A 461,672-nucleotide genomic window follows, 5' to 3' on the forward strand; every position below is an offset into this window, starting at 1 on the left:
ATATATATATATATATATATAGATATATATAGATAGATAGATAGATAGATAGATAGATAGATATAGACATAGACATGTATGTATGCCCCTGTATTTACATACATCTATATATATACACTCACCTAAAGAATAATTAGGAACACCTGTTCTATTTCTCATTAATGCGATTATCTAGTCAACCAATCACATGGCAGTTGCTTCAATGCATGTAGGGTTGTGGTCCTGGTCAAGACAATCTCCTGAACTCCAAACTAAATGTCAGAATGGGAAAGAAAGGTGATTTAAGCAATTTTGAGCGTGGCATGGTTGTTGGTGCCAGACGGGCCGGTCTGAGTATTTCACAATCTGCTCAGTTACTGGGATTTTCACGCACAACCATTTCTAGGGTTTACAAAGAATGGTGTGAAAAGGGAAAAACATCCAGTATGCGGCAGTCCTGTGGGCGAAAATGCCTTGTTGATGCTAGAGGTCAGAGGAGAATGGGCCGACTGATTCAAGCTGATAGAAGAGCAACGTTGACTGAAATAACCACTCCTTACAACCGAGGTATGCAGCAAAGCATTTGTGAAGCCACAACACACACAACCTTGAGGCGGATGGGCTACAACAGCAGAAGACCCCACCGGGTACCACTCATCTCCACTACAAATAGGAAAAAGAGGCTACAATTTGCACAAGCTCACCAAAAGTGGACTGTTGAAGACTGGAAAAATGTTGCCTGGTCTGATGAGTCTCGATTTCTGTTGAGACATTCAAATGGTAGAGTCCGAATTTGGCTTAAACAGAATGAGAACATGTATCCATCATGCCTTGTTACCACTGTGCAGGCTGGTGGTGCTGGTGTAATGGTGTGGGGGATGTTTTCTGGGCACACTTTAGGCCCCTTAATGCCAATTGGCCATCGTTTAAATGCCACAGGCTACCTGAGCATTGTTTCTGACCATGTCCATCCCTTCATGACCACCATGTACCCATCCTCTGATGGCTACTTCCAGCAGGATAATGCACCATGTCACAAAGCTCGAATCATTTCAAATTGGTTTCTTGAACATGACAATGAGTTCACTGTACTAAAATGGCCCCCACAGTCACCAGATCTCAACCCAATAGAGCATCTTTGGGATATGGTGGAACGAGAGCTTCGTGCCTTGGATGTGCATCCCTCAAATCTCCATCAACTGCAAGATGCTATCCTATCAATATGGGCCAGCATTTCTAAAGAATGCTATCAGCACCTTGTTGAATCAATGCCACGTAGAATTAAGGCAGTTCTGAAGGCAAAAAGGGGTCCAACACCGTATTAATATGGTGTTCCTAATAATTCTTTAGGTGAGTATATATATATATATATATATATACACTTTTATTTTATGCTATATATGACCCCCAATCGCAGGTGCCCCCCCAACTACTGAATCCTCCTGCTGGCGCCTGCAGGGGGGAGATGCCACCCGGATAACTGGACATTTGTCTAGTTGCGAGCATATCAAAAGACAGAGGATCAAAGAGATCCTCTGCCTTTTGCTAAACACCTCCGTCAGGGCCGGAGATGTTTTGCATAACAAGGACAGGGGAACAAAGGGCTCCCCTGCCCTTGCATGCCACACGCTTTCGGCGCTGTAATTACAGTGCCAGAGGTATGTGGTCATTTCAAAGGCAGGAGGATCAAAGCGATCCTTCCCCATGGATGCACTGGTATGCGCGGGCTGGTGCGGTGATGTCATATCACCGCGTCAGCCCATGTGCACCTCCCTGCAGGCGGAGCGCTTGTCAGTTGGGCCCTGCAGCCCAAGCAAGAATCATCCCCTGGAAAACAAGCATCCACAAGTGACAATTAACCCCTGGAAAACGAGCCTAAGCGAGGATCATCCCCTATGAACAAGCATTAACCCCTTAAAGGTTGGCTGAGTATCATTAACCCCTGTACCCCTGTATAGTAACTCTTTTCTACTGCCACCAATATATCCATACTCCCTGCAATATTAACCCCTACATTATTATTAACCCTTTCCCACTGCCACCAATATATATATATGTAGTGTCCCACTAGGTAGGGGTGGGCACTACACAAGGGTCAAATGGTGTGCGCGTTACTCCTACTCACAAGGAACGGAAATGTCATGTTTAATTGTGCATTTAATGTATGTTTTAATGTGTTGTTATATGCAATGTACCCCTGTATGATGCAACAGCAGGCCTAGTTGGGTGTAGTTAGACATCCCAGACACTAGAGGGAGATAGGGAGCCCCTAGTATAAATGTCCAGGCCTAGACAGGGAGAGTTAGTGCAGAGTCAGGAGTCTGAGAAGACAGAGGTTAAGAAGCCTGCTCCTGACATGCAGCTGGATAGCCCTGGCTGCTAGTGATGTCCAGGAGGCTAGTGAGAAGCTCCAGCCTGCCTGAGAACAAGAGAGCCTTAGTTAGCTCTGAAGACACCCCAGTTGCAGGACCCAACCTCCTGGGAGAAACCCACAGTCATCCACCTTACAAGAGAGGGCGATCCAGGGTAAGCTAAGTAACCCTGATGGGCAGATGAAACTAGAAAGTGCAGCAAGAATCTAATACCTGAGGAAGATAGTAACCTAGGATTTAAGCCACCCTTTAGGCATCCGGGCCTTGGGAGATAAAGCCAGAGCAGGAGTTCTAGAAAGGACAGTGTACATTGATTCTGAGGAAAGGTACAACCTGCTGCTGAGTGCTTGTGAAGTTACCCTCTGCGTATCTTGCATAAATATTACCTGCCATTGTGTGAATAAGCCTACTTGTGGAACTGTGATTGAAAGACTGTACTACTACCTGCTGTACAAAGATTGTTCGGTAAAGTTACGTTTGGTTCACTATTCTACTTGTGTACCTCCATCATTCCAACTACCAACCGGCGTGCCACCGTCCAAAGGCACTGGCGTCGCGAATCCAACAGGGACCTTGCCCCGGGCACTCAAAATACCTGTAACATCCAGGGCACCTCATCCACCATCAGGCCTGGTCCCTATAAACAGAGTGTGCCCCAGAGGAACCGTGTCTACCTCTCCTTCACTGCCACGCGCCTGCCCAGGGTTCTCCAATACAGTGAGTACCCTCGATTGCCCATAACCGTGACCTCACTTCGTCTATACCCTGCAGGTCTGGCGTGTTGCATAAATTTGCGTCACGAATAGGATACGAATATTCCTGCGCCATTGCGGATTTAAAAACTGTGTGCTGTAAATTGTCTTAAAGTGACAAGCCCCAATTGTTTTATTGAAAATTGCTGGGCCAAAGTGAACTGTAATAATTGCGGTGTGAAAATAGCATTGTGTGGACTGTTTTCTACTTATTTAAGCCACCGCTTGCTGTCAATGAATAGACAGCTATTTTGCTCAAAGATGGCCGCTTAGCTGGATTGAAATTGTTTGCTGCGTCATCTTCATCCTGAATTGGCGGTAAAAATTGGCGCCTTCTGCTAAAAGTGCGGGAAGGCTGTATGCTGGCGCCACCGCCCTGTCTGGACATTTGCATGTCTGCTGTAATGGACTCCGCCTCCCCCATACTGGAGTACCTGGGGGGCGGCCTCCCAGTGCAATGGGAGGATCTGTCTGAACTTGTTGGCGCCACCCTGTCGCTCTCCAGAGAAGGATCGAGCATGTTGAGGAGTGAGGACTGTTCTGCTGAGATGTCCGCGCCTGATTTGTTAACCATGAATGTGACTGGTGTAGAGCAAGAGGATGCTCCACCGGCCTACTCTCCGGGACCGGAGAGACCCGCCTGCCCGCCACCGAGGACGCAACCGGAGACCTACTATGGCTCCTGGAGAGACTTCTTCCAGCCCTCGTTCAAGTGGTCAGCGTTGATGGCAGAGATTCGGGAGGCCGCAATAAAGAAGACGACTAAAACCAAAATATACTATGAGGAACTGGCAAAGACCGTTCACAAGTGCCACACTGATACACAACCTCGCCTGGAAAGGAGAATGGGGTTGGTTGTGGCCTTTGACAAGGACCGAGGCTTCGGTTTCATAAAAGACTACCTGACTGGAAGAGACTCGTACGTCAATCGGAGGTCCGTCAAGCGGAGCTACCTCCCAGAACATTTACATAACCTCCGCGAGGGAGAGGAGGTTAAATTCACCCCTGCTGAGGGCCTGCGAGGCCCCTACGCCACTGCCGTGTCCTGTCCTAAAAAGAAATCGGAGGACTGGGACCTTGATGAGGACCACCCTGGCTGCGAGCAAGAACCTGTGTGCTCTCCAGAACCGGCCCATCATGCCTTTCAAGAAAGGGGCTCCTTCATTGGCCCGAATGTATTTTGGCAGCCGACAGTGGTGGAGAAGAGGGTTAGCCCATGGCCCTCGCCTGAGTTGCCTCGCAGGGAGAAAACTGTCCGTGAGCTTCAGGATGCCGAAAGATTCCGAGCTACCCTGGAAAATATCCGCAGAGGGAGGAAAGCGGACGCCTCACCTGAGCTTGCAGCGGCTGCGCAGGACGAACCACCCACCTTCCAAGTGCCGACGGCGACAGCGGAGACCAGCGATCCCGACTCTGAAAGCCTGGACGACCAGATCGTGCGGCTGGAGATGAAACTGCGGGAGCTACGCCAGATTGCCTCCGCCAGGATCCGGACTCCACCTGACCTACAAGAAAGAGGACGCAAGGACTCGGACGTCTCCGGGTCTAAGGTGAGAGTACCTGTCCCTGCCAGTCGTCCCTCCTTAGTACCGGCACCTGCGGTGGGATCCTCTTACGCTGTGCACCGGCGCACAGAGCCAGTCGTCCCAGAACCCACCGGACCGCTTGCAGCAGCGGTACCCAGGCCAGTGCAGCAGCCCACGATTGTTATGCCTGCTCCGGTGAGGTCAGCGACTTTGATAACCCCTAGGCCTATGGGGCCTATACCTATTAGGGGTCCGTTTATGTTGCAGTTGCCCCCCAATATGGTGTTGTGGGCACATCCATCTATTGAACCTCAGTACAGGCCCAATATACAAATGGAGCCAGGGAGCACCACTGAAATGCAAAGTGGATATGACATGCCCCTGTGAATTGGCCTGCTAGGCCCTTGATGTTTGATTTGTTTTACCAAGGGATCCTAAAGAAGACTTAACCCTTTCAGGACAGGAGTCCTTTGTTGTTTTGGCCCTCTGTTGCTGCTGCCAGTTACCCACGGCTCAGTGGAGGCGGCAAGCCACTGAAATACCACGTGCAGCAAGGCCATCTTGTTTACAGGACCTCCTGCCTGCTTTCTCAGAGTGAAAACCCAGTTGTGCCTGTTTTCATAAGTTGCACCTTTAACCTCCTTTTCAGGTTGATTACGGGTATTACAGAACTTTTTTTATATATACCATTTAAATAATGTGGACTATTTTATGTGCTGCTATTTTATTATGCAACTTGAATTTCAAGAATTGGGCCCAGGGATAGACTCAAACGCACATGAGCCTCTGAGATTTTGCTACTATTTTAAAGTAATGTGCCCAGAGATGGACTCCACCTCGTGCGAGCCTCTGTGATTCTATCTTCCTCTCTATTTGCATCTGCGATATCCTTACTTGGCTGTGGATTGAACAAAAAGAAAAGAACCTGGGTACGGACTCATTATATATGCTTTGAGCCTCCAAGAATTGTTATTTAATGTTTTTACATTTTCCATGGACTACAACTGTTCTATCATGGACAATTTGCACTTGAAAGTATTATTATGGACTATCCTGGTATTTATTGTTACGCTGTGCCAGGTCAGCGCCCCTGTTCCATTGTGTTATCCTGAGAGAAGAGAACGACGCCCCTTTTCACCATTACTTGCTCCTAATCCAGTGGAACTGCCTGATATATATATGCATATAATGTATCATTGCAAATGTAGATGTGTTTTCCTGCTTTGCTTTATCTTCCCTATTACAGGTGCAGTATCCAGCTGTGCAGGGACCCTCCATGTTGCGCCGAGGACGGGCAACGTTATAGCGTGGGGGTATGTAGTGTCCCACTAGGTAGGGGTGGGCACTACACAAGGGTCAAATGGTGTGCGCATTACTCCTACTCACAAGGAACGGAAATGTCATGTTTAATTGTGCATTTAATGTATGTTTTAATGTGTTGTTATATGCAATGTACCCCTGTATGATGCAACAGCAGGCCTAGTTGGGTGTAGTTAGACATCCCAGACACTAGAGGGAGATAGGGAGCCCCTAGTATAAATGTCCAGGCCTAGACAGGGAGAGTTAGTGCAGAGTCAGGAGTCTGAGAAGACAGAGGTTAAGAAGCCTGCTCCTGACATGCAGCTGGATAGCCCTGGCTGCTAGTGATGTCCAGGAGGCTAGTGAGAAGCTCCAGCCTGCCTGAGAACAAGAGAGCCTTAGTTAGCTCTGAAGACACCCCAGTTGCAGGACCCAACCTCCTGGGAGAAACCCACAGTCATCCACCTTACAAGAGAGGGCGATCCAGGGTAAGCTAAGTAACCCTGATGGGCAGATGAAACTAGAAAGTGCAGCAAGAATCTAATACCTGAGGAAGACAGTAACCTAGGATTTAAGCCACCCTTTAGGCATCCGGGCCTTGGGAGATAAAGCCAGAGCAGGAGTTCTAGAAAGGACAGTGTACATTGATTCTGAGGAAAGGTACAACCTGCTGCTGTGTGCTTGTGAAGTTACCCTCTGCGTATCTTGCATAAATATTACCTGCCATTGTGTGAATAAGCCTATTTGTGGAACTGTGATTGAAAGACTGTACTACTACCTGCTGTACAAAGATTGTTCGGTAAAGTTACGTTTGGTTCACTATTCTACTTGTGTACCTCCATCATTCCAACTACCAACCGGCGTGCCACCGTCCAAAGGCACTGGCGTCGCGAATCCAACAGGGACCTTGCCCCGGGCACTCAAAATACCTGTAACATCCAGGGCACCTCATCCACCATCAGGCCTGGTCCCTATAAACAGAGTGTGCCCCAGAGGAACCGTGTCTACCTCTCCTTCACTGCCACGCGCCTGCCCAGGGTTCTCCAATACAGTGAGTACCCTCGATTGCCCATAACTGTGACCTCACTTCGTCTATACCCTGCAGGTCTGGCGTGTTGCATATATATATCCATAGAAAAAGTCAGGCAGCACTCCTTTTGATGTACAGCCGTAGCTGTGAGGTGCCTGCGGTGGTCCCTCGATTCAGGACTTAAGCAGCAAAGAAAATCTGCAGCACTCCTTGAAGTATAAAAAATGTGTAGTTTTATTCACACATGTCAAAATAAGATAACGTTTCGGTTCTCTCACAGAACCTTTCTCAAGTCAGGTCACCTGACTTGAGAAAGGTTCTGTGAGAGAACCGAAACGTTGTCTTATTTTGACATGTGTGAATAAAACTACACATTTTTTATACTTCAAGGAGTGCTGCGGATTTTCTTTGCTATATATATATATATATATATATATATATATATATATTAACCCCTGCATCACCCTGCCTTGTACCCCTACAATATATATCCCTATCCCTTCTCCCTGCAATATTACTCCTGCATTAACCCCTACAATATATATCTCTACTCCCTGCAATATTACCCCATCATTATCATTTACCCATACCCGGACATATTCCACCAACGCCCATTAACCCCCTTTCAATACCCGATCCGATTATCACTGCATTTAACCACTGCTTTACCTGGTGCCTGCATTTACCCCTGCAGTGCCATTATCACTGCATTTAACCCCTGCATTACCCTGTCCCTGCATTTACCCCTGCAGTACCCTTATCACTGCATTGGACCCTGTAACCCTTGTATTGTGTAACCCCTTGTAGAGACAGTCTAGCGTCAGTTGGGAGGGTGCTGCTCTGGTTACTTGTATGTGTGATTGTATGTCTAGCTAGATTTTGGGGTGGAATTATAGTTGGGATTGTATAGTGTTAGTGTAATTAGGATTATTATTGTGCTGTTAGTGTATTACCGTGTGCATCTATATGTATATATATTTATATAACCATTGATATAAATATATATAGATATAGCAGAAATAATGACTGTAGACTTGTAATTGTTTAATAAATACTTTATTATTCAAATACAGCATATAGTCTTTTGTAGCCGCCGTAATTCAGCGCAACCAGTTAAGGAAACAGTTAGAGCAACAGGTAGAATAAAGAATAAATAGGCGGATTCTGCAATAGCTGTAGCCGACAATTTATTAATGTTAATTATTAATATTAATCCAAAATATTAATAATTCATATTTCCTTTTACAGTAATCTAGGGCAGTGGTCCCCAACCTTTCATGCCCAGAGAGCCACATTCAGACCTGAGAGATGGCTGTGAGGCGACCATTGTACACATGTCCTGTTGTAGTTATTATGATGATACTTTTTGGGCTTTGAACAATTACTTCAAATGTCCCACCAACATGCGGTAAAGTCGCTTTGCTTCCAATTTCAGACTATTTAGAAAAGAAAGGCGCTAAAGCCCTATTAAAGGGGCATTTTTTCACTGTGAGGTGAGGAACCATTCTTCTACTTGTTCTCATTAGGGGTTGGCTTATTTACAGAAGATCTTGTCAAATGTGTTGAAACCCGAATATAGTCAACTTGCTAATAGATCATAGGTTCTACACCATTATGACACTTTTTAAACCCTCCTTGTTAGCCAAATCTTCTGTCCCAACTGCCCACCACTGCTGTCATTCACCTAGGTTATATTTGAACAGCTCCTGGACACGTAGGAAACTAGTGCAGGAACAATGCATTTCAATATGAGATGCCAGGGAGCATGGCTTCAGGAACTGTCCAAATGAGGAAAACTTGTAATACCACATTTGACATGATTATAGTAAAGCATAAGAATGGCTTCTTACCTCCTTCCCCAACCTGCCCTCCTCCATTTGCTTGTTTCTGCCCTCTTCTTACTGCACACCCTCACAGAGGATATTGCGGAGGAGGTCAGGTTTGGGGGAGATGTGAGGAGCCATGCATGCCTTATTTTGGAGTCACAATGCATATACTAGGCAGAAGGAAGCGTGGGGAGAGGATCAGGACAGCTGTAGTGTGGATGACACCTCATGCTAAAGGACAGCATGGCTGCAGCATTGTTACATACTTTTATGGGCCCTCCTCCTGTCATGTAAACAGCCTTTTACAGCACTATAGAAAACTGTATGGGCTGTGTGCTAGACCTGCTACAAATGTTCTGGCCTAGCAGCCAGTGGCAAGCCACACAGCAGAGGCTCACAAGCCACCAGTTAGGGACTCTTGAGCTGGGGCATTGACTTGTTATTAAACTCTCCAAGTTCCAGCAATGTCCTTCTGTAAGAGGACGCTAAGGGCGTTTTTGATTTCCGGTATTGAGTTCCGTCACGGGAGCTCAATACTCGAAAAAAACTGATCAGTTTTAACCTAATGCATCAGTTCAGTCCCTTTTATGTTTTTTTTGGAAGGAGAAAATACCACAGCATGCTGCAGTTTTCTCTCCGGCCAAAAATACTGATCACTTGCCGGAATGCCGGATCTGGCATTAATTTAAATTGAAGTGTATTAGTGCTGGATCTAGCCTTAAGTGTTCTGCCAAAACGGATCCGGCTTTCCGGTCTGCACATGCGCAGACCTTTAAAAATGCAAAAAAATTAATACAGGACCCATTTTTCCGGTATTTCAATGCATTTGTCAGACGGATCCGCATCCGGATCCATCTGACAAATGCCATCAGTTTACGTCCGGATTGCCGGAATTCTTTGCCGCAAGTGTGAAAGTACCCTAAATTACATCAATATGCAGACCTGTGCAGAGCAGAGACAGAGAGGACTATGTGGTTGTGATCTCACAGCTTCACAGTTCTCTCTATAGTCGGGAACAGTGACTACTGTAGACTTTTGGCTGACGTCAGAGAATATTTCTCCACTCTTAGATTGTCCCGCACTTTTTACTCCACTTTGGCACAATCACAACCTAAAAGAGTTTAGGCTAATTGAAGATTATAAGTATTGGAATTCACGTGGTATCAATCTTTTAACCCAAATTATATCACACGGTAGTATTATCCCCTTTGATGAATTAACAAAAGGTACAAATGTCACTTTTTTAAATAGATATAGATATGCACAAATTAGTCATGCATACACGAACACTCAGGATAAAGATTCTTTGATTGTTAGCGCAAACTCCTTTTTGGATTATTGTTTTACATTTAGGGATACACAACTCACTCTCTCACAAATATATCGTAGATTTCGGGACTGCTTAGGAGAAACAACAACTTTTAAAAGCAAGGGAGGCTGGGAAGCTGAATTAGGTGTAGGAAGTGTTGTTGACTGGGATACAGTATATCGAAATATTAAAAAAGCATTGATATCCCAAAAATATAGATTAATCCAGTTCAGGATTGTACATCGCCTGTATTACTCCCCAGCCTTCCTCGCCAAAATATACAGGAAAAGAAGTGATACGTGTTGGAAGTGCTCGGCGGAAAATGCTGGTCTAAGTCATATGCTATGGAATTGCCCAGAAATAAGTGGATTTTAGACCAGCATCTATGAAGAACTACATAGCAGATATAAGATTAAACTGAACCGCTGTTTTATGCAGGCAATATTAGGTCTTTTCTACCCTACGGATCTAACGCCCTGTCAGATTAGAATCTCTTTGGAGAGTTTCATGGCCGCAAAGGCCTTGATTCTTAAACACTGGGGAACAAAAAATAGCCCTACTTACCTTGAGTGGAGGGCTCGGATAGACACTATTGATGCTTATAGAAGACTGGTAAGAAAAGCAGAGTGACTCTAGAAAGGGTGGGTCCTTAATATCTTCTTTTCGCTCTATAAAGCCTGGCTGTTTGTTGCATCGGGGAATGACCACGAGCAACAGCAGGAGACAGCTGGATCCCGTAGCAGTGAACCAAGGGGGGGGGGGGGGGGGGGGTGGTATATGAATTGCTGTATGACTATCTTTTTTTTTTACTATATGTAATGGAATTTATATTCTTGGCTTAAGAAAACAATAAAGATTTAAATAAAAAAAATTAAAAAATAGATTGTACTAAGTGTCCACTTCTAAGGGGTCACATAGGACAAGGAGCAACCCTGGGCACGTAGTGAAGTATGTAAACAAACACTGACCACCTTACAGGTAATGTCCTCAACATCACGTACTTGGGATCGAGAGATGTGAAAGGGAAGGCAAGAACTCACACTCCACAGTACAAACCTGTTTTGCCATGCAGTCTTGCTAAATTTGCATAAGACAACTATAATGTTAGTTTATTGCAATACCTGATCATTTAGTGGTATCCCTTGAGACATCTTCTTTTTATTTTCCATGGGATGATAATCATCTGCATCATAGAATTTGCATCCTAACTGCAATAAAACGAGAGAAACGGGTGACGAGAATCCAAACAAAGTGATCCCTGTAGATACAGATATACTATTAACCATAGGACCAGAGGTGATGTATTTGCTGCAGGTTTGCGATGCAGATTCTGTAACTTACAGTACGGTTCTCCAAACCGCATCCGCACATAGTGGAAAAAATCTGCACAAAAAGCAGAGCATGCCGCATATATTCAAATCTATATCATGCTCATCTTGTGTGAAAAACCTGCAGATTTTCATCATGGATTTCATCCTTGCAATTAGGGCTGAAACGATTATTCGAATAACTCGATTAAATCAAGTCAAAAAATTCATCGATGCAGTTTCCCTGCATCGAGGAATCGTTTACACCACGTGATCACGGAGCGGGAGTGAAATTAAGTGTCTCACTCACCGCTTCCGTGTCCTCCGGAGGCCAGAGAGGCAGGACTGAGCCGGCCGGCACAGAGGAGGGAGGAGGAGGGAGTCCCTCCCTCCCCACTGTGCGCGGCTGCCGCTGAACACCAATGAGGACAGAGTAGGAGGAGGAGGGGAGGGACTGTGGCCACTGCACTACCAATGAATCTGCCGGCCATATCCCACAGGGTCCCCCCCCCATCATTGGTGGCAGTTTGCAGTTCCGATCGGAGCCCCAGCAGTGTAATGCTGGGGCTCTGTTCGGTTACCATGGCAGCCAGGACGCTACTGAAGCCCTGGCTGCCATGGTATGTTAGTGAGCAGAGAGCAGCGCATTATACTCACGTGCGCTGTGGCCGCCGGTCGCTCCTTCTTCTGTCTGTGCGGCGAATTGCTAATGCTTACAGCATACCATGTCAGCCAGGGCTTCAGTAGCGTGACTCCTGGCTGCCATGGTAACCGATCGGAGCCCCCGCATTACACTGCTGGGGCTCCGATCGGAACTGCAAACTGCCACCAAAGATGGGGGGGGGGGAGACAGATCAGAGGCTGGGGGAGGGGGGGAGGGGGAGGCAGATCAGAGGCTGGGGGGAGGGGGGGAGGCAGATCAGAGGCTGGGGGGAGGGGGGGAGGCAGATCAGAGGCTGGGGGGAGGCAGATCAGAGGCTGGAGGGGGGGAGGCAGATCAGAGGCTGGGGGCAGGGAGGCAGATCAGAGGCTGGGGGGAGGCAGATCAGAGGCTGGGGGCAGGGAGGCAGATCAGAGGCTGGGGGCAGGGAGATGGAGAGAGAGTGGTTAATGGAGGCTGCAGGCACCACCTTGGTATGTATAAAGTTATTGGTTTAGAGAGGGGTTAATGAAGGCACCTCCAAGGTGCTTTCATTAACCTCTTCAAACCAATAACTTTATACATGCCTAATGCCAAGGTGCTTCCATTAACCCCTCCAAACCCAATGGGCATGTATAAAGTTATTGGTTTGGAGGGGTTAATGGAAGCAATACTCGATTACAAAAATATTTGTTTACTGCAGCCCTACTTGCAATGCTTTGCAAAATCTGCTTTGATATTATTGCGGATTTGCTGCAGTATTGTGGCGAAATCTGCAGTGGATTTCTAATGCTGTCTCTAGACCAGCCCTAAATAATCCATCAGATTTCAGGTTAATTCTTTACACTTTTTCCCTCACTTGTCTTACCGCTTTTCTGCTGGAGCTCTAGGCTTAATGCACACGATCAAGATTGCGTGCGGAAGATCCGCACCGTAGGTCATGTATGTTGTAATCTGTGAGAACTTGAAATTCTCATGTACAGGATGCAGAATTTTTCCATGCGGATTTTGACCTGCGGTGCGGATTTAAAAATCTCCAGCATGTCAATTTATTTAATTTTTCCTGACCGGATTTTGTCCATCCACGTAAATTCCGCATGTGGAAAATCCTCACCAAATACGCATGCAAATCCGCACCAATTCATGTGGATTGTCCGCACAGATTTCCCTGCGTACACCTGCAGATTTCAGTGTGGATTCTCAACACATAAATCCTGAAATCCCCTAGACATATCCTAGTCTCATACTGGTAGTTCTATATTGTACGAGTACACTTGTACTGAAACTGAGATGTGTATTTGTCAGTCTGCCAAGCAGATTGTTTTATGATAGCGTGTATTGTGATCTTTAATGTCAGATTATGCCAGTGAACTATAGCATATAATTACATATGTCTATTTTACTTCTAAGCCTATAGTACTGCTATTACCTAAGGTAAAAACAAATTTCACAAGTCTGCTTCATCAGCCGAATACATGCACCTTTGAGGTGAGCAAATCGATTGTAAACAAATTGAATTCAACTCACATTTTCAAAAAATTTGGGTCAGATTTGAATTCAAATTGTTGACAATTCGATTTGGGTGATTTTCATCAAAATGGCATCAGACAGGAAAGATGAAGAAGGAAGATCACATGACCCCAGACAGTGTGTGTGTATGTATGCATACTGACAAGTATTTGCCACCAAAAGCTAAACATTTTGTTAAAAAAATCCTACAGTGCAGTTTGTTGTTTGATACTAGAGATGAGCGAATTTTAAAAAAATTTGATTCGCCGGTTCACCAAATTTTTGGGGAAAAATTCAGTTCTATCCAAATCTATTTGCGGCAAATTACGTAAAAAAACTGCTATTTCCTGGCTGCAGAGAGCCTTTATAGTGGTGTAGAACATTGTGCCTTGCACTAACACACATAGGTACACCGGGAGCAGGCAGTTCCGAGAACAGCCCGATAAAGGGCCCCCGGCGGCTGTTCTCGGAACTGCCTGCTCCCGGTGACTGCATTTGATTTTAAACCGGCTCCCGGCACAAGTAAGGGCTTACCTGTGCATCACTGGACGGGTGAGTCTAGCTTACTAAAGATGGCAGCCCGCATCACTGCATATGGAGTCTGCTTTGGTAGTGAAATAATACTGTGAGTCCGTATGACGTGCAGATGACAGGTGTCACTCTTAGAATCACTGCACACTTCACTTATTTGGGCAGTCACGGTGCCAAAACTGACCAAATAACTCACGTATGAACTTAGCCTTACAGGTCGATGTTAGCGCCAAGAAGAAACGCACTCCTTTTACACCATCGTCAGCTGATTCCACATAGATTTCTACAGAACCTGTTCTATTAAACGCTTAGAAAAGTAGAGCCCCCCCGGACAGAGTGGAGAAGACATCAGCAGTAAGTTTGTGTTGGCGTCACTGATTATTTTGCCCTTCCTCTGATCCGTCAAAACAATAACCCACAAAAACGGATCCTGTCTGTGGAGCATCCGCCTTCACTCAGTCAGCATTTGGTCAGTAATCCATCAGTATTGCTAATGCCCAAAAAAACTGGAGTGAATCCAAAACAGAGATGACACGTGAACGGAATATTCGCAAGTCTTCTGTGTTTTGTACCCACTCCTGCTTTTGGCTGCCAAATTACAAGCCAATTCTCATGGAACCATACAGGCCTTACAGCTGCTACAGGATCCGTTGTGCGTCTCATTTTACCTTCCTTCTGACAGATCAGAGGAAGGGTCAAATAAATGATGGTCAGCCAAGCCAAAAAAGCTAAATAGTGGCCCAGTCATGAAGTGGGGAGGGTGGGAACAGCATGAGAAGTCCACAGAGTGGCCCTATGACATAGTGGTGAGGTGAAAGCAGCATGAGGAGACCACAGAGTGGCCCAATGACAGAGTGTGGAGGTGGCGGCAGCAGCAGGAGGCCGCCACAGAGTGGCAAGGTGACATAGTCTGTAGGTGGTGGCAGCATCAGGAGGCCACAGAGTGGCACAATGACATAGTGTGGAAGTGGTGGCAGCAACAGGAGGTCACAGAGTGGTAAAGTGACATAGTGTGGAGGTGGCTGCAGCATCAGGAGGCCACTGAGTGTCAAGGTGACATAGTGTGGAGGTGGCAGCAGCATGAGGAGACCACAGAGTCACAAGGTGACATAGTGTGGAGGTGAAAGCAGCATGAGGAGACCACAGAGTTGCCCAATGAGAGAATGTGTAGGTGGCGGCAGCATCAGGAGGCCACTGTCACGATCAGTGTGGGGGAAAAACTCCACACTAAACACAGGAGGGAAGGGGAACAGTAACTGGGTCTGGAAACTAGGGAAGGAACAGGTCATCTCCTAAACAACCCTAATCCAGGCCCTAACTACCTATCAATATGAATAGACCTTGAAGGTAGGAATATTCATATGCTGTATACCTAGGCCCTTATATCCCTATAAGGCCCCGGAATGAGGTTGGGACCAGAGACAACCCATTCCTCCCCAGACGGACGAATGGAAGTCTCTGTATCAGGCCCAGATACAAACAACAGGGAATATAACAAACACATACGCCACCCCGGCCACCATAATCTACGAGATATAAGGTTGGCAGTGGACCTACTACCAGGATGTCCTGTAAAAACCGTACAATGATGTTCCTCCAACACCTTGTGACGCAATTCCGGTGGCACAAATAGTTTCCCAGAGGGACACGAGTCCGGTACGTCTCCCTAAGCCTCTAACATCTTCACCTAAAGGTCAGGGTAGAGGGCGGATATCACCACCCCTTTAGACAGTATGGGACTCGGGTTTTCAAAATTACCACCTCCAGGGAAACTTTCTTAGTCATTTCTTAGTCATGTCCGTTAAGGGTTTTACTATTCTCGATGGTGAATCCTAAAAAACGCCTAAGAGCCTTCAGATTTTCGGGTCGATCCAGTCCAATACAGCACAGACTTTCTCAGGATCCATTCGAAAACCCGAAGATGACAGCAGGTAGCCCAAGAACTGCACCTTGTGTACCTCAAAAACACATTTCTCTAATTTTGCAAACAATTTATTATGCCTTAAAATCTGTAACACCTGTCTCACATGATTCTGATGTGTCTCAAGTGCCCCTCAGGAGTATTAAAAGTCGTCTTCCATTCATCCCCTTCCTTGATCCTAACCAGATTATATGCCCCCCTGAAGTCGAGAACACCTTGGCACCAATAATCTGGTTAAACAAATCGGGAATCAAAGGAAGAGGGTAAGGATCACGGATAGCATTCTGATTGAGTTCACAAAAATCCAGACATGGCCGAAGACATCCATTTTTTATTTAAAAAAAAAAAAAAAAAAAACTGCAGCCACTGGAGACTTGGAAGGTCTTCTGTGCCCTTTCTTCAAACTCTCGGCAATATATTCTCTCATGGCCTGCCTTTCAGGTTCAGAAAGATTATACAACCTAGATTTAGGCAATTTGGCCCCGGGAATAAGATTGACAGGGCATTCATATTCCCGATGGGAAGGTAAATCCTGACATCCACTCTCAGAAAACACATCAGCAAACTCGGCCCTGCTGTCAATAAATACTTTAATTCCCACAGTTTTTTACTCTAGCGCCACTTCGGCAGTCAGGAGAAATCGGGTACTACCAGCAAAAGACAAATGCACATTCTCTGACCCCCACTCACACCTCCGATAGTCAGATGGGATTTAGACGCTCCTTTTTGTTTCTCTTTTTGCCGCCGAATGTTTGGACATATACCGTATTGACAAAATGTCCCCTTTGACCGCAGAAAAAACATACTCCCTGCTTCCGACTCCTACTTTTGCAAGCAGATCCTGGAGTCGGTCCCCCTAATTGCATGGCTTCATCCCCAGGTATACGCTCAGGAATCTCTTCACCCAAAGAGTCAAAGGAATACGATACGTTATGTAATAGAACGTCCTAAGAGAGTGGACCCTTAGATCTTTCTCTCTCAGGCATCTATCAATACATACAGCTAAAGACATAGCGGCTTCCAAAGACTCAGGATTCTCATGAAAGGCCAAAGCATCCTTCAGCCTCTCAGAGAATCCCTGACAAAACTGGCTATGGAGAGCTGGATCGTTCCACTCAGTATCCGTAGCCCACCTCCTAAAATCGGAACAATAGATCTCCGCCGAATGCCGCTGCCCCCTTGACTTCAAGCCTGACTGGAAAATAGCATGGACGGAGGATAAAAGATCGTTTTTCATACTCCTGCCTCATCAGAATGCAGTAAGAAAATCATCATTGGAAACTCACTGCCGGCTACTTGAAGGTACTGCTGGCGGTTTGGGATGGGTTTTGCCGCTGACAGGTTCCCTTTAAAATACAGGATCCTTTTTTTAATTTTTCTGTTCTTCTGGAGGATCAGAAGAATGGAAAATAGACAAAAATCAGATCCGCAAAATATATGGATGAAATCCGTGTGCATTCCGTATTTTGCGGAACGGAACAGCTGGCCCTTCATAGAACAGTACTATCCTTGTCCATAATGCGGACAATAATAGGACATGTTCTATTTTTTTGTGGCAGGGAAATACGGACATACGGAAACAGAATGCACATGGAGTAACTTCTGTTTTTTTTGCGGAGACATTAAAGTGAATGGTTCTGCATACGGTCTGCAAAAAAAAACGGAACGGACACGGAAAGAAAATACATTCGTGTGCATGAGCCCTTAGGCTAATTTCACACAAGTGTATGAAGTCCTGAAAATACACTTTGTGTGTCAGAGGTATTTTCCATGCTGAACACTTCTCCTGTGATACTCATCAAAAACTAGGTGCATCTACAGTGCAACTAACTAAACTATGTGCAATGTATGTCAATCTGTGCATCTGGTGCAAAAAGTAGATTTTTTGGTAAAATTTACGCCTGTTTCTAGGAGTAGATTAGTAAATTTGCCAGAGCCCCCGCTCCACACAACTGTCTAGTAAAATAGTCTGTGACTAAATATTATTGCATGGCCGGTCATAAAAGGGATTTTTTTTAAAGACTAAAATAGTTGCAAGTCCCTTGATAAATGAGACCGCCGCTAAATGAATACCTGACAAATATGGAGACTCCTTTTTCACTATCCTACCAGTATTTATGCCAGTGTGGGGTATATAGCCAAATTATTTTGCCATACAGTAATAAACGTACCTGATCTGCCAGATGAGATCCTACTGCTGTTCTGTGTAAAGACACAAACAAGAGAATGATCACAATATACATGCTGCTGAAAGTGAACGGCTGGGTGCACATTGGCTATTTTTGGCGTTTTTATGTTCTTTTCAATCCTTATTTTTTTTTGCAAATTAGGGGCATACATCAGGAAAGACATCTGACATATACCTTGAATGTATCCATAGGATATATTGGGCCAGATGTTTGCCAAAAAATAACCTTTTGACATATGTTTGGGGGATATGAGTTGCTATACCTTTAATGGCATTGTCCAATAACAACAACCTATCCCCTATCCATAATGGATGTGTCTGATCAGCAGGGTTTCGACTGTTGGGGTCCCTGCCAATCACTAGAACGGAGCAACATACATTCATGGGACTGTCAGAGATAGCCTAGCGGTCAGACCCCGCCAATCAGACACCTACCCACATGGGACAACAACCTCTTTTAAAGGGGTTCTCCAGGAATTAAAAAAAATCTTGAATATTACTTTATTATAAATATATATTCCCAAACACCTTTCATTAGTTATAATGATTTGTTTTGTCTAGGGAGCAATCATTAAGAGAAATAAAATAATAAACGAGACATGAAGTATAGAGAAGACAAACAGGACAGCCTGCGGTAATGGAGACAAGCGGGGTGCACCACCAATGAGGCCAGGTGAGGCGATCTCCTCAGGCAGCACCAGGTAGGGGCAAGAGGGGGGAAGCGGAAGGACCATGGGTAATGAGCGCTTTCATTGTGGCAAATGGGGTTAGGTTAAGCAATTGACATTGAGGGGGAACGCTGTTTCAGTTTTCGGCAGCAGAAAGGCTAGGTGCACCCCTAGAGACAAATGCTGCTGCTCATTAGCCGTCCCTACTCTCCTCTCTGTACTTCATTCATACAGAGATTTAGCTGTATTCAGGATCATAATTCCTGACAAGTAGAGCAGAGAGGAGGATAAGGCATCTCTTTACCTGAATGTTCTGAAGTAACTTGTCCTGCTGTGTGATTAGGACAGGTTTTGTGTGCACTAATAGGACGGCGGACATTTTATTTCTCCTAATAATTGCTCCCTAGACAAAACCAGCCATTATAACTAATGAAAGGTATTTGGGAATATATTTATAATAAAGTAATATTTAAGTATTTTCAGTAATTCTATTTTCTTAATTCCTGGAGAACCCCTTTAAGCTCTTCTCATAGATTGAATTGTTGATTAGTTTGTCACCATTGTAATTTATGATTTTGTTTCTGTGTATTTGCTCTGATTTGTAAAGCACTATGGAATATGTTGACACTGTATAAAAAGCTTATCCATTATTATTCTTTTTTTTTCTTTTTGACTGTGTTGAAAAGCATAATTGCCTACGATTCCAGCGAAACTCTGTAGTATTTGCCATACTGTTGCCCATGTTGAAGTCATGCTTTCGACATATTGTATACTTGCACATTTTAAGACTTTATTCAGATGGCCATAAAGTGGGTTCTAGGATGATCTAATCTGAACAGCAGGGAGTGTGGGCTTTGCAACCCTAACATGTAAGACTGAATGATTCAGATTTTGTCATGTGAGTCAATGGAAATATATACATTTTGCAGTGAATTAACATATTTTTGGATGCAGGTTCACAGTTCTAGAGCAACCATTCTAGGACGGTTTCCTAGCACTGGTTCTTTAATAAATGCTGTGTGTACTTGGGAATTCGTGAAACAACTGTTACAGTAAAACACATGATCCTGTGTGAACCCGGCCTAGCTGCAGGCCAGCTATGAACCTCCACTGCTGACATGAGAGCTGTCTCCTCCCAGAGTATACATGGGAGTAGCCTTTGTCCTCATTCTCCAGAACAAAGCAGGATTTGCAGTGTCAGATGTCTGTAACCTCTTCATTGCCTGTGTAATGCTATGTGCAGAGAGAACATACTCACTTCCCAGAGCCGCTCACTCCCATCACCACGATTATCATAACTTCTCCTAGGACCTAGCTGCCACCAGGAAGACACAGTGGAATCCTTCCCCAGCTCCTGTATACTTTGTAGGCCACACAGAGCAATGCCAGACGACGAGGAAGTGAAAAACACGTACTCCAATGACCAGTGCTTAGTCATTCCCCTCCTGCTGTTGTAATCACTATGTCAATTATTAAAGCATGAAAAGGAATCTAATTCGCAGGGGGAGATTTATCAAGAGTGGTGCAAAGGAACACTGGCTTACTTCCACCTAACAACCAATCAGACTCCACCTTTCATTTTCAAAAGGAGCTCTGAAAAATGAAAGGTGTAAGCTGATTGGTTGCTATAGGCAACTAAGCCAGTTTTCCTTTGCACAAGTTCTGATAAATCTTCCATAAAATCCAAGTTATTAAGTGAGAAAAATGAACACGTTACAGGAATAAATTAATTTATATAGAAGAAACAGGATTCACAAATAAATTAAGCATCTAAACTTCCTGATTGTTACTACAAACAAAGGGGAACTGATAGTTATTTGTTTTTCACCAAATGTTAGGGTATGGCGCAACGGTGCAGCTGGCAACATGCAGCCAAGTTACGTCCACCTGTGACAGCCAATGGCAACATGATTATACCACAAAATTGCGTGGCTATTGGCTGCCACAAGTGGACGTGATTTGGTCACATGCATCTAGCACCATCAGGCGGTACCCTTATAGGGCGCACTTTTGTCCAGATTTGCTTATTATATAGATGGCATAAGCTTAGACAGGCTGTCTAGACCTGCACCAGGTTTATTACAGGGGCTCAGGCTGTGGATAATAAATGTGTGAATGTGGGACCAGGACAGACACTTTTCTCTAAGGCCCCTTTCACACGGGCGTTCCAGATTTGCTCCGGATGTGTCTCATGTGCATTGCGGGAAACCCACGCGAGTAGGCACGCAATTGCAGTCAGTTTTGACTGTGATTGCGTTCCAATGTTCAGTTGTTTCTGCGCGAGTGCAATGCATTTTGCAAGCGCGTGAGAGAAAACTGAATGTGGTACCCAGACCGGAACCTGGACTTCTTCACTGAAGTTTGGGTTTGGGATCGGTGTTCTATTCATTTTATTATTTTCCCTTATAACATGGTTATAATAGAAAATAATAGCATTCTTAATACAGAATGCTTACTAAAACGTGGCTGCTGGAAAGTACTACAGCCGGACCGGGGCCTACATCAGAAGCCAGGTAGGATTCACACACATTGGCAATCGCATTTGCGGGGGGCCGATGGGAGACAGAGGGAGTCCGCTCACTCTGTCACCGCTTTACATGCGGCGGGCGCCATTGCACTCGGCATGTAAAGTGTTAAACAGCCTGGATTGGCACTCCTGTCGGTCCGGGCTGTTAGAGCAGGGCCGCAGCTCTCATGTGAGGGGACCCATGCAGCACTTAGACTGGGCCGCCGTAAAAAAGCGTCGGGCCAGCCTAAGGCCCCTTAGTGACCGCCGTAAAAACATATATGGGTGGTCACTAAGGGGTTAAAGCAGAGTAACAGACAGTCTGGTTGAACTAAAAAGTTTGGGATATCAAATTCTTCTAATGCCACAGGGCAAAAGGCTCTTCATTGTGCTGCGCCTGTCGCACTGTGCAGCCAAGGGCTGAAGGTGACAGTCCAGCCATTAGCAGAGCTTCTCAAATAACAACCCTGAACAAGATACAGTGGTGCGGTATGACAGTACAGGGTCATTTTAATGAGTTTTAGGAAGACCCTACATTACTGGAATGCAAGGGTTGGCAACATATAGAGATTTCCTTTCCCTAGTGCTTCACTAAGATCCTTTGTTGGGTCTCTATTAAGTTGGTGATAGGTTTCCTTGTCCTGTAAAATGTTGGTAATAGCTTGTTCATAATCTTCACTGCTTAATACCACCACCACTCCTCCTGTATCAGAGTTGCGGATAGTGTTTTTTTTTATTTATTAGATTGTAGTTCTTTTATATACATATTCTTAAACAGTGATAGGGGAATGCCTATGTAACTACCTGGGTGGGAGGAGCTATAAACTAAGGTGGTGCTGTGGCAGAGGAAGGAGAAGTGCATCATGGGTTTGGTTGGATACAGCAACATGGAATGCTACATACAGGATGTAAACCGACCAGAGTGATTGGTCTACATGGGAAAAATGAGTCAGGAGGGTCAAAATAAAAAAATAAAAAAATAAAACAAAACACAGGGAAGATGTACATGAGATAATCAACTACATGAGCATATCTGCCAAAAACCATCGCAAACACCTTTAATATCTAATCATTAGGGGTCCTCTGCTAATAAGCTGATGAAAGGGGCCCCCTGTGCTTGGGCGAGCATTACAGACTCTTTTTTGGGCTGTAATATTATGTTCATTGGTCACATGGCCTTTTTGCTGCAATGACAAGCACAGCCGCTATAAAATGTACAGCGCTGTGTTTGATATAATATGAATGCTGATCGCGGCACCTGTGAGTGAAGGCGAAAGATGCGGTTCCCTCTGCCTTCCGATCGGAGCCCCCGCAGTGAAATTGTGGTGCTCCAATCAGTTGCCATAGCACCCTGGACGATGCTGAAGCCTTCCAGGCCTGCCATGGTTTTCTCCATACTGAGCTATGCACGAGGCATCGCTCGGAATGGAGACTTTAGAAATCCTATTCACCCTAATAGAGATCTATTAGGGTGAATAGGAGAGGGGATCAAAAGATCCCATGTACTGGGCCCCTATGGGGGCTAATAGTGAAAAAAGTTAAATTTAAAAAAAAAAACACCAATATATTGAAATTTAAAATCGCCCCCTTTCCAATCTTACATATAAAAATATATAAACAATAAAAAAACATTAGATATAGCTGCGTCCGAAAATGTCTGAACTATTAAAGTGTAAAAAAATAATTCCTGTACAGCGAACGCCATAAACAAAAATGAAAAACACCCGATTTGCCATTTTTTTGTCAAAAATGGAATAACGGTGATCAAAAAGTTGTAAATACCACAAAAATGGTACCAATAAAAATACAGTTGATTACGCAAAAAACAAGCCCTCATACAGCTCTTTAGACCGAAATATTAAAATGATTTTTTTCAAAGGTTATTTTTTTTAGTAAGACATAAAAATCTACAAGTTTGTTATTGCCGCATTCTTATTGAGCCGCAGAATAAGGATGTCAGGTAATTTTTTAGCACATAACCTTGGTGGAATTCTTTTTTAAATTTTTAAATTTTTTTCAATTTTGCCACACAAAGATTTTTTTTTTCCGTTTTCCAATACAAGACATGGTAAATTAAATGGTGCCCTTAAAAATACAAAAATAAGCCCTCATATAGCTACAGTATGTGAAAGGAAAAATAAAAACGTTATGGTTACTGGAATGTGGTGAGGAAAAATCCAAAATAGGAAAATAGGCCTGGTCTTTAAGGGGTTAAACCTTTCCTGGCACCGGAGAACTGCTCTGCTTTGTCTTTAAACTATACTGTACTATTGACTAACTACAGGATATAATACGGTGCGTCATTTTAACCATTTTACTCATCCAACCGTAATTAATGAAATGTTTGTACCATTTATTTTTCTACAGCAGTGTTTCTCAACGCTCTTATGACAACTACCCTGTACTCAAACAAACACATTGAAGGCTATGATCATACACTGTGTCGCTCATAAAAAGCATATAAAAAGCACAGGGCAAACACTCGCTAAAATCAACGCTTGGAATCCCAGGGTACACGTCCTACAGGTTCAGAACCTAGGATTTACAAGATAAGTACTGTGTGTAACATGCTAACTTACAGATACTACAGATAACTTTTGGCATAAAACACTTGGAGTAACATGCTGGTACTTTTCCTCCTGAAGTCATCTTGTACACGGACACAAATATTTGTGTCACACCACTTTCTTTCAACATGTTTCTACACTATCATGGTAGGGTGCTGAAAAGAAATAACACGTGGAACGGCTTATGCTCCATAAAATTCTGCTAATGTTTTGCTAAGTAAATCTCCCCTGGGTGAATGTTGATTCAGCCAACACCTATTCCTCCTGACCCCCACCATACACATGCATGCTTGGTGCGGCCAAACGGCAAATGCCAAACAGCATGCCTGATCCTTCATCTGCTGTGTATGACCCTCTTTACAAACTGGTTGCAGTCACCCTTTATGCACTACTTTACAGTTCAGAAGGAGGAATGATTCTCACAAATACACCTGGATGCATATGCAGCACATCACTGACCAAGGGCCTCATCTTATGGACCGAGCATAATTTTACAAATCTGACATGCGCCATGTGGTAATAGCTTTGGAATGCTTTTACTTATTCAAGTGATACTGAGACCGTTTTCTCGTGACACATTGTACTTCATGTTAGTGGTAAATTTGGGTCGATGTGTTTTACCTTTATCTATATAAAAAAAATCCAAAATATATGGAAAATTTGGAAAAATTTTCAATTTCATAAAGAGGGATACCTCACAAAATAGTTATTAATTAACATTACCCATATGTCTACTTTATGTTGGCATCATCTTGTAAATGTCACAATTTTTTTTTATAGCTTTAGAAGGCTTTGAAGGGCTTACATCAGGGATGCTCAATCTGCGGCCCTCCAGCTGTTGCAAAACTACAATTCCCAGCATGCCCTAATAGCTGTAGGCTGTCCAGGCATGTTGGGAGTTGTAGTTTTGACACAGCTGGAGGTCCGCAGGTTGGGCATGCCTGGCTTACATAATAGGAACCCCCCTTAACCCCTGGACATGACTGGACCATATCACTAAAACACTGTATTCCTCAATGGACATTACAGCCACCATCACAAGAGTACTATTGACCGCCATAGATTCTACAGGAGGAGACTTGAGACAGATAGAGAGGGAAGGGGGCCATAACTCCCATCCTTCCCTAAATCCATTCATTGTTATCTGGGAACAATTGTACTGTGTTCAGTTGGAACTGTGTTTTATTATCATTGGATGAACTACAACTCCCATTTTGCAGTTAAGTAAAAAGAGACGTTTATTCTGTTAAATCTGACCTGGTTACTGACTCCTGTACCATACATCTGACTAAGGCTACATGCACACAACCGTATGTGTTTTGCGGTCTGCAAATTGCGGATCCGCCCAAAAAACGGATGACGTTCCGTATGGTATCAGTTTTTTTTGCGGATCCATTGTAATAATGCCTATCCTTGTCCGCAAACTAGAAAAAAATAGGACATGCACTATTTTTTTTGCGGAGGAACGGAACGGACATACGGATGCGGACAGCACACGGTGTGCTGTCCGTGTTTTTTGCAGACCCATTAAAATGAATAGGTTCGCATTCTATCCGCAAAAAAAACGGATCGGACACGGAAACAAAATACGGTAGTGTGCATGAGGCCTAAAGCTAATGTGATTGACTGCAACAGCCAGAGCCACTACCACTACCGTCCTCCACTCCAGCTCCTCAGGGACTTGCTGCCGAAAACACCCCAAAAGTGACCTCATTTTGGAAACTACACCCCTCAAGGAATTTTTGGACCCAACAGGCATTTCATACAATTTAGAGACACTTGGATGTTAAAATTTAATTTCTTCCAGGAAAATGTTGCTTTAGCCCCATATTTTTTATTTTCACAATGAGTGCTCCTCACAAGGAACCTCAAAATCTGTTAAGCATTTATTCCTGAATACAGCAACAACCCATATGATTTTGTCCAACTGCTACCTGGGCAGTCAGAAGGGTTCAGAAGGGAAGAAGTGCCATTTGGCTTTTGGAGAGCAAATTTTGCTGGTGGTTTCGAGCACTAAATCACATTTGAAGAAACCTTGAGGTACCCGTACAGTGAAAACCCCCAATAAGTGACATCATTTTAGAAGCTCTACCCCGTTATTTATAAAGGGGTTGAGTGAGCATTTTGCAGAAATTAATGTATTTGTATTTTGCAGAAATTAATGAGCAGAGTACTGTGTACAATAAAAATTTAAAGTTTTTTACAGATATGACATTCCAGTCCCCAATATGCTGTGTCCAGATCATCCCATCTGAGACACACCACAACCCTTAAATTATTAGGCTGGTTCTTCTGGGTACAGAAATGCCATAAATATGGACATAAACTGCTGTTTGGGTACACTGCAGGGTTTAGAAGCGAAAGAGCAACTTTTGACTTTTGCAGCGCAGATTTTGATGGATTGGTTTACGAGTACCATGTTGCTTTCGCACAGCTTCTGGGGTACCAAGTACACACATTTTCTGAGAACCATATGTGAAGTGGGCTTTAGTAGTGGCTGGTACTTCTGTACCAAAGCCCACTTTGGATTCCTATTTTAAAATGTTTTTAAATTTCGCAGATAGGAATACCTTACTAATTCACTGCAGTCTTGCGCAACTTCGGGTGATACGAAATTTGCCTACTTGGAAACAATACATTTTGCGTATGAATACATACCTTGTTGTGATCCTACCTACGATATGGCATCATGGCTGAGCAGCCTGACAAAAAGGTTCATCAATGTGTTGTATATGCAAGTGTCTAACCGTAGTGTGTAGTTAAGACCCGCCCCCTAGGAAGCTCAGCTATTTTAAATCATTCCCAGAGAACCCCTTTAATGATCAAAAAGTCATTGTTACGCCAAAATGGTACCCACAAAAAAAAAAACAAGCTCTCACACCGCTCTTTAGACAGAAATGTTATTATGGGTGTCAAATTGTGTTGGTGCAAAGAAAATTTTCAATTAAAATTCTAATATATTTTTTTTAAGTAGTAAAACATAAGAGAAACCACATATTTGGTATCACTGTAATTGTACTCACCCGCAGAATAAGGTTCAAGAATAAGCGAACAGTGAATGCTGTAATAACAAAACCCAAAATACCTTGGCAAAATTGTGCCAAGTACCCAGTCTAAGCACTGCACAGGTCTCCCTAATGGCCCCGCTTGGCAGAATCACCAATATGGGCAGTTTAACTCTTTGCGTGCCACGGGCAATAGTGCCCGCGGCATGTAAGCAGTTAGGGGGGGGGGGGTCTCCCATCAGGACCCCACAAATGAGACTGCAGAGTGCCGATGTCAAATACATCTATTATAAATTGGGCTATATGACTAGTGCAATGTATTTTAGAAGCAATCAAAACCGATTAACCATTGTAGTCCCCATGTGGAAATTTGCATTTTATTAGATTTAAAACATTCCAGATAAAAAGTACTTTTTTTTCATTGAAAAAATGCTTTTCTATGGAAAAAATTGCAAAGATAAATCTCCTAAACATATTAGGTATCGCCACATCCGTAATAACCCACATTACACATCTATCATGTAATTCATCTGGTACAGTGAACGTTGTGAAAAAAAAAAAAAACAGAATTGCTGCATTTTGCTTATCCGCCACAAACAAAAAATAAAAGGCGATCAAAAAGTGTTATATACCCCAGGATGATAGAAATGAAAACTACAAGGAATCTCGCAAAAATTAAGTCCCCAAACAGCTCCATAGAAATAAAAATATAAAAGTTATGGGTCTTGGGATGAGCTGATGCAAAAATATTTTCTTCTTTTTAAAAAAGGTTTTTTTATTGTGCAAAAGTAGTAAAACGTGACTACAGTCAGGTCCATAAATATTGGGACATCGACACAATTCTAACATTTTTGGCTCTATACACCACCACAATGGATTTGAAATGAAATGAACAAGATGTGCTTTAACTGCAGGTGAACGGTGTAGGAATTACAACAGTTTGCATCTGTGCATCCCACTTGTTAAGGGACCAAAAGTAATGGGAGATAATAATAATCATAAATCAAACTTTCACTTTTTAATACTAGGTTGCAAATCCTTTGCAGTCAATTACAGCCTGAAGTCTGGAACGCATAGACATCACTAGACGCTGGGTTTCATCTCTGGTGATGCACTGCCAGGCCTCTACTGCAACTGTCTTCAGTTCCTGCTTGTTCTTGGGGCATTTTCCCTTCAGTTTTGTCTTCAGCAAGTGAAATGCATGCTCAACGGATTCAGGTCAGGTGATTGACTTGGCCATTGCATAACATTCCACTTCTTCCCCTTAAAAAACTATTTGGCTGCTTTTGCAGTATGCTTTGGGTCATTGTCCATCTGCACTGTGAAGCGCCGTCCAATGAGTTCTGAAGCATTTGGCTGAATATGAGATAATATTGCCCGAAACACTTCAGAATTCATCCTTCTGCTTTTGTCAGCAGTCACATCATCAATAAATACAAGAGAACCAGTTCCATTGGCAACCATACATGCCCACGCCATGACACTACCACCACCATGCTTCACTGATGAGGTGGTATGCTTAGGATCATGAGCAGTTCCTTTCCTTCTCCATACTCTTCTCTTCCAATCACTCTGGTAAAAGTTGATCTTGGTCTCATCTGTCCATAGGATGTTGTTTCAGAACTATGAAGGCTTTTTTAGATGTCCTTTGGCAAACTCTAATCTGGCCTTCCTGTTTTTGAGGCTCACTAATGGTTTACATCTTGTGGTGAACCCTCTGTATTCACTCTGGTGAGTCTTCTCTTGATTGTTGACTTTGAGACACATACACCTACCTCCTGAAGAGTGTTCTTGATCTGGCCAACTGTTGTGAAGGGTGTTTTCTTTACCAGGGAAAGAATTATTCGGTCATCCACCACAGTTGTTTTCTGTGGTCTTCTGGGTCTTTTGGTGTTGCTGAGCTCACCGATGCATTCCATCTTTTTAAGAATGTTCCAAACAGTTGTTTTGGCCACGCCTAATGTTTTTGCTATCTCTCTGATGGGTTTGTTTTGTTTTTTTCAGCCTAATGATAGCTTGCTTCACTGATAGTGACAGCTCTTTGGATCTCATCTTGAGAGTTGACAGCAACAGATTCACTGTTTAAGGGCTCATGCACACCAACGTACTTTCTTTCCGTGGCCGTTCGTTTTTTTTTGTGTGGATCGTATGCGAACCCATTCATTTCAATGGGTCTGCAAAAAAAAACGGAAGTTACTCCGTGTGCATTTTATTTCCATATGTCCGTTCTGCAAAAAAATTGTATGTCCTATTATTGTCCGCATTACAGACAAGGATAGTACTGTTCTATTAGGGGCCAGCTGTTCCGTTCTGCAAAATACAGAATGCACACAGACGTCATCCATATTTTTTGCGAATCAGTTTTTTGCGGACTGCAAAATACATACGTTCGTGTACATGAGCCCTAAGGCTGATAAAGACTTTACAGCAGTGAGAGGCTCATTGCTAATACGCCTTTCCACACTTTGATACTGTCCTGGTCAGCCATATCTTAACCCTGTACCCATCAGCTAGTGGCGTACATAGAGAAGTAAAAGCCCCATAGCAAGGATCAAACCAGGCCCCCCACAGGACGGAAGGGTTTCCACCTAAATATCTGACCCTCGGGCCATTTTTTTCCACTGCCTCATTTGCTAAAAGTTGTTCCTTTAGAGGGTAGAGTCCTGACCAAGTTTTCTCCCCCTGTAGAAGAGGAAATTATCCCAACTAAGACTGGGCCCCCTCTTGCACTGGGCCCAATAGCAGTCGCATGGTCTGCCACTATCAGGGGCGTAGCTAATGGCTCATGGGCCCTGGTGCAAGAGTTCAGCTTGGGGTCCCCCTTGCCTCAGTGCTTTGTGGCCAGGTTCAGGAAACACAAGGCCTTCGAGCTGCCCGAGGCAAAAATTGAAACGCACCCTCTTGAGCCAGAGGTGTAACTTGACCAGTATGCACTTTCACACCGCAAGGGTCTTTGGGCCCCCTCAGGCTCCTGGTACCGGTAGCGACTGCTACCTCTGCACCCCCTATAGCTACGCCCCTGGTCACTATTGTAGTTACCCCCTTCGCTCAGCTGGAAATTATAGACAAGTTTGCAAAAACCACATTGCCAGCCTTAGATTCTGCAGCGAGAGACTTTGGAGAGATACAGGAAAGGAGTACTAGAACTCCCATCTTTCCTGTATCCATACATTGCTAATTACTATAATGGAAGATTTGCACTGTGAATTGTTTTAAACTGTGTTTTGATATTGTTGGATGTACTACAACTCCCATTTTGCACTTTAGTAAAGAGAGAAGTTCATCTTCTACAACTGGTCTGGTTACTGACTCCAACACCATATGCCAGCCACAGTACCTACATCTCCTTGTACCCATGCAACACTCATAACACCAAGGGCACCGCAACTACCATCAGGTTGTTCTGTCTTCTCTGAGGAGCTGACCTACTTCTGCTAGACAGGTGGATGGCTCTCACCTAGTGGCTATGATGGGTGCTACTAACTCACAAATTGGGTGCCCGGACCCAAGGTGGTTGTAAAAATTGAAAACAAGAGGGAGAGTGAGCACTCACAACACCTAGGTCATAGGATGTACAGAATATTTATTAGAATAGGACCTGCTCGGTCCAAAGGGTAAAACAATTACACACCATTCATAATATAAAATACATTAGAAATAAAATAAAATAAAATATTGCAATTGGTACCAATATCTCAAGTATACTGATGTCGGGGTGGAAACCCTATTGCCACAATCTTTGAATTGTGGATGTTAATATTTAAAGAAAACTCTTTTCAGCAATTAATATGTTGCAGTGTCTGGTCACTGCCACTGCCTCCTACACCACAAACCGCAAATCAATAGGAACGTCCTGAAAGTTCCTCAGACGGATCACTTATGATAGTGGCTTGTCTCCGGTGCATATGGTCACTATAGCCCAATAGTCCCTCCAAGGGTGCTTAATTCTTCCAGCTGTTTGTTATAGCCGCCCAGGCAAGTAAGTTATGGTGTGATCCGTGTCCAAAACAACAGTTCAACAGTTCAGGTTCCTACCTGGTTCCTGGTAACATGTCCCGCTGTGTGGCGTCTTGTGGTCCTTCCACGAGATGAGCGATGTCGGCTGTTCAGGCGTCTTGCGTTGCACGTCTCAGGCCGATGACGTCACAGTATCGCGGAATTCAACAGGCAGGGATAGTGCCTGATCGGCGGTGTCCGTTACTCCACACTGGATCTGTAGTTATTCACTGAAAATCTTTATCGCATGGCCATGCAATTTGCAAGAGGGTCCAGTAGGTTAGGTGGGCGCTTTTTCCTTTCACAAGACGCGTTTCGGGGCGTCTACACCCCTTCTTCAGTGGTCAAAGCGCCATTAGTTGTTCTCCACCTTTTATAGTCTGTTTGGTAATCCAGAAAATCAGGAATCTGGATAATTTGGATAGGATTCCTCCAATGCGGTTTTGGTGCGGTATAATTGCCGTTTCTTCAACCTTGTTGCGTTTTCACTAAAATTTACTTCTGCTAGATGACAGGAACAGGAGCTGTAAACCCACGCTGTACATTTACAATAATGCAGGTTTAAAGCCAAGGACCACGCATCATACATTAAGTAATATAATATTTACAGAAGGTAAATCCTAAACTGTGACATAAAAAAGACAAATCACAATTTGGGCCATAGAAAGTGTCCTTAAAAGGTGTACAGGTTTAGGTAGAGCCCAACAAGTAGTGAGCCTGACATCCAGGTTGATATGGTCACCTTACATATGGTTCTGTACTCTGGGAAGACAGCCAGCATATTCCCCAGGACATTAAGAGTTTAGTTATTCATGTCTCAACACAGAATTAAATTTCAGAGAAGAGATAATATAACCTGACAGAGCAGGAGGTTATATTAAAGACTATATATAGTACAGTGGATAAAAAGTGTTCCTGTTTTACAAATCACAGAGAACGGAAAATAAAGTATGAGTATAAGATCTGATACCATACAGTTGGCCTCTATCCCCTCCCAAGTAAATACCACTGTTAGGGTATGGCTACATGGCGACACTGGACACAGCCTTGATCACAGAGGCATCACCAGTGTCGCCATGTAGCCATACCCTTAATGAGGATGAAAGCACACTTATCCCCAAATAAATTATCTCCAAAACTTCAAATACCTTAGGCATAGTGTAGCAATCATGATAGCGCATTCACCAAGCTACTGAATTGAACCCGTTCTCGAAGCATTTTTAGTCCTACAAGATTTCAGAGCTTTAGATCAGTATTCGAACTCCTGCATTAAAGAAAATTCAACCAAAGGTGAGTGAAAGCCAACCAGGAGATTGTAGTTCGCCCTGCTGACAAAAGAGGCGCAACAGTAATATTGGATAGAACATCAAATATTCAAGAGGACAAAGTTTGATCCTTTTGATTCTTACAGTTAACCTCATCAGTATATTGAACCATTTACTGAACAAAAAAGAATGTGAGCTCCTTACAATGTCAAATTGTCAGACACAGATATTCTATTACCTACCTAAATACATAAATCACTAACAAACCCACCTGGTCAACGGATATTATCTGGAATCAATTCTCTAACTTTTAACTTGTCCCATTATAGGTCCTAGTGTTGCTTTCATATTTGCAGGACTATCCACTTTACATCCGGGCCATTTACCCCCTTCCTGACCAGGCCTAATTTTGCTAATCTGACATATGTCACTTTATGTAGTAATAACTTTGGAACGCTTTTACTTATCCAAGTCATTCTGAGATTGTTTTCTCGTGACACATTGTACTTCATGATAGTCATAAATTTGAGTCAATATATTCCACCTTTATTTATGAAAAAATCCCAAATGTACCCAATTTTTTTTTTAAATCTAAAATTTTCAAAATTTCAATTTCTCTGCTTGTAAAACAGAAAGTGATACCTCATAAAATATTTATTACTTAACATTCTCCATATGTCTACTTTATGCTGGCATCATTTTGTAAATGTCATTTTATTTTTTTAGGATGTTAGAAAGCTTAGAATTTTAGAAGCAATTCTTAAAATGTTTAAGAAAATTGCCAAAACCCACTTTTTAAGGACCAGTTCGGGTCTGAAGTCACTTTGTGGGGCTTACATAGTGGATACCCCCATAAATGACTGTAAAAACTACACCCTTCAAGTTACTCAAAACTGATTTTACAAACTTTGTTAACCCTTTAGGTGTTCATAAAATACGCTTTTCAATGAAAAAAATTGCTGAAAAAATCTCCCCCATATGTTTGGTACTGCCATGTCCATAATGACCCAAACTACATAAATATTATGTAAATTATCCCTTATGGCGAACGCCGTAAAAAAATAAAATAAATGACAGAATTGCTAATTCATACTTAGTTGCCACTAAAAAACTTAATAACAAGCCATTAAAAAGTGTCATTTACAAGTCTTCCCGTAAAAATCAAGTCCACATACAACTCCATAGAAATAAAAAAGGGGTTTTATTGAACAAAAGTAGTAAAACTGAAAAAAAAACTATATGTATTTTGTATCGCTGTAATCGTACTTACCAGAGAATAAAGATATTATGTTATTTATACCAAAAATTGAACGCTGTAAAATTTATAACGTAAAAACTCTCCCTCACAAAGAGTTAACAAAAGTTAGTCAGAACGTTATGTGTACCCCAAAATGGCACCATAAAAAAAAAAAAGCCCTCATACAGCTATATAGTCGGAAAAAGAAAAAAGGTCATCAATATTAGATAGGCAGGGGTTCGACCCCTGGCACCCCTGCTGATCAGGCAAGAGTGTACATCAGGAGATCCTGTCCTGCACCCGGCTGAGTCGGAGAGGGAGGAGAGTCCGCGCCAGAAGTTGAGAGCTGGCAACCATATCTGAGGCTGGTGGAAGATGGGAAAATGTTCGGCTGTTTTGCTATATAGATTCCGTCGGTGAGGTGTATCGGGTTTACAGCGGTAATGCGTGACTTTGTTATGACGAGCATTTTCATCAGCGGAAAGCAGTGTCTGGCGATTTGGTGGGATCATAAGGATATTAGCTTGTGGATGAGATTTATGGCGGGTCCCTGGGGGGGGGTATGTAGTCCTTTTCAGGTGGGGTTGGTGATTCTGGGTCAGTGATGGGATGACCATCGGGGTTCGGTAAAGGTCTTTGCTGGCAATTTAATGAGGGGCACTGCAAATTTGGCGCCACTTGATATTTTAAACACGAGTACTTGGGCTGTGGGGGAACACATGGTCTGTCCAGATGATTAGCGTTTGAGGATGTCCGTTTTAATGGTTTTGCTCTGAGTTGTTTTTTGCAGAGGTCAAAAACGGATCAGGAGGGGAAGGGAATGAATATTCAGTTGTTTAGCTTGCTGAGCTCTGATATGTGTCCTGTATGGTGTTACAGGGCCTTTTTGGGTGTGTGTGCTGCGACTTAGGGGCCGTTGCTGCTGCATAGTGATGGGGTGTTTTTGTCCAAGTATCAGTATGTTCGTTTTTGCAAAATTGAAGGTAGCGGGGTGTTTCCCGGGGGATTTTAGTTTAGACTTCTTCCAGATAGTTGCGGCAGCAAAGTGGGGTTTACTAACTGACGTGATTAGACGGATAGGTAGGTGGGAGTCGCAGCGTTTTCAGATCTACCTACATCGCATTTGTAATTTCATGTTAATGTGGTTGGTGGCTAGTTTTGTGAGTTGCTCTTGTTTTTTATTTTAGGGGCTGGTCCATGCCTTGCCTGGATAGTAGGACATTCCTATGTCTATTGGGGTGGTTTTAGAGCTGATGTTTTCCTGGCGGGTTGTCATCTTGGATTTCGGAAAGCCAAAGTGTAGGTTAGATGGTTGGGGGTTCAGGGTTTAAAGTGGTCTGGGTTGCTGCCTCTTATTCAGTATTATGTCGATTTGGATCAGGCCCCTGACATTTTGGTGTTGCATGCGGGTAGGAACGATTTTGCGTTGTGCCTTCTAGGACACTTATATGGAATATTACGATTTGCTGAGGCTGTGGTCTTCTTTTTCTGGCATTTTGATAGTGTGGTCTTACATACTAGCTAGACGGGAATAGATAGGTGAGTGGCTTAAACAGGCCAAGGGCCAAGGTGGTGGAGAAGTTTGTGGTGCGGAATAGGTACATTGTGGTGCGTCATAAGGAATTGGAGGAGACCGCTCAGGAGTTTTTCAGATGGAGTTCACTTGAACGACATTGGGCATGACTTGTGGTTGTTGGGGATTAGGGAAGGTGTTGAGCAGGCATGGAGTGTTTGGATGGCCAGACATGTGTAAGGTTTTCACACGTGTTCACCGTGACGGGAGTGGGAAGGGTCTGAGGAGGCATCCGGTTTGAAAAACTGGAGGTGGAAATGGCGGGTGCCCTTGGTCCAGGTGAAACACGGCCTAGGGTACAGTAGGAAATAGAAAAAGTTGGAGGGGTTTTGTGAATAAGAATTGGTCAGAGCAGGATGCCTCTTTAGGGACTCCTCACATTTGAGTTGGGAATATATAGAAATTGCCATCTAAAGGAATGTTACGTTATTTATTGATAAATTAAGCCGGGTGTTTATTGACTGGATTAATAAAGAGCCGTTGTGACCATTTTGACCAAGAATGTGACTATGTCTTTATTAACCCCTTCCCGACCCTGGTTGGATCTTTAAAGATGGCTACAGCACTGGCCGGGTGCCTGCTGTTTCATACTAATGCATTAGAGTCTATGAGAATAGCAATCTAATGATTGCTATAGTTTCCTATGGGAACTATAAAAAAAAGTGTAAAAGAAAAGAATTTAGTTTAAAAAAAAAAAATTTAAAAAATTCAAACAGTATAAAAATTGAAATCTTCCCACTTTCCCCCCTAAAAATTAAAATAAAAAATACACATCATGGGTATCGCCACGTGTGAAAACGCCCATACTATAAAAATATTTTCCCAATATGGGAACTGAAAAAAAAGTCAAAATGGCCAATTCACCATTTTTTGTCACTTCATTTACCACAAAAAATTCAATAAAAAGTCATCAAAAAGTCATACACACCCAGAATTAATGAAAAATACTGATTGCCCTGCAAAAAAAAAAAAAAAAAAGCTTTGTACATATAACTACAAAAAAGCTATAGGGGTCAGAATATGGCGACCAAAAAAATAAAACAGATTTTTTTCAAGATTTTTATTATTTTATCAGTATCAAAACACAAGAAAAACTATACATATAAGCTATTGCTGGATATGTACTGCCCTGTAGAATGAAAGTAACTTTTCGAACGTGGTAAATAAAAAAAACTGTAAAACTGTGGTGGAGTTTCTTTTTTTCCAATTCCACCGCATTTGGAATTTTATTCCTGCTTCTCACTACATCATATGCAATATTAAATGGTGGCGTTGGAAAGTACAACTTATCCCGCATAAAAAACAAATCCTCATAGTGCTATGTGAACGGAAAAAAGTTATGGCTCTGGGAAGGCAGGAAGCGCAAACTGAAAATTTAAAGAGGACCTTGGTAACCCCCAACTGGTTACCTCCCCTCTGTACCCTTACTGAAGGCTAATAGCAATTCATCCATAACTTCTAGCAGAAATAATAAAGGAACGGCACATCATAGAGCCATAAGAATAGCTGCTCCAGGATTGTTATTACATGGGAAATGCATGAAGCTAATAAAACAGGCATGTCAGGAGCGGTGACATGTCCTCTTTAGGGCTCTTTCAAACTTGCGTTGTCCGGATCGGGCGTGTACTCCATTTGCCGGAATTACACACCGGATCCGGAAAAACGCAAGTTATCTGAAAGCATTTGAAGACGGATCCGTCTTCAAAATGCGTTCAGTGTTACTATGGCGGCCAGGATGCTATTAAAGTCCTGGTTGCCATAGTAGTAGTGGGGAGCGAGGGAGCAGTATACTCACAGTCCGTGCGGCTCCCGGGGGCGCTCCAGAATGACGTCAGAGCACCCCATGCGCATGGATGACGTGCCATGCAATCACGTCATCCATGCGCGTGGGGCGTCCTGACGTCACTCTGGAGCGCCCCCGGGAGCCGCACGGATGGTAAGTATACTGCTCCCCCGCTCCCCACTACACTTTACCATGGCTGCCGGGACTTTAGCGTCCTCGCAGCCATGGTAACCATTCAGAAAAAGCTAAACGTCGGATCCGGTAATGCGACGAAACGATCCGGATCAATGCCTTCTAATGGGCATTAATTCCGGATCCGGCCTTGCGGCAAGTGTTCAGGATTTTTGGCCGGAGCAAAAAGCGCAGCATGCTGCGGTATTTTCTCCGGCCAAAAAAACGTTCCGGTCCTGAACTGAAGACATCCTGATGCATCCTGAACGGATTTCACTCCATTCAGAATGCATTAGGATAATCCTGATCAGGATTCTTCCGGCATAGAGCCCCGACGACGGAACTCTATGCCGGAAGAAAAGAACGCAAGTGTGAAAGAGCCCTTAATAGCTCGTGGCACAGCGTAGCTAGACTTCCCATTTGTCATGATATATTGTAAATTTTCTCTCACACAATTGTCATTTAAGCTATTACATCATATTTTGTTGTTTCTTCCTCATATATGCATCACTGGTGTCTTCTTAGATTTGGGACCATTCATTATCTTTCATTCCCATTCAGGTCACTGACATGGAGCTCTTTGTCCCAGCCCCTATCATTTCTCCCATTACACTTCCTTTTCAGGCCTAGTTTAATTGGTCTGTTTACGCTCCTCTTTAGAATGAACAAGGGGTTGCTTGGTTACCTTAATGAGTATGTTTTCTTTTTCCCACGTCTATTACTCTCTACATTCTAATTACATAAAATATTCCTTAGTACATCAAACCCAACACTTTCCACAAATCAGCCCAAAAGTGTATGGCTACATTTCATGTATTGTATTTCAGTGGTGTCACAATGCAACAGGCTGCGGCTGCAACGCGACAGTAGCAAAAACATCCGACTAAGGCCTCCTGCACACGAACGTGTGCGCCCCGTTGCCGTATTTCGGGCCTGCAATACACGGGTTACCGTTCCGTGGGCATTCTGCATCACAGATGCGGACCCATTCACTTCAATACATCAGAATCATAAGTCAGGCGATTATTCAATTATGCACATGCACAGATACATACACATATCCAGAAAGAGGCTTGAATAAACAGTCAGGAAAATACAGCGCATGCGCAGTGACATGTCATTGGTTGCCAAGGTGATAATCAACAAAAAAAGAAAAGTGCAGGCGCATTTATTAAGTGATAAGTAAAAAGTAAAACATTGTATAGCGGATGTGCTTGGTATGGCAGCTCAGCCCAGGTCACATGACTGATGAACGTGACGTTGCTGGCCTAGGGTAAGCTGCGAGAAGTCCACGGTGCTCACAGAAGCGTCGGTACCTTCACAAACAGCTGATTGGCAAGGGTTTCCAGTTAAAAAGTGTTAGAAGACCTCTTTAATATTTTTTTGTGTTCCTGGTCATAAACACTGTATCAGCCAATCAAAGCCAAATGTTTGGGGGTTTCTGGTATTAACCACTTCAACCCCGCTAGCTGAAACCCCCTTCATGACCAGGCCACTTTTTACACTTCGGCACTACACTACTTTCACCGTTTATCGCTCGGTCATGCAACTTACCACCCAAATGAATTTTACCTCCTTTTCCTCTCACTAATAGAGCTTTTATTTGGTGGTATTTTATTGCTGCTGACATTTTTACTTTTTTTGTTATTAATCAAAATGTAACGATTTTTTTGCAAAAAAATGACATTTTTCACTTTCAGCTGTAAAATTTTGCAAAAAAAACGACATCCATATACAAATTTTTCGCCAAATTTATTGTTCTACATGTCTTTGATAAAAAAAAAGTTTGGGCAAAAAAAAATGGTTTGGGTAAAAGTTATAGCGTTTACACACTATGGTACAAAAATGTGAATTTCCGCTTTTTGAAGCAGCTCTGACTTTCTGAGCACCTGTCATGATTCCTGAGGTTCTACAATGCCCAAACAGTAGAAAAACCCCACAAATGACCCCATTTCGGAAAGTAGACACCCTAAGGTATTCGCTGATGGGCACAGTGAGTTCATAGAACTTTTTATTTTTTGTCACAAGTTAGCGGAAAATGATGATTTTTTTTTTTTCCTTACAAAGTCTCATATTCCACTAACTTGCGACAAAAAATAAAAATTTTTAGGAACTCGCCGTGCCCCTCACGGAATACCTTGGGGTGTCTTCTTTCCAAAATGGGGTCACTTGTGGCGTAGTTATACTGCCCTGGCAATTTAGGGGCCCAAATGTGTAAGAAGTACCTTGCAATCAAAATGTGTAAAAAATGGCCTGCGAAATCCGAAAGGTGCACTTTGGAATATGTGCCCCTTTGCCCACCTTGGCTGCAAAAAAGTGTCACACATCTGGTATCGCCGTACTCAGGAGAAGTTGGGGAATGTGTTTTGGGGTGTCATTTTACATATACCCATGCTGGGTGAGAAAAATATCTTGGTCAAATGCCAACTTTGTATAAAAAAATTGGAAAAGTTGTCTTTTGCCAAGATATTTCTCTCACCCAGCATGGGTATATGTAAAATGACACCCCGAAACACATTCCCCAACTTCTCCTGAGTACGGCGATACCAGATGTGTCACACTTTTTTGCAGCCAAGGTGGGCAAAGGGGCATATATTCCAAAGTGCACCTTTCGGATTTCACCGGTCATTTTTTACACATTTCGATTGCAAAGTTCTTCTCACACATTTGGGCCCCTAAATTGCCAGGGCAGTATAACTACCCCACAAGTGACCCCATTTTGGAAAGAAGACACCCCAAGGTATTCCGTGAGGGGCATGGCGAGTTCCTAGAATTTTTTATTTTTTGTCACAAGTTAGCGGAAAATTATGATTTTTTATTTTTTATTTTTTTTTCTTACAAAGTCTCATATTCCACTAACTTGCGACAAAAAATAAAAAATTCTAGGAACTCGCCATGCCCCTCACGGAATACCTTGGGGTGTCTTCTTTCCAAAATGGGGTCACCTGTGGTGTAGTTATACTGTCCTGGCAATTTAGGGGCCCAAATGTGTGAGAAGTACTTTGCAATCAAAATGTGTAAAAAATGGCCTGCGAAATCCGAAAGGTGCACTTTGGAATATGTGCCCCTTTGCCCACCTTGGCTGCAAAAAAGTGTCACACATCTGGTATCGCCGTACTCAGGAGAAGTTGGGCAATGTGTTTTGGGGTGTCATTTCACATATAACCATGCTGGGTGAGAGAAATATCTTGGCAAAAGACAACTTTTCAATTTTTTTTATACAAAGTTGGCATTTGACCAAGATATTTCTCTCACCCAGCATGGGTATATGTAAAATGACACCCTAAAACACATTCCCCAGCTTCTCCTGAGTACGGCGATACCAGATGTGTGACACTTTTGCGCATCTAGGCTGCAAAAGTGCCCAAATTCCTTTTAGGAGGGCATTTTTTGACATTTGGATCCCAGACTTCTTCTCAAGCTTTAGGGCCCCTAAAAAGCCAGGGCAGTATAAATACCCCACATGTGACCCCACTTTGGAAAGAAGACACCCCAAGGTATTCAATGAGGGGCATGGCGAGTTCATAGAAATGTATTTTTTTGGCATGTTAGCGGAAATTGATTTTTTTTTTATTTTTTCTCACAAAGTCTCACTTTCCGCTAACTTAGGACAAAAATTAAAATCTTTCATGGACTCAATATGCCCCTCAGCGAATACCTTGGGGTGTCTTCTTTCCAAAATGGGGTCAGTTGTGGGGTGTTTGTACTGCCTTGGCATTTGAGGGTCTCCGCAATCATTACATGTATGGCCAGCATTAGGAGTTTCTGCTATTCTCCTTATATTGAGCATACAGGTAATGAGATTTTTTTTTCCGTTCAGCCTCTGGGCTGAAAGAAAAAAATGAACGGCACAGATTTCTTCATTCGCATCGATCAATGTGGATGAAAAAATCTCTGCCCAAAAAAAAAAAAAGGAGGGGAAAGGCGTCTGCCAGGACATAGAAGCTCCGCCCAACATCCATACCCACTTAGCTCGTATGCCCTGGCAAACCAGATTTCTCCATTCACATCAATCGATGTGGATGAATAAATCATTGCCGGGATTTTATTTAAATTTTTTTTACATACAAAGTGTTTGCCAAAGCATAGGAACGCCGCCTCCTCCTCAGCTCGTATGCATCGGCAAACGTATCTGTTACTGCAGAGGAGAAATCTCGTCTTGCAGCGCCGCATACACCGACTTGCGTGTAATCTGACAGCAGCGCAATGCTTCTGTCAGAATGCACATCAGTACTGCAGCTAGTAGATCGGTTGGTCCACCTGGAAGGTAAAAAAAAATATAAAAAAGAAAAAACCAGGCCACAACGCAATAATTTTATTAACTTTGGAACAGAATACATAAACTTTAACTTTTTGAACTAAACATTAACCTTTTTGCTTACTGTTTTTTTTTTTGTTTTTTTTTACCTTTATAGAACAAACCTCTCCTTCCCCATGGGACAATGTGCAAAGCGCAAATCGCCCAAAGATGTGGCGAAGTGCGTTATGCACTTTGTCCCAGGTGAAAGGAGAGGTTTGCAGCAGCTGTATGTGAATGGGCCCTAATAGCCCTGTGTGCCTGTCCTGGTGAGATGATCTCTATGCTAATAGTGTACCTGTGAGTGGTACTTCCGGAAACACTCTCCAAAGCATAGGGCAGGGTGGTCAGGACAGTCAGGACAGAAATAGCGGGTGTCACGCCTTATTCCACTCCTGCTACAGACACAACATTTTTTTCTGGGTGGCGGTCGGTTTGAGGTACCAGGAACGACACTGGGGAAATGTCGCTCGTGTAGACGGCTAACTACACTGGTGGATGGGGCCACGGAACCTCCTGGGTACAGGAGGTTCGCGATGATCTCTTCCTGAAATTTGAGGAAGGATCCAGTTCTCCCAGCCTTACTGTAGAGAACAAAACTATTATACAGAGCCAATTGAATTAAATATACAGACACCTTCTTATACCAGCGTCTGGTGCGTCGGGAAACTAAATACGGGGACAACATCTGGTCATTGAAGTCCACCCTTCCCATGTGAAGGTTATAGTCGCTGACTGAGAGGGGCTTTTCAATGACACGGGTTGCTCGCTCACTTTGGATTGTCGTGTCTGCGTGAATGGAGGCGAGCATGTAAACGTCACGCTTGTCTCTCCATTTCACCGCGAGCATTTCATCGTTACACAGTGCGGCCCTCTGCCCCCTTGCAAGACGGGTGGTAACAAGCCGTTGGGGGAAGCCCGCGCGACTAGTTCGCGTGGTGCCACAGGCGCCAATCCGTTCTAGAAACAAATGCCTAAAGAGGGCCACACTTGTGTAAAAATTGTCCACATAAAGATGGTACCCCTTGCCGAATAAGGGTGTCACCAAGTCCCAAACTGTCTTCCCACTGCTCCCCAGGTAGTCAGGGCAACCGACCGGCTCCAGGGTCTGATCTTTTCCCTCATAGACACGAAATTTGCGGGTATAGCCTGTGGCCCTTTCACAGAGCTTATACAATTTGACCCCATACCGGGCACGCTTGCTTGGGATGTATTGTTTGAAGCCAAGGCGCCCGGTAAAATGTATCAGGGACTCGTCTATGCAGATGTTTTGCTCTGGGGTATACAAATCTGAAAATTTCAGGTTGAAATGGTCTATGAGGGGTCGAATTTTGTGGAGCCGGTCAAAAGCAGGGTGGCCTCTGGGACGGGAGGTGCTGTTATCACTAAAGTGCAGGAAACGCAGGATGGCCTCAAAACGTGCCCTGGACATAGCAGCAGAGAAGATGGGCATGTGATGAATTGGGTTCGTGGACCGATATGACCGCAATTCATGCTTTTTAGTTAGACCCATGTTGAGGAGGAGGCCCAGAAAAGTTTTAATTTCGGAAACTTGGACTGGTTTCTACCGGAAAGACTGGGCATAAGAGCTTCCCGGGTTGGCGGATCTAAATTGTGTGGCATACCGATTTGTTTCGGCCACGACTAAGTCCAAGAGCTCCGCAGTCAAGAACAGCTCAAAAAATCCCAGGGCCGAACCGATCTGAGCTGTCTCAACCCGAACTCCAGACTGGGCAGTGAAAGGGAAAACTACAGGTGCGGCTGAAGTTGGGGACTGCCAATCAGGGTTTGCCAGCACCTCTGGGATTCTAGGGGCTCTACGGGCACGTCTTTGCGGTGGCTGCGACGGGGTCACTACTGCACGTGCCACCGTACCAGCTTCAACTGCCCTTCTGGTGCTCGCCACTTCACCATGTTCTACGGCAGTGCTGGTACTAGGTCCAGGAAGGGCTGGGCTGCTGGTGTATGCCTCACCACGTAATCCGACAGCACCAGCCCCACTCTGCTGCTCTTGAAGCGGATCCTGCGCAACCTGTGGTCTAGCGACACAGGGCTGGGTACGCCTGGTGCTATCAGGGACCTCAGCCTCCTCTTCCGAACTTTGGGTCAGAGAGCCACTGCTTTCTACAGGTTCGTATTCTGACCCGCTAGATTCATCAGATGAGGGTTCCCATTCCTCATCCGACTGGGTCAGAAGCCTGTAGGCCTATTCAGAAGAATACCCCCTGTTAGACATTTGGGCAACTAAATTTAGGGGTATTCCCTGAGACTACCCAAGAAAAAAAAGCAAGCCTGTCTTACAAAGGGGAGGATAGCGAAGTACCGGAGGCCGCTGCGGTTGATAAAAAATATCAAAACTGATTTTTTTATCGCCGCAGTGCGTGTAAAGTGAATGTGCAGTGATCAAAAAATATATAATTTTTTGTCACTGCGGTGGGGCGGGCGTGGGCGAACGCACGTGTGGGCGACCGATCAGGCCTGATCGGGCAAACACTGCGTTTTGGGTGGAGGGCGAACTAAAGTGACACTAATACAATTATAGATCTGACCGTGATCAGTTTTGATCACTTTCAGATACTATAAAAGTAGAAATGCTGATTAGCGATACGCTAATCAGCGAATAACGGACTGCGGCGCGGTGGGCTGGGCGCTAACTGATCGCTAAACTACCTAACCAAGGGGCCTAAACTATACCTAAAACCTAACGGTCAATACCAGTGAATAAAAAAAAGTGACAGTTTGCACTGATCACTTTTTTCCTTTTCACTAGTGATTGACAGGGGCAAGAAGGGGTGATCAAAGGGTTAATTGGGTGCTGGGAGGTGATCTGGGGGCTAAGTGTGGTGTAGTGGGTACTCACAATGATGTGTGCTCCTCTGCTGGAACCAACCGACCAAAAGAAGGAGCAGAGGAGCAGGCAGCCATATAACACATCATATTTACTAATATGATGGGTTATCTGGCTGCTGATTCGTTTTTTTGAAAATCATCAACCTGCCAGCCAATGATCGTGGCTGGCAGGTTGATGACGAACTTCTTCTTTGAATTTTGCCGGCCCGCGATGCGCATGCGCGGGCCGGCTTCCCCGGAAATCTCGCGCCTCGCGAGAGGACGCACCGGCGCGTCCACCCAGAAGAGCACGACCGCCGAGAAGACGCAATCCTGCGTACGGCGGTCGTGAGCACGTTAAAGGGGTTATCCAAAGTCAAAACACATGCCCCCATATACATTATACTTACCTGCTCCCTGTCACCAGCGTCGCTCCTGATCCCTGCATAGCCACCGCTGAATCTCCTCGTCATGTGGATCAAAACATCCGGCAACGGGGGGAGCAGCCAATAGCAGGCCATGACGGGGACCAGCCTCCCTAGCACTGCGGGTGACGCTAGGGAGATGCAGCGGCGGCCGTGCAGGTATCAGGAGCGATGTGGGTGCTGGGGTAAGTATAATCTATACGAGGTGCCTGGGCATTGGGGCGCATGTGTTAGCCTTTGGATAACCCCGCTGGTGCTGAGTTTGGGCTGATGCACACAAATGTATTTTTGGAGCCACATTTTTTGCGGCTGGGATGCAGGCCCATTCACTTCAATGTGGACATGGGCAGCACACCATGTGCCGTCCACACTAGGGACAAGGATAAGGACTGTTCCATTCAGAATGCATTAGGGCAAAACTGGACCGTTTAGGACCACTTGTGAGAGCCCTGAACGGATGTCACAAACGGAAACCAAAACGCCAGTGTGAAAGTAGCCTTAGGGGCCGTCGGTTCCATTCCATCCTGTGTGCAGGAGCCTGAGGAAAGGCATTGCACTTTCCATGACATAAAGGCTTGTTTTGGGCTATTGTGAAGCACAGCAGAGCCGTTGATATCTCCACACAGTGAGGTATTCCTCACACCCTCTCCCTGGAGCTGAGGAGGTGGCAGCCCTCTCTCTCTCTCATAGCAGACTGCAGCCCCAGCCTCGCTCTCACAGCAGCAGCAGCACACTGCCCCCATCCCCGGAGATCCTGCCTCAGCAGCAGCACACTGCCCCCATCCCCGGAGATCCTGCCTCAGCAGCAGCACACTGCCCCCATCCCCGGAGATCCTGCCTCAGCACTGCCGACATCCTGCAGCCCCAGCCTATCCCCCCGGCAGCCCTCCCAGACCCCTGCTGCACGGGCACTGTGTGGGAGGAGGAGAGACGAGGGATGCATCTTGTGCTCTGCTGGTAGCAGCCTTCTCCCCTCCTATTGACAGCTCCCAAGTCTAGGTGCATGTTTGGCTGCCAGTGCACCCACCACACGGGGAGCATGAAAATGATTCGCCTGAGGACCCCCAGCATGAGGTCCCTAAACGTGGAGATGAGGTGCACGGTGCGCCTGCCGGACGACTCGGAGATCTGCTGCAGCATCCAGGTAGGACGAGGCGTTAAAGTTGTGACAGGAAAGTTGTGTGTGTGGCATTGTACGTGGGCACTGGTGGTGTGGTACCCAGCCGCTGGGTGGGAGCGGGTGACATTTCTCCTCGTATGTGTCTATTGACATCCGTATTCCCCACACGTGAATGCCTGCTCACAAAGGAGGCACGGCAGGCGAGGGGTTAAATACGGCGGGCCCTAGTACTCTTCCTACCTGAGGTATGTTCACACTTAGCTGCCGTTACCGCCTTCTCCATAGCCCTGGCATCCAGCTGGTAAGCCACAGGATCCCTGGTGTCTAGCAGTCAGTAACCTGTCCCTGGGGTCCTGTGAGTTCACATCATTTTCTTCCCTGGCGTCTAGGGAGTTAATGTTTCTACCCCACTAGGGGGGCCAGTATAACATACCCATGGCCCAGGAACAGCTGGAGTGGGATCCGATGCCATGGGAGTGATAGTGAGAAACCGTCCGCAGGCAGAGGCGGTTTTATGTCACTGTGTCCGTTTTCTGGTTGAGGACATGTGATATACTAGACGGCGGCTAGTTACCGAGCAAATCGCCGAATGTCTGTTGACCACTGGGAGGACTGGTCAGTATTCTGCTCCAACTGGAGTCATTTGACCATTGCTACCCTTTCTGAAGGCTTAGGGCTCATGCACACAAATGTATTTTATTTCCGTTCCGTTTTTTTTTTTTTGTTTGTTTTTTGCGGACCGTATGCGGAACTATTCATTTCAATGGGTGTGCATTCTGTTTCCATATGTCCGTATTTCCGTTCCACAAATTCCAATTATTGTCCTCATTACGGACAAGGTTAGAACTGTTCTATTAGGGGCCAGCTGTTCCGTTCTGCAAAATACGGAATGCACAGGGACGTCATCTGTATCTTTTGTGGATCCGTTTTTTGTGGACCGCAAAATACACACGGTTGTGTGCATCAGCCCTAATTTACGCCCTTTTTTTATTATTATGTATCAAACTTGTATCAGTACGTTAGGCCATCGGCATGTGTATGGGGAAGTCAGGCCAACACTTTCCCGGGATGAGTGTCTGATCGGCGGGGGTCCAGCCGCGGTCTGCTCTGATCCCCTGGGCTGACCTCTCTACAGAGGACGTGTGCTAGAATAGTGCATCCCTGCTAGTGACCGCAGAGGCCGGTGATTGTCTGCAGCCGTCACATCACCAAGCCAGTTCAGGTCCAGTGGGAACAGGTTGCAGACAGGTGAATTAAAAAAAAAATTGGGCACAGGTTACGACATTTGGAATTGTGGGTTCCTCGACTGGACAGCCCCTTTAAATTCTTAGCACTAAAGCATTTAGGGAGGCATACACATTAGATGTAAGTTGGCCGGATTTGCCGAATGGACTGACTATCCCCACGGCAGATGATGGGTGAAATAAGGATTGGGCTTGTTGGTTTTTTACACGTTTGATCCTTTGTTTCTTGCTGTAGGTAGGTTGGACATGGGTGAGGCAGTCTGGAGGAATAGCTATTGACTGGATTAGCGTTGGTCTACCAGCCGTCTGAGGTGTATGGGATCTTTACTGGGTTTTCTTACCAAGCGTCTCTTGTCTCAAGCTGGCCATAGACGTGATATTCCTCCACCACCACAGACAGATCTGTACATATGACACCGGCTGGCATGTTACATGGGAAGGCATCTGTGTTGGTGCCATGTTCATATGCGTCCGCATTACTGAGAAAAATGAAGTTTTAAAATATGCTAATGAGCCTCTAGGAGCAACAGGGGCGTTACCATTACACCTAAAGGCTGTGCTTTCTCTGCGACTGCCGTGCCCTCTCCACTTTGATTGGCAGGACCAGGCAGTGTAAAAGTCATCACAGCTGGCAATGTCAATAAAGTGCAGAGAGAGCAGAGCCTGTAGGTGTAATGGTAACGCCCCCGTTGCTCCTAGTGGCTCATTTGCATATATTAAAACATCCTTTTTCTCAGCAATGTGGACACATATGAACATAGGACCAACACAGATGCCTTCAGCTGCCAAGCGCACATGTAACAGGTCAGTGTCATAGGTACAAAGCTGCTGACAGATGCCCTTTAAGATGCCTACAGCCTATAGACAGCTGCTGAACGAACAGCCTGCAGGAATCATGGACTTGGCTTGCTGAAATCCAATGTTTTTTCTGACTGATGTCAGGAGAGGGGCTAAAACCACACAAATTCAGGCCATTAGACCATTGTGTGCTAATGTCCGTTTAATATTTAATGTGCTCCATCTTTTACATTCTTGTCCTTGACTTATAAGAACAATCGAGCCCACGTCTTCCATGTATTATTTACCGGGGCGAGCCTGTTCACTTTCAGCACTGGTTAGTTCCGATTCTAAGCAGCCGTGATAAGTGATGGGTGAGGACATGCTGTGTGCCTGATGTGGGACAGGGGTCTCTCCCTCCAACATGTCATTATAGGACGACCTCCAGCCGGTGTGAAACTACAATTCCCAGCATGGCTGTAGTGTAAGAACAGCTGGAGTTCCTGAAGTTGCTAACCCAGGCCATACAACTCTATAGGAACTGCACAGTGTGATGGTACTTGTCATACGGGCAGTATCCAAATGGATGATATTGATTGATGATCACAAGCATGATTAAAAAACCCTCCAAAATAGTCAAGCTTCCCGAATCCTGTGCCATAATATACAGGTGAAACGCGAAAAATTAGAATATCGTGCAAAAGTCCATTTATTTCAGTAATGCAAATGAAAAGGAATTGCATTAATGCAGCTTAAAATTAGAATTTTGTGAAAAGGTTCAATATTCTAGGCTCAAAGTATCACACTCTAGTCAGCTAATTAATCCATACCCCCTGGGTAAAGGGGACCTCAAAATTGTGACTTTGGGGTTTCATAAGCTGTAAGCCATAATCATCCAAATTATACCAAATAAAGGCTTGAAAATATCTCGCTTTGCATGGAATGAGTCTATCTCATATGTTAGTTTCACCTTTTAAGTTGCATTACTGAACTTTGCACGATATTCTAATTTTTAGCGTTTCACCTGTAGGTTACTCACCAATAATGCCACCATCTGCAGTAATGCCGGGTTATGTTCTGGAAGGAGCTCCTACCACAAAGCTCCAGAAATAGCGTGACATTCCTTTTTCACCTCCTTAATGCCTATTGATCCAGTTGGGTGAATGGGTAAATTAGATTGTGACTGGTTTCAGGAACTGGTATAACTGGAAACATGTAGCGCTACTATATGTGCCGAGTACACAGTGTGGTCCCTGCTTCTCTTTACTATGATGGTATCGTATGGATGGCATGTCCAGTGAGGCTGCATACACATCTCTCCGCCCAGAGCCAGACACAACTGATGTGCTAGGGTTACACAGCGACATGTGTCGCACGAGAGTCTATGGTGTCGCACTGCCACATGCTGCGACTGCAAAACGACAGTCGCAAAAAATCCATCCAAGTTGGATTTTTGTGTGACTGTCAGTCACAGCATGTCACACGCGGCAGGGTAACACCATTGACTATCATTACAATAAATGACGCACAACAGTGGTGCGATATAAATGTCTCACGATAAATGTCACAGTGTAGTCCCTTTTTGTCGCGTAACACATGTTGCCGTGTAGCCCTGCGGGGTACTCCCCCCCCCCATTGTGCTGCCACTCTGCCTGTTTTTTTTTAAATAGCGCTCCTGAGCATCGGAGCAATGGGGAGGAGATGCAGTCTCTCTGTGGGCGTCTCCTTCTCCCCTGGCTGTAGCGCTGTCCAATTGCAGCGGATAGCGTCACAGCCTGGGACATGTTCTATTATTTTTCGTGGGGCTACGGAACGGACATACTGATGCGGAAAGCACATGGTGTGCTGTCTGCATTTTTTGTGAAGCCATTGAAATGAATGAGTCTGCATCCTATCCACAAATAAAACGGACCGGACACGGAAACAAACAACGTTCGTGCGCATGTAGCCTAAAGCAAAATGGAGTGGGCATGATGGAATATAATAGATTTGAAATAAGCAATGCAAATATTTCATACTGTAATATTTCAGTCGGGATGAGAAAAGGGGATGGCAATTTTATGCTTTGTAATTGACTTTTACAAAGAGATGTGCCGGAACCTGGAATTTAGGGGGTCGTTTATTAAGACCGCTGCGCCGCAATCTGCCTAATATAGGCTTATTTCAGGCGAATAAATGACCCCCTTAGTCTTTACCCGATATGTTTGTCTTGAGGTGCTTTGGCGTCCATATACAGGTTCTGTTGCTGATCGGCAGTCAGATATACTGCAGCAAACCTGGCCTGTGCTCTGAATAAAGCAGTCCTGTTATCCCGGTCACTGCAATGGTCTTTAGGATGCAATGAATTTTCCATTATTTGTGTCTAATCTCGACTTGATGTCAGTGATCTCTCCAGCTGTTGTAAAATGACATTTCTAAACAGGATGTCAGGGGATGCTGGGAGTCATGGTTTTGCAGTGGTTGGAAAGCCACTAGTCGGAGATGACTGCTGTAAATGCTCACTGATGTTTCCACTAGACCATATAAAAGTAGCATTTCTTTCCTTGCACCAAGTTTATAAACAGCCACAAAATTGTAAGAATATTTAACGTGTTGGAATATTCTCGCTATTTTCATATTTGCTTTGGATCCTGAGTTCAGAGCCTCCATTGCAAATTCTAGCAGATTGCCAGTGAGAGTAGCGCAGCATGTAGTGCTATCTGGTCAACGTGATATACACCACAATGGAACCTGATGGACCCTGTTATAAGTCAACGATGGACCGAGCACTGTGCTGCGTGTAGATGCTTGTAACCTCCCCATGTCAATATCATTCTCTATTGGAGAAGACAGTCCTATGAAGACAACAGATTTCCTTATTGATGAGAAGCCACGCCTATAGTGTGTGTGTAGATACTGGTAACCTCTCATGGTCCATGTCATTCTCTATTGGAGAAGGAAGTCTTTTGAAGACAAGAGCTTTCCTTATTGATGAAAAGCCACAACTATAGTGTGTGTAGATGCTGGTGACCTCACATGGTCCATCCATGTCATTCACTGTTGGAGAAGGCAGTCCTATGAAGACAACAGCTTTCCTTACTGATGAGAAGCCACAACTATAGTGTGTGTAGACACTGGTAACCTCCCATGGGCCATGTCATTCTCTGTTGGAGAAGACAGTCCTATGAAGACAACAGATTTCCTTTTTGATGAGAAGCCACACCTATAGTGTGTGTGTAGATACTGGTAACCTCTCATGGTCCATGTTATTCTCTATTGGAGAAGGCAGTCGTATGAAGACAAGAGCTTTCCTTATTGATGAGAAGCCACAACTATAGTGTGTGTAGATGCTGGTAACCTTCCATGGTCCATGTCATTCTCTGTTAGAGAAGGCGGTCTTATGAAGACAACAGCTTTCCTTATTGCTGAGAAGCTACAACTATAGTGTGTGTAGATGCTGGTAACCTTCCATGGTCCATGTCATTCTCTGTTGGAGAAGGCGGTCTTATGAAGACAACAGCTTTCCTTTTTGTTGAGAAGCCACAACTATGGTGTGTATAGATGCTGGTAACCTTCCATGGTCCATGTCATTCTCTGTTGGAGAAGGCAGTCTTATGAAGATAACAGCTTTCCATACCAATGAGAAGCTACAACTATAGTGTATGTAGATGCTGGTAACCTTCCATGGTCCATGTCATTCTCTGTTGGAGAAGGCAGTCTTATGAAGATAACAGCTTTCCATACCAATGAGAAGCATTGTTTACTATCTTCTAATTTCTAGAATTTCTGTGTCACCCATCACAGCTTCTAAGAAAGACTACTTTTAGTATTTAGGGACACATCCAGCTTTCACCACACCCCTGAACTAATATTATAGCCAAAATACCAATGCTCATCACATCTGATTGTCTCCTAACAGATTTATAAAGAAACGTTAAAATAATGGCAAATTTATTGAAATCTCATAGCCTAATATACATGGTCAGTTACAAAAACAGCCGAGTAAGTGTGCATACTGGTATTTTTGGACTTTATAAATTTTCATTAGCAGTCTGTGGTACTTGCTGAAAAAAATCATATTCACCTGCTGTCTTGCCCTTACCTATCCTGAGGTCATGTGCACTGCTGCAGCCAACGTCTGGCCTCATAGGTGACGTATGCCCAAGCAGCATGTGACCCAGCAGTGATGTAGCACTTGGGGACGTCACTACTGAGGCTACTATTGCAAGGACGCATGTGACCCCATCCATGAATATTTCAGGACAGGGATTAGAACATGATTTTGAAAGGTATGATTTTTATGTTTAAACAGTTTTTATTTAATACTCATGCATGCAACATGTGTACATAGCATTTGTTCATACATGTGAATTGTAAATAACACTAAAATAAGTATTCAATAACGGTACAGCCATATTCAATAAATTCTGTGTAGCGCGGGGTATATTCCCGATTTCTGTCTTCATAAGGCAGTGACTGTGTCATAGATGAACATGAACTTTTAAGTTGTCAAGATAAGGCCTCATGCACACGACCGTATTTTGTTTCTGTGTCCGTTTTTTTTTGCGGATAGGATGCGGACCCATTCATTTCAGTGGGTCTGCAAAAAACGCGGACAGCACACCATGTGCTGTCCGCATCAGTATGTCCGTTCCGTTGCTCCGCAAAAAAAATGGTGCATGTCCTATTTTTTTCGAGTTTGCGGACAAGGATAGGCATTTATTACAATGGAACCGCAAAAAAAAAACGGATCCACCAAAAAAACGGATGCCATATGGAACGTCATCCGTTTTTTTTTGGATCCGCAATTTGCGGACCGCAAAACACATATGGTCGTGTGAATGTAGCCTAAAGGTGAGTATATAAGCAGTTGAGGAGAAGAGAAAAGAGAGAATGAAGAGAAGATAGAGCTAGCAATAAAGGAAAAGAGGGTAAGGAAAGGGGAATGGGCAAGAGGGGAGGGAGAGAAGGACAAGGGGGGTGAATGTCAGTGAGATCAACCCTTCAAACTGCGAGCACAGATAGGAGATCTGGGGATTCTTAAAAGTCAATCCATTGTGACCATACCTTGTGATATTTGATTTATAGGGTAGAAACCTCTGCTGAGATCTCCTCCATTCTAGCGATATGCAACATTTCCTGAAACCATTCTCTGATATTAGGCACATGTGTGGTGCGCCAATGCCTGGGTATCACGGATCTAGCTACAGAAATACAGAATCTTAGAATGCTTTTTTTCTGAGATGCAATGGAGCCTGGCAGGATGGAGAGGAGCGCTATCTGAGGGGCGTTTTCAACTGATTTCTTTGTTATCTTTTTGTATATTTTGAAGACATTACCCCAAAACGGTTGGACCATGCTACATTTCCACCAGACATGAAGCATAGTTCCCTTTTCTATTCCGCATCGCCAACAAGATTCTGGAACAGAGGGGAAAATCCTGTGGAGTCTAGCTGGGTACCTGTACTATCGTGCCATAATCTTATAGTTCTTCTCCTGAGCTGAGCAGGCCATTGACAATTTGTGAGAGAATAGAAACGCTTTTTGTTGGTCCTCTTTTGATATAGAGGTTCTTAGTAGGGATCGACCGATTATCGGTTTTACCGATATTATCGGCCGATATTCAGGATTTTGACCGCTATCGGTATCGGCATCTATTTTGCCGATATTCCGATAACTTATGGGAAACACAGATCGCGCTGCTGACAGCGCTCTCCGTGTTCCCTCAGCAGCACAGGGGAGAAGGAAGCAGTGTCTCCCTCCCCCCCTGTGCTGCTGCTGCCGCCAATGAGAGGAGGGAGTACAAGAGAAGGGGAGGGGCTGTGGCCACTGCGCCACCACTGAAGAGAAATCTCTCATTTATTCAAATTGAACAGGAGGTGGGAGCTGGCTGCAGAATCACATAGCCGGTTCCCGACCTCTATGACAAGTAGCTGCGATCCGCGGTAGTTAACCCCTCAGGTGCCGCAGATCGCAGCTACCGCTCATAGAGGTCGGGAGCCGGCTATGTGATTCTGCAGCTCCCGCCTCCTGTATATGAATTAATGAGAGATTTCTCTTCATTGGTGGCGCAGTGCGCACCCCCCAAGCCCCCAGTATTAATCATTGGTGGCGCAGTGCACCCCCCACCCAAGCCCCCCCCCAGTATTAATCATTGGTGGCAGTGGCCACAGGATCCCCTCTCCCCTGCTCCTCCGATCGGAGCCCCAGCAGTGTAATGCTGGGGCTCCGATCGGTTACCATGGCAGCCAGGGCGCTATTGAAGCCCTGGCTGCTATGGTAAGCTCCATGCTGCTGTGTGCACAAAGCACACAGCAGCATGGAGAGTGTGAGCTCCTATTCACCCTGATAGAGATCTATCAGGGTGAATAGGACAAGGGCTCTAGTCCCTAAGGGGGCTAAAAGTTAGTAAAAAAAAAAGTAAAAAAAAACCAAACACCTAAATATTAAGTATAAATGAAAAAGAAAGATTTACAAAAAAATATACACATTAACAATAAACATTAATTTTCAGCAGATTTGTGTAGGAATTTTAATTTTTCTTAAAAAAATGAAAATTCCCAGAATATCGGTATAAATTATCGGCTATCGGCCTGAAAGTTCACAAATTATCGGTATCGGCCCTAAAAAATCAATATCGGTCGATCCCTAGTTCCTAGTTCCTGTTCCCAGCCCAGGATAAAACTCTGTGTGCCCTTATATGGCTACTTTCACACCTGCGTTAGGTGTGGATCCGTCTGATAGCTGCACAGACGGATCTGCACCATTAATGCAAACACTTATATCTGTTCAGAACGGATCCGTTTGCATTACCATGAACAAAAAAAATTAAAAAAATGTGTTCATGATAATGCAAACGGATCCGTTTTGACTTACATTGAAAGTCAATGGGAGGCGTATCCGTTTTCAATTGCACCATATTGTGTCAGTGAAAACGGATCCGTCCCCATTGACATACATTGTAAGTCAGGACGGATCCGTTTGGCTCCTCAGTCAGGCAGACATCAAAACGCTGCAAGCAGCGTTCTGGTGTCCGCCTCCAGAGCGGAATGGAGACTGAATGGAGGCAAACTGATGCATTCTGAGCGGATCCTTATCCATTCAGAATGCATTGGGGCTAAACTGATCCGTTTTGGGCCGCTTGTGAGAGCCATGAACCGATCTCACATGCGGACCCAGAAACGCCAGTGCGAAAGTAGCCTAAGAGTCCTCTAATAAATTCTGATATAGCGAGGAGATCAGGTGAGAGGTATGATTTTTGAAAAGGCGGCTCAGGCCTCTACATAACTTAGGCGCATTTTACGCTGCTTCTAAATTTAAGACAGCTCCCTTGCTGACGTAGATTTGGATCATTTTGTACGCCTAAAACAGGCGTAGAAAATTATAAATAAGACGGGCCTGCCAGCCCGCCCCCTTCCCCTCCCATGCCACGACACCTTTTTTAGATCTGGGAAAAGTCATATTTTTCCAAAAATGCCATGTTTATTTGTCAGCATTTTCTGTAGCAAAAAAATTCAGTTGGCCAATTAGAAATTATAAAATGCCCTAGAAATGCTGCCTTTTATACTGCCCAAGGCAGGTCCGTGTCCCGATCCTATCCATCACTATGCGAGCGGCATGGCTCGCATAGTGAAGAACTTACTTGCTTGCTCCTCCTCCCAACCTCCCCCGCCCTTTGCGTACACCAAGCCACATCCTCCCGCCTCGACTTGCAAAGGTAAGCAAGGCTGCGTCACCTCTATGGAAGTCGCTGGAGTGCTGGCATCTGTCATATGTGTACTGGTCCTGTGAGGCAGGGGTGTCGTCACATGTCCCTGCAGCACAGGTTGCTTGTAGCCACTTCATACAGTGCTGGTGCCTCATATAGTGTCCCACACCCACTGCATTTATCTGTTACTCCTTACTGGGGTCCAGTCCCTCTGACCTGAACCATACTTACCTTTTGCACCTTTCTTCATGTGTTACTGGTGTATAAAACTAGTGCACAGAAAGCAGCGCCATTGCTCCCCGCGATTGCTACACATTTTTCTAAGAGTAATTGCTATGGGAAACGGTTTCACATTTTTGTCAGAACTCCATTTTATGCATAAAGTCTGTTGTCAGTCAGGGTAGCGTGCATCATATACTCCTATGTACACCTCATGAGCTGTACGCGTCTGACTAAAATGCTAGCTTGTCCCAGACATCGTCCATCGCCATCATGTATTATGGGCATACCTGAAATAATGGAGGGATTCTTGCAAATGTTCCTCGTTTTCCTATTAGGGACTAGGCCTGATCTGCTACATACATGCGCCCAAATTTGAGGGAGGTTTTTTCTCCCTGGCTGTGACGCTCTGCGATTGGACAGCGCTACAGCCAGGCAGACTACTCTGCAAGGTGTGTGGATTTTGTGTGTGTTGTGGTGGAGGGCGTGATTGCATGCTAGGGTGTAGGAAGGCGGGATCCAATTTTAAAGACGGCCCTGCACACAGCGCGCTCTTGATCTGGTTGGGTCGTGGCCAGTTGCAGTCAAGAGCCATGCGGCCATTTAGGCCACAGCTGCCTGATAGTTAACTAATAAAGACCTCACTGTATAGGCGATGTGAATTCATAATGGCCATGCGGTATTGAAGTTAAAGGGGTTGTCCGGGTTCCGAGCTGAACCCCGGACATACCCATATTTTTACCCAGGTCTCCCCCCTGATGTTAGCATCGGACTCTTTTGTTTACAATAACACACTGCTAAAAGTGTGTTGGGTGACATCACCGGCTCAGATTGGCATGCTTTAGCGCTGCCCTAGCCGTTTTGACGTCACCGGGCTTCCTGGCAGCCCCATGGAGAGCCCAGTTCATCACCGGAACTCCTGAAAATGCCTTTGCTCTGCGCGATTTAGTGCAGGGCAAAGGAGAGCATGAACTGCTCAGATGCTCAAGTCAGGGGGGCTGCCTGGATGAAAATGTAGGTATGTCTGGGTTCAGCTCTGAACCCGGACAACCCCTTTAATTATCAGGAAGCTGCGGTCCAATTTGCCGAGCAGTTCTTGACTGCAGCAGGATGCGACCCGACTGGATCATGACCGTGTGGTCATACCCATAGATTTCTCTTTGAAAAAAAATGTGACTAGAAAACGCCACACAAAAAAAAAATTACACACATAACTTTTGTGTGTCAAAAATCTGAAACTTTTCCCCACTTTTCTTGCGACTATGGAAAAGTGGGCATGGCGTGGGTGGGGAATTGGGCGGGCGTCTTATTTATCATTTTCCACACAGTTTTTTTTAACTCAAATCTATTCCAGAAAGGGGGCTGGCGTTGACTTAAGTCTGTCGCACAGCCTGCCGGAGGAAGCACTAAACTTGTGTAGAGCCTGTGGCTCCACCTTACTTTGGTGCTTTCTCCGACAGCACAGAAGGACTTAGGGCTCATGCATACGACTGTTGGGTGTTTTGCGGTCCGCAGATTGCGGATCTGAAAAACACAGATGGCGTCTGTGTGCGTTCCGCAATTTGTAGAAAACATATCCGTATGGTTTCCGTATACGATCCGTTTTTTGCGGATCAAAAACGGACACAGTAACTTATTAATCACCAAACACATGAGCAATATGGGCTGGGCAAAGCATTTCTACAGTATGGATCCGCAAAATATGGATGACATACGGATGTGTTCCGTGTGCATTCTATATTTTTTGCGGACCCATTGACTTAAATGGGGCCTCGGACCGTGATTTGCGGACAATAATAGGACATGCACTACTTTTTTGTGGAACGGAAATACGGAAATGGAATGCACACGGAGTACCTTCCATTGTTTTTGCGGACCCATTAAAGTAAATGTTTCGGCATACGGTCCGCAAAAAAAAAGGAACGGAAGCGGAAAGAAAATAAGTTTGTGTGCATAAACCCTTAAGACCGGGTGGAAAACGCTGGTCTTAATAAATCTCACCGTAAACGTTTGAAAACAAAAATCCCCTCAAAAATGCTTAGAAAAAAGCATGAATTTCATGCACCCTAAGGGCTTGTGTGAAGCCCCTGCTGTGGACCGCAAATTGAGGTCCGCAATGCACGGGCACTTGAATGGGTCCGCGATCCGTCCGTTCCGCAAAAAGATAGAGCATGTTCTATCTTTTTGCAGTGCGGAGGCACGGAACAGAACCCCAGGAAGCACTCTGTAGTGCTTCCGTAGTGTTCCATTCCGTGCTTCTGTTCCGCACCGTTCCGCATCCGTGATGCGGAATGCACACAGAACGGTGCCTGTTTATTACGGATCCGCAAATGTGGGACGCAATATGGCAACGGGCAGCACACGTTCGTGTGAATGAGCCCTAAGGCCTCATGCACACGAACGTTGTTTTGGTCCGCATCCGAGCCGCAGTTTTTGCGGCTTGGATGCGGACCCATTCACTTCAATGGGGCTGCAAAAGATGCGGACAGCACTCCGTTGCTCCGTTCCTTGGTACGCAAAAAAAAATAGAACCAGTCCTACTCTTGTCCGTTTTGCGGACAAGAAAAGGCTGTTATATTAATGGTTGTCTGTGCCATTCTGCAAATTGCGGAATGCACACTGACGCCATCCGTGTTTTGAGGATCCGCAATTTGCGGACTGCAAAACACCCAACGGTTGTGTGCATGTAGCCTAACAAAAGGTAAGCCTACATAACATATGTTAATTGGCTCTAAATTAGGAAACATGAAGGGGGCTGTACACAGGATGCCTCCCACAGGTCTCACTTTCAGTGTGTTTCTTGAGGGCATAAGTGCTGTGTAGAAAACCTCTGTGCATTATTTCTAGAAGCAGCTGCAGTAAATGAATACAGAAACCACCCACACGCAGCCCTAACCGCAGTGATAAGCTACAATTATAGTGTTATCATAGATCATCCTTCATTAAGATATTGCTGTGGGTTTTTCTGCCTCCATCCGGAGTGTGTTTACTGTAGTTATCAGATTGGATGATTGCAAAAAAGTGTCATCAAAATATGATGGTTGTACGGTTCCATGATGCATTTTCTTAGAATCTTAAGGGGGGCTGTCCAAGATAATTTAAAATCTTGGACAACTCCTACAATGACCTTGCTCCAGTGCTTCGCTGCGCCTTCCGGTACTCCAGTTGCTGTTGGTTTACAAATATCAGTGGTAACATGTTGGGATACCACACATGACCTCTGCAGCCTGTCACTGTCCTCAGCAGTCTACATTCATCATGCCCCCTTCTGCCTAGTATCTGCATAGTGACTCAGATAAGGTTGGCATGGCTCCTTCATGAGGTCTTGCATTGAGAAGAGGGCACATAATAAGCATATGGAGTAGGGCGAGTTTGGGTGAGGAGGGTTAAAAGGAATGGCCACTTTGTTAAAAATATAGAATGTGTCGGCAGATAAGAACCATTTGGCCCATCTAGTCTGCCCAATATACTGAATACTATGAATAGCCCCTGGTCCTATCTTATATGAAGGATGGCCTTATGCCTATCCCATGCATGCTTAAACTCCTTCACTGTATTTGCAGCTACCACTTCTGCAGGAAGGCTATTCCATGCATCCACTACTCTCTCAGTAAAGTAATACTTCCTGATATTACTTTTAAACCTTTGCCCCTCTAATTTACAACTATGTGCTCTTGTAGCAGTTTTTCTTCTTTTAAATATTCTTTCCTCTTTTACCTTGTTGATTCCCTTTATGTATTTAAAAGTTTCTATCATATCCCCTCTGTCTCTTCTTTCTTCCAAGCTATACATGTTAAGGTCCTTTAATCTTTCCTGGTAAGTTTTATCCTGCAATCCATGTACCAGTTTAGTAGCTCTTCTCTGAACTCTCTCCAAAGTATCAATATCCTTCTGGAGATATGGTCTCCAGTACTGCGCACAATACTCCAAATGAGGTCTCACTAGTGCTCTGTAGAGCGGCATGAGCACCTCCCTCTTTCTACTGGTAATTCCTCTTGCTATACACCCAAGCATTCTGCTATCATTTCCTGCTGCTCTATGACATTGTCTGCCTACCTTTAAGTCTTCTGAAATAATGATCCCTAAATCCCTTTCCTCAGATACTGAGGTTAGGACTGTATCACTGATTTTATATTCTGCTCTTGGGTTTTTACGCCCCAGGTGCATTATCTTGCACTTATCAACATTAAATTTTAGTTGCCAGATTTTTTACCATTCCTCTAGTTTTCCTAAATCCTTTTCCATTTGGTGTATCCCTCCAGGAATATCACCCTGTTACAAATCTTTGTGTCATCAGCAAAAAGACACACCTTACCATGGAGGCCTTCTGCAATTTCGCTGATAAAGATATTAAACAATATGGGTCCCAGAACAGATCCCTGAGGTACCCCACTGGTAACAAGACCTTGGTCTGAATATACTCCATTGAATACAACCCTCTGTTGTCTGTCCCTCAGCCACTGCCTAATCCATTCAACAATATGGGAGTCCAAGCCCAAAGACTGCAATTTATTGATAAGCCTTCTATGTGGGACAGTATCAAAAGCCTTACTGAAGTCTAGATAAGCGATGTCTACTGCACCTCCGCCATCTAGTATTTTAGTCACCAAATCAAAACAATTTATAATATTAGTTTGACATGATCTCCCTGAAGTAAACCCATGCTGTTTTTCATTTTTCAATCCATGGGATTTTAGATGTTCCCCAATCTAATCCTTAAGTATGGTTTCCATTAATTTCCCCACTATTGATGTCAGGCTTACTGGCCTATAGTTGCCCGATTCCTCCCTACTACCTTTCTTGTGAATGGGCACAACATTTGCTAATTTCCAATCTTCTGGGACGACTCCTGTTGCCAGTGATTGGTTAAATAAATCTGTTAATGGTTTTGCTAGTTCACCGCTGAGCTCTTTTAATAGCTTTGGGTGTATCCCATCAGGCCCCTGTGACTTATTTGTATTAATTTTAGACAGCTGACTTAGAACCTCTTCCTCTGTAAAGACACATGCATCAAAAGATTCATTAGTCTTCTTTCCTAACTGAGGTCCTTTTCCTTCATTTTCCTTTGTAAAAACTGAACAGAAGTAGTCATTGAGGCAGTCAGCTATTTCTTTATCTTCTTCCATATACCTTCCTTCTTTTGTTTTTAAAAATATGAATGTCTTACAAGTTCTGCATCCTTTGGACAGTTTTTGAGCCATGCCCCCTTTTAAACCAAACCTTCTAAACCCTACCACAAACCGCTCCTATTTTGAAATAGAGAGGAATGTGATATGATCCTGTTGTCACATCTCATTAAAACCCACTGTGTATGTGCTAGTTTCCTGCACATTAAAAAGCTGTGCAAGTGCAAATGACAGCTGGCTGCAGGCCGGGAGCAGCATGTGGTTTGGACAGATGATTTGGCTAACAATAAGGCCTGTATTAGACCAGTAGATGTGAGGAATATGGATTAATATTTACTGTCAGCCATGTCCTCACACCCCCCATTTGCTGACAGGATTTCCCTGCTTCAAAGCCCCCAGCTCTGAGTGTAATTTTGTGTACATGCAAAATAAGTTTACACCCCCCATGGGCTGACAGATTGCAGAGGTAAGGAACTCCACAGGAGGGCCCTGCTTCAAGGAAAAGTTCACACCTCCATGCACCAGTTTGGAGCCAGCTGAATCTTGCAGGAAACCCCCCCCAGCAGGGGGTATCTGCTTTTGCCTGGTTCAATGAGATTTCCTAGACATATTGGCACCTACCTCTCATAAGGAATTATGAATCACCTGGCCACCGCAGACGCAAACCGGATACATATTTGTGTCCCGGTGGCCACGAGGTACGGTCCCATGGTCTTTGTTTACTCGTACCCAGTCGGGGTAGGGAGATACCCATATCTCCCCATAGAAGCCACCTACCGGTACCAGGTTTGGGCTCTAATTGTAGCCGGAACCCAGGCAGGTCCATTAGTCCCAGAACCATCTCCCTGTGACCCTCTGGTCTGGAGCTATGGCCCCTAAAGGGTTTTGTGGGTCATTCACCGTCAGCCCAGAAGAGGGGGAGTTGACCCCTCCCTGAGGCAGGGAGGGGATGGACCAGCTACAGGTTAAAAGCCTGGTGCCAGCAAGTAGGCGGCGTCTTTTTCTGAAGAGGGGTCACATGCTACACATGTGTTTAGAGGGACCCAGGAAATAGCAGGAGATCACAGCCCCTCGTGTGGCCTCCGGTTCAGGACATCGCCAAGGAACTTTCATCATACTTGGTAACTTACTTTCACCCCGCTTAATCCTATTGTAACCATATACCCTGTAATCTGTAACCTCAGACCACTGTATATATATTGTCTGTGTATAGTGTGTTATATCTAGTGTGCTCTTATAGCGATTAAATCTATAATTTAATCTTGTGCTATCTTGTATCTCGATCACGAATCCCCACGTCCGTGTTTTGGCCTAGTTATAAGCTACCGCGGGTTGGTTTCTGACCCTATATAATCCCGTTAGCGGACCGGGCTTATATCAAACGAGAAACTGGTGGCAGTTACCCGGGCTGAGTGTGGGCTGTTTTTACTGCGGCAGTGAAAAGGCCCTTCCAGCTTGTTGCCTCTCTGTGCCCGCGTGGACAGGAGGTGTGTGTGTAAACTATACCAGCCTGACCTTACGTGCTCCTCTGGAGGGCGTAACTTCACGTTTTTGGTAAACCCCGTGATCCTACCAGGTCTCGTGAGCTCGACGTGGTTGACGTCAGCGGACACGAGGGGTGGTATTCATCACATATTGGTGGCAGCAAAGTGGGATCGAGATACTAGTGTTTGTGAGTGTGAGACCCATACTTCCAGACACTAAAGACGACCAGCAGTAGCTCTTGCTGCTGGAGTCTTAAGATCAGTTCAACACTAGACTGTCTGAGGGCAGATACAATAAGGTGTGTGTGCATCAGGTTGCAGTGGTGTCAGTGACCATCCGTTGCAATGACGGCCAGTATCACAAGGAGCAAATCGAAGGAGATGGCCGATGCTTTAAATGGGGGCGGAGTGGAGGTGGAAGGCGAGGGGGAGCACAACCAAAGCTCCCCAAGGAGCCAGTCGCCAGAGGTGAGGTCCGCGGCGGGCCTCGCTCCACCTGCCCCTCCCCCCAGCCAAGCTGGCTCAGCTGCTCTCCTACAAGCTGCCATGGACCGTCTCCAGGCTGGAGACCAGGCAGCCTCTGAGCTCCTACTGGCGGCTGCAGAGCGTCGCGAGCAAGCAGAGGCTGCAGAGCGTCGCGAGCGAGCAGAGGCTGCAGAGCGTCGCGAGCGAGCAGAGGCTGCAGAGCGTCGCGAGCAAGCAGAGGCTGCAGAGCGTCGCGAGCGGGCCGAGCGTGAGCACCAGCTACAGATGCTCCAGCTAAAGCTCCAATTCCAGCAGCCATCCCCAGCCCAATGTGAGTCTCCAGAGGTCCGGATTCCGAAACTGCGGGCGGAGGACTTTCCCCTACTGGACAAAGATGGGGACCTGGACACCTTTTTGTTGGCATTTGAGACAGCCTGCCATCAATACCAACTGCCAGAGGACCAGTGGGTCAGATTCCTCACGCCACGGCTCAGGGGAAAAGCCCTTGAAATCTTCGGGTACCTGCCCAGCGAGACCATCCTGAGCTATGAGGACATCAAACAGGCTCTGGTCAGGCAGTATAACTTAACCCCTGAGTCGTACCGGAAAAGGCTCAGGAATTTGCACCGGGGTTCTACCCAGAGCTGGGCCGATCACATGCGGGCCTTGCTGAGAGCGGTCGACCAATGGACCACAGGATTGGAGCTCTCCACCGTCCAGCAGCTGAAGGAGCTCATCGCCACAGAACAGTTCTTGTGGAACTGCCCAGAGGATCTCCAGCAGTACCTCCGTGACCGGAAGCCAAAGGGGGCCTCCGCAACCGCAGCCCTGGCCGATGAATACACCAACAACAGGACTTCAGAGGCCCGGAAACCTGTCGGCTGGAGAGGGGGTAAGACGCACGCTGCACCTGCTACCCCTGCCCCTAGGCCCAAGTGGGCACCGGCCCCTGCTGCACTTTCCACGTCGGTGGGGGAACCCCGACTTTGTCACCTGTGTAAGCAGCCAGGACACTTCCAAGCCATGTGTCCCCAGCGCCCGAGGGATCCGTCCCAGTCATCAACCCGGAAACCGTCCACTGTGTTGTGTGTGGGTGGGGGTGGTGGGAGGTCCCTTGACAATGTTCAACCGGTCACCGTGGGCCAGGCTGTGGCCATGGGACTTAGAGACACCGGCGCTGAAATGACACTGGTACGACCTGAACTGGTGACACCCCATGATTTACTGCCCGGGAGATCCCTCACTGTCTCCGGGATTGGAGGAGTGGACCCGGCGCTGCCCGTCGCCAAGGTTTATCTGGACTGGGGTGCCGGTCGAGGAGTAAGGGAGGTGGTGGTATCCGCAAATATCCCTGCCAGTGTTTTGCTGGGGACGGACCTGGGGCGGCTTGTGTCTAAGTATGTGGCCGCTGACGCCCCAGGGTCCGATTCCCCAGAATGTGATGCAATGTCCCCCCCGGATAATACTGTGAATGTACCTATTATGCATGTTGATGGGGATGTGGGGGATGTAATGTGTGCCTCTCCCCTCAGTGGGGAGGGGGTCATTCCTGTCAGCTGGGCTGAAGCCCCAGGATGTAGCCAGCAAGCATGCTGGGACCTGTTGTCCTCCAGTGTGGTGACTGGGGGGACAAGCAGGGGGCAGACAGCTGCAGGGGGGGAGGATGCAAATGAGGTCAGGGCTGTCCCAGGAGAAGTGGGACTGCCAGGTGAAGCCTCAGTGCAGTGTTCCTCCACCACTGGGATGTCAGAGGGCCAGGTTAGTCCGCCTGGACTGGCGACTTGGTCGGGAGTTGAGGGGAAGCAGGCACTACCAGCGGTGGCAGCGGCTGTCACGCGCAGTGGGAGTGCTGGGGCCCTAGGGGCCCCTCAGGGGTCTGATGGCTTTCCCCCTTCCGACCAAGTGTCTGCCAAGTCAGATGGAGGCCCAGAGACAGGTCCCAGGGACCTGACAGAGGACGTGGCAGTCTCATCTATTCTGACCACGTCCAGTCAGGGGTTTCAGGTGGCGTTAGTGGCTGACGCCAGCCTGAACGCTCTCAGGGAGCAAGCGGCGCTGCCTCCCTCGGACTCAGACCTCAAGCAGGTGGTCTGGGACCAAGGAAGGCTGTGCCGGGTCACGGTCCAGCAGGGCTCACCGGAGGAGTGGCCTAGGGACCAGCAGTTAGTAGAACTGACAGGGGACGTGGCAGTCTCATCCATTCTGACCACGTCCCACCAGGGGTTTCAGGGGGCGTTAGGGGCTAGCGCCAGCTTGAAAGCTCTCACAGAGCATATGGCACGGCCTCCCTTGGATTCAGACCTCCAGAGGGCGGTCTGGGACCAAGGTCGGTTGTGCCAGGAAACGGTCCCACAGGGCTCACCAGGGGCGTGGCCTAGGGACCGACCATTTGTGGTATCCTATCCGTACGGGGCAGAATTTCTGTGGGCTGTGCATGAGACTCCGGTAACCAGATACCCAGGGGCCGCTAAGGCAGAGGCTTGGAGTGGAGACCTAGCCACCCCTGGGGCATCGGTCATCGAGTGTGTCGTGCGCTTCCAGGAAAAAGCGCTGGCCTTGTCGCGGTTGGTGCACGACAGTATGGGGCAGGCCCAGACCGTCCAGAAGCAGGGGTACGACCAATTAGCTTGTGAGAGGACCCATCACGTGGGTCTGCAAGCATGGACACTGGTTTCGGTACCTCAGACTAAGCTTCCGGCGGCCTGGGAGGGACCGTACCTCGCGCACCAGCAGCTCAATGCCAGGATGCACCTGGTCCCCCTGGACCACGCCCGGGGAAGGCAGAAGGCACGGGAGGCAGGTGCCCTCCCAGAAGGCCACCCCTTCCGGGAAATGTTAGCAAACAAGCATGGAAGGACTGCGTCCACCAAGATGCCCTTGGGCATGGAGTATGCCCCTGCCACTTCTCAGCGGATGGTCAAGCTGCTTAAGGGACTTGAAGGGTACGCGGCTGCGTACCTGGAGGTCATTGCCGTTTTCGGTCCTACATGGGAGGATCCCCGAGAGCATCTGGCGCAGATGCTCGGGCAGATCTGCCAGGCAGGCTTGACCCTTACGCCAGGGAAGTGCCAGCTGGGCATAAGTGAGGGGCCCCGGGTAGGCAGGGAAGCCTCGGAACCGGAACCTGGGAGAGGGGATGCCAGCTCATCCTGGATCACCCTCCGGGACAAGCACCAGGCGATATCCTTCCTGGGCTCCGCCGGGTACTATAGGGAGTTCGCACCCCACTATAGTAGCCTGGCGAGGCCCCTGACGGACCGCACCAGGAAGAAGCTGCCCTCCGCAGTCGATTTGACCAACGACTGTGAGACGGCCTTCCAGGCGCTGGAGCATGCCCTTTCTAGCTTCCCGGTACTACAGGCAGCCGACTGCACGCGGCCGTTTATGGTACCGTCTGATGCCAGCCATTGTGGCCTCAGGGTCAGGCTCAATCCAGGTGACCACCTGGGTCAGGAACGAATGGGAGGTTGGTACGCAGGAGCCTGGCTCTCCGGCCGTACCACTTTGCCATTAACCACCAGGGAGGGCGCGGATGGGCGCACGGGGGAACACAGGAATGTGCTGCCCCCTGGCGCCCTCTAAAAGGGGGAGGTGTGAGGAATATGGATTAATATTTACTGTCAGCCATGTCCTCACACCCCCCATTTGCTGACAGGATTTCCCTGCTTCAAAGCCCCCAGCTCTGAGTGTAATTTTGTGTACATGCAAAATAAGTTTACACCCCCCATGGGCTGACAGATTGCAGAGGTAAGGAACTCCACAGGAGGGCCCTGCTTCAAGGAAAAGTTCACACCTCCATGCACCAGTTTGGAGCCAGCTGAATCTTGCAGGAAACCCCCCCCAGCAGGGGGTATCTGCTTTTGCCTGGTTCAATGAGATTTCCTAGACATATTGGCACCTACCTCTCATAAGGAATTATGAATCACCTGGCCACCGCAGACGCAAACCGGATACATATTTGTGTCCCGGTGGCCACGAGGTACGGTCCCATGGTCTTTGTTTACTCGTACCCAGTCGGGGTAGGGAGATACCCATATCTCCCCATAGAAGCCACCTACCGGTACCAGGTTTGGGCTCTAATTGTAGCCGGAACCCAGGCAGGTCCATTAGTCCCAGAACCATCTCCCTGTGACCCTCTGGTCTGGAGCTATGGCCCCTAAAGGGTTTTGTGGGTCATTCACCGTCAGCCCAGAAGAGGGGGAGTTGACCCCTCCCTGAGGCAGGGAGGGGATGGACCAGCTACAGGTTAAAAGCCTGGTGCCAGCAAGTAGGCGGCGTCTTTTTCTGAAGAGGGGTCACATGCTACACATGTGTTTAGAGGGACCCAGGAAATAGCAGGAGATCACAGCCCCTCGTGTGGCCTCCGGTTCAGGACATCGCCAAGGAACTTTCATCATACTTGGTAACTTACTTTCACCCCTGCTTAATCCTATTGTAACCATATACCCTGTAATCTGTAACCTCAGACCACTGTATATATATTGTCTGTGTATAGTGTGTTATATCTAGTGTGCTCTTATAGCGATTAAATCTATAATTTAATCTTGTGCTATCTTGTATCTCGATCACGAATCCCCACGTCCGTGTTTTGGCCTAGTTATAAGCTACCGCGGGTTGGTTTCTGACCCTATATAATCCCGTTAGCGGACCGGGCTTATATCAAACGAGAAACTGGTGGCAGTTACCCGGGCTGAGTGTGGGCTGTTTTTACTGCGGCAGTGAAAAGGCCCTTCCAGCTTGTTGCCTCTCTGTGCCCGCGTGGACAGGAGGTGTGTGTGTAAACTATACCAGCCTGACCTTACGTGCTCCTCTGGAGGGCGTAACTTCACGTTTTTGGTAAACCCCGTGATCATACCAGGTCTCGTGAGCTCGACGTGGTTGACGTCAGCGGACACGAGGGGTGGTATTCATCACAGTAGATAAGGCTGACGATTGTCAGGAAGGAAGCGTTTCTTCTTGACAATCGCCTGCTCGTCAGTGGAGGAGACCATCGCATTTACATGCAGCAATGTCCTCCCCAGTATGGGGAGGAGTGATTGCTAATGCCGTGGCTCACCCCCATCAGCAGACTGATTAGATGGCACGATCTGCTGCCGGGAAATGTTTTTTGTAGTGTGCTTAAAGATTGCATTTTAACGCTTGTTAACCGTGATCTGGCAGTGTAATCGACTGCAGTATTACAGTTTAAACACTGCCAGATCATTGTTAACGAGCGTTCCTACAAATCCTTGTTAGCGATGACCTGCCTGACTATCTCCTGGTCTAATACATCCTTAAGGCATGGTTTCAGGGAGTCTCAAAACTACACAGAACTTATAATAAAGATCTACAGTATTAGTAAGTTGTTAGTAGGGTTTCTAACACATTTGACAAGATTATATGTAAAGCAAGCCAACTTCTTTAAAAGGGTTCTCTGGGAATTAAGAAAATGAAAATACCTAAATATTACTTTTTTATAAATATATTCCCAAATACCTTTTATTATAATGCCTTGTTTTGTCTGGAGAGCAATTATTAGGAGAAATAAAATGGCCGCCGCCCTATTGGTACACACAAAACCTGTCCTAATCACACAGCAGGACACAGCCACATCCCCACCTCCTCTCTGTACTTCATGTCTCCTCATGAACTTCATTCCTACAGTTTAAGCTGAAGATTATATTAAACTGTATTCAGGACCATAACCCCTGACAAGCAGAGCAGAGAGGAGGATGAGGCAGCTCTTTACCTCAGTGCTCTGAAGTAAATTGTCCTCCTGCGTGATTAGGACAGGTTTTGTGTGTACTAATAGGCCATTTTATTTCTCCTAATGATTGCTCCCCAGAGAAAACAAGCCATTATAAGGCTACTTTCACACTAGCGTTCGGCTGTCCGTTTGTGAGCTCCGTTTGAAGGGGCTCACAAGCGGACCCGAACGCTTCCGTCCAGCCCTAATGCATTCTGAGTGGACGCGGATCCGCTCAGAATGCATCAGTCTGGCGGCGTTCAGCCTCCGCTCCGTTCAGCAGGCGGACACCTGAACGCTGCTTGCAGCGTTCGGGTGTCCGCCTGGCCGTGCGGAGGCGTGCGGATCTGTCCAGGGGACAGGGGACGGATCCGTTTGAAGATGACACACTGTGGCTCAATCTTCAAACGGATCCGTCCACCATTGACTTTCAATGTAAAAGTCTGGACGGATCCGCTCAGGCTACTTTCACACTTAGAAAATTTTATACAATATAATGCAGACGGATCCGTTCTGAACGGAGCCACCGTCTGCATTATATGAGCGGATCCGTTCAGAACGGATCCGCTCTGAACGCTAGTGTGAAAGTAGCCTTACTAATGAAAGGTATTTGGGAATTTATTTATAATAAAGTAATATTTAAAGGGACATTGACAGGCCCAATTAGCATATTGAGTTATATATATCACAGTACAGGTCATATAAAGTGTATTAGAATCATGTAAGTATCCCCCCTGCCCACCTTATAAATACAGAAATATAAAGTTTTATAACCTGCTTGTCCGGTCTCCAATCTGCCCAAGGGGCGGCGTTTCATCTGAAAATGCGCCCAGCCAGTGTCACGGCCAATTTAGGTTTGACCGTGACGCTGTTGCGTGCAGACTGGTTGCCGGGGGCAACGTGTAGGTTTCTGTTTGCACGTACACTTTTCCTTTATTTGGTGCTTTCCCCGTTTTGGTTGTCACGGGGTTAATTTAGGTGTGTCTGCGACCTCAGGCCTCTTTATAAGATGGTGTGTTGGAGCCTGTGGTCATTCTTATTTTGTTGTCTGCCTGTGTAGGAGCTCTGCTCCCTGGCGGTATGTCTTTGTGTCTGTGTGAGTCACCCTTATTTATTATAATGTCACGGCGGGGAGTGGGGAAAACCCCCCACCGTGCAATTGCTGAGGCTGCTACGCCAGATAGCAGGGAACAGGGAGCAGGTCACCTCCTCACGTAACCCTAAACGCTCTCCCTAGACTCCTAGCGCATGAGCCGCCTCATAAGGTAAGGGGGCTCATGCTCACCAACCTAGGACCCTGCTATCCCTGCTACGCCCTAGGCCTGATGACAGGGCAGAGACCACCCATTCATCCTACACAACGGATGAAAAGGTGTCTCCAGAGACCCAGTGGCAGATAGGAGACAAGAACATGGGTAAAGCAGTACGGTAGGTAAGTCACACAGCAAAATAACAATGTTATCTACTCTTACCTGCCGCACTGCTTTACCCATGTTCTTGTCTCCTATCTGCCACTGGGTCTCTGGAGACACCTTTTCATCCGTTGTGTAGGATGAATGGGTGGTCTCTGCCCTGTCATCAGGCCTAGGGCGTAGCAGGGATAGCAGGGTCCTAGGTTGGTGAGCATGAGCCCCCTTACCTTATGAGGCGGCTCATGCGCTAGGAGTCTAGGGAGAGCGTTTAGGGTTACGTGAGGAGGTGACCTGCTCCCTGTTCCCTGCTATCTGGCGTAGCAGCCTCAGCAATTGCACGGTGGGGGGTTTTCCCCACTCCCCGCCGTGACATTATAATAAATAAGGGTGACTCACACAGACACAAAGACATACCGCCAGGGAGCAGAGCTCCTACACAGGCAGACAACAAAATAAGAATGACCACAGGCTCCAACACACCATCTTATAAAGAGGCCTGAGGTCGCAGACACACCTAAATTAACCCCGTGACAACCAAAACGGGGAAAGCACCAAATAAAGGAAAAGTGTACGTGCAAACAGAAACCTACACGTTGCCCCCGGCAACCAGTCTGCACGCAACAGCGTCACGGTCAAACCTAAATTGGCCGTGACAGCCAGCCGCTCCCAACTGCCGTTCTGAAGCCCCGCCCAGCTCATCAATATTCACGTGGCTGGGCGGCGGCTACAACTCTCCAGGTCACGATCCTGCGCATGGGCAATCGAATCCTCCTGGCATCGTTCGTGTGTAATCTTCTGCGCCTGCGCCCCGCCGTGGTTAGATCGCGTCTGCGTACACACCCTGCCTGCGTCCCCGAGCCTCTGCCTCATGCGCCTGAAGCGCTGCTGCTATGAACAGTGTCTGGCGCATGCGCATGAGGCAGAGGCTCGGGGACGCAGGCAGGGTGTGTACGCAGACGCGATCTAACCACGGCGGGGCGCAGGCGCAGAAGATTACACACGAACGATGCCAGGATTCGATTGCCCATGCGCAGGATCGAGACCTGGAGAGTTGTAGCCGCCGCCCAGCCACGTGAATATTGATGAGCTGGGCGGGGCTTCAGAACGGCAGTTGGGAGCGGCTGGCTGGGCGCATTTTCAGATAAAACGCCGCCCCTTGGGCAGATTGGAGACCGGACAAGCAGGTTATAAAACTTTATATTTCCGTATTTATAAGGTGGGCAGGGGGGATACTTACATGATTCTAATACACTTTATATGACCTGTACTGTTATATATATATAACTCAATATGCTAATTGGGCCTGTCAGTGTCCCTTTAAGTATTTTCATTTTCCTAATTCCTGGAGAACCCTTTAAGGAAGACAAGTAGAAGAATAGTTTTTAACTTCATTGTAAAAAGAAAATCTCCTTTCATATGGTTTGTCTAGCAACTCTATTCCGCCCAATCTGACATTGGTCCTGGATAGACTTAGCAGCCTGCCGGGTGGGACAGTTGCTGAGGTAGCCATCCAAGGTTCACCAAGTATGGTGCACAGGTCTTAGGCCTCTTTCACACGGGCGTCATGTTTTTTGCCCGGATAAGAGGCGGGTGCGTTGCGGGAAAATGCGCGATTTTTCTGCGCGAGTGCAAAACATTGTCATGCGTTTTGCACTCGCGTGAGAAAAATCGCGCATGTTTGGTACCCAGACCCGAACTTCTTCACAGAAGTTCGGGCTTGGGATTGATGTTCTGAAGATTGTATTATTTTCCCTTATAACATGGTTATAAGGGAAAATAATAGCATTCTGACTACAGAATGCTTTGTATAATAGTGCTGGAAGGGTTAAAAATAATAAAAAAGTTAACTCACCTTCTCCTCTTGTTCGCGCAGATGCCGGTCTGTTCTTTAGCTGTGGACTGAATGACCTGAGGTGACGTCAGATCACATGCTCCAATCACATGGTCCATCACCATGGTGATGGAGCATGTGATCTGACGTCATCAAAGGTCCTTTAGCCCACAGATAAAGAACAGACCGGCATCTGCGCTAACAAGAGGAGAAGGTGAGTTAACTTTTTTATTATTTTTAACCCCTCCAGCACTATTATACAAAGCATTCTGTATTCAGAATGCTATTATTTTCCCTTATAACCATGTTATAAGGGAAAATAATACAGTGAATAGACTGTCACCTAGAACCCATGCGTGAAAATCGCACCGCATCCGCACTTGCTTGCGGATGCATGCGATTTTCACGCAACCCCATTCATTTCTATAGGGCCTGCGTTACGTGAAAAACGCACAAAGAGGAGCATGCTGCGATTTTCACGCAACGCACAAGTGATGCGTGAAAATCACCGCTCGTGTGCACAGTCTCATAGAAATGAATGGGTCAGGATTCAGTGCGGGTGCAATGCGTTCACCGCACGCATCGCACCCGCACGGAAAACTCGCCCGTGTGAAAGGGGCCTTATAAATTAGAATAGGACACGTGCACAATGGCTTGCGACCATCTATCAGTGCTGAATGCATCTCTTGGAGTATGAAAGGTTGGGGACTACTGCCTTAGTACTTAAAGTGATTATAAAGTTTATAGTCTAGCTATGAAGGACTTGTCACATCCCAAACAACCCCCTTTAGTATGAGAAGGTTGATTTTGTTGAGGGAAGTTTCCTTAGACTGCTCATTTCTACGACAGAAGCCACTGAAGTGGAAATCTCCTTTTTCAATGCGGCCATAGGGCATAGAAAGCTAGAAAGGGATTATTTTGATGGGATCTTATAATGGAATACCTTGAAATACTCATGGGTGAGATAACGTGATGGAACATTTACATTGTTACAGAACATGGTGGCTCAGTGGTTAGCACTGGTGTATGTTTCCTCATGTTAGGGTGGGTTTCCCCCTGGGTACTCTGGTTTCCTCCCATACTTTAAAGACATACTGATAGGGAACTTAGACTGGGAGCTCCTCTGGGGACTGAGAGTGATGACAATGACTGTAAAGCGCTGTGGAATATGTCAGCGCTATATAAATAAGTAATTAATAAAAAAAATTAAGTTGCTGCAAACAGTTTGTATGTCTCTAAGGGGATGTGTCTCTGATATCAAGAACCTCCAGAAGCTTTTTTCCTTTGAAGTTATTCTACACATTAAGGGTCCATTCACACATCCGTAGAATGGGTCCACATCTGCTCCGCAAATTGCGGACCTATTCATTCTCTATGGGGCCGGAATAGATGCGGACAGCACACAGTGTGCTGTCCGCATTTCCAGAGCACAGCCCCGATCTTCTAGTCCGTGGCTCCGGAAAAAATATAACATGTCCTATTCTTGTCCGCAATTGCGGACAAAAATAGGCAGTTCTATGGGGGTGCCGGCCGGGTGTATGATGGATCCGCAATACACTACGGACGTGTGAATGGACCCTTAAGAGCATATGTCAGCAGGATTAACCCCAATAAACCCTGGCCCTAGCCTTTCAGGGGTCATCAGCGTTCTCTCTCCTCACCCTGCAATCCTGCGCAGTGCGCCACGTCATTTAAAGCCTTTTTGTCAGTGCTTTAGCAGCTAGCAGGAAAGGCTGTTGTAACCCCCAGCATGGTATAGTGACTTTTGTAGTTAGTTTCTTTTGCTACAGTAACCATCAGTCAGTTTTCACTGGTGTGATTTGTGTGCCGCGAAAAGTTGTAAATGACTTTTTATGATTTTGGATTTGGTGTCAAAGAAGGAAAATTTAGCGATTTAGCACCTAAATTCAGTTCTTTACTCACTGATGGTAGGCAGTAATGGGAAGTGACAACTGATTTATTATAGATTTATTTAATATGATACCTGAATGCCTTATTATTGCATTTAGTGGTAGTGTTGCTTTTTCATTTCAGAATAATTTGTTGAGGAGGCTGCATTGCTCCGGTGAGTGCTGCGGCCTGGGTTATAATAGTTTAGCCAATATATAACTTCCAGTGTTGTGCTTGGTATACTGTGGAGGAGGCTGCATCACTCCTCAGCACTGTGGCCTTTTCAAACAGCTGATCGTGGCAGTGTCGGGTGTCAGACATCCCCTGATCTATCCGGAGGATCAGTATTGTACGTCTGGAAAACCCCTTTAAATGTTTTTTTTCCTTTATTACATATAGCCACGAAGCATATATAACAAGCACAGCCCAGTATTGTAGCCCGGCTCATTTATCTGAATGGGACTGAGCTGCACATAGGCCACGTGATCAGTGACCGTAGTATCTCTCATATCTAGGAAGAGCCACGGTGCTCACTGGAGCGCCACATAGCCTCTTCAAACATCTGGTTAGTGGGGGTGGCAGGGGTCAGACCCCAACCGATCAGACATTAATGATGTATCCTGAGGTTAGGACATCAATATTCTAGTCCCGGAAAACCCCTTTAAAGGTAGAATGTGGGCTCATTTATTCATTAAGTAATTCATTCTGTGCTCGGATAAGGTCTCCTTATTTGGTGGAAGGAAGGGAGCTGTCAAGGTACTTCTGTTTTATGGATAGGTGGGGATTCTGGAGGTGTGAACCCCTTTATGTCTGACATTGATAGCATGTACTGGGGATACAACAGAATATAATAAAATAGCTACATAGTATATAAGGCTGAAAAAATACATCTGTCCATCCAGTTCGGCCTGTTATCCTGAAAGTTGTTCCAGAGGAAGGCAAAAAAAATAAAAAACTGTGAGGTAGAAGCCAATTTTCCCCACTTAATTCCTTCCCGACTTCAATCAGGCAATCAGAATAACTCCCTGGATCAACGGCCCCTCTCTAGTAGCTATAGCCTGTAATATTATTACACTCCAGAAATACATCCATGTCCCTCTCTAGTAGCTATAGCCTGTAATATTATTACACTCCAGAAATACATCCAAGTACCACTCGAATTCCTTTATTGTACTCACCATCACCACCTCCTCAGGTAGAGAGTTCCATAGTCTCACTGCTCTTACCGTAAAGAATCCTCTTCTATGTTTGTGTACAAACCTTCTTTCCTCCAGACGCAGAGGGTGTCCCCTCGTCACAGTCACAGTCCTGGGGATAAATAGATGATGGGATAGATCTCTGTACTGACCCCTGATATATTTATACATAGTAATTAGATCTCCTCTCAGTCGTCTTTTTTCTAAAGTGAATAACCCTAATGTTGATAATCTTTCAGGGTACTGTAGTCCACCCATTCCAGTTATTACTTTGGTTGCCCTCCTCTGAACCCTCTCCAGCTCTGCTTTGTCTGCCTTGTTCACAGGAGCCCAGAACTGTACACAGTACTCCATGTGTGGTCTGACTAGTGATTTGTAAATTGGCAGGACTATGTTCTCATCACGGGCATCTATGCCCCTTTTGATGCAACCCATTATCCTATTGGCCTTGGCAGCAAATGCCTGACACTGGTTATTACAGCTTAGTTTGCTGTTCACTAAGGCTGGGTTCACACCTGAGCGTTTTACAGCGCGTTCCTACGCGCTGTAAAACGCTCAACAAGGAGAAACCAATGATTCCCTATGGGAATGGTTCACACTTGGGCGTTTTACAGCGCGTACGATCGCGCTGTAAAACGCCCGACGCTCCAAAAAGTACATGAGCGACTTTTGGGGCGTTTGTGGCCATAGGACACTGTAGTGAATCACACAAACGCGCGTCAAACGCGCGTTTACTATTACAAAAACGCGCATAAAAATGCGCGTCAAAAACGCGCGTAAAACGCGCGTTTGCGCAACGCTCAAGTGTGAACCCAGCCTAAGATTCCTAGGTCCTTTTCCATGTCAGTGTTACCCAGTGTTTTACCATTTAGTATGTACGGGGGACTTGCATTATTCCTTCCCATGTGCCCAACCTTACATTTGTCAGTGTTAGGGCTCATGCACGCGACTGTATGTATTTTGCGATCTGCAAAACACGGATCCATGGTCATCTAAATTTGTTTGATTGAACTATGTCACCATAGAAATCTGGAAAATAACATTGTTTCCAGTATGGTATATAAGAAAACTCCACTGGAACCTTTTACTGACATTTTCCTCTCTTCATGATTGATCAAAGACCCTGAAAACTATTTCCTCACAGAGAATAAATCTCTGGCCATTAAAAAATAAAAAAAGGTGGCGCACAACCTAAAAACGAGAACTAGGACAGCCGGTAAATGGGATTATTTATCTCCTGGCTCGAATATATTCCTGTTCTATCAACTCTTTTGTGGTTTCCTGGGAAACACATTATTTTGCTTTATCTGTATTATTATGCAGCAGATGGAAATGTTATGACTTGTGTGTCTGTCCTTTTTCATTTTCTAATGTATGCTGAACTTCCTGTAGCTCATTATCCTGTAATTCAATATCCTCATGTATCATTAGAAACAGTTTTTTATGCATTGCTTTATATTCTCAAAAAAAACAAGTTATGTGTTTTCTTAACAGTGAAATGCAATCCTTGCCAACATTGTCTATATGCATATGCAGAGTGGATATATAGGTATTAAAGGGACTCTGTCACCACTTTCTAACCCCCCCTTTTAAAACTATTGTTCTCTCCATGGCGCCCTTGTGATTACAAAGCTGTTGTTATAAGATAAATCCGCCGTCTCATTTTGATAAAAATAGCTTTTATCTAACCTGTCAATCTTGTGGATAAGGTGCCCAGGGCGTTTCTGAAGGTCTGAATCTGCCGCTCGCCGCCGCCGCCGTTGGTGCCCAGCTCCTCCCCTGATCCTTTCAGCGCCGCCTGAATGTAAAGAAATCCGCCTCCGGCTCTCGCTCAGTGCCCCCTCCTCCTTTTCAAAGATCCCGCGCGTGCGCACAGGCCTGAGGAGGGGGCACTGAGCGAGAGCCGGAGGCGGATTTCTTTACATTCAGGCGGCGCTGAAAGGATCAGGGGAGGAGCTGGGCACCAACGGCGGCGGCGGCGGCGGCGAGCGGCAGATTCAGACCTTCAGAAACGCCCTGGGCACCTTATCCACAAGATTGACAGGTTAGATAAAAGCTATTTTTATCAAAATGAGACGGCGGATTTATCTTATAACAACAGCTTTGTAATCACAAGGGCGCCATGGAGAGAACAATAGTTTTAAAAGGGGGGGAGGGGGGGTTAGAAAGTGGTGACAGAGTCCCTTTAAAGGGGTTGTCCGGGGAAAAGAAATCTTTGCTAAAAGAGCCAGCATGACTTAAAAAAACATTAGTCCACAATCCCCTTCTGTTTGCCGCTGCTCCGATCCCCTCCGATCTCTGCTTCCTGATCCCAACTCAATGCATAGAAAATGCCCATTTAAGTCGACACTGGATTGCATGAACCCCATCTCTAAAAGGTTTAATTTTTACTTATGGTTATTGACCATATAACAAATACATAATTTTATGTAGACTTTTCCCGTTACAAACGTATAACAGCAGGATATAAATCTGTAGTATGCTTTCAAGCCATGTACCTGGTTAAAGAAATTTCAGCTACATTTGTTCACGTCCCTGCTGTGGTGTCCGTACAACTCTGCCAGATCAACCACGTGGAAGACACTGGTGTTGACAGACAGTGCCCGCTGATTTATAATTGGGTTCACTAAGATAAGGGACAGTTGTCACAATCCGCCTGTGCCTTAACGATAATTGGTCAGTGTGAATGCAGAGGCAGATTGATAGTAAGGCTACTTTCACACTAGCGTTTTAGTTTTCTGGTATTGAGATCCGTCATAGGGGTGTGGGGATTTGCTCTGGTAGTTAGGATTAGCGGGTGCAGCACAGAGGCAAAGTACGTTCTTGATTTAAAACATCAGTTTTTTATTCACACGTGAAAGTAAAACAAAAACGCAAGTTGCTTGGTGATCGTTCACACACATGAAAAGTTCATACACAAAACAGTCACCTTCTCTCCTGGGTGTTACTTCACACCCTGTTGGAAGTTCTGCCTTGTCAAGTCCACAGGCAGGCGTTAGGCGGCCTGTTCTCCCTCACAGGGGTCTCAGCCCTCCAGCACGGCACAAGCCGCGGATCCCAACACAGCCCTCAGATCACAGCACACACACCTCCTGAGCTCCATTGTCAGACGGAGGTAATCCTCCCCACCTGGCAGTGCTGGCTGGTTTTTATGCCTGGCAATACCCGGCCTGGAACATGGGGAGTAGTCACCCACCCAGCACTTTAACTACTCCCAGTAAAAGACATCCCGGATCAGCTATACAACCATACTTAGTTTTAAGGTGTCAAACAGCAACTGCTGCTGACACATAAAAAACGGCTCTTACTTCACCGAGGCCAAGAACCTCGGTGACACGTACCTATCATCCACGATGATTCCTTGTACCTTCTTACAGGGCTCAATACCGGAAAAAAACGCTTTTGTTTTGTCCCTATTCATTGTCAATGGGGACAAAACGTAACTGAACAGAACGAAATTCTCCAAAATGCATTCCACTCCATTTAGTTGCGTTCTCATATCGGAGAGCAAACCACAACATGTAGTTTGCTTTCCGTCCTGACACACATTGCAAGTCAATGGGGACGGATCCGTTTTCTCTGCCACAATAGAAAACGGATCCGTTCCCCATTGACTTTCAGTGGAGTTCATGACGGATCCGTTTTGACAATGTTAAAGATAATACAACCGTATCCGTTCATAACGGTTGTATTATCAGTAACGGAAGCGTTTTTGCTGAACCCTGCCGGATCTAGTAAAAACACTAGGTGTGAAAGTAGCCTAAGGCTGTTATCTATCAGGATGGATGTTTTCTTGCAGAAAGTTTGTGGGATTCACATGGGAGGCTTTTGAAATATCTAATTATGTGAAGAAGGGATCGGACCTGTCAGGAGACAAATGGTGCAGAGCAGAATTAGACACAAGTAGCAGTTTCTCTCAGAAGAGGGATATAATTTAGTTTAGAAGTATTTGACTAATCACCACTTATATTGCTTAGAGATAGGCGGTGTACTTCTATATTGTTTTTAGACCAGAGAGTGGTATATTTAGACCAATAGCTTCAGATTTATCTAGGTTTATATTCAAGTTAGAAAGTGAACCACGTTGTTCGAATACTTTCAGAACTGCAGTAAAGGCCATTATCAGGTTGGATTGTATAACGAGTATATTCTCAGAAAATGCCCCTGCGCTATGTTGCATGCCCTTCAGTTTTATATACTATATAGAGAAAAGTATTGGGACGCGCCTCTTAATCATTGAATTCAGGTGTATCATTCAATCCATTGCCACAGGTGTATAAAATCCAGCCCCTAACCGTGCAGTCTGCCTTCACATACATTTGTGAAAGAATTGTTCGTTCTAAATAGCTCACTGAATTCCAGCATGGTACTGTAATAGGATGGCACCATTGCAACCAAACAGCTCATGACATTTCTTCCCTCTTAGGGTACTTTCACACTAGCGGCAGCACAGATCCGGCAGGCTGTTCCGGCGGGTGAACAGCCTGCCGGATCCGTGCGTGCTGCCAGAGGACCGCTCCGGCCCCATTAACTATAATGGCAAACATGACAAAAACCGCAGCACGAGTGATGTGAGTGGTATTATTGCAAAGTGGAAGCGTTTCCAAGAGCCTAAACTTTTTATTTTTCCATCCATGTAGCCATAAGAGGCATTTCTTTTTGTGGGGCAAGTTGTAGTTTTTAATGGCACCATTTTGGGATACACATAACTCGTTGATTAACTTTTATTAACTCTTTCTGGGGGGGGGGGGGGAGAACAGCTATACTGCCATTGACTTTTTATGTTTTAAAATTTGTGCCATTCACTTTGTGACATAAATACCAATAATAATTTTATTCTCTATCAGTACTATTACAGAGATACCAAATATGCATAGTTTTTACGTTTTATACTGGAGTCTGTTTCTTGTGCTTTCCCTGGGCAATGAACAAGGATTCAGATTTTCTTCCCTCATTTTACTACAAAATTAGGGGTGGGCGATATGGCCTAAAATCTATATTGTGATATAATTTTAAGCATGTGCGATATGCGATATATATCGCGATATATTGTTTTCTAAATTTGGGGGGGGGGGTTAAACTTTTTTTTTTTTTTTTTACTTTTTATTTAATAACTATTAGCCCCCTTAAGGGCTAGAACCCTTGTCATATTCACCCTAATAGAGCTCTATTAGGGTAAATAGGACTTTGCACTCTCCCTGCTGCCCTGTGCTTTGTGCACACAGCAGCAGGGAGCTGACTATGGCAGCCAGCCTCTGATCAGCCCCCCAGCCTCATGTGCCCCCCAGCCTCTGATCAGCCCCCAGCCTCATGTGCCCCCCAGCCTCTGATCAGCCCCCCAGCCTCATGTGCCCCCCAGCCTCTGATCAGCCCCCCAGCCTCTGATCCGCCCTCCAGCCTCTGATGTGCCACACAGTCTCTGATCAGCCCCCCAGTCTCTCATGTGCCCCCCAGCCTCTGATCAGCCCCCCAGCCTCATGTGCCCCCCAGCCTCTGATGTGCCCCACAGTCTCTGATTAGCCCTCAAGCCTCTGATTAGCCCCCCAGCCTCTCATGTGCCCCCAGCCTCTTCCTCTTATCAGCCCCCTCTGGTAACTCAAACACGCCCCTCCCTCCCCAGTATTAATCATTGGTGGCAGTGGCCACAGGGTCCCCCTCCTCCCCCCCATCATTGGTGGCAGTGGGCAGTGCGCCCCCCACCAGTATTGATCATTGGTGGCAGGGGCCCCCTTCCCCCCCACATCATTGGGGGCAGCAGCAGTGCACCCCCCCCCCCCAGTATTGATCATTGGTGGCAGGGGCCCCCTTCCCCCCCACATCATTGGTGGCAGCAGCAGTGTAATGCTGGGGCTCCGATCGGTTACCATGGCAGCCAGGAGTCACGCTACTGAAGTCCTGGCTGCCATGGTATGTCAGAGAGCAGCATTATACTTGCGTGTGCCGTGGCCGCCGGGCGCTCCTTCTTCTGTCTGTGCGGCGCATTGCTAATGCCTATAGCATTAGCAATGCGCCGCACAGACCTATGAGAAGGAGCGCCCGGCGGCCACGGCGCACGTGAGTATAATGCTGCTCACTGACATACCATGGCAGCCAGGACTTCAGTAGCGTGACTCCTGGCTGCTATGGTAACCGATCGGAGCCCCAGCATTACACGGCTGAGACTCCGATCGGAACTGCCGCTTCGTGGTCATATCGCAGTCCGGCGATATAGGCGATATAAATTTGTGCCACGATATGGATTTTGTGCATATCGCCTATACCGCCCACCCCTAATGAGTAGGTAATGAAATGCTCGACGTTTGGACTCCTACAGGTTTACAAGAGTGTATCTCATTGCATTGAACCGGAAACCTTTTATGCTGTATTTAAAAGGATTTTCAGAAATTTGTCAAAAGTTGACCGTGAGCAGTGAGCTGCATAAGATAAAGAAAAAACTCCGTACTCCCCTTTTGTGTCCTGCCACTCCAACGCCATGCTCCTGATCACAGCAATGATGCCAGTTCCATCGTTCACATGACTGCTGCTTTCAGTCACTGACCTCAGTGGGTACATGCCGTTCATGCGCACAGTGCCAATGTTTGGCAGTAGTAGGTATGTGAACTATGGGGAGTGGAGGAACATATACATAGTGATTAAAGGGGTTTTCTGAAAGGTCTCTTTAAACAGTTGATTGGTAGTAGTGCAGGTTGTCGGACCCCCACCAATCAGATATTGATGACCTATCCAGTGATAGATCATCAGTATTTCACTACTGAAAATAAGAGGTTTTCTTTTCTTTTCTAAGGCCCCCACTTTACTCCCTTTAATTACCATTAGTGCTATTATTGGATGGTATTATTATTTAACGGAATTCCATCATCATAGGAAATACATTTGAGCTAAAAGTTAATTACATGTGTATGGTTGTGGGCACATGGGGCAGATCCTACTGCGATTCCGCCTAAAAATGAGCAGTGGATTTTGATGCCGATTATACTCTGCATTGCAAAGGGTTAACTCTGCAGGGAAATTCAGCTGCATAACGTGACATGCTATGCATGAAAATCCACCCTACAGGTCGGTTCATGCAGTGTGGAGGAGATTCTTAAAGGGACACTACCATCAAACCTGTGTTAACAGCCTATGGTCTCATGCACACGACCGTTGTTCTGGTCCGCATCCGAGCCACAGTTTTTGCGGCTAGGGTGCGGACCCAGTTACTTCAATGGGGCCACAAAAGATGTCCGCATCCGCATCCGTTGCTCCATTTCGTGGCCCCGCCAAAAAAATATAACATGTCCTATTCTTGTCTGTTTCTACAATGGGCCGCCTGTTCCGTTCTGCAAATTGCGAAAAGGCACACTGGCGGCTCCCGTGTTTTGGGGATCCGCAATTTGCGGACGGCAAAAAAACGGAACGGTCATGTGCATGAGGCCTATATGTGAGGATTCTATTTGTGGATGGTTTTCTGAATATACTTTTTTTTACGTCACTCCATGTATTCTACATCCTGTCCTGGCTCTATAACTTCCTCTATGTTTGGCCTTTTAGCATGACAAACAGCCTGATTTTCTCAATCAGACCATCCACAGTGACCAGAGAGGGAAGCTGGATAAGTGACTCAATTGGATCATCACACATTGCACTGACAAATACAGTGCTCTTCTCTGGGCCTCAGTCCATAAGCCTATGGTGCTGCACACTGTTCTCCTATCCCTATTATAAGGAGCTTAGGCAGGGTGCTGAATCTGCTTAAAGGAAACCTGTCACCAGGATTTTGCGCATAGAGCTGGGGACATGAGCTGCTAGATGGCCACTAGCACATCTGCAGTACCCAGGTCCCATAGCTCTCTGCGCTTTTATTGTGTTAAAAAACAGTTTTGATTGATATGCAAATGACCTGATATGAGTGCTGTAGCCGGAGATGAGTCAAGCGGAAAGGAGCCCAGCACCGCCCCGCGTCCTCCGAATCTCCTCCTTGCTGGCTGACGTCACAGAGCTGGAGCGCCGAAATCTCGCGATGCGTGAGCTAGCGCATGCGCAGTGTCGGCATCATGTTCATTCCCTGTACTGGCATCAGCACAGGGAACGAACTACGCATGCGCTAGCTTGCGCATCGCGAGATTTCGGCGCTCCAGCTCTGTGACGTCAGCCAGCAAGGAGGAGATTCGGAGGACGCGGGGCGGTGCTGGGCTCCTTTCCGCTTGACTCATCTCCGGCTACAGGACTCATATCAGGTCATTTGCATATCAATCAAATCGTTTTTTTAACACAATAGAAGCGCAGAGAGCTATGGGACCTGGGTACTGCAGATGTGCTAGTGGCCATCTAGCAGCTCATGTCCCCAGCTCTATGCGCAAAATCCTGGTGACAGGTTTCCTTTAAAGAGACCAGTCCTGTAGGAAGACTTACTGGCAATGCACCATGGGAAACGAATATGCAGAGAGGTATCTCCTAAGGCCTCTTTCACACTTGCGTTGTCCGGATCCGGCGTGTACTCCACTTGCCGGAATTACACGCCGGATCCGGAAAAACGCAAGTGTACTGAAAGCATTTGAAGACGGATCCGTCTTCAAAATGCGTTCAGTGTTACTATGGCACCCAGGACGCTATTAAAGTCCTGGTTGCCATAGTAGGAGCGGGGAGCGGGGGAGCAGTATACTTACCGTCCGCGCGGCTCCCGGGGCGCTCCAGAATGACGTCAGAGCGCCCCATGCGCATGGATCATGTGATCCATGCGATCACGTCATCCATGCGCTTGGGGCCCCCTGACGTCACTCTGAAGCGCCCCGGGAGCCGCACGGACGGTAAGTATGCTGCTCCCCCGCTCCCCGCTACACTTTACCATGGCAAACAGGACTTTAGCGTCCTGGCAGCCATGGTAACCATTGAGAAAAAGCTAAACGTCGCATCCGGCAATGCGCCGAAACGATGTTTAGCTTAAGGCCGGATCCGGATCAATGCCTTTCAATGGGCATTCATTCCGGATCCGGCCTTGCGGCAAGTGTTCCGGATTTTCGGCCGGAGCAAAAAGCGCAGCATGCTGCGCTATTTGCTGCGGCCAAAAAACGTTCCGTTCCGGAACGGAAGACATCCTGATGCATCCTGAAGGACGGACTGTCCATTCAGAATGCATTAGGATAATCCTGATCAGTATTCTTCCGGCATAGAGCCCCGAAAAGAGCCCCGAAAATGCAAAAAAAAAATTATTGAGTTTAAAAAACAGAACTGTCCCTTTAAAATCTCTTCCACTTTTATGATACTGTAAAATACTGCAGATTCTCCATTTCATAGCTCAGAAGTATGTCTCCCAAACCATCCGAGCTTCCATGGGTACAAGGGACAACCTCTGGCAGTGGCTTATGTCTCCAAAATCTAAACCATTGGGCAGTTGAAATCAGAAAATAAGTTCTGAAATATGTATGACCCCATGACCCCTGCTTTATCTTCAATATTTCCAGTTTTGATAACATATCTATATATCTACGGTCTATCTACCGTGAATAATCCTTGAGGGTGAATTTAGACGGTAAAATATGGCCCGTTATTTCCTCTTTTGTCCTGGTAATTGTAGCTGGTGTTCCGGCCCTTACAGTGTGTTCAGTGGCCAGCATTGCACCAAGTATATTAGTTATATTGGGGATACATTTGTAATGCGTTCATATGATTCCAGATTACAATTCTTCTGATTTATCCCTTCCTTCCAGTTTAACCATTATACTATACATTCACGGAGTTCAGGGCTTTCCCTGCGTGAACCTCATGGGTGAGGAATACATTTCAACTACATGACCCTTATAGAAGATTGTGTGTGAACCTACTTGTGATTTTTAAGGATGGGTTAAGGATGCTCGTAATGCAATCCATGTTTGTGTACTGCTCCACCTCATGGTTTATCCTATGCTGGCCTATAAATGTCCCATTGCCTGCAGCATTGTGCAGAGGAGAAGTATGTGACAGCTCGATGGCTTTATTTCTTTCTCTCTTAGGAACTAGGATTTGAATTGCAGGTAGGTGGTGAAGGCGGCCTATAGTTTGTTCCATCCTTGTAAAACATTTCACAGTGTTGGATCACCATGTATTGCTATGTCTTAACCCATCCCCTCACCCCTAAAAATGTGTTGTCCCTAATGGCAGGATCCCTGAGCACCCTGTGGCTGGAAAATCTATCTGTACAGATGAGTCCTGTAGGAAAACATCCCGCTGCTGATGTTACATGTTAGGGGGCACTTATGAGACTAGTGCCAGCTGCTGAGTGCAAATGTGAGCTGGACTGTGTTGGAGTAATAATAACTATTAATGACTGCGTTACTAGGGCATTGCTTCCTTTAAAGGAACACAACTCAAAATTTGCACTAAAAAACCCTGCATCTTCTTTTCATCTCCTCCTTCCCTTGGTCCTATTTTGTTTCATGTTATAGTTAGAACTGAGAAATCTTTCAAGAAATCGTATCTTTGTCTCAGAAGGTCATCCATGTCCCCTCTCCTCCACCTGTTGATAAGCTTGCCCTGTGACAAGCTGTAAGACAAGTGGCCGGAGCAGTAGCCTCCCTGCTGTGGTGTGCTTGCAGTAGAATAATCTGTTCAGCCCCACCTCTTCAGTTGCAGAAAGTGGTGCAGTCTCACAATCATTGGGGCAACTATAGTTCTATATTTTACCATTCATTTTTAGATTTACTGTTCCTTTAAGAGAAGCCAATTCCCAAAAGAGGTGAGGTGTAGAAATTTGGTGAATTCTCACAAATTAAATCTTGTTATATGCCCTTGTATGTTATTGGTAATACATAAAAGGGGTTGTCCGAGTTATGTAAAAAAAAAAAAAAAAAAAAGCACTGTAAATCTAATTTTTTATAAGGATAGTGACATTGAATTTTTTTTTTCTGATGACACATTCCCTTTAAAATAGGTTTTCATCGTGGCTGTGCTTCTTTGTACAATCATAACTGTGAAGGAATAGGTCTATTTAGGGGTTCTGTAATGTCTTTTTCAACTTAATTATTCCCCTGTACAGCCAGATGCATTTCTCTCATGAGCAGGGGGTGTCTCCCTTCTGTGGAATCTGCCAGCTGTGGTGTCCTTTCTCTTACTTCCCACTATGTTTTTAGCTCTGGGGCTCACAGAACAGAGCACCCAAGCAATGGCTCATAAAGAAACAAACTGAAGGTTTTTGAGTGGCCAAGTAGAAGTCCTGACTTGAATTCCCATCGTGATGCTGTGGTAATACCTTAACCCTAAGTTCAGACCTGAGCGTTTTACAGCGCGTTCCTACGCGCTGTAAAACGCTCAACACAGAGAAACCAATGATTCCCTATGGGAATGGTTCTCACCTGGGCGTTTTACAGCGCGTACGATCGCGCTGTAAAACGCCCGACGCTCAAACAAGTACAGGAGCTTTTTTTGGCGCGTTTGACGCGCGTTTGGGCCATAGACTCTTTGGACAACACTGCTGTCAATCACCCAAACGCGCGTCAAACGCGCGTTCACTATTAAAAACGCCTAGAAACGCCATAGAAACGCGCGTTTGAGAAACGCCTAGGTGTGAAACCAGGGTAAAGGGGCACTTTATGCTCCAAAGCTGAATCAAAACGACATTTTCCACAGTGATGTAAAAATTGTAATCACAAGTTATCCTAAATAACTGCAGTTGGTTCTGCTGAAGGTGGAGCAGTTACACATGCATGACATAGGCTTTGAATAAATCTTTATCTTCAGTAAATGGAATAATCTTTGAAAAGTGGCATTTTGTGTTTACTTGCGCTGTCTTTATTATATATAAAAATTAGTTGGATGACTTCAGTTACACAGGGCCGTCTTTAATATTGATTGGACCCTGGGCAAAAATTTACTTGGGCCCCCTGGATCCCGCCTTCCCACACCTTAGCAGGCAATCACGCCCTCCACCACAACACACACACAAAAAATCCACACATCTGGTAGAGTCCAGTGAATGACTCTAAATACTTCCAGTTCTGAAGACTCCAGCGGCTCAGGATCAGTGCTCTGGGCTGGAAGTGGGCACCGCTCTGCAGGAAGGAGACCAGGGCTCGGCTCACCCTAGTGTTACAGTGCACCCCAGCACCCCACAGTATGCAGTATAGCACCCTATAGTATACAGCACCACACAGTATGCAGTTTAGCACCCCACACTATACAGTACCCCACAGTATATAGTAGAGCAGTATAGCAGCCCACAGTATACAGCACCTCACGGTATACAACACCTCACTGTATACAGCACCCCAAACTATACACGATACAGCCCCCCACACTATACAGTACAGCAGTATAGCACGCCCCCCCCCCACACAGTATACAGCCCACCACACAGTATACAGCCCACCACACAGTATACAGGCCCCCACACAGTAAACAGGCCACCCCCACAGTATACAGCCCACCACACAATATACAGCCCATTACACAATATATAGCCCACCACACAATATACAGCCCACCACACAATAAACAGCACCCCACTATACAGTAGTTTACAGTATATTAACATAACAGCCCCTGTCACCTTTTTCTGATGTAATCTTTACACAAAAAAGCTCCACAGTTAACTTCTGTAGGACCTGTGATGACCTCATAGCCATGTGACCAGTAATTGCTAGGTTACTGGTCACATGGTAATGATGTCATTAAGGTCCTAGAACAAAACTCATTAAGGTCCTAGAATTAAGATCATTATAACACAGTACGATCATGATGCCTGTGTAGCCGACAGCCTGACACCCGGGGCAGTAGCTAGCAGGGCTCAAGAGGCAGCTGCCTTGGGCCCCCCAGGAGCAAGTGGGCCCAGGGCAGCTGCCCCTTATGCCCCTTGGTAAAGACGGCCCTGCAGTTACATAAATGTGACAAATTTGAAAAAATAGAAGAAGAAATCAGTTGGGGGCAAATACTTTTTGACAGCTCTGTATGAGCCTTCTTTTCCTGACGTCAGGGGAAGGCAAGACACCCCTAGCACATTACGTAGTTGCCCCATTCTGCTGACTTGAATCTCTTGTGTATGGCACACTTATTGTGTCTGATCCTTCAGAGCAATTTATTAAAGTGTGTGCCAGTGTCACCATTTATACCAGATCAAACAACAAGTGTAATTATGTTTAGTTCTCTATTGCCGTATTGCATCTTTAGTGGGAGTCATCTTGTTATTGCATACTGTCAGGTAGTGCACAAACGGTTCAAAACGGATCAGTTCAGCCCCAATGCATTCTGAATGGATAAGGATCCGTTCAGAATGCATCAGTTTGCCTCCGTTCTGCCTTCATTCTGCTCTGGATGCGGACACCAAAACGCTGCTTGCAGCGTTTTAATGTCCGCTTGACGATGCGGAGCCAAACGGATCCGTCCTGACTTACAATGTAAGTCAATAGGAGCAGATCCGTTTTCACTGACACAATATGGTGCAATTGAAAACTGATCCGTCCTGACTTACATTGAAAGTCAATGGGGGGACGTATCCGTTTTGACTTTGTTCTTTATAATACAAACGGATCCATTCTGAACGGATACAATTGTTTCCATTATAGGTGTGGATCCGTCTGTGCAGATACCAGACGGATCCGCACCTAACGCATGTGTGAAAGTAGCCTAAACCGCTGCTTCTATTAGCAGAAAGAGTAGTTTGAACACATGTGCAAATAAGTTGTTCGGAGCATGGAGGGCAGGCCCTCTCCGCACTGTTTCTTCCTTCTGCATACTAAGCCGCTCTTATCCCTTGGTGATTGACACTACTAGCTGTCTGTTCTTGCCTAGCTGGGTAATTGTGTGTCTGCACCAGCTGTTCGGCACACGCGCAGCTTCTTTCTGGGGAGAAGTATATTGCGCATGCGCTGTAATTCTGGAGCATGATGCACAGGCGAGTTTATGCGGCCAGGCGAAAGCAGTTCTCAGAAACCTGATCCTGTCAATCACCAAGGAATAGGAGGGGTTTAGTGAACAACAGTGCAATGAGGGGGAAGGGCACGCCCCCCACTGCTCTGAATAACTGATTTTAATATTCGTTTAAACTACTTTTTCTGCTGCTCGAAGCATTGGTTTATAAAAAAGGTAACAATTTAAATGTCTTTACTACCACTATATGCCACTATGCTAAATTTAATATGCAAAAGTAAGATGACAGACTAGACAGATTAAGCCATTCTTGAATTGTACGGAGAGCAGTCTCTTTTCATTGCCTCAGTGACAAGAATCTAGATTATGGAATTTGTCTTCAGCAGCTTTGAGTATAGCGAGCTCTTTGAGGCTCTGTGAGCTCTTCAGATTTGCCTTACAATTCCCCCTCAAATAAGGCCTATTGCACATGGCCGTATGGCTTTTTCAGTGTTTTGCTGTCCGTTTTTCATGGATCCGTTGTTCCGTTTTTTGTTTCCGTTGTGTTTCCGTTTCTGTTCCGTTTTTCCGTATGGCATATACAGTATACAGTAATTACATAGATAAAATTGGGCTGGGCATAACATTTTCAATAGATGGTTCAGGAAAAAACGGAACGGAAACGGAAGACATACGGATGCATTTCCGTATGTGTTCCGTTTTTTTTGCGGATCCATTGACTTGAATGGAGCCACGGACCGTGATTTGCGGGCAATAATAGGACATGTTCTATGTTAAAACGGAACGGAAAAACGGAAATACGGAAACGGAATGCATACGGAGTACATTCCGTTTTTTTTGCGGAACCATTGAAATGAATGGTTCAGTATATGTTCCGTATACTGAGCTCAAAAAACGTCCAGTATACTGAACGCAAAATACTGTCGTGTGCATGAGCCCTAACACTTCTGGAGCATCTTTTCTTAGAGCTCAGCGTTGAGTCGCGAATGTAAATAGACAACTGGGTGTTCTGAGCTAGGGTGTGTCCTTATACACGGACACTGTCTAATCATTGCCAGATTGTGCAAGGACCGACCCTTTGACATGGGAATGGTATCACCTGGTTGTCAATTTATTGGAAAATATTAGAGGAATAACAGAGGAGCGGTAAAGCAGATTTGTAAGAAAAGATGCTCCAGAATTGTTATTCTATAGGATATAAAAGTATTTACTAGAAAAGTTTGTTACGGTTATCTCCACAGCGACCAAACCCCCTAAATACACAATGCTTGGTGCTGGGCTTTAATCTGCGGCGCTGTACATTTACGGTGTGGGATTAAAGTTTCTGCTCCCGGAGCAAGTCGGGGGCCTAGCTGTCAGTGACAGCCAGGGACCTCAAGGAGAATACTGCAAATGGAAAATGAATCAAGCCAGCAAAGGAAGCAATATGGACAATCACAATACATTAGTAAGTGCTTTGTAGTAACTTTCTCTACATGACAGCCGCACGGACGGTAAGTATACTGCTCCCCACTACACTTTACCATGGCAAACAGGACTTTAGCGTCCTGGCAGCCAAGGTAACCATTCAGAAAAAGCTAAACGTCGGCGCCGAAAAGACGTTTAGCTTAAAGCCGGATCCGGATTAATGCCTTTCAATGGGCATTAATTCCGGATCCGGCCTTGCGGCAAGTGTTCAGGATTTTTGGCCGGAGCAAAAAGCGCAGCATGCTGCTGTATTTTCTCCGGCCCAAAAACGTTCCGGTCCTGAACTGAAGACGGATTTCACTCCATTCAGAATGCATTGGGATAATCCTGATCAGGATTTTTCCGGCATAGAGCCCCGACGACGGAACTCTATGCCGGAAAAGAAATACGCAAGTGTTAAAGAGCCCTTAGCCCCGCCCACGCTAGTATATACTAGTCGTGACATCAGTGGGCCGGCGGTAAACAGTGAGAAGGCTGCGGCGCTACTGGAGCGCCGCTGCCTTCTCAAACAGCTGATCGGCGGGGGTCCCAGGTGTCGGACCCCCGCCAATCAGAAGCTGATGATCTATCCAGAGGATAGATCATCAGTTAAAACAAAGTGCAGAACCCCTTTAATGCCTTTATCGTCCAATTAGCACAGAACTATACATATTATATATATATAAAAAAAACAACTTAAACCAGAAAACTAATTTAAGGCTACTTTTCCACTAGTGTTTTTGCTGGATCCAGCAGGATTCAGCAAAAACGCTTCAGTTACTGATAATACAACAGTCTGCATCTGTTATGGACGGATCCGGTTGTATTATCTTTAACATTGCCAAGACGGATCGGTCATTAACTCCATTGAAAGTCAATGAGGGGGAAGGATCCATTTTCTATTGTGGCAGATTGTGTCAGAGAAAACGGATCCGTCCCCAAGATGGATAGCAAAATACATTGCTCTCCAGTCTGGGAACGCAACTAAACGGAATGGAATGCATTTTGGAGCATTCCGTTCTGTTCAGTTAAAGGGAATCTGTCACCTGGTTTGACCATATTAAGCGCTCACCATTGCCATGTTTAATAAAATACCTTATTTCCTGCAGTGGTCTTCTTTCATATATTTATGCTTTCATTTTCCTAAAAAAGCGATTTTTGTATTATGCAAATGAACCCTGAAGGTGCCCAGAGGGGTGTTATTCATCATCCTCTGAGCCCAGTAACGCCCCCCTGCATTGCCTTGCCCGCCTTCATTTATAGCCCAAGCACGCCTCCTCGCTATGTAGTATCGTCCCACAGTCTAGTTTAACGGCGCGGCCCCCTCTGCTAAGTCAACGAATTAATTCAAGCCACGCACCTGTAATCTTCATTCGTCCGTCTGAAATCTTGCGCAGGCGCAGTACCGCCTACTGCCTGCGTCTGTGCGATCCAACCGCTCGTGAGGGCAGCAGCGATAAGAAGATGTCACTGGGCTCGGTGCATGCCCAATGGCACTTTTGAGGCTGTTGCCAACAGGAGCGGTTGGATCGCACAGGCGATCATGATAATGCAAACAGATCCGTTTTGACTTACATTGAAAGTCAATGGGAGTCGGATCCATTTTCAATTGCACCATATTGTGTCAGTGAAAACAGATCCGTCCCCATTGACTTACATTGTGGAATAGAGGTTGAACGGAGCCAAACTGATGCATTCTGAACGGATCCTTACCCATTCAGAATGCATTGGGGCTAAACTGATCCGTTTTGGGCCGCTTGTGAGAGCCCTGAAACGGATCTCACAAGCGGACCCAGAAACGCCTAAGGCCTCTTTCACACGGGCGTCATGTTTTTTGCCTGGATAAGATGCGGGTGCGTTGCGGGAAAATGCGCGATTTTTCTGCGCGAGTGCAAAACATTGTAATGCGTTTTGCACGGGCGTGAGAAAAATCGGCATGTTTGGTACCCAAACCTGAACAGAAGTTCGGGTTTGGGTTAGGTGTTCTGTAGATTGTATTATTTTTCTTTATAACATGGTTATAAGGGAAAATAATAGCATTCTGAATACAGAATGCATAGTACAATAGCGCTGGAGGCGTTAAAAAAAATAAAAATCAATTTAACTCACCTTAAGGCCTCATGCACACGACAGTTTTTTTTCACGGTCCGCAAAAACGGGGTCCGTAGGTCCGTGATCCGTGACCGTTTTTTCGTCCGTGGGTCTTCCTTGATTTTTGGAGGATCCACGGACATGAAAAAAAAGTCGTTTTGGTGTCCGCCTGGCCGTGCGGAGCCAAACGGATCCGTCCTGAATTACAATGCAAGTCAATGGGGACGGATCCGTTTGACGTTGACACAATATGGTGCCATTTCAAACGGATCCGTCCCCATTGACTTTCAATGTAAAGTCTGGAGTTCTTTTATACCATCGGATTGGAGTTTTCTCCAATCTGATGGTATATTTTAACTTGAAGCGTCCCCATCACCATGGGAACACCTCTATGTTAGAATATACTGTCGGATATGAGCTACATCGTGAAACTCAGATCCGACAGTATATTCTAACACAGAGGCGTTCCCATGGTGATGTGGATGCTTCAGGTTAGAATATACAAAAAAACTGTGTACATGACTGCCCCCTGCTGCCTGGCAGGTGCTGCCAGGCAGCAGGGGGCAGACCCCCCCCCCCTGTTTTTAACTCATTGGCGGCCAGTGGGCCCCCCCCTCCCTCCCCTGTAGTTAACTCGTTGGTGGCCAGTGTGCGCCCCCCCTGCCCCCCCTCCCTCCCTCTATTGTAATAATAGCATTGGTGGCAGTGTGCGCCCCCGCCCCCCCCTCCCTCCCTCTATTATAATAGCATTGGTGGCAGTGTGCGCCCCCGCCCCCCCCTCCCTCCCTCTATTGTAATAGCATTGGTGGCAGTGTGCGCCCCCCCGATCATTGGATCATTGGTGGCAACGGAGTAGAAGCATCATACTTACCTGGCTGCTGGCTTCTGCGATCTCTGTGTCCGGCCGGGAACTCCTCCTACTGGTAAGTGACAGGTCTGTGCGGCGCATTGCTGTCACTTACCAGTAGGAGGAGCTCCCGGCCGGACGCAGACATCGCAGCAGCCAGCAGGTAAGTATGAATCTTCTACTATTGCTAAGGCTAAGTAACCATGGCAACCAGGACTGCAGTAGCGTCGGAACTCCGCTGCCACCAATGATCTGGGGGGGGGGGGGGGCACACTGCTACCAATGTTAATGCAATAGAGGGAGGGAGGGGGGGCCGCACACTGTGCCACCAATGCTATTATTACAATAGAGGGAGGGAGGCCACCAATGAAATTTAAACTGGGGAGGGGGGGGGGGGGGGTCTGCCCCCTGCTGCCTGATCTCTTACAGGGGGATATGATAGTACAATTAACCCCTTCAGGTGCAGCACCTGAGGGGTTAATTGTAGGGATCACGGCCCCCTGTAAGAGATCGGGTGCTGCCAGGCAGCAGGGGGCAGTCATGTACACAGTTCGTTGTATATTCTAACTAGAAGCGTCCCCATCACCATGGGAACGCCTCTGTGTTAGAATATACTGTCGGATCTGAGTTTTCACGAAAACTCAGCTATGAAAAAGCTTTTATGCAGACGGATCTTCGGATCCATCTGTATGAAAGTAACCTACGGCCACGGATCACGGACACGGATGCCAATCTTGTGTGCATCCGTGTTCTTTCACGGACCCATTGACTTGAATGGGTCCGTGAACCGTTGTCCGTCAAAAAAATAGGACAGGTCATATTTTTTTGACAGACAGGATACACGGATCACGGTCTCGGCTGCAAAACTGAGAATTTTCCGATGGAAAACGGCACAACGGCCACGGATGCACACAACGGTCGCGTGCATGAGGCCTAATCCACTTGTTTGCGCAGCCGGCATCTCTTCTGTCTTCATCCGTGAGCAATAGTACCTTTGATGACGTCACTACGCTCATCACATGGTCCATCACATGATTAAATTATTATATATATTTTTTTAACCCCTCCAGCCCTATTTTACTATGCATTCTGTATTCAGAATGCTATTATTTTCCCTTATAACCATGTTATAAGGGGAAATAATACAATCTACACAACCTTGAACCCAAACCTGAACTTCTGTGAAGAAGTTCGGGTCTAGGTACCACATTCAAAACGCATTGCACCCGCGCGATAAAAACTGAACAACGGAACGCAATCGCAGTCAAAACTGACTGCAATTGTGTACCTACTCACGCGGGTTTGCCGCAACGCATCCGGACCTTATCCGGACACGCTTGTGTGAAAGAGGCCTAAGAGAGGAAGATGGCGAAGCTCTTTAACTTGTCCTGCTGTGTGATTAGGACAGGTTTTGTGTGTACTAATAGGACGGTGGCCATTTTCTTTCTCCTAATGATTGCTCCCCAGACAAAACTAGCCATTATAACTAATGAAAGGTATTTGGTAATATATTTATAATGAAGTAATATTTAAGTATTTTCATTTTCTTAATTCCCAGAGAACCCCTTTAACTGTCAGTTTGCATTTTTTAAAAGCTAAAAAACCTATAGTTTGAAAACAAAAGTACAGGTTTCCCCCAAACAGAATAAAAAAAAAATCTCTAAAAATCTCTGCCACGTGAAAAAAAGTTGCAAAAATAATTTTGCCACGTGCATTAATTCCTGAATAAAGTGCCTGGTCATTAAGGCCATTTCAGGCCTGGTCATGAAAAGGTTAAAAATACTATCTTCTGTATCTGGTCAATAAAGTTGGGTGGTGTACAGTCTATGTTTGCTAGCCATATGGTGTTGTACCTGAAAGGAATGCACAGACTATACTGAATTATTTCCCACTTGGCCTTGAAGTGTTGCACTCATGTAGATATCAAGTTGGAACTGGTAGTCTCATCTCTCACCCTGCAGGTCTGCAAGAGTTAAAAAGCCATTATCTGCAGGCCTAGCAAACTGAACCACGCTAGACCAAACATCTCATGTGACAACTGCTCCATTTAACGTGTTAAATAATTGAACAGTTGCCGCTTTTTAGACTCCTTGTAGATTCTTGGGGGTCATTTATCAAACTGGTGTAAAGTAGAACTGGCTTAGTTGCCTATAGCAACCAGAGTCCACCTTTCATTTTGGACAGCTCTTTTGAAAAATGAAAGGTGGAATCTGGTTGCTATGGGCAACTAAGCCAGTTCTACTTTACACCAGTTTGATAAATGACCCGCTTGGTATCTATTTAACATGCAAATTCTAATGAAGAGAAATGAAAACTCTTGCTCAGACATGGACTTCCCTGATGGTCCTTGGAAACGATGTGCCACCAGAGCATTGCAGGGAAGGCAGCATTCAGATTATGGAGATCTGCCCTTTCTCACCATGGGCTGTGGCTTTTCAACAACAGGAATATCTTCAAGAGGTTTCATATTCTGGAGGGCTCCTTTATGCATAATTGTAATGGAAGACTTCAGTTTCAAATGTAAAATACAGAATTACTTATACAAGACCCTTTTCAAATACCGTAATATGGCAGCATTTTAGGGTCCTGAACCCAGACCATTGGACTCTTGACTCTTCATTCTCTTCCTTCATTTAGTTCAGGTTTATTCAGACTCTTCTCAGAGATTTGGATGACACCAATTGTGAGCACTTTGGAGCTGCCAACCATCCATAGGTTCACAGGCAGTCTGCAGATTTTTGTCTTCCACCCCTGTGTCGCCGTGTTTGTAGCCTTGTATCTTATATGTATCAGTTTACCTTCTTAACAAGGGTGTGAACATAGAAATTATTCAGTGAAACTAGATTTTATTTTACTGCTATACTGTTGGGGTGATAAAGCTAAATAGTAATTAACAGCTCCATAGACAATGACGTCTATACCTGCCAGTGTCTATGTCCGCTAATAATCTATGTGTCATTATTATAATTACTAGTAACAAGAGTATGTCGCTCATATAGCCAGGAGTATGCAACCAGCTCCTCTCCTTTGATTTTCTTCTTTCTTATGTCTCTATGGTGAAAACAGGCATCCATTTATTATTGGCTTCCTATCCTGATTTTGTAGCATGACATGGCAGCCCTTCAAATGAAAAGCCAGCCATTAGAGGTGAGAGAATTGATTCTATAGAATCAAAGGGAGGGAGAGACCAGAATGTCATTCACAGCTTTTAAGGGAGATTAAAGCCCTGTCCATTAGGATCGATTCAGGTCCAATTAAAATCGTATGCCTGATCGGACAAATTCCATTTCATGATGTTTTGTACATACATTTTAACATTTTATTAGTTATGCGACTAGCCTCACTAACCACAATGGTTCTGATGCTATAGTTTGCCCAAGGGACAACCGCTCATTCAGTCCCTGGTGACACTCTTCCACATGATCGCCTCATGAAGTAAGCCGAAGTTGAGGGCGGTGGTGAATTGTGGCGTAGCTGCGCCTTGTGCCCTCCCATACGCCGGTTTAGAGGCTCGATCTGTAAGATGGGAGAGGCCTCCTCCATATAGTTCACACAGATCGGGGGCCGCGTCACGCCCCATTCTAGCGCCAATGGTGGGCAGCGTTCATGTTGTTTGTCTGTGTTAAAAGAAACCCGGCACTCCTGATGAGCTTTCATAGCAAAACGCGTTGCCTGTACGCGAGGGTATAGCTAGTTATAGACAGCGAGTTATATTTATGTCACAAATGAGGCGCAAATAGCTGCTTTACTGCTATTGTTGCGTGGCATATGTATGAGCGTGTATAGGAACAGGGGGACATACAGTGGATCTAAAACGTCTACACACCCCTGTTAAAATGTCAGGTTTCTGTGATGTAAAACAATGAGACAAAGATAAATCATTTCAGAACTTTTTCCACCTTTACATGACCTATAAACTGTACCACTCAATTGAAAAACAAACTGAAATCTTTTAGGTGGAGGGAAGATTTTTTTTTTTTTTTAAATAATGTGGTTGCATAAGTGTGCACACCCTCTTATAACTGGGGATGTAGCTGTGTTAAGAATTAAGCAATCACATTCAAAATCATGGTAAATAGAAGTCAGCATACACCTGCCATCATTTTAAAGTGCCTCTGATTAACCCCAAATAAAGTTCAGCTGCTCTAGTTGGTCTTTCCTGAAATTTTCTTAGTTGCATCCCACAGCAAAAGCCACGGTCCACAGAAAGCTTCCAAAGCATCATAGAGATCTCATTGTTAAAAGGTATCAGTCAGGAGAAGGGTACAAAAGAATTTCCAAGGCATTAGATATACCATGGAACACAGTGAAGACAGTCATCATCAAGTGGAGAAAATATGGCACAGCAGTGACATTACCAAGAACTGGACGTCCTTCCAAAATTGATGAAAAGACGAGAAGAAAACTGGTCTGGGAGGCTACCAGCAACATTAAAGGAGCTGCAGGAATATCTGGCAAGTACTGGCTGTGTGGTACATGTCACAACAATCTCCCGTATTATTCATATGTCTGGGCTATCAGAAAGCTGAACATGAAGAGGAACTTCATCTTTCAGCATGACAACGACCCAAAGCATACATCCAAATCAACAAAGGAATGGCTTCACCAGAAGAAGATTAAAGTTTTGGAATGGCCCAGCCAGAGCCCAGACCTGAATCAGATTGAAAATCTGTGGGGTGATCTGAAGAGGGCTGTGCACAGGAGATACCCTCGCAATCTGACAGATTTGGAGTGTTTTTGCAAAGAAGAGTGGGCAAATCTTGTCAAGTCAAAATGTGCCATGCTGATAGACTCATACCCGAAAAGACTGAGTGCTGTAAAAAAATCAAAAGGTGCTTCAACAAAGTATTAGTTTAAGGGTGTGCACAATTATGCAACCATATTATTTTATTTTTATATTTTTTCTTCCCTCTACCTAAAAGATTTCAGTTTGGTTTTCAATTGAGTGGTACAGTTTATAGGTCACATTAAAGGTGGAAAAAGTTCTGAAATGATTTATCTTTGTCTCATTTTTTTTACATCACAGAAACCTGACATTTTAACAGGGGTGTGTAGACTTTTTATATCCACTCTATGCACCTCGGGTGGAACTACTCTATAATGGGGTTGCTTAACGAAGTCTCCATTTCGTGATCATAATTGGCAACACGTTAGTAGAATCCACAGTTGAACATTGACACAATATAGCGGCTGAGTATCTACTTGGCTAATGGCGCTACAGTGTACAAGAGATATACGGTATCATACAGTCTGCTGTTTTTACGTAGGCATATATGTTGTTCAATTGATGGTAATTATTTATTTACCTGGTTTCTTATAAATAATTAGAGTGGTTACCATGGCTGCCGGGACGCTAAAGTCCTGGCAGCCATGGTAAAGTGTATCGGGGAGCGGGGGAGCAGCATACTTACCATCCGTGCGGCTCCCGGAGCGCTCCAGAGTGACGTCAGGGTGCCCCAGGTGCATGGATGACGTGATCGCATGGCATGTCATCCATGCGCATGGGGCGCTCTGACGTCATTCTGGAGCGTCCGGGAGCCGCACGGATGGTAAGTATACCGCTCCCCCGCTCCCCGCTCCTACTATGACAACCAGGACTTTAATAGCGTCCTGGGTGCCATAGTAACACTGAAAGCATTTTGAAGACGGATCCGTCTTCAAATGCTTTCAGTACACTTGCGTTTTTCCGGATCCGGCGTGTAATTCCGGCAAGTGTGAACATAGCCTTACTGTCATATGTTTTTCATGCTTACCTGGTGTCATGCATTTTTCACATTTAGGAATATTTACTCATTATATTAGAGAGTTAATGTTTGTCATTTCATTGGTGCATTGTGCTTATTTAGACCCTGCACCATGGTCTGTATATACACCTTTGCAAAAACAACGTTGTAATTGGATTTATGTAAGTTGTATTTTCTGTGTAGTCAATGATATTGGTACACTTTAATAAATACTGTGGACGTGCCATTTACACACCTACTCTGTGCCCTAGTTATCACATCTGATATGGCAGGTAACAGACGTGCGGGGCAAAGGGGAGGGAAGGGGAGTACCCTACCACTAGGGAGAGGGAGGAGTGGTGAGCCCTAGCTCACCTGGTACCTAGCTGCCCTGACTTCCCTAGACGGGCTGCTAACCCGTACGCCGATCACGTGCCTCGTCCCTGGCTTACCCTGAAATAAGCCCTAGGTAGTGAGTAGGGCAGTGGGAGAACTAGTCCTCACCAGTGACACCTAGGGTAACAACACAAACACCACAAACAATCCCTGAAGGGAGACAACAACAACAGGAGTCAACTGGAGATCCAACAGCTCCAGTTCCAACGGCTCCACAGCAACAGTTGTCCACCTCAGATCACAATAGAAGATCTGGAAGGAAGGTCTATATCTGGCAACAAGGGAAGCAGAAAGGGAGAATATAAAGTAGCTGGGAGTGGCTGACAGAGAACAGCTGAGAGAAAAAGCTACAGATTCCTATATGGTACAAAAAGGATCGCAAACCAAAGCAGGAAAACCTGGACCGAAATCCATTCCCACAACTCGGTCATGGAGCAATCCCTTGAAACCGAGCGAGTTTTTGACCCCAGGCACAACAGGGTCAGCGATAGGTCGTGACACTAGCGTTTATTTTTGGGTGTGTGTGGAAAGTCATAAAAGTGACTAACTTTCTGTATTACTGCTAAATAATCCAGATGTGTATTATTTAGTACCAACTAGATTATAATATTTTAGCTTTCTAGCATTTTTCCTACAACCTTACTGTATATGCACACGATGCAGATTACACATGGATTTTCATGCTGAAACTCTGCAACATAATACAGTTACCAGCAAAGTGAATGAGACTTGCCAAATCTCATGTACATGGTGCGTATTTTGTACGTGCAGAAATTAAACTGCTTTTAAAATCTGCAGCATGTCAATTGTTTGTTCAGCTCTGCAGCTGATGTATTGTGGTGTCTCCATTGACTTTGATGGAGTTGTTAAAATACTCAGAAAATCTATACCAAAAATATTACACAAAAACTGTGATAAATACAGATTTACTACATACAAATGCACACCATGTATCGGTACCCATACTGTTCTGTAATATTATTTATATCTTATTTTGCCGTTTTTTTACTCATCCGCTGAAATATTCTACTTTTAGCTTCCAGACAAAAACGTAATATAGGTGTCAATGAACATAGTGAGCTCTTTCAGCACAAGCCAAGCTTTTCCTTTGCCTCCAGCAGCTTCTCATGATTTCTGGCACCATGAATGAATGAGTCACTGAACCATATTTGAGTCTTTTCACATTTAGTCTACTTTCATACGAAAAGTATCCGCTCAGAATGCATCAGTTTGCATCAGTTCAGTCTCCATTCCGCTTTGAATCTGGAGCAGCGTTTTGGTGTCCGTCTGATGAAACTGAGCCAAACGGATCCGTCCTGACACACAATGTAAGTCAATGGGGCGGATCATTTTTCACTGACACAATCTGGCACAATAGAAAACAGATCCGTCCTCCATTGACTTTCAATGGTGTTCTGGACGGATCCGTTCTGAACGGATGCAGATGGTCGTATTATCTGAACGGATCTGTCCATGACGGATCTGCACAGCACGCGAGTGTGAAAGTAGCCTTATTAGTTGTTCCCCTTGGCAATATTCTAGAAGGTATTATCAAAATGCATGTGTTGTCTATTAGGATTAAAGAATTTAATTTATTTAGTCTTGAGAAGAGACGTCTAAATTAACCTATACAAGTATATAAATGGACCATAAAAAAAATATGGTGAAAAACTGTTCCATGTAAAATGCCCTCAAAAGACAAGGGGCCACTGCCTCCGACTGGAGACGAAAAAATTCAGTCTCCAGAAGCGTTAAAGCTTCTTCACTGTAAGAACTGTGAATCTGTGGAATAGACTTCCTCCGGACGTGGTCACAGCAGGGACAGTGGACAGTTTTAAAAAGGTTTAGATGAATTCTTAAAAGTAAAAAACATTAATGCTTCTGAAAACGTGTAGAAATCTGAGTCACACTTCCTTCTGGGATTTGCATCACCACCTATCCCTTGGTTGAACTTGATGGACATTTGTCTTTTTTCAACCGTATTAACTATGTAACCACGTTTATGCAGATATCATAACAAAAAAGCCTCTACATAACTATCGTATCCAGCGCCAGTATAAATGTAAGCCAGCTTCCTTGCTGGCTTACATTTATACTATTTTCTATGCCTAAAACAGGCGTAGAAAATGATGAATTTAGACGGGCCTGACAGCCCATCCCCTTCTCCGCCAACAAACAATTTTTTAGACCTGGCGTAATCAGGGGAAAAGTTGCGATAACCTTTGCGCCGCAATCTGTGCCAGACATACGACTAATCTACATAGTAAATTACCCCAAATGTGTTTACAAACGCTGGGTACTTGAGTCACATTCACACACAGGATTCTTTCAGGATTTAGATACGGATTCCGCTGATGTCTGCTGGCAAATATTCAGGAAAATATCTGTGTAGAATAATAAAGACTTTGCAGATTTAAAAATACCGCATTCTGAACTGAAAGTCTGTTGGTTGGCTCTATTGAAATAATGCAGGTGCAGTCTCCCACTGCAGAGCAGCAGTGCACTGCAAAAAAGGGGGTTAAAAGTAAATGTCTGTATATTCGTGCACAAAGGCTTTAATAGGCCACCTCTGGATGGGGCTCTATTTATAGAGAAGTATCATTCTAGAGAAAGAATATTCAGTTTTAAGTCTAGAGACAGAGGAGCACATGCAGAATGAGATAGTTGACAAGTTCTCTTCTAGACTGGCCCTGGCTGGCACCTTATCCATCCCTGGATTAGGTGCCAGCCTTGGCCAGGCTAGAAGAGGACTTGGAAAAGCAGGCCAGATTAAAAGAGGAGGTGCAGTGAGAAGTACTTTGGAGAATTAGTGCCTGGAAGGGACACTCAATCTCCTCTCTATTGCCACGTAGTCAGGAATTCTCTTCTGGTGCCCGGACACACGTAAAGCAGATTGATCATAATATCATTTAAAAAATCCACTTTCTGCATGTGTATGTTGTAAGCACAGCAACCTGTACAAAAAAGATGCAGAGCACAGTCTGACATTAACGTCCGCCTGGAGGTTGTATTACAGAAGACGAAGTGTTACCTATATAAGTCAGCTAGAGAAGTGCAGTGTGAGAATTGTTTTAGAGAGACACCTTAGCCTATTAACTGTGTATGCAGCCATGTAACCTGTAAGAACTGTGAAAGATACATTTATGTAACATCTGCCAGTGCATGCATGCTGAGAACTGTAAATGATGTCTTTCAACTTAAATGGGTGTCTGGGACCCGCACCTACACCGAGAATGGAGCGGGGAAAGGTGGTGGAGGGCGCACTGCGCAAGCGCTGGCTTGGCTATTTCTGTTGGCCCCATAGAAATGAATGTGAGTGGTAGGCGCGCAAGCACGGTGTGCTCCCATTCACTTGTATGGGGAAACCAGGGGTCCTCCAGCCACCACTCTCCCTTCTCCGTTCTCGGCTTAGGTGCAGGTCCCAGAGGTGAGACCCGCACCTATCAGAAAATGGGGGCATACCCTTTAATTCTTCAGAAATGTTCTGCTGTTAACCTGGCGTTTTCTGAACCTCTAAACTGCACGGACATCTACAACATCCAGGGAGGCATCAGTGATCTTAAATAGACAGTAATGCACATAGGAGTGATGCAAGGAGGCATGATCCGGAAATGGGGGAATGGTTTAAGACTGGGGTGTCTTATGCCAGTCTTAATAACAAACCCTGCTGATGTAGAATGAGCTAGATTTATAAGAGGTAATAGTTCTGGAGCATCTTTGAATGTTCTGTGTGTAAGAAAATTGTAGGGGGTCTGCAACCACCTTTTTAAATTATAAACTGCTCCCGGTGCCCTGTAGATCACATTTACTATATCCCAGACATATCTTGCTATATGGATCTTTGTTTCCCCCGAATAAGATCTTAATTCTGATATACAAATTTGCTGAAAAGAGCCCTAGGGGCAGTGCTTGAAATCTCATGCAGGACCATATAACCCATCTGTTTGCACCTGCGCCGTCTGTTCCCTTCTGTGGTATTGGCTTCATTAACCCTTCTGGTGCATGCGCACCACAGTTGATGACGCCAATACCCACAGAAAGGACGTCAGGAGTGGAGGGAGGTGTAGAAAAGATGCAGATGGGGGGGAGCAGGCCTCAATTCTAATTGGAGTGGCTGGGCTGTGATGTCAAAGGGTACTGCTCCTGGGGCTCTTTACAGCTCATTTGCACATTAGACTAAAGATCTTCAGGGAAAACAAAGATAGATGTATCTAAAAAGGTATGTCTGAGATACAGTGTAAAAAGGTGGTGGCAGACTCCCTTTAAACGTATTCCAGCAAGGCAGGTGGCATGGATTTCAGGGTTTCAGACACACATATGTTGCAGAAGACCTATCAGCGGCTCTTTCCCTCCTGCTTTTGCTCTGTCTACTTTTTATAAACGTGGTGAGGGTGGCAGAGAAGAAGAAAAAGTCGAAAACTTTGAAGCAAGTCCACTCACAGGCCTTGTTCCAAAATGTAGGACGTGTATTGCTTTCAGATTAGGCTACTTTCACATCTGGATCCGGCAGGGGATCAGCAAAAATGTGTCCATTCAATAATACAGCCGTCTGCACCCGTTCAGAACGGATCCAGTTGTTTTATCTCCAGAATTAACAAGACGTGTCCGAAAAAGCAGATCTGGCACCATTGACTTACATTGTGTTTCATGACGAATCCGTCTTGGTCAGTATCCCATGCTGTACACAAAAAGCTGCTTGCAACGGTTTCATGTGCATCATGGGAACGAAATGAAATGAAACTGAATGCATTCTGATCTCGTTAGGTTTTGTTCCCATTGAGAGTGAATGGGGAGAAAACTGAAGCGTTTTGCTGTGGTTTTGAGATCCTTTGACAAAATGCAGATGTGACAATAGCCTTACCTAGCTGCAGTCATAAAGTATGCTGATTACCAGGATGTGCGTTCTTCCACTGCAACTGTATGCCAACCATATACTAAATGTTTACATAAATATGGATAGGAGGGGCAATGGCGTGGATGATGACGGCAGTTGCACTCAGTGTGGCAGTCCTCACTCTGGCGCTCCCTGGGCCATACAGTGAAAGGAGGGGGCTCACAATTTCTTTCACTTGGGGCACACTCTGGTTTTAGAGGCACCCTGCCTGGTGGATGTTGGGGTGTCTTTGGTTTCGGTGGGCTTTGGGGCACAAACCGAGAGAAGAGAATGCCATGATGAGGCTGTTCTTAGTAAAACAAGTCAACTGGACTTTACTGCAGCAGCTCAGCAGATGGTATTTACAGGCCCTTGCAAAGGTTACCACTTTTCAAGGCTGCTAGGAAATGAAGTGGTTCTCTTTGTCGTTTTCCAATTAATCTGAGTAATCTTCCCAATTCAGCCAAGATGTGCAATATATCTCTCACTTTTCATTCAGTAATTCTACAATTACCACTGTGAGGTGTAGGCATTGAACAGATTGACGTCTGTCTCTCAAGTATGGTAGGGGACTCTGAAGCTTCTAATCCAACCAAATGCAGTGAAGTCCACAACCATGGCTGCTAAATCTTCTGCTAAGCTCTATGCTTCCTCTCTCAGAGGTTGTTACAGTTACCTTACTGGTCGCTTTTGAATCACAGGGTTGGTGTATCCCTGTCTGCTGCTGCTTCTTCAGACACAGACAAGACCATTAGCCCGAGGCATAACACAGGAAGGCTGGGACCTGCTCACACCTGACAACTGTCTCTAGGGCCTGGTCATTAACCCTCTTTCTCCTATATACAGCCTTTCAGATACAAAGTGCATAAAGTACAATTTAGCCATCGGGTCACTGCAGTATGAGCGTAGCTGCTTGACAGGGAAGACACTCACATTGGTCCCTCAGAATCTTAATTTACTCATGTACATACATTACAAATACAAAGGCCAATATTATAAGAAGCCAATTAACCAATCATGTTGAGAAAACATATTTAAACCTCCTCGCAGAGGTTGGAAGGTAAGAAGCTAACAGTACTGGCCTTTGAGCCAAAATGCTCCTCTGTCATTTGCATTGTTTTTTTTTTTTCATTTCCTTGAACAGAGACTTTTGTTGTCATTATATTGTGCTTTATCTAATATATAAAGATGAGTGAGTGTATGTGTTTGTGTATATGCATGTCCGCTAATGGAATCCGCACTGACACATTTACAATCACCAAATTTGGCACACAGATACATCAGGTGTCCGGGAAGGTTTTAGATCAGGTCTCAGCTCTCTAGGACGTGCCGTTCCTGAGATATTCCCCAAAAAATGCGTTAGCCAATAGAAGCTTGGTCACATGACCCTTAGCCAATAGAAGCTTGCAGGCCGTTAGCCTGAACATACAGTTTTACTCCAGGTTTCCATAACAACCCAGCCATTTTTCTTCACTGCTGTAGGTGAGCTTTAAAGGAAATCTGTCACCAGTATAATCGCTATTGAAGTAAAGCAATGGCCTAATAGCACTTAGTACCTTATTTCAAGATGTGCCTTTGTTCCAGCAATAGATGTTTTTAACCTCTGAAAATCTAGTTTATATGGTATGCAAATGAGCCAGTAAGGTGCCCAGAGGGGGTGTCACTCTTGCAGGAAGAAGCCCAGACACGCCCCCTGCCACAATGTGTCCACCCTCAAAAGACTAACCTAAAACCCTGCCCCAGGTCCTGCTAAGCCACGCCCCTGATTCGGTTAGGTCACTCCCACTCCTCAGCCGACGGGGATTGAAAAAATGAAGTTAAAAATCAACTTCTGTCAGCTGCAGGGGTGGGAGGGAGAGTGACTTTCTTCCTGCAGCTCCCACTCAGACAGCACAGTGCTGCTGTCTGAGAGTGAGCTGTTGAAAAGGACATCCTTGTGTCCGTCCAGGCCCTGCGTCAGACAGAGGAGAGGGAGTCTGAACGACTGTTAAAGGGGCGGGCCCCTGTGGAGGTCACTGTCAAGGGGTTGGTGTGCTGTGAAACTCACTGTTAAAGGGTAAGGCTGCTGTAAAGGTCAAAGTTAAGGGGGTGGACTGCTGTGGAGGTCCAATTTTAAGGGATGGGGCGCTGTGGAGATCACTGTTAGGGGGCAGGGTGCTGTAGAGGTCACTGTTATAGTGGATAGTGTTGATACAGTCCTGATCAAAAGTTTAAGACCACTTGAAAAATGGCAAAAAATCATATTTAGCATGGCTGGATCTTAACAAGGTTCCAAATAGAGTTTCAACATGCAACAAGAAGAAATAGGAGTGAGACAAAACATTTTTTGAGCATTCAATTTAATGAAAAACAAATAAACTGAAACAGGCTGTTTTTCAGCTGATCAAAAGTTTAGGACCACACCTCCAAAAAAAATAAACACCCCCAAAACAGAAATCCAACTTCCAAACATGAACTCAGTAATGAGTAGCTCCGCCATTATTGTTTATCACTGCCAAAATTCGTTTCGGCATGCTTGATGCAAGCGTTTCCATGAGGTGAGTGGGAACATTTCTCCAAGTGGTGAAGACGGCCGCACGAAGGCCATCTACTGTCTGGAACTGTTGTCCATTTTTGTAAAATTCCCTTGCCATCCATCCCCAAAGGTTCTCAATTGGATTTAGATCAGGGGAACACGCAGGATGGGCCAAAAGAGTGATGTTATTCTCCTGGAAGAAGTCCCTTGTCCTGCGGGCATTGTGTACTGTAGCGTTGTCCTGTTGAAAAACCCAGTCGTTACCACACAGACGAGGGCCCTCAGTCATAAGGAATACTCTCTGCACCATCTGGACGTTTGACGCCCCTGCACTTCCTGATGCTCCATTATTCCACTGAAGGAAAAAGCACCCCAGACCATTATTGCATCTCCTCCACTGTGGCGCGTAGAAAACATCTCAGGTGGGATCTGCTTGTTATGCCAGTAACGTTGGAAACCATCAGGACCATCAAGGTAAATTTTTTTCTCATGGGAGAATAAAACTTTCTTCCACCTTTGAATGTCCCATGTTTGGTGCTCTCTTGCAAAGTCCAAACGAGCAGTTCTGTGGCGTTCAAGGAGACGAGGTCTTTGAAGACGTTATTTGTTTTTGAAGCCCTTCAGTCTCAGATGCCGTCTGATGGTTATGGGGCTGCAGTCAGCACCAGTGAGGGCCTTAATTTGGGTCGAGGATCATCCAGTGTCTTGACGGACATCCAATTGGATCCTCCGGCTCAGTGCTGGTGAATTATTTTTGGGGTCTTCTTTGGGACTTTTTTGTTCCATAACCCTCAGGATCATTTAAGAAATTCCAAATGACTGTCTTACTGCGTCCCACCTCAGCAGCGATGGTGCGCTATGAGAGACCCTGCTTATGCAGTTCAACAACCTGACCACGTTCAAAAAGGGAGAGTTTTTTTGCCTTTGCCATCACAACGTGTGACTACCTGACAAAAAATGACAATGAATCCACATCTTTACACAGATTTGGCCTTTTAAAGGCATGTGGTCCTAAAATTTGGATCAGCTGAAAAACAGCCTGTTTCAGTTTAATGGTTATTTTCAATTAATTGAATGCTCAAAAAATGATTTGTCTCACTCTCATTTCTTCTTGTTGCATGTTTAAGCTCTACTTGGGACCTTGTTAAGATCCAACAATGTAAAATATGATTTTTTGCCATTTTTTAAGTGGTCTTAAACTTTTGATCAGGACTGTATCTTTTAACGACACACACTAACAATAAATGAAATAGATTAAATATACCCGATCAAAGCCGGGTCTGTTAGCTAGTTTTCATATATTGTTCATCATGCAATATAAATGTCGGCTTTGGTGCTCTGTGGATTGGTAATAGTCCCCATATCGTTTCTATGACATGGGCTCAGTCATATTGACAGCTATGATCTTACTCCTGATTCTTTCTTCTAGAAGATGAAGAAGTTGATAGCACAGTGCTAGATTGATTTTTGTTTCGGTAAGCCTAGATAGAACTCATCCATTAGTAATGGGATCATTAAAAATGTATCTTGGTTTCAGCAACTGGTTGAGAGTCAGAGATGTGAAGGAAATTGAGTACTGTAAGTTTCCTGTGTTCCGACCTGGGAATTCAGTATTGTTTTCATCTAGATCCTAAAAATAGGCTCACTGCTGCTAGTGTAGACTGATGGGCTAAACCGAAGAAAACAGCTCCAGGGTCACTTTGCAGTCTTAGGAGAATGAATGTGATTGGTTTGAAAAGGAGGACACTGCGGATAATAAATGAATAGGGAAGCACAACAAGCCGAACATTCGTATTTTGGCGGAGAAACTGAATGACTTGGATTGTGAAACTACAAAATAGTAACATTGTACTGTCATCTGACATTATAAATGTAAGGTTTTCCGAGCAATTACCAGTATTGTACATTATTTTTTTACATTGTTTTAATTATAGTAGAACACATCTTTTTTGTCAAAACTGTTTATTAATGAATTTTTCTTTTTAGACTTTATATATATATATATACACACACAAACCGGATTCCCAAAAAGTTGGGACACTAAACAAATTGTGAATAAAAACTGAATGCAATGATGTGGAGATGGCAAATGTCAATATTTTATTTGTAATAGAACGTAGATGACAGATCAAACGTTTAATCCGAGTAAATGTATCATTTTAAAGGAAAAATACGTTGATTCAAATTTTCATGGTGTCAACAAATCCCCAAAAAGTTGGGACAAGTAGCAATAAGAGGCTGGAAAAAGTAAATTTGAGCATAACGAAGAGCTGGAAGACCAATTAACACTAATTAGGTCAATTGGCAACATGATTGGGTATAAAAAGAGCTTCTCAGAGTGGCAGTGTCTCTCAGAAGCCAAGATTGGTAGAGGATCACCAATTCCCACAATGTTGCGCAGAAAGATAGTGGAGCAATATCAGAAAGGTGTTAACCAGCGAAAAATTGCAAAGACTTTATATCTATCATCATCAACTGTGCATAACATCATCCGAAGATTCAGAGAATCTGGAACAATCTCTGTGCATAAGGGGCAAGGCCGTAAAACCATACTGGATGCCCGTGATCTCCGGGCCCTTAAACGACACTGCACCACAAACAGGAATGCTACTGTAAAGGAAATCACAGAATGGGCTCAGGAATACTTCCAGAAACCATTGTCAGTGAACACAATCCACCGTGCCATCCGCCGTTGCCAGCTGAATCTCTACAGTGCAAAGAAGAAGCCATTTCTAAGCAAGATCCACAAGCTCAGGTGTTTTCACTGGGCCAGGGATTATTTAAAATGGAGTGTGGCAAAATGGAAGACTGTTCTGTAGTCAGACGAGTCACGATTTGAAGTTCTTTTTGGAAATCTTGGACGCCATGTCATCCGGACCAAAGAAAACAAGGACAACCCAAGTTGTTATCAACGCTCAGTTCAGAAGCCTGCATCTCTGATGGTATGGGGTTGCATGAGTGCATGTGGCATGGGCAGCTTGCATGTCTGGAAAGGCACCATCAATGCAGAAAAATATATTCAGGTTCTAGAACAACATATGCTCCCATCCAGACGTCATCTCTTTCAAGGAAGACCCTGCATTTTTCAACAAGATAATGCCAGACCACATTCTGCATCAATCACAACATCATGGCTGCGTAGGAGAAGGATCCGGGTACTGAAATGGCCAGTCTGCAGTCCAGATCTTTCACCTATAGAGAACATTTGGCGCATCATAAAGAGGAAGGTGCAACAAAGAAGGCCCAAGACGATTGAACAGTTAGAGGCCTGTATTAGACAAGAATGGGAGAGCATTCCTATTTCTAAACTTGAGAAACTGGTCTCCTCGGTCCCCAGACGTCTGTTGAGTGTTGTAAGAAGAAGGGGAGATGCCACACAGTGGTGAAAATGGCCTTGTCCCAACTTTTTGGGGATTTGTTGACACCATGAAATTCTGATTCAACATATTTTTCCCTTAAAATGGTACATTTTCTCAGTTTAAACTTTTGTTCCGTGATTTATGTTCTATTCTGAAAAAAATATTAGAAGTTGGCACCTCCACATCATTGCATTCAGTTTTTATTCACGATTTGTGTCCCAACTTTTTTGGAATCCGGTTTGTATATATGTATATATATATACACACACACACACACACACACACACACAGTACAGACCAAAAGTTTGGACACACCTTCTCATTCAAAGAGTTTTCTTTATTTTCATGACTATGAAGGCATCAAAACTATGAATTAACACATGTGGAATTATATACATAACAAACAAGTGTGCACCCAAGTGGCGCAGCACCCCATCACTCTCCTTCATGGTCAAATAGCCCTTACTTTCAAAGTTTTCCCAATTTTTCGGCTGACTGACTGACCTTTATTTCTTAAAGTAATGATGGCCACTCGTTTTTCTTTACTCAGCTGCTTTTTTCTTGCCATAATACAAATTCTAACAGTCTATTCAGTATCCACCTGACTTCTCCTCAACGCAACTGATGGTACCAACCCCATTTATAAGGCAAGAAATCCCACTTATTAAACCTGACAGGGCACACCTGTGAAGTGAAAACCAGGTGACTATCTCTTGAAGCTCATCAAGAGAATGCCAAGAGTGTGCAAAGCAGTAATCAAAGCAAAAGGTGGCTACTTTGAAGAACCTAGAATATGACAAATTTTCAGTTGTTTCACACTTGTTTGTTATGTATATAATTCCACATGTGTTAATTCATAGTTTTGATGCCTTCAGTGTGAATCTACAATTTTCATAGTCATGAAAATAAAGAAAACTCTTTGAATGAGAAGGTGTGTCCAAACTTTTGGTCTGTACTGTGTATATATATGTATATTGTGAGGGGTTATGCTCGAGATCGCCTTTGCTTGGGTCAAAGGACACTTGTTGTTCCATCCAATTCAGATCAAGCACCGAGGTATAAGTTTTAAGCTGACTTGTAGCCAGGTTTATTAATAAGGTTGCAGATAAAATAACAAAACGGCAAAAGAAAACCTCGCCTGTCCGGCACTTACTATACATAAGACGTCCCTGTCTACCTGCTGAAGGGCTTCTCTCTGTCAGCTCACAAAACAAGACTTTCAGCAACCTTTTACTCACATTTGGCTCTCACACACACACACAAAGACTGACTGACCTCCTGGCTCTGTTATATCCCCACCCTCTGTGCCGTGTCATTCATTACCTCATAGATGAGAGTCTTCCACCTGTTACTTCACATAGGAGAGGAATCTTGGAGAAATATATCTCCCTTCCACCACCAATCCTGCATTGGTGTCACAATATATATATACACATATATATATATATACACACACACACACACACACACACACAAAAGATGGCAGGGAAGCACTCCTCACTTCAAGTGATGCAAATGATTTAGGTGCCATTGTTTTTCCCTGGGTCCTGGGGTCCAAACACAATCCAAATAAATGGAACGCAGCACTAATTAGATAAAAAGTGAAAAAATACAAAAACGTATTCAACACAAAGCCATTATCAAGCCAAGTGAAACACATAATAAAGTGACTGTGCATATATAGGATCATTTCAGGAAGTAATCAGTGCTAATTTCCTGTTTAATTCCATACTGGTGCATATAAAAACTCCATACAAAGCAATTCATTCTCTTGTGACAATTCATAGTGCAGCAACCATCGGATCCCCTCAGGTATAGTGCATCACATTTTCGTGATTGTCTTCAATTTCATAGTGCTTCATGTACTGTATACTCATGTTTTCCCAAATAGTGATAGTGATTAAAACATCCATGGCTTGCTCCAACATAATTCACACCTGTAAGAAAACCGCAACACAGGAATCCATAAAATTCCGTTACCTTATGCTCTCACGGCACTATATCACAGATGGAGCGTTCCCCCATGTCGGCATGTCTCTCTGTACACTGCGCCTGCACTGCCCTCATACCGCCGTGCGTCATCACCCGGTATTAGAGGCAGGCCAATCTCGCAGCATGCTCTCACAGTGCTACATTAAAGATGGAGTGTTCCCCCAACTCAGCGTGTCTCCCTGTTCACTACGCCTGCGCCACCATCGCATCGCAGCACATCACAAACCTGGCACCCAGGGCGGACCAACACTGCAACACGCGCATGCCCTGCACCCCACGCCTGCAACAGGGCGAACACTGAAGGAGCACCAACGTTACCAAGTCTGGAAACCTGGACAACCATCAGTATTACATCGCGCAACATCTTCATGTCGCCCAAGATTCTCTATACATCAAAGCGCTGTATTCACTAGAAGCAGCAATAAAACCTTGCATTGACCCCAACCTGAATTACATAATCATTATAATCGTTACCTGTATTTATTGAGGACTACAGTGCTGCCCATAATTATTCATACCCCTGGCAAATTTTGACTTAAAGTTACTTTTATTCAACCAGCAAGTAATTTTTTGACGGTAAATGACATAGGTGTCTCCCAAAAGATAATAAGACGATGTACAAGAGGCATTATTATGAAAAAAAAAAAAAACTATTTCTCAGCTTTTATTTACATTTGAGCAAAAAGTGTCCAGTCCAAAATTATTCATACCCTTCTCAATAATCAATAAAAAAGCCTTTATTGGCTATTACAGCAATCAAACGCTTCCTATAATTGCAGACCAACTTTTTGCATATCTCCACAGGTATTCTTGCCCATTCATCTTTAGCAATGAGCTCCAAATCTTTCAGGTTGGAGGGTCTTCTTGCCATCGCCATGATCTTTAGCTCCCTCCACAAATTCTCAATTGGATTCAAGTCTGGACTCTGGCTGGACCACTCCAAAACGTTAATGTTGTTATCTGCGAACCATTTCTTCACCACTTTTGCTGTGTGTTTTGGGTCATTGTCATGCTGAAATGTCCACTGGTGCCCACGGCCAAGTTTCTCTGCAGACTGCCTGATGTTGTCGTTGAGAATCCTCATGTATTGCTCTTTTTTCATGGTGCCGTTCACTGTGATAAGGTTCTCTGGTCCATTGGCTGAAGACCCCCCAAAACATTAGGTTCCCACCACCATGTTTGACAGTGGGGATGGTGTTCTTTGGGTTGAAGGCTTCTCCTTTTTTATTCCAACTGGACACTTTTTGCTCAAATGTAAATAAAAGCTGAGAAATGTTCCCCCCCCCCCACCCACAATAATGCCTCTTGTACATCGTCTTATTATCTTTTGGGAGACACCCACTGTATGTCATTTCCCGTCCAAAAATTACTTGCTGGTTGAATAAAAGTAACTTTAAGTCAAAATTGGGGTATGAATAATTATGGGCAGCACTGTATATTAGATATGGTATTGACCACAATCTATGTGACCTCCCGGGAATACTACCCGGTATATTCAACACATGAACATTTGCATACATATACTCACATATTAAAGTCCCTCTGTAATAATGGTAACGATAAATATTATAAGGTAACTGAAATGGATAAAACCTGGGTAAGCGATCTCTCCCACAGGTGTCCACAACTCTCAATAAGTAACTGCGGAATATAAAAAAACTATCATAATGCTTATATCATAATGTATCTTCTAAAATGACTCGAGTGTCGCCAGACACCAGGGTAGCAGCTCTTACTCCACCGAGGTCAGGAACCTCGGTGGCACGTACCTATCATCCACGATGATTCCTTGTACCTTCTTACTATATAATTATCGAAGTGGCCTTTTTCTCGAGATCTGGAAATACGCGATTTTCCGGTTAATATGCTGGGACTAGTGCTGTCATTTGACCTCTTTTAAGATGGCCGCTTGGTGTGTTGGATTGATCTGCGCATACTCGATTGGATCCTCCCTCGTCATAATGACGTATTGGTTGTACGCAATCCGGGGCATGCGTAGTAGGTTTAAATGCACACCAAAGCCGACATTGGCACATGTGTGGGATCGCGACACATCGGGTCAGTGTTTCCTTATTTATCATGCTATTTATCATTGACATTACTGTTTAATGCACGCGTCACTTTTTAACTATTTCGGCATTTACTCGTGTAAGATTAAGAAGCTTTGGAAGCTATTTAACCACCTCCGGACCGCCTAACGCAGATGTGCGGTCCGGAGGTGGCAGCCCTGCGCTCAACGACGCATATACGCGTCATCTCGCGAGGGCCGGGATTTCCTGTGAACGCGCGCACACAGGCGCGCGCGCTCACAGGAACGGAAGGTAAGCGAGTGGATCTCCAGCCTGCCAGCGGCGATCGCTCGCTGGCAGGCTGGAAATCCGAATTTTTTAACCCCTAACAGGTATATTAGACGCTGTTTTCATAACAGCGTCTAATATACCTCCTACCTGGTCCTCTGGTGGTCCCTTTTGTTAGGATCGACCACCAGAGGACTCAGGTAGGTCAGTACAGTCGCACCAAACACTACACTACACTACACCCCCCCCGTCACTTATTAACCCCTTATAAACCCCTGATCACCCATGATCACCCCATATAAACTCCCTGATCACCCCCCTGTCATTGATCACCGCCCTGTCATTGATCACCGCCCTGTCAGGCTCCGTTCAGACGTCCGTATGATTTTTACGGATCCACGGATACATGGATCGGATCCGCAAAAAGCATACGGAAGTCTGAATGGAGCCTTACAGGGGGGTGATCAATGACAGGCGGGTGATCACCCATATACACTCCCTGATCACCCCCTGTCATTGATCACCCCCCTGTCATTGATGACTCCCCTGTAAGGCTCCATTCAGACGTCCGCATGATTTTTACGGATCCATGGATACATGGATCGGATCCGCAAAACACATGCGGACGTCTGAATGGAGCCTTACAGGGGGTGATCAATGACAGGCGGGTGATCACCCATATACACTCCCTGATCACCCCCCTGTCATTGATAACCCCCCTGTAAGGCTCCATTCAGACGTCCGCATGCGTTATGTGGATCCGATCCATGTATCCATAAAAAATCATGCGGATGTCTGAATGGAGCCTTACAGGGAGGGTGATCAGTGACAGGGGGGTGATCACCCTGATTACCCTGATCACCCCCTGTCATTGATAACCCCCCTGTAAGGCTCCATTCAGACGTCCGCATGCGTTCTGTGGATCCGATCCATGTATCCATGGATCCGTAAAAAATCATGCGGATGTCTGAATGGAGCCTTACAGGGGGGGTGATCAGTGACAGGGGGGTGATCACCCTGATTACCCTGATCACCCCCTGTCATTGATAACCCCCCTGTAAGGCTCCATTCAGACGTCCGCATGCGTTCTGTGGATCCGATCCATGTATCCATGGATCCGTAAAAAATCATGCGGATGTCTGAATGGAGCCTTACAGGGGGGGTGATCAGTGACAGGGGGGTGATTACCCTGATCACCCCCTGTCATTGATAACCCCCCTGTAAGGCTCCATTCAGACGTCCGCATGCGTTCTGTGGATCCGATCCATGTATCCATGGATCCGTAAAAAAATCATGCGGATGTCTGAATGGAGCCTTACAGGGGGGGTGATCAGTGACAGGGGGGTGATCACCCTGATTACCCTGATCACCCCCTGTCATTGATAACCCCCCTGTAAGGCTCCATTCAGACGTCCGCATGCGTTTTGTGGATCCGATCCATGTATCCATGGATCCGTAAAAAATCATGCGGATGTCTGAATGGAGCCTTACAGGGGGGGTAATCAATGACAGGGGGGTGATCAGGGAATCTATATGGGTGATCACCCCCCTGTCATTGATCACCCCCCCCCCCTGGTAAGGCTCCATTCAGACATTTTTTTTGGCACAAGTTAGCGGAAATTTTTTGTTTGTTTTTGTTTTTGTTTTTTCTTACTAAGTCTCATATTCCACTAACTTGTGTCAAAAAATAAAATCTCACATGGACGCACCATACCCCTCATGGAATCCAAATGCGTAAACATTTTTAGACATTTATATTCCAGACTTCTTCTCACGCTTTAGGGCCCCTAAAAAGCCAGGGCAGTATAAATACCCCACATGTGACCCCATTTCGGAAAGAAGACACCCCAAGGTATTCCGTGAGGGGCATGGCAAGTTTTTAGAATTTTTTATTTTTTGTCGCAAGTTAGTGGAATATGAGACTTTGTAAGAAAAAATAAAAAAAATAAAATCATCATCATTTTCCGCTAACTTGTGACAAAAAATAAAAAGTTCTATGAACTCACTATGCCCATCAGCGAATACCTTAGGGTGTCTACTTTCCGAAATGGGGTCATTTGTGGGGTTTTTCTACTGTTTGGGCATTGTAGAACCTCAGGAATCATGACAGGTGCTCAGAAAGTCAGAGCTGTTTCAAAAAGCGGAAATTCACATTTTTGTACCATAGTTTGTAAATGCTATAACTTTTACCCAAACCATTTTTTTTTTTTGCCCAAACATTTTTTTTTTTATCAAAGACATGTAGAACAATAAATTTGGCGAAAAATGTATATATGGATGTCATTTTTTTTGCAAAATTTTACAGCTGAAAGTGAAAAATGTCATTTTTTTGCAAAAAAATCGTTACATTTTGATTAACAAAAAAAGTAAAAATGTCAGCAGCAATAAAATACCACCAAATGAAAGCTCCATTAGTGAGAAGAAAAGGAGGTAAAATTCATTTGGGTGGTAAGTTGCATGACCGAGCGATAAATGGTGAAAGGAGTGTAGTGCCGAAGTGTAAAAAGTGCTCTGGTCATGAAGGGGGTTTCACCTAGCGGGGCTGAAGTGGTTAAAGGAGTATATTTTGCACATGGATATGTATGTTATATGTATTTTCACGGATCATGTTTATAATAATTGGAATATATTTATTGACAGTATCATGTAATTTTTGAGATGATGTTTTTTGTATTTGGATGTCAATAAGTTAATGCACTGATTATGTATTTGACACGTGACATGATGTAATGAATTATGGATGTGTGTATATATATTGTTCATTGTGTCCTGTTACTTTGCTTGAGAAAGGCTCGGATATAGAGCCGAAACGTCGCCATTGCCACTGAGGTGAATAAAGTATTTTTTTTTATTTTTTTTTTTGGAGTGCTGCCCTTTTTTCTTATTATATATATATATATATATATATATATATATATATATATATATATATATATATATATATATATATATATATATATATATATATATTTTATCCATTTGAAGTTTCTTTTCTGAAGACAAAGATTGGCAATGTCACAAGGGTGTCACAAACTATCGCTGACCCTGTCGCAGCGGGTGGCTACTCGCTCAGTTTAAGAGATCACTGCATGACCTAGTGGTGGGAATGGATTCCGGTCCCAGTTTTTCTGCTTTGGTTTGCAATCCTTTTTGTCTTATTTAGGAATCTGTTGCTTTTCCTTTCAGCTGTTCTCTGTCAGCCACTCCCAGGTACTATATATTCTCCATTTTATGCTTCCCTTGTTGCCAGATATAGACCTTCCTTCCAGATCTTCTATTCTAAACTCAGATGGACAACTGTTGTTTTGGAGCCATTGGAACTGGAGCTGTTGGATGTCCGGTTCACTCCTGTTGTTGTCTCCCTTCTGGGATTGTTTGTGGTGTTTGTCCTTTCCCTGTTGTTACCCTAGGTGTCAGTGGTGAGGAGTAGGGCTCCCACTGCCCTATTCACTACCTAGGGTTTATTTAAGGGTAATCCAGGGACAAGGCACGTGATCGTCGTACGGGTTAGCAGCCCGTCTAGGGATGTCAGGGCAGCCAGGTGCCGGTGCCAGGCGAGCTAGGGATTACCACTCCTCCCTCTCCCTAGTGGTAGGGTACTCCCCTTCCCTCCCCTCTGCGCCGCATGTCTGTTCCCTGCCTAATCAGACGTGATAGGCAACTATAGTGGCAACCATACTGAAGCCTATGGAGAACAAGCTTTCGTCACCTAACCACCTACCTTGCATGCAAGTTCATTCTTTGCACTGTGTGAAACGGAATCAGGACCCTCAGGCTCACTGTGAGTTAAGACAACATTGAAACAGCTTTTAACGTGAAATATTGAAGCAAACAATTGAAAACTCTTTGGGGAATATTTATCAGCACTAGCGTTTCTAATGACAGCCTTGATCTATGTGCGGTGGTGTGAGATGCCCCAAAATAGGGTTGTACGCTCTTGATCATTTTGGCACATCTTGGCAGGTCCATGAGCCAGAATCTGGAAAAAAAAAGTGCATGATGCATTGTCAAAGTGGCAGGTGTGGCAGAAAAGGGTAACTTTTAAGAGCTCCAGCAAAAGGAGGGGGCACCTCGATTCTGTGGCTCCTGCTTGATGGTAGCTTTGGTGCCCATGATATTAGGGCGTGTGGAGTGCAATGGCCAGTTTATGATGCTGGTTAGTAACCAGGTGAGATGTAGTAGAATGAATGTCTGTTTACAGAAGTGCAAAATAGGAGTTGTAGTACATCCAACGATAGAAAAACACAGTTACAACTGTACACAGTGCAATTCTTCCCAGATAATGATGTATGAATTTAGGCAAGGATGGGAGTTATGGAGTTATGACCCTCTTTCCTCTCTGTCTCAAGTCTCTCCCTGCAGAATCTATGGCGGGCAGTTGTACTTTTATAATGGTGGCTGCGGGATACAGGGCTTTAGTGATATACTGTAACTGGTCATGTCCTGGTGTGATGGCTGTCTTAACAGTGTCCCTCACAACACCACAGTCTTAACAGCTTTTGGTAGCAGGTTACCTTAGTGTCTGCAGTGCTTGGCCATGCAAATTCTGTATAACTAAATAATAGCAAAGACAGGTGCACTCTGCGGTCTTACTAAACCAACCCTCAAACTGATTTTAAAATTGAGAGATTAGCCATACGGTGTAGGACATGTCTGAGCCCGAGCACCGCGCCAAGGTTTCTCAAGTAGCTCGGGGGACCTAACACTCACCTACCTGTGCCATATGGGCAATACCAGGAGCCAGTGGGCAAATTACAGGAGCATGAGGCCGACTCACAAACAGCTCACCAGTTACCTCCAGCATGTAACCATGCTTGCAATGGGAGGAGGGAGGAGTCTGCGAGTCCCACTCAAGACTGGCTGTTATGGCCCAGGCTTTACAGGTGCACCTAAATGTAGCCTGTAGATGGAAAGCAGGCACATTTAAATTGGAGTTTATACACCTCTAGGCATCTCTATAAATACAAACTGAAAAGAATGGCGTGGTATTAAACAAGCAGGAAGTGCTCAAACCCACATGCAGTTGTGCATATACAGTATATAGGGGAGCAAATCCTGCACTTCCCACTCTCTTCTTTGTCTTCCTTTGTCTCTCTATTTTAGATAGCAGCGAGTCTCGGTAGCGTAAGGCCTAAGATGGAGGAGCATGGTCACCTTCTTCCCTCCTCTAACAACTCCAGTCTAGACTGACCTATATTAGGGGAGGGACCAGCCCACATCTAACCTCCTAAAATGGCTGAGCCAGTATGGTTAACCCCAGCTATGCCATCAATGCATAGTTATGCTCGGTACAGTACATAGCATGACAATACATAACCAGTGTATTACATAGATCATTTTGCAGATACCCTCTGCTGTGGGGTACTACACATACTAAATCTCTCCCATTATGCCTGAAGACTTCAACCCTGCCACCAATTAATTAGTTGCAGAACCACATTAAAATGATACATGTAAAAATACAGAAATGATGTTTTATAATCATAAACTTCTGCATTGCATTAGCCCCTTAGGCCCAGATTGATATAAGCTCCGTTGTCTACTATGACAAAAATATTGGAAAATTACTGCTGTATTTAAAGGAACATGAAATCCAGAAATGGATGAGTAAAACGGGGAAAAATAAATAAAAAATTTGTCAGTGAATGCAGTAGACCAGCTCCATCTCAAGAGCCACTAAATGTTGAAGATGCATCTACAGATGGGAAGGTTTACTTCTGACCATATGCACTTTAACTGTGCAGTTGTAGAAAACGCAGTTTGCAAGACAAGTTATGAAATCGGTTGTGCAACCTGTTCAGTACGCAGCCCGTATTCTATCCTACTAGCCTTCAAATACTCAAGTAATCTTCAGTAAATAATTCTCAGTTGCCTAGACAACTCATGATCCTTATGTTATGGGTTTCATCTTGCTTAAAAGGAAAATATAATTAGTTCTATTTGCAAATCAGGCACTTTCAATGCATTCCTTTAATTGGAGATTAATAATTGGTTGCAGTGTTATGATTGCCTTTAATAGTCAGATTCTTAGTATGGAAGCAGTCTGCTGGAACTGCTGCTATTTGGAATAATTCAAAGGCATTTTATGGGCCACCTAATGTGGTCAGGGTAGTAGAGTGACTGCATCATATTTATATGGCATTTGGTTCTATGATTTAGGCTCTTAAAAATAGCAAAAACTCATTATTATGGAGGTCCAGCTACTCATTGAATGTGTAACGTTTCATCAGAAAAATTATTATAGGGATTTTTTATGTGAATAAAGTTCTGTATGTACCTCCACCATCACACCAATGTCTCTTGATGTACTCCATCATAGAGACTGTTATAGTCTATGACATTTTTTGTCAAACTCATATTCATTGAAGTTACCATAACCTACACAGAGCTAAACTGCCTATACAGACAAAGCAAGATGAAGTGTGTTTATTTACTATCAGGGTGGATTTGATTTAAATCAAACCAATTTAAATCACGATTTAAATCACAAGTCAGTAAGGCTTGATTTAAATCATAGTTTTTTACATAAAGATTCATATTTGGACAATTTTTCGGTTGTACTTAGGAAGGAGAAAAATGTGTTTCTTTGGTCATCTTCATCACAGCACATCTCATGATGTTGCCTCATTCGGGCCACCAGGCCTTGCATTTCTTTGTTGCAGTGTTTGCATTTTGCACGCATGCCTGCCTTACCGATAGGTAGAGGAACTTCATTAAAATATTGCCAAACTGGGTCTCTTTTACGGCCTGCTGCCATTATAGTTTTTTTCCTCCAAGGAAAGAATGTGATAAACCTTAGGTCATACACACAAAAAGATCCAAAGACTTGTCTGTGAAGGTTCTCATTTATCCAGGTCATGGTATATCTGTAAAGAATAAATCAAGGCAACTGGACGTACTGTAGATTTCTTAAAAAAGGTTTCACTCGTTCTTCCAACAAGCTTTCTCAATTCTGAGTGACTGTACAAAAATTTGGGGAATAAATATGTAACTGAAACATCTGGTAATTATACCCAGCATTGGGTCAAAGGTGTTGATTCATTATCCTAATTGGAGTCAGTAGGTCATAAAGACTTCCCAGAAAAAGGTGGGGATTTAAATCTGAAGGAAGTAATAAAAGACAAATGGGAGGAAGCAAAAAAAAAAACTATGTACCATGTGAATTTAAAAGCAGACTTCTTTTTAATCCGCAAGAGACAAAATTATGGGAAGAGATCCCTAAAGTCGATTATTCAAGTGGCAAAGAAAACCACGATTCCATTTGAAGATTCCGATGAAGAATCCGATGGATCGAAAACGGCTTATTAAAAAAGCATGGGAGTCTTCAGCTGTGGCCATTAACACAAATATTGCTGCCACATCGGTAGCCAGGGCATTGATTTAGTGGCTCCTCTCAAGCTAAAAACTTCCAGGGAAGACATTTTGCAGTCACTCCCATTATTTAAGATGGCTACTTCTTTTATGGCAGATGCCACAGCAGAATCCATCTAGTTTTAAGCAAGGAACGAGTCACTAACCAATACAGCAAGATGGGCGCTCTGGCTTAAAGCACTGTCAGGGGATATAGCTTCCAAGAATAGATTATGTGCAATCCCCTTTACTGGCTCTTACCTATTTGAACCAGACCTGGATTCTATTCTGGAAAGTGCAGCATATAAGAAAAATGGCTTTCCAGAGGAGAAATCAAAGAAGCCGCAGCCCTTTCGGAAGCCATGTAGACAGTTTCAAAACACGACAGCTAGAGGGAAATGTAAGACCGGGACGAGGAGATGGAGCTACCCTAAGGGAGGAAGAGGATTTCTCTTTAACTCAAATACAGGAAAATTATGGCCGGTGGGGGGGAAGACTGCGCTACTTCTGGCAGAGATGGTTGGGAGTCACACAAAACCAATGGATTCTAGACTTCATTCGCGAAGGATTTAGAATAGAGTTCCGTTATCTTCCTCCCCAGATTTTTCAGATCACAGAATTTCAGACCAATTCTCTACAGAATCAACTTCTGGCAGACATACAAAAACTTGTCAGTCTGGGAGCAATAATTCAGGTGCCTCACCCGCAGGAATTGAAAAGACACTTCTCAAAGCTGTTCCTCATAAAGTAACCAGATGGGTAAATCAGGACAATCATCAACCTAAAATTCCTGAACAAATGGGCGGTATATCACAAATTCAAAATGGAGTCAATAAGATCGACAACTCCGCTAATAACTCCTGGTGCGTTCCTATGCACCATAGACTTAAAGGATGCTTACTACCACATCCTCATACATCATCAGCATCAACAATATCTAAGATTTGCGATTAAATGCAAGGGAACAATTTACCACTACCAGTGTCAATGCCTTCCGTTTGGGATATCCTCAGCCCCACGCATATTCAGAAAGGTGATCACAGAAATGATGGCCTATTTATGTCAAAACCAAATAGTGATAGTACCTTACCTAGACGATTTCTAACTCATAGCAGAATCAAAACAACGTCTGGAGGATCACATTCAGCAAACTCTATCCCTGTTAAAAATCCCTGATGGATTATAAATTACAAGAAATCGGACCTGCATCCGGACACCAGGAAAAAATTCCTGGGAAACCTTCTAGATTCAGTAGAGCAGCATTCCTATCTCCCATATATGAAACAAGAAAGGATAAGAGGAAGGATAGAATCCTTCAGAAAAAAGGTAAATCATACCTTAACCCCTTAAGGACTTAGGACGTATCGGTACGGCATGGTTCCTGAGTCCTTAAGGACCCATGACGTACCGGTACGTCATGAGTTTAAAATAAGATTGCGGCGCCCCGGGGGTTAATCCGAACGGGATTTCGGCTGAAATCATTCAGCCGGCATCCTGTCACAACGCCGAGGGGGGTCATGTGACCCCCCCGTATCGGCGATCGCAGCAAACCGCAGGTCAATTCAGACCTGCGGTTTGCTGCGCTTTTAGCCGATTCTGATCCCCGCGGTCTCTGACCGCGGGGATCAAACGTTAAAATGCCAGAAATTAAGTTTTTATTAACCCCCCCTGCACCCCTGAATGATATTATGTGGGCGGGTGGTGCAGGGGGGGGTGTCTAGGGGGTGCGGGAGGCGGGCGGTGCGGGAGGCGGGATCACGATCCCCCGCCCGCCTCCCCTTGAATAATCGTTGGCTTCTAGTGGGTATACCAGGGTGCCAGCACATTGCTGGCACCCTGGTATAAACGGCTGACATCGGTGATGCGATGTCAGCCGTTTAACCCTTTCCATACAGCGGTCCGTACGGACCGCTGTATGGAAAAGGTTAACAGGTCAGGGAGCTCCCTCCCTCTCCCATCGGGGGCTGCTGTGCCTTTGCAGCCCCCCGATGGGAGAGGGAGAGAGCTCCCAGGCAGCCCCCCGACAGACCCGTCCTTACCCTTCCCCGTCTGCGAAGTTCTGAACACTACTGAGCAGACGGGGAAGGTTCCCATGGCAACAGGACGCCTTCTCAGGCATCCTGCTGTCCATGGTGCTGAACAGATCTGTGCTGAAAGCAGAGATCTGTTCAGACAAAGTGGTAAGTAAAATACAGTACAGTACAATATATATTGTACAGTACTGTATTATACAGACATCAGACCCACTGGATCTTCAAGAACCAAGTGGGTCTGGGTCAAAAAAAATGTAAAAAAAAAGTGAAAAAAGTTAAGATAAAAAAAAAACATTTATCACTGAATAAAAATAAAAAAAATAAAATACACTACACATATTAGGTATCGCCGCGTCCGTAACGACCTGATCTATAAAACGGTCATGTTACTTTCCCCGCACGGTGAACGCCATAAAAAAAAAAAAAAAAAACTATGAGAAAATTGAAATTTTGCCCACCTTACTTCCAAAAAAGGTAATAAAAGTGATCAAAAAAGTCGCATTTACGCCAAAATAGTACCAATCAAACCGTCATCTCATCCCGCAAAAATCATACCCTACCCAAGATAATCGCCCAAAAACTGAAAAAACTATGGCTCTTAGACTATGGAAACACTAAAACATGATTTTTTTTGTTTCAAAAATGAAATCATTGTGTAAAACTTAAATAAAAAATAAAAAAAGTATACCTATTAGGTATCGACGCGTCCGTATCGACCAGCTCTATAAAAATATCACATGACCTAACCCCTCAGATGACCACCGTACAAAAATAAAAATAAAAACGGTGTAAAAAAAGCCATTTTTTGCCATCTTACATCACAAAAAGTGTAATAGCAAGCGATCAAAAAGTCATATGCACCCCAAAATAGTGTCAATCAAACCGTCATCTCATCCCGCAAAAAATGAGACCCTACTTAAGATAATTGCCCAAAAACTGAAAAAACTATGGCTCTTAGACTATGGAGACACTAAAACATTTTTTTTGTTTTAAAAATGAAATCATTGTGTAAAACTTACATAAATAAAAAAAATTGTATACATATTAGGTATCGCCACATCCGTGACAACCTGCTCTATAAAAATACCACATGATCTAACCTGTCAGATGAATTTTGTAAATAACAAAAAATAAAAAGGTGCCAAAAAATCTATTTCTTGTTACCTTGCCGCACAAAAAAGTGTAATATAGAGCAACCAAAAATCATATGTACCCTAAACTAGTACCAACAAAACTGCCACCCTATCCCGTAGTTTCTAAAATGGGGTCACTTTTATGGAGTTTCTACTCTAGGGGTGCATCAGGGGGGCTTCAAATGGGACATGGTGTCAAAAAACCAGTCCAGCAAAATCTGCCTTCCAAAAACCGTATGGCATTCCTTTCCTTCTGCGCCCTGCCGTGTGCCCGTACAGCGGTTTACGACCACATATGGGGTGTTTCTGTAAACTACAGAATCAGGGCCATAAATAATGAGTTTTTTTTGGCTGTTAACCCTTGCTTTGTAACTGGAAAAAAAATATTAAAATGGAAAATCTGCCAAAAAAGTGAAATTTTGAAATTGTATCTCTATTTTCCATTAAATCTTGTGCAACACCTAAAGGGTTAACAAAGTTTGTAAAATCAGTTTTGAATACCTTGAGGGGTGTAGTTTCTTAGATGGGGTCACTTTTATGGAGTTTCTACTCTAGAGGTGCATCAGGGGGGCTTCAAATGGGACATGGTGTCAAAAAACCAGTCCAGCAAAATCTGCCTTCCAAAAACCATACGGCGCACCTTTCCCTCTACGCCCTACTGTGTGCCCGTACAGTAGTTTACGGCCACATATGGGGTGTTTCTGTAAACGGCAGAGTCAGGGCAATAAAGATAAAGTCTTGTTTGACTGTTAACCCTTGCTTTGTTAGTAGAAAAAATGGGTTAAAATGGAAAATTAGGCAAAAAAATGAAATTCTCAAATTTCATCCCCATTTGCCAATAACTCTTGTGCAACACCTAAAGGGTTAACGAAGTTTGTAAAATCAGTTTTGAATACCTTGAGGGGTGTAGTTTATAGAATGGGGTCATTTTTGGGCAGTTTCTATTATGTAAGCCTCGCAAAGTGACTTCAGACCTGTAGTGGTCCCTAAAAATTGGGTTTTTGTAAATTTCTGAAAAATTTCAAGATTTGCTTCTAAACTTCTAAGCCTTGTAACATCCCCAAAAAATAAAATATCATTCCCAAAATGCTGCAAACATGAAGTAGACATATGGGGAATGTAAAGTCATCAACATTTTTGGGGGTATTGCTATGTATTACAGAAGTAGAGAAACTGAAACTTTGAAATTTGCAAATTTTTCAAAATTTTTGGTAAATATGGTATTTTTTTATCCAAAAAAATTAACTTTTTTGACCCAATTTTTGCAGTGTCATGAAGTACAATATGTGACGAAAAAACAATCTCAGAACGGCCTGGATAAGTCAAAGCGTTTTAAAGTTATCAGCACTTAAAGTGACACTGGTCAGATTTGCAAAAAATGGCCAAGTCCTTAAGGTGAAATAGGGCTGAGTCCTTAAGGGGTTAAGGGAGTCCATGCAGATCCTGGGTCTAATGACATCATGCATCTCAATTATACCTTGGGCACAGTACCACTCAAGAACATTACAAGATGCAGTGCTCTCATCATGGGACAGAGACCACCGCTCCCTCAACTCCAGGATAATCCTCACAGAAAAGGTAAAGAACCCTCCTGGGGGACTGATTCCAAGGAAGAGTCGAGCCCCATGCGAGGCCTCAGCTTACCAAGGCCTCCAGCATGTGATGTGAGCTGCCATCTTCTTACGGCGAACGTGCACTTCCGGTCCCGCTGTCACGACCCTTGGTCATGGTCGTGACTCCTTGGGAGCCGCATGCAGTTGCCCGCGGTTTGGTGTTGTGTCAACCACAGCTGGGGGCACTTAGTGGTTTGCCTCAGGTGCAGTTGCCGCGGACAACAGGCATGCGTGTGGTTGCCCTTGGCAATGTGTGTTTGTGTGCACTTCCTTTGTCTGTTTGTTGTGCACAAGGTCATGTTTGTATGCACTTGGACACCTCCCTTCACTTGCGGTTGTCCGCGGCAACGTCTGGTGTTGTATGCATGTGGTGGCAGTGTCTCGGCCTGCTGGCTGTTCTTCAGGACACAGTTGCCACGCATGCCGTTGCCGGCGGTAACAGGTGAGTGTGTCTGTGTGCTTTTCCCTTTGTGTGGCTTCACTACCCTGCCTGGTGTTGGAAGGGTTAACTCCCTTCTTTCTGTGTGAGCACTGGGTGTGTCTGACTGTTGGGTGTGGCTTCTTGGCCCTATAAAGCCTCAGTGGAAGCCAGTAGTCAGAGAGGGTGCTTCAGCCATGCTTGCTGGAGACATCCTCCTGGTTATTTAACAACTGCCAGTGGGGGCCACCCTTCTGGTCATAAAACTTTGTTACACGGTGTGATGTAGGTGTGTGTGGGGTTCCCTTATTATCGCAACTTATGGTCCTGGGTTCCTGTCTGATGTCTGGTGTGTGCTGCGTTCGTTGGTGTTCTGAACAGCAGCACTTGCACATGGATTCCAGGTTTTGTTGTCTGTGGCAGGTGAGTGTTGTGTTGATAGCATTTGCCTGTCACTGCCATAAGTTGTTTCTGTTCCCTTTGTAGCTTGGCCAGTGAGACCCCTGTTCCTCCGTGTCCAGAAGGAACAGGCCGTCTTACCTTAACTCCTAGTTCAGGGACTGGTCTGAGGGTGAGTTAGGGATCCGAGGTTCCTGAGTATGGGCCCTCCTACCTTCAAGGTCGGCCCATGCAGCTAGGAGTTAGAGTCAGGTTAGGGATGCTTTAGGAGGTGACCTGCTCCCTTATCCTGCCGTCCTGGCCGAGCAACCTTACTATCACCTGGCACCGCACGGCTGAGGGTTTTCCCCATCCCCAGCCGTGACACCCGCAGTTCGGCTCGGCAATCATCCACCACTGTGCGGCTAGAGGAGCACAGGAGCCGCAGCCGATCCCAGAGCTTCCCTGAGCAGGAGAAGCAGCGTCAGCCTCCCCGATACCGCGGAAAACTTGAGGCTTGTAGAAGGTGTCCAGGAATGGTCCCAGACCCTCAGGTATCGGGGAAGAGCTAGGCGACCCCTTCCCAGAGGGGTGCTAGCTTGGGCTACAAGAGGCTGAGAGGAGAGGCATAAACCCCCCCTACCCAGCCTTAGCCTCGTTATTACCCATCTTCCTTCTTCATCCCGAGCAGGAACTCCTCTCTGCTCCTATCCCTGTATGGACAGGAAGAACACTGAAGAGTAGGGGTGGGGAGGGGCCTTTGATCTCTCTCACTTCCTGACCCTACAGAGACCAATAGGACATCCTCCAGTGGGGGCTGTCATGGAGGGACGTCCTGAAAAATAACATTACCAAAAATTATTTAAAAATATGTTAAACATTTGGGGGCCATGTTCTGGAGATGGGAGCGAGGTGGGACCTGCACCTATTTGACATCGGTGGCATATCCTAGCGATATGCCACCAATATCTGAGAGGGATATAACTGTTTACATTTTGAGAAACTACACTGGGGGTGAACAACCATTGGCCCAAGGGCCACAGGTGGCCTGCAGTATCATTCTGTGTTCCCCCCAACCGTCTGGTCACTTGTTTCTGTCTTTAGGCTGGTCACAGCATAATGCGGGAAAGACAAAGTTCCTGATCTGGTGCTCAAAAACCCAGTATAGACAGCCTTGAATGTAGAAAGGTCTTCTTCATTTATGCTAACCTGATGAAGGGGACCAAAGTCTCCCTGAAACGTGTTTTTTTATTTATTTTGTGCGCATTTAAATGAAATAAAGAAGACCTTTCTACATTCAAGACTGTCTATACCGGGTTTTTGAGCGCCGGATCAGGATCTTTGTCTTTGTCTTAAAGCACCTTTTGGAGGGACTGGACATCCCTCTCCACAGGAACTACGACCTGTGGCAGCATACCCGACAACAAGCTTTCAATAGGGTTGTGCCTATATTAGCACCACCCTACAAGATGAGCCTCCATTGCACATTTTTAATATTATAAACACCATTTAGAACGTACTACTCTATTGTGCGCTTTTTTTACTGTGCTCAAAATATCTAGGCACTTCCATAATTCCAAAGAACAGCATAATGCGGAACAGGCAAGTACCAATGCTATACCAAGGATCATTAGGGACACCTTTCTTGTACAGTATCATGCAGACTAGGAAGGAAGACCACTTCTGAACAATATGTGTATGTGTGAGTTTTAAATAAAAAAAAAAGGTAGAAAAGCACAAATTTACTCAGCCTTTAGCAACAAGCGTGTATTAGATGTTGGTGAGAAGCCCACTAACTGTTTCCATGGCAACAAACTACTATCATGCACCCAGTGATACATGACCAAAAAGCATGCATTGGAATTGTAATAGAAGTTAACTCTGTCTGGAGCGGCAAATATCAAGAGTGATGTGGCTACAACAAAATATACCATCTTACATGCTTACCAGTACACAGTGTGGTAGAACATAATGTCACTTGTGCGCAGAATATACTGTACATGCTTTAGATATCCTTAGCACGTTGTGCATCCAATCATTTGTCAAGTGCAGTGAACTATGTCTAATAAATAGTTAATGTATTTTAGACCACAAATCGTTTTGTACTATAGAATGTTATACACGTTTTGCCCCCTTTTTCTGTCAAGCAAAATAGCAATGAAATACTGCGGGTACAGCCCGTCTTAGCCTTCCTTCCTCAAATGGCTTGTGCCATAGTCCAAAGTACCTTTTCTCCAGGCCACTACATGCTGTCTTTGTGAGCTGCAATTATATACTGGTTTACATCTTGGCGGTAAGTCACAATTAGTAAATACTGACCTCCCGACTTTTGAAAAGCCCAAGGAGGGATAACAGCAGTTCCATGCACATTTTGTTCGCCACTCCTGTAATGGCACCCAGTGCCTACCTATACACACCCAATCCCTCACAGTCTCCTTTGTCCCCCCCCCCCCCACACAGTAGTTGTCGCCCCTTAGTTATGCCTATTACAGTAGTGCTGCTCCTGTAGTGTTAATAAAATGAAAAAAGTTATACTCACCTAGCCCCTTTTCCCAGATGAACAGAGCACATCTTGCTCTCCCCAGCAGCATGCGCAATACAGTGATGTCATTGTGTCTGACGAACTGAGCAGGAGATTGCACAGGCTGGGGGATAATCAGCTCAGCAGGTGCGATGATGTCACTATATTGTGCCTGTGCTGCGTAGAGCACAGGCAGGGGAATGGTGGAGCGGGGAGCTGATGTCTTCCCTGCTTCAGAAATGCATTCCACTATATAATAATCGTCAGGACATTCTGCAGCCTTCCTCAGGACCAGGGGACAGCAAAAAAAATCTGCTACTATCCCACCACCAGATCCAGGATGGTTGGGAAGTATGGTAAATGTGGCAAGTTGTGTTTTAATCTGCATTCTTTCCTTACAATGCTTAAAGCATTAGTGCCAGGATAATGACTACCCTCACACACAAACAAGCATAGTGCATCGCAAAGCTGCCTGGACCCGCTATCCCTACCTACCTGCACGGTCACCCTAGAAAGTGACCCACAACTGGGTGACAGGCCTATACTGCAATATGTGAAGAGTGGCACACAAACAGGGAAAAACACACAAACAAACACAATGAGACTGGTCGTATGGAAAAAGGGTCAAAAGCCAGACTACCAACACAGTACAGGTTAGCCAGAAGCAAAGGAGAAAACAAAAACATGTCAGTCAGAACCAGGAGATCAAATAGATACCAAACACCAGAAGCCAAAACCAAGTCCAATCCATAAATCAAAGCGAGAGGAAGGGGTCTGCATTAATTACTGTGACCAGTAGGGTAGCCAGAAGACCAAAAAAAGTCACTTGCCGGCCTTTTATACTAGGGAAGAGGCAGCTGGTGAGCCCCGACTCACATCCTCATTGGCCCGGGGCTCCGATGTCAGTGAGGGCTGGCCTAAGTTTCTGGTTCCCCTGCTAACTGTACGGAGGCGGCAGCAGCCAGGGGGACCATGACAATTAGCTCAGGCCCTGGAAGTTCATGCTAGAACTATACAGGCCCTTCTACTTCTGTAGTGTAATGGGAGAAATGCAGAAATGAATGGAGCTATGTAGCTCCAGCAACAACTTCTGAGCTACTGAGGATATTGTAGAACAGCTGATCGGCATGGTGGAAGGGTTTTGGACCTCTGCCAATCCAATATTAGTATTAAGCCTCTTGCACACGACTGTATGGCTTTTTCAGTATTTTGCAATCCGCAAAAAATACGGATGACGTCCGTGTGCATTTCTTTTTTTGCGGAACGAAACAGCTGGCCCCTGATAGAACAGTACTATCCTTGTCCGTTATGCGGACAATAATAGGACATGTTCTATCTTTGAACGGAATGGAAATACAGAAACGGAAGGCATACGGAGTACCTTCCGTTTTTTTTTGCAGATCGATTGAAATGAATGGTTCTGTATACGGAACGCAAAAAACGGAACGGAAATAGGAAAAAAAAAACAAAAAACGTTTGTGTGCAAGAGGCCTTAAAGAAATGGAAAACACCTTTAAGGATGTGTAAACTAACAGTAGTGATAAATTGTATTATGTAGAGAGAATCTGAATCGCACCTCCTCATTCCTATACTAATGACTACTGTACGTATTTTGCAGCATTTCTATTGATAAAACATGGCTATACAGCACAAGTATCAAACATTTGCTGTGCCCTAAAAGAGGCATTAGTATACAGTTTGATCAAAGAGCATAGGCCCACTTACCGCGACGAGGTTGCCTCTTGTTAAGTGGGAACCTACTCTATCCATAGCGCAGTGCCGTGCGGCGACCACCGCGCCTCCACACCGCACCAGCAGGCAATGGGATCCAACAGCCACAATGCTGCCCCACCGTGAGGCAGAGCCACCTAGGCCTCGGATCCCATCACTCCACCAGCACGGCACAGAAGCAGCGGCGGCCACCGTCCAGCGCCGCATGTGAACTGGTGCAAAGGGATCACCTGTTCACGGCTTCTCAAGAACTTCAACTGAGATGGGGTAGGAATTATTTAACCCTTTGCAGACTACTGCTAAATTAAAAGCACCTGTGCCACATGGGGAGGAGTGCTGACTCAGAGGGGGGAAAAAGAAGTTAAAGCGTATAAATTGTATTATGTAGAGAGAATCTGAATCGCACCTCCTCATTCCTATACTAATGACTACTGTACGTATTTTGCAGCATTTCTATTGATAAAACATAAAAAGGTGGCTCTGCCTCACGGTGGGGCAGCATTGTGGCTGCTGAATCCCATTGCCTGCTGGTGCAGTGTGGAGGCGCGGTGGTCGCCGCACGGCACTGCGCCATTGTCAGAGTAGGTTCCCACTTAACAAGAGGCAACCTCGTCGCGGTAAGTGGGCCTATGCTCTTTGATCAAACTGTATACTAATGCCTCTTTTAGGGCACAGCAAATGTTTGATACTTGTGCTGTATAGCCATGTTTTATCAATAGAAATGCTGCAAAATACGTACAGTAGTCATTAGTATAGGAATGAGGAGGTGCGATTCAGATTCTCTCTACATAATACAATTTAACAGTAGTGATAGTTCCATTCATGCGTTTCAAGCAGGTTACATATGGATTATTATTTTTATTTTATTTACTTACATAGCACTAACATACTATACAGATATTGTCATCACTGCTTATATATACACAGAGGTGATATACCGTAATTATAGGCAGGATTAGAATGACAGATAGGACAGGATCCACCATTTACAATATGAGATTGGCAAAGATTATCTATTCTTTCCTTGTACAATGACCTCAGTATAGGTCACAGAGCATGTCTAGAAGACTCTCTCATAGAAGTCAACGAGGTCCCCTCCCGACCATTGTGTCTATGGCAACATGTCTGACATTTATTCCGCCAGCCTCTTTCCGTACTCTGCCGTGCATCTGGAACTCCTCCCCAGCCCCATTATAGTCAATGGGGGCGGAGCAGCAGTCCGGGGGCACACATTAACTAGCGGCAGGACGGATCTGACAGGCTGTTCACCCGACGGAACAGCCTGCCGGAGGTCCGTGCCGCTAGTGTGAAAGTAGCCTTAGAAATAGAGGATATGTGTTGCGATCTGGTTTTAACTGGCAGAAAAACAGGAAAAAAAAATTGGTGACATTTCTTTTAAGGCTTTCTTCACATCGCTGTTAATTTTTTTCCGTTATTCTGCTCTGTTACTTGAGCAGAGCAAGAAAAGTAACAGAAGTACCATTTCATTCAAATGCTGGAAACTATCAGTGCCCAACACTCTCCTTTGACTATAAAGGAGTCTGTCAGGTTTCCATCAGAAAGCTCAACATTTTATCCAGAGAAAGGCCTCATGCACACAGACGTTTTTTTTTGCGGTCCGCAAAAACGGTTTCCGTTGTTCCGTGATTTTTGGAGGATCCGTTTTCTTCTTCCGTGGGTGTTCCTTGATTTTTGGAGGATCCACGGACATGAAAAATGAAAAAAAAAATTTTTTTTTTGCCTTTGAAATAATAGGAAAAAACGGACATGGATCACGGACACGGATGACATTCTTGTGTGCATCCGTGATTTTTCATGGACCCATTGACTTGAATGGGTTCGTGAACCATTGTGCGTGAAAAAAATAGGACAGGTCCTATTTTTTTCACGGACTGGAAACACTGATCACGGACGCAGATGCCAAACGGTGCATTTTCAGATTTTTCTACGGACCCATTGAAAGTCAATGGGTCAGCGGAAAAAAACAGGAAAATGGAACAACGGCCGCGGATGCACACAACGGTCGTGTGCATGAGGCCAAAGTCTGAGAACCTGATGGAAACCTGTGCAAATATAGGGAGTGACTTTTTTGTAGCCTTTTTTTATTTTTTTATTTCTACAGTTAGAGGTTTAAGCTGTTAATGTTTTTGTCAGATTGCTTTTACTGTAATACGGAGGGCAGCGAGGCAGGTTGCAGAGACAGCCCAGATGGTCAGCTAAGATCCTCTTTTCCTTTAGCTGCTTGCCATCTGCCAAACCAAAATACATTTAGCTTGCAAATGTTGCTCGATAAAGCATTTCACTTTTCCCAAAGACTTTCTTAATCATTTTGCTGTATGTGGTGTGTCAGTATATGCCTGGCCCTGGATGTCTGAACTGCTTCATTGCTGAACTGTAGAACTTGGTACATGATAAAAAAATAAAAAATGTATCCACATTAACCAATGTCATTGCACCTAGAATTTGGGATCAAATTTGACACTTTCCTGTCATATCAATATAAACAACTGCCTCATGTGACCAGGAGGCGTGGATTAGAGGAGAATGTCAGACTTTAGATGCTACAACGTACACCCAAATTTAGCCACAAAATGTTGGCGGAAAATAAGAAAAAAAAGAAGAAGAAAAAATTGGTGTAAACTTAGATAAACATGTCTAGCCGTGCATCATAGTTATCATCCAGCATGAGCCACTGTGATAAATTTGGCGCATCTTTAGACAGTCTAAGGCCTCATGCACACGACAGTGAAAAAAAAAGGTCCGTTAAAAACGGACATACTGTCAATTTTTTATGGCCATTTTGCATCAGTGTGTGCATCCATTTTCTGTCCGTGTGTCCGTTTTGCAACAGTATTTCATGTCCGTTAAAAACGGACATGAAAAAATGGATGAATTTGACCCACCCTTCTAAAAACACCCATAGGACGGTATGCCCCCAGCTAAAATAATGTCCCCCATACTGATTTTTTTTTTTATGCTGCCCCCAGCTTTAATAATGCCCCCAGCTAAATAAATGTCCCCCACAGTGTATATAATTTTTTTTAACAGCCCCTAGCTTTAATAATGCCCCCAATGTAGGGCCCCAACTTAAATAATGTCCCTCATAGTCATTTTTTTTTAAGGGCCCCCAGCTTTATAATGTCCCCCATGGTTTATATAATGCCCCCCATAGTGTCCCGCAGCAAAAAAACAAAACAAAAACGACATACCCTCACCTTATCCACGTGCTCACGCTGCAGCAGTCTCTTCTCTCTTCACAGAACGGGACCTGCCGAAGGTGCGCGATTACGTCACTTCACGCTCCCATGGGGTTATGTTACCACGCAGGTCCTTCGGCAGGTCCTGCTCAATGAAGAGAGAAGAGACTGCCACACCGCGAGCAAGTGGATGAGGTGAGTTGTTTTTTTAACCTTTAAATTGCCTGTGTACCCGTTTTTAACGGCTGTTAGACGGGTGCACTCCTGTCAATCGACCATTAAAAACGGTCCTATTAATTTCAATGGGGCCCGTCCGACCGTGAAAACGGCCAAAAATAGGACATGTCCTATCTTTGGACGGACGCTATTCACTGGCTGTTAAAAGAACGGCCATGTGAATATCCCCATAGACTTTCACTGGTGCTAAAAATGGCCGTGTGATGGCCGTTACTTAGACGGCCATCAGACGGCCATTTTTCACTGTTATGTGCATGTAGCCTAAGTTTACGTGGTCTATTTAGTGCATAATGTCACTAGTGCATAATGTAACATAGTAACATAGTACATAAGGCAGAAAAAAGACATTTGTCCATCCAGTTCGGCCTGTTATCCTGCAAGTTGATCCAGAGGAAGGCAAAAGAACCCTGTGAGGTAGAAGCCAATTTCCCTCACTTATGGGGAGAAAATTGCTCCCCGACTCCAATCAGGCAATCAGAATAACTCCCTGGATCAACGACCCCTCTCTAGTAGCGATAGCCTGTAATATTATTACGCTCCAGAAATACATCCAGGCCCTTCTTGAACTCTTTTTGTGAACTCCCCATCACCACCTCCTCAGGCAGAGAGTTCCATAGTCTCACTGCTCTTACCGTAAAGAATCCTCTTCTATGTTTGTGTACAAACCTTCTTTCCTCCAGACGCAGAGGATGTCCCCTCGTCACAGTCACAGTCCTGGGGATAAATAGATGATGGGAGAGATCTCTGTACTGACTTCTGATATATTTATACATAATGTAGGAAAGCGCAAGGGGCCGTCATTGACGGAAGATATGTGTCACCGAGGTTTCTGTGTCAGCGGCAGCTAGTGCTGACTGACACTATTGGTTATTTAGTGTGGCTGTAAAGCCAATCCGGGACGGCTCTTACTGGGAGCAGCCAAAGTGTAGGGTGGGTGGCTGTTCCCCATGTTCCGGGCCGGGTTTTGGTTAGGGATATAAAACCAGGCAGCAGTCTCAGCTGGGTGTGGATTATCCTCCATCTGACAGTGGAGCTTTGCCAGTCTGTATTGGGCCCTGAGAGTTTGGGCCGGATTAAGGCCTGCTATCTTGTTTGAATGAAAGCACGTGGACTTCTGTTTCACCCAAGGACTTATGTGTTGCTGCCTGGTGTGAATAAACACCAGACTCAAGGTGACTGATTTTTCCTTGAAACTGACTTTGTTGTCACTTTCCTTGTGTGTGAATAAAAGACTGAACTGTTTAAGTTAAAGGGGTTGTCCGGGTTCAGAGCTGAACCCGGACATACCCTTATTTTCACCCCGGCAGCCCTCCTGAGCCTGGCATCGGAGCATCTCATGCTCCGATGCGCTCCAGTGCCCTGCGCTAGATCGCGCAGGGCACGGGCTCTTGTGTTTTCAATAACACACTGCTGGGCGGTAACTTCCGCCCAGCAGTGTGTTCGGTGACGTCACCGGCTCTGAGGGGCGGGCTTTAGCTCTGCCCTAGCCGTTTTACTGGCTAGGGCAGAGCCAAATCCCGCCCATCAGTGCCGGTGACGTCACCGGGCTGCCTGTCAGCCCCATAGAGAGCCCGGTATGTCACCGGAACTCAGAAAAATGCCTTTGCCCTGCGCGATTTAGCGCAGGGCAAAGGAGAGCATCGGAGCATGAACTGCTCCGATGCTCATGTCAGGGGGGCTGCCGGGGTGAAAATGGAGGGATGTCCAGGTTCAGCTCTGAACCTGGACAACCCCTTTAAAGATGTTGTCATTGCCTCTATACTGCGTCCGCAAGCCTATCTACTAGAGGAAATCCACACAATAGTAATTAGATCTCCCCTCAGTTGTCTTTTTTCTAAAGTGAATAACCCTAATGTTGATAATCTTTCAGGGTACTTTAGTCCCCCCATTCCAGTTATTACTTTAGTTGCCCTCCTCTGAACCCTCTCCAGCTCTGCTATGTCTGCCTTTTTCACAGGAGACCAGAACTGTACACAGTACTCCATGTGTGGTCTGATTAGTGATTTGTAAAGTGGTAGGACTATGTTCTCATCACTGGCATCTATGCCCCTTCTGATGCAACCCATTATCTTATTGGCCTTGGCAGCAGCTGCCTGAAACTGGTTTCTACAGCTTAGTTTGCTGTTTACTAAAGTTCCTAGATCCTTTTCCATGTCAGTGTTACCCAGTGTTTTACCATTTGGTATGTACGGGTGACTTGTATTATTCCTTCCCATGTGCATAGCCTTACATTTGTCAGTGTTAAACCTCATTTGCCACTTCTCTGCCCAAGCCTCCAATCTCTCCAGATCCATCTGTAGCAATGTACTGTCCTTTTCTGTGTCAATCACTTTACACAGTTTAGTGTCATCTGCAAAAAATTATATTTTACTGTGCAAGCCTTCTACAAGATCATTAATAAATATATTGAAGAGAATAGGGCCCAATACTGACCCCTGAGGTACCCCACTAGTGACAGTGAAAAAAAACCACCCTCTGTTTTCTATCACTGAGCCAGTTACTTACGCACATACAGACATTTTCTCCCAGTACAAGCATTCTCATTTTATATACTATCCTTTTATGTGGTACAGTGTCAAATGCTTTGGAGAAGTCCAGATATACGACATCCATTGATTCGCCGCTGTCAAGTCTAGGACTTACCTCCTCATAGAAACTGATTAAATTAGTTTGACATGACCAATCCCTTTTGAAGCCATGCTGATATGGCATTATTTGCTTATTTTCCTTGAGGTACTCCAAGATAGCATCTCTCAGAAAACCTTCAAACTGTTTACCCACGGCAGATGTTAAACTTACCGGCCTATCGTTTCTAGGCTCTGTTTTTGGACCCTTTTTGAATATTGGCACACATTTGCTATGCACCAATCCTGTGGCACACTCTCTGTCAGTATAGAGTCCTTAAATATCAGAAATAAGGGTCTGGCTATGACATTACTTAATTCTCAGGATACGGGGCGGGGGGTGATTTGAAACTTTTCCTATAACAGCATCTTGACTGCCATCCTTGCAAAGTTGTATGTCTGCAGTGACCCATTGGATCACTGCAAAGGGCCAAAACTGTGTTTTATTTTTATACAGTTAATACTCAGGTTTGCCATTTCTTAATGTTTATTGTGATGTTTTGTGCACTGTAAATACCAAAAGGTAATATAATATATGGGAGGAAATCTGGCATTCTTAGGGCCTCTTTCACACGGGCGTCATGTTTTTGGCCCGGATAAGATGCAGGTGCGTTGTGGGAAAATGCACGATTTTTCAGTGCGAGTGCAAAACATTGTAATGCGTTTTGCACACGCGTGAGAAAAATCGGCATGTTTGGTACCCAAACCCGAACTTCTTCACAGAAGTTTGGCTTTGGGTTAGGTGTTGTTTAGATTGTATTTTTTTCCCTTATAACTTGGTTATAAGGGAAAATAATAGCATTCTTAATACAGAATGCATAGTACAATAGGGCTGCAGGGGTTAAAAAAAAATATAATAATAATTTAACTCACCTTAATCCACTTGTTCGCGCAGTCCAGCTTATCTTTTGTCTTCTTCTTTTAGGAATAGGACCTTTGATGATGTCACTACGTTCATCACATGATCTTTTACCATGGTGATGGATCATGTGACGGACCATGTGATGAGCGTAGTGATGTCACCACAGGTCCTTTTCCTGTGCATAGCAAAGATGAAGACAGAAGAGAAGCCGGCCTGCGCGAACAAGTGGATTAAGGTGAGTTAAAAAAAATATTTTTGAACCCCTCCAGCCCTATTGTACTATGCATTCTGTATTAAGAATGCTATTATTTTCCCTTATAACCATGTTATAAGGGAAAATAATAATGATCGGGTCGCAGATGCTTGTGATTTTTTACGCAGCCCCGTTCACTTCTATGGGGCCTGCGTTGCGAGGAAAACGCACAAAGAGGAGCATGCTGCAATTTTCACGCAACGCACAAGTGATGCGTGAAAATCACCGCTCATCTGCACAACCCCATAGAAATAAATGGGTCCGGATTCAGTGCGGGTGCAATGCGTTCACCTCACGCATTGCACCCGCGCGGAAATCTCGCCCGTGTGAAAGTGGCCTTAGTGTTACAGGCAGTAGATTTGGACCTGCTTTACCAATCAACGGGTTTGGCGTAGAGCTAAAGCTAAGGCATTATCCCCTAGTATTCAGCCTTTAACCCCTAAACAGGAATCTTGACTTTGCTGCGGGGAAGCTACTAGGCCGAGACCTTTTGAGATACAAACCGGATTCCCAAAAAGTTGGGACACTAAACAAATTGTGAATAAAAACTGAATGCAATGATATGGAGATGGCAAATGTCAATATTTTATTTGTAATAGAACGTAGATGACAGATCAAACGTTTAATCCGAGTAAATGTATCATTTTAAAGGAAAAATACGTTGATTCAAATTTTCACGGTGTCAACAAATCCCAAAAAAGTTGGGACAAGTAGCAATAAGAGGCTGGAAAAAGTAAATTTGAGCATAACGAAGAGCTGGAAGACCAAGTAACACTAATTAGGTCAATTGGCAACATGATTGGGTATGAAAAGAGCTTCTAAGAGTGGCAGTGTCTCTCAGAAGCCAAGATGGGTAGAGGATCACCAATTCCCACAATGTTGCGCAGAAAGATAGTGGAGCAATATCAGAAAGGTGTTACCCAGCGAAAAATTGCAAAGACTTTGCATCTATCATCATCAACTGTGCATAACATCATCCGAAGATTCAGAGAATCTGGAACAATCTCTGTGCGTAAGGGTCAAGGCCGTAAAACCATACTGGATGCCCGTGATCTCCGGGCCCTTAAACGACACTGCACCACAAACAGGAATGCTACTGTAAAGGAAATCACAGAATGGGCTCAGGAATACTTCCAGAAACCATTGTCAGTGAACACAATCCACCGTGCCATCCCACCGTTGCCAGCTGAAACTCTACAGTGCAAAGAAGAAGCCATTTCTAAGCAAGATCCACAAGCTCAGGCGTTTTCACTGGGCCAGGGATCATTTAAAATGGAGTGTGGCAAAATGGAAGACTGTTCTGTGGTCAGACGAGTCACGATTCAAAGTTCTTTTTGGAAATCTGGGACGCCATGTTATCCGGACCAAAGAGGACAAGGACAACCCAAGTTGTTATCAACGCTCAGTTCAGAAGCCTGCATCTCTGATGGTATGGGGTTGCATGAGTGCGTGTGGCATGGGCAGCTTGCATGTCTGGAAGGGCACCATCAATGCAGAAAAATATATTCAGGCTCTAGAACAACACATGCTCCCATCCAGACGTCATCTCTTTCAGGGAAGACCCTGCATTTTTCAACAAGATAATGCCAGACCACATTCTGCATCAATCACAACATCATGGCTGCGTAGGAGAAGGATCCGGGTACTGAAATGGCCAGTCTGCAGTCCAGATCTTTCACCTATAGAGAACATTTGGCGCATCATAAAGAGGAAGGTGCAACAAAGAAGGCCCAAGACGATTGAACAGTTAGAGGCCTGTATTAGACAAGAATGGGAGAGCATTCCAATTTCTAAACTTGAGAAACTGGTCTCCTCGGTCCCCAGACGTCTGTTTAGTGTTGTAAGAAGAAGGGGAGATGCCGCACAGTGTTGAAAATGGCCTTGTCCCAACTTTTTGGGGATTTGTTGACACCATGAAATTCTGATTCAACATATTTTTCCCTTAAAATGGTACATTTTCTCAGTTTAAACTTTTGTTCCGTGATTTATGTTCTATTCTGAATAAAATATTAGAAGTTGGCACTTCCACATCATTGCATTCAGTTTTTATTCACGATTTGTATAGTGTCCCAACTTTTTTGGAATCCGGTTTGTAGTCCGAGTGTGGTTGAAGGCTAACCCACAAGCACCTAGAGGTCAGACAGTATGTGTATGTTTATGAGAAAAGATAAAGAATCTACATTTTAGGACAGGCTGCTGGAATTTCTACGTTTTCCCTTGCTTGCATAGCGATACAATTTCTGAGGCTTTTTCCCTTGCATTGTCCACTATTTGGAATCTGGACTTGTTTACAACTAAGGGTCCATTCACACGTCCGTTGTTTCTTTCCTGATCTGTTCCGTTTTTTGCGGACCAGATCTGGACCCATTCATTTTCAATGGGTCCTGAAAAAAAATCAGACATTGTGATTTTTTTCAGGACCCATTGAAAATGAATGGGTCCAGATTTGTTCCGCAAAAAACGGAACAGATCAGGAAAGAAACAACGGACGTGTGAATGGACCTTAAGGCTACATTCACACGTCAGTATTTTTCTATAATCCGAATTTCGGTCCGTTTTTTGCGGATCCGTTGTTCCTGAAAATGTTTCCGTATGTCATCCGTATGTCATCCGTTTTTTGCGGATCCGCAAAAAACGGAAACATGTTGTGAGACAGTGACAGGTCTCACTCAGGTTAGAGGCAAGGAAGGGGTGGATAGTTCGGTCCACACCCCTGTTCCACCACAGGTGAGAGAAGCTGGAGGTAATCAGCCTAGCACAAAGCACCTCCCAGAGTGTCAGAAAGGGGGGAGTGTGGTACCTGTGGACAGAGGCCTGGAGGCTCTGTCTGTGTGGTCTCAGCTGGGCAATGCTGAGGGACCACAAGGCTGTGAGATAGCCTGGAGTTGGGGGACACAGCGACGCCTGGGAGGGTCGCAGGGCCATAGTCAGGCAGACTACTGAGCCCCAATCCCCCACAAGAAATACTGAACTGGAGACAGTGGGCGTACTGTGCTCTGTACAGCCAGGAGGCTGTGGGACTTTGGCTCAGAAAGCCGCACGTGTTCACAGGGTGTGAACAGGGACTTAGGTGAGTCAGGCATCTATTTGTTTAGTTAGAGCCTAGCCGGGCAAGTGTTTGTTATTTTGTATTATTGTTTATGTTTAAGCGGATGTGCCGCAATAAAGCACAGTGTTTGGATCTTAAACTTGGTGTCCTGAAGATATCTGTGCGAATGACCCCCAAATAAGAGGCGATCCCTTACAATGTATACATTTCAATAATCAAATAAAGTTGTTTGGATTTCTTTGAAAAAAAAATAAAAAATAAAAAAAATTAATAAATTTGCTATGTGTTTCCAGGAACGGATTCCGCAAAAAACGGAAGACATACGGAATGACATCCAAATGTCTTCCGTTTTTTGCGGAACCATTGACTTTGCATTGTACCAGGATCCGATTTTTCAGGAACATAATAGGACATGTTTTATATTTAAAAGGACATGCGGAACGGAACAACGGAAACGGACAGCACACATTGTGCTGTCCGATTTTTTCCAGGACTCATTGAAAATGAATGGGTCCTGATCTGTTCCGCAAAAAACGGAACAGATCAGGAAAGAAAAAACGGACGTGTGAATGGACCCTAAGGCTACATTCACACGTCAGTATTTTTCTATAATCCGAATTTCGGTCCGTTTTTTGCGGATCCGTTGTTCCTGAAAATGTTTCCGTATGTCATCCGTATGTCATCCGTTTTTTGCGGATCCGCAAAAAACGGAAACATGTATACATTTCAATAATCAAATAAAGTTGTTTGGATTTCTTTGAAAAAAAATAAAAAATAAAAAAAATTTATAAATTTGCTATGTGTTTCCAGGAACGGATTCCGCAAAAAACGGAAGACATACGGAATGACATCCGAATGTCTTCCGTTTTTTGCGGAACCATTGACTTTGCATTGTACCAGGATCCGATTTTTCAGGAACATAATAGGACATGTTTTATATTTAAAAGGACATGCGGAACGGAACAACGGAAACTGTGCTGTCCGATTTTTTTTTTTTTTTTTTTTTTTTTTTTTTTTTTTTTTTTCCAGGACTCATTGAAAATGAATGGGTCCTGATCTGGTCCTGATCTGTTCTGCAAAAAACGGAACAGATCAGGAAAGAAAAAACGGACGTGTGAATGGACCCTAACCCTGGGTTCACACCTAAGCGTGCGTTTTACGCGCGTTTTTGTCGCGCGTTTTTATGCACGTTTTTTGTAATAGTAAACGCGCGTTTGTGTCATTGACTGCAGTGTCCTATGGCCACAAACGCGCGTCAAAACGCCCCAAAGAAGCTCAAGTACTTGTTTGAGCGTCGGGCGTTTTACAGCGCGTTCGTACGCGCTGTAAAACGCCCAGGTGTGAACCCTTCCCATAGGGAAGCATTGGTTTTCATGTCTTAAGCGTTTTACAGCGCGTTTGAACGCGCTGTAAAACGCTCAGGTGTGAACCCAGGGTAAGAGTGAGTTGAACTGGTCTCTTGTAGTAGTCTGAAGATGGACCTAGGTCAGCACAGGCAGAGTACAAGAGTATCTGTGAGACAAGTCTGGACCGGCAGCAGTAGGGCAATCTGAAAAACAGACTACGGTCTGGGCAGTTGGCTAGAAGTCAGAGTTGTTAGAGTTGCCACTGCTGACATCTCTGCAATATACTTGTATTCCTGTAACTTTTCTTAACCTTAACCCTGGGTTCACACCTGAGCGTTTCCCAAACGCGCGTCAAACGCGCGTTTTTGACGCGCGTTTCTGACGCGCGTTTTTGTAATAGTGAACGCGCGTTTGACGCGCGTTTGTGTCATTGACTGCAGTGTCCTATGGCCACAAACGCGCGTCAAAACGCCCCAAAGAAGCTCAAGTACTTGTTTGAGCGTCGGGCGTTTTACAGCGCGTTCGTACGCGCTGTAAAACGCCCAGGTGTGAACCATTCCCATAGGGAAGCATTGGATTTCATGTCTTGAGCGTTTTACAGCGCGTTTGAACGCGCTGTAAAACGCTCAGGTGTGAACCCAGGGTTAGTTGTGCAGTTGCTGTTATTCTTCCTGAATAATAATAAATTGATAACTGGCTGTTCTCATTCTCCCTTTCAAAGCAATGTGTCCTTACACAGCCTGGCACACCCCCATCTGATAACACCAAGCTTTCCATTTATTTATAAACTTCCAGCAGGAGTAACACACTGCAGAGTTAGGGTCCATTCACACGTCCGCAAATGGGTCCGCAATATCAGGAACGGGTGCGGACCCATTCATTCTCAATGGGGCAGGAATGGATATGGAGAGCACACTATGTGCTCTCTGCATCCGCATTTCCGGAGCGCGGCCCCAAACTTCCGGGCTTCGGCCCCGAACTTCAGGGCCGCGGCTCCGCAAAAAAATAGAACTATGTCCTATTCTTGTTTGCAATTGTGGACAAGAATAGGCAGTTCTATGGGGGTGCCGGATCCGCAATACACTACGGACGTGTGAGTGGACCCTTACTGCTTAAGGAATGATGCCCCAGAATTCTTATTTCACAAGAAGCATTTACCACCACGAGGACGTATTCCTAGAGCTGCTTCTGAATTGTTACACTGCAGACAAGAAGTGTGAACACAGTTAATACTATGACCAAACCGCGGCCTCCTCTGTGAGCGGTGTAGTCTTCAGCTGCTCTGACAAGTGTTACTTTGGTATTGCAATGATTGGTGCTTACAACTGTGTTATTCATACCCATCAACACGCACAGTCTTGTGTGATCCTCAGGAGGATGTGGAGACAGGCGTAAGTTACAAGTGTCTTCAGACTTTACCAATATCATACCACTTTATTTCCAAACACATGCACCTTGACGGACATTTATCAAAGTCAGAAAGTCGCGAATCATTGCTTGTCAGTTGCGCAATAATGTACATTTCACTTCTCTCGCTTCTTATTAAGTGTCACGAAAATTGACCCTTATTAGAAGGGGGTGTGGCCTCCAGTGGCCCCAATGGTATAACTATCATTTGCACCAGTTCAAATCTACACCACCTCATAGCTGGGGTAGAATTGAAAGTCGGGGGCCTGGAAAGAGGCCTGTGCATTGTAAACAATGAAGAGGCCACATTGGTTGCACGAGCGCCGAGACCCCTTCAAACAGCTGATTGGTGGCAGTACGGAGATTGGCTCCCTCACTGGTCTGACATTGATGGCCTATCCTGATGATAAAAAGCTGTGTTATCAGGAATGCCTATAATCAATACAGCTGAATGGGGGAGGAACAATTGCAGTAGCAACCGTTCCTGCCCCATATATTGTAGGGGATTATTAGTATAGTAGACAGATGTAATCGAGCACCGATTAATGTTTTTATTGACGATCAGCTCTGGTCCTGCAGGAAGATCGGGTAGTGTAATACAGCCCTAAATGCACACGATCAGGATTACGTGCGGATTTTCTGCCAGATTTGCGTGCGGAAAATCCACACTTTATATTCTATGAGCATTTTAAATTCTCATGTGCACGATGCAGATTTTTCCATGCGGATTTTGACCTACGGTGTGGCTTTTAACCACTTCAGCCCCGCTAGGTGAAACCCCCTTCATGACCAGAGCACTTTTTACACTTCGGCACTACACTCCTTTCACCGTTTATCGCTCGGTCATGCAACTTACCATACAAATGAATTTTACCTCCTTTTCTTCTCACTAATAGAGCTTTCATTTGGTGGTATTTCATTGCTGCTGGCATTTTTACTTTTTTTGTTATTAATCAAAATGTAACTTTTTTTTGCAAAAAAATGACATTTTTCATTTTCAGCTGTAAAATTTTGCAAAAAAAACGACATCCATATATAAATTTTTCGCCAAATTTATTGTTCTACATGTCTTTGATAAAAAAAAAATGTTTGGGCAAAAAAAAAAATGGTTTGGGTAAAAGTTATAGCATTTACAAACTATGGTACAAAAATGTGAATTTCCGCTTTTTGAAGCAGCTCTTACTTTCTGAGCACCTGTCATGATTCCTGAGGTTCTACAATGCCCAAACAGTAGAAAACCCCCACAAATGACCCCATTTCGGAAAGTAGACACCAGTGGCGTACCGCCCATAGAGGCAGACCACGCCACTGCTATGGGGCCCGCGGCACTGGGGGGCCCGTAGCGCAGATAAGGCCCCGCCCACTGATGACCAGCAGCCGGCTATGCGGCTGCTTTTCTCCCCAGGGCCCCCCCCCCATGTTTAGCTGAATCGCCTCCCAGAGGCGCGGCTAAGTCCTAGACACCCGCCCCCCTCCTCAGCGCTGCGCTCTGAAACACCCGATCCTCCTCTCGTCGGCGTCCCAAATCCCGCGCAGGCGCAGTGCCGGCGATTGCCTGCGCCTGCGCTCTGATAATACGGCTGAGGGCAACAGCTTCAACATCGTCACTGGGCATGCGCCGAGCCCAGTGACGATGTTGAAGCTGTTGCCCTCAGCCGTATTATCAGAGCGCAGGCGCAGGCAATCGCCGGCACTGCGCCTGCGCGGGATTTGGGACGCCGACGAGAGGAGGATCGGGTGTTTCAGAGCGCAGCGCTGAGGAGGGGGGCGGGTGTCTAGGACTTAGCCGCGCCTCTGGGAGGCGATTCAGCTAAATGATGGAGGCGTTAGAGTTTTCATATTTAGGCGGGCACGGCACTTCAGAGGGGCACCGTGGAGAAAGAAAAACGCCCCTCTGGGCTCCAGTCCGGCTTACAGCAAGAATCGATTTTTAGAAGAAAGGACAAGACTGACATGGAAAAGAAGAACACAGATGGAAAAAAGGTACTTTATTAAACATGGATCCATGAGTACCTTTTTTCCATCTGTCTTGTTCTTTGGATTGTGAGTCTTGTCATTTCTTCAAAAAATCGATTCTTATGATATGTAAATGACGCTGTAAGGAGCCCAGAGGGGCGTTATTCTTTCTCCACTGTGCCCAGGAACGCCCCTCTGAAGTGCCGTGCCCGGCTAAATTTGAAAACTAATAACGCCTCCAAGTTCATCTAAATCGCCTCCCAAATCCGATCCTCCTCTCGCTGGCATCCCAAATCCCGCGCAGGCGCAGTGCCGGCGATTGCCTGCGCTATGATAAGATGACTGACGGCACTGCGCCTGCGCGGGATTTGGGATGCCGGCGAGAGGAGGATCGGGGTGTTTGCCACAGAGCGCGGCACTGAGGAGGGGGGTGTTGAGCACTTAGCCGTGCCTCTGGGAGGCGATTTAGATGAACTTGGAGGCGTTATTAGTTTTCAAACTTAGCCGGGCACGGCACTTCAGAGGGGCGTTCCTGGGCACCGTGGAGAAAGAATAACGCCCCTCTGGGCTCCTTACAGCTTCATTTACATATCATAAGAATCGATTTTTTGAAGACATGACAAGACTCACAATCAAAAGAACAAGACAGATGGAAAACAGGTACTCTGTTAAACATGGATTCATGAAAAAAAAATTGGGGGTAAATTGCTAGTGACAGATTCCCTTTAAGGCTACTTTCACACTTGCGTTCAGAGCGGATCCGTCTGGTGTCTGCACAGACGGATCCGCACCTATAATGCAAACGCTTAGATCCGTTCAGAACGGATCCGTTTGCATTAACATGAACAAAAAAAAAAACAACATTTTTTTTTTTGTTCATGATAGTGCAAACGGATCCGTTTTGACTTTACATTGAAAGTCAATGGGGGACGGATCCGTTTGAAAATTGAGCCATATTGTGTCAACTTCAAACGGATCCGTCCCCATTGACTTACATTGTAAGTCTGGACGGATCCGTTTGCCTCCGCACGGCCAGGCTGCAAGCAGCGTTCAAGTGTCCGCCTGCTGAGCGGAGGACAGACGGAGCCATACTGATGCATTCTGAGCGGATCCGCATCCACTCAGAATGCATTAGGGCTGGACGGATCCGTTCGGTGCCGCTTGTGAGAGCCTTCAAACAGAACTCACAAGCGGAGACCCGAACGCAAGTGTGAAAGTAGCCTAACATGGCACCCCAAATAAGGAGACCTGCAGGCTGCAGCAGATATCCCATGTGACAGGTCACCCCCAGGAAACCCCTAACAGTTTCTGTAGGTCATGTATAAATTTATTTAATGGGGGTGTGGCATGGGAGGAGCAAAGTCAGGAAGTGGGAGGGGCCATGGTGGGTAGTGGGCGGGCTTAAGGGGCCCAATTCAGATTTTTGCTATGGGGCCCAGTGATTCCTATGTACGCCTCTGGTAGACACCCTAAGGTATTCGCTGATGGGCATAGTGAGTTCATAGAACTTTTTATTTTTTGTCACAAGTTAGCGGAAAATGATGATGATTTTATTTATTTTATTTTTTCTTACAAAGTCTCATATTCCACTAACTTGCGACAAAAAATTCTAGGAACTTACCATGCCCCTCACAGAATACCTTGGGGTGTCTTCTTTCCAAAATGGGGTCACTTGTGGGGTAGTTATACTGCCCTGGCAATTTAGGGGCCCAAATGTGTGAGAAGAACTTTGCAATCAAAATGTGTAAAAAATGACCGGTGAAATCCAAAAGGTGCACTTTGGAATATGTGCCCCTTTGCCCACCTTGGCAGCAAAAAAGTGTGACACATCTGGTATCGCCGTACTCAGGAGAAGTTGGGGAATGTGTTTTGGGGTGTCATTTTACATATACCCATGCTGGGTGAGAAAAATATCTTGGTCAAATGCCAACTTTGTATAAAAAAAATGGGAAAAGTTGTCTTTTGCCAAGATATTTCTCTCATCCAGCATGGGTATATGTAAACTGACACCCCAAAACACATTCCCCAACTTCTCCTGAGTACGGCGATACCAGATGTGTCACACTTTTTTTCTGCCAAGGTGGGCAAAGGGGCACATATTCCAAAGTGCGCCTTTCAGATTTTGCAGGCCATTTTTTGCAAGGTACTTCTCACACATTTGGGCCCCTAAATTGCCAGGGCAGTATAACTACGCCACAAGTGACCCCATTTTGGAAAGAAGACACCCCAAGGTATTCCGTGAGGGGCACGGCGAGTTCCTAGAATTTTTTATTTTTTGTCATTTTTTTTTTTTTTTTTTTATATATATATACAAAGTGCTTGCCAAAGCATAGGAACGCCGCCTCCTCCTCAGCTCGTATGCCTCGGCAAACGTATCTGTCACTGCAGAGGAGAAAATCCCGTCTTGCAGCGCCGCATACACCGACTTGCGTGTAATCTGACAGCAGCGCAATGCTTCTGTCAGAATGCACATCGGTGCTGCAGCTAGTAGATCGGTTGGTCCACCTGGAAGGTAAAAAAAAGAAAAAAAAAAAAAAAAGAAAAAACCAGGCCACAACGCAATAATTTTATTAACTTTGCAACAGAACATATAAACTAACTTTTTTAACTGAACATTAACGTGTTTGCTTACTGGTGTATTTTTTTTTTTTTTTTTTTTTTACCTTTATAGAACAAACCTCTCCTTCCCCATGGGTCAATGTGCAAAGCGCAAATCGCCCAAAGATGTGGCGAAGTGCGTTATGCACTTTGTCCCATGTGAAAGGAGACGTTTGCAGCAGCAGTGAGTGAATGGGCCCTAATAGCCCTGTGTGCCTGTCCTGGTGAGATGATCCCTATGCTAATAGTGTACCTGTGAGTGGTACTTCCGGAAACACTCTCCAAAGCATAGGGCAGGGTGGTCCGGACAGTCAGGACAGAAATAGCGGGTGTCACGCCTTATTCCACTCCTGCTACAGACACGACATCTTTTTCGGGGTGACTGTTGGGTTGAGGTACCAGGAACGACATTGGGGAAATGTCGCTCGTGTAGACGGCTAACTACACTGGTGGTTGGGGCCACGGAACCTCCTGGATACAGGAGGTTCTCGATGATCTCTTCCTGAAATTTGAGGAAGGATCCAGTTCTCCCAGCCTTACTGTAGAGAACAAAACTATTGTACAGAGCCAATTGAATTAAATATACAGACACCTTCTTATACCAGCGTCTGGTGCGTCGGGAAACTAAATACGGAGACAACATCTGGTCATTGAAGTCGACCCCTCCCATGTGGAGGTTATAGTCGTGGACTGAGAGGGGCTTTTCAATGACACGGGTTGCTCGCTCAATTAGTATTGTCGTGTCTGCGTGAATGGAGGAGAGCATGTAAACGTCACGCTTGTCTCTCCATTTCACCGCGAGCAGTTCTTCGTTACACAGTGCGGCCCTCTGCCCCCTTGCAAGACGGGTGGTAACGAGCCGTTGGGGGAAGCCCGCGCGACTAGTTCGCGCGGTACCACAGGCGCCAATCCGTTCTAGAAACAAATGCCTAAAGAGGGCCACACTTGTGTAAAAATTGTCCACATAAAGATGGTACCCCTTGCCGAATAAGGGTGACACCAAGTCCCAAACTGTCTTCCCACTGCTCCCCAGGTAGTCAGGGCAACCGACCGGCTCCAGGGTCTGATCTTTTCCCTCATAGACCCGAAATTTGTGGGTATAGCCTGTGGCCCTTTCACAGAGCTTATACAATTTGACCCCATACCGGGCGCGCTTGCTTGGGATGTATTGTTTGAAGCCAAGGCGCCCGGTAAAATGTATCAGGGACTCGTCTATGCAGATGTTTTGCTCTGGGGTATAAATATCTGCAAATTTCTGGTTGAAATGGTCTATGAGGGGCCGAATTTTGTGGAGCCGGTCAAAAGCAGGGTGGCCCCTGGGACGGGAGGCGGTGTTGTCACTAAAGTGCAGGAACCGCAGGATGGCCTCAAAACGTGCCCTGGACATGGCAGCAGAGAACATGGGCATGTGATGAATCGGGTTCGTGGACCAATATGACCGCAATTCATGCTTTTTTGTCAGGCCCATGTTGAGGAGGAGGCCCAGAAAAGTTTTAATTTCGGAAACTTGGACTGGTTTCCACCGGAAAGGCTGGGCATAAAAGCTTCCCGGGTTAGCGGTGATAAATTGTGTGGCATACCTGTTTGTTTCGGCCACAACTATGTCTAAAAGCTCCGCAGTCAAGAACAGCTCAAAAAATCCCAGGGCCGAACCGATCTGAGCCGTCTCAACCCGAACTCCAGACTGGGCGGTGAAAGGGAAAACTACAGGTGCGGCTGAAGTTGGGGACTGCCAATCAGGGTTTGCCAGCACCTCTGGGATTCTAGGGGCTCTACGGGCACGTCTTTGCGGTGGCTGCGACGGGGTCACTATTGCACGTGCCACCGTACCAGCTTCAACTGCCCTTCTGGTGCTCGCTACTTCACCAGGTTGTACGGCAGTGCTGGTACTAGGTCCAGGGAGGGCTGGGCTGCTGGTGTATGCCTCACCACGTAATCCGACAGCACCAGCCCCACTCTGCTGCTCTTGAAGCGGATCCTGCGCAACCTGCGGTCTAGCGACACGGGGCCGGGTACGCCTGGTGGTATCAGGGACCTCAGCCTCCTCGTCCGAACTTTGGGTCAGAGAGCCACTGCTTTCTACAGGTTCGTATTCTGACCCGCTGGATTCATCAGATGAGGGTTCCCACTCCTCATCCGACTGGGTCAGAAGCCTGTAGGCCTCTTCAGAAGAATACCCCCTGTTAGACATGTGGGCAACTAAATTTAGGGGTATTCCCTGAGACTACCCAAGAAAAAAAAAGCAAGCCTGTCTTACAAAGGGGAGGCTAGCGAAGTACCGGAGGCCGCTGCGGTTGATAAAAAATATCAAAACTGATTTTTTTATCGCCGCAGTGCGTGTAAAGTGAATGTGCAGTGATCAAAAAATATATTTTTTTTTGTCACTGCGGTGGGGCGGGTGTGGGCGAACGCACGTGTGGGCGAGCGATCAGGCCTGATCGGGCAAACACTGCGTTTTGGGTGGAGGGCGAACTAAAGTGACACTAGTACTATTATAGATCTGACCGTGATCAGTTTTGATCACTTCCAGATACTATAAAAGTACAAATGCTGATTAGCGATACGCTAATCAGCGAATAACGGACTGCGGTGCGGTGGGCTGGGCGCTAACTGATCGCTAACTACCTAACCAAGGGACCTAAACTATACCTAAAACCTAACGGTCAATAACAGTGGAAAAAAAAAGTGACAGTTTGCACTGATCACTTTTTTCTTTTCACTTGTGATTGACAGGGGTGATCAAAGGGTTAATTGGGGTTCAGGGGGGTGATCAGGGGCTATAGTGTAGTGTTTGGTGTACTCACTGTGAAGCCTGCTCCTCTGCTGGATCCAACCGACGAAAAGAACCAGCAGAGGAGCAGGCAGCCATATATCAGATCATATTTACAAATATGATCTGCTATCTGGCACTTTGATTGGATTTTTTAAAAATCAGCAACCTGCCAGCCACGATCATTGGCTGGCAGGTTGCTGACGAAATACTGCTGTGCGAAATGCCGGCGCGAACTGCGCATGCGCGCGCGCATATTCGCGTCATCTCGCGAGATGACGCGTATATGCGTGACTGTGCGCAGCGCTGCCACCTCCGGACCGCACATCTGCGTTAGGCGGTCCGGAGGTGGTTAAAAACCGCAGCATGTCAATTTTTTTTAAACATTTTTGCTGTCTGGATTTTCTCCGTTCACTTCAATGGGCAGAGTAAAATCCACACCAAATTTGCATCAAATCCACATGTAAATCTGCACCTATTGATGCAGATTGACCGCACGGATTTCACTGCAGATATTTGCAGATTTCAGTACGGATTGTCCGCACATAAATCCTGAACGTGTGCATTTACCCCTAGTGGCACTATCCTTAAGGCTACATGCACATGAATGTTGTTTTGTTTTCGTGTCCGTTCAATTTTTTTGCGGATAGGATGCGGACCCATTCATTTCAATGGGTCCGCAAAAAAACGTGTGCTGTCCGCATCAGTATGTCCACAAAAAAAATATTGCATGTCCTATTTTTTTTCTAGTTTGCGGACAAGGATAGGCATTATTACAATGGATCCGCAAAAAAACGGATCCGCAAAAAAAACGGATGCTATATGCAACGTCATCCTGTTTTTTTGCGGACCGCAAAACACATACGATCGTGTGCATGTAGCCTAAGAGTCATACAGTTTTCCTACCAGGTAGTGTGACTCACTGCTTGTCAGCTGTTTGGCTGAATCCGGGTTCACAGTCACCGTGACCTGTGAATTGTACATCGCGGTACAAGTAATGGCTGGGCTTTTGACAGGACCCATTGTTAGCTAAATTACACTCCTATTATGTCTTGCATGAAGATTAGACTGTGATGTTCGATCATGTAGGTTATTGTGATACCTCGATAAATATAAAAGGTGTCAGATCTGTCAGAAGTGTTATGTCATAAATTCAATTCAGTAGGTACATTACTTTTCTTCCTTACACCACCTCATGGCTCACCTTAAAACCAATATTTGTGCATACTTAGTCAACTTGTGCCCCCCCCCCTTTCTTAAAGGGATGCTGTCACCTCTCATAACACAAATTCAGATTTTAAACCAGTCATGCTCCACAGATTACCTTGAATCGGCTTTGCTGTTCTATACTGTAATCCGTCCAGTAGTTTTGCTGAAAAATGACTTTTATAATTATGCTAATTAATCCGGAAGGTGCCCAGAGGGGCGTTATGTTCCACTTTGTGTGCCCAGTAACACCCCCTGCAGTGCCCAAAACGCCTTCCTCCTGAATCCCTAACCGCCCACAGCGTCTCATCCCTCTCCTCCCCCTCCCTGACGGCCGAGCGAAGTCTCGCGCAGACGCAGTACCCACTGAGGGCTGCGCCAGTGCTATTTGCTGGAGACTGAGGGAAGAGCGAGCATCGGACGTCACTGGGCTTGGCGCATGCCCAGTGACGACGATGAAGCTCCTGTCTCCAGCAAATCGCACTGGTGCAGCCCTCAGTGGGTACTGTGTCTGCGCGAGACTTCGCTCGGCCGTCAGGGAGAGGGATGAGACGCTGTGGGCGGTTAGGGATTCAGGAGGAAGGCGTTTTGGGCACTGCAGGGGGGCGTTACTGGGCACACAAAGTGGAACATAACGCCCCTCTGGGCACCTTCAGGATTAATTAGCATAATTATAAAAGTCGTTTTTCAGCAAAACTACTGGACGGATTACAGTATAGAACAGCAAAGCTGATTCAAGGTAATCTGTGGAGCATGACTGGTTTAAAATCTGAATTTGTGTTATGATATTTTGTCCGATAATTGCTAACGAGTCTTGCAGCGTAATACTGTCACCGATTGCCTGATGAACGAGCCAGCGCTTGCCGGTAGCAGATCGTGCTGTCTTATAGCGATCCAGTAGACTATATGGGGATGAGTGACGGCATAACGATCGCTCCTCAGCATGCTAGGTAGCAAGTAGTGATGAGCAAACTTCTGTTTTAAGTTCGGCGTCTAAAGTTCGGCTTCCGGTTAGCGGAGAATCCCAATATGGATTCCGACTTCCGTTGTGGTCCGTGGTAGCGGAATCAATAATGGCCGATTATTGATTCCGCTACCACGGACCACAACGGAAGTCGGAATCCATATCGGGATCCATATCGGGATTCTCCGCTAACCGGAAGCCGAACTTTAGACGCCGAACTTAAAACAGAAGTTCGCTCATCACTAGTAGCAAGCGATTGCCAGGAGGGGAACCCTTCCCTCCCGACAATTGCTTGCTGATCTCTCTGTGTAATACAGGCTTTAGACACTCTTCAAAACCTCTGAGGTAAGTTTAAAATGTGTCTAAGCAAATAACTCTTCAGGTGAGGTGCTGGCTTATTTAATATCCAAGTCATGTCTCAAGGCTTAGTTAAAGAGCTGAACATTGACTTATAGGATAGCTGCCTTACATCTGGTGGCATTAGAGGCAGGGGTTGTTAAGAGCTCATTTGCATCCCTTTCCTCTAAGCAAATAATAAATGCAGCACACACCACTTTTTGGTGCAATTTTCACTAGCTTATTGGGCCCTAGTAAATCTCCTCCTAAGCATACAGACACAGTCAGGTTTCTGCATGCAGTTTTGGAAACCAAAACCAGGAGGGAATAAAAAAAAAAAAACCTCTCCTCTTTTTATCTGTTCTTCATACTTTCTCTCCTTTGATGATCCACTCCTGAGTTTGGCTTCCAAAGCTGCATCAAGAAACCTGAATATGTGGTCAAGGCCCTCATTAAAGGGGTTATCCAATAATAAAAACTACCCCCATATGCCCAGGCCCCTCTGTATTGCTAACGTAATTATAAAGCCAAACTGATCGCCAGCAAACGCGGCGTACCAGACACACTTTGCGCAATCCGTTACAGTCTGAACACCCTTGAGGGCCAGGGTGCTCTTCACCGGCCTCCAGCAGGAAGGGGGACTTTGGCAGAGCCTTTCCCAGGTGTCAGTAGCAGGGTGGCTGGGCACATCGGCCGCAGTTGGGCAAAACCCCAAAGTAAATACCGTGACACTGTGCAATGGTCAGTAAACGTAAGCCAGGGCACAAGAACCAGAAGACTACAAAAATCTAATCCAGAGTCCATAATATCCCTCCACAGATCACCTGACACTGCTGAGGTCACACCCAATCACCACCCTCAGACCAGGGAAGCACAGGTGAGGGCTGAGAGTGTGCAGAGGAAGGAACCTCCCACCACATATCCAAGTCAGGCGACATGACAACAAAGGTTCCCTGGCAACAACTTGAGACCCCTGACCAGCGTCAGTGCTGGGAATGACGGCGTCCTGTCTCCCAGCAGAACCAAGATCCGGAGTGGATCTCACAGAGTGATGTGTGCGCATAAAGCGCAAACCTTTACTAGCTTTGCCCTCCGGGGGTGACACCCTGCCCCTCGTAGCCAGCAAGGGGTGAGGGATGTCCCACCGAAGACCACCTGGGAGAATGAGAGACATGTCTTTGCTTGGTGACATGCTTCTGGTGAGACTGCGTCTGTTTCCCTGGCTGCCTGACACCCTCACAGGGAATATACTTACCCGACTCTCCGGTCCCCGCACCGCCGCTGCTGCTTCTCCCCGTGCACGGATGAAAACCGGTGTTGGGGGGGCAGCCAATAGCAGTCAGGGGCGAGCCTCCCTAGCATCGCGGATGACGCTAGGGAGGCTCGTACCCGTCTCCCATTGGTTGCCCCCCTCCCCGACACCGGATGTTTTCATCCGTGTACGGGGAGAAGCATCAGCGGCGGTGCGGGGACCAGGAGCGGCGCGGGAAGCTGGGTAAGTATAGTATATTCCCTGTGAGGGGCCCGGGCATATAGGGGCCAGTTTTTAGTATTTGATAACCCCTCTCAGGCTCTATTCACATGACCATATCCATATTTCAGTCCGCAATAAAAGAATCTACAAAATTTGGCTACCTTCCATGTGCATTCCACATTTTACTCACTGCCATCAATAGAAATGACTATTACTTTATGCAATGCAGACAAGAATAGGACATGTTCTATAATTTGCGTAACAGAACTGATCCACATTGAGGTGTGCATGAGCCTTTACAGGCTGTAAGTGTTTTGTGGTCTGCCAAACATGGATACTAGCCGAGGGAAAGCCACCATTTTTTTTTTTACTTCTGTAAAAAAAATCTATCCTTGTCCGCAAAACAGACAAGAATAGGACTTTTTTTGCAGGGCCTCAGCACGGATGTGTGGATGCGGACAGCACACATTGAGATGAATGGGTCCACATCTGATCCGCAAAAAACGCAGATTGGATGCGGACTGAAACTATAACCGTGTGCATGACCCTAAGGGCTCATGCACACGAATGTATTTTCTTTCCACTTCCGTTCTGTTTTTGTGTCGGACCGTATACGAAACCATTCACTTCAATAGGTCTGTAAAAACAACGGAAGATACTCCGTGTGCATTCCATTTCCGTATTTACGTTCCGCAAAAAAGTAGTGCATGTCCTATTATTGTCCGCAAATCATGGTCCTAGGCCACATTCAAGTCAATGGGTCCGCAAAAAATACAGAACACATCCGTATGTCATCCGTATTTCATCCCTATTTTTTTTGCGGATCCATACTGTAGAAATGCTATGCCCAGCCCATATTGCTCATATGTTTGGTGATTAATAAGTTACTGTTTCCGTTTCCGATCCGCAAAAAAAACGGATCGCATACAGAAACCATACGGATATGTTTTGTGGAATAACGGAACTGTAGAGGACTTAAGGCCTCATGCACACGACCGTTGTGTGCACCCGTGGCCGTTGTGCCGTTTTCTGTTTTTTTTCGCAGACCCATTGACTTTCAATGGGTCCGTGGAAAAATCGGAAAATGCACCGTTTTGCAGCCGAGACCGTGATCCGTGTATCCTGTCCGTCAAAAAAATATGACCTGTCCTATTTTTTTGACGGACAACGGTACACGGACCCATTCAAGTCAATGGGTCCGTGAAAGAACACGGATGCACACAAGATTGGCATCCGTGTCCGTGATCCGTGGCCGTAGGTTACTTCCATACAGACGGATCCGAAGATCCGTCTGCATAAAAGCTTTTTCATAGCTGAGTTTTCACTTCGTGAAAACTCAGATCCGACAGTATATTCTAACACAGAGGCGTTCCCATGGTGATGGGGACGCTTCTAGTTAGAATATACAACGAACTGTGTACATGACTGCCCCCTGCTGCCTGGCAGCACCCGATCTCTTACAGGGGGCCGTGATCCGTACAATTAACCCCTCAGGTGCTGCACCTGAAGGGGTTAATTGTGCTATCATAGCCCCCTGTAAGAGATCCGGGGCTGCCAGGCAGCAGGGGGCAGACCCCCCCCCTCCCCAGTTTAAATTTCATTTGTGGCCAGTGCGCCCCCCCTCCCTCCCTCTATTGTAATGATAACATTGGTGGCACAGTGTGCGCCCCCCCGCCCCCTCCTCCCTCCCTCTATTGTAATAATAGCATTGGTGGCACAGTGTGCGGCCCCGCCCCCCCTCCCTCCCTCTATTGCATTAACATTGGTAGCAGTGTGCCCCCCCCCCTCCCTCTATTGTTTAAAAACAGGGGGGGGGGGGTCTGCCCCCTGCTGCCTGGCAGCACCTGCCAGGCAGCAGGGGGCAGTCATGTACACAGTTTTTTTGTATATTCTAACCTGAAGCGTCCCCATCACCATGGGAACGCCTCTGTGTTAGAATATACTGTCGGATCTGAGTTTCACGATGTAGCTCATATCCGACAGTATATTCTAACATAGAGGCGTTCCCATGGTGATGGGGACGCTTCAAGTTAAAATATACCATCGGATTGGAGAAAACTCCAATCCGATGGTATAAAACAACTCCAGACTTTACATTGAAAGTCAATGGGGACCGATCCGTTTGAAATGGCACCATATTGTGTCAACGTCAAACGGATCCGTCCCCATTGACTTGCGGGTTCTTAAACTTTAAATCACCGCATCTTTATTACCTTACAATGAAGTTCTAGTAACAGGCAGAGCGGGAGGCGGCGTAACATCACTTACTCACGTGACGCCTGCTTCATTCATAAAGTGGGCGGAGCAGGCGCGTCACGTTAGTAAGTGACGTTATGCCGCTGCCCACTCTGCCTGTTACTGGAGCTTCTTTGTAAGGTAATAAAGATGCGGTGATTTAAAGTAAAAGTTACTGCCGGTTAAGGAATACTGCTGTGAGCGGCGGGGCCAGGGCTGTTATGGGGAGGGGGATCTGCGGATGGCACTGTTATGGGGAGGGGGATCTGTGGATGGCACTGTTATGGAGGGGATCTGTGTATGGCACTGTTATGGGGGGGGATCTGTGGATCACACTGTTATGGGGAGGGGGATCTGTGGATGGCACTGTTATGGAGGGGATCTGTGTATGGCACTGTTATGGGGGGGATCTGTGGATGACACTGTTATGGGGAGGGGGATCTGTGGATGGCACTGTTATGGAGGGGATCTGTGTATGGCACTGTTATGGGGGGGATCTGTGGATGACACTGTTATGGGGAGGGGGATCTGTGGATGGCACTGTTATGGGAAGGGGGATCTGTGGATGACCATGCTATGGGGAACGGAACGGCTTTCACAACGGCCGTGTGCATGAGGCCTTATTGTGAGCATCAATTACTGGATGTACAGCAGACAGGGCTTTTTCTGCAGTCAAAAATAACCAATGTTTGACGGAACTAACAAAAATTTATGCAAACTGAGCACAACTGATGCCTATTCAAAAACATGAGGATCAAAACGGATCCTTTTTTTTCCTGTTCTTCAGATCAGAAGAATGGAAACCTGAACACGTATGAACACAGCCTTACAACATGGTGGAAAATGCATGTGGTTGATGCTCGGTTAATCTTGTTATAGTCCACCTATACAAGAGTCTGTGAAGCATGAATGTTCAGCCAGTGAATAATTCAGATGTAATTCCTAATCTTTTATTAAACAGAAATTATTCAAGAAAAAAAGAAGAAACCTTAGCTTTATTTTCCACAAGAGTTTATTGGCTTTTTCTGCCTCCTAGAAAGCCATTACCTTTCCATCATCTGAATTAGGATTTTAGATTAGTTCAGAATATTTGTGAACAAATGTACAAATAAAGCGCTGAGTTTATTGGAACATCTATTCATATCATCGAGTTTATAGGTCATTGTTATCTTTACTTTTGCCATTGTACCTCATATTGGACCATGAAGTCTTCCAGTCTGCATCAACATCCTCTAAAATAATCATTTATGAAGGTAGCTGTAATTTTGCAGTGTATTTCTTTTCCTATGTTCCGTTTCGGGCTGTGGTCACATGACCATGTCCATGCAGCTCTTTCTTATTTCCTGTGATGTTATGTCCATGGGCGTGTCAGTGATAGGGGAGTGCCTATGTAACTACCTGGGTGGGAGGAGCTATACACTATCTGGACATTGTTAGGGGTGGTGGCAGAGGAAGGAGAAGTGCATCATGGGTTTGGTTGGATACAGCAACATGGAGTGCTACATACAGGATGTGAAGAAACAAGAGTGATTGGTTTAAATGGTAAAAACGGGTCAGAAAACAAAATTAAAAAGAAAAAAATCATAGTACATGAGGTAAGCAACTTTATAGGCATGGCTGAGCCCATGGATGCAGAGGATGACAGGTGAGTATGTTTACCAGAGCAACCAGGGGCCTCCATTAGGACAGTCTGTAGATTGTATATGGCATTTTGACCAATTATATTGGAAATTAGCCAACCCCTTTAAATGGTTATACCCTCTTTTTAATATGACTCAATTTTTCAGTCTGCTCAGTAGTGATGAGAAGGTACTACTTTAGGACAAAACCATGGAAAGCATCCTAAACACCGAAAATGTATTTATGCATCTTCTACCCTTTTTGCGTGGACTCCTGGTTTTGATTAGAAATGCAGATGGATGTGAAAGAGGACGGGAGGATCAGGCCTCCATATGGAAGGAATGCTGCAATGGCTTGTAATTACAATTGTTAGGTACCGTAGTTAAAAGTATACTTTTAGGATATACCCACACCCTTAGTTCACATGTCGGATTTTACTGCGGAATCTTGGCATAGACAGCTGCTCCTTATTCCACTGAAAACTCATCAGCGACCTCATCTCAATAGGAGGCTGCACTGAGGATCACATTCCGCTGTAAAATATGTTGTGTGAACCTTAGGCCAGGTTTTCCCTCTGCGTCACGGTAGTGTGCAGTGCGGCTGAGAACCGCAGTGGTTTACTACAAATGTCTTCAGTTTCACAGAAGTATAGGTGAAACACACGAAACCTGTGCGATAGCCAAGCATCACAGTACCAATGTGGCAAACCAGCCTCAGGCCACTTTCACATCAGCGTTTGGCTTGGAAAAAATGGAAAAAATATAATGGATCCATTATTTTGAGCATCAGTTATGATCAGTTTGCGTCACTTCTATCAGAGGTCAGTTATTTTGCATGCAGGACTTTTCCTCCTGTCAAAAATAAGTGATCTCTGATAGAAGTGAGGAAAACTGATCATAACTGATGCTCAAAATAATGGATCCATTATTTATTTATTTTTTCTGTTCTTCTGACGGATCAGAAGAATGGAAGGCTAAACGGTGAAGTGAAACCAGGAGTAGAACCTAAAGAGAAAAACTAATGGAGAAATGTATACCTATTTTATGTTTTGGACCAGGGGTGGACAACGTTTTCTGGTTGGGGGCCACATTGCCAGACTGAGCCAATGATGAGGGCCGAAAATACAATTTTAAGGGGTATTACCAACTGAAATACTGTAATTATGGCACATTGAACACAGAGTATACACCATTAATGTCTAGTTACACTTCTAGAACTTCCATCTAATTGGCGAAATACATGAAGAATGCATGTGAGCAGCCACAAGACATAGTCATACATGTCTGTTACCAGATGGTTGGGGGGCCACATGGAATGATATCAAGGGCCGCATGTGGCCCCTTGGATGCAGGTTGTGCACCCCTGTTTTGGACCAATGCCTGTTTTTGGCTTACAAATGCTGATGCAAAATACTGACCAAAATGCACAAGTGTGAAAACGGTCTAAGTATGTGAAATAAACTACCTGTGCTGTAAAATACAGCTGGACGTAAAGGGGTTAACAAGCGCCACTGTGCTCTGTTAGATTGCTATCCCTTTGGTTATACTGTGCAGTGTTTGGGTGCTCCTGATTTTGATGCCTGTCTCTGGGGGTGAGAAAGAGCCACTGTGTGGACTCGGGACAGCAGTGACTTTCCGAAAGTGATGAATTGCTACTGAAAAATGCCGTGGGAGTTAGCGCATTCCTCAGAAGAACTGGGACATGTTCTGCATTGGAAAGCGCCTATTTATTAATGTCATTAATGTATGTTCAGAGCACACCAGACTGGCACTTGTTCAGCACGCACAGATTGGTATGCAAGTAGGCTTTCTAATAGCTTGTGGGCAGCAGAAAGGGCACTGTACATTGTCTGCAGATTACCCACTTCACTACGTGTATGCCTTGTGGCTTTCTTTTTATTTCATCCCTTGTGATGTTCTGTTTCTGCATACCAGGAAGGGATCTCCTAGAAAACCTTTCTTCATAATGTGTAAGCCACACAGGGATATGAGATGGATATGTATGCATTAAAGGATATTGTTAGGGTACACCATGTGGTCAGGTTTCTGCTTGGGAGCCAAAACCAGGAGTGAGTTAAAAAAAGAGAAGTCATGTCTGTCCTTCATACTTTTTCATCTATTGTGATCCACTTCTTTTACTGTGTGGCCGCACCCTAAGTCTTCAAGGCTGACACCTTTCTGCATTTTGATCATATTTGCCCACAATCTGCATTCATATCTATAAATCTTAATGCCAAAATTTGCAGGATGACAGGCCGAACTGGATGGACAAATGTCTTTTTTCGGCCTTATATGTACTATGTAAAATGAGTGTACTGGCATCTGAAATGAGGTCTAGTTGAGACCCGTTGGCTTTAGTCTCTTTAGACAGTTGCCCTGGGGCAGCAACTGGACCAGTGTTGATCAAATATAACAAAATTACATGCTGACCATGGAAATAATTGTGGATACTGATTAGTTAGTCTATTAGTCCAGCCAAGATGTGTAAGTACACTGGCCAGCACTTTAGTAATGACAGTGCTGGGCATGAAATAACAAAAGTAATCAGTAACGTATTGGTAACTACATGTATTCACAGTGGTATTTGTATACAGTCAAACAAATGGTCAACCATTTGATAAATGAAAGAACTGGGTCTTTCAGAGCATAACCACTCTTATTTATCAGCTGTTCACTTTGCCTCAGAGACCTAATGCCCCCACCCCACTTTGAGCCCCCTATGGAGTATGGACAAGGTTTTTTCTTTTTGTACGAGAACCCCTTTAAGGATGCAGCCAGTTTTAAACAGCCTTTGTCAGCAGGATCACCCTGTTAAGTCAAGCATAATATCTGGTTCAGTAAAATGACACCTTTCTTCTGACCCTGTAATCTAGAGGCTGCACTGCTACTCACAGAATTGGTGCATTAGTAGAACCTATTGCATATTCACCCTTGGTGTCCAGAGCTGGGAGGATCCACGTCATGATCATGCCCACAACTCGGGACCTCAGAGGTAACGGGAGGATGCTCTGTGCATGAACCGGTCTGGAGGTAGGCGGAAGGATGCTCTGTGCATGGACCGGTCTGGACATCAGAGGTAGCCGGGATAATGCTCTGTGCATGGACCAGTCTGGACATCAGAGGTAGCCGGGAAGATGCTCTGTGCATGGACCAGTCTGGGCATCAGAGGTAGCCGGGAAGATGCTCTGTGCATGGACCAGTCTGGATATCAGAGGTAGTCGGGAGGATGCACTGCTACTCACAGGATTGGTGCATTAGTAGAACCTATTGCATATTCACCCTTGGTGTCCAGAGCTGGGAGGATCCACGTCATGATCATGCCCACAACTCGGGACCTCAGAGGTAGCCGGGAGGATGCTCTGTGCATGGATCGGTCTGGACATCAGAGGTAGCCGGGAAGATGCTCTGTGCATGGACCAGTCTGGATATCAGAGGTAGTCGGGAGGATGCTCTGTGCATTGACCGGTCTGGACATCAGAGGTAGTCGGGAGGATGCTCTGTACATGGACCGGTCTGGACATCAGAGGTAGTCAGGAGGATGCTCTGTGCATGGACCGGTCTGGACATCAGAGGTACCCGGGAAGATGCTCTGTGCATGGACCAGTCTGGACATCAGAGGTAGTCGGGAGGATGATCTGTCCATGGACCGGTCTGGACATCAGAGGTAGTCGGGAGGATGCTCTGTGCATGGACCGGTCTGGACATCAGAGGTAGTTGGGAGGATGCTCTGTGCATGGACCGGTCTGGACATCAGAGGTAGTCGGGAGGATGCTCTGTGCATGGACCGGTCTGGACATCAGAGGTAGACGGAAGGATGCTCTGTGCATGGACCGGTCTGGACATCAGAGGTAGTCGGGAGGATGCTCTGTGCATGGACCGGTCTGGACATCAGAGGTAGCCGGGAAGATGCTCTGTGCATGGACCGGTCTGGACATCAGAGGTAGTCGGGAGGATGCTCTGTGCATGGACCGGTCTGGACATCAGAGGTAGTCGGGAGGATGCTCTGTGCATGGACCGGTCTGGACGTCAGAGGTAGGCGAGAGGATGCTCTGTGCATGGACCGGTCTGGACATCAGAGGTAGTTGGGAGGATGCTCTGTGCATGGACCGGTCTGGACATCAGAGGTAGTCGGGAGGATGTTCTGTGCATGGACCGGTCTGGACATCAGAGGTAGACGGAAGGATGCTCTGTGCATGGACCGGTCTGGACATCAGAGGTAGCCGGGAGGATGCTCTGTGCATGGACCGGTCTGGACATCAGAGGTAGCCGGAAAGATGCTCTGTGCATTGACCGGTCTGGACATCAGAGGTAGTCGGGAGGATGCTCTGTGCATGGACCGGTCTGGACATCAGAGGTAGCCGGGAGGATGCTCTGTGCATGGACCGGTCTGGACATCAGAGGTAGACGGAAAGATGCTCTGTGCATGGACCGGTCTGGACATCAGAGGTAGTCGGGAGGATGCTCTGTGCATGGACCGGTCTGGACATCAGAGGTAGACGGAAAGATGCTCTGTGCATGGACCGGTCTGGACATCAGAGGTAGTCGGGAGGATGCTCTGTGCATGGACCGGTCTGGACATCAGAGGTAGGTGAGAGGATGCTCTGTGCATAGACCGGTCTGGACATCAGAGGTAGTCCGGAGGATGCTCTGTGCATAGACCGGTCTGGACATCAGAGGTAGGTGAGAGGATGCTCTGTGCATAGACCGGTCTGGACATCAGAGGTAGTCCGGAGGATGCTCTGTGCATAGACCGGTCTGGACATCAGAGGTAGTCGGGAGGATGCTCTGTGCATGGACCGGTCTGGACATCAGAGGTAGTCGGGAGGATGCTCTGTGCATGGACCGGTCTGGACATCAGAGGTAGCCGGGAAGATGCTCTGTGCATGGACCGGTCTGGACATCAGAGGTAGTCGGGAGGATGCTCTGTGCATGGACCGGTCTGGACGTCAGAGGTAGGCGAGAGGATGCTCTGTGCATGGACTGGTTCTGCGAGTAGTGGACCTGTCAATAAATCGGTAAAGGGCTTGCCCATCTGCATTCTAATAAGCTAATTTGCGTAAAAATAAGTTTTAATCGGTAACTGCGCTTCAGAGAAACATAAGGAAGAGAACTTTTTAATCTATATAGTTTTTGAAAGTACGACTACTTTTGCAATCTTTCTTGTTATTTTCTTTCTTTCCTTCATTTTTTTCTTTCTTTATATCATTTAATTGGAATAAACACAGCTACTGTAGAATAGTCTCCGCCAAATACAAAGTATGATCTTTAAGAACTTGACTAGGAAAGACAGAAAATGAAATATTCTTTTGCAGTGACTGGTAGGTAGTAAGGGTGCCTGCTGCCGGGAATGATGCATATTTTACATAGTCTGTTAGAAGCATCCTGTATAGACAAGGCGCAATACTTTCCATTCTTGATCACGCTGTCAGAATAACCTTGGATTTGAATAGGCGTGGAGAGTCAGCAGCCTGTTAAATCTGTGTGCTTCCCTAAAACATAGACTGTTTTTGTTGCTGCGTGCCAGTCATTTAGATTTTGCTCTATTTCCATGGCAACTGAAGTGACAATTTATTTGGCCATTCCGTGTGCCAGCCTGTTTCACGTTCAGTGTCTCAGTGTTCTCTGTGGCAAGTTGGAGCTGCACATCCAGCAAATATTTGTTTGCACTAAGAAACCTCTAATAACTGCTCCTAAAATACCGAGATTATGAGCATAATAAGGAAAGTATGTGTGCAAATCTAAGGCTGTGATCAGAAGGCCGTTATTAGAAGCACAGATGCATTATTTTCCAAAAGAAAACTCAGATTTAATGAAAATGTGCAATATCTGTAAATAACTGAGCAGGCCAAGTCATAGTCCATTTTGTACTATTACTATTTCTAGACCAAATATACTGAGAATCGCAGACTATTCACCACGATGGCTCTGTAGATATCAGCAGACACGTACAGTCAGATCGCAACTCCATTGTCAACTGGCAAGGTTATTAAAAGGGTTCTCCTGGCTTTCTACATATCGTGTTGTGTGCTGACTTATTAAGGAAAGACAATCTGCTCAGGACTTACCCCTCCATTGCCCCACCGATTCCGCAGCCTCTGCTGTGCTCATGATACCACCGGGGTCGGATGCGGACTCTTCCGCTCATGTCCTGACCAGGTGTGTTCCTGAGTCTTCCTGTTCAGTTGCATTTATAGTATTTGCAGTTAAACAGGAAGACTAAGGAAAAACCCTCATCCAGTCCCGGCAGTCATGTAGGCCAAGCGAAGACAGCAGAATCGGTGGAGTAACAGATGGGTAAGAGCAACTTCCCTCCATAGGTTAGCACACAGCAAGATTTTCAAGAAAGCCTGGAGAACCCCTTTAAAAAGTCAAAGTAATGGACCATCCTTTCCTAAAAAGAAAGAGAAGAGGGAAAGCAGAAAGTGTCCGCTCGCTGGGAAACATGTAGGCCGTTTTCATATTTTTATTTAAAATTTGTCACATTTTAGACAGTTCATTGCAGTTTTACTGACTAGGTCTTTTATATAATAATATAATCCATGGTCAGTATTTGTATGTAAAGTGCGCTGTTGTCAAGCCCCAAAGCTTGGTATAAAGCGTCCCGTACGACACAGCATATTTCTGTAACATGCAGTCAAATAGAAATGTACATATTTTATGAGAACTGTTGTCCTTACATGCTCCTAAAACCAATCATGCATTTAAGGAAGATGATGAAAATGCTGCCTACTGAACCCTTCTGTAGCAAGGTAATTGAGGCAATCAGAAAGAGAGTAGCCTACCTATGGAAGAGTTTACTAGCGGCCTCTGGAGAGATACCATGAAACGTAATGAGCCATCTGACAAAGCGGGTCTTATGTTCCAGAATCCGTTACTCGTCTTCCTGGATCTGTGTTACATCACAGGCACATTTATTTATTTTTACCTCCAAGCAAAGTAGAAGTCAGTGCTGTCGGAAGTCAGTTGAGTAGCAGATCAATAAAAAATAAATTAGTCTTGTGCCATTATCTTTGCATGCAGCGCAGTAATTCCGGTCATTATCCTGCTTCTGGATGGCAAATGGATTTAGCAGGTCTGCTGAGCCAGTACGATATATATTTGCACCACTCAGTTTATCTCTAGCTTGAAACATTTTCTATGGAGAAACGATGAAAAGAATGTTTGTTTAATTGGAGGGGTTCTCCGGGAGTAGAACATTAATGACTGATCCGGAGGATAGGTCATCAATACCTGATTGATGGGGGTCCAACTCCTGGCACCCCAGCTGATTGCAGCTTCTGCCTCTTCCTCGGCTAGTGATGCCAAGTGCATGTGCAGCTCAATGCCATTCAAGTGAATGAACCTGGGCTGCAGTACCAAGCACAGCCGCGATAGAGCTTGAAAGCTGTAAGTAAGTAGCAGTACCTCTACCAATCAGATATTGGTGACCAATCCTGAAGACAGATCATCAATATTCCACTCCTGGAAAACCAATTTAAGATCAGTCAACTGAAATCCTGAAATATTTATTTGCAGATTATATAGTTTTGTGTTGAATTTTTTGGCACTAAGGGCTCTTTCACACTTGCGTTGTCCGGATCCGGCGTGTACTCAATTTGCCGGAATTACACGCCGGATCCGGAAAAACGCAAGTGAACTGAAAGCATTTGAAGACGGATCCGTCTTCAAAATGCGTTCAGTGTTACTATGGCAGCCAGGACGCTATTAAAGTCCTGGTTGCCATAGTAGTAGTGGGGAGCGGGGGAGCAGTATACTTACAGTCCGTGCGGCTCCCGGGGCGCTCCAGAATGACGTCAGAGCGCCCCATGCGCATCAATGACGTGCCATGCGATCATGTCATCCATACGCGTGGGGCGCCGTGACGTCACTCTGAAGCGCCCCGGGAGCCGCACGGACGGTAAGTATACGCTCCCCACTAAACTTTACCATGGCAAACAGGACTTTAGCGTCCCGGCAGCCATGGTAACCATTCAGAAAAAGCTAAACGTCGGATCCGGCAATGCGCCGAAACGACGTTTAGCTTAAGGCCGGATCCGGATTAATGCCTTTCAATGGGCATTAATTCCGGATCCGGCCTTGCGGCAAGTGTTCAGGATTTTTGGCCGGAGCAAAAAGCGCAGCATGCTGCGGTATTTTCTCCGGCCAAAAAACGTTCCGGTCCGGGACTGAAGACATCCTGATGCATCCTGAACGGATTTCACTCCATTCAGAATGCATTAGGATAAAACTGATCAGGATTCTTCCGGCATAGAGCCCCGACGCTGGAACTCTATGCCGGAAGAAAAGAACGCAGGTGTGAAAGAGCCCTAAGATAATTTCTTGCCTTCACCTTCACAAACACTGTGCTGCAACTCTCTGCAGCAAGCGGGGCTGCAGGAGGCGTAGTGTCTTGAACTTGAGGGTGGTTGTTGTCCTCACGGTGACTAATCTCTCTCCCCAGTTCCCCGGGGAGTTTGCACATGCACAGTAAGGGCAAAGGCTCTGCTTCGGAGCTGTGACTGTGCAGGCGCAGCTCCTGAGTATAGACCATCAGGATTAAAATCCTGGGCAATCCCTAAGCTTACAAATGAAGATAGTTGGCTTCAGCTAGTAAAATGAATACATATTTCTAAAACAGGTACTTTCTGTGGAATTCCTTTAAGACCAGAATCTACATTTGTATCTGTTAAAATCTTTTTTAATCCTCTCTTAGTAAGACTGAATCAAAAAAAAAGCTTAAAGATTGAGCTAATAGGCTTGTAAGTTATATTTAATTAATTACATTATGTACCATACATAATTACTTCAAATGAACCTAATTAGATTTGGACTTGGTTAAATGTGGATTTAAATAGATGCCCATGTGCGCTACATTTTCTTCTTCTACCATGGGACCTGATCATTTCAATGCATCGAGTCAAAATTTTTTTTTTAAAGTCCAGTCACAAAGGTTCAAAATTAAAAGGTTACATGGTTAAAGATGTAAAAAAGGATTATGTTCAAGTTCAGGCTATTGTGGAATTAGTTTTTTTTTAACTAGCGCAGCCCCCTAAGTAGCCTATAACTCCCCTTGTAGGAAACAGTCCTCCGCATTTGCTCTATACATCACAATCTATCATGTATTTAATTTTAGTTTCTCATGCACACAACCGTTTTTTTTCCCATTTCCGTCCCGATTTTTCCGTATATGGTCCGTATATGGAATGATTCATTTCAATGGGTCCACAAAAAAACGGAATGTACTCTGTATGCATTCCATTTCCGTATTTCCGTTTTTCAGTTCCGTTGAAAGATAAAACATGTCCTATTATTGCCCAAAAATCACCTTCCGTGGCTACATTCAAGTCAATGGGCCCGCAAAAAAAAAAGGAACACATACTGAAATGCATCTGTATGTCTTCTGTATCCGTTCCTTTTTTGCGGAACCATCGATTGAAAATGTTATGCCCAGACCAATTTTTTCTATGTAATTAGTGTATACTATATATCTCATACGGAAAAACGGAACGGAAAAACGGAAACAAAAAACAGAACAACGGATCCGGGAAAAACGGACCTCAAAACACTGAAAAAGCAATACGGTCATGTGCAATAAGCCTAATAGATGCGATATGCACAAACTATTATGTAGAAATTCTGATTGTTCTTTTTTTTAAATGTCTTTTAAACTTTCCCGGTGATGGCCATACTGAAGGCATTACAACAGTTGTGTTTGATGCACAGTAAGGGCAGCTAAAGGAGTAGGAGTCAATTGACAGAAATGTAATAGATTATTGCAGTTTGAAGGAATTAAAAGAGTACAGGCCCCAGATTCCAAGGAGTGGGAGGTAAGATACATACAGAGCTTTATTTGCACCTACAGTGCTGCTCCTCTCCCTGATCCAGTTCTCCAGCAGTACAATAGAAACGTCATTAACATGCCTGCCGTCTAATGGTGCAGTATTGGGCATGTGAGAACATCCCTCTGTGCACTGACACAATAGCTGACCACTGTTCTTAGGCCTCTTTCACACTTGCGTTGTCCGAATCCGGCGTGTACTCCACTTGCCGGAATTACACGCCGGATCCGGAAAAACGCAAGTGTACTGAAAGCATTTGAAGACGGATCCGTCTTCAAAATGCTTTCAGTGTTACTATGGCAGCCAGGACGCTAATAAAGTCCTGGTTGCCATAGTAGGAGCGGGGAGCGGGGGAGCGGTATACTTACAGTCCGTGCGGCTCCCGGGGCGCTCCAGAATGACGTCAGAGCGCCCCATGCGCATGGATGACGTGCCATGCGATCACGTCATCCATATGCGTGGGTCGCCCTGATGTCACTCTGGAGCGCCCCGGGAGCCACACGGACGGTAAGTATGCTGCTCCCCCGCTACACTTTACCATGGCTGCCAGGACTTTAGCGTCTTGGCAGCCATGGTAACCACTCAGAAAAAGCTAAACATCGGATCCGGCAATGCGCCGAAACAACGTTTAGCTTAAGGCCGGATCCGGATCAATGCCTTTCAATGGGCATTCATTCCGGATCCGGCCTTGCGGTAAGTCTTCAGGATTTTCGGCTGGAGCAAAAAGCGCAGCATGCTGCGGTATTTTCTCCGGCCAAAAAACGTTCCGGTCCGGAACTGAAGACATCCTGATGCATCCTGAACGGATTTCACTCCATTCAGAATGCATTAGGATAAAACTGATCTGGATTCTTCCGGCATAGAGCCCCGACGACGGAACTCTATGCCGGAAGACAAGAACGCAGGTGTGAAAGAGCCCTTACTCTGCCAGTCTTCTGGATTGTGAATGGAATGGTAGTCATTAGAGATTAATACATCTCTCAAAAAGATTTGATTCGATCTGAATTTATTTGTGATGAATCGCGTTAAAAAAAACGCTATTTCCTGGCTGCTGAGAGCCTTTACAGTGGTGTAGAACACTGTGCCTTGCAGTAACATGCATAGGGAGTCTGCTTTGGTAATTAAATAATACTGTGAGCCAGTATGACATGCAGATGACAGGCGTCGCTCTTAGAATCACTGCACACTGTTTAATACAACCTAAAATCTGTAGTATTAGATCACTTTTAGTAACCCCAATTAGTGCAGCAAGGTGTGATAGAATAGCTCCTATTACCCAGGCATTACACACTCCTATTGGTCCCTGCTCTCTCCCTCCAGTGTGGATAATGCCTCCCTATCCTTTCCCTACACTATGAATAATCTTTACTTGAACTGCTCAATCTTTAAAGTCTTAACTGATCACTGTATCTAGCGCCTGTAACGTTTCTCCCTGCACTAGGTTCACTGTAAAATGGCGGAAACCGGGAATGAGGCTTTTTTATAGAGCTGTGTCATCACAGGTGCTGGCTATCTGCTGAATGGCTGTTTGCATGGCATTGTGGGTGCTCCCTCATTCCTGGGCTTCTTACTTTCACTTTGTTACATATGCAGCAGCCATTTTAGAAAAAATGCAATTTGTTACCACGAAGCGCGAGGAAATTTGACTTTGGGACGAATAGAATTTTTCCAGAAATTTGGATTGAATTTCACTCAGGCTGGGTTCAGACCTGAGCGTTTTACAGCGCGTTCCTACGCGCTGTAAAACGCTCAACAGGCAGGAACCAATGATTCCCTATGGGAATGGTTCTCACCTGAGCGTTTTACAGTGCGTACGATTGCGCTGTAAAACGCCCGACGCCCCAAGAAGTACAGGAGCTTCATTGGGGCGTCTTGTCGCGCGTTCCCGTACATAGACTTCCGGGAACGCGTGACAATGGGCGTTCGCTTGTTCCGGAGCCGTGATTGTAAACGCGTATACAATCGCGCATAAAGAGCGCTCCATCCCGAACGCTCAGGTCTGAACCCAGCCTTAGTAAACTTTGATTCGCTCATCTCTATTGATCATGCATGTGCACTACTGCTTCACTCACACGGGGAGTTTTGGGACCCCCTTTTCATGATCAGAGTGATTCCAGCAGTCGAGCCGCCCAGAGATTATACATTTTATTACTGTGGGGATTCGCTCTGGTAGTTAGGATAAGCGGGCGCAGTACAGAGGCAAAATGCAAGTTCGTAATTCAAACTTCAGTGTTTATTCACACATGATGCCAATGGTAAGTTAATAAAACAAAAGTCACCTTGTTGGGAGTTCTGCCTCAGAAAGTTCAAATACAGGCTTTAGGCGGCCTGTTTCTGTTACAGACAGGTCTCCGCTATCCAGCCCAGCACAGGCCCCAGATCCCAGAACAGACCTCCTGAGCTCCACTGTCAGACGGAGGTAATCCTCTCCACCTGGCAGTGCTGGCTGGTTTTTTATGCCTAGAAAAACCCAGCCTGGAATGTGGGGAGTAGTCACCCACCCAGCACTTTGACTACTCCCAGTAAGAGCCGTCCCGGATCAGCTATTACAGCCATGCTAAGTACCAAGGTGTCAAACAGCAACTGCTGCTGACAAATAAAAACTCTCACTCCACCGAAGCCAGGAACCTCGGTGACACGTACCTATCATCCACGATGATTCCTTGTACCTTCTTACATTACTTATAACAAAGTTATTTTTTGTCATTTTGTTTAGAATTCCCCTGTATGTATGGTGTAGAATAGTGCAGGATCTCTGGTAGAGGAACACTATAGCTAGTAAACAGGAAAGTTGGCTGGTGGGGATGAGGCTTCAGTATGTGGACAGGTTTACAATGCCTGGCCTCCTGTTAAGTAGGAAATGGCACCTGCTGCTACCAGTTGCCCTATGAAAGAGACAGATCTGGTTTTAGAGTCTGAAATATATTTTTGTGATGAATGCCACTTACAATGTAAATCTGTCATTGAGGAAAATGAAAAGGCTATGCCATACAGGTTATTTTGTTCATGTCTCTATGCCAGTGATGCCATTAATCAGACTAGAGATGTACCACATTTCAGCACTCAGTATAAGGGTCCATTCACACGTCCGCAATTTTTTTTTCCGGATCCGTTTAGGATTTTGCAGACCCATTTGTTTTTAATGGGGCCGAACAGGATGCTATGTGCTGTCCGCAATCCGCATTTCCGGATCCGCAATTCTAAATAGAACATGCCCTATTGCGGACAAGAAAAGGCATTTTCTATTTTAGTTGCGGCGATTAAAACACCTACGGACGTGTAAATGGACCCTTAGTCAATGTTTACTGGAGGACCATTGCAGCTTTTTAATTCCCTGCAAAATCTTGTAAACAGTAGTGAAAGAAACAAATGGGAAAATCCTGTTAATTCACTCACCATATGCTTATGCCGTGTTTAAGGGATTTGTGAGATGATTTCAGCAGTGCATTATATGTGAACCAATAATCAGTCAGAGGATGAGAGACTCCTGTCAACTGATCGGCTTTCATCCTCCAGAAACTTTTAGTTTCTTGTAATGCCATGGGTTTTCTTGGTCAGTTCTTCAGAAAGCCTTACAGTTTGAGAATAAATACTAACGTGTACAATTAAATCTGCTATAAAGATGGGATTAATAGAAAAGTTGAATGTTCATGAAGAATAAATAATAGTTTTTTAAATATTGGTTTCAGTTAATTGGTTTCAGTTAAATACCACATAAGAGGTGACAGAGCAAAGATTTGCCTTACCGACCTGTCCCATGCTGGCATTGCTCCATGGGACCTCTGTTCTGACTAGCAGATTCACAGAGTATATTAGTGTGCACCCGAGGTCAAGCTCTCTGTTCATTCCTATGAGAACCTCAATGTTACTCTCATAGAAATGAATGGAGACTCTGACTTCTGGTCCACACTAATATACTCTGTGAATTGGCTAGTCTACTAATGTAGCCACCCCTATGGAGGGTGACAACAGCTAGCTCTGAACTCTAAACCTTGCCTCTTCAGTAAGTACTGTCCATCACTGCATGTGGCTGTTACCCTACTGGAGAACAATTGATTTACCTGCTAAACATTTTATTGTGAATGTATTGTGTCTGAGTTTTAAAAAAATGTCCCCCAAAGCAGCAATTCAGATAAAATAAAAAACCAACACCTACCTAGTTCAGCCCCCTCCCCGCCTCCAGTGCTGCCTATCAGACTGGTTTTTTGGCTGCAGAGATGACATGTCTGTATTTGGCTGCTGCAGACAAGTACTAGCCTTCTCTCATGAGTCCTATCAGGATTTACTTATAAATACTGCTCCAAATCATATAAACCTATATATCACGGCGCTCAGCTCTCCATCTATCATGTGCTATGCTCAGAATTCACTGCATTAGACCACCAAGGATACAGTAATTAATCCCTCTCACTGACTACAACCATATACTGACATTAAGGCCTCATGCACACGACCGTTTTTTTTTAAGGTCCGCAAAAACGGGGTCCATGATCTGTGACCGTTTTTTTCGTCCGTGGGTCTTCCTTGATTTTTGGAGGATCCACGGACATGAAAAATGAAAAAAAAATCTAAGTCAAGTTTGCCATTGAAATGATAGGAAAAAACGGACACGGATCACGGACACGGATCACGGACGCGGATGACAATCTTGTGTGCATCCGTGATTTTTCACTGACCCATTGACTTGAATTGGTCCGTGAACCGTTGGCTGTAAAAAAATAGGCCAGGAAACACGGATCACGGATGCGGCTGCCAAACGGTGCATTTTCCGATTTTTCCACGGACCCATTGAAAGTCAATGGGTCCGCGAAAAAAAAATTGAAAACGGCACAACGGCCACGGATGCACACAACGGTCGTGTGCGTGAGGCCTAAACCCTTCATTGCCAAAGACCACTAGAGATTCACATCCACAAGATTAACACCTTCACTGCCGTAGGCCATCATACTATAATTAACCCCCTAGTAATTTCAATAGCAATAGTTTGTCTCTATATATAGAGAGGATGATTACTGCATGCAAGTGCACCTCTCTTCTCCTCTCATGATCAGATAGTTATTGGGAACTTTCACCTTGTTCACAATCATTGCCTGTGCATTACCCTATATAAAAGGGCACTTAAAGTGCACCTGAATTTAAAAAAAAAAAGTTTCCATAATGACTATGCTTCTTTGTACAATCATAACTGTGAAGGAACGGTTACTATTGGGCTTCCCTAATGTTTTTTCAGCTATATTTTTGCCTGTTCTGCCTGCACAGCTAGGTGCATTTCACTCAGAAGCAGGAGTATCTCTCTGCTGTGGAATCTGCCAGCACTGTACTACTGTGACATGCTTTCCCTTACTTACAGTACTACTATATGTGTATATATATATATATATATATATATATATATATATATATTTTTTTTTTTTTTACTTCTACGGAGCTCAGAAAGCTGATAAGGAGGGATAAATCACATTTACAGAAAGGCAGGCGGCTGCTGTGATGTTCAGGAGTGTAGAAGCAGTTGTTTTATTTGGCTCACTATCTCAGCAAGCTCTGACACCCCCCACGACTGCAACTTAGGTGGAAGTAAGATCCCTAGTGGCCATGACTTTGCAGCTTTTTTTTAAGGTAGTTGAAGGCATATTTTTTTTAATGAAGTGATATAGAAATTTACTAGTTCCACCATTCTCTATTGAATAAAATGAAATTGTGTGAAAGTACAGTGACTCTTTAAGGGCGTTTAGACAACCGTCTATATTTCAGTGTCTAGATCAACTAGCATGGTTGATTATTATCTATAATATATAAATCTCAATCTGACACTTTCACTGTACCTGCTGAGTCTCGAATAAATATGGCTGCTTGACTTGAATGTGTTAAAGATTCATTCAGTTTGGCCATGGAACAAGAACAGGCTCTGGTTGTACAACATGCTAAAGGTGGGTTTACACTAGCGTTAGGGATTCCGTTATAGCTTTCCGTTATAACATGGTTATAACGGGAAATAACTGAATACCCAGACAGAATGCAAAACGGAAGCCTTTAAAAGGCATTCCGTTTGCTTTCCGTCCTAATAGAAGTCTATGGGAAAGCATAACGAATCTGTCTGGGTCCCGTTGTGCAAGACGGAAAACAAAGTCTTGTCGATAGGACTTTGTTTTCTGTCTTGCATAACAGAACCCAGACGGATCCGTTTTGATTACCATTGACTTCTATTAGGACGGAAAGCAAACGGAATGCCTTTTAAAGCCTTCTATTTTGCATTCCGTCATAATACAAGTCTATTCCGTCCTTCCGTCTTATGGATTCCGTTATAACCATGTTATAACGGAAAGCCATAATGGAATCCCTAACACTAGTGTGAACCCACCCTAAGGCTACTTTCTCACTTGCGCTTGATCGGATCCGTTCTGAACGGATCCGATCATATTAATGCAGACGGAGGCTCCGTTCAGTACGGATCCGTCTGCATTAATAACTTAGAAAAATTTCTAAGTCTGAAAGTAGCCTGAGCGGATACGTTCAGACTTTCAATGTAAAGTCAATGGGGGACAGATCCGCTTGAAGATTGAGCCATATGGTGTCATCTTCAAGCAGATCCGTTCCCATTGACTTACATTGTAAGTCTGAATGGATCCGCTCGCCTCCGCACGGCCAGGCGGACACCCGAACGCTGCAAGCAGCGTTCAGCTATCCGCCTGGCCGTGCGGAGGCGAGCGGAGCGGAGGCTGAACGCCGCCAGACTGATGCAGTCTGAGCGGATCCGCTCCATTCAGACTGCATCAGGGCTGGACGGAGGCGTTCGGGTCCGCTCGTGAGCTCCTTCAAACGGAGCTCACGAGCGGACCGACGAACGCAAGTGTGAAAGTAGAACAAGTTTAGTTCTGCGCAGACACTTGGCTGATTGAATACTTCCCAGTAATTATCATAAAATACATATAGTATGCCAGAAGCTGTCAATATAATACAGTATAATAATGGATTTTGCAGCCTGCATCCTATTTTCAGTGATCACCCATAGATTAATGAGAACATCAAACTTAAGAGCCCTATCTGATAACACTATCTCTATGCTAAAGCCTTTCTACCTCTCTGTGGTCTAAAAATAAGGTACAAGGAAGCGGCAATGTTATTTCATGTCAGTACTGTACTGGGTACAAATCCAATATGCTGCTGGATCATGTTCAAAGTCTAGTTTGTGGATACTGTAGAAATGTATGCACAGCCTACCAACAGGTCTTCAACTGAAACTGTACACTCCTGTTAGTGCAGAAGGTCTAGCGAAGAACACAACTCTTTGAAATAGACAATGGTCAGCTGTTTATCGCTCCGCTCAGTAAAATACAGGCTCCTATCCATGTACAGACACTTACAGCAGTCCAATACATATAGAAAAGAAGAAATTTAGAACTGGATTCAAGATTTTAGTAAAATATCTTCCAATGTATCGATACAGGTCTATGCATTTGAGACTAGCTATTCATGACCGCCAACTCTTTCAATCTCTTTGTCTTTCAAGATGAGTTTGGCCATCAAACGAAGGATAATGGCTTTTTAGGCATGAAAATTATTTTTGTTTACGGTAATTGTTGGCGGAGGGACTGCAGGATAGCTTTCAAATTTCAGAATTGCTACCCCTCCCACTAATATGAATCAGGCTTGTAACCTTTAATTGGGTCGTCCATGTATCTGTTATATTTCTGTCACTTTATTTTGTAGCAGATTGTACAGTGATACAGAAGATATTATTATATTGTATTTTAAGTCTTGTATGGAGGTATTAAATATGATATGAAAGTGTATTTTTGGTATAGTTTAAACTTAACCCCTTTAGACACTTTTTTGTACATGTATCTCACAGGTAGCAGAGGAGTGTATGTAGTTGAGCCTGACAGCTTGGGTGGAGGAATGGCAAGCGGTGCCAGCTGCGGCTGTGTTACACAGCTTACACCTACCTCCTTTTTCTCAGATGTTGTGGTAACTACTGAGTGGTCAGACGGAGCAAGGGAGCTCTCTCTTTTCCCAATCACCCCCACTTTCCCATTAGGTCTGACATGTTTGGTGTGATAGGATGCAGATAACATCACAATACACTGCAATACAGAAGTATTGCAGTGTATTTTACATGTAATGAAGTGATCATAGGTTCCAGTCCCCTTGGGAGACTAAAAAGATGGTAAAATATTTAAGAATTGTTAAAAAAAAATAAAAAAAATATGTATCAAATAAAGAATAATTAAAGTTTTTATCCCCATGTCCAGAAATATCAGAAATGTTAAATGATCACATTATTTAGCTTTCAAATTGAATGCCTTAAAAAATATATAATGCCAGAATTGTTATTTTTTGTCACCTTGTCTCTCAATAAAAATGGAATAAAAAATTATCAAAAAGTCATATGTATCAATGAAACTTAATGGCAGCAGCATTTTAAGCATCCCTGGCCTAGGTCTAGTATCACTACCATCCTCAAGGGGTCTGTGAACAAACATAAGGCACCAATACTAGTAGTGTAGTGCTGCACATGACCGCTGAGACCACTGATTGGCTGCAGCGGTCTCAGTCGGGGGACTTCCAGGACATCTGCACTGGATCTGTGAGGTATTGGAAAGGCAAGTAGTATTTTTTCAACGGCTGCTTAGATTTGTTTTCAGAAGTTGGGTAACCCCTAACATAAGTGATGGCATTTAACTAGGATATTGATAGAGGTGATCCAATGATTCTTCACTGAACAGTGACTTTCTTTGCCACCAGGTCAGGTCATATTCTTATACTAATAAGCACTTTTTATTTCTTCTAGAAAGAGACCAAAGGCCAGTTTCTCATCGATCACATCTGCAATCACTACAGCTTGTTGGAGAAGGACTATTTTGGAATCCGCTTTGTTGACCCAGAAAAGCAAAGAGTATGTATTCTCATTTTTCCATACATTCTTTATAGAAATGTAAAGGGCTGTTAAATGCTTAAAGGAAAATCAAAATGCGGCAGTGAGACACACAGCTCTTGGTCTGTCCAGGATACAAAAAACTGGGTTGCTTTTTTTTCCAAAAACAGCACCATACCCGTCCACAGCACTTGTGTGGTTTTTAGGCTCATCCCTATTTACTTCAAAGGAGCTGAGCTGCAATATCAGACACAACCTGAGAAGTGTGGACTGCTTTTGAAAGAAAACAGACAGGATTTTCTAATCTTCGACAACTCTTTTAAAGGGAACCTGTCATGAACTTTATGCTGACCTCGCTGAGGGCAGCATAAAATAGTGACAGAAATGCTGATCTCAGCGCTGTGTCACTCATGAGCTTAAAGTAAGTGGTTGCTGAGAACCAGCATCATAATCATTGCAGCCCAGGCCTTGAAAAGAGTCAAATCTACCTGAGAAGAGTCCTGGTTATTCAGAATCTCTTGCACTCTCACCCATCTGCTGATGACTGGCAGTTCTCTCCTAGAGAGAATGGGAGAAAACTAGGCAGAACACCATCAATCATCAGCAGGTGGGCAGGAGAGCAGGACTTCATGAGTAACCAGGCCTCTTCTCAGGTGGCCGGGACTCTTTTCCAGGCCCAGCCTGCAATGAATGTGATGTTGGTTCTCGGCAACCACTTACTTTTAACTTATAAATGACAGACCGCTGAAATCAACTCCCCTGTCTCTACTTTATACTGCCGTTAGTATGGGCAGCATAAAGTTGAAGACAGGTTCCCTTAAAATTTTTCTCTCAATGGACTCCTTAGTGCTGATACATACACTCCTGGCTTAAAAAAGTTATGGAGACCTCCACAGCAAAATTAAAGTTTTTAATCTGGTAATAAATCAGCATAGAAGATTTTCCAGGATGGGTGATGGAGAACTGGAGCCTGAGCCGTCATATGGGATAAATTTGCTAGTGAACATCTTTCTGCAGTTCGCAGCGTAGTGTATATACATGCCAGCTTTAGAAACCAAACAAACACACATTTTTTATTAAAAGGGTTGTCCTATGATTAAAGAGGTTTTGCAAGGATTTTATATTGATGACCTGTCCTCAGGATAGTTAATCAATATCAAGTCGGCGGGGTCCGACACCCCCACTGATCAGCTGTTTGAAGAGGAGTGGAGCTCCATGCAAGTGCTGCTTGCTCTTCATTACACTACGCATAATTTCCTTTGCACCTGAGGCAGCCACCTCACCTCACCTCATCAAAGGTGAGCTACTGGCTAAGGGTGCTGCTACACATTCAGGGCATCGGAAACACTTCCGGTGTTGGATTCAAAAACTGCATCAAGTGTGTCCTTAATTACAACTGGAAATAGAAAGCTGGGCATCCTCACCTTGATGCCTTCTGTGACAAGATGGTCAGTGGTTATTCTTTGAAGATTTCCTTGAAGAATCCGTGTTTAGTTTGTGTGTCAGTTTTTTGCCCTCTGTGTGTCATCCGTATTGGACATACGGATGCAGAAAGCCCACGGATGATCGTTGATCATCAGAACGGATGCAAACTAAAGCTAATACTTAGAGCATAAACTTGTCCGCAAAATGTGGACCACAGACCCATTGAAGTCAGTGGGTCTGCAAAAATGCGGATGCAACATGGACCGCATCTGTATTTAGCGGATCTGTGATTTGCAGACCGCAAAACGGATATGGTCGTTTGCATGGGGCCTTAGGCCTACATATGATACTAATGTTTCTTTGCATTACCTGATGTTATCTTTCTAGAGTGGGAAAACGCATTAGCACTAGTGAAAGGACAATTTAGTAATAAAATCAGCACTATGGTAAATTATGTAGATCCACATGAAAACGAATGTAAGGGCAGCGCAAGGTGGAAACTAAGACCAGAGTTTAAAGCTGGCCTGTAAATGTGCCCTGCAAAGTTTACACTGTGTGCAGGTACCTATAAACTGACACTAAGGGCTCATTCAGACGGCCGTAGTGTTTTGCGGTCCGCAAAAAACGCATACCAGCGATGTGCATTCAGCACTTTGTGGACTGCACATGGCCGGCACTATGATAGAAATTACTATTCTTGTCTGCTATTGTGGAGAAGAATAGGACTTGATTTATCTTTCTTGCAGGGCAGCAGAACGGAACTACGGATGCGGACAGCACGCGATGTGCTGTCCACATCTTTTGCAGCCCCATTGAAATGAATGGATGCGGACCCATTCAGATGGTCATCTGAATGAGCCCTGAGGAAAAGACTGTGAGGGTATATACACATGGCAGTGTAGTTTATGTCGATTTTTGTGCTGTTTTCAGTGCGTGTCCGCACCCAAATCTGCATGTGTTATTTTCAGATTTTGGCATGAATTTTGACACAGATTTGCCCCTCGATCTCACCATTTGCATTGCAAAGGCCAAAATCTGCATGGAAAATTTCCACCACGCATACATGAGATTTCCACATCATGTTCATGAGATTTTGAAAATCTCATCCAGTTGTGCTGCGGACTTTCTGCACTAAAGTCTGCATGTAAAATCCTTGTGTAATACGCACTGCGGGGGACATTTACTAAGACTGTCGATTTAGACACCGGTCGTAGTCCCTCTGTGCTACCGGTGGATGCACCAAAGTTATGTGGAGGTGCAGGCCTTGCGACATACCAAAATCGACACCAAAAAACTGACAGAAGTATTTTTCCATGCCAAAAACTACTGTGGAAAATGATAAATGAGATGCCAATCATCCCACTTTTGTGCCCATGTCATCACTATGCCATACATCTATGCTGCTCATCCAGCAACCTTCTTGCGCTGTAAACTTATGTTGTGTGGCATCAAGGGGGTTAAAGAGCTCATTAGTAAGGACTCTGTAATGTGGGGTTCAGATTCAAGTGTAGCAACAGCTACTTGGGCAGCAGCGTTCATACGGATTTGCGTGCGTTCAGCTTTCCTTCTGATTATGTCTTCCAGTTGCCAATCCTCATTAGGGATATGCTTATGTAACCACAGTAATCCTGACATAACAGCTGCTGGAGAAAGGGATTTCTTTTATTCTGCATGCAACGTGCCCATGGAGAGGGATAACTTAAGTGATGTATTCAATTATGTTTTGCAGTAGGGGGTTATTATCCGCTGCGAACATTCAGCAACTTTAGGGTATGTTCAGACAGAGTTTTTTGGCACTGGTTTCAGTTCAGAAAACTGCGCTGAAACTGCCTTCCATTGTTTTCAATGAGAGGCTGCGCCATAGTTCATGCGGCTGAGGATTTTTAGGTGCGGTTTTCCAGACTGTACCAAGATTGTACAGTACATTCCTGGCGTTGTTAATGGGCTGAGGATTTTTAGGTGCGGTTTTCCAGACTGTACCAAGATTGTACAGTCCATTCCTGGCGTTGTTAATGGGCTGACTATTTTTAGGTGCGGTTTTCCAGACTGTACCAAGATTGTACAGTCCATTCCTGGCGTTGTTAATAGGCTGAGGATTTTTAGGTGCGGTTTTCCAGACTGTACCAAGATTGTACAGTCCATTCCTGGCGTTGTTAATAGGCTGAGGATTTTTAGGTTCGGTTTTCCGGACTGTACCAAGATTGTACAGTCCATTCCTGGTGTTGTTAATGGGCTGAGGATTTATTTTATTTTATATCAGATAATTTTTATTGACAGAGCAACTGTAAGCATACAGCAAAAATACATACATCGAGGTACAATAAAGTATAAGTACTACAACGTGCAATAAAACATTAGTTTCATTATACATAGTAGACAGTGAAATCCATCTGCTTGTCAAAGAAAGTATGGCTGTAAGCTTATGCTCTTATTTCTTGCTTTAAATAATTTTAATTTAAAATTAAACCTGCTGCGCATGCGCACCAACTTGGCACAAGGAGCAAACAGACAACTACCCCTCCCCCTCCCTCCCTCTTTGCAGTGTCCTCCCTGTTGGTCAATATAACTATAGTTGACATCAACCTACCTATGTAACCCTAAATCAGGCCCAACATTGGCATACTATCTCGCACCCAGAGCCTCATCAAATCTTGTGAAGCCAGACCAGATTGTGTAACCCAGCACTCCCAATGTTTCCTAAATTTCTTGATAGCCCCTCTCTTTTTGTATATACCCCTTTCCAACCCAACCAAAGCGTTAACGGACCCCACCCATCTTTGTTTATTCGGGCCGATGGGCTGGATCCAATCTTTTGCAATCGAACGTCTTGATGAAGATGGGTCCAAATCCCATTTTATTAAGCACTGCCCATAAATATCTCCACTCCAGACTATCAAATGCTTTGGCAGCATCGAGGGAGAGAACCGCCTTATCTTTCACATCCCCTGTTGCGGCCTGTAGGTTTAGGAAGAGTCTTCTCAAGTTGATTGCCGTGGACTTTCTGAGTGCACTACTGTCCCCACCACCCGGGATAGTCTTATCCCTAAGGCTTTTGCTAATATCTTTATATCAGATGTAAGGAGAGAGATGGGGCGGTAAGACTCAGGTAATGCATGGTCTTTATCTGGCTTGGGCAGCACCACAATGGTAGCTTTATACATAGAAGGAGGTAAACTTTCCATTGCTAGGGCCTGGTCAAATACTTTGAGAAGATTTGGTAGCAGCTCCCCACCAAATTCCTTGTACTTTTCAATAGGTAGCCCATCAGGGCCAGGAGCCTTATCGTTTGGCATCGCAATTATTGCCCTTTGTAATTCCTCCACCGTAAGGGGAGACTCTAGCCCCTCTCTCTCCTCCGCCGACAAGGAGAGTCCCAGACTGTATTCACAGAAGGGCTGAGGATTTTTAGGTGCTGTTTTCCCGGACTGTACCAAGATTGTACAGTCCATTCCTGGCGTTGTTAATGGGCTAAGGATATTTAGGTGCGGTTTTCCAGACTGTACCAAGATTGTACAGTCCATTCCTGGCGTTGTTAATGGGCTGAGGATTTTTAGGTGCGGTTTTCCGGACTGTACCAAGATTGTACAGTCCATTCCTGGCGTTGTTAATGGGCTGAGGATTTTTAGGTGCGGTTTTCCGGACTGTACCAAGATTGTACAGTCTATTCTAGGCGTTGTTAATGGGCTGAGGATTTTTATGTGCGGTTTTCCGGACTGTACCAAGATTGTACAGTCTATTCTTGGCGTTGTTAATGCACAGAGACCTCAGGAAGCTGCTGCGGGAGCCTGCTCACGAGGTCAGAATCCATCATGTAAACATGCCCTTACTAGGACTTCTGTTTTTTTATGCCACTGTTAGTCTAAAGTCCATTGAAGTAAGATGAAATAAGCTCACACCTGTTAATATCAAGAAAATCTAATCTATGCCACCTAGACTGGAATACATTTGAGGTATACAGTTCTGCCCTTGCTGCTAAGCCCCATCTACTATTTTCTCTAGAGAAATATAAAATGATATTTGCAAGAATTCTAGCTGAAAGTGAGCTACAATTCTGTCGCTGAGGCCATGAACCACATTTATTTAATAAAGGGTTTGTCCCATACCAACATTTGTGGCATATCACTAGGATATGCCACAAATGTCCTATATCCTGAATGGGGCCTTCAAAGAGAAGGAGAACACACTGCGCATGTGAAGCATTCCCTCTATTCAGTGCTATGAGACTTCTGAAAACAGGTGAGCGAGTGCGCTTAGCTATTTCGAAAGTCCCATAGCGGTGAATGAAGAGCAAGCTGCGCAAGCACCATGTCTCCATCCACTGCTATGGGGCTGCCAGAAATTGCTGGGCCAACATGCTATTCTTGAAACTCCCATAGCAGGGAATGGAGGGTGGCTGTGCATGTGTGGTTGGTCTCCCTTCTCTTTGGGGGTGCCGTTCTGAAGATAGGAGCAGTTCCCAGAAGTGGTCATATGTCACAACTGTTGAGATGGGAAACCCCAACCCCTTTAAGTATTACAGACAGTTTTTTCCCTTATCCGATAATGGAAGTGAAAGGGGGGATGTGGCTTAGCAGAGATGGAGTGTGGCTTTAGATGCACAAAAAATACATCAAAATTTAGATGCATGATCTGTCAAAAAGTAAGCCACCTGAGGCCCCTTTCACACGGGCGAGTTTTCCGTGCGGGTGCGATGCGTGCGGTGAACGCATTGCACCCGCACTGAATCCTGACCCATTCATTTCTATGAGACTGTGCACACGAGCGGTGATTTTCACGCATCACTTGTGCGTTGCGTGAAAATCGCAGCATGCTCCTCTTTGTGCGTTTTTCACGTAACGCAGGCCCTATAGAAATGAATGGGGTTGCGTGAAAATCGCATGCATCCGCAAGCAAGTGCGGATGCGGTGCGATTTTCACGCATGGGTTCTAGGTGACAGTCTATTCACTGTATTATTTTCCCTTATAACATGGTTATAAGGGAAAATAATAGCATTCTGAATACAGAATGCTTTGTATAATAGTGCTGGAGGGGTTAAAAATAATAAAAAAGTTAACTCACCTTCTCCTCTTGTTAGCGCAGATGCCGGTCTGTTCTTTATCTGTGGGCTAAAGGACCTTTGATGACGTCAGATCACATGCTCCATCACCATGGTGATGGACCATGTGATTGGAGCATGTGATCTGACGTCACCTCAGGTCATTCAGTCCACAGCTAAAGAACAGACCGGCATCTGCGCTAACAAGAGGAGAAGGTGAGTTAACTTTTTTATTATTTTTAACCCTTCCAGCACTATTATACAAAGCATTCTGTAGTCAGAATGCTATTATTTTCCCTTATAACCATGTTATAAGGGAAAATAATACAATCTTCAGAACATCAATCCCAAGCCCGAACTTCTGTGAAGAAGTTCGGGTCTGGGTACCAAACATGCGCGATTTTTCTCACGCAAGTGCAAAACGCATGACAATGTTTTGCACTCGCGCAGAAAAATCGCGCATTTTCCCGCAACGCACCCGCCTCTTATCCGGGCAAAAAACATGACGCCCGTGTGAAAGAGGCCTGATAGGTGGTAAAACGTAGACTAGACAGTAGCGATGCGCCAGTGTATGTCTGAAATGTTCCTGACAGATAGATGAAGATGAAGCCTTGAGCTTTCTATAGACACTGCTGTGAAGTGACAGAATACCTCTAAGCCACCTCTCACCAAACAACCACTAGTATCACCTAAGTGCTGAATCGCCACCAACCAACCTGCCTCAGAGAATTGCACTGAAACCTGCTGCTACTATTGTTTGTTTTTCAAGTTCTACCTCGCACTTTGCTAAAAGGACTTTGTTACGTTCAGCTCTGGCCTCATTCTTTAGTGCTATAGAGACGACCTGACGTAGGACACTGTGACCTTAAAAGACTACATCAGGTCCACTACAACTCTACATCAGCTCCCACGGGGGCTTCCTGGAAATATATTACACAGCGGAGGAAGTGCCCCTTGCAACCAGATTCGAACTTTCATTTTTCAGAGCTACTTCGGAAAATTAAAGGTGGAATGTGATTGGTTGCTATGGGCAAGTAAGCCAGTTTTCCTTTAAACCAGTTTGATAAATACCCCTATGTCACCCATTGACATCTGCTGCAAAGAAATGTATACTGTACAGTATACATATTTTTACTGCATCTACAATGCTGTGAACAATATTTGCCCCTCACCTGATTTCTTATGTTTTTACTAATTGGCCACATGTAAATGTTACAGATCATACAATTAATTTCATTATAAGATCAAGACTGATCATTCCATTTATTGAAGATAAAGATTTATTCAAAACCTGTATCGTCCATGTGAAAATGTAGTTGCCCCAAGCCTAATAACTGGTTGTGCCACCCTTGGCAGTAACAACTGCTGTCAGATGTTTGTGATTCCTTTAGATCAGTGACGGTCAGTTCGCAGTGTTCGCCAGCGAACACATGCGGCCCGCCATCTTTAGTAAGGTATACTGACCCGTCCGGCGATGCACAGGTAAGCCCTTACCTGTGCCTGTGCCGTGAGCCGGTCTGAAATCAAATGTGGTCACTGGGAGCAGGCAGTTCCGAGAACAGTCTGATGAAGGCCCCCGGCGGCTGTTCTCGGAACTGCCTGCTCCCGGTGACCGCATTTGATTTCAGACCGGCTCCCGACACCGACACAGGTAAGGCTACTTTCACACTAGCGTTCGGGGCTCCGCTTGTGAGTTCCATTTGAAGGCTCTCACAAGCGGCCCCGAATGCTTCCGTACTGCCCTAATGCATTCTGAGTGGATGCGGATCCGCTCAGAATGCATCAGTCTGGCACCGTCTGTCCTCCACTCCGCTCAGCAGGCGGACACCTGAACGCAACCCAACTTTTCACACTTAGAATTTTTTCTAAACTATAATGCAGACTGATCCGTTCTGAACGGATCCCATCATCTGCATTATAGGAGCGGATCCGTCTGTGCAGACACCAGACGGATCCGCTCTGAACGCAAGTGTGAAAGTAGCCTAAGGGCTTACCTGTGCATCGCCGGACGGGTGAGTCTACCTTACTAAAGATGGCAGCCTGCATGTGTTCGCTGGCGAACACTGCGAACTGACCATCACTGCTTGAGATGAGCCTTTTACATCTGTGTGGAGAAGTTTGGCCCACTCTTTACAGAATTGTTTTATTTTGGCTACATTGGAGGGTTTTCAAGCAAGAACTGTGCATTTAAGGTCTTACCGCAGCATCTCAGTGGGTCTCAAGTCAGGATTTTGACTCGGCCACACCAAAATCTTAATGTTGTTTCTTTTGAGCTATTCAGAGATGACTTGCTTGCATGCTTTGGATCATTGTACTGCTGCCTAGCTCACAAACTGACGGGCAGACATTGTCCATCAGGATTTTTTTCTGATAGAGAGAAGAATTAATTGTGCCATCAATTATAATATGTCATCCAGGTCCTGCAGGAGCAAAGCAGATGTAGACCATCACCACCATGTTTGACTGTTCGGATAATGTGCTTATGGTGGAATGCAGTGTGGGCTATAAGCAAGATGTATCAGGACCCCTGTAAAGTTCCATCTTTGACTCAACAGTCCACATAATATTATCCCAAAAGTCCTAGGGGTCATTTATTTGTTTTTTTGGGCAAATGTGAGATGTTCTTTTTGGTCAGCAGTGTTTTGCTCCTTGCAACTCTCCCATGGATACTAGTTTTGCATATTATATTTTTTATTGTCCGGTACGTTGATCTTAACTGAGGACAGTGAGGCCTGTTGTTCTTTACATGTTCATCTGGGTTCTTTTATGACCTCCTGATTGAGTTATTGGTGAGCTCTTGGTGAAATTTTGGTAGACCTGCCACTCCTGTAGAGATTCACCACCCTTCCAAGTTTTCTTCCTGTTGATAATGGTGCTCACTGTGGTTCGCTAGAGACCCAGAGCCTCAGCAATGGCTTTGTAATTCTTTCCAGACTGGTAGATTTCAAGGACTTTGTTTGATATCTGTATTTGAACCTCTTTAGGACGTGGCATCATGTGTTGCCTTTTGAGACCTTCTACCCTGCTTTACCTTGCTTCACATTGCTAGACAGGCTAGATTTAAGTGATGCTTATATCCAACATGTCTGGCAATAATAACGCAGCTAGTGTGGCTAGTGAAAGCAAACATAATTGTCAATTCAATTTGGTTAACTGGTTAATTTAAATATAAATCACATCTCTTTAGATTACATGTATAATCTGTAGTGGTATTGTTGGATGCGCTATAAAAAGGAATGCACAAGGTCATGCAGAATAATTGAGGAACACCCTGCAATAGGAACAGTGTAGCTAAGAAGGCAACAACAAATATAAAGAAGCTATTCACTTCCAGAGAGGAATGATTATTCCTTGCATGACAGTCACACTGTGCAGAGAAATACAGGGGCCTGGATAGTGGCTACATATGTATGGCCTTCTATTTCTGTATCCTTTATTTCCCTCATTTTTCTTTCTCCACAGATCGTACAGTGAAACAGTGTACGGTAATTGCACATATAGATACACATATAACATGATTCATCCTAAGGCCTCATTCACATTTCCGTTTTTTCCCTGATGTGTGTTTTCCCCATTTTCTGCAGATGGCACACATACCTATTGAGTTTAATGTTTGTTCATACATCAGTATTTTTTTTACTGACCGTAAGGCCTCTTTCACACTACCGTTTTTTTTTTCCGTTTTGCGGTCCGTTTTTTGCGTTCCGTATACGGTCCGTATACGGAACCATTCATTTCAATGGTTCCGCAAAAAAAAAACTGAATGTGTTCCGTATGCATTCCGTTTCCGTATTTCCGTTTTTCCGTTCCGTTGAAAGATAGAACATGTCCTATTATTGCCCGCAAATCACGGTCCGTGGCTCCATTCAAGTCAATGGGTCCGCAAAAAAAACGGAACACATACGGAAATGCATCCGTATGTCTTCCGTTTCCGTTCCGTTTTTTTCTGAACCATCTATTGAAAATGTTATGCCCAGCCCAATTTTTTCTATGTAATTACTGTATACTGTATATGCCATACGGAAAAACGGAACAACGGAACGGAAACTGAACCACAACGGAAGCAAAAAAACGGAACAACGGATCCGTGAAAAACAGACCGCAAAACACTGAAATGGACATACTGTAGTGTGAAAGAGGCCTAAGGCCTCATGCACACGGACGTTTTTTTTCACGGTCCGCAAAACGGGGTTCCGTTGGTCCGTGATCCGTGACCGTTTTTCCGTCCGTGGGTCTTCCTTGATTTTTGGAGGATCCACGGACATGAAAAAAAAGTCATTTTGGTGTCCGCCTGGCCGTGCTGAGCCAAACGGATCCGTCCTGAATTACAATGCAAGTCAATGGGGACGGATCCGTTTGATGTTGACACAATATGGTGCCATTTCAAACGGATCCGTCCCCATTGACTTTCAATGTAAAGTCTGGACTTCTGTTATACCATCGGATTGGAGTTTTCTCCAATCCGATGGTATATTTTAACTTGTAGCGTCCCCATCACCATGGGAACGCCTCTATGTTAGAATATACTGTCGGATATGAGCTACATCGTGAAACTCATTTCCGACAGTATATTCTAACACAGAGGCGTTCCCATGGTGATGGAGACGCTTCAGGTTAGAATATACAAAAAAACTGTGTACATGACTGCCCCCTGCTGCCTGGCAGGTGCTGCCAGGCAGCAGGGGGCAGACCCCCCCCCCCCCTGTTTTTAACTCATTGGTGGCCAGTGGGCCCCCCTCCCCTGTTGTTAACTCGTTGGTGGCCAGTGTGCGCACCCCCCTCCCTCCCTCTATTGTTTTAATACATTGGGGCCAGTGTGCGCACCCCCCCAACCCCCCCCCCCCCCCTCCCTCCCCCCATTGTAATCATCATCGGTGGCAGCGGAGTAGAAGATTTTCATACTTACCTGGCTGCTGGCTGCTGCGATGTCTGCGTCCGGCCGGGAGCTCCTCCTACTGGTAAGTGACAGGTCTGTGCGGCGCATTGCTGTCACTTACCAGTAGGAGGAGCTCCCGGCCGGACGCAGACATCGCAGCAGCCAGCAGCCAGGTAAGTATGAAAATCTTCTACTCCGCTGCCACCGATGATGATTACAATGGGGGGAGGGAGGGGGGGGGGGGGTTGGGGGGGTGCGCACACTGGCCCCAATGTATTAAAACAATAGAGGGAGGGAGGGGGGGTTGGGGGGGCGCGCGCACACTGGCCCCAATGTATTAAAACAATAGAGGGAGGGAGGGAGGGGGGTGCGCACACTGGCCACCAACGAGTTAACAACAGGGGAGGGGGGGGCCGCACAATGATATTCACACTGGGGAGGGGGGGTCTGCCCCCTGCTGCCTGGCAGCCCTGATCTCTTACAGGGGGATATGATGGGGTTAATTGTACTATCATATCCCCCTGTAAGAGATCGGGTGCTGCCAGGCAGCAGGGGGCAGTCTTGTACACAGTTTGTAGTGTATTCTAACTAGAAGCGTCCCATCACCATGGGAACGCTTCTGTGTTAGAATATACTGTCGGAAATGAGTTTTCACGAAGTGAAAACTCAGCTCTGAAAAAGCTTTTATGCAGACGGATCTTCGGATCCGTCTGTATGAAACTAACCTACGGCCACGGATCACGGACACGGATGCCAATCTTGTGTGCATCCGTGTTATTTCACGGACCCATTGACTTGAATGGGCCCGTGAACCGTTGGCCGTGAAAAAAATAGGACAGGTCATATTTTTTTCACGGCCAGGAAACACGGCTCACGGATGCGGCTGCCAAACGGTGCATTTTCCGATTTTTCCACGGACCCATTGAAAGTCAATGGGTCCGTGAAAAAAAACGGAAAACGGCACAACGGCCACGGATGCACACAACGGTCGTGTGCATGAGGCCTTCGGCCTCATGCACACGGACGTTTTTTTTCACGGTCCGCAAAACGGGGTTCCGTTGGTCCGTGATCCGTGACCGTTTTTCCGTCCGTGGGTCTTCCTTGATTTTTGGAGGATCCACGGACATGAAAAAAAAGTCATTTTGGTGTCCGCCTGGCCGTGCGGAGCCAAACGGATCCGTCCTGAATTACAATGCAAGTCAATGGGGACGGATCCGTTTGACGTTGACACAATATGGTGCCATTTCAAACGGATCCGTCCCCATTGACTTTCAATGTAAAGTCTGGAGTTCTGTTATACCATCGGATTGGAGTTTTCTCCAATCCGATGGTATATTTTAACTTGTAGCGTCCCCATCACCATGGGAACGCGTCTATGTTAGAATATACTGTCGGATATGAGCTACATCGTGAAACTCATTTCCGACAGTATATTCTAACACAGAGGCGTTCCCATGGTGATGGAGACGCTTCAGGTTAGAATATACAAAAAAACTGTGTACATGACTGTCCCCTGCTGCCTGGCAGGTGCTGCCAGGCAGCAGGGGGCAGACCCCCCCCCCCCCCTGTTTTTAACTCATTGGTGGCCAGTGGGCCCCCCCTCCCCTGTTGTTAACTCGTTGGTGGCCAGTGTGCGCACCCCCCTCCCTCCCTCCCTCTATTGTTTTAATACATTGGGGCCAGTGTGCGCGCGCCCCCCCAACCCCCCCTCCCTCCCTCTATTGTTTTAATACATTGGGGCCAGTGTGCGCGGCCCCCCCAACCCCCCCTCCCTCCCTCTATTGTTTTAATACATTGGGGCCAGTGTGCGCACCCCCCCAACCCCAACCCCCCCCCCCCCCCCCTCCCTCTATTGTAATCATCATCGGTGGCAGCGGAGTAGAAGATTTTCATACTTACCTGGCTGCTGGCTGCTGCGATCTCTGTGTCCGGCCGGGAGCTCCTCCTACTGGTAAGTGACAGGTCTGTGCGGCGCATTGCTGTCACTTACCAGTAGGAGGAGCTCCCGGCCGGACGCAGACATCGCAGCAGCCAGCAGCCAGGTAAGTATGAAAATCTTCTACTCCGCTGCCACCGATGATGATTACAATAGAGGGAGGGAGGGGGGGGGGGGGGGGGGTTGGGGGGGGTGCGCACACTGGCCCCAATGTATTAAAACAATAGAGGGAGGGAGGGGGGGTTGGGTGGGCGCGCGCACACTGGCCCCAATGTATTAAAACAATAGAGGGAGGGAGGGAGGGGGGTGCGCACACTGGCCACCAACGAGTTAACAACAGGGGGGGGGGGGGGGGCCGCACAATGATATTCAAACTGGGGAGGGGGGGGGGTGTCTGCCCCCTGCTGCCTGGCAGCCCTGATCTCTTACAGGGGGATATGATGGGGTTAATTGTACTATCATATCCCCCTGTAAGAGATCGGGTGCTGCCAGGCAGCAGGGGGCAGTCTTGTACAAAGTTTGCAGTGTATTCTAACTAGAAGCGTCCCCATCACCATGGGAACGCTTCTGTGTTAGAATATACTGTCGGAAATGAGTTTTCACGAAGTGAAAACTTAGATCAGAAAAAGCTTTTATGCAGACGGATCTTCGGATCCGTCTGTATGAAAGCAACCTACGGCCACGGATCACGGACACGGATGCCAATCTTGTGTGCATCCGTGTTCTTTCACGGACCCATTGACTTGAATGGGCCCGTGAACCGTTGGCCGTGAAAAAAATAGGACAGGTCATATTTTTTTCACGGCCAGGAAACACGGCTCACGGATGCGGCTGCCAAACGGTGCATTTTCCGATTTTTCCACGGACCCATTGAAAGTCAATGGGTCCGTGAAAAAAAACGGAAAACGGCACAACGGCCACGGATGCACACAACGGTCGTGTGCATGAGGCCTAAGGCCTCATGCACACGACAGTTTTTTTTCACGGCCCGCAAAAACGGGGTCCGTGGGTCCGTGATCCGTGACCGTTTTTCCGTCCGTGGGTCTTCCTGGATTTTTGGAGGATCCACGGACATGAAAAAAAAAGTCATTTTGGTGTCCGCCTGGCCGTGCGGAGCCAAACGGATCCGTCCTGAATTACAATGCAAGTCAATGGGGACGGATCCGTTTGATGTTGACACAATATGGTGCCATTTCAAACGGATCCGTCCCCATTGACTTTCAATGTAAAGTCTGGAGTTCTGTTATACCATCGGATTGGAGTTTTCTCCAATCCGATGGTATATTTTAACTTGTAGCGTCCCCATCACCATGGGAACGCCTCTATGTTAGAATATACTGTCGGATATGAGCTACATCGTGAAACTCATTTCCGACAGTATATTCTAACACAGAGGCGTTCCCATGGTGATGGAGACGCTTCAGGTTAGAATATACAAAAAAACTGTGTACATGACTGTCCCCTGCTGCCTGGCAGGTGCTGCCAGGCAGCAGGGGGCAGACCCCCCCCCTGTTTTTAACTCATTGGTGGCCAGTGGGCCCCCCCTCCCCTGTTGTTAACTCGTTGGTGGCCAGTGTGCGCACCCCCCTCCCTCCCTCCCTCTATTGTTTTAATACATTGGGGCCAGTGTGCGCGCGCCCCCCCAACCCCCCCTCCCTCCCTCCCTCTATTGTTTTAATACATTGGGGCCAGTGTGCGCACCCCCCCAACCCCCCCCCCCCCCTCCCTCCCTCTATTGTAATCATCATCGGTGGCAGCGGAGTAGAAGATTCATACTTACCTGGCTGCTGGCTGCTGCGATCTCTGTGTCCGGCCGGGAGCTCCTCCTACTGGTAAGTGACAGGTCTGTGCGGCGCATTGCTGTCACTTACCAGTAGGAGGAGCTCCCGGCCGGACGCAGACATCGCAGCAGCCAGCAGCCAGGTAAGTATGAAAATCTTCCACTCCGCTGCCACCGATGATGATTACAATAGAGGGAGGGGGGGGGGGGTTGGGGGGGCGCGCGCACACTGGCCCCAATGTATTAAAACAATAGAGGGAGGGAGGGAGGGGGGGGTTGGGGGGGCGCGCGCACACTGGCCCCAATGTATTAAAACAATAGAGGGAGGGAGGGGGGGTTGGGGGGGCGCGCGCACACTGGCCCCAATGTATTAAAACAATAGAGGGAGGGAGGGAGGGGGGTGCGCACACTGGCCACCAACGAGTTAACAACAGGGGATGGGGGGGGGCCGCACAATGATATTCAAACTGGGGAGGGGGGGGGGGGGTCTGCCCCCTGCTGCCTGGCAGCCCTGATCTCTTACAGGGGGATATGATGGGGTTAATTGTACTATCATATCCCCCTGTAAGAGATCGGGTGCTGCCAGGCAGCAGGGGGCAGTCTTGTACACAGTTTGCAGTGTATTCTAACTAGAAGCGTCCCATCACCATGGGAACGCCTCTGTGTTAGAATATACTGTCGGATCTGAGTTTTCACGAAGTGAAAACTCAGCTCTGAAAAAGCTTTTATGCAGACGGATCTTCGGATCCGTCTGTATGAAACTAACCTACGGCCACGGATCACGGACACGGATGCCAATCTTGTGTGCATCCGTGTTCTTTCACGGACCCATTGACTTGAATGGGCCCGTGAACCGTTGGCCGTGAAAAAAATAGGACAGGTCATATTTTTTTCACGGCCAGGAAACACGGCTCACGGATGCGGCTGCCAAACGGTGCATTTTCCGATTTTTCCACGGACCCATTGAAAGTCAATGGGTCCGTGAAAAAAAACGGAAAACGGCACAACGGCCACGGATGCACACAACGGTCGTGTGCATGAGGCCTAAGTCAGTGAAAAAAATCACAGAGGCATGTACTAGTTTGCTTAGAGATGTGGACCAAACACGGTCATTGAAATCTATGGATCTATGAAAAACCACTGATAGAATGCAAATGGCATCTGCTTTTGGTCCGTTTTTCACTGACCTCTGGTAGGAGACGTTCTGGAAATACTTTTTAGTTGAGAGCGTCCATGATGACACACGGAAGGAAAAAAACAAGAGACGTGGACCATACATGGACATCTTAACGGATAAAACACGGACATATTTTTTCACTGACGTCAGAAATGTGAACGAGGCCTTAAACTGTTGTAATACTTGTTTTCTATTTTATCATTACATATTGTTATCTTTCATATGGCCATGCCTGTCCCTCTACTGTGCCTAATAGTGCGTACCTACATGACTAACTTCTGCTTTCTCTTTTCAGCACTGGCTCGATCCCAATAAGCCCATTTCCAAGCAAATGAAATGTAAGTCTGTGGTCTCCTTCATATGCATCTATTGTATTCACCATGTTACACTAATGATTATGTCCACGAGTGTGTCCTTGCCAAATAAAGCTAAAAAGTACTATAAGGTGTGTAAGAAAACATATAGTTTAGACAATATGACTAATTTGTGATGGCCAGCTATTGGGAAGAATGAAATAATATTCCATCAAATGCAGCATGTTTGATAATAGGAAGAAAACCAGCAAGTTGGGCGGGGGGAATGTTTTGTCCTTGCCTGCGCTGGGCAGTGATAGGTTTGCTCATAATCATTTCCACAGCATTCGTTTTCGCTCTGCCACGTGGGCATGGCTGGCCTATGCTCATCAGCATGAGCGCTTAGGGTGCTGGTTTGTGTGCAGAAAATTTTCAAGAAATCTGCATTCAAACAACTTTTAAATCTGCACTATTTATTGCAGTTTTGGTGCATTTTTTTAATGCGGCTTTTGTTGTGGGTTTTTGTGCGGAGTTTTATTTTTAAAAACCCCATTGAAGTCAATGAGAAAAACCCTCTGCAGAAGGTTTGTAACTGCACAAATGGTTGACATGCTGGGGATTTGAAATGTCTAATCTCATACACTTTGGTGGTACTCATTACACTGCTGTTTTTCCACATGAAATTCGCACGGAAAAAAGTGTGTGATTTGCACTATGTGCAGCCACCCATAGGCCTCTTTCACACGACGTTTTTTTTTTTTTCCGTTTTGCGGGCCGTTTTTTGTGTCATTTCAATGGTTCTGCAAAAAACATGGAATGTACTCCGTATGCATTCAGTTTCCGTATTTCAGTTTTCCGTTCCGTTAAAAGATAGAACATGTCCTATTATTGCCCGCAAATTACGTTCTGTGGCTCTATTCAAGTCAATGGGTCCGCAAAAAAAACGGAACACATACGGAAATGCATCCGTATGTCTTCCGTATCCGTTCCAATTTTTGCGGAACCATCTATTGAAAATGTTATGCCCAGCCCAATTTTTTCTATGAAATTACTGTATAATGTATATGCCATACGGAAAAACGAAACGGAAACACAACGGAAACAAAAAACTGAACAACGGATCAGTTTAAAACGGACCGCAAAACACTGAAAAAGCCATACGGTCGTGTGAAAGAGGCCTTAGACTTTCGCTGCATGGTGCGGAAATGAGCAGAGGTTGTTCAGCATGAGTGTTATTGCACAGAAAAACTTTTTTTTTTTTGCAGTTTAATTTTACTGAATGTTAAAGAAGGCTTCTAAGACTTTTCTTCAAAGTGAAGCATATGTTATAAATTATATGGAGCGACTCTAAATATACGGCCAACGCAGAGTCACAAGCGGAAAGGCAAACACGGTAAGGTGAAGAACAGCAGCTCTGCAATTATCTTCCACGTAAACAGCTCAGAAGAGGTGAGCTGTGATTACAGGGAGGGATTGCTGCCCTCAGAGCTGCTTTGTTCTTCCCAGCCTTAAATATAACACCCGGAGGGCTGCGGTAACTGCCGCCTACCAGAAAGGTTCTGCTATTCCAGTGACCGGTGTGCTAAAATGACACTGCAAATTACAGCACTTTTCCTGTGCGGTGCCCACTGTGGCGTCCCATTCAGCGTCTTCCTTGTTACTGGGGGGTATCTGGGTGTGTAGCTGACAGTAACAGTACTGTTTCCTTTGCAGTACTTTGCATGCTGGCTTACAACATGTATGGTGAGGCTAGGAAATATCTAGTAAAACAGTGGCATAGACTGGAGCGAATGTTTGCAGTTTATTAGTTATATGACGCCAATGTGTTACAAAGAAAATCTATACATATATTGGGGGTAGTGTCTGGAGGATGTGCAGTTACATTGTACCATTTACTAGGGCACCTATAGACGGGAGATACTGTACATATACTGTATAGAGATTTAGGATTTTTAATGCAATAGGGAACATTTTGATACTGAAGCAAATTATGTCAATTATGGTTAAATATATTTTTGTTTTCAGCGTTTCTTAGATCCGCTTTATACATTATATTAGCAAATTGTATTAGAGTAACTCTCTAACATACAGCTGTGAACTTAGGTATAAACGTGTGATTCCTAGCTCTAAAGATTGCCTATGATGGTTTGTCCACTCCAAAACACCCCCCAAACTAGAGTAAGGGGTGTAGAGTGTAAGCGATGCTGAGCCCAGTTATGTCAGTTTATCTTCACACTCACTTGCCTTTCACAAACCAGCAGTAAAGTACATTGAGAGGACTCCTCCTTGAGTCCTCTCCATTATGTGTGTGAGCTCAGGAGTCCTGTAGATGCATTTTACTACTGGATTGTGGGAACACAGCTTCAGAACGCAAGTAAGACTCTGCGTCACTTAGGCCCATCCGTGAGACATCCATGAAGATATCCGTGTTTGGTCCGTGTGTCTGTTTTTCAACCTCCGTGTGTCATCCATAATCCATGGACACTGCTCAGGTGAAAATGAATTTCCAGAGCATCTCCTATCAGTCTTCAGTGAAAACCAGACACGGATGCAGCATGGATGCTATCTGTGTTGTGTCCATCATTTTCACGGACCTTGCGCACCAAATACATGTTAATGCTGTACGGAAACAGCATTAACTACGACGTTTGGATCTATCTACTCACAACCTCCTCTGGCAGGCAGTTACATAGTCTCACTGCTCTTACAGTAAAGAATCATCACCCACTGTATGTTGATCCTTCATTACTCTAGACGTAGAGAATATCTTCCTCCCTAGTTACAGGCCTAGGTATAAAAAGATCATCAACAAGATTTCTGTACTGTCCATTCATATAACTGTAAATCTCCTCAGCCATTTTATTCCAGCCAAAACAAACTCAAGTTATGTGAGAATTGGTATCAGACATGAATCTGGAACAGCATAGGACAAATGTTCATCCTCTGAAAGCAAACAGTATGCAGTAGGTTACCTTTCAATAACTACAAGCAGAGATCTTGATATTGGTGAGAACAGGGCCGTCTTCAATATTGATTGGACCCTGGGCAAAAATGTACTTGGGCCCCCTGGATCCCGCCTTCCCACACCTTAGCAGGCAATCACGCCCTCCACCACAACACACACACAAAAAATCCACACACCTGGTAGAGTCCAGTGAATGACTGTAAATATAGTTCTGAAGACTCCAGCGGCTCAGGATCAGTGCTCTGGGCAGCTGGGCTCAGGCTGGAAGTGGGCACCGCTCTGCAGGAAGGAGACCAGGGCTCGGCTCACCCTAGTGTTACAGTGCACCCCAGCACCCCACAGTATGCAGTATAGCACCCTATAGTATACAGCACCACACAGTATTCAGTATAGCACTATACAGTACCCCACAGTATATAGTAGAGCAGTATAGCAGCCCACAGTATACAACACCTCACTGTATACAGCACCCCAAACTATAAACGATACAGCCCCCCACACTATACAGTACAGCAGTATAGCACTCCACACTATACCGCACCCACAGTATACAGACCCCCACAGTATACAGTACAGCAGTATAGCACTCCACAATATACAGCCCCCCACACTATACAGGCCCCCCACACTATACAGGCCCCCCCCCACACTATACAGGCCCCCCACAGTATACAGCCCCCCACAGTATACAGGCCCCCACACAGTATACAGGCCCCCACACAGTATACAGCCCCCCACACAGTATACAGCCCCCCACACAGTATACAGCCCCCCCACACACAGTATACAGTCCCCCCACACAGTATACAGCCCACCACACAGTATAAGCCCCCCCCCCCACAGTATACAGGCCTCCACACAGTATGCAGCCCACCACACAGTATACAGCCCACCACACAGTATAAGCCCCCCCCCCACAGCATACAGGCCCCCCCACAGTATACAGCCCACCACACAGTATACAGCCCCCAACAGTATACAGACCCCCACAGTATACAGCCCCACACAGTATACAGCCCACCACACAGTATACAGTCCCACACAATATACAGCCCCCCACAGTATACAGGCCCCCACACAGTATACAGCACCCCACTATACAGTAGTTTACAGTATATTAACATAACAGCCCCTGTCACCTTTTTCTGATGTAATCTTCACACACAAAAGCTCCACAGTTAACTTCTGCAACACTCCTGCTAGGACCTGTGATGACCTCATAGCTATGTGACCAGTAATTGCTAGGTTACTGGTCACATGGTAATGATGTCATCTAAGGTCCTAGATCACAAAGTTAAAGTACACAGACAGCTTGACACCCGGGGCAGTAGCTAGCAGGGCTCAAGAGGCAGCTGTCTTGGGCCCCCCAGGAGCAACTGGGCCTGGGGCAGCTGCCCCTTTTGCCCCTTGGTAAAGACGGCCCTGGGTGAGAAATTGATACATTATATTAGAATTGCATTCCTTTGCATCATTACACCTATCCAAATAGGGCCCAATACAAGTATGATCCTAAGATACATAACACTGCTACACAATTGTATAGAAAGAGATCGTTATTGAGTGCACGTGATTAAAAAGAACAAGTACATGATATCGACAGTCAGAACCACTTGGAGGTGCATAAATCCTGGTCACTTTAAAATAGTAAAAAATATAAGCAGTAAATAAAAAATAAAAACCACACCGTGGTACTTACAACATAGTATGAGGAAGCTGACGCAAAACACCTGTTGTGGTGTCCCGTGGAGGTGCTTGTCTCTGGGTCTGTATATTGTGCTGTAAGTGTTTTTGCAGTGCAGTGTTTACTTTTTGTATTTACTGCTTATATTTGTTACTATTTAAATGTGACCAGCACCTCCAAGTGGTTGTGACTGTTGATATTGTGTACCTGTTCTTCATAATCATGTGCACTCGATAAATATATTTTTCTATATAACTGTGTAGCAGTGTGCTAGTCTGTGGTTTATCAGTATACCTTTGCATCATACAAAGAATAAACTTTGAAATATACCCTGTTAAGTTTTTGAGAATAATGCGGACCTGTGTATTCAGCCTCTCTCACAGAATCTGCTGCAGCTTCTCGCTGTGACGAGAGTGATATTTATATATGCTCTAATTTCAACCTCATACAGATATCATCTGTAGCCAGTGCCTTTTATAGTTTGCAGTGTAGCAGTGTGTTGGTTTTGTTGAATGATGTATCATATCCTTTAAATCCTGCATATTCAGTTATTCTCATGATATACACTGCAAGGGTCAATAACTTTGATACAGTGATGTTAAAGTACAGTTTTTATTGTGTTCTCAAGATCTTCAATATGAGCATGCTATTGAAAAAAACACAATTAGTCCTATAACTGTCGTGCTAGGAAGTATCTATGCCACAGTTTACATGGAATGCATTGCAGTGACAAAGTGTGGGTGGCTAGGGGGACAGTTGTCCCCGGGCGCCAAACTACCAAGGGGTGCTCTGCCACCAGGTCAAGACAATAGCAAGGCCTGGACTGCTGAAAAATAATTGCACTAATGATGCGAACCCTGCTCATTAGTGCAGGTCAGGCTTAGAAAGAATGCTAAAGGACCTGTGATGTCCTGGACCTTCTAAGAGTAAAGCAACTGCACTGTCAATGATGTAGTTCCAAGGTTAGGAGGGTGCAAATGCAGGACCTGATGATATAATCATAGGTCCTTCACCCCCTGATATTATTGTCACGGCCTCAGTTGTGTTTGCGGTGACACAGTCGCCGTACATGCTGTTGCCAGCGGCAACGTGTGTTCGTTGCAGCATGTTGGTGCCTGCCCCTTTTATCCTGCTTCCCTTCCCTGTTTGGTGCTGGAGGAGTTAACTATCTGACTGGTGGGGATCTAGGTGTGGCCTCTTGGCTCTTTATATCCTGGTGTTGTGAGTCTGAGGTCAGTTGCCTTCCAGCCTTTGTGTGAGCTGGAGTGTTGCTCCTTTCCTGGATATACCATCTGTCCAGTGGGAGGGCCAGGATTTGGGCGGCATTAGGGGGTGACCTGCTCCCTTATCCTGGTGTCCCGGCCTAGCTGCTTCCCACGGTGGGGAGTGGGGGAAAACGGGGAAGCAGCTTGGCCTGGACACCAGGAAAAGGGAGCAGGTCACCTCCTAATGCTGCCCTAATCCTGGCCATGACTCTTAACCGTATGAGAAGACCCAGAAGGTAGGTGGGCTCATACACAGGAACCTCGGACCCTTAGTCTCCCTGAAGATCCCTGCAATGAGGTTATGAGCAGGAGAAGACCTGTTCATCCCAGACCCCGATTGAACAGAAGTCTCCACTGACTTAGGTACAAGGAAATGGACAGCCAGTGAACAGCCACAGGATCGGCAGGTAAGAGCCCAGAAACAATATGCCGCGGCCACAACAACCACCGGACCCCCATGCAGACAGGAACCATGGGGGCTCCAGGCAGAGCTGCTCACTGACTTGTGATTCCCCCTCCGGGGAACCCAGAAACCCCTTTCCGGAGGAACGACAGATAGACAGTGGAAATGTCTAGCAACCATGCTGGAATTCAACACTAAACATACCAGACATGGAACACTGAACTATGCATAAACACACACCCAAAACACCAACCACACCAAACAATACAACAAGTGAGGATGGGAAAAGGACAGCGAGAACAAAAGGGAGACATAATGGTGACATCGACGTCTAACTAGGAGACCCTCCCACTCAACAGATGATAAATCCAGGAAAGGAGCAACACTCCAGCTCACACAAAGGCTGGTTGGCAACTGACCTCTTACTTACAACACCAGGATATAAAGAGCCAAGAGGCCACACCCAGGACACACCTAGATCCCCACCAGCCAGATAGTTAACCCCTCCAGCACCAAACAGGAAAGGTAGGCAGGATAAAAGGGGCAGGCACCAACATGCTGCAACAAACACGTTGCCGCTGGCAACAGCATGTACCGCGACCATGTCACAGCAAACACAACAGTGGCCGTGACAATTATATAGTAGAACATAATGTCTAAACTCCATGCCCTGTAAGGACCTTGTAATGTCACATGGGTTTGAGGTAGCCGTAGAATGTAGCAGCAAGATAATATCTACAGCCCATGCACTGTGGTAATACAGATTAGTAATAGAATACAAAAATAATAATTATTAACCACAATGATGGTGTTAGGGTGAGGTGAATGGTCAATTTGAAATTCAGCCTTTTAATATTATGTGACTCTGTGACAGTGGCGTAGCGTGGGCCAAATTCTATATCTACCCTCCCATCACTACAGAACATACAGGGTAATACAGCGCCCCATACCTCTTACATCCAGTGATGTCTCCTTTGATGTAGATGTTCACTTTCCTCATCTTCTCCTTTCAGACCTTCATACCAGACCACCATTTTTCAGACATTTTTCGTCTCTGCAGTTTGACAAAAAAAATCTTAGTTTACTACTTTTCCATTATCCTCCCATCTTCTGGACAAATCATCCTACCACCCCCAATACTGTGCCGCTGCGCTCCCCAATATTATACTGCAGAAACAGATAAATCCCCTGATAATACTAGTACCACACAGATAATGCCCTCTTCAATAATTATTGGCACACAGTTCCCTAAAATAACTGCGACCAGCAAATAGTGCCCCTGACACTAATAGTGTAAACATAATGTCCCCCAAAAATAATTGTGGTAAGTCGATACTGTGCCATGGTGCCCCCACATTAATAGTGTTCCCCAAAGTCCGACCAATAGGAATAATTCTCTGCTAAAGCACACATGGTAGTAATAGTGCTCCTACAGTGCCCCCAACATGTCCCCACTGTGCCCCAGAAGTAATACTGCTCCCATAGTGCCCATACTAGTAATAATGTTCCCCCAATAATGTTCCCCAAGCCCACCATAATGCCTCCCCAGTAGTAATAATTCTCCTTATGTGACAGTACAAAAATGCCCCTTTATAATGTGTGCCACTGCAAAAAATACTCCCTTTTAATGCCCCCAGTTGAGCTCATGTCCCCATAGTGCCCCCATAATGTGCCAGTATAAAATACCCCTATATAGTGCCCCCAGTAAATGCCCCCATAGTGCTCCTCTCCCGCCTTCCCCCCTAGTGCCCCCCATAATTTACCAGTATAAAATGCCCCATATATAGTCCCCCAGTAGTTGCCCTCAGTGTCCCCCCATAATTTGCAAGTATAAAATACCCCTTCTTAGTGCCCCCCTGTAGATGACCCCATAGTATTACTCTCCCCCTTCCCCATAGTACCCACCATAATGTGTCCCAGCCTAAAATTCCCTTATACAGATCCCCCATATAAATTACCCCTTCTTTGTGGCCTCAGTAGACGCCCCCATACTGCCCCTCAATAATGTGCCAGTATGAAGCGCCCCTATAGATGCCCCCACAGTGCCCCAATAATGTGTCTGTAAGAAGTGCCCCCATAGATGACCCCCAATAATGTGCCAGTAAGAAGTGCCCCCCCAATCATGTGTCAGTCAGAAGTGTCCCCCCATAGATGCCCCCCAATCATGTGCCAGTAACAAGTGCCCCCACAGCGCTCCTCTCCTGTATTGTACCATATAAAAAAATAAACACATATACTTATCTCCTTCCGGCTTTGGAAGCCCTGCCGCCGCCCCCCCCCCCCCAATTGTCACCAGAGCCGCGCCGTCTGAGGCGACCACCTCGCCTAATTGGCGGTGTGGCCCTGCTGGCACCCCCTACAATTTTGGGTCCGGGGAAACACCCCCCCCCCCCCCCCCATGCTATGCCACTGCCCTGTGATGTCACAAGGTCCTTATGACGCATGGAGTTTAGACACTACCATAGAAGAACTGCAGGAGAAGCTCACTCCCTCACTAAATCCTAACTCTAAACCCTAACCCCTAGTCCTAAACCTAGTCCTAACCCTAGCTGTAAATCATAACCCCTAGCCCTAAACTTGAACTCTAAACCCTAGCCCTAAACTCCTAACCCTAACCAGCTGCATTCAGGCTAAAAGATGCATTTATGCATGCCTAAAACCACATAACCATTGGCGATATGTGACCAGTGACATCATGCCTCCTTCTACCCACTCCATTCTAGCTTCTACCTTCTCTCCAACTCCAACCTCACTGCTCCTGTCCTGCAGGTCTTCAAGAGAGCTGAGACACATGAAGACAATTCTGTTGCCAAGGGAATGTGTGGTCAAAGTGCAATGCTGCTGCCAGCATGGGAGGTGTTGCATGGGAGAATACAGCAGTCAGTGTGGGAGGGGTTATCAGGGGACAATACTATAGTCAGTTGGGGAATTTTACTAGTACTACTCAAAATAGTAGTAGTCATATGGGCCTATTGTACTGACTCCATTTTGGCCCCACAGTAATAATCTTCCATAGTAACTCCACAGCAACAAAGCACTGTAACATGTACATTGTCATGCAAAAGTTTGGGCACCCCTGGTTAAAATTACTGTTACTTTGAACAGTTAAGCTAGTTGAAGATGAAATGATCTCCAAAAGGCATAAAATTAAAGATGACACATTCCCTTTCTATTTTAAGCAAAAACTATGGGGTAATTTTATAAGACCGGCGTTTTAGACCTAGTAGCACCCCATTTGCCAAGTATCACAGCTTGTAAACATTTTTTGTAGCCAACCAAGAGTCTTTCAATTCTTGTTTGGGGGATTTTCATCCATTATTCCTTGCAAAAGTCTTCGAGTCCTGTGGGATTTCTGGGCCGTCTTGTATGCACTGCTCTTTTGAGGTTTGTCCACAGATTTTCAATGATTTTTAGATCAGGGGATTGTGAATTTAAAAAAAAATGTAATTAAGAGATGGCAGCTAACAAGAACATTGGAGGTCAAGCGAAGGTCCAAGAAGACTAAGAACATTTTCAGAGACAAGCAGTCATAGGATTGCTAGAAAGGCAAATCAGAATCCCCGCTTGACTGCAAAAGACCTTTAGTAAGATTTAGCTTTCTTAACGTTTCACAGTAACAGTAATTTTAACCAGGGGTGACCAAACTTTTGCATGCCACGGTATGGCGCTTGGTGGTTAATCCGGAGTGCGGCTGTGCCGCTTCCTCCAGTGGACCCAGTGATCTTGACATGTCGCAGGTTAGGGGGAGCAATACTTGGCTTGACCCAGAAAATGGCAACCCACTCTATGACACTGGTACATTGCAACTTAGAGCTCACTTAGCACTCTATTACATAATAATATCAATAACATTATAATTACTTTTTGCCTGTTTTTCATCTATAAGAATATCATATTAAACATATTCTTTTGAAGGGTTATTACCAACTCAGACATTTATCACCTACTGTATTCACAAGGTAGTGAATGGAGAGAGCCACACATGCGCAGCCACCTATCCATTCACGGCAGCCATGAGTCTTGGGGTGGGAAGATCGGCAGTCTTGAGATAAGTGCAGGTCCCAGAGGTGGGAACAGCATCTAATGGACATTTATAGCATATCCTGTGGGTAAGCCACATATCTCCAAGATGGGAATAAACCATGTACATATTCTGGCCAAAGCTGAAAAACAAACTTTAGTCAAGACAATGCCAACAACTCTGTATGTGAACTCTAAATTTACTATTTACATTTCACAGTCACAAGCTAAGCACAATTGCATAGGAAACCTTTAGACTTGCTTAGTCCTCTGAAGATTTAATAGATCATTTTTGCAACACGCATCGTCCTGAGCCTTTCACTGAGGTTAATAGGAGCTACACAAATCTAGTAGATCCCTGAAACCTAATTCATCACAGACAAAATTACGTTGGAAATTTATCAAGCCATGCACTCCAGAATTCTGCCTTCAAAAACATAAAAAATAGGGCTTTGTTTCTGTTTGGGCTTATTTACCCCAAAACATTGTGACATTGTGCATTTTTACACTCTAGTTTAAAAAAAAATTGGTTGGGAATGTGGAGGTGGTTAGCCTGACTTAGGGAGCATTCACACGACCGTATAAATGGATTCGAAACAAATTTGCGGAACGTGTGCGGACCCATTCATTTCAATGGGGACACAAAAGATGCGGACAGCACACCGTGTGCTGTCTGCATCCGTTGTTCCGTTCCGTGGCCCCGCAAAAAAGATAGAGCATGTCCTATTCTTGTCCGCGGTTGCGGACAAGAATAGGCATTCTCTATATAGCGCCGGCCATGTGCGGTCTGTAAAATGCGGAACGCACAAGGCCCGGTATCCGTGTTTTGCGGATCCGCAATTTGCGGAACGCAAAACACTTACGGTCATGTGAATGCTCCCTTAAAGATACACCAAATGTATCAAATATTGTGAAACTTTTGATAAATTTGGCACAAATGACTGCAACAAAGGCCCTGACTTATCAACAGGGGACATGCTAAAGTTTGCCTTCACAATTGTCTATTTGTATAAAGGTAACGAACGGCCCGTGCGCCAAAATTTATGTGATGCTTGTAAATTTAGTGTAGGAAAGCTATCACATCCTGACTTATTTTCACCTGTCATAGCTACCGCAGGTTGGGAGAGGAGAGCAGTTCTCCAATTGTCCCAATGATAAATAAGTCCAACACCAACATACTCCTCAGGAACTCCCACAAAATAGCTGCATTTCTGAAATTGTCTTAGCAGGGGAAAAAAATAAACTTTGGCCTGGTACAGACTTGAGATAAATTGCTCTTACAAGTAAAAAGACAGAAAAGTCACAATTTACTCCAAAATATAAGCCAGTTTGATAAATCAGGGCCATTTTCTCCTGCAAAACGACCTGAAAAATGCCCCTTGTGATAAATGTTCCCGAATCGTTCAGACTGACTTGTAGATTGGTATCTCTTAGGGTAGGATCATAACTTTGGACTGAGTGGTATATATTTTTTATAATGACCTCTATATTTGGTGAAATGTGGCTCTCATGTAGGAGGTACTGGAAATGATTGCATAAGCAAAGTCATGTTTCACAACTGCTTTTGACATTACATATTGATCACAAAAGAAATCTGCAAACCCATTGAGATTTTTTTTTTAGCATGCTTTTATCTACTGCCCTGGCGTGGACTACCCTTAAAGCCATCTCATTTATTATAAAGAGACCTCTCCTGCATTTTCATCAAGCAAATATGCCCTGCACTCTGTTCTCATGCTTTTTTTTTTGTTTTATAACGTTTCAGCTCATCCACCATACACCATGTGCTTTAGAGTGAAATTCTACCCTCATGAACCTTTGAAGATTAAAGAAGAGCTCACCAGGTATTTTATGTGTTTGTGTGTCATGACCATTTGGTATGAGGCAAGGAACCAAGACAATCTTTGGTGAAAACCGTACAGCATGGTGCAAATCCATCTTAAACAAAGGGCTGCACACAGGGGCGTACCTAGAGCATTTGGCACCCGGGGCGAACCCTTTGTTTGGCAGCCCCCCCCCCCCCCCCCCAAGAAAGTTAAGAAAACATGCACAAACTTTTTTCAATGTTTTCAATAATATTTATTACAAAACATTCAGACATCCGCATGTGTTTTGCGGATCCGATCCATGTATCAGTGGATCCGTAAAAATCATACGGACGTCTGAATGGAGCCTTACAGGGGGGTGATCAATGACGGAGGTGATCAGGGAGTCTATGTGGGTGATCACCCCTCTGTCATTGATCACCCCCCTGTAAGGCTCCATTCAGACATCCGCATGTGTTTTGCGGATCCGATCCATGTATCAGTGGATCCGTAAAAATCATATGGACCTCTGAATGGAGCCTTACAGGGGGGTGATCAATGACAGGGGGGTGATCAGGGAGTCTATATGGGGTGATCAGGGGTGATCAGTGGTTCATAAGGGGCATCTCCTCTCCTACATAGCGCCACATACCTCTTACATCCAGTGATGTCACCTTTGATGTAGACGTTCTCTTTCCTCATCTTCTCCATTCAAACCAGACCGCCATGATGATTTTTCTGCCATCTCCCGTCTCTGCAGAGATTGAGAAACAGACATTAGTTTCCTGCCACCCCCAATACTATACTGCAGAAACAGTCCCCCTGGAAATACTACTATAGTGCCCTAGTAATCATGTTCCTCATAGCCCCCAGTAGTAGTATAGCTCCCCATGATACCCCCTAGTAGTACTAATTTTCCCTATAATATGACAGTACATGAAATACCCCCGCTTAGTGCCCGCAGTTGAGCTAATGTCCCCATAATGTATGCCAGTATAAAATACCCCTATATAGTGCCCCAGTAAATGCCCTCATACTGCTCCTCTCCCCCTTCCCCATAGTGTCCCCCATAATATGCCAGTAAAAAAATGCCCCTTAGTGCCCCCAGCAGATGCCCCTATAGTGCTCCTCCCCCACAATGTGTCAGTAAAAAAAATGCCCCTTCTTAGTGCCACCATATGCCCCAATAGTGCTCCACTCCCCCATAGTGCCGCTCTCCCCTATAGTGCCTCCCATAATGTGCCAGTAAAAAAATGCCCCCTTAGTGCCACCAAATGCCAGTGCCCCCCATAATGTTCCAATACAAAAGACCACTTTAGAGCCCCCACTTCCCCATAGTGCCCCCAAATAATGCCCCTATAGTAACACCAGATGCCCCATAGTGCTGCTCTCCCCTATAGTGCCCCCCAGAATGTGCCAATAATTAAAAAAAAGCCCACAGATACCCCCATGGTGCCCCCCCATAATGTGCCAGTAAGAAATGTCCCCATAGTGCCAGCTCCCCCCCCCTATAGTGCCAGTTCCCCCATAGTGCCAGTTCCCCCATAGTGCCAGATCTCCCCCCATAGTGCCAGATCTCCCCCCTATAGTGCCAGATCTCCCCCTATAGTGCCAGATCTCCCCCCTATAGTGGCAGATCTCCCCCTATAGTGCCAGATCTCCCCCCTATAGTGCCAGATCTCCCCCTATCGTGCCAGATCTCCCCCCTATAGTGCCAGATCTCCCCCTATAGTGACCCTCCATAGTGCTAGTTCCCACATAGTGCCAGCCCCCCCCCCCCCCCCCATAGTGCCAGATCTCCCCCCCCCCCCCCATAGTGCCAGGCGCCCCCACCCCCCCCCCCCCCCCCCGCAAAGAGGAAAAAAAAAAAAAACGAATACTTACCTCCATCAGCTCAGCAGCGATGCAAGCCTTTTCCGGCCTGTGTCCCTGCTGTGTGCTGCCGGTCTCAGGCGTCGCGATGATAATGACATCATCGCGCTGCCTGAGCCGACCTCTGATAGGCTGCAGGCATTAGTGCCTGCGGCCTATCAGAAGAACAGGGGAGGGACACGCCTCTCCCTCCCCTGCCCACAGCACACAGCGGCCGCAATTACATCCAGGGCCGCGCCGCCTGTGGCGATCGGCGGTGCGGCCCTGAAGAATAAAAAAATATATATTTTTTTTTTAAAGACAGGCGGCCTGGCTGGCACCCCCCTTGTGAGTGGCACCCGGGGCGGCCCGCCCCCCCCCCCCCCCCTTGGTACGCCACTGGCTGCACAGATGCATATCTAATGCCAGTTTTGTTTTTGTGCACTGTCCTGAATCCATAGCTGATCAGAGAAACTTTGCACGTAGGCATTTCCCTATGTAGCTCAGGGGGACATAACAACTGTTTCCATAGGACACAAACATATCTCGTCAGAAACTGTTAGATCAGTGTAGACATCAGTTTTCTTTAGGTGCTTTCATACTACAGACTGGAGGGAAAAGAGGACAGAAGGCTGGACATATGTGAATGGCCCTTAGTAAGCGAAACTGTAAAAGGCTGGCTACACAAGCCTTTGTCTGCTATGGAAAATGTAAAATACCCCTGCTACATTATCGGATTACTCCCAGCGTTAAAGGCAGCTAAAGAAAACAAAGCAGACACATATACACTAATATTGGTTATATAAGGCTTTACAGTAACTTGAGTATTGTTTGGTTGCACATCCCTTATGTGTATTAATGTGAGCTTTAGTGTTTGTGGCTTTGATTGGTGATATGAAGCTTTATGTGGACAATTCTTTATATAGTTTGTTTGTATGGCCATAACTTGTTAAAGTATAAACCAGTTGTCAAAAAATGTACTGTATTTGTTTATAGTAAAACATGATTTTGTACTGGTGCTATAATTGGCTGACTTGTTTTGTGTATCCGAGCCCTGCAGATATAACAGGACACGATCAGAGCAAAAATACTTCAGTGACATCATAACCTCCAAAATTAAGATGGAAATCTGCCTAAAAACTTATCTGACAGTTTCCATTATTTCCATGACTGTGATGTGTCAACATCATCTGTGACAGTGCTTAAGATTAGGTCCATAAAAAAATTGGTTCTCTGCTATCCTTGTTCCCTAACCTCCCCATAATCAGGCTTGCTCAGATTGAGTTATACTGTAGGGAAGAAGGAGGCAACCCACTGCTAATGGCCTAACTCCCAGCAGATGAAATCTGATATCCCGATTTCATTTAAAGAGCTCCTGTGACCATGAAAAGCAGTGCCATCTGCAGGCTCAAAACAGGCCAAAAGAAAAAAAAATTTGCATGTGCCGATCCTATGCTAAATGGCGCAAACAAGATATTTTAATTGCAGTGTGGATGACATAGAAGACCCATCAGTCAAAAGAGGGGCTCTCCAATTTGCACAGATAAGGCAAGTAATACAGCCAGTTGCCTGGAAGAGAGGTCGGGACCAGCGCATGCACAGAAAAAAGTTGATTCCTTTGCCCAGAACAGGCCACAACACTGCATGTGCCGATCCTAGGCTGTACGGTGCAAACTAAAAGTGCAGTGTTAATAAAATAGAAGATACATTAGTCAAAGGAAGAAGGGCAGGTTTAGCACAATTTTAACAGGCAGTATGCATTGTCCAGACATACCCAATGGACAATGGTGTACAAGTTTTATTCAAAGTAGCCAGGGCTGTATGAGGGCATCCTGGGAAACAAAATATTGGGCATTTTTAAATCTATCATGCCCAATACTTCTTTCCCAAGACCTGTCACCTGGGAAAGTTTGGGATACTCCATGCACATTAGATAGTGATCCAGTCTGGGTGGTTGGAAGACATACATCTAATGTGTAGGGGCACCTAAAGATTGTGAGCGAATCTCCATGTGTATGGACAATTTTACTAAATATCTGTATGTGTAAACAGCCAACTCAAACCAGGTATTTGTATTGATCTGAACGTTGTTTCAGTAACTTTTCAAATACTTTACAATGTACTAATAATACTTTACTTGTGTTCACATTTTCACCATATTCTTTCATACATACAAATTTATGCTGGTTATTACTTGAAATTAGAAATTTTCTGACAGACGTGCCCATATACTTAGCTAAGCAACATTGTATACTTTACTGCACTCTTACATTTCCTAATCATTAGTGTTGATAGAGCACCGTAGTGCTTGGGGGCTCGGGCCAAACACATCTGAGTATAATGGAAATCAATGGGAGAACCCGAGCATTAAACCAGGTACCCCCTGCTCTGAAGAGGGGAGGGTGCCTGGGTTATAGCAAAATGTCAGAAATTGATGAAAAGACCACCGAAATGGTTCTGGAGCAGGATGTCTGGATGCATCTTGTACTCGCAGGTCACTGCTGGGAACGATGTTGTCCGAATAGTACGCCTACAGACTGACAATAATACGCACAAAACCGAGGAAAAATTGATAGGAAACATTCTTTCCTGTATATTTACTTGTATATAAAGTGCAAATGCTACCAAAAATTGCAAGGAAGAGGCACTCTGATAAAACCTGTATATCACATAAAGGAGGGCCTCATTCACATTGTGGTCGAATTGTTCATGTAATGCGACTCCTACACTCATAATGCCTTTGCACTAAGTGAAAGGGCTGCCAAAAATTACAAGGAAGAGGCACTCCAATACACCCTTTGTTACACATAAAGTAGGGCATCATACACAGCCTTGAAAAATTTTGATTCATGGCCTGCTGGTAACCCTCAAAAACATTAGGAGCAAGGGTCTGCTGGTGAACCTCTTAAACATTATGGGTGAGGGCCTGCTGCCGCTTTGGTGACTCTAGATAACCTGGGGACGATCACACGTCCCCGTGACGGCGACGATCCATTCGAATGTCTGCCCTTTCAAGTTTTGATGTTATTTTCAGCCCAACCATGTAGACCATGGGTATTGGGGGAATCATGGTTCGATTACGAATAGGGAGCCTGAGAAACAGCTATGGCTACCATATCCAAGCAAGGCAGCATGCGCACAAATTACCTATTAGGTATAATTAGATGAGGGCCTGCAGGTGAGCTGACCCTCTAAAAAATTATATGCGAGGGACTTCAGGTGAGCTGATCCTGTAAAAGATTTTATGTGCGGGCCTGCTGGAGAGCTGACCCTGTAAAAGATTGTAGGTGAAGGCCTGCTGGTGAGCTGACCCTGTAAAAGATTTTATGTGCGGGCTTGCAGGTGAGCTGACCCTCTAAAAATGTAAATGTGAGGGCCTTCAGGTGAGCTGATCCTGTAAAAGATTTGAGGTGCGGGCCTGCTGGTGAGCTGACACTGTAAAAGAATTGAGGTGCGGGCCTGCTGGTGAGCTGACCCTGTAAAAGATTTTATGTGCGGGCCTGCTGGTGAGCTGACCCAGTAAAAGATTGTAGGTCAAGGCCTGCTGGTGAGCTGACCCTCTAAAAAATTATATGCAAGGGCCTGCTGGTGAGCTGACTCTGTAAAAGATTGTAGGTGAGGGCCTGCTGGTGAGCTGACCCTCTAAAAAATTATATGTGAGGGCCTGCATGTGAGCTGACCCTGTAAAACATTATATGCGACGGGCATATATGCGAGGGCATTATATGTGACGAACAAGCATGTTGATCTGATGGAAGAGGAGGAGGATGAGAAAAGGAAGATTCAACCTTATACCCTTGTTTGTGGTGGAAGGGGTTCAGGAGAATACAGTGTATTCAGTACATTACAAACAACACATTTAAAGTGCCTTTATGTTCAGCCGCTTTCCTCTGGTGGAGTCGAGAAGTCATGGTCAATCCAGGCCTTGTTCATTTTTATAAGAGTCAACCTGTCAGCATTTTCAGTTGACAGGCGGATACGCTTAGCTGTTAGAATGCTACCAGCAGCACTAAATACCCGCTCAGACAAAATGCTGGCGGCAGGGCAGGCCAGAACCTCCAAGGCGTAGAGTGCCAGTTGGTGCCACGTGTCCAGCTTGGACACCCAGTATTTGTAAGGCACTGAGGGATCATTGAGGACGCTGACATGGTCTGCTATGTACTCCTTCACCATCTTCCAAAATGTTTCCCTCCTTGTGACACTAGGCCGTGCATCAGGGTGAGGGTGCTGGCGGATTGTCATGAAACTGTCCCAGGCTTTGGAGAGTGTTGCCCTGCCTCTGTTGAACTGCTGTGTGTTCCCTTTGTCTCCCCTCCTCAATTGGCTAAGGAACTACGGACTCTGCCGCCAGCGTTGTCAGATGGAAATTTTTGGAGCTATTTTTTTAACAACGATCTTCTGGTATTGCACTGTTTTGCTCATCCTCTCCACCAGTTCTCTTTGTAGCGGGGGTTGAGAAGGGTGAACAACCAGTAATCCGTGTTGTCTAAAATGCGTATAACGCGTGGGTCGCGGGAAAGGCAGCCTAACATTAAGTCAGCCATGTGTGCCAGAGTACCAACAGGCAAGACTTCGCTGTCGTCATCAGGAGGATCACTCTCAATCTCCTCATCCTCTTCCTCCTCTTCTGCCCACCCACGCTGAATAGATGGAATTAAACTTCCATGGGTACTGCCCTCTGTAGCGGAGGCAACCGTCTCCTGCTCCTCCTCCCATGCCTGGTTCTAGGGTGAGTGGCGAGAGCCACAGCTCAGTCTGGTCTCCTAACCCCTACCACAGCTCTGCGGCAGTGTGCTGTTTGTCCCGTAGGCATATCAGCTTCAGCACGGCCTTTTGCCGCTTCCCCACTGCAGTGCTACACTGCTTCCAGCTACCAACTGATGACTGACTGGTGCTGCACGTGGATAATTTGGAGGTGGAAGTGGAGGAGGAGGAGAAGTGTGGTTTGGAGCCACTAACGTAGGTGCTGGCGGTAACCCTGATCGACGTAGGGCCCGCAATCCTTGTGTAATGACCGGCGTCACACACAGGGAGGAAAACAGGGAAAGCCCTGCCCAAGGGAGAGGGAAAGGTGGTGACCCCTAACTCACCTTGCGGCTGGCACCTGACTGCCCTGACGTCCCTAGACGGGTTCCTCACCCGTGCGGCGATCACGTGCCTAAACCCTGGCTTTCCCTGAAATGAGCCCTAGATAGTGAACGGGCCGGTGGGATCGCTAGTCCGCACCACTGCACTAAGAGGGAAACACCAGGGAGAGGACAGACAAATACAAACGTACACAAACACCCAGGTGGGTGACCACAGCAGTCCACAAAGGTCCAACAGGGATCCGGAGGGTAGCGTTCTGAAACAACCATCCGAGAACGCAGCAACACAGCTCCAGTGGGTCAGAATAGATGTCCAGGCAGGAAGCTCTATCTCTGGCAACCAGAGAAGTGTGAGAGAGGAATATAAGGAGGTTTGGGAGTGCTGGACAAGGAACAGCTGAGGAGAAGGAGCTACGGATCCCTGAGTGAGCCAAAAGGGTTTGCAAAGCAAACCCAGAAAGCTACCATAAGGAAAACAGCCCTATCTTAAATAGAGCGTGCAGCCAACCGCTGCGACTTCCTGACCCCGGGTATAACTGAGTCAGGCGTGGTTCTCGATACCCTCGTGACACCTTGGCGTCGGTAGCACCTGTGCCATCCCAGGGTATGACTCGCTCCCACCCTCTACAACGTTCACCCAGTGTGCCGTCAGGGAGATGTAGCTTCCCAGGCCGAATGCACTTCTCCATGTATCTGTGGTTAAGTGGGCCTTCCCAGTAACTGCATTGGTCAGGGCATGTGTGATGTTACGGGACACATGTTGGTGTAAGATGGGCACAGAACACCGTGAAAAATAGTGGCGACTGGGGACTGCGTAACGATGGACGACCGCTGACATCAGGCTGCGGAAGGCCTCAGTGTCCACAAGCCTAAATGGCAACATTTCCAGGGCCAGTAATTTGGAAAGTTGCGCATTTAGTGCTATGGCCTGTGAGTGGGTGGCTGGGTTTTTGCTCTTGCATTCACATTCACATGGGACACAAAAGTGGATGTGGTCGCTGATGGTGCTTGCGAATGTCCAGGTGCAGGGCAGGATGCATCCGGGCCTGCAGCTTCGACAGGGGATTGGCCAGCATGTAACACAGGGGAAGAGGAGGCAGTGGTGTGATCCGCAGACACAGATTGTGGACCCAGGTGTTCGTCCCACTTATTACGGTGCTTGGATGCCATGTGGTGGATCATGCCGGTGGTGGTGAGGTTGCTAGTGTGTACGCTCATTTTCGTATGGCACAGATTGCAAACTACTATTCTTTTGTCGTCCGCACTTTCCTCAAAAAAGCACCAGACGGCGGGACATTTACCCCTTGGCAAGGAAGATTTCCGCAAGAGGTTGCTCCGTGGAACAGTTGCAGGCCTGTGTGGTGTGGCCCGCCTTCCCCCTTTTGCCACCCCACTGCCTCTTCCAGCCTGTTGCGATGCTGCAGATCCCTTCCCCTCTGTACTGCTGTCCTTGCTCGGCTTTCTACCTTCCCGGGTTGGGTCAGTGACCTCATCGTCCACCACCTCCTTTTCCACTTCCTCACTCTGATCATCCTCCTGATTTGTTGACTTAACCACAACCTCAGTGATTGACAACTGTGTCTCATCCTCCTCATCAACCTCTTGATACAGTAATTGCGGTTGCCTCATTGGCAACTGTGTCTCATCATCATCCACCTCATTAAACACTAATTGCCATTCCCCACCGTCATGTTCTTGTGACTGTGGATGTTCAAAGGGTTGGGAATCAGGGCACAAGATCACATGTCCCTCTTCAAGCTAGATTGCCGAGAGTGCCAAATCAAGTAATGGCGATAAAAAGAGTTCCTCGGAATATCCAAGTGTGGGATCACTTGTTTGGCCAGACTGCAAATGGTGGGAGGAAGGAGGATCAGGGTGAGGATTGTGTTGACCAGACTCCTTGCTACTGAGACTGGACTTGGTGGAAGACGGGGTGGTACTTAACTGACTGGAAGCATTATCTGCTGCAATCCAACTGACCACCTGGTCGCACTTTTCTGACTTCAAGAGTGGTGTCCTGCGCCGCCCTGCACACTGAGACATGAAGCTAGGTATCTTTGATGATTGTTTTTCTTGTGCTCTGGCAGCAGGCGCTGTTTTTCCGCACCCAGGGCAGCAGCCTCTGCGTGCACAATCTGCATCACGCCCACTTTCCTGTCCCTTTCTTCTCGCCTTTTTTTATTTTAAATGTGATATATGCTTGAAAGTATGTCACACTTACAGTAGCGTAGGATTTGGAAGTGTTTGTGCAAAAAAAATGGTTTATTGTGGTATTTGTGGTGAGGAAACATTATACAATACAGGTACCACAGGTAATGTCACAGTTCGCAGCGTCCAGAAAAAAAGTGTACCGGATGTCACTGATATTTTAGGGATGCACCAGGGGCTGACTGGCAACTTTTGGCCCAGGGGGCAAGTAACACCCAGAGGCCCACTGAGCCAACCCCCCCCCCCCCCAACTTTCGTCAGCCATGTAAATTAGAACACAGTAAAACAAAATAAACTAGGCATGCTCCGATATATCGGCCGCCGAAACACATCAGCCGAAAATTGCATTTTTGGTATAATGCCAAAAGTGTCATTTTCTGGCTGATACAGTGTTGCATCCGTGTATTCTCTCCTCCCCGCTGGGCGCTGCTCTGTGTCCCCCCCATGACACTTGATGACTTTTGCAGGAGAAACTGTATATTGTGTGGCACAGTGTAGGCTATATGTGTATAACATAAACATATTTCATTTGAAAACTTACAGTTACTTGACCCTTGGGGATCTCGGACGCCACTTCCACGCTTTGGCCGGGGGCTCGGCGGAGCTGATGTTGTGTTTTATCCTAATGAGAAAGATTTCATAATAAGGATTTGGAGAAGGGGCAGAGGGGTCACAGAGCAGGGAGAGGCTGGGGCTGCTACTAGGGGGTCATACCATGGGGGAGTAATAAAGCCCACCATAATGCCCCACCCCCCCAGTAGAAATAATTCTCCTTATAATAGACAGTGCACAAAATACCCCCTTGTAATATCCCCAGTTGAGCTAATGTCCCCATAGTGCCCCCCTATAATGTGCCAGTAGCCAGATAGGGCCCCCCTATAATGTGCCAGTAGCCACATAGGGCCCCCCTATAATGTGCCAGTAGCCACATAGGGCCCCCCTATAATGTGCCAGTAGCCACATAGGGCCCCCCTATAATGTGCCTGTAGCCATATGCCCCCCCATAATGTGCCAGTAGCCATAGGTCCCCTATAATCTGCCAGTAGCCATAGCCCCCTATAATCTGCCAGTAGCCATAGCCCCCTATAATCTGCCAGTAGCCATAGCCCCCCCTATAATCTGCCAGTAGCCATAGCCCCCCTATAATCTGCCAGTAGCCATAGCCCCCCCTATAATCTGCCAGTAGCCATAGCCCCCCTATAATCTGCCAGTAGCCATAGCCCCCCCTATAATCTGCCAGTAGCCATAGCCCCCCCTGTAATCTGCCAGTAGCCATAGGTCCCCCATAATGTGCCAGTAGCCATAGGTCCCCTATAATCTGCCAGTAGCCATAGCCCCCCCTATAATCTGCCAGTAGCCATAGCCCCCCCTATAATCTGCCAGTAGCCATAGCCCCCCCTATAATCTGCCAGTAGCCATAGCCCCCCCCTATAATCTGCCAGTAGCCATAGCCCCCCCTGTAATCTGCCAGTAGCCATAGGTCCCCCATAATGTGCCAGTAGCCATAGGTCCCCCATAATGTGCCAGTAGCCATAGGCCCCCCCCTATAATCTGCCAGTAGCCATAGGCCCCCCACTAATGTGCCAGTAGCCAGATAGGGCCCCCCCACTAATGTGCCAGGAGTAGCCAGATAGGGGCCCCTCTATAATGTGCCAGGAGTAGCCAGATTGTGCCCCCCTGCCCCCCACCCCCCTCATAAAGTGCCAGCCCAGTAGACTACTGGGCTGGCACTTTATGAGGGGGGTGGGGGGCAGGGGGGCACGGGGGCACAATCTGGCTAGTGGTGGCTACTCCTGGCACATTATAGGGGCCCCCCCCCTAATCTGGCTACCACTGGCAGTAGTAGCCAGATTAGGGGGGGGCCCCCCTATAATGTGCCAGGAGTAGCCACCACTAGCCAGATTGTGCCCCCTGCCCCCCACCCCCCTCATAAAGTGCCAGCCCAGTAGTAGCCAGATAGGGACAAAAATAAAGAAAAAAAAAAAAAATGTCAGTCAGACATACTTACCTCCCTGCTTCTCTGGACTACTCCGGTCCCGCCTCCAGCCAGGCGCCAGCACACACTGCAATCACTTTACGGCAGCGGCTCAGTTAGGCCGCAGGACCGGCGCAGGTGGCGCGGTGACGTCATCGCGCCGATGACGTCATCGCGCCGCCTGCGCCGGTCCGGCGGCCTGTCTGATAGGCTGCCGCAACACGCCTCCACTGCTCCCCTGCTCCCCGTCTCCCTGGCATAAAGCGGATGTTTATTCCGGCCCGGCCGGCCGGCCGGCCGGGACAGCAAGCCAGGGAGGCCCGGGGGGCAATTGCCCCCCTGCCCCCCGGCCCAGTCCGCCCCTGGGATGCACACACTTCAAACAGGAGATGTGGCGTGGATAATCTGACTGTCCGCAGCGGACACCGTCTAAGAAAAAAAACACTGGATGTCACTGATATTTTAGGGATGCGCACACTTAAACAGGAGATGTGGCTCAGATAATTTAACTGTCCGCAGGGGACACCGTCTAAGAAAACACAGCACTGGATGTCACTGATATTTTAGGGATGCGCACACTTTAAACAGGAGATGCGGCACGGATAATTTAACTGTCCGCAGCGGACACCGTCTATGGAAAAACTGCACTGGATGTCACTAATATTTTAGGGATGCACACAATTTACACAGGAGATGTGGCACTAATAATTTAACTGTCCGCAGCAGCTTATTACACGGTATTTTGCGCAGGATGCGCTAAAAATATATATTGCTGCTGTCACACACAATAGTCCTTAAAAGTACTTTTGGGTCTCTGAAAAGTTTTTTGTATAAAAATCTTCCTATTACACTCCCTACAATGTCTGTCCCTTCCTATGCACAGCTCTCCATAACACTGAGCAATTTAGCACAGGTTGCGCTACAAACATATATTGCTACTGTCACACACCATAGTCCTTATAAGGACTTTTGGGTCTATGAAATGTTTTTGTAGAAAAATTAAATTCAATTACACTCCCTACACTCTCTGTCCCTTAGTATGCACAGCTCTCCCTGACTTAGAATGAGCCGAACATGCGTCATCGGGTGTTATATAGCACCCAATGACGCGTTTCGGCCAGCCAATCACTGTAATGCCAGTAACCAACAGGGCTAGTGGCATTACAGTGATGACAGTACTTACCTGCACGTTTATTGGCTGCTTAGCAGCCGCAAAACCTGCAGAAAGGAGACTCGAGCGTTGTACTCGAGCACATGCAGTGCTCGGCCGAGTACCGCCATGTGCCGAGCTTAGCGATGCTCGAGCCGCACTGGTATTCGGCCAAACATGCTCGCTTAACACTACTAATCATGTTATAGTATGTTACCTTTTGTGAACATTTTTTAAACAACAATGTAAGTACCATCAAGGGACTGCAGAAAATGTGAAGGCCATGGCAAGAAGATACCAGCTAAAGTGTGAATTAAGCATTTGGTGAGAAATTATTATAACATAGATATGAGTGACTCAATTCTAAATGTATCACGCTTGTAATTTCACAAAAATTCGTACTCCAAATGAATCCAAAGTTTTGGGGGTTTTATTTGGAGAAATAATGTAAAAACAGCACCCAGCTCCATTTTACTGTGTAAAATTGGTGGGAAAAGTTACAGAAAGGAAGAAGCTGGAGGATCACATGACCCTGGGAGGGAGAGGGGAGAGTTTGCCCTGACTGACAGATAGCCTGATCAGCCAATCAGAGGACAGTATTAAGCCAGATCCTTCTGTTCAGAATGAGTGAGATGCCATTCTGCTCTCAAATGTGGACGTAATAGGATGTGGTGTGTCTGTGTCTGAAAAAAAAACTATTGCAGATACAAGCCAGTTCTGACTTATTGCCAGCACCACAATAGTATACATTCTGCTGCAAATGCTGAACAATTGCCCCTTTTTTGTTTCTAAAAACCATACTGTGCATTATTAATTAATACGTACTATGCTGCAATGTTTTACCATGAATTCTAAGATACAGCAATAAGACTTAACAAGGTTTAAGTGAATAAAAGTTTACTAAACAGTGTTAAAATACATACAGATCACGTACAGATTAAAACATCACATACAGATTAAAAGTAAAAATCACATAGCCTGCAACACCCCCTGTTAGCCATCTACCAAAATGAAACATGGCTGACACCCCAAAGAAAGAGATAGTCACAAGACATCATCTTACCTGCTTGATGCCATCAGTGGAGCTGAGCTCTTTGTCGCATGCTAGCTCAGACAGTGACTGGTTTGCAGTGTGCAGTACGCATGTGCAGTGTCTTTAGCCCTTAGTAATGCGGCATAGTACCGGTTACCAGTTCTGGCAAGTTGTAAAACAATAGGTTCCTAACAGAAATATACAAAATTTGTCCCAAACCACAAAGTCTCTTGGAGCGCAGCAGGTCTGTAGTGAAGTAGGTTCCAATTCAGGCCTAGTTCACACGAACGTATGGCTTTTATAGTTTTTTGCGGTCCGTTTTTCACGGATCTGTTGTTCTGTTTTTGAGTTCCGATGTGTTTCCATTTCGGTTCCATTTTTCAGTTCCGTTTTTCAGTATGGCATATACCAGTGATGGAGAACCTTCACTGGTATATGCCCAAAGTACAACCCAAAACCCAATTATTTATCACAAAGTGCCAACACAGCAATTTACCCTGAATACTACAGTCCAGTATAGTCTACCTTCCATGTACTTTATTATTTAGCTATAATAGACTACCTACATTCAGTGAACTATGTGCTGTTCATAGTGCGTCCTGCGCTGAATGAATTGCAGGAAAAGTCTAAGGCATATTGGTACACCATAGACTTTTTCCAGGGTGCGGGTGCCCACAGAGAGGGCACTGAGTGCCGCCTCTGGCACCCGTGCCATAGGTTCGCCATCACTGGCATATACAGTATACAGTAACATCGAAAAAATTGGGCTGGGCATAACATTTTCAATAGATGGTTCTGCAAAAACTGAACGGATACGGAAGACATACAGATGCATTTCCGTATGTGTTCCGTTTTTTTGTGGACCCATTGACTTGAATGGAGCCACGGAACGTGATTTGCGGGCAATAATAGGACATGTTCTATCTTTCAACAGAACGGAAATACGGAAACGGAATGCTTACGGAACACATTCAGTTTTTAATGCGGAACCATTGAATCGAATTGTTCCGTATACGGACCGTATAAGGAAAGCAAAAAAACGGCCCGTACACTCGCAAAAAAAACGATCGTGTGAACTAGGCATCACCTTCAGTCCTTTATACAAAAAAAGATAGCGCAGCTCAAACTCTTTCCATAGGAGCGTGGATAAGGTAGGTGGATGGGATCTTTAGATGCACTCGATCACTGGATTTAAGGTTCCCTTCACATTCAGGTATCTCACCTCCTAGATGTTAAATTAGAGGACTGAACATAGTGAGGTACTCACATAGATAAAATGTATCACATACAGATTAGGGGCTGCTCTGAATGCACTTGTTCTCCCCACCCTTATATTCAGGTGAGTGCTAATTAAATAGACCATTTAAACAAGAAGTGCAACTCCAAAAACCGTAAAATCGGCAATACAAACAAATCTTCTATAAAATCATCCTCAATCAGCACATTTTCTAATATAACAAATACATTATTTTTCTTCTACCTCACAGTTTTCATAACAGCAAAAAACGCATTGCTCTTCTCTAGCCCTATTCACATACAAAAACACACATGTTCATAAAACTATGAACCAAATATGTAGAATAGGGCCTATATTTGCTCTCTACATTCAACAAATGTCCCTAAGCCTCTAACATTGACATCAAAGGGTTGTAATTAAAAGGAAAGAACAATTCAAGGAAATCCCCACATTAAAAGGTAACCTTGCAACACGTGCAATAACAGCAGTTAACTGTTAACGCATTGCATCAATATTACCGTGCATTATTACTGAACAAGTTGTGCTGCAATAACAGTATTTATATACTGTACCAGTTAACCGTTAACGCATTAATTGCATCAAGATTACAGCGCATTATTAGCAAACATGTCATGCTGCAATAATAGCATTTATATAGCAGTTTCATTCTATGCATTGTATTACCATTGTAAGTGATCAATATCATTGTGCAGAAGGGGAGGGAAATTCTCTGCATCGGGGTGCTGATAAGGAGGAGATATCAGAGGAGAAGGGTGGTGGCTGCAGTGGCAATACAGAGCAATATACACCCAAAACCTCCAAATGAACTGGTAGGGCCAGACATGCTTGTATTGTGATGATCTATGGAACTGGTGCTGCTGATACTGTGGGTGCAGGCTCAAAACATCCCTGACCTAGGACAAGCACTGCTGAAGCTAGCTATGTGTGTATCTCCCGTATGGCAGTATTTCTCCACGTCTGTCCTCATTCTCATGGTCTACTTTGTGGCAGATAGACCGCATCCTTTCTTCTTCTCCTGCTCAGATGTCTCATCCTCCTTGTCCTCTGCTTAATCGTGAGACATTCATAATGGTACATGTGGCCATGAGAAAATGATTTGTGACAATTAGCCTATGTAGAAGCTGATCTCCCACTTGGCCAAGTCTTTGGCGGTGCAGTTGCTGCCATACCAGTTAGTTAGTGGCAAATGTGTTACCATGCAGTACCATGCCTTCACCAAAATTTTATTCACACCTATTGTATTACTATTTCTGGCTGTTGGTAAAAATTGTCTAGTTTTTAAAAGGTCATGCAGTTTCGTGCACATGAGGTGGCATCACAAGTTCCAGTGGGAAAATAGAACTGGCTGCCAATCAGATCGAGTCTTTCCTCCTTCTTCTGGTCTTTGTGGCAGCCAGACCACATCCACAACCAGTATAGTATCCTTGTCATAGTCCTCATCAGTTACTTGTTCTCCTTCTCCTCCACCACTCCACAACTCATCAGTCAAAGTTGTGAGTTGTGTGATTTTTTCTCTATGCCATCAGCTGCAGTTTTTGCCACATCCATCTGTTGGACCTTTGGCATCCATAGTAGCGCAGTTCTATGTCTTCACCAAAATAAAAAATCTTTTAAAAAATGGAATTCTTCTGTATGCCATCAGCTGCAATTCTTGCCATTATCTCATTAGTTGGACTTTTGGCAGCTCTGCAGTTACACACCTTCCCCCAAATTGTATCCTTCTCTAAAATGTAATTCTTCTCTATACTATCCGCCTCAGTGTTTTCCATATCCCCTCTGTGCCCACAGTGGCACAGTTCCTCGCCTTCACCAAAATTGTATTTTGTTGTATGTATATTTGTACTTCTACCCAGCTGTCCATTTTTCCCCCAAAAAAATTAGTTTACAGTTGTCTTATTTTCTAAATGACTGTGGCCTTTCTCCGGCACATACCATTTTCCCTAACCCCATGGACTACTGGGGAGGCATATTGGGACAGTGGCCGGAACTTGGCCAGTTTGCTCTCATTGTACTGTGTTGTTCAGTCTTCAGTGTCATCTCACACCCAAATGAACAAAGTTGTCATCCGCCAGTGTACAAAACATCACTTTTGTCAAAATGAATCAGGCATGGGTCCATGAGGACTTTCACATCCTTCCGGCTGAGGGCGATGAATAGATCTGCCATTGCTGATGGTGGCTGTTGATCGCCGGCCCCATCATGCTACCGCCACAGTTGCTACTGCCACTACTGTTACCCCTACTCAGCTGGCACTACTATGACTACTACCCCAACACAACCGCACACAGTTCCATGATGTGCTGGTACTACTATCGCTGGCTGTTATTACCCCTACAGAGCTTATCTTTTCCACATCCACACTGTACTGCTGCTGCTCCCAAAAAGGTAGAATTTTTTTCAGTCTTGTTCAACTTCAGTACAAGCCACTGTTTGTTTTGAAAATGAAAACTTCTCTGTGTATAACTACAGGCAGGCATTCTGCCCCTGATAATGCATTATATTTTGGTCCCAACATGCCACAGTTTTTTTTCTGATAACACCAGAAAAATACCATCAACACCATTAACCACCATAAGGGACAATTTTTGGAAGGTTTCTAATATTAAAAAATATGACAAACAAAGTGTGTTTTAAACAGGCTGTTTGTTAACAACGTCAACTATGCGTTGACCCATAGCTATTTATGTCAGTATCACGCTGACATTATTTGCTACTGCTGTCATTGCGTTCAAGAGCTTAAAAGGGGAAGGGGCAGAAACAGTAGAAGTACGCAAACAACATTTTAAAAGAGAAAAACGACAAGGTGTAAAAAATCCTAGGATTTGATTTGTATAGAATTGATGCAGTCACAAATCACAAATGTTTTGAAAAATTCAACAAACCAGACTTTCCTCTCTAGTATAATGTAAAATGGCATTTAGTGCAAGACATGCAGAAACGCAAGATCAGGACAAAGTTGGTAAAAGACTACCAATCTATATACAGGTGAAACTTGAAAAATTAGAATATTGTGCAAAAGTTGATTTATTTCAGCAAAGCAAATTAAAAGGAATTGCATTACTGCAGCTTAAAATTTGAATATTGTGAAATGGTTCAATATTCTGGGCTCAAAGTGTCACACTCTAGTCAGCTAATTAATCCATATCCCCTGAGCAAAGGGGACCTCAAAATTGTGACTTTGGGGTTTCATAAACTGTAAGCCATAATCATCCAAATTATACCAAATAAAGGCTTGAAATATCTCGCTTTGCATGGAATGAGTCTATCTCATATGTTAGTTTCACCTTTTAAGTTGCATTACTAAAATAAATGAACTTTGCACGATATTCTCATTTTTCGAGTTTCACCTGTAGTAGACTACTGTATCTACTGTAAATCAAAATGACTCTTTTGATGCACTGATATATTGTCTGGCTTGATTTATTTCTCTGTGCTTACACTTTATATTGTTACAGCATACTACTATGCTATAGTAAAGTGTTACATCTTTAAAAGATACTTGGTATATACTCTAATAGCAAGTGTTTTAAAGCTGTATATTCCCTATAAGTGTGCAACAGGAAAGAAACATTGGGCTAAAAATATACCTAAAATCAGTTCTTTCATGACATCTGGATCATATGTGGTGTTCTAATTTTTTATCTTTTGGCCTCTTTTCAAACGCAGATTGCAAAACCAGCTCAAGCCAAGAGCACTAAAGCAGAAATACATGGCCTTCAGCTTCATCTAAAGATACTGAGAAATTAAACATGAGAACCCTGTATATATTTGTAGACACAATTCACCAAGGAAATCTCATGATGTCAAATCCGTTTATTTAGGTTTGCAGATATTTAGAAGAATGTACTTTTATATATACTACATGCAGTCCACAACATTTGCATGAAAAAAAGCATCTATCTATGCAATAGTAACATGACACTGTAAAGTCACTGTATAGCAAACTTCTGCCCTGTAAAATGTGGGTGCAGCTATTGTGGAATGGAAACATCAAAAACCTAGAAAGAATTCCCAGTGATGAAGCATGTAGAGCAGGCATCCTCAAACTGCGGCCCTCCAGCTGTTGTAAAACTACAACTCCCACAATGCCCTGCTGTAGGCTGATACCTGTAGACTGTTCGGGCATGCTGGGAGCTGTTCGGGCAAGCTGGAGGGCCGCAGTTTGAGGATGCCTGATGTAGAGCATAAGGGCTCTTTCACACTTGCGTTCTTTTCTTCCGGCATAGAGTTCCGTCGTTGGGGCTCTATTCCAAAATAATCCTGATCAGTTTTATCCTAATGCATTCTGAATGGAGAGAAATTCGTTCAGGATGCATCAGGATGTCTTCAGTTCCGGACGGGAACGTTTTTTGGCCGGAGAAAATACTGCAGCATGCTGCGCTTTTTGCTCCGGCCAAAAATCCTGAAGACTTGCCGCAAGGCCGGATCCGGAATTAATGCCCATTGAAAGGCATTAATCCGGATCCGGCCTTAAGCTAAACGTCGTTTTGGCGCATTGCCGGATCCGACGTTTAGCTTTTTCTGAATGGTTACCATGGCTGCCAGGGACACTAAAGTCCTGTTTGCCATGGTAAAGTGTAGTGGGGAGCGGGGGAGCAGCATACTTACAGTCCGTGCGGCTCCCGGGGCGCTCTAGAGTGACGTCAGGGCGACCCACGCGCATGGATGACGTGGTCACATGGCACGTCATCCATGTGCATGGGGCGCTCTGACATCATTCTGGAGCGCCCCGGGAGCCGCACGGACTGTAAGTATACTGCTCTCCCGCTCCCCACTACTACTATGGCAACCAGGACTTTAATAGCGTCCTGGCTGCCATAGTAACACTGAACGCATTTTGAAGACGGATCCGTCTTCAAATGCTTTCAGTTCACTTGCGTTTTTCCGGATCCGGCGTGTAATTCCGGCAAGTGGAGTACACGCCGGATCCGGACAACGCAAGTGTGAAAGAGGCCTAATAATCATTTGTCTTATGTCACTGCACTGACTGCAAAGAACCAACCTGCTTCAGGAGCCCAGCCTAGCATCCTAGATCACCAGGAAATGCCAGTTGTCGGGTTGGAATGGTTTAAGATGAACTGGTCAGATCCCTGAGACTGCCCTGTAGTTACATTTATGCAGCAGTCTGTCATTTATGACTTAAAGGGCATCTGTCAGCAGATTTGTCCCAATGAAACTGGCTGTTACCCAGCCCTTGGTAGCTGAAGGCATCTGCATTGGTCCCATGTTCATATGTGTCCGCATTGCTATGGAAAAAAAAATGAAGTTTTATTGTATGCAAATGACACTCTAGGAGCCACAGGAGTGTTGTCGTTACATCTAGAGGCTCTGCTCTCTCTGCAACTACCGCACCCTCTGCCAGGGCCAGGCAGTCAAAAATCAATCAAAGTGCAGAGAGTGCAGCAGTTGCAGAGAGAGCCGAGCCTTTAGGTGTAATGGTAACGCCCCTGTTGCTCCTAGACGCTCATTTGCATATATTAAAACATCCTTTTTCTGAGCAATGTGGACTCATATAAACATGGCACCAACACAGATGTCTTCAGCTGCCAAGCGCACATGTAACAGGTCACCCAGTTTTGATAGGTACAGATCTGCTGACAGGTGCCCTTTAAAGTAAATTAGTTTCTGAACACTTACATATTAAACTGTGCTGTGAAAGAATCCGATGATATATACGGTATGGCAGCCCTCCTCCGTCCTATCCAGAAGCTAATTGACAAGTTTTTCTGTTAGCACAGGAATAAGGGAGAACCCTTTCATTCAGCTGCTTAAGGGGTGGGGAGAGCCCTTGTATGAAGGGTACCATAGAAATCCTTTCTGGCCACACACAGCGCAGGTAAACATGTAAGTGTTCGCAAACTGCTTCACTTTAAGGCTACTTTCACATCTGCACTTTCCCTTTCCGCTATTGAGATTTGTCATAGGATATCAATAACGGAGGAAAACACTTCCGTTCTGTCCCCATTCATTGTCATTGGGGACAAAACTGAACGAGACGGAATGCACCAGAATGCATTCTGTTGGTTAAGTCCCCATTGTGGAGAGAATAACACTGCAAGCAGCGTTTTTATGTCTGCGATGTGGTGCGGAGCAAGACGGATCCCTCCTGAAACACAATACAATGTAAGTCAATGGTGGCGGATCCGTTTTCTCAGATGCAAAAGAAAATTGATCCGTCCCCCATTGACTTACAATGGTTTTGGTTTTAGAGACAGATCCGCCATGGCTATTTTAGAGATAATACAACCAGATCCGTTCATAACGGATGCAGATGGTTGTATTATGACGGAAGCGTTTTTGCTGATCCATGACAGATCCAGCAAAAACGCTGGTGTGAAAGTAGCCTAACTCGTGACTGATGAAATGCACAGTATGTGCCTGTCACCACACCATGCTGCTTTCAGAGAAGGCAACTTATGGGACCTTAGAGGTAAGGTGTGTCAGGTGGGCGAGATTGGCAGAAGACTGGAGAACCCTGTCTGCCTGAATGTAAGTACAGGATCAGCGGGAAAGTCTGATGAAAGCTCATTCTTCTGTTAACATTCTAACATGCCTGTCCCTTCAACACCAAATGGGTAAAGACAGAAGATGTTGTGGCCACAGTTTATGATTTGTAGTCTTTGCTGTTTCTATGTGTTCCCCTGAATTAATCTAAGTATATTAGTAATGCAGTATGGACTCCCAGTGATTCAGGAATCAAATGTGGCTTTGCCATCAAAAGGAATATGTATTATAAGCGCGTACCATATAAAATGTATGAGAACTACTGCCAGGCTCTTCAAAGTGGAGTGAAGGTCCCATGAGAAGGTGAATATATAATGCCGCTTTCTCAACTCATAGTCCGTAGCATTACAAGAGGCTATTTCACCATATTGCTACTTTACTCCATGCGATTGGACAGCATAGCTAACCTAATACAAAGAACTAGATTGCCTTTTTTATGTCTATGTTAAAGGGGTTGTCTGAGTGCTTAATACTATACCTGACTGTATCTGATCGGTGGGGGTTCGATTTCCAGTATCCCCACTTCTTCCTAGGGGGGTTCATTGGTCACATCTAGGTGCAGCTCAGTCCAATTCAAGTAAATGGGGCTGAGCTGTAATGCCAAGCACATTCGCTGTCCAATGGTCCAAATACTGTGGAAATCTTTGGAATTTTATAGAAAATTTATAAGAAAACCTTCCGGCAATCCAGTTTCTCAGATTTTTGCCCGCTAGAGAAGCTATGATCAGATGTAACTTCATTGCATATAAGTCATCTGTCATTGATTACGACTAGGGATGAGCGAATCGACTTCGGATGAAACTCGCTCCGTACAGTATTGAAACTAAGTTTTATGCGAATCGACTTTGTATGTTTCATCCAAAGTCGATTCGCTCATTCCTATTTGCAGCACTATCTACATACCAATTCCCAAAGTGTTTCTGGGGGCAGCATTAGCACAATAACTACCTGCCAGTGCTTCATGGATTTGGTTGGCATGGTTTAGAGATGCGCACATATCTGGAGCGATGAAGCATCTGGAAGTTTGTTGGACAAAACTGGCTTTTGCAGATGCAAGATTCCTGTCTGAATGCAGCTCATGTGGGGTTTGGTTCTTATTGAAGAGACCCAGCGAGTGTATGGAGACCTATTTACAGGCAGTGCTCCATGGGAACAAACAATATGCAAAATTAGCTCATGTCAGCCAAGCCAGAGGCCATTCCTAAGCGAAGAGCGTCTGTATGCCTGAATACAGAAAATTGTTTGCTACTAATCTTGTAGAATTTTCTTGTTACAGTAAGACAAGCACTGACTGCACAAAGTGCGGACCATAAAAATGGAGTGCTCATCCTGACATTTAGATCAGACAGTCCTAACCTCAGACATTCTTAACCACAATGGGGCTGGACATCTGTGGGATGAAGTAGATCCCTGAACTAGGGGCCTGGGAACTTCACCCCAAACATCAGTGCCTGAACTTTTGCTCTTGTAGTTGCTTTGGAATGATACGTTCAGCACGCTTATGTCAGACCCAGCTGCCCATGTACTTTCACCCATGCAGTAAAGTAAATGAAACAGATTTGTTTACTAGTTCATAGCAAGTAAGGCTACTTTCACACTAGCGTTTTACGTATCCATTTGAAACGGATCTGTCACACTAAATAACGGAGGCGAATGGAAACCATTTAAACTGATCCGTTTGAATAGATCTGTCTGTAAAGCGTATCTGTTCGTCACGTTTGTTTCCGTTTTGGCTTCCGTTTAGCGGATCCGTTTTTAAGGAGGAGGCGTGTCTCAAAGTGTACACCCATTTTTGCAGTGTATTTAAGCAGGGAAACCTCCATTAAGGCTCTTTTTGTTTTGGGACCATGTTGTCTGCACACTTACGTCTGCGATTGAGGTTACTAATCTTGAAAGTGAGATGGAGAAGGCGTGCCCAGGAAAGAAGACAGCGCCGGTATTGGGTCCACCCGATAACGTCCAAACAGATGACCAGAGGCGTTTTTTCAGTCCTATATTTGGAGCTTTGTGCGCATCCAGAATTTTTTTTCAACTATACAGTATGCGCATGGCTGTCAGGAGTTATGACCAGCTACTGCAGCGCATTTCTACACGCATTGAAAGACAGGATACCTGCTTCAGAAGGGCAATTTCTCCATTAGCCGGCAGACCGGCTAATGGTGACAATAAGGTAAGGATTTTCAAATGTTTTTTTTGGTACAGCTGTTTATATAATTTTTTTATATTTATTAATATTTTTTTCATTTTTTCACAGGTTTCTTGCTACAGGAGAAAGACTGTCATTCCTGCATTACCAGTATTGGATGGGAATTTCAACGATCTCTGGTATAGTCCGCGATACTTGTCGTGCCTTGTGGGAGGTATTGCGTGAGGATTACATTCCACATCCAACTACAGAACAGTGGCTTCAGAATGCAGACAAGTTTCTGGAAACCTGCCAATTCCCTAATTGCATCGGAGCTGTGGATGGGAAACACATAAGGATTGTAAAACCTTCCGGAAGCAGCTCTGAATTCTATAACTACAAGAAGTATTTTTCAATTATCTTGATGGCCATTGCGGATTCCAGTTATCGGTTTGTCGCTGTTGACATTAGAGCTTATGGGCGGACAAATGACTCGATGGCTTTCAAAAACTCAGCAATGGAACACCTCCTGTATTCAAAGGACTTTGAATTGCCACCTACGAGACCTTTGCCAGGTACTGATGGACCTCCAATGCCATTTGTGGTAGTAGTGGACAAGGCGTTACAAATGTGCGAGAACCTCATCAAGCCATACTCTAGCCGTGACTGCTAAGCGTGTGTTTAACTACAGACTGACACGAGCCAGACGACTGGTGGAGTGCGCCTTTGGCATTTTAGTTGCAAAATGGCGTATTCTCACCAAAGCCATAAATATTAAGGTTGAAACCGTAGACGATATAGTCAAAACTTGTGTAGTTCTACATAACTATCTGTTATCAGAGGAACCACTGCGCCTGGACCCACAAGAGGTTGATTGCACACTCACCAGGCTGCAACATCTGGGATATCATTCAACCCTTGCTGTGGCCCGAATGAGGGACAGTTTTGCCGATGACATTGTTTCTCTTTTATAAAAAAAAAAAAATGGTATACACCTTGTGTCTTCTTCTTTTGTACTCAGCACTAGTGATATATTTTATTTTGTGTAAAAAGATAGTGGGGCACACCTACATCCGGAGATGACAGAACACTATCGGGTATTGCTGCTAGATTTTTATTGCATAATAGATAAAATAAATAAAAATATCACTAACTGAGAATATCATTCTTATCTGTATGATATCATCTATACTGGAACGTAAATACCAATAAGTCGCTGCAAACAATGCTGAGATAAAGGGGAACTATGCACACAAATAGTGCACCCAAGTTGGATACCTAAGAAAACAAATTACTGGCCATAATCCAATAACAATATCCAAGACTATTAATAGTATTACTATATAATCACGGAATTATTAGGTGCACCTATTCAATACCTATTGACTGGTCAACAAACTCTCAACAATCTTGCGTTTATAGTTCTTTCCCTTTTCGTACTCCAGCAGCACATCACGGGTTAATCCCATTCCCTTCAGATTGTAGGACCGCCCACCTAGATAAATCAGAATAATTAATCAATTAATTAGCTCCCTAATATAGGGTGGTAACCAGAATGCATCCTTTTGTTTTTTATTGTCCTTCAGTAAGCCCACCTAGCGGCTGGTTACCTGGATCAGGTAGCCTGATTGACCTTTTTTCTTTTTCTTCCTATTTTTGGCCATGTATATTTCCTGGCCCCAATCGCTCGCTCCTGTGTTCTTCCAGGACACGCCTTTTACATCGGAGGCAGCGCTTACCGCACCGGCAGCCGGGGTGTATTATCCTGACTTGGCTTTCGGTGGCATGGTGGAGCGCAGAGAAGTCCGGACTTCCGGTTTCTTGGAGCGCAAGAAGCGCTTGGTGGAACGCAGGTGCTGGGCATCTGACGTCACCCCATGTGCCTCCTCCTTCGGCAGCAGAATTTCCGGATCCGGACTTCTGGTTTCGTGGAGCGCAAGAAGCGCTTGGTGGAATGCAGGCACTGGGCGTCTGACGTCACCCTGCATGCCGCTGCCTACCTGATGCAGCTGTAAGTATTTAAACTGGCTGTCTGTAGTGCTTGCTGCCGCATGTGCCTGGCAGCAGAGCTCTGGTATTATAATGATGTCCAGCTCCTCAAGCAGACCAGGGAGGGCCAGAAAGAGCAGGCACAGGTTGTGCCATTCATGTGATCAGCCCCTGCCTGATGAGTATCCAGAGGATTACTGTGAGCAGTGTAGTGGGAACCCTCCTAAGGTGTCCCCGTCTAGATCTGCTAAGAAACGCAAATCTAAACAAGCCTTGTGCATCTCTTGTATCCAGCCGTTGCCACCTGATTGCTCCTCCAATATATGTAAGAATTGTTCTCATTCAGATGAGGCCTCTGACGCAGAAACCAGGAAGATGATGTCTCTATTTAAAAAATTTCTTGCTAAGACCAGGAAGAAGAGTAGCAAGAGAGAGCATTTATCTTCTGGGTCGTCTTCTGAGCAGTCTTCACGCTCTGAAGGTAAAGTCTCTTCAGACTCTGAGTCCGAGTCCACGATTCTGGAGGATAATTTTCTGTTTAACAAGAATAACGTTATTCAACTGATTAAGTAAGTTAAGAGGAGCATGGAGTCTAAGAAAGAAAAGACATCAGAACGAGAGGAAGAAAATCTTTTTTATTTTCCTAAAAAGAAAGCCTCTGTGTTTCCTAGTCACCCTGTCTTGAGTTCCATTATGTGTAAAGAATGGGAACAGCCAGTGGGAAAGATAAATCTGGGATCCAAATTTAGAGAAGCGTACAAAACAGATCCTGCTTAATCCACCAGCCGGGAAGTCCCAGCAAGAGTAGACCCGGCGGTTACCCGTTTAGCTAAAAAGTCTTTTTTTCCTAGTGACGACTCCTCCTTGCTCAAGGAGCCTATGGAGAAGAAAGCGGATGGTCTCCTAAAGAGACTGCACACCTACCTGGCCTCCCTAAGCAAGGCTGCTATGGCAACTGTCCCTGTAGCTCGGGCTCTCAGGGTATGGCTAAGCCAGCTTGGTAGGGATATAGAGGATGGAGTGTCAAGAGAGGAATTGCTGCAACAACTACCATCGTTGAAAATGGTGGCGGAGTTCCTTTGTGACTTCCCTCTGGATACGTTAAAGTTGACGGCGAAGAATATGGCCCTGTCAAACTCAATTAGAAGAGCCTTCTGGTTGAAGCTATGGTCCGGAGATCCTTCGTCTAAGAGTAATCTCTGCTCCTTGCCGTTTGAGCCTGGAAGACATTGAATTTTCCTCAAGCCAGACATAGAGACAAACGGAAGTTTTTTCGTCCCTATAGAGGACAGGATTATAGAAGGTCAAGTTTTAGAGGACGCTCAACCAGAGGAAGATCTGACCGTAGATTCAGACCAGCTCCTGAAAAGCCAGGAAAGAAGCCAGAGGATTCCAAACAACCGAACATGGAGTTCTGACGCCACAGGTCAGGAAGTGGGAGGCCGCATGTCAAACTACTACTCAGAGTGGCTGCGGATTACCTTAGACAATTGGGGTCTCCAGATCATCAGAGAAGGTTACGAACTGGAGTTCGACCACTTCCCAAGAGACAGATTTCTGACAAACAGAGGAGGAGATCCTCTACTAGTTCATTTACTGGAAGAATTTTTAGAAAAGGGCGCACTGGAACCAGTTCCTTACCACCAGAGGGGAAAGGGGGTATATTCCAGAGTATTCCATGTACCCAAGGCAGGCGGAAGAAACCGTCTCATCATAGATCTGCGTTACTTAAATCAGTACCTGAAGAAAGTTCATTTCAAGATGGAAACTATAAGATCGATAACAGCAGTACTCAGAAGAGATCAGTACATGGTATCCTTAGACTTAAAGGACGCGTATCTACACATGCCCATAAGAGAGTCGTCCAGAAAATTTCTAAGACTGGCTATTCAGAGAGAGGAAGGCATTTCTCACTTCCAGCTCAAGGGCTTCCTTTTGGCCTCTGCTCGTCACCGAGAATTTTTACCAAGATTGCAATCATAGTAGCAGTGACTCTTCGCCTCCAGGATATTCAAGTCTTCCCCTACCAATCCGAACACCTTCTGCAAATTCATCTCCAGAAAGCGGTAAAACTACTTCAATCCCTAGGATTTCTAATAAATTGGAAGAAGTCAGAAATCATTCCTACTACCTCCAAGTCCTTCCTAGGGTTCAGGATAGACACACGCAGCATGACACTTCTCCTACCACCTGTAAAGATTGGGACGTTAAAGAAGGAAATAAGAACCCTATTATCCTTACATCATCCTTCAGTTCGCAGAGTCATGAAGACACTGGGACATATGACAGCGACAGCAGATGCCGTCCCCTGGGCCATGATTCATACCAGGGACTTACAGCAGCATATGCTACAGACGTGGCATCACTGCCACCACAATCTGAAAGCAAGAGTGAAACTGAAGTCTTCAACAATTCAGAGTCTAAACTGGTGGCTTCAGACCAAGAATCTTTCCTCTGGGAAGAGTTTCCAGTTCATGTCTCCGGTCATAATCACTACAGACTCATCTGGCCAAGGCTGGGGAGCACACCTCCAAGACAAATGGGTTCAAGGCCTCTGGTCCCCACAAATGAAGAAGCAATCTTCAAATTTCAGGGAGCTGAAGGCGGTCCACTTGGCTCTCCACCAGTTTGCAGCAGAGATAATAGGGAAGCCAGTGCTTGTGCGTTCAGACAATCTCCCGCCGGTATTTTATCTGAACAAGCAAGGAGGGACGAGAAATGAGGTTCTCCTGGGCTTGTGCAAACAGATCTTCTCCTGGGCAGAGTCCCACCTTTTGGAATTAAGAGCCATGCATATCAAAGGTTGCTGCAATACTCAAGCGGATCGGCTGAGTCGGAGGATGATCAAACCGGCAGAATGGGAGCTGAATCAAGACGTATTCCAGCAAATAGTGGCCAAATGGGGTCTGCCAGCGTGGGACCTGATGGCGTTCAGAAGGAACAAGAAGCTGCCATGGTTCTGCTCTCTGAACAGTTGGGAAAACCCCACAGTGGTGGATGCATTTTCTTTAAGCTGGAGACACCTATTCGTGTACATCTTTTCTCCAGTCCCCCTCATTGTGAGAGTCCTTCGGAAGATCCTTGCAGAGAGGCCTCAGGCGATACTAATAGCGCCATTCTGGCCGAGAAGGTCGTGGTTTCCCCTTCTTCTCCAGCTTTCCAAGGGGGAATTCTGGAAGCTTCCTCTAGTTCCGGACCTTTTACTTCAAGAGGGTCTGTATCATCAGCATCTGGACAGACTACACCTCACAGCCTGGAGGCTGAAAGATCTGCGCTAGAAGAAAGAGGACTCTCAGACTCAGTAATTAATACGCTTCTTTGCTCTCGTTAGCAATCAACGAATGTGAAGTATGCCAAGATCTGGAATAAGTTCTCAGAATGGCTCTGTGAGTCGAATTGTTCAGTCATTAACATCTCTTCTATACTGCAGTTCCTTCAAGACTGTTTTCAAAAGGGTCTCAAACCCAATACACTAAGGGCACATATGACGGCGATTAATGCCATGACCGAAAATAAATTCATTCATCACCCGCTCATCGTCAGGTTCTTTAAAGCAGTAAAGAAGTTAAGACCTACTTTTCGGGAACCCATACCGGTCTGGGACCTGTCCTTGGTACTCAGAAGATTAACGACTTCTCCATTCGAGCCTCTCCAGCAAGCTGATTTCAAGTGGCTTACCTATAAGGTGTCTTTTCTAATTGCAATTACATCGGCAAAGCGGTTGGGAGAGCTACGAGCCATTTCCTCTAAACATCCGTACCTGAGGATTCTTCAAAACTGAGTGCTACTTCTTACCATGCCATTCTTCCAAGCAAAAGTCTCATCTTCTTCTAACATTAACAGAGAGTCTTTCCTTCCAGCGTTCTTTCCTAACCCTTCTGATGAACAACAGAGTGCGTTACACACACTAGATGTTAAGAGGGCAATTGAAATTTATCTTCTCAGAACCAAGGAGTTCAGAAAGGCAGAGAACCTCCTCCTGTTATATGGCGGTTCAAGAAGAGGGCAGTGTCCATCCAAAGATACCATTGCAAGTTGGATTAAGTCTCCAATTATGGAAGCATATGCACTTGAGGGGATTTCTCCTCTGTTTCCAATCAAGGCACACTCTACAAGAGCCACTGCAGTATCCTGGGCGGAAAAAGCACAAGTTTCTCTAGAAGACATCTGCCACGCAGCATCCTGGTCTTCAACACTGACCTTCGCGAACCACTACCGCCTGGACATCTATACCAAGAGCTCAGCCTTCGGCACTGGGGTTTTGAGTGCAGTACTAGATGCGGAAGCCCCCCCTTTGGGATCTATGCAAATCCCGTGATGTGCTGCCGGAGTATGAAAAGGGAAAGGAAAAATACGTACCTGGGATTTTACTTTCCTTGAGTACGGAGGCAGCACATCGATACCCTCCCTAATAAATTTTTTCATTTTGGAATTTTTTGTGTCTGGATCTATTTTTTTAACACAAGGATACTACCTTATATTAGGGAGCTAATTAATTGATTAATTATTCAGATTTATCTAGGTGGGCGGTCCTAAAATCTGAAGGGAATGGGATTAACCCGTGATGTGCTGCCTCCGTACTCAAGGAAAGTAAAATCCCAGGTACGTATTTTTTTCCTATATTAATGCTTATTTTTATCGATATATTTATAGATGTTTGTTAACTTCTGATATTTTTATTTATTTTATCTATTATGCAATAAATATCTAGCAGCAATACCCGATAGTGTTCTGTGTCAACTCCGGATGTAGGTGTACCCCACTATCTTTTTACACATTGCATTCTTTTCACAAGATTGGGGTATCTTTTTTAGTGGGAGCACCCTTTTCCTTGTTAGCTGGAGGGTGAGCCATCCCAATCCACTATACATATATTTTATTTTATTCACACAAGCTAATGCCACCCCATGCCATAGTTCACGTTGCAGCATAACTCTTGTGAACATGCACACAGTCCTGATCCTCATGGGTGGCATTAGGTTTTGTGAAACAAACGTGAACGGTAGTAGCCACACATATGGTTATTAAAGGGGTTGTCTCATCTTAGACAATTGTTGCATATTGCTATTATTTGCCCCACTTGTAGGTGCGGGTCCCAACGCTTGGACCCACATCTATATCGGTGACAAATCCTCACAAGGTGTTGTCTGTTGGACTCTGGTCCGGCCACCACCCAACGCTTCCTCCATAGAAGTCAGTGAGAGTGCACCGCACATGACCGGCCATTGCTCCCATTCACTTCTATAAGCCCGATGGAAACAGCCTATCCAGCGCTCGGCTACTTTTAGAGGACCCATAGAAAAAGAATGTAGAGAGGATGTGCCTGAGCTCACCCCTTTAAGCTATTGGCCCTTACTCAATATTGCATGGCACCATTGTGTTATTGTTGTTTGTTTGACAACATCAGACAATCTACCTTGTCACGAACAGTAATGCTAGTTAAAGGGGTTGTCTGGGTTCACAGCTGAACCCAGACATAATACCCATATTTTCACCCACGCTGCCCCAAAGATGAGCTGAATCGCGTTGGCGAAAAGTCATTTTATGGAGATCTGGCGACGTCCCGGGCTCTCCATACGACTGCCAGGCGGAGGCTTGTGCCCATCAGTGAGCCCCGTGATGTCACCAGCACTGATAGGTGGGCTTTAGCACTGCCCTAGCCTTTAAAATAGCTATGGCAGCGCTAAAGCAGGGCCATCAGAAAAGGTGACATCACCCATCACACTGCTTGGCAGAAGCCTCCACCTAGCAGTGTGTTATTGTAAAGAAAAAAATGAATTGTTCTGCCCACTCCTGCTCAGGGCAAGGGATTGCATTGGAGCTTGAAATGTTCTGTTGCTAACATCACGGCGGCTAACATCAAGGCCGTGAAATTCTGGGTCCATTCACACATCCGTGTGTGTTTTGCAGATCCGCAAAGCACGGACACCAGCAATGTGCATTCCACATTTTGCGGACCGCACATCAACGACACTATAATAGAATATGCCTAATATTGTCCACAATTGCGGACAAGAATAGGACATGTTCTATTTTTTGGGGGAACGGAAATGCGGACCCGGAAGTGCGGGTCCGCATTTCCGGACCTGGGCAGCACATCGTGTGGCCCCATAGAAATGAATGGGTCCGCAATTCCGTTTTGCAGAATGCGGAACAGAATTGCGGACGTGTGAATGGACCCTTAACAGCAGCGTGTCCCTTGTGCTAATCACACTACTTATGTGAGAGGGCCATTTGGAAATCACTAACTAAAGAGCGAAATTGAAATTCAGCGCTCTGTAGCTAATGAATTCAGGATGATGCTGATTCACATGGACCATGACTCCCACAAGGGCTCATGTGAATCGGCACAAGATTGACCGATGAACAAGCATTTGCTTGTTCATGTGCCAATCATAGGGAATTTGATAAAAAAGGAGCTAAAAGATAGCCCGTTATTGATCATGCAACATAAAATGTTCAAGGTTCAGCCACCTTTGGCACTACTGCCGTTTTGAAATTAAAACTCGCAAGGGCGTTATAATAAACACAGAGTAGTAAGCTGATGGGAGTTTTACTTTCACAGCAGCTGGAGTGCCCAAGGTTGCTGATCCCCTGTACTGGACAATTAAAACACACACACAAGTAAACTCTTTTTTTTTTATTACTGAGAAATATAACAATGTGTGTGTGTGTGTATATATATATCTATATCTATATATATATATATATATATATATATATATATAAAAATATATATAACGAATCAAAACAAAAAAAAAATACAACTGTTGAAACTTGGAAGGGGAGGTGCACCGTTGAGGTGTGGACTGTCATGGGCTGGCAATGCTAGCCCCCCTGTCCTCTGTGTAGGCTGAATAAAAATGGCGGGCCCCAGAAAAGGATGCAGGACGAATTTGTGGGTTGTGGAGAGAGGAGGGGTCAGAACTGGAGGGTTCCCGAGCATGTGTGGAGGAGGGAGTTTGGAAAGAAGTGGGAGGAAGATAGTGTGGAGGAGAAGGAGAAGAAGAAAATGAGGCAGAAGGGAACACATGCTCGGGGGGGGGGGAAATGGCATGGTGGTCGCGAAGGTTGCCATGAATGGGAAGGTTGTCGGAAAGGGGATGGGGGCTAGGTGTGGCATGAGGGGTAGATGTGGGATAGAGGGGTGGTGCAAGATTTCCCACGACCCGTTCTCAACCATGTTTTTGAACTCATTTGGTCCATCACAGGGATTAAGGTTAGCACATAAAGGTGGTGAGGGCTGAGTTGACGTGCCGACTCCGCTCCCTCCCAGCGGCGTATCAAGTTATCCCTCATTAACTTTATTTCTTCTGCCAAACCTTCTAGAGATTCAGACACGATCTCTACAAGGTTCACAATATCACTGTGACGGCTCCTACCGGATCTCTGGCTGTTCAACAGGGCTCTCAAATTCTGGCAGAAATTTAAGAGCCTCTGTTCAACATAGGGACCCATTGGGGACCGGAATTGTCCTGAGCAGGTGCATGATAGACAGGAGGGCTGGGGGTGGCGGTCGGTTCCGTGTCCGCCTCAAAAGGGTGGGTCAGGCGCCCGAGTGCTGCTGGCAGTTCTGTAGGTAAAAAAAAAGAAGTAAATAATTGGCCTTCAAATACTGCATCCAGGTTCTATGCTATGGCTACCTCCGACCGTAGGGGGCTGCCCAAAACAGAGGGGCCAAACGCTCAGATAGGGTTTGACGATATCAAAAATATTCAGACGATAACGATATTAAAAAATTTATCGCGATAACGATATACAGTGGGATGCGAAAGTTTGGGCAACCTTGTTAATCGTCATGATTTTCCTGTATAAATTGTTGGTTGTTACGATAAAAAAATGTCAGTTAAATATATCATATAGGAGACACACACAGTGATATTTGTGAAATGAAGTTTATTGGATTTACAGAAAGTGTGCTATAATCGTTTAAACAAAATTAGGCAGGTGCATAAGTTAGGGCACTGTTGTCATTTTATTGATTCCAAAACCTTTAGAACTAAATATTGGAACTCAAATTGGCTTGGTAAGCTCAGTGACCCCTGACCTACATACACAGGTGAATCCAATTATGAGAAAGAGTATTTAAGGGGGTCAATTGTAAGTTTCCCTCCTCTTTTAATTTTCTCTGAAGAGTAGCAACATGGGGGTCTCAAAACAACTCTCAAATGACCTGAAGACAAAGATTGTTCACCGTCATGGTTTAGGGGAAGGATACAGAAAGCTGTCTCAGAGATTTTAGCTGTCTGTTTCCACAGTTAGGAACATACTGAGGAAATGGAAGACCACAGGCTCAGTTCAAGTTAAGGCTCGAAGTGGCAGACCAAGAAAAATCTCGGATAGACAGAAGCGACGAATGGTGAGAACAGTCAGAGTCAACCCACAGACCAGCACCAAAGACCTACAACATCATCTTGCTGCAGATGGAGTCACTGTGCATCGTTTAACCATTCGGCGCACTTTACACAAGGAGATGCTGTATGCAAGAGTGATGCAGAGGAAGCCTTTTCTCCGCCCACAGCACAAAAAGTGCCGCTTGAGGTGGGCTAAAGCACATTTGGACAAGCCAGCTTCATTTTGGAATAAGGTGCTGTGGACTGATGAAACTAAAATTTAGTTATTTGGCCATAACAAGGGGCGTTATGTATGGAGGAAAAAGAACACAGCATTCCAAGAAAAACACCTGCTACCTACAGTAAAATATGGTGGTGGTTCCATCATGCTGTGGGGCTGTGTGGCCAGTGCAGGGACTGGGAATCTTGTCAAAGTTGAGGGACGCATGGATTCCACTCAGTATCAGCAGATTCTGGAGACCAATGTCCAGGAATCAGTGACAAAGCTGAAGCTGCGCCGGGGCTGGATCTTTCAACAAGACAACGACCCTAAACACTGCTCAAAATCCACTAAGGCATTTATGCAGAGGAACAAGTACAACGTTCTGGAATGGCCATCTCAGTCCCCAGACCTGAATATAATTGAAAATCTGTGGTGTGACTTAAAGAGAGCTGTCCATGCTCGGAAGCCATCAAACCTGAATGAACTAAAGATGTTTTGTAAAGAGGAATGGTCCAAAATACCTTCAACCAGAATCCAGACTCTCATTGGAACCTACAGGAAGCGTTTAGAGGCTGTAATTTCTGCAAAAGGAGGATCTACTTAATATTGATTTCATTTCTTTTTTGTGGTGCCCAAATTTATGCACCTGCCTAATTTTGTTTAAACAATTATAGCACACTTTCTGTAAATCCAATAAACTTCATTTCACTTCTCAAATATCACTGTGTGTCTCCTATATGATATATTTAACTGACTTTTTTTATCGTAACAACCAACGATTTATACAGGAAAATCATGACAATTAACAAGGTTGCCCAAACTTTCGCACCCCACTGTATATCGCGATAAATGCCCGTTTAAAAGAAAAAAACAGACGTTATACTGTATGGGGGGACACAAGGAGACGTTATACTGTATGGGGGCAGCCACAAGGAGACGTTATACTGTATGGGGGCAGCCACAAGGAGACTTTATACTGTATGGTGGCAGCCACAAGGAGACGTTATACTGTATAGTGGCAGCCTCAAGGAGACGTTATACTGTATGGGGGGCCACAAGGAGACGTTATACTGTATGGGGGCAGCCACAAGGAGACGTTATACTGTATGGTGGCAGCCACAAGGAGACGTTATACTGTATGGGGGGCCACAAGGAGGCGTTACACTGTATGGGGGCAGCCACAAGGAGACGTTACACTGTATGGGGGGCAACAAGGAGGCATTACACTGTATGGGGGGCCACAAGGAGGCGTTACACTGTATGGGGGGCCACAAGGAGGCGTTACACTGTATGGGAGGCCACAAGGAGGCGTTACACTGTATGGGGGGGGCCACAAGGAGGCGTTACACTGTATGGGGGGGCCACAAGGAGGCGTTAAACTGTATGGGGGGCCACAAGGAAGCGTTACACTGTATGGGGGCCACAAGGAGGCGTTATAATAAAGTCTTGTGGCCACAGGCCACCATACATGCATCTGACACCATACATGCATTCTGACATCAGATGCCGGTGGGCGGAGATTTGAATATGTGAGCAAGGAGGAGGGAGAGCCGGGGCGGCCGCTGCGGGAAGTAATACGTTTCTAATTTTGTCACCAGAGCACACACTAGCGAGGCAGCCGCAGGAAAAGTCTCTCCAGAGACACCAGTACTCACACAGAGTTCGCCACATAGAATCGGCACTGGTGGGTGACGGACGGTGATGATGTCAGATGGTGGGTGGAGACTTAACTGAGGGAGGCGGAGCAAGAAGGAGCCAGGAGCGAGAGGAAGTAATGTTTGTAGTTTTGTACTCAGCGCTATGCAAGGTGCAGGGGCGGGCGGGCGCACGTTTAGAAGCGGTCAGCGCACATGACCGCTTTTATGACGTCACAAAATACAGCAGTATTTAGGAAACAGCGATATCGCCTTTTTTTAATACCGCGGTATATCGTAATACCAGTAGAACGCCCAACCCTAGTCTCAGACAGCCCCTTGCACTCAGAGGGAGAGAAAAGCAAACGCTTTTTCCATTCCCCCTCCCAAAAAAAAATTACATTCTTAGTGCCAGCATCCGTCTTAGGAACCCCAAGGCCTCATGATACATATATGGCGGCCTTGAGGTTGCCACGGATCCACTCGGGGCCTGAACCTCCTGGTTGAAATCCCTCTTGAAGCGGTCCCGTATTGACCGCCACCGAATGAGAACCTTTTGAACTGTGGAAAAAATAATAATTTGCATGCTGTTAGGTTAATAACAATATGAATGTGGTAAAAATACATATTGCTGTACTTACCACATTGCCTCTGAGCCGCCGTGGTGAGATCCCCCCAGGTGGTGAATAAGGCCTTACCGATCTCCCTCCAGGTCCCATAAAGCGGGATGTGTCTCCACCAGTTGAATGAGGAGTTCATTATCAATGTGAGGGACAATGAACTCCTCATCTTCCCTGGTGGACCCTGAACTCTGTAATCCTGGAAGAAAAAAAAAGAAAAAATTTAGTGAAAATCAAAAAACCAAATGCGAATTAGAACTAGGTGCTCGAGCCACGTCTCTCCCATGAACTCTGGAGGAGACTGTGGATTCTGCCTGGCGGCTCTAGGTGCAGGTTCCTAACAAAAAAATAAATAAAGTTAAACCATAATTATCTTTTTTTAAAGAGAATATATATAAATATACCCGTAAGACGCACCTAGGTTTTTGGGGAGGAAAATAAGAAAAATAATATTTTTAACCAAAAGTTGTGCTTTTGGTGGGTTTGGAACTAATGGTGGTCTGTGGATGGCACTATTACTGGAGATCTGTGGATGGCACTATTATGGGGGATCTGTGAAGGACACTGTTATGGGGGGATCTGTGAAGGACACTGTTATGGGGGGATCTGGGGATGGCACTGTTATGGGGGGATCTGTGGATGACGCACTGTTATGGGGGGATCTGTGGATGACGCACTTATATGGGGGGATCTGTGACGGACAGTTATGGGGGGGATCTCTGAAGGATACTGTTATGAGGGGGATCTGTGGCTGACACTGTTATGGGGGATCTGTGGCTGACACTGCTATGGGGGATCTGTGGATGGCACTGTTATGGGGGATCTGTGGATGGCACTGTTATGGGGGATCTGTGGATGGCACTGTTATGGGGGATCTGTGGATGGCACTGTTATGGGGGGATCTGTGGATGGCACTGTAATGGGGGATCTGTGGATGGCACTGTAATGGGGGATCTGTGGATGGCACTGTTATATATGTGCCATCTACAGACCCCCCACCCCATAACAGTGCCATCCACAGACCCCCCAGCCCATAATTCTTGAGCATGCTCAGTGGGCAAAATTGGAGTGCTGGTTGCAGAGTGCGATTGCATTTGTGTTTTTGCGTTTGTCAGTGGGCAAAATGTTTAGAAACTGATCCGCCTGAAACTGAGCCATTACAAACGGATCAGTCACCCATTGACAATCATTATATTGGATGGCGGCAGCGTTTTGGTGTCCGCCTCCAGAGTGGAATGGTGACTGAATGGAAGCAAACTGATGCATTCTGAGCGGATCCTTTTCCATTCAGAATGCATTGCGCAAAACTGATCCGTTTTGGACCACTTTTGAAAGCCCATGACGGATCTCAGAAACGGAAAGCCAAAACGCTAGTGTAGCCTAAGGAAAAATATCTTTGATGATGAGAAAGGAAAGCAATAGAAATTCTGAAAACATGTGACTCCACTATTTTATGTAGGAATCTTGGTAACAGGATTAGATTTATGAAAAGTCTATTTTTTTCTTTTTCTTTGAAAAAGCAAAAGCGATTTTTAAATGCATGGTGTAGAAGTTAATTGTGCTATTTGTCTGCCACCTGCTCATCGCACCCTTCCTTTGTAACATTTATTTCACACTGAAGATCACTGGGGCGCCTGTCAAAATGTTATTTTGTGTTGCTCTGGAAAATCACCAAATGAAGCATCATGCCGTGAATAGATATTATTTAAAGCGCTGCTACGTGTTCTTTTCTAGTTAAATTGTCACCAAATGGGATGCTTTAAGGGGTAGTCGGACAATACTTGTAATACACTAATTGAAAAAGACAAAATCCACCAAGAAGGAATTGGAATAGAATAAAACTTTATATGTGTTAATATAATGATGCTATATGTAAGTGATTACAATATTAGAGAGAAAGGATAATTTTATTGGGGAAACTGTATATTTGAAAGGAGGCTCTAGTAACCTACTGGGCCTTCTCTAGCCTGGATACAGGATGAGATATTGTTGGGCATGGAGGCATACAGGTTCCATAAGGCACATTTGTCTACAGATGTTACAGATGGGCCTGTAGTTTTTGGCAACTTGTAAGTTGCCAAAATTGGCTTTCCAACTGGTCCCATAAATGCTCAATTGGAGATAAATAACTGTTGTAATCGGGTGCAGACATTCCTGGGAAATCCTTGCTTTGTGCGGTGAGCATCTTGCTGAAAAATTCCTGTTGGGAACCCTGCTATGAGAGGCAACACGTGGCCGCAGGATGTCTTGTACCTATCGTTGAGCTCTTAGTGTTGTGTGTTTAGTAGCCATAGCAACCAAGCAGCTCCTGTGAGCTTGTCACTGTGCTCCCAGTAAATGCCTGCTCAGATGCTGTGGTCGCAACTGAGCACCTCATCTGAGGGGTTAAAAATCTGTGATTGGAGTTGTCTCCAATTGTAGACTCATCCACTGGGTTGTCTGTACAACATCAGGAGCAAGCATAGAATGGGAGTGCTAGTAGCTCTACCACACGCATTACAGTGGCAATCCTCACACCAATATCACTCTAGGGCCATGTAGTGGCAAGAGGTTGCACCCCTTCTTCCCTCGAGGCACACCCTGATGCTGGGGCTCCTGCCTGATGGTAGTTTTGGTACCCTTGGTGTTCTGGCAGGGTGCAAGACAGAAGTGTAGATGCAGGTGCAAAGGTCAGCAATTGATGTTGGAGTCAGTGACCTGTACAGTTGGTGCCAAATAGGTCTCCTAAATAAAGTGCAGAATAGGAGTAATAGTATGTACATCCAGCAGTATCAAGGCACAATTCCAACAGCAGTTCACAGTGAAATCCTTTCCCAATAGCAATAAATGGATGGATAGCAGTAATGATGGAGGTTGGAGTACCCCTGCTTTCTGTCCTTCTAAAGTCTCTCTGCAGAACCTTAGGCATACAATTGAGGGTTTTGGTGTAGATTCTGTAATACCGGACTGAGTTGTACAGATTTAAGATATGGCTGCCAAACCGTCTGAAAGTGTGGAAGGGTGTGCTGGCAGTATTCCCTCTCACAGCAGCAATGTCTACATCATCCTTAGACAAGCACAGTACTCTGCTGACTGACTCCACTGCACAGCCTTGCAGATTCTGAACCTTCTAACCTTCCTTCTTGTTCTCTCTCTCTCTCTCTCTCTCTCTCTGAAGCACTTTAAATAGCTGTAATTGTCTCAGAGATGGTGGTTCTTTGGGACTCAGGCCTAGTACTAAGAAGTAACGTATAAGAGCAAGTTGTTAACTGTATAAACAGAAAAACAGGGCGCACCATAGGGTAAAAACGTTTGGGAATTTAGAGTAAACTCCAATTTTGGAGGCTCACCTTATAGGGTTGTGCAAATGTAGGCACAACGCTATTGAAGATGTGTCGGAGATATATTCAATCCCCAATTTGAGAGGTAGGTATGCAGCCACGGATGCAGGTGTCCTCAGATGAGCGTGCCAAGGCCCACATAGAGGATTTGTATAAAGTAGAAGAGAGGAGCATCCCTCGGCGCAAGGAACCAACCAGATGCGGATGATGAATCTTCAGATATATTTATTGCAACCACACAATGCGTTTCGGGGATAGAATCCTCTTCATCAGGTGAAAAGTATTGCATAACACATAGACAAACATGCTACTCCAATCATGTGACCTATGATGTAAGCTGTTGCTAGGAGATGTGACGCCTGGAGCTTACATCATAGGTCACATGATCGGAGTAGCGATCATGTGACCCTGGGGATCGTAGCTCTTCCTCTCTAGCGATGGGCAGAATTTGGGAACATTCACAGCGATCTGTTTGTATGTTATGTATTAGAATACAGTTTTAAGATTAGCCTGTAAGCCCAATGTGGCAGTAAATATCTATATGTGCCCCATTCATTTAGTTTCAACATTATCTTTGTGACCCCAGTCTAGGGATGTTTCAGAGTAACGCCCACCTCCCCTCTGACCTACCTACATGTGACCATTTGTGTATGGATATATATCCAGCATGTTTGTCTATGTGTTATGCAATACTTTTTACCTGATGAAGGGGATTCTATCCCCGAAACACGTTGTGTGGTTGCAATAAATATATCTGAAGATTCATCATCCGCATCTGGTTGGTTCCTTGTGCCGAGGGATTCCCCTTTCTTCTACTTTAGTACTAAGAAGTAAGCAGACATGTGTCCTCTTAGTAGCACAGCTAGGCTGGAAACTCACTACTGACTAGGGAAGGAACCCGGTCCATCTCCTAGCAACCTTAAGTCGTGTTTGTTAACCCTGACCTATCTTTGCAGTACTATTGAGTACACAAATACGAACAATAATTCTCAGCATTTCACTTAACCATTCAACATCAGAACAATTAGCCTTTTTGTAGTGACCATGTTCTAGGGTACTGTATCTGAGTGGATCTACTGCTGCTTCCCGGGCAGCACAGATTCTTGACTACGCAAGTTATGAGATACCGAGCCATGGTGCAGTCTTGAGAATAAGATATCTAGCCCAGGCAATCCAGGGGAAGGGGGGATAGCCATAACAGAGGGGGGATTACAGAACTGGTGCTCAGAGGGTGCAATATATAGCTGTAGTGTGCTCTCTAAATTCATTTAAGGCCTACTGGCACAGGGATAGGTAGCACACTTGAGTCAAATTTAATAAAACTGAGCACCCTCTTCATAAATTTGGCACAGATGCAACTTCAATCTAAAAACAGCCTCAGACACACCTACGATTATAAATTCTCCCTTATATTTGCAGAGTCCTGTTGCGTTCTGTTTGCTTTTACTTTTAACGGACAGAGAAAGCCAACCATTTTGGTACATGACGTATTTTTTAAGCAACATACCTTTCCCCACAGAGCCACACTCCCTGTCTGCTAAGTCACGCCAGACAAGTGGCAAAAAGTGCCTAAAAATGTCTAAATCACTTGGAGCAATTTATGTATGTCAGTTTTATTGAACAAATTACACCAGAATTCTGGCGCATTTTATTAGTGTATTAGTAAATGTTAGTGGGTTGTCTGAATGCGGTGTAGAACTGACGGACTAATTCTTCTTTGTACTAGAACAATGGAAGGTTATGAGAAGTAACAACTAATCACATCTACGGCTCACACTGGATTTTAATTCTGCACCCAGCCGTCAGATGGAATTTTACTGTGGCAGCAGGGGTGCTCAAAACCGAAACTGACAGGTTACCTAGTTAATCATGACTGCTATACTTTATAGCTGAAGTCACAGATCATGAATGTAATCGGTATATTTGGGCCACAAACCAGAAAACAGTTTGGACTTTTCAGGAAACATTGTTCATTAATGGGGTTATTCCATTAATTTAATTTAAAAGAAATCTGGACTCTGGAGTAAGGGCTCATTCACACGACTGTATTGCATCTGTTCTGCAATTTTGCGGAATGGATGTGGACCCATTCATTTCAAGGGGGCCACAAAAGACGCAGACAGCATACGATGTGCATGTCTTCCATTCCGCGGCCCTGCAAATAAGATAGAAATGCCTAGTAGGACATGCGCTATCATACGGCTGGCTGCTGGTATCCATGTATCTGTGTACTCCGATTTTGCCGATCCGCAATTTGAAGCATCTAGTTTTAGAAAAATCCACTGCACCTAGCTTGTTGGGGGGGGTGGGTGACTTTACATAATTAGGTGTGACTTACCAAGAAAGGGTATAGCCTAAAAATTTGGCATTTTGCAGCAAAATTGTTTCACAATTCTGATGTAAAATTATTTAGCCAACTAAGTCAATCAGGAGCAGGGGAAGATCGGGAATTTGAAGTGGCCCTGGAAAAAAAAAAAAAACTAAAAGTGGCCCCATGTTGTAGATGAGTCCATATTGACAGAAGGCGGGGCAACAGAAGTAGGCAGGGCCAACAATACTGTAGTTCAGCACAAAATACCGCCCTAGCAAACCTAATACCAATATGCAGCATAAAATACTTGCCTATCACCATACTGACGATGATGATACAGTTGAATTCAGGAGGGCACCTGTGGCTGCTGGTCAGGTGCATAAGTACCCTATACTCCTAGCATTAATCACTGCTGAGAGTATCAGATCGTTATGTACCTGGACAGTGGCCATGAGGAGGGCGGCCCCCTGGGCATCGGCTAACCAGGAAATTTCCCTGACTGGTCTATGACCAGTCCGTGCCTGACCAGGAGTTAGTATAAAGTTAGAGAAAAGTGTCTAGCCATGCTTCACATTTATCATCCAGCCTGAGCCACTGTGATATATCTGGTGTAAGTCATGGCCCGCTGTAGCAAGTGATTGACGGTAAGGAAGTGTTCCTTTTCGACAATTGCTTGCTTATCAGTGGAGGAGAGCGCTGCATTTACATGCAGTGATCTCCTCCGCAGTATAGGGAGGAGCAATCGCTAATCCCATCGCTCATCCCCATACAGAATCATAGTTTGCTGGAAGCAGAGGGCTGTTTAGACGGCACTATCTGCTGCCGGCAAATGATTTAGGTGTTCACACCAACAAGCTACTAACCGATGAACGAGCGTTTCACTCGTTCATCAGGTAATCAAGCGGCACCTTTACACTGGCAGCTTATCACTAATGAGCATATGTACGACCGCTTTTTGGCGATAATCTGCCCGAATATCGGGCACTGTAAAGGGGCCTTAACTTTACTCCTTCTATAGGATTAGTACATCAGCCTCAATGTATTCCTTTGGACTGCAGCTGTACATTGCAGTTATGAATTTGTCAGTAGCATGACAACGTCTCAGCGCTATCCTTAATGCACCACTGTAACTGATTCATCTGCAGAAAATCAAATCAGTGTTACCATCAATGATATAGACTCTTGAAAGTCTTAAATTTAATAACTTTTAACAAGGTGCAAACAAGTTTTAAACCGGCCATATACAATAGATATATGGTGGCCATGTCGACTTTGTCCTTTTACATGGGCAGATATTCTGCTCAGTACAGATTGTTGATCGATGATAACAGCATGTTAACTGGCGCTTGTTACCTGCATTTATATGCAGCAATTATCACTAGTTTGGAGACAACTGATCAGGAGTTCAATGGGCTGTCCCCATACAGGTTTCATTTGTCAGCAGCACATCCCCTGTTCACACTGGGCAATGATCTGATGATAAACAAGCACTTTTAATCCAGTATAAGAGATGTGATCACCTTAAAAACGAGTGCCCAGCTGCATGCTTACACGGGGCAATGATTGGGTGAACAACAGTTGTAGGAACATTCTTTCCTATTATGGGCCAGTGTAATAGGGCCCTAAGAGATAAGTGCCACCAGAGGCTTATCTCCCTTTTCTAGGTTGAAATAAACATGTATGCTTAGGCTGTATTCACATCCGCATAGCCAGATACTGCCGTGCACTGCTGGATCCCCATTTACTGTAATGGGATCAGGCAGGGATCTGGCCACTTTCCAGCATATATGACGGCTTTCGGCCAGGTAAAAAATGCTACATGTATGATTTTTTGTCCGGCTGAAAGCCAACATAAATACCAGATACAGTGACCGGAACATGTCATAATTTAAAACGCAGATGTGAACCTGGTCTTAGACCAACAGCATTGACAGGAGAAATATGTGCTTGACCATATCTTCCCCAGATCAGATCAGTTGAGTGCCATTTAGAAATGGACCATAGGACCATCTCCTTAGGGTGCCTTCACACATGGCCGATTTTGTTTTTGGAAATTTTCTGCCACTGAAAATCTGCTCTATTCACCAGAATAGGGCTTGCAGAAATCCATGTGCATGCTACCAAAACAACCCCATTCAGTTGAATGGAATGGATTTCCAGTCGCAGAAATTTCTGCAACAAAATCTGCCACATGTGTATGCACCCTTAATATTGAATATTATATCCGTCATACAAAGTTAGCATGTTTCCATCTATACTGTATATTTAAATGCTTTGTTTTCCTGTCTGTCAAATTATTCTCTTTGTCATTCTAGATGTCCAGTATTCTTCGCCCTGATCTTTTAAACATGGACATTACAGGTTGTGTTTGTCTTCTGTGTTCCAGGTATCTTTTGTATCTTCAAATAAAAAGGGACATTTTCCATGGCCGTCTGTTGTGTTCATTTGCTGATGCTGCATACCTAGGTGCTTGCATTGTTCAAGGTAACTATACAAAACGCACATTAGAAGAAAATACTGAGCCTCATAGAAAAGTTTTGAAAGAGCACTCAGTCTTTGGATTTTGACCACAAATTTACCGCTTTGACCCATTGAACAAGCGCTAATACAGAGTTTGCCTAGTGGTCCTTCTCTGATCTAAGACTTATTTACTGATGGTGTTTTATTTGCCTTCACTTGTTTTCACCTTTGCTATCTCATTTCGCAGGTTCCATTATTTCTGCCCCATATGCACAAAAATCACAGAAAAACACATAGACTGTTTGCCCATGTTTGTCTAAAAACAGGAGTTTGTGTGATGTTTTTGTGATTTTTTTTGGAAGCTAAGAGTCACAAAAATTGGGACTTTTCCACTTTTTACACCATGCACAACAGTTTATTAAAAAAAAATATGAGTGTTATGGGAGAGAGAATACTGTGTTGTGCGATAGTAATTGCCCTCTCCCAATCTATAGTACTTTTGCAAATTTGTCAGACTTGAATATTTCAGAAAGTAATTGCCCCCTTAGCAGCTAAACCAACCAATTAGCTGAATTCAATTGACAATTGGGTTCAGTTTTACTAGCCACACTCTAAACATCCCTGGTTTAGAAACTGTGTGGCAATGTGAAGCGGGCTAGGTCTCAAAAAGCAGGACATGATGCCACCTTCGAAAGATGTTCAAATATTCCAGTCTGGAAAGGGTTACAAAGCCATTGCTAAGACTCTGGGACTCCAGTGACTCATAGTGAGTGCCATTATCCACAAATGGAGAACACTCAAAATAGTGGTGAACTTTCCCAGGAGTGGCCTTCTTACCAAAATGTTACCAACAGAGCATTGACAACTCATCCAGCAGGTCACAAAAGAACCCAGATGGACATCTAAAGATCTGTATGGCCTCACTTGCCTAGATTAATGTCCACAATTCAACATTAAGAAAGACGTGGGGCAAAAATTGCATATTTTAAAGAGTTTTCTGGTGCTTAGATATTGATCGCCTATCCTCAAGATATGTAATCGATTTCAGACAGGGGCATAGTTAATAGCTCATGGGCCCTGGTGCGAGAGTTCGGCTTGGGCCCTACCTTCCTTTTGTGGCAAGGGGCAGGAGTGTACCTAGCCTTTCTTCTGCCTAAGGTAAAAATGTGAACGGCAACCCCCCTCCCCCGTGCCAAATTCTCAACCTAACCCCTTCCCTCCAGCCCGACTATTAAAGACTTACTTGGAAAACATTAGATAAAGGGCTACAAAACATGCAAGGTAATACAGCGCCTCATACTTTTTACACCCAGAGACGTCTCCTCTGATGTAGATATTCTCTTTCCCCATCTTCTCCTTTCAGACTAGACCACCATGATGATTTATTTCAGCCATCTCTTGTCTCTGCAGTGTTTGACAAACAGACCTCTTATTTTCCTACTTTTCCATCATCCTCGCACCTTCTCAACATCCCATCCTGCCACCCCAATACTGTACATGCTGTGCTTCCCAATACTTTACTGCAGAAATAGTTCCCCTGAAAATACTAGTACCACACAGATAGTGCCTCCTCTAACAATTATTGGCACACAGTGCCCCCCAAAATGACTCTGCTTAGCAAATAGTCTCCCTGACACTAATAGTGTAAACATAATGTCCCCCCAAAATAATTGTACTAAACTGTGCCAGGATGTTCCCACAGTAATGGTGGTCCCAAAAGTCCCTCCAATAGTAATAATTATGTCCCAGAAGCATAGCGTTAACTGTGGCCCCAATAGTAATAATGCCTCTATTGTGCCCATTATGGTAATTATGTTCCCCATAGTCCTCCAGTAGTAATAATTTTCCTTATAATGTGTGACAGTAGAACAATACCCCCTAAAGTGTGCCAGTACAAAATTACCCCCTTATAATGTGAGCCAGCACAAAAAATACCCCTATAGTGTGCACCAGTACAAAAACTATCCCCCTTATAATGTGCATCAGTACAAATACCCGCTTACAGTGTGCTTCAGTACAAAAAATACCACTTGATATTGATACCTCCTTACCTTTCAGACCAGATCCCCATATTAGATTCTCAGCTCAGACCCCCATATCACACCTCAAATTAGACCCCCATATCAAATCTTCAGATCCGTCGCCCATATCAGACCTCAAATCAGACCTCCATATCAGACCTCAGATCAGACCCCCATATCACACCTCAAATCAGACCCGCATATCAGATCCGCAAATCAGATCCCCCATAACATATCTTCGTATTCTCAGATGAGACCCCCATATCAAACCTCAGATCAGACCCCCATATCAAACCTCAGATCAGACCCCCATCAGACTTTCATGTTTGACCCCCCCCCCCATATCAGACCTCAGATCAGACCCCCATAACAGAACTCGGATCAGACCCCAGTTTCAGACCTCAGATTAGACCCCCATTAGATCTCCATGTCAGACCCCCCTCATAATATCAGACCTCAGATTAGATCCCCATTAGACCACCATATCAGACCCCCTTTAGACCTTCATGTGAGACCCCTATATCAGACCCCCTTTAGACCTCCATGTGAGACCCCCATATCAGACCTCAGATCATAACTCCATGTCAGACCCCCCCCCCATGTCAGACCTTAAAATAAATAAATTGAAGTACCTCTCATGCTCCTCTGCTACTCTCCAGGTCCAATGGTCTCCCCTGTATTGTCCGCTCCCTGATCTTCTCTGGGCCCACGCTGCACTGTCACCTGACTGCCTGCAGTGTCAAGTCATAGTGCGCACACTACATCCTAAGGCCTCATGCACACGACGGTTGTTGTGTTCCGTTCCGCAAAATGGGGTTCCGTGATCCGTTTCCGTTTTTGTTTCCGTGTGTCTTTGGAGGACCACCAGACATAAAGGAAAGTAAAAAAAAGTCTAAGACAGGTTTGTTATGCAAATGATAGGAAAAAAACGGACGCGGATGACAATCATGTGTGCCTCCGCGTTTTTTTGCAGTCCCGTTGACTTGAATGGGTCCACGAACCGTTTTCCGCGAAAATAATAGGACATGTTATATTTTTTTGACGGACTGGAACCAGACGGTGCATTAGCCGAGTTTTCAACTGACCCATTGAAAGTCAATGGGTACGCATAAAATCACGAAAAATGCCACAACGGACACGGAATAAAACAACGGTCGTGTGCATGAGGCCTTATGCTGTAATCAGCCAGGACAGTGCAGTGTGGGCCCAGAGAAGATCATTCGGGAGACTTGAATGCTTACAGCCAGGGGCGGACTGGGAACTTAAAGTGGCCCTGGAAAAGAAAAAAAAAGTGGCCCCATTTTGTAGGCAGGTCCTAAATAACTGAAGGCGGGGCAACACAAATAGGTGGGGTCAACAATACCATAGAACAAAATACTATCCCAGCAGAACCAAATAACACAGTGTAGCACAATATACTGCCTCAGAAGCTGGCCCTCTGTGGTGGCCATCAACAGCTGCCATCTTCTGTCCTCCTTCTCCAGTTGTCTTTGATTAAGATATGGAGCTGGGGGCTTAGGAGGTGAGATGTGGGCCATGGCAGTTGAATTCAGGAGGACGTGCGTGGTCGCTGGCTGGGTACATGAGTACCTGATTCTTACAGCGTTAATTACTGTTGAGAGCTCATTATGTACCTGTTCAGCGGCAGAGAGGAGATCTTGCGTGGCCCCCTGGGGCATCGGCCCACCGGGAAATTTCCCTGTAGGGTCTATGGCCAATCCGCCGCTGCTTACAGCACTTCACTCCCCCCGCCTCCTGCAGACTAGTGAGCGCTTCCATAATGGATTCTTTAGTATTAATTTAGTAGAACTAGTATTGGCTTTATAAGACGCACTGTGTTTTATAAAGTGAGAAATACAGTGGCACTGGCAAGGGGGGCCCCCTGGCTTAGGTGCCTGATTGCAACTGCGACCACTATAGCTAAGCCACTGATATCAGATCAGTGGGGGTCCAACAACCTGCAAACCCAGATCACCTGCCCCGAATATTAAATAGTGAATGGCAGGCACTGTCACCTATGGACTGTTACTTTCATAATTCAAGTCTGCATGTGGCGCCAGTCTAACACAATCTGCATTTGGGCAGCAATCACATTATATATTTTTTTTCAGCTGAGATCGGAGATTATGATCCCGATGAACATCCTGACAACTACATTTGTGATTTCAAGATATTTCCCAAACAATCACAGAAATTGGAAAGAAAAATTGTTGAAGTTCATAAAAGTGAACTCAGGTATGTGTTGACTGCCAAAGATTAGATTTTGTTCAAGGGGGGAAATGGCTGTAAGCTGTCAGCTCTTCCAACATGTCTGTTTTAGTAAGTGTTTGTATTCCCCATTCCAACATTGCTGGGTGCCTTTTTCCTATAACTTTGCCTTGTGCTGTTCCTCTGTTATGCCTCTGGAAATTCCCCGAAATGTTAGCTTGTAGTTATCAGTTTATTCATACACTTTCAGGAGGAACAACAGAGGAATGGGAACAGCACACAGCAGATCTGTAACAAAAGATGCTCCAACATTACTTTTTGGGGAAAGCAAGTATTTACTAAGGCTCCTTTCACATCACCGTTTCTCCTTTCCGTTCTCCGGCTCCTGAGGAGCCGGAGAACGGAAAGGACGGATTCTGCAGATAACTGAGACCTAACTGAGCGTAACGGAGCCTAAAGACCCCATAGACTATAATGGGGTCCGTTCGGTGTCCGCCCAGAACATGATTTTTGAGCGGAGACGAAAGTCCTGCATGCAGGACACCGAACGGACCCCATTATAGTCTATGGGGTATTTAGGCTCCGTTACGCTCAGTTAGGTCTCAATTATCTGCAGAATCCGTCCTTTCCGTTCTCCTACTCCTCAACGGAGACGGAGAACGGAAAGGAGAAACGGTGATGTGAAAGGAGCCTAAAACTGTTAGGAGAGCTGAAAGGTTCTCTCTATTACCCAGGATGTCTGGGGAACACATTACAAATGACACTTACCTTCCGCAGTACAGTACTTTTTTCTCCATACCCTAGTTTTATGCATGCCTGAGACTTCAGCACTGTTCCCTGCTCCTATGTCATGAGAGAATAGCTTTCAAAAGATTTATCATGGCAAAGTCTCTCTAAGGCCCCTTTCACACGGGCGAGTATTCCACGCGGATGCGATGCGTGAGTTGAACGCATTGCACCCGCACTGAATCCTGACCCATTCATTTTTATGGGGCTTTTCACATGAGCAGTGATTTTCACGCATCACTTGTGCGTTGCGTGAAAATCGCAGCATACTCTATATTGTGCGTTTTTCACGTAACATAGGCCTCATAGAAATGAATGGGGTTGCGTGAAAATCGCAAGCATCCACAAGCAAGTGCGGATGCGGTGCGATTTTCACGCACGGTTGCTAGGAGACGATCGGGGTGGGAAAGAAACATGGTTATAAGGGAAAGAAAATAATAGCATTCTGAATACAGAATGCATAGTACAATAGTGCTGGAGGGGTTAAAAATTTTATTAATTTTTTTAACTCACCTTAATCCACTTGATCGCGTAGCCGGCATCTCCTTCTGTCTTCATCTTAGCTGTGTGCAGTAACAGGACCTGTGGTGATGTCACTCCGGTCATCACATGGTCCATCACATGATCCATCACCATGGTAAAAGATCATGTGATGGATCATGTGATGACCGGAGTGACGTCACCACAGGTCCTGTTACTGCACACAGCTAAGATGAAGACAGAAGAGATGCCGGCTACGCGATCAAGTGGATTAAGGTGAGTTAAATAATTATAATTTTTTTTAACCCCTCCAACGCTATTATACTATGCATTCTGTAGTGGTTATAAGGGAAAATAATACAATCTACAGAACACCGATGCCAAGCCCGAACTTCTGTAAAGAAGTTGGGGTTTGGGTACCAAACATGCGTGATTTTTCTCATGCGAGTGCAAAACGCATTACAATGTTTTGCACTCACACGGAAAAATCGCGCGTGTTCCCGCAACGCACCCGCAACGCCCGTGTGAAACCAGCCTAAGGGTCTGTTCACACAGCAGCTTTTGCAGTCAGATTTTGGCATGGATTTGAAACCAAAAAGTAGCTGGGTGGCCGCACGGAATCCGCCTTCCATTACTTTCAGAGGAAGGCAGCAGTTTATGCCTGCCCCAAGTAATGGCATGTCATTTCTTGGCACAGTTAAAGCCATAAACCATGGCTGCATAAACGGCAACGCAGGCTCCCATTGAAAGCAATTGGAGGCAGATTCAGCATGGTCACCCGGCAAATTGTGACTGCAAAACAGCCCCTATGAATAATACATTTTTCAGTTTTTAGAGTTTAAGAATGCGTCAGAATACTACTTTAAATTGATACCGTGCACCACATTTCTTAAGTGTTTTAGTAATATTTTGCACGTCAATCAGCAAGGGGCACAGATTAGAGAGAAAGGGGGCATGTCTTAAGATGTAACATTCTGCGCCAAAATCTTGATGCAAAATAAGCAATGCATACAGGTAGGTGGTGTTAAGTTAGACAGTAGTGTCTAAAGATGTACCAAATGTATCATACGGCAGGCGGCGCTTTGATACATTTACAGACTGTCTAGTTATGCTAATATTAGACAGGATTAGTAAACCTGCCCTGCTGGTTTTCTAAGGCAACTTTCACACTGGTGTTTTGGCTTTCCGTTTGTGAGGTCCGTCATGGGCTCTCACAAGCGGTCCAAAACGGATCAGTTTTGCCGTAATGCATTCTGAATGGAAAAGGATCTGCTCAGAAGGCATCAGTTTGCCTCCGATCAGTCTCCATTCTGCACTGGAGGCGAACACCAAAACGCAGCCTGCAGCGTTTTGGTGTCCGCATGATGAAACGGATCAGTTTTCTCTGACACAATCTGGCACAATAGGAAAACGGATCCGTCTCCCATTGACTTTCAATGGAGTTCATGACGGATCCGTCTTGACTATGTTACAGATAATACAAACGGATCCATTCATGACGGATGCATGCGGTTGTATTATTGTAACGGATCCGTTTTTGCAGATCCATGACGGATCCGCCCAAAATGCGAGTGTGAAAGTAGCCTTACATGAAGGATGTGGCATGTTGCAGTGCTGATCTATTGATAAGGCAATAAGGGCTAACTTCACATTTGCATCAGATGCTCTGTCAGGCCTCATTCACAAATGTGATGTGAACTCTGGCAGTCTGTTCTGGTGGAAGAACAGACTGCCGGAGATCGCTGTCTCCGGTATAGCCAGATACCACCGTGTGCCGCCAGATCCCCATTCACTGTGATGGGATCCGGCCACTTTCCGGCATGATGTAGTGTTTTTGTCCAGCCAAAAGCTGGATACAGTGCACTCTGTCAGTCTGTTCCTCCACCGGAACAGACTGCCGGAGTTCACAGCGCATATGCGAATGCCTGTGTCACAGATAAAAAAAAAAAGAAGCAGTAGACAATAGCACTGTCAGGCACAGTTTGTTTCTGCCATATAACCAATCCGGCAGTGCTGTTTTTTTCTTCCAAGAACAGAACCAAAAAGACAATAAGTGGAGCAGATATGAACGTAGCCTTAGACGCTCCGTGTAATGTTAGTGCTTGAGGCTAGTCTTGTGAGACAACTTTGACCAGTGCTTTTGACTATCTTAAGAAGTTCTTTTTTGAAACTAATAGGGGTGTCTCAAACGGCATTAATATGGCTGCTGATAAGTGTTATACATAAGTAAAAAGCCTATTATAACGTATCTATATCACTTGACAGCTTGCTAACAAATAATTTAGGAAAATGTGAATAGCCTCGACTGAGGCGCCAATCCACAGTGCAAGTGATCACTCGAGGTGCCGGTGTCAGAAGGAGAAGATCACAGCCTAGCAGGAGTTTCACCTGACACAGCTAGGGCAGCCTGATGGAACGTTGTTCTTTGTCATAGAGCAGCAAATAGTACACCAAGGAATTCCTGCAATGCTGTCATCTTCTTCTGATTAAGGGTTGGTTGAGTGATTTTTAACATTTACTTTTGTAATTATCCTGTATGTATGTCATTGTTTTCCTTCAAGCCTAAAAAACTAAGAAAATGTGAATTCTGCACTTGCTTTGCTTAGCATGTAAAAGATTTAATGACCCTCTTCTTCCTCCCGTTTCAGAGGTCAGAGCCCAGCTGTTGCAGAATTTAATTTGCTGTTGAAAGCACATTCCCTGGAAACCTATGGGGTTGACCCTCACCCATGCAAGGTACCACAGCTGTTCCTAGCCAGCTTTCTAAAAAGCTGTCGGCTCACAATAAGCACTTGACTGATGGAGCAGTGTCCTGTGAACTGAGGGCATTTGCTGGTTTAAGGGGAACCTGTCCATGGGATTTTGTATATAGAGCTGAGGACATGGGTTGCTATATAGCCGCTAGCACATCCGCAATACCCAGTCCCCATAGCTCTGTGTGCTTTTATTGTGTAAAAAAACTATTTGATACATATGCAAATTAAGCTGAGATGAGTCCTGTCCTTGACTCATCTCGGGACAGGACTCACCTCAGGTTAATTTGCATATGTATCAAATCGTTGTTTTTTTGACACAATAAAAGCACACAGAGCTATGGGGACTGGGTATTGCGGATGTGCTAGCGGCCATCTAGCAACCCCATGTCCTCAGCTCTATACACAAAATCCCGGTGACAGGTTCCCTTTAAGAGGTGATGAACTAACCCCTGGTCTGTGTAACTAACATTATACATTGTTTAAAATTCAACAGACTACGTACTGCTTGCCAAGTGGCTGATGGCAGGTTCTGCATCTTAGAAACCAGCTATCACCTTCATGAATGCACTTGTAACTTATAGTTACATAGGATAAAAAAGACATATGTCCATCAAGTTCAACCTTTCTCACATCAATTATTTGTTAGATGAATTATTGCCCTCAATGCTGTTTGCTATTAGATAATCATTTAGCCCTTGTTTAAATGCTGACATAGCATCTGCCATTACTACCTCTTGGGTACGGCATGCCATAGTTTGACTACTCTAACTTGCCTCTTACAGCAAGTATACAGTACATGCGGTTTTTGGAGCTGTAATATTAACCTCTTAAGGACACATGACGTACCGGTACGTCATGATGTCCTGGTACTTAAGGGCACATGACGTACCGGTACGTCATGTATGGTTCCGATCACCGCCACGCGGCGGGCGGTGATCGGAACCCGGTGCCTGCTCAAATCATTGAGCAGGCACCTAGGCTAAATGCGCCGGGGGGTCCCATGTCGGCGATCGCAGAAAACCACAGGTCAATTCAGACCTGCGGTTTTCTGCGTTTCCGGGTTATTCGGGTCTCTGAAGACCCGATAACCCGAACCAGGATGGTGATGGTGGTGTGATTTCACCCCACCAATCACCATCCAGCGATTCTGAGTGGTAATGGTGACATCACCACTCGGGATCGCTTCTGATTGGTCTGTGGGCGGGCCGGCGGCAGATTCAAAAGAGGCAGGCGCTCCTCTCCTCCTCCTTTTGTGTACCGGAGCTGGAGGAGAGAGGAGCTGCCTGCACGTGTCGTCCGTCGGTGCTAGCATCACCCGATCTGTGCCCCCCAGGACCCGATCTGTGCCCCAGCACCCCCCATCTGAACTTCAGGTACATAGGCACCCCTGCCCCCCCCCCACACTTTTTTGGGGTGCAGGATTTTTTTATTCTTTTTATTTTTGTGTGCGCTGACTGTGGCCGGCACTCAGTTTTTTTTCACATTTTTTTGCCCTTTTTTCTGTTAGTTTTAGGGTTAAGTCTGCGAACACCCGTGCCCCCACACACACGCACACCAAATAAAGATTTACACACACGCATATACACACGCAGACACACACTCCCCTATGGCCCGCCGGACGTTCTCGGCCGAGGAGGCATACGCCCAGCTTGCCTCCGACTCCGAGAGTCCCAGTGAGGACGAGGATGACCCCACATTCCTGTTGTCATCCGCGTCCTCCTCATCATCTAGCGATGATGATGAGCCCCCAAGGCAGCGGAGACGCCGCCAGGCGGAGCAAGGGGGACCGCCATGTTAGGGACCCTGTGGCCCAGCCTAGTACGAGCAGCTCTGGGGCTCGTACTGGTTTCCCGGCCCACCAGTTAAATCCACCGGAGCACCCTGCCGGTGAACTAGAGCGATACGAGCCCGTGATTCCTGATTTTGTAGGGTAATCAGGAATCCAGATTTCCACAGTGGGCTACACTGAATATAACTTTTTTTGTGATTTTTTCAGTGACCCACTGGTAAATCTGATGGTGGAGCAGACGAACCTGTACGCCCAACAGTTCGTTGCTCAACACCCGGGCTTCTTTTTGGCCAGGCCCGGTGTCTGGACGCCGGTCAGTGCAGCCGAAATAAGGACATTTTGGGGCCTCGTGCTGCATATGGGCCTGGTCAAGAAACCCAGTGTCAGGCTGTACTGGAGTGGGGACGTCCTATACCAGACCCCACTTTACAGTACGGCCATGACACCGATAATGCAGCATGTCCTCCCCGAGGTGATACGGCCAGTCATCGATCACTTTGGGGCCAAATTCATGGAGGCCTATGTACCTGGAAGGGAGGTCGCAGTTGATGAGTCTCTCATTGCGTTCAAGGTGAGACTCATTTTCCGCCAGTATGTGCCCTCCAAGCGGGTAAGGTATGGCGTGAAGCTATACAAAATTTGTGAGAGTACCTCAGGGTACACTTACAAATTTCGTATATATACGAGGGGCGAGATTCCCGGATTCAACCCCCAGAATGTCCCCCCTCTCTGGGTGTTACCGGGAAACTTGTGTGGGACCTTATGCACCCACTGCTGGATAAGGGTTACCACCTGTACGTTGATAACTTTTATACCAGTATCCCCTTGTTCCAGTCCCTTGCCGCCAGATCCACGTCCGCTTGTGGGACCATGCGGAAAAATCAACGCGGCCTCCCTGCCCTCCCCCTCCAGCTACCTATCCCCGTGCCCTTACCACTGGAAACCTGTTGCTGGTCAGGTACAGACGTGGACAAAATTGTTGGTACCCTTTGGTCAATGAAAGAAAAAGTCACAATGGTCACAGAAATAACTTTAATCTGACAAAAGTAATAATAAATTAAAATTCTATAAATGTTAACCAATGAAAGTCAGACATTGTTTTTCAACCATGCTTCAACAGAATTATGTAAAAAAATAAACTCATGAAACAGGCATGGACAAAAATGATGGTACCCCTAACTTAATATTTTGTTGCGCAACCTTTTGAGGCAATCACTGCAATCAAACGCTTCCTGTAACTGTCAATGAGACATCTGCACCTCTCAGCAGGTATTTTGGCCCACTCCTCATGAGCAAACTGCTCCAGTTGTGTCCGGTTTGAAGGGTGCCTTTTCCAGACTGCATGTTTCAGCTCCTTCCAAAGATGCTCAATAGGATTGAGGTCAGGGCTCATAGAAGGCCACTTTAGAATAGTCCAATTTTTTCCTCTTAGCCATTCTTGGGTGTTTTTAGCGGTGTGTTTTGGGTCATTGTCCTGTTGCAAGACCCATGACCTGCGACTGAGACCAAGCTTTCTGACACTGGCTAGTACATTTCTCTCTAGAATTCCTTGATAGTCTTGAGATTTCATTGTACCCTGCACAGATTCAAGACACCCTGTGCCAGACGCAGCAAAGCAGCCCCAGAACATAACAGAGCCTCCTCCATGTTTCACAGTAGGGACAGTGTTCTTTTCTTGATATGCTTCATTTTTTCGTCTGTGAACATACAGCTGATGTGCCTTGGCAAAAACTTCGATTTTTGTCTCATCTGTCCACAGGACATTCTCCCAGAAGCTTTGTGGCTTGTCAACATGTAGTTTGGCATATTCCAGTCTTGCTTTTTTATGATTCGTTTTCAACAATGGTGTCCTCCTTGGTCGTCTCCCATGTAGTCCACTTTGGCTCAAACAACGACGGATGGTGCGATCTGACACTGATGTTCCTTGAGCATGAAGTTCACCTTGAATCTCTTTAGAAGTCTTTCTAGGCTCTTTTGTTACCATTCGGATTATCCGTCTCTTAGATTTGTCATCAATTTTCCTCCTGCGGCCACGTCCAGGGAGGTTGGCTACAGTCCCATGGATCTTAAACTTATGAATAATATGTGCAACTGTACTCACAGGAACATCTAGTTGCTTGGAGATGGTCTTATAGCCTTTACCTTTAACATGCTTGTCTATAATTTTCTTTCTGATCTCTTGAGACAGCTCTTTCCTTTGCTTCCTCTGGTCCATGTCGAGTGTGGTACACACCATATCACCAAACAACACAGTGATTACCTGGAGCCATATATATAGGCCCAATGGCTGATTACAAGGTTGTAGACACCTGTGATGCTAATTAGTGGACACACCTTGAATTAACATGTCCCTTTGGTCACATTATGTTCTGTGTTTTCTAGGGGTACCATCATTTTTGTCCATGCCTGTTTCATGAGTTTATTTTTTTACATAATTCTGTTGAAGCATGGTTGAAAAACAATGTCTGACTTTCATTGGTTAACATTTATAGAATTTTAATTTATTATTACTTTTGTCAGATTAAAGTTATTTCTGTGACCATTGTGACTTTTTCTTTCATTGACCAAAGGGTACCAACAATTTTGTCCACGTCTGTATAAGGACAAGAGGGATGTCCTTATGCTGTCCACAATTCATGGTAAACGGCATCACCCCTGTCCCTGTGCGAGGTACCGCAGCAACGGTCCTCAAGCCCGATTGTATCGTCGACTAAAATCGGTATATGGGAGGAGTTGATCTCTCTGATCAAGTCCTCAAGCCATATAACGCCATGCGCAAAACCTGGGCATAGTACAAAAAAGATCGGTCCAGGATACTTGGTACAGGTTGCCATGTACAACTCTTTTGTGCTGTCCCGGAGCGCTGGCAACACAGGGACATTCCTCCAGTTCTATGAGGCAGTCCTCAAGGCCCTGATCTTTTCGGACCGGGAAGGAGCAGGCAGGAGTACCTCGGAACTGTAGGCGCCCGGATCGTCCCTGGCCAACACATTCCAGGTGTGGTCCCCCATACTGGAAAGAAGGGACAAACCCAAAAAAGGTGCAGAGTGTGTCACAGGAGGGGGATACGGAAGGACACTACAACTCAATGTGACACGTGCCCCGATCATCCGGGCCTCTGCATTATTGGTTGCTTTAGGGAGTATCACACTTCCATGGAGTACTAAATTTATATCCCAATTTAGCACTGACATCGGATAAAAAAGCTGGTTCTCAGACTTGAGACACCCAAAAAAACTAAAATAATTTATTAAAAGTAGACATATTAGATATCGCCGCGTCGGTAATAATCTCCGCTATAAAAATACCCATGACCTAACCTCCCAGATTAACACTGTCCAGAAAAAAAAAAGGTGCAAAAAATATTTTTTTGCCACCTTACATAATAATAAGTTTAATAGCAAGTGTTCAAAAAGTCAGATAGCGCCCAAAATAGTGCCAATAAAACCGTTTTATTAGGTATTGCTGCGTCCGTAAGAATCTTCTCTATAAAAATACCCCATGACCCAACCCCCCAGATTAACACGGTCAAAAAAAAAGTGCAAAAAAAGAATTTTTCTGTCACCTTACATAACAAAAAGTTTAATAGCAAGCGATCAAAAAGTCATATAGCCCCCAAAATAGTGCCCATAAAACCGTCCGCTCATCCCGCAAAAAATGAGCCCCCACGTAAGATAATCGGATAAAAAAAAAAAAAAATTACACTTAGACCTTTAGAGATACAAAAAATTATTTTTTTGTATCAAAAAGGATAAAATTGTCAAAAACCTAAATAATTTTGTAAAAAAAAGGTAGACTTATTATGTATCGCCGCGTCCGTAAGAATCTCCTCTATAAAAATATCCCATGACCTAACCCCCCAGATTAACACAGTCAATTGATACAAAAAAAATTTTTTTTTTGTATCAAAAAGGATAAAATTGTCAAAAACCTAAATAATTTTGTAAAAAAAAGGTAGACTTATTATGTATCGCCGCGTCCGTAAGAATCTCCTCTATAAAAATATCCCATGACCTAACCCCCCAGATTAACACGTCAAAAAAAAAAAAAAAAAAACGGTGCCAAAACCGCTATTTTGGGCACTTTTCCATTTCAATACGTTTTTTCCGGTAACAAAACAAGGGTTAACAACCAAACAAAAGTTAATATTTATTACCCTGATACTGCAGTTTACAGAAATGCCACATTTGTGGTCGTAAACTGCATTATCAGTAAAAGGGAGGCCGCAAAAGGAAAGGATTGGTTTCTGGAAGGCCGATTTTGATGGCCTTTTGAAGCCCCCCTGATGCCCCCTAGAGTAGAAACTCCATAAAAGTGACCCCATCTAAGAAACTACACCCCTCAAGGTATTCAAAACTGATTATACAAACTTTATTAACCCTTTAGGTGTTCCTCAACAGTTAATGGCAAATGGAGATGAAATTTCAGAATTTCAATTTTTGGTAACCTTGCCTCACAAAAATGTAATGTAGAGCAACCAAAAATCATATGTACCCTAAAAATAGTCCCCAAAAAAAGGCCACATTATTCTGTAGTTTCCAAAATGAGGTCACTTTTAGGGAGTTTCTACTCCAGGGGTGCATCAGGGGGGTTGAAACAGGACACGGTGTAAATAAACCGGTCCATAAAAATCAGCCCTCCATAAACCAAACGGCGCACCTTTCCGTCTACGCCCCGCTGTGTGGCCGTACAGTAGTTTACGGCCACATATTGGGTGTTTCTGTAAACGGCAGAGTCAGGGCAATAAAGATACAGTCTTGTTTGGCTGTTAACCCTTGCTTTGTTAGTGGAAAAAATTGGTTAAAATGGAAAATTAGGCAAAAAAAATGAAATTCTCAAATTTTATCCCCATTTGCCAATAACTCTTGTGCAACATCTAAAGAGTTAACGACGTATGTAAACTCAGTTTTGAATACCTTGAGGGGTGTAGTTTCTTAGATGGGGTCACTTTTATGGAGTTTCTACTCTAGGGGTGCATCAGGGTGGCTTCAAATGGGACATGGTGTAAATAAACCAGTCCAGCAAAATCTGCCTTCCAAAAACCAAACGGCGCACCTTTCACTCTACGCCCCGCTGTGTGGCCGTACAGTAGTTTACGGCCACATATTGGGTGTTTCTGTAAACGGCAGAGTCAGGGCAATAAAGATAGTCTTGTTTGGCTGTTAACCCTTGCTTTGTTAGTGGAAAAAATGGGCTAAAATGGAAAATTAGGCAAAAAAATGAAATTCTCAAATTTCATCCCCATTTGCCAATAACTCTTGTGCAACACCTAAAGGGTTAACAACGTATATAAAATCAGTTTTAAATACCTTGAGGGGTGTAGTTTCTTAGATGGGGTCACTTTTATGGAGTTTCTACTCTAGGGGTGCATCAGGGGGGCTTCAAATGGGACATGGTGTAAATAAACCAGTCCAGCAAAATCTGCCTTCCAAAAACCAAACTGCGCACCTTTCACTCTACGCCCCGCTGTGTGGCCGTACAGTAGTTTACGGCCACATATTGGGTGTTTCTGTAAACGGCAGAGTGCGGGCAATAAAGATACAGTCTTGTTTGGCTGTTAACCCTTGCTTTGTTAGTGGAAAAAATGGGTTAAAATGGAAAATTAGACAAAAAAATGAAATTCTCAAATTTCATCCCCATTTGCCAATAACTCTTGTGCAACACCTAAAGGGTTAACAACGTATGTAAAATCCGTTTTGAATACCTTGAGGTTTGTAGTTTCTTAGATGGGGTCATTTTTGGGTGGTTTCTATCATGTAAGCCTCGCAAAGTGACTTCAGACCTGAACTGGTCCCTAAAAATTGGGTTTTTGTAAATTTCTGAAAAAATTCAAGATTTGCTTCTAAACTTCTAAGCCTTGTAACATCCCCAAAAAATAAAATATCATTTCCAAAATAATTCAAACATGAAGTAGACATATGGGGAATGTAAAGTCATCACAATTTTTGGGGGTATTACTATGTATTACAGAAGTAGAGAAACTGAAACTTAGAAATTTTTGGTGAAAAAAAAAATTTTTTTGGACTTCATTTTACCAGTGTCATGAAGTACAATATGTGACGAAAAAACAATCTCAGAATGGCCTGGATAAGTCAAAGCGTTTTAAAGTTATCAGCACTTAAAGTGACACTGGTCAGATTTGCAAAAAATGGCCTGGTCCTTAAGGTGAAATAAGGCTGTGTCCCTATGGGGTTAAACTGCACTATTCTGCACATTCATGACAGTAGGTGTCATCCTAGAGGTAGGACCCGCACCTGTAGGACATATTTGGCATAAAGGGGTTGTCCGGGTTCGGAGCTGAACCCGGACATACCTCCATTTTCACCCCGGTAGCCACCCTGACTTGAGCATTGGAGCAGTTCATGCTACGATGCTCTCCTTTGCCCTGCGCTAAATCGCGCAGGGCAAAGGCATTTTTTAGAGATCTGGTGACGTACTGGGGCTCTCCTTGAGGCTGCCAGGAAGCCCGGTGATGTCACCGGCACTGATGGGCGGGATTTAGCGCTGCCCTAGCTAGTAAAATGGCTAGGGCAGCGCTAAAGCCCATCCATCAGAGCCGGTGACCACCAAACACACTGCCGGGCGGAAGTTTCCGCCCGGCAGTGTGTTATGATAAACAAAAGAGCCCGTGCCCTGCGTGATTTAGCCTCAGGGGGCCTGCCTGGGTGAAAATAAGAGTATGTCCAGGTTCAGCTCTGAACCCGGACAACCCCTTTAACCCCTTCCTGACCTTTGACGTACTGTTACGTCATGGGAACCACTGAGTTCCCGCAATTTGACGTAATAGTACATCATAGTGATCGGGTGGGCACCGGAGCGGTGCACGCGCGATCACTGCAGGGACCCGGCAGTCCGTGGTAGCCGGGCCCCTGCTGTATACGCCGGCATCGCTGTAAAAGCCGATGCTGGTGGATTAATCCTTTCTATGCCGTGGTCCGCGCTGACCGCGATATAGAAGAGGTTTGTGTCGGGTGAACGATCACATTGAGTCCCCGCGCTGCTGTGGCGGGGACCCGATGCAACACAAGGCAGCCCGATGCCGTGCACGGCATCGGGAACTGCCTTCTAGGAGAGCCGAGGAGATCCAGCCTCAGGCTGGGTCTCCTAGGCAACCTGTTAGTGTATGACTCAGTGTCATACACTAACAGGCAATGCATTACAATGCAGATGTATTGTAATGCATTGCAGAGGGGATCAGACCCCCAAAAGTGAATGTCATAAATAAAGTAAAGTAAAAAAAAAAAAAAAAAAGTTTTTAATAAAATTAATAAAGTAATAAAATTAATAAAGTAAAAAAGAAACGCCCCTTTCCCCTTATTTTATAATAAAAAAACAGAAAAAAAAACAAAAAACCCACACATATTAGGTAACGCCGCGTCCGTAATGACCGGCTCTATAAATATATCACATGATCCACCCTGTCCGATAAACACCATTAAAAAAATAAAAACTGTGTAAAAAAAGCTATTTTTGTCACATTACATCACAAAAAGTGCAACACCAAGCGATCAAAAAGGCGTATGCCCCCCAAAATGGTATCAATAAAACCGTCACCTCATCCCGCAAAAAATGAGCCCCTACCTAAGACAATCGCCCAAAAAATAAAAAAAACTATAGCTCTCAGAACATGGAGACACTAAAACATCATTTTTTTAAATGTCTAAACTGCTATTATTGTGCTAAAGTGGAAAAAAAAGAGTATACATACGAGGTATCTCCACATTCGTAACAAACAGCTGTATAAAAATATCACATGACCTAACCACTCAGGTTAACACCGTAAAAAAATAAAAAAAAATTGTCACATTACAGCACAAAAATTGCAACAGCAAGTGATAAAAAAAGCGTATGCCCCCCAAAATTGTACCAATCAGACCATCACCTCATCCCGCAAAAAAATGAGACCCTACCTGAGAGAATCGGTCAAAAAATAAAAAAGCTATGGCTCTCAGACTATGAGACACTAAAATATGATTATTTTTTGCTTCCAAACTGCTATTATTGTGCTAAAGTGAAAAAAAAAAGTATACATATTAGGTATCACCACGTCCGTAACAAAAAGCTCTATAAAAATATCACATGACCTAACCACTCAGATAAACACCGTAAAAAAAATTAAAATCTAAAAAAAAGCCATTTTTGTCACATTACATCATAAAAATTGCAACAGCAAGTGATCAAAAAGGCGTATGCCCCCCAAAATAGTACCAATCAGACCGTCACCTCATCCCGCAAAAAATGAGACCCTACCTGAGAGAATCGGTCAAAAAATAAAAAAAAGCTATGTCTCTCAGACTATGAGACTCTAAAGTATCATTGTTTCGGTTACAAAAATGCTATTATTGTGTAAAACTTAAATAAATAAGAAGTAGACATATTAGGTATTGCCATGTGCATAACTATCTGCTCTATAAAAAAGTCACATGACCTAATCCTTCGGTTAAACGCTGTAAAAATAAAAACGGTGCCAAAACATCAACTTTTTTTGTTACCTTGCCTCACAAAAAACTTAATATAGAGCAATAAAAAAATCATATGTACCCCAAAATAGTACCAATAAAACTGGCACCTTATCCCACAGTTTCCAATATGTGGTCACTTTTTTGAGTTTTTACTATAGGGGTGCATCGGGGGTACTTCAAATCGGACATGGCATCTAAAAACCAGTTCAGCTAAATTTGCCTTCCAAAAACATATGGCGTTCCTATCTATTATAAAAGTAGAGAAATTGAAATTTGGAAATTTGTATTTTTTTTTATGAATAAAAATGTTTGTTTTTTTTAACTTATTTTTACCACTGTCATGAAGTACAATATGTGATGAGAAAACAATCTCAGAATGGCTTGGATAAGTAAAAGCGTTTTAAAGTTATCGCCACATAAAGTGACACATGTCAGATTTGCAAAAAATGGCCTGGGCAGGAAGGTGAAAACAGGCCTGGGGTTGAAGGGGTTAAGAAGGGGGCTCTCTGTTGCACTTAGCCCTTTAGACTGTATAAACGTTACTGATTTCTTATCTCTCTGGAGACAAGTTCATAAGCAGACAAGTTATTTTCTAAATGCTAATACTCTGTCTTACTATATCTTGCGCTTCTTAGGATTCTACAGGGACCACAACATTTCTTGGGTATACCGCTGCAGGGTTTGTGGTTTTCCAGGGTAACAAGAGGATACACTTAATAAGATGGTAAGTAGACTTTATATAGTCTTCCATTGATATAGATAGGAAAGACAAAGAAAAATGTGAATACATCTGTAGGACCTTTCTTCTAGAGAGGCATTGTTACAGAATGCGAGACAATGGATAATCTATAAATGAGTTGTCCCCTAAAGACAAAAAAGCCTCCATATGCTCTACTAGAAGATATGAATGTCATGGAGGGTTGCTCTGGACCACCCTCTGTAAGTCAGCATGGAGGACAATTGCAAACAGCGGCTCCTGCTTTAACGCTGGGTTCACACCTGAGCGTTCTGAAACAAGCGCTCTGTATGCGCGATTGTACCGGCGTTTACAATCGCGCATACAGAGACATGCGAACGCCCATTGTCGCGCGTTCCCGAAAGTCTATGGCCGGGAACGCGCGACAAACGCCCGAAAAAAAGCTCAAGTACTTGTTTAAGCGTCGGGCGTTTTACAGCGCGATCGTACGCGCTGTAAAACGCCCAGGTGTGAACCATTCCCATAGGGAATCATTGGTTCTTGCCTGTTATGCGTTTTACAGCGCGTAGGAACGCGCTGTAAAACGCTCAGGTGTGAACCCAGGGTAAAGGACTCTACTACATGAATTTGAAATGTGTGGCCGCACAGAGCTGCCCCAGCAATAGCAGCTGACTGCTAGAGGCATCTGCAAGTGAACATGATGTCCTAATGGAACCAGTTCTGTAAGTGTGTGCTGGTGCTAGGAAGCATATTCCAGGTTGTAGAAAAATACCCAGAAATCCAGGGCATTAAAAAAATGTTGTACTTTTCAGGTGACCTCTAATATTATACAAAGGAAATCTGAGTAACCTACAAAATGTTTGAATTATTACAGAATTTATTGAGTTTATCAGTCATAGGACACGTAGCAAGGAGCAAAAACAACAGCAATGATGGCATGTACACTTTGTATATGGGTTTAGGTTTTAGCTTCGAGTAAGAAATTTTGGGGCATCCAATGAACTTGCAGTAAAAAAGAGTCTGAGAAATGTAACAGCAAGATTGGAAGCCCTATCCACGTGTAACCTCAGTGCCTCATACTTGATTAAAAAATAATTTTTTAATCAACCAGGACCCATTGTAAATTGTGCAATAAAACTATCACACCATCAGTCATATATGTTGGTGGTTAAGGGTACTTTCACACTTGCGAAAGAGTGATCCGGCAAAACGTATGCCTGTCGGATCCGTCAAAACGTATGCCAACTGATGGCATACGTCTCACAAATGCATTGAAATGCCGGATCCGGCATTTATTTTTTTCACCCTTTTTTCGGTCTGCGCATGCCGGATCCGGCACTAATATATTACTATGGAAAAAAATGCCGGATCCGGCATTCAGGCAAGTGTTCAGTTTTTTTTTGTCCGGAGATAAAACCGTAGCATGCTGCGGTTTTATCTCTGTCCTGAACAGTCAAAAAGACTGAACTGAAGACATCCTGATGCATCCTGAACGGATTGCTCTCCATTCAGATTGCATGGGGATAAAATTGATCCTTCGTTTCCGGTATTGAGCCCCTAGGACAGAACTCTATACCGGAAAAGAATAACGCTAGTGTGGAAGTACTACCACTCTCATCCTCCTCACAGCTCTGCCCCAGTGGGTTGCTGCACAATTATTGGTCGTTTGCAGCTACTTAAATCAATGAGATCACTTGAATTCACTGCTATATCACGTTCATATCATAAAATGCTCATGCAACTAACCTAGACATAGCAGTGGTTCCTCCATCAGGGATCTTGTTTGCACATGGCTCTACTAGAGCTGCAATAGACGTACATGAGCTGTCTACTGTACCAATTTCATATGGATACTGTATGCATGCGTAGGTATTCTCCTTCTCTAGAGTCACTCAGAGCCTGTACAGCAGTGTATGAGGGTTGTATGACTCTGTACTAAAGGAGCTGTACAGGCTCAGTGCCAGTGTGAATAAGTTCTTACATTAGGTCTTGTAAGTAGAGGCAGAAATAAAAGCTCAAATCAAAGTCAAAGTTTAAAAGAATAGCTTAAGTTTCATAGTTTCCTTCACTAAGTGTTTGAGTGGACGGTCACAAACTGTTCTCTGTATCTTGGATGGAGAGCAATATAATCAACACATGTTGCTTTCCCTTCTGAGAATGGCATATTGTTTGTCTCGTATATTGGACATAATGTCCAGTGTAGACAGCAGATAAATGACATAAGAAAAGGGCCGGCTGCCGTGCACCTTTAAATGGAAAGCAGTATAATGAGAGTCATTCCTGTCATCTGTGGCTCACAATGCCTTCATATGTTTTACAGGCCGGATATCTGCAAAATGAAATTTGATGGGAAAACGTTCCACGTTGTTGTAATGCAGAAGGAGGTAGGAACGCTACATCATCTACAATTTCCTGGCATACTTCTACAGTCTTTTGTACAATATAGCTGGATTGATGTGCATTCATGATTAGGGCTTATCCAGACGACCATAGTGATTTGTGGTCTGCAAATTGCGGATCCGCAAAACGCGGATACCGGCCCAATGATAAACTGTGCTGTAAAAACCTCATGGTAATTTCTGTATCAGTAAGTATTCCTTCTGTATAGGAATACTTAGTACTTTAGAAACTACTAGGAGGTTTTTCCAGCACAGTTTATCATTTGGTTGTATAGCCCAGTGGTTAAGCTTCTTGCCTCTAATGGGGTTGTGAGTTCAAATCCCGGCAGGTACATTTTAGAAATAGAAACTAAATTAAATTTATATGTTTTTAGTCATTGTAAAAAATGAATGGTACAAAATAAATGTGTAATTACTAACAGTGATGGTCAGTTCGCAGCGTTCGCCAGCAAACACATGCGGCTGCCATCTTTAGTAAGGTTAGACTCACTCGTCCGGCGATGCACAGGTAAGCCCTTACCTGTGCCTGTGCCGCGAGCTGGTCTGAAAACAAATGCGGTCACCGGGAGCAGGCAGTTCCGAGAACAGCCCGATGAAGGCCCCCTGCGGCTGTTCTCGGAACTGCCTGCTCCCGATGACCGCATTTGATTTCAGACTGGCTCGCGGCAGAGGCACAGGTAAGGGCTTAGGCTCCATTCACATGTCCGCAATTTCGTTCCGCAAAATTGTGGACCCATTCATTACTATGTGCTGCCCGGACACGGAATTGCGGATCCGCACTTTTGGGTCCGCACTTCAGTTCCGCAAAAAAATAGAACATGTCCTATTATTGTCCGCAATTGCGGACAAGAACAGGCATATTCTATTAGTGCCAGCAATGTGCGGTCCACAAAATGCGGAAAGCACATTGCCGCTTTCCGTGTTTTGCGGATCCGTGGATCCGCAAGACACGTTGCGGACGTGTGAATAGAGCCTTACCTGTGCATCGCCGGACGGGTGAGTCTAACCCTACTAAAGATGGCAGCCTGCATGTGTTCGCTGGCGAACACTGCAAACTGGCCATCACTTATTACTAATTGAGCAGGCACCTTGGGTCAATGCCCAGGGGGGTCCTGTAACCCCCCTGTGTCGGCGATCGCAGCAAACCGCAGGTCAATTTAGACCTGCGGTTTGCTGCGTTTCTGGGTTATTTGGGTCTCTAGTGACTCGATAACCCAGAATAGGACGGTGATCGGTGGTGTGATAATACACCACCAATCACCGTCCTGCGATTCACCTCTCAGGATCGCTGCTGATTGGTCGGCTGGGCAAGTGGGCGGGTGGAGTGGCAGTTTTGAATTGCCGGAGCTCCTCTCCCCGCTCATACTGGTCCGTGGAGCGGCAGAGAGAGGAGCCTGGCTGTTGTGTGAGGTTTTTTTTGTGCCATCAGGCACAAATCTGTGTTTTTTGGTGAGGTAGGGAGAGGTAGATTAGGCAGGGATAGTGAGGGTGAGTTAGGGGGGGGAAAAAAAAGTTTTTTTATTGGGTTGTAGCACCGGATCGGGTGTTTGGGGTCCACAGCACATAGCTGTGTGACCCTAGACATCCCAGGGGTGCTGCAGCTTAACCCCCACCCACACAAATTTTTTCATGTGCTGACTGTGGTCGGCACTCTGGCCGGCACTCTTAGCGTCCGGCCACTGTTAGCACATCGCCCACCTCACCGCCGATCAGCTTCGTACCGCTGATCAGCACATTTGAATCTTTTTTTTCTGTTAGGGGTAGGGCAAAGTCCGCACACACACACTCCCCCTTATGGCCCGCCAGACGTTCTCGGCCGAGGAGGCATACGATGACGAGGATGACCCCACTTTCCTTTTGTCATCCCTGTCCTCCTCATTATCTAGCGATGATGATGAGCCCCCAAGGCGGCGGAGCAAGGGGACCGCCATGCTAGGGACCCTGTGGCCCACACTAGTACGAGCAGCTCTGGGGCTCGAACTAGTTTTCCGGCCCACCAGATAAGTCCTCCTGAGCCCCCTACCGGTGAACTTATTTGGTGTACCCCAGAGCATTTTGAGCCTGTGATTCCTGATTTTGTTGGCCAAGCAGGAATCCAGATTCCCACAGTGGGCTTCACTGAATATGACTATTTTAGTCTTTTTTTCAGTGACCCCTTTGTGAACCTGATGGTGGAGAAAATGAACCTGTACGCCCCACAGTTCATTGCTCAACACCCGGGCTCCTTTTTGGCTAGGGCCAGTGGCTGGACTCCAGTCAGTGCAGCCGAGATTAGGGCCTCGTTCTGCACATGGGCCTAGTCAAAAAACCTAGTAAAAAAACCTAGTGTCAGGCATTACTGGAGTGGGGACGTCCTCTACCAGACCCCACTTTACAGTACGGCCATGACACATGCCCGGTTTGAGGCCATCCGGAAATGCCTGCATTATGCCAAATTTTTGGATGTACCATTGCTTTCAAGGGGAGACTCCTTTTCCGACAATATGTTCCCTCTAAGTGGGCGAGGTATGGCGTGAAGCTGTACAAACTTTGTGTGAGTACCTCAGGGTACACTTACAAGTTTTGTGTGTACGAGGGGCGAGATTCCCATATTCAACCCCCAGAATGTCCTCCCACTCTGGGTGTTGGCGGGAAACTTGTGTGGGACCCTATGCACCCACTGCTAGATAAAGGTTACCACCTGTACGTGGATAACTTTTATACTAGTATCCCCTTGTTTCAGTCCCTCGCCGCCAGATCTACGTCCGCTTGTGGGACCGTGCGGAAATATCAACGCGGCCTCCCTACCCACCCCCTCCAGGTACCTATCCCCAGGGGTGACACCTGTGCCCTTACCAGTGGAAACCTGTTGCTGGTCAGATATAAGGACAAGAGGGATGTCCTTGTACTGTCCACAATTCACGGTAACGGCATCACCCCTGTCCCTGTGCGAGGTACCGCGGCAACGGTCCTCAAGCCCGATTGGATCGTCAACTACAATCGGTATATGGGAGGAGTTGATCTCTCTGATCAAGTCCTCAAGCCATATAATGCCATGAGCAAAACCCAGGCATGGTACAAAAAGTTGCGGTCTACTTGGTACAGGTTGCCTTGTACAACTCTTTTGTGCTGTCCCGGAGCGCTGGCAACACAGGGAAATTCCTGCAGTTCTATGAGGCAGTCCTCAAGGCCCTGATCTTTTCGGACCGGGAAAGAGCAGGCCGGAGTACCTCAGGAACTGGAGGCGCCTGGATCGTCCCTGGCCAACACTTTCCAGGTGTGGTCCACCATACTGGAAAGAAGGGACGGTCCCCAAAAAAGTGTGTAACAGGAGGGGGATACGGAAGGACACCACCACTCAGTGTGACACGTGCCCCGATCATCCGGGCCTCTGCATTATTGGTTGCTTTAGGGAGTACCACACTTCCATGGAGTACTAAATTTATATTCCCTTTCCCCAATTTTAATTCCATTTAGCCACTGACAATCGGGAAAAAACTATGGTTCTCAGACTTGAGACACTAAAACAAAAATTATTTTTTTCAAAAATATTATTTTGTAAAACTAAAATAAATTTTAAAAAGACATAGACATATTAGGTATCGGCGCGTCCGTAAGAATCTGCTCTATAAAAATACCCCATGACTTAACCCCTCAGATGAACACTGTGCAAAAAAAGGTATTTTTTTTGTCACCCTGCATCACAAAAAGTGTAATAGCAAGAGATCAAAAAGTCACATGCCCCCCAAAATAGTGCCAATAAAACCGTCCTCTCATCTCGCAAAAAATGAGCCCCTACCTAAGATAATCGGCTAAAAACTTTTTAAAAAAATGACTCTTAGACTATGGAGATACTAAAATGTTATTTTTTGTTTATAAAAGGATAATATAGTGTAAAACCTAAAAAAAATTAAAAAGTAGACATATTAGGTATCGCCGGGTCTGTAAGAATCTGCTCTATAAAAATACCCCATGACCTAACCCCTCAGATGAACACGGTCAAAAAAAATAAAAAAATAAACGGTGCAAAAACAGCAATTTTTGGGCAAATTTTCCATTTTAAACCGTTTTTTCCAGTAACAAAGGGCAAGGGTTAACAGCCAAACAAAACTTAATATTTATTACCCTGATTCTGCAGTTTACAGAAACACCCCATATGTGGTCGTAAACTGCTGTATGACCAAACCGCAGGGCGCAGAAGGAAAGAAACGCTGTATGGTTTCTGGAAGGCAGATTTTGATGGCCTTTTTTCTGGCACCATGTCCCATTTGAGGAACCCCTGATGCACCCCTAGAGTAGAAACTCCATAAAAGTGACCCTATCTAAGAAACTACACCCCACAAGGTATTCAAAACAGATTTTACAAACTTTATTAACCCTTTAGGTGTTCCTCAACAGTTTATGGCAAATGGAGATGACATTTCTGAATTTCTATTTTTGGTAACCTTGCCTCACAAAAATGTAATATAGAGCAACCAAAAATCATGTGTACCCTAAAAATACTCCCAACAAAACTGCCACCTTATCCCAGAGTTTCCAAAATTGGGTCACTTTTATGGAGTTTCTACTCTACCACACGGCGCACCTTTCCCTCTACGCCCTACCGTGTGCCCATACAGTAGTTTACGGCCACATATGGGGTGTTTCTGCAAACTACAGAATCAGGGCAATAAATATTGAGTTTTGTTTGGCTGTTAACCATTGCTTTTTTACTCAAAAAAATTGATTAAAATGGAAAATTTGCCAAAATATTAAAATTCTTAAATTTCATCTCCATTTGCCAATAACTCTTGTGGAACACCTAAAGGGTTAACAACATTTGTAAAATCAGTTTTGAATACCTTGAGAGGTGTAGTTTCTTAGATGGGGTCATTTTTATGGAGTTTATACTCTAGGAGTGCATCAGGGGGGCTTCAAATGGGACATGGTGTAAATAAACCAGTCCAGCAAAATCTTCCTTCCATAAACCACACGGCGCACCTTTCCCTCTACACCCTACCATGTGCCCGTACAGTAGTTTACAGCCACATATGGGGTGTTTCTGCAAAGTACAGAATCCGGGCAATAAATATTGAGTTTTGTTTGGCTGTTAACCCTTGCTTTGTTACTGGAAAAAATGGATTAAAATGGGAAATTTGCCAAAAATTTTAGTTCTGGTACGCGTCCACGAGGCTGTCCGGCACAGAAGGAGTCGCCCTGGAAACCGCTGCAAAAAGTATTCCCAAAAGACCTCAGCTATACCCTCCAAATCTCGCACGATCCTACCATCAGGCCCACGAATGCTAGTTCCTTCCTCCTATTCTCTTGTTGCTTAACTATCCATGGACGCATATCTGGATGGTCTTTCTTTTCCTGTCAGAAATCCAGAGGAGCCTCCTGGAGAGGGAGATTACCGTCCAGGAGATCCATTTGACCCTTGGGTCAATATCGGGTAGTTCGCCCCCGGGGCTGGATGGCCTTCCATATGAATTCTACAGGAAATATGGGGATATAGTCCTCCCGTATCTTTCAGAAGTATTTACAAAGGGGTTGCAGGGAGAGGGCCTCCCGACCTCCATGTATGAAGCACTGATATTTCTAATTCTAAGAAAAAATAAAGATATTTTGGAGATGGGTGCTTATAGACCTATTTCTTTACTTAACACTGATATTAAGCTGCTCTCCAAGGTCCTGGCCAATAGACTTTCCAAGGTGATCACATCGTTAATTCACTCAGACCAAAATAGGTTTATGCCTGGGAGGGGTACCCATTATAATATACATCGCTTGTTTGCTAACATTCAATCCTCCGGGGGGACTGCCCGCTCGATCCTGTCGTTAGATGCCACGAAGGCCTTTAACAGGGTCGAGTGGAGCTTCCTCTGGAGGGTGATGGGAAGAATGGGATTTGGTCCAAGGTTCATAGCCATGGTCCGTCTGCTTTACAAATCCCGTTCAGCCAAGCTCAGGATTAATTGGACCCTGACCAGGAGTTTTATGTTGAAGAGAGGCACCCGCCAAGGATGTCCTCTCGCCACTCCAATTTAATATATATATTGAGCCTTTGGCTATAAAAATCATACAGGACTCGGGTGTTCTTGGATTTGGGACTGCGGGAGATCATGATCGGATTTCTCTATATGCAGACGATATTCTGTTCTTCATGCAACAGACCAATACTACCCTGCCAAAAGTTATGGAGATTGTAGAATCGTACTCCAGGTTTTCGGGCCTGGAGGTAAACTGGTCCAAAACCACCCTCCTCCCTATAGATAAGCCACAATGGTCAGTGGAGAATCTACCTCTGGACCTGGGGGTCGAGGATTCTATGAAGTACTTGGGGATAACTATCTCCGCTAATATTCAGGATTATGTTCAACTTAATCTACTCCCAGTCATTATGACGATTTGGTCTAAAATTAAAATATGCCATCGGTTCACCCTTTCGAGAGGAGAAGTTTGCCCAAAAATTCTGAAATTTCATCTCCATTTGCCAATAACTCTTGTGGAACACCTAAAGGGTTAACAACGTTTGTAAAGTCAGTTTTGAATACCTTCAGGGGTGTAGTTTCTTAGATGGTGTCGCTTTTATGGAGTTTCTACTCTAGGGGTGCATAAGGAGGGGCTTCAAATAGGACATGGTGTAAATAAACCAGTCCAGCATAATCTGCCTTCCAAAAACCACACGGCGCACCTTTCCCTCTACTCCCTACCGTGTGCCCGTACAGTAGTTTACGGCCACATATGGGGTGTTTCTGCAAACTGCAGAATCAGGGCAATAAATATTGAGTTTTGTTTGGCTGTTAACCCTTGCTTTGTTACTGGAAAAAATGGATTAAAATAAAAAATTAGCAGAAAAAAAAAAAATCGAAATTCTGTATTTTTATCTCCATTTTCCATTAACTCTTGTGGAACACCTAAAGGGTTAACAACGTTTGTAAAATCAGTTTTGAATACCTTGAGGGGTGTAGTTTCTAGAATGGGGTCATTGGGTGGTTTCTATTATGTACGGTAAGCCTCACAAAGTGACTTCAGACCTGAACTGGTCCTTAAAAAGTGGGTTTTTGAAAATTTCAGAAAAATTTCAAGATTTGCTTCTAAACTTCTAAGCCTTGTAACGTCCCCAAAAAATAAAATGTCATTCGCAAAATAATCCAAACATGAAGTAGACATATGGGAAATGTAAAGTAATAACTATATTTGTAGGTATCACTATGTATTATAGAAGTAGAGAAATTTAAACTTGGAAATTTGCACATTTTTGGTAAATTTTGTATTTTTTTTATAAATAAAAATGAATTTTTTTTACTCCATTTTACCAGTGTCATGAAGTACAATATGTGACGAAAAAACAATCTCAGAATGGCTTGGATAAGTCAAAGCGTTTTAAAGTTATCACCACATAAAGTGACACTAGTCAGATTTGCAAAAAATGGCCTGATCCTTAAGGTGAAAATGAGCCCGGCCCTTAACAAGTTAATCTCTGTTTCTGAAATGTTTCTGCTAGGATTCAAACTCCCAAGCTTGTACATTAGAGGCCATGACGTTAACCACTACACTATACAGCTACATGTTAACCTGCACAGAAATATAAAATAAGTCTTCTGTTGAATAGGAATACTCACTAAATCAGAAAGTACTATAAGGTTTTTCTGACACAGTTTAGCATTCAGCTTTATAGCTGAGTGGATAAGGTCCTTTCCTCTAATATACAAGCTTGGGAGTTTGAATCCCGGTAGAACCTTTTCAGAAATTTAATTTAAATACACTAGGGTGTCCCCAAGCACTGACTCCATATATGGATATAGCTATATATTGAGTCAGAGCAGGGACTCCTAAGCCAAACTAGAGTCCTGCCCCCCCCCCCCCCCTTCAGAGCAGGGGGTGCCTGGGGTTCTCCTGTTGACTTCCATTGTGCTCAGATGCTCGGTAGAACACCCAAGCATCGCAAAGTGTTCTAATCGAGCACACAAGCACTTTAGTGCTCGCTCAACACTAATGCTTATGAAACCTTCTATATACACCTATCTAAACAGTACTACATCCTCTTCACTGTGCCTGATACTGCAGTCCTTTACTATTCATTCACTTGGGACCAAGCATCAGGCAAGCCATTTCTTTTTCTGTTGATTAGCAAGGGTCCTGGGTGTTCGGGTGTTCACAAATCAAACATTAAGGCAAATGTAAGCCCACAAATTCAGCTGCAGTACAATATTACATAGAATGTAAAGTGATTATACAATATATGATGGTGATGTTCACCCCAAAACACAGCAGAATGGATAATCGGTCATGTGAAATCTAACGACAATTTATGATCTTTTTTTCTTCTATACTTCTAGAAAAAAACTGTTTTAACCTATCATACCTCAACACCAGCAGCCTGTAAACATCTGTGGAAATGTGGGGTGGAAAATCAGGCCTTCTACAAGTGAGTCCTTATTGGAGTCTGAATGCAGTCATATCTTATAGGGATATTCAAGATTCAACAAACAAATGTTTTTTTGCATAATGAAAAGTAATTAAATATTCCAATATATTTTCTACATAAATTTCCATTCATTTAGGACTTTCATTAATTACTTGTAGGAAATAGAAAAAAAAAAAAATCTCTTCACTGGTCACAGTCACATGTCACATGACCCAGAAAGATTTTTGTCCACTGGAAGTAAAGAATAAAGTTTCCTATTAAAGGGGTTTTCTGGGATTTTATTATTGATGATCAATCAGGTCATCAGTATTACATTGGCGGGGGTCCGACACCCCTACCGATCAGCTAGTTGAAAAGGAAGGCTCCGTGCAAGTTGTTTGTGTAACTACAAGCCGTCCTATTCACTTCTATGACATGACTCGTTCTTATTCAAGTGTATACTACACAGCCATTCTATAGAAGTGAATGGGACAGCTTGTAATTACACCTGATCACCTCTGTGATTTCGATGGTAAAGGGAAGGCAGCGCTCACAGGGAGTGTGTCCTTCCCTTCAACCAGCTCATCAGTGGGGGTGCTGGGTTTCAGACCCCTGCCAATCTGATATTGTCGACCAATCCTGAGGATAGGTCAGCAATATTAAAATTCTGGAAAACCCCTTTAACTTTGTTCTCTGACACTCTAATACCAGTTTAAAATATGCAGAAGAGGAAGAAGACCTAAGCGGATAGATAGGGGAGCAGTGGGTAAAGAGAGGAAAGGAAAAGTAAAATATAACAAAGAGGGGCTTGTAGGGGATTACAAGTATAAGTAGACCCTGGAAAAATGGGGCCAGATGAACGGCAGACGAATTCTTCCTTCCGGAGGTGGTCAGCTGTTCCATATAATCCACTGAGGGAGGAAGTGATGGAGGATTTGAGTAATACTTTGGATTTATTTGACATTTTGGGGAATCTATCTTATCTATCTGTCTATCTCATATCTATCTATCTCATATCTATCTATCTAATATAATACTAGTACATCAGAAGTTTTTGAATCTTATTTTATTTACTTATTGAGATAATGACATTTTTCTGTTTTCTTATGACATTTTTTACAGCAGAATATACAGCCATATTGAATGTAACCTTTTCGTAGAATTGTCATTATTGATTCAACTTGCTGACAAAATTATCTTTTTTTATTTTGAGAAAATGATATAAAAGTGTCATCCAGTATGACTGATCTTTTACTGTCACAGCAAAACATGAAAATGCCAAGTCTATCTATCTCATTCTATCTACCTTTCTATATTTGTATTATCTATCTATCTATCTATCTATCTATCTATTTATCTATCTTTCTACTATCTATCGCTCTATCTATCATCTATCTATCTGTCTGTCTGACATCTATCTCATTCTATCTACCTTTCTATATTTGTATTATCTATCTATCTATCTATCTATCTATTTATCTATCTTTCTACTATCTATCGCTCTATCTATCATCTATCTATCTGTCTGTCTGACATCTATCTATCTATCTTTCTACTATCTATCTATCTATCTATCTATCTATCAATCTATCATCTATCTATCTAATATCTATCTGTCTGTCTATGTGTCTATTTATTTTGGCTGCTGCTCTAATTTCTAAATGACTGAAGTACTCTAAGGGCATTTAATGTTTTGGGTGTTTGAATACAGTGACATACATTTTCATAATAATTTTGCCATTCATTTTAAAAGATAGATATTTTTTTGATTTTTTTTTTTTTTTTTTTTTTTTTTTTAGGTATGCAAAATCAAGTCAAGTAAAAAGAGTGACTAGTAGCAATATATTTTTTAAGGGGAGCCGGTATCGTTATTGGTAAGTAGTTTGAATTGATCATATTTCTTATGCAGTCACTTCAGAACGAGTGCTCAATCAGCCAGATTCCTTCTTTCTTGTTCCCTCTTCTCATATAAACATTAAAATTATTATTATTATACATGACAATTAAGCTTTGTATTCCTCTATCAATACCTGTGTTTCTATCCTTGTTACCCACTTTATCAAAAGTATAATCATGTGTGTCAGCCTGCATATACACTCACCTAAAGAATTATTAGGAACACCTGTTCTATTTCTCATTAATGCGATTATCTAGTCAACCAATCACATGGCAGTTGCTTCAATGCATTTAGGGTTGTGGTCCTGGTCAAGACAATCTCCTGAACTCCAAACTGAATGTCAGAATGGGAAAGAAAGGTGATTTAAGCAATTTTGAGCGTGGCATGGTTGTTGGTGCCAGACGGGCCGGTCTGAGTATTTCACAATCTGCTCAGTTACTGGGATTTTCACGCACAACCATTTCTAGGGTTTACAAAGAATGGTGTGAAAAGGGAAAAACATCCAGTATGCGGCAGTCCTGTGGGCGAAAATGCCTTGTTGATGCTAGAGGTCAGAGGAGAATGGGCCGACTGATTCAAGCTGATAGAAGAGCAACGTTGACTGAAATAACCACTTGTTACAACCGAGGTATGCAGCAAAGCATTTGTGAAGCCACAACACGCACGACCTTGAGGCGGATGGGCTACAACAGCAGAAGACCCCACCGGGTAACACTCATCTCCACTACAAATAGGAAAAAGAGGCTACAATTTGCACGAGCTCACCAAAATTGGACAGTTGAAGACTGGAAAAATGTTGCCTGGTCTGATGAGTCTCGATTTCTGTTGAGACATTCAAATGGTAGAGTCCGAATTTGGCGTAAACAGAAGAACATGTATCCATCATGCCTTGTTACCACTGTGCAGGCTGGTGGTGGTGGTAATGGTGTGGGGGATGTTTTCTGGGCACACTTTAGGCCCCTTAGTGCCAATTGGCCATCGTTTAAATGCCACGGGCTACCTGAGCATTGTTTCTGACCATGTCCATCCCTTCATGACCACCATGTACCCATCTGATGGCTACTTCCAGCAGGATAATGCACCATGTCACAAAGCTCGAATAATTTCAAATTGGTTTCTTGAACATGACAATGAGTTCACTGTACTAAAATGGCCCCCACAGTCACCAGATCTCAACCCAATAGAGCATCTTTGGGATGTGGTGGAACGGGAGCTTCGTGCCCTGGATGTGCATCCCTCAAATCTTCATCAACTGCAAGATGCTATCCTATCAATATGGGCCAACATTTCTAAAGAATGCTATCAGCACCTTGTTGAATCAATGCCACGTAGAATTAAGGCAGTTCTGAGGGCAAAAGGGGGTCCAACACCGTATTAGTACGGTGTTCCTAATAATTCTTTAGGTGAGTGTATATTGCCTAAAATGTCAGTGTATGTTTTAAGAATGATTGTAATGTGCAATGTGACCACCAGATGGCAGCAAATCAGATACTGCACTACTGTTTCCTAATGTTGAGAGGGAGAGGCTACTGCCAAGATACATATATTGGTCCACTGCATGAAGCTTCTGTCCTTTCACTGTGATGGTAGGTTCTTGATATTGGGCTTTCGGAGCTGGCTGGTACATTACTTTGGTTTTCTTTGCGTTAATGATGAGGCCAAAGTTGTCACATGCTGCTGCAAATTTGTCCATACTGGCTTCCATTACTTGCTCTGATTCCGCATTAAGGGCACAATAGTCAGCAAAAAGAAACTCGCGAAGTCTCCTTTACCTTCGTGACAGCCTGGAGTCTTCGTAGGTTGAACAGTTTCCCATCAATTCTATACCTCAGATTGATTCCCAGTGAACTGTTCTAAAAGGCATCTGACAACATGTCTGAAAACATGCTGAACAGGGTTGGTGCGAGCACGCACCCTTGTTTCATGCCATTTGTGACAGGGATGAGCCGCCATACCATCAAGGAATTGCCGTACCATCAGGATGAATCTGTCTGGGCATCTATTTTGTACTATATGGAGGACAAATGTTTCAGAGTTCAAGTTCATTTTTATCATTATTATAGCACTGTAGATTAAAATGTCCTCTGCCACACAATGTATTCACATAAATCTGAGTAGAAATCAGAGAACGCTTTAATCTGCCCGTCCTGCTGGATCTACTTTGCTGCCATATTCTGTAAAAACAAGGGTACTGTAAGGGTTTCCATGTACAGTAAATGTATGCTTCTGGAGGGAATTGTGACACCCTGAACCTTGATGATGATATAAACGGTTGTCATTTTGTGTGTAAGGCCCATAGTTTGTTTGCAAAATGGATTCAACCTTAAAAATGCCCTGGGTATGTATTCACAGTCTTTTACTTATGTTCATATTCAGTGGGAAAGTTGCAAAAGAAGTTGTAGAGGCAAGCTCAAAAATCCAGAGGGACCCACCAGAAGTTCACAGGTAATATGTGGTAATGATAACCTAATACCCAGGTAGGCAACCAGTAGATCAAAGTCTACTGCCAGATCTAGGGAATGTATTACCAGAAAATGACCTATTGTATAAGGCTACTTTCACACTAGCGTTCGGGTGTCCGCTTGTGAGTTCCGTTTGAAGGGGCTCACAAGCGGCCCCGAACGCTTCCGTCCAGCCCTGATGCAGTCTGAATGGATGCGGATCCGCTCAGAATGCATCAGTCTGGCAGCGTTCAGCCTCCGCTCCGCTCAGCAGGCGGACACCTGAACGCTGCTTGCAGCGTTCGGGTGTCCGCCTGGCCGTGCGGAGGCAGGCGGATCCGTCCAGACTTACAATGTAAGTCAATGGGGACGGATCCGTTTGAATATGACACACTATGGCTCAATTTTCAAACGGATCCGTCCCCCATTGACTTTCAATGTAAAGTCTGGACGGATCCGTCTGCGGCTACTTTCAGACTTAATTTTTTTTTTACAATATAATGAAGACGGATCCGTTCTGAACTGATCCACCGTCTGCATTATATGAGCGGATCCGTCTGAGACGGATCCGCTCTGAACGCAAGTGTGAAAGTAGCCTTAGAGTGCATTTTTACGTTAAACATCGTTTTTTTTTTATTCTGGTGATTTTCATTAGAATTTTCCATTTCACTATTTACATATCTATCTTAAAAAAAAAACTAAAACTAAAATTGTTCCGTTTTCACACTGGCTTCTACGCCTAATAATATGTCAAGACTTTTCAGTAGCCGCATCATTATCATCATAGGCTGAATTGCAATGACAGGTATCACTTATATAAAGATATCACATTAGGTGATATCACAACGTCTACTCCCTCCCAATCTCTGCACAGGTCACAGTGGATGCCTAGAAAATTCTCCCATATAAGTTAATGAGGTCCACTCCTGTGCATTGTGTCTGTGCTCTATGTTGTGGATCTCAAAGAACAGGAGGTCTTGACATATTTTTTGGCCTAATGATTTTAGGATTTTTTAAATATAGAAAGTATTATGGAAAAAAAACAATCACCCAGATTCTAGAAAAATATGTTTAATATAAAAGTCTGATTTAAACAATAGGTTGTTTTCTGATTACATCTTCCATTTAACTGGTCCTGAGTAGATTACTGAGCTTAGTTTGACATGGAGGACAGAAATCTGCAGTCTTGAACCCAAAGGTCATCACAGAAAGGTTCTGTTCATATTATGTTTGATTCTTCCATGGAATAACCTCCTGACGATTATCTCCGAAACGAAATACTGCAATGTATAGCTGTGTACTGGCGTACAGTGGCATACATTGTCAATAAGTTCTCCTTGGTTTATTATTCTCTGTATGCAATAGCATGGTCTTCTACACTATTCTATCCCTTTTGGGAACCATTGGGTAAATGGAGCTCTATAGATACATTTACAGTGTGCATCACGAGTTCACAGATGTGATATGAACAAAGCCTAAAGCGGATGGTGATGAAATTGACTAAGGCTATATTCACACGACAGTGAAAACAGTTTTCAGAACAATTGAAGTCTATGGGATTTATTTACTAACAGAAATACATCTATATTAGATTCTTTGCGCTGCAAGCTGTAACTTTTCCCCGCTCATGCCAGGTCTACAAAAGTGGGTGTGGTGAGGAATGGGCAAGCCCGTCTCATTCATCATTTTCTACGCCTGTTTTAGGCGTAGAAAATGGTCTAAATCTACGCTAGCAAGGGAGCTGGCATAGATTTAGAGGCGGCGGTGGATCTGCCAAAGTTATGTAGAGGCCGGCGCCTCTACATAACTTCGGCAGATCCACCGCCAGCACAGGGCCTGGCCTTTTTGCAGTATATATTTTTTGTTAATGTAAAGTACCGTGCAAACGTTTTAGGCAGGTGTGTAAAAAATGCTGCAGAATAAGAATGCTTTCAAAAATAGAAATGGTAATACTTTATTTTTAGCACTTAACCACCTCCCGTCCGCCCATAGGATATAAACGTCCGGGAGGTGGATCTCTATTTCTGAATGGACGTTTTAAAACGTCCGTTCAGAAACTGCAGCTGCACGCTCATCGTGCAGCTGCTGATCGGGTTGCCCGCTGTCAGTGACAGCAGGGCAACCCAGAGAGAAGGCAGGGACAGTTTCCAGGTGTCCCTGCCTTCTAGATCGCTGTATACACAGCGCTCACCGAGCGCTGTGTATGCAGAGCAGGAAGCGCTATGCGCTTCCTGTTCCGGCCCGGTGGTCATGTGATCGCCGGGACCGGAGAGTGCAGGAGCTGTGTGAGGTCTTTCAGAGACATCGATCAGCCCTGCACTGAGGCTGTACAGCGCTGTATTGCGCTGTATCGCCTCTCTGGGGGGGGGGGGGGGTGCATTTCTCCTGTAACTGGGGCTACTATGTCAACCCCAGTTACAGGAGAAATCAACAGTGAAAAAACAAAGAAAAAGTGAAGTAAATGTCCCCCAGAGGTCTTGTATGACCTTATGGGGGACGAAAAGTGTAAAATAAAAAATAAAAAAATAAAGTATTGAAAAAATAAAATAAAAAGGTTTCACATGTAAAAAAAAAAATTCCCCAAGTAGGGAATAAAAAAAAAATTAAAAATAGAAAAAATAAAAATAAACCCTAAAATAAAATAGACATATTTGGTATTGCCGCGTCCGTAAAAAACAGCTCTATAAAAATATCACATGACCTAACCACTCGGGTGAACACCGTAAGAAAAAATAATAAAACAGTGTCAAAACAAGCAAGTGATCAAAAACACGTATGTCCCACAAAATGGTACCAATAAAACCATCACCTCATCCCGCAATAAATGAGCCCCTACATAAGAAAATCTCTCAAAAAATAAAAAAACTATAGCTCTTAGAACATGGAGACACTAAATCATAATTTTTATGGTTTTAAAAATGCTATTATTGTGTTAAAGTGAAACTAATAAAAAAAGTATACATATTAGGTATTGCCGCGTCCATAAAAACCAGCTCTATAAAAATATCACATGACCTAACCCCTCGGATGAACACCGTAAAAAAAAAACAGTGTCAAAACAAGCAATTTTTGTCACCTTACATCAGAAAAAGTGCAACACCAAGTGATCAAAGACACGTATGTTCCACAAAATGGTACCAATAAAACCATCACCTCATCCCGCAAAAAATGAGCCCCTACATAAGAAAATCTCTCAAAAAATAAAAAAACTATAGCTCTCAGAACATGGACACATTAAAACATAATTTTTTTGTTTAAAAAATGCTATGATTGTGTAAAACTTTAATAAATTAGAAAAAGTATACCTATTAGGTATCGCCACGTCCGTAACAATCTGCTCTATAAAAATGTCACTTGACTGAACCCCTCAGGTGAACGCTGTAAAAATAAATAAATAGAAACTGTGCTAAAACAACCCATTTTTTGTTCACTTTGCCCCATAAAGTGTTATAATGAATGATCAAAAAATCATATGTACCCAAAAATAGCAGCAATTAAACTGGCACCTTATCCCCTAGTTTCCAAAATGGGATCACTTCTTGGGAGTTTCTACTGTAAGTGTGCATCAGGGGGCTTCAAATGGGACATGGCATCTAAAAACCACGTGGAGTTCCTTTTCTTCTGCGCCCTGCCGTGTGCCCATACAGCAGTTTACCACCACATGTGGGGTGTTTCTGTAAACCGCAGAATCTGGGTAATAAATATTGAGTTTTGTTTGGCTGTTAACCATTGATGTGTTAAAGAAAAAATTTGAATAAAATGGAAAATCTGCCAAAAAAGTGAAATTAAAAAATTCTTTTAATTCATATGGAACGCCTAAAGGGTTAACAAAGTTAGTAAAATCAGTTTTGAGTAACTTGAGGGGTGTAGTTTCTACAATGGGGTCATTTATGGGGTTATCCACTATGTAGGCCCCACAAAGTGACTTCAGACCTGAACTGGTCCTTAAAAAGTGGGTTTTGGCAATTTTCTTAAAAATTTTAAGAATTGCTTCTAAACTTCTAAGCCTTCTAACGTCCTAAAAAAATAAAATGACATTTCCAAAATGATGCCAACATAAAGTAGACATATGGGGAATGTTAAGTAATAAATATTTTATGAGGTATCACTTTCTGTTTTAAAAGCAGAGAAATTAGAATTTAGAAAATTGCGAATTTTTCAAAATTTTGGGTAAATATGGGATTTTTTCATAAATAAAGGTGAAATATATTGACTCAAATTTATGACTATCATGAAGTACAATGTGTCACGAGAAAACAATCTCTGAATGACTTAGATAAGTAAAGGCGTTCCAAAGTTATTACCACATAAAGTGAGATATGTCAGTTTTGCAAAATTAGGCCTGGTCAGGAAGGGGGCAAATGGCCCAGATGGGAAGTGGTTAAGAAATCAAAACAGCGTCAATTCTTCTAGGTGGACTTGCACACAATTTTTCATCATGTAATCCCAGACAGAGTTGATGATGTTGACATCAGGACACTTTGGAGGTAATGCATCACTTCCAGATCTCCTTGTTCTTCTTTATGCTGAAGATAGTTCTTTATTACGTTGGCTGTATGTTTGGGGTCGTTGTCTTGCAGCAGTATAAATTTGGAGCCTGATGGAATTGCAGGATGGATACGTTTCTGCCTGTATATTTCAGCATTGAGCACACCATTAATCTTGACCAAATCCCCAACTCTATTTGCATAACTGCAGCCTCAAACTTGCAAGGAACCTCCGGCGTGCTTCTTATTTGCCTGCAGACGCTCCTTATTGTACCGCTCTCCAGCTCCTCAGCGAACAAACTGCCCTCTGCTACAGCCAAATATTTCACATTTTGACTCATTAGTTCAAAGCACCTGCTGCCATTTTTTCTGCATCACAGTGTCATGTTCCAAGGGTCATACGGACCCCAGAACATCTCACTGGCATTTACAGATGGACAACAATAAACAGGACATTACCAAACATGACAGTAAGACCTGGACTAACAGGCAAGGGTAGCGCTGTGGCAGATGGAACACCACTGGACCAAGTTTACCAGTTTGACTTGGGTCCAAACCCAGAGAGCGGAGTCTTAAGTGAGCCCAATTTTTCACAATAACCCTGATAGTGGGCATAAGCTATAACCAGGGCTCACCAGGTCGCACCCCCGGGTTGCTCCCGGTGCTCTTCACCGCTTACCTGCAAGAGACAAACGCACCAGCAGTCCTGGCAAACACAAGCATGGACAGGAGTAGCAAATGAGCCGGAACTCATACATACCAGAACACAGGACCTTGTTCCCACCAGACATAACCAAAAACACACGAAGCACTGACATGGAACTAAGAGATGTCTGGACCCCATGCGAACACTGCTATATGGCGGTCTCAGACAGAGCTGCAGACATATACAAGCAGATGCCTGGACCCCATGCGAACCTTGCTACACAGCGGTCGCAGGCAGAGCTGAACACAAGGACTAGGCCAAGACAAGGATCCCGAACAATCAGGACATAGACAGAGTGGCAAAGTGTGCCTAGATCCTGTACCCAGCAAAACTGGAGACAGACTCCTAAGGCACACAGCTCCAGAGAGCACCTGACCTGGTAAACCCCACAAGACAAACAAGAACATAGAGCATCCATATACACTGGCCCATGTTCACACACATAAGGCCACAGCCAGTATGCAGTGTGCATGCAGCCAGCCTGCACGGACAAAGTGTGAAGAACTACACAGTGATATGGACACAGGGAGCATGCGTACATAAGCCACAGTTCACACACAGGAGCCCGCAAACTACACATAGCCCAAAGCAACCAGCCCACGCAGGAAGAGCCTGCAGCCATTACACCAGAGCAACTAAAGCGAGTACACACGGCAACCAGTGACCTGCACTGTGACAACCAGCTCCAGTGTTCTTGTGCATAGTTGAGTTGCTTGGCCTTGTTTCCACTCATCTAAGCACGAAAGCATGGGAATGGGGTGCAGAAAAAATGCGTCCTCAATGAAGACCGATACTTGTGCATCATGCATTACATTCAGGGAGTCGTGTGCTTTAAATTTATTCTGAAGGATAACAATTCCAAACATAGTTCTTAATGACATAGACAGAATCTGAAGCTTAAAGAAGAAGTCTTGGAAGTGATGATATGGCCCCACAGAGCCCTGATCTCAACATGAGATTACATGGAGATACAGAAGGATTTTAGCAAGCCTACATCCACAGATCTTTGATTCGTTCTCTAAGATGTTTGGAACAACCTCCCTGCCGAGTTCCTTTAAAAACTGTGTGCAAGTGTACCTTGAAGATTTGATGCTGTTTTGGAGGCAAAAGGTGGTCACAGTAAATATTCATTTGATTTACATTTCTCGCGTTCATTCACTTTGCTATTTTTGAAATCATTCTTACTTAGCATTTTTCCATACCTGCCTAAAACTAGCACAGTACGGTATATGGCAAATTCAGTTCCCTTTGCCCCCATATGCAATAAGCAGGTGGTCTCACGTGTACAGTACCCTTTCTCTCTAATATGGTATACAAGAGACAAGGAAACAGGCTGCTGTCTTGATGCTGCTGCTGTTGTGTGAGCAGCTAATATTTGCATGTCGCTTTTTAGTCGACCCCTAGAACGAATTTTTCTGGTGGGCCCTAGATACCCCAGTCCGACACTGTATGGAAAGGATGCAGCAGCATACTGGGGAAAATCTGTGTTCTTTAGATGCAATTCATTACCAGCTAATAAAGCCAAAGACACAGGACCACAAATAGCAATTAATATCGAACCCTTATAAAGGATTGAACACAAAGCTCCCACTTACACGCTGCTTATATACAGTGCCGACCACATGTGGCCCATGGAGTGCAGCCACATGTCACTCATACATGTGGCAGCCTATTGCCCGGTATCTACATGCTTCCCATCCTCCAGCCATGACTCTCCATACGAACCGTGTGCCAAACCATCATGTGAAGTCTTTGCACTAGTTTATTGTGAGAGCAAAGTATTATAAAATGTGTTCTACAGTGTGAAGCAATATTTCCCATGGCTGTAGTGAGATATTTCTGGCATGGCTTATCACCCATGATGTCAGTATTGTATCCGTCTACAGCATAGCTAGAATGTAAGGCTGATGTCATGGTTTTATATAAAACAGTGGCTGAAAGTATACAGAGCTGTACATTTTTGGTTGTCCTGATAATCAGTATTGTTTCTTTTCTATTTAGATCTCTAATCCCGCACAGTCGCAGCTCCTATTCCTTAAACAAGCAGCTTATCATTAACATGGAACCACTTCAGCCACTCATTCCATCTCCAAGTGAGGAGGAAGAGGAGGAGGACGTGGAGGCCTCACAAGAGGAAAGTAAGTGCATAGTTGGTTTATCTCATACTCTCTTTTATTTATATAGTTTGCTTGCTGGTAAGGGTTTGTTCACATCTGTGTCACAGGCTCGGTTCGGGGGGCTCCATCACAGATTCTTTCAAAAAGAGTGATTTTTGTCCAATAAAAAAGCAGACTCCTAAACAGAACAGACCCCATTATAGCTGATGGGGTTTCTTTTGCTCAGTTCAGTTCAGTTATGTGCTGAATCCACCATTTCCGTTATTTTTATTGTCGTTTATGCTGTGCTGCAAAATCATTGTCTGTTGGCAGCACATCGTCCTGTATAAGCAGGAATGTGCTGCTGACAAGCAATGAGACTGTATGGGAAGAAACAATGATTGCTGCATGTAAATGTAGCCAAACAAGTGAGCATATATTTCCGATCATTGCCCTGTGTATCTGCATTGTGTTTGCCTCCAAACAATGCCATTCAAATGAATGGAACAGTCACTGAAATTTCTGCAACCAATGTGCCACGTGTGGCTACCATCTATAGCTCCATCTCTTGGCAAAATCACTGCACACCTCTTTGTATGATCTCCATCTTACCTCTTCCAAGGACTGAAATCAGATGCTAAAAGGGGATTCACATTGTACTTCTGTGCAGTGTAATCCTGCCTAATAGTTAAGCCTCATGCACACGACCGTATCTGTTTCACGGTTCACAAACCACAGATCCACAAAATACAGATACCTTTTGTGTGCACTCCACATTTTTTCTTACTCCCATCTAAAACAGACAAGAATGGGACATGTCCTATAATTTGCAGAACGGACAGACGAATGCAGACAGCACACAGATGTCATCCACAAGACCCATAGAAATTAATGGATCCATGTGCTTTCTGCCCAAAAAAAAATGCAGATCGGATATGGATGCAAAATAGAGTTGTGTGCCTCCTTGTACCAAAATTCTGCCTACACTTTGGCAAAATGTAAGCCATTGCCCTTTCCTCTACACCCCCTTTCTATCAAGCCATGCTCATTTGCTGAGTGAGGCACAAAATGTTTCTAAGATACTTAATTGTGGTGCATGGCATGTGCGCAGAATTCTGGCACATTTTCATTAGCAACTCTGTTCCATTGTGTTTTCTTATGCCGGACATTAAAGGGCTTGTGCAGTGCTATGATATTGATGACCTATCCTCAGAGCTGATACCCCTGCCGATCAGATGTTTAAAGGTACCACGGTGCTCACGTGAGGCAGGGAGAGTGAAAGCTGGGTGAACCCCTCTCTGGACCCCTCTGGGATGAGCTCGTCTGCCATTAATGCCAAATAAAGAGATAATGTCACGGCTGGTTGTGGGGGAAACACCCAGCCGTGCGGTGCCAGGAGATGGTAGCGTTACCCCTTGGCCGGGACCACAGAGTTAGGGAGCAGGTCACCTCCTATTGCGTCCCTAACGCTGACCCTGTCTCCTATCAGTATGAGCCGACCTTGATGGTAGGAGGACTCATACGCCGGAACCTTACAGTCCCTACGAGCCCTCAAGTCGGCCCTGTACTAGGGGACAGAGTCAGACGCCCTACTCCTCCTAGGCACGGAGGAGCAGGGGTCTCAACGGCCAAGCAACACAGGGGGAACATCAACAGACATATGGAAATGACAGGTAAGTGAGACTAGTCCTGCACTTACCTGCCACAGACACACAAACCTGGAACCCATGCACAAGTGTTGATGTCCACAGCAACATAAAGGACACAGCACACACCAGACATTACACGGGAAACCAGGAAACCATAAGCTGCACTAACAAGATAACCCCACACACACCTAGATAACACCGTGAACATAGTTTTAACTGACAATGGTTTATTGACCAGAAGGATGGTCCTCACCAGGCAGATGGAGGAGACAGGAGGCTGCTCCAGCCAGCATGGCTGAGATCAACCTACTGAAGCCTGCAAGAGACTCAGGCTATATAGGCCAAAAGGCCACACCCACCAGTCAACCACACCCAGTGACAACACACACACTGGGAAGGGAGTTAACCCTTCCTACACCACAGAAGGGAAAACACCAACTTAAAGGGGAATAGCACACACACTCACTCACCTGTCACCGCTGGCAACGGCATGCGTGGCCACCGTGTCCTGCAGAACAACCAGCAGGCAGAGACCCTGCCACCACATGCACAACACCAGACGTTGCCGCGGACAACCGCAGGTGAAGGGAGGTGTCCAAGTGCATACAACCTCGTGCACAACAAACAGACCAGGAAGTGCACACAAACACAGACGAAGGACGTGCACACCAAAACACGTTGCCAAGGGCAACCGCACGCATGCCTGTTATTCGCGGCAACCGCACCTGAGGCAAAACACTAAGTGCCCCCAGCTGCGGTTGCGACAACACCAGACCGCGGATAACTGCATGCGGCTCCCAAGGAGTCACGACCATGACCAGGGGTCGTGACAGATAAGGAACTAAATATATAATATTCTCAACCTATCAAATGAGACTGCTATATTCGGCCAAAATGGCGCCTGTACTATATAATAATTATGGTTCAGGCACCATTTTGTGCTACAAGAATACAGCGCTCTGGATTCTTTTTCATTGGAGCGCTATTTCTGTAACTTACCCTTAAGTCAATATGTTTTACCAAATATAGCAGTCAAATTTTTACGTTGAGAATTTTGTATGGCCCAGAAACGATGTTACAAATATCCAAATGGCCCTTGGCAGAAAAAAGGTTCCCCACACCTGATTTTAGCGGCAGTGCAGTGTAATTACAGCTTCCTTGTTGGAGAGGAAGGTGTAATTCCATTGCACTGCTGCTACAATGTAGACAGTGTGCGCAGGTAAATTTTGAAGAGAGTGTAATTCTTGAACGCCTTGGTCCCTTCAAATTGCTGATCAGCTGGGGTCCGACACCCCGGCAGTTCAGCTGGTTGGATATCATGTTGTGACACCTGGCTCCAAGGCAGTGGCATAGCTAGAAATGAACAGGCCCCACAGCAAATATTTAAATGGGGGCCCCCTGCCCCAGTAATTTTTTCGCAACCCCTTTGTTTCATGCCGCCCCCATTCCTGTGGCTAGTAAAGATCGCTCTCTCAGACCAGGCCCAGCAGCTGTTCCATCCATTTCTTACATTGTCTATACTGTCACGGTATATAATTTAATTGTGTAATACTGTTGAGGGGGCCCTGACCAAATCCTTTAGTCCTTCTCTTCCTGGATGGGCCCCCTTCTGGGTCAGGGCCCCAAAGCAGCCGATTCCCCTGCTTCCCCTATAGTTACGCCCCTGCTCCAAGGGACGGTGTCAGACTCAGAGGTGACATCCACATCATCCTGCTGTGACTGGGAGGAGGAATGAGCCATCTGGTTCATAATTTCATCCTGTTAATATTGTGGCACCGATCGGAAGCTAGGGAGAACCGTGGCCTACTACTACTACTACTGACCAGACGGCTGTGCTGCTACTGCTGTTTGCACTACTATTCACATTCTGTTTACCATTATTAAACGGTACTAGAAAAAAAGGCAAGTGTTTTTTTCCAGAGGCATATTTAAATGTCCCTCCCCTTTTACAAATACACTGCATGCTGGTATTGACAATTTACAATGGTAATAATGCAGTTTTTACAGTAAAATGTGTTTGCTGTAACACTGAATGGTATCTTGCAGTAATATGCAACACATTAGGTAACACGGGTATAATAATGGCATTACTGCAATATTGCTTTTGCTATTACACTGAACGGTACCTTGCAGAATTATACAAAACTTTCAACAACATGGGTATAATAATGCTGCTGTTGCAGTATTGCTTTTTCTATAACACTGAACATTATCTTGCAGAATTATACAAAACGTTCAATAATGCCGTATAATAATGGCCTTATTGCAGTAGTGCTTTGGCTGTAACATTGAATTGTATCTTGCAGTAATATACAAGGCATCCAATAACACAAATATAATAATGGCGTTATTGCAGTATTGCTCTTTCCATACATAAACTGTAATTACAAACAGTAAATAGAAACTGATTTTTAGAAAAAAAAGGGGGAAATTCCTTATTGGCTTATTGTTCATTCAGAAAAATATCTGAATGATACTGTAGTGTGGAACTGCAAAAAAAGGGGGTCAGTCAGCACATTCCAATGTGCAGGCGCACGCTGCCATGGCTAGAAACATAAAGAAAAAAAGACAATGCAGCAGCACTCTGAAAACACAAATAAAGTACAATAATGCTATAATTATAGAAAACATTATAGTGCTAATGCTACGCCTATTTTGCAAATTTGAGATTCTTGGCAAATACATTGTGTACAAAATTATTTGGGCCCGTCTGCCAAACGTCAAGGCGATCTCTATAAGACGGGAACCTAGCACTAAATACTACCGGTTATGTGCCATAATGGCCACCATAAAATTCAGGGAGTACAGGTTCCACATGCATGCTGGGTCCACTCTGCTTTTTACCATTTTTGGTGCCATAACAGCCTCCATTAAATCCAGGGATGCAGGTACCAACATGCATGCTGAGCCCACTGTAGTGTAGAATTATCTAGCATGCTGCATTAAAAAGCTAAGACAGTGACCAGTCCCTCACTTACTCTCTATCCCTGATAAAAAATCTAAAATCTAGCCAATTTCAGTATATCTCCAATTTTCTCTCCCTATAGTGCCCCTAACTGGCTTTTGCCACAACACATCCAATCAAATCCTTGTGGATTTTAATGATATTTAGGCTACATTTACCTGACCGTATGAATGAGTCCTCAGTGTTGCGGAACGGATGCGGACCCATCCATTTCTATGGGGCCGCAAAAGATGTGGACGGCACACCGTGTGCAGCCTGCATCTGTTGCTCCGTGCCACGGCCCTGCAAAAAAAATAGAACATGTCCTATTCTTGTCCGCAATTGCAGACGAGAATAGGCATTTTCTATGACAGCCGCGGCACGTGCAGTCCGCAAATTGCGGAATGCACATGGGCCGGTGTCCGTGTTTTGCAGATCTGCAAAACACCACATTCGTGTGAATGTAGCCTTATAAGTAGGATGTTTTATAAAAGATATGGCATCGCAGTATTCTCCGGTGCAGATTATATCTTATGTACAGCCTCATGTTCCATCTTCAGTCAGGTTCATGTTTTAATGCAGCTTTCATAGCAGGTTGTTTTTCTGAGCCAGATGAAATCCAGGATCGGCAGGATAACCGCATATATGAATATGGACAATTAGCCTATTTTCTCCACACAAGGCTCTTCCAGTATACTATTGTTACTTTCTATTGTTCTTCTTTGTCTTAAAAACAATATTCCAAATATCAGAAATGCAATACATGCAGAGTTTCTAAATATAAAGACGCGATAGGAGTATTACATAGGTGAATTACAGGCTTCAAAGTAATGAATTCATCCACAGACAGCTATAAGATTAGTCAAGGATTTATTGCACTGCATCGCCTGCACGTAGTGCACTAGTTTATTTTTTTAGTGCAGTCCTAAATCTGTGCAATCATAGTGTTTAATGTTTGCAATTTGCGAGCTGAGAAAGGCTCTGTTCACATTAACTGGGTTTTTACAGGATTTAAAGGGGTTGTCCAGTCTCAAACGACACATGTGATCCACTTGCAATAAAAGAAAGATTATTACTTACCTGACAGCTCCCACATTGCCGCCTGTTAACCCGGATGCAGTTGTGACATTCATGTTGACAGTGCACCAAAGAGGCCAGTAATTGGCTGCAGTGGTCACATGTTGTTGTCGCTGCAGGCGGGTGAACAGAGCCCTACCGGGAGAACTGGAGAGACATTGCAGGATCTGTTGGGTAATTAGTGATCTATTCTTTACTGAGGGTGGATTGCATGTGCTGTTTAGTTTCCTCCTGAAACAGGACAACATCTTTATGTATTCATGACTTTACCTGAGGATAGGTCATCAATATTTAGTTGGTGGGGGTCATACTCTGACACCCCTGCTAATCAGCTGTTTACATGTCTTTTCTGCAGCTCAGTCCTTTTCAGGTGAATTTGATTGCGCTACAATACCAAGCACAGCTATGTGTATGGCGCTGTGCTTGGTATAGTATGAAGAGATGGACCAGTGCTCCAGATCCTTGAAACAGCTGATCCACTAGGATGCCACTGGTCAGACCTCACCGATCAGATACTGATGACCTATCCTCTGAGACTTTAATACCTATCCTCTGGATATCCATCAGTTTCTGATTGATGGGGGTCTGACACACAGGACCCCCGACGATCAGCTGTTTGAGAAGGCAATGATGCGCTGCGGCCTTCCTTCAGCTTTCTCTAGGCCAGCAATGACATGTTGATCAATCACATGGCCTAGCCGCAGCTCAGCCCCATTGAAGTGAATACCAAGTACAGCCACTATACTATGTACGGCACTGTGCTTGCTAAGCAGGGAGAAGGCCACGGCGGTCACAGGATCACTGGTGCCTTCTCAAACAGCTGATTGGCTGGGGTCCCATGTGTCTACATGTGATATCTCCTCCATTCAAATACACTGGACCTGCCATCTCTACTTGTTTTGTTGGAAATTTAGTGCATGTGCAGTGTTTGAATGCAGGAGACATCACATGGAGGTGACTTGTCTGGTCACATGACCATCCATCAGCAGCCATCTTATGGACAGGACCTCTGTGTGGAGAGCACTAAAGACTCTGTAAACAAGGGAGTATACCTTATAAAATATAGAAATGGTGCAGAATTTCACAAAGTCTATATTAGTAAGTGCCATAGTAGTCATCTTACATACGCATTGGTTAGCAGTAGCCAGAAAGTGGCCAATCCCTTTAAAGGGAATCTGTCAGAAGTCCATAGTAAAATTCCAGATCACCTTTAGTAGATTTAATCAGCCCCTGTGCACCGAACCGGTAAGTAAGTCCTTTGGTAGCAAAACAATAATAAATGAAGTTCCAGCACTGCAAAGTAATTGTTGTGTCGCTTGTCTCTTTATTCGTGGTAGCAAAATTACACCATGTGGATAAAAACCTCACACTCCAACACCAGTTCATGCGTTTCAGATACTTAGTCCTTAGTCATAACAGTTATGACTAAGGACTAAGTGTCTGAAACGCGTCAACTGGTGTTGGAGTGTGAGGTTTTCATCCACATGGTGTAATTTTGCTACCACGAATAAAGAGACAAGCGACACAACAATTACTTTGCAGTGCTGGAACTTCATTTATCATCTGTCAGAATATTTGTAGCTATGAAACTGGCTGACCTGTTGCATGTGCTCTTGGCAGCTGAAGGCATTTGTGTTTGTCACATGTTCACGTATGACCACATTGCTCAGGAAAATGATTCAATATATGCAAATGTGCCTCTAGGAGCAACGGGGCCTTGGCATTACTCCTAGAGGCTCTGCTCTTTCTGCATCTGCTGTGCACTCTCCACTTTATGTGACAGGACTAGGCAGTGAAAACATTATCACGTCTGGCCCTGGCAGTCAAAGAGGAGAGGGCATGTCAGATGCAGAGAATGTGAATACCTCTAGATCTAATTAGCTAATTATTCCTATTGGCCGCTGTTTCATAATAATATAATAATTATCATTTATCGGAAAGGATTTTATATAAACTATAAAACCACTTTGAAATGTTAAAGGGGTTTTCCCACTAAACATATTCTACAGTTTTGAAACCAGGATCTGGATTCTTTTGTAATTGCATGTAATTAAAAATTAAGCATAGCCACTGAGTTATACAATAAAATGTATCTGTAAAGCGCCACCTGCTGTTTGTTCTTTTTCCTTATTTCTTTGACCTGCTCGCTGAGAAGGCCGCACATGCTCAGTTCCATCTTTTAGCTGCCCCCTGAGCTGTGATAGGGAGAGCATGGACACGCCCCCTGAGCTGTGATAGGGAGAGCATGGACACGCCCCCTGAGCTGTGATAGGGAGAGCATGGACACGCCCCCTGAGCTGTGATAGGGAGAGCATGGACACGCCCCCTGAGCTGCAGCAGATAAGACACTTCCCTTGAGCTGTCAGCTTGCTATAAATCTAGCAGAGCAATGAATGGGGAGATCTCTGGATCCATGTGAGGTACAGGGCTGGTTCTAGCTTTCTTAGATAGAGATTGTTATGTACTGTATGATTTTCATAATGACTTGTTCTGCATGTACTCATGCAGCGGTGTGGCATAGTAGGTCTGTGCTCCTGGGAATGTTCTGCACATATTCTCTTGCAGTGGTAGCGCACCATCTTTCTGTGTTTAGGAGTTTATAGGGGTATGTTATTTCAGAGTATGTTTTGTATGTTTCATGCTCTATCCTGCCTTAGATCCTCAGCCTCATCATCTATTTGAAAGCTTGGCCATTATAAATTTATCAGACATAATGAAATAGTGGAATATCAGATTGCAGAGATCCTTTGTTCCTTAGATTGAGGTACATAACTAGTACAGCAATGGGCATGTAAATATGATCATAATACAGAAACTTTTGAGAGGCTCTCTTTGAACTCTGTAGGGCAGGGTTTCTCAACTCCGGTCCTCGGGACCCACCTGCCAGTCATGTTTTCAGGATTTCCTTAGTATTGAGCAGATGATATAATTAGTGTCCATGCATCAGGACTTAACACAGGTATTCATTCTGTGGGATATTCTCAAATCCTGACCAGCAGGTAGGTCCCGAGGACCGGAGTTAGGAAACCCTGGTATATGGTAACATAGAAATTTGTTGGAAGTTTTATGCTAGTAGCATCAAGTAGTGTACTAGACAATCCAAAGGAACGCAGAAAACTGCGCCTGACCTTTCAACTTTTTTTCCGAGCCTCACAGAGAAAGCCTGCACGTGAGCAAAGGACTTCCTTCCCAGGCTAGAAAGTATACGAGTGAGTTTAGGTTTTATTATTTGTATTATCCTCCTTAACTATGGCTTGAACTTACTACTGCTGTAAATCTGCTGTCAATGTGTTATATTGTCACTGTCTGGACTTCTTTTCTGCCTATTCAGCTGCTAGGTCTTCTGCATCCTGCTTGCCTCGTACTTTAGCTGGCATCTGTGTGTGTGCAATGCTGTGAACGTGCATCGTGGCCCTTTTCACAAATCTAGATTTGCATCTAATATGTGTGCTTAATTTCTATACTTATAATACTGTACACTTGTCTAGTACCTAGCAAGCCAGATATCAAGGGATGAAAAGAGTACTCCGCCTCATCAAGCACAGAACGGTACATTTCCTGCACATATAAGCCAGCATGATGGGACTGAAATGTTTTGAGAAATACTAAAGCTTGGCCATACACCAGAGACTTTGGATGGCAGATTTAGGTTGACCAGCTTTCGTGATAGGAACAAGCATGACAGATGCAGACCGACAGCAGATATCTGTAAAGGTTTGCTATTGTATGGAAAGTTTCACCCATAAATACCAAGGCTGGGACGGGCTTTCACAACTTCATTGACTAAAAGGCTCAATGGCCACAAATATTTGAAGGTAATACCTCTGTTAACCAGCAAATTTGTGAGGCCATCAGCTGCCATGGTTTGCCGAGATTGTGGCCACAGTGTCGTGGCCAACTCCTAACACCTACACTGGATATGTAGATGTTAATAAGGCAGAGTATTAAAGGGCTGGGGGTTATCCACTTTGGAAACCATTTTACATTTGCCATAAAGGGACACATTAAGTAAATTGATGGGCCTCCCTTCACTGCAGTGAAACTGAAGTCAGGGGCTGCCTTCCCTGAATTGCCAGGGGTCCCAGTAAGATCTTATTGTTGGGGATTAAAGAGTGGATAACTCCTTTAAATGGTTTCTGTCACCTGCAAAATGGGTATTAAGCTGGCTGACATTAGCGATGTGCTAATGTCAGCTGAACATAACTATATTACTGCCATCTCACTGCCTAAAGCCTTTATTGAGAAAAATAAACTTTTATAATATGCTAATTAGCCTCTAGGAGCGGGGTGGGGGGGGGGGGTGTTTGCACCTGCTCCTAGAGGCTCCATTTGCCCACCTATTTTCACGCCCTTCTTCTCTTGATTGACAGGGCCAGGGCAGCTCGTCTCTCCTCCCGCCGGCCGTGTCTGCAGTGTAAATCTCGCGCCATTCAGTATTCGGCGCAGTGAGGGATGGACGCTCGGCGGCTGCTGGCCTCCTCACTGCGCCTGCGCCAATTACTGAACGACGCGAGATATACACTGCAGACATGGCCGGCGGGAGGAGAGCAGCGCTGCCCTGGCCCTGTCAATCAAGTGAAGAAGGGCGTGAAAATAGGTGGGCAAATGGAGCCTCTAGGAGCAGGTGCAACGCCCCCTCCTGCTCCTAGAGGCTAATTACCATATTATACAAGTTAATTTTTCGCAATAAAGGCATCAGGCAGTGAGATGGCACTAATATAGTTATGTTCAGCTGACATTAGCACATCGCTAACGTCAGCCAGCTTAATACCCATTTTTCAGGTGACAGAAACCCTTTAAGATTTTAATAAGCTATTTATGTACTCAAAATAAAAAAATAAAAATGTGTAATTACCCTTATAGTGGACTCACATAGGGACGTAATTTGATGCAACAGAAAAATCCTCTGTAAACGTTGTGTAACTTACAGATTTTGATGGCTTTTAGAAATCTACAGTAAGTCTGTGGTGTAAAATTATGGGTAACCTGATGGTGACCACATTGTGGGTAACCACACATATGCACTTTCGATGCATTTAAATAAATGCATTCAGATGCTGGTTTTACCAGAGCATGTTTTTTGTGAGTTTTTAATTTATGGTGCTTTATAAATTACAGTAAGTCATTGTATTTTTGTGCTTTCATGTGTGCCGTTGTGATGCAGGTTTTGAAGCCATTATCAGAAGAGGATAGTAAGAGAGGGAAATTGCATAAGAAATATTCTACTCCTTTTTTAATCCACTTCTAGTTTGGGCTTGAAAAACCGTATCGAAATGGCATGTGTGAGAGCACCCTTAGGCCTATATCACACGGGCGTGCCGGATTTGCACCGGATGCGTCGCGTGTGCATTGCGGGAAAGCCGCGCGAGTAGGCACGCAATTGCAGTCAGTTTTGACTGCGATTGTGTTCCGATATTCTTCTCCGCACGAGTGCAATGCGTTTCGCACACTCGTGAAAAAAAAACTGAATGTGGTACCCAGACCCGAACCCGGACTTCTTCACTGAAGTTTGGGTTTGGGTGGTGTTCTATTAATTTTATTATTTTCACTTATAACATGGTTATAAGGGAAAATAATAGCATTCTTAATACAGAATGCTTAGTAAAATGTGGATTGAGGGGTTAAAAAAAAATAATTATTAACTCACCTTATCCAATTGATCGCTCAGCTGGCATCGTCTTCTTGCTTCCTCTTTCAGGACCTGCAAAAGGACCTTTGATGAAGTAATCGCGCTCACCACGTGGTGAGCGTGGTGACGTCAGCGCAGGTCCTGCTGAGTGAAGATAGAAGATTTCTATCTTCTTTCGGCAGGACCTGCGCTGACGTCACGTGGTGAGCGCGATTACGTCATCAAAGGTTATTTTGCAGGTCCTGAAAGAAGAAGCAAGAAGACGATGCCAGCTGCGCGATCAATTGGATGAGGTGATTTATTTATTTTTAACCCCTCAATCCACATTTTACTAAGCATTCTGTATTAAGAATTCTGTTATTTTCCTTTATAACCATGTTATTAGGGAAAATAGTACAGTGAATACACTTTAATGGGGTCTGGGGTTGTTTTCATCCTTATCATCTCTTAGCAACCAATGCGTGAAAATTGCACCGCATCCGCACTTGCTTGCGGATGCTTGCGATTTTCACACAGACCCATTCATTTCTATGGGGCCTGCGTTACATGAAAAATGCAGAATATAGAACATGCTGCAATTTTCACGCAACACACCAGTGATGCGTGAAAATCACCGCTCATCTGCACAGCCCCATTGAAACGAATCGGTCTGGATTCAGTGTTCGCATCACACATTGCACCCGCACGGAATTCTCGCCCGTGTGAAAGGGGCCTTACCACTAATTGCTGGACCACACTTGGACTCCTCGTGTGCAACAATGGAAAGTCCAGGTGCAGTCGACAATTAGCAGTAAATCGGGAGCATTACTCATGGCTGGTAATACACACGTACAGTAGTACCCCTAGTAAGACAGAACAACAAGTTTTCTCAATAACATAATAAAAACCCAATTACTCAAAAAGTAACATGAATTAAAACATGCATGTGTCTTTTTAAATAATCATCTGCATGTGTTTTTTTAAATGTACGAAAACTACACCATTTCACTTAAAGGGGTTCTCCAGGAATGATTTACACTGGCCACCTATTCTAGAACGTGAGCAGGACTAGTTGCCACCACTTGTGGAGCAGCCTAAAGGAGATGAGGTGGCACCCTCAATACAATATAATAAATTGCAATGACGCAGATGTGTATATAGGGAATGTTACCCAGTGATGGAGCTTCACATGGACTCCATGAATTCACTAGATTATATACTCAGTGAGATAGGATACAGTGTTGAGTTCCACAGTGTGTATTATTAGAGTGGTGGATCACTTTATCCCCCTTTAAATCACTTGGCTTTGTTGATGTGACCTTCCTATTCTCTTGCTTGCTATAAACCTTTCTGGCTCAGGCACATGAAAGCTATTCTTCTTTAGTACTGATACAAACCAGTGCATGACCCAGCTAGGAGAGGAGCAGTCATGATGGTGAAGTGCTTGGTTAAAATCAAGACGACAAAAAGCATTTATTTGCGTATGGTAAATCACTCCAACAAAGAGATTCTCATTCGCCTGCTGAAGTTTGGACCCAGGATCAAAGCGACAAGCGCTGGTAAAACTTTTTGTCTGTAACCTACACATGCAGGGAGCGTCAGATGTTGGGGTGAGGAGCACAGGTGGATAGTGCTGGTAACTAACATCACAAAAGTACTGGTATACTACTGATGGACCAGTTATGGATACATGTAATAGGAGAGGTGTGGAAACTTGGGTCAGCTTTTATCCTTTAGTTTCACTGTGGCTTCCAATCCTGAAGTTCATAAAATAACCTGCACTAACTTTCTTTTGAAAATGAATAGATTCTTACTAAACCACAAAGCTTTGTGAGGTCCACTTGAGAAGCATTGATTGCAGGAATCTACATCTAACCTTCATCAAAGTGCATAGTTTTTACCTTTCTTTCCTTTATCTCCAATTTGTAGACATTTTTAGGTTGATAAGGTGTGCTTGAGATCTAGAGACCTTATACTCTTTAATGGATGCTTAGGTGGCTGAAGGACTGTGACACCCTGATCGACTGCTAGTATTTCAGTTTTTCATGTCTGTTTTATCATGGATGTCTTTCTGAAAAACAGCCATCAATTGTATGGGGGCTGTTGGGTCATGGAAACAGACTAAATAGGACAGGTCCTATTTTTGATGGCCAGTATTCATGGTACTTCAGGAAACAGAAGTGCAAATACACCCATCAACTGTGATTGTTTGGAAAATATCTGTGAAAAAAAGGCCACCATACTCCCATTTTTCACTATTGTGTGAATGTACCCTAAAGGGGTTGGTCCAGGTTCCACATTGGTGGCATATTGCTAGGATATGCCATCAGTTTTAGATAAGTGTGGGTTCCTCCTCTGGGACCCACACTTATCTCTAGAACGGGGTGGCCAAAACGAAGGAGAATGCACCGCACATGCGAGGTGTGCTCGCCATTCACTTCTGTGGGGCATCTGAAAAGAGACGAAGGCACTCAGCTACATATCATATCTCCTAGCGTTATGCCACCAATGTGTGGGATGGACCAACCCATTTAAACCCAGTCTTAATTTCTAATTGAACAGACTATCTCCATAGGTTGTATTGAAACAGTGTTGGCAGGATTTAGTTGGTCAGAAGAGTTGCTTGTTTTGCTGTTCTTATGACACTGTATGAAATTTAAAAATGCTATTGTAAATATTAATATAGAGGCACGTGGTATATTGAATAGTTTTGGGGGCAAAGCAATAGACGTGTAACATGCACTGAACTTGGTAATTATTCACTAAAGAGCTGTGAAATTTCCTGATTCACAAAGACAGATCAATTATTATCTCTCAGTGTTAAACTGCCATGGAAAATCAGATTATGTAATTAGACAGAGGTCAGAACACCGTAAACACCAGAGGTCCCTAAATGAAAAACCAATTAATTCTGTCTCATCATAGATGAACCTTCTCCCTATTGCGCTTGACTTCTTATTTCCAGTTCTCTATGACTGAAGTATTAATATTACAGGTTATTAATACATGGCTCCCCTACCCGCTCCTACGCCTCTCCCTGTTATCTTATGTCATTTTGATTCTTGCAAATATTTCCAGTGTCAGCAGTCTGGAAATACCAATTTTTTGCATTTGTAACCTTTAGCACTGACATGATGAATGAGCACTGAGAGTCCAGACAGTATCAGTAGTTTTATTCATTGGAGGAAGCCCTTCTTGACCCCTTTATAAGTGAAACACTGGTAACTGACATGAACGTGCAGGAGTGACAACCACTTACCAGGGACTGATAGAAGAGAGGTCTGCACCCCCCCCCCCCTTTATTGTGGCTGATGTAGCTCAATCCAGTTGTTGTTACCAGGGCTGTGGAGTCGGAGGCAATTTTGGGTACCTGGAGTCTGAGTCGGCAAAAAATGAACCGACTCTGACTCCTACTAGATTTAAATTGGAATAAAAAAAAAAAAAGCAAGTTTAAATGTCCTAATTCACAAAAAGTTATAATTAACGGTTATGGGGGCATCTGTGGATGGCACTGTTATGGGTGCATCTGTGGATGGCACTGTTATGGGGGATCATTGTGAGGGCAAAGGTGGATTGCACTGTTATGGGGGCATCTGTGGATGACACATATATAGCATCTTATCTTATGTGTCATCCACAGATCCCCCCCCATAACAGTGTCCCTGTGTAGTGAATGGGGGCCGGCATCTGTTTCTGTAATGGCAGCGGGGCCCGGTGCCTGCTTCATTCATAAAGTGGGCGGAGCAGGCGCGTGACGTAGTGAGCTACGCTACGAGCGCCCACCCGGCCTCCTGACTGCCAAGAAGTTAGTAGTAAGTAGTACAGCGCTAGATTTAAGATGATTAGAATACCTTAACAATACACACAAGTTAGATATGATTACTGTATACTACAGTGAGCGGGGCCCGGTGTAGTAGAATACAGTTACTGCACCGGGCCACGCTGCCATTACAGAAACAGATGTCCTCCCTCTCGGCCTATTCACCGGACGGTCGCAGCATTCGCCCCATAAGACGCACTGCTATTTTTCCCCCACTTTTGCGAAAACTACGGTACTTCTCTACTGTAAGAATAAAGGCCAATGCATGCAGTGCGACACGTTACCGCAAAACGAACACGTTAAGTGACCATGAAGAAGCATGCTTTTCATATGCTTCACTATATGGCACGCAACGCACAGTTAAGGAGCGGCAATACTTATACTTTCCATTGTGTTGTGTTCCGCTGTTACAGGGAACACAACGCCCATGGTTAACCTAGCCTCTCACTGATAACCGATTAAGTAAATATGTTTTTTGCAGGACTAGACACTTGTATAAGTAAAGGGAATGGATAGTCAATAGTTCAAGACTGAAGCTGTAAACCATTTGAAAAACTGCTGTCATTGAGCTAAGGCTATAAAAACTTGTAAACTCAGATTGTTAGCTTAAACTTTAAACATGATTATGGGATTCTACTAGGGAAATCATGTTTTAAAATAAATGCCCCTTCCTGGATCCTCCCGATGCCCCATCTTCAGCAGAAGATCAGCACACAACGGAGAAGGCAGCAGCTTCCTAGCCAGAAGTTCTGTGGTAATGACATGTATGTTGCCTTTCTTTCCTTCAAGGAATGTATAAAATACATTCGCATATTAAATACAGAGGAGTCGGAGTCGGGGAGTCGGAGGTACCAAAAACTGAGGAGTTGGAGTCGGGTCATTTATCTACCAACTCCACAGCCCTGGTCGTTACTTGATAGTCTTCTTACTGCGGTTTTGTTTCTTGCAGTTCACAATAATTGTATCCTTGCTGTAATGGATATTGGTTCTGCTTTTACATAGTCAATGTGAGCCCACAGAGCTGAAGTGTAAGGGCTCATGCCCATGGCCGTAGCCATTTTAGCGGATACGCAAAACACGGATACCGGCAGTGTGTGTTTTGCATTTTCTGGAGCAGAATGTCAGGCCCATAATAGAACAGTCCTATCCTTGTTTGTAATATGGACCAGAATATGACGTTCTATTTTTTTGTGAGGCCACGGAACAGACATACGTATGCGGACAGCACACAGTCTTTTGTGGCCCCATTGAAGTGAATGGGTCCGCATCCAACCCGCAAAAAAAACAACTTATCGGATGCAGACAAAAATACGTGTGTGTGCATGAGCCCTAAAGCAGAGTGGATAGACATTCCAGACACCCTCAAACGTCCAACACAGTTTAGATTACTAAGGAACTAAGCTACATTTATGGATTATAGCCATGCGCGAACAGATTAGGGCTCCACAGTATATTGTAGGTAAGTATCACTCAAATTTAGGACTGAGTATTTGTAAAGAGCACCTTTAATAAGGATCAACCCTATTAAACTAGGTGCTGCTACAGTTGATCCTGCTGGTTAAAATGATACCTGTCCTATGTAAATCTGTTCCAAACTTCCTGAGAAAAAGGCTTTTATTCTTTATGCAAGTAAGGGCTTCAGTGCACCGAGGGCCACACCGCTAAGAATAAAAGTATTCACAAGACAGGTATCATATTAATCGGTAGGATCGACCCTACCAGACAGTATGCTTGGTTTATTAGGGTTGTTTCTTCTGACAGGTCTACTGCACATGCTCTTTCAATTGTGTGGGTACAGACAGGGCTGGTGCAAGGATTTTTGCCACCCTAGGCAAAAGCTAATTTTGCCGCCGCCTTGACTCCACCTATTGACCACACCCCTTTACCCGACCCTTTTTTCAGCCACCTATTGCATGTAACATTTAACTATTGTCGTGTACCCTGTGCCAGTCTATGGTCATGTACCCTGTGCCAGTCTGACTATGGTCGCGTACCCTGTGCCAGTCTGACTATGGTCATGTATATATAATATCCAGCCATTGTCTGCCACCTAGTACCATCCCAGTGATGCCAATCACTCTGCGCTGTTCAGCAGGTTGGCACACCAAACACGAGCAGTGCCACCTATTCACTGCCAGGCGCCATTCAGCCACTGTCTGAAATCCTATGACACCAGGGCAACATAAAACAGTATGCTGCCTTGTGCCCTCTGCCAGTCTGACACTGTCCTCCACCCTGTACCATTCATAGCCCTTTAGACAGTCTGTGCCACCTATTAGGCTCCATGTGCCACTGCTGGGCACCCTGTGCCTGTCAGAATCTATGGCCCCTAGTCAAGCAGCAGGTGTGCCCTGACCCCTGTACACAAGTGTGTGCCACCCTGCTGCCAGTCACTGTCCTGCAGCCTCTGACACCGTAGTGCAGGTTGTCAGAGTGCGGTTGCCAGGGGTGCTCACCAGGTTCTGCTCCTCGCTGTGCTCCAGGTCCACATTGCCTTGGCTCTTGCCAAGATCATATGTCTTCGGCGCTTGATCTCGCGAGACCCACCTCTGGAGGTCACTGGTCTTGCGGGATTGTGCGCCCAAAGTCAAGGATTTTTGTCAACACAAGCAAATTTACATTTTGGCGCCCCCCCCCCTCCCATCATTTCACATTTCTGCCCCTCATGATTCATGTCCATTTCTTGCCCCCCCCCCATGTGCTAATATCATAGTGCCATCCTCTCCCCCTGCCCCCTAATGTGCCAGTATCAAGTGCCTCTCTCCTCCCCCCTCCATGTGCCAGTATCATGGCGCCAATAGCCCCCCTCCCCCGTGGTAGCAAAGTAATAGTCCGGTATTTATAATAAAAAAAACACTTTCAGAAAAGTTTTTCCAGGGATTCAAACTCACGACCTCTATTCATCAGAGACAAGGCATTTACCCTCACAGCTATGAAAGCTGTCTAGCTAGTTACTTAAAAAAAAAATATATAAGACTTCTACTGTAGGTAACTTTGATACCTAGTGTACATCCATACACATGGCAGCTGCCCCAATACACACTGTGTATGGATGTAGCAGAGCAGGGTGTGTTGGGGCAGCTGTCATGTGTATGGTTGTACACTAGGTATCAAAGTTACCTACAATAGAAGTCTTATATTTTTCATAGCTGTGAGGGTAAATGCCTTGCCTCTGATGTGTAGAGGTTGTGAGTTTGAATCCCAGGACAAACTTTTCTGAAATGCAGTCTAAATGAGATTTAATTACACCAGGGTCTCGTAGCTGTGTGTCAGCTGACTGAACAAACTCATACTCGCAGCGCATCTGGCCAGCAAGTACAGGAACAGAAGGAGTGAAGTGAAGGAGATGATGTCAGATGGATCCACAAGTAGGGGGCAGGGCGCAGACTCCTGCCGGCGCCCCCAGGCAGGCGCCGGCCCTGAGTACAGATGTTCCTGTGGAGACGGCATCAAAGGAAGTCTGGTCACTTTGGCATGTCTTTTTAAGTAATCCCAGTTTTTTGTGTTTTTTCATACAGATATTCTTCATTACGATTCCTTGTAGACTGTAAGCTCTCATGGACAGGGTCTTCTCCCTCTCTCAACCAGTCTGTTACTAAGTTCATGCACATTGGACTTGTACAGTGGTGCGGAGAGGGAAATGCTTTGTACAGTATGTTGGTTTAATGAGGCTGAATCATTATGTGAGTAACCGGTTGAGGGAATGACAGAGAGGAGATGTATTGGGAGAGCATGGAGGGGCGAGTGAAGAGATTTCTGGTTAGATTTCAGCCCAGAGCTTCATAAATCTTTACTTAATGTTACACAGTCAACAAACCACCACTGCTAACCAAATAAAGTTATGTGCTGCTAACAGTACCGTCTCCATTAAAACCTGCGTTGTCCACTACTAGTTGATGTCCAAGTGACCATTAGCTTATGCAGGAATCCTGGCAATTAATTCTTCTTTCTTCTTTTCTTTAGGTATCCTGCTTTCACAGCAAAATGATGCTCATTCTTCCCCTGTGCCTGGCAACTCCCCAACTAGGGATATTGAGGTGATGCCAGATCTCCGACACAATGAAGAGGACAGCATAAAAGAGGAGCCTTTAACTATTTCAGAGCAGGTGTACAACCCCAGTGCTAGCTTGCTGCCCACACCAGTAGATGAGGGGGTTGAGATGCTCTTTAACAGCTCGCTCAGAGCAGAGGCTGGAAGGGATGATGCTGATTCATTTGAGGAATTTGATGCAGATGAACATGCATTTTTGATTGCAGAGGAAGAAGAAATGAAGGAGGCCAGGAAAGCGCTAAGTGTGAGCTACAATTTCCTGATGGGAAACATGCAGCTGAATGCGTTTCTGAAAAGCTTCTCCCGGCTGGTTTTGGTAGCTTTGGGGTTGCTCTTGGTACTTCTACCATTGTTACTTGTCCTGCTGGAGTCAGACATTGACATTTCCTTTCTACATGACATCCGACAGACTCCGGAGTTTGAGCAGTTCCACAACCAGTACTACTGCCCTCTTAGAAAGTGGCTGGCATGTAAAATTAGCTTGGCACTTAATGTTGCCAACAGCTCTTAAACTATTGCAATATTCATACCTGAGGTTTATATCCAGCAGATGGATCTCTTCCCCATCATATTTTAGAGCAGTCTTCTCAATCCTTAACAGGGTTATTGATACTGTTACCAAAAATACAGAACTACATAATTACATTGTAAACTGTCTAGATTCCATTGTTTTTTTACTATATAGTGAGGTAATTATGGAAATATCTCTATATTTTTAGCAGTTAACATAATGAGGTGTATAAACTAGGCTGCATTCAACTTTCACCTGTTCCTGAAGAGTCACTGTGAATATAAACCTCAGTATAATTTACTACAACCCCTTCCTGCCATAGTGGACTGGTACTATGAAGTGCGGTGCAGTCACCCCTGGCAGTGGAATGGGTAACCGATGCCTATACAAGCAACATTTTTTTGCTGGTTTTATTTTCTTACCTTTTTATGTGTTTCAATATTTTGGTAAATTTGTAGTAAAGAAATATGTCTTCTTAACTTATTTAATTGTACAGACCTAAAAGTTTAATGCACAAGCGCATGTTGAGAAAACAGTTTTTACGTGTCTCTGCAATGTTGCTTTTTCCCAATGTTTTATTCTTATTTAGTCAATGCCTCGTGTATATTTTTTCATTTTTTGAAACACAGATGATAATTGCACAGCACATGAAAGATGTTCAGCAGGTGTACTGATGGTGACTATAGCCAGGAACAATGCAGTTTATGTGTAATACATGCAAAAAGTGTATTTTCCTATTTAGTCAGGGTATATATAGTTTGTATAAATTGCACAAGCCTAATTTATATGGAAACGGGAAGTCAAATTTATAATATTGTTTCACTTAAATGAATTAAATATATCCCAAGAAAAAAAAGAAACTCTTGTGTAAATTTGATGAATTTGGCAATTTTTTTTCACAAATCTCACTTTGAAATCAGTGTTAGAAATGACTAAAGTGTCACAACCATTAACATGTTCAGATCTTTAAGTTAGCCTTGTTTAAAGGCACTTTCATGAAAATCGTGTTCAGCTTTTACTGGGTGAGCTTAATTGAACACAATGATACAATGCCATTGCTTATTCTTTGTAAACTGAGAAATTAAAGGGATTGTCCAGTAGAGAAAAATTTTGTAAAGAGATCACAGTGATCACTGATCCCCCACTGCTGCTGTTCCAATGCTTACAATGCCCACAGGTCTTAACCTGATATTTGATGGTTTGGAATCTGAAACCTTCCACTTGCACATTTCAGACTTTAGATGAATACCATGTTTTCTTTTCCTCTCCTCCTGATCTTCTAAGTGCTAAAGTAATGTATGTAAATAATGTGTTTGCTCTGGGGTTGCCTTGATTGCATGGACCTGCTCTCATAAAAACCCTTCATCCAAGTACAGAAGACCCTACCGAATTTGGTGGTTTTCCAGACAATCTTATTATCTGCTTAATCCTCTGATGGCTGAGATTAAAGCAAGCCTCTGGTTTAAAAAAATAAATTCACATTACTTGGGGTAGGAGCAACGCTTACATGGTGACCTCATTTTAGCTGCAGGTCTGTCATTTCCTGGACTCCTCTTTTGCCATCCAAGATGGCTGCTCCACTTCCCAGACTACCTGGTGCCTACTGTGCATTTGGTAGCCCAAGACACTTCCTACTGCCCTTGGATTGGACAGAATTGCTCATGTGAACAATGCTGGCCAATCCAAAAGCATGGCCGGACAAGTAGGAAGTGTCTTGGGCTACCAAATACACAATGTACACCAGACAGTCTGAGAAGATGGGCGGCCATATTGGATGGCAGAAGAGGAGCCTGGGAATTAGTGGATTCGCAACTAAAAGATGAAAAGGAGGTCACCAGATAAGTTAAATGTTACCTTGTCGCTTGAATGAAGAATCCGACTAGACAGCACTAGTTTATCCCCTGCTCCCTATCCAAATTAATTAATCTGTCACCAAGTTTATGCTGCACTATCTGAGGGCAGCATAAAGTAGTGAAAGACAGCCTGATTATAGTGGCAGTCTGCAGTTTTCATAAAAGCATACTTTGTTAGATGCATGACAAGCTGAGCCACGAGTCCTCTCAATGATGTGCACATAATTTAGAATACTCTATCCATTAGCAGCTTTCTCTCTATGCACAGTAATAGGGAGGGAGCTGTCAATCAACTGCGGAAGAGCGGGTTAGCCTGTCGCTTATGAATACGAGGACTCCACCCTTAGCTTGTGCTGTATCTAATTGTGATGTTATATAAACTACTGCCAGAAAACAAGTACTGTGACACACTGTTATAAGGCAGTATAAACATGGCGACAGATTCCCTGTAACATGGATGTTTGGAGTACCTGTTGGTATTTATATTTTTAAAGCAGGTAAAAGATCTCGAAGGACAGAAAAATAAAACAAGGTGTGTATTAGGGCCATTATTCTCAGCTGACTCTCTACCGAGCTCCTAGATTAAAGCTGTTAAGTACATTACAATATGATTTGACGCTAATACCGAAATTGAAAAACGTCTGTGAAGGTTCTCATTTATCCAGGTCATGGTATATATCTGTAAAGAATAAATCAAGGCAACTGGACGTACTGTAGATTTCTTGAAAATGTTTCACTCGTTCTTCCAACGAGCTTTCTCAATTCTGAGTGACTGTACAAAAATTCTGGGAATAAATATGTAACTGAATCCACATCTGGTAATTAAACCCAGCATTGGGTCAAAGGTGTTGATTCCATTATTCTAATTGGAGTCAGTAGGTGATAAAGACTTCCCAGAAAAAGGTGTCAAGACAGCATTGTATGTGGCAGACAATAGATGTCTAACCCCCCCCCCCACCTCTATTCATGCTTGGCTTCTCCATTTTTACGTAGATGGCCTCCTTCACGCCTCGTTTGTACCAATCGGCCTCCCTATCGTACGTGTTTTGGATAAGGAGGCCGATTGGTACAAACGAGGCGTGAAGGAGGCCATCTAAGTAAAAATGGAGAAGCCAAGCTTGAATAGAGGTGGGGGGTTAGACATCTATTGTCTGCCACGTATAATGCTGTCTTGACACCTTTTTCTGGGAAGTCTTTATCACCTACTGACTCCAATTAGGATAATGGAATCAACACCTTTGACCCAATGCTGGGTATAATTACCAAATGTGGATTCAGTTACATATTTATTCCCAGAATTTTTGTACAGTCACTCAGAATTGAGAAAGCTCGTTCGAGTGAAACGTTTTCAAGAAATCTACAGTACGTCCAGTTGCCTTGATTTATTCTTTACAGATATAGAAATTGAAAAACAGTTCACCAAATCATTGATTGTCACATTCTGAGAAAATTGTTGTATCTCTTGTTGTCAGTCGTGAATTATTAAGGCAATTAAATCATTTCTCATCTTATTTGGCAACATCCAAATCAGGGATCAGTGACGTCATACACATAAAGTTATAAATGTTTGCACTGCACGGTGTTCAAAGAAATTTGTGAATTTTCAGTTTTAGCTATTTATTCTTTGTATTATGTGTAATATAAATTGTGTAAATTATTCCATTAGAAATACACACATATATATTTATGTATGTCGGCTATGTATGTCAAAGTCAATAGTCTTTGGCCATGAGACAACCATATTTATGCACCCGTATTACGTCCACAGCACCCGAACTGTCCATGATTGTGTGGAACTGAACTTAGATCACCATACAACCTTATCATAATCTGGGTTCGGTTCAGTAGAACCCCAGGGCTGTAGTTGTTGCAGCTCATATTATGTGGCATTATGACCACATTGCAATGACACATAATACATTTAACATCCTAATCCACATTGTGTTTCTATGCATACAAGATTGGTTTAACTGGAATTGGTTTAACTCATCGGATATTTTACATTTACACATTAAAGATTTAAAGTGACCCTCAGGTTCCAGGGGGAAAAAAAATCACATTAACCAAGGAATGAACAGAAGAGTTATCTGGGACCTCCTTTTCACCTTTTTTGTCAATTCCTGGGCTCCTCTTCTGCCATCCAAGGCGGCCATTCCACTTCTCAGACTACCTGATATACCCTGTGTATTTGGTAGCCTAAGACCCTTCCTGCTGCCTTTGGTTTGTCCAGAATGTGATCAGTGCTGGCCAATCCAATGGCAGGGCTTTATAAGTAGGAAGTGGTTTGGGGTACCGTTGTGTAGTATGTATTAGAGTGCGGTGCGGCCATCTTGAATGACAGAAGACGAGCTTGGGAATTAATGTGAATCTGCAGCTAAAAAGATGAAAAGGAAGTCACTAGGTGTTCTGTTCATTCCACGTTTTTTCTTGAACTGGGGTTCATTCTGATATCTAGCACAGTTTACTAAAGGGGTGAATTCATCTTTTGTTTTTTTTGGATACAGGAAGTAACATTTCAGAACTGAAGAGAAAAAAGGAGGTAATTAGCTGCATTGCTTAATGCAGAGCTTTATACTCACTGCAATGTCCCATATATAACAGCCTTTCTTAAAAATAACTTACTGATGCAATGCCTTCTCTGCTGGCGTGTCCATTCCCTTCACTGCCATCCCGTTCCAGGGTCCTGTCCTTCCACACCAAGTATATTCAGATGTGGATGTAGTTAGGAGCCCTGTATAATTGTAGCATTAGGGGCTTTTTTACACAAACACAGCCAAAATATGGAACCGTTTTACTGAAAAAGTGTGAGCAAACAGGAATGTTCATGTAATTTCATTCATCCAAGAGATTAGCTATTGTGTGTCATTCTGAGAACCGAAGGGCTTAGTGTAAGGTCAGACTTAATCTGAGTATACAGTATTTGTGTGTAGCTGCTCATGATTGCAGATCTAGGCATCCCATACGTCTCTCTGTTGCTGGTGATCTGTCATGTCTTGTGCAGTTTGGAAATGTCACTTTTTTCCTTCAATATTAGGGTGAAGGAAAGTTGTCATCAAGATACATTGTAATGCAATATACATGTGACATCTGATTTCCATTTATTTCTATATTATTTCCGGTGTCAGTACCGCTGCTAGTACCTATGAAGGTGTCGAAATCCAACTTCTATATGCAACTTCAGTACAACATCCTAGTACCATAGGACATTTTATACCATTGGGAACATTTGCAGATGAAGATATCTTGATGACGGCTATCCTCCCAAATGGCCCATGTGTAGAGGCCCATACTTATTCATTACAATGTGTGAATTGTCATATTCTCTGTATGTACTTTATTTAGCTTCTGCACTCCATAAATTGCTGAGCATTAACACATCACTACACCTTGTTTCAGTGTCCAATTGTGTAATATTTCTCCGTTAACATTTTATGACTAGAAGCCGGTTAAAGTAAGTGCAAAGCTTGATTGATGAAGGTGGATAGATTCCTTGCAAGTGACATGAAATATAAACTGGTAAACTTTACCAACATTCGAGGGAAAATTGCTAAAAAAAAAGGTATAAATCTTTTTCTAGATTTATTACAGAGTTGGAAAATGAAAGGATGGACAAGTCCTCCATGTTTCCAATCAGTTTTATATTTGTCTCCCAGCCAATGCATGTTGCACACAGCATATGAGGAGACAGGATGGTATAGAAGGTAGTGGGTAAAGAAAGATAATCCCTAACGATGCATCATTTCCACTCCTCCATTACAGGGGGTAGTCGATATGCTGCTGACGTCACAACACAGAAAGATACATTATTTCTATAGAAAGCAGAGGCAAATGTCAATATGCAATTGCATTAGGCTTCATATGTACAATATAAATAATGATAGCAGATTTCAGTTGTTAACATTGTCCCTACCTCGGTGAACTACAATGTAAGCACCATAGGGCTAAGCAGTTATCAGGTTTGTACTATACATTATGCTTTATTGCTCTGGCCTGTTGTGGTACTTTTTACCAGGCATCATAGCATCTAACAGTTGTTAAAAATAATAAGGGCCATTCATTCAAGCAGTAATTGGAGATTACATATAATGTAGTCAAATTGTTTAAAAAATGAGAGTATGCCACCCTAGACCTAGTCTGTGTGACTATCTTAACAAGACAAGGGTGGCTTGTGTAAAGGTGGCCATACACATTAGATGGAAGTCAGCCATAAGGGAAAGGTATGGCGAAAGAAGGATCGAGCATGTCAGATTTCCAGATGCCTGATTCTCAGGGAAGATAAGCCGTCTCTTTCTCCCCTATACCCATTGACAACACATACAAACTTTGCATACATGCATAGCTTTTGATTGACCGCTATCTAAACTGTATGGCCAACTTTAGTTTGAGTATTCAATAGCATTGTCTTTGACCTATTTTATGAAACTTAAAGAGCATCTGTTAACATTATCAACAGATCATGGTGACTAACATGAACCCTTTTTCTCAGCAAATGGTATTACCAATGTAGAGAAATTCTTACTTTTAGTAATATCTAAGTGAGGTGTTTGGGCCACTGAGGGGCTGGACTGGCCCCTTGGAGCACCATTTCACCTCCGCCTCCCAGTGACACTGACATGGCCAGGCACCCTCATTATTCCAATGCCTGGCTCTGAATTCTCCTGCTTAGCCATTTGTCCCTGCTCAGAGATCTTGACTGCACAAGCGCCAATGGTACAGCTGCCTGCTTATGAACAAGATTTCAGGGCCAGGCATTGGAGCAATGAAGAAGCCTGGCGCTCTCAGCCTTACTGGGAGGGGGAGTGGCAGTGAGTTTAGGTGGTGCTCTGAGTAGCTAGACCAGCCCCTCAGTACTCTGAGCACCTAATTTGCATATAACTATAAGTTAGATTTCTTGGCAACAGTAATACCGATTGCAGAGAGAAAGGGCTTCCGTTAGTCACCATGAATTCTGGTTTAATAGGGTTGATCATGGTGACAGATGCTCTCTAACATCAAAGTTCCTATTCACTTCTATGGAAGACAAACTGATACAAAAATGAATTGGTCTGCCTCAGTTCAGGCAGGGTACTGTGCTTTGCCTTTGTGACCTACTGTACAAATGCAACATGATGTGTGAAATCTGATTGAAAATGTGATGCAAATGGATATTTTATTTCTAAGAATTTTTTCTGCAAAAATGTTGGCATCTAGCAATCCTAATGCCTATTTCAAACTGTGATACAGGCTTCATATTATAACCCCTCACATGCACCCCATAGCGTTCTACGTTCAGTACAGTAAAACCACATGGGTCAGGGTGTTGCAGTCATATGGAGTCTGAATCAGAATTTTATAACCAGATGATTTCATACAAAGCATGCTACATTTCTTCACAGTTGGCCTGAGCTAGCATTTGTTTGCCCCTCATCTGAAGTGCAGTTGGACCTTGGAATACAGTACGTCATATGCTGGGTTAGAAGCAGCAGGCATATCCAGAGGTTTGTTTCCATGTATCCCTTGACTAATATAAAATGTGAGCTCTGCTTTAAAATAGCATTTGCCTTTCACACTGGGATTAAAATGTTGAAAAGGGAGACAAATGAAAACCATGGCGGAGCTATTATTACTGGTTGTTAATTGTCATTTGACAGCTGTGAGAGATTTGGTGGGCTCCGGTCATGCTGGAAGTTAAGGTGGAGCAGGAGTCCAGGGCTACATCTGAGTTTCTGTGATTGTGATATTTCATGTATTATGTTTGTACAGTAGAGGTTATGTATAGCTGGTTGATGATGGAATAGTGCTATGTGTTACTGTATGTAATTACAATGTACTTCTTTCTGTGGATCGTCTTACTCAAACACAACTCTGGGAGCTCATATTAAAGCCTATGTGTATAACTTTCTGTTGTAAAATAGGAGAAATTCTACCTGTAATTGCAGCCTTATTATCTTTGTATGATGTAAATTTCACATTTCTATGTCAACATCCAGATTGTTTTGTATGGTAATCTTCAGACAATCCCTAATAAAATCCTACAGATGACTACATCAATTTCATGGAATCCAGTTGATTTTATTTAATTTACATTTATAAATTTATATACGGTAATTTAAATAAATAATTTAAAGGGGTTGTCCACTCCTTTTATATTGATGGCTTATCCTCAGGATAGGTCATCAATATCTGATGAGTGAGGGATCCAACACCCGACACCCCCGCTGATCAGCTGTTCAGGTTGTCACAGGTATCTGTAGCCATGTTAACTGTAGTGCATCCCACAGCTGCTGGAGGGTCCTTGGGGGATGATCCATAGAGCGAATGTGACAATCGAGGTGGTCCCACAGATGCTCAATTGGGTTCAAGTCGGGAGAATTAGGGGGCCAGGGTAGTACTTGGAAGTCTTAGTCATGCTCTTCTAATCAATGTCAGACATTTCTAGCTAGTTGCATTGTCTTGCTGGAAGAACACATCTGCCCCAGGGAAAACAATCAGTATGTATTGGTGTACGTGATCTACAAGGATGGATGAGTGGGTCCAGAGAATGCCGCAAAAATATTTCCCAGACCATAATGCTGCCACCACCAGCTTGTGTTCTTCCAGCAATGGTTGCATGGTGTTTGTTCTCTGATCTTTATCGCCTGACACACCAATATCCATTCGATGAATCAGAAAATGTGACTCTTCGGAGAAGGCAACCATTTGCCAACCAGTGGAGGTCCAATTGCAACACTGCCATAAAATTTGATGCCTTTTCTGCCGATGCAGAGGTGCAGTGACCATCAGCTTTGGGGCCCTAAACACAGTAGGGTTCACTGAACTGTTGTTTTAGACACATCTGGTAGCCCCCTGGGTCATTTTGGTGGTGAGCTGCTCTACTGTATTGTGTCGGCCCACCCTCGCGCACCTTTGTAGTCAACGCTCACCTCTCATATTAATAGCTCATGGTGCTCCACAGTTTGTACATTGCTTATCTGCAATGGTGCCTTTTTGTCCACTCATGATACACTTTCACAACAGCAGCACACCAACAGTTCACAAACGAGGGATATGTATGCAGACAACCTATTGCAAACCTTATATACCCAACCAAGCCAGCTCATGACATGTGACTTGTGCTGATGTTGAAAGTGGTCATGATAATGTGACTCGACTATGTATAATGGAATACCATATAATCAGTCCTTACAATCTTAGATCGTACTCTCCCTAAGTAGCATTGCTCATGGAGGAGCCATACAGCAACACATGGAAGCCAACATATCTGTAATACATGGAGGCCACAATCACAAGGGAGTGGGCTGATCAGCATTTTGCATCAGTGTGTAAGCCAAAACCAGGAGTGGGTCCAAAACAGAGAAGAGGAGCACATATTTTCATTATACTCTTTCCCTTGTTGGTTTTGCCCAGAAAATATTCATGCAAAACACTGACCAAAATTCTACCATGTGAAAGCGGTCTTGGTTGGAAGAGACTGAGATCACTCAGTATTACTTCTATATTATCACACTATTGTATTGCTCTAGATTCCAAACTCATCTGCATAGTAGCAAACAGTTTTGAATTTGCGTGGACTGTCCCTAATTTTTAAAGCTAATCTTGGCAAATTATGGCTGTCCCTGGCTAAACATAATAACAGTGACATCCACAATGCTCCTATAACGGTGACATCCACTGTGCTCCCACAGTGATCTCCACAGCATCCCACCGCCTTAACAGTGACCTCCACAGCGCCCCACCCCTTAACAGTGACCTATAGTGATGAGCGGCAGGGGCAATATTCAAATTCGTGATATTTTGAGAATATTTGGGCAAATATTCGCCATATATTTGCGAATTCGAGAATTTGTTATCTCCAGTCATTATTTTCTTGATTGCGGAAATCGGCAACTGAAAAATTTGCGATAAAAATTCGCATTACGAAAATTTGCTATCAACACTACTCCTAAAGTCAAAGATATTGCAGCCTTTTCATCGGCCCACAAGCTAGAAGCAGGGAGCTTGATTTAAAAAAATCTTAAACATTCGAAATTGCAAATATAGCGCTATATTCTAAATACTCGCGAATTCTCAAAGTGCCGATATTGGCGATAAAAAGTCACAATTCGAATATTCGTGATCCCACACTAGTGACCTATAACAGTGAAGAAAAATGGCTGAGTTGTTATCCATAGAGCGAATGTGACAATCGAGGTGGTCCCACAGATGCTCAATTGGGTTCAAGTCGGGAGAATTAGGGGGTCAGGGTAGTACTTGGAAGTCTTGGTCATGCTCTTCTAATCAATGTCAGACATTTCTAGCTAGTTGCATTGTCTTGCTGGAAGAACACATCTGCCCCAGGGAAAACAATCAGTATGTATTGGTGTACGTGATCTGCAAGGATGGATGAGTGGGTCCAGAGAATGCCGCAAAAATATTTCCCAGACCATAATGCTGCCACCACCAGCTTGTGTTCTTCCAGCAATGGTTGCATGGTGTTTGTTCTCTGATCTTTATCGCCTGACACACCAATATCCATTCGATGAATCAGAAAATGTGACTCTTCGGAGAAGGCAACCATTTGCCAACCAGCGGAGGTCCAATTCCAACACTGCCATAAAATTTGATGCCTTTTCTGCCGAAGAATCTAAACCTGGTGTAAAACTGTGTGTATGTCAGTGAGGCGAAGATTGAAGGACCTGCAACTTCTATTTCCAATAAGGGTCATGTGATCGTATGTATGTCAGTTAGGATATGACTGAAGGACCTTGGAGCTTCTATTTGCTAACACGCGTCATGTGAAGATGCCATATTTGCATTTTTGGGGAATATCTCAAGAACTGTATGTCCTAAAGAGCTGAGATCTAAAACCTTTCTAAACACCTGATTTACCTATATGCCAAATTTGGTGCAGATTGGTCCAATCCTTTGGCCGTGCATAAAGAACAGGCAGACAATAGACAGACAGAAATTCATTTTTATATACATAAGACATAAAAACTTGATTTCTCAGTAGTGCCCTCGCTAGTGCAACTTCTTATAAAGTTCTCATCTACAAAGCTGGACAACGCAGACAATGTAATCTTAAGGGGGTTTTCCAGGACTTACCTAATAATGATTTATCTATCATCAATATCATATCAGAGTTCAGTTCTTTACACTACCTGCAGTACCAGGACAGGAGCCAGACATTGGAGCTCAAAGCCCCGTACACTATGTAATGTTTGATAATGAAAAATTCATCTAGGTCTAGTTCTATCTAAACAGTGAATAGAAGCACTTTCCATTTTATCTTCATAAAAAGTTAATATTACTCAGCAAGTCTATTTGATTTTGTACTACTCTCCTTTTTGGAATATAGTTTGCAGTTTATCTGCAGGCTTGCATTTCCAGTCTATATACAACAGCAAAAACCCACTGGAAATGGGATTCAGTTCTTGAACAGTTCCACCATCTAGTGGTCAAATTAGGCAAAACAAGAAAACCGCAGCCTTCAAATACAAGTTAGGTCCATATATATTTGGACACTGACACAAATTTAGTTTTTATTACCTGTTTACTAAAACATATTCAAGTTATATAATGGACATAGACATAAAGTCCAGACTTTTAGCTTTCATTTGAGGGTATTCACATTAAAATTGAATGAAGGGTTTAGGAGTTTCAGATCCTTTGCATGTGGCACCCTGTTTTTAAAGGGACCAAAAGTAATCGGATAATTGACTCAAAGGCTGTTTCATGGGCAGGTGTGAGCAATTCCTTCATTATTTTATTTCCAATTAAGCACATAAAAGGCCTGGAGTTGATTTGAGGTGTGGTCCTTGCATTTTGAAGATTTTGCTGAAAAGTAAACATGCGGTCAAAGGAGCTCTCCATGCAGGTGAAAACAAGCCATCCTTCATCTGTGAAAACAGAAAAAAAATATCCTGAGAAATTGCTACACTATTAGGAGTGGCAAAATCTACAGTTTGGTAGATCCTGAGAAAGAAAGAAAGCACTGGTGACCTCAACAATGCAAAAAGACCTGGATGCCCACGTAAGAAAACAGTGGTGGATGATCGCAGAATAATTACCATTGTGAAGAGAAACCTCTTCACAACAGCCAACCAAGTGAACAACACTCTCCAGGATATAGGCGTATCAATATCCAAATCTACCATAAAGAGAAGACTGCATAAAAGTTAATACAGAGGGTTCACTGCACGGTGCAAGCCACTCATAAGCCTCAATAATAAGAAGGCTAGATTGGACTTTGCTAAAAAAAAAAATCTTAAAAAAACAGCACACTTCTGGAAGAACATTCTTTGGACAGATGAAACCCAAGATCAACCTCTACCAAAATGATGGAAAGAAAAAACTATGGCAAAGGCATGGTACAGCTCATGATCCAAAGAATACCACATCATCTGTAAAACCCGGCGGAGGCAGTGTAATGGCTTGGGCATGCATGGCTGCCAGTGGCACTGGGTCCCTAGTGTTTATTGATGATGTGACACAGGACAGAAGCAGCCTGTCATGGATGGTGTTGCATAAAACTAGAAGACACAAATAAAGATCCGACTGACTTGATCCCAAACTAAGGAACATAAGGGTGAGCCCTATAATAGCCCTAGAGCTCTCTCTGACTGCTCAGCCCATGCAAAGATGTTTATGATAGATAATTGCATGCCCTCGTACCTAGACTGTGTGACACCTGTAAACCCTATAATAGTGAGGGGACACGACCACCGGCTCCCTACACTTAATACGGAAGGAGTCAGGGTCACCTAGGATCAAGCAGACAGGAAAACACAAATAAAGGAACAGACTTATCTGAGGAACCAGCAGTTGCAGCATCTAGCAGTGAGCACAATCCAGGAAGTTGTATAAACCGCAAAGTGATGCAGTATGAGAGGGGTTATAAAGGAATGCAATCAGTGCAACTAGATGACAGCTGAGAGAGGGAAACGAGATGATAAAACAAAACCAAAACAAAAGAACCTCAAGCAAGAGGTACTGAAGAACGTCTGTCAGAGCTTCTCAGAGATCTGGCGGTGACAGTACCCCTCCTTCTACGAGTGGACTCAGGACACTCAGAGCCCACCTTCTCAGGATGAGACCTATGGAAAGCCCTGATGAGACGAGTGGCCTTAATGTCCGCCACTGGGACCCACATACTCTCCTCAGGACCATAACCCTCCCAATGAACGAGGTACTGGAGAGAACCGTGGATAATGCGAGAATCCACAATCCTAGAGACCTGAAATTCAAGATTACCATCAACCACAATCGGAGGAGGAGGCAAAGAGGAGGGTACAGTGGGTTGGATATAAGGTTTTAACAGGGATTTGTGAAAAACATTATGGATCTTCCAAGTCTGAGGAAGTTCAAGACGAAAGGCAACGGGATTGATGACGGACAGAATCTTGTAAGGCCCAATAAACTTAGGACCCAACTTCCAGGAGGGAACCTTCAATTTGATATTCTTAGTAGACAACCACACCAGATCACCCACATTCAGGTCCGGACCAGGCACACGTCTCTTATCCGCCACACACTTATATCTCTCACTCATCCTCTTCAGATTACCCTGACTCTTTTGCCAAATAAATGACAAAGACGAGGAAAATCTCTCCTCATCAGATAAACCAGAAGACCCCTCTCCAGAGAATGTCCCAAACTGCGGATGAAACCCATATGCACCAAAAAATGGTGACTTATCCGAGGACTCCTGGCGACGGTTATTTAAAGCAAACTCCGCAAGGGACAAAAAAGAACACCAATCCTCCTGATTCTCAGTCACAAAACAGCGCAGATATGTCTCCAGACTCTGATTGACACGCTCTGTCTGGCCATTCGACTGCGGGTGAAAAGCAGAAGAGAACGACAACCGAACCCCCAAGCGAGAACAGAAGGCCTTCCAGAATCTGGAAACAAACTGCGTGCCCCTAACCGAGACTATGTCTGAAGGAATGCCATGCAGTTTGACAATGTGATCAACAAACGCCTGCGCCAGCATTTTAGCATTGGGTAACCCAGGAAAAGGAATAAAATGCGCCATTTTGCTAAAACGGTCTACTACTACCAAAATCACAGTCTTCCCCGAGGAACGAGGCAGGTCCGTAATGAAGTCCATGGACAGATGTGTCCAAGGACGGGAAGAAATGGGTAACGGGAGGAGAGGACCCGATGGCCGTGAATGAGTGACCTTGGCACGAGCGCAGGTCTCGCAGGCTGCCACAACACCCTCAACCGTCTTACGAAGAGCCGGCCACCAGAATCTCCGAGCAATGAGATCCACAGTGGCTCTGCTCCCCGGGTGCCCAGCAAGGACAATATTGTGATGCTCCTTAAAAACCTTGTGTCGTAAAGCGAGAGGCACAAACAACCTCCCAGGAGGACACAGATCAGGAGCCTCTGCCTGGGCTGCCTGAACCTCTGCCTCCAAATCAGGGTAAAGAGCAGAGACGACCACCCCTTCAGCCAAAATGGGACCCGGGTCTTCAAAGTTCCCCCTTCCCGGAAAACAACGTGATAGGGCATCGGCCTTCACATTTTTAACCCCAGGGCGGAACATGACAACAAAATTAAACCTGGAAAAGAATAAAGACCATCTGGCCTGTCTCGGGTTCAGACGCTTGGCTGACTCTAAGTAGGCCAGATTCTTATGATCGGAAAACACGGTAATAGGGTGTCTGGCTCCCTCTAGCCAATGGCGCCATTCCTCAAAAGCTAATTTGATGGCCAACAACTCCCTATCTCCCAAATCGCAATTTCTCTCTGCGGAGGAGAGTTTCTTTGAGAAAAAGGCACACGGTCGCCATTTGGCAGGAGAGGGACCCTGAGACAAGACTGCACCCACACCCACCTCAGAAGCGTCCACCTCAACGATGAAAGGTAGAGAGACATCAGGTTGTACCAAGATGGGAGCGGAAGCAAAACTCTCTTTGATACTAGAAAAGGCCTAACGTGCATCTACTGACCAGGAGGAAAAATCTACCCCCTTTTTAGTCATATCAGTGAGTGGCTTAAAGGGATTCTGTCACCAGGTTTCACCCCCTCCAGATAAAAATATGGTTATGTTCAGGGAGCTTTAACCATTCCTAATGTGGTCTTATAAATGTAATCTGTAGGCTCATTTTGCTAAAAATACGCTATTACTAACCTGTCATTCATAAAAATAAGGTGACCAAGGGGATGTAAATGGATCCAAGCTGCCGCCCGCACCCGCCGCCGTTCGTGCCCAGCTCTGCCTTTCCCGACCTCAGCGCCGCCTAATAATCTTCTGTGACGCCTCCTGCTCTCCCTCCCCCCTCATCCTGCTGTAAGATCGCTGTGAGGCCTCCCCCCTCCTCCTGCTGTAACATCGCTGTGACGCCTCCCCCCTCCTCCTCCTGCTGTGACATCGCTGTGACGCCTCCCCCCTCCTCCTGCTGTAACATCGCTGTGACGCCTCTCTCCCCCCTCCTCCTGCTGTAACATTGCGATGTTACAGCAGGAGGAGGGGGGAGGGAGGGAGAGCGGGAGGTGTCACAGCCATGTTACAGCAGGAGGAGGGGGGAGGGAGGGAGAGCGGGAGGCATCACAGCGATGTTACAGCAGAAGGAGGGGGGAGGCATCACAGCAATCTTACAGCAGGATGAGGGGGGAGGCGTCACAGCGATGTTACAGCAGAAGGAGGAGGGAGGCGTCACAGCGATCTTACAGCAGGAGGAGGGGGAGGGAGCGAGAGCGGGAGGCGTCACAGAAGATTATGAGGCGGCGCTGAGGTCGGGAAAGGCGGAGCTGGGCACGAACGGCGGCGGGTGCGGGCGGCAGCTTGAATCCATTTACATCCCCTTGGGCACCTTATTTTTATGAATGACAGGTTAGTAATAGCGTATTTTTAGCAAAATGAGCCTACAGATTACATTTATAAGACCACATTAGGAATGGTTAAAGCTCCCTGAACATAACCATATTTTTATCTGGAGGGGTTGAAACTTGGTGACAGAATCCCTTTAAAGGGAACCTGTCACCGGGATTTTGTGTATAGAGCTGAGGACATGGGTTGCTAGATGGCCACTAGCACATCCGCAATACCCAGTCCCCATAACTCTCTGTGCTTTTATTGTGTAAAAAAAAAAAACGATTTGATACATATGCAAATTAACATAAAAGAGTCATATCTTACTTGTGTGACCAGAGAAGAGTCATATTTTCAAGCTCTGACTCATCTCAGGTTAATTTGCATATGTATCAAATCAGTTTTTATACACAATAAAAGCACACAGAGCTATAGGGACTGGGTATTGCGGATGTGCTAGTGGCCATCTAGCAACCCATGTCCTCAGCTCTATACCCAAAATCTTGGTGACAGGTTGCCTTTCACAACAGAGGAATAATTCAAAATGAACTTCTTGTAATAATTGGCAAAACCCCAAAAGTGCATCAGCGCCTTCTGATTCTCAGGAAGCTCCCAATCAAGCACAGCGCGGACCTTCTCAGGGTCCATGCGAAAACCAGAAGCGGAGAGAAGAAAACCAAGAAATTGAATTTCTGGAACCGCAAACACATTTTTCCAGTTTAGCGTACAATTTATTCTCCCGCAGAATGAGCAAGACCTGACATAGGTGGTCCCTATGAGTTTTGAAATCAGGAGAAAAAATCTAAATGTCATCTAGATACACTAGTACAAATTTCCCCATTACATGATAAAAAATTCTGTTCACAAAATGTTGGAAGACGGCTGGAGCATTCATCAAACCAAAGGGCATAACCAAATTCTCAAAATGGCCCTCGGGGGTATTGAAGGCAGTCTTCCATTCATCCCCTTCCCTGACCCTGACCAGGTTGTATGCCCCTCTCAAATCTAACTTGGAAAAAACTTTAGCCCCAATAATCTGGTTAAACAGGTCCGGGATCAGAGGAAGCGGATAAGGGTCACGAATTGTGATAGTGTTCAGCTCCCTGAAATCTAGACATGGTCTTAAAGAACCATCTTTTTTGTTAACAAAAAAAAAAAACAGCGGCAACAGGTGACTTCGAGGGTCGGATGTGTCCCTTTCTCAGGCTCTCAGAGATATACGTACGCATAGCGACCCTTTCAGGTTGGGAGAGATTGTATAAACGAGATTTAGGCAGCTTGGCGCCTAGAATGAGATTAATAGGGCAATCGTACTCCCGGTGAGGGGGCAGCTCCTGGACACCACTCTCTGAAAACACATCCGAAAATTCAGAGAGAAAAGATGGTAGAGTCTTGGTAGAAACCTCTGAAAGAGACGCCGAGAGGCAATTCTCTCTGTAATTTATTTGCCTTGCTTGCCAATCAATGGTGGGGTTATGTTTAGTGAGCCAGGGTAGCCCCAACACTAGAGGCGTAGGTAATCCGCTTAGGACGAAACATGAGACATCCTCAACATGAGCCTCACCCACAGTCAAACGGATATTGTGAACTATGCCCTTTAACGATTTTTGAGAAAGTGGAGCAGAATCGATCGCAAAAACAGGTATATCTTTTCCCAAAGTGCATACCTGAAAACCATGTGTTATAGCTAATTGATTATCAATGAGATTGACAGCTGCTCCACTATCTACAAAAATTTTACAAAAAATGTTCTTGCTCTCTAGCGCCACCCTGGCAGGTAGGACAAAACGGGAACTACAAGCAAACGGAAAAGCTTCAATTTCCGCATTAACCTTGCCAATGGTAACAGATGGAAAGTTTTTAGAGGATTTTTTTCTTTTAGTTTCTTTATTACCCTCAAAATTCTCCCTGAATCTTCTAGAGGGGCAAACATTTGCCAAATGATTTATACCTCCACAACAGAAACAAACCCTGCCCTGAGAGCTGAATCTTCTACTATCAGAGGCAAGCAAACCCACCTGCATGGTCTCCTACTCAGAGGGGATTGAGAGAGACAGACCCCTGCGCACTGAATGAGACCGCCCCACTGTCCTTGGACTGAATATGACAGGAAGGAGTGATCTCTCCTCTCTCTCTAAGACGCCTGTCAATACGAACAGCCTGAGACATGGCAGACTGCAAGGAGGCAGGTCTCTCATGAAAGGCAAATGCATGTTTCAATCCCTCCGAAAGACCATAGCAAAATTGACTTCGGAGTGCAGCATCATTCCAACCAGTATCAGCTGCCCATCTCCGAAATTCTGAACAGTATATCTCAGCGGACTGTTTACCCTGGCATAAAAGACGCAGGTTAGATTCAGCCAGAGCAATACGATCCGGGTCATCATATATCTGACCCAGGGCTACAAAAAATTCATCCACCGATCTGAGGGGCCGTGCCCCCACCGGCAGCGAAAGGGCCCAAGACTGAGCGTTATCCCTGAGCAGCGAGATGATGATCCCCACCCTCTGCTCATCACCAGAGGAATTGGGAAGTAGGCGAAAATGGAGTTTGCAAGCCTCTCTTAAACAAACAAAATTCTCACTACCCCCGGAGAACGTATCCGGAAGCAAGATCTTAGGCTCAGAACAAACTCCATGAACGCAAGCTCAACCGGTCACCTGAAACTGAGATACAATTTTACGGAGATCTGCTACCTCCAGTGAAAGACCCTGCATGCGTTCAGTCAAGAGTGAAATCGGATCCATGCTTAAGACGGTTTTGGCAGTTTATAATGTCTCGGATGGTGTTGCAGAAAACTAGAAGACACAAATAAAGATCCGACTGACTTGATCCCAAACTAAGGAACATAAGGGTGAGCCCTATAAAAACCCTAGAGCTCTCCCTGACTGCTCAGCCCATTCAAAGATCTTTATGATAGATAATTGCATGCCCTCATACCGAGACTGTGTGACACCTGAAAACCCTATAATAGTGAGGGGACACGACCACTGGCTCCCTACACTTAATACGGAGGGAGTCAGGGTCACCTAAGATCAAGCCAACAGGAAAAGGCCTCATGCACATGACAGTATTTTTTCACGGTCCGCAACCGTGACCGTTTTTTCGTCCGTGGGTCTTCCTTGATTTTTGGAGGATCCACGGACATGAAAAAAAAGTAGTTTTGGTGTCCGCCTGGCCGTGCGGAGCCAAACGGATCCGTCCTGAATTACAATGCAAGTCAATGGGGACGGATCCGTTTGACGTTGACACAATATGGTGCCATTTCAAACGGATCCGTCCCCATTGACTTTCAATGTAAAGTCTGGAGTTCTTTTATACCATCGGATTGGAGTTTTCTCCAATCCAATGGTATATTTTAACTTGAAGCATCCCCATCACCATGGGAACGCCTCTATGTTAGAATATACTGTCGGATATGAGCTACATCGTGAAACTCAGATCCGACAGTATATTCTAACACAGAGGCGTTCCCATGGTGATGGGGACGCTTCAGGTTAGAATATACAAAAAAAACTGTGTACATGACTGCCCCCTGCTGCCTGGCAGCAGGGGGAAGACCCCCCCCCCTGTTTTTAACTCATTGGTGGCCAGTGGGCCCCCCCCTCTTTTGTAATAATAGCATTGGTGGCAGTGTGCACACTGCCACCAATGTATTAAAACAATAGAGGGAGGAGGAGGGGGGGGGGGGCGGCGCACACTGCTACCAATGTTAATGCCATAGAGGGAGGGGGGGGGGGGCTGCACACTGTGCCACCAATGCTATTATTACAATAGAGGGAGGGAGGGGGGGCGCATTGGCCACCAATGAAATTTAAACTGGGGAGGGAGGGGGGTCTGCCCCCTGCTGCCTGGCAGCCCGGATCTCTTACAGGGGGCTATGATAGCACAATTAACCCCTTCAGGTGCAGCACCTGAGGGGTTAATTGTACGGATCACGGCCCCCTGTAAGAGATCGGGTGCTGCCAGGCAGCAGGGGGCAGTCATGTACACAGTACGTTGTATATTCTAACTAGAAGCGTCCCCATCACCATGGGAACTGCCTCTGTATTAGAATATACTGTCAGATCTGAGTTTTCACGAAGTGAAAACTCAGCTATGAAAAAGCTTTTATGCAGACGGATCTTCGGATCCGTCTGTATGAAAGTAACCTACGGCCACGGATCACGGACACGGATGCCAATCTTGTGTGCATCCGTGTTCTTTCACAAACCCATTGACTTGAATGGGTCCGTGAACCGTTGTCCATCAAAAAAATAGGACAGGTCATATTTTTTTCACGGACAGGATACACGGATCACTGTCTCGGCTGCAAAACGGAGCATTTTCCGATTTTTCCACGGACCCATTGAAAGTCAATGGGTCCGCGAAAAAAAACCTGAAAACGGCACAACGGCCACGGATGCACACAACGGTCGTGTGCATGAGGCCTTACACACATAAAAGAACAGACTTATCTGAGGAACCAGCAGTTGCAGCATCTAGCAGTGAGCACAATCCAGGAAGTTGCATAAAGGGATGCAATCAGTGCAACTAGATGACAGCTGAGAGAGGGAAACAAGATGACAAAACAAAACCAAAACAAAAGAACCTCAAGCAAGAGGTACTGAAGAACGTCTGTCAGAGCTTCTCAGAGATCTGGCGGTGACACTGCCGGATGAATTCTGGTGTTTTCAGAGACATACTGTGTGCTCAAATCCAGCCAAATGCAGCCAAACTGATAGGTCAGCGTTTCATAATAGAGATGGACAATGACCCGAAAAATAAAGCCAAAGCAACCCAGGAGTTTATTAAAGCAAATACGTAGAATAGAGCATGCATTTCACTTGTTAAAGACTAAACTTTAAACAGAAAGGTATACTGTACATTGTGTGGCACAGTGTAGAGGTATACTGTATACTGTGTGGCACAGTGTAGCGGTATACTGTATATTGTGTGGCACAGTGTATCCTATATGTGTATAACAAACATATTTCACATGAAAACTTACAATTACTTGGCTTGGGGATCTCGGACGCCACTTCAACCCTTTGGCTGGGGGGCTCGGCGGAGCTGATGTGTTTTATCCTAATGAGAAATATTTCATAATAAGGATTTGGAGAAGGGGCAGAGGGATAGCAGAGCAGGGAAAGGCTGGAGCTGCTACTAGGAAGTCATACCGTGGGGGAGTAATAAAGCGCAGCATAATGCCCCCCCCCAATATAAATAATTCTCCTTATAAAGTGACAGTGCAAAAAATACCCACTTGTAATGCCCCTAGGTGAGCTAATGTCCGCATAGTGCCCCCATAATGTGCCAGAATAAAATATAGTGCCCCCAGTAAATGCCCCCATAGTGCTCCACTCCCCCTTCCTCCTAGTGCCCCCATAATGTACCAGTATAAAATGCTCCAGTAGATGCCCTCAGTGTCCCCCATAATTTGCAAGTATAAAATACCCCTTCTTAGTGCCCCCCGTAGATGACTCCATAGTACTCCTCTCCCCCTTCCCCATAGTACCCACCATAATGTGTCCCAGTATAAAATTCTAATGTAAAGAGCCCCCCATATAAAATACCCCTTCTTTGTGGCCTCAGTAGATGCCCCTATAGTGCCCCCAATAATGTGCCAGTAACAAGAGCAACCCCCTCCAATCATGTGCCAGTAATAGCAGCCCCCCCATGTGCCAGTAATAACAGCCCCCCCATGTGCCAGTAATAACAGCCCCATGTGCCAGTAATAACAGCCCCCCCATGTGCCAGTAATAACAGCCCCCCATGTGCCAATAATAACAGCCCCCCATGTGCCAGTAAAAACAGCCCCCCATGTGCCAGTAATAACAGCCCCCCATGTGCCAGTAATAACAGCCCCCCATGTGCCAGTAATAACAACCCCCCATGTGCCAGTAATAACAGCCCCCCATGTGCCAGTAATAACAGCCCCCCATGTGCCAGTAATAACAGCCCCCATGTGCCAGTATAACAGCCCCCATGTGCCAGTAATAACAGCTCCCCCCATGTGCCAGTAATAACAGCCCTCCATGTGCCAGCAATAACAGCCCCCCCATGTGCCAGTAATAACAGCCCCCCAGGTGCCAGTAATAACAGCCCCCCCAGGTGCCAGTAATAACAGCGCCCCATTTGCCAGCAATAACAGCCCCCCATGTGCCAGTAATAACAGCCCCCCATATGCCAGCAATTACAGCCCCCCATGTGCCAGTAATAACAGCCCCCATGTGCCAGTAATAACAGCGCCCCCATGTGCCAGCAATAACAGCCCCCCCCCATGTGCCAGGAATAACAGCCCCCCATGTGCCAATAATAACAGCCCCCATGTGCCAGTAATAACAGCCCCCCATGTGCCAGTAATAACAACCCCCCATGTGCCAGTAATAACAGCCCCCCATGTGCCAGTAATAACAGCCCCCCCATGTGCCAGTAATATCAGCCCCCCATGTGCCAGTAATAACAGCCCCCCATGTGCCAGTAATAACAGCTCCCACCATGTGCCAGTAATAACAGCCCCCCATGTGCCAGCAATAACAGCCCCCCATGTGCCAGCAATAACAGCCCCCCCATGTGCCAGTAATAACAGCCCCCCAGGTGCCAGTATTAACAGCCCCCCCCCAGGTGCCAGTAATAACAGCGCCCTCATGTGCCAGCAATAACAGCCCCCCATGTGCCAGTAATAACAGCGCCCTCATGTGCCAGTAATAACAGCCCCCCCATGTGCCGCTGCATGCTGCGGTTTGCTCTCCAGTATCAGAACGGAGTGGAATGCATTTTAGAGAATTCCGTTCTGTTCAGTTATGTTTTGTCCCCATTGACAATGAATAGGCACAAAATGGAAGCGTTTTTGTCCGGTATGGAGACCCTATGACGGATCTCAATACCGTAAAATATTAACGCTAGTGTGAAAGTAGTTAAAGGGTTGTCTGGGTTCTCAATAAAGTAACCTATCATTAGGATGGATTGTGGATCAGAACAGTGGGGGTCAGCTTTATTTCATGTGAATGGGAGGTAAGCTGCAGCAACCTGGCCCGACCACTATGCAGTGAATAGAGTTGGGCGTCTGGCCCCATCCTCTGTGTTTATTTTATGAGCCAACGACTGCTCAGAACTGGTTTGAGAGGGTCCGGCACCACACCGACCACCTGTTCTGAGGAGTCGCTGGCTGTGATTTCTCTGACCTATCCTAAGGCTAACTTGACATGAACATGTGTAGTCTGGGAAACACGCTACATGTGGTGGTGGCTGCATTTTCCAGGCCAAGCACTCCTCTTCTAACCTGAATTCACAGCATCATAATGATCTATGATGCAACTGCAACACGACAGTTGAAAAATGATCTATTGGCGGTATAATAAATCATGATGATGCTGAGTTCCGGTAAGAGGAGGAGTGTTCGGTCTGGGAAATGCAGCCGTCACACAGAGTGCGTGTCCTTAACATGTTCGTATGAAATTAGCCTAGAGAAAGGGCATCCACATCTAGAACCCAGACAACCTCTTTAATTATCATATTTATCATAATTCATTACTTCTGACATCAAAAGAGATCATTAGGATATCATATGCATCATCACCTCATGCTACACCAGTATGACATCATGATGTATTCATTACTGCAACAGTCCACAATGCCTTATGACATCATACCATATGTTAATTAGAAATAAATATATAAATCTTATAATACCATAAAGGATATAATAAATATGTATCAAAACAAGCTGCAATATTTGATCAAATGAGAAAAATGTTTCTCTGCTAATCCTCTACTTTAGGGATAAACTTCACTCAGCTATCCTCAGCTCTCTGACATTTTGCTCACAGTCAGGCCTCTTTCACACGACCTTGTGCCCCCCCGGCTGAATTGCAGCCGGCATACGGCGGGTCTGCAATACACAGGGCACCGGCCGTGTGCATTCCGCATCACGGATGCGGAACCATTCACTTGAATGGGTCCACAAATCCGGAGATGTGGAACGGAACCCTACGGAAGCACTACGGAGTGCTTTCATGGGGTTCCGTTCTGCTAAAAGATAGAACTTGTATCTTTTTGGGGGACGGATGGATTGCGGATCCCATTCAAGTGAATGGGGTCGCGATCCGCACGTGGCATCCCCATGCTCAGTGCCCGTGCATTGCGGACCACAAATTGCGGCACGGCACGGCCAGCACACGTTCGTGTGCAAGAGGCCTCCGACTGTTGTTCGGTTGCTCATATATTGCACCTTATTTGAATACATAATTATCATATCCTTTATAGTATATTAGGTTTATATATTAATGTGAACATTTATTTCTGGATAAGTGACATCATTTTAGCATTTGTGATAAAGCGTTTACATCACTTCTTCCATCGTCCATTAAAAGTATGGCTATTGTCATTTCCAACTTGAGGACCTGAGGAAAAGCTTGGTGCAACTTTGAAATACGTAGAGCAGTCTGTTTTAATAAAGCTTGAATAGTATCTTAGTAGCAGCGCCCTGTAATCCTGCTTTTTATACGTTTACTGTTTGGGATACTGAAAAGCATTATTATGACATCATAAAACACCATTATGATATCATTATTTTAGCCCTTATTGCATGTATAGCTGATTCCTGATAGCTGCCCCGTGTAAAAGGTGCCACAGATCACTGGATGAATGAGCTCAGTCACCGCATCTGTTATGCTGCACATAAGATCACTGTTTGCCAGCAGTAGATTGCCTTGTGTAAACAGTGTATCTGCATGGGAATGAATGACCACAGTAGAGATTATTCATTCCCATGCAGAGGAGGTTATTCTGCAGTGAGCCAGAGGCCACCACTGAAGATGAGAATTGACTTAATGTCATGTATAATATTATGCTATGTTTTCTAGTCTGTAGTTAAGTAAAACCGTGTTATTTCACATTATGTTAAAGGGGTATTCTGCTGGTGCTGGTCACATGTCCAGACTCCAACATTGCACTTTACTGGCTGACTATCAGGAGACCAAGCCCAGGATGCTGGGCCTGCTGGGAGATGCACCAGCCAGATACTGGATCGGTCATGAGTATCTGATCAGCGGGGTTAGACACCTGGGACCCCCCACCGTTCAGCTGTTTGTAGCTCTAAGTAGCGCCATCCATTTGATAGTGGCTGTGCTTGGTATAGCAGCTCACTTCAATGGGGCTGAGCTGCTCCTAGGCCACGTGACTGACGAACGTGTCGTCACTGGACTAGAGAAAGCTGCAAGAAGGCCGCAGGGCTACTGCGAGCGCCGGTGCCTCCTCAAACAGCTGAACGATCAGATACTGATGAACTATCCGGAGGATAGGTCATCAGTTCAAAAATCTTGGAATCCCCCTTTTACTTCTGGCTGGTGCATCTCCCGGCAGGCCCAGTTCCCTGGGCTTGGTCTCCTATTGGTCAGCTAGTAGAGTGTAGTGGATGTAGTCCAGCACCAGCAGGAACCTGAATCCTGTGTGGAAAACGGACAAGGGATCGAGGCTTGTGTAGTGTACGGGAGAGTAATACCCCGTCACTACAGAAGGGTCACTTGGGTATTACCGTTCCCCCTGTATTTATGGGGAGGTTGGTATAGAATATCTTGTCAATGTACTGCTATGTATTTTCCTGTTACTGTGAAACGTGCATGTGCAGGCCTGGCCAGGGTGTCATTCCAGCTCTGAGTCACTAGAGGGAGCTAGGGAACCCTAGGTTATATAAGGCCCAGTCAGGAAGTGGTAGCAGGAGACAGACAGTGGGAGCAGAGGTCAGAAATGATCCTGTGTCTGAGTGAAGGCCAGGCTATGGGCCTGTGAGAGCATAGCAGGCCTGAAGCCTGCCGGCTAGGAGAGGGTAGTAAAGGCCCTGTAACCGGGTTCCGGATCCAAGGAAAAGGTTCCCCTCCTGAGTCATCATCCGTTTAGCTGAAGCAGCATAAGCAAGCCACCAGCCAAGACACAGAATACCACAGAGGCCGATCAGATAAAGCAAGAGGTACTCAAGATAACAGAGGAGGTACTAGATAAGGACAGCTTCAAGGGTACGCCAGATAAAGGGCATTAGACCTTGGAGAGAAAGTCACATGTTTCAGGACCAGTCAGGAATAGTGTGCAAGCCGCCTGTACTGCATCTCCTGCAATCAACACTCTGTATAAAACATTGCTGTGACCGGCCATTCTGTAATTCCAATAACCACCTGTATTCTTATGGAAAACCAACTGTCTTTCATGGAACGGCGCTTCCAACTGCATCCATGTATTACTATTGCTGATATTCAGTAAAGTTCCAGTTTTTGTTGGCTACCCTATGCTTGCTTCATTCTTCCACCATACCATACACGGCGTGTCACCGTTTAATTGATACTGGCGTCACGAACTTTTAATCATCTGCCTGTTCCAGTATCTGACCAAAATTGAAGACGACAGTGGATCCCAGGTTAGTGAGTCAATCTGCACTACAAAGCCCAGCATACACTACTGACCCCCTGGGACACTGCATCGCTCTTTTTGGCGTCACGAACAGGATACGCATACTTCTGAAGTGCAGAGAAGTGTGAACTGTGTGCTTTAACTATTCCACCACCGTATTGCGAGGACTGTACCCTTTATTTCCAAGCCGGTGGATTAAAATTGTGCCTGGGAGGAATCAGAGACGCTGTACTGTGTTGCGCTACCCCCAGAGAGAAAATCGCATTTGTGGACTGTGTTTTATTGGACTTTTCATCATCCTGCTTGCTGTCAGTGAATTGCGGCATCAGGACACTTAAAATGGCCGCCGACGCCATGAGGCTTTTTACTGCGCCATCAGGATGTGCAGAGGCGCGAATATTTGGCGCTCAAACTTTCCAAGAAGAAGGAGGAGACGATTGCCCTGGAGCGCCACCCACCTTGAGGAGTGACGACGCGACTGACTACCTTGAAGAGTTACGCCTGGGAGGCGGGCCTCAGATGGAGGTAGACCGGCCCAGTGTGTGGGAGGAGTCAGTGTCGACTCTGCACCCAGTGAGAAGAGAGATGGCGTGTGCTGCGGAGCTGGAAGTCGAGACCACGTGTGAGTGGGGCGCCACTCCACCGGACTTTCCCGAGTTGGGGCCATGGGACCCTCTAGCCTGGACGGCCACCCCCTGGGCCCAGGCCATGGACTTGAGTATCACTCGTCCTCAGTCCCCACCGATCCGTCGCCGGCACGCAGAATGGCCGGCTATCATGGACGAATTGAGAGCCGCGGTGGCTAAAAAGAACACCAGCCGGAAAAAGCGGTTTGAAGAAATGGCCAAGTCCATCCAAGGAGACTCCTTTCCGGGTAAGCCTCAGCTAGAAAGGCGCCGCGGGATCGTGGTGTCCTTTGACAAAGAAAAAGGCTACGGGTTTATCCAGGAGTTGGGAACTGGCCGGGACTTTTATGTGAACCGGCGGTCGGTGAAGCGGCACTACCTCCCGGAGCATCTCCATAATTTGACCATGGGGGAGATCGTGGAGTATACCCCCGCCGAAAGTTTACGGGGCCCCTACGCTACCGCAGTCACCCGCCCGAAGGCGCCGGCTGAGACCTGGGACCCTGAGAAAGAGGGGACAGATCCGGGTGAGACAGAGGGAGTGAAAGTTGAATCGGCCCGAACCACCCACCGGCATAGCCAGGTGTACTTAAGTCCCGATGTTTTCTGGGAGCCCATCGTGCTGCAGGGGTTGGAGGAACGATATCCCCCTCCGGATGCGGTGAGGCGAGAGGAAGAGAAAGAGCGGCAGGACAGCTGCCGGCGGGCAGAAGAATGTGCTGAGGCCCGACGTCAAGCAGCAGCTGCCACCGTTACCCCAGAGGCCACTGTCACCGAACCTCCGGTAGCTCCGACGACCTGCACCAAGGCTGACCTAGAGGCCCTACGTAAGAGAGTGTATTGGGTGGCGGACCTCGGATGCGCAGGAGGCGTGCGGTGGTTCCCGTTTCCTAGGACGGAGGCCGAAATGGAGGCCATGAAGGACAAGCCTCCCCCTCTAAAGATTGTCAGAGGAGATGGTTTCCAGATGTGGCCGGCCTTGCCAGAACAGTTGCTGCAGGTTCCGTACATCGACTCGTCATCCGAGGAAGAATATGACACTCGCCTGTGAGTACTCCTTTCCTCATGTCCATCTCCCTAATGGCCGTTTTGTCCCTCCAGTTGGCAGAGCTGGTGAAGCTCGCTGCCAGTTACCCACGGCCGGTGGCATTCTAACTGAATAATGTGCCACTGTATACCACTGCTTCCAGCTGCCCTTGTTATGTTTGGGACATCCGGTCTGCTGCTATAATCCCAGTTGTGCCTTATTTTGCACTGTTTTTCCCTTTTACCCCCATTTCAGGTTGAAAAGACATTTTTATGTCAGCACTATTTTAAAGGGTAAGCAGGACTTGCCAGGATAACATGGCCCTGGTATTGTTAGAGTCCTGTATTGTCATTTTATATATGTGCTGCTGACAGTATTTAGTAACCGGGTTTTTTTATTCACGCCTATGTGCCCAGAGATGGACTTCCTATGTGCAAGCCTCTGAGAGGTTAATTTTATTATGGACTTATTTATTGTCATGGACTATCCTGGTTTTTAACATTCGCTGTACCAGGTCAGCGCCCCCGTTCCACTCACTATCCTGAGAAGAAGAGAACGACGCCCCTTGTCACCAGACTTCACCTTTGCCAATTGGGTCTGATATGAGTGTAATTGACATATATGTATGTATGCATGTGTCTTTCTCTATTTCAGGTAATGATTCCAGTTGGGCGGGCCCTGATGGAGTACGAGGTCGTACTCAGCTTAAAGCAGCGGGGTATGTAGTGTACGGGAGAGTAATACCCCGTCACTACAGAAGGGTCACTTGGGTATTGCCGTTCCCCCTGTATTTATGGGGAGGTTGGTATAGAATATCTTGTCAATGTACTGCTATGTATTTTCCTGTTACTGTGAAACGTGCATGTGCAGGCCGGCCAGGGTGTCATTCCAGCTCTGAGTCACTAGAGGGAGCTAGGGAACCCTAGGTTATATAAGGCCCAGTCAGGAAGTGGTAGCAGGAGACAGACAGTGGGAGCAGAGGTCAGAAATGATCCTGTGTCTGAGTGAAGGCCAGGCTATGGGCCTGTGAGAGCATAGCAGGCCTGAAGCCTGCCGGCTAGGAGAGGGTAGTAAAGGCCCTGTAACCGGGTTCCGGATCCAAGGAAAAGGTTCCCCTCCTGAGTCATCATCCGTTTAGCTGAAGCAGCATAAGCAAGCCACCAGCCAAGACACAGAATACCACAGAGGCCGATCAGATAAAGCAAGAGGTACTCAAGATAACAGAGGAGGTACTAGATAAGGACAGCTTCAAGGGTACGCCAGATAAAGGGCATTAGACCTTGGAGAGAAAGTCACATGTTTCAGGACCAGTCAGGAATAGTGTGCAAGCCGCCTGTACTGCATCTCCTGCAATCAACACTCTGTATAAAACATTGCTGTGACCGGCCATTCTGTAATTCCAATAACCACCTGTATTCTTATGGAAAACCAACTGTCTTTCATGGAACGGCGCTTCCAACTGCGTCCATGTATTACTATTGCTGATATTCAGTAAAGTTCCAGTTTTTGTTGGCTACCCTATGCTTGCTTCATTCTTCCACCATACCATACACGGCGTGTCACCGTTTAATTGACACTGGCGTCACGAACTTTTAATCATCTGCCTGTTCCAGTATCTGACCAAAATTGAAGACGACAGTGGATCCCAGGTTAGTGAGTCAATCTGCACTACAAAGCCCAGCATACACTACTGACCCCCTGGGACACTGCACTTGAAAGAAACGTCCTGCAACCCATCCACTTTGAGAGTTCAGAAAGCAGCTTCACTGAAGGTTAAGCAGCCATATTGGTCGGTGTCAGGACTGCTGCCTGTGGGGATAATGCATGTATTTTGGCTTATGGACTGCACAGCATATTTGACTAGGTCCCTAGTCACATAGGAGAGAGACAGATTATAGGTCTGTTAAAGGGGTTTTCCTATTTCAGACAATGGGGGCATATCGCCAGGATATGCTCCCATTGTCTGATAGGTGCGGGTCCCACTGCTGAGAATGGAGAGGGGAAATGAGCAGTGCTTGGTGGTGGACAGACCCCGAGGTCCTCCAGCCACAGCTCTCCCCGCTCCGTTCTCGTTGTAGGTGTGGGTCCCAGCAGTATCCTAGCGATATGCCCCCATTGTCTGAGATGGGAATACCCCTTTAAAGGTCTGCACCCTGCATTGGGCGTTACAGAACCACCTTTTGGGAGATTATTGCACCACCAGTCTGAATTAGGCCTCCTGTGGCCCACAAAATGCAGGCCGCAATGCACGAACATGCAGTGGATCGCGGACCCATTCTGCAAAAAGATAGGACATGTTCTATCTATTTGCGGAACAGAAGTACGGGAAGAAACCCCACGGAAGCACTCTGTAGTGCTTCCGTAGGGTTCCGTTCCGCATCTCTGGATTTGTGGACCCATTAAAGTGAATGGGTCTGCATCCGTGTTGCAGAATGCACACGGAACGGTGCCCGCGTATTGCGGATCCACAAATGCGGTCCGCAATACAGCAACGGGACACCTAGGGTCGATTGCAGGAGGCCTTAGAGTAAAGCAGCGTGGATCTGGATGTGGCTTGTGGAGTTAAAAGTTTCTTTGTTCAGTCGGACGTTTATTGAAAATAAGAGCTGTGCCTGCGGTTTAATGGTGCAATTCAGCAGCTGCGCTCTTACTCCATCTTTGCTCCACACCTGCCATGATCCCTACCCTGCACCTCATCACAACACCAAGGCCATCCCCCTTACATTGGGTAGAAGGCCCTTTTTACTAGGGTGTTCCCAGGGGATAAACAGTGCGTCCCCTTCTCACTGTGCACACAGCCCTAGGGGGGCACCGTAGTGGGCTTCCCACCACGGCAAGACTACCACTCTCATCCTCCCAGGATGGGCCCGGCATTGCAATTGCCTGTGCATCAGGCCTTTATATAGTGGACCATCAGTGTAATGAACGGACAAGACTTGAGGTGCTCTGTATAATGGCTCTATGCTAGGAGGATATTGGGGGCTGTCCTGAGGGAAGGACCCCCTCTTTTTACACTCAGAAGCCCCAGAGCTTTGGCAAAGCTGTAGTAAAGTGTGGCATTTAAAGGAGTAATGCAGACATTTACGTTGCTGCTTTTATCTGGAGGTATATCTCCCTGGAAATGGATATTTACATGACCCATATCCTCATATTATCTGCGCCTCACTCCCTGCTTATTGTACCAGTCCACCCATGACAACCGCCCCCCGCAGCACGTCACTGTGCTGACTTCTCCGGCCTGTAGGGGGCGAGCTCGCGGCTGCGCAGTGACTGCTGTGTGCGAGGCAGTGTTTGGCGTCCCTGTTGCCATGGTCACTGGGCGCCTCGGTCACTGCGCCCACACAGCGAGCTCCCGGACTTCCTCTCCCTGGCATTAGGTTCAGGTAACGCACTGTATATGGTTTGCTATTTACTAAGAGCTAGACTTATTTTATAGAGCTGTTCCTAGGAGAAAACATATGCGTTGTACAGCTTCAGCGCCCCCCGGGCGATGCATTCAATAGATGGCAATAACTCTGCATCCCAGAAGGATCAACCCTAGAAAGGGGCAGCTGTCACCATGTCCAGGTTTTACTAAGCCTCTTGAGACATTATCATGTGCCCTGGATATAAGACAGCAGCAGATCCAGTTCCAAATACTGAGTATATCCAGTTTTCTGTGGTTATTGTCGGCTGCCATCTTAGTGCATAGATTATAATTAGTGTTGAGCGAACTTGTGTTTCAAGTTCGGCGTCTAAAGTTCGGGTTATTAAAGAATCGCGTTATGGATTCTAAATTCCTTTATGGTCCGTGGTAGCGGAATCCATAACGCGATTCTTCAATAACCCGAAATTTAGACGCCAAACTTGAAACACAAGTTTGCTCAACACTAATTATAAAATGTCCGTTTTCCTTTGCTATATGTCATACATAAAGAGGGGAGATTGGGTCCGATCTGAAACAGCTCCATTTGGTGGCTTCAATATAAAAAGACAGCTACAAAAAAACTTGCTTCAAAAAAATCTATGGGTTTCACTCCAACCATGTTTATAATAATAGCATACAATTAGAGATGAGCGAAGTTTTCAAAAACTCTATTCAGCATCTTCACCGAAGTTCCCCAAGAAATTAGATTCATTGCAAATCGCTATAAATCAGGTATACCGAGGACACATGGACTGGCCATGCTGCGATGAAGATCCACGTGGCCGATTAGCCCGCAGCTACCTTATATGTAATAATGAAGACCGCACTGTATAGTCCTTCTTCATTGTTAATGGCCGCTTGGCACCTTTTGTGTACCTTTAGGCCTTCTGCATACGACCGTAGGTGTCCCGTTGCCGTATTGCGGACCGCATTTGCGGATCCGCAATACACGGGCACTGTTCCGTGTGCATTCTGCATCACGGATGTGGACCCATTCACTTCAATGGGTCCGCAAATCTGGAGATGCGGAACGGAAGCACGGAGCGGAACCCTATGGAAGCACTACGGAGTGCTTCCGTGGGGTTTCGTCCCATACTTCTGTTCCGCAAAAAGATAGAACATTTCCTATCTTTTTGCTTAACGGCCGGATCGCGGACCCATTCACTTTAATGGCTGCGGCTGCCCCACGGTCAGTGTTCGTGCATTGCGGCCCGCATTTTGTGGGCCGCAGCACGGCCACGGGGCGCACTCGTTCGTGTGCCGGAGGCCTTAAACAGGGGCTGTTGCTGGTATGGGGTTTGACTGGTTAAGTTGGGGCACAATATGCTGGCATACCCATTTCTCCAACCCCAGCTCTCTCCTGTCCTACAGGTGGGAGCTCTTCTTCTGCCATCTGCTTTTCCTCCTTCTCCACATCAGATAATATAAATAAGAATAAATATGTCATCAGGAACATCCAGCTCCTCCTCTCTCTGCATCTTAATGACTTTTCTAGAACATGGAGACTTTGAAGGATGATTTGAAAGAAGTAAAGCCAGCAAAACATGAGGATAGTCATCATTAAAACCTGGCCCCCCTAAGGGGTGCCGACTGGGTGGTATTGGTTGGCATGCTGGCACTGGAATAATAAAGGCTTCCATAATATTGGTATTGAATTAGGGTACTTTCACACTTGCGTTTTACTTTTTCGGTATTGAGTTCCATCCTAGGGGCTCAATACCGGAAAATAACTGATCAGTTTTATCCTAATGCATTCTGAATGGAGAGCAATCCGTTCAGTATGCATCAGGATGTCTTCAGTTCAGTCACTGTAAGGTTTTTGGACAGAGAAAATACCCCAGCATGCTGGGGTATTGTCTCCGTCCAAAATTCCGCAACACTTGCTGGAATGCCCGGATCCGGCATTATCTTCCATTGAAATGCATTAATGCCGGATCCGACCCTAAGTGTTCTGGAAAAACGGAACCGGTTTTGCGGTCTGCGCATGCGCAGACCTTTAAAAATGTGAAAAAGATAAATACCGGATCCGTTTTACCGGATGACAACCGGGAGAGATGGATCCGGTATTGCAAGGCATTTGTGAGACGGATCCGGATGCAAATGGTGTCCGTTTGCATACAGATTGCCGGCGATGGAACTGCCTGCCGGAATCCAACAACGCAAGTGTAAAAGTACCCTTACATTTACGGCTGATGTCAAAATAAGTAAATGTAGGAATAAATTACTGACCCGGAATAAGTCTTCCTGCTCTCTCCCTGCATTCTCCCTGCTCTCACTGTGTACTCTCCCTGCACTCTCCCTGCACTCTCCCTGCACTCTCCCTGCACTCTCCCTGCTCTCTCCCTGCTCTCTCCCTGCTCTCTCCTTGCTCTCTCCCTGCTCTCACCGTGTACTCTCCCTGCTCTCTCCTTGCTCTCTCCCTGCTCTCACCGTGTACTCTTCCTGCTCTCTCCCTACTCTCTCCCTGCACTCTCCCTGCTCTCTCCTTGCTCTCTACCTGCACTCTCCCTGCTCTCTCCCTGCTCTCTCCCTGCACTCTCCCTGCACTCTCCCTGCACTCTCCCTGCTCTCTCCCTGCTCTCTCCTTGCTCTCTACCTGCTCTCTCCCTGCACTCTTCCTGCACTCTCCCTGCACTCTCCCTGCTCTCTCCCTGCACTCTCCCTGCTCTCTTCCTGCTCTCTCCCTGCTCCCTCCCTGCACTCTCCCTGCTTTCTCCCTGCACTCTCCCTGCTCTCTCCCTGCTCTCTCCCTGCACTCTCCCTGTACTCTTCCTGCACTCTCCCTGCTTTCTCCCTGCACTCTCCCTGCTTTCTCCCTGCACTCTCCCTGCTCTCTCCCTGTACTCTTCCTGCACTCTCCCTGCTCTCTCCCTGCTCTCTCCCTGCACTATCCCTCTCCAATATTCTTCTATTAATTGTTTTCAGGAACACTGTTCCTAGTGCATTAGCCCTTGCTATGTCTCTCCCTATGCTCAGCTTAGGCTACTTTCACACTAGCGTTTTCAATTCCGCTATTGAGATCCGTCATAGCATCTCAATAGCAGAAGAAAACTCATTCGTTTGGTCCCCATTCATTGTCAATAAGGACAAAACTGAACTGATCAAAATGGATTGCACTAAAATGCATTCCGTTCCATTTGGTTGAGTCCCCATCGTGGTCAGAATAGCACTGCAAGCAGAGACAATGGTGGAGACCGTGCGGGATGAGGGTTTTATAGGGCCATCACAGGGGAGGGATAGCTATGGATCGGCTGGCTGCACGGCATTATGGGCGATCTCCTGTTCCCAGGCTTCTTATTTTCACTTTGTAACTCATGAAGCTTTTTTTGGAAAAACTGATTAGTTACCACGAAGCTCGAAAAAATTCTGATAAAAAATTTAAAAAAGATAAATACCGGATCCGTTTTTCCGGATGATAAGTTTTTCCTAAACTTCACAATGAATTTGTCTTTAAATGCTTTGCTTTGCTCAACATTACCTACAATCCATATGGATCGAAACAGAATTTAAAATTACATGAACAAAACTGGAAGCTCTGAGTGCCCAGTATAGGCAAATAGGACAAGAGCAATTACATAGGATGCACTAAAATCACCCTGTATGTAGTGAGCATTGTATATTCAATGTATGTTAAAAGGGTTTTATTTATGCTAATAGAGCATTCCGACCAATGCCATTCACGGCATAGCCACAGATGTCTTTGTTTGGAATATGTCTTTATTCAACATATACTGCAAATTCTGCAGCTTGACATATATCTGGCATAGGGCAAAAACACCAAAGGGAAATTGATGCCAGGACTGAGCCCATAGATTTCTGTGGAGTCATGCATGGCATTCGGCACATCGGTTTTGACGCTGGAGGTCTCCAAGCGCATGCAGCATTTTTCTGTCTTGCGCTTTCAAACATATTGACGGCGGATCATACCCTAAAGTGCATAAAACAACAGGCTGGATACAACTGATATGTGAGCCCAGCCCAATAGACTTTGGGGCACATTTATTAAGACCAGCGTTTTAGACGCCTCTTCATAACTTTGTCAGATCCACCGCCGCTTCTAAATGTAAGACAACTTCCAAGCTATCTTACGTTTAGACCATTTTCTACGCCTAAAACAGGTGTAGAAAATGATGAATCCCTGCCCACTCCACGTACACTTTTTTTAGACCTGGCGTGAGCGGGGAAAAGTTGCAGATTGCGACGCAAAGGACCTAATTTAGGTGTATTTCTGTTTAATAAATGACCCCCTTTATGTTTAAACCTTTAGTAACCACCAATATGCCTTTTTACAGTGGCTCAGTTTAAGCGCTGCACAGGTCTCCTGTGCGGGGGGCTCAACTCTCACATGAGAGCCAGGTTCCTGCTATAACAGCCCCAATCAGCTGAAGCACTGATCCGGGCTGTTTAACCCCTTAGATGCCACAGTCAATAGCGACCACACCATCTAAACAGTATACAGAGGGAGCGGATTCCCTTTGTATCCAATCGGCATCTTGCTGCAATTGATATTGCAGGATGCCAATGTCTGTGCATGGCAGGCTGGAGCATATTGAAAAAAACATTTTCTTCTTTTTAAAAACAAAGTTTTTTCCCTAAAAGTAGTAAAACGTAAAATAAAATATGTATTTGATATCACTGTAATTGTACCGACCCAGAGAATAAAGTTATCATGTTATTTATGCCGAAAAATAAATGTCACAAAATTTATAACATAAAAACTCGGTGGCAGCATTGCTGTTTTTTCCCATTCCCCCAAAAGAGTTAATAAAAGGTAATTAGTAAGTTATGTGTGTCCCAAAATGGTTCCAGTAGCGGCACAGTGGTTAACCTGGCACAGTTTGTGCCTGCCTAGTCTAAGGTAACCCTGTTTTAATCTCCTTTATTATATACTGCTTATCTCTGACATTCCCGGTATAGTTGTTTCACAGACACAAATATAGATTTCCAAATGAGCTTTATTGATAAAGAAAATTACTTACACGCTCTTATTTTCTTACAGATGGAGCTGTCATCTCTTGATTCAAATCAGTGGCCCCCAAAGTCTGATAATAATGTAATGGATACTCCACGGACAAGTAATCTAAAATTTCTACGGGCTAAAAGGCTGAATTATTTTGGTGGAAAAAGTTCCCAGAATCCTTTATCCAAGACAGAAGAATCACAAAATGTAGGGCAAACCATGAAGACTGCAACACCACGTAGATGCCGTTCAGCACCTACCTCAGACCACGTTACTGCAGATAATAATGTGCCTAAAAAAATTAATGCTGTAGCAACAACCATGTCTCCAAATAGAGAAAAATCTCTAGACGCCACAGAAGAAGCAAAACCACCAACATCAACTTCTCCTCAAGATAAGCACGCAAACCTAGGAAAAGGCCACCTTATGGATTCTCCTGCTCCTCGCACACTGCACTTACCTACAACAGAAATGGAAATAAAGGAACATACCAAGCACCATAACTTACAGTCAGTAGCAGAAATATCCTGTGAGCCTAACAAATCGATCACTAATAGTTCACAGCTCAAAATATCAAATCCTCCAGTTCCCTCTATACAGCATTTCATGCAACCAGTAACAAAGCAAAAGGCTAAGGATATGCTTACACAGCATGGTCCAGAAGCAGCGCTGGAGAAATCTGGGGGCAAAGTGTTGTTTGCAGACAACGTCTTACAATCATCTGACAAGGAACCTGAGAGTGAAGGTTATCCCACATACTATGACCCACTGGATACACCAAAACAAGTCAAGGAAGGAAGGTATTTATCTACAAAACCAGAACCAGATGAAGTAGATGTACTTTCTACTCACCGGAGTCTTTTAAGTAGTAGACTTGTCACAGACTTAGATCAGGACTATTTAGAAGACTTGTCTGTGCCAGAAAGAGAAAAACTTCAACATGTTATGACCTGGGCTAAAAAATTCTTAGACAAATGCAGTGGTGGAGAGGTGATATCTCACAATGGTGATACTTTGTCAAAAAACATGGATGAAGATATTTCTTTTGAATGCACTGGAAGTTCTAGAGTCACTGATAAATACCTAAAGTTAAATAGTGTGGGGTTCAATGAGCATGGATTTAAAAAACACCCTTGTATTGTTGATGAACCCAAGGAATCTGCTCAAGGCCAGTTACTGTTGTCAAAAAGTCCCAGAAGTTTGTATAAACCAAAATCAAAAAGTAAAACAGCACAACTAGATTCCTACTTGGCTGAATCTATGCCTAATTTCCATCATAGTGACCATGAAGAGGTTGACAATTTTTCTGCATCTTCATGCAGTGTATTTCCTAAACTGGTGAAGAACAGGGATGTAAAGAGTGCCTTCAATATTAAGGGCTATGACAGTTTAGGAGAACAATTTTTTGACAGCAACAAGCAAGGCCATATGGATAGTGATAATCTTTTCAGAAATCGGACCAAGCCCAATCGATCTCATTATAACACACATACCCTTAAAGATACCAAACCAGGTCCAGCCTTAAAGGACAGTTATATAGATCGAGAAGATGACTTAAGTTCACCGGACTCCTGTCTTGATACTGAAAGACTTAACTCTCTACTAGAAGATCTTGAAGGGATAGAGAAAGACTTAAAAAAGACTGGAGAAAATGATGGTTCAAGAACAGACAGAACATATTTAGTGAAAAACATTGCGCAGCCTGGTGCCAACACTTATATATCAGTGTCGGGGAAGATTCCAGACAGTTTGCAACCAGCTTTACCCAGGGTAGACTCTAGCAGCAGTCTGTCTGAAGGTTACACAAGGAAAATATATCACGTGTGCCCTGCATGTGGTTTTACCAATACCACTAGTTCTAACTGGTGCACAGAGTGTGGTTCAGCATTAAAGTGTGCAAAGAAGCAACCTATGGTAAATAACAGAAGTTTTGAATTACCAAAGCCACATATATTAGACGACCGTGCCGCAGATGAAATCTTTAGTCGGAACACCCAAAGGAAGAGTTTTGATAATAACGCAATGACAAAGCAGAATGCAACAGAATTAGGAAGAGCAGTGTGCTGGGAGGACAACTCAGATGTAGCCTCAGATAGTGAAGGCAGTGTGCTTGAGAAGTATTTCTTTTATGTGAAACGGCTGGATATGCTAAGAAGTCAAGAAAAGGGGACTCCAACAAAGCTTTTTCAAGATCAACATAACAGTGAAACTTCAAGTGATGATGAATCTTCTGAGGATTACTCCATACCTCGTGTAAGAAGTGGTCCAGCCAAACCTTGGGGTGAAACTGAGACACTGGGAACTGATCCATATCATTTGGGTGATCAAGCTATGAAAGAAGACAGTCTTAAAGGATTCAATGAGCACATTAATGGGATCGAAGGGTCCAACCTCAAGGGTCTTTTAGGTAAAGCATTTGTTGATAAAGATACATTTTAAAGGGGTCATCCAATGAAGAATGTTATATAAAATCAAACAGAACGTGTACATTTAAGTGAGTTTTCAATTTAAACGATGTTACTAAAATTTTCAGAGACATTATAAATTAAAGCTTGTAAAAGCACCCACTAGCGTTAGAACTCATCTTCCTATGTTTTCAGTGGCGGACAAGCAAGCACCATTGCAGTCCACGATCACCTTGTCCTCAGAGGTGATGAGGGATTCCTGCTGGCGAGCATGCTTTCCCATAATTGCCATTGTGTTCTTTGAATGTAAAAGGAGAAGAAAGTGGGCATGCTCAATGGCATTCTCCTATCACATAGACATATTTCTTGGGACACCTGGAAGCATGTGCAAGAGGATGCAATACTTTTTGTAAACCTTGAGTAATTACTTTCGAGCAATTACTGGGAAATGCAGCTTTCAGAGCATCACATAGTGTGGCGCTGCTCCCCTCCCACACGCCGGCTACCTATAGGAGAAAGAGTATTAAAAAGAGAAAAAAATAGTGATTATTTTTTATATTATTTAGTGATTTATACCATTTTACAGCTGTACTGTGTGATTGTTGGTACTTTAGGTAATGAAAGGGTTCATGGCATAACCCCTGAAAGAAACCCCGTAACTTCTCCTGACATCGTTTTCATAACTACTTGCATTCTCCATGTAATAACAATTCTTGAGCATCTATTCTTATAAACTTATGTTGCACCATCCCTTTACTATTCCTTCTAGACGTTATGATTCAATTACTAGTCGTTTGCAATGAAGATCCAGATGGGTGTTACCAGTTTGGGAGGTGTCCCTGTCTGACCTTGGCAGCACTGATTGAATGACGTAACACTGGGCAGATCCTCCCCATTTGGTAACACCCATCTGCACCTTCATTGCAAACTGCTAGTAACTCCTATCAGGAATGATAAAGCGATGGCACATAGAGCCATAAGAACAGAGGCCTCACAGTTGTTATTACAAGGGGGATGCAAATAATAGGTGTAACAGATGTCAGGAGAGGCGACAGGTCTTCTTTAGACACAGCTGTACAATGTGTCTGGCATTTTTGTAATGCCCATCCTGTGATTGTACCAATGACTTGGTTGAGATGTATAGTCCTGAGTGTTCTCTATGTAATTGAGATTGTATAGCATATTTTATAATTAATAAACTGAAATAACCAGTCGGGATGTTTTGCATTATTGATCCAGTTAATTACTATGTTGGGGTGAGTTTTGTGCTGTTTTACACTTCAGATATCATTTTTACACAATGTTATTTTACACAGTAAGGTTATTATTCTTTAAATTGATGTATGCCTGTTATTACATATTTTAGATAGAAAGCTGCAGAAAGCCCCAGATATTTCATCAAAAGTGACTGGTCCTAAGAGGTATTGGGAGAAGTCCAGTATTGCTTGGTCCTCATACACACATGGAGAGCTGAAGCCAAGGTTTGCTTATCCCTGTCATTTTGTAGCTCATTCATGGATTTTGAAGTTTCATCCTTGGAGAACGTGAAACCTTCACTACTAGACTTCACTAATATCTGCAGAATAACCAGTAACTCATATTAGATCATCTTCCTTATGCATTCCATAGCCTTCTCCGTCATCGAGCATTTGTGCATTTCCCCTCCATGTTACATTTCACCCCCTCCATGTCACATTTCTCCCCCTCCATGTCACATTTCTCCCCCTCAATGTCACATTTCACCCCCTCAGTGTCACATTTCACCCCCCATGTCACACACCCCCCATGTCACATTTCTCCCCCTCCATGGCACATTTCCCCCCTCCCATGTCACCCCCCCCCTCTATTAATGTTGTGCAAAAAACATTATGCTCACCTGGCCCTGGTCCCGTCTGTAGCAGCTCCCCTTCTCCTCTGTGTGGGTCCTGGTATTTTCTCTCTGGGCTACCGACAAGTTTGAGGACCTTTCCCACTCAGCCAATCAGTGGCCTCAGCTGTGTCAAGTGTCAGGCCAGTGATTGGCTCAGCGGGAAATCACTGTTCTGACACATGACACAGCTGTGGCCACTGATTGGCTGAGTTGAAAGGTCCTCAAACTTGTCGGGAGCCCAGAGAGAAGATACCAGGACCACACAGAGGAGAAGAGCCGCGGGCGGGCGGCGGCTTGCATATGATTTATTTAAAAAAAAGTTTCATTATTCCGCCCCCCCCCCCTTGGCTCGGCGTCTCTGCACCCTAAGGCAGCCGCTTGGTCTGCCTTATTATAGCGCCGGGCCTGACTACAGGGGGGCACAGCGGGGCGTAGGAGCCATATTTAAAAAAAAAACAGGCAGGGTGGCAGTACCCCGCAAGTAAAGGTATTTATCTAGAATAAAAAAAAAAACATGAAAGGCCTGCTTTACAGTACACTGGGTCAAAATGCTAACTAGCATAAACCTAAATGAGGCTGTCAGAAAATGCACTGGATTTGCCACAGTCATGCATATTGTGTGATAAATTTGGTGTCTTTTACTAGTACTAGTTTATACAAGTTAAGGCTAACCACACTGTTAATAAATCTGGTGCCTTTAACAAATCCGCTTAGCCACACACCATTTTTAGAACACTTTATAAAAGTGTCTCTAGTTGTGGCCTTGTAATAGATTGCTTATAAGAGGTCTGGTAAAATGATAAATGTAACCATGCAACTGCAAGTTTTACAAGACTCAACATGTTATACTGCCTGCTAAATATTTTGGGTACATAGGTAGAGCATTGGAAAGGACATTTTCATGTCTGAGAATCGGCAGCCCTTTGTGAGCTATGGGGGCTGTTGATTTATAGAGCTGCCTCCTACCTCAGCCCTACAAAAGTGACCATGAATTAGAAAGTACTGAAAGGGGTTGCCTGTTACCAGAAACATTGGTCTCTCTGTTACTTCATGTTCATGTGGTTACTAATTTTGTTTTGGGTACCTGAATTTCAGATTGGTTATCACCCAGCTTTGCCTGGTTTATTAGGGTGGAGTTGCTGATTGTTTAGCCTTTATATATACAGACCTCCTTTCATTCTAGTTGTTGGGTATAACATTTGCTACGTGCACTCCCTTCCAGATTCCCTTTGCACTTTATTCTGTATTCTGGGATCTGTAGTTCCATAATTGTATCTTGTTGTAGTCTGGTGTGTTTTCTTTGTATTTATAATTTGTTTGTTGTTGTGCTGTTATACTGTCCAGGCTGATTTGCTGACTTGAATTCAATAGGATCAGTACAGCATTGCTGTCTTTCTGTTCACTGTTATTCATCTGCTATCTGCCTGTATGCCAGACACCTGCCATCCCTCAGCACCGATGAGTTTGTTTCAGAGTCGTCTGCCAGTGTTATTAAGTGCTTCATATTAGTTGTGGTCGTGGCAACCAAGGACGTACCGAGATCTACCTGAGATGCCCTACTCTAAAGCGGTCAGAGTTGTGCCGTAACCGCGTCGTGGAGGGACGCCTGAAAGAGGGCAAAAGACATGCCGGTAGGCAGGAGTACTTATTACAACGTGATTACAAAACCAGACTCTGAAAAGCTATTGACATCTCAGTTTCGGGGTGAGGTATGTAACGGCTAAAACAGGTGGAGCGCCAATGCCCTAATTTCTGAATGACATGCGCTGGCACCTGATTCTTGTAAGCCGTGGACGCAGCACCTATGCGGAACGAATGTCCCGAGATCGCGGTGGCGTCGCCGCCCAAGCTGGCCACCAGGGAACGTACAGTGGGACACGAACCGATGAGTGGTGAGTGACGCCACCCCAAAGGGCAATAATGGACTATCTGGCCCGGACCCTGACAGGCTGATAGTTGACGGAGAACTGTGACAGGGCACCATTGACGAGACGTGGGAAAATGAGACACCGGTACTGGGGGCCCACCTATGAGGTTTTGGACGTCCTTAGCAGCAGCACGAAACCTTCGGCGTTTTGGACCAGCTGGCCGACTGTGAGAAACCTGCTGCTGCCAGGAGAACAAGTGAACTCCCCAGGCCTCAAGAAGCCGTAAAGCTAGCTAGATGGTGGATTTGAGCACCAGGCTGGGTAGAACCCCAAAAGGATTCCTATCCAGGACGTCAGAAAGTCTACGGAAAGGAGCCCTGTGACAGCCTGCCTACGTACTTGGCCCTGGGGCCCGCATTTGCTCAAACCCTTGAGTGCGGCTTTGACAGCATGCATGGAGAACACCGATGTCCGTTCGGGATGACCGATGGAGAAGAAATGTTGCACTCCCGACAGGTATGATCTCACGGTGTTATGAGAGAGTTTTAGTTCTGAGTGGCAGTAGCCAATGAACGCCAGGATGTATTCTACAAAACTAGATTCTCCCTGAGGACATACCCCCCGAAACTTGCAAAACGCCTTCCACCCGGTGGTATATGCCCTGGTGGTGTTGGGGGAAAGGGACTTGGAAATCAAGGCGTGGCCGTCTCTAGGTGACTAGTCACGCTAGGATTAAGGATTCGTGAGGAGGGACGGTAGCGCCCGCTACATCTGCCTCTGGCATGGCCTGTAAGAAAAGGGAGAAATTAGCCCTTGATAAGGCATCGGCAGCCACGTTTTGTGAACCTGGCACATGCGCGCTATGGACATGGAAGTGGTGATGTAGGGAGAGTAGTACTAGTCATCTCAAGAGACACATAACATGGGATGAACTAGACGACCCACTGTTTACAATGTCTACCACTGCTGCATTGTCAGACACAAACAGAACAGACTGATTTGCCCAACGATTGCCCCATATGTAGGCAGCTACCACAATGGGGTACAGTTCGAACAGTGCCGAGGAGTGGAGGAAACCTGGCATCTGCCTCACCTCGGCAGGCCATTCGCCCGCGACCCAGTGGGTGCCAAAAATAGCGGCAAAACCTGAGCTTGCGGCCGCATCTGAAAATACTACAGGAGAATTACCCGACAACTCGGGAATGAACAAGGACACCCCATTCCATTGACAAAGAAATTGATCCCACATGTGGAGATCAGCTAAGGCCTGACTATCCAGACACACTGGGCTGTCCTGCTCCGGGGCCGTGGCCAGGAGCGCCAACAGGCGGGATATGAACGCCCTGCCCTGCGGAATGATGCGCATGGCAAAATTTAACATGCCCAGTAGTGACTGTAAATCGGCCTTAGTGACCACGGTCGTGACTGCAAACCTGTGGATAACTTCTCTGATCCTCATCAATTTGTCCGAAGGTAATCTGGCTAACATGTCTTGTGAGTCTAGTTCAATGCCCAGAAAGGTGATAACTGTGGACGGGCCCTCAACTTTCTTGGGGGAGACCGGGACACCTAACTGGGAAGAAAAAAAAAATAAACTCAACAATTTTCCCAACCCTAGGGGTGGATGACAAATTCACAGTGGACTTTGTGTTCCAGAACCCAGTGAAGAGCCTGAACCAACTGGTCGAAGAGCCACGGGCTGCTCTTGGAACAGAAGGTGAGTTTGGTGGAGAAATGGTAAAGATCCCTCCATTTGATGCCGTGCCATTGCCAGAGTGCTGGCATGATGGGAAGTAACTTAAAGCATCCGATATGTCGGCTTTGGATAACATCGCCCCGGGACCCTGGCGGCTGACTTGTGACACCACTCTACCGAGTGGAAGATGGACTGACAGGCGGAACAGGAGGGAGCTTTCAGGCCAGCAAAGTGCAGTACTGTGTCTGAGTTGGACCAATCTGTCACATGTTGGAACTGGGAAAGCGCAGCTGCTGCTTTGACCGAAAACGAACAATGATAGTCGTAAAATGAATTTCCTCCATACTTGTAACCCAACTCTGTAACCCGAAAGAGGTACAGATCGAGTTCCTCCCTCCTGTCCGGCCTGGCAGAACATATGACATCCCTAAAAGGCTGAACGCCATGACAAATTCCGGGATGGCTAGCTTGCGGTTAAGCCCGTGGTCACGGCCTCTCAGCACCACCGAGACTTCCCCGCAAGCTATGACTTTGTTGTCAGACAAGTCTCTGGAGGCTATCAGCAATGAAGCGAGGTTAACATCCCTACCCTCAAGGATGTCTTTCCTGATGCTGATTGGCACGAAATGAGATAGAGCCACGTTGGGGATGGCCTGGACAGAACGGGTATCTCCTACGGCAGAGGTGGCAATGACCGGGACCTCAGGGGCAGAAAATCGGAACGACCGAGCCGTGAGACTCGATTAATTCCAACCTTGCCTGTATCGAGGTGACCGCCGAAGTCAGACTGTTCAACATGACGTGCAACTGCGCGAGTGACGTCTGCACCGTGGTCATAGGGGATCGTCAGTACTGGGCACTAAGGAGTCTTTTCCACAGTCGATACAACTCTGCCTTCCTGGTGGAAGCCGGGAAAGGGACGCCCTTCTTCGTTAGCTCCGACATGAGCTAGGGAATGGTCCATGCACGTAGGGACGGAATACTGCCCCCCTCAGACATTCCTGCTGCGTTCTCGTCCACGGACGCCTCGACGATGTCTGATGCGTGTGACATCACAGCTGTGGAAACAGTAACATAAGTGACCGGCTAAACTGGACGACCACCAGTACCCGTGAAACTGCACGCAAAGCAAGGAAAAAGGTGTGCTGCCCCCGTGTAGCTATGCACACTGACACAAAAGGAACCATGAGGGAGTGGCCAGGAACCGCCACCCGGAAATACAACACGGGGGAAATGATCTACTTACCTACTCAGAAATCTACACTGACCACCACAGAAAGTTTGTGAAACAGCACAACCTGGACGTGAGACAATGCGTGAGACACATAACCCACTGATGGGCACTTCCTTTCCCCTCCCCCACGTGAACCCCTACTACCTTACCGATAAGCCACAATCACGAAATGAGATCAAGACAACTTGAACCCTAGAAGCAAACAATGAAGGTGTCAACTGTGAATCGTGCCTGCCATGCGGAACCGTGCAGGTGAAAACATGGAATGATTGGACATGAGCTGTAAGCTGCAGGCGACCGGTAGAAGGGGTTAGTCACTGGCTAAGATGTACCCCCCTCGACCGTTCCGGCGTTGTCACGGATCCCTGCCTATCTAGGTGGCACGGCGGCCCGTGCCAGACTTTGGTGAAAACGCAGAGCATGGCCAATGCGCCCCCCGCATTCCACCACGATAACCGCGTGGGGAGCGCGGAGCTCCCTGGCACCGTGGCCCGAATGGGGGGACCCTCTAGCGCACTGGCCCCTGCCCCACGCCAACACAGAACGTGAGCCACGTGGAGGGCTGCGCGGCTCCCTGGTAGAGTGCCCAGTGCGGGGGGTGCCCTCCGTCACTCAGGGCCTACCCACCTGCCGGCTGAGCACTTCTACCGCGTGGGGAGTAGCGTAGCCCTCTGGCCTAAACCGGTGCGGGGGGGCCCCTGAATCAACGCGGGCCCCGCCACATCGGTCAAATGGATGTTGGCGCGTGGGGGGTCCACGCCGTTCCCTGGCAGGGTGCCCAGTGCAGGGGTGCCCCCCTCGCTCGAGGGGCCGACCCGCCGCCGGCTGGGCACACCCACCACGTGGGGAACCGGCGCAGCCCCCTGGCATTTAGGAGCCGGGACAGGGGGGGCCTTATATGAGCCGGCCCCCTCCCTACACCGGTTGAGACGAGCCGCGTGGGGGGTCACGCCGCTCCCTGGCAGGGTGCCCAGTGCAGGGGTGCCCCCCTTGCTCGAGGGGCCGACCCGCCGCCGGCTGGGCACACCCACCACGTGGGGAAACGGCGCAGCCCCCTGGCATCTAGGAGCCGGGACAGGGGGGAGGCCTCATGTGACCCGGCCCCCCCCCCCTTGCCGGATAAACTGTGGCCCCGTGGCGCCGTACTCGCTCCCTGGCAGGGCGCTCAGAGCGAGGGCGCCCCCCACTCATCTGGGGGCCGACCCACCGCCGGCTGAGCCCGCCCACCACGTGGGGAGGTAGTGCGACCCTGGCCAGATCGGAGGGGTAAGGGGGGGGGGCCCCGCTCCATCGAGTGCCCCGCCCCCCGCTGGTGAAGTGGGACGTGGTGGACCTGTAAGCGGGGAAGGAGGGGAGCGCCGCCACTGTTGTGGCTCCGCCCCCCGCCGTAGCCCCGCCCCCAGAGGAAGGCAGTGTTCGGGAGCCCAGTGTGGAGGGGAGGAGGGGAGCTCGTCACCGTCGTGGCTCCGCCCCCCCGCCGACGGAGGGCAGTGTTCGGGATCCCTGTGTGGACGGGGGGAGGAGGGGGGCGCAGATACCGCCGCGGCTCCGCCGCCGCCCCTCTTCCCCCTGAATGACGGCCAGACATCGTGCATGAGGGAGCCTGGCCTCCGTGCGGTCCGCCCCCAGCCTGGAGGAAAAGAAGCGATGCGGTCCGAAGCATAGCCCCACTCACCTAGGGGCCAGCCGACCGGACTCCACTCACCTGCCTGCTGAAGACAAAGATGCCAGGTACGATTTGTGGGAGGGAACTGGCCTGTTGAAGTAGGCAACCAAGCCCCTCCCACAAATACAGGCCAATGAATCGGCCTTACACTTGTTTTTGCGACTGTAATTCCTGCAGGTATCTGAGTACCAAGACTTGGACTTGGGACTTGGGAAAGGAAGCTAGTATAGGTGAATTCCAGATCTGCGGTCTTCTGCACAAATGATGTTGTTACATTGTTGTATGTTGACAACACCTTTTCATACACACTATTAGGATACATGGACATCATAGGGAGGGGGGGTTCTACCACTCAATACCCCCTTTTATGACCCAGAGAAGATCCATCCATGTACACTACCAGAAAATGAAAAAGGACACCTAGAAAACGTAATGTAATTAAGCTGAGATTAACAATGTATAAATGTGCTTGGTCATTGATCACACAATAAAAGCGTGCACCCGTTATTTTTGGTTCTGCAGCAGGGTATATGTTGAGGCAATGTCACATTAACACTGAGTGGCAGCTCCCATTGCTGCCACTCTGGCATGGTAACAGTTATACAGATGCTGGATATCCTCCTGTGGTATGTCATTCCAAATTCTTTAAACTTGTACCTGTATGTCAGCCAAAGTGGTTGTTGGCTGTTGCATATAGGAAATCCGGTACCCCATCTAGTCCCAGATATTCTCGAAGGGAGAAGGTCTGGCAATTAAGCTGGCCAGGGCAGCTGATGGATACCCTGAAGGACATGTTTAGAGTTGAGCGGACACCTGGATGTTCGGGTTCGAGAAGTTCGGCCGAACTTCCCGGAAATGTTCGGGTTCGGGATCCGAACCCGACCCGAACTTCGTCCCGAACCCGAACCCCATTGAAGTCACTGGGGACCCGAACTTTTCGGCACTAAAAAGGCTGTAAAACAGCCCAGGAAAGAGCTAGAAGGCTGCAAAAGGCAGCAACATGTAGGTAAATCCCCTGCAAACAAATGTGGGTAGGGAAATGAATAAAAATAAAATAAATAAAAATTAACCAATATCAATTGGAGAGAGGTCCCATAGCAGAGAATCAGGCTTCACGTCACCCAACATTGGAACAGTCCATTGGCATATATTTAGGCCCAGGCACCCAGGCAGAGGAGAGAGGTCCCGTAACAGAGAATCTGGCTTCATGTCAGCAGAGAATCAGTCTGCATGTCATAGCAGAGAATCAGGCTTCACGTCACCCAACATTGGAACAGTCCATTGGCATATATTTAGGCCCAGGCACCCAGGCAGAGGAGAGAGGTCCCGTAACAGAGAATCTGGCTTCATGTCAGCAGAGAATCAGTCTGCATGTCATAGCAGAGAATCAGGCTTCACGTCACCCAACATTGGAACAGTCCATTGGCATATATTTAGGCCCAGGCACCCAGCCAGAGGAGAGAGGTCCCGTAACAGAGAATCTGGCTTCATGTCAGCAGAGAATCAGTCTGCATGTCATAGAAGAGAATCAGGCTTCACGTCAGCCACCACTGTAACAGTCCATTGTCAGATATTTAGGCCCAGGCACCCAGGCAGAGTAGAGAGGTCCCGTAACAGAGAATCTGGCTTCATGTCAGCAGAGAATCAGTCTGCATGTCATAGCAGAGAATCAGGCTTCACGTCAGCCACCACTGCAACAGTCCATTGGCATATATTTAGGCCCAGGTACCCAGCCAGAGGAGAGAGGTCCCGTAACAGAGAATCTGGCTTCATGTCAGCAGAGAATCAGTCTGCATGTCATAGAAGAGAATCAGGCTTCACGTCAGCCACCACTGTAACAGTCCATTGTCATATATTTAGGCCCAGGCACCCAGCCAGAGGAGAGAGGTCCCGTAACAGAGAATCTGGCTTCATGTCAGCAGAGAATCAGTCTGCATGTCATAGCAGAGAATCAGGCTTCACGTCAGCCACCACTGTAACAGTCCATTTTCATATATTTAGGCCCAGGCACCCAGCCAGAGGAGAGAGGTCCCGTAACAGAGAATCTGGCTTCATGTCAGCAGAGAATCAGTCTGCATGTCATAGAAGAGAATCAGGCTTCACGTCAGCCACCACTGTAACAGTCCATTGTCAGATATTTAGGCCCAGGCACCCAGGCAGAGGAGAGAGGTCCCGTAACAGAGAATCTGGCTTCATGTCAGCAGAGAATCAGTCTGCATGTCATAGCAGAGAATCAGGCTTCACGTCAGCCACCACTGCAACAGTCCATTGGCATATATTTAGGCCCACGTACCCAGCCAGAGGAGAGAGGTCCCGTAACAGAGAATCTGGCTTCATGTCAGCAGAGAATCAGTCTGCATGTCATAGAAGAGAATCAGGCTTCACGTCAGCCACCACTGCAACAGTCCATTGGCATATATTTAGGCCCAGGCACCCAGGCAGAGGAGAGAGGTCCCGTAACAGAGAATCTGGCTTCATGTCAGCAGAGAATCTGGCTTCATGTCAGCAGAGAATTAGTCTGCATGTCATAGCAGAGAATCAGGCTTCACGTCAGCCACCACTGTAACAGTCCATTTTCATATATTTAGGCCCAGGCACCCAGGCAGAGGAGAGAGGTCCCGTAACAGAGAATCTGGCTTCATGTCAGCAGAGAATCAGTCTGCATGTCATAGCAGAGAATCAGGCTTCACGTCACCCAACATTGGAACAGTCCATTGGCATATATTTAGGCCCAGGCACCCAGGCAGAGGAGAGAGGTCCCGTAACAGAGAATCTGGCTTCATGTCAGCAGAGAATCAGTCTGCATGTCATAGCAGAGAATCAGGCTTCACGTCAGCCACCACTGCAACAGTCCATTGGCATATATTTAGGCCCAGGTACCCAGCCAGAGGAGAGAGGTCCCGTAACAGAGAATCTGGCTTCATGTCAGCAGAGAATCAGTCTGCATGTCATAGCAGAGAATCAGGCTTCACGTCACCCAACATTGGAACAGTCCATTGGCATATATTTAGGCCCAAGCACCCAGGCAGAGGAGAGAGGTCCCGTAACAGAGAATCTGGCTTCATGTCAGCAGAGAATCTGGCTTCATGTCAGCAGAGAATCAGTCTGCATGTCATAGCAGAGAATCAGGCTTCTTGTCACCCACCACTGTAACAGTCCATTGTCAGATATTTAGGCGCAGGCACCCAGGCAGAGGAGAGAGGTCCCATAGCAGAGATTCAGGCTTCATGTCATAGCAGAGAATCATGCTTCACGTCACCCAAAACTGGAACAGTCCATTGTCAGATATTTTGGCCCCAGCACCCAGACAGAGGAGAGAGGTCCCATAGCAGAGATTCAGTCTGCATGTCATAGCAGAGAATCATGCTTCACGTCACCCAACACTGGAACAGGCCACTGTCAGATATTTTTAGGCCCCGGCACCCAGACAGAGGAGAGGTTCATTCAACTTTGGGTTGTCCCGCAATATAATGGTAAAATGAAAATAAAAATAGGATTGAATGAGGAAGTGCCCTGGAGTACAATAATATATGGTTAAGGGGAGGTAGTTTATGTCTAATCTGCACAAGGGATGGACAGGTCCTGTGGGATCCATGCCTGGTTCATTTTTATGAACGTCAGCTTGTCCACATTGGCTGTAGACAGGCGGCTGCGTTTGTCTGTAATGACGCCTCCTGCCGTGCTGAATACACGTTCAGACAAAACGCTGGCCGCCAGGCAGGCCAGCACCTCCAAGGCATAAAAGGCTAGCTCTGGCCACGTGGACAATTTAGAGACCCAGAAGTTAAATGGGGGCGAACCATCAGTCAGTACGTGGAGGGGTGTGCACACGTACTGTTCCACCATGTTAGTGAAATGTTGCCTCCTGCTAACACGTTGCGTATCAGGTGGTCGTGCAGTTAGCTGTGGCGTGTTGACAAAACTTTTCCACATCTCTGCCATGCTAACCCTACCCTCAGAGGAGATGGCCGTGACACAGCTGCCTTGGCGACCTCTTGCTCCTCCTCTGCCTTGCCCTTGGGCTTACACTTGTTCCCCTGTGACATTTGGGAATGCTCTCAGTAGCGCGTCTACCAACGTGCGCTTGTACTCGCGCATCTTCCTATCACGCTCCAGTGCAGGAAGTAAGGTGGGCACATTGTCTTTGTAGCGTGGATCCAGCAGGGTGGCAACCCAGTAGTCCGCACACGTTAAAATGTGGGCAACTCTGCTGTCGTTGCGCAGGCACTGCAGCATGTAGTCACTCATGTGTGCCAGGCTGCCCAGGGGTAAGGACAAGTTGTCCTCTGTGGAAGGCGTATCGTCATCGTCCTGCCTTTCCCCCCAGCTACGCACCAGTGATGGGCCCGAGCTGCGTTGGGTGCCACCCCGCTGTGACCATGATTCATCCTCATCCTCCTCCACCTCCTCCTCATCCTAGTCCTCCTCGTCCTCCAGTAGTGGGCCCTGGCTGGCCACATTTGTACCTGGCCTCTGCTGTTGCAAAAAACCTCCCTCTGAGTCACTTCGAAGAGACTGGCCTGAAAGTGCTAAAAATGACCCCTCTTCCTCCTCCTCCTCCTCCTGGGCCACCTCCTTTTCCATCATCGCCCTAAGTGTTTTCTCAAGGAGACATAGAAGTGGTATTGTAACGCTGATAACGGCATCATCGCCACTGGCCATGTTGGTGGAGTACTCGAAACAGCGCAACAGGGCACACAGGTCTCGCATGGAGGCCTAGTCATTGGTGGTGAAGTGGTGCTGTTCCGTAGTGCGACTGACCCGTGCGTGCTGCAGCTGAAACTCCACTATGGCCTGCTGCTGCTCACACTGTCTGTCCAGCATGTGCAAGGTGGAGTTCCACCTGGTGGGCACGTCGCATATGAGGCGGTGAGCGGGAAGGCCGAAGTTACGCTGTAGCGCAGACAGGCGAGCAGCGGCAGGATGTGAACGCCGGAAGCGCGAACAGACGGCCCGCACTTTATGCAGCAGCTCTGACATGTCGGGGTAGTTGTGAATGAACTTCTGCACCACCGAATTCAGCACATGCGCCAAGCAAGGGATGTGCGTCAAACCGGCTAGTCCCAGAGCTGCAACGAGATTTCGCCCATTATCACACACCACCAGGCCGGGCTTGAGGCTCACCGGCAGAAACCACTCGTCGGTCTGTTGTTCTATACCCTGCCACAACTCCTGTGCGGTGTGGGGCCTGTCCCCCAAACATATGAGTTTGAGAATGGCCTGCTGACGTTTACCCCGGGCTGTGCTGAAGTTGGTGGTGAAGGTGTGTGGCTGACTGGATGAGCAGGTGGAAGAAGAGGAGGAGGAAGCTGAGTAGGAGGAGGTGGCAACAGGAGGCAAAGAATGTTGCCCTGCGATCCTTGGCGGCGGAAGGACGTGCGCCAAACAGCTCTCCGCCTGGGGCCCAGCTGCCACTACATTTACCCAGTGTGCAGTTAGGGAGATATAGCGTCCCTGGCCGTGCTTACTGGTCCACGTATCTGTGGTTAGGTGGACCTTGCCACAGATGGCGTTGCGCAGTGCACACTTGATTTTATCGGATACTTGGTTGTGCAGGGAAGGCACGGCTCTCTTGGAGAAGTAGTGCCGGCTAGGAACAACATACTGTGGGACAGCAAGCGACATGAGCTGTTTGAAGCTGTCTGTGTCCACCAGCCTAACCCTGGGTTCACACCTGAGCGTTTCTGAGACGCGCGTTTTACGCGCGTATTTGTCGCGCGTTTTTATGCGCGGTTTTTGCAATAGTAAACGCGCGTTTGACGCGCGTTTGTGTGATTGACTGCAGTGTTGTCCAATGAGTCTATGGCCAAAACGTGCGACAAACGCCCCAAAAAAAGCTCAAGAACTTGTTTATGCGTCGGGCGTTTTACAGCGCGTTCAAACGCGCTGTAAAACGCTCAAGTGTGAACCAGGGCCATAGGGAAGCATTGGTTTTCACGTGTTGAGCGTTTTACAGCGCGTTTGAACGCGCTGTAAAACGCTCAGGTGTGAACCCAGGGTAAATGACAGCATTTCATAGGCCAGTAGTTTAGAAATGCTGGCATTCAGGGCCAGGGATCGAGGGTGGCTAGGTGGGAATTTACGCTTTCTCTCAAATGTTTGTGAGATGGAGAGCTGAACGCTGCCGTGTGACATGGTTGAGATGCTTGGTGACGGATGTGGTGGTGTTGGTGGTACATCCCCTGTTTGCTGGGTGGCAGGTGCCAACGTTCCTCCAGAGGCGGAGGAAGAGGCCGAGGCGGCAGCAGCAGAAGAGGCCGAGGCGGCAGCAGCAGAAGAGGCCGAGGCGACAGCAGCAGAAGAGGTAGCAGGGGGAGCCTGAGTGACTTCCTTGGTTTTAAGGTGTTTACTCCACTGCAGTTCATGCTTTGCATGCAGGTGCCTGGTCATGCAGGTTGTGCTAAGGTTCAGAACGTTAATGCCTCGCTTCAGGCTCTGATGGCACAGCGTGCAAACCACTCGGGTCTTGTCGTCAGCACATTGTTTGAAGAAGTGCCATGCCAGGGAACTCCTTGAAGCTGCCTTTGGGGTGCTCGGTCCCAGATGGCGGCGGTCAGTAGCAGGCGGAGTCTCTTGGCGGCGGGTGTTCTGCTTTTGCCCACTGCTCCCTCTTTTGCTACGCTGTTGGCTCGGTCTCACCACTGCCTCTTCCTCCGAACTGTGAAAGTCAGTGGCACGACCTTCATTCCATGTGGGGTCTAGGACCTCATCGTCCCCTGCATCGTCTTCCACCCAGTCTTGATCCCTGACCTCCTGTTCAGTCTGCACACTGCATAAAGACGCAGCAGTTGGCACCTGTGTTTCGTCATCATCAGAGACATGCTGAGGTGGTATTCCCATGTCCTCATCATCAGGAAACATAAGTGGTTGTGCGTCAGTGCATTCTATGTCTTCCACCGCTGGGGAAGGGCTGGGTGGATGCCCTTGGGAAACCCTGCCAGCGGAGTCTTCAAACAGCATAAGAGACTGCTGCATAACTTGAGGCTCAGACAGTTTCCCTGGTATGCATGGGGGTGATGTGACAGACTGATGGGCTTGGTTTTCAGGCGCCATCTGTGCGCTTTCTGCAGAAGACTGGGTGGGAGATAATGTGAACGTGCTGGATCCACTGTCGGCCACCCAATTGACTAATGCCTGTACCTGCTCAGGCCTTACCATCCTTAGAACGGCATTGGGCCCCACCAAATATCGCTGTAAATTATGGCGGCTACTGGGACCTGAGGTAGTTGGTAGGACGTGTGGCTGTGGCAGAACGGCCACGTCCTCTCCCAGCACCAGAGGGTCCACTAACACCACTACGACCATGTCCGCGTCCACGTCCTTTACTAGATGTTTTCCTCATTGTTATCGTTCACCACAACAACAAAAATATTATTTGACCCAATGTATTGAATTCAAATTCAGGCCTTTTTTTTAAAGACAACTAACACTATCTGGCTATCTATTTAGGTACCATATTACACTAATACAGGCACAGCAGTAACTACAGATTTAGCTGACTATAAATTTGAGGCCTATTATTTAGGCGCTGGGTGACAGGTATACGTTTACAGACAGAATTAGACTGGGATATGCACAGTAGCGTGTGTGTGAAGTTATTGAGAATGACCCTATCTGCACCTTGAATCTAATATACCCTTTTAGGGATAAATTTAAAGTAGGCCTGATACAGCAGAAACCACTAAATTAGGAAATTGCTAAATTGGGAATTGTATTTCAACCCAGAACAAAAAATGTTCTTTGACGGACACTAAATAACTTGACCAGCCACAGCAGTAACGACAGATTTAGCTGGATATAAATTTGAGGCCTAGTATTTAGGCGCTGGGTGACAGGTATAGGTTTACTGACAGAATTAGACTTGGAAATGCACAGTAGCGTGTGTGTGAAGTTATTCAGAATGACCCTATGTGCACCTTGAATCTGATATACCCTTTTAGGGATAGATTTAAAATAGCTCTGATACAGCAGAAACCACTAAATTAGGAAATTAATAAATTGGGAATTGTATTTCAACCCAGAACAAAAACTGTGCTTTGACGGACACTAAATAACTTGACCAGCCACAGCAGTAACGACAGATTTAGCTGGATATAAATTTGAGGCCTATTATTTAGGCGCTGGCTGACAGGTATACGTTTACTGACAGAATTAGACTGGGATATGGCCAAAAAATAACCACACTATTGATGGTTAAATGCACTTGGTGTGACAGCTTGACCAACCACACTATTGAGGGTTAAATGCACTTGGTGACAGGCTCAGCTTGCCCCTGATGTAGTATATGGCCAAAAAATAACCAGACTATTGATGGTTAAATGCACTTGGTGTGACAGCTTGACCCTGATGTAGGATTTAGCCAAAAAACAACCACACCATTGAGGGTTAAATGCACTTGGTGACAGCTTGCCCCTGATGTAGTATATGGCCAAAAAATAACCAGACTATTGATGGTTAAATGCACTTGGTGTGACAGCTTCACCCTGATGTAGGATTTAGCCAAAAAACAACCACACCATTGAGGGTTAAATGCACTTGGTGGCAGCTTGTGCTGGCACACCACAAGACACAAAATGGCCGCCGATCACCCCAGAAAAAAGTGACTGAAAAACGCTCTGGGCAGCCTAAAAACAGTGAGCAATTCAATAGCAGCAGTTCAATCATCCACAGCTGCAGATCGATCTCTGAATGAAGTCTTTTGGAGGAGTTAATCACTGCCTAATCTCGCCCTAACGTCGCAGCTGCAACCTCTCCCTATGCTGATCAGAGCAGAGTGACGGGCGGTGCTATGTGACTCCAGCTTAAATAGAGGCTGGGTCACATGGTGCTCTGGCCAATCACAGCCATGCCAATAGTAGGCATGGCTGTGACGGCCTCTTGGGGCAAGTAGTATGACGCTTGTTGATTGGCTGCTTTGCAGCCTTTCAAAAAGCGCCAAGAAAGCGACGAACACTGAACCCAAACCCAGACTTTTACGAAAATGTCCGGGTTCGGGTCCGTGTCACGGACACCCCAAAATTCGGTACGAACCCGAACTATACAGTTCGGGTTCGCTCATCCCTAGACATGTTGTATAGTGCGGGCATTGTGTGGGCAGGTATTATCTTTTTGAATCACCATGATGTCCTGGATATACTGAAGGCTGGTCAATGTTCCCTCCACAATACCAGCCAGGAATGGTGTTAGTAGCTAATGACATCCACACCATGAAACCTGATGTTGGTCTTGTGTGTCGCTGCACTATGCTTGATGCCAGTAGGTGCTGTCCATCAATGGCAAACAGTAGTGTTCAGTGATCAAAGTGGTTACTAATAATGGTTTTCAGGAGGGCTGGAGAGTGCCTACTTCCCTTCTGGTATTCGTGGAGGGAACATTGACCAGCCTTTAAAGTATGTCCAGGACATCTTATGTGGGACAGGATGGGGCAATGGATCTACCATACACAGCAGCCATTAACCACCTTGGCTGAACTACTGGTCCAAGTCGAAAGAACTTGGAATGACATACCACAAGTATCCAGTGGCAGCCTGTATTGCAGCAAGGGGAGCTGCCACCCAGTATTAATGTGTCCCTGCCTCATCATATACCCTGCTGAAGAACCCAAAATAAAAGGTGCACCGATCGTCAGTGAGTGATCATTTACCAAGCATAACTAGCAGTTTATACGTTTTAAATCTCAGCTCAATCGTATTGAAGGGGTTATCCCATGATTAATGTAAATAATTTAAATCATACATCATATGGTACATGACAACCTCTTTCTAACAAGGCTAGAACCTGCCTTATACCTCACATGGATTCAGAGATCTACCCACTCATTGCTCCAATTCCTCTGCTGGAGGGGGGAAGGGGGTGTCCTCTCTGCTTCAGCTTGCAGGTTGGAATTGAACATTTGTGTCCACCTACCTGAGTGAGGTGGACAGAGAAATAGAAGACGAACAAAGAGCAGGTGGCGCTATATAGATACATTTTATTCAGTGGCGTAACTAGAAATGACTGGGTCCCACAGCAAGTTTTTGAGCGGGCTCTCCCCTCCTCCTGTGCAGCCCCCCAGTCCTGCGACTAGTCAAGATTTCTCTCTAGACCAGGCCCTGCAACCGCTCCAAACGTTTCTACATGTATATACGTACTTACCAACATTTGAGTTGGTAAAATCGGTGCCTATAAGCTTGCCCTAGGAACGCCCCAGACCCGCGCAGAAACAACCATTTGTAGGCGGGTTTGTGTTAGCCCTTCCCATGTTTGGTCCGGGACAGCGCAAATTTGCTGGGACTGTCTCTGAAAATCAGGGACAATCTTGGCAAATTCAGGACAGTTGTCAGCTATGATATACAGTCCTGATCAAAAGTTTAAGACCACTTGAAAAATGGCAAAAAATCATATTTAGCATGGCTGGATCTTAACAAGGTTCCAAGTAGAGCTTCAACATGCAACAAGAAGAAATGGGAGTAGGACAAAACATTTTTTGAGCATTTAATTTAATGAAAACAACGAATAAACTGAAGCAGGCTGTTTTTCAGCTGATGAAAAGTTTAGGACCACACCTCCAAAAAAATAAAATAAACCCCCCCAAAACAAAAATCCAACTTCCAAACATGAACTCAGTAATGAGTAGCTCCGCCGTTATTGTTTATCACTTCAAAAATTTGTTTCGGGATGCTTAATGCAAGCGTTTCCATGAGGTGAGTGGGAACATTTCTCCAAGTGGTGAAGACGGCTGCACAAAGGCCATCTACTGTCTGGAACTGTTGTCCATTTTTGTAAAATTTCCTTGCCATCCATCCCCAAAGGTTCTCAATTGGATTTAGATCAGGGGAACACGCAGGATGGGCCAAAAGAGTGATGTTATTCTCCTGGAAGAAGTCCCTTGTCCTGCGGGCATTGTGTACTGTAGCACTGTCCTGTTGAAAAACCCAGTTGTTACCACACAGACGAGGGCCCTCAGTCATGAGTAATGCTCTCTGCAACATCTGGACATAGCCAGTGGCCGTTTGATGCCCCTGCACTTCCTGAAGCTCCATTGTTCCACTGAAGGAAAAAGCACCCCAGACCATTATGGTGCCCCCTCCACTGTGGCACGTAGAAAACATCTCAGGTGGGATCTGCTTGTCATGCCAGGAACGTAGGAAACCATCAGGACCATCAAGGTTACATTTTTTCTCATCAGAGAATAAAACTTTCTTCCACCTTTCAATGTCCTTGTTTGGTGCTCTCTTGCAAAGTCCAAACGAGCGTTCAAGAAGATGAGGTCTTTGAAGACGTTTTTGTTTTTGAAGCCCTTCAGTCTCAGATGCCGTCTGATGGTTATGGGGCTGCAGTCAGCACCAGTAAGGGCCTTAATTTGGGTCGAGGATCGTCCAGTGTCTTGACGGACAGCCAATTGGATCCTCCGGCTCAGTGCTGATTAAATTTTTTGGGGTCTTCTTTGGGACTTTTTTGTTCCATAACCCTCAGGATCATTTAAGAAATTCCAAATGACTGTCTTACTGCGTCCCACCTCAGCAGCGATGGCGCGCTGTGAGAGACCCTGCTTATGCAGTTCAACAACCCGACCACGTTCAAAAAGGGAGTTTTTTTTGCCTTTGCCATCACAACGTGTGACTACCTGACAGAAAATGACAATTAATCCACATCTTTGCACAGATTTGGCCTTTTAAAGACATGTGGTCCTAAATTTTTGATCAGCTGAAAAACAGCCTGTTTCAGTTTATTCGTTATTTTTAATTAATTGAATGCTCAAAAAATGTTTTGTCTCACTCTCATTTCTTCTTGTTGCATGTTGAAGCTTTACTTGGGACCTTGTTAAGATCCAACAATGTAAAATATGATTCTTTGCCATTTTTCAAGTGGTCTTAAACTTTTGATCAGGACTGTATATTGCATGTCAGTTCACTTTATATACTGTCACTGTATAATACTGTTGAGGGGGCCCTGAAAATAAACCTTTTAGTCCCCCTCCTGGGTGGGCCCCTTCTGAGTTCGGGCCCCAAAGCAGCCACTTCCCTTGCTTCCCCTATAGCTACGCTCCTGATTTTATTGAATAACTCAAAAATACTCAGATCCAGGTGCTGGTTTGAAAACTGTAGAATAATTTTCATGGGACAACCCCTTTCAGTTTCCCAGGTCTTCTTTTTTCATTTGGCTTTTGTTAGATATGGTTTCCTTCATAATGACAGCTAATAGAAGGGGTTAGAGAAGCAACACCCCCTTCGATCAGTTGATCGGCTTTATTTTACAAAAGGTTTGACTTCATGAGACATTTTGGGGAGAAGAGAGAATCTTTGGGGGTTTAACAGCTTTTTATTTTGGGATCATTCACCCACATATTTTTTTTACATTTTGCACCACATCTGTGTAATGTAACCTCCTTTGAGGTGCACAGAAAGTAGGTTATCCTTAATAACAAGTGAGTGTACTTTCCTTCTACCTGCTCTATAATGGAGATGGATGATGCTTACATGCTGGAGCTCAGCTCAATGTTTCCTTGCTGGGTGCGCTCTGCGGTGGATATTATAATGATAAAAAACACTTGAATATTTTATTCAACTCTCGTGATTGCTGCGGGGTCAGCGGTAGAATGCTTGATTCAGTAGTGCAAGGCTCCCTGCGGCCTCCCTGGTTACTTTGTTCCCAGCATCCAATTCACCCAGAGATGACTGCTCTGTAATTACAGCTAATTTGAAAGAGAATAGTCGCTGTGATTTTTCCCAAGCATCCAGGCAGACTTGAGATCTAGATTATTAGTTTAGTTACAGCCACAATATAAATATTTTACTTAGTATGAATTACACGATCATGTATTAAAAATGTGTATTTCTGTGCATTCTGGTAGTGGTAGTGATATAGTATATAGTAGCAGTCACCTTTAGGGACAATGCACATGACGGGTCTTGTATGGGGGGCACTCAGCCTTCCTATGGGTCAGTATAAGGCCTCGTTTACACTCTACGGACAGCACATGTACCCATTGATTTTAATGTGTTCGTTCACACATCAGTGGTTCTCCGCTGATTGTCGGTCCACAGAGACATGCACTACTTTGGTCTGTGATTCAGACCAAACAGGCCCATTGAAGCCTATGGGTCAGTGAAAAACCACTGACATAACACGGGTGGCATCTGGGTTCTGTCAGTGGTTTTTCACGGACCAGTGACAGGAGATGTACTGGAAATGAATTTTCAGCTAAAGCAGTGTCTGTGGGATATGGATGACACATCGATAGCCTCATGGGTGAAACACGGACAGATGTTACACAAACGTCAAATGGACATTGAAAGGTGAACGAGGCCTTAAAAGCCTTTAGGCTTCAGGCACTGAGTCCTTGTTTAGTTGGTAGTCCCTCTAGGTGAGAACACCCTTGTAGTATGGTGTGCCACATTCGGAAGAACATGAGTTACCATGTGTCGCTTAGCAGTGTATGGGTGACATATAATTGTTACATTAAAGGCACATTTGTAATACATCCCAGTGATGAGCCCTAAGGCTCATTTATATCAAGCAGTTGTTTCCCAGTAATACTGTTCCATTCATTAGATTTCGTTTCCAGGAGTAAAACGCCGCTGGTCTATTCCTTACTATAGTCCAGGGATCAGCAACCTTCGGCACTCCAGCTGTTGTGAAACTACAACTCCCAGCATGCACACTTATCCAGCTGCTCTTGTAACTCCCATAGAAATAAAAGGAGGATACTGGAAGTTCTAGTTTCAGAACACTTGGAGTGTTGGAGTTTTCTGACCCCTGCTATAGGTCATCATTGTTTATTCAGTGGGCCAGCCAGTGCCGTAGCTTCTTCCTCACCCTTCTAGGCTCACCCTAGTGTTACAGTGTACCCCAGCACCTCACAGTATGCAGTATAGCACCCTATAGTATACAGCACCACACAGTATGCAGTATAGCACCCTATAGTATACAGCACCACACAGTATGCAGCATAGCACCCCACACTATACAGTACCCCACAGTATATAGTAGAGCAGTATAGCAGCCCACAGTATACAGCACCCCACAGTATACAACACCTCTCAATATACAGTAGAGCAGTATAGCACCTCACCGTATACAGCACCCCAAACTATACACGATACAGCACCCCACACTATACAGCCCCCACACTATACAGTACAGCAGTATAGCACTACACAATATACAGCACCCACAGTATACAGTATACATCCCCCCACAGTATACAGCTCCCCACAGTATACAGTACAGCAGTATAGCACTCCACAATATACAGCACCCATAGTATACAGTATACAGCCCCCACACTATACAGTACAGCAGTATAGCACTCCACAATATACAGCATCCACAGTATACAGCCCCCCACAGTATACAGCACCCCACACTATACAGCCCCCCACACTATACAGTAAAGCAGTATAGCACTCCACAATATACAGCACCCACAGTATACAGTATACAGCCCCCCACAGTATACAGCACCCCACACTATACAGCCCCCCACACTATACAGTACAGCAGTATAGCACTCCACCATATACAGCACCCACAGTATACAGCCCCCACAGGATACAGCCCCCACAGTATACAGTACAGCAGTATAACACTCCACAATATACAGGGAGTGCAGAATTATTAGGCAAGTTGTATTTTTGAGGATTAATTTTATTATTGAACAACAACCATGTTCTCAATGAACCCAAAAAACTCATTAATATCAAAGCTGAATATTTTTGGAAGTAGTTTTTAGTTTGTTTTTAGTTTTAGCTATTTTAGGGGGATATCTGTGTGTGCAGGTGACTATTACTGTGCATAATTATTAGGCAACTTACCAAAAAACAAATATATACCCATTTCAATTATTTATTTTTACCAGTGAAACCAATATTACATCTCAACATTCACAAATATACATTTCTGACATTCAAAAACAAAACAAAAACAAATCAGTGACCAATATAGCCACCTTTCTTTGCAAGGACACTCAAAAGCCTGCCATCCATGGATTCTGTCAGTGTTTTGATCTGTTCACCATCAACATTGCGTGCAGCAGCAACCACAGCCTCCCAGACACTGTTTAGAGAGGTGTACTGTTTTCCCTCCTTGTAAATCTCACATTTGATGATGGACCACAGGTTCTCAATGGGGTTTAGATCAGGTGAACAAGGAGGCCATGTCATTAGATTTTCTTCTTTTATACCCTTTCTTGCCAGCCACGCTGTGGAGTACTTGGACGCGTGTGATAGAGCATTGTCCTGCATGAAAATCATGTTTTTCTTGAAGGATGCAGACTTCTTCCTGTACCACTGCTTGAAGAAGGTGTCTTCCAGAAACTGGCAGTAGGACTGGGAGTTGAGCTTGACTCCATCCTCAACCCGAAAAGGCCCCACAAGCTCATCTTTGATGATACCAGCCCAAACCAGTACTCCACCTCCACCTTGCTGGCGTCTGAGTCGGACTGGAGCTCTCTGCCCTTTACCAATCCAGCCACGGGCCCATCCATCTGGCCCATCAAGACTCACTCTCATTTCATCAGTCCATAAAACCTTAGAAAAATCAGTCTTGAGATATTTCTTGGCCCAGTCTTGACGTTTCAGCTTGTGTGTCTTGTTCAGTGGTGGTCGTCTTTCAGCCTTTCTTACCTTGGCCATGTCTCTGAGTATTGCACACCTTGTGCTTTTGGGCACTCCAGTGATGTTGCAGCTCTGAAATATGGCCAAACTGGTGGCAAGTGGCATCTTGGCAGCTGCACGCTTGACTTTTCTCAGTTCATGGGCAGTTATTTTGCGCCTTGGTTTTTCCACACGCTTCTTGCGACCCTGTTGACTATTTTGAATGAAACGCTTGATTGTTCGATGATCACACTTCAGAAGCTTTGCAATTTTAAGAGTGCTGCATCCCTCTGCAAGATATCTCACTATTTTTGACTTTTCTGAGCCTGTCAAGTCCTTCTTTTGACCCATTTTGCCAAAGGAAAGGAAGTTGCCTAATAATTATGCACACCTGATATAGGGTGTTGATGTCATTAGACCACACCCCTTCTTATTACAGAGATGCACATCACCTAATATGCTTAATTGGTAGTAGGCTTTCGAGCCTATACAGCTTGGAGTAAGACAACATGCATAAAGAGGATGATGTGGTCAAAATACTCATTTGCCTAATAATTCTGCACTCCCTGTACAGCACCCACAGTATACAGCCCTCCCCAGTATACAGCACCCCACACTATACAGCCCCCCCCACACTATACAGTACAGCAGTATAGCACTCCACAATATACAGCACCCACAGTATACAGCCCCCCACAGTATACAGTACAGCAGTATAGAACTCCACAATATACAGCACCCACAGTATACAGTATACAGCCCCCCACAGTATACAGTACAGCAGTATAGCACTCCACAATATACAGCACCCACAGTATACAGTATACAGCCCCCCACAGTATACAGTACAGCAGTATAGAATGCCACAATATACAGCACCCACAGTATACAGTATACAGCCCCCCACAGTATACAGTACAGCAGTATAGCACTCCACAATATACAGCACCCACAGTATACATTATACAGCCCCCCCACACTATACAGGCCCCCACAGTATACAGCCCCCTACAGTATACAGCCCCCCCACAGTATACAGGCTCCCACACTATACAGCACCCCACTATACAGTAGTTTACAGTATATTAGCATAACAGCCCCTGTCACCTTTTTCTGATGTAATCTTCACAAAAAAAGCTCCACAGTTAAGGCAAACTTCTACAGCAACACTCCTGGTAGGACTTTGATGACCTCATAGCCATGTGACCAGTAATATTGCTAGGTTACTGGTCACATGGTGATGATGTCATCTAAGGTCCTAGAGAATCACAGTTCTCACAGTGTGCTGCCTGGAGTTCCGGCAGGCATGGCATCACCCCCTTTGTAGCTGACAGCCTGACACCCGGGGCAGTGGCTAGCAGGGCTCAAGAGGCAGCTGCCTTGGGCCCCACAGGAGCAACTGGGCCCGGGGCAGCTGCCCCTTTTGCCCCTTGTTAAAGACGGCCCTGTGTACATGGCGGCTGTCCCTGGTACCACAGCTGGGTCCCATTCATTCTGTTTATTAGCCTGGCGCCAAGGGGTCGGAGCCTCACAGATCTTACATTGATAGGTTATTGTAAATTTTCCTCATTTTGCCATTATCATATAATTGAATCCCAGTAATCATGTTATAGTAATGATAATTTCTTAGTGCCTTACCCAGAGGCCCCAAAACTCGTTTAGCTTGAAGGCCAAACTTTCCTACACACAACAGGTGGTGTTGCTTTTTCTGAACACATTTTCAAATGATTATAATTAACCCACAAGCCAAGTCTGATGGTTGAAATCTGGTGTCAAATGCAAGTGGTATGGTCCTGACTGTAATACTATGGCATCCCTGGTGTCATTGGTGTACAGTGGTGCAGCTACATATGGCTCTCCAGCCACCAGTTGGGAAACAGTAGTTTAGAGAAAATCAAAAAGTGGATATCTGTATATTGTGTTGGTTTTGTTTAGACGGCTTGGTATTATGATAGCTTTTATGTATGTCGGCAGATTTACTTATGGTTATCATGGTGGCGCACACTATAATAAATTTGGCACATCGTTGGCACATATTAGACCATTGCCTTCTTTATACAACCTCTTGGTATCCTTTAGGCCAGTATCTTGCCCCAAAAACCTGGCACATGTCAGTAATATATCTGCCGCATTTTATGACTCATCAAAGTAACACCCTTTTTACTAGAAAAAAGGTCTAAGGCGCAAACATCTGTTCTTTTGTTTGTGCAAATCAATAATAAAGTTTTCTAAATTGATTTTCCCCAAAATTATGGTGTAACTATAGCTGAAATTCTGACGCAACAAGACCACATGAACACATTGTGTATTACGCACATGGAAAAATCCACACAGCCTTATACACCAGCTAAGTAGATGAGATTTTTTAAATTCCATGAACACGGTGCAGACATTTTTAGTGTGGAAGTCTGCACGGAAAATGTGCATAAACCCTAAATCTGACCCCTTAGGTCAGTATTAACAAACCATACGGTATTCAGATTTCCAGATTAGGTCAGAATGCTTCAGTACAGTTAGAAGCTCCATGCTAAAAGAGTCTTTTTCGTATGCATCTGACATATGGTATACTGTATCTAGCAGCTGCACACGTCCGTATTACCATTCAGATTGTAAGAAATCACTTCTAGTCTTGTGTCCTCAAAGCTCCCCCTACTGGTCAACTACATTATGTTGGGATCTAGTGAAGGTACTGTTTGAATATAATATAGCAGGACTCATTAATAAACATTATATCAGTACAAACGGTGTAAAACAGGTAGAAAACATGTTACAAACAGTACCAGCCACATTTGTTATATTTGTAGCAAAATTTTGAGATTGCTCCATCTGACTACAAATTTACAGTTTGATGTCTGTTGCTACTTTGTGATTTTTTTGTGGCTTTTGACAAATCTCTATCCAAATCCAAATGTACTGTATATATGACTTATCTGACATACACTTGAACTGGATTTCCTCTAGAACAAGCATGTCAAACTCAAAGGCTAACATGGGCCAAAAAAACAAAATTTAAGTTTATGTGGACCGCATCAAAAAAATAAAATAATTTTTTTACAATATAATGCAGACGGATCCGTTCTGAACGGATCCACCGTCTGCATTATATGAGTGGATCCGTCTCAGACGGATCCGCTCTGAACGCAAGTGTGAAAGTAGCCTTAGGGGCGAGAACCTGGGATCTTTCATCCCTTGTCCTATTCAGCTCTATCAGGGTGAATAGGACTTCACACTGTCCCTGCTGCTCTGTGCCTTGTGCACACAGCATCAGGGATGTTACCATGGCAACCAGGGCTTCTGTAGCGTCCTGGCTGCCATGGTAACTGATCGGAGCCTTTTATTAAAGAATTACATATATTCTAAGTGTCCATATACGTGAATACTTATCCTAAAGTGGACCCTTTTAAAATTCGCTTTTATTGATTTAATTAAAAAAAGCATAAGTATAAACACCCATTGATAACTGGATGCCCAAAACAAATAATAGGACAAGGTGTTGTCCAGCTATCACCGTGAATTGGTGCAAAAAACTATTAATTTAAATAGATACGTAACAACTTCCTGTGGCGTTATTGACTTTTTAGGCTTGTGGTTGGGTAGAGGGTAAAACACCTCTGCCCAGGGCATATGGATCTGGGTATTCGGGATAGTTCTTTCCCTGTACCCGCCCTATGATAATCCTCTGCCCAGGGATGAACCCTAATGGTGGGATCACCCTGTCCCCGTGCCTTCCCTGTCTGGCCCTGTACAACCCTGTACAGTGGGAATTTGTTACCGATGATGTTTTGAGAATTTTATATTTTTACCCCGACGCGTTTCCCCACTTCTGGTTCGTCAGGGGGTCGTTATAAGATACAAATTATAATTAACATCATGCAAGATAAAATAGATATTAGATAATGTATAGTTACTGTGTCCTGCTTGATGCCATATTCGGGCAGTCCATTATGGAGGAACCGTGGATTCCCCAGTGGAGGGAGAGTCACATATATGTGTCCTCCTGTCGCTTAGACTGCCGCTAGTCTAAGCGACAGGAGGACACATATATGTGACTCTCCCTCCACTGGGGAATCCACGGTTAATTATAATTTGTATCTTATAACGACCCCCTGACGAACCAGAAGTGGGGAAACGCGTCGGGGTAAAAATATAAAATTCTCAAAACATCATCGGTAACAAATTCCCACTGTACAGGGTTGTACAGGGCCAGACAGGGAAGGCACGGGGACAGGGTGATCCCACCATTAGGGTTCATCCCTGGGCAGAGGATTATCATAGGGCGGGTACAGGGAAAGAACTATCCCGAATACCCAGATCCATATGCCCTGGGCAGAGGTGTTTTACCCTCTACCCAACCACAAGCCTAAAAAGTCAATAACGCCACAGGAAGTTGTTACGTATCTATTTAAATTAATAGTTTTTTGCACCAATTCACGGTGATAGCTGGACAACACCTTGTCCTATTATTTGTTTTGGGCATCCAGTTATCAATGGGTGTTTATACTTATGCTTTTTTTAATTAAATCAATAAAAGCAAATTTTAAAAGGGTCCACTTTAGGATAAGTAACTGATCGGGGCCCCAGGCTTACACAGCTGGGGCTCCGATCAGAAGCTGCCACTGCACCACCAATGAGGGGGAGGGGAGAGGTCCCTGTGGCCACTGCCACCAATGATTTTAATACGGGGGGGGGGGGGGGGTTGAGAGGGGCTGGCGCACTGTGCCACCAATGATTTTAATGGGATGGGGGGTTGAGGGGGGGGGGGGCACACTGCACCACCAATGATAAATTACCCCTTTATACAGGAGGCTGGTACTGGCAGATCAGCAGTTAACCCCTCAGGTGCGGCACCTAAGGGGTTAACTGCCTCTGATCACAGCTCCCTGTCAGTGGCAGGGTGCCGGCAATGCGATTCTGCTGCCGGCACCCGCCTCCTGTATTGTGTTAAAGACTGACTTTCACTATCAGGCCACACAGAGCGGCGCCCAGCGATGTCTCAGCACTCACCATTAGTCCTGGGCGCCGCTCCGTTCGCCCGCAGTGCCCCATTACTGTCTCCTCTCCTGCTCCACATGCTGCTGATTTCTATCGGAGCGATGGGAGGAGACATCAGCTTCACTAGTGGGCGTTCCTTCTCCCTGGCTGAAGCGCTGTCCAATCGCAGCGCAGGGAGAAGGAACGCCCACTAGTGAAGCTGATGTCTCCTCCCATCGCTCCGATAGTAATCAGCAGCATGTGAAGCAGGAGAGGAGACAGTAATGGGGCACTGCGGGCGAACGGAGCGGCGCCCAGGACTAATGGTGAGTGCTGAGACATCGCTGGGCGCCGCTCTGTGTGGGAAATGGGAATAGTCCTATCATTGGTGGCTCAGTGCGCCAGCCCCTCCTCCGCCCCTCTCTCCTCATTGGTGGCGCAGTGCGCCCGCCCCTCCCCCCCCCCCCCTCTCTTCACATTGGTGGCAGCGGCAGCAGCACAGGGGGAGGGAGGACAGCTTCCTTCTCCCCGTGCTGCTGAGAGAACATGAGCGCGCCGATAGCAGCGCGCTCATGTTCAGAGATACTAGACTGCCGGGCCGCAAAGATACTCATTGCGGGCCGCATGTTTGACACCCATGTTCTAGAAAGTGTAATGGTCATTTACATTTATTTTTGTAATTTATAGAGGGAAGAGACAAGGAAAGTTTTTCTAATATACTATGTTAAGTGAATTTGTACATTTTTATGAAAAAAACTGGGTCTGAAGTGTCACTTATCAGAAATCTTGAAATGGGTGTTGCTCAGGAATATCTATCTTCACAGCACATCACAGTACTGAACGGTGAAGACACTGGGCTCACTTCTGCTGAACTCACTGCTCCCTCATATGTATCGATACAACTGACAATGGCCAGTGCTGACAGTGAATGCTTCTTCTGTATCCCAGCGTGCTAAATCACTAACCAGCCGCTGGGAGATGCAGTAGAGCTCAGGCAGTCAGCAGTAGAGGCAGGGAAAAGCTATTCTACAATATATAGGGACAGTTATACAGATATATAAATAAAATATATATAATTGTCCCTATACACTGTAGAACAGCTTCTCCCTGTTTTTTGTACTTACTGACAATAGCGAGCGCTGACTGCCCACGCTACTGCATCTCCCGGGGGCTAGTTACCGTATTTTTCGCCCTATAAGATGCATTGGCCCATAAGACGCACCTAGGTTTTAGAGACGGACAATAAGAAAAAAATATTTTTCATTAGACCTCAGATCAGACCTCAGCTAACAGCCCCAATCAGACCCCCAATGTTAATAAGACCCCAACAAGACCTCAGATCAGACCCACAATCTATCACGTCTGGTATGGCAGGTACCAGACGTGCGGAGCAGAGGGAAGGGAAACTGGGTGCCCTAACACAAGGGGGAGGGAGGAGTGGTGACGCCTAACTCACCTAGCACTGGCACCTGGCTACCCTGACGTCTCTAGACGGGTTGCTCACCCATACGCCGATCACGTGCCTCGTCCCTAACTTACCCTGGAAGAAGCCCTAGGTAGTGGGTAGGGCGGTGTGAGCACTAGTCTTCACCACTGACACCTAGGGTAACAACAGGGAGTAGACAAACCACACAAACACCACATATAACCCCAAAGGGAGACAACAAACACTATATAACAAACTGAAGAGGATCAGAGATCCAACCGCACTGGTTCCAACTGTTCCAGCAACACCACCTGAGGTCAGTATAGAGGTCAGAATAGATAACCTGAAAGGAAGGTCTATATCTGGCAACAAGGGAAGTAGGAAGAGAGTCTAAATAGTGGCTGGTAGTGGCAGACCCAGGACAGCTGAAAGGAAAACTATCAATACCTAGATAGGATAAAAAGGATAGTAAACAGGAAAACTTGGACCGGAATCCATTGCCACAACTAGGTCATGGAGCGATCCCTTGAAATTGGGCGAGTAGCCACCCGCTGCGACCTTCTGACCCCAGGCACCACATCGCTCCATGCACCACAGGGTCAGCGATAGGTCGTGACAACCTCATGACACAATCAGACCTCAGCTCAGACCCCAATGTGAATGACCCCCAATCAGACCTCAGACCTCATATCAGCCCCCACTGCCTCTCATATCAGCCCTCAGTAGCTCCATTGCCTTTCATATTGGCCTCCAGCAGCTCCCATTGCCTCATATCAGCCCTCAGTAGCCCCCATTGCCTCATATCAGTCCTCAGTATCCCACATTGCCTCTCATATTGGCCCCCAGCAGCCCCCATTGCCTGTCATGGTAGCCCCCAGCAGCCCCCATTGTCTCAGATCAGCCCCTATTGCCTCATGTTTAATAAAATAAATAAACCACTTCCACCTCTCCTGCTATTGGACGCCACCGCTCCTCACTACCCGCTCTCTTCTTCCTCCTGCTGTCGACTGTGCTGTGAACCGGCGTGCACAGCGTGAGGTTACAGAGCGCTTTCACACTGTGCCCAGCCACTGCACAGCCGACAGCCGAAGACCAGGAAGTGGTGGTGTGTACAGAGCCTTCACCGCTTCCTGGGCCTCCGGCACTAATGAGCGCTTCCATAATGGAAGCACTCATTAGTATTCGCCCCATAAGACGCAGGGGCATTTCCCCCCACTTTTGGGGGGAAAAAAATGCTTCTTATGGGGCGAGAAATATGGTATTTATTCAGTGCGCTGGGGATACAGAAGGATCATACACTGTCAGCACGGGCCACACTGATCAGTATCAAACTAGTAGGGCGACAGGGCAGAATATACAGTGGCATGCAAAAGTTTGGGAACCCCTGGTCAGAATTACTGTTACTGTGAACAGTTAAGTAAGTTGAAGATGAAATTATCTCCAAAAGGCATAAACTTAAACCTTTGGGACATTTTTTTTAATTATTGCATTGTACTCATTTTCAGCTAAAAGTAATTCTTTCAATTGTTCTTTATTAAAAATATTGAATCTTTTTTTGTGTACATAGCTGAGATGCTGTAGTAGCAGTCTGGAGATTTTTTGTCATTTGGGGAGCTGACAGGCTCCTGGCATTATAATTACTCATTATAGCTCAGTTCTTATCTTACTGATAAGAATGTGGCTTAAATAAGTGTTTATGACCTATTAGTAGTCTAGGGATAAGGGTTTTTAGATGACCGGCACACAGTACCAGTCACACAGTTTGAAAAAGAGTTAAACCTTTATGACAGAATGGCTCAATATTTTAAAAAAAAGGCAGATTGAAAATATGATTTTTAGCCCAAAATTTGTAAAATGGTATACATAGCCTTTAAAGGTGACCCATTCTCTTTGTATTTTAAGCAAAAATTATTTTAGATTTTCATCTTTTACATTTTCAAAATAGCAAAAAAGGAAAAGGGGCCAAAGTAACAGTTTGGGCAACCTGCATGGTTAGTACCCTTTGGCAAGTATCACAGCTTGTAATTGGCTTTTGAAGCAAGAGTCTTTCAATTCTTGTTTGAGGGATTTCCATCCATTCTTCCTTGCAAAAGTCTTCCAGTTCTGTGAGATTCCTAAGCCGTCTTGCATGCACTGCCCTTTTGAGGTCTATCCACAGATTTTAAAACGATGCTCAGATCAGGGAAATTTGAGGGAAGTGTCTATGTAGCTAGCTGGGTGGGAGGAGGTATAAACTAGCTAGAAATTGTTAGGGGTGGTGCTGGAGCTGTGGAAGAGAAAGGAGAAGTGCATTATGGGTTTGGTTGGATACAGCAACAGGAAGTGCTACATACAGGATGGAAACAAATCATAGTGATTAGTTTACATGGTAAAAAACTGGTCAAGAGAGTCCAAGTTGAAAAAGAAAACGCATGGGAAAGAAGTGCATGAGGCAAGCAACTACATGAGCATAAATTACATACTAAAAACCATAGTAATCCTAGAAAACCCCTTAAAATCTAAGGTCCTAAGTCTAGGGGTATGACCACCTTTAGACATATTTGTTTGTAAAATACAGTAATAATTTAAAACTGTGCCATGCGTTCTCTTGCTGTAATAATTTGTTTAGATAATCAAAATCCCAGTCATTTTGAAATGCACTATTGTTACCAATACTACAGCGAGAACACTTACGATAACATCCATAGAATGGGCTAATAAAGCATGAAACGCAAAGCTAACCTGCAAACAAAGGCTTTGTTAGACATGTAGCAGATGGTCTTCTGTTTGCACAAATACGATTATTGTAACAAATAATTAGTTACATAAAATATATCATTTGCATTGGCATAAAGAAAACCCGAGCCATTATAATGGTCTATCCCTGGCTGCCTTTCAAATATTACAATCAGCAGGTCTTGGGAGATAATGCCGATTCATAGATGAATAACGCATTATTGACAAAAGAGAAAAACATGTTCTTATATATACACTATAGCCAAATTATATTTATTTCCATCTGTAAGGGAACAGATAATGAATGCAGTAAATTACTAATATAGCCATGCATATTTATGAGACAGTGTGGGCTAGAGATATCTCTTATTTAGCATTTGTTCTTCAAATTGCTTTTTACTTAACCGCCTCCGGACCGCCTAACGCAGGATCGCGGTCCGGAGGCGGCAGTCTCAGACAGAGTCACGCAGGGATGCGTCATCTCGTGAGACGCGAGATGACGCTCACAGCCGGCCCGCGCATGCGCATCGCGGGCCGGCAAAAGTTCGAGGGGGGGTTACATCATCAGCCTGCCAGCCAATGATCATCGCTGGCAGGCTGATGATTTAAAAAAAAACGAATCACAGGCCATTTAACACCTTATATTTATAAATATAAGGTGTTAAATGGCTGCTGTGCTCCTCTGCTGATTCTTTTCGTCGGTTGGTCTCAGCAGAGGAGCACAGTTCACAGTGAGTACACCAAACACCACACTTAGCCCCCAGATCACCCCCATCACCCCAATTAACCCCTTGATCGCCCCTGTCAATCACCTAGTGAAAGGGAAAAAAGTGATCAGTGTAAACTGTCACTTTCTTTTTTCACTGGTATTGACCGTTAGGTTTTAGGATAGTTTAGGCCCCTTGGTTAGGTAGTTAGCGATCGTTTAGCGCCCAGCCCACCGCACCGCAGTCACTGATTCGCTGATTAGCATATCGCTAATCAGCATTTGTACTTTTATAGTATCTGTAAAAGATCAAAACTGATCACAGTCAGATCTATAATAGTATTAGTGTCACCTTAGCTCACCCTCCACCCAAAACGCAGTGTTTGCCCGATCAGGCCTGATCGGTCGCCCACACATGCGTTCACCCATGCCCGCCCCGCCGCAGTGACAAAAATATATATATTTTTTCATCACTGCACAATCACTTTACAAGCGCTGCGGCGATAAAAAAAATCTGTTTTGATATTTTTTATCAATCGCAGCGGTCTCCGGTACTTCGCTAGCCTCCCATTTGTAAGACAGGCTTGCTTTTTTTCTCGGGTAGTCTCAGGGAATACCCCCTAAATTTAGTAGTCCAAATGTCAAACAAGGGGTATTCTTCTGAAAAGGCCTACAGGATTCTGACCCAGTCGGATGAGGAATGGGAACCCTCATCTGACGAATCCAGCGGGTCAGAATATGAACCTGTAGAAAGCAGTGGCAGTCTGACCCAAAGTTCGGACGATGAGGTTGAGGTCCCTGATAGCACCAGGCGTACCCGGCCCCGTGTTGCTAGACCACAGGTTGCGCAGGATCAGCTTCAAGGGCAGCAGAGTGGGGCTGGCGCTGTCGGATTACATGGTGAGGCATACACCAGCAGCACAGCCAACCCTGGACCTAGTACCAGCACTGCCGTACAACATGGTAAAGTGGCGAGCACCAGAAGGGCAGTTGAAGCTGGTACGGTGGCACGTGCAATAGTTACCCCGTCGCAGCCACCGCACAGACAGGCCCGTAGACCCCCTAGAGTCCCTGAGGTGCTGGCAAACCCTGATTGGCAGTCCCCAACTTCAGCCGCACCATTAGTTCCCCCTTTCACCGCCCAATCTGGAGTTCGGGTTGAGACAGCTCAGATCGGTTCGGCCCTGGGATTTTTTGAGCTGTTCTTGACTGTGGAGCTCTTGGACATAGTCGTGGCAGAAACAAATCGGTATGCCACTCAATTTATAGCCGCCAACCCGGGAAGCTATTATGCCCAGCCTTTCCGGTGGAAACCAGTCCAAGTTTCCGAATTAAATTTTTTTCTGGGCCTTCTCATCAACATGGGTCTAACCAAAAAGCATGAATTGCGGTCATATTGGTCCACAAACCCAATTCATCACATGCCCATGTTCTCTGCTGCCATGTCCAGGGCACGATTTGAGGCCATCCTGCATTTCCTGCACTTTAGCGATAACACCACCTCCCGTCCCAGAGGCCACCCAGCTTTGGACCGGCTCCACAAAATTCGGCCCCTCATAGACCACTTCAACAACAAATTTGCAGATTTGTATACCCCTGAGCAAAACATCTGCGTAGACAAGTCCCTTATACATTTTACTGGGTGCCTTGGCTTCAAACAATACATCCCAAGCAAGTGCGCCCGGTATGGGGTCAAATTGTATAAGCTCTGTGAAAGGGCCACAGGCTATACCCACAAATTTCAGATCTATGAGGGTAAAGATCAGACCCTGGAGCCGGTCGGTTGGCCTGACTACCTGAGGAGCAGTGGGAAGACAGTCTGGGACTTGGTGTCATCCTTATTTGGCAAGGGGTACCATCTTTATGTGGACAATTTCTACACAAGTGTGCCCCTCTTCAGGCATTTGTTCCTAGAACAGATTGGCTGCTGTGGCACCGCGCGACCTAGTCGCCGGGGCTTCCCCCAACGGCTCGTTACCACCCGTCTTGCAAGGGGGGAGAGGGCTGCCTTGTGTAATGAAGAACTGCTCGCGGTGAAATGGAGAGATAAGCGTGACGTTTACATGCTCTTCTCTATTCACGCAGACACGACAATACAAATAGAACGAGCAACCAGTGTCATTGAAAAGCCCCTCTGTGTCCACGACTGTAATTCGCTCATGGGAGGGGTGTACTTCAGTGACCAGATGTTGGCTCCCTATTTAGTTTCCCGACGCACCAGATGCTGGTATAAGAAGGTGTCTGTATATTTAATTCAATTGGCTGTATATAATAGTTTTGTTCTCTTCAGTAAGGCTGGGAGAACAGGATCCTTCTCAAATTTCAGGAAGAGATCATCGAGAACCTCCTGTATCCAGGAGGTTCCGTGGCCCCATCCACCAGTGTAGTGAGCCGTCTACACGAGCGACATTTCCCCAATGTCGTTGCTGGTACCTCAACCCAACCGTCACCCCGAAAAAGATGTTGTGTCTGTAGCAGGAGTGGAATAAGGCGTGACACCCGCTATTTCTGTCCTGACTGCCCTGACCACCCTGCCCTATGCTTAGGGGAGTGTTTCCGGAAGTACCACACACAGGTACACTTAGCATAGGGATTGCATCTCAGAGGACAGGCACACAGGGCTATTAGAGCCCTTTCACTCACAGCTGCTGCAAACCTCTCCTTTCACCTGGAACAAAGTGCATAATGTACTTCGCCACATCTTTGGGCTATTTGCGCTTTGCACATTGTCCCATGGGGAAGGAGAGGTTTGTCCTATAAAGGTAAAAAAAAAAAAAAATCACCACTAAGCAAAAAAGTTAACGTTGTGTTCAAAAAGTTAAATAAAGTTTATATGTTCCGTTCAAATGTTATTATAAAGTTAATAAATTTATTGCGTTGCGGCCTGGTTTTTTCTTTTTTGTTTAGTTTTTTTTCCCTTCCAGGTGGTCCAACCGATCGACTAGCTGCAGCACTGATGTGCATTCTGACAGAAGAATTGCGCTGCTGTCAGTATACACAAAAGTCGGTGTATGCGGCGCTGCGAGATGAGATTTCTCCTCTGCAGTAAAAGATACGTTCATATGCTTTGGCAAACACTTTGTATATAAAAAATATAAAAAATCCCCGCACATCGATTGATGTGAATGGAGAAATCGGGTTTGCCAGGGCATACGAGCTAAGTGGGTATGGATGTTGGGCGGAGCTCCTATGTCCTGGCAGATGCCTTTCCCCTCTTTTTTTTTTTTTGGGCAGAGATTTTCTCATCCACATTGATCGATGCGAATGAAGAAATCTGTGCCGTTCATTTTTTCTTTCAGCCCAGAGGCTGAACGGAAAAAAAAATATCTCATTATCTGTATGCTCAATATAAGGAGAATAGCAGAAACTCCTAATGCTGGCCATATATGTAATGATTGCAGAGACCCTCAAATGCCAGGGCAGTACAAACACCCCACAAATGACCCCATTTTGGAAAGAAGACACCCCAAGGTATTCGCTGAGGGGCATATTGAGTCCATGAATGATTGAAATTTTTGTCCCAAGTTAGCGGAAAGGGAGACTTTGTGAGAAAAAAAAATAAAAAATCAATTTCCGCTAACTTGAGCCAAAAAATATAAATTCTATGAACTCGCCATGCCCCTCATTGAATACCTTGGGGTGTCTTCTTTCCAAAATGGGGTCACATGTGGGGTATTTATACTGCCCTGGCATTATAGGGGCCCTAAAGCGTGAGAAGAAGTCTGGGATCCAAATGTTTAAAAATGCCCTCTTAAAAGGAATTTGGGCCCCTTTGCGCATCTAGGCTGCAAAAAAGTGTCACACATGTGGTATCGCCGTACTCAGGAGAAGTTGGGGAATGTGTTTTGGGTAGTCATTTTACATATACCCATGCTGGGTGAGATAAATATCTTGGTCAAATGCCAACTTTGTATCAAAAAATGGGAAAAGTTGTCTTTTGCCAGGATATTTCTCTCACCCAGCATGGGTATATGTAAAATGACACCCCAAAACACATTCCCCAACTTCTCCTGAGTACGGCGATACCAGATGTGTGACACATTCCAAAATGCACCTTTCGGATTTCACCGGTCATTTTTTACACATTTTGATTGCAAAGTACTTCTCACACATTTGGGCCCCTAAATTGCCAGGGCAGTATAACTACGCCACAAGTGACCCCATTTTGGAAAGAAGACACCCCAAGGTATTCCGTGAGGGGCATGGCGAGTTCCTAAATTTTTTTATTTTTTGTCGCAAGTTAGTGGAATATGAGACTTTGTAAGGAAAAAAGCGAAAAAAAAAAAATCATCATTTTCCGCTAACTTGTGACAAAAAAAATAATAATTCTAGGAACTCGCCGTGCCCCTCACGGAATACCGTGGGGTGTCTTCTTTCCAAAATTGGGTCACTTGTGGCGTAGTTATACTGCCCTGGCAATTTAGGGGCCCATATGTGTGAGAAGTACTTTGCAATCAAAATGTGTAAAAAATGGCCTGCAAAATCCGAAAGGTGCACTTTGGAATATGTGCCCCTTTGCCCACCTAGGCATGCAAAAAGTGTGACACATCTGGTATCGCCGTACTCAGGAGAAGTTGGGGAATGTGTTTTGGGGTGTCATTTTACATATACCCATGCTGGGTGAGAAAAATATCTTGGTCAAATGCCAACTTTGTATAAAAAAATGGGAAAAGTTGTCTTTTGCCAAGATATTTCTCTCACCCAGCATGGGTATATGTAAAATGACACCCCAAAACACATTCCCCAACTTCTCCTGAGTACGGCGATACCATATGTGTGACACTTTTTTGCTGCCAAGGTGGGCAAAGGGACCCACATTCCAAAGTGCACCTTTCGGATTTCACCGGTCATTTTTTACACATTTTGATTGCAAAGTACTTCTCACACATATGGGCCCCTAAATTGCCAGGGCAGTATAACTACGCCACAAGTGACCCCATTTTGGAAAGAAGACACCCCAAGGTATTCTGTGAGAGGCATGGTGAGTTCCTAGAATTTTTTATTTTTTGTAGCAAGTTAGTGGAATATGAGACTTTGTAAGAAAAAAAAATATAAATAAAAATCATCATCATTTTCCGCTAACTTGTGACAAAAAATAAAAAGTTCTATGAACTCACTATGCCCATCAGCGAATACCCTAGGGTGTCTACTTTCCGAAATGGGGTCATTTGTGGGGGTTTTCTACTGTCTGGGCATTGTAGAACCTCAGGAATCATGACAGGTGCTCAGAAAGTCAGAGCTGCTTCAAAAAGCGGAAATTCACATTTTTGTACCATAGTGTGTAAACGCTATAACTTTTACCCAAACCCTTTTTTCTTTTGCCCAAACATTTTTTTTTTATCAAAGACATGTAGAACAATAAATTTGGTGAAAAATTTATATATGTATGTAGTTTTTTTTGCAAAATTTTACAGCTGAAAGTGGAAAATGTCATTTTTTGCAAAAAAATCGTTACATTTTGATTAATTACAAAAAAAGTAAAAATGTCAGCAGCAATAAAATACCACCAAATGAAAGCTCTATTAGTGAGAAGAAAAGGAGGTAAAATTCATTTGGGTGGTAAGTTGCATGACCGAGCGATAAACGGTGAAAGTAGTGTAGTGCCGAAGTGTAAAAAGTGCTCTGGTCATGAAGGGGGTTTCAGCTAGCGGGGCTGAAGTGGTTAAGGGTGTTTAAGCTAGGGGGGCTGAGGTGGTTAAAATGCCTCAGGATAGGTCATCAGGATCTGATTTGTGGGGTACAACACCCAGGACCCCTGCTGATCAGCTGTTTGAGAAGGCACCAGCACTCGCAGTAGCGTCGCGGCCTTCCCTCAGCTTACCAGGCACAGCGCCGTATATTGTACAGCTGCTATGTTTGGTACTTCAGCTTAGCCCCATTCCTGTCAATGGGCTTGATCTGCGCCAAGGCCCATAACGTCACATGGCCTAGAGTGCTACTGCCTTCTCAAACAGCTGATCGCAAGTCCCGGGTTTTGGACCCCCACAGATCAGATACTGATAACTTATCTGGAGGATGGTCATCAGTGGTAAAATCTCGGAAAACCCTTTAATACCAAATTTTCTATCAGTGCCTTTTTGGAATTTTTGTAAATGGGGCTGAAAAGAAGAAATTTCCAAAACTTATTAGCACTTACACCTTACATATCCTGGTTTATGTGATGCCTCATCACTATTCATAGACTACTACCCTTTTAGCTTTACTATAGGGATCAATTCTTGTGTCTATTATTGTTTGCTTGATCATGTTGATTTTTGGCATACTATCGAGGTCCCTCCAACAATTTATTTCTTTTTTTTGGAGCCCATACAGTCTACTGTACAGTATTTAAGTATTACGGTGCCCTGACGTGATGGAATTTTCCAAAACATAATTTGCTGTTTTTATTGTGGTTTATACTGTGGATTCTGGTGCATATTTTTCCGCAATGGAACAAGATGGGTATTTTCTTTGTAAATTAGAATGCAGATTTCTGTGCATATTACATTTCAGTTGAGTGAATAGAGACAATCAGCTACATGAAATCTGCAATCTTTATGTTGTAGATTTAGTACTGGAAAATTCTACCACATCTGAAGGCACTCTTATATTTAATAATCTTTTAATTGATCCTGCGCTTAAGGCTTCTTTCACACTCGCGTTAGGCTTGTCTGGCAGGGGAACAGCCTGCCGGATCCGTACTAACGTTTGCACACGTGTGCTTCCGGAAGTCTGCCCCGGCCCCATTCACTATAATGGGGATGGGCTGGAGATGCAGCCACAGCATTCCAAGAGGCGGACGGACAAAAACTGCAGCGTGCTCCATATGAAATTGGAGGCATAAGGGGTTACTATGGCATCCCTCCCTATAATAGCTCCATATAATCATGAGTGTATTATGTTCAATGCATGAGCTGTGTTTTTTAAGTATATGGTTCTGTACATAAGCTATACTATATATTTAGAACCAAGGAAGGCATCAGACCCAGCCCTATGATATCAAGTGTAACATGGCAGGAGTGACTATGTCACTGAACAGTTCTGAATTAGGGCTACTCCTTAGGGACATTTTCTTTTACATTTTTACAAGCAACAGCCCAAGCACTAGATCTCTCTCTGTATTCTAGGCTAACACTTTGCTGACTGCGCAGGCGCTATGTGCTGTATTAAGGGCATTTCCCTTTGTTCATATGTTCATATTTCTTCTGCAAATGAGTGTTCATTTTTTACATAACTCCTTTTTCTCTCCTGCATCTAAACCATGGACATGTGCTGGAGACATCTGATGCCACGGCTGCCATTAATCCTTCGAGATTATACATTTATGTACATTTTTAAAAAATAATTCATGACTTTTTATATACTTAACTCACTTTTTAAAAAGCTCCTGTGGAATTGCAGTTTGTAGCAGCGATACACGTCTATATTTTATCTTACAGGTCATATCACTTCTTCATTCTCTTTGATGCACAGGTTTTTCAGCCAAAGCCATTAGGAAATATGTTTCTTCTTCCTGCTGGATCCACTTCTGGCTTTAGTTGAAAAACCTGCAGGAAAATCTGCCTCAAATCCTCCTCCAAAAACCTCAGTGTGAACCTACCCTTAGAGATGCTCCATATTTGTAACTCTCCTTTACAGGTCTCGACATAGTATTCAGAGACCAACCTCAGCTGACTTCAAAAAGAATATGGACCAGACACAGGCTGATAACGACACAGGTTTGTATGAAAGTATATTAAATATATCAAAATTGCAATATTAATTTTCTGTTGAACAAAGATTGTAACATGTAAATATTGCCACTTAGGGTAACATTATGGAAAACTAGTAATTAGTTCCGTAAATCCACAGATGTCATCCCATAATATCAAAAACGAAGGTTAAAGAAATACAGTATAAGCTGTTAACTAATACAAGTAAATCATGCCCTATCATATGAAAGTCTGAAAAAGCTGCTGAAAGCTAGGACTCACTTCTACTGGAGCTTCTTCAGGGTCCTTTACAGCTCCACAACACCTCGCCTCCTTAACAGTGACCTCTACAGCACCTTACCCCTTAACACTGACCTCCAGAGCGAATCGCCCCCTTAACTGTGACCTCCACCATTCCCTGTCCCCTTAACGGAGACCTCCACTGCACCCGCCCCTTAACACTGACCTCCATAGCGGAGCGTCCACTTAACTGTGACCTCCAGAGAACTCTGCCCACTTAACTGTGACCTCAAAAGCACCTCACTCCCTTAACAGTGTCACCCACAGTGCCCTGCCCCTTTAAAGGTGACCTCCAGCAGTGACGAGAAATGGCTGGGTTGTTATGGAAACCTGGTGTAAAACTGTTTGTATGTCGAGTGTAAGGCCCTGCGAGCTTCAATTGGCTGATAAGGGTCATGTGATCATGTGTATGGCAGTTGGGATATAAGTGATAGACCTGCAGGCTTCTATTGGCTATGTTATGGTGCCATATTTGCGTTTTTTTTTGGGGGGGGGGGGGAATATCTTAGGAATGGTACGTGCTAGAGAGCTGAGACCTGGTCTAGAACCTTCCCTGACACCTGATGTACCTGTGTGACAAATTTGGTGCCGATCGGTCCAGTCGTTTGGTCGTGCATAAAGAACAGACAGACGGACAGACAGAAACTCATTTTTATATATAAGAGAAAGAGATATTAAAAAGGTTGTCCCATTTTGCAGTTTCCACTGCGAGATTGGACCAAGTTCTGGCCCTGGGTGGCTGGGCTGACAGAAACTGCTGAGCAGACCGCCACTCCATTGTTTCTGTAGCTCCTATTGCAGTGAATAAGAGCAAATAGTATAGCTCAGGATTTCTGAAAGCAGTTTAGCTTGTTCTGCCACGCTGTTTACATTGCTCCCATTCACTGCAATGAGACTGGCTGAAACAGTGAGCTGTCTGCTCAGCAGTTTCCATAAGCCTGGCCACCTGGAGCCAGGCGTCGTACCATCTTGCTGTAGAAATGGCTTTATGGGTCAACCCCTTTAAGAAAATATTTTACATTCAATGGACTCCTGATTAAATATATATTTATCATTATAAATCTGGTCACCATAGAATCACCAAGGACTGAAGCTATCAACAAATATATAATTATGCCAGGACCCTATTAGTGAACATGATAACATATAGTATATATCAATATACAGTAGCAAGAAAAAGTGTGAACCCTTTGGAATGATATTGATTTCTGCACAAATTGGTCATAAAATGTAATCTGATCATCTAAGTCACAACAATAGACAATCACATTCTGCTTAAACGAATAACACACAAAGAATTAAATGTTACCATGTTTTTATTGAACACACCATGTAAACATTCACAGTGCAGGTGGAAAAAGTATGTGAACCCCTAGACTAATGACATCTCCAAGAGCTAATTGGATTGAGGTGTCAGCCAACTGGATTCCAATCCATGAGATGAGATTGGAGGTGTTGGTCACAGCTGCCCTGCCCTATAAAAAACACACACCAGTTCTGGGTTTGCTTTTCACAAGAAGCATTGCCTGATGTGAATGATGCCTCGCACAAAAGAGCTCTCAGAAGACCTACGATTAAGAATTGTTGACTTGCATAAAGCTGGAAAGGGTTATAAAAGTATCTCCAAAAGTCTTGCTGTTCATCAGTCTACGGTAAGACAAATGGTCTATAAATGGAGAAAGTTCGGCACTGCTGCTACTCTCCCTAGGAGTGGCCATCTTGTAAAGATGACTGCAAGAGCACAGCGCAGACTGCTCAATGAGGTGAAGAAGAATCCTAGAGTGTCAGCTAAAGACTTACAAAAGTCTCTGACATATGCTAACATCCCTGTTAGCGAATCTACGATACGTAAAACACTAAACAAGAATGTATTTCATGGGAGGATACCATAGAGGAAGCCACTGCCGTCCAAAAAAAACATTGGTGCACGTTTACGGTTTGCACAAGAGCACCTGGATGTTCCACAGCAGTACTGGCAAAATATCCTGTGGACAGATGAAACCAAAGTTGAGTTGTTTGGAAGAAACACACAACACTATGTGTGGAGAAAAAGAGGCACAGCACACTAACATCAAAATCTTATCCCAACTGTGAAGTATGGTGGTGGGGGCATCATTGTTTGGGGCTGCTTTGCTGCATCAGGACCTGGACGGATTGCTATCATCAAAGTAAAAATAAATTCCCAAGTTTATCAAGACTTTTTGCAGGAGAACTTAAAGTAATCTGTCCACCAGCTGAAGCTCAACAGAAGATGGGTGTTGCAACAGGACAACGACCCAAAGCATAGAAGTAAATCAACAACAGAATGGCTTAAACAGAAGAAAATATGCTTTCTGGAGTGGCCCAGTCAGTGACCTCAACCCTATTGAGATGCTGTGGCATGACCTCAAGAAAGCGATTCACACTAGATACCCCAAGAATATTGCTGAAACAGTTCTGTAAAGAGGAATGGTCAAGAATTACTCCTGACCGTTGTGCACGTCTGATCTGCAACTACAGGAAACGTTTGGTTGAAGTTATTGCTGCCAAAGGAGGTTCAACCAGTTATTATATCCAAGGGTTCACATACTTTTTCCACCTGCACTGTGAATGTTTACATGGTGTGTTCAATAAAAACATGGTAACATTTAATTCTTTGTGTGTTATTAGTTTAAGCAGACTGTGATTGTCTATTGTTGTGACTTAGATGAAGATCAGATCACATTTTATGACCAATTTGCACAGAAATCCATATCATTCCAAAGGGTTCACATACTTTTTCTTGCAACTGTATTAGAATATATTAGAATACAACATGACATGGTATTGCAACCTTAAAAGCACTTGGATTAAAGTGTAATGGTCATTATTTTCTTTTTTGTAATATAATGTAATGTGTAGAGGCAGTGATACTGACCATTTTTGTAATATACTTTAATTAATTAAATCGTTCATTTCTATTAATTAAAAAGCTTTTAAGTGGTCTATTTTCTTCCCTGCCTGGCTTCCATTTTGGTATTGTTCCTATGTAAGCCTGTGTGGCCGGAGTGATGTGTAACAAGACTGCAGCTACAGATGAATTGCTGCAATCTGTGAGCTCTTGCTACTAAGAAGGCAGGAAGCTGTAACAGCTCTTCTATACTATAGAGGGACGGTATAATATATAGCTATATGGTTTAGAACAGCTGTTATGTGTCTCCCTGCCTTCTCCATAGCTAGCGCTCATGTGTAGCTGCTGTCTTGTTATACATAGCTCCCGGCATACAGGCTCTATAGTATCAATACAGAAATAGCATCCAGGCAGAGCACTATATATATAAATATATATATATATATATATATATATCAGTGTGGAGCGCGTACAGATGACGGGGAGCACAAAATGTACAATTCTTGTGGTAATTAAAGTATATTACAAAAATGGTCAGTATCACTGCCCCTACAAATAAAATAAAAAAATGACAGTTACACTTTAAATAAAAGTACAGATATACAGCCTTGGCTGCTATCAGGAATATCTAGGCCCCATGCCCCTGAATGGTCAGGGGCCCTTTGAAGTCACTTCTATGGCAATTGACCTCCATTTTATACCCTATTGTGGACAGCTCAAGCACAGTGACCTATTGATTAGGACATGAAGGGGAATAATGCACATAACCTTTATGCGGCCTCTTATGTCTATAACATAGATTTAGTAAGTCCTTGGTACAGAGGTAACAGACTACTAATTGGGGGGTACACCTTTTGCACTTACGTGAAATAAAGAGCACTGTGGTGGGAACCAGGTTTGCCATTACATCCTAAATTAGACGCTCTTTTTATTTCACACTGAAATATTTGTAGCTCATTGGCAGAGACTACTGTATTTTGTTACTAGTTGGTATCTGTCAACAGGTAAGTTTGGGCTGTTTACCGGCCAAGGCCAGTAGAAGTACTGCCACCTGCACTACTATTTCCATGCACATAGTGAGAAATCATTCACATGACCATATCCTTCATCCATGAGCTACCTGCATTTTTGGTGGATACCACACTGACCATTATTTTCTACGGGGCCATGCACACATCCATATTATTGGTCTCATTGACCGCCAATCGATCTCAGATTAAAGAAAAAGCTGTGCTCCAACTTGAAAATAACTCCAGTGCGGAGGTGAAACATTGCCTCATGAACATGGGGAGTAAAGCCACATCTTTTTCACTTCATTGGCTGGAGTGCTGCCTGTCATGGTGTATATCACATTTACATTCCCTATAGAAAGGTCAGTCATAAAATTGTGTTGGGTTCTTTTTTTGTGTTTTATTTTATAACACGTGATGTGCATCATATACTAATTATCAGCTATAAATGTGGATAACATTTCTTCCAGAAATCAATGCAGCTAATAAAACGGAAAGTTTTATCCAGAGAGAAAATAACTGCATGGGTAATGCTAATGAATACAAGAATGTGGCTGTGGCCTACATGAAGACATCAAATGCTTGTAAGTGTTCGCGTTCTTTAAACCACAGTACGGTACATACATTACGTAGCAAGAGAATTTGTCACCACTCTAGAACATTTGACTCTATGGCACCATAGCTCTGCCATAGCCCTTTGTAATTATACCTTTATGTCCAAATCAGTGTTCACTATCCCCTCAAAAAACAGTTTTTTATAAATATGCTAATATGAAAAGAGCCCTAGGGTCTGTACTTACCTATGCTGGAGCGCAACCGTGCCCATCAGCAGTGAGCCCTCACCTTCCATCCTATTCTCTCCACCTCCTAGCTCCAGCAACGTCATCATGCTGCCGCTCCAAATCCCGCACAGATCTCACTGGCGCATGCGCAGCTCAGATATTGAAGTGACTGCAGATGATGACAGACTGCGTAGATGCACGTTCCCTTTCTGTGTTTGCCCACGCAGTCTGTAATCTTTTGCTGACAGTGGATTTATTAACTGAACTGCGCATGTTCCAGCGATCAGAGGCGGATTGGCGATAGACCCTAAAGGGAAATTCCCCGGTGGGCTGATGCCTCAGGGGTCCACTCAAGCCCCATTTTCTGCTTCTGGCTGGGTACATAATGAGCTCTCAACAATAATCAGGTACTGATGTACCCAGCCAGCAACCACACAGGCTTTCCTGAATTCAACTACTGTGGCCCGCATCTCACCAGACAACTGGAGGAGGAGGACAGAAGATGATAGCTATTGATGTCCACCACAGAGGGACAGCTTTTGAGTTAGTATATTGTGCTACACTGTGTTATTTGCTTCTGCTGTGATGGTATTTTGCACTATGGTATTGCTGGCCATGCTTACTTGTGTTGCCCTGTCTTCTGTTAATTTGGACCTCTCAACAAAATGGGGCCACTCAAAGTTTTTTCCCAGGGCCACTTATAGTTCCCTGTCCTCCCCTGCCAGCGATATTTGTGTGGCATCATGATGCAGCTTGGAGGTGAAGAAAAAAGGAGGGTGGAGGAGCCTGGGGTGGAGGCTCCAGCCCAAAAAGTACAGCCATTTTGGATATTTTCATCTTAATTAGCAAATTTATGAAAATATTGATGTGGACATAAAGGCATATTTACAAAGGGCTATAGCAGAGCTATAGTGCCATACAAACAGTTAAAAACACTCTAGGGTGTTGACACATTCCCTTTAACGTGTACCTTGTTTTTCATCTTGTATTGAGTTGTAGTCTATATTCAAGTCCAGAGCTGCATTCACAATTCTGCTAACAATTATGTTAACTAATATGTCTGTGAGTTTTCATTTTAAGAGGCTTATTGTCTTTCCATAGAACTGTAGAACCCAGGCAAGACATATATAGACACAGAAGATAGACACAAAACCAGCAAGGTTTACTGTGAGTTAAGAACAAGCTAGCAGCAGAATTTTGAATGCAGCTCTGTGCTATAGTTGTTATAAAAAAGTGGTTATCCCCTGGACTTGATGTATGATTGTATAAAACAGACTATGGCTACCTTTGGAGCCAATTTTGATTTTGCTTTGTATGCATTTTGGGCTAAAAATAATTTGTAATAGGTTTTTGACCACAGCAAAATTTCACCTTTTGGGACGCTGCATTCAAAAAGTGTTTTTTTGTTTTCTCAGCATACTGCAAAATGTTTTAGCATTTTTTTTTGGGGGGGGGGGGAATTTTGGACTTTCTTATTATTTAAAATTAGAGTGAATATAAATACAGTAGGGACAAATGATCTGAAACAGGAAAAAGTACAGTATTTCCTTACGTTCTCATGCTATGTTTTAAGCTAGTTTGATTGATTAATAATAATATGCCATTAAAAAACAGCAAGTGGTGAAACAGACTATATGGGCAAAAACACTTAAAAAAAACACTGCCAAATAGGTGGTTTTTGTGGAGCTTTTTTGGTTAAAAAAAAAGATACACCAGGGGACAAAACTGTATGTGAAGGAACCCCAAGAGATATCATTCTGAAGTAATATATTGGACTATTTCAGGGGCAGTCAGTGAGCACCTTTGCAAAAATAAATGGGAAAGGTCCACACAAAATCATCAAAGGGTAAGCTGAATGACAAAATGAATCTAAAACTTTATTTAAAACTGAAATATGTATAAATTAAATTAAAGGAGTTAGCCATCTTTTAAAGGGGGGGGGGGGGGGGGCTGGCAACTCCCTACCTCCTAGGCAGACCTGCAAAAAGAAGCATGCTTACCTGCTCCTCGGCGCTGGGTACCTGCTCCTCTGCTTCCCTTGCATCTTGTCAATAGGTCATGTGACGCAAGGGAATTAGGTCACTGCTGCGACCAGTGATTGGCTGCAGTTGTGTCAGAGCGGATGTTGACAGCGGTACCCAAGGCAGCAGAGACCCGGGACTAAAGTAGCAACTCCAGGGGGCAGGTAAGTATGCTTCCCATTGCTAGTCTGCATAGGAGGGGACCATGGAAGTATCACGTTCATCTGTTAAAAACAATCATATGCAAGTTTAAAAACCATGAAGCCATCATAGTGTTCAGGAAGGGTAGACATTCTGGGCCAGATTTATCATTAGCTCAGGTCAGAATAATGGAGTGAAAAAGTCCCCCAAAAAGTCCCAAACGCTAAAACTGCGCACAAATTTGCGACTTGTTTCTGCTCTGCACTATGCTCGCCAGTTTTCTGAAAGTGGGCGTGTTTTCTTATGTAAATGAATCTCTAGACAGATTTACTATTGGGACTATTTAAAAAGTTGCAAAAAAGTCGCAATTTCACTCCAGTGAGGACCATGCTTATCTTATGAGACTTTTTAATAGAACATGCGACTTTTTCATAAAAACTTGCGCCTTTTTCATAAAAACTTGCGACTTTTGTAAAGCTGCTTACTGACGGATAAACTGCTACCGTCAAACCACATTTATTACAGTCTTAAAGGGCCGATCATAAATCTGACTTGGCTAAAACTGACTTTAGCCATATGTTAAAGTGGAGTGAGCTGTCAGAGTCATGATAAATCTGGCCCTCTGTCTCCTAGAGATGAACGCACTTTGGCAAATGACATTGTGGAGATATTGAAGAAAACAGGTACAAAGATATCTACTGTATATCAACAGTAAAAGGTGTCTTATATCTACATGACCTGCAAGGCCGCTCAACAAGGATGAAGCAACTACTCCAAAACTGCCTTAAAAAAAAAGACAGGTTACATTCTGCAACTGCACATGGGGGCAAAAATCTTACTTTTTGGAGAAAGGTCCCCTGGTTTGATGAAACAAAAATTTAACTGTTTGACCATAATGACCATTGTTATGTATGTGGAAAAAAAGGGAGAGGCCTTTTCCCCCATACATAACAATGTATGGCATTATAAGGAAATAAAATTATGTGGAGATGTTGAGCAACATCTCAAAACATCAGCCAGGAAGCTAAAGTTTGGGTGCAAATGGGTCTTCCAAATGAACAATGATCCCAAGTATGCTTCCAAAGCTGTGGCTAAATGGCTTAAGGACAACAATGGGAAGGTAATGGAGTGGCCATAGAAGTATGAGAAGAACTGAAAATGTGTGCGCGAGTAAGCAGGTATACAAACCTACACCAGGTCTACAAACCTAACACCAGTTCTGTCAGGAAGAATAGGCCAAAATTCCACAAACTTAATATGAGAAGCTTGTGGAAGGCTACCCAAAACATATGACTTAAGTTAGTGAATTTAAAGGCAATTCTACCAAATACTAACTACATGTACACTGACACTGACCAAAAATATAAACGCAACACTGTCCCATTTTGCATGTACAGAACACTGGTGAGACCTCACTTGGAGTATTGTGCGCAGTACTAGAGGCCATATCTCCAGGAGGATATAGATACTCTAGAGAGAGTTCAGAGAAGAGCTACTAAACTAGTACATGGATTGCAGGATAAAACTTACCAGGAAAGGTTAAAAGACCTTAATATGTATAGCTTGGAAGAAAGAAGAGACAGAGGGGATATGATAGAAACTTTTAAATACATAAAGGGAATCAACTCGGTAAAGGAGGAGAGCATATTTAAAAGAAGAAAAACTACCACAAGAGGACACAGTTTTAAATTAGAGGGGCAAAGGTTTAAAAGTAATATCAGGAAGTATTACTTTACTGAGAGAGTAGTGGATGCATGGAGTAGCCTTCCTGCAGAAGTGGTAGCTGCAAATACAGTGAAGGAGTTTAAGCATGCATGGGATAGGCATAAGGCTATCCTTCATATAAGATAGGGCCAGGGACTATTGATAGGATTCAGATATATTGGGCAGACTAGATGGGCCAAATGGTTCTTATCTGCCGACACATTCTATGTTTCTATGAGCTGAACTCAAAGATCTGAAACATTTTCTACATGCACAAAAGACCCATTACTCTCAAATATTGTTCACAAATCTGTCTAAATCTGTGTTAGTGAGCACTTCTCCTTTGCCGAGATAATCCATCCCACCTCACAGGTGTGGCAAATCAAGGTGCTGATTAGACATGAATATAAGCATGAATATTGCACAGGTTTGCCTTAGACTGCCCACAATAAAAGACCACTCTGAAATGTGCATAGTTTTGAAAACCAGTCAGTATCTGGTGTGGCCACTGTTTGCCTTACGCAGTGCAACACATCTCCGTTGCATAGAGTTGATCAGGTTGTTGATTGTGGACTGTGGAATGTTGGTCCACTCCTCTTCAATAGTTGCAGAATATTGGTAGGTACTGGAACATGCTGTCGTATACGCCAATCCAGAGCATCCCAAACATGCTCAATGGGTGACATGTCCGGTGAGTATTCTGGCCATGCAAGAACTGGGATGTTTTCAGCTTCCAGGAGTTGTGTACAGATCCTTGCAATATGGGGCTGTGATTATCACACTGCAACATGAGGTGATGGTCGTCGATTATTGGCTCAACCATGGGTCTCAGGATCTCGTCACGGTATCTCTGTGCGTTCAAAATGCCATCAATAAAATGCACCTGTGTTCGTTGTCCATGACATACGCCTGCCCATACTATAACCCCACCCCCACTATGGGACACTCGATCCAAAACGTTGACGTCAGCAAACCGCTCACCCACACGACGCCACACACGCTGTCTGCCATCTGCCCTGAAGAGTGAAAACTGGGACTCTTCCTTGAACAGAACGCCTCTCTAAAGTGCCAGACGCCATAGAATGTGAGCATTTGCCCACTCAAGTCGGTTACGTTAACGAACTGCAGTCAGGTCCAGACCGCAATGAGGACGACGAGCATGTAGATGAGCTTTCCTGAGACGGTTTCTGACAGTTTGTGCAAAAATTCTTTGGTTATGCAAACCGATTGTTGCTGCAGCTGTTTGGGTGGCTGATCTCAGATGATCATGGAGGTGAACATGCTGGATGTGGAAGTCCTAGGCTGGTGTGGTTACACGTGGTCTGTGGTTGTGAGACAGGTTGGATGTACTTCCAAATTCTCTGAAACACCTTTGGAGATGGCTTATGGTAGAGAAATGAACATTCATTGCACGGGCAACAGCTCTGGTAGACATTCCTGCAGTCAGCATGCCAATTGCACGCTCCCTCAAACGTTGCGATATCCGTGGCATTGTGCTGTGTGATCAAACTGCACATTTCAGAGTGGCCTTTATTGTGGGAACGCTAAGGCACACCTGAGCAATATTCATGCTGTCTAATCAGCACCTTGATATACCACACCTGTGAGGTGGGATGGATTATCTCGGCAAAGGAGAACTGCTCACTAACACAGATTTAGACAGATTTGGGAACAATATTTGAGAGTAATTGGTCTTTTGTGTATGTAGAAAATGTTTCAGATCTTTCAGTTCAGCTCATGCAAAATGGGAGCAAAACCGAAAGTGTTGCGTTTATATTTTTGGTCAGTGTATATAATTTTCGAAGTCACTGGGAGTGTGATGAAACAAATAAAAGCTGAAATAAAGCATTGTCTTTAGCATTATTCAGACTTTTCATATTCTTCAAATATAGTAATGATCTCAACTGATCTAGAAGAGGGAATGTGCACTTGGGTTAAATGCCAGGAATTGGGAAAAACCGATGGGGTCATTTATCAAACTGGTTCCAATTAGAACTGGCTTATTTGCAACCAATCAGATACCACCTTTCATTTTTCACAGCTCAATTGGAAAATGAAAGGTTGAATCTGATTGGTTGCTGTGGGTACCTAAGCCAGTTCTACTTTACACCAGTTTGATAAATGACCCCATGCATTTTAAAGATGTGGCTTAAAAGTGTATGTAAACTTATGAGTTTAACTGTATGTACAGGGCTGGGGAATACGTTAGTGCTATAGAAAAATAGGGCATGAAGAATCCTTCAAGGGATTGTTGATTTACTTTCACTTAAACTAATTCCCTTTAATGGTGTCTAGTAATCACTTGTATTACTGATATTTACTAAAAATCAAATTATTGTCTCGTTTCAAAATTACAGTCAGTATTATGTTATTTTTGATTTTGTATGATATTATGATAAACATGTATCTGGATTTTTCTGAATAGATGTGTGAAGGAGAAAATAGTTCTCTATGGCTCCTTCTTCCAGATGAGCTGTGGATTTATATTTTTTCCCTACTATCCCATGGAGATCTCTCAAGAGTTGCACAAGTTTGCCAGAGATTCAGATATATTGCCAATGACGACAGCTTATGTAAGTACATAATAACTGGAGTATAAGTTCTCAGACACTGCAGAAGCCTCAGTGAAGATTTGTAGTCTGCAGCCTCAGTGTAAATATGTTTAGCTTTCTCTGACAAAATGCTCTGCAATCCTTTTTTGTAACGCTTTCTGTCAAGAGCTGGCACGTATGCTGTCACTCAGATGATTTCCCTGTCAGCACAGCTCCTTAGCGGTGTACTCATCTCCAGCGCACACTAGACTGAAGTTCACTTCTTCCTAGGGAGGAAGGGGTGGTGCCAGCTTTTCCTAGCCACTAGGGAACTTCCAACTCCATAAACAGCTTAAGGCTACATGCACACGACCGTTGTGTGTTTTGCGGTCCGCAAATTGCGGTCCTGCAAAACACGGATGGTGTTCGTGTGCTTTCCGCAATTTGCGGAATGGCAAGGACAGTCATTGATATAACTAAACGGACAAGAATAGGACAGGTTATATTTATTTTGCGGGGCCACGGAGCGGAGCAACGGATGTGGACAGCACGCGGAGTGCTATCCGTATCTTTTGCGGCCGCATTAAAGTGAATGGGTTCGCATCCGAGCCGCAAAAAGTGTGGCTCAGATGTGGACCAAAACACGGCCTTTTGCATGGTGCCATGGTGCACCTCAATAGGAAATAAGCACAGAGAGTCAACGTTTGCAGTAAACCAGTGTGATTCTTTACTGGCACTTTTTTCATAAAAAAAAAAAAATATAATAATTAATAAATAAATGATAAAACAAAATCATAAAAATGTATATGATGTGAAATAAAGAAAATAAAAAAAGTTACCAGTTTTAGAAATAGTATAGCAGACTACATACACACCTACACAAATTTTTCACCCTTTTTCATTCATAAAAAAATAAAATAAATATATTTATCCGTTTTAGCAATAGTATAGGGAACTTTGTGTAAAATATAAAAATGTACACACTTTTTTTTCTTTTTGCTTTCTTAAAAAAATTAAGAATTTAGTAATGTTTTGTCTTGTAACAGAAAGAAAAAAAATTATTTATTTTTTACAGTTTTTCCTTAAATATGTTATCTGTCATCTAATGGCACAAAATAAAGTTCTAAGTTGTCCAGTTGGCTCAGAAATGAGTTATTTGCACTTAGATAGGTCCATTCAGAAAACTGAAAAATTGGCCTTAAGGAAGGGGGGTGAGGGTAAACACTCTGGTCATGAAGCGGTTAACTACTACTACTATGATGAATGTTGAAAGAGAGAATCGGTTTGGTTAGAGAATGAAAACAGCCGTCATCTGGTTGCAGCTGACTAACTCTCAGCCTGAGTGATATTATGCTGGCTATATTTAGTATACTCATTCGGAAAACAAGCTGGAATCGACCTAATAGATTAATAAACAGCAATCCACACAGGCATGTAATCAGAACGAGCTATAAAGGAAGCAATCTGTGATGCTCTCTTATTTAAAGGCATTGTTGTGTGGTACTAGTATTTGATTTACCGTATTTTTCGCCGTATAAGACGCACCGGCGTATAAGACGCACCTAGGTTTTTGGGGAGGAAAATAAGAAAAAAAATATTTTTAACCAAAAGGTGTGCTGTGGGTTTGGTGGGTTTGGAACTAGGTGGTCTGTGGATGGCACTATTACTGGGGATCTGTGGATGACGGACACTGTTATGGGGGGATCTGTGGATGACGGACACTGTTATGGGGGGATCTGTGGATGACGGACACTGTTATGGGGGGATCTGTAGATGACGGACACTGTTATGGGGGGATCTGTGGATGACTGACACTGTTATGGGGGATCTGTGGATGACGGACACTTATGGGGGGATCTGTGGATGACGGACACTGTTATGGGGGGAACTGTGGATGACGGACACTGTTATGGGGGAACTGTGGATGACAGACACTGTTATGGGGGGATCTGTGGCTTTCACTGTTACAGGGGGATCTGTGGCTGGCACTGTTACAGGGGGGGGATCTGTGGATGGCACTGTTATACATGTGTCATCCACAGACCCTCCCAGCCCATAACTGTGCCATCCACAGATCCCCCGCCGCTGCAGTATACTAATATAATATGTCTTATTCAATTAATAGTTATTAAATATGCCTCTTTATTCCTAAAAGTACCTTAAATCCTAAGCGCTTCAGTACAATGCCGGCAGGCCGGGCAGCCGGCGCGGCGCGTCACTCACTGACGTCACTTGCCTGCGCCGCCTGCTTCATTCATAAAGTAGGCGGCGCAGGCACGTGACATCAGGGAGTTACGCTGCCGCCCGCCCGGCCTGCATTGTACGGATGCGCTTAGGATTTAAGGTACTATTAGGCATAAAGGGGCATATTTAATAACCATTAATTGAATATGACATATTTTATTAGTACACCGGAGCGGCGGGGCGGGCCTTTATTACAGTGACTGCACCGCCCCGCCGCTATTGCCGGCCCCAGCTCCTCCTCCCAGTCCCTCCCCGAGTATTGTATGCAGTATGATATAATAATATAGTTCTACACATCTGCATTCCAGCGTTCCTATGGAATTTACACTTACAAAAGTGTGTTAAAAATAAATAATATTTTGCATTGTCATATACTAAAGTCCATAACTGGGTAAAAATGGCAATTGTGTCACTGTTTTTAATTTTTTATTATAGGATTCCTCTTGCGTTAAATATGATATGATAATTTTATTATGTGGGTTGATACAGTTATGGCTATACAAAATGTTTTACAGCATAAAATCACTTTTGTGTTTAAAATAAATGATAGTTTGCATCACCATATACTTACATCAATAAGGAGGAGCTGTAGTTTCTATTGGTATCATTTTGGGGTACATAAGTCTTTTTGATCACTTTTTATAACTTTTATTGTGGATGTGAATTGGGTAAAAATGGCAATCGTGTCACTTTTTTATTTTTATTTTTTATGGAGTTCTTCTTGCTATAAATATGATATGATAATTTTATTCTGTGGGTTGACACGGTTATGGCGATACCAACTTTATATATTTTTTTTATATTTTACTACTTTTTCAGCATAAAATCACTTTTGTGTTAAAAATAAATTATATTTTGCATCGCCATATACTAAAGTCCATAACTTTTTTATTTTTTCACCAACGTAGCTGTGTAGGGGGCTTGTTTTTTGAGGGAGGGTAAGCAGTTTAGACGTGACTGTATGTCCAAATGCAGTAAATTACTTGGACTGACCGAACAGGCAATAATCACATTTAAGACTAAAATTAGAGCTTTGTTCTTAGTCTTAAAGTTCATGAAAAAAAACCTTTATATATGTTTTGATATGGTTTTTGATGCTGAAGCAGTAGTGTAGCTTTGTCCCGCACCACAACCAGAATGTGTTAATATACAGCAACAGAGCTCCATTATTCTCCATAAGTTTAGCAGTACATAGCCCATAATACATCTCCATATTTCTTTTGTTAGAGTAAATTCATGTTCTTATACTGTAGATATTATCCATGGCCCTTTTCACTGGTAGATAATTGCCCTGTGTAAATGGTGCTGCTGATCACCTGATGAACAGGCAATTGCTGCATGGTGTGAATTACCACCAACACCGCAAGGTGACTTTTTGTTTGAATATGACTGCTTGTTTTGTCACTTGCCTAAAGTGTGAATAAAACACTGAACTGTTTGCTCCAAAGAACTTGTTGTTGCCTCTATACTGCGTCCGCTAATCCTGTCTACCAGAGCGAGTCCCCACAATTGGTGGAGGATGCGGGTAAGCGCAGTGAGGCTGGCGTGAACTCCGATATTTTTGGTTTAGGCATTTTTCAGGCCCGGTTGTATGTCGTACATTAAACCAGCTGTATTACAACCAGTGCCCCACGACAAAATGGAGGCTGTTGCGAAGGCCCTCATGGAGGCTAATCTGCAGCAGCGAGAGACAAACCTGCAGCAACAAGAGGATAATAAGCAGCAGCAGGAGACTAACCTGTTGCTGCTACAACACGGGATGGCTTTTCAGACAGCAAGAACAACCCAGAGTGTCCACGATACCCGGAAAGCAGTCCGTGCCGCGATTCCTAAGATGACCCCCGCAGTCTGCATCGAAACCTACTTGGTGATGTATGAGAAAGTGGCCATCAGGGAAAAGCTACCCCGTGAACAGAGGGCTGAGGTCGTTGCTCCATTCCTGGCATCCGATTCCCAGCGGGTGTATTTCGACTTGATGGACGATCAAGCTGACGACTACCAAATAGTAAAGGGTGAGATTTTGGCAAGACTAGGGGTGAATGTGTTGGTCCGGGCCCAGCGGGTACATCAGTGGGGGTTTAAGCTGGCTGAGCCTGCGAGGACCCAGTATTATGACTTACACCACCTCTTACAAAAGTGGCTACAGCCTTATGTGCTGAATCCCCCGGCTATGCTGGATAGACTATAAGCCGATATGTTATGGAGGGCTTCGCCATACCCGCTCCAGCACTGGATTGGTCAGATGTCTCCTGGCAATGCCCTTGAGATGGTGGACCTGGTGGAACGCTATGAAGCTACCAGGAATCTAAAGGAGGGCTCTGTCGGGAGGGGGGTCGGCAAACCCCGGAAATCTCCACCCCAGGCCCAGAGATTTGAACCGATAAAACCCGCCCGGGATGTACCCATGGCAGACTTCGATAGTCTGCTGGTGGTGTCAGGAGCCTGGCCATGTAAGGGCTGACTGTTCCTATCGGGTTGAGCCCATGGACACTAACTATGGCTACCGTCAGTTGCTATATGCCAGGAGGCTGTGTGCAACAGGTACCCCGGAGTCTATAGATCACTTGTGCCAGGTGGAAGTGGGAGACACTCCGGCAGAGGCTCTGGTGACCCTAGTAAGGGCAACCCTGGTGCGTTCCATTGAGTATACTGGCCGGAAAGTCGGGGTGATGTGCATCCATGGAAACTTAAAAGACTACCCCACTGCGCTGGTGTCTCTAACCACTGTGGCCGGTAGATGAACCCACGAGGTGGCTGTCACCACAAATCTACATTAAGAACTCATAATAGGGAGAGACTTCCCGGCACTGTGGCCTGCTATGAGAGTTACTAATACCTATGAGACAGGGGTAACCCTAGCAGAGTGGCCCGGCTCAGGGGGGAGACCAGAACCCTGGGAACCTGAGACTGAAGTGCCAGCAGTAGGGGTGACCGCCACTTCGGTGGAAGAGGGGGAGACAACCCCGCTAAGTGTGATGGAGGGAGACTTGCCGCTGGGTCCTGAATTGGCAGACCTCAATGTCTCTGGGGATAATTTTGGTACCGGCCAACGTCAGGACCCAACCCTATCACGCGCCTGGAAAAATATGTTAATAGTAGATGGTACACCACAACAACCTGGGGCAGAGTCAGTGTTTCCACGTTTTGTGGTTCATCAGGATATGTTGTATCGGGTAAACCAACTACAGGGTGAGCCTATTGAACAGTTGCTGGTACCCAAGGCTTTCTGCAAACTTGTGTTAGATAAAGCCCACCAACATGTTCTCAGGGGTCACTTGGGGCTTCAGAAAACTCAGGATCGTATTCTACAGCGGTTTTACTGGCCCAGCATATTCAAACAAGTGGAAGAGTTTTGTAAGTCTTGCCCGACCTGCCAGATAACTAGCCCCCAGCCACATTTCCGTAGTCCCCTAGTACCTCTCCCGATTATCGAAGTACCGTTTGACCGAATAGCTATGGATCTCATAGGCCAAGTACCAAAGTCCGCCAGAGGGCATCAACACATCTTAGTCATTCTAGACTACGCCACTCGGTACCCGGAGGCGGTGCCACTGCGACATACCTCGGCCAAACTCATAGCTAAGGAGTTAATCGAGATGTTTTCCTGAGTAGGACTACCTAAAGAGGTTCTGACCAACCAAGGGACCAATTTTATGTGATGAGGGAACTCTGTGATGAGGGAACTCTGTAAGTTGCTGCACATAAAACAACTATGGATGTCCGTTTACCATCCCCAAACAGTGTATATGTGTTTATCTGTGTATATATATATATATACAGTGGCGTACACACAATCCATGGGGCCCCGGTGCGAAACTGATCTATGGGGCCCCCTCCCCGTCGCCCCCCCCCCCCAACCTGCCTCCTAGCCCCCCCCCCCCCACTACCTCCCCTACCAGTGGTGTAACTATAGTGTTATGGGCCACAGTGCAAACATTTTTTCAAAGAACCGGCAGATTTTTTTTTACTAAGGGCTCTTTCCGTGCGGGTAATCCGCTGCGTGACTGAGTGCCAAGCCCCATTCTAGACAGCAGAGACACGGAGCAGTAACATGATTGACTGTGATCTTTTTACTACAAAATCACGGTGACAACTTTATGTCTCTGTGATTTTGTAGTAAAGAGATCACAGAGAGGCACGGAGCATAATCAGTCATGTTAATGCTCTGTGTCTCTGCTGTCCGGAACGGGGCTTGGCTCTCATTTACGCAGCGGATTCCTCGCACGGGATCCGCTTGTGTTAAAGAGCCCTAAGCCCAATGCATGGCTACACTCACCCAGTCCTAATAAAATCTGGTCCTACCTCATCCAGGGTGTCGCTGGTATCGGCGTGATGTCCGCTGGATCCAGAACAAGGTCCCTGTGGTGAGAAAAAAAGAATAATCACATAAGGAAGGGATGGTGACTGCCCTTGTGAAATCACCAGCTGGCCTGTAAGACTGAGCCATGCCAATGTGTAGCAGGGTAATCTAGGACATTTCCCCTAAGTGCAACCACACGGTACTAATGCCCACCTTGTGGCCCCTCACAGTAGTTATGCCCACCTTTGTTCCCGTCACAGTAATTATGCCCAGATATGTGCCCCCTCATAGTAGTTATGCCAAATATGTGTCCCCTTACAGTAGTAATGCCAGATTATGTGCCCCCTCACAGTATTAATGCCAGACTATGTGCCCCTCACCTAGTAACGCCAGATTATATGCCCCTTACAGTAGTAATGCCAGATTATGTGCCCCTCACAGTATTTATGCCCAGTTATGTGCCCCCTCAAAGTAAATATGCCCACATATGTGCCCCCTCAGAGTGGTTATGCCAGATTACGTGTCCTCTCACAGTAATAATGCCAGATTATGTGCCCCTTCACAGTATTTATGCCCGGTTATGTGCCCCCTCAAAGTAAATTGTGTCCCCTCAGAGTGGTTATGATATGTGTCCCCTCAGAGTGGTTATGCCAGATTATGTGCCCCTCACATTAGATATGCTCACATATGTGCCCCTCACATTGGTTATGCCAGATTAGGCTCCTTTCACACTAGCGTTCGTCGGTCCGCTCGTGAGCTCTGTTTGAAGGAGCTCACGAGCGGACCCGAACGCCTCCGTCCAGCCCTGATGCAGTCTGAATGGAGCGGATCCGCTCAGACTGCATCAGTCTGGCGGCGTTCAGCCTCCGCTCCGCTCGCCTCCGCACGGACAGGCGGACAGCTGAACGCTGCTTGCAGCGTTCAGCTGTCCGCCTGGCCGTGTGGAGGCGAGCGGATCCGTTCAGACTTACAATGTAAGTCAATGGGAACGGATCCGCTTGAAGATGAGCCCATATGGCTCAATCTTCAAGCGGATCCGTCCCCCATTGACTTTACATTGAAAGTCTGAACGGATCCGCTCAGGCATCTTGCGCACTTAGAAAATTTTCTAAGTTATTAATGCAGACGGATCCGTACTGAACGGAGCCTCCGTCTGCATTAATATGATCGGATCCGTTCAGAACGGATCCGATCGAACGCTAGTGTGAAAGTAGCCTTACATGCCCTGTCACAGTAGTTATGCCTTCATATGTGCCCCCTCATAGTTATGCCTTTATATGTGCCCCCTCACAGTAGTTATGCCACATTAGGTGCCCCCTCAAATTAGTTATGGCAGATTAGGTGCCCCTCAGTAGAGATGCCAACTTTTGTGCCCCCTCACTCTAGTTGTTCCCATCAATCCCCCCCCCCCCCCTCTGCCCCCCTGCCCCCCTGCCCCCCTGCCCCTTTGCCCCCCGTCTGCAGCATTAGAAAAAAAAAATCTTACATACTTACCTTCTTCCCTGAGGAGAGTAGGCAGCTTGCCGGGTTTTTAGGTCTCCTCCCACAGTGACAGGCAGCAGCGCGATCTGGGGCCAGCAGGGGGAGCTCCTGAGCTCTGAAGATCAGTGAAGCAGGGAGCAGAGAGGTTTCCCTGCTTCACTGTAGAAACGGAACTGCCGGCCCTGTGTGTGTGAGTGCGTGCCCCCTCCCTCCCTCCCTTACTTGACCCTCCGGCCCCCCCACCCCCCATATTATACATGTAATGGTGGCATGGAGCGCTCTGATGGGGCCCGAAATTGCCACTGTACTTCATGCCGGGCCCCACCAGAGCGCTCCATTACATCTGAGTACAGCGGGAGCCCTGCCAGCGGCCTGGGGGGGGGTCCACAGGCGGCCGGGCCCCCTGGAGTGCCGGGCCCGGTCGCAACTGCGACCCCTGCGACCCTGGTATGTACGCCACTGTATATATATATATATATATATATATTAGCAGAAGGACCCGGCTTCGCATGGGTATATTTCATCTATTTCATTTAATGTTTCTGTGTGTTGTTAAAAGATATTGACAGTATCCCCCATAACAGTGACCTCTACAGCACCCCGACCCACTGTCTGCTGAGCTGTGTATCTAATCCTATCCTGTGCGATACTGTCTGCTGAGCTGTTTATCTAATCCTATCCTGTGTGATACTGTCTGCTGACCTGTGTATCTAATCTTATGTTGTGTGATACTGTCTGCTGAGCTGTTTATCTAATCATATCCTGTGTGATACTGTCTGCTGACCTGTGTATCTAATCCTATCCTTTGTGATACTGTCTGCTGAGCTTTATATCTAATATCCTATTCTGTGTGATATTGCCTGCTGAGCTGTGTATCTAATCCTGTCATGTGTGATACTGTCTGCTGAGCTGTGTATCTAATCCTTATAAGAATGCTGACATCCAATATTGCAGTCCAGTATAGTTACAGTCTATTTATGGCTGTGTTGTTATGAAAACCTGGTAAATTAAATGGGAACTTATATTGACTGATACACGTCATATTACTGAATATTTAAGGACCTGCAAACTGCTAAAACCTGTGATCAGTTGTTATGGAAACCTGGAGTAGGACCTGCAGGCTTCTATTGGCTGATAAGGGACATGTGACCGTGTGTATGGCAGTTGGCATATGAAGAGAAACACTTGCAGGCTTGTATTGGCTAATGCAGGTAATTTTTTGGGGAATATCTCAGAAACGGTATGTCCTAGAGAGCTGAGACCCAGTCTAAAACCTTCCCGGACACTTGATTTGGTGAAGATCGGTCCAGTCGTTTGGTCGCGCGTAAAGAACAAAAAGACGTCCAGACAGACGTCCAGACGTCCAGACAGAAACTCATTTTTATATATATAAGATATATATATATATTATATATTAGCAGAAGGACCTTCGCACCGAGCATTTCTCTCCTTTGAATTTCTCATCCAGACCAACGGTAACTGCTTCGTCACCAGGTGAAAATGTCATCCCAGCAGGTAGTACCATAAATACTCCAAGGCCCTCTTAATGGTTAGGCACTCCTTCTCTACTACACTATAGTTCTTTTCTGCTGGGGTAAGTTTTCTGCTCAAATAAGTAACCAGATGTTCTTCTCCGTTCACTTTTTGAGACAGAATTTGTCCTTAAAGTTGGGGTTAGATAGGACGGGCTGTTCACAAAGGGCCAATTTCAGGGCCTGAAATGCTTCTTCTGCCTGAGGATTCCACTGAATCCTGACTGACTTCCTTTCTCAGCAGATCGGTCAGGGGTGCAGCCCTTTTGGCGAAATTTGGTATAAACCGCCTATAATACCCAATTATGGCGAGAAAATTATGCCGTGAGAGGGCTAATTTTGAATGGCCTCGACTTTGTTTATTTGAGGTTTGATGATTCCACGGCCAATCACATACCCCAAATAATGAGCCTCCCCTAACCCTATGGTACACTTTGGAGGATTTGCAGTCAAACCCGCATCTCGGAGTGAGTCCACGACTGCCTGCACATGGGACACATGGGACACATGAGACTGCCGGTCGCCACTATGAATAATGATATCATCAAAGTAGTCGGATGCCTACTTCCGATGAGGTTTTAAGACTATGTCCATCAGCCTCTGGAATGTGGCGGGGGCCCCATGCAACCCACAAGGCAAAACAACATAGTGATAAAGTCCCTCTGGTGTGACAAAGGCGGTCTTTTCCTTTGCTGACTCTGCCAGAGGTACCTGCCAATAACCCTTGGTTAAATACAGCATCGTAAAGTACTCTGCCTGGCCCTGTCTTTCAATCAGCTCGTCTACCCGGGGCATTGGATAAAGGTCGAACTTCGACAATTCATAAAATTTTCGGAAATCGTTACGAAATCATAACGATCTGTCCAGCTTTGGAATCAACACAATGGGACTGGCCCAAGCGCTCTTGGTTTCGTCAATAACTCCTTTTGTAATAACTTGTCTCCGGGCCTCTGGCACATGGTACGGTTTTACTCGTACCCTTACTCGCTGCTCAGTGACAATGTAATTCTGTACCACCGATGTACGACTGGGCTTTTCTGAAAAGACATTGGTATTCTGCTGCACTAACTTCCTGATCTCCCGTTTTTGTTGTTTTGACAGTGTTTCTGCTATTTTTACTCCAACCTCTATCAGGACTGACGTTGGAGGGTCTACACTAATACCAACCAGCGCTCCGAGCGTAGCCCACAGGGATTCTAGGTCTTTCCACGCCTTTAGCAAGTTTACATGGTATATTTGTTCTGATTAACTTGTTAATTTGTTCTCCCACTTTTTCCTGAACTTCATAGGGCCCTTGCCACTTGGCCAGAAACTTACTCTCCGCAGTGGGCACGAGCTTGAGAACTCTATCTCCTGGGGAAAAGGTCCTGACTGTGCTGCCCGAGCCGCTCCTAGATGTTCTCTCACAATGAGTATCACTGATGCAATCCGGTTCTGCATATCTGCAATGTGTTCTATTACACTCTCATGGGGAGTAGGCTCCTGCTCCCATGTCTCTTTGGAAATGTCCAGCAGGCCTCTGGGATGTCTGCCATATAACAGTTCAAACAGGGAAAACCCCATTAAGGGGGGACTGGGGTACCTCTCGGATGGCGAACATCAAATATGGCAGCAACATATCCCAGTCCTTCCCATCTTGGGAAACTACCCTATTTAACATAATATTTAGGTTTTTTTTAAAACCTTTCCACCATCCCATCTGTTTGGGGGGTTGTAATGCCACTCTGGGGCGTTACACTCCTATGACCAGTTTTGAAGAAAGGCAGGGACACAACAAAGGCTCTTGAACACTGTTTATTGCTTGTTCTAGCCTACTTACAGTTCAGTTACAGTTGGATGGCAGTGGGGTCAGGTAATTAGTCCACAAGCCAGTGTTTCCTTCACACGTAACTTGCAGTGTGTGATCTGCAGCCTCTTATTCCACAGACACCCCCTGCTTCCTGCTGCTCACTTTTAAAACACAATTGTGGACATGAGCCAAGTATAAACCCCGGAGTGGATCGTGAGGAGTAGGCACCCACCCAGCTCTTTGCTTACTCCCGGTAAAAGCCAGACCTGGATTAGCTGTTACCAGCTATACTAGGTAACAACAGTGTCCACTATCTAACTTAGTGGACACTCTAGCTTCTGGTTTCCACTCCACCAAGGCTGGGTACCTTGTTGGCACGTTTAAGGTGCACCACAGAAAACCACAATATGTATCTCCTAATAGGTTTCCTGCACCATTCTCGGAGCTACATGGCTTCCTTTATATATGAGGCCTGTCACTGCCTCACAATATATATATGTATATATGTTTTTCCGTGTGTTTATCTGTGTGTGTTAGTGTGTGTGTTTGTGTATCTATATCAACATCTGCTTATTCTGTATATAGGAGATATCCGATATGGGTAGTAGTGTGTGTATATATATATATATAAAATAAAGAATTAGCACACTACTACTCCTATCCAGATATTTAGGAGACAGAAAAAAACCTAAAATGTTTTGCTCTTGATGTCCTGTCCTCCGAATAGGTCATCAATATCAGAGGAGAAGGGGGGGGGGGGGGTCGTAGAAAATTTGCTGTGGGGCCCAGTTAGTTCTAGCTACACCCCTGAGGCAAACACTCATTCATCAGGTGATTACATCTTTTACGCAACTCCAAAAATCATTGCTTGCTAGCAACACATCACCCTGTAAAAACAGCAATCGAAGTAGCGATCATTCATCCCCATACAGATGAGATGACTGCTGGATATAAGTGCCAAATAATTGTTTTGTCAGTCGGCCCTTGTAAAAGGGCCTTCATTCTAGTACCTACTGTATTAACACCTTAGACAAACAAACTGTGCAAAGGATCAAAGCACAACGTCACTATCATTGATCACCTGATTTCCGAACAAAATGTTTGCCACATGCAGTCTTAGTGCTAGAATTCCTGGTGCCTGTTCCTTAGGTAGATGAACTTACAATGTTTAGGTCTGTTGCATAGTGATAGTGCAGTCAGCAGTAACCAACTGCTAATATTTCTCATAAAATGAGAGGTAGACAAAAGAACAAAGTGTCACAGGACAGGTAGTGTGCAATTAATGTGCCGCACACGAGATGTCTCTGGCTAGTAGTCTTCAAACACTTCCTTAGAAGGCAGAGATTACATATAAAACATTTCATGAAATAAGTGAAAAGAATGTTTTATATATGGAATGATTAATACAATAATACCCAGAGGAAGCATGTGCCATCTGTGGTGTAAATAAGAACATTGGGGGTCATCTACAAACAGATATATGCCACTTTTCGGCGTATATCTGTCACAGATTGCAGCGGTTCTTTGCCCCACAATCTGCTACTTTTCCTGCTCATGCCAGATGTAAAAAAAGGGGCACGGTGTGCGCGGGGAAGGGGACGGACTGGAAGACTTATCTCATTTATCATTTTCTACACATGTTATAGGTGTAAATAATGGTCTAAATCTATGCCAGCAATGGAGCTGGTGGAGATTTAGACAGGCGATGGATACCATGCACTGCCAGCTAAAGGGTTATTAAGACCGGGGCCGAAAACGCGGGTCTTAATAAATGTCCGCCATTATGTTTACCTTTACATTAATCATTAAGCTACTGGGGAAAATTAACTCCTAGAGAGATTTTAGGGAGGGACAAATTTTCTTTTTTTTTTTTTTTTTAATGTTTTCCCACCCATATTTCAAAACTAGAGTGAGTGGCGTAAAAATGCTAAACGTTGCTAAATCTTTGAGCAATCAGAATTCTGGAGTGAAGGCATGATAAATCAGGGCCATAGTTTGCAAGACATTATTCTCAAGTTGTTTAAAAACTCTTTCTAATAACTTCATTTATATTGTTCTTCATTTAGGGAAAGTGATAAAAGTAACAAACTGCCATTCCTTAAAGGATTCCAGTCTGGTCAGTATAGGACTTCATCACCCAGAGTCAATATCGCTATATCGCTGTCATGATGACAGGCTGAACATCACAGATACAGGCTTTAAGGAGCTTTTTCAGCACTGCAAAGATTCTCTCAAGGTAAGCAATTGTATAGTCCGTTTTTTTTTGCTATTAGTGCATTATACTTTCTTCTGCCGTTTTGGCTCTTCAACTCCCCAGGGCAGCCAACCAGAGTGAGAGACTCTCTTCCTACTCCTCCATCCCTCTCACTGAGCACAGATATGCTTTATTGCATCTGTGCCTATATAGTGTGAAATGTCATCTAGTTTCCTTGGATGTAAGATAGACCAGTAAAATGTCCTGATTTTTTTTTTAAAGGCAAGGAAGGTTAGGAACTGTAGTTCAATGGTGACATCAGTGAAGTCGATGGTGGCACACTTTTCATCCTACTTTGTTTTTAATAGAAATCAGTATAACTGGTAGTTTAGGTATAACTGCATAAAAGGAACTTTCTGAATCACATACCCTGAACCTATGTTGTCCACATCTCTAGAAATAAGCTTTAAAGTGGTATTCTGATTACTAGTGTTGGGCGTGAATATTCTAATCTAAATCAGGTGAACGGTGTAGGAATTACAACAGTTTGCATATATGCCTCCCACTTATATCAATCATAAATCAAACTTTCACTTTTTAATACTTGGTTGCAAATCCTTTGCAGTCAATTACAGCCTGAAGTCTGGAACGCATAGACATCACCAGACGCTGGGTTTCATCCCTGGTGATGCTCTGCCAGGCCTCTACTGCAACTGTCTTCAGTTCCTGCTTGTTCTTGGGGCATTTTCCCTTCATTTTTGTCTTCAGCAAGTGAAATGCATGCTCAATCGGATTCAGGTCAGGTGATTGACTTGGCCATTGCATAACATTCCACTTCTTTCCCTTAAAAAACTCTTTGGTTGCTTTTGCAGTATGCTTTGGGTCATTGTCCATCTGCACTGTGAAGCGCCGTCCAATGAGTCCTGAAGCATTTGGCTAAATATGAGCAGATAATATTGCCCGAAACATGTCAGAATTCATCCTGCTGCTTTTGTCAGCAGTCACATCATCAATAAATACAAGAGAACCAGTTCCATTGGCAGCCATACACAGTGGCGTCTCTAGCTTTCAAATTTTGGGGGGGCACACTGGGGGCCAGGACAAAAGTAGGGCGGGGGGCAGCTATAACAACGATACATTTACGCAAGTACGCTTAGAAATGCTGCGATACTTTACCCAATACCTAAAACCGCAACAGAGAAGAAAAGTCCTGCTGTCCGTGGTTTAAAAAAAAAAACACTCAGATTTTAACATGTCCTAGCTGCCTGTGGATGACACTTTTATAGGGAGGGGGATCTGTGGATGACACAGATCCACCCCATGACAGTGTCATCCCCATTTCCCCCTCCATAACAGTGTCATCCACAGATCTCCCTCCCCGCCTCTCACAGGAGTGTACATTTGACATTTCTAAACTGTGGCGGATCCAGAGCCTGGTCTCGGGAGGGGCAATTCCAGATTATTTTCTGTCCGCCGTCACAGAACAAGGGTGCTTATAGAACAGACTACACAGTGTAGAGGTATACTGTATATTGTGGGGCACAGTGTAGCGGTATACTGTATATTGTGTGGCACCGTGTAGAGGTATACTGTATATTGTGTGGCACCGTGTAGAGGTATACTGTATATTGTGGGGCACAGTGTAGAGGTATACTGTATATTTTGTGGCACAGTGTAGAGGTATACTGTATATTGTGGAGCACAGTGTAGAGAAATACTGTATATTGTGTAGCACAGTGTAGAGGTATACTGTACATTGTGTGGCACAGTGTAGAGGTATACTGTACATTGTGTGGCACAGTGTAGGCTATATGTGTAAAACAAACATATTTCACATGAAAACTTACAATTACTTGGCTTGGCCCTTAGGGATCTCGGACGCCACTTCAACACTTTGGCCGGGGGCTCGGTGGAGCTGATGTTGTGCTTTATCCTAATGAGAAAGATTTCATAATAAGGATTTGGAGAAGGGGCAAAGGGACAGCAGAGCAGGGAGAGGCTGGTGCTGCTACTAGGGGGTCATTCCATGGGGGAGTAATAGAGCCCACCATTATGCCCCTCCAGTAGAAATAATTCTCCTTATGATGTGACAATGTAAAAAATACCCCCTTGTAATGCCCCCAATTGAGCTAATGTCCCCATAGTGCCACCATAATTTGCAAGTATAAAATACCCCTTCCTAGGGCCCCCTGTAGATGACTCCATAGTACTCCTCTCCCCCTTCCCCATAGTACCCACCATGTGTCCCAGTATAAAATGCTACTGTACAGAGCCCCCCATATGAAATACCCCTTCTTAGTGACCCCGTAGATGACTCCATAGTACTCCTCTCCCCCTTCCCCATAGTACCCACCATGTGTCCCAGTATAAAATGCTACTGTACAGAGCCCCCCATATAAAATACCCCTTCTTTGTGGCCTCAGTAGATGCCCCTATAGTGCCCACCAATAACGTGCCAGTAATAAGAGCCCAGCCCCCCATCACGTGCCAGTAATAAGAGCCCCCCCAATGTTCTAGTAACAATAGCCCCCATCATGTGCCAGTATTGTAATAAGCCCCCATCATGTGCCAGTAATAAGCCCCCCAATGTGCCAGTAATAAGCCCCCCCAATGTGCCAGTAATAAGCCCCCCCAATGTGCCAGTAATAAGCCCCCCCAATGTGCCAGTAATAAGCCCCCCAATGTGCCAGTAATAAGCCCCCCAATGTGCCAGTAATAAGCCCCCCAATGTGCCAGTAATAAGCCCCCTAATGTGCCAGTAACAAGAGCCCCCCTTATTGTTCCTGAAAAAATATTGTAAAAACAAAACAAAAACACTTATACTTACCTCCATGTCAGCGATGCGATGCAGGCCTCTTCCGGCCTGTGTCCCACTCTGTATGGCTCAGGCCCCCAAACCGCGGGCAACTGTATGCGACTCCCAAGGAGTCACGGCCATAAACATGGTCGTGACAATGAGGCAGCATTGGCATGGCGCGCGCTTTCTCTTTAAACAGCTGATTGGCACGGGTGCTGGGTGTCAGACCCCCATCAATCTGGTATTGATGACCTATCCTGAGGATAGGTCCCATAAAAGAAGATGGAGGCAGCATATCCGGTAAAAAATCCCTTTAATGGGAGCCGCTTACGTGAACAAACGTGCAGTAGGTCGTGACGTTTCGGCTGGTTCACAGCCTTTATCAAACACAGTGTCAAATCTAAAAGATCGTGCTTAAATACATTAAAACACACCCACTCTCATAGGAGTGGCCAATAACACAATGAATTTGTGGCCACTCCTATGAGAGTGGGTGTGTTTTAATGTATTTAAGCACGATCTTTTAGATTTGACACTGTGTTTGATAAAGGCTGTGAACCAGCCGAAACGTCACGACCTACTGCACGTTTGTTCACTTAAGCGGCTCCCATTAAAGGGATTTTTTACCGGATATGCTGCCTCCATCTTCTTTTATGGGACTTGTTACTCAGGAGCCCTGATGAACCTTGGACTCCAGGTAGGCTGGTGCATTCCGGATGACCTCGAGATCTGGTGAGTGCGACTCTACAACTATTTTCTGTTACTATCCTGAGGATAGGTCATCAATAAAAATAACTTGGACAAACCCTTTAATTATAAAAGTCGCTTTGCAACACACCATGCCCCCTTCAGTAACAGTCCACTCTGAACACCCTCACTACATTGTTGTCGCCCTGTCTTCAAGATTTCAGAAGCTTTATCCTCTGCTAGGATCTTAGTGGTGGGGGTCTCTTAGGGGATGTTGGGGCCTAGGCAATAAACATGGCATTCTGAGCCATTAATTTTGTGCAATGAAGTGTATTACACATTGTCTTCTCAGTAACAAGGTCCATTCAAGAGCCAGACAAGGAATATATATAGGTAGAAATGTTTATTAATACTTGAATTTGTTTTTCACAAAAGGGACTGAAATAACAAATTTCATTGATCACAATTACAGATGGATTGTTAGAGTGCCTTCACAAGCAGCAGGATTCTATCATAGTCAATAGGGATCCGCAGGGTACCCGGCGATGTCTGGCTATGGCGGATACGATAATTCTGGTAGTATGTTCCATTGCCGGAACAGACTACTGGAATGTCTAAATGGATTTGTGAACATAGCTTTAGAGAGACATAATGTGGGGTGTTCTATAATAAGCTATTGGAGAGTACGTGGCCAATATACTGTAACATTTTGAAAACCATGTATAATTTCATTTTCACTTCACACATACTTGCTACTTTGTGTTGGTCTATCACAATGATGGGTAACCTCTGGCACTCCAGCTGTGGTGAAACTACGACTCCCTGCATGCTCCATTCATTTCTATGGAGTTCTGAGAACAGCCAAAAAAGTGTCTTGGGAGTCGTAGTTTTACCATAGCTGGAGTGCCGGAGGTTAGCCATCACAGGTCTATGACATAAATTCCAATAAGCTTTTAAGCTTGTGGGTATAATGTGAATAAAATGTGGTAACGCTCAAGGAGCATGAGTACTTTTTCAAGGCACTGTAATGGAAGTCTACTTCATCACCAGTAATAGTAGAAGTTATGGGTATATCATTGATACAATTATTGATTGTAGATAATCATTGTCTCCTGGCAACAGATCCCTGTTTAGACAGAAACAATGATTTTTGGAGCCGGCACAACAACAGGATCACCTAGTGAATTAGCTTGTTTGCTCATTCATTATGTGAACGATGCCAACTTTTCAAAGGCCAATTATTGGGAATGAGCATTTTTGCTAGCATTTATTCCTGATAATTGTCCAGATGGTAAAAATACCTTAACTGTATTCTTTATAGATACCTTATCTATCTTGTTCAAAAAGTCTATGTTTTTAAAATGTTGTGCAGTTGAACAGGGCACTTCAGTTCACCTAAAAGGGGCTTTGGCACTTGTGCTTGTTTTCTCCTATTGTCATTACTCCGCAGTTAGGATGTTGAGTGCAGAACAGACAGTCACCAGTGTGCAGAACTAGACTGTCAGGGAATGTTTCAGACGCAACTCCTTGATTGTGGCCTCACCCATGACATATCCAGTGAAGTCTGAAGAGCTTTCACGTGTTTGTTTACAAAAGGAAACCACATCCTGGAACCATACCTGGCAGGCCAGAGTGTGAGATTATGTAGCTAGCGCCTAGGAGCAGAAGACGTCACCGTGGATGAGAGTTCTCTTTAGTACCTGCCCTGAGCTCTTGTTACCTGCAGCTGCCTTTTCTAGAATTGCTTTGCCCTTAGTTTTTCTGTTACAGAGCCTCGCCATATGTTACCTTAGAAAAACGGAAAAGGCCTTTTCCACCTCATTAATATCACATGGATACTGACATGAATGAGGTCCTGATATCCATGCTCATTTTCTATAACACCAAGGCTGAGACATGACAGCAGTAATATTCACTAAATGCATTCATATTAGTGTATCTCCCAGTATGGAAGGTTATTATTCCATAATGATGTACAAATCCAGGAACTGCGAAGCGACCAAACTTATAAATGCATACAAAATAAATGAGATGTCCAAGATTTTAATATTGATGGCCTGTCCTCAGGGTAGGCCATCAATATCAGATTGGTGGGGGTCCAATACCCCACACCCCCACTAGTCAGCTGTGAACTTTCTAGGTCCAGAACCAGAAGTTGGAGCCGGAACTACACAGCTCCATCTATTGTGCCCACTTCAATGGGATTGCTGCAGCTACTAGCTTCGCCCACTGCTGTCTAGCGCGGGATCTACAGATGATCGGTGGGGGTGTAGTGTTTTGGATTCCTGTCGACCAAAATCCTTGACAACCTCTATAAAACTCCAAAACTCCAAGCAAAACTGCTACACTTTGATTCCTGGTGTTCTATCAATCCCTTAGTCAAGCAACCCCTCCGCCAGCCCTGCAATAGCATAACATGATATTAGTTTTGACTGAAGTGTTTCTTTCAAAAGCTTTAGACGGGATCAGGAAAATATTCATGTAATTGCATTAAAACTGTGTTTGGCATAAAGGCCAAATTTTTTATGGACAGTTGTCTATGCAATAAACAGTCCAATCAAGACTCTGTCCTGCTTGCCAATTGACGGTAGGATTATGTTTGCTTAACCATGGTAAAACTAACACCAGAGGAGCAGGCGGAGCCTCCAGCACAAAACACGAAATGGATTCTTGATGAAAATCATCCACTTTTAAACAGATGTCCTGCACCATTTGTAACAAACATTTCTGTGTGAGTGGAGCGAAATCAATTGCAAATATCAAATTTTTTTTGTCTAATGCACTTGTAGTCAAAAACTATGCACACGGACAAACTGACCATCAACTAGGTTAACCCCTGCCCCACTGTCAATAAACACTTCAATTCCCACAGCTTTGGAATCTAGCGCCACCTCGGCAGACAGGAGAAATCGGGTACTACCGGCAAATGACAAAAGTAAATTCTCAGATTCCCCACCCACACCACCAAGAGTGAGATGAGGATTAAACATTTTTTTTTTCTTTTTCACCTTGACGCTGAACATAAGGACATATGTTAACAAAATGTCCCCTTTTTCCACAGTCCAGGGCTAGCTCCCCCCAGCTCAAGTGTCTCTCTACCCAAAGTGTCGGAGGAGGCCGCCACCTTATATGATAGTACGTCCTGAGACTACAAGAAAATTTAGACTAGAACCTTCAGAATCACAGGCTAGGGAAAGGGAAACGGTAACCACCTAGGAAACTCTAAACCAGGCATCCTCAAACTGCGGCCCTCCAGCTGTTGCAAAACTACAACTCCCAGCATGCCTGAACAGTCTACAGGTATCAGCCTACAGCAGGGTACTGTGGGAGTTGTAGTTTTACAACAGCTGGAGGGCCGCAGTTTGAGGATGCCTGCCCTAAACCTAGCCCTGACTCCTGTCAGTATGAATAGACCCTGAAGATCCCGAGAGAAATCTCGGGCTCGTTGATGTGCGACATCACCATGCCAGCCAACGTGATGATGTCATCACGGGCCGCGCAAGATTCCACGCTGGATCTTCAATCAAGATGGCGACGGGCTCTTTGCGATCAAATGGATGAGGTGAGTATGATTTTATTTATTTATTGTAGACCTTAATCTGAGGGGTACAATGACGAGGAGCGTTGCAGTCGCTGTTCCCTGTCATTGCACTCACTACTTACAAAGAGATGCGCTTCGTACAAAATAATTCATTATGAAGCTATTTTTTTTTTTATTCTGCAAAGCAGCCGAATCAAATTTTCAAGAACTTTGCTCACCTCTAGTATGTACATGTTAAGAATGAAGAACAAATTCATACAGATGATAATCTTCGCACCACTTATGGGGAGAAGGGGCTCTTAAAGGGATTCTGTCACCTCCCCTAACCCAAAATCCGATTTTAAAGCAGCCATGCAGCACAGCTTACCTTGATTAGGCTGTGCTCTTTTATCTTGTAATCCGTCCAGTAGTTTCTGCAAAAAACGACTTTTATTGATATGTAAATGAGTCCTGAATGTGCCCAGAGGGGCGTTTTGTTCCTCTTAGAGAGCCCAGGACCGCCCCTCTTACAGTGCCCAGCCCGCCTTCCTTGTACTGTCTAACCGCCCCCAGCCTGCCACAGCCTCTCCTCCCTCTCCTCCCCCTCCCTCACGGCCGAACGAAGTCTCGCACAGACGCAGTACCCACTGAGGGCTGCGCCTGTGCGATCAGCAGGAGACTGAGGGCAGGAGCTTCATCCTCGTCACTGGGCATGCGCCGAGCCCAGTGACGTCCGATGCTCGCTCTTCCCTGCTGACTGAGGGAAGAGCGAGCATCGGACGTCACTGGGCTCGGCGCATGCCCAGTGACGAGGATGAAGCTCCTGCCCTCAGTCTCCTGCTGATCGCACAGGCAGACACAAACCAAGTAGATAAGTACATATCACTAGCAATGCACCTGTATAAGCTGCACGGCTGAAGCTCCTGGCTATTAGACTCATGATACCAAGTCAGGGCAGTCAGTAGGCAGGGTCTTCTGGTTCTCCACTGATGAACTCTATCTTGAACTGTTATACAGTTTGTATTATTCTGATGGAACTATCCCTCAATATGCCAGGATAGGGATTGCATGTATCTAAGGATTAACATGAGTTAACTATTGTGTATTAATCTGCCATTGGAAATACTCACAGGTTGTAATTTCGTGCACAGGGATTTGCGGCTACTGTAAGATTTTTTTTTGTGTTAATATATTATTTATTTGAAAAAAAGGGATTTCAGCTCACCCACCGTCCTCCTTTGCCGTGCACGGATCCCGGACCAGGAATCAATCAGAACAGTAGAAAAAATCCAGCAGCAGGCTCAGGATAAAATCCAATTTCTTTATTTCTTCATTATAAAATCCATAGGCTGACTAGACAGGCGAGGTCTATGAGTTTCGACAGAACGTCTTACTCATGAGCACCATGGTGGGTTTACACCACACAATGTTACAGCTGTCCTTCCTGACAGTTGGCTGCTCGTTCAGTGAAGGAGTCTTAATCATGGTGCTCATGATTAAGACGTATAGTCGAAACGCGTAGACCTTGCCTCTCTGGTCGGCCTATGGATTTTATAATGAAGAAATAAAGCAATTAGATTTCATCCTGAGCCTGCTGCTGGATTTTTTCTAATGTTCTGATGCATTATTTATTTATTTTAGGCACTTATATAGCACTGACATATTCCACAGCACTTTACAGACATTAGCATCAAGCTGTCCCCAATGGGGCTCACAATCTAAGCTCCCTATCAGTATGACTTTGGAGTGTGGGAAGAAACCAGAGAACCCGGAGGAAACCAACATAGACACGGGGAGAACATACAAACTCCATGCAGATGTTGTCCTTGGTAAGACTTGAACCCAGCACTGCAAGGCACCAGTGCTAACGGTATGAGCCACCGTGCTGCCCATAGTATGTGTGACATACTTGAAGAGCCAAGGGTTCATACCTCTAATTCATGCCGTTCTTTATGCCACTCAATATTAAAACCTCTCATAATATTTTTAACTGCAAGGTCAAAATACTGTATACTGGGAGTTCTAGACATAGACCTCCATTCTCTGAACTCCAAAATAGCACATTGTCTCTATGACATATCGAAACTTTTCCCATAACTCGATGAACCTTTATTACCACAAATTGAGGACTGACCTAATTATAAACTGGGACAGCAAACAGACCACAGAAACATCAGCATTGAGTCGCAGTGGACATTGCTGTAACTCCTGTGGACCAGTGTTGCCATTATCATAAACTGTTATAGTTACTGAATATCAGCTTTTCTACACTGATAAAAAAACATTCTGGTCTTGAAATTACCATATATAGCATTATATTTGCAGCTTTTATCATTTCTGTACCCAGTACTTATTCTTCTAATTAATTCTGAATACAAACACATTTACAAAGCAAATACATAAAAGCACAAATGTAAAATTTCAGTAGTGTTAAATTTTTTTTTGTCCTTTACACATAATTGCCAACATTAGGTCACTCATTTGTTTTAGAAGAAGTAGTTTTACTTAAAGGGAACCTGTCACCTGCAAAACGCATATTAAACCGACCACAGTACCTTACAGAATCCCCCAGTGTGTTGCTAATCATGTGTTTCTTTCCTCTTTGGGTTTCTTCATACGTGTTAAAAACGCTGTTTTAATGACTGTTGGCGCTGTCTCCGAGTCAGGCTTAAAGTCTAGGGGGCAGCGGCCTCCTTGCTTCAAGTAACGCTAAGCCCGCCCCTTACCCCTCCTCCCTACAATTAGATGGACGTGATGCCGGGATCGTGCTCTTCTAGCGCATGTAGTTCTATTCAGAATTGAATAGATCAGTGGTGCCCAACCATTTTTGGTCTGAGGGCCGCACTAGACATGCTATAACTTTGCGGGCCAGGTCCAGCGGTTACATGACAGAGAGGTAATATTCACTTCAGACAACAATGGGCTCTACTTATGTGAATTAGGCCTCATGCACACGGCTGTTGTTTTGGTCCGCATCCGAGCCACAGTTTTGGCGGCTCGGATGCGGACCCATTCACTTCCTGAGGAGCAACCCAGATGGACCACACGGGCACCAGACTTAGTAAAAGAAAAAGCCTCAGGTCCAATCACTTCCCACATATCTGGGCATTAAGACTGTGAAGGAGGCACAATTCTTGGCATTATTACTGTTTACTCATTATTACTGTGAAGGGGCACATGTGAGCTTTATTACTTTAAAGGGGGCACATGTGAGCTTTATTACTTTAAAGGGGGCACATGTGAGCATTATTACTGTGAATGGGCACATCTGAGCATTATTACTGTGAAGGGGCACATGTGAGCTTTATTACTGTAAAGGGGGCACATGTGAGCATTATTACTGTGAAGGGGCACATGTGAGCTTTATTACTGTGAAGGGGCACATGTGAGCATTATTACTGTGAATGGGCACATCTGAGCATTATTACTGTGAAGGGGCACATGTGAGCTTTATTACTGTAAAGGGGGCACATGTGAGCATTATTACTGTGAAGGGGCACATGTGAGCTTTATTACTGTAAAGGGGGCACATCTGAGCATTATTACTGTGAAGAGGCACATGTGAGCATTTTTTTCTGTGTAGGGGGCACATGTGAGGATTACTACTGTGAAGGGGCACATCTGAGCATTATTACTCTGAAGGGAAACATGTGAGCATTATTACGGTGAAGGGGGACATGTGAGCATTTTTACTGTGAAGGAGGCACAAGTCTGGGCATTATTACTGTGAAGGGGACACATATCTTCACATAGCAAGACTAAGGAGTGGAATGCAGGAAACTCTCCACAAATGCCTTTGGGTGCTGTATTATGAGTTCTCTCTCCCTCATTAATATTACTAAGTTGATGAGGAGCGTTCCTGAGGAGCAACCCAGATGGCCCACAGTAAGGCTACATGCACACAACCATGGTGTGTTTTGAGGTCCGAAAAATCGCGGATCCGCAAAACAGGGATGGCGTCCGTGCACGTTCCGCAATTCGCGGAACTGCAAGGACAGCCTTTAATATAACTGCCTATTCTTGTCCGCAAAGCGCAGACAAGAATAGGATATGTTATATTTTTTTTGTGGGGCCACGAAACGGAGCAACGGATGCGGACAGCACACGGAGTGCTCTCCGTATCTTTTGCGGCCCCATTAAAGTGAATGGGTCCGCATCCGAACCGCCAAAACTGCGGCTCGGATGCGGACCAAAACAACGGCCGTGTGCATGAGGCCTAAAAGACACTTCCCGCCACTACCACACCTTGCCAGTCACATCCTCCATAGAACTCCGGCTCCCTTCTGACACGTCCTCCCCTTCTCCGACGTGCTCTGATGCCTGGCTGAGAGTCCAGATGAGGTCTATACAACGGGTGTGGGTAGATGGGGTCTACAGTTGCTGCAGAAAATAATTGTACTGCGCCACTGCAGCGGCCCAGGCATGTCCCTTCTTCTTCAACTTAGCGCAAGCTCCGCCTCCGGTCACTGCGCGGGCCGCGGGCTGTAGGTTAGGCATCACTAGAATAGATGAATAAGTATGTGATTGTAATACTAGCAGTCTGTCTCCACTGGCATCTGGCAATGGCTCCTGGCATTCATGGCTGTCGGAAGGCTCACCTTTCCCTTGACTCTGTTTCTCCTGCAGTCAATATCAGCATATCTCTGCTCCTTCCTGGTGAGAACGGCCACTAGAGTAGTGTTTGGCATGTCCACTCAACACTGCAGCTGGAGTAAGAATATTTGTTCCTCTGGCCAAGGGTTGGCAGATCCTTGCCTGGAGACATAAGACAAACTGGCTTTCCACTCAGATCTCTGCAAGACATGGAATTTTTTTCCAGACTCTATTGATGACCTACATACACTTTTCCAAAATATCTGTGACGATGTTGCCTCCTATGCCACATGTGAACAGATTAGGTCAGAAGCCGGCCGGCCTGCTCCGTTTGCTTTTTAAAATGCTCCATGGCAACTTATCATGATGAACTTTATTACCTGACCTGTCTCCATCCTCTGGATTTACTGTAATCTGGGCTGTAGTGGACCATTTTTTCAAAATGTCCATCTTGACATCCTCGTCACCAATCTTGTGTCTACGTGGTCTACCTCAAACACATTGGGGGAGATTTATCAAAACTGGTTGCCCATAGCAACCAATCAGATTCCACCTTTCATTTTTTAAAGCTCCTTTACCAAGCTGTAGCCTTTCCACATAGTGAAGGTGGATTTTTGCTATGCCAACACATACAACTAAGTCTCCTTTCACACTCGCGTTTTGGCTTTCCGTTTGTGAGATCCGTTCAGGGCTCTCACAAGCGGTCCAAAACAGATCAGTTTGCATTCTAATGCATTCTGAATGGAAAATAATCCACTCAGAATGCATCAGTTTGCATCAGTTCAGTCTCCATTCTGCTTTGGAGACGGACACTAAAACGCTGCTTGCAATGTTTTGGTGTCCATCTGATGAAACTGAGCCAAACGGATCTGTCCTGGCACACAATGTAAGTCAATGGGGAAGGATCCGTTTTCACTGACACAATAGAAAACAGATCCGTCCTGTATTGACTTTCCATGGTGCTCAAGACGGATCCATCTTGGCTATGTTAAAGATAATACAAACGGATCCGTTATCCATGACGGATACGCACAAAACGAGAGTGTGAAAGTAGCGTAACACATATTACTGGTGCCTTTATAATCATATACAGCTATTCTGCCTGTGAATAAAGCAGTAATATGTATTTTAGCTTTCTGAGCAGATCTCAGTGTGGTGAAAATGCTAGGACTCAGGTCTGCCCTCAGGATGCTGATGTCTAGCTCTGTCAATCAAGGGGAGGGGGGAGTGTGCAGAGCACAGGAGGTGGTACAAAGCAGTGCTCAATGGATTCAGCCCCGCCTCCTAGTGCTCCAACTTGCTCATTCGCATATGAATAAAAACGCTGATTTCTCTTCAGCTGTTTATCATACAGACAAAAGAAAGGTATTGTTTTAATCAACACGATGAGTCCTACCAGGCAGTATGCATGGTTTAATAGGGTTTGATCCTGGTGTCAGAGCCGCTTTAAGGATAACATTAAACATAAAATGACTTCTATATCTAACAGATATATATAAAGGCTATTATCTGATTGGTACTTATTGATTACCATAGATTTGTTTGCAGTACATTATGTTATCGATTACAATAGTTTTGTTAATTATTACTTTCTCTTCATACAGAAGCTGAATATAACAAACTGCAGTGGAGAGATATTTAAAGGAGACTCAGTTTTGTCCTATGCTAGTAATTACTGCACTCGATTAATTTCAGTGGACATAAGCTGGACTGGGGCCACAGATAAAGGCATTATATCACTTGTACAAGCCTGTACATGGTAAGTAAATCTATACAAAGTATATCTAACATGTGATACAGTATTATATACATTAAAACTCCCATAATGTGATGAAATGCAGAAGAATGAGCAGCAGATTTTAAGGGCAACCCCTGTAAATGGCCTAAAATAACGAATGGCTACTCGTTTGTTTTCTCTGCTGTTTGTTTGAGCACTGCGTTCCAATCCTCACCCTGCTGACATCATCTTCTTGGCTGCATCAGTGACGTTCCGTGCAGAAGTCACTGCTGCAGCCAACCGCTAGCCTCAGCTGTTCACAGGATGTCTCTGCTGAGGCCAGTGATTGGCTGCAGGGGTGAACTGTTTACACGGACCAGAATGCAACACACGAACATGCAGTGGAGAAAATAGATTAGAGTATCAATGCATTTGCTATTTTAGGCAGTTTACTAATAGATTAATAGATGCCTGAGTATAGAACTAGGACAACCCCTCTAACGTTAGCATACTAGTGTAGTCTAGTTTCCATCCTGACAGTTAAATGTCATATAATTTCACTTTGATAATATCTGGTAATATGGCATTCATTAGGTCTTATTGATGATGGATTTACTGTATTGCAAAATAACTTCAAATTATAGAACAAACACAACAAATCCATAGAGATCAGTCTCTACATCCTATCCATTTGATGAGAATATTGAAACAAAAGTATCCCCAAGATATTCCCCAAATCTCTAGTTTCCTGACAACTCATAGACCTCTATTTAAGCTAAACTCTTATTAAGATGATAAAGCTTGTAATGGGACAGTGCGTGTGGACCCACTGTGCCAACTAACTGGTTTGATTTCGTGCTAACCCTAAGGATGTTATTCTGGCGCTCCCCTGGTGTTAACCCTTGTACAGGGATGTGGACTTAGCTGCAGGGAAGCAACCAGACCACTACCTTCTCGGATAGTCCCAGTGTAGTTGTTAGCTGACTCATGGCGATCAGAGTCTTTGGGGCAAGCACCAAGTTATCAGGCTGGAGATGCTGCAGGAGCATTCTTAACAGAAACCAAGACTCAGAACAGGTTTTTGAATCTGGAAAGCCACACAGACAATGTAGATAAGGGTAGACACAGGATGGGAGACAGGTAGAGTACAGGAGGACGCATGTCAAGCCTGGGTACTTGACAGTAGCCTTCACCAGGCAGACAGATTCGGTACTGAACTGAAACACAGACTGAACTGAATTGAACTTGGAGGTCAGGAGCACACAGACAGGATGGGTACAAGGCAGGTGCACAAACAGAAACCCAGGCAGGAATAACACAGGTAAATTGCAGGAGAATCGCAGAAGCATTAAACTTCCTAACACCTTTGCTAGTCACCAGTGAACCTAAAGCTCAGGCATTCTCTGAATGGAAAGGGTGCCAGGGACCTCCAGCCTTTGGCTGGGAAAGGATTTGGAAGCATGCGTGCTGGATCTTTAAGAGGGCTGATGTGATCTCCCTAAGGGAAGGCTGGAAGACTAGGCAGAAGCATGCAGGCTGCAACTTGCAGAGGACACTGGTGACTAGGACATTGGATGGCATGGTGAGGGATGCAGTATCCATGCCTGCAGGAGACAGCAGGGCAGCAGTGGGCACGGCGCTTGGGCCTTATTCACTCTTCTTCGCCGACATAATGTTTGTGCAGCGCCCATAATCCCGCGCATGCACCCTGGATACACATGTCAGCGCCCGCGCAGTGTCCCGGCATCAGCCTCACAGAAGTCATTGCGCATGCGCCAGCTTCACTCGACCCGGGAAGGCCCAGGTGCTGTTGGACATCAGGATGACCCCCAGCTTCAGCAGCTCCTCAATCTTCTGGTGAATGTGCTGCTGCACCTCCAAGGAGACCTGATATGCTGAACGCCGGATTGGGGGGTGATCCCCGGTGTCCACGTGATGGACGGCCAACTCTGTCCTTCTGAGCTTGTTGCTGAACAACTCCCGGTAGGGGTGAAGGGCGGCCCACAGCTGGGACCATTGGTCCTTCAAGAGCTGTGGGCCCACCCCCACATCCTCGATGGACCCACCCGCCTTAACCTGGGTGAACATGTCCAGGAGGGTCTCCTCCTCCTTCTCTTTAGGGTTGCATACAGTTTAGTAGAATCCCTGACTTTCAGGGTCACATGGCATTATAAGGCTACTTTCACATCTGCGTTTTCAATTCTGCTATTGAGATCCGTCATAGGATCATTCAATGGGGACAAAACTGAACTGGACGAAACTGAATTCATTCCGTTCTGTTTGATTGCGTCCCCATCGCGGACAGAAAAACGACGGATCCGTCCTGACACACAAAGTAAGTCAATAGGGACAGATCAGTGTACTCTGACACAATAGAAAACGGATCTGTCCTGCATTGACTTCCAATGGTGTTCATGGCGGATCCGTCTTGGCTATAGAAGACATAATACAGCCGGATCTGTTCATGACAGATGCATGCGGTTGTATTATTGTAACTGAGGCGTTTTTGCAGATCCATGACGAATCCGCAAAAAACGCTAATGTGAAAGTAGCCTAAATCATTACAGAGGAGCGGAGGTCAGAACAGGACCTCACACACGCTGACAGTTCCTCACAATGAACTTCTGCAGTCAGACTTTAATCCTACTTAGCATTCTTTCCACTGTTAGCAGCTTTTATTATATTTGTTTACTGTATATTATTAATTATGTTTATATTATAAATAACAATATCATTATAACTACTATGCAAAGAATAAAGATTTCTTTACATTTTTGTTCACTCAGCTTGCAAAGTCTATCAATGAATGGCTGTAATATCACGGATAACGCTATCACTGCTCTTTTGAAAAGGCATTGTAAAAGGTAGGAATAAAACAAAAAAATTTTTTGTTCCTAAAAGGGTTTTAATCTGCTGGAACATGATTGGGGTTATTAGGTAAATCAAGCTTGGCTTGGGCTAGTTAAAGGTAGATTGAGGGCGCATTCACACTTGGGAATTTTGTCATGCCCTGTACTCCAGAATTCTGGCTTCAAAAAGTCACGAAAATATAAGGATTTCTGACTTTTTGGGGTTACTTATTTTACAGCATAGTTTTTTAAGTGGGCTGAACATTGGTTGTTGTTTTCTATGGTAATATGCCAATGCAGACTCGAGCAAAACTGATGACAAATCTTCGCATATATTCCCCCACAAAGGTTTTTAGTGACATTTTTCAGCACTTTTTTTCAGCACGTTTTTTTTTATCTCAGGCACTGGGACCACTTGGTCTTGATGACCAGCATGATCTTAGTGCTTTCTTGTCCTAATATAATATTAAATGTCTAGAAATTAAAGGTTGTGTATGGTGTTTCTTAGACTTACGGTATGTCTTTGTATTTATTATAGGGGGTGTTTGTTTAAAGGTTTGGGTTTTCTTTTGTATAGTCAGGGGTCTCTATTATAGGCAGTCATGTCTGGATTTAGGGGGTCTAATCTAGGGTCTTTTTCGGAATCTAGTCTTTTCAGAGGATCTGCTCTGTGGTCTATTTACTTAAAGGGACTCTGTCACCAGTTTCTAACCCCCCCTTTTAAAACTATTGTTCTGTCCATGGCGCCCTTGTGATTACAAAGGTGTTGTTATAAGATAAATCCGCCGTCTCGTTTTGATAAAAAAAACTTTTATCTAACCTGTCAATCTTGTGGATAAGGTGCCCAGGGCGTTTCTCAAGGTCTGAAGCTGCCGCCCGCCGCCGCCGTTGGTGCCCAGCTCCTCCTCTGATCCTTTCAGCGCCGCCTGAATGTAAAGAAATACGCCTCCGGCTCTCCCTCAGTGCCCCCTCCTTCTTTTCAAAGATCCTGCTCGCACTTCGCTCAATGAGGCTGAATCTAAAAGTCCGCACGGGCGCATCAGGCACAGGCCTGTGCGCACGTGCGGGATCTTTGAAAAGAAGGAGGGGGCACTGAGGGAGAGCCGGAGGCGTATTTCTTTACATTCAGGCGGCGCTGAAAGGATCAGAGGAGGAGCTGGGCACCAACGCCCAGCTGTTTTTCCCTGCTTGTAAAACAGATAGTGATACCTCCTAAAATAGTTATTACTTTACATTTCCCATATGCCTACTTCATGTTTAGATCATTTTGTAAATTACATTTTCTTTTTTTGAGACGTTAGAAGGCTTAGAAGTTTATAAGCAAATCTTAACATTTTTAAGAACATTTCCAACACCCAATTTTAAGGACCAATTTAGGTCTGAAGTCACTTTGTGGGGCTTACATAATAGAAACCATCCATAAATGTCCCCATTTTAGAAACTACACCCCCAAGGTATTTAAAACTGATTTTACAAACTTGCTTAACCCTTTAGGTGTTCCACAAGAATTCAAGGAAAATGTAGATGAAATTTCAGAATTTCACTTTTTTGGCAGATTTTCCATTTTAATCCATTTTTTCCAGTAACGAAGCAAGGGTTAACAGACAATCAAAACTCAATATTTATTGCCCTGATTCTGTAGTTTACAGAAACACCCCATATGTGATCATAAACTGCTGTATGGCCAAACGGCAGGGCACAGAAGGAAGGGCAGGTTTTTTGTAAGGCAGATTTTGCTGGACTGGTTCTTTGACACCATGCCCCATTTGAAGCCCCCCTGATGTACCCCTAGAGTAGAAGCTCCAAAAAAGTTACTCCATCTAAGAAACTACACCCCTCAAGGTATTCAAAACTGATTTTACAAACTTTGTTAACCCTTTAGGTGTTCCACAAGAGTTATTGGCAAATGGAGATGACATTTCAGAATTTCTATTTTTTATTACCTTGCCTCAAAAAAAGTCTAATATAGAGCAACCAAAAATCATATCTACCCTAAAATAGTACCAACAAAACTGCCACCTTATCCCGTAGTTTCCAAAATGGGGTCACTTTTTTTGAGTTTCTACTGTAGGGGTGCATCAGGGGGGCTTCAAATGGGACATGGTGTAAATAAACCAGTCCAGCAAAATCTGCCTTCCAAAAACCATATGGCGTTCCCTTCCTTCTGTGCCCTGCCGTGTGCCCGTACAGCAGTTTACGACCACATATGGGGTGTTTCTGCAAACTACAGAGTCAGGGAAATAAATATTGAGTTTTGTTTGGCTGTTAACCCTTGCTTAAAATGGAAAATTTGCCCAAAAATTTAAATTATGAAATTTTATCTCCATTTGCCATTAACTCTTGTGGAACACCTAAAGTTTGTAAAATCAGTTTTGAATACCTTTTGGGGTGTAGTTTCTCGAATGGGGTCATTTGTGGGTGGTTTCTATTATGTAAGCCTCACAAAGTGACTTCAGACTTGAACTGGTCCTTAAAAAGTGGGTTTTGAAAAAAAAAAAAAATTAGGATTTGCTTCTAAACTACTAAGCCTTGTAACGTCCCCAAAAAATAAAATGGCATTCCCAAAATGATCCAAACATAAAGTAGACATATGGGGAATGTAAATTAATAACTATTTTTGGAGGTATTACTATGTATTATAGAAGTAGAAAAATGTAAACTTTTTGGTAAATTTGGTATTTTTATTTTTTTTACTCCATTTTACCAGTGTCATGAAGTACAATATGTGAGGGAAAAAACTATCTCAGAATGGCCTGGATAAGTAAAAGCGTTTTAAAGTTATTCACACATATAGTGACACTGGTCAGATTTGCAAAAAAAAAAACGCCTGGTGCTTTGTCACGGAAGGTGTATGGAAAACTAGAAGACACAAAATGAAGATCCGACTGACTGGATCCAAAACTAAGGAACAAAAGGGAGAGCCCTGCAACAGACCTGGCTCTCTCCCTAACTGCTCAGCCTATGCGAAAAATCTCAATGGTAGATGATCGCATATCCTCATACCTCGACTGTATAACACCTGAACACCCTAAAAATAGTGAGGGGACACGACCACCGGCTCCCTACACTTGATACGGAGGGAGTCAGGGTCACCTGGGATCCAGCAAATAGGAAAACACAAATGAATGAACAAAACTTATCTGTAGAAGACTCAGTAGTAGCATCAGCATGCACACACTCCAGGAAGTAATATAAACCGCAAAGTGATGCAGTATGGGAAGGGATTTAAAGGGATGCAATCAGTGCAACTACATGACAGCTGAGAGAGGCTAACGAGATGAGAAAATGAAAGCAAAACAAAAGGAACCTCAAGGAGGAGGTTCTGAAGGATGTCTGTCAGAGCTTCTCAGATGTCTGGTGGTGACAGAACCCCTCCTTCTACGAGTGGACTCCGGACACTCAGAGCCCACCTTCTCAGGATGGGACCTATGGAAAGCCCTGATGAGACGAGTGGCCTTAATGTCCGTCACTGGGACCCACATCCTCTCCTCAGGACCATAACCCTCCCAATGAACGAGGTACTGGAGAGAACCGCGGACAACACGAGAATCCACAATCCTAGAGACCTGAAATTCAAGATTACCATCAACCACAATCGGAGGAGGAGGCAAAGACGAGGGTACAATGGGTTGGACATAAGGTTTTAATAAGGACTTATGAAAAACATTATGGATCTTCCAAGTCTGAGGAAGATCAAGACGGTAGGCAACAGGATTGATGACGGACAAGATTTTGTAAGGCCCAATAAACTTAGGACCCAACTTCCAGGAGGGAACCTTCAATTTGATATTCTTAGTAGACAACCACACCAGATCACCAACATTCAGGTCCGGACCAGGCACACGTCTCTTATCCGCCACACGCTTATATCTCTCACTCATGCTCTTTAGATTATCCTGAATCTTTTGCCAAATAGATGACAAAGACGAGGAGAATCTGTCCTCATCAGGTAAACCAGAAGACCCCTCTCCAGAGAATGTCCCAAACTGCGGATGAAACCCATATGCACCAAAAAATGGTGACTTATCAGAGGACTCCTGACGACGGTTATTTAAAGCAAACTCAGCAAGGGACAAAAAAGAACACCAATCCTCCTGATTCTCCGCCACAAAACAGCGCAGATATGTCTCCAGATTCTGATTGACGCACTCTGTCTGACCATTCGACTGCGGGTGGAAAGCAGAAGAGAATGACAACCGAACCCCCAAGCGAGAACAGAAAGCCTTCCAGAATGTCTGAAGGAATACCATGCAATTTGACAATGTGATCAATAAATGCCTGCGCCAGCGTCTTAGCATTGGGCAAGCCAGGAAAAGGAATGAAATGCACCATTTTGCTAAAACGGTCCACCACCAGAATCACAGTCTTCCCTGACGAACAAGGCAGGTCCGTAATGAAGTCCATGGACAGATGTGGCCAAGGACGGGAAGGAATGGGTAACGGAAGGAGAGGACCTGATGGCCGTGAATGAGGGACTTTGGCACGAGCGCAGGTCTCGCAGGCTGCCACAAAACCCTTAGCGCCGGCCACCAGAATCTCCGAGCAATGAGATCCACTGTGGCTCTTGCCCCCGGGTGCCCAGCAAGGACAGTATCGTGGTGTTCCTTAAAAATCTTGTGTCCTAAAGCGAGAGGCACAAACAACCTCCCAGGAGGACAAAGATCAGGAGCCTCTGACTGGGCTACCTGAACCTCTGCCTCCAATTCAGGATAAAGAGCAGAGACCACCACACCTTCAGCCAGATGTGCGGTCCGGAGGCGGCAGCGCTGCGCACAACGACGCATATACGCGTCATCTCGCGAGACGCGAGATGACGCGCTATGCGGCCCGCGCATGCGCAGTTCGGGCCGGCATTTCGTAGAGGACCATTTCATCATCAGCTTGCCAGCCAATGATCGTGGCTGGCAAGCTGATGATTTTCAAAAAATCCAATCACAGAGCCAGATAACAGATCATATTTGTAATTATAATCTGTTATATGGCTGCCTGCTCCTCTGCTGGTTCTTTTCGTCGGTTGGATCCAGCAGAGGAGCAGGCTACACAGTGAGTACACCAAACACCACACTTTAGCCCCAGATCACCCCCCTGAACCCCAATTAACCCTTTGATCACCCCTTTGTCAATCACTAGTGAAAGGAAAAAAGTGATCACTGGTTTTTCACTGTTATTGACCGTTAGGTTTTAGGTATAGTTTAGGCCCCTTGGTTAGGTAGTTAGCGATCAGTTAGCGCCCAGCCCACCGCACCGCAGTCCGTTATTCGCTGATTAGCGTATCGCTAATCAGCATTTGTACTTTTATAGTATCTGGAAGTGATCAAAACTGATCACGGTCAGATCTATAATTGTATTAGTGTCACTTTAGTTCACCCTCCACCCAAAACGCAGTGTTTGCCCGATCAGGCCTGATCGGTCGCCCACACGTGCGTTCACCCACGCCCGCCCCACCGCAGTGACAAAAAAAATTTTTTTTTTGATCACTGCACAATCACTTTACACGCACTGCGGCGATAAAAAAATCAGTTTTGATATTTTTTATCAACCGCAGCGGCCTCCGGTACTTCGCTAGCCTCCCCTTTGTAAGACAGGCTTGCTTTTTTTTTCTTGGGTAGTCTCAGGGAATACCCCTAAATTTAGTTGCCCAAAATGTCAAACAGGGGGTATTCCTCTGAAGAGGCCTACAGGCTTCTGACCCAGTCGGATGAGGAGTGGGAACCCTCATCTGATGAATCCAGCGGGTCAGAATACGAACCTGTAGAAAGCAGTGGCTCTCTGACCCAAAGTTCGGACGAGGAGGCTGAGGTCCCTGATACCACCAGGCGTACCCGGCCCCGTGTCGCTAGACCGCAGGTTGCGCAGGATCCGTTTCAAGAGCAGCAGAGTGGGGCTGGTGCTGTCGGATTACGTGGTGAGGCATACACCAGCAGCCCAGCCCTCCCTGGACCTAGTACCAGCACTGCCGTACAACCTGGTAAAGTAGCGAGCACCAGAAGGGCAGTTGAAGCTGGTACGGTGGCACGTGCAGTAGTGACCCCGTCGCAGCCACCGCAAAGACGTGCCCGTAGAGCCCCTAGAATCCCTGAGGTGCTGGCAAACCCTGATTGGCAGTCCCCAACTTCAGCCGCACCTGTAGTTTTCCCTTTCACTGCCCAGTCTGGAGTTCGGGTTGAGACAGCTCAGATCGGTTCGGCCCTGGGATTTTTTGAGCTGTTCTTGACTGCGGAGCTCTTAGACATAGTTGTGGCCGAAACAAACAGGTATGCCACACAATTTATCACCGCTAACCCGGGAAGCTTTTATGCCCAGCCTTTCCGGTGGAAACCAGTCCAAGTTTCCGAAATTAAAACTTTTCTGGGCCTCCTCCTCAACATGGGCCTGACAAAAAAGCATGAATTGCGGTCATATTGGTCCACGAACCCGATTCATCACATGCCCATGTTCTCTGCTGCTATGTCCAGGGCACGTTTTGAGGCCATCCTGCGTTTCCTGCACTTTAGTGACAACACCGCCTCCCGTCCCAGAGGCCACCCTGCTTTTGACCGGCTCCACAAAATTCAGCCCCTCATAGACCATTTCAACCTGAAATTTGCAGATTTGTATACCCCAGAGCAAAAGATCTGCGTAGACGAGTCCCTGATACATTTTACCGGGCGCCTTGGCTTCAAACAATACATCCCAAGCAAGCGCGCTCGGTATGGGGTCAAATTGTATAAGCTCTGTGAAAGGGCCACAGGCTATACCCACAAATTTCGGATCTATGAGGGAAAAGATCAGACCCTGGAGCCGGTCGGTTGCCCTGACTACCTGGGGAGCAGTGGGAAGACAGTTTGGGACTTGGTGTCACCCTTATTCGGCAAGGCGTACCATCTTTATGTGGACAATTTTTACACAAGTGTGGCCCTCTTTAGGCATTTGTTTCTAGAACGGATTGGCGCCTGTGGTACCGCGCGAACTAGTCGCGCGGGCTTCCCCCAATGGCTCGTTACCACCTGTCTTGCAAGGGGGCAGAGGGCCGCACTGTGTAACGAAGAACTGCTCGCGGTGAAATGGAGAGACAAGCGTGACGTTTACATGCTCTCCTCCATTCACGCAGACACGACAATACAAATTGAGCGAGCAACCCGTGTCATTGAAAAGCCCCTCTCAGTCCACGACTATAACCTTCACATGGGAGGGGTGGACTTCAATGACCAGATGTTGTCTCCGTATTTAGTTTCCCGCAGAACCAGACGCTGGTATAAGAAGGTGTCTGTATATTTAATTAAATTGGCTCTGTATAATAGTTTTGTTCTCTACAGTAAGGCTGGGAGAACTGGATCCTTCCTCAAATTTCAGGAAGAGATCTTCGAGAACCTCCTGTACCCAGGAGGTTCCGTGGCACCATCCACCAGTGTAGTTAGCCGTCTACACGAGCGACATTTCCCCAATGTCGTTCCTGGTACCTCAACCCAACCGTCACCCCGAAAAAGATGTCGTGTCTGTAGCAGGAGTGGAATAAGGCGTGACACCCGCTATTTCTGTCCTGACTGTCCTGACCACCCTGCCCTATGCTTTGGAGAGTGTTTCCGGAAGTACCACTCACAGGTAAACTATTAGCATAGGGATCATCTCACCAGGACAGACACACAGGGCTATTAGGGCCCATTCACTCACACAGCTGCTGCAAACGTCTCCTTTCACATGGGACAAAGTGCATAACGCACTTCGCCACATCTTTGGGCGATTTGCGCTTTGCACATTGACCCATAGGGAAAGAGAGGTTTGTTCTATAAAGGTAAAAAAACAAAACAAAAAAAAAAAAACACCAGTAAGCAAAAAGGTTAATGTTCAGTTAAAAAAGTTAAAGTTTATATGTTCTGTTGCAAAGTTAATAAAATTATTGTGTTGCGGCCTGGTTTTTTCTTTTTTTTTTTTTTACCTTCCAGGTGGACCAACCGATCTACTAGCTGCAGGCACTGATGTGCATTCTGACAGAAGCATTGCGCTGCTGTCAGATTACACGCAAGTCAGTGTATGCGGCGCTGCAAGACGAGATTTCTACTCTGCAGTAACAGATACGTTTGCCAACGCATACGAGCTGAGGAGGAGGCGGCGTTCCTATGCTTTGGCAAACACTTTGTATATATATAAAAAAATAAAAAAAAGCCCGGCAATGATTTATTCATCCACATCGATTGATGTGAATGGAGAAATCTGGTTTGCCAGGGCATACGAGCTAAGTGGGTATGGATGTAGGGCGGAGCTCCTATGTCCTGGCAGACGCCTTTCGCCTCAAATTTTTTTTTTGGGCAGAGATTTTTTCATCCACATTGATCGATGCGAATGAAGAAATCTGTGCGATTCATTTTTTTCTTTCAGCCCAGAGGCTGAACGGAAAAAAAAATCTCATTACCTGTATGCTCAATATAAGGAGAATAGCAGAAACTCCTAATGCTGGCCATACATGTAATGATTGCAGAGACCCTCAAATGCCAGGGCAGTACAAACACCCCACAACTGACCCCATTTTGGAAAGAAGACACCCCAAGGTATTTGCTGAGGGGCATATTGAGTCCATGAAAGATTTAAATTTTTGTCCTAAGTTAGCGGAAAGTGAGACTTTGTGAGAAAAAACAAAAAGAAAAATCAATTTCCGCTAACTTATGCGAAAAAAATTTTTTTCTATGAACTTGCCAGGCCCCTCATTGGATACCTTGGGGTGTCTTCTTTCCAAAGTGGGGTCACATGTGGGGTATTTATAGTGCCCTGGCTTTTTAGGGGCCCTAAAGCGTGAGAAGAAGTCTGGGATCCAAATGTCAAAAAATGCCCTCCTAAAAGGAATTTGGGCACCTTTGCGCATCTTGGCAGCAAAAAAGCGTGACACATCTGGTATCGCCGTACTCAGGAGAAGTTGGGGAATGTGTTTTGGGGTGTAATTTTACATATACCCATGCTGGGTGAGAAAAATATCTTGGTCAAATGCCAACTTTGTATACAAAAATGGGAAAAGTTGTCTTTTGCCAAGATATTTCTCTCACCCAGCATGGGTATATGTAAAATGACACCCCAAAACACATTCCCCAACTTCTCCTGAGTACGGCGATACCAGATGTGTGACACTTTTTTGCTGCCAAGGTGGGCAAAGGGGCACATATTCCAAAGTGCACCTTTCGGATTTCACCGGTCATTTTTTACACATTTTGATTGCAAAGTTCTTCTCACACATTTGGGCCCCTAAATTGCCAGGGCAGTATAACTACCCCACAAGTGACCCCATTTTGGAAAGAAGACACCCCAAGGTATTCTGTGAGGGGCATGGTGAGTTCCTAGAATTTTCCATTTTTTGTCGCAAGTTAGTGGAATATGAGACTTTGTAAGAAAAAAAAAATATATAAAAATCATCATCATTTTCCGCTAACTTGTGACAAAAAATAAAAAGTTCTATGAACTCACTATGCCCATCAGCGAATACCTTAGGGTGTCTACTTTCTGAAATGGGGTCATTTGTGGGGTTTTTCTACTGTTTGGGCATTGTAGAACCTCAGGAATCATGACAGGTGCTCAGAAAATCAGAGCTGTTTCAAAAAGCGGAAATTCACATTTTTGTACCATAGTGTGTAAACGCTATAACTTTTACCCAAACCATTATTTTTTTTTGCCCAAACATTTTTTTTTTTATTAAAGACATGTAGAACAATAAATTTGGCGAAAAATTTATATATGGATGTCGTTTTTTTTGCAAAATTTTACAGCTGAAAGTGAAAAATGTCATTTTTTTGCAAAAAAATCGTTACATTTTGATTAATAACAAAAAAAGTAAAAATGTCAGCAGCAATAAAATACCACCAAATGAAAGCTCTATTAGTGAGAAGAAAAAGAGGTAAAATTCATTTGGGTGGTAAGTTGCATGACCGAGCGATAAACGGTGAAAGGTGTGTAGTGCCGAAGTGTAAAAAGTGCTCTGGTCATGAAGGGGGTTTCAGCTAGCGGGGCTGAAGTGGTTAAAGGGATGCAATCAGTGCAACTACATGACAGCTGAGAGAGGCTAACGAGATGAGAAAATGAAAGCAAAAGAAAAGGAACCTCAAGGAGGAGGTTCTGAAGGACGTCTGTCAGAGCTTCTCAGATGTCTGGTGGTGACATCCTTAAGGTGAAAATGAGCCAGGTTCTTAAGGGGTTAAATCATATACAATATATTGCCAGGGCAGGTACTGAGGACAGACAGGCACTAAAGGAACTTAAGCAGCAGACGGAGTCACACAGGCCGGCGCTTACTCCCCTGCATTAATCCTACTGGGGGGGGTCACGTGATGTAGCAGACGTGCGTCACGCATGTCCACTACCTAGGCAGCCCCTGCGCTAGCCTTAAAGGACCCTGTCACCCTGACCCTGCACTGGTGAGTGGCCAGACTGGTAAATAAAATGTTTTGGTGAATAATTTGCGCTGCCGCTGCGGGATGGAGGAGGGGGTCGCGTGCGGACTCGCGGTGCGCCTGTAGTAGGTTGGCTTGGGCAAGGCCATCTTTAATATTGATTGGACCCTGGGCGAGAATTTACTTGGGCCTCCTGGATCCCGCCTTTCCACACCCTAGCAGGCAATCACGCCCTCCACCACTATATATAATATAGCTTACAGTGTATGACTGTAAATACTTACAGTTCTGAAGACTCCAGCAGGCTCAGGATCATTGCTCTGGGCAACTGGGCTCAGGGCTGGAAGTGGGCTCCGCTCTGCAGTTCAGGAAGGAGACCGGGGCTCGGCTCACCCTAATGTTACAGTGCCCTCTAGCACCCCACAGTATGCAGTATAGCACCCTATAGTATATATCACCCCACAGTATGCAATACATAGTATAACACCCCACAGTATGCAGTATAACATCCTATAGCATACAGTATAGCACTCCCCAGTATACAGTAGAGCAGTATAGCACTCCACAATATACAGCGCCCCAAAATATACAGTAGAGCAGTATAGCACCCAGTATACAGCACCTTACAGTATACAGTAGAGCAGTATAGCACCCAGTATACAGCACCCCACAATATACAGTAGAGCAGTATTGCACCCAGTATACAGCACCCCACAGTATACAGTAGAGCAGTTTAGCACCCAGTATACAGCACCCGACTGTATACAGTAGAGCAGTATAGCACCCTGTATACAGCACCCCACAATATACAGCACCCCACAGTATACAGTAGAGCAGTATACCACCACACAGTATACAGCACCCCACAGTATACAGCACCCCCAGTATATAATCCCATACAACAGCCCCCAGTATTTAATCTCATACAGCAGCCCCTCAGTATATAATCTCATACAGCAGCCCCTCAGTATATAATCTCATACAGCAGCCCCCCTAGTATATAATCTCACACAGCAGCCCCCCAGTATATAATCTCACACAGCAGCCCCCAGTATATAATCTAATTTAACAGCCCCCAGTATATAATCTCATATAGCAGCCCCCCAGTATATAATCTTATACAGCAGCCCCCCAGTATATAATCTTATACAGCAGCCCCCCAGTATATGATCTCACACAGCAGCCCCCTGCCATATATAATCTCATTTAGCAGCCCCCAGTATATAATCTCATACAGCAGCCCCCCAGTATATAATCTCGTACAGCAGCCATCCCAGTATATAATCTCATACAGCAGCCCCCCAGTATATAATCTCACACAGCAGCCTCCACCATATATAATCTGATATAATCTCATATAGCAGCCCCCAGTATATAATCTCATACAGCAGCCCCCAGTATATAATCTCACACAGCAGCCCCTGCCATATATAATCTCATTTAGCAGCCCCAGTATATAATCTCATACAGCAGCCCCCCAGTATATAATCTCATACAGCAGCCCCCAGTATATAATCTCATACAGCAGCCCCCCAGTATATAATCCCACACAGCAGCCCCCCAATATATAATCCCACACAGCAGCCCCCAGTATATAATCCCACACAGCCTCCCCAGCATACAATCCTCAGACCCTCCCCAGTAGTCACATCCACCTCTCCAGTGCTGACAGACTCTCTCCCCTCTACAGACGCTGCTGAGCAGCCATCCCCGATCTTCCTACTCTGCAGACAGTCGGCCAGTGCCTTTGATAGCAGAGCACTGCCGACCCACGTGACCTACCCTTCTCCTGCAGGCTGCAGCAACACTGAGTCCTGGAAGAAAGAAAGGACCTTTGATTACCTCATAGCCATGTGACCAGTAATATTGCTATGTTACTGGTCACATGGTGATGATCTCATGTAAGGTCCTTTCTCCCACAGCTCTCACTCTGTCACAGTTCGCTCCGGAGTGCCGGTGTTCTGTCAGAATACTATACCTTACCGGCACTCAGGCAGGACCCCCCTGTAGCTGACAGCTTGACACCTGGGGCGGACAACCCCCTCCCCCGCGGCTTGGGACAACCCTGGACGGCCCTGGGTATGGGACAACATATAAAAAAGGGCATTATAGGGGCAGGGGCTTAAGCCCCCTTTGAGCCCTATGTGTGCATGTCCCTGGGCAGCAGTTGCCATGTCACATTTGAAAACCCACTGATGCACCCCTAGAGTAGAAACTCCAAAAAAGTAACCCCATTTTGGAAACTACAGGATAAGGTGGCAGTTTTGTTGGTACTATTTTAGGGTACATATGATTTTATGTTGCTCTATATTACACTTTTTGTGAGGTAAGGTAACAAAAAATAGCTGTTTTGGCACCATTTTTATTTTTTGTTTTTTAGAGTGTTCATCTGCCAAGTTAGATCATGTGCTATTTTTATAGAGCAGGTTGTTTCGGATGCGACAATACCAAATATGACTACTTTTTGGGTTGTTTGTTTCAGTTTTACATAATAAAGCATTTTTGAAAAAAAATATTTTTTAGTGTCTCCATATTCTGATAGCCATAGTTTTTTTTTACTGTTTGGGCGATTGTCTTAGGTTGGGTCTCATTTTTTTTTGCAGGCTGAGATCACGGTTTGATTGGTACTATTTTGGGGTGCGTATGACTTTTTAATCACTTGGTATGACACTTTTTGTGATGCAAGATGACAAAAAATTGCTTTTTTGACACCGTTTTTATCTTATTTTTTGCTGTGTTCATCTGAGGGGTTAGGTCATGTAATATTTTTATACAGAAAGTTGTTACGGACGCGGCGATACCTAATATGTATATATATTTTTTATTTATTTAAGTTTTACACAATAAAAGCATTTTTGAAACAAAAAAAATCATGTTTAGTGTCTCCATATTCTGAGAGCCATTTTTTTTTTTTGGGCATTTTTTTTTGGGCAATTGTCTTAGGTAGGATCAAATTTTTTGCGGGATTAGATGACGGTTTAATGGATACTATTTTAGGGTTTTAGGGTGTGTAGGACTTTTTCAGCGCTTGGTATTACACTTTTTGTGATGTAAGGTTAAAAAAAATTGCTTTTTTGACACCGTTTTTATTTTTTTTCTTATGGTGTTCACCTGAGGAGTTAGGTCATGTTATATTTAAATGGCCTTGTTTGTTACGGACACGACAATACCTAATATGTCAACTTTTTTATTTATTTTACTTTTAACACAATAAAAGCATTTTTGAAACAAAAAAAATTGTGTTTTATTGTCTCCATATTCTTAGAGCCATAGTTTTATTATTTATTGCCAGATTCTTTTATATAGGGGCTCATTTTTTGCGGGATGAAGTGACGGTTTGATTGATACTATTTTGGGGTGCACATGCCTTTTTAATCGCTTGGTGTTGCACTTTTTGTGATGTAAGGTGACAAAAAATAATTGTTTTAGAACAGTTTTTATTTTATTTTTTCTATGGAGTTCAGGTGAGGGGGTGGATCATGTGATATTTTTATAGAGCCAGTTGTTACGGACGTGGCAATACCCAATGTGTCTGTTTCTCTTATTTTTTCACAAATTTTATGTGTTTTATTTTGGAATTTTTTATTTATTTATTTTTTACTTGAAACTTTAAAAAATATATATTATGAAAAACACTTATTTTTTTTACTTTTATAAAATTGTTATCCGACTCTGGGACTTCAACTTCTGGGGTCTAATCCCCTCTGCAATGTATTACAATACATCCTGCCATGGCAACCGATCAGAGCTCCGCGATTTCACTGCGGGGGCTCCGATCGGAAGGAAGATGGAGCCGCATCACTTCACAGGTGCCGCGATCAGCCTTGATCGCGGCACCTGAGGGGTTAAATGGCAGGGGCGACGCGAATGCCGCTTCCTGTCAGTGCGGCCGGATGCCGGCTGTATCATACAGCTGGCAGATCGTGCGTATGCAGCGGGCTCACTGCAGAGGCCCGCTCCATACATCCCCTGTCACGCATTGACGTACCTGTACGTCATAATGCGTGAAGGGGTTAATCCTTTGAGTACCATAAGATTACCGTCATCAATATAAAAATAATTATATTTTTTTCCCCTTAAGAATGTATTTGAACAATAAATAAAGCTAGATCCATTTGTTGATAAGAACTAATATTTTGACTCAAACCCCCCAAAAAATGTATTTTAAGTTCTTAATCAGATGATACAGGCAATTAAAAACATGGGACAAATACGTCCCTTGGTCGATCCCCAAAGGGTTAAGGGAGCCTCGTCTTTGATTCTGTATTCATTTTGGTTTCTGGTTTGTATTTGTTTAGGGGGTATATTATTATTCTGGCGTCTTGTCTGAGGGCTGTGTTTATTATAGGATCTGGTCTAGGAACATTATAACATTTTGAGGTGAAGAGTATACTGCAGTTTTTGGGGAAGTAGCTTATGTAAATGGTCATATATAAAACTTGTTGAACTTGAAATTTATCGCACCACTTCTAATCTTGATGTCACCGCTCAAAAGTAGGCAAGCATGGTGTGTGAGTCTCAGTATGTGTTGTATATTTGTGTGCTTGTTGTGAGTGTTTTTGACTGTACATATGTGTTAGTGGCCACATGACTACTTCAGGCTGTAAGGCAGGATTCCTGCATCCTCACCCCATGCCAGCCCAGTTGTGGGTCAGTGATTTCAGTACCAGACAGCAACTGAGGCTAAGGAGTCAATCATAAATGTGCCCAGTAGACCACCAGGGATGTTCCCATTACCTTCTTCACAACCATTGACAAAATAACTCATCAATATCTCTTCATATAATTTTGAATTGATTGTATGGCTTGGTGGGGAAGAGGGTGCAATTTGCCCTTTTTGCCTAGGGCACCAAAATGCCTTGTCTCAGCCCTGGAATCTTAGAATGTGAATAATTGTAGGTGACGTATGAACCAGTGCATTTGTGAATTATTGGGTAGCAGGTGTCAAAGTGTTCGGAGAGTAGAGCATAAGACAAAAAACTGAACACAATGCCTGTGGGGTAAAAGCTATACGATACCAGAGCTAAGGGTTGTTAGACTTGTACTGGTAAACAGGTGCAACTGAATCAATTGGTCATATAGCCTCTCAGCATGCAACGCAATGTCGGACCGTGCAAGATAATATGCAGCTGAATGCCAGCTAAACGCACTGAAAACAGTGGCAATTCAATTATTTGTTGGTCTTTTTTTTTTTAAACTAAACCAATTGAACCAGAAATTCAGGGTATTTATATTGGTTGTTGGCTCTACTACGTACTTCTGCAGGGATTCAGATGGCCTCTTTCCATGAAGGACTCATTGATTGCTCGATGTGTTTTCCCATTTCTGCTTCCACATACTCATTCCACTCTTCATTCTTTGCTGATGAGACGTACTCCTGACTCATTGCTCTTTACCTGGTATTTATCTATTCAATGCTTTATGTTCTTTCATTACTTAGCTTTCTATATACAGTACACAATTCAGACATATACAGTTGCAAGAAAAAGTATGTGAACCCTTTGGAATGATATGGATTTCTGCACAAATTGGTCATAAAATGTGATCTGATCTTCATCACAACAATAGACAATCACAGTCTGCTTAAACTAATAACACACAAAGAATTAAATGTTACCATGTTTTTATTGAACACACCATGTAAACATTCACAGTGCAGGTGGAAAAAGTATGTGAACCCTTGGATTTTATAACTGGTTGAACCTCCCTTGGCAGCAATAACTTCAATAACGTCGACTACTAATTAGCAATGTTTTTTTTGGACAGCAGTGGCTTCCTCTGTGGTGTCCTCCCATGAAATCCATTCTTGTTTAGTGTTTTACGTATCGTAGATTCGCTAACAGGGATGTTAGCATATGCCAGAGACTTTTGTAAGTCTTTAGCTGACACTAGGATTCTTCTTCACCTCATTGAGCAGTCTGCGCTGTGCTCTTGCAGTCATCTTTACTGTGATTGTCTATTGTGACTTAGATGAAGATCAGATCACATTTTATGACCAATTTGTGCAGAGATCCATATAATTCCAATAGGTTCACATACTTTTTCTTGCAACTGTAGTTCCTCTAGATCCATATAATTTGCTTACCCGGTTAGGTATTCAGAGGATAATAGAAATTTTACCCCATGGCTTACATGATAGGTATTCGACAACTAATTAGGGCTCAGTTCTACATTTGGGCAGCTGCTAGATAGAAAAATGTTTATCTAAATAGATTGAACACTGACCCATTAAAGTCAATGGATCAAGTCCAATAAAAATGCACAAGGACACCATTAGTGTGCGATCTGTTTAAAATGCATACATGTCTACCTTCTGGAACATGGATGTGTTTCCAGTCATTCATCTTAATAAGCCCTCCTTTTTATTTTTATTAATTTAAAGGGGTTTTCTGGGTTCAGAATATTAATGGCCTATTCTCAGGACCAGGGCTCATACACAGGACTGTGATCAGCCTGGGAAACACGGTCTGTGTGACTTCCAGATCTCCTGGGCTGACCTCGGCTCCTCTTACCTGAAGTGACTGTATCATGGTGTTTTATAATGCAGTCAGTTCATATCTGTTCACGGATCTCTTGTAGTGAATTATTTTACCCAAACCTGTCACATTCACAGGTACCCTGTCCTTCTGCACATACTGTAGCTATTATTTTCATACAGCCGATTTCAATGTATCTCTGATTTCTTTAGAGGTTATGTGGAAAATACATCTTAGGGCGCAGCCTCACATTCAGGTTTCCTGATGCAGTTCTGGAAGCCGTAATCAGGAGTGGATCATAAAAGGAAAGTATTAACGGGGTTGTCTCAATTCAGCAACTGGCATATATCATGTTAATACCAGGTGCTTACTAATGTATTGTGATTGTCCATATTGCCTCCTTTGTTTGCTTGATTCATTCTTCCATCATATTATACACTGTTTGTTTCCATAATTATGACCACCCTGCAATCCAGCAGTGGTGGTCGTGCATGGACACTATAGGAAAAAGCGCCGTCCTCTCTGGTGGCCGGGATTGCGGAAATGTGCTGAGACCGGGCCTTTTCCTATATTGTGCAAACGCGGCCACCGCTGCTGGATTACAGGGTGGTCGTAACCCCTGGGTGCGAGTAGTGTATAATGTGATGGAAAAATGAATCAAGCTAGCAAAGGAGGCAATATGGACAATCGCAATACATTAGTAAGTGCCTTGTACTGTATTAGCTTTCCCTACATGATAAATGCTATTTGCTGAGGTGGGACAGCCCCTATAAGGACAGATAAGACTTCATCACTCCTGGTTTTGGCTTCCAAAACTGCATCAGGGAACCTGACCGTGTGGCAGTACCCTTTTTGGCCCCAGGGCTAAATTTAGTATCAATGGTGGTCTAGTGTGGCTTAGGGATTATTTCAGGACTAAATTTAATATCAATAGTGGTCTAGTGTGGTTTAGGGATTATTTCAGGGCTAAATTTAATATCAATAGTGGTCTAGTGTGGTTTAGGGATTATTTCAGGGCTAAATTTAGTATCAATGGTGGTCTAGTGTGGCTTAGGGATTATTTCATTTTATCCCTGGTGTTGTAAGGTGGTAAAGGGGTAATAGTAATATATCTCCTGTTCTAGGATAAAAAAAAAAGTTAATGATAATATTTCTGGGAGCATTATGTGTTGATTTTGAACTACAGTAGTTACTAGTAAGGGTAGTTTCCCATTGCATATAGCAAATGTATCCATAGACCCTCAACCAGCCATGAGGATGCGCTATTCCGTACAGAGGTATCCAATAAAAACACCCATATACCATGCAGTAAAATGAGTGCCAGTGGGAGACAGATCCTTTAATGTGCCATCCATTGTTAATATATATTGAAAAAGCCTCCCATGTTCTGTACACCTCTGAAGGACACCACAAAACTCGGTGTGAAGGCACCTGTCATCACTGGTGGTCTTTGGTGGTAATTGGGGGAGGAGTTCTAGATGAAGGGGTAAATTGCTTTATTGCTGGTGTTTAGTGAATTACAAACCTCCCCAGGCCTGTCACACTCATCCTTAATATGTAAATTAGTAGTGTTACATTTATAGCAAAATCGCTCCGAGTGCCTATTGTCAATGGGGACAAAACTGAACAAACTGAAACAGAGTGCACCAGAATACAGTTTGTTGCGTTTCCATGATGGACATAAAAATTACTGCAAGCAGCGTATTTCTGTGCAGCATGGGAAACTGAACATGCCGGACCCGGCACCAAAAACCGTGTAAGTCAATGGTTTCAGTGCCGGATCCAGTTTGTTCATTTTCGATGTAATACCACTGGATCCGTTCTGAAAAGATGCCGCCGGTTGTATTATTATAATAAAAGCCTTTTGCTGTGGTTTTGAGATCCCCTGCTGAATCACAAAACCGTACAGCAAAAATGCAGATATGAAAGCAGCCTTAGAGGGACTATTCGCAATGGTTTCACTGTAATCAATGTATATGTAGATCAATTTCACAAATCATGACACGTGCATATTACCATGACCTGGCAGATGCAGAATTCACTCATGGGACATTTCCTGGGGTGATCAATGATCCCTAAGCGGTTGCTCCTGTCTGTCCACACTGTCTGTGATCAAAGGAGTGGATGCACTCTTCTGATTGATTCGTAAAGTAGGAACGTTCAAACTGAAAAGAAAGAAAAAATAATCATACAGAAGCAAGGAGATATTTGATTTGCAACCTGCGACCAATTGGAAAAGCTGCAGATCAGTTATGGTCAAAATCAAGAAAAACTTGAAGAACTAATATCTCTGAGAGCACGCTGACATTCCTGTAACGTTTCGTAGCTTGGTAGTAATACATTTTTGTGTTTTGCAGTCTTATTAAGTTAGAAATATTTGGATGCCATGCCCTGACAGCAAAATGCTTGACTTCTGTGGCTACTGAATGTGTACATCTGGAGAACCTGAATATTGGTAGAATTCCAAAAGCAACTGATGTATGCCTGGCAAAGATAGCGTCACATTTACACAAGATCACCACACTGAATCTGACAGGTCTTAACGTGGTAAGATTTTCCTTCCAGTCCATGAAGTGTTTATTTCCGTATCTGCTCAGTGAACGTTCAGAGAGTTCATAGCTGAAGTCATATTCGATGTTGGCAAAATTTTAAAATGCTAGTAAGCTCAATGTGTCATTTTCCTTCAAGCATCTTGCTTCATTGACGGTAAGATGTTACGAGTATAAACTCTATGGGGCAGATTTATCAAAACTAGTGTAAAGGAAAATTGGCTTAGTTGCCCAAAACCACCAGTCAGATTGAAACTTTCATTTTCCAAAAGAGCTCTGCAGAATGAAAGGTGAATTCGGATTGGTTGCTATGGGCAACTAAGCCAATATGTGTTTTAGACACTTTTTGTGCCTCGCATGACAGGCGGCATAGACTAGTGCAAAAGATGAGCTAATGGGCACCAAAATCAAGCCACAAATTTGGCACCAAGTAAACCAATCAATAGGTGGTGTAAAAGTTGACAAAAGTTGGTTAAAACGCACCAAACTTAATGTCCAGCATGAGCCACTTTGATAAATTTGGCACATCTTTAGAATGTCTAGTATACTATTATTATAAATAATATTTTAAACAATTAGAATTAGCAAATATTTGACACCAAAAAGTACGGTATTCATTAATACGCAATTAAGTGTTATTATGGCAGCATCCACTATACTGGGACAACATTCTACAACAGTTTTTGGCTTCTGAGGAGATTGGTGCTTATCAGCCAAAAGAGTATTCATGATGACATTGATGATGGACAAGAAAATCTGTTCCAGTTTGTCCTAATGGAATTCAGTGGTCTTGGAGTCAGGGCTCTGTGAAGACAACTCAAGTTTTTCTGCACAAAACTTGTCAAGCCAAATGTTTATAGATATTGCTTTTTCACTGGGGCACAGTCATGCCCTGACAGGAAAAGACCTTCACAAAACTTTTGTCACACATTTAGAAGTCTACAAAGAATAGTGCTTGGTGAGTTTGAATGGATTACAGGGTATATGTTTGACCGCCTCTCCATTTAAACTCCTTCTAGCCATGATCTTGTGGCTGGGGAAAAGAAGAACTTCTATTCTGGAGATCAGTGAGGATCCCAGAGGTTGAACACCCTTGTATCCAGGTGAAAAATGCTTTAGACCAGACATACACATTCAGTGTCAGCTAAATGAAATGTATTTATGGCCATGAAAAGCTTGGATGAAAGTACTTGGAAGTACTCAAGAGACTAGAGGCCACTTCAAGTGTTATCTATGGCTGCGGTTTATGCCATTTTTAACAACCATCTTAAAGAATATCAATAGTATATGCCATAAATATACAGTAGGTGCAGGTCCAACCTCTGGGCATGCGCAACATTCTCACCGCTCATGGTGGGGCTCCGTTCTTGAGATAGTAGTGGGTTCTAGAGGAGGGTCCACATGTATTGGGCATTTATGGTGTATGCTATCAATATGCCATAAATGTCTCAGATGGAAATGCCCACTGAAGTATGCGTTTAAAGTAATACTATCAGAATGACCAACCTCCCTAAGGCATCATGATTTAGAGCAGATCTTTTTTATATTTAGTTTTCTTAGGAAGAGAGTCAGCAGAATTAGTATACAGGGAATGCTATCAGTGATTGAGAATGACTGCTGGCTGGACCCAGAAACCCATGGAGAGCAGACATTTTAATCAATAAAACTATAAATCTGCACATAGAGCTGTAGGTTCAATATAACATTTATGTCTGATTGGGTTTTATAGTCAACATTTATAATTTTTCCACATAAACATACACCTGCCAAACATTATGAAGTAGGCTCATATTTGGAGAAACTGGCTGAATTAGGAAATTACATACTAGAAGCTTCCCTTGTGCCTATATGTATATCTTACTGGAATACTTCTTCGGTAACATTATTTTACTATTTATAATTTTTAGGTATTTATTTATTTTCCTTGTTTTATTATCCATTGAATGAGTGACTAGTAAATTCACATTGGGTACCCTCAACATCAAACTCAGAACTATGAATACTGGCAGGACTGTAATAAAGTACATGTTGGGAGTAATAAGAGGCTGTAGAAGCGCAAAGTCATGAGTTATTACTAAAACTATGAGATGTAGACAGATAGAGGGATCCAATTACTTCTTCTCGAACCTTTGGTAAATGTCAAGTTACCAACATAGGTTTGATCTTAATATCATCACCAAAGGAAAAAAAAAGATGTGGGATAAAGGAAGTAATTGCTGTATGGAATGCAGTTATTTCTGATTCAGATATCACCTTCTACTTTTATTTGCCTTGTAGGTACGGGACCGTGCCGTTCATCATATTGTGAAACAATGCTCAAAACTGGAGAACCTAAGTCTCAGTGCTTGCTTACAAGTGACAGATGTCAGTCTAGTAGAAATCAGTACTTATCGGACTACAATCAAGTAAGGAGAACCATTTATTTAATGTGCAGAGTCATTCTGTAAACTGCACTGGAAACCAACATTATAAGTTAAAGGGTTATCGCATGACCAATGTTAAAAATAAAAAGTGTGATCTATGGCTGTGTCATATATGCTATAAAGTCCGTCCCAAATAAATAAAAACTAATCATTATAGTATATGTACCTCAAAATAGTGAGAAAAAATTTGAAAAACAAGCCCTTATACAGCTACAACGGCAATAAAAATGTTATGGGTCTTGAAATGCGACAATGAAAAAACTAAATTGCAGAGTCCTTAAGGCCAAAAATAGGTCTTCAAGGGGTTGAGCAAGATTTGTTCATTTTCTGTCTTTCCATTCAGGTATCTTGACTTAAGTGGATGTAAAAAAGTGTCAGATATTGGGATTCAAGCACTTGCAAGAAGCTGCCTACAACTTCGCTATCTGGATCTTAGTTCAACCAGTACAGGAAAACGAGGGTACGTTTATTCTGCCTATTTGTTGCCAGTGATTGTGCATACTTACATACAATTTAAATAGTTAATACGGTTGAAAAAAGACATTAGTCCATCAAGTACAACCAAGGGATAGGTGGGGACGCGAATCCCAGAAGGAAGTGAGACTCAGATTTCTACACGTTTTCATAAGCATTAAAGTCATTTACTTTTAAGAATTCATCTAAACCCTTTTTTAAACTGTCCACTGTCACTGCTGTGACCACGTCCGGAGGAAGTCTATTCCACAGATTCACAGTTCTTACAGTAAAGAAGCTTTGACGCTTCCGGAGACTGAACTTTTTCCTCTCCAGTTGGAGGAAGTGCCCCCTTACATGGTTTTACATGGTTTTACATGGAACAGTTTTTCTCTGTATTTTTTGTTTGACCTATTTATATATTTGTATAGGTTAATCATATCCCTCTTAGACGTCTCTTCTCGAGACTAAATACATTTCATTCTTTTAATCTTTTTTCATAACTAAGACCCTCCATGCCCCTTATCAGTTTAGTCGCTCTCCTTTGTACTTTTTCCAGCTGCAGTGCATCCTTTCTATGGACTGGTGTCCAGAACTGAACTGCATATTTCAGATTATGCCGCACCAACACTTTGTAAAGTGGTAGTATTACATCCCTGCCCTGCGAGTCCATGCCTCGTTTAATGCATGACTATATCCTGGTGGCCTTAGAAGCAGCTGATTGACATTGTATGATGTTATTTAATCCATGATCTACAAGGACACCAAAATCCTTCTCTATAAAGGACTCTCCCAGTGTTACATCCCCAAGGACATATGAAGCACAGAGATTATTACTACCAAGATGCATAACTTTACATTCATCCACATTGAACCTCATTTGCCAAGTTGATGCCCAATCACTCAGTGTTCAAGTCAGCTTGTATTTTATGGACATCTTCCATAGATTGCACAGTACTACATAGCTTAGTGTCATCTGCTAATCCCTTCCTTGGGGTACACCACTTTTAATCCGGGACCATTCTGAATAGGAATCATTAACCACAACTCTCTGGACACGGTCCTTCAGACAGTTTTCAATCCAATTACAGATTATACTTTCCAAGCCTTTAGAACTTACTTTACTTATTAAACATCTATGAGGGACAGTATCAAAAGCCTTTGCAAAACCCAGAAACCCTACATCCACAGCCGCCCCTCTGTCCAGGCTTCTACTCACCTCCTCATAAAAAAAAAATCAGGTTAGTCTGAAACTTCTGTCCTTGGTAAACCCATGTTGGTTATCACTTTAAATATTATTTACAGTCACATACTCCTGTATATAGTCCCTTCCCTTAAGAGTACTTCAAACATTTTGCCCACAACAGAAGTTAAACTAACTGGTCTATAATTACCTTTGGAGGACCTAGATCCTTTTTTGAATGGGCACCACATTTGCCTTGCGCCAATTAGGGTTGTCATGATACCAAAAATTTGATTTGATTTCGATACCATAAAAAAGTTTTGCGGTACTCGATACCATTCGATACCACGCAAAAAAAAGAAAACGCAAAAAAAGCTGCGTGCATTTTGCATTTTATGGAACGTATGGCCCATACTAGAACAGTCCTATCCTATTTTTCGGGGGGACAAGGTGACAAAAAAAATTGTGAATCGTGCAGTTTTTTTTTTTCTGTTACGCCATTCACCTCATAGACTTTACACTCTCCCTGCTGCCCCAAGCTTTGTACACACGGCAGCAGGGAGCTTACCATAGCAGCTAAGGCTTCAGTAGCGCCCTGGCTGCCATGGTAACCGATCGGAGCCCCAGGATTACACTGCTAGGGCTCGGATCACAACTACCACTGCACCACCAATGAGAAGAGGACCCTGTGGCCACTGCAACCAATGATTATAATACTGGGGGGGTTGGGGAAGGGTGCACTGTGCCATCAATGTTTTTAATACTGTGAGGGGGGCCCAGTGCACCACTAATGGAAATGAGTAATGTTTAATACAGATACAGGAGGCGGGTTCCGGCGGCAGAATCACATAGCCGACCCCTGGCCTCTATGACACGAAGCTGCTATCAGTGCAGCTCCCTGTCATAGAGGCCGGGTGACGGCTATGTGATTTTGCCGCCGGAACCCGCCTCCTGTATCTGTATTAAACATTAATCATTTCCATTGGGGGCGCAGTGGGCACAGCCCCTCCCCTCCTCCCATTGGTGGCAGGGGCAGCAGCAGCACAGGGGAGAGGGACTGCTTCCTTCTGTCCTGTGCTGCTGAGGGAACATGGCGCGCGCTGAGAAAAGCGTGTGCCATGTTCTGTGACACTAGGCTGCTCAGTAGCGCAGCCTAGTATTGGTAAAAGGCAAATCCCGAACTGGTGCAAAAGTATCGATTATTCGATACCCAGTGCAACCCTTGCGCCAATCACTTGGCACTGTACCAGTACCTAGAGAATCTTAAAAAAATATAAACAGGGGCACAGCAATGACTGAACTGAGCTCTTTAAGAACTCTTGGGTGTAATCCATCTGAACCCGGAGCCTTGTTCACATTTACCTTATGTAACTTAGCTTGGACCTTCTCTACCGTTAGCCAATTGAGTACATTACTGGATGTACTAACAGCCCCAGCACCACAGATATCAGCTCCTTTCTCTTCTTTTGTATATACAGAGCTAAAAAAAAACGAATTAGTAACTCTGCCTTTTCCTTATCTGCAGTGACTAATCCCCCCTTTACCATTATTTAGGGGACCTGTAAACTGTGGGAGTAACATGTATGCAGCCTATGCTGCTGCAGAAGGCCCTGTAGGCGAGGGGCCCGGTGCTACCTGATGGCACCAAATACAGTAACACTGCTTCCCACTGTCTACTACATGTACTGTAACTGCTTGCAAGGGATTGTACTCAAGATCTCCATGGTCCACTAAGAAAATGTGCCCACTGTTGAGAGATTGGCTAGAGAGCCATGAGAGGTGCTTTGACACATAAATGAGCTGTTGTAGTATATGGATCACATACTGTTCTGCCTATGTCTACCCCTGAAACTGTATAAGCAGGGCTTGGGCAGCGACCATAATACTAATACTGAATAATAACAGGCACCTGTTTTGCTGCTAATTAGCACCGGACGTGATCATTCCCGAGAAGAAAGCTCACCTCCATAATCAGAATGTACGTCAATACATTCTAGGATAACAGAACAGCATAATGAAGGCACTTTTCTTTGTATCCTAATTAAAATACAGAAATAAGAAAAGGACCTAATTGCTGCTCAGAACCTTTTCAATTTTCATCCGTGAATTGCAGAAAACTAAGATCTGGGCTATGAAGAGCTACTATGGCAACAGATGGCTCTTTCATATTTCGTCTCCTTCTGATATGTTAAAGGGGCATTCCCATTACAGACAATCGGGGCATATTGCTAGGATATGTCCCCATTGTCTAATAGGTGCTGGTCCCACCTCTGGGACCCACACTTACAATGAGAACGGAGCGGGGAAATGAACGGAGGGCGCACTGTGCATGCGCAGCCGTCCTCTATTCATTTCTATGGGGCCACCGAAAATAGCTGAGCGCTGGCTCAGTTATTTCCGTCTGCCCCATAGAAATAGATGGGAGCAGGGGCCACGTGTGCGTGGTGCGCTCCCATTCACTCCTATGGGAGCAGCACTTGGTGGTGCTCCAGCCACAGCTCTCCCCGCTCCGTTCTCCTTGTAGGTGCAGGTCCCAGAGGTACCCGCACCTATCAGACATAGGGGTCATATCCTAGCAATATGCCCCCATTGTCTGTGATAGGAATACCCCTGCAAGGCCCCAGGCACACAACTGTGTTTTTGGTCTGCATTTGATACGCATTTTTTGAGGATTGAATGCGGACCCATCCATTTTAATAAGGCCACCAAAAAATGTGGACAGCACACTGTTTGTGGTTGTGTGCATGGGGCCTAATACAGAGGGATGCAATTTTACCATGTATGCTGTACTATATAGATACAAATTTTTCATTTTGTCTTCTCAGTCCAAAGATTGTAGGCATTAGTTAGATACAATAGTATTGATGCCACACTTGTCCGATTCTCAAAAACCCATAACATATAACTATGTGTAATATAGTAATATAGATTTTGTATTGGGCATCATACAGTTTAATCTGTCTGTGAAGACATAAGCACAACCATGTGTCACTTCATTAAACTGAGTTTAGTTTACAAAGAAATAAAGGTACAAATTGTAAAAAAAAAAAAAAAGAAAAAGATAAAAACTGAAACAAAACGTTAAGTTGTATGGAACATTGCACATCGAACTGATATGTCGGACTGATTTGTTGCAGGGTATGCTTGCTCGCCAGCTACTGCCATGCCACCCTGGAATGTTTGAAACTCAGTTTCTGCAAAGAAGTCACAGCAGACGCCATTGAAAAGCTTTGCAAGAATTGTAAAAGGTATTGTCATAAAGACTATGTGTTCACAGGGGGAAAAAATAACTTTTTGAAAACAACTATTTGGGGTGCATATATAATCCACAGCACCTGTCACAGTATACTTATTTTTATGTTTGTATTGTAGATTTAATGCAGTTGTAGTTTTTAATATGGTTTTTAATAAAAACAAGTCCTAGTTACATTTTGATTGAAATGGACTGGGGGAGTACTGGTTCTCATTAAAGAGACCCAGTGGGTGTATGAATACATTCTTACAGACAATGCTCCATGGGAAAATATATGCAAATTAGCTCATATTAGTCAAACCAGAGACTTCTCCAAAAGGAAGAGCAATGGATCTGTCACCCAGCCAATCAGCACCCTGCTCTGTGTAAGAACAGCTGTCTACAGATGGGGCGCTCTTCCTTTTGGAGTAGTCTAATAATTCTACATACAGCTGTTGGTTCAGTGAGAAGCAGTACCCTCTGAGCTGAAATTCCATACATTTGTCTTCCACCAGGGCATTAAACCAGATATCTGTTTTATCCGGAAATCTAAATACCTTGGACAGAGCTGAGTTGCTTATTGGTACCCCCCACATTATATTCACAAAATAGGGTATAATAATTAGATCAGCAGAGGTCTTATCACAGCCTCCACTTATTGCAGTATTTGGCTATCTCCGGCAGTCTCAAGGAGATGAATGGAGCGGCAGTGCGCATGCTCAATGATGCACCGGCGTCTCTTGCCCAACGCTGCCCTGCTTTTCCCTGCAGGCACAGGTGACATGCTTTTCACTCAGGCGGCCTGGTCCATTCCCGCTCTTCTCCTAGCCAGTGGTGGTCTCAGCCGCTGGTACATTTATTTATGGTTTTACAGACAGAACAGTTTTATGGAAACTAATAGTTTTTGTTTAACATTCTGTTTTTACTTTATGTTTTCATAAATAAATAAAAATCAAATATGCCACTAAATGGATTGTTCAGGTTCTAGATATTAGATCAGCAGGGGTCTTATCATGGTATTGATGATCTGGTATTGATTACCTACTCTCTGGCTAGGTTATCAATATCTAGAACTCAGCCAACTCCTTTAAAGATGTATATTTCTATGTTATAATGTTGTGTCAATATTTAATTAAAGAACTATCTCTGTAGAACTGAAATTATAAAATACTAAAAAGTTCCATATGGCAAGCGCCTGATCGAATACAAGCATTGCGTGCAGTAATAATATCATAAAACAAGGAGGAAATACTGTGTAGTCATCTTAAAGGAAAACCTTCATTATTACCTGACTCCTTATCTATACACATAATCCAGATATCCAGTTTGACTTTATGACATGTAAGCTACTACCCCATGGTAATTCATTCTTGCTCTTTACAGCATTTTCCTTTACTTAGATCTATTTTATTAACTTTATGATGAATTCCTCCGAGAGCATCAGTCTATGAAGGGGTCTTGATATCTGTTTTCAGAAACTTCTTGTTTTAATGATCGGCGGGGGTCTCAGTACACCCCACAGATGCGACACTATGACATATCTAAAGTTCTTGTGAAGAAGTAAGTCAGTTTAACTAAAATGTTGCCTTCTTTTCCTTGGCTAAAATGATGCGTTCTGTTTTTCAGACTGAAGGTACTTCACCTCTATGGCTGCCGTGTGTCTCCTGACCTTGGGTACCTCAAAAAATTTTGCAAATCATTCCAAATTCTTCATGATTTGTCTATACCAGCTGCAAACATATTAGGAGAATAAATGTGACTTTACAATTCAAATATTGTATGTGTTATCTGTATATATATGTAATAAAATAATTTCATAAATATTATCTACATGTCTGTGCATATGATGAAATGATGACATCAGTGGGGGCCGCCCTATAAGGTAAGACCCTACTTAGACTAAGGTTAAACAGATGAAAGGTTCTCTATCATGGAGAAAAGGAGGCAGCCACCTCTCCAATAATTTCAGTGGGCAGCTGACGGGTGCTTTGCATTGATGAAAAGGGGTCTCTAAATCCATATTGTACCAGAAAAGTTCAAGATAGGAATGCCCCTTTAACATGTGCTGTG

The 461,672-nt window shown here is 44.8% G+C and overlaps 3 protein-coding genes across 5 annotated transcripts in view; 2 read left to right on the forward strand and 1 right to left on the reverse strand.

The window, feature by feature from the left end:
* The window catches only part of IDNK (IDNK gluconokinase), a 32,074-nt gene extending 11,708 nt beyond the window's left edge, over positions 1–20,366 (reverse strand). Inside the window, exons 1-3 of one of the 2 annotated variants that reach the window (XR_006388365.1) lie at positions 20,116–20,346; positions 18,173–18,203; positions 11,215–11,301 (exon numbers count right to left, since the gene is read on the reverse strand). Coding sequence is in view for 1 of the 2 variants with exons in the window: in XM_044287715.1 (XP_044143650.1) it covers positions 11,215–11,297; positions 18,173–18,203; positions 20,116–20,295 (294 nt within the window). In the remaining variant the exon portion in view is untranslated. Of the gene's footprint in view, positions 1–11,214; positions 11,302–18,172; positions 18,204–20,115 lie in introns of both variants that reach the window. The other variant, XM_044287715.1, reaches the window with a different exon arrangement.
* Positions 20,367–45,303: 24,937 nt separating this feature from the next.
* FRMD3 (FERM domain containing 3) lies at positions 45,304–313,678 on the forward strand. 2 transcript variants are annotated; one of them, XM_044273781.1, is made up of 14 exons: positions 45,304–45,655; positions 177,958–178,062; positions 194,567–194,609; positions 206,664–206,742; positions 250,711–250,808; positions 254,917–255,040; positions 258,928–259,015; positions 269,922–270,010; positions 272,304–272,367; positions 280,683–280,771; positions 282,550–282,624; positions 285,024–285,092; positions 292,283–292,419; positions 311,439–313,678. In XM_044273781.1, exons 1-14 carry the CDS (start codon positions 45,515–45,517, stop codon positions 312,035–312,037), a joined length of 1,800 nt encoding a protein of 599 aa, XP_044129716.1. In that variant the 5' UTR covers positions 45,304–45,514; the 3' UTR covers positions 312,038–313,678. The 2 variants fall into 2 exon arrangements, with proteins under 2 accessions (XP_044129716.1, XP_044129723.1); XM_044273788.1 differs by having other exon boundaries at positions 311,733–313,678.
* A 29,344-nt stretch (positions 313,679–343,022) lies between these two features.
* LOC122927966 lies at positions 343,023–399,637 on the forward strand. Its single transcript, XM_044280356.1, has 7 exons — positions 343,023–343,090; positions 348,113–350,480; positions 351,845–351,959; positions 391,823–391,902; positions 396,525–396,638; positions 398,621–398,682; positions 399,632–399,637. The coding sequence occupies exons 2-7, from the start codon at positions 348,113–348,115 to the stop codon at positions 399,635–399,637; spliced, it is 2,745 nt and encodes a 914-aa protein (XP_044136291.1). The 5' UTR covers positions 343,023–343,090.
* Positions 399,638–461,672: the final 62,035 nt, after the last annotated feature.

This window comes from Bufo gargarizans, chromosome 1, assembly GCF_014858855.1.
Source record: "Bufo gargarizans isolate SCDJY-AF-19 chromosome 1, ASM1485885v1, whole genome shotgun sequence".
NCBI lineage: Eukaryota > Metazoa > Chordata > Amphibia > Anura > Bufonidae > Bufo > Bufo gargarizans.

Bases quoted from the DNA above. Each gene is read 5' to 3' on its own strand.
- FRMD3 (XM_044273781.1), top strand. From the start codon at position 45,515: ATGTTTGGCTGCCAGTGCACCCACCACACGGGGAGCATGAAAATGATT. The intron at 178,063-194,566 runs GTATGTATTCTC...TTCTCTTTTCAG, and splicing joins TTGACCCAGAAAAGCAAAGA to CACTGGCTCGATCCCAATAA. The intron at 285,093-292,282 runs GTAATATGTGGT...TTTTCTATTTAG, and splicing joins GACCCACCAGAAGTTCACAG to ATCTCTAATCCCGCACAGTC.
- LOC122927966 (XM_044280356.1), top strand. From the start codon at position 348,113: ATGGAGCTGTCATCTCTTGATTCAAATCAGTGGCCCCCAAAGTCTGAT. The intron at 350,481-351,844 runs GTAAAGCATTTG...TACATATTTTAG, and splicing joins CAACCTCAAGGGTCTTTTAG to ATAGAAAGCTGCAGAAAGCC. The intron at 351,960-391,822 runs GTTTGCTTATCC...TCTCCTTTACAG, and splicing joins CATGGAGAGCTGAAGCCAAG to GTCTCGACATAGTATTCAGA.